The 536,651-nt window shown below is 41.0% G+C and overlaps 29 protein-coding genes and 1 long non-coding RNA gene across 45 annotated transcripts in view; 10 read left to right on the forward strand and 20 right to left on the reverse strand.

The window, feature by feature from the left end:
- Positions 1-28, reverse strand: part of tada1 (transcriptional adaptor 1) — an 8,232-nt gene extending 8,204 nt beyond the window's left edge. For both annotated transcript variants that reach the window (XR_012595807.1, XM_074650565.1), the window contains exon 1: positions 1-28. This exon is cut by the window's left edge and continues 110 nt beyond it. The gene's annotated coding sequence lies outside the window, so the exon portion shown is untranslated.
- Positions 29-10,094: 10,066 nt separating this feature from the next.
- On the reverse strand, positions 10,095-20,242 carry angptl1b (angiopoietin-like 1b). The gene is made up of 5 exons (XM_074650567.1): positions 20,101-20,242; positions 15,412-16,253; positions 13,472-13,665; positions 12,094-12,364; positions 10,095-11,214 (listed from the first exon to the last, which is right to left on the reverse strand). Exons 2-5 carry the CDS (start codon positions 16,214-16,216, stop codon positions 11,027-11,029), a joined length of 1,458 nt encoding a protein of 485 aa, XP_074506668.1. The 5' UTR covers positions 16,217-16,253; positions 20,101-20,242; the 3' UTR covers positions 10,095-11,026.
- A 3,924-nt stretch (positions 20,243-24,166) lies between these two features.
- LOC141776772 (protein zyg-11 homolog) lies at positions 24,167-33,696 on the forward strand. The gene is made up of 14 exons (XM_074650568.1): positions 24,167-24,351; positions 25,281-25,446; positions 25,802-26,601; positions 26,814-26,954; positions 28,721-28,897; positions 29,030-29,094; positions 29,368-29,467; positions 29,734-29,784; positions 30,264-30,425; positions 30,524-30,571; positions 31,457-31,657; positions 31,773-31,825; positions 32,240-32,337; positions 33,311-33,696. Exons 1-14 carry the CDS (start codon positions 24,349-24,351, stop codon positions 33,481-33,483), a joined length of 2,238 nt encoding a protein of 745 aa, XP_074506669.1. The 5' UTR covers positions 24,167-24,348; the 3' UTR covers positions 33,484-33,696.
- An 11,450-nt stretch (positions 33,697-45,146) lies between these two features.
- LOC141776773 (leucine-rich repeat-containing protein 52-like) lies at positions 45,147-53,848 on the reverse strand. Its single transcript, XM_074650569.1, has 2 exons — positions 52,133-53,848; positions 45,147-46,001 (listed from the first exon to the last, which is right to left on the reverse strand). The coding sequence occupies exons 1-2, from the start codon at positions 52,788-52,790 to the stop codon at positions 45,673-45,675; spliced, it is 987 nt and encodes a 328-aa protein (XP_074506670.1). The 5' UTR covers positions 52,791-53,848; the 3' UTR covers positions 45,147-45,672.
- A 5,022-nt stretch (positions 53,849-58,870) lies between these two features.
- mgst3a (microsomal glutathione S-transferase 3a) lies at positions 58,871-61,659 on the forward strand. Its single transcript, XM_074650570.1, has 6 exons — positions 58,871-59,201; positions 60,111-60,236; positions 60,415-60,488; positions 60,621-60,678; positions 60,837-60,909; positions 60,992-61,659. The coding sequence occupies exons 2-6, from the start codon at positions 60,120-60,122 to the stop codon at positions 61,129-61,131; spliced, it is 462 nt and encodes a 153-aa protein (XP_074506671.1). The 5' UTR covers positions 58,871-59,201; positions 60,111-60,119; the 3' UTR covers positions 61,132-61,659.
- A 252-nt stretch (positions 61,660-61,911) lies between these two features.
- On the reverse strand, positions 61,912-85,250 carry LOC141776778 (uncharacterized). The gene is made up of 5 exons (XM_074650575.1): positions 84,841-85,250; positions 68,740-68,952; positions 66,423-66,737; positions 66,149-66,315; positions 61,912-64,161 (listed from the first exon to the last, which is right to left on the reverse strand). The coding sequence occupies exons 1-5, from the start codon at positions 84,905-84,907 to the stop codon at positions 64,117-64,119; spliced, it is 807 nt and encodes a 268-aa protein (XP_074506676.1). The 5' UTR covers positions 84,908-85,250; the 3' UTR covers positions 61,912-64,116.
- On the forward strand, positions 84,786-95,091 carry LOC141776776 (importin-13-like). 2 transcript variants are annotated; one of them, XM_074650572.1, is made up of 22 exons: positions 84,786-84,860; positions 85,620-85,761; positions 86,824-86,949; positions 87,051-87,691; positions 87,771-87,911; positions 88,017-88,158; positions 88,327-88,493; positions 88,981-89,101; positions 89,268-89,415; positions 89,602-89,783; positions 89,866-89,892; positions 90,023-90,157; positions 91,714-91,851; positions 92,095-92,175; positions 92,297-92,434; positions 92,530-92,626; positions 92,707-92,759; positions 92,845-92,911; positions 93,607-93,665; positions 93,767-93,856; positions 94,034-94,215; positions 94,750-95,091. In XM_074650572.1, exons 2-22 carry the CDS (start codon positions 85,693-85,695, stop codon positions 94,841-94,843), a joined length of 2,898 nt encoding a protein of 965 aa, XP_074506673.1. In that variant the 5' UTR covers positions 84,786-84,860; positions 85,620-85,692; the 3' UTR covers positions 94,844-95,091. The 2 variants fall into 2 exon arrangements, with proteins under 2 accessions (XP_074506673.1, XP_074506672.1); XM_074650571.1 differs by lacking the exon at positions 84,786-84,860 and adding an exon at positions 85,345-85,480.
- Positions 95,074-102,007, reverse strand: fzr1b (fizzy/cell division cycle 20 related 1b). The gene is made up of 14 exons (XM_074650574.1): positions 101,732-102,007; positions 101,272-101,454; positions 100,226-100,327; positions 100,079-100,142; positions 99,850-99,977; positions 99,664-99,746; positions 99,387-99,570; positions 99,236-99,301; positions 98,520-98,622; positions 98,210-98,391; positions 97,867-98,100; positions 97,201-97,305; positions 96,490-96,582; positions 95,074-95,670 (listed from the first exon to the last, which is right to left on the reverse strand). The coding sequence occupies exons 2-14, from the start codon at positions 101,347-101,349 to the stop codon at positions 95,629-95,631; spliced, it is 1,464 nt and encodes a 487-aa protein (XP_074506675.1). The 5' UTR covers positions 101,350-101,454; positions 101,732-102,007; the 3' UTR covers positions 95,074-95,628.
- A 1,338-nt stretch (positions 102,008-103,345) lies between these two features.
- On the forward strand, positions 103,346-106,484 carry LOC141776259 (uncharacterized). Its single transcript, XR_012595717.1, has 2 exons — positions 103,346-103,834; positions 106,069-106,484. It is a non-coding gene; the product is annotated as an uncharacterized LOC141776259 (long non-coding RNA).
- Positions 106,485-113,139: 6,655 nt separating this feature from the next.
- On the reverse strand, positions 113,140-170,603 carry LOC141776780 (3',5'-cyclic-AMP phosphodiesterase 4B-like). 3 transcript variants are annotated; one of them, XM_074650577.1, is made up of 17 exons: positions 170,462-170,603; positions 166,601-166,669; positions 154,104-154,261; positions 148,439-148,686; positions 140,437-140,631; positions 140,301-140,337; positions 139,362-139,432; positions 138,580-138,629; positions 127,313-127,425; positions 119,173-119,266; positions 117,522-117,766; positions 117,342-117,440; positions 116,775-116,939; positions 116,333-116,432; positions 116,007-116,161; positions 115,574-115,879; positions 113,140-115,484 (listed from the first exon to the last, which is right to left on the reverse strand). In XM_074650577.1, exons 3-17 carry the CDS (start codon positions 154,143-154,145, stop codon positions 115,128-115,130), a joined length of 2,277 nt encoding a protein of 758 aa, XP_074506678.1. In that variant the 5' UTR covers positions 154,146-154,261; positions 166,601-166,669; positions 170,462-170,603; the 3' UTR covers positions 113,140-115,127. The 3 variants fall into 3 exon arrangements, with proteins under 3 accessions (XP_074506678.1, XP_074506679.1, XP_074506680.1); XM_074650578.1 differs by lacking the exons at positions 148,439-148,686; positions 154,104-154,261; positions 166,601-166,669; positions 170,462-170,603 and adding an exon at positions 143,818-143,971; XM_074650579.1 differs by lacking the exons at positions 127,313-127,425; positions 138,580-138,629; positions 139,362-139,432; ... (4 more) ...; positions 166,601-166,669; positions 170,462-170,603 and adding an exon at positions 119,792-120,903.
- Positions 170,604-174,266: 3,663 nt separating this feature from the next.
- Positions 174,267-179,249, reverse strand: LOC141776781 (leptin receptor gene-related protein). The gene is made up of 4 exons (XM_074650580.1): positions 179,108-179,249; positions 178,724-178,799; positions 176,766-176,952; positions 174,267-176,529 (listed from the first exon to the last, which is right to left on the reverse strand). Exons 1-4 carry the CDS (start codon positions 179,121-179,123, stop codon positions 176,413-176,415), a joined length of 396 nt encoding a protein of 131 aa, XP_074506681.1. The 5' UTR covers positions 179,124-179,249; the 3' UTR covers positions 174,267-176,412.
- Positions 179,250-181,406: 2,157 nt separating this feature from the next.
- LOC141776782 (phosphoglucomutase-1-like) lies at positions 181,407-189,924 on the reverse strand. The gene is made up of 11 exons (XM_074650581.1): positions 189,213-189,924; positions 186,940-187,102; positions 186,501-186,647; positions 186,118-186,243; positions 184,490-184,680; positions 184,238-184,392; positions 183,932-184,047; positions 183,669-183,804; positions 182,633-182,816; positions 182,346-182,474; positions 181,407-181,687 (listed from the first exon to the last, which is right to left on the reverse strand). Exons 1-11 carry the CDS (start codon positions 189,468-189,470, stop codon positions 181,598-181,600), a joined length of 1,695 nt encoding a protein of 564 aa, XP_074506682.1. The 5' UTR covers positions 189,471-189,924; the 3' UTR covers positions 181,407-181,597.
- Positions 189,925-190,076: 152 nt separating this feature from the next.
- LOC141776784 (angiopoietin-related protein 3-like) lies at positions 190,077-196,757 on the reverse strand. The gene is made up of 7 exons (XM_074650582.1): positions 196,162-196,757; positions 195,634-195,744; positions 193,708-193,828; positions 193,210-193,323; positions 192,805-192,900; positions 192,320-192,592; positions 190,077-192,196 (listed from the first exon to the last, which is right to left on the reverse strand). The coding sequence occupies exons 1-7, from the start codon at positions 196,666-196,668 to the stop codon at positions 191,976-191,978; spliced, it is 1,443 nt and encodes a 480-aa protein (XP_074506683.1). The 5' UTR covers positions 196,669-196,757; the 3' UTR covers positions 190,077-191,975.
- A 12,055-nt stretch (positions 196,758-208,812) lies between these two features.
- On the forward strand, positions 208,813-225,692 carry LOC141776785 (KN motif and ankyrin repeat domain-containing protein 4-like). Of its 3 annotated transcripts, XM_074650584.1 has the most exons (11): positions 208,864-209,004; positions 213,017-213,120; positions 215,588-215,667; positions 215,746-217,206; positions 218,961-219,036; positions 219,717-220,022; positions 220,194-220,278; positions 221,501-221,720; positions 221,819-221,961; positions 223,213-223,413; positions 224,970-225,692. In XM_074650584.1, the coding sequence occupies exons 3-11, from the start codon at positions 215,652-215,654 to the stop codon at positions 225,060-225,062; spliced, it is 2,601 nt and encodes an 866-aa protein (XP_074506685.1). In that variant the 5' UTR covers positions 208,864-209,004; positions 213,017-213,120; positions 215,588-215,651; the 3' UTR covers positions 225,063-225,692. The 3 variants fall into 3 exon arrangements, with proteins under 3 accessions (XP_074506684.1, XP_074506685.1, XP_074506686.1); XM_074650583.1 differs by lacking the exon at positions 213,017-213,120 and having other exon boundaries at positions 208,813-209,004; XM_074650585.1 differs by lacking the exons at positions 208,864-209,004; positions 213,017-213,120 and adding an exon at positions 214,690-214,733.
- Positions 225,693-230,400: 4,708 nt separating this feature from the next.
- Positions 230,401-320,455, reverse strand: LOC141776786 (low-density lipoprotein receptor-related protein 8-like). 3 transcript variants are annotated; one of them, XM_074650588.1, is made up of 19 exons: positions 320,331-320,455; positions 317,438-317,681; positions 316,661-316,777; positions 285,738-285,860; positions 270,749-270,877; positions 261,147-261,536; positions 258,326-258,448; positions 256,738-256,860; positions 251,910-252,029; positions 251,001-251,126; positions 246,291-246,462; positions 243,254-243,481; positions 241,340-241,458; positions 240,782-240,921; positions 236,441-236,582; positions 235,603-235,755; positions 233,795-234,085; positions 232,882-232,950; positions 230,401-230,888 (listed from the first exon to the last, which is right to left on the reverse strand). In XM_074650588.1, exons 2-19 carry the CDS (start codon positions 317,529-317,531, stop codon positions 230,566-230,568), a joined length of 2,982 nt encoding a protein of 993 aa, XP_074506689.1. In that variant the 5' UTR covers positions 317,532-317,681; positions 320,331-320,455; the 3' UTR covers positions 230,401-230,565. The 3 variants fall into 3 exon arrangements, with proteins under 3 accessions (XP_074506689.1, XP_074506688.1, XP_074506690.1); XM_074650587.1 differs by having other exon boundaries at positions 230,401-230,906; XM_074650589.1 differs by lacking the exon at positions 270,749-270,877 and having other exon boundaries at positions 230,401-230,906.
- A 9,619-nt stretch (positions 320,456-330,074) lies between these two features.
- On the forward strand, positions 330,075-331,904 carry tmem125b (transmembrane protein 125b). Its single transcript, XM_074650590.1, has 2 exons — positions 330,075-330,515; positions 330,627-331,904. The coding sequence occupies exon 2, from the start codon at positions 330,656-330,658 to the stop codon at positions 331,358-331,360; it is 705 nt and encodes a 234-aa protein (XP_074506691.1). The 5' UTR covers positions 330,075-330,515; positions 330,627-330,655; the 3' UTR covers positions 331,361-331,904.
- A 594-nt stretch (positions 331,905-332,498) lies between these two features.
- On the reverse strand, positions 332,499-336,588 carry LOC141776788 (leucine-rich repeat-containing protein 19-like). Its single transcript, XM_074650591.1, has 3 exons — positions 336,465-336,588; positions 334,309-334,492; positions 332,499-334,131 (listed from the first exon to the last, which is right to left on the reverse strand). Exons 2-3 carry the CDS (start codon positions 334,469-334,471, stop codon positions 333,734-333,736), a joined length of 561 nt encoding a protein of 186 aa, XP_074506692.1. The 5' UTR covers positions 334,472-334,492; positions 336,465-336,588; the 3' UTR covers positions 332,499-333,733.
- Positions 336,589-339,510: 2,922 nt separating this feature from the next.
- LOC141776800 (protein shisa-like-2A) lies at positions 339,511-348,396 on the reverse strand. 2 transcript variants are annotated; one of them, XM_074650607.1, is made up of 3 exons: positions 347,744-348,396; positions 346,044-346,180; positions 339,511-345,827 (listed from the first exon to the last, which is right to left on the reverse strand). In XM_074650607.1, exons 1-3 carry the CDS (start codon positions 348,190-348,192, stop codon positions 345,649-345,651), a joined length of 765 nt encoding a protein of 254 aa, XP_074506708.1. In that variant the 5' UTR covers positions 348,193-348,396; the 3' UTR covers positions 339,511-345,648. The 2 variants fall into 2 exon arrangements, with proteins under 2 accessions (XP_074506708.1, XP_074506707.1); XM_074650606.1 differs by having other exon boundaries at positions 339,511-345,830.
- A 12,313-nt stretch (positions 348,397-360,709) lies between these two features.
- Positions 360,710-398,513, forward strand: slc1a7a (solute carrier family 1 member 7a). The gene is made up of 11 exons (XM_074650592.1): positions 360,710-360,850; positions 369,819-369,898; positions 384,474-384,689; positions 387,146-387,188; positions 388,191-388,422; positions 388,692-388,791; positions 390,633-390,866; positions 392,150-392,344; positions 395,263-395,397; positions 395,720-395,819; positions 396,733-398,513. The coding sequence occupies exons 1-11, from the start codon at positions 360,710-360,712 to the stop codon at positions 397,000-397,002; spliced, it is 1,746 nt and encodes a 581-aa protein (XP_074506693.1). The 3' UTR covers positions 397,003-398,513.
- A 3,062-nt stretch (positions 398,514-401,575) lies between these two features.
- Positions 401,576-422,190, reverse strand: scp2a (sterol carrier protein 2a). The gene is made up of 16 exons (XM_074650593.1): positions 422,028-422,190; positions 420,219-420,276; positions 420,021-420,092; positions 419,643-419,774; positions 419,380-419,444; positions 417,870-417,996; positions 417,671-417,734; positions 417,483-417,569; positions 417,130-417,280; positions 414,748-414,895; positions 413,098-413,205; positions 409,855-410,008; positions 409,503-409,599; positions 406,946-407,075; positions 404,536-404,615; positions 401,576-402,202 (listed from the first exon to the last, which is right to left on the reverse strand). Exons 1-16 carry the CDS (start codon positions 422,079-422,081, stop codon positions 402,107-402,109), a joined length of 1,623 nt encoding a protein of 540 aa, XP_074506694.1. The 5' UTR covers positions 422,082-422,190; the 3' UTR covers positions 401,576-402,106.
- Positions 422,191-423,356: 1,166 nt separating this feature from the next.
- czib (CXXC motif containing zinc binding protein) lies at positions 423,357-427,979 on the reverse strand. Its single transcript, XM_074650594.1, has 8 exons — positions 427,942-427,979; positions 427,767-427,850; positions 427,481-427,537; positions 426,566-426,647; positions 426,433-426,464; positions 425,684-425,761; positions 424,429-424,494; positions 423,357-423,666 (listed from the first exon to the last, which is right to left on the reverse strand). Exons 1-8 carry the CDS (start codon positions 427,945-427,947, stop codon positions 423,589-423,591), a joined length of 483 nt encoding a protein of 160 aa, XP_074506695.1. The 5' UTR covers positions 427,948-427,979; the 3' UTR covers positions 423,357-423,588.
- Positions 427,980-430,635: 2,656 nt separating this feature from the next.
- uck2b (uridine-cytidine kinase 2b) lies at positions 430,636-439,427 on the reverse strand. The gene is made up of 7 exons (XM_074650605.1): positions 439,268-439,427; positions 434,905-435,064; positions 434,172-434,268; positions 433,826-433,968; positions 433,601-433,698; positions 432,381-432,429; positions 430,636-432,100 (listed from the first exon to the last, which is right to left on the reverse strand). Exons 1-7 carry the CDS (start codon positions 439,370-439,372, stop codon positions 431,964-431,966), a joined length of 789 nt encoding a protein of 262 aa, XP_074506706.1. The 5' UTR covers positions 439,373-439,427; the 3' UTR covers positions 430,636-431,963.
- aldh9a1b (aldehyde dehydrogenase 9 family, member A1b) lies at positions 437,667-447,066 on the forward strand. Of its 2 annotated transcripts, none has more exons than XM_074650599.1 (12): positions 437,667-437,891; positions 439,817-440,021; positions 441,596-441,741; positions 442,453-442,582; positions 442,928-443,062; positions 443,762-443,958; positions 444,193-444,333; positions 444,425-444,613; positions 444,703-444,790; positions 444,981-445,122; positions 445,381-445,493; positions 446,273-447,066. In XM_074650599.1, the coding sequence occupies exons 2-12, from the start codon at positions 439,850-439,852 to the stop codon at positions 446,365-446,367; spliced, it is 1,548 nt and encodes a 515-aa protein (XP_074506700.1). In that variant the 5' UTR covers positions 437,667-437,891; positions 439,817-439,849; the 3' UTR covers positions 446,368-447,066. The 2 variants fall into 2 exon arrangements, with proteins under 2 accessions (XP_074506700.1, XP_074506699.1); XM_074650598.1 differs by lacking the exon at positions 437,667-437,891 and adding an exon at positions 439,590-439,741.
- zte38 (zebrafish testis-expressed 38) lies at positions 446,821-451,084 on the reverse strand. Of its 2 annotated transcripts, XM_074650603.1 has the most exons (12): positions 450,901-451,084; positions 449,511-449,658; positions 448,772-448,835; positions 448,643-448,679; positions 448,534-448,554; positions 448,411-448,437; positions 448,211-448,278; positions 447,979-448,127; positions 447,653-447,879; positions 447,405-447,453; positions 447,288-447,328; positions 446,821-447,179 (listed from the first exon to the last, which is right to left on the reverse strand). In XM_074650603.1, the coding sequence occupies exons 1-12, from the start codon at positions 450,949-450,951 to the stop codon at positions 447,132-447,134; spliced, it is 930 nt and encodes a 309-aa protein (XP_074506704.1). In that variant the 5' UTR covers positions 450,952-451,084; the 3' UTR covers positions 446,821-447,131. The 2 variants fall into 2 exon arrangements, with proteins under 2 accessions (XP_074506704.1, XP_074506705.1); XM_074650604.1 differs by lacking the exon at positions 447,288-447,328.
- A 1,783-nt stretch (positions 451,085-452,867) lies between these two features.
- On the reverse strand, positions 452,868-457,742 carry prdx1 (peroxiredoxin 1). Its single transcript, XM_074650595.1, has 6 exons — positions 457,705-457,742; positions 455,581-455,697; positions 455,212-455,365; positions 454,992-455,114; positions 454,143-454,273; positions 452,868-453,672 (listed from the first exon to the last, which is right to left on the reverse strand). Exons 2-6 carry the CDS (start codon positions 455,684-455,686, stop codon positions 453,590-453,592), a joined length of 597 nt encoding a protein of 198 aa, XP_074506696.1. The 5' UTR covers positions 455,687-455,697; positions 457,705-457,742; the 3' UTR covers positions 452,868-453,589.
- A 5,189-nt stretch (positions 457,743-462,931) lies between these two features.
- On the forward strand, positions 462,932-468,743 carry LOC141776803 (nuclear autoantigenic sperm protein-like). The gene is made up of 14 exons (XM_074650612.1): positions 462,932-463,081; positions 463,209-463,318; positions 464,559-464,639; positions 464,743-464,855; positions 464,965-465,240; positions 465,323-465,417; positions 465,499-465,581; positions 465,682-465,755; positions 466,439-466,627; positions 466,713-466,885; positions 467,623-467,694; positions 468,082-468,174; positions 468,265-468,398; positions 468,543-468,743. Exons 2-13 carry the CDS (start codon positions 463,218-463,220, stop codon positions 468,376-468,378), a joined length of 1,464 nt encoding a protein of 487 aa, XP_074506713.1. The 5' UTR covers positions 462,932-463,081; positions 463,209-463,217; the 3' UTR covers positions 468,379-468,398; positions 468,543-468,743.
- Positions 468,744-471,943: 3,200 nt separating this feature from the next.
- On the reverse strand, positions 471,944-487,951 carry gpbp1l1 (GC-rich promoter binding protein 1-like 1). 3 transcript variants are annotated; one of them, XM_074650601.1, is made up of 12 exons: positions 487,889-487,951; positions 483,204-484,552; positions 482,593-482,707; positions 479,476-479,605; positions 476,501-476,829; positions 476,026-476,101; positions 475,741-475,937; positions 475,398-475,541; positions 473,834-473,989; positions 473,529-473,653; positions 473,317-473,419; positions 471,944-472,583 (listed from the first exon to the last, which is right to left on the reverse strand). In XM_074650601.1, exons 3-12 carry the CDS (start codon positions 482,650-482,652, stop codon positions 472,413-472,415), a joined length of 1,491 nt encoding a protein of 496 aa, XP_074506702.1. In that variant the 5' UTR covers positions 482,653-482,707; positions 483,204-484,552; positions 487,889-487,951; the 3' UTR covers positions 471,944-472,412. The 3 variants fall into 3 exon arrangements, with proteins under 3 accessions (XP_074506702.1, XP_074506701.1, XP_074506703.1); XM_074650600.1 differs by lacking the exon at positions 487,889-487,951 and adding an exon at positions 487,638-487,779; XM_074650602.1 differs by lacking the exon at positions 487,889-487,951 and adding an exon at positions 485,170-485,295.
- On the forward strand, positions 487,850-491,407 carry LOC141776802 (transmembrane protein 69-like). Of its 3 annotated transcripts, none has more exons than XM_074650610.1 (3): positions 487,850-487,977; positions 489,672-489,717; positions 490,029-491,407. In XM_074650610.1, exons 2-3 carry the CDS (start codon positions 489,679-489,681, stop codon positions 490,740-490,742), a joined length of 753 nt encoding a protein of 250 aa, XP_074506711.1. In that variant the 5' UTR covers positions 487,850-487,977; positions 489,672-489,678; the 3' UTR covers positions 490,743-491,407. The 3 variants fall into 3 exon arrangements, with proteins under 3 accessions (XP_074506711.1, XP_074506709.1, XP_074506710.1); XM_074650608.1 differs by lacking the exon at positions 487,850-487,977 and adding an exon at positions 489,290-489,489; XM_074650609.1 differs by lacking the exon at positions 487,850-487,977 and adding an exon at positions 489,290-489,478.
- Positions 491,408-491,655: 248 nt separating this feature from the next.
- Positions 491,656-497,402, reverse strand: ipp (intracisternal A particle-promoted polypeptide). The gene is made up of 10 exons (XM_074650596.1): positions 497,265-497,402; positions 495,634-496,050; positions 495,334-495,545; positions 494,854-495,073; positions 494,561-494,716; positions 494,272-494,439; positions 494,037-494,174; positions 493,786-493,908; positions 492,912-493,132; positions 491,656-492,830 (listed from the first exon to the last, which is right to left on the reverse strand). The coding sequence occupies exons 2-10, from the start codon at positions 495,977-495,979 to the stop codon at positions 492,606-492,608; spliced, it is 1,809 nt and encodes a 602-aa protein (XP_074506697.1). The 5' UTR covers positions 495,980-496,050; positions 497,265-497,402; the 3' UTR covers positions 491,656-492,605.
- Positions 497,403-506,866: 9,464 nt separating this feature from the next.
- On the reverse strand, positions 506,867-514,515 carry LOC141776804 (phosphatidylinositol 3-kinase regulatory subunit gamma-like). The gene is made up of 10 exons (XM_074650613.1): positions 514,173-514,515; positions 511,488-511,602; positions 511,278-511,376; positions 510,989-511,169; positions 510,725-510,841; positions 510,466-510,608; positions 510,176-510,352; positions 509,999-510,073; positions 509,724-509,894; positions 506,867-509,634 (listed from the first exon to the last, which is right to left on the reverse strand). The coding sequence occupies exons 1-10, from the start codon at positions 514,225-514,227 to the stop codon at positions 509,361-509,363; spliced, it is 1,407 nt and encodes a 468-aa protein (XP_074506714.1). The 5' UTR covers positions 514,228-514,515; the 3' UTR covers positions 506,867-509,360.
- Positions 514,516-536,651: the final 22,136 nt, after the last annotated feature.

A 536,651-nucleotide genomic window follows, 5' to 3' on the forward strand; every position in this document is an offset into this window, starting at 1 on the left:
CGGCGACGTCAAGTATGTTTCCTTTTTTTTGTCAATAAACTTTATTGAAGCAGATAAGTCTTCATTAACAGGATGGAAAATATTAATTGGCAATTATTATTCAATAACAAGTAATATTATCATGAACTTTACCTAACAAAACTTAAATTTTACTTATTTATAAAAAATATATATTATATAATATATGTTATATTAAAAAAAAACATGCATCATGAACTTTACCTAACAAAACTGAAATTTTACTTATTTTATAAAAATATATTTTATATAATATATATTATATTCTAAAAAAAACATGCATCATGAACTTTACCTAACAAAACTTACATTTTACTTATATTATAAAAAATATATATTATATAATATATGTTATATTAAAAAAAACATGCATCATGAACTTTACCTAACAAAACTGAAATTTTACTTATTTTATAAAAATATATATTATATAATATATATTATATTCTAAAAAAACATGCATCATGAACTTTACCTAACAAAACTGAAATTTTACTTATTTTATAAAATATATATTATATAATATATGTTATATTCTAAAAAAACATGCATCATGAACTTTACCTAACAAAACTGAAATTTTACTTATTTTATAAAAAATATATATTATATAATATATATTATATTCTAAAAAAAACATGCATCATGAACTTTACCTAACAAAACTTAAATTGTACTTATATTATAAAAAATATATATTATATAATATATGTTATATTAAAAAAAAACATGCATCATGAACTTTACCTAACAAAACTGAAATTTTACTTATTTTATAAAAATATATTTTATATAATATATATTATATTCTAAAAAAAACATGCATCATGAACTTTACCTAACAAAACTTACATTTTACTTATATTATAAAAAATATATATTATATAATATATGTTATATTAAAAAAAACATGCATCATGAACTTTACCTAACAAAACTGAAATTTTACTTATTTTATAAAAATATATATTATATAATATATATTATATTCTAAAAAAAACATGCATCATGAACTTTACCTAACAAAACTGAAATTTTACTTATTTTATAAAATATATATTATATAATATATGTTATATTCTAAAAAAACATGCATCATGAACTTTACCTAACAAAACTGAAATTTTACTTATTTTATAAAAAATATATATTATATAATATATATTATATTCTAAAAAAAACATGCATCATGAACTTTACCTAACAAAACCTAAATTGTACTTATATTATAAAAAATATATATTATATAATATATGTTATATTAAAAAAAAACATGCATCATGAACTTTACCTAACAAAACTTAAATTTTACTTATTTTATAAAAATATATAAATATAAAAAAGAATGACAGCTAAATAAAAGATGTAGGGGGCGCTGTACAATTAAAATAAATGGCTTTTTTCTCAGAAAATGATAATTTCGAACAAAACTACTCAGTAAAGTTAATGTGAAGGGGATTTTTTTTGGTTCACTCACTGCAGAAATACTACTTATAATGACCTCAGTGACCTCCTTCCTTTCCAACGAAAAGCCAGCTACCAGAATAGTTTTAATAAAATTGGAGAAAGCTGTCATCTAAAAATAACATGCATCATGAACTTTACCTAACAAAACTTAAATTTTATTTATTTTATAAAAAATATATATTATATAATATATGTTATATTAAAAAAAAACATGCATCATGAACTTTACCTAACAAAACTGAAATTTTACTTATTTTATAAAAATATATTTTATATAATATATATTATATTCTAAAAAAAACATGCATCATGAACTTTACTTAACAAAACTTACATTTTACTTATATTATAAAAAATATATATTATATAATATATGTTATATTAAAAAAAACATGCATCATGAACTTTACCTAACAAAACTGAAATTTTACTTATTTTATAAAAATATATATTATATAATATATATTATATTCTAAAAAAACATGCATCATGAACTTTACCTAACAAAACTGAAATTTTACTTATTTTATAAAATATATATTATATAATATATGTTATATTCTAAAAAAACATGCATCATGAACTTTACCTAACAAAACTGAAATTTTACTTATTTTATAAAAAATATATATTATATAATATATATTATATTCTAAAAAAAACATGCATCATGAACTTTACCTAACAAAACTTAAATTGTACTTATATTATAAAAAATATATATTATATAATATATGTTATATTAAAAAAAAACATGCATCATGAACTTTACCTAACAAAACTGAAATTTTACTTATTTTATAAAAATATATTTTATATAATATATATTATATTCTAAAAAAAACATGCATCATGAACTTTACCTAACAAAACTTACATTTTACTTATATTATAAAAAATATATATTATATAATATATGTTATATTAAAAAAAACATGCATCATGAACTTTACCTAACAAAACTGAAATTTTACTTATTTTATAAAAATATATATTATATAATATATATTATATTCTAAAAAAACATGCATCATGAACTTTACCTAACAAAACTGAAATTTTACTTATTTTATAAAAAATATATATTATATAATATATATTATATTCTAAAAAAAACATGCATCATGAACTTTACCTAACAAAACTTAAATTGTACTTATATTATAAAAATATATATATTATATAATATATGTTATATTAAAAAAAAACATGCATCATGAACTTTACCTAACAAAACTTAAATTTTACTTATTTTATAAAAATATATAAATATAAAAAAGAATGACAGCTAAATAAAAGATGTAGGGGGCGCTGTACAATTAAAATAAATGGCTTTTTTCTCAGAAAATGATAATTTCGAACAAAACTACTCAGTAAAGTTAATGTGAAGGGGATTTTTTTTGGTTCACTCACTGCAGAAATACTACTTATAATGACCTCAGTGACCTCCTTCCTTTCCAACGAAAAGCCAGCTACCAGAATAGTTTTAATAAAATTGGAGAAAGCTGTCATCTAAAAATAACATGCATCATGAACTTTACCTAACAAAACTTAAATTTTATTTATTTTATAAAAATATCTATACATAAAAAAGAATGACAGCTAAATAATAGATGAAGGGGATGCTGTAAAATTTAAATAAATGGCTTTTTTCTCAGAAAATTATAATTTCAATCATAATTTCACACAACAAATGCAAAGCACAAATATTAATTTCTTCATAAAAATGCATTTTAAATTCAGCTGGACTATCTATCTTGAGAAGCCTATTTTTAAATAAAACTGTTCCTCTTTCCTTTGTCCAGATCAGAACACATTTGTTTGTGAGAGTGAAATGCTGTCAGGCATGTGTACAAGAGCATTTCATCAATGACAAACCACTCAACCAAAGTACTGCCTGTTTTACCTGCCCCGTCATGTCCTGTCATCCACCACAGAGTGAAGACAGTGGCATGTTTAGGTGGTAAAACTACTCCACCACCACTAGATGGCATCATAGTATGATTTTAATTCTGCAAAGCCCAGTCCACTCACATCTTGGTGCAGAAGTAGAAGTAAAAAGAGGAATTAGACCAGTGCATTTGAAATTGGACATGCTTTTATCAAAGTGTCAACACACATCACATGTAGCAAGGTCCAGATGCATTTACCTACAAAAATGTAGAGCAGTAACAAGTTCTAATCCAAGGCAGAAAGGTCTTATTATCTGCCTTTTGCAAGCAACTCAGCAGGACTTTTCAAGGCAGGATTGCTTGTTCTGTTGCTCATTAATTTCAAGATTGAGAAGGCTTAGTTCAAAAACATGATATGAGCTCTGGAGCCTGAGATGATGTATATAAAGTATATGGCTGTAGGGTCGATGTGCACGTCTGATCAATGCCAAGAATGTCAGTGGAGAAAAGAAGATGATCTCATGGACACTAAGCAGTACTGCAACATTGTACATTCCCAGCTCTATAGGACTGTATTATTAATGTTGATTTATAATGATCTTCAAAAGTTTTACTGCTCAGTAAAGTTAATGTAAAGGGGATTTGTTTGGGTTCACTCACTCCAGAGATACTAATGACCTCAGTGACCTCCTTCCGTTCCAACGAAATGCCAGATACCAGAATAGTTTTAATAAAATTGGAGAAAGCTGTCTTGTAAAAAAACATGCATCACATCCCATTTTAACTGAACCACTGAAATTCCTGCCCCATTCAGTAGTCCCTCACATCTGCAGCTCCTTCAGAATGCAGCAGCTAAAATGTGAAATATATTGTTAAATGAAGAGATCAGATGGCGTCTTTCTTGTTCAATCATGTAAACGTAATAGTAGAGTCAGAGCTGGTGGGAAAAAAATGTATGTAATCACATTTAAAGTACATCCAGTGCTGGTCATATAGCAGAGCTTTAATTTCATTTGACTATCCCTTGGTGTGGGCTAAATTGAGTTTAGCATCAAGTCCTGAATATCTTTCTTTAAAGGTCACCTATTATGCAAAATGCACTTTTCCATGTCTTTTAAACATCAATATCTGTCCCCAGTGTGTCTACAGGCCACCATAGTATCATAAAAGACCATCCTCTCTCTTTTTCTCCTCCTCCGTTTGTCCGGAAATGGGTGCAGAATTTTTTTTTGCTTTTTTCCTTGTATTCTGACGTCATTAGAGAATGCAAGCCACGTGAGGGTTTCCTGGTCGAACCAGAGAGAACCTTCAGTAGCTGACCCCGCCCCACAGCGCGTCACTGTCTCTCCTCCTCAACCGAACTTGAGCAAAGTAGCTCCCTACAGTTAGTCTGCAAGAACCAGCAGAACAGGCTTCATGTACTCCCATCATCTAAATATAACATGTTCATTCACAAAGGCTTTATGTAATTACACTGTTTAAACAGATGATATTTATATATTATATATATTTGATGTCATGCATGTAGCAGATTACAGGTAGTAAATAGTGACTTGTAAGCAACACAACACATTTCTGTTTCACAGTCAAACTTTATTTGAGTAGACAGATGACAATATTAATTATTCACAGCATTTGTAATCATCTCACCTGTTAGTTAGTTATGTTAACATGGTACAGGAGAAAGTCTTCAGCTCTGGTAAACTATGGTAAGCTAAGCTCCGGTGGTCTGTAGTCATGGTAACACAGAGACAGCTACTACTGTAAATAATATACCATTACTCTGATCTTCCATACATTTATCTTTTAGCAGAAATAATGAACTGACTACTGTTTCACATCTTCTATTTTCCACCCTGATGGTCGCTGTGTTTACACACCGTGTCATAGCGGTAGCATGTAGCTAACCCATTAGCATGTAGCTACATGCTAACGGGTTAGCTACATGCTACCGGGTTAGCTCTGTATCTCCATGTAAACAGAGCCATCTGCTCTCAGCTGTCTGCTCTCCTCTGGGATGATTCTGTCGGTCATTTCTCACAGATGGATCTGTAAAGACAGACGTAAAACAGAGTGTATGTTTACGGTTTACAGAGTTGATGCATGAGGTAAACACTGAGCTAACTAACAGAGATATAAATAGTATTATTTACCTGAGAGAAACCGTCAGGAAAACCTGGAATCTGGACCACAGATGTTCATCATGTGTCGCCGATTTCTGATCAGATTCCTCCGGTAACGTGCGCTGGGTGAAGTTTCTGGTTTATAAACTTTAAAGTGGTTTATAAGCTCTATTCTAGCTCCTCTCTCTCCCTGCTCTCAGGCCGCGAGGGGGGGCGGAGAGGGTGAGCTGTGTTGTTGAGGACGTTTGATTGACAGAAAACGCTGACCAATCAGAGCAGAGTGGGAGGAGACAGAGGCTACAGACACAGAAATCAGCACTTTTGGAAATGGGCTGAAACAGAGGTTATAGAGACATGCTGGAATGCATGATCTGATTGTTTTTTTGAAAAAAAAACTTAAGAGACATGGTTTGGAGGTGTCTGAGACCTATAATAACTAGTTTAAATGGAGTATAATATGTGACCTTTAATTGTGTACATTTTTGCAATCTTCTTCATTTCTAATAATTTTTTTGTGACTTTTTTTTAGACTTTTTATTTCTTTGCTCCAGCACTGATAAAACTGATGCTGCAAAAAAAATGTTTTGTTATGTATAGAGATTACAGCTAAAAGAAAAGACCATATTGGTGCTACTGCTCTAAGTGTCTTTTTTATTATTCTCCACTGGAATGGATGAAAAACATTTCTGTGGTTCCCTCTGTTGTGCTTTGTGGCTCTTTGGGCTCATGCCTCTCTCTTGAGCCGGTTTAGGCAAGGGAGGCCCTTTTTGTTTTGTTTTAACTGTGGTGTAAAAACAGTCGAGTCGTCCGGGCGATCGCTCCTTTGGCTCCATCTCCCCAAGTGGTCCTTGAAGCCTTAAACAGACCTCCATGACTCATGCCATTTATCACAATAAGTGAAATCGTATATCCAGAAACATACAGCTAACGGTCATACTAGACTATTAGTGTGTCCTCCGGTTCAGTGACTAACGCTGACTCCACAGTGTTCTGAGATCATACGTCTTCACAAAGGAGATCCTTAGGATGGAGGGGGGTTTCAAGGTTTGAGTCTAGTATAAACACGCTTTTCATGCCAGCCACATGAACAATGAAAACCATCTGAGTTCTTGGTCACTAATAGAGATGTATTTAACAGACTACATGTCTGTTAGTAGGCAGCGGAAATTCAAGGAGCTCACTCCTCACGGCTCAAATGTTCCTTTGTTTGTTATCTCTGGGTTGAGATCGGTGCTCAGATTGACGTCTTTCTGTCAAAAAAAAAGCCTCATTAAAATAAATTCACAATCTCAGCACTCGCTTGTGTGCTTCAAATGAAATATCACTCTCCTGTATGTTTTAGACTAATAAGGGAGAGTGGAAACTGCAGCCGTCTGCAGCTCCGTGAGCCTTCCCAGATGCCTCCAAATGATCATCCACCTTAAACAAGTGTCTGTTGAGCTTTAAATCAAAAGGGCACTTAGGTGCGGAATTAGCTGTAGAGTTGTTTAACTGTCCTAGTTAGGGCAAAACTTAGTCATGGTGCTTGTTTTCAAAGAAAACAGCTCCACATCCTGTCTGTTGATTTGCTGGTTGACTGGTTAATGAGTCACTCTCATGAACGTCCACCCCCAACCCCCCCCAACAGCAGATGTCTTTCAGCAAACAGCAGCAGAGCCAGCTTCTTCTCACAAATCTTCCGAGCCTGGTGCCATCTCGGTGGTGAAATTCGGAGACAGCGAAGCTTCACTCAGCGACAAAGAGGGCTTTCACCTCTGAAACCTGCAGCGGTTCTCAGAGGGACCACACTGCAGCAGCGCCCTGCCATCCCCCGGTCTGCTGGGCAGGTATTCAAGGTGGTAACAGGCCTGAGTGTGGTCCCATCTCCAGAGCCAAGGATGTCACCTTCTCTCCTCCAATGTTTGACTGCGCAGGAGTTTGGTTTTTGTGGGCTAATCAAGCATTTCCATACCCCCATGAGGCTGTTTAAAATGTAAGGGTTCAGTGTGTGGCGGGCAGAGTTATTGGAAGACTTCAGTTACGGCTCCCGTGGTGACGGAGCGTCCCATACTGGCAGTCTCTGGGGTGGTTATACTGTAGGCTCGACGGCTGAGAGGCACACTTGTGACAGGAAGGTGTTGGATTTACAGAACAAGTGTGCTCAGATGGCTTAACCCTTCAATAAAACTGTTGGAAATAGATTGCTGAGTCTACACTTGACGATTTCATGGCCTCGTTCAAAGTTTAAAAAACCAACAAGCTCTAAAGCTCACTAATTAACACGTTTTATCTTGTTTGTTTAATCCTTATATAAAACTAACTGTAAAAGAAAGTTGTGGTTTAGGGAGTTTTATGTGTTGGACTATTTATTGGCTAACAGTTACTGGGCAGTTACTGTAGCTCCAGCACGTAACTACTCGTAAATCCACAAGTTTTACATTTTATTTTCTGTACGAATAAAACAAGTATGATATAACATGTTAAAACAGGGAGTTTTAGAGGTGATGAAAGGGTGATTTTTTGAAACTTTGGATAGAGCCATGCTTACGTAATGTCCCTATCAATCATCCAATTTTACTCTTGGCAAGAAAGAAAATATGTTCATATCCCAAAATGTCATACTATTCCTTTAAGTACAAAACCAATCCTAGTGTATGTGTTTGAGCATTGATAGGCCTAACTCTTCTAATGCTTCATATTTAATATACAGCATTTAGAGAGTGGTATCAATCTTCTCATTTCATTTTGGAAAACAAAAGTCAATAAGAGTATTTCCCAAAATAAAAAACTTCCCAAAACTATTCCTTTAATCCAATCCTAGCGTATGTGACATGTATGAGCATAAATAGGCTAATTCTTACAGTTTTTTTAAGCTAATGCTTCATATTTAGGCTACCATACAAACATGAGTGGTATCATTCTTCTCATAGAATTTTGAAAAGCGTCTTTCCCAAAATGTTGATCTATTCCTTTAAAATAAAAAATAACATAGCCACAAACTCTATTAATGAAAGCATTACCCGCAGGAAACATACGTTTGATGGTTATGATGTGACAAATTTAATTTTTAAATGGTATGTGTTGTGCTTTGTTTGACAGTGAAAAAGAGTCGTGTGTAGTTCAGGTTGAGAGCCAGACTTGTTTTGATGACTTGCCCTTACCCAGTCATCCACAGAAATGTGTCATCAATTAAAACGAGATGCCTCGACGATGTGTTCATCTGTCTCCTCAAGACTTTTACACGCCGACACAAGGCACGCAGACACAAGGCATACAGCCACGCACATTTAAGAGAACTCTTATTACTGTTAAAGATAGGGTTAGTAATGCTGAGAAACTACCAAGAGTATACTAAATTTTAAAAATTATCCGACCAAAAAATCAATGCCTAACCTAAACCATCTCGCGAAAGTTTTGCAATTTGCGTGTGTTACCTTCTAGACACGACCCAAGCTAGCAGCTTGTGGAAGATGAGTGCACAGGCAGAATGCGCAGGTAGGCAGCTTATATAAGCTTATTACAGTCCTGCGACAACCAGAGACACCAGATTAAATAATTTTTTTGTCAGAGCATTTGATTTATTGATTGCTGTCGGGAAGTAATCAAAATTTCAGTAAATATTAAAAAAAATATTTTTGAAGAAGATTACCAACTCTATCTTTAAATGCAATTACACGTCCGTCTGTAGACTTTTACAATATCTGTTTGAATCTGCTGGAAAAACCACAACATTTCATCTACATGACTCATTAGGACTTGGTTAACAGTATAAATCAGCAGGGCACATGAAACCAGTTCCTTTGAATCCCAAAGAACAAGAATGTCCCCTGAAGTGACCCTAAACCATCTCCGTTTATTGACTGTCAGTTGTGTAATATTGCTCTGCCAAGTATTGTGACTCTGGCTTCAGCTTTCATAGCTGTTTAATTTTAACATTATAATGCAGTTTTTATTGGACGCTGCTTTTTTTACATGTTCATAAACATGTTTCCGTGTCCAGCTGGATTCGACCGGTCTGTCCTTGCTTTTTTGCATTTTTGTTGCTGTATAAAAGTTTGTTAAAGGGATGGGCGTAAGGGCCGTTGCGGTCAATAAGGAAAAACAGCACGATGTGAGGGTCTATTTTGGGCTGAGAGACCACAGACTGTTGGATGTTGCTGTTGTTCAAAGGCCCACCAGTTAAAAAAATATAACAACCCCGGATCCCCTCTCCTCAGGGATGGCTTCCTCAAAAGGATGCCGCTTTCCTTCCATACCGGTGATTACAGAGTGCAGGCACCCGTGACTTTGTCAATGAAAGATATTTTACGAAAACATACACTTCAAGCACTTTTGTGTGGAAAGAATGTAAATTTCTCTGTATTTAACAGGAAGGCGGGAGGGGGGGGGAGAATAACTTGGAAATTTGGACCGCTTCCATCCCAGTTCATCCCACTCCCCTCCCTCCTCTCCGTTTCTTTCTTCAGCCTGTCTGGCTTTCAGCAATGTGTTTCTCGTTGTCTGTCCCATTGCCTAGAACTCTCAACACGCTTGGTCGGCATATTTTTCGTGCTCGAAAACCACTCAAAACAAAACGTAATTCCATCTTTTTTTCTTTTTTTTCCGACGATGCTCGTTTTTGTTTTTTTTCCCAGAGTCATACTGAAATTTAATCACCAGCCAAAATGAGAAAAACATACAACAGCAATTTCCATACGTGCAAGCACACTTTTAGAATGATTGTCATTTATACAGCGGAGGAAATTATTTCTATTATTTCTGTAGGATCGTTTACAGTTCCCTCAGGACACCTGGCCCTTTTCACTGTTATGATAAGTTAATTGTACACATAAATTATCGTTTCTGGACATCTGCACTTGGAAAAAGTAGTTTAACATACAGTATTAAGGTTTTGTGTAATCAAATGTACATACAACACTTTCTCCAACTCCTTAGGGGGTTGGTCTTTTTTCAGATCTGGAAGTGGATACAGAGTCTAGATAAATCTATATAGGTATTGACAAAATGTATTTCCCATCTCCCAACAACTATAGCACAAGTTAAATACCATGTATGAGCATTTTGCTCACACGTTTTATGTTGGCGAGGTAGGAAGAGCTGCATTTAGATCCCGTTATGCTAAAGCTTATGAAGTTCTGTCAGGATGTGGCGCCTCGTCTCCACGGGGGTGACTTAATGAGGAGAACACTGTGGTCTCTTAATCCGATAGGCAGCTTGCATTATTTAGCTGCAAAATGTCCTTAATTATCCCTTCACCACCGTGTATTTGTTGGTTAAAGGAGCTGTGTGGCTTATTTTAAATAGCCCCTAAATCCTTCTATGCGTGCATCTATTATGATATTAAGAGAACAATGTTCCAAGAGTCCGTGTCTGTTACAGGAGGCAGTTTCAAGTCACTACTGACGGTTGGTAATCTCCATTGGTGTAGTTCTTTTATCTAGGATCAACCAGTTGATGATGACGTATACAGTCACAATTTAGAATGAGGTTCAAGTTTGCCCCGGCCTCCACAGTCGCCCCTGGACCGGCCTGGCTTACAGTATCTCCTCAGTCTATGGGCCTGATCAGCATACGGACAGCCTTCATGGAGTAGAAGCCTCCGCCGTAGTCGGCCCAGAACATCCCATCTTGGAATTTACTGCGATAGACGCCTCCGGTGTACCAGACACCGTTGAGATTGGCTTGGCCGCAAGCGTTGTACCACCAGCCTCCTTTATGGAAATGGGCACAGTTACCTGTTGTGGAGAGACGGGATGAGTGATGATGAAGAAAGAATGATTCAAATGATTCATTTTGTTCACTTCTGGTGAATCTATTTTCTATGGAGGCGGGTGAATTGCGTCATAAGGCATTGTGGGATTCCAGTTGACGTGGGACTGATTCCTGCATTCAATTAGTCTTCATGTAAGGGTCTATCTGCGATCTAACCTGACTCGCTAGATGGTTTGTCACACAGAACCATCTGAAAAGCATTGGAAACTGTTTGGAAAAGGGCAGGCACTTTCAAAAAAATACTTGGCAGGTGATTGGATGAACCACCTTTCAATCAAACTTTTGCCGGAGCCAGTCAGGAGAAGACTTTTCTCTTCTTTCAAAGAAGAAATACTCTCCAGTTCTGATATAACTGATGCAGCATACTACGCTAACCTCTTCAGGAGCCGCCATTGTTGTTTATAACAAACAGTCGCCCCTCTGTTTCGCGTCACACACACCTAGCTGTAGCTGCATGGCTCCTCACAGGACACTGATTGGTCTGTGCTCTGGCATGCCGGACGCAAACGCATTACTTGAAGCCTGACAATTCAATTGACCTTGTGACATTGCGAGAATCCAGCTGCCGTGCAAGGGAATCTCCGATCCACCTGTTCAAGTAATCCTCATTTCAAGAATGTTGTTGGTGCCTGATTTTTGACCAATAAAATAGAACTTTACTATATGTCAGTTTTGCTATACGGGATGTGAACACTTTAAAGCTTAACATCCACCAAGATCACAGGTAGAACCTTCCAACGTCGCAATATTAAAAGAGAGGCTTACTATTTCAATAAAACATCATGATGCACTTCAAAGGAGACTATATGTTAAAAGAGCAAAGCGACCCTGTGTTCATCTACCTGAGAAGGCGTCCTTATCTCGATCCAGAGTAGTGAACTGTTTGCCGTTGTGGCTGCTCAGGGAGTCCCCGGCGTTGCCCTGGTAGGTGCCCAGCCGCAGGCGGTAACCCTCGCTCTCAGGCTCCAGATGGAAGCTGCTGTACTGAGCGTAGACCTTCTTGTCCATCCAGTCCTCCAGCTCCACCAGCAGCTTGTAGTCCCCCTGCCTCCCCATCTTGTAGATGGCATCCAGACCGAGCCAGTACTCCCCGTCTATGTTGCCAAAGCCGCTCTGAATCAAAAGGAAGATTAAAAGGAAGGTTACAGGAAGATTACAGAAAGTAATAAGCATTGTCTTTTATGTGGTAGCCCGAGGAGTTTAGAAACATGAGAATTGTTTAGGAACATAAAACCCCCTTGTGGACGAGGCTGTGGGATTGTAACAGAACAAATGAGGATTTTCTTTTTGATTAACGTTCAGGTCGTGGTTCTGTAATTAAGACAAACTGCAAAACTTCAAAAGAAAAAAGCTGTGGCAAAAGAATGCCACCCTGTCTTTGAAATTCCTGAGAAAGACATGTTGTAGATAGTTTATGCAGGAAAATAAGCATCCATCGTCAGCATATTGGTTCATCGCTCAAACCCCAAAAGAGCTCTTGGATCACGGCTAATGGCGAAACTGGCCTGGACGCTTGCGTTGAATAACCGCGAGCAATCTACGTCTGGCCATGTGCCTCCAGAACACTTCACTTGGTAGAGGAGGTTGAGGTTTGTGATTGTGGATTAGCCGGGTGAGCCAGCAGATGATGAATGATGTAGGGTTTCAGACCAGGGCCTCCTCTCTGGTGCTGTGTGTGTGTACATGTGGTGGCTTTGTGGGAGAGCGCAGAGGCAAATCAATGTTGAAGAGAGCAATTTAGCTTCCAGTTACACATGCACAAGGCTGGCCGGGCTGAATGGAACACTGGATCGCCGAGGCTGCCAGCGGCGATATACTCCATCTTATTCTCACAGAGCTTTGATGAGCGGGTCTATACGGTGTGGTGTAGTAAGCCAACCAGCCATCCATCCAGGAAGGCACCATAGTAGGAGCGGTTTTGGAAAGAAACGCCTGCAGATTGAGCTGTGGAACATACCTTCCTAATGTTTCACGATGGGAATCTCAAACCAAATGACCTCGGACGAATAGCGCTGCTGACGGAGTGTTATATTTTACAGTACTAAGTGAAAACATAAGGACTCTGGCCCAGGAAATAGCCTAGTACCCGAAGACCTCAGATGGTTCCTCTAGATGGGTCACCCCTGTTGTCTCTGGATGACCTGAAATATTCTGGTTGGCTCAGGAGAAGAGGGAGAAAAATAAGACGGACAGGGCAGAGGAAGTGTCATATGTCATCACCTTGTAGTTATCCCAGTTTCTAAAGAAATTAACGGATCCGTCTCTCCTGGTCTGGATAACGGTCCAGCCCCCGCTGTCTATGTCCTGTTCACACCAGGCCTGAACGGGCCTCTCTGCTTCGTCTGGGCGGATCAGGTACATGCCGCTGGTGCTGTGTCCAGCTTCCTGCGCTGCGAGGCAGTCTCTGAATGGACCTGAAGGAAAGAACAAGAGAGGACGTAGGCAGGTGGTAAGAAAGACAGGGAAGTGTTGGACAAAGTGTGTAACAGCTAAATAGTTGTAAAACCTTAACGCAAGGGTTTTTTATGATAATTAGTGCCCCCATGATAACCCCCACCCCCAAACAACAAAAAAAATGTGTGTGGACAATCTATGTTTAGACTACGGTTGTGTCCAGAAGGTAACCCACAAGTCGCAAAACTCTGCAAGATGGTTAAGGTTAGACATTAATCTTGAATAGTTAAGGTTAGGCATTGACCTCGAATAATTATGGTTAGGCATTGACCTCGAATGGTTAAATTTAGGCATTAACCTCGAATGGTTAAGGTTAGGGTCGGTCGTCGGGCAGCGAGTCTTGCGAGAGTTTTTGCAAGAATTGGCAAATTTTCGTAATTTGTGGGTTACCTTCTAGACATGACCTTAGACTAAAGGGCATCTTGGCTAATTAGCTTTTAGCAGGACTAACCTACTTCATCTGGTGTTATCCTAGTTCCCCCCCCCCCCCAGTAGCTATAGCTACTGCCTTATTTAAGTGGTATCACAATTTCAATTACTAAAACGTTGGAGCATCAAAATTGAGTTTTCAATTACAGGAAACGGGTCGGAAGAAGTCGGTAAAGTCCAGTCACTGCTGTTTTTGGTTATGACCACTGCTTTGTAGTTCCTTTTTTTAATAAATTACACATTTTTACGGCATAAACCATATGTTTAAACAAATGACAAAAAGTCTGATTCTGGTCTTAACTCAATTTTGAATTAAGTATGTAGGCATAGTTCATGCGTTTTGGCTTTGTAGGGCAGTTTTTGGTGCCAGAGCACTGAGAGAACATCATGTCAGGCCATGAGTTTACATGATGAGGAGGCATTGGAGTCAATGTCTGACAGACAGAGGGCTCACTAAGTAGGAAAAACCAGACAGAGTAATACAAAACACATTTATGTAGGTCCTTCCAGAACAGCAGATGGGAGTGGGCAAATAAAGTCACTTTAATAAGAAAACACTTGCCTTCATTTGAGGTAAAAAAAATAAATAGATACCTTGTTAACCCACCACATTGAGACTAATGTCTGCCTTTTTTCAAGGTAATTCAACTTAAGATTTTTAATTAATAGCACATGTAGTCCTGTCTAATAATATAATAATATTAATGTATAGGTGTAGTCCATTTACTTCATTAAGTATACCAGAAGTGCTTCTACTTTGTGGTTTGCAGGAGCCTATCATGCCAGCCTGGGTTTTGTCTACATCTCACATGCAATGGAACAGTCTTGTAAGGGATCATTTTCATACACAGCTGCACTGAAATCCTACACACTTTATTATTCTTGGGCGAGGGCGATCCAAATGCGTCAAGAATTTCTGTTGATGAGCGAAATCGCACTGGTTAGACCTTTTCTTTGCTTTGCTTTAAGTCCCCTGCCTCAGTTGAGACGTTACAACATTTTTATTTCCATCCTGGTTTGTGTTCTTTCTGTTGAGCGGGGAGCCGACTTCCAGCTGAATCTGCAAATCTTTAACCTTTGAAAAAATGAGGCCACCGGCCCACCTGCAGCTGTATTCAAACTCGTGATTATTATTTTGTTATGGTTGGCCTGCAAAGTCAGGACTGTTCTACATTTTACCATGACTTGTTTTGGTTTTTGGGGAATCAACGAATAAATGAACGGAATTTAATGGATGGATGGATCAGCGGATGGATCTCATTTCCTCACTCACTCACCTTCAGTACTGAAGTTTCTATGTGGAGGTTTCTGAACTTCCAGGGTGTCGCTTGTGGGTGACGGCCCAGACCGAGAGCCCCTTTCTCGGGCAAAGCTTCTTGTGTTGTCCCTCTGGATCTCGTTGGTGAAACGTGGCACATTAACAGGAATGTTCTCAGGCACCACCTGCACAAGTGGAGGTCCAATGTGTGGCTGGTCATGCCTGCGGCTGTACACCTGCATGCAACGCTCCTCCAGTGCTCCAATCAGCACCGACTGGTTGTTCACTACTGCAGAAAGGGCTGCATATTTGCCCTCCAGTTCCCTGTACCGTGATGCCAGTCGCAGCGACTCGGAGGTGGCGTTGAGGATGCGTGTCTCCAGCTGCGCCAGCTCCAGCGAGTTGTCCCTCTTCCTGATGATCTCGTGCAGCAGCTGCATGTAGAGCTGGGTCACCCTGGAGTTCATGTTCCTGCTCTCTTTCCTCAACAGCTTCATCTCGTTCACCAAGTTGCCGTCCACGTCCACCACCAGCTTCAAAGTCTCCATCTCCCTACGCTGCTTGGACAGGAGGTCGCGCACTGCAGCCACATCCAGGCGTGTCACTCGGTCCTTGTCGTTCGAGTAACCGCGGGCGGCACAGATGGGTCCTGTGATCTTCTGCTCAGGGACCAGGAAGGTATAGGAGCACTTCTTGCTTTCTCCGCTGGCCTCTGGAGCCCTTCGTATCCGGGAGAGGATGGGGTTGTTTGTGAGGGCGGCTTGGCTGTTGCCCCAGAAAGACAGGCTGAACAGAATAAATACGCTCCATGTTCCAGGTCCCATGGTTCCTCTTCTCTTTATCACCAAACAAGCTAAAGATCTATAAAAAGGAAAGAGAAGACCATTTTACTTAAAGGGTTGGTGTTATTCTATGTTACACTTATTGTCAATACATCCCATAAAAAGGATGGAAACTAACAATGTATTAGTCAATTTCTCAATACTTTCCAACTTCCACTGTCTTTGGAACTCAGCCCCAAGTCCATTGGTTCCTATTGAAGATGTGAATCTAGCAGGAAGTCAATGTCGGTCCACCACTTTGATCCAAGGTTAAATATGTCAACACTTGGATATATGGTCATGCAATTTGGTATATGCTTTAATGTCCCCATCAGAATTAACTGCGATCACTTTGGTGATCCTCTGACTTTTCACCTAGCGACTACATTACGTCAAAATTTGTACTAACTAAATACTTGCACATGTTATTTAAAAAGTGTGCCACAAAACAATTAATTTCCCTTCATTTCCTAAATCAACTGATGTCAACGCTATTCACTCCCAGCAAGTTGACACTTAATTCCCCAGGTCCACTTTGTTTGAACCAATCTGACAGCATCCAATCAAGTTGCAGGAGAGAACAATGAAGAACTCACGTTATGTTACTGAGCGCCAGTTGGAAAAAATTATACCAAAAATAATTTGTTTGCATATGAAAACTATGCGGTGGTTAACAAAAAACTAATTGCAGTATGCAAAACGTTACATAGACCCAAATGGCATTACATTTGGTGATGAGCGCATTATACCTTGTTTAGGACTCGAAAACTCAAAGTTTAGGACTTGGGACTTGACTTGGTACTTTAGTGCAAAGACTTGAGACTTACCTGTGACTTGCAAAACAATGCTTCGGTCCCACCTCTGTTAATTAGTAAGTGTTAGCATGAAAATATGCAAAACTATGATAGTGAACATGTGAACATTATACCTGCTAAACATCAGCATGTTAACATTGTCGTTGTGAGCATGTTAGCATGCTGATGTTAGCATTGAGCTCAAAGCACCACTGTGCCGAAGTACAGCCTCACAGACCTGCAGGCATGGCTGTAGTTAAAAAGAGCAGCAATTTCCTAAATGAAAGGCACTGTAGTTGTTAGCAAATGCTACTCAAAGAGAAGTAAATTGTATTATGGACTATTTTCAGCCACATATTAATATACATTTGGTGGGTTAGGAGCGTTGACAGCGCAAGAATAAAGTACAGTGCTATCCTTTTTGCTACCCCTCATCTTGTACTTTTGTACAATTCCCTACCAGATGTTTCCTTTTCTCCTCTAATCCAATATAACCCCTGTGCATCTGCTGGCAATGACACAGGAGAGAGAGAGCTTCCAGTCAAGACTCAACATAAGAGTCTCGCTTAATTATGATGTGAGCATTAACATGTAAAGTGGAAACTAGCAGACTGTGGCAAAGAAACAGCTGGTTTCACATATCAACTGCCCCTGGCGAGATGAGCCTTCTGGTCCGAGTAGGAACAGTGACACCCACCCACCACAAATCTGTTATCGTAACTCAGATTTTCAATCCATTCCCTCATGGGTCCTCTTTCATTACGGCCCTTACCACATCTGTATCAGGTGTCTGGGTGTGGGCAAGTGCTGGGATCTGTTTTTCATATTTCTGTAGATCTCCTGGCTCAGACCTTCCACGAGCCTCCCTTAGTGCCTTTCAGTGTACCTGCTGGCTCGTATGCAGGAATTAGCATGTTAAAAATCTTTCATTTGACTGAAAATGAAAATATATGGGAGAAAATGTGGCCATGGATGATATTGAATATATCACCTTAATGGGATGGCATCCGTTGCCAGGATTCATGAAGTGCAGTACTGCGTTTATCAGTAATAAGCCAAATGCTAGAAGTCAGCAGGTGGTTATCGTTGGGCCTCACTGACTCATTTTAACTTCTGCTATTTCTGCCTGGCTGGAGCAAACAGATACATTTGGATTTAGTGAGAAATGAAAGAAATTGATGTGTTTGAGGAGCAGCAGGGGGAGCAGGAATCCCTGATTTATGAGTAATGCTTTCTGGAGTCTATTTTTGGAAGGAAAGCTCCTGTTTTGATCTTATTGGTTTTGACAGCACAACGAATGGAGCCGTGGTGGGTGACGTTTAAAAAATGCATGCTAAGTGAAAGATCCCTCCCTCCATATGCAACAGCGAGGTTTTGGCTCCGGGAGTGGAGCTAACGGTGAGCCAACTTCAGGGGGATTTAGGGCCAAATCCAACCAGAAGGCAGTCTAGTGGATATGGCCAAGGAGGTTAAGTAACCTTCATCCAGCACCTCAGACGGGCACACGATATGACCCACTTCATATCGGAGCTCATCAAAACAAATCTGCTGAGGATTTTAACTGATGCCAAAGGAGCTGAATTAAAATGAGTCCAAGACGGAGACAGCAGGGGCTTTGAATCATTTCTGTGGTCTCCTCTTGATGTTTAGTTGTACCGAGGAGTCCCGACCATACTTAATGGGACAGATCCCAGAGCATTACCTAAGCTCAAACTGCTGCTGTAGCAGAATAGGAGCCTTTTATCATTGTTGAAGGGAAAAAAACAAGCCTCAAGGGAAATGTATAACATCAAGTTTTTGTGTTTTCACAGAGCACAATGACTTATTGACGGAAGGAAAGCGTCTAAGCCAACATTAATTTTTCATAGCTTAAATGTTTCACAAGAAAATACCCCCGAAGCCTGTATTTTAGCTTTAACATAATGGAACTGTTTGTTTTGTCATAGATTATAAACCATCTGAGGGCAAAGGAAAAGGCACTTTGAGGAAAACGGGCCATGTGTCAAAGCTCAGAAACACCTTGGCACTGTCAGTCAGTTATTATTACCCGGGAAAGACTTTTTCCTGTCTTTCCGTAATCGCAGGTCATCCCCTTCAATAGCTCCGTCTCAGCAATTGGCCCGTCTGCACGTCTCCAACCCCACAATATGAATCTCACAGGCCTCCGGGCCTGACAGGAGTGACAGTGTTTACACAGAGGCTCCTCAGCCAGGGCTGTGAATCTCATCGGCAGTTCTCTCTCGGTCGTTCACACCCTGCTGGCTGGTCTTCATCAAGTCGGCCGCAGCAGCCGTGTTTTTTTTTTGTTGACTTATTAAAAAGGGGTATTTTCTCCTACTCCTCGCTCAGAGCCAGACCTGACCAGATCCAACCACCTCATCTATATTAATGCAGTCCTCGCAACCAGACAGGTCAAACTCTGTGGTGGCTGGTTTTCCCAGCCTAGAGGAACACGAGGGCGCTGCCAACCGGCCCACTGACTCTAAGTGGTGCCACTGAGCTCTGACTGTCCACTGCTAAGATCCCCAATTAAAAGATTTTATGCTAAAACCCTCCAAAAAGCCCTGGGAATACCACATGTGCGTCCCTTTAATTTCTCTCCAACTTTATTTCAACATACAGCATGAACATATTGCACATCAGAAAGTCCAATTTTTCCACTTGTGGCTTTTGCTCTGGGCCAGCAGATTTTAAGGACTGTGCCAAATAGCCCGCAATTTATTCTGATGGTGCCACTGATTGGGCTCGTCTGCTGAGGGGACGACATGATGCACGAGCTTTGTATCGTACATGGTGACTATGATCATGGGGCTTTACATCACATGTACATATGGAACTTAAAAACAAATATAAATTACTTAAAAATGCTAAATGTTTACTTTAATTTCTGCATTTTACAATCACTCCACAGTTCTTTATGAAGAGTCATGGATGTCTAGAGGACCTCACTTCCATCTAAAATGTCTTCATTGTTCCATATTATCTTTACTTTTCATAGTGATGACTGGGAAAATCAAAAATTTTAGGAGTTTGAATACTTTCCCAAAGCATAAAAAACATGTCATAAATAACCTGAAATCAAAATAATCTTACCTGTGTCAGTGAGTTCAGTCAGCAGCCCAGGAAGGTACAGGTAAGACCCAGCTTGGTGTCTTCAGTTGTGTTTCCTACACAGGTTCATGCTCTCCATTCTCCTCCTCTCACTACCAGTCTCCCCTCTGTCTTTGCTCTCATTGAGAATGAAGGCCTGCACACACAGCTATGGCACCGTCCACTAGGAGAACAGTAGAGGGTGGTCCATACACAGAAAAGAGGGAGGCTGATGGTGTGATTTTTCTCTGTAGTTTGAGCAGAGGGGAGGCTTGGCCCTGCCTTCTTCCTCTGATGTTGCTTAAAAATAAAAATAAAAGACTCCTCCTAATGTAAGGTTTCACCACAAATCAAAAACAAATCAGATTTGGCTGGGAGTCAGCAAAATCAGTCGTGCTGTCATCACGTAATTCTCATTAGGTCTTGTTTACAGTGTTTACTATATGGTCTCCCACACACTATTTGTCACTGGCACACAAACTCTCTTTTTCTTTCTTTCACACACACACGTCAGCTTCATTCATATTCAATTTCTCATAGTCTACTTACTTCTCCTCCCAAAGCTGTTTCCCATCAGCTCTAATCTAATGACTGAGTGATTCTGGCGATCCAGTAGCTTTGGCGTATTAAATAGAGAGGTCTGTTTTGGATGTGAGCGTTTCTCTTGCGTTTGCTCCGTGTATATGGGGAGTCTCTTGTTGTGGCAATCCAAGAGCTATTGGCAGCTGTGTTTATTTGGTTTTGAGGACAATATGCAGAGGGCTTTGAGGACAAAAAAGAACACCCCGCGGCTAAATGTCTTGGATTGAGGAGGAGGAAGCACAGGCTTTGATGCATGGGGATTCTCTGCGTGGGGAGACGTGGGAGGACACATTTGCTCATGCAGGGCATTCATAATGTAGAAGTGTATATGTGGGTGACCCCGTGAATGTATGAGAGCATATGTTTGCCTACATGCGTGATTGAGAGCGTGTATCTCGGTGGTCGGTTGTATGTAATAGAGGTCGTCCAATTTAGATAAATTATATACGGAAGAACGTGTTTGGAGGAAAGAAGCAAAAAAAACAACATTTTGGGCTAATTCGACCCATGCCTGGAAATCTTTATCTGTATCTGCTCCACATTTAAACAAGCCCCACTCTTGTGTAGTCTAGAATAGATCAGCGTTTCCCAACCTGGGGGTCGGGCCCACCTGAGGGGTCCCAAGATAAATCTGAGGGAAGGAAAGGGATACGGAAGAAAAATCTCTTTGGTGAAACTGCTCATAATTCATAGTGGAGAGATTTGCTGAAGTGCTGATGGTGTGTCTTTTTTTAAAAACTTAATTTAAAACAGGACTTGTTTGTGTGTATGCCGCCCTATTTGTACCCAAACGTCACTTTAGACAGGAAGGCGTGTAAATAGCACAACATTACAAGGACATTCTGCGTGTCATGAGAACACATTTTAGGCTTTCCGTGTGTCATTGTATGCCACGCAACAAAACTACGGTAACGTTCGCAGTTAGATTGAGGCAACAAAACCACTTAGTTAGGTTTAGGAAAAACATATGGTTGGGCTTAAAATACGTACATAAACTAAGAACAGCGTAACATAAGTACGAAAAACATGACACAATCGTCACTAAAAAAACGTGACAAACGTCACTGAAGCACGACACAAATGTTACTAAAGCACAACACAAACGTCACTAAAGCACAACACTGACGTCACTAAAAAACAAGTGACAAATGTCACTAAAGCACAACACTAACGTCACTAAAGCATGACATAAACGTCACTAAAGCACAACACAATGTCACTAAAAAACAAGTGACAAATGTCACTAAAGCACGACACAAACGTCACTAAAAAACACGTGACAAACCTCACTGAAGCACGACACAAATGTCACCAAAGCACAACACAAATATCACTAAAAAACACATGACAAACGTCACTAAAGCACGACACAAAGGTCCCTAAAAACACGTGACAAACGCCACTATCGTAACTTACAAAACAAAACACCGGTCTTAAACACCGGTCTCCTGGTTAAAAGTTGTGTTTGTTTGACCCATCCAACTCCACACCCACCCACCATAAGCGGTCTTTCTCAATTTTTACTCTACATCACTAGCTCTGAGCGTCGCATATTTAAGCTGATGTGTTAACATTGCAGTCAAGACACACTACATGGCATACAGATGACACGCCAGAAGCAAGAAAGGCGTTCTTATTGCCTTGCGCATTATTATGTCATTCATATGGCTTTTTGTGCCAACGGGCTGTCATGTAAGTGTACATGGAGGAGGTGCCCCCTTTTTCATTTTTGCCCCATGACCTTAGAAAGTCTGTTTACGTCACTGCTGATTTTTTTCACGTACCAAATGGAGTTTGGGCCTTTGTATTAGGGATTGTTGTTGAGCATCGAAAATTCACATTTCTCTATAACTAAAATAAACTGTCACACTGGTAAATATCCAGCTCTCTCTGTGAGCCCCTCCTTGTGGTTAAACAAGTTTATTACCACCTCCACCTTCACACTTCTAGCAGGTCCATTTAACCCTGAATACTGTATGCAGCGGTGGAAAAATAAGTATTCAGATCCTTTACCTAAGTAAAAGTATCAATACCACACTGTGTAAATACTCCAATACAAGTCAAAGTTCTGCATTCAAAACCTCACTTAGCCGCACTAAAAGTATCAGCAAAATGTACTTAAAATGTCAAAGTAAAAGTACTTATGCAGAAAAATGGTCCCTGTCAGTGTTTTACTATGTTTTCTGAAAGTCAACTTTGTCTGGTGTCAGAAAAACAGCCTTGTTTTCAGCTTTGTGAAGAAGCATTTTCCAGCTGATCCAAGAGGCTTTTCAATAGTTTATTTAGCTTCAGAAGGAGGAGAATGTTCTCAACACATACAGGAAACACTTAATCCTTCAGTTTATTAGAAAAAAAAAAAATGCAATTAAAAATCACCAAATTTGGAGATACACTGTTTTCACTGGACAGGAAATGTATGAAAAATTGTAATCTAAAAAGCAACTTGTAACTAAAGATGAGAGACAAATGTCGGGGAGTAAAAAAGTACATTATTTGCCTCTGAGATGTAGTGGAGTAGAATTATAATAAAACACTAAAAGTAGGCTAATTTGTAGGCCTACTTAAGTATAGTAGCCTGCTTGAGTAAATTTACTTAAGTTACATTCCACTGCTGCCTGTATGAATATAAGGAAGTACAGTAGATAGATAGATAGATGGTTAAAAGTCGAGTAAATAGGGATCAGTCTTTTGGAGTGCAGGGGGCACTCCTGATGACCTTTTATGACACGGTGGTGGCATCAGCCATTTTTTATGGAGTGGTCTGCTGGGGCAGCAGCATCTCGGCTGCGGACAGGAAGAGACTAGACAGAGTGATCAGGAAGGCCAGCTCTGTCCTGGGATGCCCCCTGGACACAGTGGAGGTGGTGGGAGAGAGGAGGATGATGGCTAAGCTGTCATCCATGATGGAGAATGACTCCCCACCCTCCCCCCGCCCATGCAGGACACCATCTCAGCACTGGAGAGCTCCTTCAGCGACAGGCTGCTCCACCCAAAGTGTGTGAAGGTCCTTCCTTCCTGCAGCTGTCAGACTCCACAACCAGCACCGCTCCCAGTAGACCACTTACACACCAAAACACTGACAATAACCTGACATTTTCAGGTGGAATTTCATTCATTCATTCTCACCGTGCCATATCATTTTCCACTTGTGCAATTTTGTTAATAGTTTGTTTATTGTCAATACTGTATATACTGCTGCTATTTTTATACTTCCTTCTATTTAAATGGTTCATATTTTGTCACACTTTGTTTAGCTCTTTTTTATTTTACTGTGTTAGCTGATGCATCTTGTTTTTTTGCATTATCCCCTTTGCTGCTGTACACTGCACATTTCCCCACTGCGGGACTAATAAAGGAATATCTGATCTTATCTTATTAAAAGTGTATTAGCATGAATAAACAAGTTAATTCTTTTAACAACCTAACATACATCCACACAAGCCCTCGGTGACGTCATGTGTATTGACCAATAGGAGGCGGTCAGCTGGTGACGGTTGGTACTCGACGGTTGACAGCAGCAAAGTCTGTAAACAAAACAGAAGATACCTTTACTTTTCTTTGATTTAAAGGGACTAAATGGATTAAGATATGACGTTTTTTTTATTTAAATTAGTGCTGAACGACGTGTTGTAGTTATTTTTATTTTTTTTTCCTGTTTACTTTTCCATCATGGTGAGTTTGACCCCCAACTGTATAAATGTAGTGAACGTTTATATACTGTGGTGAACTTTGTGTCAATGACAAACCGCTTTTAGCCTATACACCTATAGCATTGCTTTAGTCCACTGAGTCCTACACACAGAGCGGCAGGATTAGGTGATTTAAACGGGCTTTAGCTTGTGTGCTGTGTTGAGGATAAAATTAGACTCCTGCAGCGTTAGAGATCCTGTATCACTGAGGATCTGTTGAGCCTTAAGGAGGGAAGAGGAGACTGTCAGAGCCTATATGTAACCTCACAAAATGTATTTAATATGAACAAACTAAAAACAAAAAAAACTCTAAACATATTTATGCATAGATATTTGACAACCTGCACAACACAGATTTACCAATAACACTTTTAAAAGGGACCCAATTTGATTTTAAAGGTCCCATATCGTGCTCATGTTCAGGTTCATACTTGTATTTTGTGTTTCTAGTAGAACATGTTTACATGCTGTAATGTTAAAAAAACAACTTTATTTTCCTCACACTGTCTGTCTGAATATACCTGTATTTACCCTCTGTCTGAAACGCTCCGTTTTAGTGCATTTCAACAGAATTGCAACGGAATTGCGTTGCCAGGCAACAGTTTGGGTCCATTTTTACTTCCTGTCAGCTGATGTTATTCACATACACTGCAACAGGAAATAAACTGGGACGCATTTCGAATGCTTTATGTTTAAATCGTGTAATGGTCTAAATATTGTATATTTGTGACATCACAAATGGACAGGCTTGTTTCAAACGCACAATTTCTGAATATGGGCTGTGTGTGTGTTTCTCTGTATATTGAGCGTTTTGATAGTTTAACAGTATTTATAAATTACTTAAAGGGACCATTTGTAACTTTCAGAATTGCTTGTTGATGTCTTGTCTTCTTACCTGCTGATGTGTTGCAGGATGACAAGGGCCCCCAGGCCCTGTGCGACCTCTGCTTGACTCAGGTGTGCAGCAGCCTGGACGCTCTGTGCAGCAGGCGAGCAGACGGCTCCATGTGCCTCAGCTCGGCCCCAGTCTTCCCACAGGAGATGGCAGACCAGTTACTGCATAAGATGGCAACTAAAGGTAGGTCAGGAGAACAGAAAAAGACTCCAACAAGATCAATATCAACAACTGAGAGGTTGCTGCAGCGACCAAGTGATTGTAGTTCTGTGGCAAGTTGTAGAAAAGGGACCAATGAGCTCACACCACAAGGAGTGACTGACCTATGACCTTCAGTTAGTTATAATTCTTCAGGCACACAATTTCCTGTATAAACAAAAGATACATTAACTTACCCCATCATCATATATGATTTATTATTTCACAGTGTGCTATTCCAGGCTGAAATGGTGGGAAAAGTCTATTCCATAAACATCAATGTGGTTAAACTGATGCTACTTTTTCCTACAACGTCCCTCTGTTTCCTTCTCCCTACAAGGGATACTGAATGACACAACTGTTGGGATTTTCCGAAACTGCAAAGAGCTCCGGCTGCGGCGAGCCTCCATGCGCTGCTGTCCAGTGTCCGCAGAAGCTTTCCGCCTGGCCCTCTGCCCTCACCGGCTCCAGGAACTAGACGCCTCCTGGGCGTCTGGCGGCCTTACCGGGGCCAACATCATCTCAGGCCTGGCCTCCAACCCGGAGTGCAGATCCAGCCTGCAGAGGTTGTCCCTAGCTGGGCTACAGGTGGACTGGGAGTCTGTGGTGGAGGATGGAGGGACCCGTGTTGGCTTCAGCTCCCTGCAGGGCTTGAGGACGCTCAACTTCGCCAACACAGACCTGACTGATGTCGTCCTCGAGGATATTTGCACTCTACCTCAGCTGGAGAGCCTGGACATCTCCGGCAGTGCCGTCTCGAAGCTTACAGCGCTCCTCGGTTGCAAGAACACGCTGAGATCTTTGATCGCCCACCGGCTGCGGCAGCTGGATATGTCGCCTGCCAGGTTGCTCTTTGTCTTCAACCAACTTCACGCTCTCAGGCATCTAGACTTTTCAGAGGACCATTTTTCTGCGGATGACAGTGACGGGAGAGACGGGGATGAGACAGTGCGGCAGCTTCTGGAGGCGAGTCCGCAGGTCCTCCCCTCCCTTGTTTCTCTAGATATCTCTGGACGGAAGAGAACCAGTGAAGGAGCAGTCAGAGCGTTTGTAGAGGCCAGAGGTGGACTGGTCTTCCTGGGTCTGCTAGCCACCGGGGCGAGCTCCTGTGACGTCCTGTCTTCACAGAAAAACCTCAAAGTAAGGAGCTACTGCTGCTAGCATCAGACACAGAGTTGACGTCATACTATGAGATGTCAGGACATCAGAGAACATTATGGGCAGACACATGAGCTCGACTCTCGCATACGTTTCTAATTTGTCTTTGACTGGAGGCTGTTTGTATATGTGCTGAAAATGCCCGCTGCATTTCCTTACCCTCTTGACGATGCTGTTCTGCTGTGTATGTTCAGGTAACTGGAGAAGCTAATGAGAACCAGGTGTCTGAGGCCCTGAGAAGGTACAGAGACCGTGAGTGTTTCATACGAGAGGCCCTCATCCATCTCTACAATCTAACCACCAACAGTGACAAACCACGGCCAGATATGCTGAAGGTACTATGGTTAACATTAAGAACTTTAAAGGGTATTTTAGTTATTACAATGCAGGTCTTATTTTTGTCATTTCAGCCATCATTTCTAGTGGCCTTTTTCACAGCAGACACATCATTGCAGGGTAAACACAGGGGGAATTAACAGCATTAATTATGGCCCTGGTATTGTGCATGCTGGCTCACTGGAATGGCTGACACACTACACAGAATGGGACTATAATTCATATTATCAATTACACCTGCGTTTAACCTGCTACGACATGTCACACGACATGTGAAAAGGGCCTATTGGTTATGATGACATTGTACTCACAAAAGTAATTCCTAAAACAACACCCAACACGTACACATGTGTACTGTATGTTGTAACAGATTATCTAACCACTTTATTTCAAGGTAAAACTGCGGGGGAGCACACTTAAAAAGTCACTTAATTGACAGGAAAACTGGACACACAAAAAGTCAACAATCTGCAAACTGTGACTAAAAATTACAGTTTAGATCATTTTACTGTTCACCTTTGTGTTTCTCTTCCCAAGTAAGTTTGGTTAACCCGGGGGATTGTTGAACCTGAATGACCGGGTTTAATCTGTTTTTAATACAGATCACAATGCTGGCCAAAACTATGATAAGACCCAGGCTGTAAGAATAATTGCGTTGTATAGTATGATAACAGGAGAGACTTCAGAGAGCAGTTCCAAAGCACACTGGAGGACACGGATTTAAGCTGGTAAACTTTATTAAATACTAACGTTTCGACGCCAACTGCGTCTTCATCAGTCACTTTTTTTTGTGACTCTGATGAAGACACAGTTTGCGTCGAAACGTTAGTATTTAATAAAGTTTACTACTGCCTTAAATTCGTGTGCTCCAGTGTGCTTTGGAACTGCTCTCTGAAGTCTCTCCTGTTGCAAGATTGCTCTACTCTGAGCACCGGACAGGCCTACTATTCCTTCTGAGGCGGCTGAAGCGCGTTTAACCGTCCTTCTCTGTTGTATAGTATGATGTTTTACTCGTGTCGCACAATATCTCCACTTATTCTCTGCAGGATGAGATGCTGTCGTTTTTTTAGTTAATTAATCCTTTATTTAAACAGGAAATGTCACTGGGATCAAGATTTCCTGTTCAAGAAGAGACTTTTCCAAAAGAAACACATACAGTATGAGCACAGGAATTCACTACACAGAAAAGAAAAACACATCTCAAGTAGCATTCAAAATGCTAAAGTGTAGACTTTTAAAATAAAATAAAAAAGGCAATGTGTAGAATATTCACCCATCAGGACTTTATGAGGGGCCTCCTCCTCCAGACCAGCTCTACACAACACAGTGAGATATAAAAAAGTAAATCAGATATTTTAATTTGTTTGTAACCCATTCCCCTTTGTAAGGAGCATTTCAAGCATTTTCAAGCTCAGTTTGAACAAACTGTACAGCTAAAGTTAAAAATGTTCTCTGACCTGACATTATAATTACTGTATTTAGTTGTGATGGGAAAGAGGCAGTTTCTAGTAGAACCTTGCAGATAAATGGTACAATTTAACCGCACAGCTGTCTTGTTGAGTAGTTTTAGGAGGTGGGAGGGTTACACACTAATAATATCTCGGAGATGTCAGTGTCCTCTACTGATGGAGGTTCAGTGAAGCAGCTGACACCCAAATGGTCGTAGCAGAGGGAAAGAAGAGCATACGTCACACCCCTCACCCCCTACATTCATCTTATTCTGAAGCACATGTAATTTTTGAAATCAACCTCTTGTTTCCTGTAGCTGGTGCTGAGTGGGATGCAGAGCCACCCCGCCTCCCTGCACGTCCACCTGGTGGCCACGGCGTGCGTGTTCAACCTGACCACTCAGGACCTGGCGGAGGCCATGCCCGTCAGCCTGCTCAGCTCCACCGTCACCCAGCTGCTGTCTGCCATGAAGACCTTCCCCAGCCACCAACAGGTCAGATTACAGATCTATAATGATGTCATGTAGTTACACAACATACATTCTGACACCTTCAGACAGTATTCATACTCATATTTTCTTACACCCATGCTGTTCTTCATTCTTAAACTGTTTCCATCTCTCCAGGTGCAAAAAAACTGCCTGCTGGCACTCTGCAGTGACTACATCCTTCAGGATGTCCCTTTTGACAAGTTAGTTAATTTTTTTATTCTCAGTTATAATATGATGGATGAGATTTTGCATTAGCCAAGATAATTAGTGCGCTCATAGAGTGGCACTGTAATGTTTTTCCAACAAATTGTGATCCAGCAAAATTACATATTTGTCTTGAAATGGAAGTGCCAAAAGAAATAGTTCCTCCAGATGTAAAAGTGCAGACCTGAAGTCAGAGTTTCCCTCTCTACATTCCTATATACAGTATGTTTGTAATACTGTGTTTTGCTTGTATCCATGATGTGATTCAGGTATTTAGCCGCCACGCTGGTGATCAACTGGCTGCACAGCCACGAGGATGCAACCCTCCAGAGGATGGCTGTGGCTGTCATCTCCCTTCTGGTGGCCAAGGTCAACACACTGCTCACTTACTGTGCATTAGTCTGCTGCAGGGAAATAGCAATGCACCTGTTAGTCCCACCTGTTAAGAGCCCCGTGCCCCCTTGTCACCTACTGTACGTCTGTGACACAACAGCCAGCTTTATGCTTTCATTAAGTCCAGTTAAATGGAGCCAATTTCCTTGTGCGATGAATGTACAATTCTTCCTGTTTGACATTTAGGAAAAACATTTAGAATTCAAAGAAGCACTCATTTTACGTATTTGTTTTATCTGCAGTTGTCCAGAGAGGAGACCGCTCAGCTCGGCAAGGACGTCTTTATCATGAAGGTACATTAACACTTTCAGGGTGTTTAGTTTCAAACTTACACAACGGGCCCGGCTTAGCACTAGCTATGCACGAGTGTATTTCTAGTTCTCTCCCTCTCTCCCAGTCACGATATATTTTCCATTACCTACTCTGTATATACAGTCATTTACTCACTGTCACCTCATTGCTCCGTGCACTCGTCCTTCACGGTTTACCGTTACTACATTATTCAATTTCACCTCTCTATTTCGCTCTTTGTGTATGTAATCAAGCTTCTCTCTACGCTTCAATTGTTCTTGCTTATTGTATGTCTGCTGCCACTTATTAATATGTAAATCATTGTATCCAACAGTTGAACTCAATACTGCCAAAGGATGTTTCCTGTATCTACAAATTTATTTGCAGAACTTGATATTTTTTCTTTCATTTTTGGCTCCTACATCTCCTCGTCCCTTCTCTATCATTCACCTCCGTCTCGTGTTTTTCTTCGTCCTCACAGCAGCTGCTGGCTATCGTGCAGCAGAAAGCCATGGCGGGAGTGGTGGACGCCACGCTGAAGTTCGCCCTGAGCGCTCTGTGGAATCTGACGGATGAGACGCCCGCCGCTGCTCGCAATTTCATAGAGTGCCAGGGCCTGGAGCTGTACGAAGAGGTTCTTGAGGTATAAAGAGCCCCAGAAATACACTGATAGACACGTTAATGCAGAAATGCACCCACACACAAACATCGTCTCATGCCGTCACTTTTTCTGTGTTGCAGACCTACTACACTGAACCCGCCGTTCAGCAGAAAGTTCTCGGCCTCTTGGTGGGTTCAGTGTGTGTGTGTGTGTGTGAGTGTGTGTCATTATTAGTTCAGAACGTGTTTTTCAATTATGTGCCACAGTACATGGAGGACGGATCCAAAATCAAATATACATAAATAAATGACTCGATAAATAGATATGCCATTAAATGAACCAAAAATAATATTAAAAATAAATGTAGGCATTAATTAATTGATAAAGTGTGACAAATTGATATTTCTGCTTTAATTTGCTTCTTTATTTATTTATCTTTGTATTATTTCGACTAACCATACAAGTTTGGGGAAATAAATGGGGGGTAATTCAAAGGCACGATCATGCAGAAATAAAAATATAAATAAATACATGCGATTTAATAATGAAGAAATACATAAAAAAAATCTCAAATAAATGCAAAAATAAATAAATACATTTAAAAGTTAAGAGATAAAAGTTAAAATTAAATAGAAGAGTAGATAGGTAAGATAAATAATACAAAGATAAATAAATAAGCAAATTAAAATAGAATTATCAATTTATGTCACATTTTATCAATGAAATAATGCCTACATTTATTTTTAATATTATTTCTGGTTTATTTAGTGACATATTTATCGAGTCATTTATTTATTTTGATTTTGACAGTGTCCGTCCTCCATAACAGTACTGCATGTTCTTGTTTATACAGCTAGTGTTTACACCTTGTGCTCATTTTCTTTTTGCAATCATTCGCACATCCAGGACATCAGGCAGCATCTTAATTAGGGAGTTCTGTCAAATATTCACATATTGACCCCAAATGTTGAATATGATTTGACCAGTGGGAATAAAATTAAAACCATCTGCAGGCATTCTGACGTAATATTATCGCTGTCATCACCGCTATCATTTGTCTCTCTGTGTTGCAGAACAACATAGCAGAGGTGGAGGTGTTACAGGCGGACCTGATGGAGGAGGGCCTGCTGGAGCACATCCTCAACCTGCTGCAGGACTCCCAGGTGGAGGTGGGGGTGCGTTACTTTGCAGGGGGGACCCTGGCACAGCTCGCCTCCAGACCGGAGGCCTGGACCCTGGGAGACGAGCTGCTCAGCACCGTACTGGAGGAGCTGGTGTGTGTGTGTGTGTGTGTGAGAGAGAGAGACAAAGTTTTGGATGCTGCTCTGCTTTTAACACGGAGTCAAACTTACCTTTGGCTCTTTTCAAAGCGTCTTTCTTTCTTTGCAGCATGCATCCATAATGACATGGACCCAACTCGAGAGAGAAATGGTCTCTTACAGGTGAGAGAAACGGCAAACTGGACAACACAGAAAGATTATTTGAAGTAGCGTCATATTTAATGCATTTACTCATTCCGTCTGTTCAATTCAACATCAAAACTTTATCTTACATTCTCTCTTAACACTCTAACATAACATTTTGCCCAGTTGTTGCTGATTTAGTGTATATAATGCTTCATTTATTTGGATATCTCTGCTAGAGAAACAGACAGTCACAAGAATGCATTTTCTTTTGAAAATACTTTTCTGCGAGTGACGCCTCAGTTTACATTCCCTTGGTAGCATTGATGCCAACGAAAATCAACTATCTGGCTCATTCAAGCACAAAACAAACCAAAGAAAAATGATCAGAATTACTCAAATACAATGTTTTTAATCCCAGTGTACCGTCTCCTTGTGTCCACCACATTCCAGGTCGTTCCAGCCATTTTGCCCTCTGCTTGAGACCTGGCAGCCCTCGGGGGTGCAGCTGTGGGCAGTCTGGGCCATACATCTGGTCTGCAGTCAAAACAGTAAGACACACAAACAGACTACTGTGGGGTTTATTGAGGGGAAGTTTAACTATAAAATGGAATTATAGGGGTCAGCAAGCATATTTAGATTAATTTGTCATACAGAACTGTGCATGTATTATAATACTAGAGCTGCAAAGATTAGTTGACTAAACGATAAGTCGAACTACAGAAAAGTAATCGGAAACTATTTTGATAATTGATAATTTTTCATCCAAAAATGCTGTTTTCAGATTCTCAAATATGAAGATTTCCCCCTTTTCTCTGTTTTATTCGATATTAAACTGAATATTTTTGGGTTTCGGACGGGTGGTCGGACAAAACAAGACATTTAAAGAGGTCACCTTGGACTTTGAGAAACTAGGATGGACATTTTTCATTATTTTTCTGTAGACTAAAATAGAAAATAATCTGCAGATTAATCGATAATGAAAATAATCTTTGATTGCATCCTATGCATTTTGATAGAGTTGATTGCCATCTTTCATTATTTTACATTTGCCATAAATATTGCACCCTATGCAATATTAAAGGGGACATATGATCGTTTTCAGGTTTATACTTGTATTCTGTTTTCTACTGGTACATGTTTACATGCTTTAATGTTACGGTAGTATTGGTATTGGAACGCACAGGTGTTTCTAAAGCTGTGGGTGATATATTCGAATGAGTCTGCATGTGACATAGGAAGGGGAGGCAAATCTGAATGGCTTGTTGAATCACGTGTTTTCGGATCCAGGCAGCCCACAAAAACTGACTACGTTGTCTTATTTCACAGTTTGTAGGTTGGTAGGCCCTCCAGATATCCAAATGTATGTGCACAAGCACTGGAAAAGTGAGTTTTCACGACATGTCCCCTTTAAATAGATTCATAGGCTTCTCCAGAGTATTTATATTCAAGTGGTGGTGGGCTCAATCGCTGTAAGCTTCCATACCTCTCATGTTCTTATCACGTCTCCTCTCTATCCTCTAGCTTCACATTACAGCAGCATGATGGAGGCGGAGGGCGTGACTGAACTTCTGAGGGCTCTGGCTGCACATCCCAACACACACAGCGACATTAAAGGACTGACTGACAGCATCTTGCGTATGGTTGAGCAACACCAGAGTCACTCCGGCAACCAGACGGGGCCTCGAAACCTTTGACAAAAGTGAAAAGATTTAATTAAATTTATTATATGCAGAGTATGATCACTGGTCGGGAAAAAGTTATTTGTCATTATCTACTTTTAAACTGTTAAAATCCATCAGGTAAAACAATGTTTACAGACGTAGTGAAGGTCCTAATTAATATTTGTACTATTGAGGTCAAATTAATAAACTTGAAGTGCTCTAAATAAACTGAATTTAGAGACTAAAGCTTGTGTTGTATATCATGCATAGCACCAACACCTGTCACTAGAGGGCGCTTTGGTACTGTAGCTCCAGGGCTGTTTTGCCCTTAAGCTCTTTATGTAAAATATTCACTCAGATATTTAGATTCATATCATACATAAGCAAGATACCAAATCACCATGAATCTGCTGTGGTTACCTGTCTGTGCAGATGGCCGCATTATAAAGCAGTCATGCTTGAAAATAAATTCCTCTCTCCTCCGTGGTATCCTCGGTGATGAATTCATTATATTTTATGTAACACAGCTGGAAGACAGAACGGCTCGTAGGCATCTACAGTCTATTCCAAGTTGTCCTATTAATAAATCCTTTTGGATTAACAACCTCTTGTGAATATTTGAGTTATACCACCATGTTCAACTTTTAAGTGTCAAATCCCCTTAATTCACATTTTTTAAATCCCCCACAGGAAATCAAAGCAATGTATTAAATAGACTTTGGGTGCTTGTGATTCAGCCAGGTTAGTCATCTCCCTGCCAGCAGTAGGCTACAGGTCAGGAAAGAGCTGCGTGAACAGATCCAGGGTCAGCGTTTAACTACCTCTTCAACAGTGGCAGTCCTGTGGGATCAAAGGTCAAGCTCCCTATATGGTGTGACATTACCGTGAGAAGTTCAAGGCAAGTCAAGTGTGGGAAAATGGTGCCACTGCTTTCCAGGGGCTGTAGGTTACAGGCTACTATAGCATGCATGGTGACTTTGGCATTGGTTTGTATGTGGAAAACATTGCATGTGAGGTGGTAAGGTGGACATAAGAGCCAAAGGCCAATAGTGGTGGTGTGCATTGCCTTAATTAGGTCTTAAGTTTGTGGCTCAAAGAACTCATCAATATTCAAGTGACACATGAGACAGAAAAGCAGAAAGACTGTCTCAAATAGACAGGTGGAAAAAAAAAAAAATTCCAAGAGGTCAACATTTTTGGAAATGCACTCACTCGCTTTCTCGCTGAGAGTTTGAAGATACAGCCAGCAGCTGGTTAGCTTAACATAAAGACTTAAAGCAGGAGTAAACATCTAGTCTTGCTCTGTTGAGGTAACAAAATCCACCTATACCAGCACCTCTAAAGCCCACTAGCTGCAGCTAACATGTTTAATCTGTACAAAAACCAAAGTGTTAAAACCACAATTTGGGAGGTTAAGTGCCAGACTATGTTTTGACCAGGAGCAGCGACTTCTTGGAGACTCTGCTGGTCACTAGCAACTGCTCCCAGCCCAGAAATAGTACAGCACATAACCCACCAGTAAAACCACGTTTTTTACACATCTGTATTGTACAGATTACAATATATGTCTGTACATATGTAGCTGAAATCAACAGCAGGTTAGTTTAGCCTAACAAAGACTAAACAAGGGGCAACAGCTCTCCTGGCGCTGGCCAAAAGGCAGCAAAAGCCACCTTCCAGTCCCTCTAGAGCTCATCAATCAGCACACTACATGTTGTATCTTTAGTTCATACAAGTAAACGGGAGACTCTAGGAAGTCTCCGTTTGTGTGGCGAGGGCAATAACGGGAGAAACAACAATGCTACCTGGGGAATTGCAGCCCAGGAAACACTGTATGAAGAACCTTAAATATTGTTATGAATATTGATAAGATGCATAGAATCATTACTGACCCAAGACAGACATGTTTTCAGAATGGACCAAATGTTTTATTGAAATAATCAATTATCAAATAGGCAGGGACTGGAGCTGGTGGGGGAGAAAGGATATTTATAGCCAACTGAAAATTGAAATCAATAAAGGGAATGAAAATCGGTGCTTTATTACAAGTTCAGCTAAAAAAGCCCTATACAAATTCTAAAACTGTAAGACTATCCTGTAAAGCATCTAAAACAAACAGTCCAACATCAACGAAGCAAAACTGGGGAGACTGAGCTGAGGCTACTGATGGAGAGGCAGACTATACTGAGGGGGAGCTACCGCTTACTCACCTCCGGTGCAACACAGCAATCCGAAATGGTGCAATTGTGTCCCAGTGCTTTTTTACTATCAAGCATTACAGTGTAGGGACCTCACCACAAGTGCTTATAGCCTCCCAACAATCTGGCTCTCTGCTTCACTGGAAGAAAGAAAATTAATGCAAAAAGAATCAAACAACCCAGTTAGTCTGACAATACAGGCAAACGGATGAAAACTCAAGCAAAACGAGCAAAAAAGCAGCAGGTGAACCTACAAAGGGAAAACAGGGATTAACAGGGCTCACCATGCTGCATACTAAACAGACACATTGATATTGTGACTCTACTCACCACCTCTGGTTTGGGGCATTAACACATGGGATCACTCAGAAAAGGTAGGCAGGAAAATAATGGGGTTCAACACACAACGTGCTCAGCAAACACATCTGATCAAAGCTGTAACAGAAGGAGTCAACTAGTAAGTACGCAGTGTAAAAAGACTGACTTGTGCATGTTAAGTGATCACTTTAATTACATGCCTGTAACACCAAACACTACCAGCCATGATAGAGGACAGAGGCCAAAAGAGTGATCATATGTCAACAGGTGCTTTATATAATCTGGCCCTGATTAGGGAATTGGTTCGGGGAGGAGTCAAGCCTGGGGTTGCGTTCACCAACACTACACATGATACCGTAATTACCTGCACTATAGGGGAGCATTCCCCACCACATACAGATTAAACAAACAAGATATAAATAATAAGTGAGCTTTAGAGGTTCCTGTAGACCGATTTTGTTACCCTTGGATGAAGCTAAACTAGCTGTTTCCCCGTGTTTCCAGTCTTAACGTTAAGATAATCTGCTGGCTGTAGCTTCATATTCACCGTACAGACTTCATATAACTCTAAGCAAGAAAGCAAATAAACACATTTATTAAAATTACTATAAAAAAACTCTTCCATTAAGAGAACAAACACTTGTTAAAAAAAAAAGGATAAATATAGAGACGTCTATAAAAGAAATTGACAGGTGCAAAAATAGGATTTATGGTCCAAAAATATCTGTCGACAAGATAAATAAAGCACGGGAGGGATAAAGAGGGACACGCTGGAGTTAAGAGGAACCGGGTGAGTCAAAGGAAATTAAAGACCCTTTCATAGTTTGTGCAAAAATACCACAGACCAATTTGCAGATTCCCTGTCTCAGTTTGAAATATCATTGTTATGCTTTTGAGTTGGAGCTTAGTGTGAGTAAGCATCTCGTTATCGCACTTTTGCAGCCAGCTCTATTGGATTAACATAATCGTGAACCAGTCTGGGTTACCCAGAATACACCGATGCACAATGCAACACTACATCTCCAGCTGTGAGTGTGTATGCACGTGCCAGTTCACTTGTGGAGTGTGCATATTTGTGCAGCTATGTCCGTGAGCTAACAAGGCCCAAGTGTAGACCATGAGGTCGCCATACAGGTCTATGACTTGGATGCTTATTAAGACATCTGCTAACCTTCTAAATACCCAGAGAGCAAAAGAGGGGAAAAGTACACTCAAAGAGCAGGAGGAGAGGTCGAGCAACAAGACAAAGAATAAAAAACAAAAAGAACACTTCTCCAGGCAGAACTGTGACACACACAAAAGGACACACCATATACTCTCAAATGACCTTTTATTGCTGGGGAAGGATACAGAGTCGGCAGGCCCCTGAGCCTGTGTGCAGACATGTAACAGCAGTAGGACCATCCTTCTCTCTGCCAAGTGGAGGCAGGAGGCCATCAATAAGCCACATTCGCAGAGGAGGGCTAAGCAGAGCTCGCAAAAAAGTCCGATAGAAAACATTTAACATAGGATCAAACACAATAACTTCATTATTTCTGAAATAAATACAGCTGACAAATCATTTCTGATAATAATGTGATGCGATAATGATGGAGAAAGTGAGGGAAATGAAACTGAAGGAGACTTTGAAAAAGTAATTTTTGGCCTGTAATGAAAACCAGGCATTTTCCTCCTGTCCCGCTTCAGTGTGGGCAACATGTGGCAGCCGATTCGAGTGTTATCAGGCCATTAAATAGGTGTTATTTGTCGCTATAGGCACCATAGATGTAGGGTCAATGGGGGCCTACTACGCCTACTATATGTTGTAAAAGTGAAAGCGAGACTTAAAAGCAACACGTTCTAACATGTAAGACTGAATGAAGTGTTACGTTTTGAACACAAACAAAAAGGCTTCTTTAGGTTTAGGCAACAAAAACAATTAAGTTTTGGGTAAAACACCGTGTTTCGGCTTAAAATAACTACTTTTAAAAAGTGAAAGTGAAACTTAGGGTTTGTTAATACAAAGACATACCCGGGCGTCCTAGTTGACATCCCTGTGTTTCACACCCAACCTCCACCCCACTACAGTGGCTAAAGGTCACTGTCATTTTGTTTTATAACTTCTTTCATTGATCTACCATGTCAATAGATAATAAAACCTACTATTGGGTGTAGTAGGCCCCTATTGACCCACATCTATGGTGCTTATAGCGACCGATAACGCCTATTCAATGGCCTGAAAACGGTCTAATTGGTTGAATGTGAAGTAACAAATAATTAAAGCAAAAGAAAGTACAAAACTGGAGTACTCATTATACACTGTATGTTTACAATTGTAAGCATATGGAAATATATTTAACTTAATATAAGTTGCAGCAGTTCCTTTAAGTTCCAGCTTAGCACAGCAATACGGGAGGTTGGATTTTGGCTGACAGTAATAAGGTGCTGTCACCCATATGTGGCAGTGATTAATGATGAAATTTTCTCGAAATAACTGAAACACAGGCACCCATTTTTGAAGCACCAGTCTCTGGAAATATATCCCACATTTCTAACTTTGGTGTAAGTAATGCCACTGCTCCGTGACTAAAGGGTTTCCTTCCTATTTTGTGTGTGTTTGTGTGTGAGTGAGCGTGTTTGTAAGTAGATGTGTCAGAGGGCTATTAAGGTCGGTTAGAGCCGCTCTTACTTGATGTCACATCTACCACCGTTTTACAGTGGCCGCTTTGCCTTCGGCTCAGTAGATGCACACAGAGGTGCAAACAACCACGACCACGGGCAGGAAACACGCCTGCAGGGAGCTTCTGCATCCAATAGCCGTGTGCATTTCCTCGTCTATTCACTGAACTCGCGGTCACAGCTGTGCTATTGATGTGACCGTAACCAGCTGAGTGCATCTCTGTCCTGAAGCACATCCTGACCACTACCTCGGCCCGGCTGGTGAATGATGGGATACAGAGATGAAAACAAACATCCATTCTCAAGCACAACAAATAGTCCCGTTACTGTATGTCAACTTAAAGCAATAGTTCAACATTTTGGGGAAATACGCTTATTATTTGCTTTCTTGCCAAGAGTGAGATGAGAAGATTGTTACCACTCACATCTGTACGCTGAAGCTACAGCCAGTAGCCTGTCAGCTTAGCTTAGCGTAAAGATGGAAGCAGGAGGAAACAACAACAACTGTACATTTTTGCATCATAAAATACAGAGCATTGCATTGTGGGATTGTTGGCACAAAACAGTCTACATGCCATGGCTTTGTTTGTGATAGTGCATAAATTATACATTCAGAATTCGGACACTCAAATAAAAAGGGGGGAGGGTAAATATAGGCTACTATATAGTAAATAGTGAGTAATTTCAGACACATCCATCCATTATCTGTAGGAGAGACAACCATTTACACTTACATTCACACCTAAGCGCAATTTAAAGTCAACAATTAACCCACATGTCTTTGGACTGTGAGAGAACCCACGCTAACACGGGGAGAACATGCAAACCCTGCACAGAAGGGCCCCAAGCCAGGTTTAAACGTGACCCTCTTGCTGTGAGGCTAACCGCTGCACCGTGCAGCTCGATTTTGGACACAGGCAATGCGAAATATCTGCGAATATTATATGTCTAGGGCTTTTATTGTTAAAGGTAAAAATGGAAGGATGGATCTGGTGTGTGCTGCCTTTATCAAGTATAAAGTTTGCCGTCTTGGTTCGGACTATGGAGTTGCACCTATATTTATGAAACAACAACCGTGTTGTTGTTTCATAAATATCGGTGCAACTCAACCGGTTCCTCAAAACGTGATTGGTTGATGCCTTTATTCATGGTGCGAAAGCTCAGAAAATCGTCCTTGTTCCAAAAAAAATTTTGTTGCGTAATATTCATCTTGTGTGACAAAAACAACAGTTCGAAAACAATATATTGATGTGTGAATTAATCACACAAAAAAACCCCGCTGCTGTGTAACGGCCTTACGGTTACCAGGCTACCAGCGGAGGCTCCAGGAAGTCAATGCTCCCGGCTCCTCGAATAACTAAAATTTGTCATTTTTATACTTGTACAGATTAAACAAACAAGAAAACAATATGTGAATTAGTGAGCTTGGTGTTGATGGGTTGATTTTTTTTTCAGGCTTTTTGCCAGGCTAGTTGTTTCCCTCTGTTTCCAGTATTTATGCTAAGCTAAGCTAATCAGCTTCTGGCTGTAGCTTCATAACAATGCAAAAACAATGGTACAAGCATGTACACTAGTTTGTACTAACAATCCCACAATGCAATGCTCTGCATTTCATTGATGCAAAAAAAAAAAAAGACAATTGGTTGGGTGACTGTTTCCTCCTGCTTCCAGGCTTTATGGCTACTGGCTACTGGCTGCAGCTTCAGTGGAAAGACATGACAGTGGTATCAAACTTCTCATCTTGTCTCAGCAAGAAAGCTAACAAGCGTATTTCTCAAAACTTTAAATATTTTTAGATTTCATAGTGCTGCTGATGTGGTAAGGACGGTGCTGTTCTGGTTAATGTAGCGTTAGTGAGAGCAGCACATTGTACTCTGAGGTGATTCGTGATTATGGAGGCAGAACTGATGCTCTTGTCTCTGTGTGTCTGAACACATGCATGTGCCTAAATATGGTCTGGGTTTGCAGTGTGTGGGTGTAAAAAAGTGCAGATTATTGAAATTCAGGTCATCCGTTTAGTATATTATGGAAGCATATTCAGCTGCTAAACAGTACCTCCCATATAGTGCCCATATAGACCACAAAAACTGTCAATACGGAGAGTTTTCAGAGCCAGGTGTTTGTGCCTTGTGTGCAGTAGGCCTACACATGAACAGCAACTATGTACATGTTTATTACTCGTCATTCCATCCGTCTCACTGTGCTGACATGTATCAGGGAGACCGGCTATCACATTTCCAGGCTGCACCCTCACCCTTGCCTGTGGCATCACATGGCCTAATCAGTGTGGTTAGCAGAATGTAATACACCCTCACAGCTGACACTAACCCATATAAGCATGTATTGTATGTAGATATAGATGAGAGTTGACTACACAGACCTCAACAGACATGCACATTATGCAGTGCATTTTGTATATACTGAAGGAACCCATGCAAATATTAGGCCTACACACCCAAAGCCATGAGAGCAACCAGCAACCAAATGTTCAGAGGCATCTCAACATACTGCTTTAGTATAGGCAATTTACAGGTACAGGTACTTACATCTTGGATTGACACTTGGCATCCAATTGCGTATGCCATGTAAGTTTGTTTAGGTTGGTATATGCATAGTTATGCATACTGCCAAGACCACAGACATACACACAAGATTCATTCCTGTCTGTCTTATATCAGTGGTGTAAACAATTAAACCAAGACTTCCTTTTTCTAACACCACACGCTAACAACTGCAACAGGAAAAACTTCACAATAGACATTTTTCACTGCAAACATTTTGACTTTTTCATTGCCGGAACAGCACAAGTGTAATTAATACCTTTAATGATGCGTGAGACCAGGGTAATGGTACTCAATAGTCATGAGCAGAAACGCAATGGTCAGAGCAGAAAATGAACTTTGCTTTTGACACTTTTGATACTGTTATTATACTATTATACCAATAACTTTATATTTGTAGTTCATTTTGGACAGATCCCAACAATATGCACACGCATAGAGTGCCAGTAAATGTGTGAAGAAAGATCTCTCAGTAATATTGCAGATCACATTACAGAAAGACAACAGATTGTGTGGAGCCGCTCTATCTTTGCCACATTTTTATAATAAGTAAAAGTTGCATATTGCCCAAAATAATAAGTGTTTTTAACATTTTGACTTTGTCATTGTAGGAAAAGCACAGGTGTTACTAATAGTATTGACAATGGCTCTGTTTTATTCCCAGTGTCATAGTATGCCATGACAATGTGATACAAAAAAAACGGAAACTGAAGCAACTAGATATAATTCAGCCATCATTAATTTTAGTAGCTACACCTTTCTTTTGTCACTGCGACATCAAAATGTCTTCTGTGAAAAAGGTTTATTTTACCTTGCTGGGCGCAACTGTAAAATATCACTATTATGACTGTTAATAGGACTTGCATACATCCATCATACATCTGGACAGTTTCATAATAAAGCTTCCATTCATCCATCCATCATCTGTAACCGCTTATTCAGTATTGCAAGGGGCTAGAGCCGATCCCAGCCGACACTGGGACAGAAGCGGGGTACACCCTGGACAGGTCGCCTGTCAATCACAGGGCGGACGTATAGAGACAACATTTACGCTCACATTCACACCTACGGGCAGTCAACAATAAACCTGCATGTCTTTGGACTGTGGAAGGAAGCCGGAGGACCCAGAGACTTTGACGCTGGGAGAACATGCGAACTGTACTCAGAAGGGCCCAAACCAGCCGGCCGGTTCGAACCCAGAACCCTCTTGCTGTGAGGCGACAGTGCTAACCACTGCAGCACTGTGCAGCCATAATAATAAATCTTGAATAAAGTGAAATCTGAACAACATAAATTGAGGGGATAAAAACAGCTGGTCCAATCATTGTGAGCATATGTCCTCCCTCTCAGATCTCCCAAAAGTTCAATGTTCTTCAATCAAGTGTAATAATAATAATTCTGAGACATAACAGATACAGTAAACACACAGAGGACGGCACATCAGAGCAGTATTTGTTTCCCTAGTCCAACAAAGACGTTTTTTCCTGCTCTTTCCTAAGTGTCATAACAGTCAAAGTCAGGGGAAATGAAGTGGTACAGCCAGATGATAAGCCAAAAATATGGAAGTGCTCATTCTGGGCTAAGTTTGTGAGGCAAAACAAAACAAAGCAGGTGTTGATATTTACCATTGTGGGCTGAAATGGTCCCTGTTTTTCCTGACAGCGTATTGCTCTAAAACGTTAAATTCATTAAACAACAGGTTTGGAGTAAAGTCTTTGTAAATTCACTCAATTCAAAGTGTAAAAAAAAAAGTGAAATTCACTCACTAAGAAATTAGAAGCATGGATGTTTTTTAAAGAATGAGTCTCAAATGATAACACTCAGGATCTTTTGTATTTAAATCCTGTTTCTGTCTTTAATGAATTGAGTCAGTGTGTACACACCTCATAATAAGGCTTTTTTGGTGCATCAACAGTGCATGCAGAAACAGAGAGGACACAGCACTCAAACCAGTTACCCAACAAAGAGAGGAAGATGAAGTAGAAATCAATTATCACACTCTCCTGTTTGCTTGCCATCCAGCAGGGCCCGCTGCCAAACCAGACCTCAGCAGTGTTGGCACACATGCTGGCTCTCAACTCCACAAACAGATCTTCCAACACAAACGCCTCGACTGCAGTTTGTTTGCTTATAGATGAGGGACGTGAACTATCAGTAGAAAACCACACACCAGTGGACCAAAAGATGGACACGCTCACATCTGCAAAAGCTCAATCAAACGTGCAGCATATGGTACACACAAATGTGTACATGCATGTGCATCGACACTGACATTAATGCATTGTATAAATGCATTTAATCCTCACCTTTCGTACCTATGAGCAGAATGACCACACAGCTTTACATTTCACATAGAGGATGCAAAACTCAGTCTTCTACTATGCTCGTTGCCATTATGGAGGTCCCCTGGCCATCTTTTTGTGTGCAAACAATGCTATTTAAGTAAGGTCTAGAAATACTTTACTTTATACTTTATACTTTATTGTCAGACAGGTCTGAAATTTGTTTTGCATCACAGCAGCTCCGTTTGCAACATCACAGAAAGGACAAAGACAATAAACAAGGATACAAACATTTAAACATTACAATCACAGAAGACAATATTCAGGGCCCTTTAACGCACATTTGATCTGGGATTAGGCTCCATATTTAGTTTAAGGATTGACTGATGCAAAAAAGAGTGCTTCAGTCTAACCTTATTAAATCGTGGAACCCTGTATCTCCGATTCGATGGTAACAGTTGATATTCACTGTTCAAAACATGATTGGGGTTAGAGACGATGTTGTTAGCCAGCCTTAAGATGTTATTATGATAGGCTAAATAGATTGTCATATTAATTAGTTGAAGGTGTATCTATCTAATTTGTAACATTACAGGTACAAATAATTGGTATAATATAGCATGCTTGTTTCTCAATAGCCCAGAGCTGGACTTTAATTACCTCCGTTTAATTGCTTCTCCTCTGTTGGTCATTGCTGGACCCAGATGGTGGTTAACAGAATAGTCTGACATTTTGGGAAATACTTGTATTTGCTTTCTCGCCAAGAATTAGATGAGACGATTGATACCACTTTCATATCTGTCATTTAAATATGAAGCTACAGCCTGCAGCCAGTTAGCTTAGCTTAGCACAAAGAATGGAAACAGGGGGAAACAGCTAGCCTGGCTCTGTCCAAAGGCAACAGAACACGTTTAACAGCACCTCTGAAACTCATTAATAAACAAGTATCTCGTTTGTTTAATCCGTACAAAAACTAAAGTGCAAAAATGACAAATCACGGCTTTATAGCAGATGATGGGGAGAGACTAAAGTAAGTCGCTGCTCCAGACCAAAAAACAAACAAACAAGATATAACATGTTATTTAATGAGCGTTAGAGGTGCTGGTAGGTGGATTTTGTTATCTTTCAACAGAACCAAATTAGCCGTTTTCCCTGTTTCCCATTTTTATGCTAAACTAAGCTAACTGTCTCTGACTATAGCTTCATAATTAAATGACCGACCAGCTAGCTGCTTAAAGGTGCAGCGTGTCGGATCTGGCATCTAGCTGTGAGGTTGCATATTGTAACCAACTTCTCCCGTGTGCCTAGCACTTCAAATTTTTGGATGGAATTTCAACTTCTGTATCCGTCACGTGATGCCATTGGGCCCAAAAATACTTTTTCCCATAGACTTACATTGGGAAAGAGACGTCTGTAAATCAGCGGATTATTTTTTATGAGGTGAATCAACTTCCCAGTACGAACACTTGAATAGCCCTTATTTAAATCATTAAGTCCTAAAAGTTGTAAAAATGCACTAATAGCTGAATCCAGAGTTATGTCCCTTCCTCCGTTCATGTGAATGAGCCCCAGACCGAAGGCTTGTTAAAGGAAACGCTACTGCGCTTGCTTCATGGGCCCAATGAATGCGGAAGATCGCCGGAAGACCCGGGTACTTTATCACTCTGCGGTCGAGCCATTGAGCAACTCTCATAGGAATGAACAGGAGCCTGCCTACAACGCTGTATCCAATTCTCTTTTTACATCCATGGGACCCGCTCTCTATGTAGATATAAACAGCTCATTCTAAGCTTACTAAAACACAGCGATTCTTAGTTTCAGGGTATTATACGCTAAAGAAAATATTAATATTATATTCTATTTCTACCAGCTTGGCTGATAAAGGCTCCTTTGTCACCCTGTATGACCACGTCCCAGTTAAATATTACAAAGTAATAAAACCACAGTTATTCATTTGCATAACATGAGCAATACCCAAGGGGCCGGGGACCTCCACAATGGCAGCCAGAGTGTGTTACATCACCTGAAAGCCCACTACAAATGAGAAGAATGACATTCCACATCTCTGTTGAATCCTCTCTTTTCTCTTTCAGAGCTGAGCAGACTCAGTTTGACTGGAGTGTAATTAGTCTTCACAGACAGTCCTGGGAGCTGACAGGAGGCACTGTGGGAATCCGCGATCGGGCAGAGTGGGGATTAAACATTTCAAACAGTATGTGACGTTTTCAAATTCCCGTTGCCATGGTCACTCCTGTCCCGCGAGGTCTGACCCGTCTCACTGGACTCTTCCTCGTCGTCCACGTCGAGCTGTTCGTCTTTCTTCTTGATGTAGCGCTCATAGAGCACCATAATGACGCCCATCACCCAGGCCGACACGGTGCCGGCGGCAAAGATGACGAAGCCGATGACTACAAAGAAGAGGTAGTCCCAGGAGCCCAGAGTCTGGTGACATAACGTCCGTAGCTGGATGCCCACCTCGCCCAGACGACGGCCCTGCATGTCAGCGGGTGAGCCGCACACCGTCTGGCCCTCATCTGTCACACAGACACACAGCAAGAAGGAAGGATTAAGGATTCATCATAGCTCAAAAGAATACCTCAACATGTTTGGTTAGGAATGCAAAAATTTAACAGGTCAGCTGTCCTGGAGTGACATCATTCAGACTATTGAGTCATCTTGTTCTGTGCAGGGCTCGCATTTCTTCACGACATTAATCCAGGACATTCTGAATACACATAATTGTCCTTTGACATTAGCAAGTAAATCTGCATTTGATCTTGTTTTTGTTTCGTAAAGCAGGATAACCACATGCATACATAATTAATTTGAAAGTCCCTGAAAAGTTGGTTTAAAATCTTAAGATTTTTTTCAATCTTTTTTTCAGCCCCGCCCACCTCAAATCACTGAGAAAACCAAGGACAAAAACACAAATAAAGAAATCCTGTGCTCCTAATCTGCAAGATTTCACAGACCGGAAGAAAACCTTCCGTTACAGGCTAGATTTTTTAAAGCCTGCACAGATGAGGAGGTGCAGAAGTCTTGTTTTCTCTCAGAACACTTTAATTACAATATGCTGAAAGGTTATTATGGATTTTTTGCCCAACGATGCCAAAAACTTGTTGCCTGCTGAAGCTTTAAATGCATTTAACTGCTGATCTCCTTTAATATCAAGTAAATCTACATACATACAGCAAACATATACACAGCTTTGGCATACAATTATCATATATCATCACTTAAAGGATCCTTTAATGTTGTGAGAGACATAACAGAACGCACAAGCAACTTAGCGAGGAAAATATTATACATATGGCATTAAGCAGAGCAGCCTGTTAAATAATTCATATATAACTTTATATCGTTTTGCATAACATTTATAAATGGCAGCAAAGTGAGCTGAAGATATGACACATTCAGGCTCACGCAGCTAAGAGAGCAGCAGAAAACTACATTGCATATCAACGTTGCCTTCTTTATCAGGAGACTATAAGGAGCTTTAGGAGCTTCATGAAGAGTCTTGAGTTGGTGCAGCATTGAATTACAAAAAAAAGAAAAAAAAGAAATCATGGATGAATTATTCAAACTCCTTTAACCCCCACAGGATTAGAGCGTGACATGGGCCTTTGTGTCTGCCTGAAACCACAGATAATAAGGTTTCTCATCATCAGGCACCGGGTACGACTATACGACTAAGCTGAAATCCTCAAATCCTAATAAAAATGTTAAGTTCCCTCTCGTTCAGAAAACTACAGTAGGTGGATCCAATTCTTTTTAAAAAGGCCTATCAGTCAAATACGCCACACGATGGATGTTGAGCCCTGCAGCGGCTGACGAGAGGCATTTTCTAGAAAATAATCCCGAAGCCTGGCTGAGTCTTTTGTTAACTATGTGAGCAGAAACACACAGCACAACACAACAGAGTTGCCGTCTCCATGCGGCCACTGTTTTTAATTGGCTTCTGCTTTTTCAAAGCTTTTGTGCAACGAAGGGGGGGAGTCCCACTGGGAGAGATGAAAAGACTTGGAAGTTTCTGCACACTGAACAGTTTTCTGTAACTCTATTTCTACACCAACAACCTTGAAGTATGCATCCTCATTTTGCTGGCATATCTTGCTATGAATTAAATATGGTTATATGTGCATACATTATGTGAATACAGGAACATGTGTAGATTCTGCATTTAGATGTGCTGCTTTGACTCTCTGCACCCGCTGCAAGATATTTTGGGAGAAGGTGAACCATGACACTTTACACTTTTTAATGGTGTTATAGATATGTCTGAGTTTGATGTTAATGGTATAGAATTGTATTGAGTTTCACTGATTTCATATTTCATGCTGCAATGTGATCTCAGAGACACACTTTCATTGCATAAAAAACATCCTTTAGTTCAGTGGCTCCCAAACTTTTGATGATGAACTGGAGTAGCCCGCTAATGACTTCCCGTTATGTTCCAAATGTGTCCATTTCAATTTATGTCAATGTGTAACCACCACAAAGGCGCTCCTTTATCAAATACTTTCAACCAACCATTTCACTTGTTTATCAATTAATTTTCGGTATTTATACAAACTGATTATTCATTAATTTTGGCTAATTATTTCAAATGGTTATTATTTTTTAGTTGACTATTTAAACCATCACTTTTAGATAACTATTTCCAACTTCTCTGCCAGCTAATAGTTTTCATGCACTCTCAGTAGCAGTAACGCTACGGCGGCGTTAAGGTGTTATTACTGACTCAGACTGGTGGGAGGTGTGATTCGACAGAGGCAGAGAGAGCAATCATGCTGTAGCTTTCAATCAAATCGCTTGATAAGTTCATATAATTGGACGACAGAGGTGTACTTTTTTCCTAATATTTTATTCATTCGGTGCATTATCCTCCGTTCTTATCCTCAGACGAGCTCTTCTTTGTGCCTCGCAGATCTGAAAACGAGAACACGAGAACAGTCAGCCTCTCTAAGCTCCATCTACCATCGAGAATTCAACGCTGATCCTCTCAAAGGCTACTGCTGTGCGCTGTTCACACAATATGCTGTTAGACCATATCAACATCCATACATGCATGCACACTCCCTCTTAACATAAACTATGCATGCACAAACCCCCTACAGGAGACTTGATTTCCCATCTTCTACGTGTGTCCTTGCAGAGTCTGCTTACATGTGTGTGCACGTGTCCTTGTGTGTGTGTGTGTGTGTGTGTGTGCCTGACAGCGAGGAAGGAAACCCTTCTGGCTTCACCCCCGTCTCCCTCCCTCCCTCTCCCCTAAAGGGACTGGCATCAAAGAAGAGGGCTTTCCCTCCCTCCTTCCCCCATCCACACTCTGCTCTATTTCTAGACGCTCTCTCCTTATATAACAGCTGAAAGAGTGCTAATCTAGCCAGGAAGGCGAGACAGAGGAGAATCTGTTGGTTCCTTCCTGAAGCTTTCTCTTCCTCTTCCTCTCTCTCTCTATCTCTCGCTGGCCATTGATGCGTTTCCCTAAACCGAGGAGACAAGCGAGCCGTGTTGCATGAACCAGGTGCGACCCAGGCGAGAGTTAACAAGGCTTCAGAGACAAGAAACACGGCCGTCTCCAAAATGTTATCCTTCTGTTTCCTCCCCTCAAGCGCTCAAAGTGTGCTCTATCTGCGTTTGTGTGTCTGAGTGTACGCATCGGTGAATGGGTATTGGTGAATGTGACTTTCCACATGCTTTTCCAAGAGTTTAATAAGTTTCTTGTGCTGTCTGCTTGAAAGAGATGGACAGACTGAGCGTATACATAACAAGAGAGGTAGAGAATGTGTGAGTATCTATGTGTCCGCCTTCTCCCTTGCTGGCAGCTGTCACTGGAAGAGGCTCCACTCCAAATTAAGCGAGACAAAAGGCAACGAGCAGCAGGAAAATAGGACAGCTCTTGCAGGACTTGTTTTGGCCTAAGCTGCACGGGGACTATAGTATGTGTGGGAGAGAGAAGCAGGGGATGCCTCTTTAGTAAGCGTGGCGGGTGTATTATAACTGTGGTGTTAGAATTATGACTGGCTTCTTGCTCAGTAAGACTCACTATAAATAGCTGCTGCCCTTTTGCATAGTGACACATCCACGCCAAAGCATGAGCATAATAACTCAGAAAGATTGTTGAATATCAGACACATCCATCAGCTGGATGGCGATAAAACAAAAATCGATATCTGATGGTGAAACTATGATCCATTAATCACATCCGCAGCACTGTATCCCTATAGCCGGATAAATTAGAGATTGATTAGTCATTCCCAGATAAAAGACTCTTGTTTTCCTCCCAAACTGCAGAGCGCAGAGCTGAATTAATGAACAGCTGCCAGAAAAGAAATCTAATGGCTCCCTGCCTCCGATCTTCTTTCACCCTCTTTGCTATTTGATAGTCTGAATGCTGTCACGCTCCACCGCCGTCACCTGCGCGCGTCTCATGAAAGCTGAGAGAGGGGTGAACTTCGCAGACTTCTCCAAACTTCATGGCGGTTACATATGTGTATATACCGTACATGTACAACAACATATTTTGCACAACACACTATCTACCTTGCTCAAAGGTGCAGACGTGCATTTTTAAAGAGGACCTATTATGCTTTTGTGCTTTTCCCCTTTCCTTTAGTGTGTTATGTAGTTTTTTGTGCATGTAAAAGGTCTGCAAAGTTACAAAGTCCATGCCAAAGAGAGTTACTCTCCCCCACAGAAACACTGCTCCTGAACTGCCTGAAACGACTTGCTTGAAGTCAAGCCTTTTCTTCCGTAACGTGGTGATGTCACCAAGTAACACATTTGTTGTGTCAGTCAGTTGGGACAGCGTTATCAGCTGTAACCGCTGTATGAGACCATTGCTGAGCGGCGGCTCTCATGCACACGCTCACATGCACTAAAAGCACATTTGGCCGGCCCGGCTATGTTAACAAAGCGCGGAGAAGCTCTGATTACAACACACACAGAGGGAGAGTGACTTCATTCTCTAATCAGGTAGACATTACTCTTCTATATCTTTACATAGCAGATGGTTGTTTGATGTTATATTAATGCTCTGAATATCGTATAGAGCACCTTTAATGGCTTATAGAGCATTAGTAAATGATTTATCAACCATTTATAACACCATTAATTACAACTTATAACACCTTTATAAAGGGTGCATTAATCAGAAAGTGGTACCAATTTAATTTTATCTGCTATTTAAAGTTGTCTGCTTTCTCTTTCATAACTATTTATAAGATGTTCCCAATTGATATTGAATGCTGCATTTCTCGTATGAAAAGGTGCAAAGCTAAATAAGTTCCCATCTTTTAATGAAATACAGGCTGATTATTGAGGGCAGCCACCAGCTAAAGGCCACATTAGTTTACATAACCGGGCATTATCTAATAATTAATAACTGGAGCAGCAATCCTTATATGTGATTGGCTCTCTGGGGCCTATCCACTTGACTCTATAAGGAAAAAAGCAACAGTAAAAAAAGGTCATGCTGTGATTATGTCACCTTGTGTGCACACACAAAAAAACATTACTACTACTACTACTACTACTACCACTAATAATAATAATAATAATAAAAAAAAATTATACAAATTATCAATATTTGTGTTTTAAATATGGAATGCACCCAGTAATATGTGTAATTTGATTGTAATGTGATTATATTTTGTATTAATAATCTGAATCTGTAAAGTAACTTAAGTTGTCAGATAAATGTAGTGGAGTAAAAAAGTCTAATATTTCCCTCTGAGATGTAGTGGAGTAGAACTAGAAAGTAGCAGAACATGGAAATACTCAAGTAAAGTAGAAGTACCTCAAAATTGTATTTAAGTAATTAGTTACTGCAAAGTTATGTGTTTTTGATCCCTTCACTTTTTTTTGCATTAAAGGGACTGTTTGTAACTTTTTACACGTATAAATGTACCGGGTGGCGCTCGCATATGCGCGCTCGCGTGTGGCTACGCTGTTCAGACTGCTCCTCTGCCTGCCTTCACTCGCACAACTCGCGCGTTCTCGCTCCACCTCACGTTCATGCGTGCACACTACACACCGCAGAAGAGATGGTTTAGTTCTGAGAATATCTAGTGGACGTTTGTGCAGAAATAACTGCTGCAGCTCCTCCAGACCAACAGAGGTTTCCCGTGTCTTGTGAAGTGACGGGGCTCCGCAGCGAGTAACATTGTCATCTCCGACCGGGTGCTGGTGTCTTCCCTGTTTCCTCCAGCCGCGGTCGGGGATGATAACGTTTCTCTTTCTGCTTCAGCCCCGGCACCAACCCGCTTTTCCTGCTTCAGCCTCCGGGGCTGAGGCAGGAAAAGCCAACACTAGGATCAGCAGTGATTCATGGAGAGACCTTCGTCTGGTCAGCTAACATTACTGCCAAGCAGGTGAAATATGTGATATTGTGGTTCTAGCTGACGTGTGTCGCCTCACTGTTTTGAGCGATGCTCGTTCATGTCTATTTAGAGCGAGCAAGTGTGAGCCCGACGCTGACTTTCGTTGACTTAACGGCCACAGGTTCGCTGTTAAGAAGCATTTCTGAAAGTTACAAACAGTCCCTTTAAATCATACCAGGATGTTTGCTAAATTGATTGGATGTGGCACCACAGCCCCACCAATGAAACATTTCCAACAGCCGCCACTGCTTGTATGAATAAAACAGATAAATGATAAAAACCTTGGAACTTGAAGCCCTCCAGGTGGACCCACAGACACAGGTCCTCGTTGTCGCACTCGCAGCTCCACGGGTTCCCGCTGAGCCCCACCGACCGCAGGTTGGGCAGCGCGATCAGTGACGTGATGTTGACGTGAGTCAGGTTGTTGCGACTCACGTCCAGCACCTGCAGGGCCGCGTTCTCCACGAAGGCGTCCTGGTGGAGGTCCGAGAGCCCCGGGTTGTCCGTCATCCTCAGCATCACCAGGCTCGCCAAAGGGCCAAAGGTCCTGTCCTCGATCCGCATCAAGGTGTTGAAGGAGAGGTCCAGGTAGGCCAGCTTCCGGAGGTTCCCAAAGGTGGACTCGGAGATCTCCGTGAGGGAGTTGTTGCTGCAGTCCAGGTAGACCAGGTCGGACAGGTAGTTGAGAGACAGCGGCGGCAGCTCCACGATGCGGTTGTTGGAGATGATGAGCTGCCGCGTGGCCAGAGGCAGGTTCACCGGGAAGCTGGTGAGATGCTGTCCGGCGCACTGGACCACCAGCTGGTCATCACAAACACACCTGTCCGGGCAGCCGGTAGAAAGCACCGGAGATGAGTTCACGGTGATAAAGAGGATGAAGAAGAGGAGGAGGACTATGAGCCGCGAGGGTTGCGCGCTTGGCTGCGCGTCAAAACGCATGACACCGCCGAGGGCTTCATCCAGAGAGAGTCAGACGCGCTCACATTCTTCATTGATACATCCTCCAGCCAAGTTGTTTATTCTATGAAATAATTTTCCACCAACCAACCAACCAACAACCAACAACCAGAGGTCAAACCTAGAACGCGGTGCCCTTGGCAACCTCTCCTCTCTCGCCTCTTGCGCGTAATGTCTCAGTCAGTCCATCCTGTCGTCGCTTCTTCTGGATTCGGCGCGCATGTGATCCGCTGCTGCTGCTGCTGCTGTGTTGAACTTGACTTAACCAGATGCCTTCATGCCCTTTTCGAAAGTTCATATACATTTATCGGGTTTCTTCCATCACACGTCGTAAAACGCTCACATGCGTCCTCTCGTGCTGCGCTGCGTGCAATGATGAACGGTCAGTTGTTCCTACATGTGTGCCATCCTCTCTCTCGCTCTCCGAAACTGAATCCAAACACAAGGGGGGCGCACTGAGCTGCACGCGGGTGGAGGAGGGGGGGTGCGTTGGGGAGTGATCTCTCGCTTTGGAGTGAGCTGGAGAGAGAGAGGGGAAGCTCCGGGCAGCAGAGCTAATGGAAGAAAAAAGAAAAAAAGTGGACATGGAGGCCAGCAAAGTGTAATCCATGCATGTTTGGAACCAACTGTAATAATAGAATATAGAATATAGACTTTATTGTCATTGTCATTGAAAACAACGAAAAACAGTTTAGCAGCTCTTGGCAGTAAAAGCAAACATAAAAACATTCAAATCAAAATGTAGACAAATAAATGGATCATAAAGTGCAGGTGCCATGATTATGGTTCAGCAGCTAGTGTCCTCAGCCTTGGGGGGGTTCTACACACTTGACTGCCTGTGGGTAAAAGCTATTCCGTAGTCTGTGTGTGTGTTTTGTCCTGTATCTCCTTCCAGAGGGTAGGGGAGTAAACAGTCCATGTCCAGGGTGGGTGGGGTCTTTAGAAATACAGCTGGCTTTCTTGTGGAGCCGGCCAGCGTATAGGTCACTGAGGGGGGGGTAATGTGGTCCCAATCACTTTTTCAGATGACCTACAGCTGCAGGCACAGTGACCCCCATCTACACATGCCTCAGGTGTGTGCTGAAACCTGCATCCATGAAGATGTGTTTGTGTATGGAAACATCTGTTTGTGGGTATGCACTTTTTGTGTGTGTGTGTGTGTGTGGAGGTGGAACAAAAAGCAGGTGCACCTATCCCAGGTGTCAGGTGCTAGTTTGGCACGTCCTCAAACAAAGCTAGCTAGAGCGGAGCTGGAGTGGAGTCCGAAGAGTTTGGTTCGATTGACCAATCACGACAGCACAGCTTACCAACCACTGCCCCAGGGCTCTGAAAGCTCACAGTCTTACCGTGTTTTCACTGATTAATGCTAATTTCACGGAAACTGTATTTGGGAATATACAGCACTGAAGCACAATAACAAGGGACATGATGAAGCCCTTAATTAAGCTTGGACCTGCTTTATTTTTTAAATCAAAAAGCAGGTGCACCTGACACCTGGGATATTGTATGTGATCAGATCACATGGAAACAAGAGAGTGGGGCAGTGATAACAATGTGTGAGAGAGGGGGGGAGATCCCTATCAGCCTCTCTACACCACTCAGACCTGCAGAATATGTGCAATGAGGCTTTTACAATAACGTCTGACATATCAGCCCGGATTCAAACCGTACCCAGCCAGCTGATGATGGGACGAGATGAGACGGGACAGGGTGGTCTCAGGCAGCGGTTGTTTTCCCTCCTCTCTCTCTCTCTCTCTCTCTCCGGTCTCAGTATGAGTCCTGAGTCTATTCTTGGTTCGCTGTGTAGGTGTTGAAGTGCTGAATCAGACTCAGCATGATGGAGGAGGAGGAGGAGGACAGATGTGCGGCTGACAGTGTATACGTGAGAGAGAAAGTACCCCCCAGAGTAGACAACCCTGCTGCACACTGACCACGCTCACACACAGCGAAGCTAAACCTTTCTGCCTGGCTGTATGTGTATTCCCCTGGTGACAGAAAATAGAGCAGGAAGGCCTGCAGGCATGCATAACCTAATGCTTTCTCACACTTGCCATCCTGTGGACTGAACTAATCCACACAGCTGTTTTGTGTCAAGGATGTTCAGTGACTTTATGAGGACATCTAGTGACGGATGCTGGGTAATGTTTTTACACAGTGAGCAGCTGCCGTGCACCAATCTTCTTCTTTGCTGATGGTTTGTAGCTTGACTGGTATTTATCCATGCTTAAGACTATCCAAATGTTTCTACTTTATTATTTTTGATGACACATAAAGCGCCAATTTATTCTTTAACCTCTGAACAAGCAGTCATATCTCAAGGTGTTCAGTCAAACATTGTTCAAACTCAAAGAGATTTTATTTTAAATTCTGGAGGAGATCCCAAAGTTGCCAAATATGTCAGGCTGAATTTTGGGGAAATGTGTATAAAATGAAGCACAAGACTAAACTAGAATATGTCACATGGTGCTGCCATAAAACATCTTGAATATTTCACTAAACATCGTATAGCTTCACTGAGGATTTGGAACAATACTGTCAGACTGGGTAGAAGAAGATGATTCTAACTGGCTTTAAATCTGTAGCTGGTATTTTGAGCAAATATTTTATAAAACTGTCACTATATCCTCCTGACAGTAGTGCATGAGACAGATATTCTGTGAAAAAAAAGTCATGTTCCTGTGCCTCCTCCTAGTGATCCTTATGGCATTTGAAAGATTTCACAGCGCCGAAGGAAAACGACCAGAGTCGAGTTGTCTCTACAGCAGCTGTCAATCAGTGCTTGCGAAACTGGCGAACTCTGATCAAACGGTCAAACTAGGCAGCGCTGATCAAATATGAGTCAAGATACTGTTACTGTAATGCCTATTTCTCACCTCAAATGTTTCCAGAAACATATTTCAGTGTACTGGTTAGCTGTAAAATGAGAAATTTTGTGACACAGCCGGTGGGCGGTGCTTGGTTTTGGCTCGACTGTTTTCCGGTCACAAACTTTCTCATTTTACAGCTAAACAGTACACTACAAGATGTTTCTGAAAACATTTGAGGTGAGAAATAGGCATTACAGTAACAGAATCTTGATTCATATTGGATCAGCGCTGCCTAGTTTGACCGTTTGGTCGGAGTTTGTGAGTTTCACAAGCATTGACAGCTGCGTTAGAAACTCCTTGGCTCTGATTGGTTGTTTTCCTTCGGCGCTGTGAAATCTTGCAAATACAATTAGGAGCACCGGAGGACACAGAGGAACATGATTTTTTTCAGATCTGTCTCATTCACTACTGTCAGGATATAGTGACAGTTTTATAAGAATAACTTTGCTCAAAATTACTGAGTGCAGCTTTAAAGCCTCTTCAGGGGAAACAAAAGGCATGTTATTGGGTCAAAGGATTGACCTATAAAAAGACTAATTCATCTGCATAATTAAACAACTAGGTTAGTGCTGCTAGCAACCACAATGTTGAATGCAGACAGTAAAACCAGTTCTGGCGGTGTGGCATATCCACCTGTCGCCTGAACACATTTTGCCATCATGCATAATTAATCTCTTTAATATACATACTACATGTTTTCTCCAGTAAACCATAAACTCTGGCGTATCTTCGTCTACACTCTCATAACTTCTTCTGTTGGCCTGAGCGTGGTCGACCCTCTAATTGTTTGATTCATCTCAGACATTTTTATGCACTCGTCGTTCTACATTATGACAGGTACATTGCAAAATGTAAAGGAAGAGCTCAGCATGCTGTGAGACGAGGGTGTACATTTTGTCTTTTGTAATCCCTTGGCTTAGAGCCCGTCAGTCACGTTTAAACTTTGCATGGACTTGTCCTCCATATTTATCTCCATCTGCATTCACAAAACCTGTTTTGGTTATAATAACAACCACTGACATGTGGGTTGACCGAAACAGCGGTTTACCTCATCGTGACCTGATATGTGATACAGGAAACTTTGGTCTCACAGATCCCAGGTCACCTCAAAGGAGGGCAGGTTTGTTTTTGGCTGCTTTCCATTTAGGTTTACCAGGATCAGAGCTCTGCTACTGTGAACTTGCTCACTGGCACGGCTGCTTACTGCACGTCAAAAACGTCATCATTAATGTCATCACTTGCACCTGTGCTTTTCCTGTTATGCAAGGTCAAAATGTCTCGTAAAACAAGGCAGTAAAAGCTGTCAGATAGATGCCTGGTTGAATATCTCCATCAGTCACGTATAGCAAGTGAAAGTCCTGCATGCAAACTCTCACTTAAGTAAAAGTAGCCTGCATAAGTAGTATTGTTACGACTTGTATTGTATTACTAGGCCTACTACTTGTGTTGATACTTTAAGTAGTAAAAGTAACAGCACTAATAATGCAGAAAATGCCCCTGTAAGTATCATACTATTATATTATTATAGTATTATATCATTGTATTATTATTATAACTGATGCATTAATTAGTGAGCTGCATAGCTGGTCGAGGTGGAGCTAATTTTATGCAATTTTACATACTGTTGGGAAGTTAAATCTATATTGTGTGGTGGTGGAGGAAGTACTATGATATTTTACTTGAGTAAAAGTAGCAATACAACAGTGTAGAAATACTGAAGTTAAAAGTAAAAGTCCTGCATTTAATTTTATTTTAGTAAAAGTACAAAAGTATTAGCATCAAAATATACTTAAAGTACCAAAAGTAAAAGTACGCATTTTGCAGAATTCCCCATTATTATTAATTTATATTATATTATTATAATTAGTGATGCATGAATGTGTACATCCCTGTAATACTGCAGCTGGTAAATGTGGGACTATTTCAAAAAAATATATATTTATATATATATTTATTACTTTATATACTGCTGGGTAGCCTGAGAATTTTCCCCTGGGTATCAATAAATTCTTATTGATATAATATCATAAATATATTATAATATCTTAGTACATCATGCTTTAAAAAGGCCATCAAATTGTATTTATTTTGAATGTAAAGTTATTTTGCACAAACCATATGATGGTTGTCCGTGTTTGCAATAAGATACATTCGTGGAATGTAATTTGTAATGTGCAATACTCTTGTCACTTTATTCTATTTATTCCTTTATTCTTATATCTCGTCTTGTTTTTATTCTTGTAGTTCTTGTATTTATTTAAAAAAAAAAAGTATTCTCGTACTTTTATTGATCTTGCACCTCCCCATGTGCCATCTACTGTGTTCTCTCTGTCATTGATGATTGTGCAGTATGAATGTGTATATGTCTCGGTGGACTGTAGAAACTGAATTGCCCTTCGAGGATAAATAAAGCTATCTGTATTTGTATAAATACAGCATGTTTTGTTTGTAAAATCATTGTCAACAAAATAACTAGAAACTAAAGCGGTCCGCTTGGATTAAAAATATGGCACAAGGTATGTCAATGGAGAGAATAACATATACCTTGAGAAACAAACTGGGTGTTTATGAGGAAATATGGAAATCATTTAACGATTTCATAAAAAGTAGTGATATTGGTGAGCTTCTACAGGAAGAATAATTAAGATAGGATACGTAAAAATTCACAATAGTGGTAGACCCTCAGAAGGGAACGGATTCTTGTTTTTGAAAATCTTTATTTTCTATATATTTATTTTCTGTTTATGTGTATCTTCATTTTGTTAGAGGTGCCATTTAACTGTTTAATTGTCTGATTGATACTGTGAAGCTGTATATTGATTTTGGCCCTGTAAGAAAGGGAAAAGTTAAGAGAGAACGGGTGGGTGTGTGGGGCATGTTATGTCTGTTAAAGTAAATCCTGTATTGAATATATTGCATAATAATGCTGATGTTTGTATAACAAAAAAAACAATAAAAACATTGTTAAAAAAAGAAAGGAAATAAAGTGGTCAAAAATAAGTTAAAAAAAGTGCATATTTCTAGCTGAAATATAGTGGAGTAGAATAAGTGGTATTAAATGGAAAGTAGAAGCAGGCTACCTCACATTTGTTAGTTTCATCCCATCACTGTGGTAATAACAGCCTGCTAATCATCCTCATAGGGGAGCCCCTTATTTGAGCTGGTTACCATGGTAACGGTACATGACGCACAGCAGCTCTTTAGTGCGCATGTCCGCCAAGTGGAACTGATTATCAGAGGAGATGTTTCTGTGTGGAGTACTTTATATCGCTTATTAAGTGAACCCGGATGCTCCCATGATATTTAGCAACATAATAGCTATAAAAGTTATCTAGTAAATTATTTTCTAAAAGACAAACTGTGGTACAAATTGCCACCACGCCCTCACTGTGTCTGTGTGTTACATAACACGCCTCTCTGCAGGACGCACCCGGACACATATCTGAGTAGGAAACTTCAGTGTGGTCTGCTTTAGTCGCTGTGTTTTCATCTGCTGTCAACTTCGTTCACTAACTGCATCTTTAAGGTAAATGATTATATATTTTTATGTGATTTTTCTATGTGCTTCCTGTCTCAACTTGCTGGTGTTACATTAATGTTGTCCTCATTTGACCTTGCATAAGGTGACTGTTGCTTTCACAGCCTCTTTTCTCCTGTTTTGCTCCAGATTTATAAATCATTTGTTTCATATAGTGCACGGAAGCACACACCTGGATGTTAAGCATTAATATGCATAATTAAAAAGCCTAGATATACCAGTTTTCTTATCTATAACAAAAATGAAAAAAAAGCCAGACTTAAAGGTCCCATATTGTAAAAAGTTAGATTGTCATGTCTGTTAGTATAAAGTATAGTATAAAGCTGGTTTAAGTGCTTTATAAATACTGTGAAAGTATTGAAACGTTCAATATACAGAGAAATACGCACAGCCCGTATTCATAAATTGTGCGTTTGAAACAAGCCGTCATTTGCGATGTCACAAATATACAATATTTAGACCATTACACGGTTTTAAACGTAAACCTTCTTAATGTGTCACAGTTTATTTCCGGTTGCAGTGGTTGTGAATGACATCAGCTGACAGGAAGTAAACATGGACCCAAACTGTTGCCTAACAACGCAATTCCGTTGCAATGCCAGAGGGTGTTTCAGACAGAGGGTAAATACAGGCATATTCAGGCAGACAGTATGAGGAAAATAACGTGTTTTTTTTAACATTACAGCATGTAAACATGTTCTAGTAGAAACACAAAATACAAGTATGAACCTGAAAATGAGCATAATATGGGACCTTTAAATCAAAAAGTGAGGTATTACTTTCAAAATAAGTAAAAAAGCTGACATAATAACACAATATATATGTATAGACTATTCACTTTTTTGTTTGGATTAACCAAAAGTAATTCGTCTATGTTATTTTTCTTTCTCTGTCAAGTTTGCCAGGATGGTTGTGCTGTCCAAAGAGTATGGATATGTGGTGCTCACTGGTGTTGCCAGTATGGTGATGGTTACACATCTGGCCATAAAAGTTGGCAAAGCCCGCAAGAAGTACAATGTGCAGGTGAGCAGAAGCATTTGGTGTTCAAATATATAGCAGAATACTATATATGAATTCATACTGCTGCACCCACCCATTCAAGCACCAACACATACCACAAGTGTAGAGTTTGTTGACATAATTTCATGCTTGGGCAGTGTCTTTCTTCTCACTATACAAATAAACTTGTCTGGCCTTGCAGTATCCTCAGATGTACAGTGACGACCCAGAGAATGGAAACATTTTCAACTGCATCCAGCGTGCACACCAAAACACGTACGTATGAGCTGGGCGACTTAAATGTGCCCCCACTAGACTGGTACTTTGCACCACGCTTTCATGATTCATAGTAACAATGGAGGAAATAAAAGAGGTGAAAGTTAACATGCTGTTATCACGCCTCACCAGCCTGGAGATCTACCCCGCCTTTCTTTTCTGCCTGGCAGTTGGTGGTGTGCATTGTCCCGTAAGTTTCTACTGTAGCACCCACAATACATGCATGTCAAATCTAAAGCACAAGGATAATGATATGCAGGGATTCTAGAAGAAATTAATACTCTTATAAAAATCCTGTCATAAATGAGTGTGTTTACCTGTGCTTGTGTGTCCGTCTGGTTACCACAGCGTCTCGCCAGTGGACTTGGAGCTGTATGGATTATAGGCAGAGAGGTGTACGCACATGGGTACTCAACAGGAGGTAAGAACATGTTCTGCTTTTGTAAAACGTAAAAGCAGGATGCGAAGGTGATATATTTATTAATACTCTTCATCTCAACCAGATCCTTCAAAAAGAATGCGTGGAGCGTTTGGGAACGTGGCTATGCTCGGGTTGATGCTGACCACGGTCAGCTTCGGCCGCACCCTGCTCGGCTGGACGGGACCGAGGTTCGGCCCCTTCCGTCACGCTGACTCTTGCTAAAGAGGACAAAGTCTTCATCGCCTTATAATCAAATCCACTCGACATAACCCATATATAACTTGTAACGTCTGACCAATTTAACAATCAAAGTCATGTTGTCAAGTGACCCGACCGGTTCTCTCAAGGGAGGGAGCTTCATCATTTAGGATAATGGATGGGGTGTAGTCAATGGTCGGCACTCCCACAACATGCACGATCTGACAGTTTGTCTCGACGGCGTCTTCACCTGCAGCCTGATTTAGAGATTTGTAACTAGCTGCCCACATGACATGAATTATCTTTTATATTTTTTTGCATTAGACAAATGAAGAAGCTGTAATAAAATAGGGACATTTCGAAGGGAATTTGACCATACGTGTTTGACGGACTTTGTAACAAAATATCACTACATGTTTGCTGAAAAAGTCAGATTTTGCACATTAATGAATAACTGAATAATGGTTGATCAAAAGTATTGTATGTCTTGTACTTGAAACAGGGTTTGACTGGTCATACTGATGATAATAAATATTATACATTGGTTATAAATGATCTTGTGCTTTGAGTGTTGAATGGGTATTGATTGAATGTGAGGTTTTGTTATCACTGGTGTGCGTTTGAACAAATACTCGGCTTAAAAAAAAGAAAGAAAGCCGCTCCCTCAAAGTCCACATTACTTGTCTAGGCAGGTAGATTTATATCTCTGCAGAGCTGCTGGACTTCCAACCAACAGGTTACAATGACACAGCACAATGCATAATGTAGCTGTAAGGTCCTACACCCTCTAAGCATACGCGACAGTATCGTAGTTTCTGTTTTATTATCAAACAGGAAATCTTAATATCAATACATTTTTACAGTCCACATTTCAATGGCATATTATTATACATCACTGTTGGCACTTAACAGTAAAGTAACTGAACACAATTTGGGTCAAAACTGTGATACAACAGATTAGTTCCAGCACATTTGCATGATACTCAGCAGCTAATACAGATACAGGTAACGGCTAATCTAAACTCCCATGTGCCTCCTTTCATTGTCTCCACTTAAAGCATTTGAACAAACACCTTGTGTAGAAACAAATACATTCTTTATAAACATGTAATTTACAACACATTTAACAATAATAATGTGTTTACAATTTGCTCATATTAAAGTGTTTATTTAGTGTAGCGAAGTCTCTTCTCAGTGTGGATTAAACATTGAAAACAGAATAACCAAATTCAAGTTTTATACACCAGCATCACACCGTAACACGTGTAACTACATATTAAAGGCTGCAAGATTGTTATTTTCCACATATCATTTGAGGAAACTTAATTAATGAATTTGAGCAATTGAATAATGAGTGGATTCTACCGTAAGACATTTTGTGTCTGTTTTTCCAAAAATATGGCTTTTGAATCCAGGGTTCTTACACATTTTCCATTTCAAAATTCAATACTTTTCTAGACTTCTCTGTAGGTTTTTCAGACCATATTTGACTTGGTGACTTTAAGACTCGAGGTTCAGAGGATGCTGTGACAAGACTACAGTGCTTCGGGGCCTCCGCCATGGTTGAGATTTGAAACGATTTTACACAAAGTTTGCATCCAGCTCTCTTTTCCCATTTGGAATTATTAACCAACCAGGCTTTGTATTTGGTATTGTCAAGCCAGCCCTCGGAAAACTCGCATTTCCCCATTGTGGCCTTTCAGTCCACAGCCCTACGCAGAAAGTTAGACGACGTCCCAGACTGGGATGATGCTGAAAACCTTCAAGACACCTCAGTGGTTGACACCTCCTCAGTTTAGTACATCACCACTGCACTGAATCAAAACAAGATCGGCCAGACAAGCTGAGCTGAGCTGGAACACTGGTCACAGTTCATCACGTTCACTATGAGCTAAAACCAAATTTCAACCAAAATGAGGATCAGTCCAAATTAGGAGAGGCCGCTCTGTGCTGTCTGCCTACAGTTTTTGGTAACTTTTTGTTATTATATTATATTGAACGCTCTAGGTAAATGCCTAGTTCGCCTATATGGAATCGCCGGCCCTGGATGTGACGTACAGGCGTAGAGGCAGCTCTGCGTAGGAGCGTGCGTTCAGTCTTACGCCATTGTCTTCTTCTTGCCTTGCTTCTGACAACATCAAGCTCGCTCTGGCCTGCGCGATCTCACATAGTAGTAAACATTTTGGCTGCACCAAACGCCATGAAAAACACTCTGCTGCATGTATGATCCATTTATTTTTTAGAAATTCTGAATTTAAAATTTTAGAAAACAGAATAGGGGCAATAGTCTGGACACAATTGTTTTTCCATACTCTCGTTTTTTCTATACTTATCCAGACCTCGAAAGACTAAATCAAATTCCATACATTTCCATACTACGTAGGAACACTGAATCGTAAAATCACAGATTTTTGTGTAGATTTTCTGCAAGACCTCAGCTTTAAGACAACACGTGCAACCTGGCAATTTGGTTTGGAAGTGCACTTTGCTAATATTTGGTCACCTAAGGGATCATAATTTATATTCCTTAATCATTTTAGGCATGTTGGAGACTTTCCCATGTGTCTCTCACTCTCTTGTTTCTCGCTGGTATAACCTGAGGTTGTCTTATTAATTACATGGGAGGAATCCATGCAACCTTGATCCACATTACCTCAGATGTCCCCTAGGGGGCACTGCGACCATTCACTCCACATTAAAGTGCTGTGCATACATGGGGAATCAGCCAGGGGTGCAGAAGAGGCACAAACAAATAAGTTTCCACTGGACTGAAGATCTCCGGAAATTTAAAGGGAATGTGGAACAAAGTGCTTCTGAAACCTCCCGTTTAAAAGTCTTTATGGATCCTTCTCGTGGAACCACAAATACATATTTTATATCACTGAACTCATCTGCAGAGATGCAGCTGCATCCAGTCAAAGGCTTTTCTCAGATCCACGCTGGTCTTTCTTTGGCCTCTGCTTTGCTTCTGTTCTCTGAGCGGTGGAAGTGACTGACAGGATGCGTCCATCAGTAGGTGTATCTGGAGAGAGGCGTGTCCTCCATCAGATCATCCTGGAGATGATGATTGAAACAAGATTTAGACTAGTACAGTTATACAGAATGAGTTTTTACGCTCAGCTTTATACTTTTTAAACAGTGTTTAATGGGCTCTGTACAAATGAAAGAAAGAACAGACTTTTTTGGCATATTTGTGTCTGTTTCTCCTCTGAAAATCTCTCCTTGCATTCATACATTTCAAAAGCCCTGTGGCCATACTAACATGTAGGATTCGGTTCAATTAGATTATATGCATGTCTAATTATCTGGACCACTGACCTTCGTGAGAGTGATTTAAGCACTGTGATTTAAGACTTGTCACGTTTGAAGCAGGCAGGTGGACCGTAATGCAGAAACAGCAACAGGCAGGAGAAGGGAACTAAGGAGTAATCTATTTCTTTTCCTACTAGGAATTCCAAGCAGAAACACTGGGAAACTAAGACGAGCAGAAAACGCGGCTAACGATTCGGCTTCAACACTGGGCATGATGACAAATGAACTTACAAAGAACAGACAGGTATAAATATACATGGAGCTAATCACAAGACAAGTCCCAGCTGGAGTGGGCAGGGAACTGGAATACAGAGGAAACACTGTGACAGCGAGGACTGGCAATGCAGAGGCAGGGCTGACGAGGCCCAGACACTGAACAGGTGTGCAAGGGAAGACATGCTGGGAAGAGCTACAGGAACGCATGAGGAACACACAGAGCAAACACAGCAGACTCAAAATATAAAAAAACAAGTATAAAAACAGACGGACAAAACCTGACACTCCTCACAGAAAACAGTGTATCGTAAAAGAACTGCACCCTAAAACAAACAAAATGCCACCAGAAACCAACAGAAGCCTCAGAATACAAACAGTGCAAATGTTTTAGGGGGGACAAAATCTAAGAAGCCATAAAAACAAAAACAAACTGAAAACACCAAGGAGTCCAACAAGAAGAATCCAACAGAACAATGACAAGACTTATGGAGAACAGAACCTCCCAAATTAAAAATAAATAAATGACTCAATAAATATATAACTATGCCATTAAATGCACCAAAAATAATATTAAAAATAAATGTAGTCATTAATTAATTGATAAAATGCAACATAAATTGATATTTCTGTTTTAATTTGCTTCTTTATTAATCTATCTTTGTATTAATTCCCTTATTTATTTACTCTTCTGTTTGATTTTATTTATTTATTTTTGCATTTATCTTTTATTTATTTCATATTTATTTTAAATGTTTGTATTTATTGATAAATAAAAGGGGAAAAGGAGTAAATAAATAAGGGAGTTAATACAAAGGTAAATAAATAAAGTAGCAAATTAAAGCAGAAATGTCAATTTATGTCATATTTTATCAATTCATTAATGACTAGGTTTATTTTTAATATTATTTTTGGTACATTTAATGGCATATTTATTGGGCCATTTATTTATTAATTTATTTTTTAATTTGAAGACTGAAGGATAGAAGAGTGGTAAAGTTGCGCCCCAAAATGTCCTCCATTGTTCACGGTTGATTTTTTTAAAAGTTAATTTTCAAACCATCGACAGTGAGCTGGGAAGAAAATTTGAAGATGTGGGGCTGCAATTAACGGCACAGCAATTTAGTATTGCACTTCCATAAAGTTGTTGGACTATGAAGCAGAGGCCGAGATATCCTGACTTTTAATTTATAGTATGGGTCCAAAACAAGCGCCAAAACCACTGGATCCCACATTTCACACAATGCAACTTGATAGTGTCTTTCTTTAGACCCTCATAGACCCCCAGTTCGTAACACAGGCTTTCTGTAAAAAAGCCCAAGCTGAGATAACCCTGATGACATCATCAGGAGTTATTTTCTCAGACTTAAGACCCTTTAGAGCCGCAGCAGACATTATACAACTGTTTTCATATGGCTGAGTAGTGTTCCTCAAGACAAGTAAACTGACCTTCATGTTTAAAAAGTGCCCCTTTAATCCCATCCTTCCTGCATTGTAATACATGTAAGTATCTTACCATGGGCAGATCCTGCAGCCGATGGAACTCTGGGTGGTTTGTCCGCTGGCGGAACTTGAGGAAGAGGATGACGAAGACGACAGCAGTGGTGACGATGAACACTGACAGCAGGCCAGCCAGCAGGGGGTCTAGAGGGGAGCTGGAGCGGTGTCGGCGCCCATTGAGCTCTAAATAACACAAAAAATGGACAAACATAATAAAAACACATTTGTAAGATAGAATGAGAAAATAAAGCCAACCTAAGAGGCCTAAAATGATACTCTCATAACTGCACCTTCATCTCCAACATTAAGCTCAGAGGGGCCCTCCCGGTGTGCATGCCCAGCTGGACCCTGGCCCGGAGCTGAGGTAAGAGGGTGTCCCGTGGTTGGCGGCTGTGTGGCGGCTGTGGTTAATGATTCAGACCGTGGCTGGATGGTGGATGCGTGGGCTGTGGAGCTTGTGTCCTGCTGCACTGTGGGGGCTGGCTGAGATGAAAAGGTGGTGAAGGGATCTGTGGTCAGGATGACTCTGCCATCAGGGGTTGAGATGTGCTGCGGAGGGACGGCGCTCTGCACAGTCGGCGCGGATGAAAGGTTGTCTGCGGTAGCTGAAAGTGGGGATGTGAGGGCAGCGCTGTGTCAATTCAAAACAGTACAGAGAATTCTTCAAAAGGAGACAAACCATACACATAGCAGCCCGAGGTAACTCCACACCGCCCTGCTCATGAAAACTCCCACAAAGCTGTTTTGCTTTTGTTGTCAGGTCACACCCATCTTGCACGCCAAGAAACACTGTTTGTATTTTCATGCATCAAATAGCAGCATAATAATGGTGGTGGTGGTGGTGGATGTCACACTTTGCTCACTGCTGCATCTTTCCAGTTTTGCAGCGTCTGATTCAGATAAACAACACATAAATGTGTCAAACTGTCAGCTTTAAGTCACAGATATACATACTGTATTTATTGATTTAACATTAGAAAATCTAAAACTAGATCTAGTTGATCAAGCTCTTTTCCTGTGGAAGCAGCTCCCAGTTTCAGTTCGGGCGACAGACGACACCCTCTCCACATTTAAGAGTACGCCTAAGACTTTCCTCTTTGATAACGCTTATAGTTAGGGCTGGCTCAGGCTGCCTTGGACTAGCCCCTAGTTATGCTGCTATAGGCCTAGACTGCCGGGGCACTTCCTATGATACACTGAGCTCCTCCTCTTCCTCTCCATCTGTATGCATTCATGTCCCATTCATGCATGTTAATAACTTTGATCTTGAGTCTTTGGGCTTTCTCGTCTCGTAGGTATCCATGTATCGGGGTTACACCTGGATTATAGTTGCGTCTGCTGCCTTGGCCCTGCTTGACACCAACTGCTACTCTCATTATCATCAGCCTTATTTCCATTATTATTACTGCTACTATTAGTGCTATTATCGTTATCATTCTATTATATCCACTGCTGCTATTATTATTGCTATTAGTCCTATTTCTATTATTCTTATAGGTGTTGCGCTATTATTGTTGTTGCTGTGCAACTCTCTCTCTCTCTCAACCCAACCAGTCGAGGCAGACGGCCGCCCACCCAGAGCCTGGTTCTGTTCGAGGCTTCTACCTGTTAAAAGGAAGTTATTTCTAGCCACTGTCGCCCCAGTGCTCGTTCATGGGGGATCTTAAATTACAGAGTACGGTCTAGACCTGATCTATATAAAAAGTGTCTCGAGATAACTTGTTATGATTTGACCTTATATAATTAAATTTAATTTGAATATGTAACTATGGGTTCGGGGAACTTTGCATTTTACAGACCAATTGATTAATCACATAACCGAGAAAATAATCAGTAGATAAATAGATAATGAAAAGAATTGTTAGCTGCAGTCGTGAGTATATTCTTACTCCACTTTAAGCACATGTGGCTGTTTACATCACGTTTGACAGCTCACGCTGACAGCTGGAGAGGGGGCTGGGGAAAGGGTGTGTTCAAGGAAGTTTGTATACTATGTGTGTGACAAGAGAGACTTCTTTTCTACTGTTTACATGTGGGATAGATTGAAATGACATGGGGGCTCCTGTGTGGCAAAAGACAATGATAAAGAATCATTTATAAGCTGTGTATATTCTGCATAAAGTCACGAAGCATTAAAAGTAATTAGTGATGTAATGTTTAGCTTTTGCCAAGTGACAACCAACACGTTACTATCTACGGGGACAGACAGAGAAGTGATGGCAGCAGCTAAAAAAAGGGGAAAGGGTGTGATCCGGGTGACGTTATGTCATCTTGTTTGTTATTTCTGGGCTGCTAAAACAGGCATCAGCGGAGCGGGTTATATTTATCTGATCTATAAAAGGGAATCTCTTAGATGAGGTTGCGACACACATTCTCAATCTCAGTGCAGTCATGTGCGGGTTCAGGGGAGGAAGATGTTCCTGGAACGCTGCTGGCAGTGCAGTTGTGTCTGAGGAGAGCATGTGTGGGGTGATTCATTTTAAGAATCTGGACCAAGTAAACAGACTAGACTGGAAAATTATAGATGTATAATTAAAGAAGATGACCGTAATTTCTATGTCATAAGATTAGGCATTTAAACAGTGCGTGCAGGTTTGTCTTGAATACCTGAAGGTTTGGCCACTGCAGAGCTTGTGGTCAACAAGTGTGTCACAGTCTCTGTATGGACTGTCCCTTCGGTCTTGGTAACGGTTGTGGTTTCAGGTGAGATTTCCTCCCCGCTGTGAGTCCGCTGTGAGACCTCAGGGTCTGTCAGGTCAGGAGATGCTGAGCTTCCAGCATGACTCGGCAGGGCAGTCAGGGGCAAAGCACTGCTCTGACCTATGAAATAAAAGAGAAATCATACTAAAAGGGATGGAAATGTATTCATCTATAAATTGATTTGTCTATAAAATATAATAAAAAATCCTCCCAGAGCATAAAGTGAAATATTTAAATGTCTTGTTATATGTTATATATTATATTATTATAAGACTTTAAAGGAACAGTGTGTAGTTCTTTGGGGGATCTATTAACAGAATATAATATTCATAACTACAGTATGTTTACATTAGTGTATAATCACCTGAAACTAAGAATTGTTGTGTATTTGTTAGCTTAGAATGAGCCCTTCATATCTAGATAAAGGGAGTGGGGTCCTTTATCTGAAACGCTCCGTTTTAGCACATTTCAACGGAATTGTGTTGCTAAGCAACAGCTTGGGTCCATGTTTACTTCATGTCAGCTGACAGGTCATTCACATACACTACAACTGGAAATATGGTGCCCTCAAATGGGGTCGTGTTTACCGTGTTCACAAGAAGAGTCCATATGAACGCCCCCCTCTTGTGTTGTTCACGACCTCGTAATTGGAAAGTTCACGAGTTGTGACGGGTTTGTTGACATTGTCAGAAATGGCGGAGGCCTTGGAAGTTAATTTCTCGGTACATAATAAGTGAATATATTGTAATTTTAGTCGTATATTGTTTTTCTTCGTAATTTTATAATGTCTGAGGAAAATGTTGAGATTCCCAACGGCCTTTGTCTTTTTCTTGTCATTATGCATTTCCTGCATAATGTTACCCACTTGTTAGCTTGCTAACGTTAATATTGCCGTTGCTTAGCAGTAGTGTTCTCACGACTTAACCACTTGAACGCCAAGCATATTGTGTACACGTCTTCCTGTTCAGAAGGTGCAGCAGTTTAACCAAAAGCATCCCCTCACCAGCCCATGCATTGATCACATGCACGGACCAATAGTCTGTGGCTTGGCGCATGGTCTTCACATGATCAGAGAGTGCTGTTATTCCAATCACCTTCTGCGCAGATCGCAAGCCTCATTTTGTCCTCCAACTCAGCTCAGTATCAGTGTTGCACCTTTCTGGACTCTTTTCTATTTATTATTGATATGTTCTTTCCTGTGCGTCCATGAGAAAGTGAGTATTTGTTATAGTTGTCTATTGTTTAGTAACTGCATCGTTATAATAATTCTAAAGTCACCTGTATCATGTTATAATACTCATACTCGTTTGTCTATAAGAGTTTGAATGATAAGTTGTGTGTTTCTGTGTCAACATCATTTAAGTTAGAACAGCGCAGTGAACGGGCATATGCGGCCGTCATTAAGGGACCGTCGCACAATTACTCATATCACCCTCTGTGTGCACTCTGCTCATTGTACTGCCTGAGAGCCTGATTCTGCTATTTGTTGACGCTCCCTTAAAGTTCAGAAGGCTGCGTTCTCTTCCTTTTATTCCTGTTTTAAACTGTTTAGCTTGCATTGTATTTCATACAATACTGTTTGTTTATTATTACTTCATGTTACTAATACCTGCTCATGTTTTCTATTTTATTTTCTGTATTTAGTAACCACTATCCTCACTATCCTCACTATCCACACTATTCACCAAAGGATTTAAAAAACCATCTTCAATCAATAAATGAGTGGTATCTCAAAGAGAGTGTGTGTGACCTGGACTAATTGATACATCGTCATCATATTCATGTTCTTACCGGACAACCTGTGGAGATTGTAAATGACATTCATAGAACCATCATCTAAGGGTTCATTCACTCAGCATCACTAAGGTCACAAGTTTGGTATCCATTACACCAACGCCTATTTTACATGGTCCTTCGAGCCGGATTTACAGTTTCCACAGCATTATGGCATTCCCCGATGGTAACGCTCGTCCTCGCCGTGATGTTCGTCCACCACGATATCTCGACGACTTCCTGGTGAGTCTTCCAAAACGACGATTACCTCAGTCACACACACTCTATGACCACTCCGCCGAGGGAGATAGCAGATACCACGATGCAACTAAAGTCACTTCTGATGGACGGACTCCCCAGAACCTCGTTCCAGAAGTGGTCTTGTCAGAACTGAGAGAAATGAGGGAGGACAACAACCAGCTCAGGCGAGAGATGCAATCCCTCCTCAGCGTTCTCACGCCGCGACCATTAGCTCCCCCTCAACCTCCCACTTCATTCTATGAGGTTCCCAGTCAAAGGCATCTCCCCAAGTTCGAGGACATCGGCATCTCTGTCACACAGACCCCTGCTCCAGGCTATGCATCTACCCCGCTGCAGCCTACTAGACAGCCTTTCAACCAACCAGAGGATGACCTGCGAGATCTGCCGTGGCCTGAGTCACCTCCGCCACTGTATGTACATCAAGTTGTGGAGTCATTCCCTCCGCCACCACCGCCAGCGTCATACCTACCCCCAGTCAGCGAAACAGCTCAGGAATCACTCCTGAGGATGCACCCTCAACTGCATCCTCGACCTCAGTTTGTTACTGAGCTGAACGATCATCTCCGGAATATGACTATTAAGCCGGACTACGCCGCAGGGTCACACTCACTCAGAGAACCCACACCAGAATATGCAGAACAATACACTCTTCCTCGCGGACCACCTGCTCGCTCTCATTATCTGTCAGGTGACTCTCCTTACTTGCCACCTGCTGATTCAAGGGAATGGAGAAGCTACAATCAGCCACAATCTCCACCTCGTCAGGAGAAAACGTATCGTGGACCAATGCCTCACATTCCATACTTCACTGATGATGATCCTCGTCAGTTCGCCCGCTTGAAGATAGCACTTGACAATATTCTGCCTGACGACGCTACGGAACGCTTCAAATTCCAGATCCTAGTCGACCATCTTAAGCTGGAAGACGCCCTTCTGATCGCCGACTCCTACAGTAACAGCAGGGAACCCTACAGTAAGACTATGGCCTCTCTGATAGAGCTGTATGGCCAGCCTCACAAATTGGCTCTGCAGCGCATCACTGAGGTCCTAGATGAGCCTGCAGTCAAAAGCGGTGACAGCAGAGGATTTCGCCTGTTTGCACTGAAGGTGAGGGCCCTAGTTGGAATGCTTGACCAGCTGGGAAAAGAAGGGAAATCAGAATTGGAGTGCGGGTCGCACATCGCACGTTTGCTGTCAAAGCTGCCACATGACCTGAGAGCACAATTCAAGCGCTACATCAATCCCCTTCGCACACCCATCCCAACTTTGCTGGACTTTGCTGAGTGGCTAGAGTACGAAGTCCGTATTCAAGATGATGACGTACAGAACCAACAATCACGGCCACCACAACAGGGACGACCAGACCATCAGAGAGGTGTTATGGCTAAGCATAAGCCAGCAGCACGCTCCACGACCGTCCTGCTTGGATATGAACCCCCTAAAAAGGAATCAGAGCCTCCTACACAAGTACGGTCTCAGGTTAACAAACCAGAGAAGCCCAAGAAGTATTGCCCCTTCTGTGACAACATCCAGCATTACTTCAACCAGTGCTCAGAAGTCAAGAAGCTCACAAAGGAACAGAAGATAGCCTGGATCAAATCCGGTAAACGGTGTTGGAGATGTGGAAGGGATCACCAAGCAGCCCAGTGCTACCTCAAAGCCAAATGTCAGCAGTGCAATCAGACTCACCTGGAAGTACTACATGATGTTAACTCATCAACATCTGTAAGACCAGAGATGCCAGCCCCAGAAACGATTCAGCCAGTGACGTACTACCTAGATCCCGCTTGGCGAAGTAGCTGCGTGCTTCTGAAGATGGTTAAGGTGTTCCTCTACAATGGCAAAAGGAGGATCGAAACATATGCCATCCTTGACGACGGGTCTGAGCGCACAATCCTGCTCCACAGTGCTGCCCAAGAGCTGGGACTTCAGGGACAGCGTGAGGACCTGGCACTCAGAACCATCCGTCAAGACATCAGGACTGTGTCAGGAAAGTCAGTCTCCTTCTCTGTGTCCTCCGCCGTTAACCCCCAGAAACGGTTCCGTGTCCACAGAGCATTCACTGCAACAGAACTCGGTCTCTCCAAGCATTCTCATCCCATCGATGCCCTGCAGAAGACTTACCGTCACCTCAGAGGCCTGCCTCTCCACTCATTCAGTCAGGCACAACCGCTGCTGCTCATTGGTTCAGACTATCCTCATCTCGTCATTCCAGTCGAGCCCGTGCACTTAGGGCCTCCAGGTGGACCAGCAGCACTCAAGACACGACTTGGTTGGACACTTCAAGGCCCTGCCAAAGTCCTTCTGCACCAGTCCTCCACTCCTCAGTGCCTGCTCACCAACACCCAGAGTCCATCTGCCGAACTTCTCGGTCATGTGACTAAACTCTGGCAGATGGATGTTCTACCTTACCGGAATGAGAAGCTCATCACACGGTCAAAACAAGACACGGCAGCGGTCAGGATGCTAGAAGAGAAGACCATCAGAGTGGAAGTGGATGGCGTTGAAAGGTATGCTACCCCCCTACTATGGAAGGAAGACGTCCCTCCTCTTCATTCGCCAAAAGAGTCAGTGCTGGGTCACCTACGTGGGACTGAAAAACGCCTGTCTAAGGACCCTGCTAGAGCAGATATCTACAACCGTGAGATTAAGAAGCTGTTGGATGCGGGCTACGTCAGAAAACTCACTCCTGCTGAAACACAAGCCAGCACCAACTCCTGGTACCTACCTCACCTTATGGTCCAACATAATGGTAAAGATCGCATTGTGTTTAATTGTTCATTCACACGTCACGGTGCCAGCCTCAATGAACACCTCCTTCCAGGACCCACATTGGGATCCACTCTACTCGGCGTGCTGCTCCGCTTCAGGGAGTATCCCATCGCAGTGAGCAGCGATATAAAGGGGATGTTTCACCAGGTCCACCTCTTGCCTGAGGACAAACCCTTCCTCCGATTCCTCTGGAGAGACATGGATTCAAGCACATCACCCGACATCTATGAATGGCAGGTGCTGCCATTTGGAACAACGTGCAGTCCGTGTTGTGCCACCTTTGCTCTCCAGAGACATGTCCTGGATCACAGTAGCCCAGGTGAAGATATCCGCCACTCAATGGAGCACTGCTTCTACGTTGACAACCTCCTTCAGAGCTTCCCCTCAGTACCAGAAGCCAAGCAACTTGTCAACAAGCTACAGCAGCTCCTACTCTCAGGTGGGTTCGAACTACGCCAGTGGGCTACCAATGCTCCAGACATCGTCAGTCACATGCCGCCAGGATCACTATCGGAGAGTAGTGAACTCTGGCTATCAACAGATGGGACTGATCCACCAGAGCGGACTCTGGGGCTGCTGTGGCACTGTACATCAGACACCATCACCTACCAGCTTCGCCACACTGAGCACCCTGAACCGACTATGCGCAGCATCTATCGGGTCCTAGCCAGACAGTACGACCCCCTTGGCCTGCTCATTCCCTACACCACCCGAGCTAAAATGCTGGTGCAGCGTCTCTGGAGTAAGAGAAGAGATTGGGATGACCCACAGCTGCCGGATGACCTACTCCAGCTGTGGCATGCCTGGGAGAGTGAACTTCATCAGCTCCCTACCATCTCTCTTCCCAGATGTTACACTCATCCAGAGACAGACTTCTCCGCCTGCACCCAAAGCATACACATCTTTTCAGATGCATCGGAGAAAGCATACGGGGCCGTAGCCTACCTTCGGACAGTGGACCATACAGGTGAAATCCAAGTGGCATTCCTAGCAGCAAGATCCCGAGTTGCCCCAGTCCGTCAGCAATCCATCCCAAGGCTGGAACTCTGCGCTGCACACATTGGTGCCCAGCTTGCTACTGTCCTGCAAAAGGAGCTTACCCTGAACATCTCCAGCATCATCTATTGGACTGACTCTACCACAGTCCTAAATTGGCTGCAATCACAATCTTGCCGCTATAAGGTATTTGTTGGCACCAGAGTTGCGGACATCCAGGAGCTGACGGAGGGTAGTCCCTGGCAGTATGTTAACACAAGAGACAATCCCGCTGATGACATAACCCGAGGTCTGACTCTGTCGCAGCTCCTTGGCCACAACCGCTGGAGCCACGGACCTCCATTCTTGTGGGAAAATGAATCATCCTGGCCTGCATCTCCAGACATCTCCTCACCTGATGATCCAGTTGAACTGCGTAAAGCCAACTTCTGTGGCCATCTCTCTGTGACGCCTGACCCATGTGCGGTGGACGCCAGTACCTTCAACAGCTTCAGTGAATTGCTTGAAGCTTCGGTCCAAGCATGTCATGGGGCGGCCACGGCCTCAGACCCAACGGCCGATGACTACAAGAAAGCTGAACTGGCCCTCTTCAGACAGGTACAGAGAGACTCTTTTCCAGAAGAATTCACCCTCCTGTCATCCCAGAAATCAGTACCATCAAGCAGCAGACTACTCACCTTGGATCCTGAATATGATCAAGAAACCCTGTTGATCCGCGTGGGGGGGCGGCTCCGTAGATGTGATAACCTCTGCCAAGATACTCTGCATCCAGTTGTACTGGACCCTCATCATCACATCACCAAACTCACCATCCAGGACTTTGACAGCCGGCTTGCCCACCCAGGATCTGAGAGAGTCTTTACTGAGCTACGCAGACGATTCTGGATCCTTCGTGGGAGAGAGGCAGTCCGCAAACACCAGTACAACTGTCCTGAATGCCGGAAATGGCGCAGTAAGCCAGTCATCCCCAAAATGGCCGACATTCCACCCTCCAGCTTACGGCTCCACTGCCCAGCATTCTATTCAACGGGCATGGACTGTTTTGGACCTTACCTCATCAAGATTGGACGGCGCACAGAGAAACGATGGGGCATAGTATTCAAGTGCCTAACAACCCATGCCGTGCACATTGATCTGCTAGTCAGTATGGATACGGACTCCTTTCTGATGGCACTCCGTCGCTTCATTGCCAGACGAGGAAAACCCTTCGAGCTGCTATCTGACCAAGGCACGAACTTCAAAGGCGGTAGCTCTGAACTCAAAGAAGCTTTCGAATCACTTACCCCATCTCTACAGTCACAACTCGCCAGTCAGCAGATTCACTTCCAGTTCAACCCCCCGTATGCACCACATTTTGGTGGTTCCTGGGAGCGTGAGATCCGCTCCATTAAATCCGCTCTACACACCACCCTGGGATCTCAGACGGTCACGGAGGAGGTCTTGAGAACAATTCTCATCGAAGTCGAGGGTATTGTCAACTCCAAGCCCCTTGGCTACACCTCATCAGATGTCGCAGACCCAGATCCAATCACTCCTAATATGCTGCTGATGGGGCGGCCTGATCCATCAACACCACAGGTCGTTTACCCAGACACAGAGCTCCTCAGCCGTCGTAGATGGAGGCAGTGTCAAGCCCTGATCGATCAATTCTGGATCCACTTCATCCGGAACTATCTGCCATCTCTCCAGACTCGCTCCAAATGGCAACAAGAAAAGGATGATCTAACTGTCGGTACAATCGCCCTTGTCATTGACCAGCAGCTTCCGCGTGCACTATGGCCAGTCGGAAAGGTTACAGCAGTCCTTCCTGGTGCTGATGGCAGGGTGCGGACTGCCCAGATCCAAGTCAAAGACAAGACATACACACGACCTGTTGCTCGACTGATCAGACTCCCAGCACTCCCAAAAGACATTCCTGGCTGACCTTCAACTGATTCAACTTTGCTCCACAAAGTTGGGGGCGGCTGTTCAGAAGGTGCAGCAGTTTAACCAAAAGCATCCCCTCACCAGCCCATGCATTGATCACATGCACGGACCAATAGTCTGTGGCTTGGCGCATGGTCTTCACATGATCAGAGAGTGCTGTTATTCCAATCACCTTCTGCGCAGATCGCAAGCCTCATTTTGTCCTCCAACTCAGCTCAGTATCAGTGTTGCACCTTTCTGGACTCTTTTCTATTTATTATTGATATGGTCTTTCCTGTGCGTCCATGAGAAAGTGAGTATTTGTTATAGTTGTCTATTGTTTAGTAACTGCATCGTTATAATAATTCTAAAGTCACCTGTATCATGTTATAATACTCATACTCGTTTGTCTATAAGAGTTTGAATGATAAGTTGTGTGTTTCTGTGTCAACATCATTTAAGTTAGAACAGCGCAGTGAACGGGCATATGCGGCCGTCATTAAGGGACCGTCGCACAATTACTCATATCACCCTCTGTGTGCACTCTGCTCATTGTACTGCCTGAGAGCCTGATTCTGCTATTTGTTGACGCTCCCTTAAAGTTCAGAAGGCTGCGTTCTCTTCCTTTTATTCCTGTTTTAAACTGTTTAGCTTGCATTGTATTTCATACAATACTGTTTGTTTATTATTACTTCATGTTACTAATACCTGCTCATGTTTTCTATTTTATTTTCTGTATTTAGTAACCACTATCCTCACTATCCTCACTATCCACACTATTCACCAAAGGATTTAAAAAACCATCTTCAATCAATAAATGAGTGGTATCTCAAAGAGAGTGTGTGTGACCTGGACTAATTGATACATCGTCATCATATTCATGTTCTTACCGGACAACCTGTGGAGATTGTAAATGACATTCATAGAACCATCATCTAAGGGTTCATTCACTCAGCATCACTAAGGTCACAAGTTTGGTATCCATTACACCAACGCCTATTTTACATGGTCCTTCGAGCCGGATTTACAGTTTCCACAGCATTATGGCATTCCCCGATGGTAACGCTCGTCCTCGCCGTGATGTTCGTCCACCACGATATCTCGACGACTTCCTGGTGAGTCTTCCAAAACGACGATTACCTCAGTCACACACACTCTATGACCACTCCGCCGAGGGAGATAGCAGATACCACGATGCAACTAAAGTCACTTCTGATGGACGGACTCCCCAGAACCTCGTTCCAGAAGTGGTCTTGTCAGAACTGAGAGAAATGAGGGAGGACAACAACCAGCTCAGGCGAGAGATGCAATCCCTCCTCAGCGTTCTCACGCCGCGACCATTAGCTCCCCCTCAACCTCCCACTTCATTCTATGAGGTTCCCAGTCAAAGGCATCTCCCCAAGTTCGAGGACATCGGCATCTCTGTCACACAGACCCCTGCTCCAGGCTATGCATCTACCCCGCTGCAGCCTACTAGACAGCCTTTCAACCAACCAGAGGATGACCTGCGAGATCTGCCGTGGCCTGAGTCACCTCCGCCACTGTATGTACATCAAGTTGTGGAGTCATTCCCTCCGCCACCACCGCCAGCGTCATACCTACCCCCAGTCAGCGAAACAGCTCAGGAATCACTCCTGAGGATGCACCCTCAACTGCATCCTCGACCTCAGTTTGTTACTGAGCTGAACGATCATCTCCGGAATATGACTATTAAGCCGGACTACGCCGCAGGGTCACACTCACTCAGAGAACCCACACCAGAATATGCAGAACAATACACTCTTCCTCGCGGACCACCTGCTCGCTCTCATTATCTGTCAGGTGACTCTCCTTACTTGCCACCTGCTGATTCAAGGGAATGGAGAAGCTACAATCAGCCACAATCTCCACCTCGTCAGGAGAAAACGTATCGTGGACCAATGCCTCACATTCCATACTTCACTGATGATGATCCTCGTCAGTTCGCCCGCTTGAAGATAGCACTTGACAATATTCTGCCTGACGACGCTACGGAACGCTTCAAATTCCAGATCCTAGTCGACCATCTTAAGCTGGAAGACGCCCTTCTGATCGCCGACTCCTACAGTAACAGCAGGGAACCCTACAGTAAGACTATGGCCTCTCTGATAGAGCTGTATGGCCAGCCTCACAAATTGGCTCTGCAGCGCATCACTGAGGTCCTAGATGAGCCTGCAGTCAAAAGCGGTGACAGCAGAGGATTTCGCCTGTTTGCACTGAAAGTGAGGGCCCTAGTTGGAATGCTTGACCAGCTGGGAAAAGAAGGGAAATCAGAATTGGAGTGCGGGTCGCACATCGCACGTTTGCTGTCAAAGCTGCCACATGACCTGAGAGCACAATTCAAGCGCTACATCAATCCCCTTCGCACACCCATCCCAACTTTGCTGGACTTTGCTGAGTGGCTAGAGTACGAAGTCCGTATTCAAGATGATGACGTACAGAACCAACAATCACGGCCACCACAACAGGGACGACCAGACCATCAGAGAGGTGTTATGGCTAAGCATAAGCCAGCAGCACGCTCCACGACCGTCCTGCTTGGATATGAACCCCCTAAAAAGGAATCAGAGCCTCCTACACAAGTACGGTCTCAGGTTAACAAACCAGAGAAGCCCAAGAAGTATTGCCCCTTCTGTGACAACATCCAGCATTACTTCAACCAGTGCTCAGAAGTCAAGAAGCTCACAAAGGAACAGAAGATAGCCTGGATCAAATCCGGTAAACGGTGTTGGAGATGTGGAAGGGATCACCAAGCAGCCCAGTGCTACCTCAAAGCCAAATGTCAGCAGTGCAATCAGACTCACCTGGAAGTACTACATGATGTTAACTCATCAACATCTGTAAGACCAGAGATGCCAGCCCCAGAAACGATTCAGCCAGTGACGTACTACCTAGATCCCGCTTGGCGAAGTAGCTGCGTGCTTCTGAAGATGGTTAAGGTGTTCCTCTACAATGGCAAAAGGAGGATCGAAACATATGCCATCCTTGACGACGGGTCTGAGCGCACAATCCTGCTCCACAGTGCTGCCCAAGAGCTGGGACTTCAGGGACAGCGTGAGGACCTGGCACTCAGAACCATCCGTCAAGACATCAGGACTGTGTCAGGAAAGTCAGTCTCCTTCTCTGTGTCCTCCGCCGTTAACCCCCAGAAACGGTTCCGTGTCCACAGAGCATTCACTGCAACAGAACTCGGTCTCTCCAAGCATTCTCATCCCATCGATGCCCTGCAGAAGACTTACCGTCACCTCAGAGGCCTGCCTCTCCACTCATTCAGTCAGGCACAACCGCTGCTGCTCATTGGTTCAGACTATCCTCATCTCGTCATTCCAGTCGAGCCCGTGCACTTAGGGCCTCCAGGTGGACCAGCAGCACTCAAGACACGACTTGGTTGGACACTTCAAGGCCCTGCCAAAGTCCTTCTGCACCAGTCCTCCACTCCTCAGTGCCTGCTCACCAACACCCAGAGTCCATCTGCCGAACTTCTCGGTCATGTGACTAAACTCTGGCAGATGGATGTTCTACCTTACCGGAATGAGAAGCTCATCACACGGTCAAAACAAGACACGGCAGCGGTCAGGATGCTAGAAGAGAAGACCATCAGAGTGGAAGTGGATGGCGTTGAAAGGTATGCTACCCCCCTACTATGGAAGGAAGACGTCCCTCCTCTTCATTCGCCAAAAGAGTCAGTGCTGGGTCACCTACGTGGGACTGAAAAACGCCTGTCTAAGGACCCTGCTAGAGCAGATATCTACAACCGTGAGATTAAGAAGCTGTTGGATGCGGGCTACGTCAGAAAACTCACTCCTGCTGAAACACAAGCCAGCACCAACTCCTGGTACCTACCTCACCTTATGGTCCAACATAATGGTAAAGATCGCATTGTGTTTAATTGTTCATTCACACGTCACGGTGCCAGCCTCAATGAACACCTCCTTCCAGGACCCACATTGGGATCCACTCTACTCGGCGTGCTGCTCCGCTTCAGGGAGTATCCCATCGCAGTGAGCAGCGATATAAAGGGGATGTTTCACCAGGTCCACCTCTTGCCTGAGGACAAACCCTTCCTCCGATTCCTCTGGAGAGACATGGATTCAAGCACATCACCCGACATCTATGAATGGCAGGTGCTGCCATTTGGAACAACGTGCAGTCCGTGTTGTGCCACCTTTGCTCTCCAGAGACATGTCCTGGATCACAGTAGCCCAGGTGAAGATATCCGCCACTCAATGGAGCACTGCTTCTACGTTGACAACCTCCTTCAGAGCTTCCCCTCAGTACCAGAAGCCAAGCAACTTGTCAACAAGCTACAGCAGCTCCTACTCTCAGGTGGGTTCGAACTACGCCAGTGGGCTACCAATGCTCCAGACATCGTCAGTCACATGCCGCCAGGATCACTATCGGAGAGTAGTGAACTCTGGCTATCAACAGATGGGACTGATCCACCAGAGCGGACTCTGGGGCTGCTGTGGCACTGTACATCAGACACCATCACCTACCAGCTTCGCCACACTGAGCACCCTGAACCGACTATGCGCAGCATCTATCGGGTCCTAGCCAGACAGTACGACCCCCTTGGCCTGCTCATTCCCTACACCACCCGAGCTAAAATGCTGGTGCAGCGTCTCTGGAGTAAGAGAAGAGATTGGGATGACCCACAGCTGCCGGATGACCTACTCCAGCTGTGGCATGCCTGGGAGAGTGAACTTCATCAGCTCCCTACCATCTCTCTTCCCAGATGTTACACTCATCCAGAGACAGACTTCTCCGCCTGCACCCAAAGCATACACATCTTTTCAGATGCATCGGAGAAAGCATACGGGGCCGTAGCCTACCTTCGGACAGTGGACCATACAGGTGAAATCCAAGTGGCATTCCTAGCAGCAAGATCCCGAGTTGCCCCAGTCCGTCAGCAATCCATCCCAAGGCTGGAACTCTGCGCTGCACACATTGGTGCCCAGCTTGCTACTGTCCTGCAAAAGGAGCTTACCCTGAACATCTCCAGCATCATCTATTGGACTGACTCTACCACAGTCCTAAATTGGCTGCAATCACAATCTTGCCGCTATAAGGTATTTGTTGGCACCAGAGTTGCGGACATCCAGGAGCTGACGGAGGGTAGTCCCTGGCAGTATGTTAACACAAGAGACAATCCCGCTGATGACATAACCCGAGGTCTGACTCTGTCGCAGCTCCTTGGCCACAACCGCTGGAGCCACGGACCTCCATTCTTGTGGGAAAATGAATCATCCTGGCCTGCATCTCCAGACATCTCCTCACCTGATGATCCAGTTGAACTGCGTAAAGCCAACTTCTGTGGCCATCTCTCTGTGACGCCTGACCCATGTGCGGTGGACGCCAGTACCTTCAACAGCTTCAGTGAATTGCTTGAAGCTTCGGTCCAAGCATGTCATGGGGCGGCCACGGCCTCAGACCCAACGGCCGATGACTACAAGAAAGCTGAACTGGCCCTCTTCAGACAGGTACAGAGAGACTCTTTTCCAGAAGAATTCACCCTCCCGTCATCCCAGAAATCAGTACCATCAAGCAGCAGACTACTCACCTTGGATCCTGAATATGATCAAGAAACCCTGTTGATCCGCGTGGGGGGGCGGCTCCGTAGATGTGATAACCTCTGCCAAGATACTCTGCATCCAGTTGTACTGGACCCTCATCATCACATCACCAAACTCACCATCCAGGACTTTGACAGCCGGCTTGCCCACCCAGGATCTGAGAGAGTCTTTACTGAGCTACGCAGACGATTCTGGATCCTTCGTGGGAGAGAGGCAGTCCGCAAACACCAGTACAACTGTCCTGAATGCCGGAAATGGCGCAGTAAGCCAGTCATCCCCAAAATGGCCGACATTCCACCCTCCAGCTTACGGCTCCACTGCCCAGCATTCTATTCAACGGGCATGGACTGTTTTGGACCTTACCTCATCAAGATTGGACGGCGCACAGAGAAACGATGGGGCATAGTATTCAAGTGCCTAACAACCCATGCCGTGCACATTGATCTGCTAGTCAGTATGGATACGGACTCCTTTCTGATGGCACTCCGTCGCTTCATTGCCAGACGAGGAAAACCCTTCGAGCTGCTATCTGACCAAGGCACGAACTTCAAAGGCGGTAGCTCTGAACTCAAAGAAGCTTTCGAATCACTTACCCCATCTCTACAGTCACAACTCGCCAGTCAGCAGATTCACTTCCAGTTCAACCCCCCGTATGCACCACATTTTGGTGGTTCCTGGGAGCGTGAGATCCGCTCCATTAAATCCGCTCTACACACCACCCTGGGATCTCAGACGGTCACGGAGGAGGTCTTGAGAACAATTCTCATCGAAGTCGAGGGTATTGTCAACTCCAAGCCCCTTGGCTACACCTCATCAGATGTCGCAGACCCAGATCCAATCACTCCTAATATGCTGCTGATGGGGCGGCCTGATCCATCAACACCACAGGTCGTTTACCCAGACACAGAGCTCCTCAGCCGTCGTAGATGGAGGCAGTGTCAAGCCCTGATCGATCAATTCTGGATCCACTTCATCCGGAACTATCTGCCATCTCTCCAGACTCGCTCCAAATGGCAACAAGAAAAGGATGATCTAACTGTCGGTACAATCGCCCTTGTCATTGACCAGCAGCTTCCGCGTGCACTATGGCCAGTCGGAAAGGTTACAGCAGTCCTTCCTGGTGCTGATGGCAGGGTGCGGACTGCCCAGATCCAAGTCAAAGACAAGACATACACACGACCTGTTGCTCGACTGATCAGACTCCCAGCACTCCCAAAAGACATTCCTGGCTGACCTTCAACTGATTCAACTTTGCTCCACAAAGTTGGGGGCGGCTGTTCAGAAGGTGCAGCAGTTTAACCAAAAGCATCCCCTCACCAGCCCATGCATTGATCACATGCACGGACCAATAGTCTGTGGCTTGGCGCATGGTCTTCACATGATCAGAGAGTGCTGTTATTCCAATCACCTTCTGCGCAGATCGCAAGCCTCATTTTGTCCTCCAACTCAGCTCAGTATCAGTGTTGCACCTTTCTGGACTCTTTTCTATTTATTATTGATATGTTCTTTCCTGTGCGTCCATGAGAAAGTGAGTATTTGTTATAGTTGTCTATTGTTTAGTAACTGCATCGTTATAATAATTCTAAAGTCACCTGTATCATGTTATAATACTCATACTCGTTTGTCTATAAGAGTTTGAATGATAAGTTGTGTGTTTCTGTGTCAACATCATTTAAGTTAGAACAGCGCAGTGAACGGGCATATGCGGCCGTCATTAAGGGACCGTCGCACAATTACTCATATCACCCTCTGTGTGCACTCTGCTCATTGTACTGCCTGAGAGCCTGATTCTGCTATTTGTTGACGCTCCCTTAAAGTTCAGAAGGCTGCGTTCTCTTCCTTTTATTCCTGTTTTAAACTGTTTAGCTTGCATTGTATTTCATACAATACTGTTTGTTTATTATTACTTCATGTTACTAATACCTGCTCATGTTTTCTATTTTATTTTCTGTATTTAGTAACCACTATCCTCACTATCCTCACTATCCACACTATTCACCAAAGGATTTAAAAAACCATCTTCAATCAATAAATGAGTGGTATCTCAAAGAGAGTGTGTGTGACCTGGACTAATTGATACATCGTCATCATATTCATGTTCTTACCGGACAACCTGTGGAGATTGTAAATGACATTCATAGAACCATCATCTAAGGGTTCATTCACTCAGCATCACTAAGGTCACAAGTTTGGTATCCATTACACCAACGCCTATTTTACACTTCCCATGTTGCATTTGAAGCCACCATAAAATATTGTACAGTTGTGACATCACAAAGTTACAGAAATCCTGAGCTTGTTTCAAAGGCACAGTTTTTGAATACGGGCTGTGTGTGTGTATTTCTCCATGGATTTAGTGTTATCGATACTTTCACAATATTTTTAGGGTACTTAAACCTGCTTTATAATAAAAAAAAAGACATGTAAATCTCTTCTTTTTTTTTTTTACAATATGGGACCTTTAAAATGATCTGCTGAGCGGATTATAAGAATTTAATAAAATAACTCAACACAATCTAATAAGGATAAAATTCAACAAACAGCCTGCAGCTTTGAGTGAACTTTCTACCAGATCAATGTCTAGACCATCATGTGAGGAATCGATAACGACTCCCAACTCGCGTCAGCAGGATGTCGAGTCAAACACACACACACACACACACACGCACACACACACACACACACACACACACCAGGGATGACACCTTACCTCTCGTCTGCGATGAGCCGGTAAGAAGCACCAACACGCAAAACGCCAAATTCATCTCAAATTGCATCTCACTTCTCCTGCAGATTATAGAATATAAACGGAGCAAAAGCGGCGGGCTCTCCACGGCGGCTCTGCTTCTCTGAGGTTGTTTCCGTTACGTGATTTGACAGGGCACACCATCAGCGCTAAAAATATCCTGAGGGAGTCGGGCAGAAGAGGAGAAGAGGGTGGGGCTGCAAGCCAGGCTGCATGCGAGCAGCACACACCGACGGCTGCACACGGTTTATTCTAAAGAGAAATAAAAAAAAAAACGAGAAATAAAAAAAAAAACACGATCACACTGCAAATTCATCTTTCACTCTCTCCAGCAGCTCTTTGTTTTTTTCCTGCCACTCATCTCTGCATCTATTGCTCTGGACATGCACCAGTTTTGCTGTCGCTCTGCTGTGATCCAATCAGATGCCAGTGCGTCAGAGGCGCAGTTGTGTGCGTCAGGAGCGCCTGTTGTAGCGCGCTGAAACACACGCGAGTTTTCACTGTGATTATTGTTGCTGCAACTGCTAGCTTTAATAGGCGAATAATAGATAGGTGTCTTGCTGGTTGGTAATGTGAGACAACAACTTTCCAGCCCCCACTGGAGGTCAGTGTGTCGTCATGGCTGAGCGCACTGCCCACATGTGTACTGTATGGACAGCTGAATGACCCGCTGCGTCCTCTGGCAGACACACTCTTTAGAGGACAGCGTTTTAATCACTGCCTTTTTTTTTTGTGCGGATCAGGCTTTAATTTCGGAGAGATTTCCAGCAGCAGCAGCAGCAGCAGCAAGGAGGAGACACCTTCACGTTGCGCCAGATGGAGCCTCCAGCCAATCCGGGAGACAGCCCGGTGGAGTTGGAGTTAACGGTGGAGAATGTGGAGTCGGTAAGTTTCAATAATCGGCCACTTCACTGGATGACTGTTTGTTGAACTGCAGATGGAGCTTCTCTGACACCATTCAGACAGCTAATTTTAATAAATATGTTAAAAAAAACAGCTGCAGCAGCATCTCCTCATATAATATATATTTTTTTGATTGAATAACTCAAGTAATGGCATAACAACAGCAGTTTGGTCACATAGAAAAACGCTGGTCGGTTCATTGTAGCTCACCATAGGGAGATTAGACACACTGGACATTTTGTAACATGATATCAGCTATAAGCATATGCTGTCCTAATAATAACTAACACCATGTGTCTTGGATTAGTTACTATGACAACACATTTTTTTTGTAACTCTATTCAAACAATTGGACATCCAACATGCATGATTATTAATGCTCGTTTTAAATGCAATGATTAAATTAACAACCTGTTATTGTCATTGCTATACCTCCTCACTCAGGACATATGGGGATATTTATATTATGATTTATATCCACTTTGATGTCTTCATTAAGGGTGTAAGAAAATATTGAAAATATCGAGTATCGCGATATGTTTTGTAATATTGTATCGACTCTCAAAAACACTCAATTTCTGATTAATATTTACATGCAATTACTATTGATAACTATTATTTCATTGGCAAAGAGATGCGCCCACTCAGTTTATGTGCTATGATGTTGGATGTTATTTTGTTATTTAATTCTTTAAACTCAGATTTTATGCATATGGTGGTAGGTCCGGCTCTAATCCTTTTGGTGCCCTTGGCAACATTTGGATTTGGAGCCCCCCCGGCGTCGCTCTAGGGTTAGGGTTCAATCCCCCAGTACACTAACCCTAGCCCCGTAAACTGCAACACACATCAGACATCACAATGACTTTAAGACACAATATATCGCCTTGCTTGCAGTATGCAATATATTGAATCGTAACCTGTGTGTCATGATATGTATCGTATCGCCAGATTGTTCCCAGCAATACACAGCAATACCATCCTTAGGTGTTATTATCTAATTTGTTCAAGTGTTCCCTTTGAATTGGTTCTTCTCTCCTTCTCCAGGCTCTCTACCAGCTCTACTTTGACCCGGACATGGAGCGTAAGAATATGGCCCAGAAGTGGCTGACCCAGGCCCAGGCCTCTGCACAGGCGTGGCACTTCTGCTGGGCCCTGCTCGGCCCCGACAAGGTCCGTTGTTGTGCTTCCGCTCACGCATCTTTACAAATGTACATACTACATTTGCAGCAGTCGACAGCGACTCAATAATAAGTTGTGTCTGTCCTTTGCAGCTCCCGGAGGTTCAGTTTTTTGGCGCCAGCACCCTCCACACCAAGATCTCCCGTCACTGGAGTGACCTCCCCGCGGACCAGCACGAGAGCCTGAGGACGCAGCTCCTTTCCCACATCCTGTTCTTCTCCTCGGGGCCCAAAATGGTGCTAACCAGGCTGTGTGTCGCCCTGGCCTCTATGGCTCTTAACTTAATCCCACAGGCTTGGTCCCAGCCCGTGGCGGACATGGTGAGGGCCTTCCAGCCGCAGAAGCCCGACTCTGAGGGCAGCTCTGGTGCAAAGGCCACCCAGGACCCTCAGGCGCACTGCCTCGCGCTGTTGGAGCTCCTCACCGTACTTCCAGAGGAGTTCCAGAGCGGCCGGCTGGCTCAGGCTCGTCGCGCCCAGCTGAGGGAGGCCCTGGCTGGGGAGTGGGCGGTGGTGTGTCCGATGCTGCGTCAGCTGCTCCAAAGCCAGGACTCCTCGGTCCAGGTGAAGGAGAAGGTGCTGCGCTGCCTGTCCAGCTGGGTGGGGCTGGACGTGCCGTTAGGGGAGAGTCATGAACTGGTCCAGGACTGTTTCACCGCTCTGTCCGACCCAGAGCTGTTCGACACGGCCGTGGAGACGATAGTCAATGCGATCTCGCAGCCTGACAGCCAGAGGTGAGAAACACACTGCACTGTAAATTCATTCAGGTCACAGTCAATCTCCAGGTGTGTGAGTCAAAACGTGTCTGTGCAGGTACATTGATGCTCTGGTGAACTTGATGCCTCTGGTGCTGGGTCTCCATGACCAGCTGAAGACAGCGGCTCAGGATGGGGACATGGAAACGTCACACGGTATCTGTCGTATTGCTGTTGCTATGGGGGAAACACACTCCAGGTACACACACACACACACACACACACACACACAAACCGCCACCCTATAACCTGGCTTCAGTACATTACTTTTATTTCTTAACCTGAATGTGTTTGTGTACGACAGGGTTTTGTTGGAACAGGTGGAACACTGGCAAGAGTATCTGGCTTTGGTTAACATGATTCTTTTCTGTACTGGCATCCCTGGACACTACCCAGTCAGTGAGACCACCAGCTCCCTTACACTCACCTTCTGGTACACTCTGCAGGTAACGTCAATGAATAAATGAATGGGATAAATAGTTTTATTTTTCTACATTAAATGTCATTTCTTTTAATTTTAGTAAGTTAATCACGTGCATTAAATGCGAAATGCTTGTCTTTGTGTAAGGTTTTAGACACTGAACTTTCTTTGAAATTCTTTCCTGCATGTTCAGGATGACATCTTGTCATTTGAGGAGGATAAGCAGGCAGTTTACCTGCAGGTCTACAGGCCGGTTTACTTCCAACTGGTGGACGTGCTGCTACATAAATCCCACTATCCCTCCCAGGAGGAGTATGCCTCCTGGTCTTCTGATGACAAGGAGCAGTTCAGGATTTACAGGTAAGACACAAAACTAAAAGGAGCTCTAAAACTGGGGCTGTTTTCATAAAGCTTCCTAGTACAAGTGGAGTTAAAAGGAGTTGTTCCAAGTAACGAAATCCTGAGAAAAGTCTTAGAATTATGTCGACGTTTTCTAAGAATTTCCCCTTACAGTTAAGACTAGATCCACGTAAAGATAAAAGTTATTCATAAAGCATCTTAGCCCTCAAAGCAGCAGTAGGCGAGACTGGAGCAAATATGATTAAAAAAAGCTAAAATATCTCACATTCTGTTTTAGCGTACTAAATAGCACATTAGTATGGAATTTCGGATGCAATCTCTTTTCTCACAAGAAAGAAAGGCATTGAATTTGAGTGGACAAAAAGTGCATGTCTGTACCAAATACCATGGCAATCCATCCAATAGTTGTCGAGACATTTCGAGACACCAGCGTGGCTAAAAATGGTAGTTATAGATTATGTCCAACTATGTCTCTTTTACATTTCAGAGTGGACATTTCCGACACTCTGATGTATGTGTATGAAATGCTGGGAGCAGAGCTGCTCAGTAACCTCTACGACCGGCTGGGCAGACAGCTGATGAACCCCCAACAGTCAGCAGTATGGCAGGTAACGTCATCAATCACTGACTCTATCTATCTACTATCTCAGTAAAGTTTTACAAAGCAAATATTTTCCTTCCTTACTGTGTGTAACTGTGTATTCCCACCACCTCCTCCTGATTGTGTTTCCCCTCTCTTGACCCAACATCACACTTTGTTTTTCTCCTCATCAGGACACAGAGGCGCTATTGTTCGGCTTCCAGTCCATAGCTGAGACGATAGACGTGAACTACTCTGACGTTATCCCTGGTCTCATCGGTCTCATCCCCAGAATCAACATCAGCAACGTTATGTTGGCTGACACCGTCATGTACACCATAGGTACATAACACACACCTGTTTCTACTGTGTCCGTCTTAATACTTTAATATTTTACATTAAAGCAGAATTTTACTAATTATAACCACTATTATTTATGGCCATAGATGTGTATCTGCACTCAACTGTAACAAACCCATTTGTTACTCACTATATCCACCCTCTTTCTGGATTCCCCCCGTTGGCAAGGATCCCTGGCTGAGTGGCTGGCTGATCACCCCGTGATGCTGGGTGGCATATTACCCATGGTGCTTCAGGGCCTTGTGAAACCAGAGCTGTCTGTGTCCAGTGTATCCACCCTGAAGAGGATCTGCAGGGAGTGCAGACAGGACCTCGGCCCCTACGCTCAGGACATCCTGACCGTGTCACAGGTCCGACACGCAGCCTTTATTATTTTTTTTAACATCAGTGTGTGATTACAATCTTTGTATTAACACTTGTGTTCCTCTGCAGGATGTACTGATAAAAGAAATCCATAAGGTGAGTAAACAGCCTTCAACATTCACCAGTATCTTTCCTATTCTGCCAACACAAACGCATCGGGCGTCTCTCTGAGGACATCATGTATGATGTGTGTGCTGTGTGTGTGTCTCTGCGTATCTGTGTGCAGAGCAGCCAGTGCATGTGGTTGATGCAGGCTCTGGGTTTCCTCCTGTCCTCCCTGCCGCTGGAGGAGATTCTAGCTAGACTTCACTCTCTCATCAGCCCTCACATCCAGCAGCTGGATACACTGGCCCAGCAGGAGGTACGTGATCCAAAGAAACTCATGCAACTTCTACAGAAAACCCACAAACACTAAACTGATACCTGCAGTAGAGGAGGTCGTACCTACGTACAAACTGGATAAATCAATTGCACTATATTACTGTATATTTGAAATACATTACACAACGAGTACATTAGAAGCACATTATTATTTTGGTGCTAAATTGAAGTACAAAAAATATATTAATATTCTATTTTACTGCACTACTTTAAAGTGTAGTATTCCTGTATAGTAGTACTTCACATGCTTGTACTCATACTACTTCATTTGTTTGTTAAAAATGGTGAACAGTTTCTATATTATTTAACAGGATGCTTTGAAAAGCTTAAATAAAGGTACAATTAAAGTGGATTTTCATATACAATTACTGAGTATCTTTTCAATAAAATAGTACAGAAGTAGTAGACCAGTGTATACTAATAATTAATACCACATCAGTTAGTGGTCGCAATTTTAAATTTAAAAAAATGATGCTTCAATCAGCTAAAATATGAGTACACACTAAGTTTATGTGATTGTGTTGATAATAACTGTCTTTGATGGATTAGCTTTAAAAAGTTATTGGACTTTTGAAAATTATATCTTAAATACAAATACGCATTTAGAATAAGTAAAGTAGTAAGTAATGCCCCCTCACTTACAACAAGTGCACTATAAATCAAAGCAATATAGTATACTGTAAGTAGATCTGGTAAAAGTTTACATTGATTAGTGTAAATAAAAGTATACTGCAAGTTGAATTTAATATACTTTTATTAAATATTCAGAATGGATTAGGGCTGCATAATTAATTACAATTTTATCGAAATCGCAATATGGCCTACTGCAATTTTCAAATCGCAGCATGAGGGGGGAGTCACAATATTTGTCACATGGGAAATATTTGTCAAAATGCAATTTTAAAATTAAATATGGTGGTGTTGTTCTATACAGATCTCTGCAAAAATCACACCATAATTATTTCAATGTTTTTTTTCAATGAAAATGAGAATAATTATTTAAAAATTGTTATTTCCTCTAATATCGCAACACATTGTAATCATCGCAAATGCAATATCAGTCAAAATAATCGCAATTAAATATTTTTTCAAAATTGTGCAGCCCTAGAATGGATCATTTTCAAAAAGCAGATTATGTATTTAATAGCATACATAATGTAATCCACTCCTCTACCAGTTAACATTATACTTAAAATAATTGAAATACTACTTCAGTTTTGTGTTCTCACTAAGTACACTTCAACATAATGCAGTGCACAGCTATCAGATAAAATACATTTTAATGAGCTAGTTGACCCTCTTATCCAGGGTGACGGTCAGTGAGGAGGTCTGAAATGTCTGTTGACAGAGACTCAGATACCACTGGCTTCTTTTTATTGCAGCATTGTTGCAGCGTTTGACACAACTTTCACGGAAACAACAGTTAAAATTGCTCTTTCCTCTCACAACCGCCGTCACATTTGACATATCTCGTATCGTTACTGTCATCACAACAAGGCTACACATCAAACCCATCCACGTTGTCTCCCTTTACAGCCTGATGCCACTAACAAACCGTCTATTATCCACATCCTTGGGATGCTGGCCAGCCTCTTCACCACTCTGGACATCAACAGACAAGCAGACAGCTTAGAGGGAGCATCCAGCCCGAGACCCAATCCCTCACAGAATCCAGTAAGTGTAGCCGGAGAAAACTGTGTACCACCAGCTCCATTATCACATATTATACCAGCTACTGTAGCTGAATGATATCAAATTACCATAACTGTCTGCCTAATACAGCAGACAAATAGTGGGTTGTTAATCAACCCTCAGAATGGGCCTTGTGCATCAATATTTGTGAACATGCAACATATTCAAATATGCTGAAAAGAACCAATATTTCATATAAAATATATTCTAAAATCTTGTTTTTAGGTTGTTGTTGTGTTACAGCAAGTGTTCACGTTGATCCAAACCATCCTCAGCAAGTGGCTCGATGACTCAGATGTAGTAGAGGTAGGAGGGTTTTTCATTGCTTGCATAAAATATGTATGATCTTGTGTGTGTCTGTGCATGTATGATTTATCTATGTGTCTGTTGTTTACTGACTCCCAGCTCTCTCCCTGTCTCTCTCCAGGCAGTGTGCGCGGTGTTTGATAAGTCAGTTCGAACCCTCCTGCATGATTTCGGGCCCATGGTTGCTCAGCTGAATGAGATGCTGGGGCAAATCTACAGCGCCTTCCCACAAGCCTCAGCTCTGGACCTGGCGCGGCAGGTACGCCCCCACAGATCAGCGCCTGCATTAAACTGTAATTCAGCCTCTTAGAATGCTTTTGGGATCAGAGGTCATTCTCTCTCTCTCTTTTTTAGATGGTTCACATATTTGCCGGAGAAGAACACCACATCTCTAACATCAAAAGCCTCATTGTGGTATTGACTTCTGCCACACTTACTATATTTCAGCAAGGTAATAAACACCTGCAATTAATTCAAATCTACTTTCAGACATGTGTTTATCTTGTCTCATCTTATATTTATTTTTTACAGGTCCACGGGATCATCCTGATATTGCAGAATCATTTATGCACCTTCATGCTCAGGTGGGTTGAATATTCTCGTCCATTGTTACGCACGTCTGACTGCAGCGCACAGAAAACTTTGCCTGATCGCTTTGTGTTCATTTAGATTCTTAAAAGGAAGCCTGATATGTACCTGTCGGACCAGCTGGATGTTAAAGGGCTGTTTTACTGCGGTGAGTATCTTTACATGCCTGTACAGTACACAGAGGGGGAAAGAGTACTAGAATATTGAAAACTGTACTTTAAATAAATTTGACTCAAGTTAACCTTAAAGTGCTTGAGTAAAACAATTTAATTAACCCTTTTGGCTTCATTGGGCAAAAATTCCATAATAACCTTTCAGCATATTGTAATTCAAGTGTTCTGAGAGAAAAAATGGGGGTCAGGCTCATAGACTATAATATTACAGCAAAGGAGAGACAGCACCATTGAAATACACGGCGAAGCGCGCACACGCTACTAAGTGCTTGCTGGCATTCTCATCACATGAGTCCAGTCAGTGTGTTGTTGTACTCACCGGTCCGCGAGGTCCTCCACAGTCTGCTCCAGGTTCAACTCTTCTACTCGAAATATAACCAGTCCTCTCGGCTTCTCTGGTCCCAGTATAACCAGTCCTCTTGGGCTCTACCGTCACACCGGGGATTAACAGCTTCTTCTGCTTCTTCTTCTGCTTCTTCTTCTGCTCCTTCTTCTTCTGCTTCTTCTGCTTCTTCTTCTGTGTTCAAAATCAAGACACAATCTTTTTCTCTGGGGCGTTTCTTTTGTGTTTTCCATGATCTTGAAGTTCTACCTGAGACAACCATTTGTATGACACATTAGCTGAAGCGTTCAATAAAAAAACATATTTTTATTCTCATGTTTTCTCCAGGGATTCTATCACTGAAGTTCCCAGAGACACCCACAGTAAAAGCTGCCACTCTATTCTTTGTAAGTTGAAGCAGAAATGTGCAATTTTTTTTTACATTTTTAATCTAATTTCAACTCATGAGCTCATAGATTGTTGTGATTTTTTGCCCTGTCCCTGGCAGACAGAGCTGTTGCCTCGGTGTAAAGACATGCCCTCGCTTGGTGAAGTGTTGCAGAGGGATGGAAAGCTTCTGACAGAGACCATACTCCAGGTGAGTCACTCATTAGATACAACTACATATGAAAATGTGTTTCGTACTGTGATTATGAATAATGATTTGTAAACGTCCTCTTATTAAACCAGTGCATGCCTTGTATCCCTGACCTTTAGTCTCATTTAAAACTGTTTTCTAATGGAAGCACGCTGCTTAATGCTTTTTATTTCTCAGGCGGTCGGAGGCGAGTCACCTCGCAGTCTGACGGAGCACTTCTCTGAGGTGCTGTTGAGTCTAAACAGACACTGTCCAGCTCTGCTGTCTCAGTGGCTGAAAGAAACACTACAGACCCCGGGTTTCCCCTCGGCCCAGGTCTCCACAGAGCAGAAACACACCTTCAGTCAGCAGCTTCTCAGGTAATAATATACCTGTCACACCCAAAACTGCGACCCTATAAACAATAAGCTGTTGCGGATAATGGATGAAGGATGGAGTTTAGGAAGTATGCTTACTGCTCCATAGTCTTGACTGTTGTTTACATCAAGTCATAGATTTTCATCCTCATCACACCTACTGTAATATTCAAACACCTTTGATAAAGGATGAGCTTGGAGTTTCTCCTGAAATACTACGACACTGTAACAATAGATATTTGTTTTTACCAGGTAAACAACCTCTTAACACGTGACCTCGGACTGATTATAAAGTCAAAGGTTTTGCACCAATGAATGAGGAAAAGTATTGAGGACGTTGAGAGTAGAAGACTCTCAGTCTGCAGTTGTATGAAATATTTTGCAAACATCATTTGTGATAAGTGTTGTGCAAACAGAACTGCATGAAAATAACCACAAATCAGAGATTTGATGACAGATTTGTGCCAAAAATACAGTGAAATATATAGTGGCATGTTTCGACAAAATTAATTTACAATCTTTTTTTCTTTCTTCCAGGGAGCAAACCAACAAGCGGCGCGTAAAGGAGATCGTGAAGGAGTTTTCTCTGCTCTGTCGGGGCCTGCAGGGGTCTGGATACTCAGATTACTAGACTGAGAGAGAGAGAGGGAAAACCCTGGACTGAACCAAAGCAAAAACACAGATTATTTGGACTCTTATTAGGATGAGTGGACATCTGTGCAACATGTTTTAATAAAAATACCTTTGTAAGTTCCCAAAAATGGAAGAAAAAAAGTGTCACATTGTCCTTTATACTCATCTCCAGGCATGGATCCAAAACCTCAAACTCCATCTGACAAACTGACACCAATAAACAGTTCATTCTTTGCAGCTGCGTGAGCAACTGTGTGTGTGTTCACTTATTTATTGTTCTCTTCTCTTGTATGCTGCTTTTAGATCATATTCACACATTATCAAAATATAGAAACCCCCCCTCCCACGCACACACACACACACACATACATACATATACACACATACACCCGAGTCAGGCTTCTTTTAAAAATGTGACGTCGTTACATTATATAGCTTATAACTCTTGTACATGTAGACTTCTGCTAATATATAATAAAAACAATTTCATCACTTTCACAACAGAAAAAAAAGATAAACAAGACCGACTTTTTAAAGCAGACAACATGTCCTGACAATAGGCTGCTTGTTTTGTTTTGTTTAACCAGTGACGTCACCGTGAGGGATGGCAGTTGTTGTTGTTGTTGGAAGTTGGAAGTTGGGACAGCGTCCTCTGTAGGAGACGTAGTGGTGGTTGGTGCACTGAGATGAGACGGCTCTAAGGGGCTAGTCTGTGAGTGGCGTAGGTGCATTTCAACCACGGCTCAGGAGGCTCCAGAAACCAGTCCTGACCCGGGAGGTTCACTATCGTATTCTCGTGAAGAGGTTCAGCACTGACTTTGATTCCTGGGAACAGAAGGAAATGAAAATAGTGTAAAAAAAATGTTAAAGGTCCCATATCGTGCTCATTTTCAGGTTCATACTTGTATTTTGTGTTTCTATAGAACATGTTTACATGCTGTAATGTTAAAAAAAACATTATTTTCATCATACTGTCTGCCTGAATATACCTGTATTTACCCTCTGTCTGAAACGCTCCGTTTTAGTGCATTTCAACAGAGTTGCAATGGAATTGTGTCGCTAGGCAACAGTTTGGGTCTATGTTTACTTCCTGTCAGCTGATGTTATTTACATACACTGCAACAGGAAATAAACTGGGACCCATTTAGAATATTTACGTTTAAAACCGTGTAATTATTTAAATATTTTATATTTGTGACATCACAAAAGGACAGAAATCCTAACGGCTTGTTTCAAACGCACTACTTCTGAATACGGGCTGTTTGTATTTCTCCATATATTGAGCGTTTTGATAGTTTAACAGTATTTATTAAGCACTTAAACCTGCTTTATAATATAAAAGACAGGAAAATCTCACTTTTTACAATATGGGACCTTTAAAATATGTCATATTGTCCTGAATCCACAGATGCCTTTGTTTGTCAGGAGAACGTCCATTTTAAAGAATTTTTAAATTACTTTCAAGATCTTATTTTGGTGTAATTCAAGAACTTTAAATTAGACATGATCCAGGCTTTGTCATGTTTTTATGATTTTGTCAAATCAACTTTCAAACTGGTGTTTTATCAACACAAAGCTGAGACCAACATCATTCAGTAACTTCAAACAACAAAGACATCAAGTCTGTGTATGATGGTTATGTACCTTTGTGCAGCGCGTCTTACTGAAGACGTTCCAGAAACGTAGTGTCTCATCCCCGGCTCCTGTAACGATGGCCTCCCCGTCTGGTGACACAGCCTGAGAAGAGAGAGGAACATTTTGGTATGTTTATATCATATAACCATTATTTAGTATTTATTTTTTTATCTTTTTGAGGTTTTTATATCATTCTGTTGCTTCTCAGTATGTATTCAAATCTGAACATTCAAATTGTGGTCAAAGTATGTATGTTTGAGCATCCAATTGCTATTTTCCCGAGCCCTTCTAAAAACTTTTCCCCACGTGACCTGGCGAAGGTTTCTGCATAATGACGCTGCTACATGTACAGTATATATATACAGCCTTATAGTCAGTGTATTAACATTACAGACAGTAACTTAGATGGCGGTCTGCATGCTCTCTGTTTAGAAAAGCAGATAGGAATAGCTATTTATGACGGGGAACTGAAGCCGTTATATCGCTCTCTTCAAAGTCACCAGACTCCATTCACAAAAACAGTTATTTTACCTCGCTGAACATGAGTATACATACAACCCCACTTCAAGAATTCTGAACTAATCCTTTCAGTTATTTCCAAACTTGGCACAGATAACTTTGACTCAGCCACTGCTAGTGTTCACATTATTATTATAACTAACTAACTTATAACATTAACACTGAACCTGCATGGCCATTCAGTTGAGCCTGCAGTCTTACCAGGTAGAGCACTCTGTAGGAGTGTCCTGTCAGCTTGGCCACCTGCGTTAGCGACGGATACTTCCACACCAGGATCTGGTTCTGAGAGTAGCCGTGAGTGCTCACCTGGAAACAGAGAGAGGACAATTCACTAAAAATGCACAACATGTAGATACGTCTGCTTAGTCTGGAGTCCTGTAGTGCTGCACTGTGTTGTATTATACAGAAACAACTTTCACTAACTACAGCACAGTCTCGCTAAACAGGTGAACCAGCACTTTCTGATACTCCACCAACAAAAACTGAACATTACACAGTAAGCTTCACATACAGTAGATTGCTATTGCAGAGATATTGCATGGAATCATATGTGATTGTACATGTGTACCAAAATATTGAGAACTAAGTGTATATTAACGGGTCAAAAGATCCCCCTTCTTTAGACAAAATGCAATAAAATGTTAATTCATTGCTAGATACTGTCGTTACATCTCTACACTGAAAGTATATTATTTATTTTCTGATAATGTAACACATTTTTACACTATTCAGCCTTAAAACAACGTTTTACATCTGGCTGTTATCATTTTTATCCAAAGATGGATTACAAGATTAATGGATTAAGAAGGATACAATTTATCTTCACCAATTATTAAATCACATCAGTGTGTGTGTGTGTCTCCTCACCAGCTCGTTGGCGTGTTTGGACCACGCCAGGTTGCAGACCTGGGAGCCGGTGTCTGTGCTCTGCAGCGCCTGACCCGTCAGCGTGTTCCAGAAGCGCAGGCATCGGTCGGCGGTGCCGCCCCCCGACGCCAACAACCCGTGTTGGTGGGGGGACCAGGCGATGGCCTTCACCGCTGCCAGGTGGTCGCTGTACTGCTGCACGGGGAGGAGGCTGGAGCTGTTCCACACCAGCAGCTGGGCAGGAGACAACGAGGAACGGGATGTCAAAGCTTGAACATGTTCACTTTTATTGTCACAGATTATTTAGGCAGGTCTCAGGATCAAAAGTTTCAAACACTCTCACCTTGTTGTCGTTGCCTCCGGACGCGAGGTGCTGGTGGTCGGGAGACCACTTGAGACCACACACTTCTTGCCTGTGACCTTGCAGCCTCCTCTCAGCCGTAGGAGGGGTCCTGACGTCCCGCTGTAAGATCACTCTGTCCCGACTCCCCGACGACAGCTGCTCTCCGTTCCACGCCAGGGCACCTTGAGCACAAAGGGTGGGGGGGGGATGGTCTCGTATTTCACTTATTTGCTTTTACTTTGCTTAAAGCAGACTCAGACAGATTTTATGCAGCAGTTTGTAATTCCACTTGACTCAAGCTACGACTGACCTACACGTGCTGAGTGACCCTCCAGGCTGGTCAGCTTCCTCCCTCCTGCTGCGTCCCAGATTTGAACGTAGCCCTTGTGCGTTCCGACGGCAACAAGACTCCCCTGAGAGGACCAAAGCCAAAGTCAAACACACTGCTATCATATTTTCACATTATCATATACAACCAGTTCATTTTCATCTTGTCCTACTGTCTTAAAGGACTAATAGTTACTGTAATAAATCATGAAATGATCATGATATGTCATCAGAGATTAAGGAAACTTGGCTTCTCCAACAACAATGCTACAGCCAGTTTGTTCTCCTTTGAAATTTCCACTCCAGTTCGGAATGTCTTTTTTTGTTTTGGTCGGTGACAAATTGGCATGAAAACACAGATCCTTCTGCAGCCAAGGAAGCAAGCTAACAAACTGGAACAACAGAGATAACGTTAAGGTTAGATTCTACCCGACCTGAACAGCACATCTCTCTGTGGTCCGTGAGCAGCTGGTTATCAAGGCAGCGAGTATTTGAGACACACAGCCGGTGAAGTGATTCCGACTACTGCTGCTGACCAAAGGCTAAAGCTGTGATGCCAACACACGCTAACTGCTTTCAGTCCCACCCCACGGCTCCAATGTTTTGAATTTGAACTGCAGTTACCCATTTTAAAACCGAGCTGTCAGTACTACATGTGGTTCCTTTAAATAAGCGGTAGATTCAGTTCTAGCATCTCACCCTCTCATTCCAACAAACAGACGTAACAGAGTCTCCATCCACAGAGAGGTCACATAACCGTGTCACCTGTTAAGACACAAAGTAAAACACATTGACCACTTCCACTTCTCTCAAACTGTTAATGAATGAATCTTTGCAGTCCTCCTCTGACCTGGCTGGTACAGGCACTCCACAGGTAGACGCAGGCTCCCAGGCCGACGCTGAGCAAGTTGCCCGCCGACCAGTCTACTAGGTTGAGGTAGAAGTCGTCCTGCAGCTCCGGAGCATCCAGCACCTTGAAGGGGATCTTGGAGATCTTACGGGCTGGTTTGCGAGGGGAGCGGAGCAGCTTGTGACTACAGAAACATTGAGAAGAAGCGGGGAAACCTTTGTTATCCGACAGCATTAGTTTAAGCTGTTCGGTGTGCAGCACACGAGTTATGTCATACCTCTTGTTACTAAGCGGAGAAAGGGAGTAGGGTGAGACTTCATTATCGCTATCGAAAGGCACTCTCTTAGTGTGGACAGTGTACTGCGGAGGATGAACACACAAAGCAGAATTAGCTTTACAACTTGGAGTCAGTGGAGACAAATTATTCTGGAATTGAATAGTCATTTCTTTTCATGACTCGTACCCTAAAAAGGCTGTGAGAGTCTTGAGAGAGGACGGCGTGCCGCCGGTCGTCTGTGTGAGGGTCTGGCACCGTCTCTATCCCTGCCCCCAGCAACTCATTCCTCAGCAGGGCCGCATACGCCACAGCATCTGGAGGGGTGGCATGAGGAGAGCGGTGATGGAAACACAGATGGAGGAGAGGTATAAAAATGACAACTGGGGATGAATAAGAAGAAGAACAAATGTCTGACCTTTGCTGGAGTCTGAAGTGGCATCCTTCGCTTTATGGTTCTGATTTGGGGAGCGGCAGTTCTCCTACAGAGAGAAAAAGGAAGACGTTTTTGGTGAGGCAGGCTGTGTAAAAAGATGACGGAGAAGATGAAGAACTAGTTGCTCACATTGGCATAGTGGAAGTTGATGCTCCAGTTGCTTCCAGCGCGCGTGGGAATGAAGCGATCCCCTGACTTCACACTGACAGGACTGCAGGTAGCACTCACACACTGGGATGGACAAAGGGGGACATAACAAATTAGGCAATATTATTCAGGGCCTTTAAAAAGGGGAACTACGTCCATATTCAAATTTCACACATGTTATTCCTATGGTCTAATACAGTCCAAAAATATTATGAACAACTCTAAAACTCAAACTTGTGATGTCATATAGGGCATAAAGTGTGGAACTGCTCCATAGACAATGAATGGGGAGAGATGTTATAGATGATCTGAGTATGTGGGAACATTTACTGTTTCACAACTGAGAGCACTTCAATGGAATAAAGCTCATTTGTTGCTCAATTATAAAAAAAAACTTTTATCATTTCAGTCAACCAAAATAAACTACATATGCTATTATGCTAAATATGTACATTAAAGGTCCAATATTGTTATAAGTGAGATTTTCATGTCTTTTATATTATAAAGCAGGTTTAAGTGCTACATAAATACTGGTAACATATCAAAACGCTCAATATACGGAGAAACACACACAGCCTGTATTCAGAAATGTGTGCGTTTGAAACAAGCCGTTGTCCATTTGTGATGTCACAAATATACAATATTTAGACCATTACACGGTTTTAAACGTAAACATTCTAAATGTGTCCCAGTTTACTTCCTGGTTGCAGTGCATGTAAATATCATCAGCTGACAGGAAGTAAACATGGACCAAAAACTGTTGCCTAGCAACGCAATGTCCGTTGAAATGTGCTTAAAAACGGAGCGTTTTAGAGAGAGGGTGAATACAGGCATATTCAGGCAGACAGTATGAGGAAAATAATGTGTTTTTTTTATATTAAAGCATATAAACATGTTCCAGTAGAAACACAAAATACAAGTATGAACCTGAAAATGAACATGATATGGGACCTTTAAAACCCAGCTATTAGTCAGACATTAAACCAGCATTCAACATATTTCCTATCCATCCTTTCTCTGTGTGTCACCTTAGCCAGTTGGGCCTCTGCAGGCAGGTTCTGGTGGTTGATTTGCCTCAGCAGCCGTCTCTCGTACTCCTGGTCCATCTCCTCAGTAAAGGCCCCTCTCTCTGCTGCTCTCCCCGCCCACCTCCCTTTAAACCTCCGCTCCCTCCCGGTGAGGAAATCCACCCTGGCTCCCCATCGCTCTCTCTGTGAGAAAAACAGGTTATAGCATTAAGATACACAGATATCAACAGCAGCAGTCCTTTAACGGCCTGGTTATAGCACGGTGTGTGTACATGTCAGAGCATGTCAGCTGAATGTTGTTGTCGTTACGCATTTTGCTGTTTCTTGTGTGCGTAAAAGCAGAAATAAAGCGGCTCTCCACATAGTGCGCTAATGACAGCCGCGTCGTTGTCATGGCATCAACAAGCCCATTTAAACAAGTGTAACATCAGCTGACGAGCACGGAGAGGCTTTATCTTACCTCCACTGACACGGCGGCTCTCAGGTGACCAGATCAGCCGTCATCTCCGGCTGTGTCGTGCAGCTCTGCAGCGGTGGAGGAGACGGAGTCTGTCTGCGTCCTCCGAGCAGCGGTTCATCCAAAAACGCACGCACAACACGTACTCACTGTGTGTGTTGTTTATATTCGCGATAAAAAGATGGCGACCGAGATCAGCTGTATGCAGAAATTCTTTTGGGTGACTTCTGCTGTCTGTGTGTGTGAGTGTGTTTGTGTGCGTGCAGGGAAACGCAGTGCAGCGGTTCAACAGCGATTCCTACTGGTTGTGCAGGCTCACTGCATGTGAAAGACGCACTGTGTGTTGTTCCCCATGTGGCCACAAGCAGAGGGATTCTTACAGTTTATTACATCAACTGTTTACAGACAGTTTTCTTCACACACAAAAGACAATTTTTGTATTTGTATTAAAGGTCTCATATTATAAAAAAGAGAGATTTTCATGTTTTTTTATTATAAAGCAGGCTTAAGTCCTATATAAATACTGTGAAAGTATCGAAACACTCAATCCACATACAGACAGCCCGTATTCAGAAATTGTGCGTTTGAAACAAGCCTTTAGGATTTCTGTCCATTTGTGATGTCACAAATATACAATATTTAGACCATTACACGGTTTTAAACCTAAATATTCTAAATGTGTCCCAGTTTATTTCCTGTTGCAGTGTATGTAAATAACATCAGCGGACAGGAAGTAAACATGGACCCAAACTGTTGCCTAGCAATGCAATTCCGTTGCAATTTCTGTTGAAATGCACTAAAACGGAGCGTTTCAGACAGAGGGTAAATACAGGTATATTCAGGCAGACAGTATGAGGAAAATAAAGTTGTTTTTTTTAACATTACAGCATGTAAACATGTTCAAGTAGTAACACAAAATACAAGTATGAACCTGAAAATGAGCATGATATGGGACCTTTAAAGGTATGGGACCTTTAAAAGTCCCATATCATGCGCACTGTGTTGTTGTTCCCCATGTGGCCACAAGGTGTCGCCACCACACTGCAATAGATAATATACCCAGTGCTTCCAAGCAGTGGGATTCTTACAGTGTTTACCTCAACTGTTTACAGACGTTTCCTACACACAAACAAAAGGCAATTTTTGTATTTGAATTAAATTTTTTGCAATTAGATTCAAGATTCAAGAGTTTTATTTGCCATTTGCACCTAAAGTACATTGGAATTCTGAGAAGTTTACACTGAGTCAGCTTTAAAGGTCCCATATCGTGATCAGGTTCATACTTGTATTTTGTGTTTCTACTAGAACATGTTTACATGCTGTAATGTTAAAAAAAAAAAAATTCCTCCTACTGTCTGCCTGAATATACCTGTATTTACCCTCTGTCTGAAACGCTCTGTTTTAGTGCATTTCAACGGAATTGTGTTGCTAGGCAACAGTTTGGGTCCATGTAGTTCTGTAAGCTGATGTTATTTACATACACTGCAACAGGAAATAAACTGGGACATATTTAGAATGTTTATGTTTAAAACCGTGTAATGTTCTAAATATCGGATATTTGTGACATCACAAATGGACAGAAATCCTAACGGCTTGTGTATTTCTGCGTATATTGAGCGTTTTGATACTTTCGTAGTATTTATATCGCACTTAAACCTGCTTTATAATATAAAAGACATGAAAATCTCACTTTTTATAATATGGGACCTTTAAGTTACACTTACTGCACATGTACAGTAGTAGTAATATTAAAATATGTTTATATGTTTTTATACTCAAACTTAAAAACTCAAATATAATGTAATCTATACAAAAATGTACCAAAAATAAGGTTTACATCCCAACAAAACACAAAGTTAGATATGTAAAGTGCTCTACATACAGAACAAATAATAGAAAAATGTTCTGTACACAGCAAAACATCAGGCTGCATCCTGTCTTCTGGGGCCTGAATCTCAGAGATTATGGCTCTCCTTGATCTTGCTCTTCCTCCTCCTCCTCCTCACTCTCTCCCTCCTCTTGCTACGCCTCTCCCTCCTATGTTGACATCCACTGCTCCACGACAGCAGAGGCCTGTACTACGAAGCAGGATTTGCGGTTATCGAGGTAACTTCAGGGTTAACTCTGGGTTTTCGGTACTACGAAGCTGGTTCACTTCTTACCGGGGTAGATCTCCATGGTAACTGATGCTGAACGGCTAAAATCCAGATAAGAGATCAACTCGTATAAAAGCACCTCCTAATGACCAATCAGAGCTCAGTGCGCTGATTGTATGATAATATTACACATATACGAAGAAATTTAAATCATAATCCAGACTAAAAACAACACAGTTTAAACTGACAAATACAGGAAGGACTTTATTATGGGGGTGTTTACCGCTTTGAATTATATTTTTATATATATATATTTTTTACTTGCTCTTGAGTCCGTTTCACACCGTTAGAGAGGAGGGACGCAGGTAAAAGGATGTTTAAATACTCATAGTTGCCCTCTTGTGGGGTACAAAAAAGTGTATTCCATTTATCTATTATTTCCGTAAAAGCTATTTATATTTAGACAAGTACACTTTACTTTTGAGTATTCCGTTAAATTAATAAATCTGTTAATTTACGCATTCACACATCCAGAGTTTTTTCTTTTACCAACTGTCCTTCCTGCATTTAGCAGCTTCAACTGTGTTACTTTTAGCCTGGATTAAGTGTTTCATTTCTTCGAATTTTTGTCTAATATAGTTTACTCACAAAGTAAACCTGTAGTTTACAAGTTTGCCATCCCGTACAAGGAATGCATTTTTAATTAACTCTTAAACCCAACCTGTCATTTGCATGCCATCTGCGTGTGTGTGTGTGTGCGTGTGTGTGTGCGTGTGTGTGTGTTGTCATCACAGAGAGTGAGAGTATTGATCACGCATGCTCGCCCCGAGGGTCCCCTGCGTGAGCGTGACTTCAAAGTAAACAAAGATCTTACAGTCGCCCTCAATGATACTACACTTTCCACCCCCTGCTAATAGCAGCACAGAGCACGCTTTGCAGATAAAGGTTCACTCTTTGAACTCTTCCATGTGTGGGTTTTATTCTGAACCACTAAAACACTGAAAGAGAGACAGAGAGGGAAACTGGGCTGCTGCTGCTGCTGCTGCTGCCGCCGGGGGTTTCATGAGACTGACTGACATGGTAGGGTGGAGACAAGTCATGGCATCTCTGGGTGGCACTCTGATCTTGCACGTAGGCCCGTCTGCCAGGCTTCCCGTTGACATACCGGAGACGCTCAGCCTACATTTACATGTCTGCAGAACTTAAATAAACTGCTGCCTATAGATTGTGGCTACTTTCCAAATCTCATACATATTAGCTCCACACTTTATAACCTATTAAATCACAAGTTTGAGTTTTAGCACTCTAGTTTTTGGATTTGGGAGAGAGTTGTTTATGTTTGCTAATATTTTTTTGGACTGTCTTCGACTATAGGAATAACAAATGTATGACTTTTGAAAATGGGCGAAGTTCCCCTTTAAGTAGGATTTCTGAAATGCAGACCATTCTTGTAATGGAATATTTCTAGATTGTTGTGTTGGTAGTAGGGCTGTTAATAGATTAAAATATTTAATTGCAATTAATCGCATGATTGTCCATAGTTAATTGCGATTAATTGCGTAATTTTTTATCTGTTCAAGGGAGATTTGTAAGTATTTAACACTCTTGTCAACATGGGAGAGGGCAAATATGCTGCTTTAAGCAAATGTATGTATATATTTATTATTGGAAATCATTTAACAACAAAAAACAATGACAAATATTGTCCAGAAACCCTCACAGGTACTGCATTTAGCATAAACAACATGCTCAAATCATAACATGTCAAACTGCAGCCCAACAGGCAACAACAGCTGTCAGTGTGTCAGTGTGCTGACTTGACTATGACTTGCCCCAAAACTGCATGTGATTATCATAAAGTGGGCATGTCTGTAAAGGGGAGACTCGTGGGTACCCATAGAATCCATTTTCATTCACATATCTTAAGGTCAGAGGTCAAGGGACCCCTCTGAAAATGGCCATGACAGTTTTTCCTCGCCAAAATTTAGCCTAAGTTTGAAGCGTTATTTAACCTCCTTCCTTGGATTCCTTAGGTTTTCTAGTTTATGATACCAGTATCTTCACTCTAGCTTTAAAACTGAGCCCGCTACAACCTAAAAATCGCAATGCGTTAAAGAAATTAGTGGCGTTAAAACAAATTTGCGTTAACATGTTATTATTGCGTTAACTTTGACAACCCTAACTGGTACTTACATTATACAGTATAAGCTTGTTTACACCACTAACCATACACACTTTCCACAGATGCAGACACACAGAGACATAAACACCGCCATTACGTCTATCTGACCATTATCAGACAGCCCAGTCACAACAGCCCGTCTTATCTGCATCCTCCATCAGCTCCACACAGAGGCCCCACGCTGGAGAAGCCCGATGCCGACGTGGAGGGCAGCGTCTGGAGGGAGTAGAGCAGCCGTCTCCTTGGTCGGTCAGGGAGGGTGGATAGAGGGGGGGACGCTGGGGCCTTATCGCTCCTGTGATCCAGAGCTCGCAGACTGAGACGCTTTTACTGGAATCCACAACAGATCAACAATAGGACTCTGACTAATCTCAGCTCTTGTACGATGACAAGAAAAATACGTTTCAGTATGATAAAAAACATGACTTTGTAACACTGTGGGTGTTGAACGCAGGCTCAGCATAATTTTCCAGGCAAACATGTCTATCTTTATTGTTCATATCCTGTCAGAGAAAGTTGTTATGGAAGCTGGAAAATACAGCAACAGGGTTTTACCGTAAAACAACAATCTTATCTTTAAATCAGCATGTTGTTTACCACCTAGCTACAACAAAGCTCCCGTGTCAGATTCAGATCCAAGCCATGGGCGTAGATGACCTTTGATGGCATTTCAGGAGTGTTTTGTTAGTGTCACCCCTGTAGATGTGGTATATTTGATATTTTCACTCTGTGTAGGCCTCCTCTCTCTCTCTCGGTCTCTTTCCCCTCCACCACAGACTGTTTCACTGCAGTGCATGTTGAACATCTCCTCCCACGCACTCGCTCGCTTTGACACGCCGGAGAGCAACAGAGCTGCATGCTCTCCCCTCTCTCTCTCTCCCCTCCCTCTCGCTCTGTGTCCCTGTGTCACACAAGGACAATTATCGATCTGGGCAAAATCAAGTGAAGGGCATGCGGATTGAACATGATTTGGTTTACGGTAGATGTTTATCTTGATCGGAGCACCGTGGAACCAAAGTTCACAGAGAGCAAGCCGTCATTCTGTGTGGTTGCAATAGCAGGAAACTGGTGGAGAAGTCGACACTGTATATGACATGTTCACCTGGATGTGGGTCAGGTTGTGTGTCTGAACACTCGTAATCAATATTGGTGCAGCGGGTTCCCTCCGTCTTCAAGGGTCACATCTGTTCATCTGTTATGTCACACAATATTCAGCGTGTGTCATGTTTGAGTACGCATGTATGATCTGTGTTTTATTTATTTATTTATGTGAGCAAACAAGAAGGACAGCTGTGCTCTTGTGTGCCGCTATGTCCCACCCCCCCACAGGGATGTTCCCTCCCACGTCCGAACAATTCTCGTGCTCGTTGCATGCTGGGTAAAGAGCCCCGAGGAATCAGCACAAATGTCAGGAACGCTGCCGCCGTGTCCTTAAACGCATCACAGTGAATGTGATTTGACACCGATAAGTGCTTTACACACATGCAGGCTAATGTCCGAGGATCCACTTATGTACAACATGTTTTTTTCAATTCAAAATGAATTCATCACACGGGTTCACCGTCATATTATTCTACTCCTACATATCTGTTTTTCCATAAAGACGGATTAATATGACTCAAAGTTGGTAGTAAACACTGACATGCATGCTCCCCGCTTTTCCCCTCATGGAAAGGTCAGAAAACCATGTCTTACATTTTGGGTGTGTTTTGACATTTCTCATGCATTTGCTCACTCTGTGGATTATATAATGTAACCGCTGCCATACACATTCTATGTGTTTGCAGATATTTGAGACACAGAGAAGAAAACAATGTCCTATCTGTGGTTGCTGCCGCCACGTTTGATAACTAGATGATTTGTGACATTTTCTGGGAAGGACACATCCTGTTATTGTCCTAATCCTGCATTTTAAAAAAACACAACACACACACATACATACAAGAGGCCTTAGAGGAAGCTGACTGCCTCATCTGATCTTTTCCAGATCCATCATTTTCTTCAGAGCGGGGCAGGACTGTCTTTTTTCCTTACCCATCTGTCTCAGCCACTCTGAGCTGATCTCTGCCATGTACACACACATACACACACACACACACACACATGTCTGGATCGCTATTGAATTATCCTGGATTGCCCCGTATTACCCTGTAATATTCCTCCACCAACCGACTGCCCAGTTTACTTCAGTCCTCGCTGTCAACTCGACTAAAAACAAACAGCAGCTGGCGGAGGAGAAACTCCAGGAAGACATTTGTTTTTATAAAGTGTACATGGAGAGAGCAGGTTTGTTTTGCTGGAAGTGGTTCTCTTCCTCTCTGGCCTTGGCCCCGGGCCGCGGGCCCTTTCACAGCCTGGCTGGTAGAGTGGAGAAAGGAGCTTGACTGGCTGTCAACTGGTTCCTCTGGCAGCAGGAGCCTCCGGCCCCAGCCTGAACGGGGGCCGGGGCAGTCTGCCTTCACCCTGCTGACGTCAGCCACCAGCAAGACCACAAGACTTGTGTTAGAGTTTCAAACAAACCTCGCTGCCTATTGCCATGGCAGTACGGACCACCACCATGGAAAACGCTCAACCTCGTCTGCTCCCGTGTTTACCATAAACAGATGCCCTCGTTTTTTTTTGTTGAATCTGCAGGAGGAGGAGGTGGGCGGTGCACGTTTCTGGCTGTCAACCAAAGTCAAAATGTAACCTGTGATTTATAACTGTAATTATACACAGTATCACACATTCAGCACGTGCAGTATTTAAGTCAGTACAGTTTTAATTGTGCCTGGAACAAAGGACGTCTAGATCAGTGTTTTCTCAGCACTGTAAGTGCTGCCAGTTTTTCCCGCAATAGATAATTTCCATAGCGGAGTGATGAGTAGTTATACAATATCTGACTGATAAGTCTGTACACTGTATCTCAGGACATACTCTACATACTTGTACTGTGTCTCAGGACATGAGCTCAGATCGAATAACAGTACACTACTAGTACATACCTGAACTGTATCTCAGGACATGAGCTCATCGAATGCCGATAAAGTACAAGTACTGTACAAGTACTTATAAATAGACTTTATCAAAGTTCATCGACCCTAAAGAGAACATTTTTTACTTTTAACGAGGGCTGTCAATTGATTAAAATAGTTAATCACGATTAATCGCAAATTAATCACCCATTTTTTATCTGTTCAAAATGCACCTTAAAGGGAGATTTGTCAAGTATTTAATACGCTTGGAAATCAATTAACAACACAAAACAATGACAGATATTGTCCAGAAACCCTCACAGGTACTGCATTTAGCATAAAAAATATATGCTCAAATCATAACCTGGCAAACTCAAGCCCAACAGGCAACAACAGCTGTCAGTGTGTCAGTGTGCTGACTTGACTATGATTTGCCCCAAACTGCATGTGATTATCATAAAGTGGGCATTTCTGTAAAGGGGAGACTCGTGGGTACCCATAGAACCCATTTACATTCACATATCTTCAGGTCAGAGGTCAAGGGACCCCTTTGAAAATGGCCATGCAAGTTTTTCTTTGCCAAAATTTGACGCAAGTTTGTAGCGTTATTTCGCCTCCTTCCTGACAAGCTAGTATGACATGGTTGGTACCAATGGATTCATCAGGTTTTTTCTAGTTTCATATGATATTAGTATCTTCACTCTAGCTTAAACTGAGCCCGCTACAACCACTGAAACATAAATTGCGTTAAAGAAATAACTAATTAGTTACTTTTAACACATCAAGATACTAAGTTTATACATGAGAGCAGTGACGATGGGAATACATCAGTTAATGGCTTCCTTACTCAGAAACCCAAATCTTTAAAAGTCATCTCTGGCTTCGTGCCAATTCTACCCAGCAGCACGTATCCCAGATGCTTATCTGCTGCGGGTCAAGGTGCTCCCGGCCATGGGAGAGTGAATGCCCTGAGGGCGCAGCACATAGCTCCACTATCTCTAGCCTTCCTGTTTACACTGCTGGCTGGCTCAGTGTCCTGCAGCAGCAGCTACTGAACTCAGATCAGTTACTGGTGTCACTGCAGGAAGATGACTGGAGGCTCAATCACGTTCATCCTCATTCTGTCATTCTGCACCAGGTTTCCCGTCAGAGTTGCTAAACTGGAACCGTGACGTCAATGAAAACCCACATCAGGCTATTATTGTAATTACTGACAATTAATTTTAATTGGTGGCCTGAATAGCGGGATTTCCCATCAACTGAATGACCTCCTGGCTCTGACACCAGCCTAACCAGTAGCTGCAGGTTTGAGAAAAAAATTAGGTTCAAAATCTTTGTTTTCTTCTTGCACACAAACAAAGTCAGTTGTGTTGTCAAGTAGGGGTGTAAGAAAATATTGCGATATTATGTTTTGTGATTCTCAAAAACAATGTATTGGATTTTAAATAATTAAAAAAATAAATATAAAATGTACATGCAAAGATGAACTCAGTCAATACTTTATTTAATTTGCACAGAGATGCACCCTCTCAGTGTATGTGTCCTCTCAAAGTAGTGCTATGATGTTGGATGTTAAAGGAACTATGATAAATGCAGATCCACTGTTCTGATTGCATGAAAACGTAAGCCTTTTTTTACTCAGATTTTATGCATATGGTGGTTTGTTCTTTATACTATGAAAAATTTCCTAAAATTAGATTAAAAAAATGCAATATATTACCTTGCTTACATTATTGCAATATATCACAATATATTGTATCATAACCCCTGTATCATGATACGTATCGTTTCACCAGATTCTTGCCGATACACAGCCTTATTGTGAAGGACAGCTTTTATTAAAAGATAAAGTTAAAGCTGTTTTTATCTCATCAGGACCTGGATTGCTATGTTTGTTTCATGTCTGCCTATCTTGGCTTCTTGGAAAAGAGATTTTTAATCTCAATGAGTCTTTACTCCTGGTTAAATAAAGGTTAAATACATTTTAAAAAAAAGTTATCAAAGCTTTTATCACCTCTCAGCTTGATTACGGTAATTCCCTGTACATGGGGTTGACCCGTTCCACAGTTTCTCTGCTCCAAATGGTTCAAAATGCAGCTGCTAGACTTTTAACTGGAACAAAGAAAAGGCAACGCGTCGCTCCTGTTTTGGCCTACATGCACTGGTTACCAGTGAAATACAGAAAGCATTAAAGTGACTGTTTGTAACTTTTTAAGTGCATAAATGTACCGGGTCGGGACACATGAGCGCTCGCATATGCGTGCTCGCGTGTGGCTGAAGTCTCTGCTCCTCTGCCTGCTTGCCTTCACTAACACCGCGCGCGTTCTCGCTCCACCTCTAGACGTGAACGCGCGCTCACTACACACTGTAGAAGAGTTAGTTTAGCTCTGAGAATATCTAGTGAATGTACAGTGGACGTTTGTGCAGAAATAAATGCTGCAGCTCCTCCAGACCAACGGAGGTTTTCCGTGTCTTGTGAAGTGACGGGGCTCCGCGGCGAAAAACATTATCACCGGCACCCGGTCGGAGGCGATAACGTTTCTCTTCCTGCTTCAGCCTCAAAGTCAACACTAGGATCAGCAGTGATTCATGGAGAGACCTTCGTCTGGTCAGTTAACATTACTGCCAAGCAGGTGAAATATAGAGTGATATTGTGGTTTTAGCTGACGTGTGTCGCCTCACTGTTTTGAGCGATGCTCGTTCATGTCTATGTAGAGCGAGCAAAGCGCGAGCCCGACGCTGACTTTCGTTGACTTAACGTCCACAGGTGTCGCTGTTAACAAGCATTTCTGAAAGTTACAAATAGTCCCTTTAAAGCTTGGGTTGATATTGTTCTTCAAAAACATTTGTTTTGTTATATTTGCTGAAATTCTCATTACATCCCGACAGCAATCAATAAATCAAACGCTCTGACAAAAACAAGAGAAAATAAATCAGGTGTTTGTGGCTGTTGCAGGACTGTAATAAGCTCGTTCAATTATTTCTTTTCTACTAGCTAATGCTACTAGGTAATTTCATGGGAAAATAATTAGTAACACTGGGTAGGGTTTTTCAGTTGGATAATTTACTAAATGGGTAGTTTCTCAACATTACCTAACCCTATCTTTAAATGGATTAGCTCCACTATTACTGACTTGCTAACCCCATATCCTGCTCCGAGGTCATCCTCACAACCTCTCAGTCCTTCACTCAAGCCTCAAAACCAGAGGTAACGGAGCTTTTTCTGTTGCTGCTCCCGGACTCTCAAATATCCTCTCGTCCCACGTTGACAATTTAAAATCAAATTTAAAGACCCCACGCTTGCTTTTAGCTCAGCCTGATGGTTTTTGTCAAATCCCCTCTTAACTGATTTCAAACATCTTCTTACTGCTTTTTAAAAATGTGTTGTTGGTTTTATTCTAATTCTCCTAACTTCTTATTTAATCTTTACCTTTCATTTGTTTTATCGTTTTACATGATGTATTATTGTTTTTTTTTATATCTTTAGTTATGTATCAGGTATACGAAACTAAAGACATAAAAAAACAATAAAAAAACAATAATACAACAAACAATAATATTGACGCAGATCCTAACTCATCTGCGTTGACTGGAAAGTACCAGTAGTTTTTAAATGTGTTATATAAATAAACTGACTTGATTTGAACACAGTCCTGGGAAACACCTGGCTGTCGTTTAGTGAAATAAAAAATTCCAACACTTTAAATCACTCCAGGTTGATAAAAAAGATACATAAATAAAAATAAAATAAAAAAATAAGTATCTATCTCTCTATATCTCTATATATTATATTTATATAAATAAATATAAATATATATATAACTCATCTGCCTTGACTGGAAAGTACCCGTTTTTTAAATGTGTTATATAAATAAACTGACTTGATTTGAACAGTCCAGGGAAACACCTGGCTGTCGTTTAGTGAAGTAAAAAATTCCAGCATCATCACTCCAGGTTGATAAATATATATATATAAATAAAAATAAAACAAAAATAAATATCTATCTATCCATCAATCTATATATATATATATAAATATATATATATATAATATATATATATATTAATATATAAATATATATATATATATAATATACATTTATATTTACATATTTAAATAAATGACTAATTCTTATAATGTTTTTGCTAATGTGATTGAATAACACGTAGACCAGAAAATTCTGTAATACATGCCCATTTTAATAATCTGATAGAAAACATTTGTTGAGCACAACATACACCATTTTACAGTATTATATTGTGAGGAAAAACACTGAAAAAATATATTTGAAACTGTCATATATTTCAGCAAATATTACTATCGCTGTACAATGACCCGTCACCGTACACAATATACTGCAGTAAATATTCAGCCTTCATACTCCGCCAGGAACAAAAAAGACAAAAAACAAAACTTCTTCTGCGCCTCACGCGAGGCGCTGTTGGTTCAGACTGTACAAACATTTCAAATTGTCAAAAAATTGAGCTGCATAACTTCATGTTACGGTCGTATAGCAAAAACAGCTTTGCTAAAATACATTAAAACAGAACCACCAGACAAAAAAATTCAGTCAAACTGATTTGACACGTGGTAGTGCATATAAATAAGAACAAATATACAGGGAATATTAACAATATCAATATTATCATATACAAAGAGAAAGATAATAAATACACTGTTACAAACAGCTGAAGGGTCGGCAAGACACAGCCGGGTGCAACGAGATTGTGCAACTCTGTGACCACTTACACACACACGCGCTCACTCACATGCACACAAACACACCCCACCCACCCTATACTCTGAAGGTTGCACCTTACATTGTGGTACCTTTAAGGTAGTGTTGGACAGATCAGCAACCAGCTGCCTAACTGTCGACATATTCAAAGTGCTGGAATACAAACTACAATTATTACTATTACTAACAGGTGTCTTTTTAAATGTGCACACAGTCTTACAGTCATTCAGTCACCGTTTAAAGCCTATTCACGAGAACGTGAGCTAATGAAACGGGGGAGTTAACAAGGTGGAAACGGATTTCCCATACGGGGATATCTCAGCACAACACAAGGTGAGGAGATTTCTAACCTTTATCTTAGATATTTTTGGTGGAATTTCACTCAATAATTGGCTTTCGTTTGCCTGAACTCTTCATCCAGCTACACAACGACGTCGTCAGGGACCAATTTGACTTCTGTTCGGAAGTTTGATTTGTTCCACTGGTGACTCTTGAAGCGTGAGATCACACTCTTCAGAGGCAGCAGTGAAATCATCAAGGTGCTTTCTTTACAGGATCTTTGGACTTTTTGGAATCAAAAATACAAAATGTTTTTCAAGAAATTTGATCCATGAGTTATTTAAATTGCAAAATGAATTATTGGAGAATAAAACAAAAAACAGCTCAATGAATCTTATTATTTTGGTTTTACATGTTTACTAAAATGTAAATTACTGATGCTTTCCACACTCTCTTTGTCCTATGCCACAAAGTGCAAAATGTGCTGGGAAGTCGTCTGATTTTAGAAATACATCCGCTGAATGAGCTTATACTATTGCCAGAACATTAGGAAGACTGTGTGAGAGAAATGTGTCCTTTTATGTAGAAAATCCGACACATTTTACAGCTACATGAATGTGTTCAATAAATAATATTTAAAAAATAAAAATAAACACATACAAAAAGACTGTTAAAAAAAGGCACACAACTTTTCTCTTTTTTTCATAGACAAGTGTTAGAAAAAACTACTTGGGGTACAAATAACTTGCTGTCCAGTAGTTTTTGGTTGGACACTTGGCATCCAATCCCGTCACAATACAAATAATCGAAATGAACATAAAAAAAACGTCCTGAAGTGCAAGTTTTTTTTACTAGTCCCAGTACGCGGATACATATTGTCCACTTCATCTTCTTTGTCTGTGAGATTCAGGCCTGCCTCGGCAGTCTGACAGTAGTCCCTTCTTTAAAGAACACGCTGCTTCCAGCTCCCTTCTAGGGCGCTCAAAAACAGGGTTTCCAAGCCTCGTATGCAGGGGTGCCCCACATTCAGTCAGGCCCTCTTTGCCAGGCAGCTCCAAAGAGCCACATTGCAGGATTGCTCTACTGCAATAAAATGAATTCAGCCACAACAGCAACACTTGCTGCTCTCCCAGAATGCCACCAGTTCAGCTATGTTGCCGTTGGCGAGACTTCACACGTCGTCATTTCAACCTCATCTAAGGGATGGGGCTGGAGTACTACGTCGTCCGTCGTCTCCATCATCTCCCTTTCCCCACTCTGTCCATCCTGGTCATCAAGCGTCAGCTCAAACTGAAATTTACTCGTCACAGATCCGCCCTCCAGCTCCCCGTGCAGGCCGCCCTCGCCGTCGCTGCTGTAGAAGGGAGGGGAGGGACTCTGGGGGATCATGCTCTGGTACCAGTTCCTGTTGTCCTCCAGCGTGTCCAGGATGTCCTGGGCGTCAGGGTGGACCAGGTCGGCCCACGTTTCCCACAGAGGGTGGACGATGTAGTCAATGAAACCAACCTAGAAACAACAACAAGATGTCATGATGTCAGTCAAAATAACCACTGTATTAACTATTTTTTGAGCAAGACGTGGAACGCGTTCTCTACCTGTGTCCTCTCCACTGAAGCTGTGTGTTTGTCACACATCGGACTGATCTCCATCCCTCGCTCCCTCTCCCTGTCTCCCTGGTGGAAGAACTCATCCATGATCCTGTCCGTCCACTGCCGGTAGATATCCAGAGGTTTGGTGGGGTTGCTCAGGTCCGCGCAGTGAACCATGTTACGCAAAACCTGCATCCTGTCGGTGTAGTTGTCCAACAGCAGGACTCCAGAGCTGGTCACTTTCTTGGTTTCCACCATCGTCTTCAGATTAGCCAGCAGGCTCATGTGTTTCGACATATCAGTTGCCAAAACCTGGATGAGAGAATAACACGGAAGGTTATGTAAGAGATAATTAAGGGAGGTGAAGCGATAATGCAGCCAAGTCATCAGACTGAGAAGCTAAAGTTGGCATCAGATAGATATGAAGGCGTTTCCTCACCATGTCTATGACCATCCTCCGGAGAGACTGCTTCTGCTTCTTGTTGAGGTTTTGGAAGATGTCGCAGTTGTCCTCCTGCAGCAGTTTGAAGCCCACGGCCAGGTGGTGGTTCTCCAGCACTGACTCATCGTTGTACATCAGAGCCAGCTCGGAGTCTAAAGGCAGAGAAATGACAGGAAGAGAGAAATTAAATTGGAGCTCTAGCTTTTTAAACTCAGGTCAGGTAGCTATGGTAACCATGCAATGTGAGACCATTAAAACCATGGAAATATTTCTGTTGCAAATGTAAATATATAAATATGGACGACCAGTAAAAGAGGACTTACTGGTGTTGATGAGGAACTGGTTGGACACTCCTGGGTGGTCCACGTCGTGAATGGCCGCAGCGAAAATGGCTGCCAAGATCTCAAGATCTGTGAAGACCGCCTGAGGAAGGAGGAAGGAGAATAAAAAAAATAAGAGATGAGCTTCACAGTCCATGAACTGCCCAAACAAGGTAAGGTATCAGACAATAGTTTGATGCCGATCCTTCAGCGTGTCAGCCTCTCCGGCATGCGGTTTATGCCAATTCTTGTGGCAGTGCCAATGCTCATTAAATACCGCTTAATAGCTTGAGAAAAAGGTGCGGGCGATGGCACTTTAACGTGGTCACATGTCAATCACACAAGTAACAAGAACTTAATTAAAGGCTAATTTAACAACAACAACAAAAAGCAAAGAAATGTATAAATGTAATTTGCAGGGTCAATATTGGAGAAAGTGACTCACATCAAGTGCGGGGGTTGACAGGAGGATGTGTGTGGACTGGGCTACATCAGCGGCGTGCAGGCTGTTGTGGTAGGCCACGTCGGAGTGATAGTGGCCCTCCAAGGTCAGCATGAACGTCACGAAGGTGTCTGTTGGAATCTTGAACGTCCTCATCAGGTCTCGCTCCTGCATGCCACACACAAGAGGAAGAAGAAAATGTGAACAAAAACAAAGACAGGGACATTCCTGACTGAAGATGTCACAGCGCATTTTTTTTCAAACACTTCCTACAGCCGATGTATCCGCCAGCAGACTAGCTGATCTTGACCTTAAAATCAATTCTTAAACCGTATTTCGGCAAATTGTGATTCATACACTACAGAAGGGGGCTGAAAATGAAAACAGTTTGCTCTCCTGCCAGGATGATTCACAACTAGAAATCAATTTGTAGCGCTAATGTCCCTCTAGCAGATGTCCCTGTAGTGATACTGACAGCTAAACGTAACGTGTGAGCGCATGCCTTCTATAGCGGCGTGTGTGAACGCTTTCACACTTTTGATGAGGAGGATGAAGAGGCGAGGCACTGACCTGAAAGATGCTGTACATGATGCACGTGAGCGGTCGGTTGTGGGAGTGCTCGGCCACTTGGAAGATGTTCAGGCCCCATTTGTTGATGTTCTCCAGGTCCTGTTAGAGAAGACGACTGTGAGTGTCTCAGCCAATCACACCACTTTCAGGTTATTTAGATATATATTTTGTGCTGCTTACCTTCGACAGCAGCTCCTCTTGGTCCGTCTTGACCCCGAAACGATTGCTGGTGCTTCCAGAGATGCTGGGCGTGTTGCTGACCTTCCTCACCCCGCTGATCTTAGTCATCATCCCAACCTGCTGCTGCTGCTGTTGCTGTTGCTGCTGCTGTTGCTGCTGCTGCTGCTGCTGCTGCTGGTGGTGGTGCTGCCTCCTCTTCCGCAACTTAGGAATTGGTAACGGAAGCTCCAACTCATTCTGCTTGTCTGAGGAATAGAAGAAGACACAAAAAAAGATTGAAAAAGGTGCTTTTCAGTTACTCCAGAGACAAAAAGGGACTCGGCTAGGGGATGATGTATAAGCATCCCGGCTGGTACAGAGTAAACTAAGTTAACACGGGGAGATAGTTGACCTCTCACACCTACGTGACAACACGTTACAGCTGCACTGACAGCTGTTTAATTAGAAAGCGATCCTTCAGTTACAGTTTACTTGGCTAAAAATAAATTCCTCTTGACAGTGAAAAAGCAGAAGACTAAGAATTTCAGGAAGTGCAGCTGAGATGTTATGATGATATCTGACGATGATCAAGTGGGCCGTGCATTCTGAGAAACTGAGCCCTGTTGAAACAATAACAATCCACAGAATCGTGGAAAGCTGGCTCACGTTAGGCCAAAATGTTTACGTCATGTATTGGTTAGTGTGCGGGTCTGTGTGGTGCGTGTGATTCAGTCCGTCTGCTGGCTGAACGAGATCCTCGCATGCAGCCGACGGCGTGCGTGTGTGTGTGTGTGTGTGAGCGCTGAATATGTGCACCACATGCACCGCAGCGAGAGAAACATGCGTATCTCAGCTGCATCCTCCACAGAGCACAGGAAGGCAATGATGTCATTACACTTGACAGGTGCTGCCGACAACAAAAACCACTGAGCTTCAAAGATGAGCCGAGTTTGCGCTCTTGTGTTTGTGTCTCTCCTCCCCGAGCTGCTCTATCGTGCAGAAATCTCTGTCACTGCACCACTTCTATTGTTAGGGAGAGGTGCAGTTTCTTTCACCGTGCATCCAGCCTCTCTTCTCTTTTAGGTTGTTTGCCGAGAAGATGGAGGCGTGTTTACAAGTAGAACATTGCACGGAGCCCTGATAAGCTGGCTGGTCTGGGTGTATGCTGTGCTGGTGGGGGAGTTGGATGGGAAGCTGGAAAAGCTGAGGGGCAGACTGGCTGTCCGTGAGTCATGAAACGCCGCCGGGCTTTTTAAGAGACAAGGAAACGCTGCTGTCCTCCTGATGAATAATGCATTGTCTATCTGGACCTGGTGGCACTGCATGCACACAAACATTCTCCCTCTCCTCCCTCTAACTCACTGCCCCTAATCTCTCCAGAGGGAAGTCTTCCCCGAGTACATCTCCTCCCCTCTCTTCATCCTTCCTCCACATCTCTGCAGTCAGAGCGAGGGGACTCTCTGTCCCCCCCCCCCCTCCAGACCAGATCAGACTGGTTTGAGAGCAGTGGAGCACACCAACTACGGGTTTCTCCGCTACTTAGCAGATGCTTTGGGTAACCTCTCAACCTCTGCCAACATATAGACCGTATGTGCCATTCCTGAAGGATGTCGGCTCATTTAAGCACTTATGCAACTCGTGTCTGTGTGTGAATGTGTGCTGCAGTGCTCACCTAGGAAGGTGTTGGAGATGTACTCTGACACTTGGTTGCCTGAGCGACTCATCTCCGACAGGTGGCTGAGCTCCCGGTTCAGCATCCTCTTGAACTGGAGGCACAGAGATAAAAAAATACATGAGGTTAAATGATCTATACAACAATAATACACATTCATTTAGTAATTCCACTGCTGTTTCCGAGCAGAGGAATACAGCATTTCCTGTTGTTTTCCACTGGTATATGTCCCATGAGAACATGGCCTCTGTTTTGTTTTTTAATGCGCCATATAAGGTCTGTGTTTATGTCTTCTCGGTGCTGGTTTAAGTTAGCCACTAAGACACTTGACTCCCGAGCATTTTTCAACAAACAAAGTACAGTGCATACTATACAAAATACAGTCATAATGTTTATTTGCAGGGAAACAAAATGCGCCAGTTTTTCCTCAGTGCACTGCACGCCACCACTGAGCTAGAGCAGGATGACACAGTCTAATCTAATCAAAGACATCCAAGTGTGCAATCGAAACACGTCAAAAATCAATGAGACATTTCACCAGCTGCAGTGAAAAGACATGAATACATAGTATGTGCATGCACACAGTCCCATCTATGCCAGCTTCTCCTCTGGGACACACCTTGATGTATCCCCAGGACACAGAGAACAGGTAGTTGGCCTCAGGCATGGTGCTGAGCTGTGCTGAGCCCTTGGCGCTCCCCAGCAGAAGCCCTGTACGCTCCTCTCTGAGTGGACCCCCAAGGCTGAGCTCAGCCGTGCAACCTGGAGCACAAAGCGCCACAGAATCCCCGCCTTCCACCCGGTCGACTACGGTAAAAACGCCCCAGCTGAAGTCTCTAGAGAGGGGCTGTGGCGGACCCCTACATCCCCGGCCAAATGCGCCTCCTCATTGCGTCCCTGCCCGCTGTTTTCCAGGATCACAAGCCGCTGGCGAGAGTGATGGAATCCCCCTGGATGCAATCAATATTTCCTTTCCTTTCCTTCTCTTCTCGCTGCCTCTGTCCGTCTCTCTAAACCTCGTTCTCTTCCTGCCACCATCCAAATGTTATCTGGTGACATGCACCGGGGGGGAATTCCAGCCTTCCCAAGCCCAGATTGAGCAAGGCAGGGAGGAAGGGCAGGCTCGGAGACCGAGGGAGAAAGGAAAGGAGGGACGGAGAAAGGCGGCGAGGATGAGGAGGAGGAGGGGAGTGCGCTCTAGCTGTAGAGTCCCCTGTGGCAGACAGGCTCTCTCTCTCTCTTTGCCTCCCACCCTTGCTAAACACTGAGCCATGCACAGCACTGCAGAAAATCAGAGTTAGGAGAATCCCCCCACATCTTTCTCTCTCTCTCTAGCGATTTCTCTCTTTCTTCCTCACTCCTGTGCTCTCTGCAAACCCCCTCCCACCGTCTCTTTCCCCTCCTCACCCCACCTCGGTTTCCCTCCCTTCTCCATCGGCTCCCCCTGCTCAGTAATGCAGAACAGATCCAGCGCTTACTGCGCAATGTGATGCTTCAAAGCACCAGAGCGTTTATCACATGGCTGAGGAGACGCCGGGTATTAATTCACCAGATTGGGGTTTCTTTTTGTACATTTCAGGAGTAGAACCAATCCATAATCATTACAGATCATTTCAAAAGACCTGTCCTTGTTCTCAATTTTAGTTTATTGTCTACAGTATACAGAGTTTTCAGTCTGCCGCCCACCAGTGTGCCACAAATTGCACGACAACCTGAACGCCATGGCAACAGAGTCACGTGGCCCCCCCCCCCCTCTCCATCGTTCTCACGGTGGTCCCCCAACTCATGGCATCACATACATACACAAGCATGTACAACCACACACACATTCAAAACAAAATCTGTAGCAGAGCTGCACTGGATTGACACAACTAGGCCAGACATTGTGAAAACACACAATCACAGACACCGTTTCTGTTAAAGAGGCAGATTCTGATGCAAAATGGCTTTTATTGTCAAGAAACAGAATGTAAATGCTAATGTGTAATAATGCTAATGCAAAACCACGTCCTAATCTTTATAATGCAATAATATAATGTCCTGTTTTTATAATGTCTTCAAAAAAACTCAGCCATGATTATGCCTTTTTTATTTTATTTCTGACAATGGGGTCTTTTTCTCTCCTGGTCTCACCAGCTGTCTAATAGCTGTCAAGCAGACAGCTAACATCTACTCTTCTGTGAAACTTGAATACCACTTTCAAAGCGTTGGCTGCACTCAAAACGCAGACTGCCAGAGGCGGTCCATAAAAAAAATCAAAGAGCTCGTAAAGGACAAAAATGTGAGCTTGGAATCAGACGGCTTTACTCCATTCAAAGGGAAACTTGTAATTGATCCTTTAAAGCAGCGGAGCAATTTGTGCAACCTCTAGGAAATGAATCAAGCACAGAGACACATTTCAGCCACCCGGGGTCATGAAGTTCGGCTCAGACGCACAAGCTTACGCTCAGGGCACGGTGACGAGCCTATGAGTGTGTTTGGGGCAATAGATTACTCAATGCATAAGTCATACTTCCTTTGACGTTAGCACAGAGTGTGTTCACACTCAGAACAAAGCCTGCTCTTAGGTAACAGAGAAGTTTCATAAACTCGTGGTTAATTCTCAGAACATGATGAGTGGATGCCTCATAAAGTTTGAATATTCAAAATAGGTGCACACTGGAGTCATTGTCTGACAAAATAGCAATGAAAATGATTATTTGGGTGTAAACCAAAACATCTAAACTCATTTAAACCAAAAAAAAACAATGGTAATCTATTGAGTGGTTGGTAGGTTTTGGAATCCACCAGCAACAGTAGCAGGCAAAAAAGTTAATTTTACTACTGTTTTGTCTTGAATCCTAAAACAAATAAGACAAGAACATCTCAATATAATTGGTAAAAAAAAGAAACTTAATTCAATATTGAATCATGTTTTCAAAAGAAATGACCTCAGATTAAACCACTTCATGTATTCTATCATAAACTCTCCGTACGGCAGACCAAACTCCCACAGCACAATGCAAGCGGCTCCACAACTAACTCACCTTTTTCCATGTTGAAAGAATCCCCATGTTCTGCTTCTGCTTCTCAGACCAAAGTCCCATTGTCGCTCAATGAAAACCAACGACAACCCGAAAATAAATCCTGTAAAGTTTGATGAGCAATAACTCAATTGCTCATGTGCGTCTCAGACTCTGCCTGCTTCCTCTCACTGTTCTCTGTTCTCAAGTGGAGTCATACAGGAAATATATAGTGATAAAGACTTGACTGACTGGCCTAACAGTCTAACAGTCTAACAAGAGGCCGCTGGCTCCTCCCTCCGACACAGGCCCGAACAAGTGACTCCACCTACTTCCCTTTTTTACTTGATAGAGTAGTTTACTAAAGGTCATCTGTTGGCATGCTTCTTCTTAACGTGGCCTCAGGGCATCCAACACCAAACACACCTGAGCTCATCACTGAAAAGTCCCAGATAACAAGTTCAGCGATGCGGAAAAAAACAAATTACATGTCTGTATTCCTTTGGAACTCTTTAAAGTTCACTCAGTCCTTACAGCACACTCTGTCCTTGACTGGAAGCACACAGAGAAAGAAAGATGATTGCACAGGAAGAGCTTGATCTCACATTGCAATACCTCGAGTGTGTAATCTGACAAAGCCCAGAGTGAACCAACGCTGCTTCTGTCCCCTGTGTGGCTGTTTACAGTGTCAACACAGTTTAGTATCGTCAGAAAGACACATTCCCAAGAAAAACTAGATAAGAGTTGTGTTACAGTAAGAGCAGGTTTCATATTTACCTTTCTCATTCCGGTTTATTTTCCATGATAACAGCAGATTACAGAGGTAAAACTGTTTAATTACAATTAGGCACCATAATCACTAGTGCAGCCTGTCTGGTCTGCTCACCACCCTCTCAGTCAAACCGAATCACAACACTATAATTTAATGTCCATTACCCCTGCTGCAGCTACAGGCCCACCGCTACATCTGTTTCAATCATTTTGTCATTTTTTCCCCCTCTGAAGACGGCGGCGCTTCAAAGCCGAAGTGACCACACGTGAGTTAAAGTTTCCTATACTCGCTCGCGCTCTGCTCTGGGGGCTCGCTCGCACGCGAACCCGCAGAGCGCTGAACTCCTCTAACTGGATTCAGATGGCGGTGTTTGTCCAAGGCCGTCACCGGCATCGGCGTGGATGTGTGGCGAGGCTAATGATAGTGAGGGGCAGGGGAGCAGCTCCCCCCGCTCTGAGGTCACAGCGACCAGGGCTGGCGGTCAGCAGGGTGTGTGGTCCCCGTAGCCCCGGATACACCTGTGCCCTTGGACACCGAAACTGGAGACACCCTGGGTTTTGATCGTGGGCTCAATTACATCCTCTCTGATTCCGAAAAGAAACGGGCTCTTTGTCAAACATCACGTCATATAAAATGCTGGGAAGAAAGCAAAAAGCCTGCAGATGCTGCTTTAATAGTGCAATAATGAAACCGTATGTGACACCAGTTTTGCAATAAAAACACGAATGGACCAATAATGTTTTCTTTTTCATTCCTGTAAAATTGCACAACAAATCTAGTACACTGACAAATCTGTAACATCATAAACTGTTGAACATCCGTTCTTTCAAACAACATCATTGGTCAACAATGCTTAGTAGTGCTGCTGGGTCATACTGGCTGTACTCTGACTCAGGGCGAACAATGTGCCCGGCCGGCCCGACCGAGCGGCTGCGCTTCTGTGCGCCTGCAGGGCCTTGTGCTCATTGTCTTGACAGTCCCAGTGACGCGGTTGCCTGTAAAGACACAACCTGGCTGCATGGTCAAAGCACAGCTATTGTCGTCTGGTAACTAGGGAGCAGAGGAGAGGGGGAAATAAAGAGACAGGAAGCTGGTGTCACGGTCACAGTCACCCGTTACGGTCTGACAACACCCCTCCCTATCCCAATCCTCCCTCAGACCACAGTGTAGAACACAGACGGAAATGGACAACGCCACCGTAGGTGTTTAAAATCTGACGCCGCCGTACAGTCTCCACTGTCTGCGTGGGGGTTGAGTAATACAGGGCACTGTATAGTAATTTGGTTGGGCTCCACACAAATGAAATACGCACGCAGAAAGCTCATCAAAGCAAAGGGAAGTAATTAGTCCTAAATAGCTGCTCTGTGTTGTCTTGAAGCACCACAATGTGTTTATTTAGATTCATTTAAACCAGAAAGCTGACTTTGTTTTTAAAGATAAAAAAGAACATGTTGGATTTATCTAATCTGTCATGCCAATTGATGAGAATGGATGCTTTATCTTCTTAGTCACACTAACAGGGATGGCAAAATCTATTTGTCTAGTGTTTTGCACATTCATGGTGCCCAGAGGACGTTCCAATGACTTTGGCGATCCCTCGACCAGGGTTATTATAGAAACCTAAAACTGAAACTAAAATAAGCAGTGAAAATAAAACTATATTTCCTGGTTAAAAACTAAAAAAAAATTAAAACTGGAATGAATTTGTTCATTTTAATTTAGTTATTTAGCTATAATCTGTCACTACAGAGAAAAGGAGTCGGTATGAATCTTCGTCAACTCTCGTGACGTTGATCCACAGAAACTGAACGGACTTGACCTTCCAGGAGACGGCGCTATGCCGCAATTGCTTCACATCGGACTCTAAATTAACGAGAAGATTAAACATTATGGCCATTCCTACACAGCTCTAACCATGTATTCTGTATGTATATGTGGCTGCATACTTCTGAGACATTATAGCTTGCCCTGACAAAAACAAACTAAAAACTACTGTAAAACTAACTATATTAAAACTAAACCTTTCCGAAAAACTGAAACTAAAAAAAAACTAAAAAACAAACACACTAAAAACTAAACTTAAATGAAATCGAAAAGTCAAAACTAAAATAAAAACTAAATGAAACTTCAAAACTATTGACACAACAGTATGTTGAACGACACTACACATATTTTGGTATGTAGTGCATATTATGCGACTTTGAACGCAGCCCAAATGTTAGCATGCTAACACGCTAAACTAAGATGGTGAACTTGGTAAATATTAAAACGGCTAAACATGAGCATGCTAGCATTGTTATGGTCAAGAAAATATTTCAAATAAAGTCAATATTGGCTAACTTCAAACTTCTAACTTCGTTATTTACGTGTTATTCCATTAATGGGCAGAATGTATGTAGCAATGCAGTTCAGTATGTTCAAGTTTAGCCACTTGTCAACAAGCGCTAGATCCAAAGCATTTAGCTTGGTAACATTTCTAGTTTCCTGACATGTTAGTAGGTGCAATTTATTATTATTATTTATTTATGGAAACATATGTTGCAATGCAGATATGTTTGTTCTGACACAAACTTTAGCACATAACATCAGCCATTACTGTAGCCCTACTTCCTGTTAAAAAGCAGACATACATACACATCAAAGATGTGACCTTGCCCTCTCCATAGCTAATGACAGAACATTAATATGAAAGGAGAATAAATTGAGTATTGAGCTTTGAGTGCTGGCAGCCTCAGCAACACAAAGAGCAATGAAGATACTACACGGCACAATGTACCTGTAAATGGTAAATGGACTTGCATTTATATAGCGCTTTTCTATTTTTCCGACCACCCAAAGCTCTCTACATGTCAGCATTCACCCATTCACACATACACATTCATACACTGGTGGCAGAGGCTGCCATGCAAGGCGCCAACTTTGCCCATCAGGATCGGATCTAATCTAAATACTCATTCACACACCGATGGTTAAGCCTTTTGGAGCGATTTGGGGCTAAGTGTCTTGGACACTTTGACAGCCGGGGATCGAACCACCGACCTTCCGATTGGTGGACGGCCTGCTATACCCTCTGAGCCACAGCCAGCCCATTACTCGTTTTGAATATGAAGATAAGAAAAACAGTGGAATGTACTTTTAAAGCTAACGAGTCCTAATTTTCTCTGTAAATCTTAAACTATAGTCTAGACACAAACGGATGTCTGTCAGTTAAGTGTGACCTTTCATGATGACATCACTTGAGAAAGTGGACCAATGTCCTACTGAGCTCAACATTACAACAGAGCCAACATCCACACCTCACTAGAGTGAATGAAAAAAGCATCTGTGTGGTGACTAAATCATACTGAATGTTCATCTGATGTTCAGTTCAGCTCATGTGTCATCAGGTACTTCCAATAAGGAAGGACAGAACAGAACAGAGCTTCCATGGAATGCAGGTAAGCATGCTATTTACAGGAAACAGGAAGTCACTATGCAAAACAAGTTTTTCTTTTTTCTTTTTACAGGAGATCCATAAAATGATGATGCCAGCTCATACAAAACCACAGAGCGGCTGTTACTTTGCAAGTGCGTCAATGTGGCAAAAAGCTATTTACATTTTGCATACACTCTGCAAACTGACAACCACACTGGCAACAAAGACCAATTGTGCAGCTGTGTACAAGTCAGTCAGGTCACCATAAACAAGGTCATCAGTCTCGATATCTTGTCTTCTGACAGCGTATTACAGAATACTTACCGTGATAATGATAATCATGTGACATTGAACAGCTATTAGATCTACTGTAAGAATGTACCTGTGAAATTATCGTCTTTGCTCTAAATCTTTGTTAACTTGGGTTTGGTGAGACTGTATAGTGGCGGTGGGCTGTGTGCGTGGGAGGTCTTATGGTGAACGCTGTCTCAGTGGATAGAGCAAGGAATGACCGTTAAACATATATTAAGAGTTTAAGTTGCACTGTAAGACATGATCTGAAATATAAGTCATTAAGAGCATTTTAGTTTTTATATGACAACTTTTTAAACTTGCAATTTGGAGATTAAAAAGTTTCTATGCGAGTCGATAAAATCGCCTGACCTCTTGGGATTTTGAAGAGGCGCCATTTACCTGAGATCCCTCTATACATGATGCATGATTCCCTTCAGATAATTGTCTAAAAAAGTGTCAGTAAAATGTTTTGTTTTGAAGAGAAATGTATTTTGCATAACAAGCAGCTCAAGTGAAAGTCAACTTCATAACTCCATAAATAAAAGTCCCATCCATCAGAGGACTTAACTTTTTAAAAGTTACACCCTTATGGATGCAAAAACTTCCTAGCAACTTGACACAAATGCACTGTTTGCACACATAATAATATTGTCCTACCTTGTTGGAGGCCATGTCGCTGACAGAGCGGTAGGTCTGGATGGTCTCCAGCTGGTCCAGACACCAGTCCAGCTCCTCCATGGTCTCCATAGCCAGCTTCTGGTAGGACTCATCTGCCAACAGACACATGGACACGTAATCAGGCCCGAGAGGATCCATGTCCATAGCGGAGCCCCCCGACACCATGCGTGGAGGTACGAGGGTCCCGGCGTGGCTCGATCTCACGGAGGACTGGCCCGCAGGACATCCGGGAGACGCAGAGGAAGAGGGGGGGGTGTGCACACACAGCTCCTTCATCTTGTTATGCTCTACCGCCCCAAGAACGTTGAGGGAAGTCGTACTCTCAGACAAACTGAGAGGCTAGAGTTACTGTTTGCAGACTCTTTCTCCCTCTGTTAGTCTCTTTCCCTCGCTCTCGTGGGCTCTTCAAACCCTTTTCCACTCCGTCTGGTTCCCCCCGCCCCTTCTTGGGCTCCCTCTCCTTCACTTATCCCCCCTCTCAGTATCACTCTGCTGCCTCCTGCTGTCTGCGACCCCCCCCTTCCCTCCCATTTAAACACAAATGATGTGTACATACAGGTACAGTACACAAACCCACTGCCTGATGAGGGGCTTTTGGTGAAAGAGTCCCATCTGGCTTTGCTTGTTTATCATGATGACCCAAACAAATGCATCTGTATATCCACTATATTAAAGCTGTGGGGAGAAGAAGAAGAGGAAGAGAAAGGGGATAGAGAAAAACCTACATCAATTTATTGGATGCATTTTGTCACTGCTGCAAAGACATGCGCTCCAACTCCCTCCACTCCCGATGACTTCCTCTCTGAAACATGCAGACCACTTCAAGGCTGTACTCTGCTGAACTGCAGCAGCACACCACACCACCATGCTTCACAATCTGGCTCTCTCCTCTCTGAACCTCTCTTAGGGAGAAAAAAAAAAAAATCAAACACCAAACTCTGTGTTTGCACAAGCAACACGAGAGGCAAACTTTGACTCCCTGAATTGGGGAGGGGAGGCGGCCAGGCCGGGGTCTCGCTGTGTGCCAAAGAAACCAAAGCACTTCCTTTTTGGCCCTGAACTCGCACAAAAACACGGAGCGGAATTACTGAATGGCGGAGCGACTGCCGAGGACAATCATAGCTGTCAGTCGCTCTGTCGTTAGCAGCTACGCCTCACATGTGGTAGGCGCACAAGCTTTAGACGGAAAGGTTATGAGAAATGCACTGAGATGATAACACACGAGGGAACAAATTAAGAAGCATCATTCTCCGATATATGAGGGAGAATGTTGATTCAACAAATTTCTGCCTGGAGGGAGGTTGCGCCGAGCGCATCTGGATCTCCCCACCTTCCTTTTTCTATGGAAAAGACTGAACTTCATAGGGCTTCACACATGGAAGAAATTTACCCCATATGCTTAGCACAACAGGACAGCCAGCGTGCTGCTCCCCAATTTACGTCAATATAATGGATCAAAGCACTTCAAAGAGCAGTGATGGCGTACAGACTCTGAACCACCGGTGTTCAACAAAGCACTTCAATGAGGTCTCAGACGATGTGTGCGCAGTTGAGGAAACCTCTCACCATAGAAAGAGATCAACACAATGACAACAGCTCTTCTGAATCACAAAGGAAAGTTGAGTTTCAACCGTTTAAGCTTGACTGCGGTTTTTAGAAATCATGCCACCGGCTCCTCATATTACAGGAGCAACGACTGCTAGAACTAGACTCATTCGGGTCAGACCAATTTTTCCTGTACTTGAGCTCCAGGTAGGAGAATTCAAAGAACCCTTGGCTACAATGTGCCGCTGGACGCCAAGCTTTGCGGTTCAAACTATTCACAGGAACCACCGGCATCCAAGCCATGTAAAAGTCAGTGACACGGAGCAGAAAGTACAGCATCAAAGCAGCTCATGCACAAGGCGGTGAGCTGTTGAAACGCACCAACGTGCGGCCGTCTTGAGCCATAGGGGCAGGAGACGTCGCCAAGAAGGTGGGACCACATCCTGCCCCCGTTCCCTTCGATGAGGGCACAGGGAGACATATTAACAGGGAAGTTGGGAATCATCAAAGGCTTCCACACCGCCTGTATGACCGGGGGGATTCAGGTCATTTTCAAGCTGGCGGCTAATTCATACACACACAGTCCAGAATCTGATGGCAGTAAAAAAAAAAACTCAGACGTAGACTGCAGAACAAAAGTTTACTGTTTTTGCTGTCTGGCATCAGGCCAATTGCCTACGGCAAGAACACTGAAGCAGAACGACAACAGCTGGACGCGTCAATAACACGACAGGTTATAATCAAGTTAGAGTTGTAATTAAAACAAAGTAATGCGCACACACGCACGTAGGAGGAATGGACGGGACAGCTGAATCCATCGTCGCCTCCGGTTGATCATAAATACGGTGCTAAATGGGCTGACAGACGTTTCACAATGTCACCAGTCAAAGGTGGCGTGACGCACTTTCAGTCTGAAAAACCTGCTCCCAGACAGAGTACGAGGTACTTTTCCAGCCTGTGTTTTTTCAGTAGAAGTCTATTTTTTTTCTTCTCTTCGGTGAGTCCTAATGCTTTGGCCATATGCTGGAGGCTGCCGAGAGGACAACAGACCTCAGTGTGCAGACAGACCCCGTCTGCCTCCCCTCGCTCCCCCTCTCTCCCCTATAGGGCCACAAACCGGCCTCTGTGAGAGCCATCAACTGCACCAACGAGCAGGACCGGGCTCAAACATCCCCCCACCTCCATTCCCGCCCGAGACACCTTCCGCTCACATCCACCTCACACTGCCCCTCTCTGTGCTGTCTGGCTGGAGTTTGGTGAGCAGGACCTGGACTGCCTCATCTATTATACCACCTACTGATAAGCTAGAGCCAGTGGTGGAAGAAGTATTCAGATCCTTTACTTAAGTCAAAGTAGGGCTGGGCGGTATGGCCAAAAATCACGATACAGGTCGTTTCATATCTCGATAACCATATATATCATGATATAGCATATTTTCTTGTAGTTCAATACTAATCTATATAAAATAACCACATGGTAAAGCATATTTTTGTATACTTGACAAATGAAAAGTAGAGTAGTTTCTCATTTAATTAAGAACCGTAGTGCAAAATGATAATTATAACGATAATTATAATAATAATTATGATAATGATAATTACAAGTGTAATTATAAAGAAAAAAAAATATTTCCATATATACACATTTGTGAACCACATTGAACGGAGTGGTAGTGTAAAGTGTGATGTGAAAACAAAACTGTAATCTACAAATGATTTTACCTCAAAATAATTCACATCAGATTTTCTGAGAAATATAAATTAGTGTGTGCTTGTTATTATCAGTTTAGATGACAATTGTGTATCGCGATATCTCAAAATATATGATTTAATCACGATACGATTCCATTGAAAGATGATAAATTATCATGTTGAATTATCGCCCAGCTCTAAGTAAGAGTAGTAATACCAAAATGAAAAAGTCATTCATTACAGTTGAAAGTCCTTCATTGAAACATTTAAGTAAAATTACAAAAGTATTATTAGATAAATGTCTTAATACGTAATTTTTTTATTGATGTTATAACAAATAAGGAACATTTTAATGTTGGAGCTGGTCAAGGAGACTTTATATGCTGTTGGGTAGTTCAATCCATAATAATAATTATAACAATCAGTGGTGCAAAGTAACTAAGTACATTTACTCACAAGTTCCTTATAAGTACTGTACTTAAGTACACGTTTGAGGTACTTGTACTTTACTTGAGTATTTCCATTTTAGTTAATTTATACTTCTACTCCAATACATCTCAGAGGGAAATATATATTACTTTTTACTTCATTAAATGTATTTTACAGCTGTAATTACTAGTTACTTTGATTTGACAAACAAAACAAGTGATCAACTTATTAAATACGATATATTAAAATCATTAAAAACATCCCTGGGAAAGTCCCTGAAGTGCCCCCCAAAATGTTTTTGTTTTGGTTTGATTTTTTTAATCTTGTAGCACACGATAAAAACGTATCTTAGAAAATAAAAAATATATATAATCTTTCGGGACCTTGAAGTTCCCATGATTAAACACTCTGAAATGAGTCATTTTGCATATTGAGGACTTTTACTTTTTTGCTAAATTAAGTACATTTTGCTAATAATATTCTAGTACTTTTGCTCAAGTAGAATTTTAAAGCAGGATATTTACTTGTAACAGATTTTTTTTTTTAACGGTGTAGTATCGTTACTTTTACTTCACTAAAGGATAGGAGTAATTTTTTCACCACTGATAATACATTTGAATTCATGTTTTGTATGTAAAATCTTAACCTGCAAACTAACTAGTACAAATACATGCACTTGACAGAAAAATAACAATATTTCCCTCTGAAATGAAGTAGAGTAGGAATATAAAAAAAAACAGTCTGAAAAACTGAAACAGTCAAGTACGTCAAAACTGTTGATGAGTAAAGTACTTGAATGACCTCACAATTATCGTAAACAGCAAACATTTTTGTGTAAGCCGCATCACAAGCTTGACCTGTAAGGTTGAGGTTTTCATGGTGAAGTTGACATTAACACGGTGACTAATATGGGTTAAGTCTGGTTTGTTCTTATTAATTTGAGTTCTCTGGGAATAATGAGGCCAGTGACAACAGACGAGTCATCACCCTCAGTTGAAGTGTAAAAGCTCCGAGCTATGCTCACGTACGCAAACCAAACATTCCTCATCTCGACCTTACCACATTGAGAGGGAAAAAACACACTTTGACACGGATACTGTGGGTGCACGTGCTCAGTGTGGTTTGCGTTTGACTTCTCACTACACATGGAGCGTAGACAGAACGGGAGGGGGGGCCAATGAATCACCTTTGTATCATCCCCAATGTACGTCAATTTATTCACGAGTTGAAAGAGGGAGAAAAGGGTTTGACATACAGACGCAGAAAGAAAGAGAAAGAAATGGAGAGAAGCACCTTAATTCTACCAAATGTTTGTCCAATCAGAGAGCAACATAAAGGAGCTTTGTAATGAATACAGTACACACCTGGTGGGGAAATACACAAAAACTGTAAATATTTGTGACTCTCCTACTTGAGTAAAACAAACTTTGCTCTTGGGTCATGTAATTTGCATTGTGTATACTGCTTAAAAGGTATAATATGTAACCGTTGTTGGTTTCTGTCTGTAAACTCGTCCTCGGCTCAACAAGCGAGGGAGGGAGAGAGAGAGCAGTGGTGGTAAAGCAAGCTATAGAGTGAATGAAGAGGGGGAGCGGCGTTAATGAGAACAAAGCAGTGAGTCGGAGAAATAAAACGTTATTTTCTGATTGTTTCACGGCGGTTACGTTCTAAAGCACAAATAAACACGACCACAAGCATGCGGGAAGGTGCCGCGTTGCTGGATTTTGAATGAAGGCAGCCGAAGGACAGGCTTCATCCTGTTCGCTGTGTGTCAGCGCTGCTCTCGGTCAGGGGAGGGTGGGGAGGGTGGGGGGGGGCTCAAGGCTGTTTGCTGACGCCCCAGAAGTGTCCCGAACAAAGCAAAATAAGACGAAAAGAGAAAATACAGGTAGAGGGCTGCAGGGTCTCTGTAGATCGACACCACCACACACGTCTAGTGAGTCAGAAGTAGGGGTGTGACGAAATATCGTGTCACGAAATATCGCGATATAAAAACGTGACGATATGCTTCGTCGAGACGAAACACTGAATCAGGATATCAGGGCATAATAGATACTACGTACATATGGCTCCGGGCAGCTGCAATCTCTTCCTGCTGCTGTTCAAGGCCTATGGAAGGAGGCTGAGTATGCGTCCGCAGCTTCAGTAACACTGCGCATGTGTCATACCCCCAGAGCCATGTCCGCCCGTGACTCAGCCTCCTTTCATAGGCCTTGTCGGAGCTCCACACACATCAACACACACAGCGCAGCCAGTGAACAGCTGATCAGAGAGGCTGCGGTGGAGGAGACGAGTTGACGCTACGCTCGTTGCTGTTAGCGGACTTGCAAAGTTTTATTGCACTTACTGTCTCTCATCCTCCACTGCTATGTTTACACAAGCAGAGCTCGGCAGCTAACAGCTAACTGTAAACGCGTGCAAGTTATTTACTTGAGTTGTGAATGACTTTAGTTCCCTCTAGTAAGCCGTGTTTCAGTGAATGTGTCTTCTGTATAGGAGCAACGAAACCCTCGGCTACACAAGACTGAAACTAAAGCTGGCAGTAGGCTGTGAAGTCCAACTGTTTAGGTTAGTCATGTATCTTACTGGTAAACTGATCAGCTGGCTGAGACAAAGCCCCCCACCAGCCTTAACGTAACCTGCAGCAGTGAGTGGCATCAGCAGAGGACAGGAGGAAGGACTGATACCATAAAAAATCAATTTATAGGGCAAACAACAGCATTGTTTTTTTCATTTTGTGTCTTTTGAATAAAAGGCTATTTTTTCAGTCATATATTTTCATTTTTCAAGTTTTGTTAAAATTATTGTTATAATATCGAGATCGTGAATCCAATATGGTGTATCGTATCGTATGCTCAGTGAATCGTCACAACCGTAGTCAGAAGTGATGATTGAGAGGCATCAGTTTATACATTGTTTTTCAGAAAATTCTTGCATATTATACCTTTAAAAAAATCATAAAATGAATGCTTCCCTTCTATTATATTTATATATGTATGCCTTTGTGTGCATAAATTCTGTTTATTTATTTTTTTATCTACTGTTATTTTGATACCTCAGTAAAATAAGTGACTACTGTATGAGACATTTGATATATTAGGAGAGTGGTGTCATGTTTAAAGGAAGTAATCTCTGAGGAACCGGTGGTTTGGTGCACATTTACAGGAAGGTCCAGCCCCGAAACCACACCATCGCACTTGTCTGTGCTCTCTCACAAACAACCTCAACCGTCACTCCTGATTAGGTTTCTTCATAGTCAACAACAACTGGTGCAGAATCTCCTCACCTGTCAAAACAAAAGGCTTCAACAGTTAAACCAACACACACAGAGCTCATCAGGGCTTGTTTGACAGCTCCTTGACAATGCACCATGGAGCTGTGTTGGCGCGGGCCAGCCGGAGGGATGGGCTGCAGCGAGGTTTTATGACTGTGCTGACGTCAATGACATAATTCAAATACTTATCCAGGCAGCATGCTTCCAGCCCTCCGGATCCGCTCCTCTGGCTTTGAGCCTGGAAAACCTGACATGGATTCCCTGCTGCAGAGCAGAGTAACTGCTGCAGACGGGAGCGGAATCGGACTGCCCAGACTGGAAATGACAGGTCAAATTTGTTCTGGCTGTCAGTTTGCGGTCAGCTGTCCGTCTGTGTGTCCAACCGCTGTCCATCTGTTTGTTCATTATTTTAAATGTGACGGAGTACACTTCATCATCAGTAATGATATTTAAACACTTGTCTCATGCACAAATAATATGGGCAAGAAATCATCCAGACACACTCTGAGGTTGGATGTAGGTTGGATTTAATTATAAATATTTGGACACAGTTTACTAGGCTGTTAAAAAACACCACCACTGCTTTGCATTGTCCTTACAATAGGCTTCTATATTTTGTGCTGCACTTCTATGCATTCACACACAGACTTGCACAACTGCAAACAAACACTCCTGCCCTGATTTATTGCCCTTGTTAATTGGAATCAAGGTGCAAATTACCGGTGATTACCAATTGCTATTCTTCCCTTTCATTCTGTCAGAATAACCGGTTTCAGATCAGTCTTTCATTACTTCGCTTTCAAGACATGTTTACAAAGAGAGACAAAAGATGGATGAGTAATGCTTATTTTCTGACGCACGAAGTCACATGGCCTTTCCAAGTTATTTCAATGTGCATGTGTGAATGCAGTTTTCTGCGGTGCCGAATTAATTTTTCTCACAGGATGAACTGTAGTAACTTCTTTCTGAGCAGCTGGCATGCATCCCGCAAAGAGAGACAAACAGGTTTTTGGGTAAAACCGACCCGGCGGCACGCATCGTGTGCGGGCCCAATGTAAACATAATAATAGGCATCTCCGGCACATGAGTGTACCGATCAGACCGACTATATAATTATGAGTACATTCTCCCCATCTACGTAAACGTATGCACGTTTACATTTTCACTGAACTGGAAACATAGGTGAAGTCATTGACGGTTGCTATGGTCTATTTAGCAGCTCAGTGGAAACGCAGCTCTTTTCTGCGGCGCTGCCAAGATGTGGACGGGGTTTCGGACCAGCAGGGTGATACAAGTAAACATGACATAGCCTAACCATCGGGGCTTAGCCCGGAGCTCTGTAGGGGGGCATATTTTTGATAAACAAGCTCTATTTTGATGCTATTTTTATGCACTCTGGCACCTTATTTACATGCAAAGTAGCCTACACGTCTTAATCATTGGAAAAAATTGAAATGTGTACCTAAAAAACAGTTGTTTACTTTTCAGATTAATTATGAATTGCGATGTAGAAAATAGAGGTCGACTGATAGTGGGCTTTTAAAGGCCGATATAATAACGATAGTTTGGAGCAGGAAAAAGCTGATTGATCGGACAATACCTTCTTTACTTTTAATAAATCCATTTTTTTCTTACTCTGAATTTAATCATTAGTAAGAGAATATCGTGAAGTGTGATTTGGTGGATTACGACGTTGAAATATGTTCCATTTATTTGCAATGGGCGATGAGCTGTTCTGTGGCTTTTGACTGACCAGGATTACTTCTGTTGCTTGTCCTGTTATGTTGTGTTGTTAAATGCCACTCTTCTAAACCATTTGTGTTCAAGCATATTCCCAGGGTTAAGGAGGATCCTAAGGTGTGCGATTTAATTTCATGAATGGATGGTTTCATCATGGCTGGATTATTTGGAAGAAAGAACGCCTTAATAGGGAAATAAATGATTCACTGTTACTTTAATTTCCCTAAGTGTCTGACTGTCTTGTATCTTGGACAAAGAGCTGATAGTGTTGCGTTATATATATTCAAGAGAGAACTCTTTTTCTCCCCCTCTCCCTTGACTTTGTGTATGGAGCCTCCATGTAAAACGGTGATGTACGTCCCCGCGTGACTGATCCGAGGCTGTGCTGCCATCAGAGCCCAGTTTCGCCAAAAACGATAGTTTATAAAACCTCCCATTGGCGCCGATTAATTGGCCAAACTAATTAATTGATCTACCTCTAGTAGAAAATATCTACGCTCTGCCATTTCTCCTCTACTGCAACGTGAGTCACGTAGCGCTGGCCAACAGACCCACACACACACCAACGCTTTAAAACTTATGCGTAAGCTATGATGTTTTTATTAGTCTATATGATGATTTAACCCTTGGCCTCAAAGGCTATGTCAGGGACGTCTTACACAATGGTGGACAAACCTTTTTCCCTTTGGAAGGCCATTAAGGAATTTTGATGAAAGGGCACTGCAATGGAAATATATTGCAAGACATTGCAGTGTGTAAACATTAATATCTAAAGGCCAGACAAAGGGAACATTCCCTCCAAGAACAACGTGAGGTTTCAGTAACCAGACCCTGCTAGTGATAACCGTTACAGATTAATCACCAGTCCTGGCGGTGAAAGACGTCACGATCGAGCATTTTCCTCAAAAGTTCTATTTATCAGGCGTTATGTGGAGCAAAGCCTATAATCTGAATCAGTCAGGGAAGAGGGAACCCTTTGTTGGCGGCGGGGCTCACGAGACTGCATGTGATGGAGCCAAATTTGAAGCGTAAACTGCAAACTCGCATGATGAAAAGTACAATCCCCTCACGTTACTGGAGTAAGATTGTGAACAGCGTAAACAGCCTGCAGTGACGCATTTGATTTTTAATATACCCCCCCTGTTGTACACTTTCACCCAGTCACTGCGGTCACGTTCCTGCTCTTTATGTTTATTCCATTCAATCTGACCTTTTTTCTTTTCTTCTCCCATATTGCATCTGATTAAAGGGCTCAAACTGTGACGTCTCTCTCTGACCTTTGCTTCGTCTTCTTTCTTTCCCATCTCACTCTGCAACAATCTGGCATATCTCTCACCCTCCCTGGAGCCCACTCGATCTCTGTGTCTAACCTCACCATCTTCCTACAGGAACACACGCTCTTAATTTCTTAGTGTTTCACTCTATTTCACTGTGCCCATTTCAAATCCCTTTAGAGGAGGTCTTAAAAAGTTTCATAGAGCTCCTAATTGGCCATCTAAGCTGAGCTCATGCCCAGAAAGACGCAGGTACTGCATCTTTTCCACAACTGGGGATATTACCTCAGTGAACACACAGACGCAAAACAGGAAAAATCTGTTCTCCTTTTCCGGTTGACGAAAACGAGACAGAAAGCAGCAGGAGGGAGGATATGAGGGCATCTTTCCTTGTGATATTGTTAATTGTTGGAGTCTCCTCGTGAACAATTACTATTATTTAGTGGCAGGTGTACTGTATGTTCTTTGTATTGGCAGGAAAAGATGACGATGGTGATATTCTATCTAGAACAGGAAGCTGTATTAGAACCATATGTGTAATACTGTGTGTCATAGAGTTCAGACTAATTCAAACATTAAGTTAATCATGCTTGTTGTTCGCCTTTCATCATCAACATGCATCATGATGGACGCCAACAACGGAATGGTTTCATTCATCAGAGATTACTCTGAAGGTCAAGGTTTGTGAGAAGTGTGGAGGAGGAGGAAAGACAATGAGAGAGTTGCGCAGTTGTCTTGTATTTTTTCCTGTTGCGGGACGCTTCAAGCAGCCCATCTGTGCTGATAGGAAGTGGAGAGCGCCTGTGTGCAGGCCGCGCTGACGTCAATCAGGCTTGAAGAACCAGTGTAGCAGGAACTAATAGCTCCACCTCCCTTTCTTTCACCCGTCCCTTCCCTCCTTCACATCTGAATCTTTACCATTAAATCTCTCGACGTGGCTCTCGCCCTATTTCTTTCCTTCTGTCCGTTCACAACATCAGTACATGGGAATTTGTCTAGTCATAGTTTCTTGTATCTATAACTCATATGATTACAGTTTCTATTTGCATATGTAAAAATGCTCAAAGATAACACAGCTCAGCTCGTGCAGATTCTTGTCACAAGCACATCAGATTTCTGTCTCTAGTTTTTATGCATAAAACTACACATATGAGGATCCACATGACTGGACTATCTTTCAAATCCTCCAACAGCAAAACTTAACTTTTGACTTCTTTGAACTTATATTACCTCCACAATAAAAACAACGCTGAATTGCATTGCTTATTGCAGGCTCATGATGGTAGGACTCACCTGACAGACAGACTTTAGTAAGAGGAGGCTGATTCGCAGCAGGAGACCTCCTGCAACCAGAGAGAAACAAGCCAGTAACTATTAAAATCAAGATGCGTAACAAGGGGTTGCAGTATTTTATTCACAGTGCGATTGGGTTTAAGCAGCAATCATTGTTGCCACAGCACAAACACAAACCAGATGCTCCCTCAGTTCTCTGAACTGGACACATGCAGGTCAGGCTATACCATGTGACATTGTCATGTCTAATTCAGTTTTGGCTCACAGTGACCCCTCTCTCTGAGGTCGTATTGACTCTGACTGTGTGTGCACCTCTGGCAAACCTGATGCAACTGCAGCTGATGACCTGGTTCAGTGATCAGAGGGAGCTGCTTTCGTGCACTCAAATGAGATGAGGTAACCCACGCTTCCACCAAAAAATTAAATAAAATTTAACTGTATGCTGCAAACCAGCTTTTGCATTAAAAGCACAAGTCTCTCTGATTCTGTGCTTGGTTTAATGGGAGTGCTTCCTTCATGAGACAATAGTATTTGAAATGTTTTTTGATGCATTGGCGCCCCCAAGTGAGTTATGTTGGTATCTTGAATGGTAGCCTCTAAACATATTCCTGAAAGCTAAAAATTCACATGCAGATTTTCTACAAAAGAAATCATGTTGTGGATTTTTGATCAGCTCACAAATATAAAAAAAAAAAAATCATATCTGCAACATGTAATCACTTTAAAAACAAAAACACACACACACAAGCAGACACTATAATAAAAGTGATGAGATTACTTACTTATTGGATGCACACTGTACATTTGTCAAGGTGGTGAAATTGTTCCTGACAGTCCGAAGGCTCGCAAGAACCTTAAAAAACAAAGCAAGAAAAACAGGGATGAGAAGAAAGGTGGGGTTGAAGTACGAGGAATATCACCATGAAAAAGACAAAAATAAAAAAAGTTATATAGAAATATTTTGAGGCTTGAGAGAATATACAGAATTATAATTTAATTTATATAATATTCATAGTGTTGTGATAATGTGACGGCTACTACTGCAAAAAAGCAAAATGTGTTTTCTGTATTTTTAAGTATTCTTGTTTGCATGGAAATGCAGCTCATTATGCAGACTGACTGACTAATTACTGTGTCTGGGTAATTCAGAATTGTTGATTAGCAGTCTCGTTTTTGCAGCTGCCTCTCGATGCTGAATGGCGCTCGTCATTCCCACTCCCGCCCAAATCAATGCTCAACCTTTAGGAATTACTGATGTGCATTCGGTTAAATTTAAGCACGTTCATAAACCGGGACTTTCTCTTAAATATGTTGTAACAAGGTGGGGAACTATAGCTGCTGAATTCATAAGGCTGCAATCTGAAAGAGTGCACCATTATGAACAACAGCACAAAGTATCTACTGTCCTCCAAGTTTCAATCATCACATGACATTTTGATTGTTTGGAGCTAATTGCAACCAGAGAGCAGAGCTAGACAGGTCCAATTCAACTACAGTTGAAGTCTAAAATACCTTGCCATGCCTACTAAAACCCACCAGGGGGCAGAGAAGTTAATCATTCCTTAGTGAGTGAGTTACTTTCTGGATCCATGAGGTGCTTCACATCATAAAAGCCCTTGGGGAAAAATGTGTTTGCCAAAAAATGCTCCCTAGCAAAACACCATTAAGATGACTTTGAAGTTCTTTGGAGCAGATTTATTTATTTAATTTATTTCTCTTACCTGAGCAAATGGAGTCACAATCAAGTCCTCTCCATGCCTGAAATGAGATGGGATGTGAAAACTATTAATAAAGACACAGTTGAACATACTGGATTTGATACGACAACAGTCTCTCTCAATGATTATTTCAACTCACAGTTCTCCAACAATGGAGGAGTTTCGAGACAAGGACTTGGGCGATAGTTCGTAGTCGCTGTCAGAGCGGTACAGGAAGGACTCCCGGCGTTGGCCGTGGCCCGCCAGGTTGGGATGTAGAACCAGACCTGAACCCGGGGAGGCCTGCAGGTCTGAAGGACTGCAGCATAACGATGGACCATTTTCCCCTTCAAAGCTAAGAGAACACAGAGAAAAACAAACAAATGTAATCAGTTAAGGCGAAACACTACAGGGAAAAACATGTTTTTTTCATGCACTGGTCAATTATGAGATAATAATACACATCTTCTTTCAGACTAGTGGAAAGAAAACATCCAAAATACACAATTGGGTGTTTATTTTACTACTTGCTTCTGTAGATTTCTCCTAAATTTACCCAAAGTTAACATTAGATAATGCCTCATTTGCATATTTAAACATACATTTTCAGAAAACTTGTAATAGAAAAAGTAGTTGTCTTAATGTAAGTAATCAACTGGGGAGGTTTCATGGTGATATCCATTATAGGATCTTGCAAAATCTTACAATACATATTGTAAAGGCCATTTTCTCAAAATGAGGTTTTTCCTCATACCGTGAGCCAGAAATCTCCACTTCAGCAGTTCTTACATACACCAAACTTTCCAGTTTCATTCCCATCTATATTCTGAAGGTTTTTTTACATAGAGGGTTGTTTATACATCATTCATAGCCTGATTTATAGAACATTGTATTCCTAAAAAGTTATTTTTTTATGGCTGTTGACAACATTTTCTGATATATGGAGTGATAAAAAGAGATATCTAAAATCCCATGTGTAAAAACTTTTGACTCTAATAGGTAAACAAAATGAATGTTCAGATTTCCGTTCTGGAAATGTATGCAAATTAGCATACATTTAATAAGATAATACCCAATTTGCATATCTAAACCTACAATTTCCAAAAACATGTAATACAAAAAATTATTGCCTTAATGGAAGTAAACAACTGGGGGAAGTTTCATGGTGATATTTATTTGTTAAAATATGTTATCCTATTCACATGTAGTGTCTCCTCTTCGGAAAAAAAGAAAGAAAAAGTACTTTTTATATTTAGAGAGCATGCATATTATTAAATGAAATCAGTGAATGGTTTTTAGTCATTCCTAAATCATTACCTTTACGGAGTCTATGTCTGATCAATCATCAATCTAATCATTTACATCATCAGCATCATCATGTACTGAGTACTTTCAATAAGCTGCCACTAAGTCCTGGCTTGCGCAACATGTTCACAAATCCCGTCCAGGAAAGAGATGGTTGCATAAACCCTAAAATGATTACTCACCCATCCATCCATGGCCTAAAAACCCAAACTATTGTGCTCATTAAATAAGTATGCTTTGCTGGTCAGTGAGAGGAGGAGGGGTTGTTTTTTATTGTAAACTACTCCTCTGCTCTGGTCTGTGTCTCATCACAATAAAATGACAGCTGCACTCATTCATCCCCACTCACAACCAGCGGAGAGAGATTAGCTCCTTATGGTGTGATGTCGGGCTTGTTCAAGTGTTTTTTATTTAGCCTCATTTATAGTGACAGATACACTCCACCATAATGGATCTATTGTGTGCTGTAGTGTCTGTATCTACCTGCTCAGGGAGTGCAGATGGTAAACACAGTAGTTTAATGTGGAACAAGCATCTCATCTCATTGTTTGGGATTAATGTTTCTGTACATGGTCCTTGACAAATAAATTGAATTAGGATAAAATAAAAACATAATGCAACATTTAATCAAATAGTTTGAAGCCTAAGTTAATTTCCAATGCGTGTCCCCGGCCTGTAAAACATACAAATACAGTCCAATAGAAAAATATGCAATTATAGAAAACAAAAAGAGATAGTGGAAGAAGTCTTGAACTTATCAAGACAAGAATAAATGCTCAAAGCAAAAGCAAACCAACAAGTAGGGATGCACTGATCCCCCTTTTTCAGTCCCGATACCGAGCACAGATCCCAGTGTTTAATCAATAAGCTCTATGTCTCACTGTGTGGAAGTGACTGGGATCATTCTTTTATGTGTAAGGGAACATCAGGCTTCGACTTAAACATTACTTTCCTAACTTTGTAAACCAATTTAACAAATAAATATTTAGTCAATTGTTATTTATTATTAAAATAATAACTTGTACACTAGCAACTTGGTAAAAAAAATCTTCAAATAAACAGGAATTACAAATCAAGTGTAAACCTTTTTAATGCAGCAACAAATTAGTCAAAACGTAAACAGTAATTGAAATTGCAGTATATAATGTGTTTAATAAACATAGAACTGAATTGTATAGATCAGCTCCAATGTAACCGATATCTGATCCAGCTATTTGAGTCAGTATTGGCCCGATATCCAATCCGGTATCGGTGCATCCCTACCAACAAGCAGCCAATTTTATTCGAAGTGTGCATGTTTTGTGCAAACATCTGCAATCCATCCACCCAGCGTGTTTGCTGACGCCACATTGGAACCAGCACAGACGGATATAATCGGTTTGTCCGCATGGAGTTGGTGCAGGAGGAGAGGACGAGCTATTGTGTAACCAGATGATCAGCAGGTCGGAAGGACCGGAGTTTAGAGTGAAAGGTCAAAGAGTCAACTCCCCGCAGGACCAACAGATGCCACAAATCATGAATCCCTCTCACTAAGTCCTGAGTTCAGCTTGGATAATATAAGAAATGTTGACATTTTAAGTCCAATTTCAGCAGGAATGTGTTAGTTCTCATTAAACCAGCCCGTCTAAAAGTCTTCTCATGTAATGGAACAACTGTCCCAAAGGTCACTTCACCATTTGCCCCACATTTCATGCACCACGTGGGATTAACCGGGCTCATATCCCAGTGAGACGCTCTCAGTCCCACACCTCTGCCAGTAAAGCTCAGATTAATGTGAAATGTGCAAACTGATTACGCACAAGCTGAGTGATAAACGTCATCTGTGTTGCCGTTTTGCGTCATCCAAATCCCAACAACGTTAACAACATGCTTTTACCTACATCTATCTGATCTTTTAATCTGACACAAACAGGAAAATCACAGTCTGCCACAACGACGCATCATCTCTGTAGAGCCAGATCCTAGATACTGTAGAGCATTACAGAGGTTTACAGAAATAAAACTCACTTCTCTTTCTTTTTTGGAAATAATTTCTTTTGGCAATGCACTGTAAAGTTTGAATTTCCCATTGCAATCTACCAATGATGCAATCACTCTAAAGCATCTAGACACATGTAGCAAGAAAAGAAAGACAGAAAGGCTCAAAACACAGTCTAGATCAACAGTTTAGCTCAATAAAATAGTTTCAAAAAAGAAGAAAAGAAACCCAGAAATATTTTAAAGACTAAAGAATCACCTGGGAGCCGAGAGGTATGCTTTACTGACCACATCCTCGCTGAAGTCAAAGTGCCCAACCCTGCACCTAGGGGATCTCCGCGGCATTCTTCTCTCTCTTCCACCTACTCCCTTCTTCTCATCAGGCAACAAAAAGCCCCGATACTGTGGCTGCTCGCTCATACACACTCAAACACACACTGACAGACCCTCTTTCTGTGCAGTAACAGGCCACGTGCTGGAATAACGAAAGCTTGGCAGATCGCTAACAGGCAGATCTGGACTGGAACACTTGCAGTTGCTCTGTTTATCTGACCGCCTGTCCTTTTCCCCCTCTATATTAAACCACTGAAGATTAGTCAGTGCGTTCATCATCCCACCCGCCCTTCACTCGGCTACCTATGATGTCCTATGAAAGGATATGCACTAGAGTTTACGGTGAAAAGGGAGGTATTAAAGTGGAAAATCATGACTCCCAATTATTTAAGGGCTGCAACTAATGATTATTCTCATTGTCGATTACTTTCTCCATTAATAGATCAGTTGTTTGGTCTATTGGGCTGTTTCCCAAAGCCCAAGATGATTGATTGATTTGTCCACAACTCAAAGATATTCCGTTTACTGTCATAGAGGAGTAAAGAAACCAGAAATATTCACATTCAAGAAGCTGAAATCAGAGAATTTTGACCTTTTTTTTCTTACTCAAACTGATGAATCGATCAAAATAGTTGCAGATTCATTTAATAATTGACAACTAATCAATTAATCGTTGCAGCTCTAATTTATTCGTCAACTTAGAAAATGTCCCTACTGTGCATATGGTGTAATAATTATTTTGTGTATTACAAGATTTCTAAACCTTTAATTTTTAAATATGCAAATGAGTTATTATCTTATTAAATATGATGAAATAATTTGCATCCATATCCAAAACAGAAATCTTAACATTGGATAAAGCCATGTTAAAAAATATTGTTTCATTTTGTTGACATATTAGAGTCAAAGCTATCTTTTTAATCACTTCATAAATCAGAAAATACTGTCAACAGTCATAAAAAAAAAATGTTTTTTAGGAATAAAATATTATATAAATCAGGCTATGAACAATCCACTCTGTAAAAACCTTCAGAAAATGGATAGGAGTTAACCTGGAAAGTTTGGTGTATGTAAGTGCGACTGAATTGAAGATTTCTGTCTCAGAGTATGAAAGAAACCAAATTTTAAAGATATATATTATAAAGTTCCATACATTTTGCAAGACACTGCAGATTAATAGGATACACAAATTAACTAATAGATACCACCCTGAAACTTCCCCAGTTGATTACTCACATTAAGACATTTATTTTTTATATTACAAGTTTTCTGAAATTGTATGTTTAAATAAGAAAATGAGGCATTATCTAATGCTAACTTTGGGTTAACTTTAGGAGAAATCTACAGATGCAAATAAACACCTAGATGTGTATTTTTGATGTTATGGAAACAAAATAGCCCAAAATCTCAAAATGAACCAGTGCATGATCTTTTTACCTGGGGTGTCTCGCCTTAAAAATTAAAACTGCATTATCAGGATCACAAGAGAACACAGTGAGACTACAAGCCACTCCTTATTTGGGTAGGAGAGCAGGACTGAGATGGAGGGACTGTTAGTAGGGTAGAGGTGTGTGGGACAAGGTTCCCAAGAATGCGGTCGAGCGATATTTCAGTCCAACATGATCGCCAAAAATAAGCCAAGAGATGATCCTATTCAAGGGTTTGTCTTAATTTAGCATAGGAATTTACTTCTTAGACTGTTCTCCTTACAAAATGACCACGAACATAACCAACAAAAAACACTATGTTCTAGTTTTGGCAGAGGACAGAGTATTATTAGCAATAAAGTTCATATATTGTATGACCACATACAATACAACAAATAGAGTTCATTTATCTCTAGAGGTAACTCAATAGGCTGATAGTGTGACTGACTGGGAGACATTGAGACTGAGAAGAACCAGAGCCTCCCATTATCAACTGAGTGCAAACGGAGGAAAAAAAGAAACAGGCTGGCTTTCATAACCAAGACCTCCGCTATATAAACATATATTTTTAAAAACGCCAACCGGATCCCTAAGTAATCATGAGCACTGATGATGAGCATTTATTCATGCAAGGGTCAAGGAAGGGAACAGCACATCCCAGAGGAAAAACACTCTGATCAGATTGTACTTTTCAATGTTTCAACAACAGAAACAAGTTATGATGAAATAATGTCATCATCTTTCACACATTTCAACACATATTGAAATGTTGCACTGTGATGGCATGTGTCTAGATTTATTTATTTATGTATAAATAAATAAATTGACTAAAAAAATAGCACAGGATCTGGATAAAATGTATTCAATAAACTATACTATTGTAAATCTGCTACTGCTGTCGCCACGGCATCTGTTGTATATAATTCATCCTGGAATAAGATTCCTCCTCTGACGCTTTTCCCGAGGTTAATCACAGATTTTGTCTCTTTCCTGTTTGAGTTCATTATCCAAAATGAGGTTTTAAAGATGGAGCACGTTGTATATTGTACAGATTGTAAACGCCCTCCGAGACAAGAAGGTTTTTGGCTCTATAAATAAACTTGACATGCGGGAAACTGCAGCCAATTATCATCGCCAGACTCTTCATATGTTACTGGCAATTTCCAGTGTTTTTACATACCAAATAATCCCTTTAGATAAATAACTCTCCTGGACTCTAACTCACCCCTGGAGCAGGGACATATTTTGGCAACTTGAAATAAGCTACTGTTAAATAAGGGTCTGTGTGAGTTCATAAATAAATCCAAAATAACCACGCACCTGCTGTAGCTCTCTAAAACACATAAATAAGTAGAGCTGACAAACAAAGAGTGAAGCAACAGCTCTCTCTCTTTCTTTGTCTCGTCCTCTCACACAAACATACCAACCCGAGTCTTACCAGGTGTTCGCTACAGTGAAGCGCCGGTATCGACGGAGATGCTTGTTTACCACCTGCTTGCGAAAGCATCTTTCTGGTGAGAGTTCCCGGCCACCAGGATTAACAGCATCACTACTGCATGAGTCTGCCTGGTCCGACCTGTTCTCTCCGCTGGTTTCCATTAGTGCAGCTCCTTTATAACCACTTCTGATGTGAGAAGAGTGCCAGCACTTTCCTGAAGTGTGTTAAAAGCTACGGCCTTTCAAAGAAACAGATGAAATCACACTGTTTGGAAAACTATCAGAGCCTTTTCTCACTGGTCTTATGTTAGCAAAGAATAAGGAGTTATTGTATTGAAATCAAAAAGACATATGTATTGAAGAAAAGACATCTCCTTCCCTCCATCCTCCATCCCTCCTTTCATCATCAACACGCCGATTGGCTAATCAATAAGAGCTGGAAAATAACGTGGTGGAGAGTCCTCAGTGAGTGACGTGCAAGAAACAGAGCAGAAGTTTTCCAGCTCCTGACCTTTAATCCAGATAAATGCAGCCCATGCTTCTAAAAAGCAGTAGAGCAGAGCATGAGAATTATGGAGATGAAAGCTACTGAGACAATACATCTCTGAAGAGAGCCCGTAATCATCTGTAGTTTAGTGGGTTGAGTCATAGAGGTTCAAAGAGAAATGGCGCATGTGGCTAATTGCCATTCAATATAGTTAAGTAGCAGCCATCATAAAAACTCCCTTTTATACATATTGGCTCCATTAATGTTACCATGGAACAGCAGCACACTGTCTTCTGCCTCAGCGGACAACAACAGTGCATTCAATTAAATGACTGCCAAATTATCTTGTACCATCTGATGTCTTAGAAATGAGCAACATTTGTGTTCTTCTCCGGTACACAGGGTTACAGTCATGACTGCAAGAAACAACTAAAAGTAAGAAGAAGCACAACGTGTTGAAAACACTGTGGTGAACCAAACTAAAAATATAAATGTCACGGCAAACTTTGCAGTCAAAAGTAGATGGGAGAAAACACCAGCCTCCTGCTATTACCAACACACGACTTCTTCTGAAAATTCTGACTCCTACAAAAATAAAAAATAAAAAACAAAAGCTGAGAAAGACATAAAAATAACAAATGACCTTAAAGTATCATAATCCTCATCAGACAACAAATATATGTAAGGGATAATGTGACTGTTCAAATCAATAATTTGACACAAAAATGGTCATCCAGAGTCTGACATCAGAACTGCGTCCATAGCAACGGTCTGTTATAATAGCAGCAGTCTGCCATGTAAGGGATAATGAACATCGAGCCGGTCATTGTTGTGGAAGAAAGCCCGACAGGGCAATGCCGCTTCGCGTCGGGGTCTCTCATCGCCCTGAAGGGGTTTCTTTCACAACAATGACCCGCTAGCTGTACATTATCCCGCTTATTACACGGCTACTTACTGAAGAAATCAATAACTTGACACAAAACGGTCCGCCAACATTAGAGCTGCGCCCATAGCAATCGTCTGCTATACAGAAATAACAGACCGCCGTGATTAATCAATCAGAATCGAGTATTCAACAACGCCATGTAATAAAAAGAAATAATAGACCGTAGTGTAATAAAATGTGAATAATATATAATATGGTGGCATTACTTTCCAAAACACTGATGACTGTCCTTTGTTTTTTGGAGTCCTACCTGTCGGGGTCAGCATGTGTGATGTCGATGCGAGGCAGAGAGGAGATGGGCAGACTCGTAGGTCTGGTCCGGGTCACTGGATCTTCCTCAGGTGTTAGCGACCTGCCCCTGTCCCTCTCCGTTTCCGCCTGTCGCCATGACAACGGAGGCAGCTGCAGGTTACCAGAAAACCGCCTGTGGACTTTGCCCACTTCTACGCTGAGTGTGCTGCCTGTGGGAAATTGTCCCAAAGGAGGCTCCTTATTCTCCTGAGGGTGAAAAAAAAAAGAAGACAAATATGACAATTTCATGGGTTGGATTTCCATGAAATTGGCTCGTAATATTCCCTCTGGATAGGCTTTGTGGTGAATAAACATGAGGAAAATATGGATGAAATGTTTTTGTGCTGCCGTCATTAACAAGATTAAACAGAAACAAGGAATTCTCATAAAAAGGAAATTTTCCAAAGAAGAATATACTAACTCAATAGAGCAAGAGCCAAAAGTTAAAGCAATGAAAAAGAAATGAATAAAAAGAAAAACAAGAATTAAGTAATGCATAATTCACAGGCTTTGTGGGTAAAAAAGGAGATATTTAGGAGGCCAGTTTAGCACACATAAACATGACTGTTCTACAGTGAATGTTTAAACTCTAACTAAACAATCTGCCTGTCCTGCACATATCCCTGATTTATAAAAGTGCTGTACTGTATATTGGCTACATTTATGTTTTTAAGCTCTTCACTACACAGAGGAAAATTAACAATTTGATCAAAGCCTATTTCAGGCCCTCGACACCTGAGCTGCCAACTGACATATTAATTGAGCAGCGCTGAATATAAATTGTGTGTTTAATGTGTCTGGTTGAGTGTAAGGCGCCCAGGGTGCTTCACTGTAATGACGGGTTGTAAACAAGCCAGGGCACTGAGGAAACGGAGGCGGGCTGCCAGAGCTCGTTCTGCATACATCACCCTCCACTTTATATTCACGGCGCAAGAGTAAATGAAACTCAACCGACAGGCTTCAAATGAACAAGGGAGACGGGGAGGCACGATGATGCCGAGGGGGAAACGGAGGGGCGAGGAATTCCTGGAACACGGCTTTGGCAAACAAGAAAACATTTTTTTCTATGTTGTGTATGTGGCGCAGGAGACGAGACAAAGAAGAGGAGTGTGAACGAAAGAGGTCGACGGCGAGTGAGACGGAGAAAGAGTGAAGCCAGAGTCTTGACAGCTCATCATAATTTAACAAGACTGAGCCTGCACATGATCAAACTACTAATTCTCTTGATTGACAGTATTTACCTAAATGCAGTTACTTGTTGCTAGTACTTATTATAGCCTGACCGGTACTGGATTTTTGAGGCCAATAACAGATATCTTTATTTGGGAGTTTTAAAGATCCCATATATTGACCAATGGTAATTTTCAAAACATGAACAACAATCTTGATATAGATTTTTTTAAAGAGCAAAGCACGACATTTTACAGTTAAAAAAATTAAATTAAAAAAAAAAATCAAAGTATCAGTGCTCTCTTGTGGACAAACTATGTAATGATGATGGCATATACACTAGTACTGATATATATATGCAATCTAATATATTGGCTAATATAGTAGTATTTGCCGATTTTTTGGTCTAGCTATACTGTAGTAGGTACCAAGGTTAAAGAGGTACTGCACACCTAAACATCTTTTTTAAGCTGTAAACTTGACTGATATGAAAATCGGCATTTCATGGGTTGAAAATGGCTCAAAACGCCATCTATTGTTTTAATCAACACTGAAATTTGCAAGACCAATGCGGACATAGCGTCAACTGGTTAGGACTTTACAGTTTACATCCATGTCTGTCCTGAATGTCATCCCTTCATCTTTTTATCCTGTTAGACATTTGTGTTAAATTGTCATAATTAGCATATGAATTCTTGAGTTAGGGCCAAAAACATGGTTTGTGAAGTCACTGTGACATTCATCTTTCACCACCAAATTCTAAATCAGTTCATCCTCAAGTCCAAATGGATGTTTGTGCCAAAGTTGAAGAAATTCCCTCCAGGCTTTCTGAGATATCGCGTTCATGAGAATGGGTACGGACAACCCGAAAACATCATGCCAATGGCCACAGCTGTTGCCGGCACGGAGGCATAAAAATAATGGTAACGCCCTCTAATCAGAGCACTCACTGAGCAACTCCTGCCCCAGCAGATTAATTAAGCCACCAATTGTTTCAGCTTTAGTACCAAGTACTTATCAAACAGCTGCTAAAATTTAAAAACAAGGACAAGGTAAGAAGTCAAAAAGACCACTGTGAAAAAACATGCACGTCTGTCCTGTTGAGGTGATGCATCCAAAAAAAACTGTGACCAAGTTACATCTTCCAAGGAGCTGTCAGCACTGTCATCTGAAAAATACAACTTTTCACGTCCAAATTGGCTCTTCAGAGAGGACAGACAGATCCTCTGAGATTTGATTTGAAAGTGACAGTGCTGCGAGTCCTGTGAGAGATGAGGGTCAAAAGGAAAAATTGCAAAAATCTGAAATGAATGAGTGGGAAAGTGAAGTGAGGCAGAGTGGTGTCACATGATTAGATCTAAGAAATAAACGGAGAGAAGGCACCAGACAGAGAGAGGAAGTCATCCCACCTCCTCCTTCCAGTGAAAGTGATAAGCAGTATTTCGCAGGGACACGCTAATTGGGAAGCAAAGACGATACATGAATGAGGGAGTAATCTGCTCAATGTGATAGAGTTTCTGAATGAGAGAGGGGAAAACAGTGAAACAGTAGAGACAGTTAGAAAACACAGACAGGATCTGCCTTCCTTTCTGATTGTCAGTAAACAGCTCTGCTGACTCCTCTGCTCCTTCTAGGAAATACAATTTGTCTGATTTATTGTGCCTGTCTTTTTAAGATAGATTCCTTCTGTCCCAGGGAAAAAAGTGGTGGAAAATAAATCTGGCAGAACATGACTCTGTTCACTGTCCACTTACACAATCACTCTTGTCAAACAAGCGTTATAATCAGAGATCTAAATAGTCTCTTGTCAATATGTCACAGTGTAATCGCTGTTTCGCTGCCAAATTATTTATCAATGTGCATTGATTTGCACCCGACATCTGGACATGTAATTCTAGCTCTTTATTGATCCCACGTCTGTGCTCCAAATAGAACTTGGAATGGGAAATACTGCTGATTCATTTTGAGTGCACGACTGTATATAAACCAGGAGTAGGAAAAGGATCTTGATAATATTAGAATTCAAAACAACATTAAATTTAGAAACCTGGATGCATCAGATGTGCCGGAACACGGCCATAAAAGGACAGGAAGCGCGACGAAAGGTAAAACAATGAGTCTGAAATGGAGGTAGTGTATCTCCAGTGTCAAACAGAGGTGGAGTGGGTGTTTTCTCGATGAAGATGAAAGGCCTTTCTTGGCCGCAGAGTCTAAACAACTCCAGCGTTCTCTGGGAGACTTCCAAAAAGCCTTTTTGAAGAAGGTGATATTAATGAGACGGCTTTAGGAGCGAAGCTTTGACAGCATGGCTTGATGTGGTACCTGAATTATTGAATCTAGGAGCCAAAGAAACAAAAAGAGAGTCTGCTTTAATAATTAAGGACATATAGAATGGGAATGAAAGGTGGGAGATGGACACTCGAGGGAGTTGAGGTGTGATATAACAGACGTCTTTACAGAATCACATTTGACTTTTCTGTGAAATGAAGAAAAGTGAGCTTCTATAACTGTGATAAAATACATACATATAATCATACTACTAATGCATTGATATTTGCATCTTGAACTACATAGCCATTGTCTTTTTATTTATCGGATTTATTTTTTCTGTCTTTGATACTTTTTACTTTCTGCTTTCTGAAAAATGTTATCAATTATTTGTTCTGCTGATTCAGATTTATAGTTCTTTAGTTTGTATTTTAAAATATATTTTAAAGGGATAGTTTGAGTGTTTTGAAGTGGGGTTGTATGAGGTTCTTATCCATAGTCAGTGTATTACCTACAGTAGATGACGGTCGGCACGCCCCCAGCTTGGAGAAGCAGACAGGAGTTACCGCACGGAACAGAAAAATCAGTTTAAGTGTACATTTTGTTTTGAATATTTTCACAGGTCTACCTTGCCGACAGCTATACAGCCCATGTTTCCGATGGAGAACTGAGGCCTTTATCTACGCTCTCGACAAAGCAACCAGACTCCATTGCCTTTGGTGAATCTGAACTAACCAAAGTCCCACATTAACACAAACAAACTATCTGATCGAGGCATCAGTAGACCAGCAACCCCCGTGTTCTGTTTTTTTTTAGGTGGACCTTTCTTTTAGGGGGCTAAAATACATTTTGCTGCTGCCCTCGTCCACAGCAGTTCATTGCTTTGCTTCCATGCTGGTACTCTTGTCTGCTTCTCCAAACTGGGGGCGTGCTAACTTCCATCTACTGTAGGTAATACACTGACTATGGATAAGTACCTTATTCAAAGTACCCACTTCAAAACACCAGAACTATCCCTTTAATGTCAGACATTGAATGCCTGTTGATAAACTGTGTAAACACCGAGGGCAATGATAGAAATATGTCCAGGACTTCCAATGTTTTATACCCAACGAAGTCTGGGTATAAGCTCAGACATATTAACAGGCATTATTTTTCCCTAGTGCTATTACAGTGTCTCACATGTAGAGTGGAATAAGCATTTTAGGTGCTGTTAATTGTAGGTTTTCATTTCAAAATGAGGCGCCAGCCTTTTGGAAAATGTGTCGACCATTACCTAAATCACTGCTGGTATGAAAGTAAAAATCACCATTAATCATTCCTGACATTAATGGTGGATTAAACTGTGTATTTCCTCTATTAAAAGTGAGAAATTAACACCATTAGAGTTTTACTATATTTTTGCAATATCATAAATATTCAGTAACTAGCCAGTCCTGAATTCTATGGGGGGGGGGAGGTTGGAGGGTGATGGAGGCCAGTCACAGCAGGAAAACTTTCATCTTCCAGGATGTAGCTTGGCCTCTGAGCTCCTGTTGGACAATGTCAACGTAAATGATCTGGCCTGCCTGCCCAGTCATAAACACCGGTGGCGTAGAGGAGAAACAGATGGGCCTCTCCGTCAGATCTCTGTCCTTCCTCCTCTAATCCATGTTTCCACACTTAGTCTATGCCCTAAATGTCTCCTGGTGTGAACTGTCTTTTAGCACCTTTCCTCCTCTTCCCGCTCTGCCTCCGTCTAAACTCTGCATCACTCGTCTTCCAACTCCCTGTCTCTACTGTATCATCGTCCCAACTCTCTAACACAACACACTGTGTCCTTCACCCCCCCGTCTCTGTTCCAACACACACACACACACACATCGCTCTCTGCAGCGTGTCCTGCTGGATAGCGGTCTGTTGTGTACAGTACAGTCATCCGTTTATGAGTCACCGACATACTGCACCTTGCTGCCTTTAGTGTATTCCCACTAGAGCTCTCTATATCTTTGTCCGGGGAGGAAACAGAGGAAGGGCAACCGTTTAAGCACAATTTACAGTAACTGTGCAAACTGCAGAATAAGGCTGTAAACTTTAGAGGCGAGATGCGGGATTTCAGATAAAAAGAAATCACGAGTGGCCGTGTAATGAATGCATGGATGGATTCGTGGCTGCACAGATGGGTGGTTGGGAAAATCAATACTTACATCGCCTGGTGTAACCCCCTGTGCACTCCTGCTTTTCTTCATCCTGAGGGATGTTCAGCCAGACTCACTCTCTCTCTCTCTCTCCCCGTCTCTGATCCTCTCTCAGAAAACGCAGCTCTTTCCTGCTTCTCCTGCTCTGGGCAGCCTCACCAGTACGCCTGAACATGGGAGGAACAGAGGAAGGGGAGGGCAGTGATAAAGTAACTAGTTCCACAAGTTATTCTGCCTCCCTCACAATAAACATGTCTGCAATTGTTGTCAGACGTACACTATTGCTCTGGCATGGTAATGCAGTACTTTGACTAGTCTGTATTATACAACTTTGACAAAAAAAAGCACACATTACATGAACTGTGATGGATTACCCATCTCAGCAGTTACATGTTTGTACAAGTAGACATTCACACTGTAGTGAAATGAATAGAAACATACCTTGAAGGTAGAAAAAAACACAGTAAAGGATATAAAACAGAACTGTAAGACTTTGGCTATATTATGTTAGCATTGAAATTGTGAGCATGTTAGCATGCTGACGTTAGCATTTAGCTCAAAGCACTGCTGTAGGAGCCTAAATGCAGTTTATTGATGTTGGACTAATCAGCACGCAGATCATCATCAGTTCATATTTACAGTAATGCAATAAGTTCATTGTTTGATTACTTGCATTTAAAATTTGTGTGGATAATCTAAAATGCATAAAATATAATTAATATTACATTTGTAATATTTAAGAAGGTGACTATGATTGTTGCTTCCTGGTAACTGCGCAACTTTAATAGGTGGTAATCTTGGGGCAGTCAGGCAAGCGGAGAGTGGAGCCATACGTTTTTTGACCTCTCTCTCTCTCTTTAATGATTCTCGCTTGAATTTGGTTTAGTAATTTGATAACTTTGGAAATGGACAATTGTTCTGTACCAATTATTTCTTGTGTCAAAGTAAACGGTTCAACTTTACCAAGTGTAGGGCTGTCCCGAATACTAGTTTTCGGGCTTCGAAGCTTCGGTGAGAAATATTCGAAGCTTCGCAGTGCAGCAGGATGACAAGTTCTTCTGTATGTCTGTCTCCATCTCCCCTGTTTCAGTGCTCGGACGCACTATTGTACACACACGCATCTCTACACACAAGAAACAGCGCTATCCGTCTGAGAATAACTAATAATAATTAATGTTGAATATGAATAATGTTTTGGGATTATTCCTTATTTCATGGGATATTTTGGGATTTATACTTTATTATTACATAGCTGTATAAAAAAACAACAACAAAGCATTCAAATACTGATTTGGAGGTCGATTACATGGCTATGGTTGAATCTTCTAAGTATTTGGGTCAGCCCGTGTTGTTTCTACTAAACATTTTCCATTTAACAATAAAAAAAGCCAAACTTCTTAAATATTAAATGTTGTTTAAACAAAAGCAGCTGTACAAGAACCTAATAAATAAGTAATAAAACTTACAAATCTGACCAAACATTTGATGCCAGCTTTCAATACTTAATACTCTGTACTCCAGACACAGTTCAGTTGGTACAAAAAAAATTGAGGTTTGACTTTGAGGGTTACAGTGATGTTAAATATATGGGATTTGTAATAAATGTGCTTAAACGTGCAAAAACAAAAACAATGCTCCTCTAACCCCGTTATGTATTTCTGCATAAAACACATGTAATGATTCCGTGAATAAAAGAGTAATGTGATAGCGTGTATGTGCCTGAAGGTTTGTAGGCCTGCTTTGAATGCAGCGACTGTACACCCATCAATAATAGAAAGACCACAGCAGGTGGAAAACCACCAAAAGTCAGACATGAGTGTGACTAATCTTTGTGACAGAAATGAATTGACATTTTCCATGTCACTATTGATCAACCCCCCTCCCCTCCCGAGTTCATCCCTTATTTAACAGGCACTGTGCCCTTGTTTTAAAGTCAGTGTAGGACTGTCTGTCTGCTGCTGTTGTTGGTGGTGGTGCTTTCCAGGTGCTGCCAAGTCAAGTGGCATGAAAAGAGAATTTCTCAGCTGCACTAACAACCCAATCTTGTTCGTAGCTTTCCAAACAACATCTATACTGTGTGTGCGGCTTCCTGTTTGCCCTCAGTTATTGTGGAGAAAAAAAGTGGCATGAGAGGTAAAATGACAGCAGATCACAAAGGGCATCTGTAAGAGTCAGCAGCTGGTACAAATCTCAGCAGGAGAGCAAAGTTCTCAATAATGTAGGAGTCTGCATAGATGTGTCCATTATAGGTTTCACAAGAACACCAGTCAAATTCTTCATACTTCAGGATACAGAGGTTTCAAGTGGCTGGTTAGGCTGTGGTGGTTATTGAGTGACCATAACCAGAAAAAGCACTTTAGATAGAAAAATTGAACGTAGAATCAATCAATCAATGTTGTAGACTTAGAGTTATGTATTTTAATTCTAGTAATAGGTTTTCAGAAACCTGTACCGACATAGTCTGACACCAGCTCCTTTAATTAAAAACAGCCTTAAGTTGTTCCTGCTGGGCCTAAGCATCGCAGAATTATGTATTTTCAGGATGTTTTTTAAACTAAAATGTGTTATACAACTAGGCCTACTAACGTTAGGGGGTGTCGGTGTGCGATCGAGAGAGAGAGAGAGAGAGAGAGAGGATGGTGTGTATGAAGTTAACAGTAACGTTATAGCTGAGAACGAAACCGTGATCTTCTATCATAACACCCCAAAATAATGATGTTCATACAAACCTGACAATATAAGGATGCTAAATGCTGATGTCACCATGTATCCTCTATGAACCTATATATCTGTAGCATACTTTATCTAGTGTGGCTAATAATGCTCAGATTAAACTTAATAAAACAGGAAACCACTTAGCCTCTCAGAACCAAGGTTCTCCTTCTGTCAAATAAGTGCTTGATCCTCTCAAATAGAAACCATTTCAGAAATACATTTCACAAGAAAATACTGTTCTTGCCATCGGAAAGTTCTTTCAACGTTCCAAAGTGCACGTCATTAGCGTATTAATATCCGTACCGATTGCCCTAACACTCCAAAAAAAACCTTTGTCCGGTGTCCTTCCATAAAGGTCAAGCTGTTATCACTGGATGAATGGACCCCGGGGCTGAGAGCTACTTTACCGAACAAGCACAGAAGACAGATGGTAAAAGGTTATGACAAATCACGTCATACAAGTCCAGCAATGCTAGGTGTGATCCTACACTGGTTTAAAAGCTTTAAGGCTATCAGCACAAATCATCAGAGGAAAGGTGCAGAAAAGTCAGTGAGACACTAAGGAGCACTTGCACTATGTACACCATACCTTTTAACGAGCAGTTAGGGGAGTTGTCAGCCTCTGAGAGACCACTTTATTATGAACTCAGGTGGCGTACCCCATTTAATTCTGTGCTTCAAAAGTTAGTTTTCAAAGATTGTGGTATCCCAAGGACTTCAACTAGTGCGAGAAAAACATCATAGTTCCAGCTAGGGATGCACCGATCCGACTTTTTCTGTCTCGATATCCGATCCGGTATCGTATCAGTGCATCCCTAGTTCCAGGTAACGCAACACAGTGCAACACTGTTCCAAAGCCTGAAACAAATCTGGGACGCCTACTCCCAAAGACTTCTACTAATGAGTATTTGTTTCTCCCAATCATCAACAACAAAGATATACGCTCTCCTGCCAATGGAACTTTATAGGCACAGCTGCTGTTGCATAATGAAAATCATAAATAACATCAATTGATAGGTTTCACCATGACACTGTATTAACCTGTTCAGGTCACTTGTGCCTACTCCCTTTTGTGTATTTCAGCTCAACGAGTTAATTAAACTGCCAGCATAGACTTTAATTAATATGTGTGAATGTGTGTGTTTGCAACTAATGATTTTCATTATCCATTTATCTGCTGACTATTAATTGTTGTGCCTATAAAATGTTAAAAAAAAGAAATGGCCATTAGGTGCCCAAGGTGACATCTTCAAATTGCTTATTTAGCTCAGCCAACAGTCAATATTAAAATGTATTATGATGTAAAACAGAGAAATAATGAAAATCCTTTTGCTCGAGGTGGCTGGAACCAGAAACTTTTGGGCATTTTTGCTTTATGAACAAATTTAATTATAAATTGATTATCAATTGTCAAATAATTCCCTGTCAACTGACTAATCAATTAATTATCAAATCATTTCAGTGCCACTATTTTATAAATCTCTACATTCGTAGCGTACTGTCTGGATATACATATTGTAGCACTGATACTCATATTGCACTGGGCTGACTAATTGCTTGCTTTTCATTATGATCTTTTGTCAATGTTTTGCTTCATTTTGAATAAAGTTCTGTGTTTATACAGTACATTTCAAACACTTTGGAATATATATATACAGTGGAAAATCGCTTATAGTGATCACGGTACAGTGATCAACCGCTTATATGGATCAAAAGGCTTGGGATGGAATCATTCCTACACAAATACTGTAAATAATTCAATTATAGTTATCAAGTAGTCCACTCATGGTATTTATTTTGGGTCTTTTCATACATGAGAACATATGGAAAACATTTTAAAACTATGTTAGACTAACGTAAATGGAATTTTATTTTATTTTTTACTTTACTCTCTGGATACTTTGCCTTGCGGACTGTTGGCTTTCCGGCTGTATACCTGAGGCTGGCGCTGCCTGCACATTGATATCATAACAGGAAAAGGTATTTCTCTGAATGAAAAACTAATGCACACGGGGAAAGCCCACTCGTCAAGTGGATTGATAATGCCTGGTCTTGTAATGCCCCCAAAGTGAAACATCGCTGATCCGGCAGCACATTCAACCGTTGCCCGTCTCCCTCCATGCGGGTGAGTGAGCGATCAAGGTGCCCCGGCAAAGGGGCGCCGTTCATCTGCATGCACGCTCGTGATGCAGAGCCGGCAAAAAAAACAGCAATTCCTCATCCTCGGTGAGGGAAAAGGCAGCATTGGCAGCGAGCCAGTAAATAGCAAAGCCGTCGGTTTTATAACTTCATGTAATAAATATACGAATGTCAATTAGGTGATAATCTTTATGAGAAATGATAAGTTGGAAAATTTGGTTATAATAATCATCTGCTTATAGTGATCAATTTGACCTGAACAGATGTGATCACTATAAGCTGTTTCCACTGTATGCATGTATAAATAATTATATTTATTTTAGGGAAGACTGACAGCACATGGTTGAGCACTTTGAAAGGGAAAAATCAGTGATCACTTTGAAGTTCTTTATCTACAAGAAATCTGCAAGTGCATCCAAGTAAAAAACATCTTCCAAGTAAGCCCCTTAAAAGAAACTAAATGTTTGTCACAAAATAAAAACTGTTCTCCTGCCATCAGCACTTCAGTGAAAAGGTCAGGGCTCTGTGAATACATCCAGGGAAGGAATGAGCCAGAGACTCTGAGGAGCATTAAAACCTAAAACCCAGGAGACCTCTCGAATCAAAGAAGATCATTAGAGAAAAGACACTGGATTAGAGGAAAGAGAAACAAGCTTCAAGTAACCGCTCATCTCTGTAACCCCAGCGATAGGTCATCCCCATTGTGGCTGCCTGTACCTCTACAAATAATTGATTGTTGATGTGAAGCAGGCAACAGAATGCACGGTCATGAGGCAGCACTCGACATGTAGATTGTAAGGATGCAGCTTGGATTTTGAAGAGAACACCAGGGATCGTTGTGCCAGGCGAATACCATCTTGTTTAATTTATAACTCAAGGACAAAGCAAAGGCCGTGGACGGACTTTAAAGCCATCATCTCTTCCATTAAACATGGTTGCTTAAAGTATGAGTTAAGTATCTATGAGTACAGCATTTTGACTCTGGGCACACTAGAGAGAAAACGCTCTGCAGCAGATTAATTGCATCATCTTCTTCCAAGAACACCAGACACATAGCACAGTATGGTGGGTACTGCTGAAAGGATCAATTTATTAGTGGATTGACAGAAAATAAATTGGTAATAGGGCGGTCACAATATCAGATTTGTTATTACATGATTATTGTGGCCAAAATAATTCACAACGATATTATTGAGATATCTATAGAAATAAAATAATGGAATGAATAATGCATTACACTCAAAATACGAGTTTAGGGAGGTAGAGAGAGAGAGTCTGTAACCATAAGTGTATATATAAAATATTATATTATTTACATGATATTATCGTGTATTTTTAACCTGATATCAATATTTCATTTTTACATAACAGTTATCATCAATACTGGTACATCGCGACCCATAATATTTAAAAATCATTCATTAAATATAAATGCCAAATATTTACTGGTTTCAGCTTCTAAAATGTGAATATTTGACACTTTTGTAAACTGTATATTTTGGGCTTTGTACTGACAAAAAAAAAACTTTTTAAAAGACACCACCTTGGGCTCTTGGGTTATAGACGTTTCACTTGTTTCTAATACTGTATTTTATAGACAAAATAATTAATTAATAAATCCCAAAAATAAATAACCGACAGACTGATCAATAATTAAAATAGCTACGTGGTTAGTGTGTTTAGTTATTTTGTGTGACGGGTGGTTTTCCCATTGGTGCTATGGTTTCCTGCCACGGTCCACAGATATGTACATTAAGTGTGAATGGGCTTGTCGGTGTGATAGACTAGTGACCTGCTCAGATCCTTTTTGCGCTGCGTGCTGGAAGACATCAGCCTCCCACCACAATCCCCATTGGCCCTGAACAAGAATAAGTAGGTTCAGAGTAGGGCTACAACTAATGACTATTTTCATTGTTGATTATTTTCTTGATTAATTGTTTGGTCTACAAAATGTTAGAAAATGGTGAAAATGTTGATCAGTGTTTCACAAAACGATGTCCTCAATGTCTTGTTTTGTCCACAACTCAAAGATATTCAGTTTACTTTCATAGAGGAGTTAAGAAACCAGAAAATATTCACATTTAAGAAGCTGGAATCAGAGAAGTTTGACTTGTTTTTTTTCTTAAAACATGACTCAAACCGATTAATCAATTATCAAAATAGCTGGCAATTAATTTAATAGTTGACAACTACTCAGTTAATCGTTGCAGTTGCATTGAAGGTATCCGTTATAAATGGCACTCATCTACTATCACCCAACATAATCTTAATGCTCTGACAGCATGTTCTGTAAATGGACAATTCACAATGCTATCATGACAACCAATGTTTACACTTTTGTCACCTAATTTATACCTGACATCAGCAGGGCTGCATTCTCACCGGCAGCAGTGAGAACCTTTGCCCATCTGACCAGTCAATCCATGTCACACAGCGTCCGTGCACAATGGAGAGCTGTGGAGGGCGCGTCAGTAGCTGTCATACATTTTTTTTTAAATAAAAAATCGCTGGACGCCCACACAAAGGTAGCTTTTGTGGCGCCTAAACAACGGAGACTCAAGAAATCCTGCATGGAACTGCGTTAATATTACGATCCCTTACTCTGTAGTTCAACAATGAGAGCTTTCAGCCATCTGTGTGCTGCAACCATGATGAGTTAAGTTTACAGTGGTCACTCATTAAAACCCACAGAAGTCAGATTTACTGTTGAATTAAGGCAACATTAGGAACAAAAATCAAATACCATACAGTACTATGCACTTATTGAGCAAATTGATTTTACTTACCAGGTTTTGACTCATTCAGTGGAAAACTAATCTGTATTTCTATATAAGCCTGCAATCAAATTGCAAGTGCTAAAAGGAGAAGTATGCAGCACTGGTCACAAGACACGACAGCTGTTGACAAGTACAGCAGGTCCTGTGTGTCTGTTGGGCCTGCCCACTGTCAGTCAATCAAAACAAACACCACACCCGGCTTTATAGAGTGGTGTAGGAATGATTCCTGAAACCCGGATATGAGTCCGCATATCTCGCTTTGAAGTTAATGGATGTTTGAGTTTATTAGGGGCGGGGTGCAGTAGCTCAGTCCGTGGGGGCTTGGCTTGGGAACTGCACGGATCAAGTACAGACTGAACTGGTAGCTGGAGATGTGCCAGTTTGCTTTGTGGGCACTGTTGAGGTGCCTTTGAGCAAGGCACTGGACCCCCAAACTGCTCCTCTATACTGCTGTACAGTAGCTGCCCACTGCTGCCAATACTGGGATAGGTTAAATGCAGAGACTAAATGTCACCGTGTGCTGTGCTGTGTGCAATACAATGTGTGACAATAAAAGCTGATTTGCATTTATCAGGGTGATGCTAACTTCCCGGTTGGTCTACAAAAATACGTCATCCCTGCACCACTCTATTCATAGATCGGGAACTGCAATTTGAACACTGATAACACTACTGATAGCTTCGCTCTTCTACTCCAGTTTTTAAAAAAATGCTTTTCAGTCACTGATGTTCAGTGTCCAAGCCTTCGGTTTAGACATTGAGCTAAAGTGACCAAATAAGAGATCTTGTTTAAATACATCTCAGATATAATAGATTCTCCTTCTGACCGTGGTAATAAACGTTGTGGCTCTCATTGAAAGGACTGAAACACGGCTCACTGAGCTGAAATACAGTTCACCGAGGTCAAAAATCACCATCCCACTTTATATTTAGTTCAAAGACAAGACTTCAGTATTTCATCATATTGCATCTACACTGGAATCATTTTACTGATAGCACGAAACATGTTATTGTCTATTTGTCATTTAGAATCTTTCAGAAATGTAGCTGTAAAGAAAATCACCGTTGACAATCCCTCAAAGCAAATAGAAGAAAAACGTGTCTCTTTTGGCTCCCGGGTTATAGATTGAGCAGCTCGAAGCAGAAAGTCTTCAAATTCACGGTCTTCTTTTGATTAAATGGTCACAAGGTACTTACATTATAACAGCACAGGTGGCGTGAAAAACAGTGCATGTTGTATTGCAGTCATTACTCTATTTACCATGATACGGTGGTGCGCAGCCTTGTGTTTAATTGGTTTTGGGATATGCTCTATGAAAACAAAGTTCTTTTAGATGTAGCAGCTGCAGACAACAGAAAACACATGTTAGATGAATGGCCAGGAGGCTACATGCTAATTTATTATTGCGCATAATGCAAATCACACCTGCAGCCACACTGCATCCCTCCTAGTTTATGGCCATGGCTGAACATAGATTACAAATTGGCAGCTATGGATTCCCAACTGAATTTGATTTAAAAGAAAAATATGTGACAAGAGGATATGAACACACTTTACATTTACATCTACATGGACAATTTATATGATATACAAACAAACGCCTTGGGATCCCCCAGTCAGAGCTGGTTAATGTGGCCCGGGAAAGAGAAGTTTGGGGTCCCCTGCTGGAGCTGTTGCCCCTGCGACCCGACCCCGGATAAGCGCTTGAAGATGGATGGATGGACAAACAAACATTACTCATAAGCTGAGCTATTAGGCTGCTAATATACTATATGAGCAAGTGACCTTCACAGACTCTACTGGGTATTCACTGGGTGTCAGTTTTTTACTTCCCGACATTTTGTGCTAAAAGTCTCTAAGTCCTATCTGGGCGACGACAACCCTCCATCTTAATGTAATTCATACAGCACAGAATATGATACCAATCAATATTTAGGCTGCAATAAGTTTTAAGGGAAACACTTTCCTAATCGTATCCCTCCTTCCCACACTGTTTGCGTGGGCATGTCCTACACAAAGCAGTGGATGCTCTTCATGCAGGTGTCAGACTTGCAATAATAACAACCATAGAATTATATTTACATTCTAGCTTATTGAAATTATTAGAACTACAACACAAAGAGGGACAGACAAAGTTCTAGATTACAAACATGAAAAATATGAGTTCAACAGCTTCTTTCCATTAAAGTAGAGCTGAAGAGTTTAGTTGATCCACTGATTAGTTGAATTAAAGATCAAGATATTTGCAAGGGCTGTGCAAATAATCAAATTTAAATTACGATTTTGGCTTCCAACGATTATGAAAACACGCTAATTTACATAAAACGATTATTGTGACGCATTACATTTTGCAAGGACGCTCTCGTTTTGTCTTATGTTATAAATCCAGTGCATCACTTTCCTTTACAGCGGTGTGCTCTCGCTCCGCTCGGCGGGTCACGGATGGCCGCTTGGCATGGGAGGATCCCCTCGTGGGACCACTCCCCGGCGCTGGCTTGCCCTCGTTGGGCGCATTTCCTCTGTAGTGGTGCACCGCGACCGACTCTAGGTCGGCTTGGAAAGGCCCGGGGTGAAAGTGGCATCAGATTGATGCATTTAACTTTAAAATGTAGGCTACAACATTTTCTTTCTAAATGCAGTAATGAGTAATCGTGTAAAATAATTGTGATCTCAATATTGACCAAAATAATCGTGATTATGATTTTTGCCATATTCAAGCAGCCCTAATAGTTGCAGATTAATTTGTTAAATTAAAATAAAGTGTTAACGTGAAGCAAAACTGTCAATGTTCATTTAACTCTCAGAATGTAAACGTCAACATGATTTCTTCTATCATGTAATTTAAGTTGACACCTATCAAACATCCTTCAACAGTTTTATATTGTTTTTAACACTCCCCCCATATTAGCTCTATGACTGGAATAAAGAGCCAGACACTTGTCAGCTTGGATTACAAATCAAAAACAGTCACAATGGAAACTTTGCCATTTGTATTTGCATTCAGTGCCGTGCAGCAGATTCCAGCAGAAAGGAACTTTTGAGACGGGTGAAGGCTGAGAGGAGTTTGTTGAGGAGGGAGAGAAACAACACACCAATTTGTGGCAGCTGAAAGATGACGTCAGCGTGGAGGCCACATGCAGGTAACCCACTGCCCTACTGTACAGACAGAAAGAGAGAGACAGAGAAAGACAGGGAGGGCCAGACTCTGTGAGCCTGTTGCCACTGGGCTACATGTCACAAGACCCTTTTAGGATGGTTCTGCTGTCACACCATGTTTGTCATGCTGGCGTTGTCAATATCATCCCAAGTCAAGTCATGAAAATGTCGCTCTTTCAATCTCAAAGTACAAAAACTGGCCGAAGCAGACTTATTTCCAGCTTTGTTGTCTTACAAACGGTCTTAATTGGTTTAAAATGTAGCAAACAACTGTAATAATTTGTTCATATTCAGCATTCATCCCCGATAATATAATTTTTCCTTTCGTATAATTAGATGAAAGAGGTGCTTTTAGTGCTGACGTGCTACTGCGTTAGTCAGAGACCCTATCAAACCCATTTAAGAGAAAAAGAAAGAAATGAGGAAATAATTGGTGGGCCAGGACAGGACACATGGCAACTGTGACTCTGGATGAGTCACTGTTTGATTGGAGTTGCTGTAAAGCCCAATAATTAGGAGGGAGTGCCATTGTCAAATTCAAAACACCCACACACACATAAACTAATTACCCCATCGTAGGCAAGTCACCCAATTTAACATCCGTTGGAGGTATTGTGATTGAAGTACCGTCTGTGTCAGCACTTCATCAGTTATCCATTCACAAGACTAAACTCTCCATCACCAGCTACAGTGATTAAAGCTTTTAGGGTGAATCATAACAAATGGCTTGGAGAGTAAGGAGGTAACAGAAGGTTTGGCATAGTCTGCAGGATTTGGGGCACAGAGGGGGCCTTTGGAGAGTGTCACCAGCTGGCAAACTCCATGTCAACATGGCTGTAAAGCCTTCAGATGACAGCTGAGACAGAAATTAATCAGTCTTGGAGATACTGGAGGTTGAAGTGAACAAATTATATGATCCACCACCTCCTACACACAGGGTGTGTGTGACTGGTTGGGTCTATGAACCCTGATAGCCCCCAACTGTACACCCACCACCTCCTGTGGACCACTTGTATCTGTGTCAGTATCTATATTAAGGCTGCAAGGGCTTGTTCCCAATCACATTCATACAAATATGCAAGGATTCAAATTGGCCAAAATGATCCAAAATCGTTACACCACCTTTGATTAATAAGTAAATAAATCTGATTGGCAATTCATACATAATGTCAAGATTATTCATTTTTCATGTGCTGCAGCCTGGCGTTCCCTTCAGCTGATGCCAATAGACATACTCGCTTAACAAATCAGAACGTAATGTCACCCCGCAGTCATTTTCCCCCGCTGCACCACTACACCACACCTTACTGGGAATACCCGTTGGAAGTGAGACGTAAGCAAGACGTGAGCGGCGACTACCATAGCGAGTGAGGGGAATCTGCCTGTAGTGAAACAGACAAGGTGAGCTCACAGACAGATCTGATCGATCAATGTAGATAAGGTTAATAATTTCTAAACAAAAAACGTTTCAAATATTCAGTATCGATGTACCAATAAAAAGCTACAAAGGATTATGTTTAATAGAGACCAATGAACTGTACTGCAGACTTACTGTGATTTTTTTTCAGCCAATAGCTCCATTATACATAGAAAAATAACCTCTTCTGCTAGAAAACCAATAAAGAAATCTTATACACTACTTAGTCAGCAACGAGGCTTACAGTAAGAAACTGACTCTGACCACAACATTCCCACCCAGACTATAAAAAGTGAACTCACGGCTGAAGCTCTTCTCCTTGAGCCAGTTGTGAGAGGATGGGCGGGAATTCACGTCAGCAGACTGTCGGCCTGAAAGACAAACAGTGTATGAATTACAAATTTCACAGATCACATATCACAGCAAAAAACTGAAATGTGATTGCTCAGCAACAAGGACTCCTGACAATATCACAATCTAAGGCGCAACATATTTCCCTCCGACAAGCATAGAAAGGGGAACAGAGATATTTATGATTTTACAATTGTAAATAGTAGATGTATAAATTAACTTTTGATGAGTCAGAGTTGAAGTAAAAGTGTGAAACTAGAACAGTGGAAGCCCTGAGAAGTTGCTGCGCTCCTCCTCTTCACAGGAATTTGCATAATTGCTACGGCTCTCTAAATGCATGACTGTTATTACAATCACAGTTCAGATTACCATCCAACACATAACACACACACCGGAAACACTCACACACAATGCTTTCTGTATTCATAATCAGCTGTTTTTTTTTTTAAATCACAGTTCTCACTATGACAAACACTCACTCATTCTGCTAACCTAACTTCCTAGCGCAGACACGGCGTGTATTCATCGTCAGCTGGAAGCGGAACATCAGTGTTCAGCAACAGAAAAGGCAGTATAGTAACTGGTAAAGCCACCAAGCAGCCAGTAAGTGAGTCATCAGTCTGGTAGCCAAAGCCCCTTTTGACAAGAAGCTTGATGTATGTGCCCTGTTGTTTCAGCACAGACTGAGAATAAAAGGACAGTGGCCGGTTGAGTACACACCACATGACTGGCGCACTATACACAAATGCAAATATGCAGCTATGAACTGGGCTTAAAATGGAAGTGCACCTATCTCTTCCTAAAATTTAACCTGAGAGTACGTCACACCGGTGAAATGTCTCTACTGTGGCATAATAGAAGAGCTTGTATGATGCCAAACCAGTTCACAGCTCTAAAAATGATTTTAAAAAAGATAAATAATACTCGGGTTGAATCAATGTTATGTTTTTTTAATTCTTGTGTTTTGGAACTGAAATAAAGCTTATTCTAAAAAAAAGGGGAGACAGTCAAATAAATGCTGTTAGCGCAACAAAACTCCTGTCTCAAGATTAAAGAAGACCCTTCACATCTGTGCTCATTAGCAGATGTTCAGGCCCAGTAGAGTTGGAATATTATAGTAGTGGAGACATTGGGATGGAGGTAACGCCGTCCATGTGACCAGGCAGAAATAAACTACACACTTCCTTCTTACTGTAAACTCAGTGAGGAAGCTTCATGGTTCTGCTTCTCCAAATCATTCCGCACACAAGCCTACATGATGCTCATAAATACAAACATGAAACATTTTAAGACTCAAAAAGAAATTAAGTTTGAATGTTAAACACGTGACACTGGGAAAAAAAAAGGATGTGTTTATTTTCAATATCGGGCTGTACTTCACCAAAGAAAGTCTTAGTTGACTAACGGTCATGCGATTAGTTGAGTTTGAGTTTCCCCCCAAAGAATCCTACAAAAGCACCACTTTAAATCTTGTGTTTACCAGAGATGTGCTCATACGTTTTTTTATATAAATAAGTCATTCAGCATGAGAAAAAAAGCATAAAAAAACAACTAATCGAGTAAAGAAATTAGTTAAACTAGTAGTTTAAACTAGTTAAACAACCGATTAGTCGACTAAAGGACTAAGATGGGGCAGTCCTAGTTCAATAACACATTTTCAAGGAATATGTGAAGAATTTTTGACATTTTCTGCTCTTAGTTGTTTCAACTGCACTAAGAATACCGAACATTTATTGTGAATACTATATTTAGACATGAAACTAATAGAATGATAATAAAATGAGTTTCACATCCCCATTTCAGCTTGACTGATACTTTAGCACACACATTTTTGTGCTTATTTTACCTATGTAAAAACAGGACAAATCATGTGCCCTTATGCAGCAAGCAATGGCTACTTTTGTGCCACTGTGGAACAATTTGGTTTTCTCTAGAACTGCGACGATAAAATCAATTAGTTATCAACTATTAAATTAATCGCCAACTATTTCATAATCGATTAATTGGTGGTTTGAGTAATTAAAAAAAAAAGAAAAAAAAAAAAGTAAAAATTCTGTTTCCAGCTTATTAAATGTGAATATTGTCTGGTTCCGTTACTCCTCTCTGACAGTACTTAGGCTTTGGCAACACTGATCGACATTTTTCACCATTTTCTGACATTTCATAGACCAAACACCTAATTGATTAATCGAGAAAATAATCAACAGATTAATCAACAATGAAAATAATTGTTTGTTGCAGCCCAATTTGAATGTTGCACTTATTGTGAATACTACAATTAGACAAAGAAAATGATCAGCTACACATCCTTATCCCAGCTTTTTCAGCTTGACTGATACCTTAGCACGCATATACTTTTGTGCTCATTTTATCTACATAAAAACACAACAAAGCACGTGCCCTTATGCAGCAACTTTTGTGCCACTGGAACGGTTGGTTTTCTCAGTACATTACCTCACTTAATGTACAGTATGACCCCTGTGCTGGATGTCAAATGATTGATTGTGTATAGCTGGCAAACCGTAGCCTTTAATCTAAGTTTGAAAGGTTCAGCACAAACAATCACTAACAAAGAATGGAGATGATGAATACAACACTGTTACAATCCCCCCCAGTCTCCCCTCTTACCTAACCTATAAAAAGGTCACTATTGAGTCTCTTTATTGATACAAGTCAAACGCATTAATTCCCAACAGAAATCTGTTGATTTCTCCTCTAGGGTGAAATAAAGGGCCTAACTAGTGCCATCTATTTTCTGGAAATCAATGGGTTGACCTCATTTAACTGAGACTTCATTTGCTAAATGGACAGTGATTGATTGTGTAATGGCATATAAACACTACCCACAGTCCCCTCTATTGTCTCTCCATTTATACAAATATTCACTTTTTTTCCCCACCACCCACAACCATAATTCAAGATTCAAGCCCTTTATTGTCATTGTACAGTACAAGAAAATTAGATTGTGACAATCCCATAGGTGCTAATGAAAAGATAATACAACAAAAAAAGAGATAGTGCAATATAAATATAAAAAATATATAAAAGATAATACAATATGTATATTGATGAGATGACAGTTTTGCCAGATTAATGCACAAAGTGTCCATCAGATAATTATTGCACAATAATTGTCCCAAACTCAAATAGATTTCATTATAATAACACATCTTCCTCTGTAGTGAGAGAAAAACACTAAGTGTGAATGTCTTTTATACCTTGTCTGACCTCACAACCATCACCACCACCACCTCCACCATACTTCATGGAAAAAGTGCCCTAAACATGAGTGTAGGCTGTCTCCAGAGCAGCACATCACTCTTTTCAGAAATGTCTCTCCATCTAGACACACGCTGAATAAAACTGAACAAGTCGGCTGACAAAAGGAAGCGAAGATGCCCACAATGCAAAGTCCTGAGAGAGAGATGAAGAGCACAGCAGCCTACGTACAGACAGACAAGAAGAAGCCTACGTGATGTGACTGAATCAAAAGACCTTTTTCAGTGGAAACTCAAGATTCCCTTCACTGCCTCATGTTTCCTCGAAAATAGCTTCTTGTGCAGCTCAAATGAAACCTGAGCATCCTGAAACACCACTTTTTTTTGCAAAGAAATACCTTAATATTTAAGCTATCTTAGCATGATTTACTTTAGATGGATAATATGGCAAAACTTTCAACGGTTTTTAAGCTAGCTTTACCCACGTGTTAACACGATAATGTGGATAAAAGATGGATAAATATATATATTTTTTTTCCCTTACTAATTAAGGAGCATTATCTCTCTGACAGGGCGGTTACATGCAGTTCTTACCGGTTGTTTATCCTCTCTGCGGTCGTTTGTTGTTGTGGTTGTGGTACTCTGACTGACTGTGTTCTCTCCTCCTGGTTCTCTGCCGCTCGCTCTCTCCCTAACAGCACGCGCCCCCTTTTTATATATCACGTTCCATTTGTGCCATTCGCGCTCGTTCCCCTTCCCGAACCCGCGAGCGCATCGATTGGCTTTGACACCGACGACGCAGATCCTTCCGTTTACCCAATGGCTGCCAGCAAGCACCGCCCAACCTCCCTCCCTCCCTTCCTCCCTCCCTCCATCCCCTCCTCTACTGCGTCCATTTGACTCCCAGCCAGAGAGGAGAGAGAGAGCACCGTATGGATGTATCTGCTCCACCAGTTTAATGGAGCTACAACCCCCCTAAGCTCTTATTGACTCCCTGATGTGTTTCAGTTGATTGTCTCTTTAAATAGCAGTCATGTATACTGCTGTAGTCTGTCTGCTTATGATTTAGTGAGGCAAAGTTAAATTAAAGTTTTTGGGCAGCTCATTATTGTTATCATTAAAACTAACATACTAATAATTATCAGAAGTTTTAAAGAGGACCTATTCATTTTGTGCTTTCTTTAAACCTGCAGTAGACAGAATGTTTATGGCATAATTGGGCAAAAAAAATCCATAATAACCTTTCAGCATATTGTAATATAAGTGTTCTGAGAGACTTCTGCACCTCCTCAGGATTTTAAAAAATCTAGCTCATGATGGGAGACTTTGGCCAATCACAGGTCATTTCAGAGAGAGAGAGAGCGTTCCTATTGGTGATGAAATATGAATCAATATTCTGATGCTGTAATGCCTATGTCTCGCCTGTTTTCAGACACATCTTGTAGTGTACTGTATAGCTGTAAAATGAGAAAGTTCGTGACCCGGCAGCCATCAGTTGAGGAAATACCAAGCAGCGCCCACCAGCCGGAGCAAACTTTCAAATTTTACAGCTAAACAGTGCACTACAGGATGTGTCTGAAAACATTTAATGCAAGAAATAGGCATTACAGTAACAGAATGTTGATTCATATTTGACTAGTTTGACCGTTTGATCGGAGTTCGCGAGTGATTGACAGCTGCTCAGAGACAGCTCTGATTGGCTGTTTTCCTCCGGTCTGTGAAATCTTGCAGATGCCATTAGGAGCACTGGAGGACACAGAGGCACATGATTTTTTTTTTTCAGATTACCTGTCTCATGCACTACTGTCAGGATATAGTGACCGTTTTATCAAATATTTTTTTAATCATATCTGCTCCATTTCTACCCACTGCTGCTTTAAGTCCACACCAAATAGAGTTACTCTTGCCTACAGAAACACTGCTCCTGAACTGCCTGAAACGCCTTGCTTGTTCTTCCGTAACGTGGTGATGTCATCATGTAACACATTTGCATAATACCTGCCTAATGGCGTGCACTGTATTAGGATGCTTTGTACAGTGTGTAGTATTCAAGAGCAGTCTCAGCGGTCTTATAGAATAATCTTGATGCCGTGGCTGTTGCCAGGCAACAGCTGTCCTGGAACAGAGATGAATGAGGTGTCCCTGGACTCCTTTTCTTTCTTCGTCTCCATCTTTATTCATCTTTTCTTCATCTTCATTTCTTTTTTTTTCACTCGCATAGAGCGTGAACACAGTGTGACTTTATCACTTTTCTAGCAGTTTCTCTCACTCAGCAGACACTTTATAGCCCATAAAGTCCTGTTATGGGTTTTGGGACATAGCAGCACTTCTGATTCACATGGTCTCAGTGTCACTGATGTAAGCCAGGGGGCAGTTGGTATTTCTTTCAGCACTTTTCTTATCTAAGTAACTGATCCAGGGTTGATCAATCACCAGCTTTTCTTCATGAAATATGTAGATGGCTCTTCTTGAAAATCTCTCTCTGGTTCTTATGGACTTCAAGAAACTTATGTGAAAATCACAGTAATTAAAGCAGCAGTGGGTAGAAATGGAGCAAATATGAGAAGTTATTTTTATAAAACGGTCACTATATCCTGACAGCAGTGCATGAGACAGAAATCATCACAAAAATCATGTTCCTCCGGTGCTCCCAATGAGGAAAACAACCAATCAGAGCCGAGCTGGAGCCTGCCCGCTCTGAGCAGATGTCAATCACTCAAAAAACTCAGATCAAACGGTCAAACTAGGCAGCACTGATCAAATATGAATCAATATTCTGTTACTGTAATGCCTATTTCTTGCGTAAAATGTTGTCAGAAACATCTTGTAGTGTACTGTTTAGCTGTAAAATGAGAAAGTTTGTGACCCGGCAGCCATGTTGAGATCAGTTGAAGAAATACCAAGCACCGCCCACCAGCCGGAGCAAAGTTTATCAGGAACATAATATTGATTCATATTTGATCAGCGCTGCCTACTTTGACCGTTTGATCGGAGTTTGTGAGTGATTGACAGCTGCTCAGAGACGGCAGGCTCCAGCTCGGCTGATTGGTTGTTTTCCTCTGGTCTGTGTTCGCGAGTGATTGACAGCTGCCTCTGTTGAATGAACAGCCGATAGGAACGCTCTCCCTCTGAAATGACCTGTGATTGGCCAAAGTCTCCTGTCACGGGCTAGATTTTTTGAAGCCTGAAGCCATGAGGAGGTGCAGAAGTCTAGTTTTCTCTCAGAACACTCAAATTACAATATGCTGAAAGGTTATTATGGAATTTTTGCCAAATGATGCCAAAAACATTCTGCCTACTGCAGGTTTAATTGGCAGCAACTGACGAGTAACTTACTGTGAAAAAATCACAGTAATTAACTGGCAGCAACTGTCAAGGAATGAAGTCGCATCGTACAAAATGCACAAAATGCAGTGTGAATGCTGACAGCTGATATGCATTTCAAAGCGTTCCCTGGAAATGCAGAAATGATAAATGAATTACTTGAAAAACCTTGAAGCCGTCCCTACAGTACCCACAAGTTGTTTGGACATCTTTGATATGTCAACTCATTTCTCTAACTTCTCTAACCAAGCATTTCCACGTTGTTTATACATTATTTATTGCACATACGCACAAATCTTCTTCATGAGTGCTTCTCACACAGCAGCACTGATACAGCCGCTCACCTCTCTGTGGGATGTTAGTCCACACATGCTGCGTCTCTTCTCCTTGTGAAATGCAATCACTGGAGGCGGGAAGTACAGATGTTTTTTCCGGAGAAATAAACATTTTTGCTGAGAGGAGTGTTTGTGGAGGAAACACACTTGGTTTAACGCGCAAATTGGCGAGGCAGCTTCAGTGCATTCTTGATACACGTGAACAGAGAATGAGTTGCACTGCAGCTGCATGGTAGATTTCTATCACAACCTATTTAACTCTGAATAGATAATGTTGGCTTTTGTTTTGCAGCTTGCTCAAATGTTGTCAATCTGTATGCAATATTAATGTTTTTGGAAAGAGCAGCCAGGGGGGCAGACAGATGTTTTTCGGTGAAAATTATAGGCTGTTAGGCAAAAACATGGAGGTGTTTTGCACACTGGTTATTGAATATTGCAAACTATCTAAATGATTTAGCAGCTGTTCAAACCTGAATTTCTGTCAGTCGGGGCTAGTTTTTGCTCGCAAAGTGTGGCCAGAAAGAAATGTACCTAACACACTCACCCACACACACCACCTCTGCTTTATTCCCAGTCTGTGTCTCATGGGAGGCCAATACAGAGGTTTGCTACAGCCACTATTGCTGCTGTTTTAATCTATCACCACTGCCCAGAGACGAGCTTTACATAAGTCAAACCTCCATCCACTGAAAGATTCACTTTTCTCATCACATCACCAGCAATAAACAAGCAAGACAGAGTTTGTTTCACTATACAGAGAGATTTAATCAATGTTAGAAACCAAAATGCAGTCAGGAGCTTATAAAACAACCGTTGAGAGCTCTTCAGCGCTCGTTAGTGTGGGTATGGGAGTCACAATAGAAAGAACAAGCGTTCTTTATTGAACATGTCAGTTGTGAGACAAACAGTATAATATTTACGTTGAAAAGCAGTTAAGGATTTAGGAAATCAGAAATTATATATATATATACACATATATATATATATATATATATATATAAGACACTCACTAGAATTTTCTGTGATAGTCTCCATGGGCTAATCATACATAACTTCAGAACCTCCTTGATAGTCAGTTACTGACAATGATGAAATACAACAGAAAGATGTAATATTGATTCACGATTACAAATGTCAATGGCCCCTGATGACGAAACACAAAAACCTGACTCAAAAATGAATCACAGTGATTTCTCTATTAATCAAAATATATACGCTGTGGATGACAGGCACTTGAATGCATGAGTGAGTTTGCAGGTAAAGCCCTAAAACATACATCTCCCGTATTTACCACTCAACATGTAAAAATATAATTCACAAATTAATATCATGCTCTTGTCGACAGTATGAATTTCTTTGTCGTCTGCAGGAATATAAAATGGATATGGGTGCTTTCTCTGGCCTGCTAAGCCCCTCCCTAGAAAGGCCACTGTCCAATCATACGTTAGCAACCGTAACTAGGCACAGGTCTGTCAAGCTTTCAGCGGTGTGTATTGAACCTGCAAGTCTGACAGAAGATATCCTCAAAGTTTAGAGGGGAGTGTCGTATTTTTTCACTTTTAAGAAAGCCAAAAATGCAAAACAAGCAAACAAAGACGGTTGAATATGAATCATTATTGATTTGTGAGATCTAGTGGATGGATCAAGCCCACACGTGTGAGCAATATCCTCGCCCACTTTAAACAAATGGATATAAATGGATTTATATTTTATAATGAAAGCTATAGGGAGTCATAACTAAACATTAACTTAGCTTTAAATAACAATATATTGACTTACCCTGCTGTGCAGGAACATTGTTGTTCCTGTATATGTTTGTCCTTCACGTGAGTTGCGTGGGGTGCCTTGATTTTAGTGGCCTGTATTGTGAATGTAGCACTCAAATTCATATTGTAATCCATTCTGTCTACTTCTCTCTGATATTTCAGAACAATTATTACAGAAATCTGCCATTAGTTCCTTTGGAATATCTCTCACTGATATCATTGAAAACGCCATAATGACATGCCGGGTGCAAAAGCTTGACAGGCCTAGCAACAGTAACCAAGGGGGGAGGGGCTTAGCGAAGGGTGAATTGTACAACTTAGATGTACAATTCTCACTAAACAGTGCTTTCTCCAGATGCCTCCGCTTGCTTTTGAGAATCACATTGCTGCATAGCACAGATCCATAAAATCCACAGCTCAGACGCTCCATTTTTGCACTCTAAAATGATCTTTGGTGAGAATGTAAACAATTGCACCAGAACAAAAAAGTAAGGCTTTAAAGCCTTGTAGAAAAATGAAAACAAAAAAAGCATACAAATATATCTTTACCTGATTAGGACTCCTACAACTAGTTGTCAGATAGCATGGATTAAGATAACTTTGCCCTGCCTTCACACGTTAAAGAGCAAACAGTGCTCATAATAAGCAAGCCATAATTCGGTATAGCCACTTCCCCCTTTGAACAACGAGGACAGATAAGGCAGTGAGCATTGCCGGGAACATTACAATAAAGTTACCCTTTAGAATCCCTTATTGATATTGATTAACTGAAGCATAAGGAAATAGCAGGCAGCTGCAATGGGAAGGGTGATTTGGGAGGTTGAAACAAAGGCGAGACAAGCTAAAATATATGGGTTAAGGTGGATAGGCATCAGTGTCTCTCTGGTCCCAGACATAAGGCACATTAATAGGGTACATAGTGTTTTCTCATACCCTTTAATATAAAAAAAATCGGCCTGAAAACTTGCCCAGTAAATTTGACATTTTGCAGCCTACCCTGCATCCCCTATTGAATGCAGGACACACGTGCCCCTCAGTCTGCAGTCTATCCATTCCATCCACCTACCCACCCATCCATCCATCCATCTGTCCTTCTATCTGTCCACCGTCTGAGGGCACTCTACCACTGCTCCCAGCTGAAGTCATCCCCGCCTCCGAACACGAAAAAGAAGCCAAGGATGGTGAGGAAGATGACAGCGTTTCCTGTCATCACCAGACCGCAGGCACCCCACTGGATCTGTAGGAGGAAAATATTCATACTTGAATCAGATCAAAAGAAATCCCTAATCTTCAATTGGTTTTCACAACACTCAACAGTGAACATCTCTCAGGATACAGCGCAAGAGAAATATACTAACAATTGATATGGGTCAGACAGCATAGACTTATCTACACAAATAAAAGCCCAATGACGATGGCTGTGTTCACCGTATGGAAATCAACTTCCAGATTATTTCAATAGAAAGAACTCACTGTGCTGGTGCGGGCTAGCACAATGGGAATCCCAAAAGACGATACCACGATGCCAGTTGTTAAGAAGTAGGCCAGCTCTCTGCACGCGTTGCTGGAGGAGTCAGTGTCATCACTGAGGCGTCTGGATATGAAGGTCGGGATGGGGCTCAATATGTAGAATATCAGGACAAACAACGGCCAGTATACCCTACAGAAACAGACGTGGAAGAGTTCAAAGGATGGTCCACAATTTATGACATTCGATGGCACGAGTTTGCAGCACAAGATAAAGATACGTCACATAAAATTTAACAGGTGCAAAATCAACAAAAACACAATATCCCAAAACAAACGACGAGAACAGAGTGAAACATTTCAAAGGAGCATTCCCCAGATTTTACAAATGAAGCTCAATTGTATAATGTTTTCTGTGACTATGGACATTATATAAGTCTGAAAATATAGCCCTAATGACATCAGAGTTATCTCAGCTTGGGCTGGAGGTGTAAAATGTTTTTAACAGAAAGCCTGCATTACAAACTGAGAGCGTGGGGTTTGAAAGAAGTGGGCATTTTAGAGGGCAGGGGGGGCTCTAATGAAAGACGCTATTGAGTTGCATTATGGAAATTGTAGGAATCAGTACTTCTGGAGCTTGACCCATACAAGGGACTGAATTTCTAAGCCTCTACCCACCAAGCACCAGACGTCCAGACGTTTTTTTTTTGTTTTTTTTATGGCTAAATCTGGTTAGCCTGTCATGGCCATTATTTAGTCCAAAAATTTTAAATTGGGCTGTGTTTAGTTTGTCTGATTTGGTCCAAATTTAGCCCAAGATGAACATCTTTTGCAGACCACATATAGGCCTAATACAGCTGTGCAATTAAGATAATATCGCAGAAAGTGAGGAATTAGCACCCAACTTCCACAGATGTTGATGAGAAGACTAAATCAGGTCCACCAGTCATGGTCATCATTTAGCTAAAAAATACTTGTTGAAATTTGGGCTATGTTTAGTTCGTCTGATTTGGTCCAAATTTAGCCCAAGATGGACGTCTTTTTCGGACGACATACAGCCCTAATACAGCCGTGAAAATAAGATCATATCACAGAAAGTGGGGAATTAGCCGATTTCTTAAAATGGAAATGAATAAAAGTTTTTTGTTTACATTTTCATTTATCATTGTTGTAGGTCTATGGTACGACGGTACGACGGTACGACGGTACGACGGTACGACGGTACGGTACGACGGAGTATTAGGGCCACATTGAAGAAAATAAATAAATCTGACATTTATAGAATAAAGTAATGATATTACGAGATAAAGTCATAGGTTTATGTGAAAAAAAGTCGTAATATTATGATAATAAAGTAAAAGGTTTACAAGAAAAAAGTCGTAATATTATGAGAATAAAGTCATAATATTAAAGTAGTAATTTTATCTGTCATTTTCTTTTTTTCTCGTAAAGTTGTGACTTTATTCTTGTAATATTATGACTTTTTCTCATAAAGTTATGACTTTATTATCGTAATATTACGTCTTTTTTTCTCATAATATTATGACTTTATTTGAGGGAATCTTTATTTAGTTTCCTTCAGTGTGGCCCTAATACTCCGTAGTACATTTGCACTTTGGCCCTCACTGCATTAGACTTATATACTATATACTTAGACTATAAACTGTGTCACCTTCATCACAATGCTCAAATGTTTTGCGGCTCCAGACAGATTTTTGTTTTTGCCTAAAATGTCTCTTTTGATAGTAAAGGTTGCTGACCCCTGACCTGGACCATTCTTTTTAATTCTGCCTCTTAAAGAGTGTTGTGTTGTTTTTGTTAACTGCTGTTGTTCACATCTCTGTGATTAACTGCCTCTTCACTTGACAATATCTTAACTAATCCTTTAAGCCCCAATATTGCATGTTAAGTAAAAATCTATGTCATGCAATAACACAAATACGTTGTTATAACTAAGGACCTACCCGTACTGCTCCAGTGCACAGCCCAGAAGAAGAAATGTAAGTCCAATGGCCCCACTGAAGGACAAACCAACCAGCGCTGAAACAACAGAAACACTATATTACATTACATTACACTGGCAGCTTATACACAGTCACAATAAGAAACGAAACAGAAACAGGCTACTCTAGGCTTCTAACACTCGACATTTAACACGACTTTCCTGTGGAACAACAGCAGTAACTTAGATAGCTGGTAACAGATCGTAACATCCTCGGTCAGTGTTGTAATGAAGCTTTCCAAATGATTCACCAACGACAAAGTTATTGAAGCATTAAACGTCTTCGTAACTAAATGAAGGTAACTGTCAGCGGTCGACTGAGTCTTAAACGCTTAAAATACAGTACCTTTAATGCCGGCCATTGCTGATTAATGTGTGAAACTTTGTGTTTGACTTCTTGCCCTGTTTCTTTGTGTATTGTTTATGTGCTCTGGTTGTTCTGGGTTAGACGCACTTCCTGCTTCCTCCATCGGCCTTCTGTGTCATCAGGTGACCGTCTTAAAGGGACAGTAGCCTTTATAGAGGCTACAGGCTATGCTGCCCACCGTGTACTGAACGTGCAGTGTGTACCTGAACGTGCAGTGTGTACCCGAACGTGCAGTGTGTACCTGAACGCCACCAGGTGATGCTGACCTTCATCTCACATCATTAGATGCTTGTGGGAACATTGATCAAATTTGTTTGTCAATCAAATACAGTTTATTCCCATGGTTGTTGCACTCCCTCGTGACGAGGAGCACGGGACCATGCAGCCCCTTGATTAACACCCACGTGACATCAGTGGTTCAATGGTACTGTACTTAAGTACATTTTATTTTTTTAATGCTTTATTTCAAAAGTTCAATACAGTAGATTTATATACATGTTCAGATTTTTTTATTACAATTTTGCAAATTTTACAGTATAAAAATAATATAAAAGTGAAATAAATTATACAACAAATACAATGTAAGGAAAGGAAAAGATGAATTAAAAACAAAACAATTGGGGTCTGTTAAACAATTGGATTAAATTTGAAATGTCTAAACAATTTAATAGTTTTAGCCAATTTAGAATTTTTTAGTTTTAAGTTATCAATCATAGTCAAATCTGTTTTAAAATCAGTATCTTTAAAGGAGGGTATTCTTTTTAGCCATATCATTTTATGTATATAATATTTTGCTAAGATAATAATCAAATACATTTTGTAAATCTCATCTGCTGAAAAACTGGGATTGTTGACAGTGAGTAATATCTCAATCTTTGTTAGTATGATATCTTTTTCTAAATGTTTTGAGAGATTCTTCTGTAAATTAAACCAAAAAGAAGTAGCATGAAAACAATCTACAAACACATGTTCAAGGTACTGTACTTAAGTACATTTTAGAGGTACTTGTACTTTACTTTTTTCCATGCATTCTACTTTATACTTTTACTCCCCTGCACTCCAAAGAGGAATACACTTTTTACTCCACTGCTTTTATCTCTCAGCTGTAATTAGTTACTTAGCCTACTTATAAAATATACATTACATATTAAACAACCCACTTAGGCTCCTGATCGACCAGCTATACAAGAATAAAATATTGTTTAGTGCTTACACATACGAATCAGTAATAATATATGATATAATATAATACGTTATAATCATATATGTTAACACTCACAGGAGTCATTTCCCTGCATAATGAGTACTTTTACTTTTGATACACTAAATGTATTTATAGTATTATACACTCAACATTCCACTTTAATCATTCAGTTTTGAGTGGGTTTCATGTATGTGCTTGAGGTTAGGCTTCTCTAATGAAGATGTTGGAAATATGTGCCATTTCATTTTTTTTAAGAAAACATGTTGACATGTCACAGTAGGAAAAGCACAGGTGTAAATAATGAAAGTAATGATTATTGTGAGAGTGTTGTGCATGCTGGCTCACTGTTGCACTGGGACACTTAAATAGAACAGAGCCATTGTTAATGTAAGTCGTAACACCTGCTCTTTTCCCACTATGAGAAGTAAAAATGTCTGCTGTTAAAAAGGCATATTCTGAATTATGTATTCTGATTTGCAAAATTTAGATTTTATGAAATGTGTGTTATTTCCTCTTCCATTAGCACTGTCTAAAATGTTACATTTGCATGTATCGGAAAAAAACGATTGAGGAACTCTGATGGCAATGTCAGTGATTCTTTTTTGGCGCAATTTCTAAAATGACCTCAGATGAACCAGAGCTACTCTCAGTGTGTCTCCCTCTTGTTGGGCTTCAGCTTCAGTGTGATATGGAGATGAAACCAGGAGAAAGGTACAGTACTTCAAAGGGCATTTGTGATCACAGAGCTGGACCAGATGTTTACGGACTGATGCTGCTGCTGCTCTCCAGATGGATATCAAGTAGCCACCAGAGCTGAAATAAATGAAAAATGCAGTCTATGACAGCTTAAATGTGTCATGCAGAAAAAAAAAGTTTTAGTACTAGTAAAAATAACTATAAACTCCACATGGGGTTGAAAGGTAATCTTGTATACATCTAATACCACGATATTATAATGTTGCTTTGTTGTTGTTCTTTGCCAGTGACTCATCAGTTTGAATTACAACTGGAACAATTACAGATAACAAACCTGTTTGCTGGTGTATGTGAAAGACACAAAAAACACACATGACCCAAAAATAAAAAGCAGTTTAATGTGGAACAGAGAAAAATCACTGAATATAATTTACCTAAAATGCAAACTACTGCATGTTGTGCAGCTACACGTGGAATTGAAGCTCAGTTTATACAAAAATCAGAAAAAAAATCATCAAAGAACAAAGAGGGCATGAGTTTAGCAATGATGGAGTAACATATGGGAGGAATCATGTGATGACCGATGGGCCACTTCGACCCGTCCTGTGATGGAGCTGAGAAATCTTCAGAGCAATGGTTGCCAGGGGCGCCAGCATCACCTGTCCCAAACAAGGATGATGTGGTTAGAGACTCCAGCACCTGGCTGCCAGATGACACTCATGCATTTCCTCATTAATATTTAAATATAAGCAGGCACACTTGCTTTGTATATGTTTCCCTTAGGCCATATTGTTAGCAAATTTAAAGGTTTCATATCCCTGTATCATGCTGATGATATCCAGCTGTGTGTCTCTTTTTAGTCTGATGAGACTGACAGCCAATAAGGATTGGATGGCTCACAACTTTTTACAGCTAAACACAGATAAGACTGAGGTCCTTATCATTGCTCCAGATAGCATGGCCTCCAAGGTTGCTCAGTGTATTGGGTCCCTTTTATCAGCTGTACAATACACAATCTTAGGAATCTCTATGTTATATATGTATTTTGATCAACATATCAAATTGTTGACCCGTACATGTTTCTTCCATTTAAAGGGACAGTGTGTAGTACATCTAGTGGTGTGGTTGCAGATTGCAACCAACTGAGTACCCCTCTGCTCACTCCTCCCTTTCCAAGACCGCGGTAACGTGAGCCGCCGAGGGCCTGATATATCTGTCCTGTTTGCCCCAACCGCACAGCACTATCAACACCTCATATAGTCGTAAAATCGTAAGACATGTTTCGACAATTGACAAGATGACAATTATTTATTTTACCTGTGTGTCTTCAAAGATTTGATCCTTCTCATAGCTGTCTATGTAGATCCGAACCGTCGCCCCTTCACTTCCTGTCCCACTGAGTCTGTAGATGATTCGAGAACCATCAGAGAAGATTATCCGCAGACCCTGCAGTGAAAATAGCCCAATACAGACAATGTGAGGCTTTTAGGGGACTGCAGCTGAGTAGCTGTGATGCAGAAAGAGTCCAGATACATAGTGACCATTTGTTACATCACATAAAAACGTCACCATTATAGGAATAGAGCTCAGTGTGTGTAATGTACCTGGTTCCTGGAGATGGTGCTGTCCACCGGGTCTGTGTACTCAAAGTTGTCTGCTTTTTCCACTTGGAAGATTTTGTCCTCTACAGCAAATCTCTGCTTCGCGAAGGACTTGCCGGCGATCATAATTTCCAAATCCTCCATCATCTCACAGGCTGCATCTATGTCTACGTTCTCATAGTCATATCTGGACAAAAAAACAACAGCTATTAATAACAGAATATGTGCTTTATTGTTGCATGTTTGTATGTAGATATTAGGGCTGTCAATCGATTAAAATATTTAATTGTGATTAATTGCATGATTGTCCATAGTTAATCATGACTAATCACAAATTAATCACACATTTTTTATCTGTTCCAAATGTACCTTAAAGGGAGATTTGTCAAGTATTTAATACTCTTATCAACATGGGAGTGGACAAATATGCTGCTTTATGCAAATGTGTTTATATATTTATTATTAGAAATCAATTAACAACACAAAACAATGACAAATTTTGTCCAGAAACCCTCACAGGTACTGCATTTAGCATTAAAAAAAATCCTAACATGGCAAACTCAAGCCCAACAGGCAACAACAGCTGTCAGTGTGTCAGTGTGCTGACTTGACTATGACTTGCCCCAAACTGCAAGTGATTATCATGAAGTGGGCATGTCTGTAAAGGGGAGACTCGTGGGTACCCATAGAACCCATTTTCATTCACATATCTTGAGGTCAGAGGTCAAGGGACCCCTTTGAACATGGCCATGACAGTTTTTTCTCGACAAAGTTCAGCACATAAGACATCACAATGTTACATTTTCATTCACTAGACAGTGCAGAGCTTGAAAGAAACTGTAATGACACATATGTTCCACTAGATGTCAGTCATGTCCTGTTTGTATCTTCTTAACATGTCTCTATATCATTAGTCCACCATCCATCTATATCAGATTAAAAATGTACATTATTTCTACTTGGAAATAACCACTGATTCGTTGTTTTTGGTGGCTTTTGATGGAAGATGGAGTACAACACAGGTGTGTCAACATCTCACCTGGTGAAGTAGTTCCTTCCATATTTGAGCCAGTGGTCCTTCAGGATATCCTCCACACTCTGTCTTCTAGTGGCCAGGATGGACAGCCATGCCAGCACGGCCCAAAGCCCATCCTTCTCACGGATGTGGTCTCCACCTGAAAGAGGATACATAATAAAGTTTACCATGCACAGAAAAGAAAAGCATCATCATTACATTAGAGTCTTCTTTTCCCCCCTACCACTAATTGTTTGATCTAATAACTGGCTGAAGAGATACTGTACCTGTACCAAAGCTCTCTTCTCCACACAAAGACAGTCTGCCAGCATCCATTAGGTTCCCAAAGAATTTCCACCCAGTGGGAGTTTCATATAACTCTATTTTTGTTGCCTTGGCTACTCTGCAGGAAATACAACGAAAGAGTACAGTGAAGATTAGACGCAACAAAATATGACCATTGTTTTTATCAATGTTTGCATGTTTAAATGCAATGATTTAATCTTATTCAAATCTATTAGTGCTGCTTCAGCTTGGAACATCACTGTCTCATTGGTTGTGGCTGTGATGTGAAAGCCAGGCTGTGTTTTTACCTGTCTAAGGCTGCGCTTGTGGGCATGCTGCGGGCGAAGCCTCTCACCCCTGTGTGCTGGAAGTACGGGATGCAGAAGATGTTGTCAGCGATCACAGCCACGGAGTCAGGTGGGGTGACGAAGAAGCCGTGCTTACCGAGGATCATGTTGCGGTCCTAGAAAGCCAGACGGACAGACAGAGGTTAGAAGTCAAGGTTATTTTTATTTTATTACAGAAAATCTAAAGAAAGAGACAAGTAATAGCACACGCACCCCATCGCCATCGAACGCTGCACCAAAATCATACTGCCCGTCTCTCATGCTGTCAACCAGATCTGCAGCGTGGGTGAGGTTCGGGTCTGGGTGTTGACCCCCAAAGTCCTCCAGTGGGACACAGTTGATGGCAGAGTTGGCAGGGCAGCCCAGCTCCTCACAGAGTATCCTCTTCACATACGGGCCTACCACTGGGCAGCACACAGTGATGAGAGAAGACAGGTATAAAGACAATGATGAACTACTGAAGGCAAATATGGTGCTGTACGAAGTGGCACTATTGGCATTATAAAACAGCATCAACAAAGTCAGCTTTTGCTGCTCCGTTTAAAGCAACAATTCAACCGTTTAGGAAATACACTTATTTGCTTTCTTGCCGAGAGTTAGATGAGAAGATCGATACCACTCTCAAATTCTCTATCCAAGCTCTATCACCACAAACAAGTTTTATAACGTGATAATTAGTAATGTGGATATGTTTTTAGAGTGACTGAAATGGAGAGGGGTCAAAATGTATACCCTATAAAAAACAATATGGCCTGTGAAAAGGTGGCGAGGGGGATGTGTGGACTGCTAACATGTTAGATTCAGTTTCAGTGTTTAGCGATGCTCTGAATAGCTTTAGTAACCTGATCATTATGAATCATCATAAAGTCAATAGTTCCTATAACCCCACACCACCTCTCCAAAGTTATATCGAAGCCTGCAATTTCTGTCTTTATATTTAAAAATATATATATACTAATATAAAAATATATATTTAGTTATATAATTCATAAGCACTTGTGTCGATGGAGTCGCCAAAAACATCATGCAATAGTTGTTGTGGTGACTGAGAGGCCAAACAGATTCTTGTGTCATCATATATCTGACCTTAAGCAAACATTTAAGGAACATGAGCCTGATGTTGTTTCTCCTGAGAACCTGTGACTCAGTAAAAAAACAACACCTCATATTGAGTCTGGACTCCTGTGTGCAGTGGTGGAAAGCAACTAAATGCATCAACTCACTGTTGCGTATTGCACTTAAAGGAGCAGTGTGTAGCATTTAGGGGGATCTATTAGCAGAAATGGAATATATTATTAAAAAGTATTTTTTCTCTAATGTATGATCACCGTAAATACGAATCGTTGAGTTTTCGTTAGCTTAGAATGAACCGTTTTTATCTACATACGTAGCGGGTATTCTTCACTGAGCTGACCTCCATGTTTCTACAGTAGCCCAGAATGGCCAAACCAAACACTCGCTCTAAATAGGGCCATTCGCATCCTGGCGGTTTTGCGTATTCCTACACGCTGGGCACATGGGAGAAATTTAATTGGTTGTAATTTGCAACCTCATCGCTAGATGCCGGAGCCGAACCCAGCTGACATTGGGTGAAGGTGGGCTACACCTTAGACAGATCGCCAGTCTATCACAGGGCTGACACATATGGACAGACAACCATCCACGATCACAGTCACACCTACGGGCAATTGAGAGTCAACAATTAATCCACATGTCTTTGGACTTTGGGAGGAAGCCGGAGAACCTGGAGAAAACCCACGCTAACACAGGGAGAACATTCAAACTCCACACAGAAAGGCCCTGATGAGATTACATGCTCTTATTGGTAAATATCCTCTCACCTCCGTGCATGGCATCCAGTCTTATCTTGAAGCGCTTTTCACCGGATAGAAGCTCCTTCAGAGCAGCAAAGTCAAAGATGTTCCTCAACAAGTTGGCGTAGGATTCCACCGAGTCCACAATTTCCACTAAAATGAGAAACAAAATTATATTTCTAATCTATGAATGTACATGCCATTATAAACATTAAAATAAATGATCACTGAAGAATGGCAAAATGTGTCATACAACCAATTCAAATCAGATTATACAATTTTATAAATGTAGCAAGCATCTTCAGGGAAAGATTCACTGATCCGGTCTCCATCCACCATCCCCTTTTTCTCTCATTGCCTCGCTTCTCCTAATTGGACGTGATGGGTGACAGACTAACGGTGCACTTCACCTGTGAAGGGTTTGAACTTGTTCTCCAGATCAAACATCTGTTTGCCCAGCGTTGTCAGATCCACTTGCAGTCCGGGGCAGATGGCAAACTCCTCAATGGTCCTGCTGATCTGAAAGATCTTGTTTGTTATGGCCTCCTTGGCTGGGCCTGTATGCAGGAGAAAATACAATATAACATTTGATATTTGCATGTACTGGTGTACTATACACATTCAGCATACTGGTGATAATATTCACGGTTGTTATTGGTAAAACCATGCACATCTCTTCAATGTGCTTGACCTTTGTCCCAGATTTTATGTCCAGACAAACTCTCACACTTCATCTCATTACTGCGTCTGTGCCACATATCTGACTGAGGCCTTGTTAACTTCTCTCGTAACACTATTTTTTCTCTTGGTCGATGCCCCTGCATGCTTCCTCATCTCCGGTTACCCTACCTCCATTTGCAGTATTGAACTTAATGCCAAAGTCTCCATCAGGTCCACCAGGGTTGTGGCTGGCAGTGAGGATGATGCCGCCGATGGCTTTGTATTTCCTGATCACACAGGAGATGGCCGGCGTGGACATTATCCCGTGGTATCCGATGATCATACGACCCACCTGAGGAAATGTCACACAGGTGTGTGAGTTGGATGGCATTAGGGTGTATCTTAATTTATCTTAGTGGGGGAGGGGAGGGAATACCACTGAGTATCAGGTTTGGTGTGTCATGCTTCTTCCTCAAAGTGGGATTAGACTTTCATTTAATGAACGGCAGTTATGGTGCGTCAAGAGCAAGTTGTATTATGCGTAAGTGCATTTTAAATCCCTCTAACCATCCACCCGAGAAAGCATCAGAAGCTCAAAGGTTATGTAATTTAAACCCTGGGACCACAGGGAGCTCATTACTGGTGCTGGCAAGAGAGTTGAAAACAAAACAGCTTATATGCTTCTCTAGTTGAAGACATCAGAGTAGCCAGGAGCTGCAGCGGTTTTATGGCTGAAAGGCAACATTCATCCATTAATTTCTCAGAGTTATATTGTTTTACTGTTGTATTGCGTTATACCGTCTCTTCTCACTGTCTTGCATTGCTTATGACTCACAGACTGGCCATTTACATCATACTTTAAAGGTACAGTGTGTAGCATTTGGCGACATTTAGTGGTGTGGTTGTAGATTGCAACCAACTAAGAACCCCTCCACTCACTCCTCCCTTTCCAAGACTGTGGTAACGTGAGCTGCTTAGTGCAAAACCACGGTAACGCCGTTCGCCTCGCTCAGAGGCCATCCTTACCATAATAACACTACTTTAGGAGCAACGGAAGTCAGACGGCGGCTGGCGGTACCACGGTTTTGTACTCTGCGGCTCACATTACCGCAGTTTCACAAGCGTATCGGAGAACTACGGTGGCCTTCAGGTAGTAAATAGCGTGAAATGCTCTTTCTAGAGCCAGTGTTTGGTTTGTTCGTTCTGTGCTACTGTAGAAACATGGCGGAGCAACATGGAGGACTCCGTGAAGAGGACCCGATCCCTATGTAGATATGAAGGGCTCATTCTAAGCTAACGAAAACACAACGGTTCTAAGTTAAAGGTGTCTAAGGGGTTCCAACTTACACAGGACTTTCAAGCAGGAGACTGGTGTGGTATGGAAGTTACGTTAGTGACGTTTGTCCCGTGTTTGTCACACGTTTGTTAGTGACGTCTGTGATGTGTTTTCCATACTTATGTTGCATTGTTTCTGTACGTATTTTACTTAGTTTACGTACTTATTTTAAGGCCAACCTTGACATTTTTCCTAAATCTAACTAAGTGGTTTTGTTTTGTTGCCTAAACCTAACTGCAGATGTAACTATAGTTTTGTTGCTTGGCGTACAAATGACATGCGAAAAGCATAAAATGCGTCTTCCTGTGGAATGCCTGGTCTAAAATGGAAAAAATAGAAGAAGAAAAAAAACGATGACTCATTTTAAAGTTAGATTCCTTCAAATTTACATCAAATAGTTTAATACTGATAAGATTTAAATTTTTTCAGCAATGGCTAATGATTTACATTCTGTAATTACTTCTTTATGTATTAGTTTTCATTGTTAGTGACGGAGTCCACCATTCCTGCACTGGATTCAAATTGCCTTTAAACGTATTAGGAATTCACAGGAAACAATTCATGCATGTGATCAAGCATTACTGTTTGTAATTTTATTGTATTGACTTTTGTTGCCTAAACCTAACTGCAGACGTTACCATAGTTTCGTTGTGTTGCATACAAATGACACGAAAAAAGCGTAAAATGCGCCCTCATGCTATGCGTAATGTCCGTGTAATATTGTGCTAATTGTACGCCTTCCCGTGAGACCAGGCTGAACAAATATTAAGAATTTATGTAGGCCTAGAGACCAAAAGTCATGCATGTAAACTTATAATATACTGCAACTTACATGATATATTTATTTTTAATTTATTGAACACTTATTTTATTTGGCTTTTGTTAACATTTGGATTTAACCTGTTAATGTCTGATCTATAACACATTATCATTATAATTCAACTGATTATTATTTTCCTAAATGTGTCAAAGGCTGCAAATTGAATACTAATAAGACATGAGGCTGGTACAACTAATGACAACAAAGGGATAATAACAGGAGACACATACACGCTCACACCCACCTACACAAACACACACTTACCAGCATGCACACACAAACAAACACACGCATGGTGACACTGACCCCGTTGGCAGCTGCCATCTGCACAATAACCCCAATAGCCGTCCTATTGAAGAAGCGTCCGTCTCCCCCCACCACCACCGTTGATCCCTGGCGGTCACGCAGGTCAATGGAGGAGAAGATACTCTGGATGAAGTTGTGTAGGTAGTTCCTCCTGGACTGGAATACGTAGACCTTCTTCCTCAGGCCGTTGGTGCCGGGTCTCTGGTCGGGGTAGGGGGCCGTAGGGACAGTCAACACCTGCAGAGGACTGTCGTCCATTGTTTCAAAATGAGAATCCGACCTAAAGCAACAGCGTAGAGAGCCAGAGCCTGTTGTTCAGAGGGAAACCCCCCGTCAGTTGACATGGGGAACCGTAATGGCAGGGTATAATCTTGACTCCTCCTGTTATTGCACTGGAAGCACAGGGCTACAGTGGTGCTTCTGAAGCCCAAAATAACCTTTCAAACGAATGTGTGTGCAGAGGCAGGGGGGGAGTAACTGAAGACGCTCCTTCACACAAGTGCAGGGAGATCACTGTCAAGGCTGCAGGCCCAGTCACAAAGAAATATGTGTGTGTGTTTGGGAGTGTCCGAGTGGACGTACTGAGATGTTATCAGAGCTTTTTGTCCATCTGTGACCGGCTGCAGCTGCGCTCGGAGTAGTGATATGCAAAAAGAAGGATGACATCTCTCATCGGAGAGGCACTCAGCGCTATTTTAGGAAGGGATATTTAAAGTTAAATGTGTGAACACAGTGTGAGCGGAGCAATTAGAGTCATTAGTAGCACACACTGAATATACATGTGGTTTTAAGAACGGATCTGTTTACAAAACAAGCATAATTTGTCAAATCTAATTATACATGCAGCACAATCAAATCAGAGCGTAAGGTATCTTTATAGAGACAGAACAACACTGCCCTCTAGAGTTTATTCAGGGCTCCAACAACATACTGTAGTACAAAAGAGTTCACAACCTCCCAGTGCAATATCCTGAAGGAAGTTTTAGTATGTGGTAACAGCACAAACATGCTTTAGTCATTCATTTACAAGCCTTTGGCATCAAAACAAAGGTAGTTCAAGGATAACACTACTCTTGGCCAAATGTCTGTTGACATAGAACGACCAGTCTGTGCCTGGCCAACGTCAGAAGCACCCAATCGATGTACAGCCCATAATAACAAACAGGAGGTTACAGAAGTTCGTCTCGAGGGTTTTATTAGGGTTTTCATTATATTTTTCAGTTAAGGATACCCACACCTAAATGAATACTAGCATTATATGAAGTCACCACTTTATTTAAATTAATAAAACATAGCAAATGTATCAAAAATAGAGTATGTAAAGTAAAGATGAGTGTTACCTAAGCAGTGGTCCCCAACCTTGTTTGCCTTATGAACCCTTAAAAATGAAGCACTCAGGATGCCTTGTCACACGAGACACATAATTGTCTATGTAAGCAGCAGTGCAATGCATTCTGGTATAGCGTGGCAGCATCATGTCGGCCGCTCCTCATTTGCATAAAGTTGAGGTCTAGTCTACTTTCTGCAAATCAGGGGCGTCCGCCGTGACTCGCCGCCTCTGGAAACTCCAGAGAAACTTATAAACTAACCGCTGTCGATCTAAAATAAAGACAGGTTCAGAAACTGCATGGCTTACTTCTCGCATAAAATGTTTTCAGAAACACATTTCTGTGAACTATTTTCATAATATAAGAGAAAAATGTTTCCAAATGAGCCGCCATGTTGGTTTTGGTTTGAAAGCTGGGAGCAGCAGCCCACGAAAGCATTCGTCCAATCAGGTGCCTAATGGCAGCCCATTAAGCGTCCAATACTAGGAAGCTAGGCATATAAAAACGCCCCAATGGACACGTACCATGAGTCGATCCACAGAAAATGTATCAACTATTCAGATAATCAAATAATTATTTAAGTAGTTTTCTTAACCAATAACGCCAACAATTCCAACTTCCAGCCTGTCAAAGGTGAATAATCGCTGTTTTTTTTTACTTCTATGATTAGTAAATTGATTTTGGGAGGTTTTGGACTGTGAGTCTGACAAAGCAAGACATTTGAAGACGTCACTTTAGTTCTGGGAAACTGTGATGGACTTTTTTTTTTAATCAATTCATTAAGAATATAATCATTACATGCAGCCCTTGGTACATTTGAATAATTCTTAAGCTGGGCATACACTGTACAATCTTAGAAATGTTTTTGAGTAATTCCTACTCCGGCTCTACGAGTAGATAGTTTGTGATGAAATGGCGAATGCAGAAGAGGTAAACATGCCCGGTATTTCACAAGACAACGAACCACTTAAAAGATAGTCAGAAAAGTCCATTGTGTAGCAGAACTTAGAATGTGACCCCTTCAAGGGGTCCCGCCCCCCATGTTGGGAACCACTGCTGTATACTGAGAGTCAATATGACCCAATATAAAAAAACTGCTCACTTATGGCTGTACGTTTTAATTTCTTCTCCATAACCTTTGACCTCTGAGCTACAGTGAGTGAAGATATATTGTATGCTAACTGCAAACAGTATTTTTTTGATTTCACAATACATGCACATTAGACACTATCCTGGCTTAGGCAGTAATACATTGTTTTGGCTTCCTCAGTTTAGCACACAACAGCACTCAGAATTGTAAAGTGTCCTCTGTGACATTCGGAGGAAGCATCTTCCTCTCTGCTCAAGCCTTCTTAAACCGTGGAGCACTGCCGAGGCTCTCCTGAAGAGGCCGCTGTTAAATGCAGGATTTTCACTGGAGAACGCTGGTGCTGGATCACAGAAAGACACCTGTCTCAAAGGAGGATGAAGTGGAGGAGGTGGCTCTGTAGGACGCCACAGGGTGTACAGAGATCTGGGTGAGCTTGAGGGAGTAAGCAGCCTTTTGGCCCGGCCTCCATTGAATCCCTCTCCTACGCTCTGAGCGCCCCTTAGGCCTCATGTGGAAATATCTCCCATTCAGGTTGGTGTCTACGCAGGCGTTGAACCACCATCCACCTGGAAGATGACAGAAATGATATGTTGTGCGGCTGATACTGGATGACAAGTATTCATTAATCCCCCCCATCTTTGCATCACAAGAGGATAAACATATCTCCCACATGTGTGCACCTGCTGTACCTGTGTAGCTGTGGGCACAGTTGGAGTCCTGGTGGTTGTCGTTGTCCCTGTCCTTGGTGGAGAACATCATGCCCGTTTGGTTGCTCATGGGGTCCGGCAAATCTCCAAACAGATGCGTGAGGTGAATGGTGTAGTTGCTCTCAGGACCATTAAGGTTGAATCTGTATTCGAGGAAGCGCCTGGCCTGTTTCCAGTCTTCCAGCTGGATGTGAAGGACAGAGTTGCCCTGGGCGGCCAGAGAGTGGATCTTCCTGAGGCCGAGCCAAAACTCCCCTGTGAGACAGACATCATTGAGCGGTCAGAGCTGACATGATTTAACAAGCACCTCTGAGAAGTTGACGCCGTTATTAAATAGTTATAAAATTACAAATGTTATGATCGTGATATACGCCAAGTCATTTAGACTTTGGCAGTCGAGAATGAATTCTCAAACATTAAACGGGTAATTGCGTTTAGAGTCTCTTGAACAGAGTAATGTCTCTCACCTTGAAAATCTCCAAACCCGTTTTCATACTTCTCCCAGATTTGATCAAAATTCACTGAACCATCCCTCCTTCGCTGGATGACTGTTGCTCCGTGATCTAAAACGGGAAAAAAAATTGAAAAAATTACAATCAATGCCTCGAGGCTGTATGCCCCCAAGTCAAGGAGCAGTTTACATCAATATCTGTCCAAAATGTCATCACTTCATCATTTTATCCTAGTAGACATGTGTGTGAAATTGTCATAATTAGCATATGAATTCTTGAGTTATGGACAAAAACGTCTTTTGTGAGGTCACAGTGACCTTTGACCACCAAAATCTATTCAGTTCATCCTTGAGTCCAAGTGGATGTTTGTGCCAAATTTGAAGATTTCTGAAATATCACATTTGTTTGATGGCACATTACCTTTGCTCATGTCACAAAAAGCCATGAAGGGCTCCGGTCCGCTGGGTCTGATGGCGTAGACGCCACTGACTCGCTCCCCTCTGTTGAACAGGTCACTGCAGTCTGATGGCAGATCTGTTTAAAAATGACCACAGACATAATGTCAAAGTTGAAAACCGCCCTGCATAAAGATTAGCTGCAAAGTGGTGATGGAGGAGCAGAGAAGTGGAAGTGCTCTTGTGACCGTAAACAGTTCATAGCAGCATTAGCAGGAAAAATGTGTGCAGGATAATTAATTGCTCAGTAAGTGCTGAAACCAGGCATCAGGTATCAAGCCGTATGAATGTGAAGCAGAAAATTGCTTTAAATTGTCGGGACACATTGGTAAATGATGAGCATTGACACAGTAAGATTGAATATATAACCTTTGGGATTGCTGATATACTGTAGGACAAATACAAATATACTAAATCCGGATATCACTCTCAACATTTCCTCATGTTTTATCATCCATCTTACTCATCATGTCGGTGGCGCTGGAAGAGCTGGAGGTCAGGTACGGGGTGAGTGTTGGTGCTTCACTGTTGAAGATTTCAGGCATCCTCTCAATGGTCTCTTGGGTCATTGTGTTGACTGTAAACTGGGGGAAATAGGTAGGGAAAGGCTTTAGCTTGCAGACATAATCCCCAGACTGACCACGGAGAAATTCTACAGATTAAATAGCAAGTCCACACATAATAAACTTTGGGTCTGCAAAAGGAGACATTTTCCAAAGTTTTTGAGATATTTTAACAATATAAATTTTGAGCTGTCAAGACCAAAGGAATGCAAATGTATTATAACACTGACGCACTAGCTGGGATTATTAAACATATGGACAGCTCCTTCATTATGGCTGCACCCTCCTCCAAAGATTTAAAGTCTAAATTATATAGTACAGTACAGTGCCACGACTCCATTAAAGTTTCTTACTGCAGCACATTGAGGATGACAGCTCATTACTCAAAAAGCTGGCAAAATGATCTGAGGAAATGTTCGGAAAAATGCTACTTTAGCACCGCAACAAACTAAAAGGCCTTGTGAGTGGAAATGTCCATCCACTCTGACTGGATGAGGGACTGTATGAAAATGATTTGGGTGAGCAGGCGGGCTGAAACTTATTGAATTTTATAACAAAAAAAAAAGCAAGACCCCCTGAGCAATCATTAATATTTTCTTAGTACCCTCTCCTTGGTAATATTAATGATTAATAAAGAGTTTCCAAGTGAACAGCTGTTACAGCTGCTGAATGAGTGAACTGGGAACCGGCACCAGATCTGTGGCTGCTAATGAACTTGAGCACCGCAATTTTTTTTCCGAACCCCGTATTCCACTTAATGAAAATATATCTGAATTAGATCAGATGATATTCAACGGTGAGGTTCCAGAAGTGAAAATCCCATCCTCATATTCTGAATTTGATTTGATTATTAGGTAGACTTTCCACGAGCTACGAGATTGTGAAACGATTGTATAGGCTCCTGTAAAAGCCACAAGGATATCAACCTTGTTCTAAGAAAAACACGTTTTATTTGTGATGTCATGGAAGAAGTACTACACTACCCACAATCCTAAGTTTGACAGCGATGTCTCTGATTGGTGGAGCTCGCTGTTACCATGGAAATGTATTCCGCACCTGCAAACGTCTAGTGAGGATATGTGCTCATACGCGCTTGTTCATGCTGCTCTGTAGTTTGCTCCCGGATTTCACACCAGGCCAACATGGCGGCTCGTTTGGAAACTTTCTCTTATATCACGAAAACAGTTCACCGGAATGTGTTTCTGAAAACATTTGAGGCGAGAAATAAGGCACAGTTGCTGGTTGCTGAAGCTGTCTTCATTTTAGATCGACAACAGTTAGTTTAAATGTTTTCGGGTGTTTCCAGAGCAGCGAGTCGCCATTCGCAATGGTTTATGGGATTAGTAGTTCCTCCACTTTTAAAATAATTATGTACACTTGTCTTTTTTCCATTTTCCAATGTTTATTTTTTTGCTCAGAATCAGATGTTTTATGGTCATGTGATTCAACTTGTAGCTGGTTGGCTTTGCTCCGTGCTTAAAACTCTTTCTGTCAATGGAGTGAATGAACGGGGAAATTCAGTCCAGGAACCAGTGCCGTTCAAAAAGTGGGTGGTGACTGTTGAGCTCTATGACCTGGTATGTTTGACGTCACGTGCCTCCATGTCAATCAATCCATTACATGAGACCCGAGTTGCGTGGCTGGCGTACTGGAAACATTTCTTCAAGACAGCTTCTAAAGGATGAATATGATGTAACTATTCGATTGTTGTTGTTTTTTTTACAATAAACTCACAAGGAAAGAATGGGTGAGAAAATTTGAAAAGGCCGTCCTCAAGTACATAACCCACCTCCTTCTTGACCCCCTCTCTCCATCTAAACATTTACCTTTTCCTCCAGATTCTTGATCTTAACCTTCTGGTGGTTGAGCTGGTCAGTCTGCTCCCTCACGGCCTTCAGCAGCTCTATGATGCTCCGCTCCTGGCTGTGGATCACCTCCTGATCAGGGAAGAAATCATAGGAACTGTTAAAGGACGGTGTTATTTAATTGTCAATATCACACATAATACTCAGAGTCTGTATTATAGAAGTCTTATGTTTGGAGAGCAAATACAAAACAAAGCGTAAGGATACAAATGCATACTACTTCTTATTAAATAGTGTATTCAAAAGCATATCCTGGCACCTTGTTCAAAGCTTAGATATAATCTATTTTTTAGAAGATTTGTAGGAGAATTGTGTCAAATTTCTTTTTGTGAAGAGAAGAATAAGTTGCCCAAAGAAAAGTTGCCACCCCAGCCAGAAAGAGTTGATGTGTCAGTGTTTTAGTGTTGTGTCTAAATGATCTTTCAGAGGTATTTCCACCTGAGCAACAAGACAAAGTGCAGGTTTCCTTTCTAACATCAGGTGACTCACCCTGAGGCCATTGATCTCCGCCACTTGTTCGCTCGTCACCAGGCCGTGCGACAGGCTGCTCAGCTTCACCTCCAGCCCCTCCACCTTGTTCTGCAAGCTGCTCTTCTCCTGCAGGATGCTGTCCACTTTGGAGTTGATCTCAACAGACAGGCCCTTGATCTCTTCGTTGTTGGCCTTCAGCACCACAGTGGTCTTCTTCAGCTCCTCTTCCTCCTCTTTGATTTCACTGGCGAGCACCGAGAGCTGGTAAAACGAGCGGTCGAAGATGTTGAGCTTCTGGATGATGTCGTTGATCTGTCCCTTCGTCTTCTGCACGAACTCCCGCAGGCTCTGACCCAGCTGGAGGAGGCCATTCGCCAGGAGACGCACATCGTCCAGAGCAGCAAAGCGGGAGCGGGTTTCAACCGGGGCCTCGGGCTGGAGGGCCGGCGGCTCCACTTTGGCACAGCGGGCAGGGACACAGGCAGCAGCCAGGACCAACAATATGGGAATTAGTGTAATTCTCATCTTGTTGTCGTGCTGCTTTCTCCAGTTGTGTGTTGGTGATGTTAGGGGAACAACTGGCAGCCCTCTGCCTCCACTGCGACTGGACAAAGAGTGAGGATCTTTATATACACTGTGTCTGGAGTCAGGTCAATGATTAACCCGTTCATCTGATCAATATCTGCATGGAGGATGCAGTTACCTCTTGCTGAGCGGAGCTCAATTCACATTTCAGTGATTAGTTTTGATATCATCATCAGTTTGAATGTTTATTCAATAATCAAATCAACGGAAAAAGGATTTTTAATGATTTGACAACTTTCATGTTGTAAAATGGATGCATTACAGTGGAGTTTTTCTGCAATACATATGTTGAATTTGCTCTATTTAAACTGAATGTATAACTTGCACCCACCGGGTTGACTTCAGTTAATGTTCTACTTGCCGCTGCAGCAATGATAAGCCACAGTTTAAAAATAAATAAATAACCAATGCACATTCATTTGCACTGACTCTCAGTCATGACAGGGTGACATATGTGTTTTCAACTGACCTTACTTGCGCTCAAGTCACGACTGGTCTCTGTTATTGTCGCGTGGCTGGTTTATTTTTAAACAGGAAGATGACCCGGGTTACGTATAGGATCGATTGCCAAATATGACTTACAAGTTCATGGTTTTGCAATGTTTAGTTTCATCTGCTTTGATCCACTCGTGGAGTAAGTGCAGTGTAGGAGGTGCTGTGCAAGTATAGAAGCATCTAATGGAGTGGTTCAGGGGTGACGTATTTTTATAGGCCAACCAGGAAGTTAGTGGTTCCCTCGACAAAAAGCCAATGGGATTTTTCCATTGGCTTTTGGATTATTTCAGAAAATAAGCTCTGTGGCGAACAAATGATTATGATACTTACATGTTTTGTTCAGCAAGATAATATTCACAAATTATTTTTGAAGTGTGAATGCAATCACTTGAAGTAAAAAGCTAACGTTAGGCTATAAACGAACTACAACACGGTCGCATGAACGCGAGTACAACGAGGCTGTAAAGGCGGATGAGTCGGCGTGATGGCGTTTAGTAATCTCATTCAGCCACTTATTAGCAACCCGCCTTTTTAAAGACACATTAAAGCTTCAAAATTCACGAGTGGGGTAATTACTGGTGTATTTTATATCGTAGAACAAAACATTAAAATGTCTTAAGCTTGTGTTAACCACAGACCTTATTTCATGCATCTAAAAATACATTAAAAAAAACCATTGACTTCCAGACGAGGGAACCGGAAGTGTTAAAATGCTAACTCATTTCCAGGTTTTAGGACTCATTCCTGCAGCACTGTATAGCACCAGGGACCTGACAAAAATGCTACCTGATTCAACATGTTGCATCTTATTGATAAAACAGTTGCTTTACCTCCCTATAGGGAAACACCATAGCCTGCATAAAGGTTGCAACTTTAATTTTCACTCTACGCACACAAAGTGGGAGTATGAGCTGAGATACAACCGCCTATCCACTTAGAGGGATGACCCACGTTCTCCTCTGTTAAATGTTAACTACACATCTGAGAGCAGGGGTTGCATGAGCCCTCCACTGTGTGTTCACAGTAAACACAGTCCACAACCCGGACTTCAGCGCGGGGCCCTGCTCTCTGGAAGGTAAAACGTAAGGGTGCACACACACAGTGGCCCACATTTGTGAAACTTGTGACACTGCAGCCACAGCGTAGCTTCAAAGAGTAAAGGGACGTATAGTAAAGGGGCCATGGGGAGTGCAAGGGGGCGTTGTGTGTGATGAACGAAGGGAGGGGAATAGGCCGGTGATCTACGTATACATGGGTTGGAGGTTGAGCTCATGAATACACATTTGTCTTTGGACATTGTGCTTCCTTTGCTTATTGCAAATACAAACACATGACTAAGAGAACATCAAACCCCTGGTGATGAACTCTCTGGTTTCTCTTCGATGCATTGTATGCCCATATATAGGCAGAGGCCTAGAAGCATGATGAATTGAGTTTTTCTCTACCGCTTTCATCGCCGTCCATCCTCTTCGGTCTGTATCATGCAGATGGTCAATGCCCTGTTTTTTTTATTTAGATTATCTCATCAAAGGGCAACAGTCTGTCCGCCTCCAGAGAGCAGCGGGTTTGTCCCACGTGCCGCAAAGTAGCGTAGGAGTGAACAAAGAACTGTGCTCTCAACACTGGTCATGTCACATGCAAAATTCTCCCAAATTAGAGCAACTCTATTGCAGAGTGACTTTAGAGGTGAGGATGAGGATGAACTCCATCCTGAACAACTCTTCCTCCCACACTCTTTATATCAGGAATTAAACATCCATCCCTCAATTATATATTACTTTTATTTTTTATCATTACCATGGGAGTATCTGACACTATATTACAGTGCATTATATTGCTTATACCACCATATTATAATACTATATTACTACAACATTTATATATTATATTATACGCATGATTATGGTATTCTTTCCATTTCTATTATATATATATTTCATAGTATTATGGGTGCGCGCTTCTGCAACGGACGGCGGCATTATCAGCTGTAACCTCCGTATGAGGAGAAGCGCAGAGCTGCGGCCGTGAGCTAGCCAGTGGGGCACGCTCACATGCATGAACGTGCACCAAAAGGGCCGGCTGGCCGGCTATGTCAACAAAGCATGGAGAAGTTCTGATTACAACACACACAGAGGGAGAGTGACTTCATTCTCTGCTCAGGTAGACATTAGTCTTCTATATCTTTACATAGTAAATAGTTGTTTTCTGCTATATCCATGCTCTAGGTATCAAATTTAGCACATTTAATAACCTTTATTAACTTAAAGGTGCTAAACGCGAATTGAGAACATATCTATTGCCTGCGCACAGCTCTCAACATGGCAACGGCTGGGCCGGCAGCTCGCAGCTAATGGTGCTAACAGCACTAACAATGGCAACAGCCCTTACAGAGCTAACAGTGTTTACCTGGGGGGGAAACAGAGGGTGGGTGCTACGGTTATGCGACGCCGCCGACGGCGTTATCAGCTGTAACAGCCGTATGAGAGCAGTGCAGAGCAGCGGGTCGTGAGCTAGCCAGTGGGGCACGCTCACATGCACTAACACACACTGAATGCACATGTGGCGGGATGGCTATGGCCTCAATCCTAATGGATTATACACAAAATACATATTTCCCACCGGTTTATTTTGTCCTAAAATGATTCTAAATATCAATTTATCAGTCTTGAGCGCACACTGTGATAGTGTATGGTTGTAAAGTTCTGTATGCAAACAGCTAAAGAGAATCTTCAAAGCTCTCTTCATCTACCTCAGGGGCAAAATGAAAGCACTTGAGGGGTTATTTCCTGCCAACAGCAATCAGACTGTACAATGCTTACTGCCTGCTGGAGGGCGCTGAAGCAAGTCTCCTGCAACATCTAGTCAATCTGCAAATTGCTTTGCACACATTGTACACTTTGGACTGATCTGTAAGTCATTTGCCTCTAATATGGAAACATTTCTCTAAGCAATTTTCCTCCTCCTTCCATTAGAACGATATAATGACAGTGACATTTAGAAGAGATGGTAATGCTGTGTCTCTTTCTCTAAACAAACTTAATGTGATTTAGTTTAGTGACATTTTCTTCTGCAGTTTTTTCAGGTTAAATAGACAAATGCAGCAACATAACCCAGTTTAACTCTTACAGTAACTGTTATTGCCCTCTCTGTTTTGTCTTTTGGCTGCTTCTAAAAAAATAGTTATAAAACAGTTGGAATTACTTCATAATACTATTTATCTACCGTAAACACAGACTGTTTACTTGTATATTCAAACTGCCAAAGCCAAATGGATTTTTGTGCAGTTGGCATTATTTGTGGTCAATCCACATTTTCTTGGCTTGTTGTCAGTGAACTGTGATAAACTGTCCAAAGTTTACAAACGGTGTATGAGAACAGCTATATACCATCACCTTCAAGGGTCAAGTAAGTGTCAAAAAAAGACTCTGAAAAATGCTCGAAAAAAAGACGGAAAAATGTCTGAAAAGAAAATTGTAAACTGTCTGAAAAAAAAAGTCTGAAAAAAGTCTGAAAAAGGTAAAAAAAAAAATTATTTGAGAAATGCTGGAAAAAAATGTCTAAAAAAAAGTTTGAAAAATGAAAGTGTAAAAAATGTCCGAAAAAGGTAAAAAAAATGAAAAAAAAGTCTGAAAAAAAAAATTGAAAAATATTGGAAAAAAAGTCTGAAAAAAAAAAAAAAAAAAATGTTGGAAAAGAAAAGTCTAAACAATGTCTGAAAAAGGTAAAAAAAAAAAAAAAAAAAAAAGTCTGAAAAAAAAGTTTGAAAAACGCTGGAAACAAAAAGTCTTAACAATGTCTGAAAAAGGTAAAAAAAAAAGAAAAGAAATGTCTTAAAAAAAAGTTTGAAAAATGTTGGAAAATAAAAGTGTAAAAAATTTTTTACATTTTTTTTCAGACTTTTTTTTCAGACAATTTTTTCGAGCATTTTTCAGACTTTTTTTTCAGACTTTTTTTCGGACATTTTTTCAGATCTTTTTTTTCAGACTTTTTTTCGGACTTTTTTCAGATCTTTTTTCCAGACTTTTTTCGGACATTGTTTTTCAGACTTTTTTTTCAGACTTTTTTCAGATCTTTTTTTTCAGATCTTTTTTTTCAGATTTTTTTTCAGACTTTTTTTTCCAGACTTTTTTTTCGGACATTTTCTCAGATCTTTTTTTTCAGACTTTTTTCAGATCTTTTTTTTCAGACTTTTTTCAGATCTTTTTTTTCAGACTTTTTTTCAGATCTTTTTTCCAGACTTTTTTTTCGGACATTGTTTTTCAGTCTTTTTTTTCGGACATTGTTTTTCAGACTTTTATTTTTATATCTTTTTTTTCAGACTTTTTTCAGATCTTTTTTTCAGACTTTTTTTTCGGACATTTTTTCAGATCTTTTTTTACAGACTTTTTTTTCGGACATTGTTTTTCAGACTTTTTTTTCAGACTTTTTTCATATCTTTTTTTACAGACTTTTTTTTCGGACATTGTTTTTCAGACTTTTTTTTCAGACTTTTTTTCAGATCTTTTTTCCAGACTTTTTTTTCAGACATTGTTTTTCAGACTTTCTTCAGATCTTTTTTTTCAGATCTTTTTTTCAGACTTTTTTTTCAGACTTTTTTCAGATCTTTTTTTTCAGATCTTTTTTTTTCAGACTTTTTTTCAGACTTTTTTTTCGGACATTTTTTCAGATCTTTTTTTACAGACTTTTTTTTCGGACATTGTTTTTCAGACTTTTTTTTCAGACTTTTTTCAGATCTTTTTTTTCAGATCTTTTTTTTTCAGACTTTTTTTCAGACTTTTTTTCAGATCTTTTTTTCAGACTTTTATTTCGGACATTGTTTTTCAGACTTTTTTTTCAGACTTTTTTCAGATCTTTTTTTTCAGTCTTTTTTTCATGACTTTTTTTTCGGACATTTTTTCAGATCTTTTTTTTCAGATTTTTTTTCAGACTTTTTTTTCAGACAATTTTTTCGAGCATTTTTCAGACTTTTTTTTCAGACTTTTTTTCGGACATTTTTTCAGATCTTTTTTTTCAGACTTTTTTTCGGACTTTTTTCAGATCTTTTTTCCAGACTTTTTTCGGACATTGTTTTTCAGACTTTTTTTTCAGACTTTTTTCAGATCTTTTTTTTCAGATCTTTTTTTTCAGATTTTTTTTCAGACTTTTTTTTCCAGACTTTTTTTTCGGACATTTTCTCAGATCTTTTTTTTCAGACTTTTTTCAGATCTTTTTTTTCAGACTTTTTTCAGATCTTTTTTTTCAGACTTTTTTTCAGATCTTTTTTCCAGACTTTTTTTTCGGACATTGTTTTTCAGTCTTTTTTTTCGGACATTGTTTTTCAGACTTTTATTTTTATATCTTTTTTTTCAGACTTTTTTCAGATCTTTTTTTCAGACTTTTTTTTCGGACATTTTTTCAGATCTTTTTTTACAGACTTTTTTTTCGGACATTGTTTTTCAGACTTTTTTTTCAGACTTTTTTCAGATCTTTTTTTACAGACTTTTTTTTCGGACATTGTTTTTCAGACTTTTTTTTCAGACTTTTTTTCAGATCTTTTTTCCAGACTTTTTTTTCAGACATTGTTTTTCAGACTTTCTTCAGATCTTTTTTTTCAGATCTTTTTTTCAGACTTTTTTTTCAGACTTTTTTCAGATCTTTTTTTTCAGATCTTTTTTTTTCAGACTTTTTTTCAGACTTTTTTTTCGGACATTTTTTCAGATCTTTTTTTACAGACTTTTTTTTCGGACATTGTTTTTCAGACTTTTTTTTCAGACTTTTTTCAGATCTTTTTTTTCAGATCTTTTTTTTTCAGACTTTTTTTCAGACTTTTTTTCAGATCTTTTTTTCAGACTTTTATTTCGGACATTGTTTTTCAGACTTTTTTTTCAGACTTTTTTCAGATCTTTTTTTTCAGTCTTTTTTTCATGACTTTTTTTTCGGACATTTTTTCAGATCTTTTTTTTTCAGATCTTTTTTTACAGACCTTTTTTTCGGACATTGTTTTTCAGACTTTTTTCAGATCTTTTTTTACAGACTTTTTTTTCGGACATTGTTTTTCAGACTTTTTTTTCAGACTTTTTTCAGATCTTTTTTTACAGACTTTTTTTTCGGACATTGTTTTTCAGACTTTTTTCAGATCTTTTTTTACAGACTTTTTTTCAGATCTTTTTTCCAGACTTTTTTTTCGGACATTGTTTTTCAGTCTTTTTTTTCGGACATTGTTTTTCAGACTTTTATTTTTATATCTTTTTTTTCAGACTTTTTTCAGATCTTTTTTTCAGACTTTTTTTTCGGACATTTTTTCAGATCTTTTTTTACAGACTTTTTTTTCGGACATTGTTTTTCAGACTTTTTTTTCAGACTTTTTTCAGATCTTTTTTTACAGACTTTTTTTTCGGACATTGTTTTTCAGACTTTTTTTTCAGACTTTTTTTCAGATCTTTTTTCCAGACTTTTTTTTCAGACATTGTTTTTCAGACTTTCTTCAGATCTTTTTTTTCAGATCTTTTTTTCAGACTTTTTTTTCAGACTTTTTTCAGATCTTTTTTTTCAGATCTTTTTTTTTCAGACTTTTTTTCAGACTTTTTTTTCGGACATTTTTTCAGATCTTTTTTTACAGACTTTTTTTTCGGACATTGTTTTTCAGACTTTTTTTTCAGATCTTTTTTTTCAGATCTTTTTTTTTCAGACTTTTTTTCAGACTTTTTTTCAGATCTTTTTTTCAGACTTTTATTTCGGACATTGTTTTTCAGACTTTTTTTTCAGACTTTTTTCAGATCTTTTTTTTCAGTCTTTTTTTCATGACTTTTTTTTCGGACATTTTTTCAGATCTTTTTTTTTCAGATCTTTTTTTACAGACCTTTTTTTCGGACATTGTTTTTCAGACTTTTTTCAGATCTTTTTTTACAGACTTTTTTTTCGGACATTGTTTTTCAGACTTTTTTTTCAGACTTTTTTCAGATCTTTTTTTACAGACTTTTTTTTCGGACATTGTTTTTCAGACTTTTTTCAGATCTTTTTTTACAGACTTTTTTTTCGGACATTGTTTTTCAGACTTTTTTTTCAGACTTTTTTTCAGATCTTTTTTCCAGACTTTTTTTTCGGACATTGTTTTTCAGACTTTCTTCAGATCTTTTTTTTCAGATCTTTTTTTCAGACTTTTTTTTCAGACTTTTTTCAGATCTTTTTTTTCAGACATTGTTTTTCAGACTTTTTTCAGATCTTTTTTTACAGACTTTTTTTTCGGACATTGTTTTTCAGACTTTTTTTTCAGACTTTTTTTCAGATCTTTTTTCCAGACTTTTTTTTCAGACATTGTTTTTCAGACTTTCTTCAGATCTTTTTTTTCAGATCTTTTTTTCAGACTTTTTTTTCAGACTTTTTTCAGATCTTTTTTTTCAGATCTTTTTTTTTCAGACTTTTTTTCAGACTTTTTTTTCGGACATTTTTTCAGATCTTTTTTTACAGACTTGTTTTTCAGACTTTTTTTTCAGACTTTTTTCAGATCTTTTTTTTCAGATCTTTTTTTTCAGATCTTTTTTTAGGACTTTTTTTTTTATATCTTTTTTATTAAGACTTTTTTTTCAGTCATTTTTAAGATCTTTTTTTTCAGATCTTTTTTTTCAGACATTTTTTCAGTTTTTTTTCAGACTTTTTTTCCAGACTTTTTCTGAAAAAAAAATTTGAAAAATGCTCGAAAAAATTGTCTGAAAAAAAAGTCTAAAAAATGTCTGAAAAAGGTAAAAAAAAAAAAAAAAAAATACTGGAAAAAAAAGTCTGAAAAAAAAGTCTAAAAAAAAGTTTGGAAAATGTTGAAAAAGAAAAGTCTACACAATGTCCGAAAAAGGGAAAAAAAATAAATTAAAAAAATGTCTGAAAAAACAATTTGGAAAATCCTCGAAAAAAAAGACTGAAAAATGTCTGAAAAAAGTTTGGAAAATGCTGGAAAAAAAGACTCTGAGAAAGGTATGAAAAAATTTCCGTAAAGAAAGTCTAAAAAATGTCCCAAAAAAAGTCTGAAAAATGTCTGAAAGTTAGTTAGTAGATGATTTTTAGAAATTGATAGTGACTTGTCAATAAACACATGACTTACATGGACATTGACCTTAATTGACAGATTTGACTGAGAAAAGGAACTATTTCTGTCTTTAATTAGGTTTTTTACATGCTCCACACATTTCTGTACCTAATACCTGAATACTGTTTTTTTTAAATGACTTGTATGACACAAATCAGCTAGTGAATTACACCATTCTTAAACATCTGCTTAATGTAGCCTCAGCTTTAACCTACAGTAAACTCTAACAGTAATACTGAAAGATTTATAGCCTGCAGCTGACATCTAGATTCCAATGAAATCCAGCTGCTTTACTTACTATAAGACTTCTGCATCTTTCATTTCAAACAACCTCAGTTGTCAAGGGTCTGTGTCCTTCTGGTCAGAGGGACGTTCTTGATTCATAGGTCACTGTTACATGACTACTTACACTGTTTCAGTTGGCCAATGCAGCTACAGCACAACCTGTAACTCCCCTGACCACAACCCACAGTTACATAACGTACATCAAATGGGGGGGAAGATGTCGGCTGTGACAGACCTCTAGGTGGACTGAACCACTTTAAACATTTCCATCGGTTTTGTGTTATGTTATTTCAGCTGTCCTTTAAATACCCGACTCCTCAAAGAAATCATTGTGTTTTGTTTTTTTTACTATTAATCAAAGCACTTACATGGATAATGGCTGACTGAAAATACTGGAAAATGTTCTGGATCATTTTGTCAACATAAAACTTCCGTGAACACTTGAAAACCTCCAAAAACGTTTCATGATTTTTGCTAAAAAGAGGACCTGCCTTTTGGCAGTATTTAACTTACCTCCAGCTATACTTTCCACCAGGAGGCAGCTTCCACAAGTAGTCATATGGGAGGAAAATGAATACCCTGCAGCCGGCAAGCCTTGTGCCTCTCTCATGCATTTTATCTTGTGGGCCCTAAACGCCTATTTGCATGAGTTAATAATTAATGACTAATTTTTCAACTAATATGTTAAGCATTTTATTTATACCCCATATTTCCCTTCAGATATGATGCAACTCTAAATCTTTCTCTGAAACTGCCTTCGAGCAGACCGAGATTGTTGCCTCTAGGCCAAGTTTTCTGCAGTATGTGGTCAGTCCGTCAGCAATCCTTTGGTCCAATAAAGACTGTTTTTTCTCTCTCCCTCCTCCGAGTCAAACCACAATCCCTCTCGGAGTCGGTTGTCTGCTTGGGTAATGGAAAAGGAGTATTTCTTGCTAATTCTTGCTAATTCCTTTTCCATCCATGTTAGGGCACAAGGCGGTGGTTGCAGCTCCTCGAGCGGCTCTCCCGCTTCATCAAATCATACACTCGTCATTACCATTTCTTTTAATTTCAAGATAGGCTCAAGTTGGGTGCTGCCAGTAAGAGACTGTGTTAAACAGTTTTCACTGTAAGGCACATATTGTGGGCTGTACATGATTGGAAATACATCATGAATCATGAGGAGACAAACTGAGCTAGTTGCCCAACACAAACATAGACCCAACAAAAATAGATGGAGAGAAAATAAAGAGATGAACTGTAAACATAAGGTATAAAATAAACAGAATGAGAAGGAAAGAAAGAGTCTACAGCCATGCTAGCGGCTCTTTGGGGCTGTACTGTGTGTGTGCTTTGAACTAAATGCTAATGTTAGCATGATAACATGCTCACAATGTCAATGCTATCATGCTGATGCTTAGCAGGTGTAATGATTACTGTGTTCACTACCTCATTTTAGTATGTTAGCATGCTAACATTTGCTACTTAGCACTAAACACAAAATACAGAGGCTATTTTGCATTAAGCCGACTCGCCAAATGGTTTGTTTACCCAGAACCATCTGAGGAAACTGTTTGGAAAAGAGCAGGCACTTCTTGGCAGGTGATTGGATGAACTATCTGTCAATCAAACTCTTGCCGAAGCCAGTCGGGAGAAGAGCGAAAAACATCTTTTCCAGTGAGAAAAACCTTCAGTGTCGTTCTTTACTCTTCTTTCAATGAAAGTTATAACTGATGCTATTTCAGCATCTACGCTAACCTCTTCAGGAGCCGCCATTGTTGTTTAGAACAAACAGTCGCTTCTCTGTGTCACGTCACACACACCTAAGCCACGCCTGTAGCTGCCAGTAGCTCCTCACAGGACATTGATTGGTCTGGTCACTGGCTTACCGGACACAAACGCATTACTTTAAGCCTGACAAGATGGATTTTCGTGTGATAAGGGATCCTGTGAGAATCCGTGCAAGGTAAGTTTTGCGGGTATTTGGTCATAAACCAACCAGTTTTTGGGCAAATTAAAGTTTTGACTTGATGATGGCAATAAATGAAAAGTCAAGGGATCTCCAAAGTCATAACAATTCATCCTGAGGGGGACATGAATGTATGTACCAAATTTCATGCCAATCCACCCAATAGTTATTGAGAATTGTCACATAAAACCACAAATGTGAAGCTGATGGTGGCGTGAGAGGAAAAGCCAGAGAATCACCAAAGTCAGTAGGGTTCATCCTCTGGGCACCATGAATGGATGCACCAAATTTCATTGCAATCAAATAATAATTTTCGAGACATTTCTCTAAAAACCAAAACCTCACAGAGGTGATCACTAAAGTCAGTATGATTCAACCTCTGGGAAAAATGACCGTCTGTACAAAATGCTGTGTCAATCCATCTGGTAAATGTTGGAATACTTCACTGAATAAATGGACATTTTGACATGCTGGTGGTGCTTGAGTAAAAGTTGGGACATCACAAGGGTCTGGAGGGTTTATCCTGTGGGGACCATGAATGTCAAAACTTCACAGCAATCCATCTAAAAGTTGTTGAGATATTTCAGTCTGGACCAAAGTGGTGGACAGACTAACAGTCTAACATTGCCATCCCACAAACCGTGCCGCTAGCATGGCTACAAAAGCAATTTACTCTTTTTCCCAGCGACTTTGGAGATAAAGGCCAGGCAGCCAGACCAGACAGGTGTTACTTATTGTCCACTGCCCTTATAAGGAGCAGGGAAAAGGTTTTCCTGGCATGATGGTAGTGCCCCAAAGGAAAGATGCTGGGTGCGGGTTGAAAGAGGATCCATGAAGAATGAGAGGTATGCACTGAGAGAATTAACCCCCATGGATGGCACCAAGCCCTCTGCTCTCCACCCCCCTGTTTACTTGATTATAGAGGACAGATCCCACATAGCACCGGGTAGGGTTACACATTCTGAACGAGGAGGGAGGTCTTTGAGGCACAACGTGGTCACTGATGTTATCTGAGAGGATTATGGACGGTACACAGTAAGGTGACTCTGGTACTTTCTCTTCACTTCATGCCAGATGCTCCATATTTTGAAATGTTGTCACCAGGGTCCCAGAAGAGCTGCCGACTTTCCCGACCGGCTACTCCTCTGAACTCCTATTGGCTGCTGCCTGAAGGAGTGGGTGTGGTTCTGTGTGCCTATAGCCTCCCACTTGTCAGTCTCGTCGGACAGGAGGTACCGTAGGAAGGCTTGCCCCTCCCTGCTCTCTTTTACGCACAAGCAAACCCAGCTTCTGTTATGGCAGGGGCTGCACATTGGCATTTACCAAACAGCCGCGGCATGCCACTCTCCCTGACAGCACCTCCCCGCCTTCTCAGGAGACGGACAGGCTGAACTGAGCTGAGAGCAGACTGTATAGTGGACTACAGTCTGACAAACACACCCTCACATCAGCAAGACAAAGTAGGGGAAAACTGCTGAACACATGTCACCAGGTAAGGACTGGTTTAATATTAATCTCATATCTCTCAGCCAGCGGAGGACTGTTAGTTAATCAGAGCCGAGATGCTAAACGTTGACCTTGAAAGTCTTTCGATTCCGGGACAGGCTGATCTAAATTCAGGGTCAGAAAAGCTTTTGACTATAAAGTGATTTAACAAATTGTGTGGAGTGGACCTCTGGGCTTGTGCTGAATACTAATCAGACTTTCAGGATAGAATAACTTTGCTTTTTAAAGATTAAATGTTGAATTATATTAACATTTTATTGACACTTACTGTATAGAAATACACTTGAACCAACAGACATGTCCACGTGAGAACACACACAAGGCAGCGCACTTTCTATTTTAACCTTGCCATGGTAACATACCATAGTTTTCTTCCTTGCATGAAGCCCCTGGCAGCTGTTTCATCCTATGAGCCTTTGGCTCCACATACCACACAGCGAGGCTTAGATGCCACAATGCAACTCTGACCCTGTTGCTGTTGGACAACCACCAAGACTCCAGTGGTCCAAAATCCCAAGACAAAAACATACAAACTGAAAAAAGAAGATCATAGAACTTAAGGGATTTCAAGGAAGTCTTTATGGAGACAGTGAGTGAAAAATGCATTTGACGGGAAAAAGAAGAGACAGATAGAGCAGAGGGGAAAAGGGAGCTCAAGTCCAAACAGTTGGCTTTGGTTTCTAAATCAACTCTGAACAGAAGACAAGCTTTAGAGTTATGCACTGGAAAAAACCACAGTCTGTACAGCCAAAAAGTGGAAAGGAGGAATGATTTTTCCGGGAACAGAACAGGGAAACATGTACATTTACATACTGCACACACAGATGGACAGACACTGGCAAAGTGCACGGGGACAGCTCTGAAACAATTTCTCACTGTTTCAAGTTCTGGATTATGTTAATTGTCTCAAATTTTAGAAGTCAGGCACCCACACATTATAGTGGTGTCAAAAAGTGGTTCTGTCCAAACACAGAGTTGGCTACAAGTCGGTGGGTGGCTGGTACAACATGATAGAGTATCCAAACTGACAGCTCTGCAAGTTCACCCCACGTGAACCCATGAAAACAAAAGCATAGAAGAATGAATGGAAGTAAAAAAAGACTAGCAGCTTTGTGAGGCTGCACTCACAGAAGGCACAGCGGTGCTTTGAGCTATGCTTGTTGCGATAGTCGGTGTTACATGGTGGTCGGCCACACACCGATTACATTACATACCCACCGCTGTTTCGCTTTTTTTTTTACAGCGCCGTGTTATCAATACATAGTTGGTAGACGGACGCTACAAACTGAAAGTGAAAGTTTCTGCTCCGTACGCAGTCTCCGCACAGAGTAGCAGGAGTCAGATTTCACACACGGGACGAGAGAGAGTTGACAGACAAGCATTTGGTGTCAAAGCTAAAAGGAAAAGCGTTATTTGGCAATATTTCAGATTTAATCCCAACGCTATAAGGAAACCATGAGATTACTGAGGTAATCGCCTTGAGGAGGACGGAGTGGTCACATCTGGGAAAATTTTCTCACCGTCACATCCCTACTTTGAGCTAGATGCTCAAGCATGCTAAAAGACTAACGATGAGAATGCTCGCAAGTTTATGTTCACCGTCTTATTTTAGTGTTTGCTAATTAGCAACAAACCCAAATTACAGCTGAGGCTCATTAGTTTTGCAAAAATTTGGTCATAAACCACATTATTGGGCATATTAAAGTTTTGACGTAAAGGTGCTAAATGCGCATTTCTATTGCCTCCGCACGGCTCTCAACACGGCGACGGCTGAGCCGGGCGGCTCGCAGCTAACGGTGCTAACAGCGCTAACAGTGAAAACTACGGCAACACTGCTGACAGTGTTAAACTGGAGGGAGAGGTTCGGATTACACACAGGGAGAGTGACTTCATTCTCTGCTCAGGTAGACATTACTCTTCTATATCTTTACATAGCAAATAGTTGTTCGCTGCTATATTAGTGCTCTGAATATCTTATAGAGCACCTTTAATGATGGTAGCCTACTAGATAAAAAGCCAATGAATCACCAAAGTTATTACAATTCATCCTGAGGTGGACATGAATATGATTATCAAATTTCAAGGCAAGCATCCACAAATGTCAACCTCATGGTGGCACTAAATGAAAAGTCAGGAGATCACCAAAGTCTTTATGATTCATCCTCTAGGGACCGAGAATGTCTGTACACAGTTTCATCTCAATCCATTAAACAGTTGTTGAGATATTTCAGTCCGGAAAAAAGTGGTGGAACAACCAGCCGACATTTCCATCCCTAGAGCCAAAAATGGCTAAAATGAGCACTGCAACATCTCTCAGCTGGTACCATCAGTGACTGAACCAAATGTTACCTGCTATACTGACTTAAATCTGAAATCTAAAATGATCCCTTCGTCCATATCTGAGGTTCAAGTATTCATCATCTCTTCATCGGGAGGTCGCCCCTCTTGCTGTGTCATGAGTTCATATTTAATTTGTGGCTTTGGTGAAGAATGCTGCGGATAGAGATGTTGTGATTATGAGGTTTGTGCTGATGTAGGAAGTCTAAAAGGTCTGTGTGAGAAGGGGACACGTTTACCCAGAGGAGGACAGCAGCTGTTGTGGGAACAGAAAGACGAGAAGAACCCATATAAACGAAAAGAGTTAAAAAGCTTAAAAACTGTGGCATTTATTGAACTGAACAATAACAAGAGCTTTAGCTGAATACAAAGGAAACCTTGATTTATAAACTCAGTCCGACGCTTGACTTTGGATTGAGTTCAGTGTGTGCAGAGGCAGCGTTGGCTGGGGCCGGTTTGGGGTAAGGCAAATTTTTTAACGTTTCATTTCTTGGGTTTCCTGTGAGGCTGGGCCTTCTTACTCTCACATACACATTTAAAACCTGCGCCACGGAAATGTGGAGAGAGTTAGGCAATGACTCTTGGGAATTTCCTATCCTTAACTCTACTATATTGTTTCCTCTGTGGTAACCTGGTCAGGAAGTATGTCTAAATTTGGTACGAAACTTGTGGGCTACAGCAACAGTTTGGATTTGACTTTTTTTGTCTGACAGCAGGCAATAAATAGTGAAAGATACAACCAGGAGGCAGCTAGCGTAGCTTAGCATAAAGACTGGAGGCAGTGGGAAACAGCTAGCCTGGCTCTGTCCGGAGGTACAAGAATCAGCCTACCAGCACCTCCAAAGGCCTTTATACATCGGGGATGTGACAAATAAACGACACAAAAATATGAAATACTTGACTGCAAATATTATATGTCTAGGGCTTTTATTGTGAAAGGTAAGAACGGAAAGAGTGGATCTGGTCTGTGCTGCCATTGTCAAGGTTGAAAGGAGCAATAAAGTTTGCCGTCTTGGTTCGGACTACGTGTTGTTGTTTAAAAAATATAGGTGCAACTCCACCCGTTCCGCACAACCTGATTGGTTGATGCCTTCAATTTATTTGCGGTGCGAAAGCTCAGAAAATCTAAATTTGTTCCAAAAAAAAAAAGTATGTTGCTTTTTCTCAATGTAATATTCACATTCATGACAAAACAACAGTTGTAAGAATACATTAACGTGCAAATTTATCACACGGAAAAAAACGCCCCAGTTGTGTAAAGACCTTAAAGCTCCCTAATTAGCATACAGTATCTAATTTGCTTAATCTGTGCAAAAAAACAATGTTTAGTAGTTATTTTACAGGGCGTTGTCCTGAAGCCAGACCCAGGCTAGCTGTTTCCCCCCGTTTCCAGTCTTTGTGCTAAGCTAAGCTAACCGTCTCCCGGCTGTAGCTTCATATTTAGTGAACAGATAAGAGAGCGGTATAAATCTTCTCATCTAACTTTCAGCAGGAAAATGAATGTGCGCATTTCCCAAAATATGCAATCACTCATTTCAGAGTAGCACTTTTTTTTTTTACAAGGTATACATCAAATCTTGAGATGAAACTTCATCTTTTACTTCAAAGCACAAATGCAAAAGAAATGTCCTGAAAGTGTTTCTGTTTGTGTTGGACTGCAGCCAGCAGCCTGCGTTCTCAACTTGCTGACTGAGCCAGCAGACAGACTGATTGAGATGTCAGCAGTAACAGGTGCTCGGCTGTACAGACAGAGCAGATTGACGGAGTCAGTGGTGAATACAGCCTCTCAACTTTAGGCTCTTTTGTTCATCTTAATGCCTCACTGGCTCCAGACAACATGAGCTATTTTGTTGTCCGCCCAGTGTGTTTGTCTACCTGGAGGACATTGAAGGATCTTTTATTACTCTGTAAAATGAAGACACATGTCTGGCTCTCCTCTCTTGACATGTACTTTAGTTTTACACCCACGTGTATAGGCTAAACTTAGACTTGTCTGATCGAGTGCTGAAAGATCCTACTCCACATAAAAGCCCGCTGGCATAACAACATAGATGCTGTATCAGTTTCAATGTATAACACATGTGTTAGGTTTCTGTAATGGCAAAAGAACAGAGCATACAGTGAGAAGTAATTCTGCTATGATAAATCCTTTTCCCATGCAGGTCAAGAAAATATTTAGATTTTATTTTATCTTTTTACAAGAAAGGTGGGGTGTCCCATATTTGGTCGATACAGAGAGTGTATGGTAACTGAGGCTGGCTATCAGACTTTTTACTTACTTACTACTTTTTGGTACCAACAGAAATGTGTCCCAAGCATCAAGTTTTGAAAACCGTTGAGTACCAAAATCTGGCCTCCAATGTTATAATCTCTTCTTTACATTATTCTTATTAGAAAGAATAAGAAAATTCTTTGTTCTGAATCTTTTTGATTTGAATTGTAGTTTTAATTTTACAATTTCAGATTGCGTATTAGTAATTAAAGTTCGACATTTGAGAAATATTTCTTAAAAGTAAGGCTGCAACTAACGATAATTTTCATTGTCGATTAATCTGTAGATTATTTTCTTGATTAATCGATTAATTGTTTGGTCTATAAAATGTCAGAAAATGGTGAAAAATGTTGATCAGTGTTTCCCAAAGCCCAAGATGACGTCCTCAAATGTCTTCTTTTGTCCACAGCTCAAAGATATTCAGTTAACTGTCGTAGAGGAGTAAAGAAACAAGAAAATATTCACATTTAAGAAGCTGGAATCAGAGAATTTTTAGTTTTTCTTTGACTTTTTTCTTAAAAAATATTCAAACCAATGAATCGATAATCAAAATAGTTGGCATTTAATTGAATAGTTGACAACTAATTGATTAATTGTTGCAGCTCTACTTAAAAAAAAAAGAAACATATTTTGTGGCTTTTATTCCTAAATGTACAGTAAGGTATCGAAACAATCTTCTTAGATCAGTACCAAAACTAAGGGATCATAGCGGCAATAGAATAAAAACAATACAGAGCATTGTGGTAGCATGTTTTGTCATATTTGCCTATATGTTAAACTCCACCCATCTGGAAACTAGAAAGGCCAACATACTGTAACAGACCTGCATGTACTCTGCAACAGGTCAAGTATATTATATCTCAGTGTTTCCGTCTGGTGAAAATTGCATTCGTATCTGTTTATTGCAGATTTGTTGCTGTTTATCGCTTGTCATCAGAGAGTGTGTGAATGACGGAGGTCAAAATTCCCACCAGGGCCATTTGGCGGTGTTTGTCTGTTTACTGCATAGCTGACATTGTTTGGGGCTGCGGCTCGGTGACTGCGGTGCCTCAACGGGACAGCGAGCTGCCACAGAGGCTGGTGGTCAGGAGAGGGGAGGGGACGAGGTGAGGATGGAACGGAGAGACACTGAGAGACGAACTACCTAGAGTATAGATTATATAAACTACTCTCTGTCATATAGAGAGAAGAAGGGAGTCAGACGGCAGCAGAGCCCTGGATTGTAAATTAAAAAGAGAGGAAAAGGAAGTTACAGTGAGAGACAGTTCAGTAAAGTAAATCAAGGATCTGACAGAAGACTGTAGACCTGGTAGGAGTCACAGAGAAAGCAGGGAGGGAGGAAAGTTGTGAGTCACAACAACAATGGTCGTCTGTATTTATGTCTGTAGGAGTATATTTTGCTCCGCTGGCCATAGCTGCTGGGCTAAACAGTCCCAAGCTATTTTCAGCTCTCGTCCTGGATGGCAGAGCTGTAATCAAGTGAACATCAGGCCTGCCACTGTTGAATAATAGCAGGCCGGTGCATGGAAGAAATGAAGCCGTGGGAGTGTGAGAAAAACAGAAGTCTTTGGGAAAAGAAGAGAACGAGAGGGAGGAAGAGAGAGAAAGCACTCGAGCGTAATTGAATGTTTTTGTTTTGTGCTGGGAGATTGAACAAAAGGCGGATTGTGAATGGAGTACAAAAAAGGGGTTATTGCTGTTCTCAGAGTGATCTTCCATCTGGTCACTAAATCAAGATGGAGTGTCCCACCAAGAAATACCACAGTTAAACCTCGAGTGAATGTCAGTGCCAAAATTCATCTGTTTTCCGCCTCAGAAATCATGAATGTGTTCATTATTTTATTAGATAACCACACAGTAACCACTCCTGCCACTTGTAAAAACGTCCCACCATGTGTTTTCCATGTGTTGCTGGCTCAATTCAATCTCCTATTTCATTTGATTTTGTTTGTTTTGTCAGATACCAAAGGTCAAACCAGATAATGTGGCAGTAAATTGTTTGGACAAGTGACGACAAAAAAGTGATGGAAGGACAAAACGGTAAGAAAAAAGTCACTAATGTGATAGAATTGTGCTGAATTTGCGATGGATACTAAACTACTGTTTTAATGTTTACAGGAAGTGTCTCGCCTCATAAAACAACAGAAAATGGAATTAAAGGGAAGCCCCCGTACTCGGTGGAAACCCCTTATGGCTTTCGACTAGACCTGGACTTCCTAAAGTACGTAGATGACATAGAGAAAGGCAACACAATCAAAAGAGTCCCCATCCAGCGCCGAAGCAAGGGCCCCCGAGCCAGCACTCTCCCCAGGCACCTCAACCCTTCTGGGAGTGGCTACCGCCCGAGCCCCTGGGGATCTACTGGAGCTCTTGGCCCCAGATCCCGACTGTCGGACGCCCATCACCATGGCTACACTTCTTGGGCAAATGATCACAGGTCGCAACTTTCTCCCACGGGGCTCAAATCCCTGTCAGAGATGGAGGCCAGAATCAAGGAGTTTGATGAGCAACCTCTGGGTGAGCACATCAGACCTCATCTCCTGCGCGCCTCCAGTCTGCCACTCACGGTGTTACTGAGACAGGGATCAGAGTCAACGGAGGACCCCGGCAGCCTCCGGAGTTCGATGGATAAACTCGGAGGGAGAAACATCTCCTGTGAAGACGTCTTCTACTCCTCGGACAGCCCTCGGCCCAAGGACTGCTCGGGGCTGATGAGGCGCCTGACCGAGGCCCTCGAACGTGTGGGAGAGCTGGAGATGGAGGTGAGGGAGATCCCAGAGCTCAGGGCGCACATCTGCATCCTCCAGGAGGAAAGAGAGAGTCTCCGTGTGGGCCTGAATCCACATATCCCACCCCCTTCAGTGAACGGAACCACAAACCCTTACACCTCCTCCCACTACGGCACGGCGGACATCAAAAGGCCTCGGCATGAACGCCACATCATGTTTCCTATAAATCGCAGCGACTCTAATCCCACGCACGAGTGGAGGACTAGTACAGATCTGGATGAGCTTCTGACAGTGACGTCACTGCAGGCCAAAGTCGCTATGCTGGAGCAGAAGCTCCATGAGACTGGCCTGGAGCTGCAGAGGGCCTTAGGGCTGCTGAGGGAGCAGCAGGACGAGAGCAGAAGGAAAGATGACAAGATGGAGCACCTTACCAGGAACCCTGCGGTGTGGGTCCGTGCAGAGAGGGTGGTGGTGGACCAGGATGGAGATGAGACAGTGGTGAGATCCATTGAGCCATACAGTAAAGTCTCAAGAAGTCCAGATGCAAGAACTGTCACCACAAACGGACAAAGAAGTCGACAACAAAACCCGCTAGCGTCGGTGGATCCTGGAGACGCTTCAGAAGAAACAGCAGTGGTCGTCCACCACGTAAAGAAGATCAAGAGGCTCCTGGATCAGCAGTGGGAGTGTTTGTGTGCAGACCGCGAGTCAGCAAAGGAGGGTAAACCTCTACAACACCCAGACCCCAAAGTCAACTCCCTGCAGCAGGAGATGATGGGACTCGTCGACATCCTTACCTCCTACTACACCCAGCATGGACACGGTGATGGAGAGAGGATTCATCATGGAGGTATTGTAGTCCACAGATTGTACATGATGTCACTGTAATGATTAAAGCATAGTTGAATTATGAAGATACTAACGATGGTTGACCTACATCCACAAGAGTCAATTAAAAGCTGATTATGTAACTGAAAATTACTGACAACTACAAATTCGTACCTCACACAGGCTTTGCCCTCTTGCAGACTATTTTGAGAGGAAGTGCTCTCACATTATATGAAGGGAGATTGGATGTTGTGATCTGGACTTACAGTATATTTGGGAAAGAAGAAGTCAAGCTAGTCCGCTACAAGGCAGAACAACCACTTTAGTTAGATCTCATTTTTTGACTTCACTCTTATTCCTTGAAGGTGAACTTACATGACATCCGACTCATAAAAACATTAGTTTTAGTTGGGAATCTGGTTGTTGTCACCGCGATATCGTCACAACCGCGGAAGATGCAGTCACAAAACTTCACAGGTGTGTAGTTGAGATCAAAATGAAGGCCGAGTTTGAAGATGGGTGTGGTCCGAGCAAGGGCGATGGAAGTGGGGAAGGGGCCATTGGCCTCCCCACTTTACGCCCCTGGTCCGATTTGGCGTCGCAGCTGGTGCGATCCAATCGCAAGAAGGTCTCTAGTTTGTACTGCGTTGTTTGTAAGTGTCAGAAATCCCAGCATGCAAAGCCAATCCAGCATCATGCCAAAGTGCGTAATAGACCGCCTGTCCACTAGTACGTAAACTAAGTACAATATGTATGAAAACAACCTAACATGAGAATGTAAAACACGTCACAAACCTCACTACAAAACACTGCCTCCAGGTTGGAAGTCTTGTGTTTGATGGACCCATCCACCTCCCCTCCTGCCTGCCATAAGTGGTCTCTCTCACTTTTTATTCTACGTCACTAGTTCTGAGTGTAGTATATTTACGTGGATGCATTTACATTGCAATCAGTACAGACTACATGGAGTACAAATGACACGCTAAAAGCAATTGTGTCATTCATACGCCTTTTCGTGTGACCTGGCTGGCAAAGCTGAAATAGCAGCTGTGAACCTCGGAGAGAAGTGTGTATTCAATGCACTCCTCTCTAAAAACGAGTGATTCAAAACTTCAGTGGGCATGGGCAGGATCTTAATTGCAAAAAACTGGACACATTATGGGTATGAAATAGTCATTACAGACTTTGATATCTCAGAATTTGACCCATAGGGTTATAATAGGTTATCCAAATGTCAGTGTTGTGAGATGAGCCGTTGGAAAGCCTGTGTAAAACAGAGCTGCTGTTGTTGCCGATGGTAACAGCTGCAGCAACTTAACAGCCGTAGCAACACAGGAATAAGAGCAGGTTTATATGTGGTCTTTGGCTGCTGTTGAAAAACCACAAGCTCATTTTAATTTCAATAAAGAAACACTGGATGACTTCAAGGTGTTTCTAAATGCGTAAAGAGTTGTATCCACACATTTGTCTCACAGCACAGAAGCTCTTGTCAAAATAAAAGTTTTTCTTTTCTGTACTGAAAATCTAATTCTGCTACATCCTGATGTCCCATTGTCAAATAATTCAGGCCCACAATAAACCCATTAATTTACTCTCTTCTTTGTCAATGACAAAATATTTGTTCTGAGGAGCTTTTGTGAAGAAATGGCTGTGTCCAAACGTACCATAATAAACCATAAACCATGATAAATATGCATTTTGTAACGAGCGTGTAATGTTGTTGTTCATCTGTGTTGTGATATTTCATCATATACTCTGTGTTTGTCTTCCACGCAGCCACTAAATCCATCACGAGGACAGACGGATGCGCCCGGATGTCAAAAAGCCTACACTCTGTGGGTGTTAATGAAGGGTTAGTAAATGACTCTCTCTGACTTCAGCGACCTTTAGAGTTATGATTATTGCTCAAACCATAGTTTTAGTTGACAGACGCACTAACTTGAGGTTATTTAAGCTACGGACCGAGACAAACATCATAATTTAAGACTGAAAGATGAACGCCACTCCCTCGAAAGTTGTCAATTAAAGGAGAAAAGGGAACATTTCCCAAAACCTCCCATGAGAGTTTATTTATTACCTCTAATTTAGAATAGTCAGAAAAGATGGAAAATGTGGCTGTGGCAGTTTCCAGAAGGGTTTGCTGGGGTTCAGTATTATACAGTACATGAGATCTCTTTGGTTGTAATCATCTATGAGCCAGCACAGTGACACTCTTTGAAAATGCATTATATTTCATTTGTTTTGACTTTTTCCTTTTGATTTCCAGCTTTGACGGTTTAAAAGGATTAGACTCTAAATATTGACTGAATTATCCTGTACCATATAATATAAATAATGACAATAATGTTCCTAAATGAGCTAACTCAGACATTGCGGAAGGAAAAATGGTTCATTGGCTTTAATGTTGATTCCTGACGCTGAAAATGCTGGCAATAGATTACAAGGAGTAAAGTTTTTGAGGCATTTATGTGAACTTTGACCTTGTACCAGTCTGATCTAATTTTCTGCTCTCCTTTCTTTACTTCTTTAAAGACGAAAAAGTGGAAATGTGGTTGGGCAGGACTTTGTGAACCAGAGTGGGCAGAAGGAGAGCAGCATCATCCCCAGGGAGATGGCTGCCGTCCAGGAGGATGAAGAGCCACCAGAGGAGAAGAGACGGATGGAGGGAGTGAAGCAAACAAGCCCAGACGGACAGATGATATCGGGAGGAGCGGGATCAGAGCGGACAGATGGAGGCGGACCGTCTGCGGAAGCTGAGAAAGCGGCCAAGACGAAACCACAGCCCCCAGGAGAACAGATGGAGGGGAACTCTGGCTCAGAAAGCACCACCGGGGGCAGGTGAGAGGAGCGGAACTAACGCCTTATCAGTGTTTGTTTGGAAGATCGTGATCGTGATGTTTACTCTTTAGGGAATAGCTCCTGTGTTTTTATTTCATCTCATGGGGCTATGAGACAAAATTACTTTCCACTTTCTTTCCTCTCTTTCCTGACACATGCTCTCTCTTCTAGTGAGTCGGTGAGCTCAGATTTTCTGGCTGCCTGTCAGTTCCTCAAAGATCACATGGACAACATGGATAACCCCAATGATCACATGGTAAGAAGTCTTCTTCTTCCACAGAAACATTCAATCAAACCTAAAGAAACTGATTCAGTAAATATTGAAGCTGTTTATAATCCAAATCTTAAATATATCTTAAAGTGAATGGGAAACAAATCTGTCAACTAACTAAACTGTATTCGATCTTAGAGCTGCTCTTATAAACTTATAGCCTATCAACAATGTATACATTGTCTATGTGTAATGTGAAATGTGCTGCTCATAGTGACAAACCCACAGAAAATTATCACATGCTCTACAGAGCATTTTAGCATCGTTTAGCTCATTGTTTTGGTTTTATTCACTGTCACAGCTCTAAACAACTTATATTCAGTGAAACAGCTCCAATAAACCATGTGGCCATACACAACCTGCCCAGACCGAACAGCAGACAGACAGACAAAGTTAGCGGCTAGTTAGTGAACACAGTGGAGCATTTAGCAGCTTAAGAGCCAGATATTTGCTGGTGGAGACCAAAACAGAGCTTTAAAGGTGCTAAATATGAGATTGGGAGCATTTCTATTGCCTCTGCACGGCTCTCAACATGGCGAACACTGAGCCGGCGAAAATATATAAGTATATCGAAATATCGAAGTCGACACATGTCAAAACTGAATATTTGTAACTGTTTCAATACTCATTTTCTGCAGTATCGATACACGGGTATCAGCTGCGCTTTCTGCTTTCTCTTCTCTGCGACAGCGGGTTTACACAAACAATTTAATACAAATTAAAAATTTGATGCCCTCAATGTTGCATCAATTTTTTCCTGTGGAATCGAAAATGTCATAGAATATCGATACTTTATAAGTAGTTAAAAATTCCAGTATCATGACAACACTACTAGCCAATGGGGCACGTTCACATCTACGAACATGCAGGAAAAGCATGCGTAGCAAATAGTTGTTAACTGCTATATTAATGCTCTGGATATCGTATAGAGAACCTTTAAGGAGAGTGAATATTTAACTTACATTTGACGGGTGGACAGAAACACTACTCCACATTCATGCTAATGTTGCTCTGTGTCTGCTGGATGTTTCACTATTGACAATATGACAATATTGTATTCCCAAACAAATTAATACTGCTTTGAAGTCTGTTAAATTAAACATGATTATTCCAACATGTAGTATACACTGTGTTGGCAAATCCTTAAAAATACTCAATCCAAAATTAGTATTCTTCCCTCGCTAATCCTAACCCCTCTTTGTTCCAGAGGAAGGCCCTGGTCGTGTTGTTTCAGCACTGGTTCGGTGCGGCAGCAGAGGAGGCCTCAGTGGCCAGCAGGGTGGCCGTTTACTTGAAAGAAGTGAAGAAGACCACGCCGTCACTGCTGGCCTTCTTAATCAACCTGGCTGACGACAACGGCAACACAGTGCTGCATTACAGCGTGTCCCACTGCAACTACAGCATCGTCAGCCTGATACTGGACACAGGTAATACTAGTAGTACATAGTATAGTAGTGTGTAGCCGGAGCTGGTGCACATAGGAATAGCTGGCTTGTGGATACTGAAAAATGACTTTGCTTTACAGGTGTGAGTGATGTGCGCCTTCAGAACAACGCGGGCTACACAGCGGTCATGCTGGCCTCACTGACAGCCCCTGATGGCCCAGGAGGCATGGAGGTGGTCCGCAAGCTAATGGAGCTGAGCGACATTAACATTCGCTCCAGTCAGGTATAAAACATCCAATGCAAACACAGCTTAAATGTAAGATGGGTCATTTATAAGGTTGGGGGTTTTCTTTAGGTAAGGAGTGGACTCTACTGGACTAGTTTAACTCCCAGTACTCTGGGCAGGTTGTTCTCCAGTTTTCTAAATGAAGATTGCAGTTAATCAAACAATCCCACACAACATTAAAGGGTCATCCCACCGATTTCACACATGAAAATCAGTTTACTTGGGATAAAGACTGTGAAAACAGTTTGTATATATAATGTATAATTTCTTATGTGGCTCTGAAGGGAGTTTTTAAAGTCTGAGAAAATAACCCTGATGATGTCATCAAGGTTATGTCAAATTGGGCTTGAAAAAAATTTAATTTTCAACTTGGGGGGGGGGGGGTGCAGTTTAAAAGATGTGGGCTTTTCGCAGGAGGGAGGGTCTAATGAAAGAGACAACCGAGTTGCATTATGGGAAATGTAGGATGCAGTGTTTTTGAAGCTTGACCTACACTAGGGACTAAAAATCAGGATATCTGGGCATCTACTGCTTCATTTTAGACTATTCTTTTTAAAAATCATGGATGTATTAAGAGAACTGGATACAGCGTTGGAGGCGAGCTCCCGTTCATTCTTATGAGAGTTGCTCAGTGGCGCATGAAGCCAAAATGGCTCAACTGCCGAGTGATAAAGTACCCGGATCATCTGCATCCATTGGGCCCATAGAGAGGCGCAGTAGCGTTTCCTTTAACTCCGCCTCCCAGCCCCGCGGTCCAGCCCCGGTCTGGGTTTCATTCACATGAACAGAGGAAGGGAAATAACTCTGGATTCAGCTATTAGGACCTAATGATTTAAATAAGGGCTATTCAAGTGTTCATACTTGGAAGTTGATTTACCTCAACAACAAAAAAATTATCCGCTGAGTTACAGACGTCTCTTTCTTTTGTAAGTCTATGGGAAAAAGTATTTTTGGGCCCAATGGCATCACGTGACGGACATGGAAGTTGTAGTACCGCCGTTTGGCCACTACGTAAATTTGCTTCACGGCCCGGCGCTCTTCCTGGGGGCTTGTTAGAAATGTTTGTCTTGTAACTTCCCAAACTTGATAAAAGTGCAATACTAAATTTCTAGTTTCCCTCAAAAGCGCCTTTAAGCAGGACACTGACATGTTAGACGAACAGTAACTACGTAAGGGGCAAAGTAGTACAGGTATGTGTAGTGTTTTTTAACAAATCTCTAAACTTTAATTTTCTGTCCCTCTCCACAGACGGGCCAAACGGCTCTGCACTTGGCGGTGAGACACGGGCGGGTCGTGATGGTTCGCCTGCTGCTGAGCTGTGGAGCGGACACTAACCTCCAGGACAGCCAGGGTACCACGGCCCTGATGTTCGCATCCGAGAGAGGCCACACGCACATCGCAAGGCTGCTGCTGGAGAGGAGCCAGTGTGACCTCACCCTGACTGACAAGGTGATACTTCAGAAAACCCACAGACGATATAATCCCCTAACCTTATGACCGGAGAAACCAGAAGAAGTTCTGTCATTTTAACTGCCAATTACAGTGAGATGTCTTGTCTTGTTTATGGTCATTATACCAAAAGAATCACAGTTAACTGGACAAGAAATTCTCAAAAAATCTACAGGTAGCACACACCATTAAATTAAATTTCAGAAATACAGAATTCATGTGATGACTCCAACTCCATTTCTCTTGTGAAATCCTGTTTTATTTGTTAACAAAACGGCATATCTACTTTTTTATTCACATAACTGAACACAAAAAGGAGCTTAGATGTATGAAGGCTCGAATGTTTTGACTCACACAGTGTGGACGTGGGTGGACTGACAGTTTGTATGCAGCAGAATAGAGCTTTCCCAGGATTAATCAGGGCTACAGTAAGACAAATCTCCCTGGGCTGAGATGAGCTAATCCGCTAACGGTACTTTATCTGCCAGTCTGGAGCGAGTGGAGGCAGGAAAAGAGAGCGGAGGAAAGGATGCAAATGGATCTTCTACTTTTGACACAGTCTGCATTTAAAGTAGAGTTTACAAGAGAAAAAAAAGGCGTCCTATCTCGACTCTAAACCGAGTTTCACCTTGACACACGCCCAGATTAATTAGACTAATTAAAGTCTGATGAAATTAAACCTTAACACATTTATTTTAAGGACAGAAAATGCAACCTTGAACATAGTTTTGTGATTTAATTTGTTTTCTGGGAGCCTTAATTCTGCACCTTGATGCAACTAGTTTGACAGGGATGTTTACACTTAATGCATGTTAGCATTTGCATAATAACCGTAGACTGTATATAAGAAGTAGACGTAGTCACTGTGACGTCACCGATTGGTTTGTGGACTGCCGTATTGAATCCTCGAGTTCGGCATTTTGGCCGTCGGCATCTTTTGTTTTTGCAACCAGAAGTGACACGAGAGGGTGGAGCTAAGTACTACCGAAAGCTGAAGAAGACATTTTTAGGCGACCAAAATGTTAACTTTCATGAACTGAAAACACACTGTGAAAGGGTTAAAGTTGTAAGACGAAAACACGGACAACTCCCAGACCGGACAACACCGTGGTAGCGACCTGTCAAACACAAGGTAGCCACGCCCTAAAGCATTCCCTGCTTTATCTTCTATTTGACTCTAAATGGGACCATAATTTACAAAATGAACATCATGCTGTATTGAAGGAGACTTGAAACTAGCGATTGAGACCATAAACTCATGTTTACAATGTTTACTGAGGTAATAAATCAAGTGTGAAGTAGGCTCATTCTCTCAGATTTCTATACAATCAGACTTCTTGTTGCAACCAGAGGAGTCGCCCCCTGCTGGCTATTAGGAAGAATGCAAGTTTAAGGCACTCATGCATTGGCTTCACTTTTCAGACCCCGGAGGTTGTCTACTGATAATACCAAAAAGTTGTGTTTTTAAGTAAACCTGTGTCTACTGTGTCCAACTTAATATGGATTCAGAACTTAAGATTTATGTCTTTCCTGTTTTTCTCTCTTTTGTCCCTCAGCGTGGTCAAACTGCACTCTCTATCGCCATGAAAGGATCCCACACTGACACAACCGCCCTGCTGCAGGCCCACACTAAAGCTCGAGCGTTGTAGTACTGGAAAACTGGAAAAGAATCTGCAGACATACAGTACAGTACGACGCTCTCACATTTCACTCTTTTCTGTCTGATGCACTTTGAAACCCAGTTTATCGCTGACGCTGTGTGCTTGGGTTGAGCTGTAGCTGTCATATATTGTTTCTGAACTCGTTCATCTGCACGAGCACTAGCTTGAGTTTTGGATGGGATGACATCGTTGTAACAACATCATCAATGAGTGACGTGAAGCTTTAATGTGTCCTGATTGCTGATGCAGTATACAATAAATGTGCTGTTTTCCATCTGTCTTCACTGTTGATGTAAATACATCACAGTTATGTCTGATCTTTGCACATCCGAGTAGAAGCTTAGCTTTGCAAACTATGCAATTAAATAAATATTTATTTTGATATGTGGATTATAATATGTTGACAATTATCAAAAGGTCTGTGTTGTTTTGTGTTTTTAGAAATTTGCGAAGCACTTTTTTAAATAAAATGTGTGTAAAATATACAAATAAAAGCAAAATAGCCATGCTGCATGCCAAGCACATGACACATTTTTGGTGCCAATAAGCCAACCTGTTGATTTCCCTCACTAGTAACTGCTATACTGATGCATAAACTGCCGGTTTCTAATAAAATGACAGAAAACTGAAGATGCTGTGTTGTTGTTTCAAAGAGGCAAACACGCTCGTCTGATTTTTGAACTAATTCATCAGCTTTGTTGCTGTAGCGATGACCCTGACCAGCAGGTGGCATCGCTCCTCCATTTCACTGTCGCTACAGCCAACTATATCAAACACAATACAGAAAGCAACAATATACATAAACCTGGAATTCAAAAAATGAGCATATCCGAGGGATTAGATCTAATCCCTTTCAAGTGTGACAGACAATTATAAACATGACAACCCGACGAATTGTACTAATTCCACTGTGACAGAGGACACAATGAGATTCACCTGCAATCCTGTATGTGTTGCAGCCGGTATGACCCAGTCAGGCGTGAAAGCAGACGTGTTTGAGTGGCCTTTGTTCTCCTAAAACCCCTGGGAAACAGTAAGGGACATAGGTTTAGTTTTTACTGCAAGGACTTGAGATAATGTCGGGGAGATGAGACAAAAAGGATCGAGTGTGGAGATGGGGAGGAGGCTGGATTTCTGTCTGACAGAGCAAAGCCAACTCATTTCCCCTGAGGATTTTTTCCAGCGTGGCCGACTGACTGTCCTGGTGCCGTAATGACCCTGAGCAAATATATACCCTCAGAAAGAGAGACAGAGATGGATAGATGGAGATGGAATCAGATGCTTTTCCATCATATATGCGGTATAAGTAGACAAACACTACAATAAAGTGACAAGTATGGAAATCAGAATGGACGACCCATGTTTATAGATGAACTATAGCATCAAATCATTCGGACGATATGTATTCATGTGTAGGTATACGCTATGTGCCTATTCCACAGATGTTTAAGTGTAAATAAACCATCCCCCATCCAAACAGGCCTTCATGTTACAGTGAATAAAGGTGGTGTTCATCTTTGCCTTTGTGCAGCAATGAACATCTATGACACCCATTAGTCTGCTGTAGGAACCACCGGACTAATATACGTATTACACAATATCCTAATGGGTGGTGGTACAACCAGTGAGAGTTTGAAGGCATTCGCCTCGCTTCAGTTTAATAACGATAATGGACTGGATTTATCTACGACTGTTTTTCCGTCTGCTGATGAATCACTTTGTAAGTGGATGAAAGTGAAAAGCAGCTCACTCAGAATGGACTCTAAACATACTGTGAGAGCAGCTTCTTATCTGCTAAAGCATGAAAAGCAAAACTTGAATTCATAATAAGCAATAAAACAGACCTTGCTCAGTTCAGTACACTCAAGGGTTTTGCTGCTTTAGCCTTACTTACTACTACAGCAGTTATAGCAGCTAATGTTACCAAACGCAGATATTACTCTAAAGAAATCAGTCATTATTCAGTTTGCTGGCTCTACTTGTGCTACATGTTAGCAAGTCACACAAAAGTAAGATAAACATGTTTGTTTCCTAAAGGTGATGATGTCTTTAAAGCTGCATTTATGAGTTTTTTTTGCCACGGGGACAAAAGCTGAAAATCACACACATTTTACATATAACAACTATAGTTGATACAACTAAATTGCCTGTTTTACAAGCAATATTAGCATTAGCATCCATTTAGGGTGCCCAAATGAACACAAATCCAATATTAACACACATTTATAGTTATGATATTTGTCTTGACAAAACCCCTGAGGGAATGATCCGGCTCTTTAGCTTCTAAATGCTCATATATGTTCACTAGCTAGTCGCTAACTTTGTCCGTCTACCATTTGGTGCAGTACCAACCACGGTAGCAGTTTTAAACAAATGACTGTTCTATTTAAAGTTGTGAAATGGTCACATGTTTTAAACACATGGCTGAAGTTGTGAAATGGAACTACTTCGTTAGGTTTAGGCAACAAAACTACTTGGTTATGTTTAGGAAAAGATCACGGTTTGGGTGAAAATAAGTACGTACTACATGATGTGGTTACGTAGTTAACGAAGTTACGTACGTAATTTTAAATAACTTAACGTGTTGACTCACGAGACACGAACAGCGGTCTCCTGGGTGAAAATCCTGTGTTTGTTTGACCTCCTCCCAATGTGGACTTTATCGCTCTTTAAATTACATCACCTGACTTCCACCTTTGCTCCCGTCATACTTACTACGGCCACTAGGGGTCGCCGCCTTACAACAAACGGAACTAGATGCCATCTTGCGATGGGATCACACCAGCTGCAACGGCAAATTGGGCCAGGGGCGTAAAGTGAGGGGCCCTATGGCTCCTTCCCCACTGTCTACCCCCCTACTTCCGGCGCCCTTGCTTGGACACCAGCCATCTGTGATCTCAACTACACACCTGTAAAGTTTCGTGACTACATCTTACACGATTGTGATGCTATCGTTTTGACCAAATTTGTCCACAGACAGAGAAATATAAACACGTGGCACAGTACTCAAAACCTCCTCTGTGGTAATTCTCGCTATAGTAAGTGTCTCCAGGACCACATTTTGCCATGATGACACACACACAGACTCACAAGGTGAAAACAACACCAGCCACACGCTGTGGCAGCTGGTCTGTTTGGACAGACGACCTACATGGCTGTTTTTGTCGGTGAGCACGACTTGGATATTTTGTAGAAGAAAATGAAACGGCACACATTGAGGAAATTTTCAGTCAGATTTTATATATCAATATATAGAGATATTCAAAAGTAATCCATTACAGAAAATCAAAAAGTGGAACCAGTTTGGTCTTCAAACAGTTTATCTTTGCATGTACAGTAGTTGGCTGATCCCTGTCCTTTTTCATGAAAAAACACTACAGGAGAATGACAAAGTAAAACGAAAAGGCACAAATAAAACAAAAAAAATCAATCATCTCATTAACACCAAGGTTGGGAAGCGTTTTACTAACAAAGGAAAAAAGGGGGTCGCACACAGAAAGGATGCTAAATGGTGCACAGCAAGAAACAACACAAACCACTTTGGTGGATAATTCAGATTTCTTACAATCAGGGAATGCAGTGCTCCGCTTTTATACAAATAAATTAATATACCTGTCAACACTTTATCTAAAATCTTATGTACATCTTTTTCTTTTACATAATTGTATAATACATTATCAAAAACCTTATGAAAACATATTTACAAATCAATGAATCAAAAAGCACCCTCGACGCTTCTCCAGTGTCACACACACATACAACACACACACACACACGCACGCACTTACACACCTGTGTATTCACACATACCTTCACACACTGTTTGTCTTCCATGCAGTACATGATACAGAAGGCATTCGAAGAGGGTTGTGCAACAAAGAGCATACAAAACGGTTCAAATATGGCTGTGGGATGAACGTTAGCACTCACATGCATAATAATGAACACACACACACACACACACACACACACAGACTTTAAGGTTAATGAATGGAGAATCAGTGTTAAAGACGGGACTAAACCAGCAAGAGGCATGTTCACTGATGGGACAATTTGGTCTCAACCTCGTTACATCAGAGTCAGACTTTTTGTTTTCTGTGGTTACATCACATGACGGCTCTTTTTCATCATGCAGCCACCAGCTGGGGCCTCCCACACGGCACTGTCCAAAACTGTCTGCTCAGATATCGGCCATCTCAGGAGGAGGAGGAGGAGGAGGAGGGGAGCGGGCTATGGCATCCAGCTTGCTTTTGTGAATATGTGTGCGTGCATTCATGTGTGTGTGTGTCTTGCCCAAAACAATGAATGGCTGCATTGTCAGCTGGTGAGCAATTATGCATGCTGTTTGTGTTTTCAGAGGGGCCAAGTGCACATTGTCTCCGTCCTCTGGAGAACAGCGGGAGTTTTTTGCTATCACTGCACTCAGTCGTGTATTTATGTGCGCATTTGTCACAGTCAAAAGCGGGTGATCAAATAAAATTCTTAACACTCAAGGATTTTTGTCAACCACGTTAACACTGCAGCCTGACTAAAAGCTGGAGTCTATTGCTTTTCTCAAACCATTTAACATCTAAACAAGTCACAATAAGAAAGAACTTCTGCGTAAAAAAAATCCAATTCCCTCTAACCTCACACATCCTCTCTGCTCATACAGCGGGTCTAAATACTCTATGTCTCCATTTTCCTCTTTCCTCAATCTGCAAACCTGCTGCACTCTCCCACCCCTCTGCGGTGTTGGAGGTCAAATGAAATCATTCCCTCTCAAATCAACTGCGTTCAACTGCAACGGCAAATGTTAGACAACTCACCCTTGAGAAAGCACATAACGTGGGTGGTAACCTTTCTTTAAAATCAATCTGAATGAAGAAATCTTACAAAAGAAAACCCATCCAGGACAAGCTCCGGTAATGACATTTATAACATTTGTGATTGATTCTTACATGAATCTGTACAGATTGTCCCGTCAACGCAGTTTGCTGTCCCAGTTTCAGAGCTCCTCCTTCCTAAACAGTGTTCCCAGAGCTCCACGGCCCACCGGGATTATAACACACAAAGCCCAAATTAATACATCGACGACGAAACAGAACCTCTCTCCAGCCCCGTCACAAAATATAAGACTCACAGCACACACCTCACTCAATGCAAACGACTCAAAAAGAGGAACCAGTCTGACTCCATATTCCAGTTAAGGTCAATGTTGGGAACACATTACAACACTTTAGAAATCTGTAATAATCCTCAGCATTTACTGGACAAAAAGTAGATCCAGCTCCAGCACAGAAAAAGTATTTTTTAAAGAATCATGTTATTCTTATTAATTCTGCTGTTTTTCAAATGGAAATTGGCATAGGACGTGGCTGTGGATGGCTGCATGTAACACTTGATGATATGTTGTTTCGTACCTTCTGCAAACTCAGTCCAAGTCACCCCTGACCTCACTGTGTGTGCGTGTGCCTGAGCGGCCGTCTTCCCCTGAATCCGCTCTCGTGGGTCACTTGGCGGTGGTGAGCATGGGCTGCTCCGTGTACCAGTGAGTCCCCGGATCGGGCATGCTGCCCCCGAGCGGCAGGGCGATGAACTGAGGGCAGGTGCCGCCTCCTGCCCCCACGACTCCCATGTTGACGCCCTGCGGGTACGGGTGGTGGTGCGCGTGGTGTCCCATGCCGTCGGTCCGCCCGATGTGGATCTCGTCCTCCTCGCCCTCGCCGGTGGTCTTGCGGTAGACGGGGTTGTCGAAGTTCATGCTCTTGGTGGAGTTGGTCCGCCAGTTGCGCCACACCATGTAGACCCCGGCGCACACCAGGCCGAACACCACTGTGGCAACGATAGGAACTGCATGCGTTTAACACACAGCGGCAGGGACACGGGAAAGGGGGGAGCGTTAATGAGGCATCACGAGTCCATGGCATGAAATGAGAGAGGGCACAGGGAGGAGCAGAACAGGCATGCGGGGGGACATAGAGGGCGGGAGGGTGGCAGCGATACGAGAGGTTGTGTGTGTGGGCGGCTCGGCTAAACATCGGGTCAAAGTCGGGGTCGTAAACACCGACCAACACAGACTCTATATCAGCTGTGTGAAGCACCATTAGTGGCCTGGCTTTGGAGTAAATTAGTTTTAAACTCTCCTTGGGGAGAACAAATTCTAACTATCACATTACATCACAGTCTCTTGGCAACTCAGCAAATGTGTCCTTGAATAAGCAATGTCATTTAATAATGCTTTATTAAATTACGCCAATAAAGCACCAATAAAGCTTTCATGGAGTCTTTTTTTCTCTCATGAACTGTCTGTTCACCTCCTTAAAGTATATAACAAGAACAGTCGGTCTGAACTAATTGAGTGACTCATTATGTTTCATTTTGGTGTTGCATTGGTTTTACATGTTTATACCTCTAAGGTGCACAGAGTAGTCTACGGTAATATTTCCCACATATACAGTATGTTTGTTTTTCTAGAACCTGTATATATTCTTTATAATAAGTGGTGTCAAAGTAGAAAATATTCCCAGAGAAAATTATTGTCCTCGACCAAAGAAATTCTTAGTCGAGTAACACTCGTAATTCAGCATGAAAAAAGCATATGATATGACTAGTCAACTAAAGAAATCTTAGTTGACTAAGACCAAAACGGCCGATTAGTCGACTTATCGACTAACGGGGCAGCCCTAGAAAATGATTATGTTAATCAAATATTTCTCCTTAAAAAGGACAGTTCCATTTTCCAGAGTAAGGTTTTTTTGGAAAAAGATGTTGTTGTTGAATCTTTTAATGTCATTTTTCAATGCCCTGAGCACCGCAAACACAATTGACAGTGATAATCCAATCATCATCTCTCCTGTTTTTAGTTTACACTCCAGCAACCCCAGCTAATGTAACCTGAGATATCATTACGTTGGCTAAACACATTAGTGAGTCCGACAAGCCTTTTCTCTTGAGACGTTAAAAGCAAAAACATATGGTTCGCTTTGAAGCCAAACAGAGCTATGTTTGAACAAATAGCAGTCTGATGTTACATTTTTTCCTTAATGTACTTATAATACTTGGACTAACTGGCTCTCCACTGAAATAAAAGAACAATTTTGTTACTGGGTCATGAAGCTTTAGCCAGTCTTTAGCCAGCTCTATTTTGTCATTTCAGCCGCCAAAATCGACAGTTACCAGCTATAAATGAAAACCCTGCTTTTGTTTACATCAGCCTGAAATCAAGGTCCCATTGTTAAAAAAATTACGAAGAATTTTGAGTAGTAGGTTATATCTGCCAGCGTTATCACTGTAAACTGCATGTGTGCCATGTGGGAACAGAAAGATTGACAGGTGTAGTAAGTAACTAAGGGGGGTGCTTAGCAAACAGTCAGTTCCATGCACCTCCATCGCATTGGTTGTCAAAATGTGGGAAAATAAAACCAAAACTATCTGGGGGGCTAGATACCACTAGTGGTAAGTGAGAAAATATTTTTGCAATTTAGGTGCACAAACCGCTTTCGTGTTGTATTATTATGCTAAACATACAGAGACAAAAGGTGTACTGACAAGCCTGGCTGCAGCAGAACCCAACACAACAACACAGTGTGAGGTGAATAATGCAGTGTGGCAGAAATGTCAGACGCACAGAAAATGACTCCTGAGAAAGCTCATTGAGGAAGAGCTGTGGGCCAGGCTTCTCTCATCCTGCCACAGCAGGGTCAGTGTGAATGGACTACAAACACAGAGTGGCCATGGGCAGCAGGTCGACAGCAGCTTTACGCAGCCCTGCCGGCCTTCAATGTGGACAGACGCACACAGACAAAGAGGGCTTTCGGTGACTTACCGATGGGGATGACCACTCCCAAAACAGCCACCGTCAGGTTCTCGCCCAGGAGGAAATGCTCCCTTCCAGCTGAAGAGAGAGGGATGGAACGAGAGAGAGGAGTTAGAGCGAGAGAGGACAAGTGTACGGGATAAAAAAAATGTGTGAGAAACGGCGTGAGAGATAAAGCAGGATGGGCAGGACGGGAGGGCCGGTTGAAGAGAAGGGAGATAAAGCAGAGTGGCGGGGAGCGGCTGATCATGCGTGCGCGGCTGTGAGTGTTTTACAAAGAGGGACAGATAGTGAAACAGAGGTTGGAATAAAAAAATGAAAGACGGGAGAGGAAAATGATGAGTTGCTCGGCATTTGTGACCTTGACACTGCCTCCGACCTTCTACACTTCATCCATCCGGGGCTCCATCATCACCTCACACTGATTTACATATCACACACTTATTTATGTGCAAGTGCATGCATGCCCCTCGCAGACATGCAAACACCCCCGCAGCCCACACGGAGCACAATTTATGAAGGGAAAGGCGACATTTTCAAGGCGACCATCCATCAGTCCTATTAAAGTCAGTCGAGCGCGGTTGTTGGGGCTAGTAGATACCTCACTTTAATGTCATCATTACATTGAGGGTGAGGTTGTTAGCTACATTATGAGTGTGAATAGGACTGGTGAATGTGGTGCTTAGCAGGAAATGAGGACGCTCAGGTGAGAGCGGCCCCTTTATCAGAGAATTGGGCCCCATCTCTTATTAACTCTGCCCTTTCAAAATCATGCAGAGGACCCCAGAGGTCACATGACAAAGGTTAATCACATTGTGCTGGATTTCTTCAAAGTAATGAATGTTTACATATCTGCTTATTAGTCTCCAAATGAGAGTTATTTACAGTATTTATAGTAGTTATCAATTCGCAGCCCACTTACAGTGTTGAGAGACGCTGCTGTCCCCCCCAGGTGTGGTGGAGATGACCATGGCGGTGGCGGTGGAGTGGGAGCCCAGTGCCTTCGACTCTTGTGACGACAAAGGCTTCAGAGTGGAGAGGGGCGTGAGGGGCTCGGGGGCGCCAGAGGGAGCTGTGGTCAAGTGGGGGGTGGCGTCCGCCTGCGATACTCCTCCCGAGGGAGGTGGGAAGTCTTCCGCCACAGTCGCTCTGGTGCCAAGTGTGAATCCAGTAGGAGGTGAGGATGTCGGTGTCAGGTCGTCTCTTGGTGCTCCTGCAAAGAAAGGAAGAGCACCAGAGAAAGCTAGAGAAACTGAGATATTGTTGGACGATCCATAACAATCATCACATAAATATTAATGAGCTGACCAAAAATAATCATTCACCACTACGGGTGGGAATCACCAGAGGCCCCATGATACGATATTATCTCGATACTTTAGTCAAGTTACAATCTTATTAGCGATTTTATTGCAATAAGATATGTTGCGATTTATTACCTATTTTCACCTGCAAATTATGCAATTTGTCAAAATCAGTTTTATCTAATAAGATCAAAGTTTTCTTTGATCATCTCAGAGTTTTCATTCACATATTGTTAGGTCAGAGGTCAATGGCCATCAAATGGCCATGCCAATACTTTTGAGCGATATTTAGCATTCTTGCCGACAAGCTATTGATAAGATATGATACCGGTATCTGACTCTAGTTTTAAGACTGAGCTACAACCTCTGAAAGACAAAATAGCGGCCACCACATTGTTAAGAGGTTAATAGTTTACATAATAAAAGATCCATACTTGACGTCCGTGTATCGATACAATATTGCCACGCAAAATATTGCGATACTATGCTGTATACATTTTTTCCCTCATCCCTATTCACCACTCACAAGACCTATACCTGTCCTTGAAGAGGGTGGACACAATAACAAGAACTCAATATACAGCAGTGCAGGAGGTCAATCAATACTTCCTTTGTGAATCCCATGATGCTTCTGTCAGTAAGAAAGATAGCATCAACATATATATATATATATATATATATAATGTGCTGTTACATTGCATAGTGGTCCATGTAATTGTATCCACTGCCTGTATGTGTTGCTTAGCAACTATCTTTTTTTACTTACAGTTTCAATAACTATGTTGCTTGGAGGGAGCGTATTAAATAATCTATTATTAATTATTACCTAATACAATTAAAATATGAAACAATCCATTACATGCGTTCTACTGTATTACCTCTGTGATAAAATGCATTCAGCCAGTCAGTCATTAACAGTCTAAAGAGCAACGAGTCTCAGGCAGTACAGTACGGTGCTTACTTGAATATAATGTGACATAACAGGTAAATTAATTTTGAAAATTATTATTTGTTACTTATACTGAGCTGGTAACAATACAATATAGAAGACATGCAAGATTACCTACATTATCTAGGCCTATGGACTTTTATAATGAATTCTAATTCTGTTATCTCCGGTAAACATTGCAACCATTATTTACTGTTCTTGTGTTATTTGTTCTGCCTCCATATGAAAGGCACTTTAAAAATGCAAGCTATTATTATTATTATCGACATTGGGAACAATCGTCAGCACTAATCCAGTAGGCAACTGCCCAAAAATCCCTCAAGTTCCCCCTCTGATGACACTCGACACAAAAACTAAGAGCTTCCTTAAGCGAAGCAGGATCTGATTATCTCCACACTGTGGCGCTCTGCCCACCAAATCCCTTTAGGTGCTATTGATTACTTAATACTCTCAATTAACACTCGTAAACACGCTCACCTGGCACACAGCCCCTCATGTCGGGCCCCAGGTCCTGCCCGTCGGGGCAGGCGCAGGTGTATTTGGGCGAGTGTTCAGTAATCTGCGGAGCCTTCAGACACAAGTAGTCACATCCTCCATTGGCCACACTGCCCAGATTACAGCTGTCTGGGCCTGGAGACAGAAACAGAGAGAAAGAGAGACAGACATGGAGAATTACACAGTTACGGTTATATAAATAAGATTATCACTTATTCACAACATGGGGTGATAGCAGAGAGACTGAAGAAGTTGCTGCACTTTATTGTTCCACACTGTGAACACTGTTGAATTCTCTTTCAACAAAGCCGGTTACAATGCGTAAACAAAGTCTAAAAGAATACAAAGAATAAAATCTGGCTTCATACAGACAATTGCTGTAAATATTAACCAGATCCTGTGCTACTGTGCCAGGTACCAATCCACCGTGTTCATCACCAAAGTTTAGATGCAAACTAGGAAAGACAGGTTTTGTATGAAGATGGAATTGGAAAGACACACAACACGACCATCACATTCATGATTAACAACTTCGTTCAGTTCAACTCAAATCTGGATTGTCCGGTTAAGAGAGAAGGGATGGAGGCAGGGCTTTGACAGATGTGTGAATGTACTGCTGCTCCCAAAGCTTTGATCACTCCACCACAGTCACAAGCCTCCCCATCATTTATTCATGTGCCTGGGTCGACACAGATCCACGGAGGAAAACGTGGCCGCAGAGATGCGACTCGGCTCACACAGTCACAGCGAGGGGGAGGAAAGTGAACAGACACACACATCATGCAAAGTCCCTCAATCATACTGCGCATTGCGCACACACCTTGCGGCTGGCGGAGCTGGTGGAAGACCACGAGGTCGTGGGGGTCGTTGAGGTTTTCGGCCAGCGTGTGGATGTCTTGACCGGTCAGCCTGTTGGCCATGAAGACCGCCGCCCTGTCTCTGTCTGTCCAGTAGATACGATCCTGAAACATACAGAGAATCATTGTCTTAACATGAGTAACACACAGAACAAGTTAGTCAGGGTTTGAACCCAAGAGCACATATTAGCAAACAGCTACTCCAACAGCAGGGCAGCCACACAACTACAATTTATATCTAATCTCTGCAATCCACAACTAAAGAAGATGGTCACTTTGTGGCACTTTTTTGGAAACTCAGAAGGGCAAACTTACTGTACAATCCTAGTTAAAAGCCATTTAGTCATTTATTTATATTATTAATTTTTCTTGATGTTAGATTGGAGTGATTTTATTGATGATGATATGGGTATTAATTCTGTTGGCTTTGCTGGCAGTATGCTGTCGCCCAGTCCTCTAGACTTGTGCATCTTAGTTATTTTTAGCTATGCTAGCAGAGGTCAGTTTGTCCACCACTTTGATCCAGACTGAAATATCTCAACAGCTATTAAACTGATCTGGTACAGACATTTTTGCTTCCCAGAGGATGAATCGTCAACATCTACTAGATGGTTTGGCACCAAGTTCATGCTTCCCAGAGGATGAATTCTAATGACTTTAGTGGACCTCTGACTTTTCTGCTAGTGCCTCCAAGAGGATATTTGTAGTTTTAAAAGGTGCTAAATGCGAGACTGGGAGCATTTCTATTGCCTCCTCACAGCTTACTGTGCTAACAGTGCAAACAGTCAAAACAACGGTAACAGTGCTAACAGAGCTAACAGTGTTAACCCGGGGGAAACTGGAGAGTGGGTCCTACGCTTCTGCAACAGTGTCATTGGTCGGGACGGCGTTATCAGCTGAAACCGCTGTATGAGAGCAGTGCAGAGCAGTGCAGAGCAGTGCAGAGCGGCGGCCGTGAGCTGGCCAGTGGGGCACGCTCACATGCATGAATATGCGCTGTAAGTACGTGTGGCTGGCCCGGCGATGTCAATAAAGCTCAGAGAAGCTCGGATTACAACACACAGACATATAGCGACTTCATTCTCTGCTCAGGTAGACATTACTCCTCTATATCTTTATATAGCAAATAACTGTTAGCTGCTATATTAATACTCTGAATGTTGAATAGAGAACCTTTAAGTGAGATGTCTCAACAACTATTGGATGGATTGCCATACAATTGCACAATCTAAATTGTAAAAACTTCAATAATCCCTTAATTTTTCTCTATCACCATCATCTGGTCTAAATTTAAATTTGTCCAATACCTTGATTTTTGACCAAATATTGTACCTGCAAAACTAATGACATTCCCGTCAGCCTCAGCTGTACTTTGCTAACACGCTAACCTAAAATGGTGAACATAGTAAACATCATACCTGCTTAGTGGCTGCATGTTATCATTGTGATGCTGATGTTAGCTCAAAGCACTACTCTGTACAGCCTCATATAAGACGCATGCTGTGTGGGAGAACACACAGCGCTAACAGCTGTAAATACTTGGCTCAGAGTTCTCACACGTCTAATTTATTTGAGGAAAAATAATGAAGGGAGAATGAGGGCAAGTGAAATATGCACTGATAAATATTTGTTGTCACACATTTTCTAATTCATTATCTTGAAAGAGTGCATTAATGTTGCTTTTGCTGCAAATAATATGAGGCGATGAATCCATCAAGGAAATGCAAATGCAGAGGTAAGACATGTTTTAATTCAATTGGAGTGCAACGGTAAGCAGCAGGCATGTAATAAATGGGGCTGTGACACCCTTACTGTGGAAGAAGATTCAATCTATCAGTTGGTTTTATATTTATAGGTTTCAAGAGTCTGGCATTCGTTACAGAGTCGGGTCTTAAATGGTTAAAACACATCCTATTTAGATCTAAATATAGAAGCTCAAAAGCAACCATGCTTGTTATTTATTAATTGATTTGTTTGCTTTGTTTACACAGTTCACTCCCTCAACAATTTAAAAAGACACACTGACATTTTTTGCGGTTGCCTTAGAAACTACGGGCTAATCTCCAACAAGACAATAAGCCTCGCCACACAAGCGTGTATGTGTGTGTGTGTTTGTATTGAGTCTGTCCGTCACTGAGTCAGAAAGAGATGGTAATGTGATGTACACTACAACAACACGCTCCAGTCAATAACACCGAGCCTGGTGAATGTTCAACATCCTGAACAAGAAGGTCACCTTGTTGTCACAACAGGGCAGAGAGCAGAGAAGCCCCGCATCGATCAGGTGTTACTCCAGAGGGAATTCATCATCGTTTCTGTGAGTTACTCTACAGTACTGCCTGCAGGGTGGACTAACTGTACAGTACAGTACAGTAAGAACAAACCTTCAAGGTTATGCTTTGGACAGCTTCCCTCTATTGGTAATTTAATTTTTAAAGGTTAAAACTGTGACATCTGTGAGCAGAAACAACATTTCTCTGTAACAAAAGAACACTTTAGCAGAGGTGGATTGTAACTGTAATCCATTTTACTCAAGTATTGTACTTCATTACACATTTTAAGGTACTTGAGTAGTTCCATTTTAAGCTACTTTATACTTCTGTTCCACTACATTTCAATGGAAATGTTGTACTTTTACTCCACTACACTGATTTCACAGCTACAGTTACTGGTTACTTTGCAAAAAAATTATGAATTTTTATAGAATGAACTGATGTAAAATATTTAATATTTAATATTTAATAGCTCCATCTCGACCAGCTACATTGAAATGCTGCTTAAAGATTAGTGCATCAATAATAATCCAGTATTATAATATACAGTATGACAATATAACATTAAACAGGGGCCATCTGCAAAATGAGTACTTTTACTTTTGATACTGTGAATACATTTTGCTGATAATACTTCTGTACTTTTATTGAAGTAACTTTTGAAATGCAGAAGTTTTAGTTTTTCATGTCTACATTAGGGCTATATATTGGCAAGAATCTGGCGATAAGATACATATCATGATAGGTGTAACGATATTGTGATATATTGCGATACTTTAAGCAAGGCGATATATTGAGATTTTTTAAATCTAATATTAGGGAAATTGACATAGTATAAAGAACACACCAGAAAAACACCATTTTAGAATAGGCAACAATAACACAATTGTACTGCATGCAAAAAACTGCATGTGATTATCATAAAGTGGGCATGTCTGTAAAGGGGAGACTCACGGGTACCCATAAAACCCATTTTCATTCACATATCTTAAGGTCAGAGGTCAAGGGACCCCTTTGAAAATGGCCATGCCTGTTTTTCCTCAACAAAATTTAGCCTAACTTTGGAGCGTTATTTAGCCTCCTTCGCGACAAGCAAGTATGACATGGTCATAGCTTCACTCTCGATAGAAAACTGAGCCTGTACAACCTCCGAAAGATCGAATAACGGACGGACCTGACGGCAAGCCATTGGATTATTAAGAGGTTAATTAAAAATCAATATAGTGTTTGAAAGAATCAATACAGTATCACAACACATAATATCGCGATACTGATGTGTATCGATATTTTCTTTAACCCCTAGTTTACAGGGTGGTTTTGTAAAAGTAAGGATCTAAATACTTCCTCTTCTGCTTTTTAGTTGAGGCGTCTTTACTCTGTTGCTACAGCAAAAGGAGGAACATTTGAATCCAGTGTTTTGACTTCAAAAAAGTCTCCAGCTTCATGACCCCTTAGCTCACAAATGTACTTCAAACCCAAGTGGATATTTTCAACAAATCCATGCTTGTAAATCTGGGTTGCTGCTGAATGAAATCTGTATCTCTGTTCCCACTGAGACCAGTTCCCCTTGAGAGGAATCCCACAGGGGAACAGGCCGCTTGGGTGATGTCATTAGCACCCATCTGATACTGGCTGGGACTTTGCTGCAGTGGCAACAACAGGGATGAGAGTTTGTAAGCAAAAGCATGTTTGCACACAGACACACACAACCCAGAAGCCACGAGGCAGCAGATTTGATTGAAGTTTCACTCTCACACTTTAGACTGCTCTCTACTCCTTATAGCGGTCTTCTGCTTAGTATGCTCAGCCAGTCAATTCCCACACGAGAAAATGGACAACACAAGGACACACACACACACACACACAAGCGTACAGTAAATTGAATTTAACAGCCATTACATTCAGACTCCCAGTCGGACTGCAGGCCCCTGTGAGGCTAATGAGAGAGATGCAGATATGATGGGATGTGGGAGGCTGGATGAAACCATGGACCAACGGCCACAAATCATTAAAAATCTGTTGCAGGCAAACCTCAAAAACAGCCAGAGCGTAGGGATGTCCCAGCTTCTCTGCGGACGACATGTGTGTTCTGCGGTGAGCTCCGTTCAGGTCGACGCTGGCGATGAGATGCAGCTTTGAATCCACCCAGTACAGACGCCTGTTGGCTACATCTGTGAAACACACAAACAGGTGAATAGGACTTTCACAAACCTGAGTAGAAATTGATTGTCTTCGCGGTAAGCACTCTTGCACTCTGACCAACAAATCCCTCCAGGTGATATTGATTACGTTTTAAAATGTCAGATTCTCACGATTACACCGCCTTAAGTTTTACTGTGTCGATCTATAACTTCTCAAATGCTTCAAAATGTCATTCAAAAGCAACTATGATAACTTTAATAATCCATTTCTTGCCAATATCATTCAACATTTACCCTTATACTTCCAATTACTTTTGACCTTTACCTACAATGAGTTGATTAGAGTGCATTAGCTCTGTTTAAAGGACTGCGCTTCAGGCACATTTAACAGCCCGTGTGTAATTTATAATGTAAGGACAAGCGTTGGAAAAACATCTGTTCTCCTCACCTAGAGTGATGCCATTGGGCCATTCAATGTTATCAGCCACCAGCACCTGTCGGTCCACTCCATTCATCCCGGCCTTCTCTATCTTGGCTCGCGTGCCCCAGTCTGACCAGTACATGAAGCTGGAAGGAACAAAGGAAGCACATTTATTGTGTTATTATAGAGTGTTCATGTAGTGCTGCTGCGCTCGGCCAGACATGTGATACTGCACAAGTATTATATGGTATATAATAACTAAATCTTCCCCTTTTTACACAGTTTTTGTAGATTCTCATCATTTATAATGCAGTTATTAGTCTGGTGACATTGTGCTAACAGACCCTGTTGTGCTAATTTGCACTGAGACACTTTTCCATCAATTAGTTTGTCGGGAACAAGAACAAAAAAAACAGCTTCCAAACACCGGGGGTGTTGATTTACGAACCTTATGCCACAGTATTTTTAGGTAGTCAGATAGAATTCTTCTATATTTATTATGAGGACTGCACCAACATTTTTCAACTGACAAGATGACAGTACACGGTGACAGTGCTAAAAATTGCCTGTGCAATATACAGCCTATTGTAGAACAATCCTATATAGGACTGCAAAACAATAGGGGAATGTCATTTTTTTTTCAAATGGCAGCTGAAAACATTTCTCTACAGACTGAACACTGTAGCAGAGGCAATGCTGTATCTGATTTGATGTCTGGGAATAGCACCTGTGAAATTTGTGGAAGTGTGGTTTTGAAGGGGACGCAGAACAACAACAACAATAACAACAACAGCTGGTATATTAGAGGCAGAAACAAAGACAACGGCAACAAAAATGAAAAAGATCTGAGTAAAGTGCGCTCTGTGGGAGCTGTCCGTTCAGCACCATAAAATCACAACACAAAGTTAAAAGACTAGCAATGAAGTGACAGTATCATCTTTCCTACACATTGTGTGTGTGTTGACTGAAACTTTTGCTTTCCAAATCTTAAACAGCCCGTTATGTCAGAGTTAGAAGCAGTGTATTCAATTTAAACTCTGCAGCTGTGCTAATGTACATCATCAGTGTTAGTGAAAACTCTTCTGCAGCCATGGCAGTGATTTATGGTAGGCTTAATGTGTTTAAACCACCGAATATTAAAAAAAGCAGTTATTGTAGGAGTTCTGTATAGTTTGAATGGTTATTGGGCAATATCAGTGAGCAATCACAGCAGCGCAACACACTGATTTACACATTACGTCCTTTAAATGTTAACTACTGACATCAAGTGAATTTTCCTGCAAAGACAAAACTATCATTTGGTGTCAGAATAAGAAGTGTGTGCCTGATTCCTGGTCTGTAATGTGCAGAAAGTCCCACTGTGAGCCTCAGTTTAGGTTTAAAATGTGCCTATTTGTTTTAGTTTATTTTTGTGTCTGTTTTGTTTTCATCTGGGTTTGGATCACCAGAACACAAAAGATGCAGAAGCACACGCTGACACAAATTCATAAAGCTTCCCAGATTAGGAGCGATCATCTGGGACAGAATTAAAAAAAACAACAACTACTGAGTAAGGACGCTAAATGGGTCACGGGCTTGTTACTCTGGATTCTCACATACAGCAACAAGAGCTCTCTTATGTTCATCATTAGACGTGCTCCCAGAGGAGGATTATATGTTTATTCATTTCCTGGGCTGAAATCACTTAACAAATCTTTATCTGGGGTCATTGACCGTGATCTTCGACAAAAAAAGATCTGTACTGTGTCTGACAGCATATTAAAAGATATATAAAGGAGCAGTTGAACCCTTATAAACTCAGTTTGACACTATTTAATGCTGACTAACTGTACATTTTTATGTAAATTAATAGAATACAGTTTAATGATTAGCATTCATTAAAAGGCCTAGGCGTTTCATAATGTGTTCCTGGACAACGTACGCACTTGTCCTCCTCCTTACCCGTGGTGGGGATCCAGCGCAATGGCCCGGGGTTCGCTCAGGTCGGTGTTGACGAGGACGCGTCTCTTGGTGGCGTCCACCGAGGCCACGGAGATGGACTTGTCCCCGGAGTCGGCCCAGTACAGGTTGTGTTGGAGCCAGTCCAGGGCCAGACCCACGGGGGTCTGCAGGAGAGAGTCCAGCAGCGGCACCTGCTGGGAGGGGTCGCTGGCCTCGTGGATGAAGGCACTGCAGGGGGAGGAGGGAGGGAGGGAGAGAGGGAGGAGGGGAGGAGAATATGTAAGTCACAGTCTACAGCATGCCAGCCATTATTGCAAAATCGATGTGTAGTGGAGGGATGTTGACTGCCTGGTAGGGCCCTATTTTGAGATAATGAGTCTGTATGCACTATCCGTATTATTACATGGCACTCTATCAAACAGATTTATCCTTGTGAAATATTGACTTTTAGTGATTTGATTACAAGCTAAAGCATTTTACAAACTTTTCCCAAAAAGCAGTTTGTCTGTTACTGTAACTAGAGAAAAGCAACTGCAATCAGAGCAGTGAAAGCAAATCTAGCAATAACAGGGAATGAATGATAATTAACTATGTTTGTCTAACAATTAACATCTTTTTGCCACATGATTTTTGTTAAATAATGAGTGGATATAAAATAGATATATGAGCACATACAGCCTAAAGATTGTGTATCATCAGGGCTGATGTGTATACTAACTCTCCTGTAAGAGTGGAGAATGGGGCTGTGGTGTGTGAGCTGTAGCCTTGGGCCATGCGCTGAGCAGGTTCATCCGGGGGTTAGCGTCCTTCTTAGGTGGACCACTTATCAGAATAGACAAGGCCTAACTCAGGGGTTTGCCCTGCCCGCTAATGATTTGGCCCCGGCAGAGGTGTGAGGTGAGGGCCAGGCAGCTGTGCTCCCGAACAGGAATTTCCATTTTAGTTTCCCCGGAGGTCTTTTCTCGTAACATCCATTTCATAAAGAGAGCACAGTGTTCCAATTAGAATACACTCTGGGGAGAAAACAGAGTTGGGATAACAATAGGAAGGGAGAAATTAATCTAAAATAATAGCAAGCTTGAGCCATCAATTCAGCTGATTGAATTTCAAAAACTGAACAAGTAGATGCTCAGTAAATCAACTACAGGCAAATCAAATCATGCCAGGGTGCAACAATATAAGATTTGGTATATCGAGTGTCTGTAATGTCACTTTTAGATTATTTTGTGTAAAAACAGCTGAAACCGTCACATGATCCGGTGGTTTATCTATGGAAAACCAGGGATATATCAATAATGTTCGTCAAAGTTACCTTCCTAGGTAGAATAAGAGGTAAGTGCATCTCTATATTTCAAATATAAAGATGCACTTACGCCACAATATGCAACCAAGGGCTGAAATAGTAACACAATGACTGTAGCTATTTAAAAACATCAGATTTCAGCATGTCAAAGGATTATTTTAGGACCCTATGTCTACCAGGGGTGCAGTTGATAACTAAAACGACGATGGATGATGATGAAGTTAGCTGTTAGTAAGCTACTGTTAGCTTATGGCACTTGCAAACATAATACTGCATAGCGTTCTGATTTATTCACATTCTACTATAACACAAGTTAGATACTGTCAAAATGCTTTAGCTTTATTTACAGAAATATAGTTAGTCTAAAACTGAGATTTGGACAAAATGCTTGCTGCACACGTCGGCATACTGAGTGTCAGGATCCCACAGTTTGTCCATTCTTCCTGCTGATGCCTCACTTTTGTCTTCTTAAAGGCTCAGTTTTTTTGGCAGCTTATACGAACTTAGTTCTGGGGTCTTTACCCTGTTGGCAGTGCATCCAACCACACAGCAGCTTTTAGGCATTTTTCTGTTTTTTGCTAGCAGACAAAAGAGACAAGGAGGCACCTTCACACAATACAAAGTCAAAGGAGAGCGATGAATTGTTTTCCCCTTCGGTGTGGGAGGGACTTAATTGCGTAAAGGTTTCTTCCAAAAATCGGCCATACAAATGTTTTATGAAGAAGGAAATACACTCAACATATTAAATTAAGCCTCAATGATACAATTATTTTTCGTGAGAAACAGTGAATGTAAACATAACTTTGTTTTAGGGCTGTCAATCGATTGAAATAGTTAATCGCGATTAATCACAAATTAATCACATTTTTTATCTGTTCAAAATGTACCTTAAAGGGAGATTTGTCCAATATTTAATACTCTTATTAACATGGGAGTGGGCAAATATGTATGTAAATACAAATGTATGTATATATTTATTATTGGAAATCAATTAACAACACTAAACAATGACAAATATTTTCCAGAAACCCTCACAGGTACTGCATTTAGCATAAAAAATAAGCTCAAATCATAACATGGCAAACTGCAGCCCAACAGGCAACAACAGCTGTCAGTGTGTCAGTGTGCTGACTTGACTATGACTTGCCCCAAAGCTGCATGTGATTATCATAAAGTGGGCATGTCTGTAAAGGGGAGACTTGTGGGTACCCATAGAACCCATTTTCATTCACATATCTCGAGGTCAGAGGTCAAGGGACCCCTTTGAAAATGGACAGTTTTTCCTCGCCAAAATGTATTGTAAGTTTGGAGCATTATTAAGCCTCAATCTCGACAAGCTAGTATGACATTTGGTTTGGTTGGTACCAATGGATTCCTCAGGTTTTCTAGTTTTATATGATGCCTGTATCTTCACTCTAGCTTTAAACCACCGAAAGATTGATTGCATTAATGCGTTAAAGAAATGAGTGGCGTTAAAACGAATTTGCGTTAACGTGTTATTATTCCGTCACCTTTGACAGCCCTACATTGTTAACAAAAAACTCCACTGAGTACCTTTAATGTTTCGAATTTAAAATAGGCTCATTACAAATATTCTAATCTAAACTTTAAGCTCTAAATTGAAAAATGGCAAATCAGGTTTGTTTTTCCAATCCAAGATAGAGTTTCTGATCTACATCAATGTTTCTAAAATTAAATTAAGTTTGTAATCGTAACTCTGCTCTCAACGTTTACCTGTAGATTTTCCGGTGAAAGCGATCGCACCAGAAGACGCGGTTGTTGGCCACGTCCAGGTCCAGAGCCACGGCGTTCTTCTGGGTGGACACCACCTGGCTGTAGTCCCTCTTCACCAGGTCGATGCGTCGGATCTCATGCCGGTTGGTGAACAGCAGGTAAGGGCTCTTCCCTGCACACAAAGCAAAGAATATTTACCGCTCTGGAAAAATTGTGAACTTGCGGCCTGACTGTGGGAGAGTTTATCCAGCTGGAATTTATCACAGAACAGTCACAGTGCAAAGCAATTTAGAAGCAGATTGAATTCATTAATGAGAGGAATACGTTATTGATAGGTGGAGTTGGGATGTGCTTCAGTAATGGCCAGTCAGCTTTGACAATTTGGTAAAGAGCCAGAAGGAAGGTCCAGGCCATTATCTCCTATTAGAAAACTGATCTCATCCTCTATGCACAGCACACCTTATAGGATTAAAATATAGCAAGCAAACACAGAGTAATAAAATACAAAACCCAAAACATACAGCGTTATTCTGCTGCAAAAGAAGGACATAAAGAAAGAAGCTGCCGATAAGCCTTAGAGATTGCTTTTCTTTCAGCACAGCATCGAAATGTTTGTATGCTGGATAAGACGGTTGACCGTGATGGGAAACGCTGCGTGTCAGGGAGATGATGTAGACATTCCTCTCCACAGTATTAACACTGAGGCTTTCACCACCGTGTCAAAAGACATTGTAGCTTAATGTGCTGCTGCATATTTGTAACACCAAAGTCGATACTCTGTCGTCCTTTAACACAGATAAACAACACAACAAAGCTTGTGTGATACGGCTCAATATCCTCCTCTAACAAGAGTAAGGGGACAATAATCCTTCATTAAAAACTGCTGAATAGTTTCTGTATTGATCGGTGCGTCTGGATGCATCATTAAGTTGTACGCTCCTTATTATCCTCGCCTTGCAAATATAGATCACAAGTACCTTAGCATTCGGCGGCAGCAGGCTGTCAACTTTCACACAGGCGGTAGAGCTAAATAGACATGCATGGGCACACACACACACTAAAAGACTTGCAATGCGGTCGTTTCCTCAGAGGGCCGATAAACAACCTTGGACAAAGTTAAATCAGACAGATTTCTTGCCCTTGTCTTAGCAACCAAACACAAAACAATTAGGATCAGCTGCTGAGTTATCCTCAACACACTCTGCAACCGCAATGAAGTTTAACCGACAGAATGCAACAGAGTAATGCCGATACCTAGTGTCTTTTTAACCTGCACTGTGTCTATTATAGAGGCAGCTATGGATCGCAGCAGAACACATCTTAGATGCATGTCATGCGATGGATTGCGATTCGATTTTCCATTTCCCTCTCCCATTTGATTTTATCAGTAAGGAAACTGTGACCATTACTAGATACAGGAAGACGTCTGCAGCCATGCTAACGGCTCTGTGAGGCTGTTCAGACACAGGGGTGCTTTGAGCTAAATGCTAACATGCTAAGCAGGTGTAATGTTTACCACAATCACCATCTTAGTTTACTGTATTAGCATGCTAACAATTGCCTATTAGCATGAAACACAAACAACAGCTGAGGCTGATGAGTTGCACAAGTGTTTAGTCATAAACTAAAGTATTAGGACGAATTTAAATTTTGACGGCACTAGAATAGAGGGGATCACTCATCACCAGTGATTTCAATTAATACTGAGAGGGACATGAACTATATAATAGTTGTTGAGACATTTCACTAAAAAAAACAGCACATTCTCATATAATATAATACCGAGGCTTCGTCTTTGCCTTTTGTTTTTGTCGGCGTGTGATACCGACGCACAAGGCACCTGTATGAGACGCAAAGGGCTTTCCATTAACTACAATGTAAACCCATCTGCTGCAACAGTAAACTCTCAGAAAAAGTGCACAGGGAGTGTGGTGACGTAGTTTAAAGCGTGAAAAGACGCGGGAGGGGTGGTGGATGGACGTTAAACGCGTTAAGTTTCATTTTCCCGTTACAATCAGCTGTTAATTCGTGTCCCGTGTTTACAACGTTCAGTGCCATTTTCACTGAACCAATGTATAGTTTTAAGCCCAACTATGTAGTTTTTTCCTAAACCTAACTATAGTAGTTTTGATGCCTAAACTTAGAGTGACGCCAAGGGGCGTGGCAAAGCGTCAGCATGTGACGAGTTGGGATGAGAACGTGTTGAACCACAAATGTGAACCTCATGGTGGCGCTAGAGGAAGTTAGGGCATCGACAAAGTCTTTATGATTCATTATCTGGAAAGCATGAATGTCTGTACAAAATTTCATAGCGATCCATCCAACAGTATACAGAATACTGTAGCTAAAAATACATATTTGCTTTCAGCCTCAGAACTATGGAAGAGGACTGCAGTGGACATTAGCATACTGGATAAAGAAGTACACAAAAAAACACACAAAAGGAGAAAGAAAAAGCTGGAAACTAAACCCTGATATAACAATATGAACTCAGTCATAGAGAGAGACTCAAAAGATAGTTTCTTGCCTTCACGTCAGGTATACAGTAGCCTGTGTTTGGTAACTTTGTCATGCCACAGTCTTAGCACACACAGCTATTAGCACTGAATATCTACATCACAGCGTGTCCTTGTTTCATTTTTGCACTCACACACCTATTTTTAGAGCTGTCCACTTGTGATAAGGTCACCCAGGATGCATTTTAATTAGCCCCAAATCTGAACAGGGGCCTTGGACGCATTTATATCATCATGACTTTATGTTTATTTCCTTATAATTCTGCCAGGAAAAAGCCAAATGGGTAATAGATGCCTTCAGGGAGGGTTTTATCACTTTTGGCTGGCAACTACAGCCCACCTTTGTCTTGTAACATCTATATTGAGCCGCTCTCTTTCTGACACTGCTTGGTAATAGGATGGCAGCTGCAGCCAGTTATCTCCAGAGGCAGATATGATATTCTCTCATTAATGGCTCCCTCGCCTCGGCTTCCCTTTTGACAGTCTGTGTCGTATCCTCATTGTAGTGTCGTACTCCTGCACGTTTCCCCTCTTTCTTCCCTTTCCCCCCCTCTCCCTGCCCGAAGTCTGAATGATGACAGTGCTGGTCAGGACTAAGCGTTCTCAAAAACTGGCCATTACAATGACAACATTTCCAACCCCTCTAAAGAGGGAAATGGTCCCCTGCTGGTTTTATGGGCTGTCGCGGCAGCGGTGGAAACTGCTGCATTCACTGCGATTCTGCTTTCGCCGCTTTTGACACGCTGCCAGACACACAGTTCTCTGCTGGCCACGATGAACTGATAGCAAACACGCCGGGGCGGTCATGCACAGAGAAACACACAGAGGCAGGGTGCAGATACAATCCAAACACACATACAGTGTGTACAAATGCAAACACACAAATGTGAGTGCTGAGCTTTGATATCAGCTCGGCTTAATTGAGGCAAATGAAATCACGGCATTTGACAGCAACGGGGACCAAATCGCCACATTTCATTTCACTCACTGTTTCCTGCCAATTAAATAATGAACATTTTAGAGGGAAATGAAGTGTAAACATATAAACTGGCCGCTCTCTGTAAGCCTCTTGCTAATAGCTTTTGGCCATGGTTGGAGGTCAAAGAAAATTAATTGGCCTCTTAGCAGTTCACTTTGTTCTCCACTAGTCCGACAACTGTTGTCAACAAGCCTGACGGGACACCAATTCAATTTGATGTAATTAGCATCCAGCGTGACTCAGCCAGGTACCCCTGAAGAGTTGCTTTACCTAATTATAAGTGTGCAGCGTGGTTGAACACATCGGTCTGTCACTGCCTTGATGTGACGGGTTACTGAAGGACAGATTTGGCCTGGGAGAAACGGGAGCAGTTGCCTTGGTGATGCTTGCTCTTTTTTTAATGATTTAGCAATTATGTCAAGTGCGCAAGCAAGTGCAAAGCAATGATAAGAACCCAGCGGCAGAAAGATGTTTGTGATTATGAGATGAGGAGAGTTTTGACACTGTGGCACAAAAGCTGAGCTGTGAAGTGTTGCACTAATGAGGCAGCGCGATATCTGAGAGAATATGTTGTTATCAACAATACAACACAGCTGTTTGTACTTTCAGCGGAGGAAAATGCATCTTTACAACAGCAACTATGTAGGTTATAAACTGCATAAATATAAAAAGAACAGAATATGTATAATGCAGGAACATGAAGTATAATCACAACAAATTCAGTATCTCTTAACGTCCTTTTGACTAAACGCCGATTCTCATTTTCAGTCTCAAAATAGGAACCCTTAAACCTGAAGTTTGCAGAATATTTTTGGCATCATTAGGCAAAAGTTCCATAATAACCTTTCAGCATATTGTAATTCAAGACTTCTGCACCTCCTCATGGCTCTGTTTTCAGGCTTTAAAAAATCTTAAAAAGTCACAGGTCATTATCGTTTCATTGACAGCTGCTCAGAGACGGCAGACTCCAGCTCGGCTCTGATTGGTTGTTTTCCTCCGGTCTGTGAAATCTTGCAGATGCCATTAGGAGCACCGGAGGACACAGAGGCATATGATTTCTTTTCAGATTATCTGTCTCATGCACTACTGTCAGGATATAGAGGTCGCTTTATAAAAATAACTTTTCTTTGCTCCAATCTTGCCTACTGCTGCTTTAACTTAAATCCTTTTGTCTCAGACATCTTGCATTGTTGATCATTGATCATTGCAACTCACCTTCTGCCTTGCAGGTCTTAGTAACGGGGTCCATCTCGTAGCCTTCATGGCATTCACATTTAAAATCCCCCTTATAGTTGATGCAAATCTGGCTACAGGCATCGGGGTTCTCACACTCATCAATGTCTGCAAATAGAAGAGAGAAGAGAGGTGATCAATCAACTGAGAGACAGAGAGAGATAGACGGACAGACAGTGACTAATTCACCCTCATGAGCTGCACTTGATCAGAGCGGAAACTAAATTCCCAAAATATAAAATATGGCAATGAGTTTCTGAGAATAGCAGCTGTAATACATGAGTAAATATGCACATTTATATAACTGCAAGTTGCTGGAGAAACACTCAGACATGTTGTCATTCAGTCGACAGGGAGACAGGGAGACAGGGCGTGTCCCTGTCCACTTCTCCGCTCTGCTTCCTTCCAGCAGATCTCAGGCTTTTTCCTTGGGTGTGAGGGGGAAACATTACTGTTAAAAGGATGGGAAAGGGTGTGAAGGACAGAGTATAGGGTGTGTGTGTGTGTGTGTGTGTGTGTGTGTGTGTGTGTGTGTTTGAGAGAGAGAGTAGTGTGACTCTGCTAGTATCCCTGTGGGAGTGACAGGCTGGGCACATTGAACAAAGACAGGACAGCTAGAGAGCTGCTCAAAGCAATACATCACACACACACACATACACGCACACGCACACGCACACGCACGCACACACACACACACACACACACACACACACACACACACACACACACACACACACACACACACACACACACACACACACACACACACACACACACACACACACACACACACACACACACACACACACACACACACACACACAGACTCATGGTAGCATGGTCAGCAGCCAACCTGCCACTCATCTGTCTATCTAAAGTTTCTTTATTTACCACCACAAGTCTTTTTGTCGAGCAGCTGATAGCCAGTGGGGCACTGGCACTCAAAGCCGATTGGTCGGTCCATGCAGACATGGGAGCAGCCGCCGTTGTTGATCATACACTCATTCAGTCCTGGGAGACAAAGAAAAAGAAGCCAGTGGTCAAATCAGAAGAGTTAGGGACATTATGGTCGCCTAGTAGGTCATTTAAAAGGTCAAAATCAGATTTAGGAAAAAGCCTCTGCCACCTTTATTGTAAAATATTTTTGAAAAAGGAGCAAGTGCAGTGGAATGGCTGGTGATATTTGATAAAGGTGTATAAATATGTGTGGCACATAGGGGAGGGAGGATGGATATCACATCAGTAATCTTCATTTTATCTGCGGCTCTTGTACTCAGCTCTTCTCTATCCTTTTTGAATCCTTATCAGATGTTCTCACAAGTGAAAAGGGGGGAATCAAAGAGACGCAACATCACATGCGGAAAGCTCTCAAAACCGAGAATCCGGTCCATCTGCGGGGATATGAAATATGATTGTGTAGAAGGGATTAATGCTGTGAACTGGGATTCTGAGGTGTCCCATAAGGATCTATCACGGGGGCGAGAGAGGACATCTAAATTAAACAGGCCCGCTGCTTAAATCGAGGCAGAGTGATGTAAAAGCATCCGGAGAATGAAAGAAGCGAAAAAACAAGATGTGAAAACGCAACCACTCTCGTTTTTAAACTAGGTCAAAGCAGCTGGCACAAGGTTGGCACACAATGAAGAAGGCAGAGGCAGTTAGATTTGATTGTGCTGCACATAAAGGTTTTATGAATTACTTGATAGCAAGAAGGGCTCAAAAGTCACTGACTGATATGCTAGGGTCGGTTCTTTAATCTCAATACAGCTGAGAGTCATCAAAGTACCATAATATATACTACATATATTAGTATTTTTCACAGTGGCAATGACTTTGCATTCATCAGGAGTGTACATGAATCATGAAGCTCTTCAGCACACTTTCCTGTCCCTGTTTGGATTGAAAAGAAAAAAACAATCTTTTGTTTGAATGAATCATTGAAGGTAAGTCGACTGATTGAAAGCGAAAATCACCAGAAAAGTACCTGTCCAACATTTCATTCAACAGCGTACGGGCTTTGCTTTTTTACACAAACAATTAAGCGTCACTGCACAATGAACAACTGACAACTGGAAAGGGCTGATAAAGAGAAAAATGGATTAAACTACAAGAGAAACCTCGAGCTTCAATACGAGAGAGTGCTTAATTCTGTCACCAGCGTCCTGCCCAATCTAGTGTAACACATTTGTCGATAACCAGGGGAGCTTTATATCATCAGTCATTGAAGGCAGGGATACTGTACAGTATGTGTGTGAGTTAGTAAACAGTTGGTCTAAAGAAAAAGCCAAGCATCTGAGAACTCCCCACCAAGACAATCACTCGCACGAACAGATTCCTTCTTAAGTGGCTTGTACGAGTGATTTAGGAGAACTTGTCGCATTCACCAATTTTCTTGTATTTTGAATTTCGTCTGTGTCATGTGCAATTAGTCTGCTGTTATCCAAACCTAGTTTTTCACTAATGAATTGCTTATTTCATTACTTTGAGGCAATTTTGAGTTTGAAAATCCTATATAGTTTACACTTCATAATCATGTTGACATTATGCTGTTTGATTCTGCAATTAAAATTATAATATAATTCTAAATGTATTCATATAGCCGATATAACAAACTCATCATTAATTTAAATTGGCCGCTGATGCTTTAGTATAACACTAGAATATCAATATGAACATCTCAAACTGCAAAATAAGTAAAAAGGTCAAGGTCAAGTTAGGAGCGTTTGCTGAATCTGACGTGGCCCACAGTGCGAACAAAGGTAAGAGAAGGTTAAGACTAGACTATGAAAATGTTTTTGCATGAGGCCCATTGGTTCCAAACTGAAGCTTCATTAGCTGAATATAGAAACAATAAACTGAAACAATACATTAACCTTTACATATGATGACTTGAATTTGCATATTTTCACACCACATAAATCTGTAATGCTTTCCTTTTGTTGATGTTTACCTGAGCCAGTGTAGTAGTGAGTAAGTTATCACGCTAAATAAACAGGGCATTAAATTCTTATAAAATCCTATGTGGATTTAGCAGAGACTTTTATTTTGAAAGGGTACGCGCAGTCTGGTGTTGTATTTCTTAAAATGCTGCTAATATACTTTTATTGGAGTAAATATATTCTATAATATATTTTTTAGGGAATATTTTGTGTTTAGACAGGAAGCTAAACGACTATGTTTTATTTTACAAACTGCAATTGTGCAGTTCCACAAGCTTTACTTCCTCTTTACGTTCTGGACCTTTCCCCTGGGAAATACACACTTATCCGCTTTCTTGCAGAGAGTACAAGGTCACACATGTCACACAGTCACACATGTGCGAGTGCAGGCGAGTAACCATCGCCTGCTGAGGCGTTATTCACCTGAAAGTTATTCACACCAAAGTTGACCTCCGTGCGAATGCGAAGATGCAAATTTGCGTCGCTGCTCAGCTTATCCGTGGAGCTCTGAGGAAAGTCATTCTTTGCACAGCTACACCACATTATTCTTTATTTATTGTAACAAAAATAAAGAGCGATAAAGTTGACTCTCCAAAGATTGACTGAGGGTTACTTTTGTGGGAACATTTTCATCTTTGCTTTGTGTCGGTGCCAGCAGACTTTGAGCGCTGCAACCGCCGGCATTAAATTCCCATCTCTAATTCAGCTGGATGGGTGACAGCAACCTGCCACTCTCAGTAGCTCCTGCTAACCCCCTTCATGTCAGCTCAGAATTAACTGCAAACTGAAGAAAGACCAAGATGTGGCTGTATTTGAGGACTCACTCACTCCTGATTCCTTGAGAGGGTCTGCGTGGGTAACAAAGACGCCTCAGGAGAGGCCGTGTGATAACGCCAACAGCTTTTTCTAGACCACTTCCAAGGACAGCCATGATTTAGAGGTCACTTTCCCATGGGCAAACAAACATGACGCCTCTCCTCCTCTGCTCCACCTCCATCTCTCTCACCATGGAAACCCATTATGTACTAGCTATTTTCAGCCGGTCCTCTCCAGTGAAAGCTGGAAGTGATGGTGCAGCGTTAAGAAATGAATGGTGTGCCGAGTAATGAGTTAGTACTGTGGTAATGTGCCATTATTTCTAATGAGATGGGAAACACAGAAAAACATTTACTTGAGCTTGGAGAGAAATGCATTGTCTTTTCCCCTGATGTAAGGCTGATGCGGCAAATGCAATCACACCGAACAACTACGTACTAACTAAGTGTGTGTTTCCGTGCAGCGGGGAGTATTATTGTCTCTCTGTGTGTGGTTTCTTGTGTTTTGGTTGGGGAACATCTTGCGAGTAAATGGTTGAGCGAGCAGAGCGATGAGCTAGGTGTGTGTGGACACGCTTTTAATGAGCTGAGAACAAGCAAGACCTGAGTTGAAGGAGAGAGGGAGGGAAATATGAGGAGAGAGAGAGAGAGAGGGAGGTAGAGGAGGAAGACAAGGGACAAAGGGAGGAGAGTTACTCTCTGGAATAACTGTTTCGGTCTTGTAATTCCCATCCCTGGCAGAGGTCAGTCTAATCTGCCATCTGTCACTTTTTCCCTCCTCAACTTTATGTTCCTCTGAGACGTCATGTCATTTTATGAGAGTGTATGTGTCTGCTTCTTACTCTCTCGTATCAGAAACTTTCTTACTGAGCTGTTCAACACAGAGGAAAAGTTATAAAGTAGGGATGTCACGAGAACCAACACTTCAGTACCAAGTAGATGCTAAAATTCTGAAAACGTGACATACTCGTGTTTCTACAGTAACTCAGGTGCGGTCTGGGCTCAAGACCAACGGCGTCCCAGCGTCTCTGGGATGATAGAAAATGTGTTTGGGACGCAACCTGTTTTTTCCCTGATAATAATGCTACATTGTGAACAACAAATCTGTGTTGAAATCGGCAGGAGGAGAGCTTGTTAATGTTAGCCGTTAGCTCCGTGCAAGACTGTGCTGCTTACCGGCTGCTAACGTTATCTAGCTCTTAGAGCAATATATAATAGATAACAGAGAGGGTATTATGACCTGTTTAACTTTCTACCAAAAACCAGTTTGCAAACGATAATAAAGGAGTGGATGTTGAAGTACATGGGATTTATTGTTTTACTTTTTTTACCGTGGTATCGAATTGGTATCGGTATCGACAACTACATTTCTAGTATTGTTACATCCCTAATATAAACTCACAATGATCAAGTGAAGTCAATTTTATTTGTATAGATCACTATCACAAATTTGCCTCAGAGGGCTTTACAATCTGTCCAGGATACAACACCCTCTGTCCTGTACAGTACGACCCTCTCATCGATTTTATTTATTTCTTTAACTAAGGCATCACTTCCCTTTACTCATGGTCAGTCAAATAGGTTAAGAGATGAAGGTATATGGAGACAGGAAGAGAGGTGGAGAAGAGAGAGATTATCGCAGAGCAGAAGAAGCCTTTTTTGATGGTAATTAGTACACGCAGGCTGTTGTTCTGATCAACGGAGGCTGCTGCTAATTTGAGTGCGGCGCCGAAGCCTTTGAAATGCAAGGTAATAGGAGGGAGGTAGTCGCAGTTTTGTTATAGCAAACACGATTACGCTGCTACATTAACAGCATGAATCCATTTACTATAGTGTGTATGTAATGTACTCACTGCATGGGGCTTAGCCAAAAAGCTCCGCTGACGCACACAATCTCCTTCATTTTTCATTTTAACAGCTGAGGTTACAACCAAGTACCTGTGTGCAAAAAAAAGATCCTCTTACCGCATTCCTTCTTTGGCTCATCTGATCGGTCCTTGCAGTCCTTGACAGAGTCGCATACCTTGGAGCTGTCAATGCACTCTCCGTTCTTACACAGAAACTTCAGCGGGCCCTCACATTTGGTGGCTGGCGACAGAAAAAAGATAGATCAGCAACTACACTATAAACATCAAGGACATTTATTTGCCCAAGCTACTGCAAACCGATTCAGAATATCTCCAGCGGTTCACTAAATTACTGAAGGCTCACATGAAACAAGCAAGAAATACTCCTCTCACTCAGATATTCATATCATCCCACATAAAAAGCCTAGTGTAATAAAAGCTGAACTTTAATTTGGTCCAGTTTCACAGTGCTAGGGCTTAATTTCCTGGAACGTCATTTTGCGGTAAATTATGCATCAGAGTCAGAAGAGAAAGAAGTGATGAAGTCGGCTTACAAAAAGCACTTTGCTGGATCCACACAACGTAACTTCAATGGTCATTATAGCAAATCATTTCACAATCGCTTTATGTCCAGAAAAATACCACATAAATGTATTTAAAGGAAGTTATAACTTTTGTGGTTTTCATGAAATCAAACCTTACTTTTAATACTATTTATGGTCAGCATTGTTTCTGCAAAATTAAATAAATAAAAAATAAAAATAAATGCGTTTAAAACAGTCTTTTTCTGCATTTTTTTCTACAAGGCTGCGTGCAGCTAACTCGTCACCAAGGTAGCCTTTCACACGCAGCATGAAGTCAGATCGTTGTACAACTATAATTTTAACTGACTTCTTTATTGAAACAATGTGAGTCAGTTTAGCTGTGCTGTAAACAGATACACCTGTTGCTCTTCTGTATAATTTCTGACAAATTAGCTGCTCAAGGAGTGTTTTCTGTCATGAAATCGTGAAAGGGATACTTTGCGATGACACAGAGCTTGTTGAAAATTGGGAGTGTGGCCAGCTGACCAGTGTTTGGCTTCCCTCCGTGTAGCCAGCACCTGAAGCCCCCCGCTCATTTGCCGGTGGACTTTTGCTGGCGGATGGGTGGGGAGCTCAGGATGCTGGCGGCACGGGGCGAAGCCAAACACCGTCCATCTGCACACACTGCGACGACACAGAGTTGGTTGAAAATCAGCAATGTTTCCCTTTAAGATTGCAACTTTAAGGTGTTATATTCACCAATTTTCATACATATTAGACTCAAAGCACAAGCTGAAACCCATTTAAAAGTAGTCGGAGCAAACATAGAGCAGACGAGCTAATAAAAAGGGGGTTGTAGAATGTACTGTGATATCAGCTATGTTACTTTAATCTTAAATCCCCTTCACTTCTACAACAAATACAGCCGGGAGGCTTTGGTCAGCCCTATTATACAGATCACACAGGTCCTGTAGCCACAATTCACTAGCTCCCTCTCCCTCTCCTTCTAGTTTTAAAACATTTCACAAAGTCAGAGACACACCGAATCAAATATATCCACTAGCAGACAGAACAACAAATATGAAGGCAGATTCAAATAGACACAGACATGAAAGAAGAAGACAGCCGAACAGGCAGAGAGGAGGACAGATTCTGGCAGACAGCGATGACAGGTGTACCCACCGTTGACGCAGCCGGATTCGTCGCTGTGGTCAGGACAGTCGTGGACCTTGTTACACTGCTTGGTGCCGTGGATGCAGGAACCGTCACCACACTGGAACTCATCGGGACGACACGTCAGCAGGGCTGTAAGAACGACACATACACCCACATATGAACACATACACTTGAAATTGGACTTGTAAATCCCCTTTAATCCCTTCAAGAGGAACACAACATCCCGGGGTCGAAACCAAACCGAGACCTTTTGTTGCATTTCAAGAGTCTCTCTACTTTCGCATGTCTAAAAAGGGCAAGACACGCCCAAAGATATATTTAATAAATCCTTTGTAGAAGGAAAAAATGTTGTGCCATAACATCTACTGTGTTGTACTTCTATCCATTCACAGCCTGCATTAGGTGTTGCCTGGGACAGAGGCAGTCAACCTGAGGGCGTGTGATGAATGATTTTCAATATTGTAACGCAAAGATGGAGGCTGCATGAAGCCACACCGCATTTCATTAATATCCCAAGCACAGACAAGCTTTTCATCAACGGGGCCCAGCGTGCTCATATAACTCCTTTCTAAACCACACTAAAAAGCAATATATGTGACTGAGGGGGGATATGATTTAGTGTTATCACGAGATGAGCAGAACGGAGGGAATGTGTTGGAGACGGGGCCGCTGTAGCCTGGACACACATGTGCACATACAAACACATGACACTAGGAGCATATCTTTAGACAGTGTTTCTCTGTGTCTGGGAGATCAATATAGAGATTTCATTGGCCAGTGTTGCATTCAGACACATACACTGTATATTCAATGTCAGATATGTATTGATAAAATCACAGCTTTTGTCTTCAGCTGAGGAGTTAACCGGATATTTAACTTATAAGGCAAAGACACATTAAAACATGTGAATATAGCACAGGTAGTGAAGGTAACCATAGTAACCTCACTGGACAAATACGAGGTTGTGCCTCTAACCACCTCTTAATGCAGTGATCCAGTTGGCTAACAAAACATCAATCTCTTGTAAAGTGCCGCTTATATGACACCGCAGAGTGGGAGAGGTGGGTTTTGATGTGTGCACCGCACATCTTGATAATGAATAGAGGGACTATCTGGGCTTCACACTCCGGCTTAGTGAGACAGGGGCTTCAGGGCTCCCCCATCCATGACCAGCTAATAGGAAAACCTGTTTTATCACCAGGCCCCATCTTCACACTGTGTTTATCAACAGAAACACATTCTTTACCAGACACATTCAGAAAAAAAAAAAAGACACCAACTCCCAGCAGAGAGGAAATGTGCTAAATGACAAAGTAACACCTCAGAAGAGGAAGGACATTTTCTCTCCAGTCTCAAAGCAAACGGGTACCTTAACATGCTGTCCACACAAAGATAATGTCAAATAAAACGGACCTCCAGTGTAATTATTTCTGAATGTGCTGGAATTTGATCGGTCTGAAGCTATCTTTGAACAAGACGAGTATAATAAATGTAAAAAAGTCCAACTGCTACTGGCTAAAATATTCATATGTTAATACAGTATATGCAGGAAAAAGAAAGACAAACAACTCAAACACATAATATGACTTATTAGATTTAAAGGTGCTCTATACGACATCCAATATAGCAGCAAATAACTATTTGCTATGTAAAGATGTAGAGGAGTAATGTCTACCTGAGCAGAGAATGAAGTCGCCCTCCCTCTGTGTGTGTTGTAATCTGAGCTTCTCAGTACTTTGTTGACAAAGCCGGGCCGGCCGTGCTTGCTTTTAGCGTATGCTAGTGCATGTGAGCATGCTCCACTGGCTAGGTCGTGGACGCCGCTCTGCACTGCTCTCATACAGTGGTTACAGCTGATAACGCCATCCCGACCGACAGCGCCGCTGCGAAAGCGTAGCACCCACCCTCCGGTTCCCCCCCCGGGTAAACACTGTTTGCTCTGTCAGCACTGTTGCCTTTGTTTTCACTGTTAGCAACATTACCTACAAGCCTATGTTGAGAGCCGTGCAGACGTAATAGAAATGCTCCCGATCTCGTATTTATTACCTTTAAACAAGATGAACACCCACAGAAAAAAAACTGTCTGCTGCAAACAAGAACAGACAATTACGTGTGTAAACATGTGTACGAGCAGCCTCCAGCTGGAGAGATGTGCTGCCGTGTATTAATTTCATACTACATACTTATTGTTAACAGAATGCACTACATACTATATAACAAAGTAATTTCTCTTTGAAGTTAGAATACAATTTTTCAATATAACAGGAAATTATGCAAGTTCTGTTACTTGGAAACCTCTGCCAATTAAAGCCCACAAAGAGAAATGCTTTTTCTTCAGATTTTATACATGTTTTGTTTTTTATCTCTCCATCTGCAAATTAATTGAATGTTTTGCAACTATGAACAGCTTTCTTTGTGCATTGCATTGTGGTACTATAGTGTACATCAACAGTACACTCAAAAACACACATTTTTAGTATGGATAATGACCTTTTTGAGTATACATCTCCAGTGAGATGACATATTCAAAACCTGCCTACATTAGCATGTAGTATGAAACTGGGACACAACTGCAGAATAGCCTCTTCATGGTTACCGTTCTCTATTGTACTGGAACTATACTTCAACCCAGTTCCATATTCCATATGTACAGAAACCCTTTCAGACAGAGAGGACAGCCTTTCAGGAATGAATAGAGAGATGGCCTTGATACAATAGAGAACTCATAAGCACCTGCTAGGGGAAAAAAAAGGTGCACAAGAGAGTACACAATAAGAGGAGGAAGGCAAAGAGATGAAAAGCAAAGAGGACAGGAAGAGAAACTCACGGCAGTCCGACTCGTCAGACTTGTCTTTGCAGTCCGGATCTCCATCACACTTCCAGGTCAGCCGCACACACTCCCCGTTGGCACAGCGAAACTCCCCAGCGGTGCAGTTTGTCCGGCGGTTATTCAGGTACGGGACACCGTCGCCGCCGCAGCGCTCCGGCCCCTCGTCCGAACTGTCCGAGCAGTCGGGGTCTCCGTCGCAGCTCCACATGAGCGGCACGCACTCCGAGGTGTTGCAGCGGAGATGGTTGGGCCCGCAGGTCAGAGGTGAGGCGCACTTGAGCTCGTCGCTGCCGTCTCCACAGTCGTCGTCGCCGTCGCACACGTAGACGGTGGCCAAGCACTTGCGGTTGGAGCACATGAACTCGCCGCTGGGGCAGGCTTTGGCGTCTAGAGGACGAGAAGAAAGGAACAAAACTCAGAGGAGTGTGAACAGCAAATGAGGGTTTGTCTGTCTTATTGTACCAACACTGAAGCAGGGAAACATGTATTTTGTTTTTTACAAATTTTGCTGCTACCTTATCTCCCTTATTTCCTGAAAAGTGGAATTTAATGAATATATTAAAAAACATTTGCCTTTAAAATGAAGTGAGACAAAACAAGCAAGTTCACAGACTCCTGTTTCTATGCCTCCGCCAACCAGTCGAGTTGCAGTTTACATCCATGTCCGTCCATAATGTCATCACTTTATCATCATTTTATCCTTCCTGTTAGACATTTGTGTAAAATTGTCATAATTAGCATATGAATTCTTCAGTTATGGCGAAAAACGTGTTTTGTGAGGTCACAGTGACCTTGACCTTTGACCAACAAAAATCAGTTCATCCTCGAGTCCAAGTGGACGTTTGTGCCACATTTGAAGAAATTCTCTCCAGGCGTTCCTAAGATATCGCGTTCATCGACGGAAAACCCCAAAACATCATGCCTCCTCCAGCCACGCATGTCGCCGGCACGGAGGAATACAAAAAATGCACACCGGTGTTTCAGTTTTTGCTCACAGTGCATGAAATAAAAGATGAAGCGTCAACATTAGCTATAGCTCTAGGTGGATGAGAGAAAATAAGAAACGTATTTGCTTAAATTAGCTTAAAATACAGGGACACAGTGACAGTAATAGAGTTTCTCAGGTAGGCTGAGAGTCAATATGGGTATCATAAGTGGGGAACAGGAGGAGAGGGGAGGATGGTGGTTATCACAAGAACATGGTGAGAGACTTCCTCTCCTGTGGAGCAACAGATAATAGAGCTCTGTGATGGAGCTCTATCATACCTCCTCTCTCTCTCTCTCTCTCTCTCTTTCTAGTGTGTTTCTTTTATCTTGGCTCATCTTTCTCTCGTCTATGACGTCGGTTATCCATACACTGTATGTTAGCACATATAGGTTACAGTTGTATGATATTGACTTACTGCCCTCTGTGCTGGAAGGAAAAGTTTGTACTGTTATGCTACTTCACAAAGCCAACTTCAAGGCTTCTGTAAATCCTTTTCTCTCTTTCCCTACCTTTTCCCAGCTTTCTCAGTCTCTCTACTCAAGTCGGGCCAAAAGCGCTCAGGCTGTGAAGACAGTCGGGGTTCACACTGTGAGCCCATAGCAGCACAGAGGCCAGCACCAGGAGAAGCGGAATTTGATATTTATACGAAACCACAGGGAGTTCAACTTTCAACACCGCTGCCTTTGGCTGTTAAGGCTGGTTACAGGAAGGGATCGCTGTTTTAAAAACGTCTGCACAGTATCAGCACATTGGAAAACGGGAGCATATTGTCAGTGACCTGCAGGAGAAAGCTCAGAGTAGTTGGTTTGCTCCTACAGTCAAGATTTTATATGCATACACAGTTACTTGTAATTCTGTTATTTAGATCAAAACAAGGATCAGCATTTAAACGGCTACAGAATAAACTAGTTTGAAATGTTCTGAACAGAAATTAAAGGCATCACTCCGTTTAAAATAATGATAAGCTGAGCGGTTGTCTCCTGGGTAGGCTGTTCAAAGCTAAAACACTAAAAGCAAACTGAATCAAAATCAGCTTCAGAAAAAAAAGATAAATTAAATATCACAGTAGAGTAGAAAATCGTATGCATTTCCACGTGCCGAGCTTAACTGGGGGAACAAACATCAGATGCAAGATAGTGTCCTAATTACTATCCTATGTAATTGTACCATATGTTAAAGTCCCTATCTATCCTCTCAGTGTTTAATTAATTCACTGGCTCCGACATGATTGCTACAGAAGCACGGGGAAAGCAGCCGATACGGGAAACAAGTGTCAAGATTCAGTTCAGTGAAAAGGTTTTTTATTCATCAATATTAAACAAGCTCCATCGGATTCCAATGTGTTTTATAACTACTGTCCCTGTTATGCCTCTCCTCTAACTCCATACCAATTTGGCACTAAATAATTAAGGGGATTCAACAGACGTGTACATTATTACACAGCGGGTGGACCATTAGTGATGTACACGAGTGGCCTGGTTACACTGGAGAGAGACTTTGTTTTCCAGTGGAGGCTCTAAATAAATGAATTTGAGGACTTTGGAGCAACTTTGAGCCCACAGACTGCCTGCGTGTAATGTTGTACAAGGCATAGGGTTTTAAAAGATGAATAAATCACGGAGGGACCCGACATTTCACTCAGTGGGCTGGTTTTCAGATTTTCTTTTCTTCATCTATTTACATAATTAAGTATGGTTGCTTGAACAAAAGCAGGAAAATACTTTACATACTAAACACCAAATGGATATGTTTATATGTATGCATGCATTGTATGTACAGTGTTTACTGTATAGCATATTATATGTATGTACACACATGAATTAGGCATACTGTGTTAGCAGGAAAGCTACACAACTTTGCTTTACCGCTAAACATTCGTACAGTATGTCAAGACTCTTACTCTTGTTCTTGTGTCAGCCAGCAAGAGAGATCTTTCTTTAGCATCAAGACGATGTTGCACACAAATAAAACGAATAATTCATGGGGCGCAGCGGACATCTCGTTGGCATCATAAACACAATTTATGCTGTTTACTCTGCTAAAATGAGCAACTGATGCTAACTTCTGCTGATCGACTAGCGACTTTTCTGGTCCTTAACTTTATTTATCAGTTTATTTTTACTGTTTATATTACCAAAAAGAGTTCACTTCCATTTTAAAGGTGCTAAATACGGGATTGGGAACATTTCTATTGCCTCTCAACGGCTCTCAACATGGCGACGGCGAGCCAGCGTTGCGTAGCTAACGGTGCTAACAAAGGCAACAGTGCTGACAGAGCTAACAGTGTTTACCGGAGGGTTGGTGCTACACTTCCGCGACAGCGCCGTCAGCTGGGGCGCCGTTATCAGCTTTAACCGGCGTATGAGAGCAGTGCAGAGCAGCGGCCGTGAGCTAGCGAACTAGTCTGGCAAACATGCACTAAAGGCACACGCGGTTAACCCCAGCTATGTCAATAAAGCACGGAGAAGCTCAGATTACTTAGGGAGAGTGACTTCATTCTCTGCTCAGGTACATTACTCCTCTATATCTTTACATAGCAAATAGTTGTTTGCGGATATATTAATGCTTTGAATATCAAACTCAGCACCTTTAAATTACCTCCAGACGGGGCGGCTACCTCAATTCATTTTGTTATCAAGGTAAACACAACTTTATTTGCTAGCTATAATGAATATTATATAATTGAACAGGAAGAACATAATAATGTCAAATAAAAGAACTCAAAAACTCAATAAAAATGCTAAATTCACAGAGAGCTTTAAACTGGTGGCACACAATCATATATTGCCCGTTCCTTAATAACTTTCTATGGCTAACACCGTGGTAGTCAGAGGCTGGTAGCGTGACACACTTTACTTTTTCTGGCGGCTTTAATGACGGGAGTTTGCTGCCAGCAGCAACCAGTGACTCAGATGAAGAGGCAAGAGATGACTGGTCGATCTACTCACATCAGCGTTACAGCTGATGAGTGTGTGGTGTGTGTGTGTGTATGTGTGTGTGTGACTAGTCAGGATCCAAGAAGACAAGACAAATTAAGGGTTAATATATTATATAATATGTTTTAGTGTAGGAGGATGGAACGAGGGAGACGTGAGATGAAAAGAACGACACCCAGGTTGTGTGTAAGCATGCCAAAACAGAGTCATGTATCTTTTATCTGCACACGCATAAATACCTCTGAGCACATCAGTCACTGTCTGAGCCGCTTAACGTCCTCTCAGCTTTCTCAAAGATATTCACAGACTTAAACTGAAGGGACACTTCAGACCTGTCCACTCTGCTCAGAGAGCTGAGGTCCACTACAGCCACAGCAGCAAGGTCACTGGACTACACGCACACAACATCCACTAAATACTAGCCTAGAAAAGGTAGAAAAAACACACACTCACACACACTTCCTGCCAGTTCAGGTGGGTCACAGCGCCTCACCAGGGAAATAGCTTGGTCGTTGACCTTTCCTGTGATGCCACACAAACATTTACAGAGGAAACACTGCTGTGATAGAGAAGAGGCGACTCTCTCATCTACAGTACCAACCAGGTGGGAGACAAAGTGAAGGGAGTGTTTTAACCTCCTCACTGATATCAGTACTGACGTAGAAGGTAAGCTAACTGGTCGGGGGAGACAGCTGTGAGGAGCGCAGGAAGTAATTGTTTTCCTCGTACTATCCAAGCAGCGTTAAATATGAATAAAGACAACATGCAAAAATACAACCGCAGAAATATCATATGCACACGCCACGCAGGCAGCTCGACCTGACACTGAGTGCAAACACACATGAAAACACACAAATCCAAACCCGCTCCCATGCTTCGCAGTAGATCCCAGCAGACAGGCGTGCTCAGGAGAGAAGCCTGAAGAGTAAGTTCACATTAATCTCCACATCGCTGAGGGTTGAGGACAGTTCGACTTTCTTGCGGAGCCTCTCTAGAACTGCTGCTTAATGTAATGTTGATCAAGGAAAGCTTCCTCTGGTGAGGGCTAGATTCTACTTAATACATAATTCAACATGTGGATGACTCAATTAGCAGGATGCCTCTGCAAGATTTACTTTTCAGAGTTCTGCGGCGGGCTACGCACTCTGTAAATTTCTACTAATAGCAGAGCGCGCTGGGGCTAACTGCGTAGTGCGTTCCAGCTCAGTCAGTTTTGGGAGTGCAACCTCTCTACTTGCGTTTGGGTAAACACAAGTGAAAGAGTAAAGTGAGTTTGAATGTTTTTGCTCAGTGTGAGCAGGATTAAGGTTGAGCATGCTCACAAAAGCACGAGCGTGAAAGACAACAAAAAGGAGGGTCATGTTGAGGGTGCGTACAAAACTCAAACACAACCAAATCTGATGTTTTTGCCTGTTTGGTTAGTTTGTTTAGGCTGGTGTGAGAGCACGGTCATTCAATCTCTGGTGTGAAACAAGTTTGTGGTGCAAACCAACGCAAAGACAACCAACTAATGAATTGTGTGATAGAGGATTTGTGACACTTGTATGAGTTCAAATGTACGTGTTTCTTCTGTGTAAAGGAATCAATCTGCAACTTCTTTATTCAAGATCAAGTGAAAATGGGTTTAAAAATGAAAGGTGTGTTGTGTCGTACTCCATGAATTTCAGCTGTTACTCATTGAAAAATTGAGTAAAACAAAAAGTACTGACACTCGTTTGCCAGCAGTCATTTCCCGCACATTATATTGAGGTACAAAATACTCCATCATTATTTATGACCAGTCACAGAGACAACTAATACTTTTAATAACCACCTATTAGCTTGTGAACTTTTCTAACCACCAGAGAGGATGAATTAAGCCACAAAGTGCTGTGAAGTGGAGCATGACTTGATGTGACAGTCACTTCAATAAACTGTTTTGATTTTCCCAGGTGGGTCCACGCGCAGCAGCGCTGCAGGAGGCCAGGTCACCGAAACTGTCCAATGAATGATTTATGTGTCAGTGCATGTGAATTCATGGCTATAACTCTGCTAGCAACAAGTCAGTCTAAAGAGGAGACAAGTTAGCTGCATTTGCCGTCGTAACACTGACTGTGAATTGTGAGAGGTTAATTAAAAAATAGGGCTGTCCTTGACCAAAGAAATTCTTAGTAGACTAACACTCATATGATTTTGTCGACGAATCAATTAGTTGATTTAATCACCAGATCCGTAAAACTGAGTTTCGCCACAAAAAATCACACAAAAGCACCCCTTTAAATCTTATGAGCAAATCTCTGGTAAACACAAATAAGTCATTCAGCATGAAAAAATAGACTAATCGACTAAAGAAATCTAAGACCAAAACAACCGATTAGTTGACTAATCGTCGAAGGTGCAGCCCTATTAAAAAATGGCAGGCATCTCCTGAGGTGCGGTAGTTTCCATAACTTAGGCCCTGACACACCAGGCCAACCGTCGACAGTTGTGGGCCGTCGGTGAGCATCTGTCGGCCTAGTTTTTTCAGTGTGTCAAGGACCGTCGGCTCTAGTCTGCCCGTGTTGGAGGTTTTTCGGGCCAAGTCAGCATGTGAAATTACTCTGATTGGAGGTTCAGCTTAAACAAAACACAGAAGGCTCTTCTCATTTTTCATCTTCAGTTCATCTGATCATTCCAATACACGGATATTTTCACAACAACATGGCCATCTGGAATGAAGCTAAGCAGTGAGCGAGAGTGGTGTGAAAATGATCAACAAACGCAGCTTTTTTTCATGTACGTATCATAACAACGGCTTGTATATCCGCTGTCCTCCATCTTCCGGTTTCCCTTTTTGAATGATGAATACAGACTATCGCTGCCTGCTGGTGTGGAGAGTTATTTCAGCTCACACAAGCGCAGAACATCTATGCTAACTGGCCGTCAGCTGTAGTCTTTGTGGTGTGTTCGGGTGCAACTTGTCGCCCAAAACAAAAGCGACGTGAGGCGACGCAATAGGCGGCCTTCGTCGCCGCTAGTTCTCTGATGTCGGGTTGGTGAGCCCCCAGCTTATAGGAACGTGAGAAAAAGAGATGGTGCAAAGCTTAAAGCTCTGCCCAATTTTAAACCTGTGCACACCTGGTCAGTCACTGCAGAAAGAGGGCATTCCTGTGGGATTTTTGGTTTTGTAAAATATCGACAATTAGATAATGCAGACCCCAAACCTCCTGAAAGGGGCTTTTCACCACTTAAAGACTATTCAAACAGCTTGTCTGAATGATCCTGTAACCACTATCACATGGAACCCTTCATAGTTAAACACAACTGATGTGAAAGAGACAAGATGACGGAGTCACTGAGTTTTATCTCAAACCATGTTGATTCTGCAGTGGAAGGGACAGACATTGTAGCAGCATTTTTGGTTTCTCGTTACACTTGGGGAGTCCCTTCAACATTTGATCCTCAATGGTGCTGACACTTTCCATTAATGCTTCAATATTTTAAATTAACTGCACCCAAAGATGATTTGTGACTACATTTTGCAGCCTCACTCGCTGAGGTTTGCAGCTGAGCCTTTTGAGGGTTGACAGGAGCAAAATGCATTTGGATACATACACACTGTTTAAAACACAGCTTTATTCTGGATTTTGAACGACTGCTGCTGCATCATTTTACACATCTTCATTCATTCGTCTTCTCCCTCTAAACCCAAACATACAGCGGAGTTACTGTTGCTTTGAAGTGAATTCTCCAGCTGCCCCCGTGCCAACAGCTAGCCCGCAACCAACGGACACATTGAGACTTTAAATGTGGAAGATCTAAAGCCTTCTGTCTGCAGTAGTTAAGAGTAATACAGCACGCTGTGTTTCTGACACATAAGGCAATTATCATCCGTGCGCAGTTCTAATTCTGTGAACTATATCATATTTTAAGTTTGCATTTATACAGGGTTTGTGTCACTTACAACACTGTTAACCGTACAGCACAATCACCACGGAGAATGCTGATTTGACAAGTCTGCATGGATTATGCTGAATGGTCTGAATGTTCACTGCAAGTGCTTTTTCTATTGTTTATTACTATAACAGCCAGGTAATACAGTATGGGTAAGGTCTGGTTAAAATAAGGGAAACTCCTTGTTAATACTAAGGGTTAGGGTTAGATTTTATTATATGAACATCAGAATACTTCCTGCATTGGCATGACCTTCAGATAGATCTGCAGTGAGGTAACAGTTTGATTTAGACATCATCTTTTAGTCTGGCACTGGCCCTAATCAGTATTCAGATAAACTGGCCTGAGCAGCACTTAATAGGCCTAATTTGTGATGTTATTTGTGCTGCGGTGGTGTCAGAGTCAACTCCTCCCTACTGGTCACGCTGAGCGGCGTTTACCTCTGGAGGGATTCTGGCCTTTGCCTGGGTGGGCGGCAGCCTGCTGCCTGCCCTCATGTCACTACTGAGAAGCTTAAGACCGCTGCATCAATACAGACATTAGAATGAAAAAAGGATTAGCACCAGGCTCGACTGGGTCTCAATGGACAGCGAAGTGAAAAGCCATCTAAGCTAAGAAGGCATTAGATCTAAAGTCAATGGAATCACTACCACTAGCTCTGGCGTGAGCGCGTGGGGCCACTTTGAGACGGGGAGTCATCGACGGGACACTTGCTGGCTGATCTGCCAAAAAATATCTTCATCGCACGACAAATTAAAAGCACTTGTATCAGGTATCCTTCAAGGAAGAAAGGGTAAACATCTATTCAAGAGGATGATTTCTCTGGTTTTTAATTTTATGCCAAATTGATTTGGCTTCCTGTCTAAATAAAATCTCTAACTTGTGTGTATAGTCGACAAATAAACACAAATCGCTTTAAACGTCAGAGTCTCATAATATCAGCACCCACGCACACAAACAACTTGACAGGGAGCAGATGCCTGAAAAGACCAACAACATCATTTATGTGGGATAATAAGGAGATGGCTTTTTTTTTTTTTTTTTCCTCCCTGCATTTGCCGCCACGTGCCATTTTGCACAATCTTCAAAGTCTGAACACCATGCGCCCTGCAGCTCCGTTGCCTCAATCAATTTTTCTTGACGCGAAGAAGCAAGGGAGAGAGAGAAAAGGAGGAAGCCGATTCTTCACGGCGCCTCAGAAGTAGGGCAAGGAGAGTCCCTGCAGGGGGCGGGGGGTGGGGGGGAGCGCACGGTTGAGTTGTCTGATTGGCTGGGTAGGAGGTGATGTCATTTCTGATGGTTCTGAGGGCCCTGTCTGTAATGGAAAAGCTAAAGACTCGAGGTTCAAAATGTGATGACAGAAATCTCTAAAAATCAACAGAGAGCTGTAAATATCCGATACTCCTCACCAAAAATCATTCCACATCAAAGGACTTTGTTGTCGAGTGCAGCTGGCTTAAAACCAAACCTCCCTTCAAATCCTTCTAATTATATAGAGTGTTCCCTACTGTGCTTTTATGTCTAAAGCCTCTGGTTGATAAGTGAGATCAGAAAGGATGAAACCCCATAAAATACAAAAAAAAGGAGTTCAACTTATTCTACCGACTGTGAGTCTCATCAAATCCTTCACTTCACTGCCACCATTTGAATTAAAACACCTTCTTGAAAAATGCAGTTGGCAGCAGAAAAATGTAAGTAAAACCAACAGAAACAAATTGCTCATGTGTTTCTTTGAGGTTATTTCCACAGACGGCCAAACTCACCAGACGCGCAGTCCTCCTCGTCCGCCCCGTTCTCGCAATCCTTCTCCCCATCACATCTCCATGACAACGAGACACACTTGTTGGTGGATCCCCCACAGTCAAATTTCTCTGGAGGGCACGTCTGTTTGCCTGTGGGCAGAGATGAAAGAGTTACGGAGATTACTGCAGTGGTTTTATGGTCCCATAAAGGCAGCAAAAAAACAACTACAAGACACCGCTAGACTCGATTTCTATCGCCCCCGCGATGCAGTTAAAACTCATCCAAAACTCCACCACACTGGCTAATTGATTTTACTGACTGGGCCGCCTCCAAAGAGGCATGCCGTAAGATCATGAAATACAGCAAATGCACAGTTGGCTGTAAAGCAAAAGAGCAAACCAGCACCCCCTCCTCCTTTTTCCTGCCAATCTGCTCGAGTTGGCACGGGGTCGGTTTGATCCAGATTACAGTGCGTTTAATATGAAGCATGTTGTTAATTATACATCTTTGCTTACAGTGCAGCCTTGAGCCTCCCAGTACGAACTTAAGAGGTCAGCCTACGTGGCAAATCATTTAACTTTTTGATGATTTTATTTTCATGTTATATTTAAGAACAATGGTTTCCAACCTTTTTTTGTCACACGCACCCTCACAGCCCCGTCAGATTAACTCAAGTACCCCTTTATAAGCACCAACGGTCATGTTTCAAATGTGTTTATTTGAATTTTGAAGTTATATTTAACACTATTATTTATATAAAACTGGATATTGTTAAAATAATGTTTTCATACAATTGAACTTGTCAATATTTAGGTCGTTTTGGTCAAATTTGTGTTTGTACTACCACTAAGAGCTAACCACCACTAAGCTGCACTTTCTACCATTCATCCATTACTTACAGCTCTATATTTTGACCTTTTAACCATTACTTTAAACTATATATTTTAACCGTTTATCCATCACTTTTAGCTATATATTTCAACCATTTATCCATTACTTTAAGTTGAATATTTTGACCTTTTATCCATTACTTTAAGTTGAATATTTTGACCTTTTATCCATTACTTTTAACTATATATCTTTTAGCCTTTTATCCATTACTTTAAGCTAACTATTTTACTATTTTGACCTTTTATCCATTACTTTAAACTAAATATTTAAACATTTATCCGTTATTTTTTAGCTATTTAGGCCATTTATCCATTACTTTTAGATAACTATTTTAATGATTTGTCCTTTACTTTAAGGTAACTGTTTTGATCTTTTATCCATTACTTTCAGCTAACCCATTTAACCATTTAGCCTTTACTTTAAGCCAACTTTGGCCATTTATCCATAATGTTTTAACTATATTACTATAACTAATAGCTAATTATTTGAACTGAAAAAAATTTTAACATCAGCTTGTTCGCTTGCTAACTAGCTTTCACGCACTCTTACCACACGTATTATTCAGAGGGTACATACTGACTCTACAGTATGTGGACGCGTTTTTTTAATCAAATTATATGATCTATTTTTTAACATCAGTTGAGCTACTCTACAATCTTTCCACGTACCACCTGGCAACATACCAAGGTTAGGTTTTGACACCTTTCAATGGTCATGTTTTCTATTTTACATGAGCTCACTGAAACAGCATCGCTACAGCTGACAAACAATGGCATGAGAGGATCATTAGTAGCGTGATAACCGAACAAGCTCCATAATGAATATAATTTATGAGGTTGGAAGAATCTCTGATGCTGTCCCGAGCAATGTTAGAAGTAAACTGCATTGTGGGTAATTGGACCAGACAGAGAGAAGGTCTGCCAAACCAGATTTCTAAACAAAGCACATCTGTTCATATGGAAATGTATTCGCTAGAACACTGCACTTCGGCTACAATTGAATTCCTTTTTATCTAATGTAAATTCAATATGTAGTAGATTTTAATCATTCAATGAACAACTGTATATCTTCCATGACAACGACAGAGTTTAAATTGCAGGGTGCATTTCATGGTTAATTTGTGATGCTTTCTTAACTGGGTCTTAATGGTTTAAACATTCATTTAAATGTTTTCTTTTAACTACAGTGTAAATTTATATTCTGTGGTATCAGTGATTCTTCCAAGTCAGAATAATAATGTTATATTGCTTTATAAAAAATTTGAGTATTTGCTGCCAAGTGCTATCAGATTTTGGGAGCCAATGCCAATATCAATATTTGAGAGTTTAATATCAGATAAAGATATATTGGCCAACATTCATTTAGTCTTTTGAAAAATCGTTTTAGTTTACGACCAAGAGGCTTTTGATCTCACTTCCCAGAGAAACAATGTCGCCACAGACACCCAGTTCATAATACTACAAATGCTTTACTGCAAGGGCTTTCATCAGTGGACCATAGGCTCAATCACCATTGTGTTACCTCATTCTTCGATAGACTTAACAGACATTTATTTAAAAGAAAATCTTAGAGATTTTTACTCTAACATACCATAATCAAATATTTCTTATAGGGATTCCTGAAAGGTACAGTGTTAGGATTTGGTGACATTTAGTGGTGTGGTCGCAGATTGCAACCAACTGAATATCCCTCCGCTCACTCCTCCCTTTCCAAGACTGCGGTAACGTGAGCTGCCAAGTGCAAAGCCGTGGGAACATTGTTCAGCTCGTTTAGAGGCCATCCTTACCATAATAACATTACTTTAGGAGCAACGGAAGTCAGACGACAACTGACGGTACCACGGTTTGGCACTCTGGGGATCACGTTACTGCAGCTTCACACGCTGTCGGAGAACTACGGTGGCCTTCGGGTAACGTAAAAACGCAAAGGCTGTGTCCGTTCTACTGTAGAAACATGGCAGAGGAACATGTCGGACTCTGTGAAGAGGACTCTATGTAGATATGAAGGGCTCATTCTAAGCTAACGGAAACACAACCATTCTTAGTTTCAGGTGATAATACACTAATGAAAACATAGATATGAATATTATATTCCATTTCTGCTAATAGATCCCCCAAAATACTACACTGGCGCTTTAAGGTTGGTTATTATGGACGGGGAGGGGAGCACTTTACAGTTGAAAAATAGACTTGACAGTGCTCACTAGCAGACAAACTACATAATGGCTACACTATTTCTAAATGATCCCAAACATTTTTTTTTTTTTTCGTGTTATATTGTTTGTATTTTGCTATAGTGAAAATGTAGATAAAGACAGGAAACATAGGGTGTGAGAGAGGGGTACAACATGTGATAAGGGTCCCCAGCCAGAATTGAACCGTGATATGTTATGCATCTTAACCGCTAGGCCACCAGGATGGATTACATTACATTCAGTTTGTAGATGCTTTCGTCCAAAGTGACTTACAGGAGCTAAGAGGTCATCAAAACTGGAAGCGTATCCCTCCAAAATAAAAAGCTAAAAGAGTGCTACATTGCTTTTTTGTTTTGCTTTAACGAAATTAAAGGTATTTGCTAGTGTGGGGTGTCGAGGTGGAGCCTGGAAAAGGTAGGGTTATTTAAGACTCTGACTCTGCTGTCCTGACTTCACTTGTGAGCTCTTTCCACCACTGTGGGACCAGAATAGAGAAGAGCCTTGCCCGAGATGAGAGCGACCACAGGGTCCTCAGAGTGACAGGGAGTCCAATCATCCAGAAGCAGAGGAGCGAAACGGTCGGGCTAGAGTGTAGCGTTTGACCATTTCTTGGAGGCAGGAAGGAGCGGTTCCTTTCACGGCCCTTTAGGCCAGAATCAGACTGTTGACCTGGACGAGAGGAGTGGTGTGCACTTGGAGTGCATTTTCTTGTTACTTATCAGCCAACGTATACGTCATCGATACAGATAGATCTGCAATAAGCTAATACTGTCTCATATACCGGTCTGGCAGATAGGTAAAGTCACCACCATTAGATGTTGTTTGAGTATGAAGGCTTGTTATTCAGCCCTTCATGCGACTGTCCCTGCAGCATGGAGGGGTGACAGTACAGAGGTGGAGAGAGAGGAGGCAGCTGGTGCCTGGGGAGAGTGAGCAGTGAGAATGGCTGATGCAGCCAGGCCCTGACCCCACACACACACACACACACATATATACACACAAATACTGGCCACCGCAGTGCTGTTTCTACAGCAGGGAGCACTCCGGCTCAGAGAACATCGTATTACTCTGCTTGCTGAGTAGTGACATCTACCTACACTTGTTTTTCAGTCCACACATTGTAGTCCTGAATAAAAGGTTGCTGTAATTAACGCAACATTATTGACAGTTGTATTAAAATAAAATATTGTGTCGAACACTGTCCTTCAGTGAGCAAAACAGCAGGATGGAGAGAAATGAGTGGAGTGATCGAGTAGTTAACCTCTTCCACCTGCCAGCTCTGGCAAGGCTTTCATTTCCCCTCATGGCTTATATATGAGAATAAAAGTGATATTTAATTTCTTCTGTTTCCGTTTCATGTGCGAGGAAGTTTGGAAAGTGTATTACCGAGGCGAGTTAAGGCAGTCTTTGATGTTGCCTGCGTCAGTGCTAAAGTCTTCATGCACGCAACAGAGACAATTATGCTCTGTGATAGGTTTTTTCAGTCACTTCCATCCAGACACAGCTGTCGAGAATGTCGAGCGAGCAAACAAGCCTGATGAAGACTGAAGCAACTAAAGACGGGAAGGAATGATTAGCTAAAATGAATGATTATAGATAATGTTTAAAAAGACGGGCCGGCTGGTCAGGGAGGCAATGCAGGAAACATTTATAGAAATGTCTGAGATGAAAGAGGCGAGGATGTGGAGTCTTTGAGAGAGGGAATAACATGCTGTCTGAACGAATTCAAACTAATAGGTCTAAAGACGACCTGACAGAAAATCAAAATCAGACTAAGGAAATGAACAAAAGGGCGACAGAGAGAGCAGAGAGTGCAGAAAGAAAAGAAGAATACAGCTTCGGAGACGTGCCAAGAGCGAGACGATGCTGTATGAAGGGGAAAAAAGATGAAGAGAAAAACTGCTGCATGACCTTTCAGGTTCTTATCCTCAAGCAAAATCAAAGGCATCCATAGCAAGTGGAACGAGACGGAGGAGGAGAGGCAGGCGGAGCGCAGACTTGAGCAGAATCTGAATCCACCGAGCGGATGGCGAGCTGTCCTCTCCTTTTAACTGATGACTTTTTAATGAACCGTGAGCTCCGGTCCTCCCAAATCCAAACAAAGAAACCAAAACTTCACTACGGACAAAACAGCGGTACCTCACTGCCCCTCGTGACAGCGATTGATTAGTGACACCACACATTTTTATAAAGACATAGGTAATGGGTTTTTGCTTGAGAAAGGGGAAACATTATAAAAGCCAATTACTCACAGACAAACTGACTGCCAGGCTGTTGTTTACCACCAGAGTGAAAAATGAGGATTCGTCTGAGCTCTGGCGTTTTGGCAGCAGATCTGTTTAGAATTCATCACCTTTTACGAGACCCAAGGCAGCGTTCGTCTCACCAGTGCAACGGTTTAATAGCTTTACTTTTCATTTGATCATCACGATTGACCTTGTTATTGCTGACAGCCTTTTACCCTAAACTTCCTCTCAGTGAAGAAGTGTAGAAACTCTTTAATTTGTCAGTTGTCACCAGGCATGTGATATAATACTGTGATAAAGAAAAGCCTAATAAGTGCTGTGGAGTTGAAAAATGTGTGAAACTGATCTGATATGATGAACTGCAGCTTTGTGACAAATGTAACACGACACTACAGCCTGATATGGAGCTCCTGAAGAGCTCATTTGCAGCCTATTCATTTAAATGAATGTCTATTTTGCTGCTTCTAATTTATAATAGATATTGCACAGTTCTGATTCATCTTACAGTCAGCTCATGACAGCTCTTATGTGTGGAATCTGAGAGCTGGACTTGTCTATATAGCCAGTTACAGTTAATACCATCTTAAAATCATCATTCAGAGTCTGAAGGACACATCCTGATGTCTCACAAACCTGTTTCTGAGTAATCCTGACCCTCCAAACCGCCTGTGTGTGTGCCGTGTATGTCAATGTTCGTGGATGTGATGGTGAAGGAGATAAGTCGGCCTCTCTGCCTCGCGGCTGTAAAGGCACAAAGCGCTCCAATAACATGAGTCATACTCAGATTCACCGCTTCATTAAACCGGGTTAGCGTGGCCATGCCTTCCCCTCTGAATTATACATCTGGTACAGCGGAGAACACTTGCTGCTTGCAAACTACAAGATGGAAAATTGTTATTTTCAGCAAAGTGCATTAGCAAGTAATGGCATGCACCTACGCTTAATATCGAGCTCCCCGAGTGTGACAGCTGAATAAAGCCAGACTAATAATGGTAGTTTTGAAAAATATTTTTCATGTGTTTTGGTTTCAAATCCCAGCAGACACTATGCGATGGGTACACCCTGCCTGGGCTGGTTATCACAGCGTTAACACATTCACATATTATTAGAATAGCCAATTTAGTGTATTTAAACGCAGAACTTTCTTGCTGTTAAAAGAATCAACAGAATTAAGCACTGAGCCATCCTTCTTTTTGTAGTTATTATGAGGTTACTGTTCAAACTTTACTGTCCTCTGGAGCTGTAATCGACAACGGCCGATTAATCAATTTGTCGATTGACAGAAAATAAATCAAGTCATTTGAAAATGGATTAATCAAATCTGAAATGCTTTTTGGTCTTCTGTGATTGTAATCGGGGTTATTGACAACAAAAATTTAAATGTCACTGTTGACTTTAGGAAATTGTGTTTATATAATATATATTATAATGACAGTAATCATTGGTTGCAGTCCTACTGTCATCTAATAGTTAATGTTACTGTCATGTAACTGTAAAATATCCCACTTCAATACATCTCTTTTTCACTACTAACCCTAACATTGCCAAAAATACATTACTAATGTCTTTATTAAAAATGTGAGGTGTCACTAATCAATCGCTGTCATGAGGGGCAGTGAGGTAGCACCGCTTTGTTGTAGTGAAGTTTGGTTTCTTTTAGGGCTGCCAAATTCGTTTTAACGCCACTAATTTCTTTGATGCATTAACGCAATCAATCTGTCAGAGGTTGTAGCGGGCTCAGTTTTAAAGCTAGAGGGAAGATAGTGGTATCATATGAAACTAGAAAATCTACGGAATCCATTAGTACCAATCATGTCACACTATGCTGCTTGTCGGGAAGGAGGTTGAATAACGTTCCAAACTTGCGCTAAATTTTGGCGAGGAAAAACTGGCATGGCCATTTTCAAAGGGGTCCCTTGACCTCTGACCTCAAGATATGTGAATGAAAATGGGTTCTCTGGGTACCCACGAGTCTCCCCTTTACAGACATGCCCACTTTATGATAATCACATGCAGTTTGGGGCAAGTCATAGTCAAGTCAGCACACTGACACACTGACAGCTGTTGTTGCCTGTTGGGCTGCAGTTTGCCATGTTATGATTTGAGCATATTTTTTATGCTAAATGCAGTACCTGTGAGGGCTTCTGGATAATATTTGTAATTTTTTTGTGTTGTTAATTGATTATATATACATACATTTGCATAAAGCAAGCATATTTGCCCACTCCCATGTTGATAAGAGTATTAAATACTTGACAAATCTCCCTTTAAGGTACATTATGAACAGACAAAAAATGTGTGATTACTCATGATTAATCATGGACAATCATGCTATTAATAGTGATTAAATATTTTAATCGATTGACAGCCCTAGTTTCTTTGTTTGGATTTGGGAAGACAGGAGCTCACAGTTCATTAAAAAGTCATCAGTTAAAAGGCGAGGACAGCTCGCCCTCCGCTCGGTGCATTCAGATTCTGCTCAAGTCTGTGCTCCGCCTGCCTCTCCTCCTTCATCGCTCAAGTTCAAACAAATAGGGGGAAAAACAGGACTCCACTGGCCAAAAAAAAGCAAAAGAATCATTATACGTCTTGATCATCTTGATGAATTTTATTTTCAACTAATGGACTGACAAAACTGCAGACATGAAGCCAATAGTCCTGAATTTGTTTGGGGGAAACAGTTCTTTTTTTTAAGGAAGAACGCCGAACTGAAACTCAGTGCAGGTGAAGCGCACCCGTTTCCTCTTATGAACGCTCTCATATCAAGTAAAAGAGAAATAACTCTAAAATATGAATTACATTAGCCTCAAAAATTCAAACCTTGTCAGGCTCTACTATTGATGAAACTTTCATCGGCTGTGGTTCTGAATTTACCAACATAGGAACTCGCAAAAGCTCCAGGTTCTGAAGGTGAACCTCCTCTTGTAGCGACACATCAACAATTTATAATGCAACATATCATCAAAGACTACGCCAACTTTCAATGGGAAGACTATGCATAAGAGCCACATAGCAAATGCACTATACTTATATGCAGAACGTTCAGTGTGGGTCTTATTAGCAGTGTCGACATAAACAGCCTGTAGTGAATTTACGTGCAAACAGTCCACACCTACTGTAACAACTCACATCTCCACATGAAAGGAAATCCAAAGGATAAAACACACACAGAACTGTAGCATCCAGTATGTGCAATGCAAACATATTTACCAAGAAAACAGTCCCCATTATAAAGTCAATAAAGAAAGAGAGGCTTTATCATAAACTCCCCCAGAAGGAGCTCAACGGAGTTTGAAGCTCAATATCTACAAAGAGGTTTATAGGAGGAAGTTTTCATCAAAACCCCCTCTCAGAGAAATATCCATAAGCCACTAGAAATTACATAACACTTAAAAGACACAATTGAAAACACAATATGGTGGCTATAAAAAGAAAAGTTCTATCCGTTTGAATGGTCCACATTTTACGAATATGCTCCAGTTGAGGGTTATGTCCTCACATAATGAAAGACTCCTTTAGAAAGATGAAACACTGTGAAGTTCCCTCTCGCCTGTCAACTCCTAGAAATGAATTTAAAAGCAGGGAGGACAAACTGACACGCAGAACTGAGCCGAACTCAGCAATTCAAGCAGCTAACTCTCCTCCTCTCTTGTTAAATCCTTAAAAAAGGGACTCGGGCAAGTAAGAGCGCACAGAAATGTCACCGCTGTGGCCGGGGAGCGGAGAAGCTGCTACACAGCTGGCTGCAGTGGCCCAGTTCCTCCATGATTACACATTAATCTAACACAAAAACTATGAGCTCCAGCGCTTCACATGTTTCTCCAAAGATTCATTCATTTTTCAGCGCTCGCGAGTAACTCGCTCAGTGTGGCCCGTATTTGAATTCTTAATAAAGCAGTGTAACGCTACTCCAGCGTGTAATTGGGGATCCACTCAGTCAGCCAGAATGATTGTGGCACAGATGTCTGCAGCACCAAGTCCAAAATGCCTTAGCGGAGCGTGTGTGCAGATACGTGTGTACTGTATGTTTGTGCACATGTGGAACTGAAATAGAAAGTACAGGAGAGTTGGGGGGCAAATTGAATGAAAAACAAGATGAGGGTTGTCTGCATGTGAGAGCACAGTCTGGCTTATCAGGCTTTAACGTAACTGGAGCATGATGCATTAAGGTGTACGCCGTGCCATATGTAATTAACCCGTGTAAAAATAGTCGTGCACCCGCCGCTCTCTGCTATCTATACATAATGTCAGATTTCCTATCTCTATCACGTTAAAGATTGGATGCAGCCTGTGTGAAATTCATCCCTTCCCTCCGCCGTTAAGACGGCAAAACAATTCCCACTTTAGCAAAGTTTAATTGATAAATGTGACGCTTGGGAGATTTTGACTTTAAGGTGAAGTGTTGCATGGGATTGGGGTATTAAACCTGCAGTAGGCAGAATTTATTTTGGCAAAAATTCCATAATAACCTTTCAGCATATTGTAAATCAAGTGTTCTGAGAAAGAAACTAGACTTCTGCACCTCCTCATGGCTCTGTTTTCAGAATCTTGAGAGTCATTCAAAAAGAGCTTTCCTATTGGTTGTGCTCCGGCTGGTGGGCGGTGCTTGGTATTTCCTCAACTGATCTCAGCATGGCTGCCGAGTCACAAACTTTCTCATTTTACAGTTTATCAGTACACTGAAAGATGTTTCTGAAATTGATTCATATTTGATCAGCGCTGCCTAGTTTGACTGTTTGATCGCAGTTCAAGAGTGACTGACAGCTGGCTAATACGGCAAGGCTCCAGCTCGGCTCTGATTGGTTGTTTTCCTCCGGTCTGTTAAATCTAGTAAATGCCAATAGGAGCACCGGAGGACACATCATTTCTTTCAGATTACCAGTCTCATGCACTACTGTCAGGATATAGTGACTGTTTTATAAAAATAACTTTTTTTAAATCATATTTGCTCCATTTCTACCCACTGCAGCTTTAAGCAAAATGCTGTTTTCAGACTGGTTATGCTAAATGTTCGTGTCAGAGGTTGTTTTTTTACATCTTAAGTCTAATCAAAAATATACAGCACGTCAAGAGGTTTTCCCTGACAGATGTGCAGCTCTCATTATAGCTCTGTAATCTCACCAAGAGGCTGCCAAAGGCAGGTAATTCACCAGTGAAGCGAGATTAATGAGATAGATGATAAGAGAGCCATTCATGAGTGGGTTGGTTGCTGTTGCTTAAAATGCTGGATGCAAATTCGCACAATGTCCATCCTTGAGTCTCTTTTCTCTTCGGTGTGATTATAGCACAGTTGGATCCACTCAAAGTGAAAAACAGCTGTGATGAAGTGGATCTCACTAGCATCCCCCCTCTGTTTGGGATACAGCCTCGATATGACACTTCTCGTCTGGAACACATAATGAGGAGGGCTGCACAGCGGTGAGGACTACCTGTATTATAGTTTGACTTTCAGGAGGAAAGAGGAGGAGGACATAAATGCTTCCATTTTTCCTACAGCACAGTAAGAAGATAACAAATATCACTCTACACCTAAAAACTTGGTTAAAACAAAACCGCAATATTTCTGACACACTGCGTCAAAATCGAAAATCTATCCCGATTATTGCTCACGGAGAGAAATCAAAACCCCCCAAAAAAATTTCAATGTTGGTGTTCAGAATTTTTACATCACAACATCAAGTCAATACATAAGGGATTTCCATATAAATGGCTTTCTTCTCGGCCCAGATCTCTATCTCTTTATTCTGCAGCCAAGAGATGAATCATGCCTTCATTTATCTTTAATTGGATTTCCAATATAAACTTGTTATCCTTCAGAGGTCCCTTTATGTCTCCCTCCTCGCACTCAACTTTCTGGGGGTGACATTAGAAGCTTTGCTCGGCTGCTACATTATTCATCGAGCCGACCCACACATCCACAGCCAATAAAATGGACCAAAACTAGAATGAATATCCTCTGAAAGATCCGTTTGGCTTTTTTCTTGATTCACTTACCGCTCGGCGCACTTTAATTCCCTCCCACAATAACGTTTAAAAAAAAGAGTTTAAAGATCAAAGCATGATAACGGTGGGTGGAACCAAAATATGAGTTTCAAACAGGCTACACAACATCATCAATATCATTCACCAGCCTCCGCTATCCGGTCTAAACACAACACATCAGTATTTAACTCATGGGTGAACTTGTGCACAGACATGTCCTGTATCCCAGCATGCATTTCACATCAAACAGCAGCAATGAGTGGGGGCAGTCAGCCAAACGCACAACTGTTAAAGCTTTAAAAAATTGGCTTCAAATCTTAAAGGTGCAGTGTGTAGGATTTGGCGTCATCTAGCGCTGAGGCCGCAGATTGCAACCAACTGAAACTTCCCCCACGTGCCAAGCGTGTAGTAGCACGACGGTGGCCGACGTGAAAACACGAAAAGGCCCGATCTAGAGCCAGTGTTTGGTTTGTCCGTTCTGTGCTACTGTAGAGACATGGCGGCTGACTCCGTGAAGAGGAGAGGATGTAGATATAAACAGCTCATTCTAAGATAACGAAAACACAACGATTCTTATCTTCAGGGGATTATACACTAAAGAAAACTTAATTATTAATATTATATTCCATTTCTGCCGATATATCCCCCTAAATGTTACACACTGTTCCTTTAAGTGTTTTCCCATAACATTAAAAATTCATGAATAAATAAGCAACAGTAAGAGTTTAGATTAAACATCTTTTTGTATTATTGTTAAGAGTTTAACACTCAAAAACTCTTCATCAGGACTGTGTGGGTGCGGTTTGAACAGATTTGATTGACAGTGACCAGACAACCCACCAGCTGTCATCAGATTCTGATTCAAATGTTGCTAAACTGTGATTGGTGCAATATGTGACATCACCTTTTTCCACATGAGCCCCGCCCACTTCAAAGCAGTGAGATGAAGAAAAAAAATCTCTTGTGTGAAATAACCAAAACAGATCTAACTTTTATAGAAAATTAGATTGTTCATGTAGGACCCCATCACTTAGTAAGGAGATGATTGAGGGAAAAAAATTTTTCAGGATCAGCCTCTCTGCATTGGCTCCTAGTAAGTTTAAGAATTGATTTTAAGACTTTACTGATTACCTTTAAATGGGGCTGAACGATTTTGAAAAAATATCTAATTGTGATTTTTGATTTATTTTGACTGATATGGTAATTGCGATATGATCTCTGTATCTGTAGAGTATGATGTGTAGGCCAGGACATCTCTGCAGCACCACAATACTTAATTTAACATGGGATTTTGACACACGTTTCATCTCCTGCGATTTGGAAATTGCAGTTGGCCATATTTTGATTTTGATAAAATTTCGATTAATTGTGCAGCCCTGCCTTTAAAGCAGTTTGTGGTTTAGCTCCCAGTTATATCACTGACCTGCTGCTCCCCTATGAGCCAAAGCCGGGCTCAGGCAGGGCGCTGCTGGCTGTTCTTAAGTCCCGGCTCAAAACTAAAGGTCACAGGGTTTTTTGCAGTCAGTTCTCCTCAGCTCTGAACTCCCTGCCTGAAGATCTGAGACTTGAAGTATCAGTGACATCTTTCACTTCACAAAACGTATCTTTTGAAAAACAGCTTTTTATCAATGCTAGCACACCATTTTATTTCCAACATGTCATATCTGCATTACTGTTTTATCTTATATTATTGTTGTGAATTTAATTTTCGTATTATTTCAACTGTCTGATTGCAGTCCTGAAATGTTTCAATCCTGGTTCAACCATGTAAAGTACTTTGTGACTGTGTTTATAAAAATGCTGTATAAATATAGTTTATTATTATTATTTATTTATTATTTTAAAAAGTTGTTCTACAACTGTTCATGAGTCAGCAAAGTAAGTTTAATATTTTGTTGGGGGTGTGGGTGAGAAATTTAGATGGAAAGATGTTGTAAAATTCCCAAATAATAGTTGAAAATTCTCCGACTTTGTACTGATGATGAGATATAATTTCTTTGTAAAAAATAAACTTAGGTCTCAGAGTCAAAATTGAAATATGTGTTGCTGCCGCACTCTTCTTCTCTTAAATATTTTGTTTAAACGGGCTCAAACAAAGCTGCCTTTGTGTACTTTTGGCTCTTTATACTGTATTTGCAGATCTTGCCGCATTTAAAAACAAATAGAGGCAGTGTGGTGTTGTTTTATTGTAAATAATTTATTACAGTGAGGATAACATTTACCCGATGAAGACCTGGTGAAACGACGGTTCAGTATAACTAATTTCTGGTGTTATATTCCAGTGCTTTTCCCTAAGACATCATTATTTATCAACGCTGTGCTTTCAGCTCCATCTGATATCCGTAACCCCAAGAGAGACGCAAGCAGCCATGGGAGAAAACTAAATTAGCATTAAAGTAAGGGGAAAAAAACAATTAATACGTGGTTCAAGCCTCCCACACTCGAGGCCCTGCTTGGTTGGTTGTGGAGAAGTCGACTCACCTAACCCCCCATCAGGGCCTGTGTGTGGGTGCGCTAGACTGGCACAGGCTCTAAGTGAGCCAGCCAGAGATCCTCGGCTCTAACAGCTTGGCAGAGAGGTAATCGAGGCCTTTCTATGCACTCTCCATCAGACAGCATTGAGTACCGAAGTGTGTGGGCGAGTGGAGGCAGGCGAGGCGGCGCAACGGCTGCCGGAGCCGAGATAACAAGGTAAATCAGCAACGTGAATACAGGTTCAAATTAAATCTTGTTGAAAACGACCGAGATGAAGGTGTGACATCATATCCAGGTGCAACACGGAAAACACCACCACATTATTTAGCCAGACACAGTTATTTCTTTTCTTAGTGTAAAAATTTGGATCAACTGTAACAGTACATCCCACTGTGCCTCTTACTGTAGATGCTCCAGTTGCAATAAAAAGCAACACAGTCATCAATTCAGAGAAAGGGAAATTCCAGTTTTCTACAGCCTGGTTCTTATATCACTAGTTTTGTCCATGATTTCTATCAATAATCACATGAAGTTACTTGCTGAGATCTGGTAATGCAGTGACATCACTAAAAAGAAGTCCGATGGGAAAGAAGCACAAGTAGACTGACAATCATACAGGTTTCAGCCAAACGTATTTGAAAGAAAAAGTGAAGGGGAACGGTATAGTTATTATCTAAACCACCCGTTTATTTATCCTGGTGTGGCTTTGATCTAATGTATGAACTGCTTACGGTAATTGCACAGTTTTCCCGTGCAAAGAGGGATTATATAACTGACATTATGGGTGCATTACATTTTACTTGAACCTCCAAATATAGCCGTTTATATATATTTTTTGCTTGTGACATTTTAACGGGAAGAGATGAAGATATACGCCTGAAGAGATAAAACGTTGCAGTATTTCACAAAACAAAAGCAAGGATTAAAGTCTGAAAAAATAAACACAATTCTATGTAGCAGAATCACGTTTTTTTTTCTATTTTCTAACCCAGTCGTCATCTAACAACTCCTTACATTAATCTCACAACCTCTTATGAGGGTCATGACCTTCATGTTGGGACCCACTGGGGCTTGTTTACAACACGGCTGATTGTTGGACACTTTGGAGAGGATGACATTCATAACAGAACCATGGTCACGCCTACGAAAATAAGTTTGAAATAGAACGGAAGTATCCTTTAAAGATGTCCTTGATGTGAGCAGCTGACTGGTTTCACTTACTGCACGTCTCCTCTGCCTCATCAGAGCCATCGGGACACTCTGGCTCCCCGTCGCATCGCCAACGTCCCGGGACACACTGGCCATTTAAGCAGGCGAACTCCGCGGGGGCACATGTCTTCCTGGCTGCTCAGAGAGCGAGACAGAGAAAAACACAGACAGAGAATAACAGTGAGACTAGAAAGCGTGATGAGAGCATGGTCCGTCTGCAGAAGGGTTTAATCTCTGTCATGCAACTGGTCACATTATCTGAATCCCAGTAATCATCCGTCTCATCAGAGGTGATCAGGCTCATCATCTCTCACATCATTCCTATGCAGCCCTGTCTCTCATTAATTATCTCCACTTTGCCTTTTTTTTTCTTCACTCTTCATGCATTGTGCCGTCTCCCTCTCCCCCCTCCCTTCATCTGCTGCTCTCCAAAAGTCTAATCTCTCCTTCAGGTTTTCCATCACAGAGCAGTGAAATGGATGCTGATTGCTGAACACCGCGAGCTCAGGGAGGTTAAACCTTTTACCTCCCAAACCTGTTTACCACAGAAAGCTACAAGCCAGCGAGGCCACGGGCTGATAAACATGTCAAGCGTGCAGGGAATTGGAAATCAAAAACATGTCAGGAAAAAGACCCGTTTAAGCAGTAAGAAGAAAACTGAGTGATCAAAACTTTCACGTTAACAGCCCAGAGCTCATCACGGTTGCTACCGAAATCGTGCTAACCCCACAGTGTTCAAAGAGAAACACAAAAAAAAACACTCTCCACCTGTAGCATCCAGGCTTTAAGCTTGGCCAGTGAGCCAGAAGCAGACAGAGGTCAGAGCCATTCAATTTCCTCAGCCTGTTACACCAGGAGAACCTGCAGTACGGTCTAATAAATCATTGGCTAAAAGGCCCTCAGCTGAGCTCTCTGGGCTGGTGTTGTTACACAGCCACGACTGTTCCTAAACTGGCCCCATCTTGGCTCTGATGCTGCAAATTAGATATAGCGTTTAGAGATGTGCAGGGAGCTTAAGCTCAGCTGAGGGGCTGTAAGGGAAGAGTCTGTGTTTGCTGTGTTCATATAAATCTAACTCTGCTCTCACTTCTCCAACTCCTGCTCTATCTTGACCTTGGTATCAAAGAGAAAAAAAGTGCCAGTATGTAATTTGTAACACAGCGTTAGTTTGAACACAGTGGAGGAGTATTACTTTAAACCTGCAGTGGGCAGAATAGTTTTTGGCATCATTGGGCAAAAATACCATAATAACCTTTCAGCATATTGTAATTCAAGTGTTCTGAGAGATAACTAGACTTCTGCACCTCCTCATGGCTCTGTTTTCAGGGTTTAAGAAATCTAGCCCGTGACGGGAGACTTTGGCCAATCACAGGTCATTTCAGAGAGAGAGCGTTCCTATTGGCTGTGCTCCGGCTGGAGGGCGGTGCTCGGTTTTTCCTCAACTTGATCTCAACATGGCTGCCGGGTCACAAACTTTCTCATTTTACAGCTAAACAGTACACTACAAGATGTTTCTGAAAACATTTGAGGAGAGAAATAGGCATTACAGTAACAGAATATTGATTCATATTTGATCAGCGCTGCCTAGTTTGACCGTTTGATCGGAGTTTGCAAGTGAGTGGCAGCTGCTCAGAGATGTCAAGGCTCCAGATCAGCTCTGATTGGTTGTTTTTCTCCGGTCTGTGAAATCTTGCAGATGCCATTAGGAGCAACGGAGGACAACGGAGGACACAGAGGCACATGATTTTTTTCAGATTACCGGTCTCATGAACTATTGTCAGGATATATTGACCGTTTTTAATCATATTTGCTCCATTTCTACCCACTGAAGCTTTAACTTAGCCAAAATGGGTTGCACCATACAAGTTAGTTACAACATAGAGTAAAGACAGAACTTTAAATGTAGGTGCGAATCATTCCTCATTAACTGCCGTCATGGTGGAATGGTTAGAAAAGCGGTAAAGACTAATGAGCAAGATGTTGCAGACGACATCCTGTAACGTTCGTGACACTGATATGCACACTCTGTATTGTTTTGTACAGTTACAATTAAGCTGCCAGTACGCTTCATCAGTACTACTTATCAATGTTTAAATAGCTTCAGAAACCCCCCCTACACACACACACACACGCACACACACACACACACACACACACACCTGTCCGATGTCAGAACAGCTTTTAAGCTGCATTCATTTGAGATGGAAATTTGCTGCTGACCTCACTTTGTTGCTTGTAACGGAAGCTTGCAAACGTTAAAGGAAAATTCTTCACCCACAAAATGACTATTCATATATTAATTACTCACTCTGTTACCGTGAATTCTTGAAGAAAACTTAGTTTATCTCGCATGCATCCACGGTGAACGGAGAATCCGGAAACAGAGTAAATCCTTGATGAATTAAAGTAAATGGAGACCAGGTTTAGGTTTTTGATACAGCAAAACTATATCAAAAAATCAATTAACAAACTCTCACACAACTCGTGCAGTATAATCAAATTCTCATTTATCCATTCGTATGCTCACTACTTCATAAACACATGTACTTTCGACAAAATCTTACTATTTAAAACACTTCCGGCACAAGCTTGGTTTTCTCCATTCACTGTGGAGGCATGCAAGAAAAACAACGTTTTCTTCAAGAATGCAAGGTAACATGCGGAGAGTAATTGATGGTACAAATTGATGATACAAATGGTAATTTTGTGGGTGAAGAAGGTTTTTTAAAAGGTGTTGACTTCGGCCAAATCTTTTCCAAAAGATTGAGGGTTTCCAGAGACTTTTGTTAATGAAGATATTAATGACCATACTTATGTGTGACCCAGCTATCCTTAACTTAGTAAAAAACTATACAACTGTAACAGAGGCAATCGATAAGTAACCAAATAACCAAAATCATAAATCACAAACATGTTGTATTACTTTCTCCTTTTAAAATGAAAAAGTCTCCTGTAACTCTCTCTCATTAGTTTGCAGTGGCTTTTCCAGAAACCCTGGCAAGTTTGGTTTGAAACGAACGAAATACAATGTAGCTCTGTGTGTTGACTTTACACTTGAACTTAAGATCATTCAGCTGTTGCAACAGGCTGCTAAAACAATAATGTTGAATTTGTGTCTACAAAATCAATCAATTCTTGTATCAATTGCACTCTCCTTTACTGCCTCATCTTTGATTGATCGATACTACTGTCTTACCTGTACTACCTATATGGGCTTATACCATGTTATATGTTTAACATAGAGCTTGTCTCAGTTATGACAGCTGGACAGTAAGGACTGAGAGGAATTCCAATGAGTCAATCAAACTGTAAACCTGTTCATGTAGTCAGGAGGGCAAAAGGTGGATTTTGAAAAGTGAAGGGAACATGTCCAGCTATAGACCCCTTGTGTCACCCATCTGTCTTGTTTCCTCTGGCTGTCTTTCAATGCGCATAAAACTTTACAGTATGGGTCACTTATCTATGACGCGATTGTAATTCTTTTTTTATTCTTTCAGGATAGCCTGCCACCGAGAAGCACTCCGATTAGAAACTGCTTGTCTCTAATTCTAAATCTTGTTTAATTGCCCCGTTCTCAATTATCTCCCGTGTCAGAGTGCCAAAGTCAAACCGATAACGGCTCATCTCGGCTTGTTGACGCTATGAAAAGAAATTATGAAATGTCTAATAGAGTTCCTCTAATAGGACACGTGTTTTCAGCGGTAAATGTGTTTCCAGCCTGTAACCACAATCAGCGACCCTCGTTTCATTTCACTTCAAAAATGTAAATTAACATTCTTTCTCGCCTCCTTGTGTGCAAAAAACGTAATGAACTGACCCCATTACAATACTGAGACAAACATCACCCCTCCTCCCTTTGTTCCTTTATGTCTCAACCCCAAGCCTCGCAGTTTGTCACCACAAAAAAACATAAACACATTTTTGATGGTTGTTTTTCTAAGCTTGCATAACGCGCGTAGGTTTTCCGGAGTGCAGCTTAAGTGCCACTTGTGTCCTCATTAGAGAGCAGGAATGTGGGCCTTTGTTAAAAGGTGAAGACAGATGATTATGGGGTAAACGAGGATTGTGACATCCTTTTAACCAACACCTCCCTCAAGTGTATAAACTCATTAGTGGTGTGCTTCCTGCAACACGCACAAGCACACGTATTCACATAAAGCATACATATTTTCAAAACCTATTTATCAGTCGTGTAAGTAGGTGTGGCGCGGTAAGACGCACACGAGAGACCTTGAGGCGCAACACCAGGTTTACAGGAAACAGAATAATTAGATTCATACGATTCTATAAATTCTGGAAGAAAACACATTCAAATTCTTATTAAATTAATTAATTAATTTGACTCCCATGAGATGAAAAGAGAGATGATGAGGGCAGAATTGGGAATCTAAAGCAGTGCAGTGTGTGCTGGTTAAGACTGTGCTTAAGGCTTTATTTGATCGCATGACAAAGACCTTGAAAATCTCCCGTTCATCCGCTACTCGGCCTCCGCAGGTCAGATGTGCGGTTTCTCTCCGAGAATCTGAGCTTCTTACCCAATCCAACTGAGCCCGCTACTCATTGCAGTCGAGGTCTACAGGGGCCATGGTTCACTTGGCAATAATTACCTAGGCTAGCTCATGCCATCTGCTAGGAATGACTTTCTGTTTTAATTAGGAGAGGTTTTAAAATGTTGGGCTCGCGGGGGGCTGAAGGGGGAAAGTGACAGGAGAATGAGAAGAAGGCAAGCCGTTAGATAGAAAGGCGAGAAACGGCAGAAGTGAGTAATAGCGGCAGAGATGGAGAGCGACACACGCAGTTAATAATGCTTTATGAAATCCTAATGGAAAGTGTGATACTGTATAAAAACAGGCAATATTACTGTAGATGGCAAGGATAGCACTTACTCAACGTTAATCTCTAGGACATGCACTGCACATGTAAAACTCTCTCTCAACCACACACACATAAACACACTGTGTCTCCCTGGTCGACTATAAGTGGTAGACTTTTACACACAGCTCCGGTGCATCTGAGAAAAATCGAAGAAAAGGCAACAACAACAGCGATTCAGTGTTGTGTGAGTTTCCTATCGTGAGCATTACAAATGGGATGTGACACAGACAGAATGAGGGCCCTGCACAGGGGAGTTCACCCAGCCATGTTATGTCTCCTGGAGGAGGTACAGTGGGAAGGAGCTCCACGCTCCGACAACCCCACCTGGAGCTTTACCCTCCTGGGCCGATGTTGTCAACATTTCACCGCTTCTAATCCTTTTCATCTTTCTTAAACGCAACTCATGTGGATGTGCATGGTGGTAGACCTATATATATATACAGTTTTGGCGGGTTTGCAGTTACATTGGGTTGATGCTGAGCTTTATATGATTGTCAGATATGGAGACGTCAGTTTTGTTCCCCACTGATGTGACTGAAGTATGATTTTCCTCAGCAGCTTAAGGGGTGTCGGAGTGTAAAAACTGCAATGAAATCTGCTTTATCCTGCCTTGAGGAGCTGTCAACCAGCTTTCAACATTTTTAACCAAGCTAGCGGCGTGGCTATAGGGTTGGCAGTGTCAGTCTCTTGGTTGGTCGGTCAGTCAGTCCACAATCTCGGAACCCATTGGCTATCGGTCTGACGACGGATAAGCCTTTAGGGGCAAGGGGCTATATTTCTGGGGTTCAGATGTAGCCAGCAGATATCCAGGCCAAGACTTCCCCTTTCATGCGCTGCTCATTGTTTACAGTCCGATTAGCAACTTGAGATGCAAGACTGGCGTTGGAGTTGAGAGACGACGTGAATGACCGCATCGTTTCACAAGTTTACAAGCTAATTTCAAACCAATAATAAGCGAAATCACTGTTAGACGACAGCCGGCGGGTTCCCAGATTACATTTCAGCCAATGTGTTCCGCCTCTTTTACTTTCCACACAAATCATTTACCTGCATTCAACCAAAGCCTGCTCAAACGTGATTGGTCAATACTACTCAGACTGCAAATGGAAACCAGAACGCTTCCATTGCCCAAAGATTTTTTAATGCCAGAATCGATATATCTGCTTCATTTGAGTCTATGCGGAGGTAGAAGGAAGTTACCGCTTTTACTATTGTAGTCTGAGTAACATGATGTCATATTTGTTCCGTCACCAAAACAAAACATAGCCAGCCGCAGTGAGCCGAAACGACACAGCAGAAAACGCCGGAGGGTCTGCTTGGCTACGACCTGCAGCCTCGTATGTTAAATCCAAAGTGGTAAACACTACACATAGAGTAAAGTATGGAAACACTTTGGGTTTCAAACATTGTCAGGAAAAGCAGAACTAGACATCATGGCTAAAGCTGCATGCTAACTCTGTCATGGACAGGAAACGTTATCGTATTGCGGTAACGATTCAACTTTTTCCCATGGTCTAGTGTTAAAAAAGTTAACAAAAATCGCAATAAATTGTAATATCGAAACACAATACTTAAAAATCGCAGTACATATCGAATCGGCACCCAAGTATCATGATATGATAGAATCGAATCAGGAGATAGGTGTATTGTCCCAGCCCTAGTATTTTTTATCTACACAGGCTTGTACCGCCAAAGTTTTATTAAAGAACCAGATGTATATTTATCTTTTGTACGGACTATTTTACCAAGATAGTTTTGTGTCCATTCAGGCCATAAAAGTTCTCCAACTTTAAGTAAATTGAGTATTTTGCAGTGTGACAAGAATATCATTTGACGGCAAACTTCTTTCTCTAGATTTCTTTGGTGTCAAAAGAGGTAAAAGGTATTAAATAGTGGTACAAAATACCAACTAGGAAGCTTCAAAAACTCTGATGACCTGATGAAACCTTAATGTGAATATGTATATGTGAGTATAAGGCTCCTCCTGGATGTACATTTTAATGTGCCCTGAACTGAGCTCACTCAATCATTCAGCGATGTTCAAGAGCAGATCGGCAGACAGCCTTTCAGTCATCTGACATTCTCACACACACACGCACTCCCTAACCCCTTGAAGAAACTTTTTTTTTTTTTTACCATGAAGGATATTAATGACAGCTCTTTCCATTTGGAGGCCATGAGAAGCTTAATAGGTAATGCAGTGATAAGCACATTCTCCTGGGCATTAGAAGACAAATGGCCTCATTAGCTCAGAGTGAAGTAGGGAGTGTTGTCGAAGCAGGAAACATAATGTATCCTGTTGGCTTAAACCACCATGCAAATGACTAAACCTCCTAAAATTAATGGAATACCATGGTAGCATACAAAATACAGCGTGGCATCAACAAGATTCGGGACAAGCTGTTCTTGAAATTGCTTTTGCGCATGATTATAGAATCTAATTAGGCTAATTTGAGTGCTGAGGTTTGCTAGAAGCGGCAGATGTATGGGCAGAACATTTCTAATTCATATTTTATTATATCTCTGATATTGTATACCTGCAGCAGAAGCTCCACATAGGTGAATTAAAGTGATTTCTCCCGTTTATTCCACCCCGTTATCTGGAAGTCGCTAAGTATCGTCTCCTGTCAGTCAGGTCTGTGTGGAGAGCGGTGAGCCTCTGGAACCAACAGGAAGACAAAAAGCCAAATGGGACTGAGCTCTAACTCAGCGCTGGTTGATAGAGTATTGATCTAGCAACACAGAGCCACAGAGTAGTGGCATCTACAGATTAAATCTCTCTCTCTCTCCCTCGCTGAACCTTTTTAACCTTTTGGACAAATTGAGCAAATCAAATGTTACAGATTAAATTAGGTAGATATGGCAACAGATTGCTTAACCTCTTATGGTAAACCCAATTTGGGCCGCAAACGTAATTACATCTAATTTTGTTTACATCATAAGCAAATTTGTATTTTTCCTTATCTAAATCGAAGATGATTTAAGGCTATATGAATTAAATTGAATTAGTCTCATTGGCCAGATGATGATTATATGATGATTTTTTCTAGATAGTTTTACAGTACATGTGTGTGAATGAATTGTTTGTGTGCTGTTGTTTTTGCAGCCCTGCTTGCCTCAAATTGCCCCCTGATGAACGAATTAAACCTGCAGTAGGCAGAATATTTTTGGCATTATTGGGCAAACATTCCATAATAACCTTTCAGCATATTATAATTCAAGTGTTCTGAGAGATAACTAGACTTCTTCACCTCCTCATGGCTCTGTTTTCAGGCTTTAAAAAATCCAGCCCGTGATGGGAGACTTTGGCCAATCACAGGTCATTTCAGAGAGAGAGCGTTCCTACTGGCTGTTCGTTCAACAGAGGCAGCTGTCAATCACTCACAAACGGTCAAACTAGGCAGCGCGGATCAAATATGAATGAATATTCTGTTACTGTAATGCGTATTTCTCTCCTCAAATGTTTTCAGAAACATCTTGTAGTGTACTGTTTAGCTGTAAAATGAGAAAGTGTGCTCCGGTTGGTGTTGGTATTTCATGAACTGATCTGAACATGGCGGCCAAGTCACAAACATTGTCATTTTACAGCTACAAGATGTTTCTGAAAACATTTTATTTGCATTACAGTAACAGAATATTGATTCATATTTGATCAGCGCTGCCTAGATTGACTGTTTGGTCAGAGTTTGCGAGTAATTGACAGCTGCTCAGAGACGGAGAGACTCCAGCTCGGCTCTGATTGATTGTTTTCCTCTGGTCTGTGAACTCTTGCAGATGCCATTAGAAGATTACCTGTCTCATGCACTACTGTCAGGATATAGTGACCGTTTTATAAAAATAACTTTGAAACCATATTTGCTCCAACCTCAGCTTTAAGTGTTTTGAACGGAACTGAACTGAAAAGTGACCTTGATAAACCACCTCATATCCTTACTCCACCACCTGTCATTGTTTTGTTTCTTATCAATATCATTAAAACAGCAAAACTGTCTGGAATATGCTTTAAAAAAAGTACCAATGGCTATAAACAATCATAATAAAGATGATGCTGTCAGGTGTGCATCACAATACATTCAGGCTACTTGGTGCTGTTTACTGCCCAGCATTTCTTCTGACCTTGTGTACTGGCCAAAGTCACATACTGTGCTAATTATAGCTCTCAGCCTGCTAAAAGACATATTTTTTTCTCCCCCTGTCAGGTCACATTGGCACAAACACCCCCTGACCGAAGAGGAGAGACCGGGCAGCGTAAGCTAGCTGAGCGCCTTAGTTCCTTCTAGGCAGCCGGAGAGTGATTTATACTGAAGACGGTTTGGTTCAGCTCGGCTAAACCCCCGAGAGATTTACCTCGATGTCTGAAGTATGACAGAGCAATATCAGACAGCGGTACAGGTGGTTGTACACCACCGGCGTCTGTGAGAAGGCAAACAAGGACATCGACATTCAGAGCGAGTCTTGATTCATCAAACTGTTTTCAAGCTTCAATGCAATTCTTTTATTCATGCTCACGGGACGGTCCACTTCTTTTCGCTGTGCGTGCTCATATGGAGCGAGCACAGCCTGGCATCTTCGCTGGGACACACTGTTCCATTATACAGACTACTGGGCAGGCCAAAGCTGCAGAGGACCCTATGCAGTCAAACAAGCTGAACACTCTGTTTAAATCAAGTTTTGTCAAGGGTGAAAGGGAAAATATGAATGGCTGGTAAAACGTCAGGATTCTGGACATAGCAAAAATGTTTGCATACACTGGTTTCCTGGTTTCCAGCTCCCCAGTGTGTTGAATTTACTATCAAGCTACAGCAGACGGGAACTTCAACCAGTGTAGGTCCAGTAAGTTTATAGCGACAGTGTCACATGTAAATGATGAAAACAACAGAATACTGTGGCACTGTTGTGTTTTCTTTACATGCAGCATGTTACATAGTTAAATTGTAATCCTTAAATTTCATGAAATGAAAACCATTTTAGATATTATCTACGGTCTCTGTTTTTCACAACAATAGCCATTTGATTGATCTGTATAGCGGCTTTCATTGTTAGTGGCGGAGTCTGCTATTGGCGTGCAGGATTTCAAATTGCCTTCACAGGAAACAATTCATGTATTTAATCCAGCGTCGTTAATTGTAATTTTATCTAATCAATATCAGCTTCACGGTTTACTGTTCACTCTCCTAACACCATTTATTAAAGCTGCAGTGGGTAGAAATGGAGCAAATATGATTAAAAAAAACTTATTTTTATAAAACAGTCACTATATCCTGACAGTAGTGCATGAGAAAGGTAATCTGAAAAAAAACATGTTCCTCTGTGTCATCCGGTGCTCCTAAATGCATCTGCAAGATTTCACAGACCGGAGGAAAACAACCGATCAGAGCCGAGCTGGAGTCTGCCGTCCAGCTGCTGTCTATGAGAGCCGGCTGTCAATCACTCGCAAACTCAGAGCAAACAGTCAAACTAGGCAGCGCTGATCAAACATGAATCAATATTCTGTTACTGTAATGCCTATTTCTCGCCTCAAATGTTTTCAGAAACATCTTGTAGTGTACTGTTTAGCTGTAAAATGAGAAAGTTTGTGACCTGGCAGCCATGTTGAGAACAGTTGAGGAAATACCAAGCACCGCCCACCAGCCGAAGCACAGCCAATAGGAACGCTCTCTCTCTGAAATGACCTGTAATTGGCCAAAGTCTCCCGTCACAGGCTAGATGCTTTAAAGCCTGAAAACAGAGCCATGAGGAGGTGCAGAAGTCTCTCAGAACACTTGAATTACAATAAGCTGAAAGGTGATTGTGAATTTTTTGCCCAATGATGCCAAAAACTTGTCGCCTACTGAAGCTTTAATACATAGCTGTATTAAGTAACAGAAATGTGAAGGATTATGCCCTTAAAGTGATTGGACATGACTGAAGTTAGATCCGTTATAAATCTGGCTTGCTATCAGATGATCAATGATGGAAATAAAATTGTTTATTAAATTATTAAACATAGAGGAGGAAGCAATCCAACCCTGTTTAGCTCAATGACGTGTTTGGTTGATGTAGAAACGCTCTGGACGTCTTGTAGGTCGCTGTGACTCATGATCGGCTGCCGAATGAGACGAGTGCAGTCAGATAATGAACTGACCTACATTAGCTAACAATACTTGCATAAGTTTATCATTTTGTTCTACCATAGAGAAATACCATGTGACATGCATTAAGCTGCTGTAACTCGGATATTTCCATTTCTGTTATTAGTGTAGAATGGTATCCATAACAACACGGAGGCATCAGGTTCATCAGCAGAGAACACGGCTGTGATCATAGAGATAGAGTCCATATGACCTATTTAGTGCATATTTATGACTATATAAGACCAGAATGTAACAATAGAGACGAGAACAGACAGAGGAAGGTGAATCAGAAAATGTACAACACATTTCAGAGTGTACTGTACCTCCTTTACAGCTGACATGGTATTTCTAACGCAGCATCGGTGATGCAACCCAGCTGTAATGTCACCCAATCCTATGTAATTATCACTTCTGCTGGAAAGTCTAACCTAGATTCAGCCAGGAATTTTACATTTCATTACGGAGTTAAAACAATTGTTGTACAAGTGGTTATACAGTTATATTTGGCGGTACATGTTCGGCTCTCTGGGGCGTTCGCAGCATGAATTCCAGCAGCCTGCTAATGATTCAGCGGGGAGCACAATCAAAGCCTTGGGGAGTCAGAACAGAGCCACGCAGACACATATCGCTGAGGTTCAGAAGACATAGCTTAAAGAGAAACGCCTCAAGAAATAGACGACAGGAACCTCGCAGGAGACGGGGGGGTGATGGTGGAGGGAGTAAACAGCACAACCAGTCTGAAGCAGAGCAGCAGGTAGGAACTGCGGGGATACACCTCATGTCAACTGCCTTGTTTCATGTGCTGACAGTGATTCGTGTTTCAAGTGAGAATCACCTGATGTCCTGCCTGAACTAGGGCAATGTTTCCGTAGTTTTTTCTGCGAGAACAGTTGCGTCTTCAAAAATATGAGCAGCTGTGATGAAGAGCCAAGCAATTACTGAGCAAAAAAAACATTTTTTTGGCAGAGGAATCTAGTTAAGGTGGGCAGTGGCGGAAGCAGGCAAAGTTTTAACAGCAGGTGTTTGCAGGATCCAGCCCCTACTGCTGTTTCTAAAAGGTCAGATAATGTGCATTTTTTTTTCGCAGTTGAAGCTAGTGCATTACACCCCCAAATCCTCTTATCAGGAAATGAGCCGAAAAACAGGAAACTTTCTAATAAGTAATCCGGATAGACAGATGGACGGGCCTCTTGTGGTAAGATAAAATGTTGAAAAGCTTCATTTTCATAAAGGCCTGATTCTCTGACAAACTCACAAGCCTTTGCAGAAGGAATTATTACTTTGCAGATAATTATACATTGTCAATTAAACAAACGTAATAAATGGGTACAGCTGGTAACCTTCCAACTGAGGTGTCATCCAAATGAAAGGAGACAAGCTGGTTGGTGCAATCTGTCACCTGCACCCACAGTTTTTGGTAATAATGTGGTGTAGAAAACAAGGAGACGCTCAGTTTGAGGACGGGTCTCTCAGCCAAACAGCTGACACCTTCACCGCTGCTCTTCCCTCCAGAGCCTCTCATGCACGCTCCAGTGGAAAATGACTCCAAATCAACACAGCAGCCAGATGCTCCCAGTGCCTGGCCTGAAACACCACAGTCAAACCAATATCCTGGCGAACGCAACTTTCCCACTCAGCGGAGGTTGCACACGTCTGCTTTGTGTTATTGAGTTCTGAGGTCTTGTATTTCTCATCACAGCCACAGCGGTCTACCCAGACCTTTTCCCCAGAGATGTATTGATCAGTCTGTGAGTTTTTTAACCTTTAAATGATTCAGGGAAGCTTAGAAGCACACACATCTCAGCGATGCCTTGCTTCACATTCAAACTGTTATCGCCACCTTAAACCAACAGCTGTTCAGCAAAAGTACTGTTTTAAACATCAGGCACTGAGCAGCTGCGGTGGCGCAGAAGCTTGCTTAAGGCAGATACTATTTGGAAAGGGAGAGTGTTTAACTTTCCCCAAAGAAGAGCTCAAATCTCCAATCTCTAAAGACCACATCTGTAACATCTAGGCTATCGCCGCCTGTACATGACATTAGATTTGAAGTTGCAAAGGAAATCTGGAATAAAAGCTTTCACTACAAAGATACAACTAACTTAAAAAGCCAACATGCCAGTTCACAGATTAGAGGCCGAGAACTTTCAAAGCTCAACAGAAGATCTCGGGGGAGCACTGTGAGTTTGAACTTTACAGTACAACACAAGTTCACTGATTAATTAAGTGCGCAACTGCACTCATACTGTATGAGCATACACTTTAAAAGATGGAATACAAAACATCTTGACTTCATCTGAAGTGTGCCTACGCTCCAGCGCACACTGTAACTGTACTTTTGCATGTGCGCACACACATTAATCTTTCTATTCCCTCTTATCCTTACAGAAAAGACACACAGAAAGGCCTTTAACCCTCTTTTACAACTATTTGAGAACAAGCGTGACTCAGAAATGAGTCTACGCTGCCGAGCGATCAGATGAATGGAAATTAATGAGGAGAATCCCAAAGTGATTCCCCCCTTCATTTGGACAATCTCCTCTCGGTTTCAATGTAGCGGCACACAGGAGACACTCTTCTTTACAATTATTATCCATCTGTCAAAAGTAATTATGGCTGCCGAGCCAAATGCCATCACTCACCACTGAGACCTGCATGACTGACACAAACCATAAAGTCTGCAACAATGAAACAGCCGGTGGGTCTATTATTTTCAGATAAATTTGTGATGGGGAAATGTTACCCCATTTCAAATTAAGCACTTCATGCATCTTAAAAAAGCAGATAGCTAACAAATATTAAACAAGACAGAGTTTACAGGATAGCTGGCAGCTCTGTGAGGCTGTACTTGATCTAAATACTAACATCAGCATGCTAACATGCTCACAATAACAATGCTTACACGGTTATTTATCATGTTTCATTTATCAAACATCTTAGTTTAGCAAGGTAGCATGCCAGCATTCGCTAATTACAAAATTCCATTCCACTGGTGTCATTACCAACCGACTGACCAGCGTTGCCATCCCTAGAGTCACACCGCTAGCGTGGCTTAAAAGCTAAGATGCAAATGACACACATTCTAGCCAGATGTTTAAAAGGTGTTAATGCATCCAACTCTCCAAGATGCATGCATAATATCACTGCTCCCAAGTGTTTTAGGTCAGTAATGGCATGTTTCCACCATGCAGTCGAGTACAGCTCAGTAGAACGCAATAGAACGGTTATTTTTGCATTTCGATTAGCAAAAGAAAAGTACCAAAAGAGCCACTCCATTCTTGGTATCACCTCGAGGTCACCCCAGGTCCCAAGCGAGCTGAGCCGATACTAGAATGTGGAGTTAAAACACTGCTGACCACTGATTGGTCAGAGTGAATTGACACTAGCGTGACACGGAACATCCTGCACAAACCCACCATTTTTAAATAGCTACCGTCAATAGCAACTACGTTGTATGCCGGACACACCATGCCGTACAACTGACAGAGTGCACGTTCCAAAGTTTGGTTGCTGTTGAAATGGTTCAGCGAGTGTCTCGTTGAAGATGACGTGACGGCTGTTTCACGTGCCGTCGTTACGGCAATCAGATGAGAATCCAGTCTACACTGAGGGGAGTACTATCTGCAGTGGAAAGTCAACATACAGAAAAGGACCTGGCACCAAAAGTGAGTCGATTCGAGCAGAGCCGTACCACGCAGTGGAAACACGGCTTAAGTGACGTGTGGAAACAGCCACTAACAGAGTTTGTGGCAGCTAAAGTAAGTGACACAAATGATCCGTCCTTCTCCTGTCACACATAGCGACAGGAAGAAAGCCCCTCAAGCCATTTCAACACTTCTTACGAGAGGTGTAACATGCTGTTGTAGGGTGTATCAGATCCCTGATCAGTGCAGCCACTGAATAGTCTGTACTGGTGAGGTAGTGGCATGAGTGAGAGCACGTGAAGATGAGCAAAACTACAGTCTCACTGGCGGTCTATCAAAACGAGTTATACATGCGTTCATTTCTGGAGAGTTGTTAGCTAGCTAGCGAACTGGTTTTGTTGTAACTAAATTGCTAAACTCTTCTGGTGTTATTTATCCGTTACCAAACACCTTTAGTTGCATTACCACCTCCCTGGACTAGAGTAGGGTCAACCCTGATTTACAGGTAGCCAGATCTTATGTTTAAGTCTGATCCTCTTCAAAAAGTGTTCCCGTGTGTTTCCCATAGCGCTGCCCACCATGGTTGGGTTAAAAGAGAGGCGGTCTAGTTCAAGTTAAGGTAAGGGGAAACACAAATCGACTGGGAAGACCAAGACAGATGCAATCAAGATTGTAATCTTGCATATACACATGTGGCTACGGGTAAAATGAATCACACCTGGATTTTAAATAAGCATGAGACATAAGTGTAAATGGGGCACATGATCCATAACCAGAGCTATTTTTCATCTCTGCATTCAGACTGCTGATCTCAGACATAAAAATAAATCTGTGAAAGTGCTTGTGGGCAACCCAAAGTATGTCATTACATTCCTGTTTTTGAAAATAACACAGAAAATAACATACTTGTTAAAAGCCTTCAGAAAGGTAGATGTCTATTCTCATTACTTTGGAGTAGTCTTCCATTACGCATCTTGAGTTTTCAACAGGTCTGGAATGAAGAATAAATGCTTAAAAAGTTCCACTTGCCACTCTAAGTCACAGGCATCCAAAAACGCATTAGGAGAACCTTCAGCACAGTCGCTCCTGTATATGGAAATATGTGCCACACTGGATTATAGTGTCTGTCTACTAACCGAGGGACTGTAATGGGAATTGTGAGATTAGCCTCTTACCCTGCAAAGAGAATGAGCCACTTCTCTCTCTTCCTCTTGCAAAGACCTGACTCCAATAACACAAAACACAATGCCCCAGCAGCTGCAGACCGAGTTTTCAGGGAGACCTTAACTGGCCTGAAGACTACGGCATTGAAATTGCTGTGACAAGGCACTGAGAGCAGGATTTTTCATTTCCCACTGCAGACGGAAATTAGCATAACTGTAATACTGCCTGAGGTCAAATTTCTTGTTCTAGAAAATCTGCCCCCCAAAGCAAGAAAGCAGCGTAATTAAGACAGCCAGCTTTTAGTCCCAACTGCCGTTTGCCTTTGAACACAACCCGACAGTTACATGCAAACACAACACACACACTCACATTCACCCACTTCTGCACGTGTGCGAGTAGACCTTCTGTTTCTCCGTGTTTCAAGCTTCATGCTTCGTCTGTTTTTTTTTGTGTTTTTCTTCTTCTCTCCCACAAACACAAACAGCCCACTGGAGTCAGACAGGAGCAGCAAAGTCTCAGACAGCTATTGATGGACTGTGTGAGGGCCGATATCCTCTAGTGTGGGCCTACCAAACGCCCTCTGTCCAATCAAAGAGTCCAGCAGCCACCCACCATAGAAACAGATTACTCAGACCGTGACTAAAGGCTTCCCTCTTACCACCAGAGCTGCTGAATGTTAGCGAAGCAGCACAATGCCAGCCACTGTACAGGGCGGGCACATCACATAAGCTGCTGCTAGTAATGCCTTAGATGAATACTTTATCAACGGTTTGTGAATGCACCTTGAAGCCCTGAGGGCCAGATGGGTAAGTGAGGTCGGGATGTTTGCAACCAAGCATGGAAAATGACTCGGAGTTGTAAATACTCCATGTAAATTATTAATAGTCAAATCCAACCACCACACATAAATATCAAAACACACAGATCGCTCTCTCTCTCTCTCTTCCTTTTTGCAATGCGAGACTATACACACACACACATCTGCATGTGCTGCATACAGTATCAGTATGAGCAAATACTCTGCATCTCCAAGTGAGTGTCTTTGTGGAAATGCTGAAGGTGACACAGCAACTGTCGCTCTTTTACTGGGGTTTCTCTCATGCATGTAAAGCTCAGATGGCTCCATTAAAAGCACGGTACATTTGTTACACATCCGAGATGTAGCATTTCGGTTGGCCTCACTTAAAACTAATAGGAGAGAATAAGTGAAGTGATTCATTAGCTGTTTTCATAAAATCTTACTTGAGCCTTAATGGGCTGAGGGATATTACAGCAGCGTTTGGTCTACATTTCCTGAAGACAAAAAATGTCACAACACAAAACTGATTTAACGCAGAACTGATCAAGCAATTCTCTTCACAGGCATCGACTCTAAAAGTTAGAGGAAAGTGAAAATTGGCAGTATAACAGCAGCAGTGGATTACAATTTTGGAAACTCATTTAAAAGTAATTTACACTGCTTGAATTTGTTAGCACAGCTTCTGCATTTGCAAAGCCTTTGGCTTAAAACGACTACAAGCTTGCACATTAATGTCAAGATCATGAGCTCTGTGATGCAGGTTGCAGCTTTCAGTTGCAATAGCAGCTTCCTGTTGCATGAGGCAATTTAATGAAGCTTTTTTTCTGGGGCATTATCGCTTCTATTTCTACACTGTAATAATACATGTGGTGTCGAGATTCAAAGTAGGCCGTGTTACTGTACTGTGTGCGGGAGTGAGGTTTCTGCTGTGTGGATCTTTGCGGGTCAATACAAGTGAAAAGCTACAGTGAATTAGTAATTACAGAGTAGGTTGAGGAGTCTTGATGTTGGAGGAGGTGGAACAGGCAGATACAATTAAAGCAACACCTACATATAATGCAATCTAGTGCAATAATCCTGCAACAAATAATGTCTATTTTAACCTCCGAATTATATTTTTTTTGTCAAGACTGATGTGTATAAAGGACAGCCTGATTTGCTACCATTTTGACTTAAATACAGAAAATGTACTTCAAACAGCATTGTAAGTAGAGCAGGAGCGCTGCACGTATGCCAGGTGTTCCCAGCAGTCTGTCTGTCTGATAGGATGAGCAGATGTTCTGCAGTGAGTTGGAGCCTCCCATAAAGATGTTCTGCCTCGTCTTCATTCAAACCAAACGGGCGCCATTGGTTTCAATTTTGTACTCTGGAGTTAGACTTTCATCTGTCTTGTTTACTATGTTTGCTGTGGTGGCTGTTCTGCCTATATCTCTGCAGACATACTCGCTTTCTCTTTCTGTTACCAGGCGGCAACCTCCGGGTCGGTGAAGTGAAGCCAATGCTGAAGTGTCTTAAACGTGCATTCTTTCTAACAGTCAGCAGGGGGCGACTCCTCTGGTTGCAAAAAGAAGTCTGATTGTATAGAAGTCTATGAGAAAATGACCCTACTTCTCACTTGATTTATTACCTCAGTAAACATTATAAACATGAGTTTATGGTCTCAATCGCTAGTTTCAAGTCTTCTTCAATACAGCATGATGTTCATTTAGTAAATTATGGTCTCATTTAGAGTCAAATAGAACATAAAGAAGGGTATGCTTTAGGGCGGGGCTACCTTGTGATTGACAGGACGCTACCACGCCGTTGTCCGATTTAGGTGTTGTCCGTGTTTTCATCTTAGATCTTTAACCCTTTCACAGTGTGTTTTCAGTTCATGAAAGTTAATTATAACCTTTTTGGCCGCCTAAACATGTCTTGATCAGCGTTCAGTTGTACTTAGCTCCACCCTCTTGTGTCACTTCTGGTTGCAAAAAAACAAGATGGTGATTGCCATAATGCCAAACTCGAGGCTTCAAAACCAATGGGTGACGTCACGGTGACTACGTCCACTTCTTATATACAGTCTATGTTCTGTACATGATAACATCCAGATTGCGCGGCATAAGACAGAAAACACATCCTCAACTTTGACCTCCCTGAAGGAGAAACTACAGGTGATTTTTGTCTTGTTTGCTAGCCTTTATTTGATCTGCATCGCAACAATAACACGCTGCAAAACAACCACTCTAAAATCAATGACACTGCAGCACTCTTCATCCCTGCTCCCACCACCCCCACACCCTCCTTGGCTCGCCTCTACGCTGCCTCCTCTACCTCTGCTTTTATTTTTCTCCACCCTCCATCGCTCTTGTTCCTCTTTCTCTGGTGATCCGTGTCACTAGAGATTACATCACTTTCCGTGCACGATAGGTGCGCCCAAACCAATAAAACATCCACCACTCTGTTGTGTATGAGTGTTTGTAGACATCAAGCTATTCCGTTAGTATCTTTTAGTGTGAAGCCTGTGTGTGTGTGAGTGACTGTGCGTGCATACATATCTGTGCGTGCATGTGAGTGGCCGATGGCTATGCATTTAAAACATATCTATCTCTAGGCGGAGCTTAGCTGCTGAGCTTTGATCACAATATGCGTTTCCCCAAAGCACACGAGGTCAGGCACAACTCAGAGAAACCATCTGCCAGTGAACATTTCCCACTACTCTGCCTTTCCATCAGCATTGTATTTCCTACCACTTTCAAGCAAACTTCTGCCGAAGTACTGAGCTACAACTTTGGTGTTAACACACACACGCGGTCAGGGTGAATCTTGAATAAGCATTAAATTCTTATATAGCCTATAATTTAAATATAAGCTTTCTAAATTAAAACAGGCATGGCTGACCTTTCCATCTGCTTTTCCCTTGAAGGGACAGCAGAAATCTATTAAAAGCTCCACATTACAGTGTGATTTAAGTTAAAAATGATGGAAAAAGTCATTTCATTGAAAATACAAAATCAAGCTCTCGCGAAATCATTTGGAAAGATTCTGCAATTCGGGTTTTTGCACACTCATATTTCTATCTAAAATCATGAGAACACAGAGCAAACCTTTACAAAAGACTGATAATGATCATTCCCTTTGGTTCATACACAACCTACTTCATACAGCATGTGCATTAATATATGACTGAACATTTCAAAGAAAACTCATAAATCAAATGGTGGCTGCTGTTTAAAAATTCAAACTTTAAGAGTGAAAGTGTCTTGCTGAAAACATTACACATTAATGTAAAACAGGGCTGTAGAGGACTGTGGAAAAAGCTGCTCTGCAGAAAAACTCCCAGTAAATTCTGTTATGTTATATTCCACCAGTCATAAAGTGTCACATTTTGCTTCGTACAGATCTACACTGAGCAGAGTGTGAAGCATGAGGAGTCTATATACTCTTAACATTTGACACATTTGATCCCATGCAAAACTGCAATTCCACTAATTGGAAGGCTGGTTTTGTAGACACATAATTTGATTGTCTCATCTAGCTGGATTCAAGGCTTTTCACACTTAAAAATCTACTGCTGAGTAAATTAGTCTAAGGCTGATTCTTATTTGTTATCATTGTTCAGGTAATGCAATGTTTGACAGAATTAAATCCCCATTTAACTTCAATTTAACTCGTAAATTTACCATTTGTTAAGAAAATGAATCTCAAGTTGTTCCTTGACAGTGACGGGAAGTTAATTCGGCTTTACTCCTACTATGAATAAAAACATTCAGAACAGTTTTTGCCCACATATTCAGCTGATGCTCCATAACGACCAGCTGAGCCAATGAAAAAATATATATCTAGATATCTTCACAGTCACACAGGAATGGGCAACACCGGGGGCGATCACTCCAGTGATAACACATCGTTATGAAAATGGGATTTAATTGGGGTTTCCATGAAATTACACGGAGGTCGTGTCAAACAAAGAGCTATTCTGTCCTGCTTGAATAGACAGTAACTAGGGGGAGGGTGATATGGTCAAAATAAATACTGCCTTTATTATCACACTTTTATCTCTCTTATTATTACAGTATGTTAATATTTACTGTTCATCCCACTGAGTCAAGTAGATGTCTTTCGGTATTTCACACTATGACAGGCTTTGGTAAATTCAACAAATTTTACTTTCGCTATAAGAACTATAAAACAAGATAATTGGAAATCGAATATCTTTTGAGTTTTAGACTGTTGGTTGGACAAAGCAAGACATCTAAAGACTTCCCTTTGGGCTCACAGAAGTTGTGATGGGCATTTTCTTTTTACAATTTCTGGACATTTTACAGTCTAAATGATTAATCAGTTACTCAAAAAAGTGATCAGCAGATTAATCAGAAAAACAACCAATAGTTGAAGCACTAAAGAGTAAAGTTTGTATTGAAGATTGATCATATAGAATTATTTAATCTCCCAGCCCCAACCGTAGACTGTATATAAAGATGGACGACATGACAGCTTCCCAAAAGTGAAGCTGAAACATCTCGATCGCCCCCTGGTGGCTGGCTGCAGTATAGGTCATAAATCCTGCCTCCTTCATGTTAGTGGATGGGACATGGACCAAACTAAAAAGTCAAAGTACACGTCAAATAAATTTTTCCCAAAGATGGTTTCTGTCATTTTAAGTAGTTCTTATCATGTTCATGTACGTTCAAGTGTTCATTTTTCTGCTAAGTTTGGTTTTAATTAGTTATTTGATGCTATAAAAAGGGGGTGAGACGTCATGAATGTCAGCTGTGATTGACAGCTGCTCTGAGTGAAGTAGTCGCAGGCGGAGGCTCGAGAATTGTACGAGAGAGGAGATGTAACTTTAATTTTCCATTTTTAAAAAATTTAGGCTATTTGATCATAAATGTAGTTATGGAGAAATTATGGTTAGTTGTTGTGTCTTTCCAGCCAAACAGCTACCGTGATGCTAACGTAGCAGCTAGGTGGCTCACGTAATAAGCTGCGGCCATGCTTGGCTCGTGATCGGCTTTGGCGGTGTGTGGGCGATCACTACTGCGAAGACTCTGTCTCAAAATGACATCAAAATCTCAAGATGGCTTCACTTTTGTACAGTGGGAGGAAGTGGAAGCGCGTCTCCCATCTTTATATACAGTCTATGGCCCCAACTGTAGCTGCATCTACAGTAGTTGACTATTGTTTAGGCCCTTTAGAAGCAATGCGTTAGTCAGTTCATTTGTAGCCAGGCACAATGGGTCTGAGATGTGCGTTGACGATGGTGGAGAGACATGTAGGCAGGTGGAATGATTTCAAGGCCGTGACAGTCTGCATGCAAAGCTTGAACACTGTGATGGTGGCGATGTAATGAGTCACTAGCTGTGCAAGAGGAATGATTGTTGCTACTTCTATGAGTGGAAGTGACAGTCGTAATTCATCCAGCTAGACTGAATCATCAATAAAAAGAAAGAGACGAATGGCTTTGGTTGCTGTGTCACAGCCATTTGCTCGTCATTCCAATTCACTACCACGCGTGCTGCTGGCGCTCTCTGTTAGCCTGGCTTGACTTCAGAGAGGCATTATGTCCTCTGTAGGTCTGTGATGAGTGTGTGTACTCGTCCACAAACAGATAAATCAAAAATAAAGTGAGACTCGCAGCCACACTCGGCCAATCCCAACATCCCCAGAGCTATCAGCAAAGATTCACAAGCATGCCTGTTGAGTCACATGAAGTGACATTTTTCACAGAAATGAATCACAAGTTGCAGAGGGCCGCAGTTCTTGCAATGTGCGCCAACATCCTCCCCTTGTGGGTCCGTTTTTTTCTGACAGTGATTGTGGATGAAAGGCGCTGTGTGCCTGGATGCCTGTGGCCCCGGGGCCCGGGTTCACAGAGCAGGCAGCTTCTCTCAAAACGTCCAGCATGTGTGTTATCGATTTTCAAGCTAACCTGGGTTCATTTCACTGCCGCTGCTGAGAAGCCTACAAAAAATATAGCCATGTGTAGCAGCATCGCTTTATCTGTGACACATTCATGTTAACTGAATGGCAGGATTTCAAGACTCGCTCAAAAATTCATGCACAGACTCTCCCCATTTTACAATTTTACAACAACTGTCAGGTGTTGTGAATATTTGAATGAATTAACTGCTTGACGTCTGCAACTTTTTTTTTTTTTTACATATTTACTAGTGTTTTAAGCACCATTGTGCTGTTGAGGGAACACATTTTGCAGCATTACCTGTCAATCAGGGTAGCTCTAAATATGCAAGAAAAGAACCCTAAAAAGGGAAATGTGAGTGACACAAAATCTTGCATTTGAAACATCATTGACAGCTTTTAAACAACATGTTTCAAATATGTCTTGGTTGACTTAAAAACGATAAAAAGTTTAAGACCAGAATCCAGTGTTGAAACCGCACAGAAGATTATTCAGTTTAGGAACTAGTGTTGCACAGATTTACAGTTTATGCCGTTGTTTTAACACCATGGCAATATTTCAATGATTCAACTGAACTGAAACAATATTTTTTTCCTGAGGCAACTCACAATGCTAACAATGTCCCGAGAGAAATATCTGCAGTTTTCGAATTCAAAGATTTCTGGGAGGTGTAATGTTTAAAATGATGTAAATAAAAGCCTTCCTTTTAGGCGTTGAGCACTAAAAACTAAGTGGAATGGAGGATAAAATGCATGACGAGTGAGGGCAAGAGGTTGAAGCTGAGTGATGTTTTATATCCCCACATTAATCCCCCCCATCCTCTCTCTCTCTCTCTCTCTCTCTCTCTCTCTGGCTCATCCTCTCTCTCTCAGCATCTTTGCACTAATCTGAGATAATAGCTCAATTGCAGACTTCTTAATGATCACTTTGGGCAAGCTGGCTTTGAGACATGCAGACACAGGGCAGTAGGCCAGTAGAGCCAGCGACCAAGCACACAAACACAAACACAGTTACACACACACATGACATGGGCTGTGTCAGAGCAATGGCCTCTGAGAGTTTTAGACACCTGACGCCAACAAATGCACTAAGTGCATCCAGCGAGAATCTGTCTAGTCACTGTCTAGCGGTCAGACTGAGAGCTGATTTAAAACCACCTGATTAATATTAATTAACTATTAGACAAGTACACCAATTACTTACTGCATTTACTGCTTAATGGAGAGGTCAAACATATCTGCATTTTATTACTTTGTTACTTAAGTGTGCTTGCTTAAAGCTGAACTGAAATTAAAATTTATTTTTGCTAAGAAATCAGTATACATCCTTCTTGTTTGTTTTGACTTATTTGGTCAAAATATAATTACAAAAGAGAAGTTTTGTTTGTCAGTTTTTGAAGTGATAGTGCCCCCTGCATTGATGTCCTCCAGTGGGTGTGAATTTTTTCCAAATTGTTGAGTATTTCTAAGGGACAGATGTCTTAAATCGCTTATCGTCTCATCAAATACCGCCGCTTGGTCAGTGCCCCTCGGCATCGGAGACCAACGTACAGGGTACCCCTCTTGCGTTACTTTTGGACGTGTCAGTGACAGCGTGTCAATATAAGGAAGTTAGGTTTAGGCAACACAACCACTTATGTTTAGAAAACGGTCGTGGTTGACGCAACTTTTAGTTTCTCACGGGCCACAAAGAGTGGTGTCCGCCCGCCCTAAGCAGACTCTCACGCTCTTAATACTACATCACTTGCTCTGACCGTCAAATAACACCACAGGTAGCTTTACATTGGAGTTCGTTTAAAGCCCACTGCGTTGCATACAGTCGCTAAAGGGTGCCTCTGTGTGTTGGTATCCTATGCTGAGAGGCACTTACCAAGCGGCAGTATTTGATGACTTGGGAGTGAGAACCGGATTGAAAAAGGGGAAAGAACTTATTGTATTAATATTCCTAGGCTATACGTGCTCCAGTCAGTAGTGTCACACAATGCCAGCTCTAAAATGTCGATTAACCCCTACCACGGAAAAACACCCATCCAGGAGGTTGAAGCTCCGAAGCTGTTTCCACAAATATATCCAATAATGATTTCATCCTCTTTTGAAAAATGTGTACAATAGCTGCCTTATCATTATAGTTTCTTTACTTACACAAAAAGAGAGGAGAATTCAAATTTCAGTTAGACTTTAACAACTCCTGTTACCATGACTATAAACACAGACTTTCAGAGCTTCTTGCTTAAATGAATAATTGGATAGAGGTCAATTTGACTCACTCAATTCATAAATCCAACTATTTTTGCCTTAAAATGTTTGCTTAATCCAGGCTATTAAAAATTGTTACACTAATTAGGGCTCTATCATGATTATGTGAACCGCACGTGAGCGGGTAACAGAACATAAATTGACCACAAACCCAGTGGAAAACCTGCCTCATTGCATGGAAAGATAAAGCCATAATCCTTTCCACGCTGTGTACAGTTGTCAACAGCCATGGAGATTATGGAGAGAATTTGATAGGAACACAAACAACTTCCCCGACTCACCCTGCAGGGCAGAATGATTTCTTTCCCCGCTTTCTATCACTTCAACTTCATTCGGTTTTTATCCCGCTCTCTTTGTTTTTCCAGATCATCAACAACGCCTCACTGCCACGCTGTCAGACACAGACATGCAGAGGCAAAGACTGTGGGGGGGAAATACGTGCACACAAACCGAGACATGTTTTCAACACCGATAAGTCAAAAACATAACAAGATGATGGGACTTTCTCTTTTCCCCAAAGCCTCTATGACACGGAGCAGAACATCCCGGGATACTACTATTATTATTACAGTTTTTCTCAATTGTTTACACACAAATACTGGTACTTGACACACAATGACCACAACATGTAACTCATGCACCAACCCCCTGAACCAATTCTGCTAAACTACAAGCACAATTCCTGCTTTACACTCAAATTGCAGTTCTAAAACACACTTTTTTCAAAACACTACACACAATTCTCTGCATTTGGCACAATTTTCATGAAGAAAATCTCGTTTTCACAAGGAACACACTGTCATTCAAAATTCTAAAGTCAATTGCCCTACTATGCACACTGACTCATCACATGGGCAAACACCTGTCACACAGTGTTACAATTAGCAATCAGTTGATGCTTTTCATGGCTGGATTCGACATGCTAAGCGATATTTCCCCCGCTGCTTGGCCAGGGAAAGCATTGCTTGTGATGTGGATGAGGTGCTGTGGCCAGACCGAAACAGAAGAGAGGATGCAGCATAGTTTTTTTTTTCAGTTTTTTTACTGTAACTGTATACAGTAAATTCTTCTGTTGTTTTGTATGTAGACCACTGTATGTGCAACTTTGTGTTGGTTGGGATGTTCACTGTGTACATTGTTTTTGTGGGGAAAATAAAATATATTTGTTACCGTGTATTTGTGTGTTCTGAGTATAAAAACAATATTCTAAATTATTTTACAACACACTTATGTATGTACTGTCTGTAGTAAGTGTAACACTGAACAAAAAAAAGGCCTAAGTCATCATGATGAATGGAGAAGAAGTGTTTTCCATTCATCATAGTGTTTTACATTGAGCACATCAGTGTTCAACTGGCTCTTATAAATGTCTATTCATATGATGGTTTGTGTGTGTCATTTGAAAACAAAATACCATTTTGAGAAGAAATAACATTGTTTTGAATGTAAAGTTTCATTTTGCAGGAGAATTGAGGGGTTTTGCCCATTGTGTGTGTGTTTTTTGATTTGTGTGTAGAGTTCTGAGAGTATGAGGCATGCTTTCAGAAAATGTGTGTAAACAATCGAGAAAAACTGTATTATGCATTTGCAAGTAGATCTCAGTAGTTGGCCAAACTGTTTTCTTGTGTTCAATCAGTGAACATAACATCACATTTTATCAAATATTGCTGTCAACTAGCCTGGCTGGGTAGCAGGGAGTGAAATTAGCACCTGCCACTTGTCAAATTCAGGTAAATGTTGGCTGTGGCATGTCAAATTTTCAGGTCACCTGCCACCATGGAAATGTTATGTTTAAAAAGCAATTCCTAAGGTTGCATGATACTGTATATTCCATATTTCTACTGTCTGGTACCGTTGACTCAGTGTTTACAAATCTAAAGCATTCGACATAGATTTCAGAAGTGGCAGACAAGAGAAATTGAGTGGTGGGTAGAAATGTTCAGTGACCTGCCACAGTGTCAGTTGATGGAAAAACTTAATTTCAGACCCTGCTGGGTAGTCCAGACAGCGAGGAGAACTTATAAACAACAAGAAAAACAGAGCCATGAGTACTCAAAGAGAAGAGATGACTGTAAGTGTGCTCCAGTCACCCATCGGTGCCACAGCAACAGAGTCACAATGTTGCAGCAAATTACACTATGACTTTTTTGGAGAGGAGAGGAGAGGAGAGGAGAGGAGAGGAGAGGAGAGGAGAGGAGAGGAGAGGAGGTCTGGAGTCTGATACAGAAATGGTAGTTACTTTGTAAATGATAATGGGGCCAAATTGGTTCCAAATAGGTATGAATAAACAGATAACAGAGATGCAGGTAACACAAGACACAACTGTGAGTGAGCTTTAAGAGGTCTGGAAGACATATCTGACAGCAAATCTTTCTCTTTTTGAAAAAGGAGAAGGTGGTTGAGAAAATCAAATGCAGAGGATAAACAACAGATAAGCAACACAAAAGCAAATCCCATAATATGAGGCCCCCTTACGTTCAGTTACCATTGAAATACTTGTTTCTCAGTGTTCTGTTATTGTATCCAAAGCAACCCCCGAAGCCTTTGAAAGGAAATGGTAGGATTTCAAAGTTAAAGCCGGTGAGTAATAGTGACCATTGTCACCAAGAGATGAAAAAGCACTCAGACGGGCTACGGTGCCTTTCAGTGGGCTCCTCCCAGGAACACATACGAAGCTCAAAAAGAAAAGCAACAATATGGTTGGAAGCCAAAACTAATCTAAGATAATGAGATCAATTTATAAAAGAAAGTAGAGAACATCCACATAACAGGCACTGTTCTTGAGACAACAACATAAGTAAAAGATACCTGCTGCACACTGGATTCACAGCTGAGCAATAAAAACAAACAGGTTTAAACACTGTTGAATAAAGCATTAAGCAAGGCTGGAAGGATGCTTTTTGCATTTTGAAAACTTGGGTGTGTTGGCAGGACTTCGGTTACAACAACTTCAGCAGAGGAGGCTGCATCCATTGAAAGGTTTTTGGAATAAAGAATTGAACAATGACTACAGGAGGTGTGGGAGAGCGCCAGCAGTTTCAAAAGTGAGTTTGCCTCTGAAGAGGTTGTGCGGATTTATTAGGTAAAAGAACACAAAGGGAGGCGGCACGCAGTTTGTTGCTGACTCTGCATCTCGGAGGAAAACAAAAGAGTACGATGTGAAAATGCCTCCCTGCAGGTATCGATGTTAAATTCATGAACGCGGATGGAAATGGATCGTTATCACGTTCAAGGATGAGAAGAAAGTCAGGCGGATGCGTTGGACTTTGAAGGTAACACGGAAAGATGGAAACTGGCCGATTATAGGGCTGCAATAATCAGGGTGAGGATTAAACGGCGGCTCCGTGTCAGAGTTGGCACAAATCTGACTTTGAGAATTCAAGGCACAACTCTTTTGTTGCCTCCACTGCTGTCAACTCCAGACGAGGCGAGATGCGGGGTGGCTTTGCATCTCATCCTCCCCAGAAATGTTATGCAACCAGTAAACAAAAAATAATGCAGTTTCTATTATGGTTTATGTAGATTCAACTTTTCAAATTCTTTGTCAGAAAAGAGGTGCATTGGTATGCATACGTGTGTTTGTATGTACACATTAATGCTGACATGCGTCTGGTCCATACTTGTGTCCGGCATACTTATGAGTGCAATTATGCATGTATGAATGTATGGGTGCATGCAGGCGAGTGGTTGGTCAGTGGGGGAATAGAGTTTGGATGATGGGGGATGGTGATGGGATGCAGTCTGGGGGTGGACCGGTGGGGGGATGGGGTTAACAGGGAACAGGGTGGAGGATGGAGGAGGATCATAATGCATAAAGGGTATGAGCAATGACAGCATTTTAAGATATTTACACCTGCTCTGTGAGGTTCAACGACACCAGTCAGGTTGAAAATAAGGTGACACTGGGATGACAAATAAGGAGCTGCGGCAAAGGTTTTTTTCCTGCATATTTCATAACCATGGTCTGTTGCACACATTCAGTCACCGGATTCCTGGGCTGTTGTAAAAAGAATATATTGTGAATACAAGTAGAATAAAAAGTGAGACCATCCGTGAGTGCAAGCGTTTAGAAACTTAATTAAAAAATGCAACCACTTCATAGTCAACAAGAAACTGACTGTGTAATTCCTGCACAGGATTTGCTGTGTGTACAAGCTAAATCCTTAACGCACTCTCCCCCTGTGCAGCATATGTTGTGCAGGTTTACACTTCGCTGCACTACACTGTCTGTCCCTCTGTCTTTTAGCCTCCTCAGATGTAGGAATAGAAAAAAAGAGTTTACAGAAGCAACCCCTGAGAATGGCTTCAATAGTAATGCATTCATTAAACATTGCCAGAGCTGCACAGAGTGCCAGAGAGCCTCTTCTCCAAATCAAACACGGTAAAAGTTGAACAACTACCATCCTTAGCCAATCAGTGGTGCGACGCTACGAGGATGCCGGTGCGCAGAGACCAATCTGACTCTGCACAGGCCAACCAGCCTCATCTGCCAGTGCCTGCCCACGCAGATACAGCACACACAAGGAAGGGAAATGGAGACCGAGTGAAGGCCACTCTCTAATATAATGGCCAGTAATGCCGGACTGTCATTATCATCAAATGGCGGGTTGACAGTAGTCTCAGCTTAAAAGGCTTTCAGGGGGAGTGTTTTCACTCAAACCCTAAATGTGTCAGAAGCTCTGCCTGATGGAAAACACACAGGGGGTAATAAAACCTCACTGACAATTTCCTATTTCATTCATAAAGGAAATAAAGCTTGACAGAGTAATGATTTTCCCAACATCAGGGGGTTTATGTGTGTGTGTGGCAGTGACACATGAATGTTTTAGGAGCAAAGATGCTCCAAATGCTCAGCTTTCTTTGGCACGCCCGAGGACTCGTCCTGCTGGCCTCAGAAACAGGGTAACAACGGCAACACCTCCAGACTAACGCGCAAAAGAACCATGAGGTTGTTTGTGTACAACAGGTCTTTGTGTGTGGGAGTTTGTGGTAGAAAGAGAAACAAACAAACAAAGACAGAGAGAGGTATGAGGAGAAATACAGAGTATGCATGTGTGGGGAGGTGCAGGAATTCCTCCCGAGCCACAATTAACCCAGACACAAAAGAACATTGCCGCATGGCAAACATGCAGGGCTTGGATTCAGCTTTGGCACAACTTCACTGGTTTCAGCACAAGCATTCTTGCAAAAATATAGGCCACTGGCTCGCAGTCAGAAAGGAAACTGGAATTCTATTATTTCCGCGCAGAACAACACATCCAAGATACCTGTCAGAGCTTTGTGCTGTGCACTAGACCGATGCACCACGCAATCTGTCTCTCAGTTGGACAGCTTCTTATTTGAAGATGATTGGAAAATTGTTCCACCCAATCAACCCTCATTTTTAAAAAAATTAAAAATGATGCTTGTTGAGGTTTCTATAGGTTTCTATATATAGGTACAGCAGGGCGAAATTACCTGCACACACTGGGCCTGAGGCACACACACACACACATACATATTTAATCCCCACTCAAAACGTGATTTTATTTGTACCTCTTTGTAAAGCTTTTATGTCTCCTTAAAAATAAGACGCTGTCCTGCATAAAGAGAAAATGGAACAAAATAGATAAAATGCTAATAGGGTATAGCAAATCCACCATAAAAAAATAATCCAAAATTACGAGAGGGCAGGGACCTAGGGGAGATATGGGTGCATCTTGTGGTTCATAACTGTTAAAAATACAGCTCATTAAGATAGAGGAGCTTCAGCTTCAATACACATTCCAGTCATGAACAGACTATTAAGTCAATCTCTAATGGATGGCTGATGGGAGCAGTTCCAGGTATTGTCTCTTGATGAGATTAATGATAGAAGTCTAATTAGTTTTTTTTTTACTTTTGGAACATTTTTCATGGATTAAAAAAAACTATTCAGTGGACTATCTATTAGATCATAAGAATACAATAGGGTGCATTTATGTTTTAGTACATATTTTTATAATTCTTCTATGTGGATGGCACTGGGAAGGGAGGAGCTGCAGTGACATAATAATGTTATTATTTTGTTCTATTTTGATATTATTCTAACAGGTTATTCTTATTTATTGTGATATTTGCATAACACCCCCCAAGCATTGCAGCAGGTTGTTTTTTTTGCACAGTTAACACAGCTTATTATAGTCTCCACCGATTTTTAACACTTACGACAGTTTTCTTCATCACTGTTGTCTGAGCAGTCGTCATCGTCGTCGCACCTCCAGATGGTGGGTATACACCTTTTGTTGTGGCACTGAAACTGTCCATCCTCACACTCATCCGTTGCTGGAGGAAAGAAGAAAGAAGAGGGGAAAACAACAACAACAGCGTCCAGATGGATCAGCAACAAACGGATATAGTGGAGTAGTAGTAGTACACCCGGCTTGTAGTTCAACTGTCATTTGCAAATGAATGCCTAATTGATATTCAGCATTCATTCAGGTCAATTGGCCGAGGCGCTGAGGAGCGTCATGCTCTGGGTTTTCTTTCAGTTATTGATCTACTTTGCTGTGATAATTAAAAGCTGTTATGGGAGAAGCAGAAGAGGAGGAGGAGAAGGCCCCCTGTGTCTGCTGGACATAATTCTCCATAACATGCAAGACAAAGATTCAGTCTACTACAGCAGCTACTACCTCTCTGATGCAGTATGGAGGCTCACAGCAGGGAAACACATGACAGATCCTGAACCCCCCACTCCCACACAGCAATGCATTATAATACTAAGATATCACACATTCAAATGAAACAAGTCTTATGTATTAATGATATAGAGAAAAGTATTTTTGTCTCTTAGTATAAAAAAACACACACAAGCCGAGTACCGGTAGCGCTTCCAATCTCTCACCTCCATCACTCACACACACACACACCAGGGTTTATTCTAATTATAATAATAATAATCACATATATGGGGGTTGGGTTGGTGTGGGGGGAAATACTACTGACCTTCCGACAAATGAAGCCTCAGGACTAACGAATGAAAAAGTAACAATGTCCTTATATCCGTCCACATTTTCTGAAAGGAGGTGATGGAGCTCATTCACATCCACAAAACAAAGCCCGAAAGCGGCTCTTGTTGTAGCGCTGCGACGCTGCTGCCTGACTCTCCTCTCTGGAACACCCCCATCCCTCCGTCTGATTGGCTGAACGGGGCGTGACGTCACCACAAGGGGGCGGGGACAAGAGTAGGCTAGAATACAATAGAGTAGAATAGAAGTAGTTGTAGTATTTATATTTTTACAGTATTTTTGAGATTGAACATTTTATTCTTGACATTGGAAACAATAGCTTTAACACAAGGTCCATTTAGTAGCTGTGCCTAAGTTTTCGATCAGTAACTAAATGAGCCTTGATTTGATATTTTTTTTATATTTTATTTTTAACTACTGTTTCAAGCTCGAATAGAATAGAATAGAATAGAATAGAATAGATAGATAGATAGATAGATAGATAGAAAAATAGATAGATAGATAGATAGTAACTTTATTGATCCTGAGGGAGATTCAAGTTTCCAGCATCACAGTTCCATAGTGCAAACGTGTTAGTAAAAAAGACACAAGTTAGTAATACAAAGTACAAAGTATAAAAAAATATACCAGATATAAAAATACCTGGAGATGAAGAGAACTGTTAATGAATATAGTGCAGGGTAACAACTGAGTTACAGGACTATTAAAAAAGTGAATCGAAGCTTCGACTTCGAAATCAGTATCTGAATGCTTTGTTTTGTTTTGTTTTTTATTTTATATATATAAAAATAAGTACGACAATGTATTAGGGCCACAATGAGGGAAAAAAATAAATCGGAGATTTCGAGAATAAAGACATATTATTACGAGAAAAAAAGTTGTAATATTATGAGAATAAAGTCAGAAGTTTACAGGAAAAAAAGTCAGAATATTATGAGAATAAAACTATAAATTTACAAGAAAAAAGTCAAAGTATTATGAGACTCTCAGACGGATATCACTGTTTGTTGTGTGAAGCGGTGGATGTGTTTGTGTACAGTAGTGTGGCAACGGCACTGTCCAGAGCATTGAAACGGGAAAGATGGAAACAGACAGACCCGCAGACTGAGCCGCACCGCAAAGCCTCGAATACATTCGAATATTTCTCACCGTAACCTCGTATAGCCCAAAAAATGGTATTCAGGACAGGCCTACTACATAGTTACACAATACACAAAGAGGTGACAAGAAATATGGCCCTAAACACCCACACATTTTTTTTTTTCAATCACCATGTAGTCTAACTATTAACAGTGATAAAGGTGTAATTTGTCCCACCAGGTGCAACAAGAGCAACAGGAGAGTGAGCTGTCAATCAAGTACTATATAGTCTGTACACCCCACACAGTCTGGGGAAAACAGCATGCATTTGGACTTATAAGAAAATCACAGGTGTTTCTAATGACATTAACGATGACTGCTCTGTGACAGTGAACCAGCATGCACAATACCAACACCCTGAAATAGAAGCAGTTAAATGGTATTCAGCCTTCATTAATTTCATTATGTACACTTGTGTTCTACTGTGACATAACAATATGTCTACAGTGGGAAAAAAAACCTGTGTGGGTGGATTGTATTAGAAATTATTAAAAAACATACATCCACAGCCCACACCAAAGAGTATCTTTCAGACCTGAAACAACTTGTTGTAATCTCTAACACACAATGATGAAAACAACATTAATTTTGAATCCCCATTTTAGCAACACATCCTTAAAGGTCCCATATTGTAAAAAGTGAGATTTTCAGGTCTTTTACATTATAAAGCAGGTTTAAGTGCTTTATAAATACTGTTAAACTATCAAATTGCTCAATATACGGAGAAATACACACAGCCCATATTCAGAAAATGTGCGTTTGAAACAAGCTGTTTTCTGTTCATTTGTGATGTCACAAATATACAATATTTAGACCATTACACGGTTTTAAACAAAAACATTCTAAATGTGTCCAGGTTTATTTCCTGTTCCAGTGTATCTAAATAACATCAGCTGACAGAAAGTAAACATGGACCCAAACAGTTGCCTAGCAACACAATTTCATTGCAATTCCGTTGAAATGTGCTAAAACGAAGCATTTCAGACAGAGGGTGAATACAGGTATATTCAGGCAGACAGTAGGAGGAAAATAAAGGTGTTTTTTGAACATTACAGCATGTAAACATGTTTCTAGTAGAAACCCAAAATGCAAGTATGAACCTGAAAATGAGCACGATATGGGACCTTTAACCATAGGTGTGGATAGTATACCCTGGCAGAACATTAGCACTGCAGTAAACACCTATTTGGTGTCATTCAAGCTTGTGCTCTCTTTGTTGATGATTTTTGTTTTTTAAAAATTACAATTTTCTGGTTCAGTATCACCTGCACTGCTATGTGGAAAATGTAGGCTGAAAAACAAAAACACTGGCCTAACATTAACCCACTAGCTTGAACTGCTTTTCAAAAATATAGCCTGTTAGTTATCACTCGCATGGTGTTTTTGAGGCTTTACTGTGAACACATCTGTCATTTAGTCCACTATCTCAATGAAGACATTAATATAATATCATTATAATTAATAATTATTATTTTATATAATAATAATAATTATATATATAATATAATATATAAAAATATAATAATTATTATTATTATTATTATTATTATTATTATTATTATTATTATTATTATTATTATATTTCTATCTTTGTTTTTATACCTGCAGTATTGTGGTCATGGAGAAAACTAACTAGCTAGCTAACAACTGTGTTGTAGGCTTTGTTGTAGGCTATGTGAAGTTAATCACTGTATTCGGTAAATATGTACCGTTAAGTTACATGAACTCACCATTACAAAGGTAACAGAGGCCTTTAGTCCCTTTTCTGAACAGCAAAGAACCAACAAGTTGTCTGTGTTCTAGTGCAGCAGTCTGGATAGAGACATGACTAACAGCAGGAATAATGAGCAGCCCAACTGACTGACTGCTGGGAGCTGTGTTGAAGCTAAATCACTGAGAAATTCAACATTAAAGAAATGCATTTCAACGCATCATTTATCCGGACAACTAGTGAATTGGGTTAGTGACTTTACTGCCAGGGGCATCAGATAATTGGAGAGAAGATGAGGGAAAATGAAAAAATAAATAAATATATATATATATTTCTTTTCTTTTTTTTCTTCTTTTTTATATATTTTTTTATAAAAATACAAATATTTATAAATTTAAAAAATATTTTTTATTATTTTTATTATTTTTATTATTATTATTATTATTATTTATATATATATATATATATATCATACTTATTTGCCTTGCCAAGTTTTATTTTTTTATTTATTTATTAATTGTATATTTGCTGTAGTATTGTCAGTGGGTTTTTAAGGCATCTTGCAAAAGTTCATCTTGCAAAAATGTATGCTATTGATGATGTTGATGAGGATATTGATGATGATGATGATGATGAGGAGGAGGAGGATATTGAGGATGTTGTTGATGTTGATTGGGACATTCATGATGATGATGATGATGACATTGATAACGTTGTTGATGCTGTTAATGATGATGATGAAAAATAAAAAATAAAAATAAATCTGCCTCTATACACCATGTGCATTGCAGTGACTTGAAGCTGTTGTTGACACTTACTCACGTTGTTCCCTCTCTAGATCCTTGCTTGTGTTGTACAAATTCTCAGATGTACATCTGTTAAATTAAATTGTAGAATTGTAAAGGGGGGGCATAAGCAAATGCTATTTGCGGGGCCTTGGCATGGAAAAGTTTGGGAACCTCTGTACTAGGCTACTAATACCAATCAAGAAAGTATAACTGTGTGTGTGTGTGTGTGTGTGTGTGTGTGTGTGTGTGTGTGTGTGTAGGCTAGGCCTATGTGTGTGGGAGAGTGAAAAAAAAGAGAAAGTGGGGTCCTAGGGTTGTCCATGTCACACCCACTGAGCCAGTGAAATCAATTTTGTGGCATGACGGACAGGTAATATTGGTACAGTGGTCGGGACTAGCCGGAGCAGATAGGAAGGGATCAGGAGGTCAAGCAATTCGGTGTCCCTGTGGTGTTTTTGTGTTCACTTTGGGTGGAGTAATTTTAGAAAGGTAGCTAGCTAGAAGTCCACTCAAGGAGCTGGCTGCGAGCGGACCCACACACATAACAACTTCTTAACTCCTTCATGAATGTAACTAAGAGATAGAGAGAACGGATGGCTGATGGAGAGCAGAAGGAGGTGAAACGGGACAATATGGCTTCAATCAGGCAGAAACTGGCGCTCTGGGCTCCACCTGTTTCAGCATCTACACAAGTCTCTAGTACAGTACCGTATCCTGTTCAACAACCCCATTATTAATATACCCCCAACGCAATAATGTGATGTGATTCTATTCTCTCATCTATATGCAAATTATGCTCAGGTGAACCTCAGGCTATACTACGGGTTCTCAGTGGCAGCAGCAGCAACAGGAAAAGGCCCCCCTGTACCTCTTCCATTAACCAAACTGCAGCGTTATTGCTCTTACTAAACACAATGAGGTAATACTCGTCGGCAGATAAAAAGTGCATCAGTAGTATTTACAAGGTCTAGTGGCTCCCAGCCAGAGCCAGCGAGGCTGTCTTTCAAATCTAGGCCACGACCATTGCTGACAGCATAATCAGTCATTTTAATGGAGATAAGCTGAAGGATAACTTAATCCTCCTCCCAACCTCGACATACAGTAAATACACAAGCAGACACTGGCATACACAAGCACCCATTTGTACGTTGCACTGTAGCCTATTCAGCGCCAATAAAGTCATGACACTGAGGAGGAAAAAAGATAGATGGTTGTCATGGTTGCACGGCAACCATCCAGCAAGAAAGAGGCAGTAGGAGCAGACCGAATGAAAAAAACACAGCGGTTGTTGAACAGGTGTTCAAATAACTGTCTGAAAATCAGCATGTTAGAAATATCAGCAAATGTGATATTAGCTCCTTCCAGACCTGCCTGTAACAAATCCTGATTCTGAGGTGTGACCAGGCTGTTTAGCTATACAGGAAAATATTCCAACATAAACAGCTGCCTAATATTCTGTCTCTTCAGGATAAAATCCTTTAATACTGCAACTTGTCAGGCACTTGGGAATCAAATAAGTAATGAGTTTCCATCCCCTTAGGGTGTATGATCCCCATCATGCAATATAGGCTTATTATGAAACATGTACAGACTCAGCTGCTCATCACATACTGTATGTTTTGCACTCATAACATGCAAATTACAGTATCATTCGTGCCCCATCTGCCTTGCTCGAGTAAAAATTAAAGCGACGTATAATCGATGTCGCACAAGAAATGTTTGGGGTTTAGTCGCAAATCTGATTCTCACCCGTCAGAGATAACACGGACTAAATTGAATTTACAGTCAATTTGCTGCGAGGAGTGAGTCATGAAAATGCTTTTAGCACACTGAGGATTAAGCAAGATGCAGGGTAATATCTGAGAGCGTGAGAGAGAGAGACTGTCAATCAATTGAAATATGCAAATACTAGAAAATACTTGAGAGCAGATTTTGCATGCCTAAGATAGGCCGTGGTGCTTGGCTTGCACTGGACCTCAGTGTTTGTCTACTAACCCTTTTTCTTTCACTGTCAAACGTCCTGTTACTTGTAAGCCTTTAAAAACCAGGGAGCTGCCCATGTTTTGCCCCTGCTGTGACTTTGCAAACCACTGTTGACATTAGTATCTATAAGAATGACAAAAAGAAAGAAAGACCAATAGAATAATAAAGTAAAATGTTTCTACAGGTTGAAAACCTTGACCATCTAAAGAAATTCCAAGAATTGAGAAAACAACATTTACTTCAAGTAAAGATGAAATAAGAAGACTACAGCCACACTATAGGAGCTTTGTGAGGCTGCACTTAGACACAGCTGCACTTTGAGCTAAATGTCAGCATGGTAACCTGCTCATAATGACAATGCTAATATGCTAAAGCTTAGCATGCTTGCTATGGTTACGATCCAAATCACATTTGCTGTATCCGAAACCGCCTACTACATACTACTGACGAACGCAGTATGTAGTATGTAGTATGTAGTATGTACTGTATACTGCATACTGCGTTCGTCAGTAGTATGTAGTATGGAACGTAAATCGATTTATTTTGTAGTACGCTAGGCCGGGCTTCGCGGGTTTCTGGTTTTGGAAAGTGGAAGTAACCAGCACGGACAATAGCAAACCTCCGCTACTTTGCATTTTCCGAATCAGTACGACATCCGGGGATTTTTGGCATACTGGAGATTTTGCTTTTGTTCGCATACTGCATACTACATTTTGGCCTAATCAGTGCATATTACTAATATAGTATGCGGTTTTGGATACAGCCATACTTTTTATTTTTACTTTTAGTGCACATTGCTGCTGCCCTGAAAAAGTATGTACTATTGCATGCAGTATGCATACAATTGGGACATACTAGCCTTCTTCGTCATAACATTGCGTCATGAACTTTGACCCTCTTGCTCCTATATCCGCTGCGCAGAGGATTGTGGGTCAGAATAGCCAGAAAAGCATGCTGGCTTGCACACTGCAAAATGCAACCGGATGTAGTAGGGCATCCTGGTATTTTTGACATACTGCATTTACCATACTATGCATTACATACTAAATCTTTTTTCTGGCATACTAAATAGTACGGTAGTGTGGGTGTTGGAACGCACAGATTGCTTAGCATGTTAGTATGCTAACTTTTGCTAATTAGCACTAAACACAAAGTGGAGATGAGGCTGAAGGGAATGTTATTAGTTTTGCAGGTATTTTGGTCTTAAACCGAAGTTTTAACAATTTAATTTTGACTTGATTACCAAAGTTGTCACAATTCATCCAGAGGGGAACATGAATGTGTGTACCAATTTGTCATGGCAATACGCCCCAAAAACTGTTGAGATATCACTCTAAACCACATGTCAACCTGCTAGTGTCACTAGGATTCATCATACGGGGCCGTAAATGTCTGTACAAACTTTCATGGCACCCAATATTTTGTGTATGGAGTCATAGTTGTGAAGAGGCTGAGCAGAGGTGTGTGTGACATGTAATGCAATAACTGTCTGCTTCTCCACAAACTGATACACTGCAGATGAAATATCTTTTGTTATCTTGCAGGGTACAGCACATGCCACATCAAAAATCCCTTATCACTCAAGCTTTTTGACAGACTCTTCACAGATCAGTGCTGTTACCGATATGGAGTCCCTTCATGACACATCTCTCTGCCTGAGTGACATCCGGTGCAACCACGTCTGTGCAGGGGTTCATTATTTTGGGGGGAAAGCTGTAAGGAGTACTAAAAAGTCCGAATTGGTAAGGTTTGTCTGCGTGTCCACCTGTCGTTAGACGCCTCAAACATTGGCAGCAGATCCCTTTCATTTGTCCCAGCAGCCAGTCTGGATGACGTGCCACATTTTTCTCAACATTATGGATTCAAAAGAGGCTCCCACCACCCTCACGTGCAGTCACAGCAATCATGGAAATCTGCACTGCCTCTTGCATGTGAGCAGAATTAAAGTAAATAATGTGACTTCTACTCCGGCCCCACATTTCTTATTTAATTAACCTTTAGGGAACATTATGCTGAGCGTGCATATTGTGTTTTTTCCCCCAGCTGTTCTCTGCTCTGCAGCTGCAGTAGCTGGCATCGGCAGGTTTTATGGTTCCGTTACAGTGCGGCTCTCCACTGATGGCCTCAGAGCACTGAAGCAATTAGGTTTTTGTACCTCGCTCAAGATCACCTCAACAGCTGCTTTTGTGAGATGAGAGAGACACGTTTGTTTTCCTGGTTGAGGGGGAAACTGGAACAGCGATGCTCTGGTCACGAGCCCTGTTTGTCTAACCCGGTGGTCTGCAACCGTGAGATTAGTTCATCCTCTCTGGCTGATGTTGCACCTGTCAGTGAAATCAGCTGCTGGAGCGACGAGCCAGAATGAGAAACTGTTCACACAAATCTCCCTATGGCACATTCTTGGACACTGATTTGTCCACAGCGAAGAGCGTACTGCTGCAGGTTTGTGGCTGTTTCTGCTCAACACTTCTACAGCCCCCTACTTTAATCTTTACCATAACCAACAATCACTTTTTATAGCCTCTAAGCAGACTTTGATCCTTCCTTCACACCCATACTGTAAATGTGTAAAAACTTGAACTTGATGTTCTTGTGGATGTTCTTCTTAAAAAAGTGATATTGAAAGATACATTTAAGCTTGGTAAATACAGATTGTATATATACAGTATATATATCAAATATAATAACACTACAACAAAATACATAAGCTAATTTGCTTAAATGATAAAAAAATAAACAGGATTTTGAGGGTCAACCATCTGAACCACTGAAGGTGGCGAGTCTTATGACATTTAAACAGCGGTGAAATGGAAATACAGTTTCTCAAGTACTGTACTTTAGTGCAATTTTGAAGTACTTTGTGTATTTCCATCTGCTATTGCACTTTTTTTCTTTGCCTTTATTTGATAGTAATAGTGTTAGTCATGAAAGGGGGAGAGAGGGGACGACATGCAGCAAAGGGCCGCGGGTCAAATTAGACCTTGGGCCGTTGCGGTAAGGACTCCTGCTCTACCAGTTGAGCTACCAGGGTGCCCCAGTACTGCACTTTTTACTCCAGCTATTAGTATTGCAGATTAAGAACTTTCATACAAAACATATGATCAGCTCATGAAATATGATACATCGCCATAGATTAAATTACAGATCAAACAGTATATAAAATAATAAGCAACAACAACAACAGCAAAATGAGAATTAAATTTACTTTTAATACTTTGACTACATTCAGATGTAGTCTTGTTTAAGACGTTTACTCACAATTGAGTATTTTTACATTGTAGCATCATTATTTTTTACTTAGATAAAATATTTGAGTACTTCTACAACTGCATGTACTGTACATATGTGTACAGTAGGTTATGATTGTACAGGCATCTTGCAGGCTGCAGTCCAAACTTAGATGCTGCTGCCCTCTACAGGTTTATGTCTAATAACAACACTTCACATTTTAGATATTGTATGTAACTGTACTGTTGAGGTAATATTACGGTTAATGGCACATTGCATTTATGAACCTACCAAAAACAAACAATACACCTTTTATACTACCTACTACCTCAACTATGGGTGTGGGTTATTGTATGTTTATAATTTTGATTTTTTTTTATGCTAGTTGTAGTAGTCAGGTATATTTATAGTGTAATCTAATATTCTTTATATTTCATATTCTTTGGATATATTTCTTTAGTGTTGACATGTACATTTCATGTACTGTTCCTGTGCGTTGCTGAGATAACCTGCTGCTGTAACACAATAATTTTCCAATTTGGGTTCAATAAAGTACATATATCTATATATCTATTAAATCAATAGTCAATATTGTTTTGCCCAAAACATATTGCCTTGTCTTCCAGTCTTAAAGTACAGAATATTTACTTTTATTTTGGCATTTTCTGTTGATGTGGCTCTATGTTCAGCATATTTCAAATAAATCAGTGACTATGAGGTTAAAGCTAGTATTTCATCTTTAAGGAGGTTTGAGGGTGCTCTCTATGAATCATAGCACTTTCTTAATAAACGTTGATGTTTTTTTACAAGCTTGAAAACAAATTTTAAGCATTAAAATTAAAGGTTAATGCTAGGTTTGCACAGTAGACAATAGTACAGTGACAGCGAATGAAAAACATGTCACTGTCCAAACATATTTATTCACACATCTGTTCCTCCATGTGTCCATCAATATTCTCCATCCAGTTTTATCAGAGCCATTCTGGAGTCCGTCCCAGAATGCAACAGGCACCAATACAAGGCCAACAAACAGCTAAACATAAACATTTACCAGCTGTTCAATGCTGGAGTTGCCTAGCAACTGTGTCTAATGTAGCAGCAAAGGTTACAACAAGGTTTCGTTTTATTAATATATCGTAATAAATTACAGTTTTTCTCAATTGTTTACACACAAATACTGGTACTTGACACACAATTCTGCTAAACTACAAGCACAATTCCTGCTTTACACTCAAATTGCAGTTCTAAAACACACTTTTTTCAAAACACTACACACAATTCTCTGCATTTGGCACAATTTTCATGAAGAAAATCTCGTTTTCACAAGGAACACACTGTCATTCAAAATTCTAAAGTCAATTGCCCTACTATGCACACTGACTCATCACATGGGCAAACACCTGTCACACAGTGTTACAATTAGCAATCATGGAAAGTGTATGACCGAAATCCACAAACGCGTATACCCCTTCTCCAAGCTATGGAAGACGCATGTGGAGATATAGCAGTTGATGCTTTTCATGGCTGGATTCGACATGCTAAGCGATATTTCCCCCGCTGCTTGGCCAGGGAAAACATTGCTTGTGATGTGGATGAGGTGCTGTGGCCAGACCGAAACAGAAGAGAGGATGCAGCATAGTTTTTTTTTTTACTGTAACTGTATACAGTAAATTCTTCTGTTGTTTTGTATGTAGACCACTGTATGTGCAACTTTGTGTTGGTTGGGATGTACACTGTGTACATTGTTTTTGTGGGGAAAATAAAATATATTTGTTACCGTGTATTTGTGTGTTCTGAGTATAAAAACAATATTCTAAAATATTTTACAACACACTTATGTATGTACTGTCTGTAGTAAGTGTAACACTGAACAAAAAAAAAGGCCTAAGTCATCATGATGAATGGAGAAGAAGTGTTTTCCATTCATCATAGTGTTTTACATTGAGCACATCAGTGTTCAACTGGTTCTTATAAATGTCTATTCATATGATAGTTTGTGTGTGTCATTTGAAAACAAAATACCATTTTGAGAAGAAATAACATTGTTTTGAATGTAAAGTTTCATTTTGCAGGAGAATTGAGGGGTTTTGCCCATTGTGTGTGTGTTTTTTGTTTTGTGTGTAGAGTTCTGAGAGTATGAGGCATGCTTTCAGAAAATGTGTGTAAACAATCGAGAAAAACTGTAATATGTCCTGCCTTATGTGTTGATTTGAGTAACTGCACAGTATCAATGGCTACAGTAAAATGGGTATTTGTTGCCACCTTGTGGTTGAATTGGGTCACCCAAGTGACTCCTTTGGATTCGCATATTGTCTTTCCTATAAAAGGGACTGGTACTTAAAACAACTGACCTGATAGAATGATCGGCATCTGCCAAACCAACCTCATCTCAGTACTCAATGCTAAATAACTGATGTCCTTGAGGGTGTAAGATCAGGCTCTTACACAGATAATACATATTTCTTACACACAAAAGCACATTCAAATGAAATTGTCTGGATGAAATAGATAGAAAGGCAGCAAATACATCAGCATCTGTGATTGTCAAGGACCAACTGCAGGCAGAGGACACAACATCAGCGCTTTCTACAAACCAAGGGCAAACAAAACATGTTTACTGACAAACATCTAGTGAGTGCAATAATGCTTATTGTCAGGGTCATCCGTCATCCATCCATCTACCCATTTATTCCCTCATTTGTTCATATATTGTATCCTTCTTTCTCTCCTCTTTTTCTTATGACAAAGCAAAAAATGTGGATAAACTTAATGGTGGAAGATCATAATTTCACATTTGGCTTCAGTTGATATTTAAAGACTCAAAAGTTGAATTGAACCCTTTGTGATACTGTCCACTAGGGGGAGAAAGAGCAGTTTGAGTTCATCAGAAAGTGATCACATCAGCAGTCATAATGCTGATGTTATGGCACAGAGTTTGACTGGTATTAGTTCAGTAAGTTCACCATGTTGATGGTTTGCACAGTTTCATTTAGCTTAGTCAAAGGAAAACTGGGTACATCCAAGAACTGGTTATCAAGTTACAGCAACAGTTGTGGTGTTTAAGGTATTTCAGTAACTTTTAACTGGAAAGTAGCACACTAGTATCACAGATGAGCTGACAAACACTTTCAGTCAGGAGTGAGGGGTCTTTGTTCATACATGTGCAGACATACATACAGACAGAATAGAGGAGATGTGCTCACGTTGACGTGTACCAGTTAAAAGATGCCATATTTAGTAGACAAATGTGAGTTGTTTCAATCTTCTCATCTAACTCTCCTCCAGAAAGCAAAAGCGTATTTCCCAAAATGTCAAACTAATTCTTTAAATTCAAGAGAAAACTGTTTTGAAGAAATATTATGTCAGGTGTATTACTGGAAGACAAAGATCAGCAGGCCCGTGTCAGGGAGTTTCTCATTCACTGTGGCCTATCTAAGAGGCTCAGCACAGTGTGTGAATGACGCTATCCTTAGGATCACAGACACACCATTATCACTACACGCTGACATCACTCGGGCCTCCACAACAGCAACGCGATACCCCTCCACGGGTCACACACACCACCGCCCGCCTCCCGCAGCACAGTCATTGTGTGTTCTGCCGGTCAGCCCCATTGTCTGTGTGTGGTGGGGGGAATGATGGACAATGTCGCCTATCTCTCTGTCCAAACCATGATCCAACACTGCTATTGTGACCCGTCTTTTTTCCCCAAGACAAGATGGTGTTCCCGTGTGATGAGATGGAGAGGAGGGGTCCTCTGTTCTGCCTGGCACTGGGGAAGAGAATATGAAGATTAGTAATCTGTGACACCAGTACAGTCACTGTGATGATCATGAGCCGGCATGTGGACAGGCGACATACACAACACCCGGCCAGGATGTCAACAACATCATCACTTCTCTACTTACAGTGAGTATTACTCAGTGGAAGTCCCTGCTCCTCTACGGCTGGGGTCCTTGCTGTTTCTCTGCCTCCAGAGTGAAGTCAGGATTCTGAGTTTCATCCCTGAGAATACTTCACCATTGGAAAACTGTCCTTGAAGCTGGATTATTTCTACGTGAAACACCATCTCTTTATACAGAATGGAGCAACAAGACCAACCAACTGTAGGATCTTCTAAACAAACTACTGTAATGCTTTGACTAAGGTCGTGTGATGGGATGCAGATGGATGGACAGCAACAGATGACACTCATCTAACACCAGGTGAGTTTTCACTGAAGCTGAGATGAATAACAGGAAGTTTCTGCAGTTATATAGTTGTGGAGAATACAAAAGTAATAGTTAAAATCCTCTTTTTATGCACATTCTTACAAGGTCTGCTTTTGGGCTGGCTGAGCTGTGACATGCAGGCCTTCTACCAGCCCCGCCACGCCATCCGTCACCCCCCGGGTCTCTACCTGGACCCCACCCTGATGCAGCGACGCGTCCTGGAAGATCAAGTGGAGCTGTGGTGGTCCAGAGAGCCACGCCGCTCCCTGCTGTGCTACTGCGCCTCCGTGGCCCTCATAGTGGGCCTGGGCCTCGGCGGCGTGGGCCTCCTCTCCACCACCACCAGCCTGTCCGGGGAGTGGCGCCTCGGGGTGGGCACCACCCTCTGCCTCTTGGCCCTGGCCGTCCTGCTCAAGCAGCTTCTCAGCTCTGCCATCCAGGACATGAACTGCGTGCACAGCTGGCGTCGGATCGACCAGCTGAAGAGCGGTGGGAGGGCCGACCCGGCGCTGATGTTAGCCGTGGGGCTGGCAGTGATGCTCTGTGGGACGGTGCTTCTCTGCGTGGCCACGGTCGGGAGCAAAGGTCACGACAGCAAGGAGATGATGGTGTCTGGCCTGGTGCTGATAGCTGCTGGGACAGGCATGGCTCTGGCTGTGGTGGGCTACGGCGTGCTCATCCTCCTTAGAAGAAGAAGGGAGCAGAGGAGGAGGATGATGATGAGGATGAGCAGAGCGAGGAGGCTGGGGAGTCGAACCATCAGGGTGTTCAGTGTCTCAGGAGGACAGAGTAACCAGGCCAGGAGAGAGACGTCCTCCAGCAGGACCAGCCTGATATGAATGGACTAAATGAGCAAAACCACTCAGAGGGAAACGGTCCAAGAGTCTGTGGAAGGAAAGATTTGAATAAATTTGTCTAGCAGATGTACAAAAATGAAACAAAGAGATGGATTTAGGAGAGCAGCTTTAGTCTGAGTACTTTTGTTCCCATTCACATAAAACTGACTTGTGTTGAACATTATCAAAAGAGTACCTGTAGATAGTTTGTAAAAGAACAACAAGCTGCTCTCTACAACGGCTCAATCAATATCATCTTCTGCTTTGTTTTGACTGTTTAAATACACCATTTTGGGACATTTTAGTAATTATGGTTGAAAAGAAAGACTCATTATGAGTAAGTGGTCACATCAAATCAAAACATCACTATTTAAAAAAGAAGAAAGGCTCAAGGCACTCCTCTGGCAAACAGTTTAAAAAGCTTTTATGGTGCCATTAGTACTGTTTTTTATTTTTATTTCTTTTCTTTTTAATTTTTATTTAATTTATTCATTTATTTTGTGTGTGTGTATGGGGGGGGGTATTTATTATTTATTTATATATATATATATTTTCTCAATTAATGTTTGTTTTATTCATTCATTGTTTTGTCTTTTTGTTTATTATGTAATGTTTGTTAATAATTTCAATGCACATCTTTAAAATTAATAAAAATGTGGGATAGGAAGGTTGGGTTGGTTGATATATATATATAATTTATGATTTCATGTGCTTGCTTGTCTCTTTTTTTTGTCTTGTTTCGCTTTTAGTTCCTGGTATTGTTTGTCTTTTGTTGTTACATATCTGAAATGAGGCATGATATTCCCTTCACAGAGGTCTGCACTACTGATATGCACATGCTTACTAATAAAATATATTTGAAACACAAAGTCAATACAATTTGATCACAAAAAAGCCTTTAATCAGATGGCTATAGAGCTGGGTATCTTCTTGTCTATTGGACCTTTCTTCTTCTTTAATGTTTGTGTTACCTACCAAAGAGCACCTTCGTTACACTTTTTCCGAGCATTTGATCTTTTCCTTTTCTACAAAACATCACTGTGTCGGATATATTCTCTTTATTCTTGATGTTTCTGTTCTCCTCCAATGACTCATAAACTCAAGGTTGGTTAGGTGAATGCAAGAATGACTGACTACTCAATTGGAATTATAAAGAATTTATTCATAAAGTATATTTCCGGTAAACAACTCCATTTCATACCACACATACAAATCCTCAGGTTCCTGCCTCCCACACAGATCGGGCACTTTGAAGCTGAAATCTGTAACTTTCTGCACATTCAGACTCCAAACAAAGATGTTGAAGTGTCAAGTTGGTTCACCTCTTTGTTGTTGATTCGCAGCCAAAATATAATCAACCCACCAACCGCTTCACTTAAATGTGAATACTTAACTTACTCAAGTGATTGGCAAGGATTTCTCATTAGCAGGGTACAAACAGTGACTCTAACAGATGGATATACACACAATATATTCATTTTTTAACGAGATTCCAGCCGCAGGGGAAACAATTTTTACTCTGCATGAAAGGAAAAAAGTAGGAATTATCTGGCAGGCAGCATTTTGACTAAACTTATCTTCTTTGGGAAAATAGCTAACACAACAAAAGCAAACATGGCATCTGAAGAAGACCCAGTACAGTCAAAACGCTGCCTGTCTCAACCCAATAAAGTTTATAGGAGCTATAATCCAGAGTGCAGGTCATCTCTACTGCTATCCTGCACCCAGCCTAAGTGTAGCATGGGATACAGCTACTATACTGTACTCAAATGAACTCAAATAAACGCAGTAACATTGGTCAAAAATTCAATTTACATCTGTTTATACATTTTCATTATTACTTTCATCATCATCATACTATTTGAATTAACTCATTTTGGACACAAGTCCAGTTATTACTGCAGATTCAGACATTTTGAAACAACCGTGGCTCATTCAGTTTTCACATTCATCACACATCTACAGTGCTGTGCACTTTCAGCGGTTCCCAAACGGTGGGTTGGGACCCTCCAAAGGGTCACAAGATCATCTTAGAGGTCGCAAAAAGATTAATTGGAACAAGAAAAAAAAAATTCTGATTCACAAATTTGATCTCTTTTTATTTTTCTTTAAACTTTGAACTTTCTTTAAACTGTGACATCCATAGTTTTGCCTGTCCTGGCCTATGTTAATGATTTAAATCAATAAAACAATAAGATACTTATTAAGGGGAACTTACTCTTCACAGTTCATAGATGTATGGAAGGTGTAAGAGACTGCAAGTAGATTCATTATAAGGGATCACAAGCCAGAAATGTTCCGAATCACTGCTTTACTGTCAACGGTCAATCAAAATCTCCTCTATAGTGTCATTTTAGTTGTAAACCTTTTATCTCATCACGCTATACTGAACTGAAGATCATCGTCGCTGTCTTCTACCTCTTCCTCCTCCTCCTCCTCCTCCCTCTCCCTGTCTGCCCTGTCTTTCTCACTGGCCTGGATATAGTTGTCCTCAATGAAGCCATCGTCATCGTCGTCCAGCGCCCTCGCAGTCCCTCCCACCCCTCCCATCCTACCCATCACACTGTTAGGGTAGGTCCCCACGTCGTGGCCGTACTGGCTGACCCCGTCGGCCTCCTGGAGCAGGGAGTGTCTGTAGCTCGCCAGGAAGCGATGGAAGACACGAAACTTGACGGCCGTCACGATGAGAAGCGAGATGGTGAGGGCCGTGCCCAGTCCTGCAGCCATATAGGTCCAGTCCAGAGACTTTGGGCTCTCATCTGGATCGACTGCCCCTAGGAACACAGCAGGGGAAAATAAACTTTATTGCATCTACATGTAGCTATAAAGACAGAGAGGTTCAGCACCAGTGCATTCAAATTGTTTCCTGTAAATGAAGTGTTACAGAGTTCAAAGTTCCTCAAACACACCTGGTTGTAAATAGTTGGTTGATGGTAAAGTGTGTCACTTACTTCGAATGTCAGTACTGTTGGTGTGATCTTCCTCTTCCATCAGAAGATGTCTCTGAGCGCCTTTGTGTCCCCCGACATCAGATATAGCAGCCTGACGTGCTTCTCTGATAAACGCTGCACTGAGAAAAAACACCACACAGAGGCTGCAGCTCCACCGGCCCATCTCTGCGTTCTGAGGGAGAACCTAAAGAAATCAAATCATCAAGTGATTACATCTACTGAGGATCATGAGAGGCACCAAATTAAAAAATTTAGGTAATTCTGGGTACAAAATCCTATAAGATCAGCAAGGAAACGCGATGCAGCCCGGTCTCACCAAATGGCGTCTGAATGACTCAGTAACTTGTAAGTCATTTTGCATGCAATAACAACGCCTTTGTTGCTTTTGGCATGTCATGTGTACGTCAGGTAGCCTGTACTGACTGCAATGCAAACGCATCCACATGAAGGCACGGTCACACATGCGCCTGCTGAGGCGGTATTCGCCTGAAAGTTCACCAAAGGTGACCTCCACACAAATGCGATGATGCGACTTTTCTTTGAAACCAGGAGGAAGTGTTTTTTCGCCCCTTCCGCTCGCATAGAAGTGAACGGGAGGTGAAGCCAATGTGTGACCGTGCCTTTATGCAACACTCAGAGCTTGTGACGTAGAATAAAAAGTGAGAAACACTGCGTATGGTGGGTGGAGGTGGATGGGTCAAACAAACACAGGACTTTCAACCACTTTCTCAAAGTGTTACTGAGTTATTTTTAAGTTTGATTACATTAGTGACGTTTGTGACGTGTTTTCCGTATATTACGTTGTTTCCGTACATATTTTCCATAGTTATTTTAAGCCCAACCATGATGTTCTTCCTAAACCTAAGTGGTTTTGTTGCCTAAACCTAACTGCGGACATTACCATAGTTTTGTTGCCCGTGGTGTAATGACACGCGAAAAGCCTAAAATGTGTTAACATGACACGCAAAAATGTTGTGCTATTTATACGTCTTCTCATAAGATCGGGTTAAGAGAAACACAAAGAGGGAAATGTGTACTAAAAAGGCCGTAACATTGATACCCACTTGATTTAAACTTTTTGAACTTGCAATTTTACACATCCGAATAAGGAGGTGATTTCATCCCCCATCACTTATATTGCATCAGGAAGGGATCTTTTCTCAGCCAGTATGGAGAGAAAGGAACAATCACAGCAACCAATAACTCTCTCAGTGTACATATGGGATTGTCAGTATTGTTTTCAGACAGAAAAAAGTGAATCTCTCCTTTAACGTATGGCTGATGAAACATCGTGACACCTGCAGTGAGGACGACACACTTTATGTTTCATATTTCATGGCCAATAATAACCTTCAAACCAATGTCTAATGTCTAAAACTAACACTGGAATATTAGAGGGTTGACATTATCTGAATGCTCAACGCACATTCAGATTTGATTGGACAAATGGGAGATCTGTGACATTGTTAGATATAAATTCCTCTTTACTGTCCTTTTTGTTTTGTATTTCCTCTCATAAGATTTCCATTTACACATTTGATTTCAAAGATTTGACAAAACTTTAGTTATACCAATCTACATAATGACACACCATCATTATCATCAATGATCGGAACCCTGAAATATAAGTGCGATAAGTGCAAGAATTTAAAAAAAGCTAATGAAAGAGTAATCCATGAGTTGACAGGTCCCTTAAGCCAGCCAATAAACACCTCTCTTGTGAGACTGGAAAGGACTTTTAAACAAACAATTTGACCTGCACAAAAACATAAAACTGTGTGATTAAATGTTCATACAGAAACTGTCACATGATGTTAGGGAGTTGACTTGCCAGGTCTTGAGCAATGTTCATGATTATAGTCCCGAACTGCTTACTAATTAACTTTAGACATAGCATAAACACACATATGTTCTATAGATGATAATCCAGAGAGCAGAGACACATGTGTGTATCCATACTGTATATTTTGGCTATTTCATTTGAGGCAGCAGTACGTACACAGGTAATACAGGTAAACATGTATCTGGGGATGCAGGTCAGCACACAGTAGCTGTGTCATATGACAACAACAAACCCAATAATATCTACTACATCACAATTTACACAATCTACAACAACACACACGCACACACACAAAAAGTCCAAAATAACTTACCTGTACAAAATAGGTTAACTGACAGAACAGGTGTATGCCACCAAGACCTGACTTTTAACCGTTGTTTTCGTCTTCCTCTTCAGCTCCTTCTGAAAAGTAAAGAGACTTGCTGGGCAAAGGTTGCAGGACATACCATAATACCACCCTCCCTGCACCATGCCCTTAAGACTGAGATGTTAATGAGTAACTTTATTAGATTTGACATCCATTTTTCCTACTTCTTTCCTTCCTTTTTTCACTGTCCCTTATAGGAGTGAATGCATTCAGTAATTTTATTGGGAGTAATGCCGTAAGGTGCTTGTTATTTCCACTATTTACTATTTCAAAATAGAGGTGAAGTGAAAATTCAGCAACCATGACAAAGAAAGCCTTTGGCTAAATAGTCACAATTGTTGCATCTGTGCTCTGAGGCCAGATAGTGTCACTGTAATCACATGTGTGAAACAAAAGCACTCTACCATAGTCTACATGGAGGGCATCTGCATCCATTTACTATTTGTTTGGGGAGCTTATGGAAGATCAGTGAGATAATACTGCTGTTTGTACATTGCTTCAGTGGATTTTTCTCCCATTTTTTTCTTTTTCCTTGAATCCCCTCCCACTCAGTCAGTGGTGATGACTGCAGGTTGAAAAGCACTGAAAGAGACTCCAGGTGGCCTTGGTCTGATTTATGCACATTCGACCATCATCATCATCTCTCTGCTCGTGGGAGGACGCAAAGTGCCTTCGGAAGAGCTCAAAGCTTAAGAGTTATGACACTTGACACTCTCTCGGCACCTCGTCACTCAACCTGCACTCCTCTTCGCCAAGAATAAAGCAATGCTTCACAAAGGATCAGTGGCAATTATTGAACAGTGAAGTGGAGGTGTGAGCCTTCAGAACTCAGAAAATACCAGATAATATTCTGTCCATGGCTAATTCATATCTTGGTTTCAGACTTGATTATTGTAATGTTTTGTTGTAAAACTTCCCTTCATCCATATCAGATCAGACTTTAAGATCCCTTCCAACTGATCTCCTTAAATCTTATACTCCAATCAGGACTCTTTGCTCCTGTCTGTCCCCAGAGTTAAATTTAAGTCAGCCGGCTGCAGGGCACCCTTCCTCTGGGTTTAAAGGTACAGTGTGTAGGATTTGGTGGCATCTAGTTGTGTGGTTGCAGATTGCAACCAACTGAGTATCCCTCCGCTTACTCCTCCCCTTCCGAGACTGCGGTAATGTGATCCTCACCATAATAACACTACTTTAGGAGCAACAGAAGTCAGACGGCGGCTGGCAGTTCCACGGTTTTGCACTCTGCGCCTCACGTTACCGCTGTTTCACAAGCATGTCGGAGAACTACGGTGGCCTTCAGGTAACGTAAAAGGCTCTCTCCAGAGCCAGTGTTTGGTTTGTCTGTTCTGGGCTACTGTAGAAACATGGCGGAGCAACATGGCAGACTCCGTGAAGAGGGCCCACTCCCTATGTAGATATGAAGAGCTCATTCTAAGCTAACGAAAACACAATGATTCTTAGTTTCAGATGACTAAGAAAACATAGTTATGAATACTATATTCCATTTCTGCTGATAATAGAAATGTTACACACTGTTCCTTTAAAGGGACTGTTTGTAACTTTTTAAGCGTATAAATGTACCGGGTCAGGACACATGCGTGCTCGCGTGTGGCTGAAGTCTCTCCTCCTCTACCTGCCTGCCTTCACTCAGACAGCGCGTGCGTTCTCGCTGTCTCGCTCCACCTCTAGACGTGAACGCGCGCTCACTACACACTGCAGAAGAGTTAGTTTAGCTCTGAGAATATCTAGTGAATGTACAGTGGACGTTTGTGCAGAAATAACTGCTGCAGCTCCTCCAGACCAACAGAGGTTTCCTGTGTCTTGGGAAGTGACGGAGCTCCGCAGAGAGAAACGTTATCGTCTCCGACAGGGTGCCGGTGTCTCCCCTGCTCTCTCCGGCTGCGGTCAGGAGGTGATAACGTTACTCGCTACGGAGCCACGCTGCTTCCTGGAGGCTGAAGCAGGAAAAGCCAACACTTGGGTCAGCATTGATTCATGGAGAGACCTTCGTCTGGTCAGCTAACATTACTGCCAAGCAGCTGAAATATAGAGTGATATTGTGGTTTTAGCTGACTTGTGTCTCCTCACTGTATTGAGCGATGCTCGTTCCTCCTCTGTGCTTCCAAAAAAGTCGGACAACCCTAAGAGAAAAACGACGTAACCCGCCCCCTTTTTCTGCCCTCTCCTCCACTTCAAATAATTAGTTCATGGTCCCTTAGTCCCCAGTCTTCTATCTACTTAATGAGATGTAAGAACGGAAGCCTGTCAGCGTTTCCTAAATTGTGTTGAATGCATTAATACTCCATTTGCCAGCGCATCACATTTAATCACTTCCTTGTAAAAAGAAATTGATTTGCCATTTGCCAGTAGCCCATTAACTTTGTGGTTACGTACTTTCCAGTCAGCTGAATGAGATTTCCAATTTAAGTCATTCCATCCAGTTTTTTTTCTTGAAACAAATACACGTCTGTGTGTACATTTTTATCGTATTATATCTTATTATATAGATCTTATTGGAGTCTTATTTGAAAGAGGTAAAAGTACTTTGACATATGGCTGATCCCAGCAGTGGTGTCAAGAATGAAAATGCTCATTGCTTATTAACAGAAATCTGAAAAGAGCATTATGGCATATTCATTCACATTTACCACTTGACAGTTAGTTAGTTCTCTCATCAAACTAACATAGCTTATTAATATGTAGACATCTCCGCATAGTTTGAAGCATAATAGATGCTAATGGAGGCTCTACAAAAGTTTGCACTCAATGTGCAGATTAGTGTGCAGTAAGAACCATCCAATTATAATTCATAATAGCTGGTCTCATTATGCACATTGTCAGACCTGGAACTGAACAAAGTGTCTTCGATGCTTACAAACCTGCAGTGTGCTGGAACTTGTCATTAAAGGAGGAGACATTGGATTACTCATGCATGTGTCTGTATTAAAATCCTTTATCTTACCCAAGAAAAGAAAGCCAACATGATTGTGTAATGTTTATTACATTGATGAAAGTGTTTTTGTTGTCACTGTCATCCCTTTCAATGAGTCTTCTTACACCACGTTATATTTTCAGAAATGTTTCCTGCCGTCTTTGCAAGGCTCTGCCTCTCCGCAGAGAAAGATCAAGAAAAATCCAGCACCAAATCTGACTTTTAAGTCTCACTGACCCGTCTAATCTTTTCCTATTCAACTGACATGGTGGCTTTAAAGCGAAGGGCAAGAGAAACAAAGGAAGCCTTCATCATCAGAGTTGCTCAACTGGCTGCATTTAACACAAACACAACCAACGCCAGCTCGGCAATGGAGAAACCTTATGATAAACCAATAAAAAAACAAAGGAAATGTATTTCTTTCGGCTTCCTTTCATCTTGTTAGAGTTCCACAGCACCTCACATTGTAAATAATATGAGCTTTAACATCTTTGTTGTTTTGCTGCAACATGGAAGTCCATCAAAGGAACGGTAGCATCGCTGCATAATAATAAAGCTGGGTCTTTTGATTCAGATTTGATTGATGCTCTTTCAAGGACTGGGTCAATGCACCACTATGTACATTCATGTTTGAAAAACACTGCCATCAAAGGTAGGGAACCCCCCGAACCCCTCGGTCTTGTTTTCCTCCTACATTCATTGAAACGTACATGTATGCTACAGCAGATTACTGCGCACACCTTCGTGCTGACATTTACGAATGAGAAATTTAATTCAACAACATAATACGTGAGTACAACAGAAACTTAAATCCTCTAAACATTTAACAAGCACGCCAGAAGTTAATTATTTAACATGTACAGACATTTATGAACATACTGTTAAATGAGGCCCTTTCTACTTTGCTTTAAAGTGTTTCATTTTTTGCAGCACATTTTGACAGACACTGTTGAAAAAAAAACACAAGTGTTGACATTCAAAATTGAGGTCAGTTTCCGTATAACGATTACACAAGCGACATGTATCCACAAATACAAGACATGACATTTTGCATGAATGTATAAATGCTTAAGGTACGATTCTGGGTTACAAAAACAAGGGCACTTGAAAGTTCTGAGAAGGAACCGACTGTTCAGTAGATACAGAGCCCAGTGTGTTCAGCCCAGTCGCCTGAAAAACATGTTGGCATTGTACGTTTCTGCAAACCCTGGATACGTTGAATGATGACGTTTTTGCATTCGGTCAGAGCAAGCGACGCAGTACAGCGAGCGACGCACAGAGCAAGATCTGTAGTATATAGAGCGACCATTATTACAAGTTACGTGTTATAGAGTGCTACAGGAATGAGTCCTACAACCCAGAAATGAGTTAGCATTTTAGCACTTTCAGTTCCCTCATCTGGAAGTCAATGGGTTTTTAGTTAGATGCCTGAAATAAGGTCTGTGTTTAACACAAGCTTCAGAGATTTTAATGTTTTTTTCACCGACATAAAACACATCAGTAAATATCCCACTAGTGAATTTTTAAGCCTATATGTGTCTCAAAAAAGCCGGTTGCCAACAAGTGACTAAATGAGACTACTAAACGTCATCACACCGACTCGTCCGCCTTTACAGCCTCATGGTTTATACTCAGGCTCATGTGACCGTGGTGTAGTTTGTTTATAGCCTAACGTTAGCGTTTTACTTCTGCTGATTGCATTCACACTTCAAAAATCATAAAAGTGGAGTTTTTTTGTGAAGATCATCTTGCTGAACAAAACGTGTAAGTATCATAAACGTTTGTTTGCCAAAGAGCTTATTTTCTGCAATAATCCAAAACCCAATGGAAAAATCTCGTTTGCTTTTTGTGGAGGGAACCAGGGCGATGCTAACTTCCTGGTTGGCTTACAAAAATACATCATCCCTGGAGCACATCTTGGATGTATGTATGAAAACTGGATACAGTGTTGGAGGCAGGGCCTCATTCATTGCTATGAAAGTTGCTCAGTGGTGCATGAAGCAAAAAAAGCTTGACTTCAGAGTATAAAATTACCCGGTTCATCCGGCGATCTTCCGCATCCATTGGGTTCCATAGAGTGGGTACACAGGAGACCGCTGTCTGTGTCCCATGTGAAACCAAAAGCAAACGTTGACTTTACAGTTGTTATATAAAATTACATAAGGAAGGCCGACATTCAACATATCCCTTGGTTTGCATAAATGTACAATACTAAAAAAAAATTCCGGCGACTGGGTTGGTGTGTCTACAGGAATGCAGCCTTGTGATCTCTTTTTATATAAAGCAGCACTGTAAAGCAATCAGATCTCTTCAGACAAAAGCTAAAAGGCTGCTGTAACATGGCCTTATTGTTTTAAGACAGATTTAAAAAAAAGATGAACGTATCCTTTAAGTTGGTTAGTTTGGAATCATTGAATAAAAGAAACTGAAAAAATGCCCTTATAGCTCAGTGGCACAGTGGTCAGAAAGCTTTATGATTGTCCTGAAAAACATCCATCTTTACACTCAGTGTATACTGGTAGGCTGGCAACGTCCATTGTGCTTTTTCGGCGCTACTTAGAAACTTGCTGAAAAATAAGGAGCATGAGATGTTCTTTTGAACAATCAGCAAACCTGTTGTCACCTACACCTGGAGCACAACGTCAGACTGAATAACCGCAGAGAGAGAGACGGCAGCTCAGCTGTTTTTCTACAGTTTCAACCACTGACTGTCTCAGAGGCTGTCTGGTATCACACACTATACCTAAACGACAAGAAAATTTCATTTTTATTGCCTCCCATCGACCCAAATGATGTTACAGAAATTATTCATGAAAGCTTATTCTCATCTGCCATCTCAATGCGTTAAAACACACAGCGCTGCGTTGGTGGCAGCTATGAAATACAATCAAGGAAGTCTGAGCAGCAGGTGTGTGAATTTGAAGTCACCAGACGCCCAAACACTGCACATAATACCCTTAGACAAGATTTTACATCTCAGAAATGATCAAGGTGGTACATTATCTTTCATCACCACTGGAAAAGCTGAGCCAGGTTCAACTTTTCTCCCAGAGAGTCAACATCGACACTCCCTCCGCGTCACCGGACTGGGCTCATTCAAATGAATGAGGGGGCTGCGTTTCTTTATGCACAGATAAGTCTGTCTGAATGCGGCCTAATATTTGGTTAGTTTAAGTAACAAGCACCTCCATCAATTCAGGCAGAGCACTGAAGTCCCACTTATATTAGCTGATTGGTATCAGCTGATGGATTCATGATCATAATCAGCTGACTAGTAACATCCAATCATATTCATGCAGGTGGGCCAAATGGTGCCTTCAAATGAAACTTGTGAGCTTGTGTACACGATATGCTTGGCGTTCAAGTGGTTAAGTCGTGAGAGCACCGCTGCTAAGCAACGGCAATATTAACGTTACTGTCGGCGCCTAGAACAAGCCCCCAGGAAGAGCGCTGGTCGTTGATGCCAATTATTCTTAGTGGCCAAACGGTGGTACTACAACTTCCATGTCCGTCACGTGATGCCATTGTGCCCAAAAAAGACTTTTTCCCATAGACTTACATTAGGAAAGAAACGTCTGTAACTTTTTTTTAGGTGAATCAACTTCCCAGTAAGAACACTTGAATAGCCCTTATTTAAATCATTAGGTCCTAAAAGTTGTAAAACGCACTAATAGCTGAATCCGGAGTTATTTCCCTTCCTCCGTTAATGTGAATGAGACGCAGACCGAGGCTGGAGCGAGGGCTGGGAGGCGGCGTTAACAAGCCGTGACGACAGCTTGACGTTGTGACCCCCGTGACCGAGCCATGTGACCGAGCACCAATGGGCTCCATGGGTCCAATGGATGCGGAAGATCGCCGGAAGATTCGACTTCTATGGACTCGGAGCTTTCAGAAACTTTCATATGGACTCTTCTAGTGAACACGGTAATCAAGACCCCATTTGAAAGCACCAAAACTTGGCAACATAAACATCATAAATGGGCTCCTTTGTATTTCCTGTTGCAATGTTTGATGATGCAGCAGCTGACAGGGAGTAAACTTGGACTAAAGCTGTTGCCCTTAGCAACAGAATGGCAATGAAAAGGTCTTTAACTTGGCGCCTATCATTGTCACTCTGTTAATTATGCTCATGCCAGCTGCTGCCACAGCTCCACCGCCCTTTATGTGCTTTAATGTTGGTATTGTCGATTTAACTAAGATTTAGTTTTAGTTTAGTTACTGTAAATACGTAAACCCTCGCAGGGAGGTGTCATGGGTGGTTGATTGTGCTGTTGGTTTTGTCGTGGTATCGGTCATTGTGTGGATCATTTGTTATGGTATAGTTAGTGTATTGTCATGGCACCACTTTTGAGAGAAATGTTGTCTGTCATATATGTCCTGAGAAGTTTCTTTCTTTCTGTGCGCATATTTAAGTAAAAAAAAAAATTTGATCACAAAAAAAGATTTAGTGATTATCTAATTAGTTATTATTATTCTCTCAACAGAATGTTTGTTGTGACTCAGATTATCATGAGAGTACCATTTAAAGCAGCAGTGGGTAGAATTGGAGCAAGTATGATTAAAAAAAAGTTATTTTTATAAAACGGTCACTATATCCTGACAGTAGTGTATGAGACAGGTAATCTGAAAAATATCATGTGCCTCTGTGTCCTCCGGTGTCCTCTGGTGCTCCTAATGGCATCTGCAAGATTTCACAGACTGGAGGAAATCAACCAATCAGAGCCGAGCTGGAGCCAGCCGTCTCTGAGCAGCTGTCAATCACTCGCGGACTACGATCAAACGGTCAAACTAGGCAGCGGTGATCAATTATGAATCAATAGTCTGTTACTGTAATGCCTATTTCTCTCCTCAAATGTTTTCAGAAACATTTTGTAGTGTACTGTTTAGCTGTAAAATGAGAAAGTTTGTGACCCAGCAGCCATGTTGAGATCAGTGGAGGAAATACCAAGCACCGCCCATCAGCAGGAGAACAGCCAATAGGTACGCTCTCTCTCTGGAATGACCTGTGATTGGCCAAAGTCTCCCGTCAGGGGCTAGATTTTCTAAAGCCTGAAAACAGAGCCATGAGGAGGTGCAGAAGTCTAGTTATCTTTCAGAACACTTGAATTAAAATATGCTGAAAGGTTATTATGGAATTTTTGCCCAATGATGCCAAAAACATTCTGCCTACTGCAGGTTTAAAGCGAGAATCTACATGTATAACCATTTGCTATAATTCATGGCGACCTGATAGCCGAATGGTTAAGGCGCATCCCACAAAACTGTCCACTACATCCCCGGTTTAGTTCCAGCTGAGGACCTTGGTCATATCCATAGATATAAAATGTCTCAGTTTCCTCTCTGGCAGCTGTCAAATAAAAATAAAAACACCCAAAAAAAATAATCATCTTTCATGTGTCTCTGACTGAAATTGGCCACGGTTAAAAGAATCCAGCTCTGACTGTTGGTAGGAGACAGATGTCCCAAACTCGAGTCAAAACTTGCACGAGGTCTGTTGTCAGGAGACTTTTAAAGCATTTGAATAAATAACCAACGCTGTCGTTTTTCTTGTCTCATCACACTGTAGATGTTCCCCACAAATCCTCCAGTCCCTGAGTAAAATCTAGCCACAGCACCCTTCTTCACCAGGGTGCACCCTGACTTTACGGCGTGGCTGTTCAGACTCTGCTGTTGTCTCGGTGTGTCCGGCTCTTTTTCCTGCTGTAAGCCACATTTTCGGCATCCTTATCTATACACATAATAATAAGAATCCTGAGTGTAAACTGGATCGTAACACTCGGCTTGTGTCCCCAGTTGCACTGCCGTACGCCTTAATGACTCAACACGTCTTTTGCCTTCTTGAGGCCACTTATAACAAGTATTTTCCGAGAAGATGATGGATGATTGATTTCCATCCTTATGCTCTTGATCTCCGCCGCAAGGTGCTGAAACACTTAACACTTAACAATGCAGCCATGAGGAGGAGAGTAGCGTGGGAAGAAATTCAATCAAAGCTTTTCTGAGCCTTCATTGTGCAAACTTAAGTGTGAGATGTAAAGCACTTAGAGTAGTACGTTTTCCCGTTAGTGTGACTTGATATTTACTCCATTCAGCCGCCATGCACACCTCATTATGTCATCCTCCCCAGCGCAGTCTGCCTCCAGATTCATCTCTGGACTGCTGGCCCCTCTTTTTTCTCAGAAGTCTCTCAGCAGCCTACTAGGAATTTTCCACTTTCCTGCCGGAGACGGTAGCTGTGAAACATTTCTGGAACAGGAGCTCTGGGTCTGGCGGCTGGTTATCACAGTCCAGCTTCCTGCTCATGAAGTGTTTTCTGAATCCCTGCGGACCAGAGACGCAGGTCGCTCTCACATGACTGGAACCCTCGCTGGGATCTCCTGCTGAGAAGCACAGAGAAAGTCGTTTTAAGTTCAAACTCACAGTTTTCTGTGCATCAATCACAGAACAAAAAGGGTAATTTAAACCTGAGAATTGCAGCGATTTGATCTGAATCAAAGGCTTTCAGAAAGAGCACATCGGTATGAAACTAATTAGTGTTAGAGTGAAAGAGCCTACACACCCACACACACACACACACACACACACACACTAACCTGGCGCTCTGAGGGGTAGGCCGTTGTCAAGACGACTGGGTTTGGTGGCGATAAAGAGATAGCAGAGGACACATACGGTGATGAGGAAGGCAAGAAGGACCACCGCTGCAATGGATAGACCAACCAGAGCACCAATACTGAGAGGAGAGGAGAGGAGAGGAGAGGAGAGGAGAGGAGAGGAGAGGAGAGGAGAGGAGAGGAGAGGAGAGGAGAGGAAGAGAGAGGAGACAATGAGAGAGGAGAAGAGAGGAGAGGAGACAAGGAAAGAGAAGGAGTAGAGAGGAATAGAGGAGGAGAGGAGGAGAGGAGACAATGAGAGAGGAGAAGAGGAGAGGAGAAGAGAAGAGAGGAGGAGGAGAGGAGACAAGGAGAGAGGAGAAGAGAAGACAAGGAGAGAAGATGAGTAAAGAGGAGGAGGAGAGGAGACAAGGAGAGAGGAGAAGAAGAGCGATGAGAAGAGGAGAGGAGACAAGGAGAGATGAGGAGGAGAGGAGAGGAGAGAAGAGGAAGAGTGAGGAGGAGAGAGGAGAAGAGAAGACAAGTAGAGAGGAGGAGTAGAGAGGAGGAGGAGAGGGGAGGAGAGGAGAGGAAGAGTGAGGAGGAGAGAGGAGGAGAGGAAGAGAGAGGAGACAAGGAGAGAGGAGAACAGAAGACAAGGAGAGAGAATGAGTAGAGAGGAGGAGAGGAGGAGATAAGGAGATAGGATGAGAAGAGAGGAGAGGAAGTGTGAGGAGGAGAGAGGAGAAGAGAGGACAAGGAGAGAAGAGAGGAGAGGAGACAAGGAGAGAGGAGGAGGAAAGAACAGGAGGAGAGAGGACAGGAGACAAGGAGAGAGGAGGAGTAGAGAGGAGGAGGAGAGGAGACAAGGAGAGAGGAGAAGAAGAGAGGAGAGGAAGAGCGAGGAGGAGAGAGGAGGAGAGAAGACAAGGAGAGAAGAGAGGACAGGAGACAAGGATAGAGGAAGAGTAGAGAATAGGAGAAGAGAGGAGAGGAAAAGTAGAAGAAAATAAGAGACATGAGGAGAGGGAAGTAAAAGGGGACAGGATGATGGATGGAAAAAGGAATACAAAAAGAGGAAATTTAAAATATGGAAAGATTAAATATTCAGTAAAGGATATGAGATTAGATGTTGCATTAAAGTAGAAATGTAGAAGTAAATATGTAATATGCATTGTTATCCACAAATTAAATAAATCAAAATATGTAGCTGTAACTGTTATAAGATAAGATAAGATAAGATAAGATAAGATAAGATAAGATAAGATAAGATAAGATAAGCCTTCATTGATCCTCAGAAGAGAAATCCAGATGTTGCAGCAGCACAAGGACCAAAATAAATAAACAAATGATAAATAGGAATATTACGATAATGAGAATATAAAAAGTATATATAAAAATAAAAACAGAAAATATACGAGAGAGCTGGGATGGATACAAATACAAAATCACTCCAGCAGCTGATGTAATTAACTTTTGAAAAGATATTTGTTGTTGCTGAATCACAAGAGAATCTATCTATACAAGAGAGCCACATTTCTGGATAGAAAACAATGTTATAACAACATACACAACCTATCTGTTGATTATGACAGGATATGACAACAACTTCTTTATAATATTTAGGAATCCCAAAATGACAAGATAAGTAAGACAGTGAAAAATAATTACTAACAATAGGGAGAATGAAATATTGCCCTCACCTCAGCCACCACATGTATCCATACTCGTAGGGGAAGAAACTGTTGGGATCATCGCAGCAGTACTTGACATCATTAAAGCCGCAGCAGTAGACGGCAGCAGCAGCATTTCCAGGTCTGGGGCACAAGAATCCGTCCACTAACACACCGTCAGCGCTGGAGTAGCTGCTGCATTCAGAGCTCATGCTGCAACAGGGGGATGAATGAAGAAGAAGAAAAACACCTGTTATCCAGAGTTTAAAGTGAAGAAGAAGAAGAAGAAGAAGAAGATCCCTGCAGCCTGCAACAGTGTGAAGGTGATGTGTCTCTCCATCTGCTCTGGGCTCCACGGTAATTGGACACACAGAAGGATGGAGGAGGAAACATTGAATCTGAAGAAAACTGGATCTCTCTCTCTCTCTCTCTCTCTCTCTCTCTCTCTCTCTCTCTCTCTCTCTCTCTCTCTCTCTCATCACTCGCAGACACACATATGGCCTTACTCTACTTACTTAATCTGCTTAAGTTTTTGGACAGTCTAAGCTTATTTTGTTGATAATAGTATTTGTCACTTCATTTTTTTTTGTCCACAGAAGAAGAAGAAGAAAACAGGCGCACATTTTCCCCCCTTTAATTTTAGCGTTGCCAATGGCAACGCATGTAAATTAATAGGGGCAACTTGCCATCCTTAATTTACAATAATGCAGTGATACAAGAGAGGGCATGTCTGCACCATCTCATCACTTATTATTCTCTGTTAGCCTCCTCAACTAAAGGGTTGTGCCCACATCAATGATGCGAGTGAATGATTCTCTCATAAACTCAATTTGAAATCTTCAGTTTTGATTGAATTTGAACTAGGGTTGTCAAACGATTAAAATATTTAATTGTGATTAATCGTATGATTGTCTATAGTTAATCCCAATGAATTGCAAATTTTTTTATCTGTTCAAAATTAACCTTAAAGGGAGATTTGTCAAGTATTTAATACTCTTATCAACATGGGAGTGGACAAATATGCTGCTTTATGCAAATGTATGTATATATTTATTATTGGAAATCCATTAACAACACTAAACAATGACAAATATTGTCCAGAAACCCTCACAGGTACTGCATTTAGCATTAAAAAAAATATGCTCAAATCATAACAAACTGCAGCCCAGCAGAGAAACAACAGCTGTCAGTGTGTCAGTGTGCTGACTTGACTATGACTTGCCCCAAACTGCATGTGATTATCATAAAGTGGGCATGTCTGTAAAGGGGAGACTCGTGGGTACCCATAGAACCCATTTACATTCACATATCTTGAGGTCAGAGGTCAAGGGACCCCTTTAAAGGAGAGAGGACCCGCTCCCTATGTAGATATAAACGGCTCATTCTAAGCTAACGAAAACACGATTCTTATTTTCAGGTGATTATACACTAAAGAAAATATACTTATTAATATTATATTCCATTTCTGCTAGTAGATCCCTTGAAATGTTACACACTGTTCCTTAAAGGGACAGCTTTTAAAAAAAAAAAAAAACGTGATTAGGCAGTCCTGTTATAGTCCTGAGACAATAACAATGAGGCAATTGACTTTGTTTACATTAGGCCTATATACTATTCAATTTCCACAAGTTTGTCTACATATATTGTATCTAGTTCCTTGTGATGTAAAGTAAACTCTTTAGGTGCTCAGTGTGAGATTAGGAGCATTTCCATTGCCTCTGCACAGCTCTCAACATAGCGACGGCTGAGCCGGCGGCTCGCAGCAAACGATGCTAACAGTGTTTACCTGAGGGGGGACCGGAGGAGGGTGGGTGCCATGCTACCATGACAACGGCGTTGATCATTCTCTGCTCAGGTAAACATTACTCCTAAATATCTTTACATAGCAAATAGCTGTTTTGCGGCTATATTAATATATTATATATTAAATATATATTATATTAATGCTCTGGATATCGTATAGAGAACCTATAAATTGTGAGTGAAGCAAAATCCATTTGTGAAGTCAAAGCCTTAGCCTAATGATGCATTGCGGTCATATCAGAGTTGCTGTAATTACCAGTTTCTGGTAATAGTATGCACGTCACGTTCGGTCCAACAGCTTTGAACGATCAGTCTTGGGACTTAATAATACAGTGCCTGAAAACCAAACATCGATTCCTCACGTCAGCCGTCATCCAAGGTAATTAAATACATTTGATGGGAATACTGCTATATTGCCAATTACTGTAACGGCTATTTTGAACCCTTACACAACCTGCTCTGCAATCACACAACCATCATTAGTTGTCAGATGACGTAAATATTCCCAAGTTGTAGCCCAAACATGGACATCTTTCCTATCTCTACCATCCATCCCATGTTACAGTAAAATACATGTGTTGGGCCTTTAAGGTAAACTACAAAATTGAAAGATGAAACTACTCTTAAAGTTTAGCCCATTATTTAGCCTCCGTCACAATATGTTAGCATGACATGGTTGGTACCAATGGATTCCTTAGGTTTTCTAGTTTCAATGATATCTGTGTCTTCACTCTAGCCCTAAAACTGAACCTACCAGAGCCTCTGAAAGACAGTAACGTCAGTCGGGCTCGCGGGTCTCAGAGGGTTAATAGGCTACTGGTTTACGTAATAAATAGAAGGCGGGTATTTTTTCACATCACCTTCATTAATCCAAATGTAAACTGTAAACGAATCTGAAAACAAAAGCTGTCTGTTAGCATGGGAAATTTGTTTCTTTAAAGCTATTGAAAGAGCAGCCTTGGCCATGTGGCAATAACAGGTTGACTAGCTCTTACTGATTGACAATGACAATGAGACGGACAAAAAAGCTCAATTTGGTTGAAACATTGCCTTTTCTCTCTTATTCAACAATCCCACTGCAGACTCAGTATGACTCACAATGACCTTCACTCAGTTTCACTCTGAAAAAGCTCTAATGCAATGCAGACTTCATTTACAATTATATATCAGGTCACACAGTATTGTTAGGACATTTTTCTTCCATTAGAGTCTAAAGTGGAGATAAATAGTTAATATTGGAGAGAGAAACTCAAGACTACATTCAGACCTCATCAGTAGAGGTTGAGTCACCAAAATACAACTTGTTTTAGGATTTTTTCCAGAACTGCAGTCCATTTGCTTTGCTCCGATTCAGAGACTAATTTGACATAATTGTTGCATTTGTCCCTCGGTTTCGTTTGTGTTCAAAAGTTGTAAATAAATGCCATGCGCGAGCAGGCTGTTCTCTTACTGGTGATGTTCTGATGCATCTTATTAGAGAGTTCGCCCTGTCGGAGATGGACGTATACTGCCACACACTCACACAACAATTGTTCTTCAGACGACGCATCAGGTAAACATGATTAGATTATCTTTATAATTTGTTTCGGATGGAAGGGTCGATTGCGTTCTGACTGCTAACAAACCGCTCCAGAGTTTGAGTGGAGGTGAGCCGAGACCTCCCTCTCTAGGCGATCTTGGCCCATCTGTTTTGCCCCTCATCCGAGTGCGATTGCTGCGCTCACATATGCCCAAACGAACCAATCCACGCACCAAGTTTTTAAACAATTGGTCCAAAGGAACTAGGTGTGAATACACCCTTGAAGGTTCTAAATACGATATCAAGAGCATTAATATAGCGGCAAACAACTATTTGCTATGTAACGATATAGAGGAGTAATGTCTACCTGAGCAGAGAATGAAGTCACTCTCCCTCTATGTGTGTTTTAATATGAGGTTCTCAGCGCTTTGTTGACATAGACGGACCGACTGTGCGGGCTTTTAGTGCATGTGAGTGTGCCCCAATAGCTAGCTCACAGCCACCGCTCTGCATTGCTCTCATACGGCGGTTACAACTGATAACAGCTGATGATGTCATCGCGAAAGCGTAGCACCCACACTCTGGTTCCCCCTCAGGTAAACACTGTTATCTCTGTCAGCACTTTTGCCGTTGTTTGTATTGTCGTGCTGCGCTGTCCGCCATGTTGAGAGCCGTTGAGAGGCAATAGGAATGTTCGAAATCTGATTCTCACTGTGAAACATATTTTTGAAATGACATCAGTTACGTAGTGCAGTATTTATCTATCCACTGAACTGACGCAAAAAGGATGGTGAAAACCTTTTTTTTCCAATAGGATGGAAAAAAGTATTGTGTACACTTCACAATACTGTTTCTCAAGGTCTAAAAAGGTCAATAGACACTCTGCCCCCGCATGAAAAGCTTTTACATTACCGTCCCGAGTCCTCCACTTCAGCTCTCTCTGGCAAAGTGAAGCGGCAGAAAAGGGAAACATCAGAGAAGGTTTTCTTTCCTTTTTGAAAAATGGAAAAAAAAAACTCTGAAGTGTATTTAATCCCAAAAACAATGACATCAGAGCAATACTAGGTTGAGGCACATTTGGTTGGTCAGATGAACATTATTGGAAAAACATTCATTGAAAATAGAAAAAGACATTTGTCATACGATAGTGTTTTGTTTTTTTACTGTTTTTTTTCATTCGCTTTGGCTCAATTTGTGGACGAGAATTATTATTTTTTTCATAACAATAAATTCAAATCTCTGAACAAGTAGTTTGTTGTTCAACTGAAATATGGACCTGATGATGGCCCCAACGTTATTAGGCTTCGAAGGATGGATAGATGGATGGATGGATAGATAGATGGATGGAGATGGATAGATGGATAGATGGATAGATAGATGGATGGAGATGGATAGATGGATAGATGGATAGATAGATGGATGGAGATGGATAGATGGATAGATGGATAGACAAGAACATAATTATGGTATGAAATATATTCTCATCTCTCTGATGGAGAGTGAAAGGAAAGTTAATGCACATGGAGATAATGAGATAACGAGACCTCTTGGCTCCAGGATCAGGGGCTCCCATTACGGTAATAAGGCAAGGGGGAACATCCTCTGGTAGAGGGCGTTTTCAATCATCTTAAAGAAGGAGTGGAGCACTAGATTTTCTTTACATTCTCAGTGAGGAGCATTGATCTCGCTCTATACATCAGTGGGGAGAAACCCATCCAGGAATACCACCATACTGTAGGTAAGGAAGACTCAGAAAGTAGATAATGTAATCCTTTAAAATGAAGAAAGATATTGTAACAATGAAAACAGAATCCCACCTCATAATCTGAGGAAACAGAAGTTTGGCTGGTGAGACAAACAAAAAGGCTTCAAAAGTTGAAAGCCCGGGTTGTCACATTGCTAAAGGGTGCCTCCGTGCCTCGGTTTCCGATGCCGAGGAGGAACAAAGGGCAGTATTTGAAGAGTTGGGAGTGAGAAGGGGTTGACTATACAGACATTTCAAATATCCAAAAAGGTTGACTGTTTTGATTTATTGGATTCTCGGAGATTCAAAGGGACAAGCTGCGGAAATTAACCATACAAAGCACTATTATTAACTGAACAAAATAAAAAACAAATTCCACAGAAACACAACTGTTTCCCCATTCTTGCTTGCCCCTATGCCTGTTCACAACTACCAAAAAACATGAGGTTTACAAAGCAGAAAGAAAAGATGGGTATGGAGCATTTAATCAAAGAGAATAATCTTTCCTGCCACCCGACACAAACATTTTGTTACAGGAGCATTGGACAACAATGCTGGAATAATCGGGATATCAGAACATAAATTGGAAAAGGTGCCAGAGAGACAGTAATAGAAGGGGAAAAAACAGTTAGAAAGAGAGAGGGATCAGCTCATCAGTCACATACAGTATATGTGCCAGTATGTCAGGACCACATTCATTGAGTCTGCTGGGGATAAAATCAGCTGCTCCGCTGCAGCCCAACAGGCGGCAACCGCATTCATTCTTGCTCTCAGTTTAGCATCCAAAGTGCCCAAATCTGCTCCAATTTTGCCCCGAAATGATATGTAATGGAGTGTGTCGAGGCCCGCAGCAGATGACCTGTGGATGTTGAACATGTCTGCCCCGTCTAAATGAATGAGGAACACACCAGGCCTGACTGCTCGCTCTAATCCCAGATTATCTCTGCCAGTCCAATCCAGAAACAGGGGAAAATTGGCAGAAGAAAGGGGATTATTTGACAGTGGTGGTGGGGGGGGTTGCGTAGTGACGCGGTGGTTAGAACGCACACCTACTCACACACATACACATATTACAGTTTCAAATCCAGTGTGCAGCTCTCACACTGAGGTCCATCCTTTCATCACTTGTCCATTCATGAGTCAAGGTTGTGAATTGATCACAGCAGTGACACGACCCGGCCGAAACCCGACTGGCTCTTCACCCTCCCCCTGCCACCTTCCTCCTCACATCCATCTCAGCCCAGCCATCTCCAGAAGACCGTCGGTAAACACCCTCCATCACTGCCATACGACAGATGCCGCCGACCACCCCCGTGCTGCACAGCATTAATCGCCACCAAGACACCAATCCATTCACCGCCTCCCATGCTGCTGCACTTCCTCTCCACTCTAATTGGTATTTTATTTCTGTCTCGCTTGTTATGCACACTGCAAAACAAAAGCAAATTGCCTAGAACGGTGTGATTTCAAATAAGTACCGAGAAACATTTTTCAATTAACGCTTCCATTGGTATTCCGTGGGCACGAGTGCGGTGCATAACAGATTAATGTGATTAATAATCAGGGTGAAATGGCTGCATTGTAACAGGTTTACTGCTCTCACAGCAGCATCGGGGGGGGGTGGGGGGGGGTAGAGCATCACACTGAAAAAGCACAATTCAGCCAACTGAGCTGGAGCCATTTGTCAGTGTGAATGTGTTTCATTTAAAATTTCACACCTGCTTTACATAGAATCGCGTGCAATCATATGACCTGTACATTTCTCTCTCTACGCTACAACATGTCAACATGCTACAGGTGCAAAACTAAAGGAAGCTATCTCTAGAGGAGTTAGCAACTCCATCTCACACCTACGTAAAAAACATGTAGGATGCAACATGTGAATGTGCTGGAAGTAATTTATTCGTTTTGCGTGATGTTACATGAATTCTTTATGGTGAATTTGAAATTGCCTTCCAGTGAAATGTCATTAGGAGGAACTCAAAGATCTACTTCTTTTGCTAAGCGTGTTCGCGTAAAAAGCCCCTTTCAGAGTCTGTGAAGGAGCGTGAGAGAGTGCACAACATCTTCAACGCGTGTTTCGTCATCCTTTAACAATGGGAGAAACTCAGCCCGGCAACTGAATTCAATTCTTCTTCATTGATGTTATATTCTCTGGCATTGAGAGCAACAAGATAACACAAGGGATCCATCCATCAATACCCATCCAACAATCCTTTGTGCCTTATGTGAAACTCCTCTTATAGCATTTTGCTTTGGAGTGAGGTCCCCATGTCCCCGCGCTTATCACAGACATCGCTGTGAAAACTGCACTTTGTCGGCCGCAGATGCTTCATTTCCCTCGGGGGAGGGAAGCAGCGCTCGACGCAGAGACGTTGAATAGCCCGCAGCTGTTTCTCATCTACAACTCAAGTTGGCTTTTTTTAATGACATTTTCTGCAGGGCACAAAAAAAATGGCTTTAGCGATTAGCACTTCAGACCGCTGCAGATTCAGGGGCCCCGCTGGCGTCCACGTCTTTAGCCGCAGACGACGGCACATCCTGGAGCCCATCAGGGATTACACAGCAGCCTCGCAAGGCAGCAGATGCGGCATTGTGGGATTACAATTAGAGTAATATCACCCATCATGTGGAAGCTTGTTATATTAACATAACAGGAGAGCCTCCGGTTTCACCCATGTGTCACTCGTGGGGGCATTGTTGTTAATGGAAATGAAATAAGCTGTTTGCATTGTGCAGGTCTCTGATGTAATCAGCATGATGGAGGTCTGTAATGCCTGTTTTTCTCCAATAAACTACCTTTCTATAAAACAAATTTCCAACAGCAAAATAATACGTTTTGGAGAAAATGTAATGCCAATGTACAAATTTGTACGATATCAACAGGAGGGGAAGCTCCAGCCCTGACTGCAACTTGAGAGGGGAGATAACTAGAGCAGCAAAAATGTACTTTTCGACCTAATTTATGCTTCTCACAGTACTGTAGTCTGTATGAAATGATTATTATGCTATTACAAGTTGTTAAATATATTACCCTTTGTTGAATAAATGCTTTGAACTTTGGCATTTTAAACATCACTGACTGCTTGGCACTGCAGCAGCAACTCTGTCGACACAGATGCTGTTTGTAATCCTGAGCGCAATATTGATGTTACAGCAGTGTTATTTAATAAAAGGTCAATAAAGTTTAAGTTTTCAAGTGAAGTTTATTACATCAATGAAAGATTTTGACATTTTTAATTTTCATTAATCGCCGTTGAAATCATGCAATGCTCTCTGTACTGAACACCGTTGAGATTAATGATCTTCCGTACACAGGTGGAGGCGTTACTTTTTCCCCACTTTACTCAAAAACTCTCGGTCCAAAAGCCATCACCGACACAAGGGATGCCAACAAACTGAACAGGCTGGTGAGGAAGGCTAGCTCTGTAGTTGGATCCGAACTGAATGATCTGGAGGTGGTGGCAGAGGGGAGGATGAGGAGGAAGCTGGACGCTATCCTTGAGAACTCCTCCTACCCACTCCATGATGAGCTAGTCATGATGAGGAGCACCTTCAGTCACACACTCATCAACCCTCGTCACAACACAAAGCTCCTGGGTCAGTCCTTCATAGCCATCCGGCTCCACAACCAAGGCTGACCTCCACATGAGTACTATGAGGACTTTAAACACCTACTATCTGCAACCACCTTGGACTCTAACCACTGGCGCACTTTACACTTTATACCATACATCCCATATACCACTTTATAGACTGCACATATGTACATATTACATTTATTTATTGTACATACTACATTTTTTTTTATTGACGGACGGTACACACTATGTTCACCCATTCACTCTGTATATTCTTGTTTTGTTTTTTTATAATATTTGTACACCTGTACCTCTCCTGCATTTCACCCTGTCTGCTGTTTTTGCTGCTTTGACCCCTGAATTTCCCCCCGGTGATTGATAAAGGTTCATCTTATCTTATCTTATCTTATCTTATCTTATCTTATCTTATCAGTCAAAGTGTAGACTGTCTAATGGATATTCCCCTGGAGAATGAGCACACAATCATGCTTATCAGGCTCTCAACAACAGAGAGGAGTGCTCCCTGGCGTGGCGCTGAAAGGAGAAAAGTTAGTATATATGGGGGGGTTTTAAGAGATTTCTTTTTTTATACTGATGGTATGGTGGTCTAAAATCTTGTTTTTTACATGCATTTATTTTAATTTATTTTGGTTCAAGAGTCTGAAGAGCTAAAGAGAAATTAGTTGATGTAAACTGATTCATCCAATTACTATATATACTGTATATATATATATATAAGTCTGCTGAAGTGTTGCCGATGACTAAAGATCCACTCCTGGTTAATTTACACACAATCTTGACTAATAACCTATGCTTATTTATCTCATTACAAACATATGAATTATAATTTAACCACCCTTAGCCATCAGACCTCCTAGTGCGATCGCCCACTAATCGGAAGGTCGGTGATTCGATCCCCGGCAACACTGCGATCTACATGTTGAAGTGTCTTTGGGCATACTGAACCCCAAATTGCTGTAAGTGTGCATGTGAATGTTAATCGCTCCTGATGAGCAGGTGGCACCCTGGAAGGGAGCCTCTGCCAGTGTATGAATGTTGTAGAGCGCTTTGAATGGTCGCTAAGTGAAGAAAAGAGCTATATAAATGCAATAATTTTCTTTTTTTAAACACAGTATGTTTATCTCCCCATTTCCTGGGTTGCATCGTAACAGAATCAATTAAGTGAAATGAGTCTCTATGGGGGATGATTTCTAGGGATATAAATAGAAAGCAGAGTGTTTACAGCAAGCGTGTTTTGAGGAGAGTTATTAAAGGGAGATATGGTAGTGTGATAACTCCTATCTAACCTTACGCCAAACATGCTCTGAATAATGTTTCTTAAATAATTGCAGCGAGCGCTTACTGTTACTGTGTGAAACCCCGGGGGCTTGTTAAGTGGATGCTTTTATTTTAACTGAGCAGCTGGGTGCTTGTTTGTACTGTATTTATGTGTAAATTAAAGCTGAAGTAGGCGAGATTGAAGCAAATATGATTACAAAAAGTTATTTTTATAAAACGGTCGCTATATCGTGACAGTAGGACATGAAACAGGTAACCTGACAAAAATCATGTGCCTCTGTGTCCTCCGGTGCTCCTAACGGCATCTGCAAGATTTCACAGACCGGAGGAAAACAAGCAGTAAGAGCTGATCTGGAGCCTTGCCGTCTCTGAGCAGCTGTCAATCACTCGCCGATCAAACGTTCAAACCAGGCAGTGCTTATCAAATATCAATGCCTATTTCCCGCCTCAAATGTTTTCAGAATCATCTTGTAGTGTACTGTTTAGCTGTGAAATGAGAAAGTTTGTGACGCCGCCACCATTGTGAAATCTGGTGAAGGAACGCCAAGTTCTGGTCACATGACCAGAGCACAGCCAATAGGAACGCTCTCTCAATGAAATGATCTGTGATTGGTCAAAGTCTCCCGTCACGGGCTAGATTTCCTAAAGCCTGAAAACAGAGCCATGAGGAGGTGCAGAAGTCTAGTTTTCTCTCAGAACACTTGAATTACAATATGCTGAAAGGTTATTATGGAATTTTTGCCCAATGATGCCAAAAATATACTGCCTACTGCCACTTTAACAGACATCTGCTGATTTCATGCCTCTCACTTTCGTTAAAGCTTAATTTGTGTATCTTGATCTTTGTCATTTGATTCCAATTAATTTCAATTTTTCTTTACAATAACTTTTTTTCAATAATGATTATAGTGTAAGGGATTACAATCTGAAATTCAGTAAATATATGTTACATCTTACACAGAGTTGGGTGTGTGGGTTGATATCAATTGTGTCTCTGTGCGTTCAGCAGACTCGGGACTGGTCCAGGACATGTCGGCTTGGCTCAGGCGCAGGAGGCGTAGGGTGGCGGTATAGCTTCTACACAAACAGGAGATCAGGGAATCAGCTGAATGTTATTTAGAGTTGGTGTGTAAGCTCCGCAGCTTCTCTCACTGAGACTTCTGGAGTGCTGCGTGTAATCACTGTGATTAGCTGCCATTCATCAGTACAGTAATACCTTCACAGCAGGCTGTCCTCTTTAACCACAATATCTCATTTTCTGCTATTATTCTTGCAATGATTACTTGATTTCATTTTTAAAGTAACTTTCCAAGGTCGTCTTTGAGCCGAATAGACTCATGACTATGCAAGAGCACGTACTGTATGTGCTGTGTACACATCTACAAGCCTCTTTTAGCTCTCCATTATGTCTTAGTCTGCAGTATTGCAAAATATATATATATTTTGTTTTTCATCATTGGGCAAAAATTCCATAATAACCTTTCAGCATATTGTAATTCAAGTGTTTTGAGAGATAACTAGACTCCTGCATCTCCTCATGGCTCTGTTTTCAGGCTTTAAAAACATCTAGCCCGTGACGGGAGACTTTGACCAATCACAGGTCATTTCAGAGAGAGAGAGCGTTCCTATTGGCTGTTCTCCTGCTGGTGGGCGGTGCTTGGTATTTCCTCAACTGATCTCAACATGGCTGCCGGGTCACAAACTTTCTCATTTTACAGCCAAACAGTACACTACAAGATGTTTCTGAAAACATTTGAGGCGAGAAATAGGCATTACAGTAACAGAATATTGATTCATATTTGATCAGCGCTGCCTAGTTTGACCGTTTGATCGGAGTTTGTGAGTGATTGACAGCTGCTCAGAGACGGCAGGCTGCAGCTCGGCTCTGATTGGTTGTTTTCCTCCGGTCTGTGAAATCTTGCAGATGCCATTAGGAGCACCGGAGGACACAGAGACACATGATTTTTTTTTTCAGATTACCTGTCTCATGCATTACTGTAAGGATGTAGTGATGTTTCCCAAAAATAACTTTTTTAATCATATTTGCTCCATTTCTACCCACTGCGAAATAAGTAGTAATTGAAAACACTCAACCTGTGGCCTGTGTGTGTAATTGACTGCTATCCGAACAGTGTGTAAGTGCTCTAATAAATATTCATGACCTTTAGTGTGTGTATGTGTGTGTGCATTCGGCGCTGCCCCCCCCAAGTGTCTGTTATTTCTGTGTGTACCTTCAGTTGTGTCATCACCATTATGTCTAATCGTGTTGCTGTACCACTTGTGAAACAGGTCAACAGCTCATCTAAGTCCCTGTTTTTGTTTTGCGCTGTTATTTACCTCATGTCATTTGTGCAATTTTTCCTCTTTTTTCTTTTTTTTTGTGGTCTGGAACAATCCGCTGTCCAATTGTTCAGAGAGCTCTCTAATCCAGCCTTAGATCAGAGTCGTGCAGCACGGCCTAATAGGATCGTAGTATTAGCGCTGATGACAATACCACCAGCTGTCGCAGAGCCCCCTGTTGGCCACCGGGAGGAATGCGTCGGGGAGCGGGGGGGGGAGGTTAGAGAGACAGAGGGGGAGGTGACTGATACTGAGAGAGAGACAGACACAGATAGACAGAGATAGTGTGTGATGCGCTTAGTCTCGTGTGGAATAATAAAGGAAGCAGTTCGGAGGAGGAACACAGAAACTGCTAAAGTGCTTTGTTTTTGGACGACTACCTCTTTAATTTTTCTTTTCAACCCTCTCCTCTGTTAACCAAATCCCCAACTTTTTTTTCCATCTTTAAACTTTTTCTTTCTCACTTTTCTCAATCCCACCTTCATCAGTTCAGTCTGCATCCATCTATCTATCTCGCCCCACCTGCTGAGCCCACACTCTTCCGTTTCCTCCGCAGCGGTGGCGAGCTGTTGGCTCTGTGCTGCTTCTATATGGCTGAATAAGTGGTAAAAGGAGGGGGGGGGTTTGCTTTGGTGGTTTTCTCTGCGGGGGGGTTCGCGAAGTCAGCACCAGGACAAGCAGGAGGAGGAGTAGGTGGTTGGAGGAGGAGGATGGCGGTGGCTCTGGATGAAGTGTGGGGGCGGGTGAAGAATGTCTGCAAGCAGAACGGACTGCTCATCCTGTCCGTGCTGGCCGTGGTCATTGGCTGCCTGCTTGGCTTCTTCCTCAGAGGCAAGCAGCTCTCCGAGCAGGTCAGTCGGTTAAAACGCCTGGTGGTGATTGTGACGCCTGGTTCCCCCCCACCCAAACACCCACACCCACACACACACTACCCACCTGCCCGCCTCCCCCCCTCAAGTGTGTGACCCCGTGTCTCCTTCTTAAATGCTGTGATGGACTGGTACGCCGCAACTCCTAATACAAGAGATTACCCAATTCCCTGTTCCCTGCATCTGCCTCTTTACCTCCGCTCCATGGGCTACACACCAACATTTTCACAGTCACACACACACAAACATGTATTGCTATCTTTGTGAGGGCGCCGTATTGACTCACATTCAATCCCTGGAGGCATCACCGTAACTCCTAGCTACATGCCCGACCCCAACCGTTAACCTTAAAATGATCCATTGTGGGGACTTGATACTGTTAAGTCCCCACAATCGGTTCAATTCACAGTACACACACACACTCGACCACACACAAATTCATGTCAAATAATAACGTTTTCACCTTATCTTTATAAACCAGCCTCTCTTAGCCTATCCAAGCCCATCTAATTCTACCAAAGTACAGGTTTCACCACCACAATGGGCCACACAGGACCATTAAAAGATAGTAATCAATAGTAGATTGCTCTCTCGGGCAGATGGAGAAGAATCTGTTGATGATGGCTGTTCGATTTCACCGAAGAGACTGACGACGCAAGGTTCTTTATCTTGCTCAAACTGGATTTGCAAAAGAGTGTCAAAAATACAGCGTTTAGAAACCCCCCGGGGGTCGTCTGTTTTTTGATGAAGAGAAGAAGAAAAACATTAAATGAAAGTGGTTAGGTTGTTCCTAGAATGGCATTGAATTGCCTTAACCAAAAGTCAATTTGTCTGCTGTCAGGTACAATCTTAATGGAAAAAGAGCATGAGAATAGTTTTTTTTCTGCTTTTCAAATAGGTCTCATCAGTCGCTCAGATTGCCCATAGCCCCTCAGCGGGACTCATGGAGGGGGATTGCCGGTAGAGAGATTAGTTGTCAATCACTCACAGAGACATGAAGTCAACAACATACCATTCGTGTTCACTTATATAATTCACACATGACTGAATAGGAAGTGGAATTAAATAGTTCAGAATGCTGAGAGGCCGCAGACGAACAGAGAAATCGCATTTATGCAGGCAACTGCATGCATGATTATTCCTCTAAGCACTTTGATAATGATTAAAAGACGTGTTGTGGAGAAAGCATGTGTGAAGTCAAATTTTAATGAATAGCTGCTACTTTAAGGGTGCTTGAAAAATGAAAAGGTTTTAAAATTGGATGATGGTGGGTGTACGTGGGATGTTGTATGTATGATGTAAGATGTGTGTAGGTATTGCCATTCATGTTTGAGCACGCCTGTTACGTCGAACGACTTTGTAGTGAGACACAGGGGAGCTTCAGATGTGTGCCTTCCTGGGGATGTGTTGAGCGCCGAAGCATTGCTCTGATAACTGTTTAGAGAGCCAAAGTCACGGCCCTTTCCGGTGGACCCCAAGGGACCTTATTCAGAGAAAAAATATGAACTGTAGTCAACAGAGAGAGATAAATCTTTCTTTGATCCCATTTGAATTGCGCCATGAATCACACATATGATGTTTATCAATTTGAAAGATAATTTTGCAAGTCAAGAAAGTCTCAGTTTGTCGTAAAACTGTTGAAGTATCAGACTGTGAAAATACGTAATTAGAAATACTACACACCCAAAAGTTGTGTAGTGACGTCTCTCTCTCTGAAGCTACGATGCCTGTGTGTTTCGTTCTTTCTCTTCCCGGCTGATAAAAAGACCAGGAGTCGCTGGATAAAACACATGAGGTCAGATAACGTTACATTTGTGCGTGGAACATAGCTAAGTTAGCTATCTAGCGTTGGTGACGTGTATTGTACGAGACGACAAACGTAGTTCAGAGCAGTTTCGCACAAAACTAAATGATACTAAGACAAACCTACGACAAACTGCGACTTTCTTGGCTTGCAAAATGATCTTTTAAATCGACAAACATCATATGTGTGATTCATGGCGCACTTCAAACGGGATCAAAAAATGATTTATCTCTCTCCGTTACAACAATTGCTAATGGAGCTCACAGCACAGCGTGTCAGTGAGGTGAACAAAAGGCTTTATCGCTGTATCCTCCCACACGGTCTTGTTAACATACTATCCGAGTGGACACATGTGCACCAATCTACATTTTTGTATTATCCACTTAACCGTCTCTTCAGGGTCACAGAGGTCACGGGAGCCACTGGGAAGAGTGAGCTGGCGATGCCTCGTGTTAAGTTCATATCTCCCTGTACTCCCATTATTTGGTACAGGCATACAAGAATAAAAAATTAAATGACTTTTGAACACGCCACTGCAAGCAAATGTGTGTCTACTTTCTGCCACTTCGATTGATGGAATTGTGCACCACATGGGAGAGTTTGCTATAGCCTTAATAAGAAGAAGAATGAATATGATTTATAAGGAGAGACTCAAGGAGACACTTTCACGACTTCAGCAAGTCTGGCCTTAAACCGATTCATCTTAGAAATGAGAACAGGGGAAGTCATAAAGGACAGATCCAAAAGAAACTGAAGCCATCATGTGACAATAAACATTTTTCAAAGTATATTTCCTTCTAACCTTTATGTCAATATATTGTAACAAGACTACAGTCTGCAGCCGTGCTAGCTGCTCTGTGAGGCTGACATCAGCATACTAACGATGACTATGCTAGCATGCAGATGTTAAAGCAGCAGCGGGTAGAATTGGAGCAAATATGATTAAAAAAAGTTAATTTTAATAAAACGGTCACTATATCCTGACAGTAGTGCATGACACAGGTAATCTGAAAAAATATCATGTCCCTCTTTGTCCTCTTAGTGCTCCTAATGGCATCTGCCAGGTTCACAGACCGGAGGAAAACAACCAATCAGAGCCGAGCTGGAGTTTTGCCGTCTCTGAGCAGCTGTCAATCACTCACGAACTCCGATCGAACGGTCAAACTAGGCAGCGCTGATCAAATATGAATCAATATTCTGTTACTGTAATGCCTATTTCTCACCTCAAATGTTTTCAGAAACATCTTGTAGTGTACTGTTTAGCTGTAAAATGAGAAAGTTCATGACCCGGCTGCCATGTTGAGATCAGTTGAGGAAAAACCGAGCACCGCCCACCAGCCAGAGCACAGCCAATAGGAACGCTCGATAGGAACGCTCGATAGGAATGCTCGATAGGAACGCTCGATAGGAACGCTTACTCTGAAATGACCTGAGATTGGTCAAAGTTTCCCGTCTCATGCTAGATTTTTTAAAGCCTGAAAACAGAGCCATGAGGAGGTGCAGAAGTCTAGTTTTCTCTCAGAACACTTGAATTACAATATCCTGAAAAATTATTATGGAATTTTTGCCCTATGAGGCCAAAACAATTGTTACCTACTGAAGCTTTAAGTATGTGCTCTAACTTGATTTTAGAACATGTCCAACCACAAACCTCTCGTTAGCAAAATCTATAAATAATAGAAAAACAACTATGGCCTATTGACAGAGCTAATTGATTAGCTGTTATGGTGGTAAACACGCTAAGCAGCTCTGGTTTGCTTGTCTTTGCCACCTTGTCACTGAGGTTTGAAATAAGTGACTTAGACATATCAGGATAGGACAGAATAGGGAGGGAATGTGGTTTTCTATAGATAAACAAAGCTCATTTCTGTGTCTCGGTCACAAACAGTGAGCGGTGGTTAACAAGCTAGACCATCTGCCCCCACGCTGAGACTGCCACCAAGATTTTTTACTCTCTCAGCAGGAAAAGGGAAAACAGTGTAGCAGCTGCCTGAGTTCTCCACAACCTCGAACACCCTGACCTCGAGAGGAACAAAATTATTCAGTTGTATGAGAAAGCATTCAGTACTTTGTGTAGAATGAAGAGGCTGGTAGTGGGTTACAGTCGACTGTGTGGCAGCTGGTAGCGTGGAGGTGAAGACAAAGGTCATGCTCATGCTGCATTCAGGAATACAAATGAATAATGATCTTGTGAATGGCAGAGGTGGGGGTGTGTTATGCTGTTATACTACTGTACTGTAGCATTCATGATTTGTATTGGCCTCTCTTTCTACGCCCAAAGAGTCATTAAAGGAACAGTGTGTAGTATTTCAGGTGATCTACTGATTGGCAGAAATGGAATATAATATTAATAAGTATGTTTTCTTTAGTGTATAATCACCTGAAAATAAGAGTCGTTGTGTTTTCGTTAGCTTTTAATGACTCGTTTATATAGCGGGTCCTGTTCACGGAGCCGGCCGCCATGTTTCTACAGTAGCCCAGAACGGACAAACCCACCGCTAGACGCCACAAAATCCTCGACACTGCACCTTTAAGATAACAGAATAAATACAAAATGAATTAACAGCACATATTCACAAAAGCAGCTCTGTTTCTCACTAACAGTGCAAGAGAACAAGAGTGGATTGTTTCTCATATGACCTGCTGCTCCGCCACCTCAAAGTATATTTTTCGGTCAGAAAGGTGTTTTTATCTGAAGTGAAAAAACTGGCTTGACTCTGCCGCCCAGCTGTTTGTAGTTCATAATATCATCTCAGCATTTATTGGTCATAATAACGTATCAGTGTCTCAAACGTCACTCAGGCAGACAGGGATTTAATAACAGGCCAGATGCACTAATGTAAAGACAAGCTTCACTAATATTATCTGTTTGTATACAAATGTTAAATACCAGCTCACGGCCTTAAAGTGCGTCTGTGTTTGTGTGTGCGTATGAGTGTGTGTGTTTGTTCATATGTACACTCTGAATACTGCGTTCACGGACTGACGTACAACACAAAACACACAAATGTACCTGCCCCCACTCCACACACACACACACACACACATGCTCCCTCAGCCATTTGGCCTAAAAGCTCTGTCCCTCTGAAACAGAATCAAAAAGCTTTTATTGCTCCATCATCTCACTGCACAGATGTGCTGTACTTAAATTTCATTTTTCACTGCCGACTCTTCACCTTTGCTTTGTTTTTCTATTGTTTTTTTCTCCTCGTGACTTTTTGACATGATAATGGTTTGGATTTTTTTTTTTTTTTTACAAAATTGTGAACACCTTTGTGTGACTTATTGTTTACAAAAATGTAACCTGGTAGTTAATGTAATGATTCAGGGAGTTTTTTAAGAAATTTTAAATATTGATAATTATTATCTATTTACCAGAAGGCATGTCAATTACCTTTGTAATCTTTTCCTGGAAAAGTATTAAATAAATTACCAGCAATTTATTACTGCTTATTGGGAAATAGCGGAATATAATTATTAAACAATGTTTATAATAAAGTACTTTTCGATAAATTTTGAGGTAAATTTTGGGGTAATTTGGCAGTAATTCCAAAGAAATTTCAAATAGGTTAGTTGCTTATTATCACCTTATTACCATGAAGTTTACCAGACCTCTGTAGCCCGCTGCTCATCAGCTGTTATTAACCGCTTTAGATTACAACCAAAATCCACTCAAAGAGTCCTGATATGAACTAGATAATAAAACGCTGCCCTTCAATTGTTGCATGGCAACATAGTCAGACAGGAAGAGACTTTCTTTCTTTCTGGTGCATCTAAGGAACCTGATCTCCAACAAGGAGAAACAAGGAGACAAACGCAGACACTGTAAACACTGAGACACTGAGGCTGCTCACTCCAGGGTCGAGGGTTTACATATTGAGGACGAGGGATCTTATAATTACTTGACAATATATTGCAAATGCTGCCATATACAGTACCTCCTCTATGATCGCAGATGATTGATTTTCACAAAATTAAAAACTAATAAAGGAATATCTTATCTTATCTTATAAGTAATTAAATCCCTCCCTGATCATAATTTACTTTGCATGGCAGCTGGATTCTCGCGATGTCACAAGAGAATCGCAGAATCACATATCACACAAAAATCCATCTTGTCAGGCTTCATGTAATGCGTTTGTGTCCGGCAAGCCAGATCACAGACCAATCAGCATCCTGTAAAGAGCTACAGTCGTGAGACGTCACGTTCTAAACAACAACGGTGGCGACTCCTAAAGAAGTTACCATAGATGCGGCAATAGCATCAGTTAACTGGAGAGTATTTCTTCATTGAAAGAAGAGCAAAGAACGGCACTGAAACGGCTTTTCTCGTTAGAAAAGATGTTTTCGCTCTTCTCCTGTCTGGCTTCAGCAAGAGTTTGATTGACAGATGGTTCATCCAATCACCTGCCAAATATTTTTTGAAAGTGTCTGCCCTTTTCCAAACAGTGACTGCTTCTCAGATGGTTCTGTGTAACAGGTTAGATCACTGCATTACCATACAATCATAATATAACTTTTAATGTAAATAATGTTTTCAATCAAGATGAATTACCAATCTCAAGGAACGCTCTGCAAGCTGTTTGCAATGCCGTACAAAAACAGAAACCAGTGTACCATCACAGGTATCACACACATGAGAAAAGTGTCATGATGAAACATGATAAAATCATACAGCCTTCAGGGGTTGTGAAACTCCACACAGCAGCATCTGTGCATACAGATGAGGAGACACAGATATCATTCAAACACATTTCTTATCAAACATTTCTTATCAAACACATGTAACTGTACATCTGCTTTTGTGAGGAGTTATGTAAATGTAATTATATATTCTGAACACACAGCTCAGTGCTCTTGTTTTTAACCACAGTTAAATAATGTCATCATGAAATAATGTTTGACATTGTGTCCAGTTCAAGAGCAATGTGGCTGATAGGTCCATTTATAATCATTCAGTGCATTTAGACATGCACAGACTTAATTATATCAATCTATCTTACATTATACATTTGCAGTCAGTACTGAACATTATGCTAAATTAAGGAGAAGATAACAGCATAATGCAGCATAGCACGTAATGGTGAGGTGAGAAATGAAAGTAAGAAACACGGCACTTTCAGTACATTCAGTACAGTTTTTGTTCCCTCTCTACTAACTCTGACTTAGAGGGCCTTTTTATTGTATTTCTTTTCAGTATGACCTACAAAATCCCAACTTCCAACACTTGATCAAACGCTGGTGAATAGGAGCAAAAAATAATCTTAAAAAAAAAAAAACACTGTTAAATAATAAGCAAGTGTGACAAAACTAACAGGACTTATAGAGAAGCAAAAGTCCCGCCCTTTCCGGTGGACCATATTTCGGAAAAAATGTGTTTGGTAGTCAACGGCGAGAGACAGATATTGTTTTGATCCATGAATCACACATATGATGTTTGTCAATTTAAAACATAATTTTGCAAGTCAAGAAAGTCGCAATTTCTCGTTGGTTCGTCATAGTGTCATTTAGTTTTGTGTGAAACCGCTCAGTGGACTACAGCTCTCGTCTCGCACGATATACGTCACCAACACTAGCTAGATAGCCAACTTAGCTATGTTCCAGGCACAGATGAAACGTTATCTGACCTGATGTCTAGCGACTCCTGGTCTTTTCATATCAGACCGGAAGCGAAAGAACGAGCAAGACCCGTTGCTGGTGTGAGTACATCCCAGTACGAAACACACAGGCATCGTAGCTTCAGCGAGAGAGACGTCACACTTTTGGATGTGTCGTCTTTCTAACTACGAATTTTCACAGTCTTTTACAACAACTGCGACTTTCTTCACTTGAAATATTATCTTTTAAATTGACAAACATCATATGTGTGATTCATGGCGCAATTCAAACAGGATTAAAAAATTATGTCTCTCGCCGTTGACTACCGTTCATATTTCTTTTCCAAAATAAGGTCCCATGATGGTCCACTGGAAGGGGCGGGACTTTGCCTCTCTATAAAGCTGAAGAAGTCTTATACTATAGCTACAGTATTTGGGCTTACCATGACCATAAACCTTCATTTCTAACACTGTTGAAGCATTACTTGAAGAGAAAACACAGGTCTGATCTCTTAGCAACCATCGGACCAACTGTCGCAAACTATTTACAACAACTATTGGATGGATTCCCATAAAATCTGGTACAGACATTCATGATCATGATTCATTTATGGTCTTTGTTTTGGCAATACTAAATGGTAGGTTTTTGTTTTTTATTTAGATCAAAGTCCATCAACATAATTGGAATAGGCTAAAACATCTTGTAAATAATGGAGACCTTTTTCTCAACCAATCACACAGACTCACAAAACGCATATTGACAACTGGGAAAAATAAAAATTCAAGGCTATTTTTAAAACAGGTGGGAAAAAAATGAAAGCATGCAAGTCCTCTGGGAGACTATTTCAGCAACAAAGAGAATAAAAGCTATATGTGAGTCTTTGAATTTAGAGCAGGAAGCCAGATGGCCAAAGGTCTTAGTGGCTTTTCAGTAGATCTAACATTTTTTTTGATAGGAGGGCCATTCATGCTTTATATAAGAGCAAATAATCGAAATCAATTGTATGCTGAAAGGCGCTGCATGTGTCCTCTCCCTTTTCTTAGCCCCCGTCAGACCTTTGGCGACAGCATTGAGAGCTGCAACAGCCTCTTATCTTAGTTTCTTTTATACAAGTTACAAAAGCAGGCAAAGGATTGGTTTAGATATATTTATATTATATATTGCATAGAGTCAAGTCCCAAGTCAAGACAGCCAAACAAAGTAATTCTCGATACATTTTGAGGTAAATATTGGGCTAATTTGGCAGTAATTCAAAAGAAATTTGAAACAGGTAACTTGCTAATTATCACCTAATTATCCTGAAATTTGCGGACCTGTAAAATGAAATGTTGACAAATATTGCAATATTGTTTAAGTGATAAAAAACAAATCTTTCAATACATGTTTGTGAAAATTGTCAGCAAGAATGACATCGACATTCTTCTTAAAACTTAATCAATACATAAAAGTTGGATATTTTAGGAAATATGCTTATAATTATGTTGTTGTTTTTTTGCTGAGAGATTAGAGTACTGATATAAACAGTGTGTTTTTCTCTGCCACTTGCAGGAGGTGAAGTACTTCGGGTTTCCTGGAGAGCTGCTGATGAGGATGTTGAAAATGTTGATTTTGCCCCTCGTCGTATCCAGGTAAGAGCAACGCAGCTCCACACACACACACACACACACACGAACGCACGCACACGCACACACACACACACACACACACACACACACACACACATAAACACTTGCTGCTGTGTGAGTCAAATGCCAAACTTGTTTCAGTAGTTAGTTAGACGGATGTTTTGAAGTGGGTTTTTTTTTAAGTGGGGTTGTATGAGGTTCTTATTCATAGTCAGTGTATTACCTACAGTAGATGACAGTCGACACGCCCCCAGTCTGGAGAAACAGACAGGAGTAACGACACGGAAGCAAAGCAACGTACTGCTGTGGACGGGGCCGGCAGTAAAACGTATTTTAGCCACCTAAAAGCATAGCTGCAGTCTGAACTTTAAGATTTGTTACGTTAATGTCTGTTTATTTATGTCGCTCGTTTTGAAAGCGTTGCAACGGACAAGGAACGGCTGATTTGTAAAGTTGAAATGAGGTGTTATCTGTACGACACCTCCTCATTTCACTACAATCCTAATTAAGGAGGCAGCACGCTGGAGGGAGATTGCCTGAAAAGTTTACTTAGGCTACTGTTGGCTGTATTGTATGTCATTTTCAGTAAATATCGCAGTATAAAAACCTGTGTTTTCTCTTTAAAAAACACAAACATGTCTCTAGTCCGATCTTGACCTCATAGCTGGTTTGTTTACATGACGTAACAGAATATTTAACGGTGTGTGTCCGAATTAGGCTGTAAGTAAATTATAAAGACCACAAATCTATATCTATCTTCTTATCTTGTTGGTTTCTTATTCTGTCAATAAGAAAACATAACAAGGTCGATATTATTCATCATAACAATAAATTATTAGTTCTGTTATTATAAAGAATATAAGGGCTGAACCAACACAAACTGCGCCTGTGCCTAAAAGAAAGGCCGACATAATATATAAATATGCAGTATATATATATATATATATATATACTGTATATATATATACATATATATATATACATATATATATGTATATATATATGTATATATATGGCCCCGTCCACAGCAGTATATTGTTTTGTATTGTGCGGTGTCTCCTGTCTGTTTCTCCAAACTGTGGGCGTGTCAACCAACATCTACTGTAGGTAATACACTGACTATGAATAAGTACCTCATACAACCCCACTTCACAACACCCAAACTATCCCTTTCAAGATTTGCATATATTTTTGGGTGGATGTTGATTTTCAGTCAGGTTTTAATAAAGAATTAAAATGAGCAACATAAAAAGCAGAGTTATATATTTGCTTTGATATTCTCATCACTAGTATCACCCTGTTGCATCGATGTTCTGTGAAATGAATTGAACCAAATTGAACTGAACTGGACTTAACTGCAAAGATAGAGGACATATTTTGCAGTCACTGGGATCATTGTCACTGCGGTCACTCTCATACATATTAGGAGGAGCGTGCTGTCATATGCCGCAGAATGATTTGGCAGAAAGCCCGCTGTTGCCTTTGGCAGTGTTTAAGATTACTTTGAAATTGTACTACCTGTGAAATCTGGGCTGCTGATCCCACATGCCTCAACTTTTCTTTTGATTGATGAAAGCGAAAGCCTGGGAGGTAACTGAATGTTCTGCTGAGACCGTTGAGATTGCATCAGAATGAGAGGTGTGAATGTTTGACCTCGAAGAGCGCTATACTACGCATAGCAATGCAGAGAGAGAAGCCATTTGAGATATTAGGGCTCCATAGTAAGACATTTACTGAAATGATTTAAATATGTAAATGTGAATTAGTTTAAGTACTTTTTTATTGCCTCGGAGACACTCTGCAACACATTAGTTGTACAATGTTTGTGGTGTTTGATGACAGAAACAAGTGACTCACCATCTGGTGACGGCAGGTGTTTTGCTCTGAGGATCTGCACTGACAGGAAGAGAAAAAGAAAAAACTTTAGTTGGCTTTTTGAATATCAATCCGTCTTTACACCCACCACTGCCTTAGAGCCACAAGTTCAGGTTAGTTTTACTAGAAAATAGTTCTGGGAAATGTGGTAAATTACTGTTAAAACACAAGATGAGGCAGGTGTATTTGTGAGGCACCTTTCAACAACAACAAGGCATTTAAAGTGCTTTAAACAAGACGTGAAAACAAAAGACAAAATATAAAAGAAACACAAAGCAACATAAAAACAATTACAAATAGGATTAAAAAAGAGAAGAATTGAACGGAAGAAACAAATAAACTACACTTCAATAAAATGGATTAAACAGGACAATGCAATTACGCTGCAGTTCAATAGGAATGAATAGATCCAAATTCAATTTAATGCAAGGCAGTGGCAAACAGGAAAAGTTTTACGCTTCAATTTAATGCTTCTCTAGAAGATGTTCAGAGCATTAATATAGCAGGAAACTGTTTCAGCACGTTTTCATTCCCAGGGCTTTAAACACAGATGCTTTGTCACGGCCGTCGGCGTTCGATACCGCCGCTCAAGGCACCCTTAACGTCAGTATGTGACTACAATGTAAAGCCATCAGTGTCAATATCAAACGTTCTGAGAGACGGCTGAGGTGATGTAGTTTAAAGAGTGAAAGACACACGCAACGCAGGCGGGAGGTGAGGTGGATGGGTCAAACAAACACAAGGCTTTCATCCAAGACACTGCTGTTTATGTCCCGTGCGTTAAGTTTCACTTTCACGTTACAATCAGCTGTTCGTTCATGTCCCTTGTTCACAATGTTCATAATGTCATTTTCAATGTACAAAGTCATTTTAAGCCCAACCATGATGTTTTTATCCTAAACCGAATTTAGTGAACCTAAGCATGTGTTGTTGTTTAATTCACAACGGTAAGCACGTGTTTACTGCGGCCGAAAGGTCACGCCAAGGGGTCTGATAAAGCGTCAGTATGTGACGAGTTGGGATGAAAATGCATTCACTATTTGTTATAAAGATATAGAGGACTAATGTCTACCTGAGCAGAGAATGAAGTCGCGCGCGGCTCGGCTGCGTGTCAGCTCAGGGATTCGAGGTCTCACCTATTTTTGATGCGAGCAGCGCGCCGTTCACAGCAATAACAGACAGTGAAGGTGATCTATTGACAGTATATTGACATCATACCAGCAAGATTTCTACAGTTTTAATGTCTAGACATCTGTAGAATATGTCACAGACAGTGAAGGTGATCTATTGACTGTATATTGACATCATATCAGCAAGATTACTACAGTTTCGATCTCTTTATCTATAGAAAATGTTACGGAGATGAAAAAAAGTAAAGACTTATTTTTAAATCAACACTTTCATTTCAAAATAAAAGCCCTCAAGCGTTTTTTTTCTGTGGACAGAATTCCTTCAGTTGTTAACACAAGGCTTTTATTCTGAAATATGTGCCGGACAGTGTTATAGAACATAGAGTGACTTGGAGAGTTCCATGAATGAATGTAGTACGGGTTTTAATTGTGGATTATTACTATTATTTACAAATTACCACACGTTTCTTAACCTTTCTCGGTCTAAAATAAATACAAATGTTATTTATAATGAAATGAAATGGCCATTAAAAGGCAAACTCTATGTAGAAAGAAAGGGCTGACAGCAGCAGCTGCAGCAGCAGAAACGCAGCAGACACGCAGCTGAAAAGCAGCTGGTGTGGACGAGGGGCAATAGAACCGAGAGTTGAAGCAGACCTCAAGTACACAAAGCAGCCTGCAGGAAATTTTAATCACAAAATACTTTACATGAATTTATTGAATATCCCAAATTAATTATAGTGTAGTAGTATGGGCTTTTCCCTTTAATATAAAATTCTCACAGTTCTCTGATTTAAGTTTTAAATCATGTTTTCTCCATACAGTGTCATGACATTTTTATGCATGTACCCAATTACCCTTTTCAGCGTCGAGGATTAAAGGGTAGTGTGTGTGTGTACATGGAAGTAAACCTGTTGCCCTTTTATAGCTCTGGATTCATTCTTAGAAGCGCACAGCCTGCCAGATTCTCCAGTTCGACTATTTTAGGCCCAAAGCTCTTAGTTGCCTGCCTGCCTGCGTGAGGTCAGTGATGTCCACTGCACAAAAAAACTCCCAAAACAAATCATGCAAAGGCACCGGTTACATGCCGGGTGCTTTGTGCAATAAGCTACTTACAATCTATGCAACAGCAAAGACTGGATGAGAAGTTAATCCTCCCTCCGTCACTCTGTCTCTCTCTGTCTGTCTCTCTGTCTCTATCTCTCTGTGTCTGTCTCTTTGCATGTTTCTCTCTCTCTCTGTCTTAATCTATGTTGTTTAAACACAAGGCAAAGGGCAACGAGAGTCTTTACTTGTGCATTTATTCACACTCACGGTCCACTTTGCCGCTTCACAGATTCAGAGCAGGAGATCACTTCAGTGCAGGGTTCCTGCCAAACGTGAGGCACGTGAGAACAAGAGACCTTAATTACAACTAATCTGAAACATGCATGCAGGCAGGGGGCCAAACGTGGCCAGGTTAAAACACATCACTTCCTGTTGAATGTGAAACACACTCAATGTTCTCGGTGCCTGCCTGTGACTCATCGGAGGCAATAAATGGGTTATGAAGGAGCAAGGCTTGGATTGATACTTCACAGCTGCTGTGTTTGCACTTATATCTATCCCTCCGTTCCCATACACTCGGAGATGATTGGTGTATCTGCATATCTCTGCAGCCCTCTGCAGACACGCACGTACAATCCAGCCACAGATGCAGTCTCGGTCGATATCCTGCAATTCTCTCTCCGTCTCTCTCCTCCGCCGCCATGCCAACTGATGACAGCCGAGCGTATCTAGATTGGGATGCACAGACCGGCTGGTTGACACGGTGCATGGTACAGTAGGGCTTATCTAGGGGTGAATATCCGCCCCAGCCCTATAGCCTGCCTGTCCCCATTTTTTCTCCCTCCCTCCCAGTGCCATCTGCGCAGCAGCCAAAGCGGAAACCAGATTATCCCATGAACACGCCATGCTGAATCAATGGCCACTCCACTTACTGCCTCCTTATGTCCTAGGTTTCTTTTATTTTTGGGATTGGAATTAAAATGATAAATGGAACTAGACTTTGAAAAAATATGTGTTTTTTTTTGTGGTTTATAGTTAAAGAAAGCATTAACATTTTATTTACCAATGCTTTGACTGAGATCTGAAGGTCAAAGGTGAAGAGGATTTTAATGATATGCAGCTACATATGGCAGATCCAAACTGTATTCGGAGCGCTCATCATCTGATAGTGAGATATTAATGAGGTGGAAATGAATCCTTCTTGCTGAAGATGACTAACAATGCTGCAGGACACGATTTCCAGAGTTGTGTTTCACTCTGTTTTTGTCTGTATGTCTACTTTGTTCTCAATCAGTCTCTCCATATGTGAATGCTCAGTCACACACAGTGAAAAATAAATAATTGGCATGGAAGATGAGCGTTGTGAAACAGATTTGAGTGGGCGTGTCTTGCAGGTTGTTTACAAGGTTTTGAGAAATATGGAAATCGTATAGCCTTCATTTAAATGTGAAGCGACTGTGTTTTAGTCTCAGAAAATGACAGTAATTCTTCAACCACGGGCGTCCTTCTCGGGCGTTTTGGTTCGCTTCCACATCCTTAGAAACAGACTGAATTATAATTACGTGATTGCACAGCATCTCCTGAGGATAAAAAAATCAATATGTGCATCTCAGACATTTAAGTATATTTTGTACTGTATTTTGTAAATACAGCATGTATTTACAATGAAAATGTAGGTTCAATTTACTTTTATTTATATTTTTAATTTCATCCCCACTGTTTTGGGATTAAACTTTAAAGTATCACAGTGTGGAAGAGGATGTTTTGATCATGTTTTTTGGGTGGATCGATATTTGCCTAATTCCTGTCCTCACACAGGAGCAGGATGATTAATTTGCTTGGTAGCAAAGTAATTACTGTGAATAATTCTCTGACTAAAAGAAGAAAATAGAGATAACAACTGTAATTTTCTTGAGACTGCGCTAATGTACTAGCGAAAAGAGCATGAAGAACTCTGATTATAGCTTCAAATTTAAGTCCTTGTAGGCTTTTTCGCTGAATGTCAGGGTGACTCAGTTCTGCTCATTAAGTCACATAGTGATGGTCAGGCTGTGTTATGATGTTTGCCTCTCTACAGCTTAATGCAACTTAATTGGTTTTGCTGTTTGGGCTGCATTTACTCCCTCTATGACGCCATTCAGGAATAAAGTCTAATCAACTAGTTGGCAATCACACATCATTTATAAACTGCAGTACTCATTAGAGAGTATGCAACATTGAAGAGTCCACAATTACAAGTAGGATCTACTTAAAAAAGAAGGCAACTAATTAAAGTGGCAAGAAGGAACTTTTAACTAGTTATGAAACAGACTCGGTTCAATACTGTTCTACTACTAATCTATGCATATATGTCTATGGGGAAAACGCTAGTGATGGCTTTAAATGGGAATAGAGAACCGGTTCCTAGTTGTCCCGATTCCTTGGCATCTCATGCCTCTGTGTCTATCGATTCCTATCGATGCTTTCAGACAGTCAGCTAGCTTATACACAATGACGCATACACACCGGAGCTACTACTACTAAACCTGAAGGGAAGCTCTCTATTTCTCCCTGATAATGCAACACTGTGAACAACAAATCTGTGTTGAAATGCACAGGAGGAGAGTTAGTAACGTTACCTGTTAGAAGTCGGTGGGCGGCACAGTCCTGCTCGGCTAAATAACGGAGCTACTAACGTTAACGGAGGTGCCATTAAGTTATAATTATAAGGCGTTCAAACGCTGCTCAGTGAAGGTAAATTACAACGTCATCATGGTGTGTTCAATGTAATCTTGTAAAATTAAATTTCTGGCGAGAAACTTAAATAAATCCAGTTGTTTGAAGGAGACGTTTTCACAGCAATATAAAATAGATATAGAGAGATAGATATGACCTGTTTAACTTCCTAACATTAGCTCTAAGCAGCTTATAGTACATAATTAAAAACTACTGATGCCAAGATTTGTTTTTAATCAAAGCTAATATTTAAATAATCATAATTTGAATTGTGTGTTTTTATGCAAATAACCACTATATTAATTTTTAACAGATTCTTCTGCACTATATTCACATTTTTATTAGTCCCGTATCTCAGTTGTTAACCTGCACTATATTCATTTTTAACAGTTTCTTCATCTCCTGTTATTTTTATATCTGGCATATTTTTTTATGCTCTGTTTTACTTACTTGTGTCTTTTTACTCATATGTTTGCACTATGGGACTGTGATGCTGGAAACTTGAATTTCCCTATAGATGACAATAGCAAAGTAAAGTACAATACTGTGTACAGTATCCTCCCGCCCCCCAAAAATAGGGCTCTCTGATGTCATTGAATGACATCAGATCTAAAATGTTATTCCTTTATTTAGTACATATATTTCAAAATTGGCAGACAAAGAAAAATACTTAATTTCAGACCCTGCTGTCAAGTTTATCTTAGGTGAACTTTGACCCGTGTTGACCGGTATCAAGTCGTCTGTACTGACCTTTGAGGGAACAGAGAGCCAAAATGGAGGACGCTATTGTAGCTTATTAGCTGTGTTGCATCTACTTCTGTCAAAGTATAAACTGCTGACAGTTATGAGTAGTTAATAGTGCCAAGCCAAATTAATATTAAAGTCAGCGTAAAAAGGATCTGCAGCACATAAAGAGGAGTTAAGATCGATGACAAGAACACAGGTGTATAGTTCTTTATTATGTAGAAACATGGAAATACAATACAGTTTTTTTTAACTCCACAAGTTATTTTATTGACTGCTGGGTTTGATCTTAATATATATATATGCTAATGTTATTGTTTTTTTCAGCTCAGCAGCGGCGTTGGATGAACAAGAGGTTTATAGTGAATTGGTTTTCTTAATCACAGCATACAGAGAGACAGACAAACACACAGCGGTGTACTGCAGGGCACTGAAGATTTCTCTTATCCCCGACTCTGATGGCAGCAATAAATCCAATTGTTTATTAATTCCTGAAATCAGGATGTCTGTTTTGGTGCTCAGTATTTCTCATTAAGCAACGGTGAAAAGATCTTCTCTTGGCTTCACCTCGACGTGGAACTGTTTACCCACATCTCCGCAAGACCGGATCAATACTCGACTAATAACATGTCATAAGCCCTGGCCTTCGTTTGAACTGGTTGAACTATGTTCACAGACTTACATCGATTTCCTTGCAGAGTTCAGTATCCTTGACAAGCGTGCCATCTCGAGCTGTTTGGGAATGATGGGAGCCCTTGAGCAGACTTGATCATTAACATGAACTGACATGCACCATTTTGCCACAAACAAATCCAACATATTAATGATCGGTGATGTTCCAGGTCTATTAGCACTTCTTGTCAGGTTTGTTTTAATTCACGGACTTGCAGAGGGGATTGATTTGAAAAGGTCTTGAAGGCAAATTTCCCAATAGAAAAAAGGACACGTTATTACCGAGTCAATATATTTATTTTATTATTTATTCCATCTTGTGGCAAGTTCACGGAAAAGTCCTGGATTCCCGACATTAATGCAATTATAAGTCTGATGAAGACTGATGAATTGTAAAGCTGTTGCTAAGGTGTGACATCTAAAGACTTTGAATAACCCTGGAATATCAAATGGTTAAAACTCCCATGAAGTAGAACATCGATGTGACCTATAATGATCTGAGCTGCTGAAACAAAGGCCACAGTGTCACCACCCACATGTCACGGATGTCATGGATAACTCCCCCCCCCCCCACCCTCCAAGGAGCCTCGGCCTTCTTTTTTTCATCTGGACGAAGGATTACTGTAAAGCTCTAGCTCAACGAAGGTGCAGCAGAGAGGACTGTAAGCCCCATATGGTCTGAATGTCTTGTGGCAGATCTGCCTTACGTGTGCTCGAAACCTCACGATCTACACATGGCAGGTGACGCTCTGTAATCCAACCTTGACTCAGATATCAGAGTGAAGGACAGAGATCTCGAGCTAGATACTCTATGTCAATAAGAAGCTGAAAAGCAACGGCTCAAGTGCACTGAAAGTTGTATGTTGACTATCTTCCTGGTCCTGTGGCATTGATTTAAAATACATTTCTACTCCAGTAACCCTCATTCATTTGCTTCATATATATCCCATACATTCCAAGTTAGCTTTGTGTAGATCTTCAATCTACACACAGTTTCCAACCTAGGGGTCAGGGCCCACCGAGGGGTGCCAAGAAAAATCAAAGGGGTCACAAGATAATTAAATGGATAGGAATCATATGTGACTCCTCTTTCATTTTTAATGTCCTTCACAGGCCATAACCTGTGATGAGGGGTCACAAGTAGACATGACTTAATTTTTAAGCTGCTATAACCTTTTTATAAATGTATTTATTTTTTATAATGTATTACATGACTATGCAGAATTATCACCCATTCAGCTCTGCGGAGTATTTTAGTGTCTTTGAGCTCATTGTTTTGATTTTTTTACCCGCAACTTTAATGTTTTGGCTCAATCCCACTACTCTCATAAAGCAGTTTTTGGTCGCAGTAGTCAGTTGTTTTCAGAGGAAAAAGCTCTAAATCAACTGTGCACTACCTGCTCAACAGCAAACAGCAGACAGACAAAGTTAGCGACTAACTGGTGGAGCATTTATCAGCTTATAAGCCAGATATTTCCCTCAAGACATGATGGAGAACATAGACTGTATATAAGAAGTGGACATAGTCACTGTGACCTCACCCATTGGTTTGTGGATCATCGTTTTGAAGCCCCGAATTCGGCATTTTGGCCGTCGCTATCTTGGTTTTCGGCCATTGCCATCTTGTTTTTTTGGAACCAGAAGTGACACGAGAGTTTTCTCATAGACTTCTATACAATCAGGCTTCTTTCTGCAACCAGAGGAGTCGCCCCCTGCTGGATATTAGAAATAATGCAAGTTTAAGGCACTTGAGCATCGGCTTCACTTTTCAGACCCGGAGGTTGCTATCTGGTGGAGACCAAAAACAGAATAAAAAAATAAATGAATTAGTTCACCATATTAACTTAAAAGGTGATAACATGTTAGTGTTGTGTGCTCTGCTTGTTGGCCAAGCGTAGGTTAAAAGAGTCACAAACCAAAATGGTTCGGAAGTCAATCTATGAGGATATGTGTATGATCATGTGTTTTCATAAGTCAGTGGGTGTGATATGATTAATAAAACACTCTTAATAGTATTAATCTATGAAGGGGAATAAAATACAGAAACCTTAAAAATGACCAAGAGTGCTTAAACTAGTAAATTACATTTTAAAACTTTAAAACTAATCAGCAACTGATTTGAATAATTTGGCCGAAGATAAAAAAGTTTTGTCAGTTTAATAAAAAAGCTGTCAAATGAAATTTAATTTTGAAAGATCGTTCATATTTTAATCTATCTTCTATTCATTTTCTGATGTTTTTATCAGTTTCATAGTTTCACAAGACAGTAGCACATCAAAAACTCAAGATAAGACGGGAAAAAAACGTGATATTCTACTGATATTATTATCAGATTTAAATGCACAGAGTAGAGAGGAAGAGGAGGAGGTCATGAGGTAAATCCCTGGAATAGCTAATGTAATTTTTTTCCCTTTTTGACCTCCTGGCAGCAGGTTCTGCTTTCCCAAAGAGATGCAGTAAAAAAAAAAAAAACTCTGCACCGACCATCTGGAAAAACAATTCAGTTGAAACAGTTTGACATTTCCCAGAAGATAGATGTTTTGTTGTGCCGTCAATCCACCTCAGCTTGACTATCTACTTTCGACGTTCTGATGTTCATGCCAGAGGTCGTCTGATCCCTGAGCCCCTGAATTATCACTGCTGCAGCTGCACTGTGTTGTCTGATATACCAAAGGGGGCCAGGTGTACTCACACAAGCTGTGTATCTCTCTGACATTGTAATTCCAGTCACAAGACTCGGTTCAAGCTACAAACAAACAGACAAAGGTGGAGCACCTTTTCAAGAGCTTTTCTGTTTAATAGATGGGAACAACTTGGTGGATGGAATATTAATACATTTCCAGTCAAATTGCAGCTGCTCTGTAAAGAATTCAAATCGTGATTGTTGATCGCATGCTGGCAAATCGAGCATGCTTCCTTCGGTTCAGTACCTAAAGTAATTATTAGCCCCCATAATGCTGCATTCAATGTAAGTGTTTCATACAACATAGGCAGCAATTTAATGCTAATTGCATTCAAATGACCATCACACGCTGCATCATTCACTGAAGTGGTCTAAAGCACAATGATGGATCTAAATAGGTGTTCAGCTGAGTTGAGGATGCATTATAAAGGCAGCAACAGAAATGTTTTCATCGAGAAGGGCCGTTTTTCTTTATAGATCTATCTAAAAGATGTCAGCAATTTAAAAAAAAAAAAACAGTGATGTTTTGTGTCAAAATGTTCGTTGGTATTGAATATCTTGCCGAAGATCCTTCACGGACGCAAAGATCAGGTTCACTACCTGAGGGAATTGGAAAAAAAAAAGGCATCCCTCAAGGTCGAAAGAGAAGTATGAAATTCATGAATAGAGAGTTGGTTTTATAGTATGCTTTCTTAGCCCTATTGAATTACAGAGCAGAAAATGATGGAAAGGTTTAGCTCTGCTCAACCTGACAAGAAACACATAGCAGTGGGTGATTGGTGACTGGACAAAAACACCCACTAACACGGCTTTTGTCTTCAGTGGAAAGGTTGCAATTTCCCACGGACAATTAAATGTCAACTTAAGTCTAACTCTGCAGTCTGTGCATGCAAATGATTATCAATTATAAATACAACTGCCTTCCTAAGTGTATCACACTGGGCAAACATGCAAGGACTAAAAAGCAGGACTCCGACACAACGCCAAAAAACATTTTTTTTACTTGCAAAAAGGTTCAAAGGTCAAAACAGACAAAGCTATTCAAAAACACTGGGCGAAATCATAGTACAGACAAGCAAGGTTTAAAGCTAACAAGGAACACACGAGGAACAAAGGACTGGAACGCTGACTGGGAAAGCAGACAAACTGGCAACAGACAAGAGGCAGCACGCGGACTAAATACACCATTGAGGAGGGGTAATCAGGGCCAGGTGAAACTAATTGTGGCGGGGCAGGTAATCACAGAGGCGGGGAAAAAACACAGGAACAATGAAAACATGACCTTAATCAGGAGACTGGGATGTAACACAGTGTAGCCTCACAAGAATTAAGCAGAAAAGAGCTACGGACACTATTATTATTTTAGAATCAACAATAGAATATAGCGTCACCAAAGCAGACAACGTGGTTAACAATATAAACTCCACAGCAGCTGCAGCAAACACACATATTACTACTACTTATTATTACAGCAAAAGGATGTGTCACTTAGCGTGCTCGCTGAGTGGTGCATTAAACCGCTCATTAATTAAGATTGATGCAATATGTTTTTTAACTATGCCGAGGTACAATAATGCTAATTATAACCACACCACAATTATCCTTAATTTGATTGCGCTTGGAGTGCTAACTAGCCCCGGTCTATGAACTCGGTGGCCCCGTGAACGCAAACATTTAACATATCATTTCCGGGGTGTCACCTCTCTGGACATGCAGCTGGTGCTCGTCTTTGCGGCCGCAGAAACACCTGCAGCTTCTGATTTATCTCCTTTATTCTGACCATTCTCACAGTTTGCAGGACTTTTTCATGTGACTTTTTGTTTTTACTCTGTAACGGATGTGACTTGAAATGTAGCAAAGTACGATAGGCCGACTTGCCATGAATAGTACTTAAAGTTACTGTGAGGAACTTTTAAATGAAACAGTCTCATGTTCCTAGTGGGGCTATTAAACAGGCTCTTATTGAGAACGGTCACAGCTGATGGAATGAAGGATGTCTTGTAATCATTCTTCCTGGACATCGGGGCATGATGGCAGCAACTGAAATGTGTATAATACAAAATGTATTTATGTTTGTGCCTGATTATTTATATATGTGTGTGCTTAGTATGCGTGTGTGTGTGTGGTTATATGTATGTATCATGATCTTATTATACATCCATGGTGTGTATCCAGAAGATACCATACTTTAATCTAAAGTTGCTACAACAACATGGCGTTACGGCGATGATGATGACTACTCGTTTGAAGGTCCAGACAGGCGTAAACATGAAGAATGTGTCATATTTTACTTTTTCGATTAACTTCCTATCTCTTAAATACGGAGGCACGGAAAAAGGGAGAGGGGGAAAAAAAAGTTGTACTTCGCAAAACCTTCATTTAGGGTCCCTGAGACAGCTACAGTAGCTTGTTAAATAGCGATACGAGGTACTCAATTTGATGATTTTACTGTTTATCATACCAGCTTCAGCGAGGCAGCTGAGCACGCTCATGTTGTGATCTCCAGTCCAAACCTGTAAAACATATTTCTGCTGCTTCAGTGCAGTAAAAACATTTAATTCCGTGCTTAATTTGAGCATCCTCTACAAGCAGAAAATCACTGTCGCTGCTGAAACCAATTTCATACTTCAATCAAATACTTCCTGTTGATTCAGCATACTCGGGTTATGGATAAATGGAGGGTCTGCTATCAAACACATACACCTTTGCATCCTGGTGAACCCACTTTTTTTTGGGGCATCATTCAAAACCTGTGTAAGCAGTCACAGCCTGGCTGAACAAAAATTAGATTTCACACTTTTTTACGGATGTAAACATTGAGCATCCCCAATGTGAGTGTGAGAGACAGGAGATGGAGGCTCTCTGTCATACATTTCAGAGATGCTAAAAAGGAGTGATGTGCAGGATGAGGTGGAGCACAGGCAGTGACTGCACGGAAAGACTCAGCAGCCCCGTTCAAACGCTTGCCAAATCGAACCAGATTACACTTTGAACAGGGAGAAAACCTTGTCGCCCCAGCTCAAGAGACCGAGTAAAGATCTCTCTCTCTCTTCCTACTTTCACTAGCTTCACCTCCTCCTCCTCCTGCTGCGCCTTCATTTCAACATCTTCCCACAAATGGCATTTGCTGCCTTTACACACCAGCTGAGAAGCAAAGCACAGATCAATGAATGCTCTTTTTTTTCTTTTTTTTTTGAAAATGTACAGCAAATGTCACCACGTCAGTGCAGCGAAAATGAATATCTGAAGAGGAAGTACTACTCAGAGTAGCCTATTTAAATGCAAGTGATTCTCTTCTGTTTGTTATGATTTACAGTAGGCTTTCTGTGATATAAATAGAGGGGTGCAAAGCTCTGAATGGCTTGATTCACATTCCACAAGTACAAGAGCAAATGAGAGACTGGGGAAATGATTTCATTGGATTCGCTGTGAAAATAGGCTTACTGAGTTTTGTTAAGTGGTTCTGTCAAGTCAAAGCAGTCAATCTAGTGCCACTTATTTCTTTGCTCCAGAAATGCCTTGAGTGCAAATGGACATTAAATGAGTTAGCTGCAGCAGCATGCCAATGAGCTAACATTTCCATCCAGTCTTTTCAAAATATCCACCCCTGAAAACTGAGGCAGTAGTTGTGTAAGTCCTTCTTCTCGATTACAAACATTAACTTCTTCCTCTGTTTCTTTCTTTCTGTCTCCGCTTCTTCTCCACACTTCAGTTTGATGTCAGGACTGGCCGCCTTGGACGCCAAGTGCTCCAGTCGCCTGGGCATCATGACCATCTCCTACTACCTCTGGACCACCTTCGTTGCCGTGGTAGTGGGCATCGTCATGGTGTACATCATCCACCCGGGTGGAGCCGCTCAGAAGGAGGACTCTGGGGAAAGCAAGAAGCCGATGACCAGCTCTGCTGACGCTCTGCTGGATCTCATCCGGTAAGAGAGCTGTCACATATCTTCTACAGTGTGTTAGTAAACTGTCAGCATCCTTATAGGAAGGTATAAAATAAAATAAATCACTATGAGATGGTGTCACGGTTTAAAAAGGTTTGGAAACCACTGTTATATATCATTCTTTGGATTCTTTGGAGTGTCTTTTTTATCTTTAATGTGTTGGAGATGTACAAAAAAAACACCTAAATGTTCTATGGTAGTGGTTCCCAACCCGAGGGTCAGGACCTCCAAGAGACCACGAGATAAATCTGATTGCAAGATGAGTAATAAGATGGGAAATCACATTATCATGTGACTTTTCTAATGTATTTGTTTGAATCAAATACAAGGCAACGTGCATGGGTTTTGTCCCGAGAATGGACACCAACGTGATCAGATTTCCATGAGATCATTTTAACAAGATCTATAAGAATATGGATTTATTTGAGAATCACTCAAATTTAAATATTATTAATGTGCTTGCTTTGGATTTTGTGAACAGATATCGACTTCAGCACAAATGAAAGCAGACTATAAGGGGAATATGTATTATAAGCACTGAGAGTAAATATACTTATCTGCTTGTAACCTTAGAGAGGTGAGCAATGTCGGCATTTTCATTATAGTGCAGTAGCTTTTATAATTCAGCACCTGTGTTATGTAAATTCCTTGCTCTGCGTGCTGCTACACGAGGACTGAAGTCAGGGAAATTAATGCTTGAGGTCACAGAGCGCTAAAGCCCGGAGCCTCGTGTGAGCCAGTGGGTTATTGTGCTAAGCTAATTAGTGCTGCTGAAGGAAGGAGAGTGTGTGTCTGAGGTGAACCGGGGTCAGCAGGGCTGTGAGAAACGCGACGGCGAGGCCCCGAGAGCCGCTGTGTCACTGTGACAGTCGGTCAGTGGGATAAAGTCAACGGGCTGGAACGCAACGAGCTGCTGATCTGTTGACTCCAACACCACAATATGTAAATTCATGATGCTATTTTATCACAAATGCAAAACGAACTACCAACGATATGACTTTTAAAGAAAAAAATAATTCATGTTTTGTCATTTAAAAGTCAGGCTTCTTTTCATCCTCTGCTCAATTTGGTATATTGAGAACAAAATCAAATCCAATAAGAAAAAATTGTATTCGAATGAGTCACTTTCAATCAGAATGTAAAAAGAGGGAGTAATAAACTGGACAAGCTCATGAAATCCAACTATGTACTGATCATGTGGCAGAGGTGAAGCTCTGTCTCAGTGTGTGTGTGTGTGTGTGTGTGTGTGTGTGTGTGTGTGTGTGTGTGTGTGTGTGTGTGTGTGTGTGTGTGTGTGTGTGTGTGTGTGTGTGTGTGTGTGTGTGTGTGTGTGCGTGTGTGTGTGTGTGTGTGTGTGTGTGTGTTTTACAGAGCACAGCTGTGCTTTGGATTTATCTCGCAAAGCTTCTTTGCAGCCTTCATCTATCATGCAGGCATAGCTACTATATCGGTACACTCACAAATGGGCGCAACTGCCTGCAGTCGTGAGTGTGTGTGTGTGTGTGTGTGTGTGTGTGTGTTTGTTTGTGTGTGTTTGTGTGTGATAAGTATGCATAATGAGCACATTATGCATGAATATGTGCATACTTGAATGTATTAGTGGGCGCCGGGGTCAGAGTGTTTCATTATTAGCCTGCTTTGCTCCGTCTCAGACACAGGACAGGCTGCTGAGTGGCTAAGTGGTCAAATCCACGCACAACACTCAACAACAGTCCACACGAGTTGCACCATATTGTCCCTGTATGTCTTCCGCCATATGTCTTTTTAAGTCACTCTGCTGGCTGCTGGATGCACGAGCTGTAAAACACAACATGGCTGTTAATCTCTCTGTGTCTGGAATGTGCTGTTTGGATTGTGATTGTGGGTTTGAGCTCTGTGTTGATGTGGGATTTACAGCCAGGGCTAATGCTAGTTAAAATAGCAGCATTTCAAATGGACAGAATGTAATCAGGATGTACTGTATATGCATGATGAGAAAATATATATATATATATATACACACACACACACACACAAGATTCTTTATTATTAGTAAATGGATTGTATATCTATATAGTGCTGTAATACCAAAAAGCTTTACAATGTGCCTCTCCGGCACTTCAGTATCTTCCTCAAGGACACATGAGCAGCAGCCGCCTAATAGCAGTAGTACAGCATATAGAGTAAGAACCCTTTCCCTGCTCACATTGTGCAAGAGATGGGAGTACACTAAAGACGTCACCATCACATAACTGACGCATATAGAAAGACAACCATTAGCTAAAACCACCAGCTACAATTTACAGCCTATAATTAGGCTACTTTGCATGACGTGTGGCCGTGAACATATTGCATTTGTGGCATTGGTTTCATTGGTGGATGTTTTTTATTCATTGTGACCTTGCATCGCATGTGTTTCTGTGACTGTAAATGACATTTCTCAACATTCTCTTCCCCAGCAACATGTTTCCAGCCAACCTGGTTCAAGCTACTTTTCAACAGGTGAGCAAAACTTTCGAAGGCAAAGACACACTAAAAAGATGTTCAAAACACACAAACAGCACTAATAGTTTGGAACTAAGGTGAAAGCAACGACTGGAAACAAGGGGGGAAACAGGCTTTGACCAAGAATACATATACATATACATATATATTCATTTTTAACAGTCTCTTCTGCACTATATTCATATTTTTAATAATCCCGTATCACAGCTGTTACCCTGCACTATATTCATTTTTAACAGTTTCTTCATCTCCTGTTATTTTTATATCTGGTATATTTTTCTATACTCTGTATTATTTACTTGTGCTGTTTTTACTAATATGTTTTGCACTATGGAACTGTGATGCTTGAAACTTGAATTTCCCTCGGGATCAATAAAGTTACTATCTATCTATCTACATCTCTAAAGATCACCAATAAACACATTGCATCTAGTTTGGTACCAAAAAAAAACGGCCAGCTGTTTCGCCTGTTTTCAGTCTTTATGCTAAGCTAAGATAAGTCAATGGGGGGGGGGGATTGCGTCAGGATGGGCATCCGGCGTAAAACCTATGCCAAATCAATATGCAGATCAATGATCCGCTGTGGCGACCCCTAACGAGAGCAGCAAATCTTCCCATCTAACATTTAGCAACAAAGAGAGTAAATGTATTTACCGAAATGTCAAATTATTCCTTTAAACCTCACTGTTGAGGCAGCAGTATTTCTTATTTTCTCCTTCACAAAGCAATTCTTTGATTTAGATGAACAATAAAAATATATGTTAGCATGCAGGGAAGTAAAAAAAGGTCTAGCATCTTTACCGCAAAATACCATAGAAACAGAGATTATGAAATAACACACTGTCTACTGCGTTCATAGTCATTTCATGTTAACATCTGTGATGTGAGCCCACGTATGTGTCATACCGTATGTGAGAATCTGCTGTTTTGATCATCTCTGTTGTTGTCATGCTTCCTGTGAACTGATTGTTTGGGCCTACGCTCTGCTTTGGTTTCAAGTATCGAACCCAGAGAGTCCCCGAGCTCATCCCCAAACCAACGGTGGCTCAGCTCCTGGACGAGTCCACCACACGCAGGATCTACATCTACGGCATCCAGGACGACAACGGCACGGACATCCAGAACTTCTCCCTGGATCTCACGCCGCCGCCTGACGTCATCATGAAAACATCGCCTGGCACCAGTGAAGGCATGAATGTGCTGGGAATTGTAATTTTTTCTGCTACCATGGGTAAGCAGTTGGAATGGATCCTGCACACACACACCTTCACAGAGTGATATGCACAATGTACATACATAAATATGTATAATTGCATAATTGCAGTCTTGGCACCTGTATTTTGAATAATTAAGTTGTGCTCACAGGAGGAAGGCAGAGAACAAAGAAATGATGACACTCATCAATTTACACTGTTGAATGCATCATTGTAGGTGTATGATTGATGCATTTATCTCTTCACGAATGCAACATATGTTGTGCTTTTTTCTTCTTCGATTCAGGCATAATGTTAGGAAGAATGGGACCCAATGGAAGCGCTTTGGTCAACTTCTGCCAGAGTGTGAATGAGGCCGTTTTGAAGATTGTCGCCATTGTCATCTGGTAAGTAAACAGCACCAAAATAAAGTGATAAAATGTGTGAGCAGTTTAGCTGATACTGGTAATAATGATCAAAATGTTAGCTGAAACAGCCTTAAGAATTTCCCCTTTTTAGCTTGGCTCTAAGGACAGCAATGTCGGTCTGTTGGTCAGTCAGTTGGCCATGAATTTAGATAAGGCATTCCTGCAAAAAAATAAAGACAATATTCTTACTAAACTGTTTACATGGCTAATGAAATTCCGCTAATATTCCTGTTTACATGAAGCTGTGCATACTCTGATTAACGTAACCGGTGGCAGACTTGTTTGACCGTGCAAACACAGCCTCCCTCTTTCATTCCTTCAACCGCATTCTTGAAAAGGTTGGCGTTGCGATATTTGCACATATCCAAAAACCTGTTGATATCCAAGTCTTTCATAGGTTTGTATTTCTTTACGACCAGAAATGTGGACTTTTTTTCTTTTGGGCATGCATCTCTGCAAACTGTCGGCTAGTTGGTTTGTGTACAACGCACAGAGTTGGCCCTAAACAGGCAAGAGGCCGTGTGTCGCAAACTGCCGTAAAAACACCAATTGAGATGCATATTCCGAAAGCGGTGTAGCTATGCATGTCCAAAGAATGCTGCTAAGCCTGAATAACACCAGCATATCCCACATGTCTTCATCGGAAAATGCTCCATTCAGTATATCTAAACGGAATATGCAAATTCACAATATTGTCATATTCAGAATAATAGTGGAATATTAGTGTGCATGTAAGTATAGTTATTGGTGATCCCCTGACTTTTCCTCTAGTGCTATGTGAGGTTGACATTTTTGTTTTTTTAGTGAAATGTCTCCACAACTTCTGGATAGATTTGTCATTTCATTTGGTACAGATATTCATGGTGCGCAGGGGATGAATCCTCATGTTTCCATCATCTGTCTGATGGATTGGCAGAACATTTTGTTCAGATATTCATGGTTCCTACTACACCATGTATCTTCATTGCTTTGATGATCACTTCAAATGTCTCAACAACTATTGGAAGGATTGCGATTACATTTGTTTCAGCCATTCATGATTAGTTGTGATAGCTTTGGTGATCCCTTGACCTCAGCTCATAATTGTTTAATTTGTCCAATCTGACCAAAATGACCTAATACCTTTAAAACTAGTGGCATTCTCACATGGACGGATTAACGTGACCACAGGCTCTCGACACAAACTCACTACGGACCCCTACATACATGCACAACTAGTACATGCACACGCGTGTGCCCTGCCCTCCCCAAGCAGCAAGAGTTTAGTCACACAATAGCACAAGGCAAGCCACAATCATACAGCATTAGGGCTGTAGCGAATAGTTTGAAGCTTCATTCATAACTTTGACATTCAAATTATTATTATTATTAATAACTTGCATTGCGTACATAGTCCACCTCACCTTCTCTCTCTCACACACACACAGCGAGCAACACGACAGCCCATCTCTCTGTAATTGTCTCAGTCCTCAGTCCTCAGTCAAAATTGATTGAAAAAAGATAAAGGTTATCATTTCCAAAATTCAAAACATGTTTTTATCTAACAAAGTATTCTGCTTGAAAACTATATTTTCACTGCACTCAAAAAACGGTTTGCTCTCCGGCTGGCTGCACACAGAGGCTCGCTCCTGTATCTAACAGCACCATCAATTGCTGTTAGCACTGTCACTGTGAGCATGTTAGTATTAAGCTCAAAGTACAGCCTCACAGAGCCACTAGTTGTAGGAGAAGTCATGTTGAAAAGTAAATGCGCCCTGCTTTATTAGAAAGAAATAATCATTTTAAATAAAAGACTTATACCTTCCCTCTGTCCGTCACAGGTATTTCCCCTTCGGGATCGTGTTCCTGGTTGCAGGTAAGATCTTGGAAATGGACGACCCTTCAGCCATGGGGAAGAAGCTGGGCTTTTACGCCATCACGGTGGTAATGGGCTTGGTGCTACACGGTTTATTCATCCTACCAGCCATGTACTTCTTCATCACTAAGAAGAGCCCCATCGTCTACATCAGAGGCATTTTGCAGGCCTTGCTCATCTCCTTGGCCACCTCCTCCAGGTAAACATCTGACAAATTTAAACACTGCATTGGATTTATATTTTGTTATTATTCATTAATAAATGTGGAGACGCTGAATTTTTTCAGGACCAAACGTAACGGAAAATAAACCCACTTAATCAAGTTCACTACATTTTGTTTTGTTTATTTCCCTGTATAAGATAAAAACCGTGTGAGGTCACCTGACGCTCTAATTGGGTTACTCAAGGAACACATAATTGAAAGCTTTTCAGAAAATGGAATTATTAATGTACATTTTAAATGTTTCCGGTCACGTTTACCAGAACTATTCACAATGTGTGAGTGCAATCATAAAATAACAACAATAACCTGCCAAGGTCAGAGGATAGGCTTTCAGACTATAATGCTAATGGACTGGATAATGGAATGAACCTTGAATGAAATGGGTTTCACTGTGACCATTTTAACCACATACGCCACCACAAGGCCATTTTATGATTGGCTATTTATTTGTCGTTTCCAACAACACTACCTTTTGCAGCCTTTCAAGTGGGTGAACAGCATTACCAATGAGTGTCAGAGTGTTTGCTCCTGGTTTACAATCGGATGATTACCTTCTAAACACATCCTCTTTAAATCCTCTCCAGCTGATCAGTGAACGTTCCTGTAAATAATAGATAATAAGATTAATTTGTGACATTGTAACATTTGTGGTGTCATTATGTGTCGCAGCTAACAGCTAACTGAGAGGTTGAACTAAAGGAAATAAAAATAAATTTTTGCAGCAACTTGGCTCGCATAATGAAAAACACAGACCAAGCAAAGCTAAGATTTTTATCACAGCATGTATACTGGCTTTTTGGCTCATGTGCAACAGTATTATGGAACTTATTTGACTATTTAAATGTTTGATATACTCGCATATGTTCTTGTATATCAACCCCAAGAGTAGCATCCCCCCCCATCAAAACACAATATGTCTGTTTAAGACGGTGTTTTCTAGAATTACAAAAGTAATAACCTTCTATGTCACAGTCTTTTAGTTTTTAGTCCTAATATCAACAGCTTTTAGAATGAAATCAATGCAGTAAATAAATGCATTGACAAATGTATAAATACCAATTTGAGGCAGTCTTAGAGCGCTGTGGGGGTTTAATCTCTTTGTTGTGGCAGTGAAAAGAGCCCCCGCTGAGAAAATTACTTAATGGAATAAAGTTTGTTGTTGTCTGCTTGTGAACACATCTACTAATCACATAGTAACCGTAACATATTATTATTATTATCATTATTATTATAATTATTATTATTATTTCCTGTTGCAGCTCTGCCACTCTGCCTATCACCTTCAAGTGCCTCCTTGAGAACAACCACATCGACAGACGCATCATCCGCTTCGTGCTGCCTGTCGGGGCCACCATCAACATGGACGGCACCGCACTCTACGAGGCCGTGGCGGCCATCTTCATCGCCCAAGTGAATAATTATGAGCTTGACTTTGGACAGATCATCACGATCAGGTAAGGCTACATTTAGACCGGAACTGACTCATATAAATTGACATTTGGTGGAAAATGTAATAAACTATGGTAAATGTCAGCAGGTCAGGGTGGGTTCGGATGACACACTCTTGGCTTCTTTATCAAATATCTGAGCGCAAACTTCTTAAACGTCAGTTTCTATCATTTAATTTAGCTGTTTTCATGTTTGATGACAAAAAAATATAGTGGGGAAAAAAAGCAAAAGGTTTAAAGGGCCCTCTGATGATTACTTAATCGTAGCCCCAGTTTATGCAACATGTACTGTAGCTGCTGGTAGCGGTAGCATTCGCAAGCCTGATAAACGCCGGTGGAAAAACTTGTACATGAACAAGGTTTATTCTTCTTCCGTGGCAGTAAATATGACATGAACCCACAGAAAACTGTGCTATAGTCAGAGCTTAACAATTTCGGACTGACGAATATTAACGGTAACTGCAACAAACAGCAGGAATAAAGCTCCGAAAACCAACGTGTAGAAACAATTTGCAGTTTTACTAAGGGTTAAAGGAATATTTAAAGGAATACTTTGTGAAATGTGCTTAGATGAGAACATCGATACCACTTAATATATAGAGTATGGTATCAATCTTCTCATCTAGCATGTCAAACTATTCCTTTAAAATGATAATAACTCTTTGGACAGATTATTGTCTAAACAGCAATTTTGCGAATGAGGAAAAAAAAAACTCCCAAAGTGTGACAATATAAGCAACTTTCATCTGGGTCAAAAATAAATGGTGCAGGCATACTTGTGGTGTTTTGAGTGCAACGTGAATTAATCTAACGTCACACATTTAGTTTTATTCTGAATTAATAAAAAATATTATGGGATTTACTAGATACACATATATGTAAATGTCACACAGATTACGCCTCATATGAGCTTCTTAGTCTGATCTGATTTCTGCTAAATCAGTCTGGAAGCCCCGGGGACACAGACAGACAGACAGACAGACAGACAGACAGACAGAAACACCAACAGTCCCCTATACCCACCCTATAGCTTTTAACCACAGGTAAACAAGCCCACCCGGGTGTAGGGAAATGGCCAGTCCCTTCTTTGATTTCATGACATGTCCCACAGTAATAACATTAAGCGGACCTCTCCTCATGGCTGCAGTCTGTGCCCATTCCCTCATAATCCCTTTGGCGGTAAAACCCATATGACCTGTATTACTCATCTCCCTTGTCACGCCAGAATTATAATAATTTTTTGCCTCTCTCTGCGTCCTGTTCCCGTGCCGTTTGGCCGCTGACCATGGAGCTGCTCCATCTGCATGCTAACCCAAACCCAAACCCCAACCCCCCCCCCCATGCCAGCCCTGCAGAGGGACAGTTTGTCAGTTTCTGCTCCTCAGAGGTCCAGGTCTCGGATAGAATATCCACTCAATCAGTCTCTCTACACAGTGTTGGAAGAACAAATACTTTACTTAATTAAAAGTCGTAATGCTACGATGTAAAAATACTCTGTTTCAAGTAAAACCTTGCATTGAAATTACAGAGGTTTGATCATCAAAATGTACTTAAAGGTGCTCTATATAATATCCAGAGCATTAATATAGCAACAAAAAACTATTTGCTATGTAAAGATATAGAGGAGTAATGTCTACCTGAGCAGAGAATGAAGTCGCTCTCCCTCTGAGTGTGTTGTAATCCGAGCTTCTCCGCGCTTGTGCCCCACTGGCTATAGCTCACCCTGCTCTGAACTGCGTTCATACAGCAGTTAAAAGCTGATAACGCCATCCCGACCGACGGCGCCGTTGTGGAAGCATATAGCACCCGTCCTCTTGTTCCCCCACATGTTAATACATTTAACTCTCTCAGCACTGTTGCTGTTGTTTTCAACAGGCAATAGTAATGCTCCCAATCTCGCATTTAGTACCTTTAAAGTAAAAAAGTTAAGGTAGCCTACGCCGCATTATGCTGGTTAGCTCCTTTGAAAGAAATTATTATACGGTATAAGCCTATTATATTGTTGGAGTAGTATTTTAGCAGCATTTTAATTTTTTAGTTGGTCGATGTGAAGCCAAGTTAAACTACTTTATTATGGTGTTGGGTCATTTCATACTGATCTTATTAGCTAAAGGTTCCCAAACCCAGGACTGTGGATGAGTACTGGCCTCAGAACATTTGCTAAAGGGCCATGAGAAAACCATATTCTTGACAAAAAAAACTATAATAATATTAATTTATAGGCTATTATAGGCAATTTTGCTGTAATTGCCCTTTCCCAACACCCCACCCCTGAGCAGAGCTGTAACTAGGCACAGTAGGCCTGTCAGGCTTTGGATTTCTCCACATGCTGAAACGGTGTCCATGGGGCTTTCATAAGAGTAATACTCGGTATCTAAAGAGTTTGTAGGGTGATGTGTAGTGCCAAAACCAAAAATACAAGAGCAAAAGTGTAAGAAATGGATTAAACAGTGTTTTTCAGTGTTTCTTCTCAAGGCATAACGGGCATGTTATAATCCAACTGCATTATTTTGTGGGGCTACAGGTTGTTAGAAAATACTTCCTTTTTAGGGTTTTCACTTTGAAGTGAGTCAGCTGGTAACACTGAAGTGTCAGCTAGAGTTTAGCATTTCCATTGGCTTACACTAGCTAGCTACGGCTTATAAAATCTGCTAGCGACATTTTTATTCTTGCCAGCAAAATTCGTGGTCACTGGTTAGAAATGAGGAGCCTGACTTTTATATCTGTGTGAAATCAAGAAATAATTATGAAGAATTTCGAGTTGTAAATTTGCCACCGTTTTCAGTGTAAACTGCAAATGTGCCGATGCTAGAATGGAAATCTTGACACGCTGGCAAACAGCCTCGCTGTCCTCAGTTCAGAAAGATAGAAGACCTTTGATGAAGACTCGTTCCTAGAAATAAATGCACTGTTTTTTCTCTCAGCATCACGGCCACTGCAGCCAGTATCGGTGCAGCGGGAATCCCACAGGCTGGACTCGTAACCATGGTGATCGTGCTGACCTCTGTGGGTCTACCGACGGATGACATCACTCTCATCATTGCTGTTGATTGGGCTTTGTAAGTAAAGGTTAATCTCTCCATCATGAATAGCGGAATATAAGCCATCAAATCGGGAGGTGGGAATGACATTTAAGTGTCTTCCAGGAAGTATTAATCTATAGTTTCTTAGCTGGAGTTTATTGTACAGTGTACAGGTACCATACCTGATGTATTAAGATTATTATAAGCCTCTACGTTGCATAAACCTGAACGTCTCAGTGAACCGAATGACCACTAATGCTATAAACTCTAAATTAAATGTGTTTTTTTAGATTATGAATATCATATTTTCCCAAGCTTCATTAACACTGTGGATGACTTTTATCATTTTATAATCTAGGGATCGATTCAGGACCATGGTCAATGTGATGGGTGACGCCCTGGCCACGGGCATTATGGCTCATATCTGCAGAAAAGATTTTGTCAAAGAAGGGGAGCAGGTGAGAGTCTGCAAGGCCAACAAACAATCCATGTATTGTCTTCTTAAGGTTGTCTTAGGGGTCTCCAGTTGTTTTTGTTATTTCCCTCCAGTCTCATTGTGTTTCTGAAGCTCCAAGATAAGCGCAAATCTTTGCTTCTTCGTGTCATTCTCTAATGTGCATCTAATCACGTCTTTCTATTGGCTTTGTATGCAATTCACTGTCTGTCTGAACACACAGTCAGGCCAGCCGTTTTCCCTGCATCCAGTCGTTATGCAAAGCTATTCTAATCAACGCCCGGCTCTAGCTGCATAGTTAACAAATAGAGAGTCATCATCATCTAACTCTCAACAGGGAAGCAAATTGTTACCGTTTTGCCCGAAACTTTCCCTTATATAACGTAAATGTCTTACCTTAGCATCACCTGAAAATAACAATTGTTGAGTTTTTGTTAGCTTAGAATGAGACGTTTATATCTACACAGGGAGCGGGTCCTCTTCACGGAGCCGGCTGCATGTTTCTACAGTAGCCCAGAATGGACAAACCAGACACTGGCTCTAGAGGGGGCCATTCGCGTTTCCCCTTACTCGCATCGGCTACTGTAGTTCAGTAGTTCAGTAGTTCAGTTGGTTGCAATCTGCAACCTCACCGCTAGATGCCGCCAGATCCTACACACTGCACCTTTAAGTTTACTCATTCATCCTTTGGAGGCCAAAGCCTAAATTATTCTGATGATGGTGAATATGTAAACAAGTGACAGGAGACTACATTCAATCTTCAAAGTCATAAACATGTCATTTCATCTGTCAATGTGACAGCTGTGTATAATCCAACTTTTCCATAAAACATCACTATCCAACCTCGGATATAAGCTTTTTTTTTAATGAAAGATATATTTGAAAATTAAAAAAGTAACGTGATTCTTCTTCTCCAGGTGCCTCTGATCTGTGAAACTAAGCCCATGATAAGCATCCAGCAGATGATGACCTACCAGAACCAGAAGAACGGCTGCTACCAGCCGCCCCCGCCGGGCAGCAAGCAGGACCACCGCGCCCCGGACGTGGCTCGCCTGATGCAGCTGGAGGAGGGCATCCGGCCGCTGGAGAAGAGGAAACACGCTCACTCCTCTCACCACAAGAGAGGAGAGCACAGGGACAAGGACCACACTTCCATTGATATGAACGGGCTGGAGACTAACGTATAAAAAGCAGCTGCCCTGCCAGCAAGCTACTGGCACGTCCACAGCTGCAGGACCGGCAGGAGAGGAAGGCAAATTAAAGATTGAGGTGACTAAGTTCACACGCTTTTCCCCTCCGAGAAGGAGAGCAGCCCAGGGTGGATGAACGCAGATGACCCTGGAGGAAAAAAAAAAAGACGATTTTTGTTTTTCTACATAACCTAAATAATGACCCACATTTGATTGTGTATGTTTGTGTGTGTGTACATATTTATCAGAGATGTATTATTTGGTACAAGCAGTGTGCTGCTCTCTAGCTGACAGACATTTCAAACTGGATCCTGATCAGGGTTTCACAAAGATCCCAGCCAGATCTGTGAGTCAGCCAAACTCAAAGGAGTGGAAATGGAGAACATAATATCAGATATAATTAAAGGAACCTATTCCTCTGTGGACTGTGGCACAAAAAAAAAACATCCATACTTATCTCTTTTTATTGGTTATTATCTGGTTTGGCATGTTTTTAGCATAATATTGGTTGGGTTTTTGTATCTTTCTTCTTTTTTTTGTCATTCTGAACTGTATAATGAAACTGAAAATGATGCCTGTTTGGAGCATTCTTCCAATAAATTCACTGACTTAATAACAGACAAAGTGGGACAATACAAGATAATTCAGCTTTAACGATATGCAACAGTTTTGTTCAGATTCAGGTAAAAAACATTTCTCTAATTTGGGCTAAAAAACAAAAACAAAAGGGATTATGTACGATTTCTCAAATGTTCTCAGCCACATCTTTCCCTGCAATTCTCTTCTCTGCCTTGTTGTCCTGACTCTAAGTGGGTACTCTGCCTCATACCTGCAGTACTGCACGGTCATTGCCAGAATCAAGACAAAAAAGATGATGAAGGTCGCGATGAAAACGAAGACGAGTGTTTGCCCTTGTGTCGAAGTCATGTTAAGTTGTCTATGCACCCCATTGTATTTCCTCTTTGCCTTAAACGACCAAAGGAGAAGCATGCGGGACCACGTGCACTATACGCCGAAAACAGCTGAGACAAAAACAACACAACAAGTCGACAATCACAGGTCAAACTCTGTCCATATGTATGTGATATATGCTGTACATGTATGTATTTTAAAAGTTTAAAAAAAATGTAGATTTTACTACCATGTCAGTATGTTTCAAGAGCTGCCATTCTGTATTTGTATAAAGTCACTGTAGTCTAAAAAATTTATAAAAATGTATCAAAAACGTCAAGAAAATGAAAAATATATGAAAAATGTACAAATATTTTACTATTGAAGTTATTTTTAATGGTTTCGGAATATGAAGTTTGAGTTATAAGAACTGCAGGTGCAATAACGGTTCAAGTATATGACATTTCAAGGATTAAAAACTGCAAAATTAACGCTTTATTTAGAAATCAGACAAGCCGTATCTTCTCTCTTAAAAGGCACCCATACCTGCAGGTGTTTAGTTAATAACCTGAGCAAATGTCATGTTGAAACATGAATAAATCTCAACGTAAACTAAAGCCAACGGAGCTGTTAAATGAATAAAAAAGGGGATTTTTTTATAAGATTATTCCTGGTTCAAGCTAAGCCAAGTGCACTTGTTAAAATGTCTCCATATTGAGGTGCACTGTGGCACATGGTCCACTCTAAAGACGACCATGTCAATAAATCATTTCAAGGACTTTAGTACGACAAAACACTACAACATATATTCTACACACTGTAACCACACAGCAGATTACTGTACAGGCCTTTACAGTGGGCTTGTATGAGGAGTAATTTCACTGGGGATTTTAAAGCTTTGTGCGGGCGAGACAAGATCAGCCTTGGAGTAGGATGGGGATATAAAAATCAGAGAAACACCATCAGCAAGGCCGCTTTGGAGGAATTGTGTACAATCTCCGACCCACTGACCAAACAATCAGGAGGCAGATTGAATTATACTATACTAGGTAACTGCATTTGTCGGATGCACATAAATCATACCTGGCATTTTTCCCGGGTATGATATTCAAGTTGAGAGTGTAAATATGACAGCAATGTTATTTGTGTTATATGTCATTCTACGTGGGCAAACTCTGGAGTCCAATATGCACTCAATACATTTAATACATATACTATATTTAAAATATATTGAGAAAATATCATAGATTTAAGTCATAATGTTCTACAAAATGTTGCGTAAAAAAATAATGTATGTGGTGGAAGAATGGGATGCATGTCAACTCGTACATTACGGCTATTTATCACATAATAACACCAGAACATATAGACTGAAAACTAAAGGTTGCTATGGTTACATAATGGGCTTCTTTTATCAATGGTTCCGAAAAGCTGAATCAATAGTTGTTTGCAGTTTATTATAAATGTGACTACCGTAGATCCATTAAAGCTCCTTCGTCTTCGTAAAAGATAATGATTTTCTCCTTTGCAACAACTATAGTTGCCATGATGTTTACGACAACGGAGCTAAAGGAAGCTGGCTTCGTTCTGCTGAAGTAAAATCAGTGATGTATTGGATATTTTATAACACAAACTTCCTCTTACAAATGAAAGACTGAATTAATTAGCTGCTACATCCATATGGCATCCCACTCATTATATATTAGGTCCAATGAAGGTGTTTTTAAAGCAACTGACTCAAGAGAATCTTGGAAAAATACGTTGAATTCAGTGCTATTATCAAACATTACAGTCTCGCTTTAAATGATAATGGACATCTTCTGTACAGTGGTCTTTTGTTTTGGTGTTTAGAAGCTGCCATCTTCAGTGCATTACGGTCTCTATAACGCACAATTCACCCTTAAATTCAAAAGGACTTTCTTTGATATTGATTTCTTCTTCTTTTTAAAAAAAAAAGAAGACGTTTAAAAAAGGCTATGCCACTGGAATTAGTATGCGTTACCAGCGCTAGAGAAGATGAAAAGGTTTGGAAAGCCTTGAATTTAAATGGTTGTAAAGGCTGAGGATGGAACACATTTGAATTTAGCTCCTCTATAGTTGTGTATAAATTATTATGCTATTAGATATCGGTGTCCCAAGGTCAGAAAGCAGAGCATGTAATAGTGTCTTTCACTGTATAAATCTAACTTCATGTACCCGGTCTGTTCAGTGTGCTGTTACGACGAAATGTCTGCATGAAAGATGCCAAGGTCCAATTTTTCAGATATAGATATAGGCAGGTGAATTTAGGTGTAGCAGAAGTTCAATCCACTGAACAAACGTCAAAGACCTTTGCAGAATTGATGGGTCTCATTCAAATTCAGTCCAATATTTACTTCTACTTTCTAGGAAAACTTTGAGCCCAGGTTATTTATTCGAGCTCATGCTGAGAATCTAAAGTTGATTTAAGGTGAACCAAGCCTGACAATCCTCCGCTAACACCACTCCACTCCACCTCACCCCATCCCACCCCTTCACACTGCGCTGGTTACATTAGCCCGCTGCTAATGGTCAGGGAGGCAGGCCAGCCATGCAGCCTGTGTGCAGCATCTGAAAATGCCCATTTGGCCAGCTGGCCACCTGGCAAAAGGCACAGATGGGGGGGGGAAAGAGGGCTAAAGGGAGTTGGCCGGATAGGAGCAATTAGGAACGCAGGCTGGATCTGGCAGAAGGTGCACGGTGGTGGGCGGAGGGGGTGGAGGCCAACAGGGAGAGGTCGGGATCAACTCTAAAAAAAATTGAACAAATGGGAGAGGAAATGGAGAAAGAGGGAAGTAGGGCACAAAGGCTGAAAAAACAGCAACAAAAACAACCCAAATCCCTTTGTTTGAATGCTATCCAGAGAGAACTAGTAGAGAACTGTGCCACTGCCGCTCGTAAACAGCACTGATGCTGTTATGTGCACAAGTATTTCGTAATTTGGATTAACGCAAACAATAGTATGATGGCCTTATTACAAGCTGTGGTTCGCAAGGGGTTGAGCTGGATTTTAAAATGTTTCTATTTAGAGTGCAAACGTTTCAGTCCATGTTGGACTTTCCTCAGAGCAAGATGAGGCATGCATGATGAGTCCCCCCTAAATGTGGGTTACTCTGCATGCAGGTGCACCTCGTCAATCACCGAGGGTTTGATTCAATAGACATGACGCAAATTGCCCAGCAGGTCAAGTCGTGACAGACACACAGGGACAAACAAATCCATAGCATTGACATATTTTCATACAACAAGCTTATACACTGGGGACAGAGACAATATAGAGACACAGAAAACAGCTGATATATAGTTCTTCATTTAGCCCACTGGGGTGTAGCGTGTAGCGAGTCATCATGTCAATGCCACAAAATGACAAATCCGAAATAGACTGACTGCCATATGCAAAGTGTTTCACAACAGCTGATTTAGGATCAGCACGGCGGATAGCACTTTTATGTTCATTGATTCTGAATCTAAGTTGTCTCCTTGTTTTTCCTACATATAATGGATGCCTCATTTGAGACATGCAAGGAGGTAGAAAAAAAACTGTGGCATTGTCCAAATGTCCCTGGTGGGTGGAGTTTGTTTTTTTGTGTGTGTGCAGGCTGAAATAGAAAGATAGTAAATATTGATATACCTACCTTTAAGGGAAAGACAAATTCAGAGGTTGTTATTGTCAGCGAAAGATTTATTTTTAAAAAATTAGATAATTGCTATCATTTACAGACGTATACAGTATTCTATACAAAATTATTAAAATGGTTGAGGCCAAAAATGGCTTTAAAACCACAATCTTAATGTCATAGACAGATTTTAGAGGCACATTGAGTGTTTTAACTACATGATTAATCAAACAGGGAGGAGCGCCATATATATATTTTTGCAATTTGCACTGATGTTGCATATAAGCAAGCAGCTCCTCAAGCCTCTGGATGTGTCAGACTTTATATCACACGTAAAGGTTACGGATCAAAAAGATTAAACAACACATAACAGGGTATTAAAAATTCTGTGTGTACTATGCAGTGAGTGTGCTCTGATATCAAAGTAGCAGCTGGATTTGAAACTTTATAGATCGTCTCAAAGATCAAACACATCATCAAAGTACTCCATAAGATTGTTGATTAGGAGGAATTAAGTTTTCCAACAAGTTTGTCCATGAAGTGCTGCTCAGAGGACAAACGGCTAGCTCCGGGTCTCACAGCTTGGCCTTTTCTGGTGCAATCTGCAGGTTCCGCAGCTTCATAGCCAGGCCCATGTTCCCAGCGATCTTCAGTTTCCCTTTGAAGAACGCCTACGGACAGGAGTTAAGAGGGAAAATATAAAAAAAAAGTCGACTTATAAAGAGGACCTATTATGCTTTTCTCCTTTCCTTTATTGGGTTATATAGTTTTTTGTGTTGTAAAAGGTCTGCAAAGTTACAAAGTCCACGCCAAAGCGAGTTACTCTCCCCCACAGAAACACTCCTGAACTGCCTGCAACGCCCCGTTTGAAGTCCCGCCTTTTCTTCCGTAACGTGGTGATGTCACCAAGTAACACATTTGCATAATACCTGCCTAGCGGCTAGTTTGGCACGCCCTCAAACACAGCTTGTCAGAGCGGAGCTGGAGCTGAGTCCGAAGAGTTTGGTTAGGTTGACCAATCACAACAGAGTGGGCCAGCTGATCAATCAGAGCAGACTGGGCGTTTCAGACAGGGTGAAAAGAGGTGCTGCAGCACAGCCGGTAAAAGAAAAGTACAGTGTTTTTTTTAACATTGAAGCATGTAAACATGTTCTAGTGGAACAAAGGCTGGATGCAGCTTTGAGCCTCGAGCTAGCACTTATAAATCTACCACGACTCATAATTTTTAATAAGCTTCACCTGCCCTCGAACTATAGAGGCCTCTGGCTTTGGTGCTCTTTGCAGTTCAGAGGATGTAGAGAGGTGGATAATAACCCTACTATCAGGTAAACAACCAGAAGAGTTACATGCTCCCACATGGACTAATCATTTACCCGAGCACACCACTCCTGGACAATAACAGCCATGTGGGGGTCAAATGAAAGGCTTGACAGAAAGAACACATAGATCAAACATTACAGAACATCCCACTTGTTCAATTTCAGCATTACTGGGGGAACATCACAATGTTTATCTGTCACTAAAATACTGAATAACTTTATCTAAATTTAACCAATTTTCTTAAAGGTGCAATTGATGACATTAATGTCATTCCGCCACTAGATGTCGCATTCTCCCTCCTCCGTTCCACTGCGTTCACTTCACAACAAGTCGCTGTCCGTTCGATGCACAACCTGCATGTTTTACTGTCGAGTTGAGAGAGGCTCAGACACTCATGTCAAGTGATGAATGTTTGCGGTGGAGTAAAAGTAATTTTGCGAACATGTAGCTATAGGCTCCAAAGAAATTTAAAATAGGTTACTTGCTAATTATCACCTAATTACTATGAAATCTGCGGACCTGTAAAATGAAGCGTTACCAATGAAACTCATTAAAACTCATTAAAACAGTCTTGGTTAGTTTTTCCAACAATCACCAACTCTGGTTCAGTCGGCGACCCACTTCTGAATCCCCTCCGATGAGCATCTTCATCTAACATTGTTTGAGGGAACTATAACATTTCTAAAAGCTCTGTGGATTTTTTTGATTATTATTTGTCTGCATAAAAATGTTATCAATAACACCTTTAATGGTATTTTTACTCATTTGGCATCTTGGTGTAGGAAGTGTTCGTCGATACTTCTACATGATTTTTCTTGTGTTTCACTGCACCTCAGTGTGTGCTGTGGGCCAGTTGGATACGGCTGCACTGGCAGAAATGCATCAGTCAAACTTGCACTTTGCCAGCAAAATATTCGCAGCATGTCAGTGTCAGAAATAGATCATCATTTCTCAGAGGTTATGGGGAGGCCAGCAAAATTAACACCTAGCGTACTGATAATGAGTTTCCTGCTGCTTTAAGAGTTCCCCCGACTGAATAAATGGTTTTAAAGGAAATGTGTCCATAGAGGAACCATTCAATTATATTAAGTGGAAAAACAAAGGTGGTAATCAAGCAGGCCGACACGTATTTAGCCCTTTACAAGCAAACAGATAGCTCTGTGAAAAGAAATATATGTCTATGGGAAGACACAACAGATGGGTTTGGCTGCCCAAAAGACATGCATCAGAAAAGAGAACAGTTTTTCACTTTTTTTTTTTTTTAGACACAAATCCAGGGAATTCAAGGTGCCTTCACACATGACCTGTTTGGTCTGGTTAAAACATACTCTGGTGCTTTTTTCCCCCCGTTGACTTTGATTGGTGTGAAAGCCTTCTATCAAACTTTGGTGCGGACTGAACAACTAGACCGAGGTCCATTTCTTACTGGACTGTGGTGCGGTTTGTTTATGGTGTGAATGCAAACTAACCAACCACAGAACTTGATGATAGTGGATATGTGATTTTAGCATTCATAAAAAAAAAAAAACTACCATTTAATCCGTTTGGGATCGTCAATTGGAAATTTGGAAATCAATCTCCTGACCTGTGAAAGCGTAGACTATATTTATATTATTCATATTTATATTTGTAAACGCGTCACCATGTGAGTGCAGATAGATAAGGTTAATGCATAAATACATACCGTTTGTGCGTTCAACTTTCCTGTCATCAGTTCCAGAAGATCCTCGTCACTCATGGTTAAGGTGCAGTCTGCCTTTTTACCTAAAAAAAAACAAAACTTATTTATTATAACCAACTACCACAATATAGCAAATGCATCAGAAACAAACGCATATTTTGTAGATCCTTTGACGCACATTAAGGAAAGATAATCTCTATGTGCTCACAAGATAGAAAAGAACAACCTGACATGACTCACAAAAGGAAAATGTTTGTCGCCATTACCGCAATGTTCTAAATAGAAAGCACTCCAGAGTACACTTGAAACTTTCCATTAGTGTACAAAAACATGTGTGCAGCACACAAGTGCAATGATGTTTCTTTCACTGACGCAACAATTCAGAAAGCATAAGGAAAAATTGTCCCTGCTTTGTTCTGACACAAAATGTCTGAATGAAACCACCAGCCTGTTAAATATAACCTTTTGCACCATCATTAAAACTGGCATGATTTCCGCTTCGAGCATAACGATGATGCATCAATATGCTTGAGGCATCAAACAGGGAAATCAGATGTTATTTTTTTCTGAAGAAACTGTGTGTATATATGTGTTTTGAATTGCTTATTGTTTTGAGCAATCCGCAATCTTACAGTCCTAAAATGCGTTATATAAATGTCTCTTTGAAAAGTGAACGGTACTATGAGAGCGATGAGAGCGAATCAACACAGGTAGCTAAACAATGAGCTGGGACTCATTATAAAGCTGCGTAAAGCTGCAGATTCAGGTTACGGAAGAAAACGACTGGCCCGATTTTCATGAAAAGTGCAACATGGCCCCTTATGGGAAACGGCCTTGACGGGGGTCTGCGCTCTCCGAGTGCTCTTCAAGTTCTCAGTAGGTTCATCACTACAAGCGACCCCCGTCACATTGTCATTTAATACATCGTTATTATAAAATGATTGCCAATAACCACTTTAAAGTCTCACTTTGTAACCTTTCCTGTACAGCGCCCACTGTGGCAATTACAAGATAATGTCACGTTTCCCTTCATTCTCCTGAGTGGCTTTAGAGACGTCATCATTAAGGGAGCTGACGTACGGTGTGTTTACTTCCTGTTTTACTTCTGTGATTAAACTAATGTTTATCTGTGATATGCTAAAATGTAGTTAGACAACATTAGCTACAGATGGTCATACCAGACCAAGTAAGGCTGTAGCAGGAAAACATTATTGGTCAAGAGGAGTGTATTTTGTTGTCTTTTCATTTGTAATGATTGTGTTATTTCAAAAGTGACATAGTCTAGCCGTTAACATCTCTTACTTACCAAATGTAGTACTGTCATACCATACAGGCAAAAAACAAACAACAACAAAACAATAAATGCATTTTGACGGAACATCTCCGAAAGATTTTCCTAAAGATTTCTTTCCAATTTTCTGAACAGCGAGTCAGATGGAGAGGCAAAAACCTCAGAAATAGAGGCTTGGATCCAGAGAGCATCACAAGAGGGGGGCAGCCTAATGGAAACAGTCAGGGGGCTATTTATGAGATGGTGTGTGTGTGTGTGTGTGTGTGTGTAACATCTTTGAGTGCGGAGGCCACATTCGGTTTAAAAAAGGCAGAATACAACTCCTTTAGCAAGACTACTGCCTCTAGCATATCGACGATATGTCAAAAATGCTTAAGGCATCAAAATGATGAAATGTGCTTTAGAGACTCTCCTGTGCGTGTGTGTGTGTGTGTGTTGCTCTTTTCCCCCCCTGGCTGTGAGTTTTTAATTAGTGTCATGTTTTGATGTCCATTGCAGCAGCAGCTTTATCAGTCTTTAAATCCAACTCAAAAGATAATTGTTGTGGTGAAGACTGTGTTCAAAATGTCAACTACTTCAGAGGCTATATAACTATCCAATACACAGCCAGACAGCCAACGCAATCTCTAAACCAGTATGAATCTGAGGGCGTTGAACCTATTTCTCGTTTGAGCTTCAAGGAAAAAGAGCCAAACAAAGAAAGAGGTTCAATCCCAAGCTTGTACAACCTGTTTTACTTCCTAAACACAGACCACAAGTATCACAAGCAAGGGATGTGATACACAGATATGTGTGTGTGTGTGGTCTCTCTAAGAAAGAGAAAGCCATATGAAGTCCTGTCAATAACAAATGTTCAATGGATAAAAAGTGACACATGTTGGTGCACGTACAGCTGCTGAGAGATTTGTGTGTGAAAATGTCATGTTTTAACTTCAGACTGACTGCTAGAGAATTGTTATTGTATATTAAAAAGCAATATTTCTGAGAATCCCTTCGCTCTTTTAGTGACGATAACCGTGAGGCAAAAAGTAAGAGAATAAGGCCCAGGATGGAAATACATTTTAACATGTTATAAAAATCACACTGATGCAACTCCTCCAACACCTCCGCTGAGATACACACCTGCGTCAGTGCTGACAGAACCTTTGCCATTCTTCACATCCACGACCCAAGTGGCCTCTTTCCCGCCTGGTCCATCCTTCACTTTAAAGGCAAACACTCCACCGACCTTCTTCACAAGCTTCTCTCCTTCCTGCAGGGGAGTCCAGAAGGCTTTTGAGTCGACATATGATGGTTAATCACAGTAATATGGTTTTGTAATTAAGGTCGAAAACTGTCAGGTTAAAATTATGATTTGATTGTCTCTGTAATGGATACTTCGTATGCAATGCAGTTTAATGTTTACAGTGTATTCTGAACATGCCCTGTTTGAGATTCAGACTTCATCTCTGCAGTATTGCATGATGGGATCTCTGGCCACGTTCTGAAAATGCTGTCAATTTGCTCCCCAATCATTTCAGTGAAAAAGGGGACCGGATGCATTTTGCTTCCTGGAGCACAATGACTATGCCTCTTTCACATCTGACTGAATTTTAGTTTTTAAAAAAAAACATCTCTAAAATATTCTGTGGACACAATCACTCAATTTTGAAGAGCCACTCACATTTTACACCCTTTCAGTTGTAAAAGGAACATCTTCAAAAAACCCAAATGATTCTTGGCAAGAACGACCAGAGAGTCGCCTCGAATCATGTCCGCTGTTGAGAAATGTGACCAACACTTACAACCACCAATCAAACTGAAGTTCCCTGCAGTTATTCAGAGCCACAGGCTCTTATAATCTACCAGTGAGCAGCACAGCTATTGTTCAACATCACATTGCCAACTAAAGTGTAGGAAGGGATTTGGACAGCCAGGAGTGAGCAGAATTCAAATCAATACGAATATATACTCCACATACATCCTCCTGCCTCCTGAGGCTTCCAGGCACATCAGCAGCTTTACAGCTGACCACTCCTACACATCATTATTGTTAAGCGGCTCCCCTCGGCACCAACCCCCGAACCGTCAGCCTCCGTCAAATGCAGGTAATAACTGACAATCAATAACAAATCACAGGCTCAAATGGTGCCTACCTTCCATGAACTGTTTGTACATTTATAAAGGAGGCCCAAGATAACAGCATGACTAATGCACATAAAGTACTGGTCTACCTGATCTTCTCCAACAGGTCAAAGCACAATTATAAGGCTTGAACACAATGTTCTACTGTTGACCATGTCTTCTGGTAACATAAAACAACACCCAGTTACATACGTGGGTTGTCAGTGTTGAACTAACAGGTTTCATTAAACGGCTTTGTCGAATACTCGATTCTGATTGGTCAATCACTGCGTTCTACGGTCTGTTATTTCTTTATAGCAGACCGTTGCTATGTATAACAGACCGTTGCTATGGGCGCCGTTCTGATGTCGGACTCTGGTGGACTGACAAATTATTGATTTCTTAAGCAAGTAGCCGTGTAATAAGCGGGATAATGTACAGCTAGCGGGTCACTGTTGTGAAGTAAACCCTGAAGCAAGCCCCCAGGAAGTGCAGGTCACTGATCCTAATTTTTGTAGTAGCCAAACGGCGGTACTACAACTTCCGTGTACGTCACGTGATGCCATTGGGCCCAAAAAAGACTTTTCCCATAGACTTACATTGGGAAAGAGACGTTTGCAACTCAGCGGATAATTTCTTTTGAGGTAAATCCACTCACCAGTACGAACACTCTAATAGCCCTTATTTAAATCATTAGGTCCTAAAAGTTGTAAAACCCACTAATAGCCAAATCCAGAGTTATTTCCCTTCCTCCGTTCATGTGAATGAGACCCAGACCGCGACGACAGCGTGACATTGGACCCCGTGACCGAGCCATGTGACCGAGCGGACGCTACTGCGCATGTTCCATGGGCCCAATGGATGCGGAAGATCGCCGGAAGATCCGAGTACTTTTCCAGACGGAAGTCGAGCCATTTTGGCATCATGCGCCACTGAGCAACTTTCATAGGAATGAACGGGGCCCCGCCTCCAACGCTGTATCAGGTTCTCTTAATAAATCCATGCCCTGAAGGGCTCGCTGTACATTATCCCTTACCTATATTTTTGATTTGTGAATCATTGCACTTCCAAAGCATGATATATTACATGTATAATATTTGTTGAAAAGTGGTCTATAAATAACATTTACATTGTTGTTGATGTTCTACTCTAACAGTACATACTATACCTTTATAAAAGTAATGTTCACAACACAGTGAGTCCTTGATGGCTATAAAGTCCTTTTAAATGCCGAGGCAAAAAGTGTGTGTGCTACATGGCCCTGAAACTGCAGTCGGCTGTTATGGCTGCTTTTGTACATAAAAACATCTAAAGACCATAAACTGCCCACTGAGAGAAGATAGACTCACAACCACCTTTACTTTTCTTTTATGGACGCATTTATGAAATACTAATGAACCCCTACGGTATTAAGGGCTTACGGGCATATTTGCATAACATGGAGCGATCAGTAGACAGGAAGAAAGAAAAGGGAACAAAGAAAATCTAAGATATGGACGCATCTAATTGGATGCAAATACACTGATTCCATAGGATCAAACACAGGACGTGTGAGGGGGACAGTGTGCCGTTATACCTCCTGTAGCTGTTTTTCTATCTCTTTGAAGACAGGGTAAGCTTTAAACCCCTCCAGACCGCTGGCTGAGCTGGTGGGAACAGCACCTACGTGGGAACTGTGGGAAGCAGAAAGAACAGCAAGAATAAAAGTACAAACTATGTGGAGAAAGCTATCTGAGGTTTCACTTTGATTCAGACACATGTAAAGCTGTACAAATTTCAATCTAGAGTTTATGTTGCAGAATAGGAACATTGGATAAACAGCAATGTACCGTATCTACAGCCCAAATGATGAAGAGAAGAGCTGTTAATAGATGCTTCATAAAGTATCTAACTGAACTAATGACAAATCGTGGTAACTACTTCCTCACCGGGCCTCCTGAGGGAATCCCAACTTGTAGAGAGTGACAACCACAGCTCCTCCCAAGCCAATGTTGTGTTGCAAGGCCACTTTTGCCCCTGGGACCTGCCTCCTGTCAGCCTGCCCTCGGAGCTGCCAGCACAGCTCTGCACACTGGGCCAGACCTGAGAGAGCACAAGGAGGGAGAGAAGAAGGAAAAGAGGTTGAGGCTGGCGCTACCCGTAGAGGGGGGAATGTGGTGTAGGGTGGATCTGGCAACGTCATACACAAACTGAGGAAAGGTACATTAAATAAAGTGAGAAAGACATTATCGGGAACTGTTTTTGAAACCCTTGGTTCATTATGTTTTAAAGCTGCTAAATGTGAGATTGGGAGTATTTCTATTGCCTCCGCACGGCTCTCAACATGGCGACAGCTGAGCCGACAGCTTATGGTGCTAACAGCGGCAAACATGAAAACAACGGCAAACCTGCTGACAGAGCTAACAGTGTTAACCTGGGGGGGGGGGGAGGAACTGGAGGGCGGGTGATACACTTTCGCAATGGCAGCGTCGGTCAGGACGGCGTTATCAACTGTAACCGCCGTATGAGAGCAGCTCAGAGTGGCGGCCGTGAGCTAGCCAGCGGGGCATATCAAACACAGAGTATGGCTACAATCCCGTCATGTCTCAGTCTCCAGGTGAAGACACTAAAGCATTCTGCAAAGTGTTAAACACTGTATCTTCACAACGAGAGGGGTGACAAGTTGACTCCTAATCTGACAACTCCCTAATCTCGGCACTGACGGCTCCTGCGCTAGCGTTACAGCTAAGCTGTTCATCCCTTCTGCTTAATGAGCTTTTGCATTTCTCCATTATCCCAATAAGCTAAAGGACTTAAGAGTAAAGACCTCTTCATGTTGCCTCTTTCACATTGTGCAGCACACTCCTAATCTTCTCCATGAGGACTCGTTAGTGTCTAAATGCCAATAGGAGAATACACTGTTGGTACGGCTATTTATCATAATAAAGAGCCTCTGGATATCACTCAGACATATTGTTTATACACTATGAAAATGAACATTCAGAAATCGTCCTTCAGTAAAGTCTTCTAAAGGGAGAAGATTATAAGGCTCTTTTGATGATCACAAGCCCTTTTAAATTCTGAAGGGTAAAGGCATGTGGTAATTCACCACATACACACTTCAATGTCCCTGGATGTCAGGTTAACACACAATAATCACATCCTCCTGAAGTGGCTCACGCTACCTCCTCAGACTGGGTCCCTGCACGGGTCAGTAAATTAGCCATCAATATCTCTGCTCACAGTTCCCGAGTACAAAGGTCACACCCAAGATTAGGAGCAACACCATGGATCAGAGAGAGCTTAGAGCTGATTGGGGCACTCCCACACTGGGAGAGTGACCCTGGAGATAAAGGGAGCGCTGGTGACATGAATGGGGAACAGCACTGCAGAAATAATGAGCTAGAGGGAGTGATGGTTGAGATCGTATGAATGCAATTGATCTTTCAGAGGTTGTAGCAGCCTCAATTTTGAAGCTAGAGTGAAGCTACTGAAGATCATATGAAACTAGAACCTAAGTAATCCATTGGTATCAACCATGTTATACTAGCTTGTCGTGAAGGAGGCTAAATAACGCTCCAAATTTACGCAAAATTTTGGCGAGGAAAAACTGGCATGGCCATTTTCAAAGGGGTCCCTTGACCTCTGACCTCCAGATGTGTGAATGTAAATGGGTTCTCTGGGTACCCACGAGTCTCCCCTTTACAGACATGCCCACTTTATGATAATCACATGCAGTTTGGGGCAAGTCATAGTCAAGTCAGCACACTGACACACTGACAGCTGTTTTTGCCTGTTGGGCTGCAGTTTGCCATGTTATGATTTGAGTATATTTTTTATGCTAAATGCAGTACCTGTGAGGGTTTCTGGAGATATTTGTCATTGTTTTGTGTTGTTAATTGATTTTCAATAATAAATACATACATCAATTTGCATAAAGCAAGCATATTTGCCCACTCCCATGTTGATAAGAATATTAAATACTTGACAAATCTCCCTTTAAGGTACATTTTGTACAAATGAAAAAATGTGATTAATTTATGATTAATCGTGATTAATCATGGACAATCATGCGAATCGCGATTAAATAATTGATTTGTTTGACAACCCTACAATAAAGATGATAAATCAAAGTCAGAAATCTACTGATCTGTATCACAAGAAGGAAAAATGAGAGAATACAGCACTGTTTCACCATCTGTGTTTGTGTGTTTGAGTGCACACAAACCTAAGCAGCTGTGACCATGTATAATATGAAAAATGGTATGTGTAAGAAAAAAATATTGGACCTGCGAGGTAGCCTGGGTGAGTCAGCTGCACCGCTTGTCTCGTCCCTCAAGAGTTTAATATGTGGAATGATTACAGGGGAGGCTTGTCAAAGCCACAGCCTCCTGCCCTCTCACAGGCAGGCTTACCCTGCTACAAGGTGGCCATCACTATGGGACACATGCCACCTAGTGGCCACAGTGGAAGTTTGGCAAAGTTTGAAGATATCCACCAGCATGCACATCACAATAAACACTATTGTTTATATCTTCTGTACGGTGTAGCAAGTCCCATTCATCTGCTGCTCCAAAAAAGGGGGCGACTCCTCTGGTTGCAAAAACAAGTCTGATTGTATAGAAGTCTATGAGAAAATGAGCCTACTTCTCACTTGATTTATTACCTCAGTCAACATTGTAAACATGAGTTTATGGTCTCAATCACTAGTTTCAAGTCTTCTTCAATACAGCATGATGCTCATTTAGTAAATTATGGTCCCATTTAGAGTCAAATAGACCATAAAGCAGGGGATGCTTTAGGGCGTGTCTACCTTGTGAGTGACAGGTTGCTACCACGGCGTTGTCCGATCTTGGAGTTGTCTACGTTTTCGTCTTACAACTTTAACCCTTTCACAGTGTGTGTTTTCAGTTCATGAAAGTTAATTGTAACATTTTGGTCGCCTAAAAATGTCTTATTCAGCCTTCGGTTGTACTTATACCTGGTTGCAAAACAACAAAATGCCGACGGCCAAAATGCCGAACTCGAGGCTTCAAAACAGCAGTCCACAAAACCAATCGGTGACGTCACGGTGACTACGTCCACTTCTTATATAAAGTCTATGCTCTCCACCAGACTGGATTATGTATTGCGTGTTTTGTCCTCCAGTACGCGACAAGAGGCTTTCATCAAGACACAGAGGCTCGGCTCACCTGTGGCGCCCAGAGGATGTCCTTTAGAGATGAGACCACCGCTGGGGTTGACCACAAACTTGCCTCCATATGTGTTGTCGCCTCGGTCAATCATCTCTCCGGCTTTACCTGCAGATCAGATCACAAAACAGCACAGAGTGAAATCTACAGTTTAATATTATGACGTTAATATGATATCATCAGTACATGCATGGTAGTATTGTGTTTTTAACAGCTGTTTTATTGTTTTTAACTTTTATTCTTGTAAATCACTTTGTGAATTGTGTTCTATGGAAGGTGCGTCTGCATCTTTGGAAATTAACTTAATAATAATAATAATAATAATAATAATAATACAAACATACCTTGGTGTGTATATAGTAGAACATTTTATAGAAAAATATTATTTTTTTTTTTTTTTTAAAGGATCAATTAAAAACAATCACATGTGAAGAAAAGTTTAAGCAAACTTTTTCAAAATATTTCATTTGTATAGGTCTATTTGAAAAGGGAAATGTAAGAAAGGGAGTCGAATAATAAGTGCCTACAAATAAAAAAAGAAATACTACAAATACTATGAAGTTGGTCTGATGTACGTCTGTATGTGTATCTCTAGACCCCAATATACTAATAAGAGCTGATGAATGTTAACCAAATGTAAGACCATAAGTCATGCCTGGCAGATTAATCTAATTTAACATTGCACTGGACAAGCCAATACATCTCTGCAGTCAAAGATATGACCTGGTGAAAGTCAAATCAATCAAAATGTACTCATAGTTTCAGTCAATCGTACACCAAATCAGCGTTTTCCAGAGTGAATATATTTGTCACGCTTGCTCTGCAGCATCAGTGAGGAGAAAATGAGCTGTTCAGCAACACCGATGAAGCCGTCAGTCCTCCCACATAATGGTCGGGTGCTTCTGTGCAGCAGCGGCCAAGTATCTGTTGGCTCCAACTCTCTATGCAATCACTCATTTGCTGTGTCAATAAAGCTGATCAAACATTATGAGAGCTGTTTTTTGAATCCCCTGCGTATTGTGGAAACAGATGTCAGTTTTTAGTAGCGTTGAATCCCATTTGGGGGAAAATACTGTCAGTTCCTGCATGTATAACAGTCTTGTCATGCCTGTATGGTTCAGTGATATCTGAGGTATTTCTGGATCACGTCCTGCAGTGCGACACTAGTAGGCAGGCCACAGGTTTTATTCAGTTTCCGTTATTACTGAATTTCCCACAAGAGCGGAGCTTGAGGGAGTGCCATGTTCTGTGTTTAGCCTCACAGCCAAATGGCCTCAAAACCGAGTAACAAAGAGGCAGGAAACTACAGGCAAAGTTTCTGAGAATGAACAAATCATATTTAAATTCTAGTTTATTTAATTTCAAATATATTCAGCGGGTTGAGACAGGCGGAAATTGGAGGCTGCTCTACACAATATTGTCACACACTATCCACTCAGCTCAGCATCCCTGTAGGAAAGACTTTATTTGATAATTGCTTATATCAATTCGATAAAGATATTCCTAATCCTGTCCCATTTTCATGTCTATGTATTCTCCCAAATGTAGAAACTTAAATACAGGTAGAAGAAGGACAGTTAACTGCTCTAACAGCCCAGTTTTAAAATAGCTATAGGGGGATAAAGTACGTTTTAAGCGCTGCAGTCTCACCCTCTGGACACAGCCCCAGAGCCTCATACGTGATGAGCTCATTGGCTGAGAAGCAGTCGTGCAGCTCGATCACGTCGACGTCGCTCGGCTTCAGACCTGCGGTTTCATAACACTTTCTGGCAGCCGATTGAGACATGTCATATCCCACCTGAACAAAGAACAAAAGAAGTATGTTTAGGAACTCATTTAACGAAACAAATTCATCATAATGAAGTTATCTTTCAGGTCCCGATCAATCATAAGCACTTATAGCTGATAACTAAAAGACAAGACTTAACCTTCAATCCTGGTTGTGCTTCGACTACACAGTTTCAAATGTCATAATGGAATATTGATATTGTGACGCCCTTTAGCAATGTAAGTATTTTTTAACTGTATAGAATGAAAGAAGTTGGCATCATTTAAGTTTTACTGCATTTTCAGTTCATGAACTTCAATAATATTGACATCAGAAAGCAATGGACACAATTTAGCAATATTTTTCTGCTGCCATACCCCTCTTAAAAATCAGTTTCCCTCCAGCTGTTAATAATTGATTTGCATGGAAGAAGGCAGGGAATAGCCAAAATAGGAAGACGTCTATGAAGATCTTTAGCTTTGTCACATGAATGGAGAATTAATGGGTTACTAATATTTCTATTACATTTAGAGTAACACCACAGAGAGCCAAGGGATATTTTATATTTGTTATTTTCTGCAATGATCTTTTGCTCCAACCAGACCCAACTACCCGCTTCATATTGTTCTTTAACAGTGGATATCGACCATTATAGATTAATATATAACATGAATAAACATGTGGAATTCAGAAACTTGCAATGTATATTATTTGTAATTTTTTTGTTTTGTTTGTGTATTTTTGTTTGTTTTTCGAAAATAATTGTGCAAATATAAATAAAGTAAAAACTAAACTAAACATTCATTTTCATTATTTCTGCTGTCCTCCATGATGATGGCAAATAGCAAATTTACCCATCTCTTGAGGTTTTCCTTTATTGTTTTCAGGAGCACTGGAGATTTGATTATAATATAAATACTGCATGTCATTCCTTGTGCTTTCCATACAATAGGGGTAATGGTTCAAGTGCTACTGTAAATATGAGTGGAGATGCAGTAGAACCTTGTCTAATAGATCTAAACAGTTGAAAAGGAGGTGAAAATATACTGTAGAGTAGGATAGGATAAGAAACTTAACTCACTGTATACACCTTGTGTGTGAACGGGGTAAGTGTTGGTATGTAGTGTAAAAGCACTTGGAGTGGTTGGAGGACTAGAGAGGCGATATATAAATGCAAGTCCATGAATTGATTCAGCTCTTGACATTATATGAAAAAGTGCCCTCATGGTAATAGAGGTGAGGCAGCCGATAATGAAACCCACTTCATCTATATGAGTTCAAGATGAAACCTCTCTAGACGTACTGCAATACCTCTGCAAACACTTCATAATCATTATTTAACAGACTTTGTGGATAAAATGGTGCAAATGGTTTTTGCCTGGTTTTGGCAACGGGGAAATCACAGCAGAACTCATTGTGTGTATAGTGGAGTGAGGAAGGGGATCAGTACATCTTGAAAACATTTATAAAACTCGATGCTGTGACAGTCCTCCCCTGATACTTTACTGTCTTATTTAGGGTAACTTTTTAAGGTATATCGATACATTTTCAAACGAGATATAAGATGAGACAATATGGTTTATATCGATATAGTTTGATGTTGCGTTATATAAACCGTTTTTTTCCGTAAAGCCGTGTCAGTGTTTGCATCAATTTATTGAATTAAAGCAGTCCTCAATTATTTGTCTCAAACATACAGTAGCTTAATCTTGTCACATATGATATCTGTTTTAATAAAAGTGCTTCTGACATCTCACGTGGCTTTGACTTACAACTCAACATTTAGCCCACTTTGTAGAAAATACAGATATTTATTGTGTATTGCCATTCAATCTAAAAACACAGAGATATTATTTTTAGTCGTAATCGTCCAGCCCTACTGCAATTTATTTGATTTAGTTCAAATATTAGAGAGCACTTGTCATCATGAATGGAACCGAGGACTTATTCTCCATTTGTTTCAGTCTAACATTTTGCCTGCTTTCTCAACATTCTCAAGATATTTTCATTGAATAGTGCAAATGATGTTTCTTCATGAAATATAGCGCCCTAGTGAGTCGTACTAATTCCTTTAGTTCAGCCATCAAAGTGTGTTTTCTTACATATCTCTCCCTAGTTTTGGCTGTAATGTAGCTACATTTCTCATCCCCTAACAAAGTACTATTAAACTTCAAATATTTTGTTTTCTCTAGATCCAGATGAGGGGAGAATGTTACCGAGACGGTCTGTTGAGAGACACACTTATGTTAATGACAATATCTTACCATTTTAATGCAGCTATTTTCTTCAAACGTGGAGGCGATGTCGGTCACCATCTCTTGAGCCACAATCTCCACCGCCTGGTGCTCCAGATGGTGTTTCCTGACGAAAGCCTCGCTGGCCAAAACTGCTGCTCCGGCACCGTCTGATGTCGGGCTGACGAGACAAGAAGAGCAGGACGAGGAGACACGGTGGCGTTAGGAATTTAAGCATTTATCATCAATAACTCTGCACTTTGATCAAATAGAAATAACTGCTACTTGCTAGCCTCTGTCGTGCCATAGTTACAGTCGAGGCAGGATGATGAATTTATTTTCAAAAGATGACGACACTAACTGTGAATCAGTGAGGCTCTTACCAACACTGCAGCAGAGTCAGGAATTCAAACACCTTCCTGGAGTTCATCACCTGATCCAAACTGTACTCATCCTGGAACTGGGAATTCCTGCATGGATGCAGACACACATATTCACACGCACACACATGAATATTATGTAAATTCAAGGATATTTTTGAAGCATTTTTTTAAGGTTAACCCTGTCTTACGGGTTGTTGGTGGAATGCTTGTGGTTTTTCCAGGCAATTTTGGCAAAGTGTTCCGGCTTTGTGCCTGAAGGAGATTCAAAAAATGACACAAACATTTATAGTAAAATCATGACCTCAATGCAAGATACGACCATCACTTTCACATTTTAGACCGGCTAGTAAGCTGTTTCTGTATCTAACACACACATGTAGCATGTACCGTATTTCTCCATGTGCTCCCTGCCGGCGTTGCCGAACATCTGTGCTGCTGCTGGAGCTGCCACCATCCCGTAGCGGTTGATCATCACCTCCATGTGCTTGTCCATGGGATTGGTCCTGTCCATAAACTAGAAACAGGTCTTTTTCAAATAACATTTTACTTTCACGAGACATCTCAAGTGGAGAATGATGGTATAATCTGGCGAATATGCATTTAATACATAAACAAGCTGGGATTTCCAAAATGTTCAGAAACAGAATTGTATAAGCAAATAAATCCATAAACATCTGGAGTGAGCTACCACATCTGTACAGGCATATAACATAGCAATGCCTGTTTTGTTGATAATAGATATTAATGTATTTCTATTAGGGCCGTCGATTGATTAATCGCAAATTAATCGCACATTTTTTATCTGTTCAAAATGTACCTTAAACGGAGATTTATCAACTATTTAATACTCTTATCAACATGGGAGTGGGCAAATATGCTTGCTTTATGCAAATGTATGTATATATGAATTATTGGAAATCAATTAACAACACCAAATAATGATAAAATATCATCCAGAAACCCTCACAGGTACTGCATTTAACATAAAAAATATGCTCAAATCATAACGTGTCAAACTGCAGCCCAACAGGCAACAACAGCTGTCAGTGTGTCAGTGTGCTGACTTGACTATGACTTGACCAAAACTGCATGTGATTATCATAAAGTGGTCATGTCTGTAAAGGGGAGACTCGTGGGTACCCATAGAACCATTTTCATTCACATATCTTGAGGTCAGAGGTCAAGAAAATGGCCATGCCAGTTTTTCCTCGCCAAAATTTAGCGCAAGTTTGGAGCGTTATTAAGCCTCCTTCAGGACAAGCTAGTATGACATGGTTGGTACCAATGGATTCCCTAAGTTTTCAAGTTTCATATGATATCAGTGAACTACTAAAAATTGAACTACAACCGAAATATCAATAGCATTAATGCGTTAAAAAAATTAGTGCCGTTAAACGATTTTGCCTTAACGCGTTATTATCGCGTTAACTTTGACAGCCCTAAATTTCTATATTTGTTATGTTTTGGTAACAAGTTCAAATTGGATTTTGACGAACTGCTTTTTGTGTTTGAGGTTTGTTTTTTTAAAAAGGTAGACCTTTTTATTATAACCGCTCCCCCTTGCTCCCCTGTAGTAGGAATTCACTCAATAGCAATAAGCAGTTAGTGAAAACTAATAAAAGAAGGCAGATGTTCATTATTTCTTCATTTCTGGGGTGCAGCCATACTAAGCTGTTGTATCTACTGCGATCCGTTTTTTAAATGTTTATCAATGAGGTGTATCCCTCTGAGGACGAGTGTGGAGCTGGTATTCTTTCTTTTCAGCAAGAACAGCCATACAGATAGCAAAAACTACATGGCGAGAACACAATAAGAACAAAACCTGTATGAGTGGATTGCAAGATAATGTAAAGTGTTATACGTCCAGTACAACAACCCACGGCATATAGTTTTATACCTTTGCGGACAGAGAGCCCCTCTCCATCTTCTCAAACCCGAGAGCAAGCACACAGTCAGCAAGATCTGCAACAGGAGAGGAGAAGGGTTTTTCTCGTAAAGTTATGACTTTATTCTCATTAAATTACAACTTTTTTCCTGAAATATTATGACTTTATTCTGGAAATCTCTGATTTTTATGTGGCCCTAATACTCCGTCATACTTTGCAGCTTTTATAGATTAGATTAGATTTATAGATTTTCAAGGCGTCCTGCTCGACTCACCTCCCTGAACGAGCTGGCGAGCCATGAAGAGAGCGGTGGAGCCCGTGGAGCAGTTGTTGTTGACGTTGATGATGGGGATCCCCGTCAGGCCCAGGCTGTGATAAATAGCCCTCTGCCCACATGTGGAGTCCCCTGAGGGAATAAGGCAGAGGAGAAGATGTTAATCCTTATTTATTTTACTTTTTTACTCAGATAATTACAATATGAGAGACTTTTCTTGTATGACCAAAAGCATTTTACTTAAAATTACGTAACAATTATTTTTTTAGTGTTTATGTTCATTGTAATATAAAAGTTGATACTATTCAGTATTTCAGTGGACGACATGTAAAACATAAACAATATACAAAACATTTTATTTGAGACTTAATGTCTTACCATAGACGTATCCTACACAGGCTTGTTCAATGGAAGAATATGGGACTCCTGCATCTGCTAGAGCCTTTTGACCTAAAATAGTATGTAGACATATAATAATAAAACACTTTTGTTAGGCGATAAGAATCATTTCACAGATATTCAGATATGATATCTTTTGAGTGACTGAACAATGTTCATATTCGGAAAGATAAGAACCTGCTTCCTTGGCCATGTCAGGGTAATCATAGTCGCCTCGGGCTCCAGGCTTGTCAAACTGCAGCAGAATACAGAAAAGTGGGACAGTCAGACGGTGAGTGTCAATCAAAGTAAGCACTCACTGCTGTTTTTCCTGTTCTCGAGTAAATATTAAACTTTATTGTCACCGTAACCTTTACATTAGATGAACCTTAAACCTGCAGGCTTTGTTTTCAGGCTTTAAAAAATCTAGCCTGTGATGGGAGAATTTGGCCAATCACAGGTCATTTCAGAGAGAGAGAGCGTTCCTATTGGCTGAAAACGGAGGCAGCTGTCAATCACTCCCAAACTCCGATCAATAGTCAAACTAGGGAGCGGTAAAATGAGAAAGTTTGCTCCGGCTGGTGGGCGGTGCTTGGTATTTTCTCAACTGTTCTCACCATGGCTGCCGGGTCACAAACTTTCTTTGAAATCTTTTAGGAGCACCAGAGGACACCGGAGGACACAGAGGCACACTGTCTCATGCACTACTGTCATAACTTTTTTAAATCATATTTGCTCCAATTCGACCCACTGCTGCTTTAAGTGACAGAGTCACTCTATTCAAGTTGTACTTATAAAATGGTTGTGATGAACTTGACATGCAAATAAAGCTGAAACGATTAATCAATTGACAGAAAAATAATATGCACCTATTTTGATAGTCAATTAATCGTTCTAATCATAATCAAAAACATTCTCTAGTTAAAGCTTCTCAGAATGAGAGGATTTGCTGCTATTCTTTGTCATCCATCATCGTAAAATTATTATTTTTTTTTACATTTTTGATGGTTAATTGATCAAGCGAAAAAATAATCTGCAGAGTGCATATTAATTAATAGATTTATCCTTTAATACTTATTTGTAAAGGCATGTATTTATACATTTTATATTTAGAATTATAATCATTTTAGTGAACTTGGAAAATATTTCCTGACTTTTTGGCAACATTGAACACATTGTTATGCAACCTGAAACCTCAAGAATATTAACACCCACATAAAATAATAAAATATAAAACACAGTAAGTGATAGCACTTTTAAAATAGTATGAAAAAAACAAGAGAAATATTGTTTATATACTATTCAGTGTGACAGGAGCATCAATAAACAGCTTCATAATGACAACATTATTACACTTGAAGCACCTGTAAACATCCTAATGAATCCCCATTAAAACACACTAAACTGACATTATCTCTCAGTTCATAACAAAAAAACAGAAACAGGTGAAAAAGGGCAAATTGTTCAACTCCACTAGAAGAACCAGGAGACTTGACATGAGACTTGAGACTAACTTTAGCTAAACAGAGTTCACAGCAGCCTGCTGCAGTGATAACCATCAGCACAGATTGTAACTCTGTTGGCCCTGAACTATGGACTCAAAATGTAACTGTTAGACATGAGAGACAGAGCCAACTATGTTAAGAGGTCAACCCAGACCTGCAGCTATCTAACTAAAAGAAAAAACATGCTTAAAACTACAAAAACAAACTGAAACAATGCATCTTGTTTGGGCTAACTTAGCTAGCTAGCTAATGTTTACAATGTGTAGTGACCTTTGTGACACATGTCTTTGAGAGTTGTTGATACAATATGAGCACAATTAACAGTTCACTACACTGTGGTTACTAAGGTTTTTGTCTAACTGTGACAAAACAGATGTTTTAAGAGGAACATGTTCAATGCAATCTGAAGTTAGCTAACTAAGCTAGCCTCAAGTCTTATTACACAATGTCAGGAGAGCCTTGCAGACTGTCTGAGACTATATAAATATATGAATAATATAACCTTTGTCATGCCCACACCGATGACGAACACCCTGTTCTTCTTTCCAGGTGCCATGGTCGCTTCTCTTCAGCAGCTGGTCCTCACAGAGATGATAGTCCCAACAGCAGAGAGCAGACAGCAGCAGCACTGACAGTACCACTCACTGTAGAGCAAAGGTCGTCTAGTCCAAAAAGGAGGCGTCACTCGGTAAGAAAAAAACATCACCATCTATAGAACAAAGATCGTCTACACCTGATCTGATGAGTCACTCGGTAAGAAAAAAAAAACACCTTTCTGTGGGCATGCTGGAGAGAGTTATCCTAAAAACAAAAGTGTTCTCTTTAAAAACCTTATTAAATAACTTAATTAGAGTTGCGTTATTGCCAGCTTTCGCTTGTGAACAACTTATTATTTTCCTTTATTCAACCAGGTTAGTCCCATTGAGATCAAATATCTCTTTTACAAGGGTGATCTGGCCAAGATAGCAGCAAGACAGTTATAGTGAAAGTAATAGACAACACATAAATTAACAACATTATTAAACTTGCTCATACAAAACACTTGCACACAGTCAACCTGGACTGCAGCGATTTCACCAGAGCCTTAAACTCATTCGAGGTAATTAAGTTTTGAAGTTGAAGATCAGATTGTACATTATTCTAAGCAGTAGGTGCCGAAAAACCTAAAAGCTTTCTTTCCAAATTCAGTCCGTACTTTGGGAACAACAAATTGCAAAATGTCCATAGAACCAAGATTATGACTTACAGTTTTCCTTTTTAAAAGTGAAGACAAGTAGCAAGGAACTCAACCCAGAATGCTTTTGTAGATAAACACATACCAATGACCTTGTGCAGTCTGTGCCAGGCTATCTTTCTAACTTTCCACAAACTGAACCAGTGATTTACTAACCAATAAGCACTCAGTCCTTCTGTTTATAGTGTTCAATCATTTAACATGTTAATAGCTTATCTCTCTTAAAAAAAATACACGTTTTTTAGAAATACCAAGCACCGCCCACCAGCTGGAGCAAACTTTCTCATTTTACAGCTAAACATTTTACAGTTCCCTAGTTTGACCGTTTGATCAGAGTTTGCAATGATTGACAGCTGCCTCAGTTGAATGAACAGCAGATAGGAACGCTCTCTCTAAAATGACCTGTGATTGGCCAAAGTCTCCCGTCACGAGCTAGATTTTTTAAAGCCTGAAAAAGGAGCCAAGAGGAGGTGCAGAAGTGTAGTTTTCTCTCAGAACACTTGAATTGCAATATGCTGAAAGGTTATTATGGAATTGTTGCCTACTGCAGGTTTAAAGTGGCACTCAAATGTGCAAAAAAAAGAGCCTCACTCAAAATTGCCACCTTTCAATTTTATTGAGGCAGTGAAAAAAGCCTTGAACATGTTCATTAATCCAAGACGTGTATGGACAACCTGTGGTATCAATCCACACCTGTTAATGTTCATCATCAACCGAAACACGCCACCTCAGCATCTGAAGCACCCTTGATGCCGGCAAAGTCTGAGGCCTGAGGATGTTTGGCTGTAGTGTTCAATCGCCCATCTCTGAGGCTCAGCACATGATGACATCAGCACTTGATGAACTGGTGTGTGACCTCATATATTCCCACCGACTCCTTGACTTCCTCATCGTAGTCTGTCCAGTCCTGAAATTTACAAAACAAGGGGTGGTCAAGTTGCACAGAAAAAAGAGGCGGCCACATTATGTAAACAAGGTCGGGATTATTGAAAGTCATTTTTGGAAGACTTGGGAAATCACAACTGACTGAAGCAGAAGTACAAATACATGAAAAAAAACTGTAACTAAATAACTACTGGAATTTAACTCAACACAAAAAAATGATGTCCCAAAACAACAGACAAGTTGTTCCCACTATCATGGTCGTAGCCAGCTATGAGGTCCAGACCTCGGTAATTATTTCCTAAAAAGCCCACTGTCTTCAGAATTCACTGCAGTGATTTTATACACAAAAACTATATGAAAATTAAAATCGTACTTGGTGATATATGCACAGTATTTAATGTTATCTTGGATTTCTACAACCGATGATGATAGTTTCATGAGCTGCGGTGCACTCCACAGCTGACCACGAGGGTCAGCCGCATACAGTCCAGCCCTCTCCTCTGTGCTCTGGGGGTGGGGGGAATGTGATGGTGAGACAGCACATACATGTGTGTTGACTCAGCAGAGATAACATTAAATGAAAATAGTTGATCTTCATATTTGAAAGCAATACAAAATTAATGAGAACCTAGTATATCTTTATATTCACCTGCCGCCTGAATTTTGTGTTTTCCTTTACATAAATGCATTTTCCACCATAAACTGTTATATAAAAATTCACCAGAATGCAGGAAATGAAGTGTATGGCGCTCACTAATTTCTAAACCATGGCTACGGCACTTACTTTTTCTAGCAGGTTGACTTCAGGAAACTGTGTTCCAGACTCTGCTCCTTGTGCAGCGAAGCCAGCCTGGAGTGGGTTTAAGTGGAAATTGAGAAGAGTCAGATGTTATTATAATACTGTCCAGTTCATGGATTTTGTTACCTTAAGTAAAACCGTCTGACTCAGGAGCAATATACTTTTTCGCAGCAGTATCTAATGACAATCAATTTCATCCAATTTAGATGTGCCAATAAGCTGCTCCAGTGAGTCGATATGCTTAATATGCTTATAATCGGCAGAACTGGGCTCTGATAGCGGCCGGTGGCTGCGCAGCCTCCACCAGTCACGCGGGGACATACATCACTGTTTTGCACGGAGGCTCCATACACAAGGTCAAGGGAGAGGGGGAGAAAAAAAGTTATCTCTCGAATACATAACGCAACACTACCAGCTCTTTGTGCCAGATTCAAGATAGGCACAGGGAGGAAAATAAATCATTCACTCTTACTTTAACTTGCTTGCCAATTTAGCGTTCTCACTTCCAAATAATCCAGCCATGTAACCATTCATTCATGAAACACAAACATTAATGATTTGCCAGAGTGGCATTTAACAATGTAGGAGGACGTGCAACAGAAGTAACCCTGGCCAGTTGTACTGTAAGCCACAGAACAGCGCATGGCCCATTGCAAATAAATGGAAAATTTTCCAATGTAATCCACCAAATCACACTTCAGGAGATTGTCTTACAAATTATTAAATTCAGAGTGACAAAAAAACGATTTATTAAAAACAGTGTATGTTAAATAGCCGACCAGGCTGCTGCAGAAGTAAAGATGATATCGGCTTTTTCCTGCTCCAAGCTATCGTTATTATATCGGCCTTTAAAATTCCACTATCGGTCGACCTCTAGAATGCAGCAATTGTGTTTTGCAGCTGTATTTGGCCAAAAGTCAACAGTGAAAAGGTCAAATAAAAACTTGCTCATTTAATAGGCTGTTTTCATAGAAGACATTTGGACATGTCAGAGTAGGAAAAGCACAGGTGGAAATGATAAAAATAAATGATGGCTGAATTTCATGTACAGTAGCTGCTTCAGTTTCAGGCTCCTGGTATTATGCATGCTGGCTTGCTGTCACGGACACATGAATAGAACGGAGCCATCGTTAATGTTATTAGTAACACCTGTGCTTTCTCTACAAGTTAAAATGTGTGCTGTGAAGAAGCCTTATGTTAACACACATTGTAAAACTCATATCCGTTCACAGAGACTCACTTGAGGTTGGAAGTCGATGGGGTCCAGACCTCGACACTCAAACTGCACCATTGTCTTGAATTTTTCGCTGTCCTCTGCCTTCAACCCAGCAAACATACGGCACCATACAGAGAAGGAGAAACACTGTTAATGGCTGGAAAAAGAAGCACAAGCTGTCATTATGTTGGTCTATGTGACAGAGGGCGGATTTCTAGAATCAGAACTGAAGAGACAACAAAAAATGCAACAAAACTTCTGGAAAAAAAACACTAAAGAATAGTTTCACAATTTCTCAAGTCTGTCCTAAAACAATAGTCAGGTGCTCATGTGAACACTGAAACAGGTTTTTCTTGCTGTAATCATTCTGCCTATTAAAAGATCCCCTCGTGAAGCATAGGCACAGTTTGAACTTTACGGTTTGGGGTTCACAAAAAATAATCTAGAGGGAAGGTAATGTGTACAACGCAGAAAGGTCTAATGTCCTGGGATGTGTGTATATTACACCGTCCAAACAGAATGTGACAAATGAATGTGACAAAATCAGTTTGATTGCATTGTTTTTTATTTGAATGAACTAACGAGCGACGAAGCTAAAACTAAAATTAAATGTAATTCAGCCATCATTCATTTCATTATTTACACCTGTGTTTTTCCTACTGTGACAACTCAAAATGTGTGCAGTGAAAAAGGCCTATTGCACTGGAGATAGAACAAATAAGTCTTCTGTGTGACGGACGGGTGATATGTAGAAGTACAAGATGTTTGCTTACATTATAAGGTTTGATTGTGTCTCCCAGGATATCTGTAAAAACAAACAAAAAAAACTGTTTACATGTTATACTTCCACCACAGTTTTTATCTCAGAAAAAGACAAAGTGAGGCAAATGGCATGTTAGCACGTACCAATTGAATTTTCCCTGGAACAAAGTTTACATTTCTGCACCATGCTGGCACTGCTTCTTCCTCCTTTAAGTGGCACACTCTCCTATGTTAAAAAAAACAGGTTGGATACTGTGTGTGAGTGACAAAGTGTGCAAAATTTTAGAATACAATACAATACAATAGAAAGTTTTATTATCATCTTGTTAAATACAACGAGATTCACAGTTGCCACTTCTGGTCAATGCTTTAAAACAAATATTTGACAAGACTAAACGAGGCAAGTAAAACATAAAACAGGTAAAACACACAGTTATAAAGCAAATAATACAGGTAAAGTAGATGTAAGGCAAGGCAAGGCAGCTTTATTTGTATAGCACATTTCAGCAACAGGGAAATTCAAAGTGCTTTACATAAACATTCAAGAACATTAAGACAAAGTGCAAAAGAACATTAAGACATAATTAAAACAGTTATAAAAACATAAAAACATTAAAAACAAGCTAAAAATAAAAGCTAGGATAGAAGCTAAAATAGAATATAACACACCAGAGTAAAAGTTATAGTGCAGTATAAGATCATTATCTGGTTTAATAAAAGGCAGCAGCAAACAGGACAGTTTTAAGCTTTGATTTAAAAGAACTCAGAGTTGGAGTTGGTCCTGCAGTTTTCTGGGAGCTTGTTCCAGATATTTGGTGCAATGTAATGTAATAAATAAATATAAACAGAGGTACTAAAGGAATAAAATAGGTAAAATAGATGTAATGTAAACAGAGGTAATTTCACTTGTAAAATAGGTAGGGTAGATGTAATAAATAAAATGTAAACAAAGGTAGTTGCACTTGAGGTATATATATTGCATCAAAGGATATATTGCACAGTCAAATGTATTTCACATTCAGTGTATTAATATTGCACCGATTCATTGTTTGTCCTTACCTCTAGGGTTATATACTGCCATTTGTCTGGAATCTCTCCACAGTTTCCACACTTCAGCTGCATTAAGGGGATAAAGGATAGTGTTTTTCAGGTGAATAATGAACAGTGATGCAACATAATTAACATTTGCACAGTGTAAACCTGATCCCTTATTCAGTTCTCCCGTAGGAGGTAATGTCAGTACGTTTCATGATGAAATGATGACCAGTATCAACCACAGAGGTAAACAACATGATATGATAATATGCTAAAGTGAACTAGCATGTTAGCTTGATAGCCATCCTACCTTCAGAAACCAGCGGAAGTCGTCACCCAGTGGTCTCACATTGGTGACATTCTCCAGAGTGGCTTTGAACTGGAGCCCAAATTTCTGTCACAACAAAAAAAGAGGTTAAAATGTCTCTAAAATGTGCAAAATTGCTTCATTTTTGACATCAGAAACATGCTGCAGTGACACATACCACCATGATGAAGCTTCCACTGCTGCCTTCAGGGACTCCTCGGAAATTCTAACTTCTCAGTCATAAAGGACTAGTTTTAGATTTTTCGGTGGCGTTATCTACGTGACAAAGTAGTTTATAAATTGTATAAACTGTTTTGTTTTAGTAATAATATAGATGAGAGTGAATATAGTAACACGTGCGGCGTGCTTACAATACATCTATTGATACATTTGTCATTTTAAACCGCATACGTTGTTTTCCCATGTAATGCTGTTGACACCTAAACGTAGCATGTCAGCTATTTTTCCTTTCTTTTTTTGTATTCTACTATTCTTTGTATATATGCTTTATTTTTTTTGTATTATACTACTATTTGTATATATGCTTTATTTTTTTTAGTTCTACTACTCTTTGTATATATACTTTATTTTTTGTATTCTACTACTTTTTGTATATATACTTTATTTTTTGTATTCTACTACTTTTTGTATATATAGGGGAGAGCGGGGTAAGATGAGACAATTTTTGCTTATGCTGTCCTCGAGGTTAGGAAAAATGAGACAGAAGCAGAATGAAAACTTGAACCTTAAATTCAGGATCTCTCCTATCAAATGAAATGATCAGCATGCATCCATCACAAAGCTGTCTGGAAAAAATGACCTTCCCAAAAAAAGTGCTCCTGTGGCTCAACTTGCCCCAGGTAAGGGGTAAGTTGATCCGAGTCAGTGGGTAAGTTGAGCCATCGTGGGGTAAACTGAACATCTGAGTTTTTAAGTTTAAACCTCAGCATAAGTGTGTTAACAAACAGTTTCACAGTTATGAACTTGTGAGAACAAACCAATATTCGACAATATTCCAGTCATCAAGGTTGCAGTGAAATATGAACTGTTGCTCCCTCCTTGCAGTTCCTCCAGCCTTTTGAGGTTGAGGTAGCTCCTTCAGCACATCACTCAGTGGAAAAGATGCCTCATCCTTTTCCTTGAGTACAAAGGTGGGCTTCTCACGTCAAGTGTTCCCCCGGATTCTTCTGAGAAATCTTGCACTCACTTCGTTGCCCTCCAGGCTCTCAACCAAGCCAATGTAATGGTAGCTTCTGCCTTTGGATACAAAGTTTACTATGACAAAGTCACCAACTGACAGATCTGAGATGTCTGATTCACTTCTCTCATCATTAGAACTCTTGTGCTCAGAAGTGTCATCAAATGGGATGGCATCACACTCTCCTCAGAACTGCTGTACGCTGTGATTTTCGTCTTGGTCTTTGGTTTGACCTAGGCCTACCTGCTAAACCCTGCTCTTTCCAGTTGTTGGGGACAGGAAGGTTGTTCTTTCTGCCAATTCCAATGCCAGTTCACAGCATTTCTTTGGAGTAAGGCCGTGGAACTGTTCAGCCAGCTTCTTGATATGGTCTGCAAGCTCCTTCTCTACCTCCTCTGTGAGGACCCTCTTTGCCTCTGCTGTTCCACTATAACCAACTGTTTTAACTTCCTTTATCTCCCTCTTCTATAAAGGTTAACACATAAAAAAAATCAAACCAAGTTGTGTAACACTCAACGATAATACCATTTTATACATCAGAGAATTAATTTGGTTAATTTATGGTGGGGTAAGTTGAGCCAGTGGCTCGGAATAATAGTAGAATATTAGTGTGCCAGTGGCTCAACTTACCCCATAGCCTTTGGCTCACTTTGCCCCATAGCTACCATTTTGGAAAAAATGGCCCAGTTTAGCAATTCAGGCTAATCTTTAGTGAAGGGATTAACATGGTGTTATACCTGAGTAAATCACCAACATGTATAATATATTTTTTTAGACCTGGATAAATTTGCTTTGACCTAACATTCATTATTCCTGACATGCAGAAAATTTACTTTGATAGGGAAAAAACTGTTTTTGGTGTAAAAAAGTACTTACTACTTCTCCCATGTGCTTCACTTCATCACAGCAAGATAGAAATGATGGGTACTTCCTGAATTTATGGTCACATGACAAAACATAATCACAGTTGCCAAGATACAGGGGGTGGGTCAACTTACCCACTGGCTCATCTTACCCCTCTCCCTACTTTATTTTTTTTGTATTATACTACTATTTGTATATATGCTTTATTTTTTTTAGTTCTACTACTCTTTGTATATATACTTTATTTTTTGTATTCTACTACTCTATGTATATATACACTTTATTTTTTTGTTTTCTACTACTCTTTGTATATATACTTTATTTTTTTTCTTATTCTATTACTCTTTCTATATATACTTTATTTTTCTCTTATTCTACCACTCTTTGTATATATACTTTATTTTTTTTCGAGATTGTTTTTATATATGCAATTTATAGTTCATACCAACAAAAGTTTATAGACAAACTTTAAAGTAATGAGTGTAGAAACGAAAAAAAACAAAAAAACATCAGCATTAGATATTCTAAAAAATATTTTAAAAAATTAGATAATAAATAATGAAAAAAAAAATGAATGTCATTGTTAGTATTCAGGATGATTACAGGCTTAATGTTCACATGTCCGGCAGCACTTTAAGGGAGCATAACTCCAGCACCCTCTAGTGGACACAATAAAATGAATGACCTACTTATTAGTGGCCAATGCAACATCATTGTAGTGAGAGAAGCCTTCTTTGTTCGCATATACACAAATAATACATTCACAAAAATGTAATCAAAGCATATAATTGAGAAATAACACTCTTCAGACACGGCTGCATGAGTTTATTAACCATTAAGCAATTGTTTCATTCTGTCATAAATCATCCAACCCCAAGACAATTCCACAGCCTACAGTACAAATCTGGTACAAATCTGTCATTCAATCACACTATACACAACAAATACAGCACGTAGAATACAAAAAACGATTCAACAGTTTATCATACCTTTAAGTCAAAGAATGGAAACTGGCTTCTCGCGTGGATCCTTACTGTACATGTTAACCTGAGGCAACGTTGCAGAGGCATTTATGGTGATGTCTTGGTGTTTTACTGGCCACACACCTGGGGAAACTAATATTGCTGTGGCATTGAACACCTTCATCACACCTTTTATTCTGGCATTTGAAATCAGAAATGGTATTTACCAACCTGAGTACATGAATCATATCTTAATCTTATTTAAGGGGCTGATTTGTGTCGTGTGAATGCTAGCTAAACCATTTAAAATGGGGAATACTACGAGTAAATAACTGTCTAATGGATAGTGAACTTATTCTCATTCACATTATACGTGTTCGTGTAAATGAGTTTTTTGATTGGGGCAGTCATCAGTATTGTAATTATTAGAAGTATACCCACGACACTAGCCTTTGGCTTCATAGGTCTGGTAGTCACATTATTCTGCACCTGACAATCAGTACAGAAAAATCATGTAGTGTGTTCCTGCTGCAGCAGACATTATACAGAGTCAGTGTGGTGGACACTGTAGTAAACAGACCTCTAGTGTAACACATTACACTGAGGGAACTTAAAACACAGAACAACGGGTTGGAAACACTCCCAAGATTGTCGGTACAATTACGGAGTGCAATCCCGTTTCTTCAACTCCTTTCTAATCCACATCCCTCTCGTTGGGAGTTTACCCAAACATTTATCAGACTCCCCCCGCCATTAGGGGTTCAAGTTTTATCAGACATTACAAAAAAAGGAAAAAGGGTTCCCCTCTTTTATTCATTAGCGGCATGAATTTCCATGGAGCAGCAGGGGATACATAAAAAACAAAATGCAATCTGGGAGGAAAATGCATGGGGTCAATTTAAACCAATGGTCTCATCACAAGAACAATAAGAGCTCCTCTTTTAACCCTTCTGACAAAAAAAAAAAAGAAAAAAAAAAAATCTAAATTCCAAGTTCAACAGTTACAATAAAAGAACCAGATAACAAGAGTAGTCCTAATAATAATAATAATAATAATAATAAAAGGCATTTCAATTCTTTTTGCATCTCTTCTTCTTAAATACAGATGCCAAAAGGCATTATTTACAGCGCAACCCCCACACCCCTCTCCGGCCGGTGAAGAGAGGTGCGATGAGGTCAATGAGGCCGGCTGCTGGACTCGGAGGTCCGCCGCTGACGGGGAGTAGTGCTGTGGCCGTTCGTGCAGCCGTTGTGGCGCTTTAGTCCGCCGTTCAGAATGTCTTGGATGTGCTGTACTATCAAGTTGATGGCCACTGCGGGAAATGAGGAAGAGAGATGGTTACACAGAGTGAACCACCAAAATTGTCAGACTCAAAAGTATCAAAATCGATGCAGCAGAACCAGAGATGGTCTTTTTTTATATTTCTACACACTACCACGCAAGAGAAGTGGGCTACAAGTTTGGTAAGCTCAATTCTTTCCTTCCACATCCCCAGATTTTTCTCATTTTTAAAAACTTGTAATCTTCAAACCCAACAGAGTTTATGCAACAAATGCAATGTCTGCGTACTGTAAAGTAATAATTGTCCATACCAAGGTTATCTGCTCCTCGTGGAATAATCACATCTGCATACTTCTTTGTCTAGTAGAAATAAAGATAAGGTTACAAGTTACTGTCAAAAAAACATTTTCTCATCATCAGTTGTATACTGCACAATAGAGCCAGACCGATACTTGGGAGTATAAAAAAAACATAACCAGTAGTTTTTAATAAATAGACAAAATATAAACAACCATTTTAATAAGGATCCCTTAAATTTGGGTATTCAAGAATTGTGACCAAGATATGAACTGAGCACGACATGTCACAGTTAAAAAACAACAAAAAAAACTCAGTGCTCTTAACACTAATGTGATTTTGGCCCACGTGCAGAAATATGTCACTAGAAACAATTTGAATTTATTAGTTTGGAACTGAATCCCAATGAACTTGAAACTGAATGCAATATTATGAATTGAATTCAGTTGCTCTGAAACTGTATTTCATCCTCACTGAGAATTCAACTCTCCATCTTTTCACATTCAGTTATCACAATTCAAATTTTGTTTACCGATACACACATCCGGTCAGTGTACATTTTAATAGTTTACTGGATTAAATACAAAGTGGGTGGGAGGAGAAAACGTCATCGTCCTCCCCGCTGCCGGGAGACTACTTCTGCCAGGAAGAGAGTGGGAGAGCTCAGCAAACTTCCAAAGTTTACTGAGCAAACTTCCAAAGTTTACTGAGCAAACTTCCAAAGTTTACTGAGCAAACTTCCAAAGTTACAAAGTTCGCTGAGCTCTCCCACTCTCCTCCAAACTTCCGAAGTTTGTCAGTCATTTTGTCGGTCAGTGTACATTTTAATAGTTTGTTTACTGGATTAAATACAAAGTGGCTGGGAGGAGAAAACGTCATCGTCCTCCCCGCTGAATGTGGTAGTTGAGAGTTGAATTTTCATTGTAAAAATAAAAAAAAGGATCAAATAGTTTATATAAATTAATATATTCAATTTCAAATTATGTGATTCAGTTTTCAATGCGATTATTCAAGTTAAATAAAAATATAAATTATTCAAATTCAGTTTCAAGTGACATTTCTGCCCATATTGGTCTTTCTGTACTGCAATTTCTTGATTCAGATGGGCCGACATATGTTCAAACTAATATATCTGTTCAGAGCTAAAACTGGCTGATAATGTTGGGCAACCCAGTGTATCAGTTGGGCTCTATTGCACAACTACAGATGCTTGAAAAGTAGGAACGTCACTTACAGGTAAACAGAATTCCTCAAAGGCCGGTTTCACAAAAGTGATGTACTGAGCGAGCACCTGCTCCAGCTCTCTCTCACGCTCACTGATGTCTCTCAGAACTGAAACGGAGAAATCACACAAAAAAGATGGACAATATAAATACCAGCCACTTAACAAAATGACAAAAGGTTAGGGGATGCACTGCTCTACAGCAATGTGTGCATTAACCAAACTCTCACTACACACCTCGGCGAGAGAGGCGCGTGTCTGGATCTGTGTCGACAAACAGCTTCATCTGGAACAGATCTCTAATTTCCTGGGAGTAGAATATGAGGATGCCCTCAAACAGGACCACATCGGCCGGATACACTGTAACAAACTCCTCTTTCCTGAAACAACACAACAACACACCCATCAGAGACTACATTCAGTCATGGTGTTATGCAAGTGTAAAATGATTACACAATCAGGTCAATCAGGAACCGGTTTAACGTGACTTGTAATTATAAATCAAGGGTCTAGTCTGCAGGAACACAATGCTGGGAGCTGTAGACCAAACGGCAACTGTGACGTGCAGAAGATAGGTGCTCACCTGGAATGAGTGACAAAGTCATAAACTGGAATCTGGACAGTCTCTCCCTGCAGGATCTGCTTGAGTGTTTGCATTATCAGCTCATTGTCAAAGGCATCTGAGGAAAAGAAAAGATAAACGCTCAGATGAGATCTTCATGAGACATCGTATAACTTAATGGCAGTAACACCAGCTTGGCGAGCGCCCACGGACACGTGGGACCACCGGCTTGGTGTGCGCCCACGGACACATGGGACCACCGTACTGCACGTTTGGTAACCCAGGAATCCTCTTCGAGGGTGTTGGGTTCGGTGTCTGAGCCTTATAGAGCAGCTGCCTCGGAGAAAGGCCTGCTGACTGTGGGGATTTAAAATCAGCTGAGAAAGGAAGCAGGAGCATCGGGGGTCAAAGTCAGACTCCAAAAATGGAGTCTATGCTTCTGCCAGAGACGCACTAGAAGAAATCATCAACGTGGCAGCAACGCCTGCTGCTGAACACAAGCCAATATTTGATCTCATCTTGACAAACTGCTTATTTGAACGTGCAAATTATTGCATCCACTTTCATACAATATAAATTTGGCTGAAGTCAGGTACATGGAGAATTTCAAAACCACACACCCACAGTGAAACTCCCACTTACAGAATCTGGTTTCAACTGTGATATGACTAGCCAACATGTGCCTACTGCAAAGCCATCAGAGGTGATTATACCCCTCATTAGCTGTGCCACCAACTACGCAGTATGTGCATACCTGGGTGATCAAAGTTGAACTGGCCCTTAAGTGCCTTGGACTTCTGCTCTGGAGTCAGCACCTTGTAGAAGCTGTCCTGGCTGAGGATCGCCACCTGCCGCTGGTGGTGGTCGATCTTGTCCTGGCCCAGCAGCTCCATGATCTTCTCACATACTGACGACTGCAGAAACAGACAAATAGAAAAAAAGTAGGTCAGTAGATGGGGAAAATGGGGTGATTAAGCATTAACAGTATGCTTACATGAGGGAAAAAAAAAATATATATATATATAAGGTTGCCCGGTTAAAAAATCTGCAGCAACACCGGTATTTTTCACAACCCAAATATGGAGTGAAAACTAGTTTCAATTCAGTCCACAATAGAACAGAATTAACAATTAGGTCACACCCACAGTCACATTGACCCAGAAATGGCGTGGGTGGGTAATTTCCCACCTTGTGTGTGAGGTCAACTAACCTAACAATCATAGGTGAAATGCCCAGCGGCCCACAATGTTTGTACCCACTGACCTTCCCAGTGAAATGAATCTCATACCCAGTGCTGACTGGGCATTATCCAGCTGCCCTAACCTCGGTTGCCTTTGTGTCCATGAAATTGTGCTACAATGAATTTGGACGCCCCCACTGGAGAGCTGGGAAGTTGTGTCAGCACACTCAAATACAACAATTTCAGAGGATCCGACTTCGAACACAAAGCTCCAATGCACACTGACATTTACTGTAACGAGGCATCATTTTTAACGCTCAAACTCTAGATTGACAAAGTTGACTGATAATTAATCCATAAATATTCTGACAATCCATTGTTTGCTATTCATAAAGTGAAAAGCAACCGTTTCAAAAGTGAATCAGTTTTACAAATGCCAAAAGCTGGCATTTCTTTTTATTTCTTATCACTGTAAAAATGTTCCATTTTAAGACTGAGCTACTTGGTGTTGTAGCCATATATGGCAATATCGGTTTATTATAGGGCTGCGTATTGGCAAGAATCTGGCGATACGATACGTAACATGACACTGGGGTAACGAATCAATATATTGCGATACTGTAAGCAAGGCGATTTTTTAGGAAAACTGTCATAGTATAAAGAACACACTAGAAATGTTAGAATAGGCAAAAACAAATGTATACTGCATTAAAAAAAATTATGTTTTTTTTGCCCCAAACTGCATGTGATTATCATAAAGTGGGCATGTCTGTAAAGGGGAGACTCGTGGGTTCCCATAGAACCTATTTTAATTCGCATATCTTGAGGCCAGAGGTCACGTGACCCCTTTGAAAATGGCCATGCCTGTTTTTCCTTGCCAAAATTTAGTGCAAGTTTGGAGCTTTATTTAGCCTCCTTTGTGACAAGCTAGTATGACATGGTTGGTACCGATGGATTTCTTAGGTTTTGTGGTTTCATATGATTCTATAAAGAATCTTCACTCTAGCTTTAAAACTGAGCCCAATAGTGGCCAGGCCAGACAACAAGCCATCACAATTTTTAAGAGGTTAATAAAAAAAATAGTTTTTTTTAGAGAATCTATACAATATTGCACAACATAATATTGTGATACTCACGTGTATCGATATTTTCTTACACCCCTAGTTTACTACTGAAAATAATGATTGATGAGTTAATTGATTCTGAACGGTTTTCATTACTTTTGTTACCTAGAAAAAGATATTCTAAAGAGCATCAGCAGTTAGGCCGATGAAAATGCAAAATCTGCACTGCTGCTGCACTACACTGAGCTGGAGAGGCTGCTTTCAGACCAGCAGGCTAAAATTGCATCATCAAATCAATGAGCATTGAGTGCAGTCATTTTACTAAATCAGACTGATCTAGTCAAAACAGTACAGACAAGGTCTGAAATTAAGCTTTTTCCTCACCTGCCACTGTGGCAGGTCACTGGACATTTCCACCGGCCACTCAAGTTTTTTGTCTGCCACTTCTGAAGTCTAGGTAGAACGCTTTAGTCAGTGGTACCAGACCGTAGATTTATGGAATATATTTTGTAACCTTAATCCATGACTACATTTAATTTAGGAATTGCTTCTTAAAAATAATATTGCCTGCCATGGTGGCAGGTGACCTGAAATTTTCAACTGCCACAGCCAACATTTACTCTTTATTTGGCAGGTGCTAATTTCGTACCCTGAGTACAGACCACAGTACTTCAGTAATTCATTCACATAATACTAGACTAGGTTAATCATCTTCACCTGCCTTTTTACAAAACATGGCCAGTACTCCCTCAGATATCGTGGTGTACAAATATGGAACACCAAAATACACGTTATCAAGAGCTTGTTTTCCTTAAAACATTTTAAAAAGGAAATTATCACATTTAATTCAGGATGTCCAATTATCTTTTGATATGTTTAGATACATTTTCTTTTTTTCCCCTGTACTGTTTCTTTTGTATGTATTTTATTGTTTTCCACTGTTTGGTTAGGTTTTCTGCACAGTTTGTGCGCTTCTTGTTGCCGTTTAACTTTTGTTGTATTTTTAAAATTATGTTAGTTTAGATCTTTCTTCCTTTTTTGTTAAAGTTTTTTTTTCTCATAGGGTTGGGGAGGAGATTGTTTGTTTTTTTCATTGACTGGATTTTGTGCAGTTTTATATATGTGCAAATAAAAAAAGTACAGACCACAGTGCAGTTTTTTTTCAGTCCCTTGTGAGGGGGCTTTTCAGGAAGCAAAACACTGGCTCAGTGATAACTGGGACAAAGTTGGGAGGAGGGGCTAACTGAGGACGATGCACCTACTCTGCACATGAGACACATATTACAACCATTAAAAAGTCAAGATATTCGACGCTTTTGTTTTGAAAGCAGATTGGTTTATGAGCGTCACTGACAAAGCTTATCAGTTCAACGCGAGATAAACACGAGGTGTGGTCTCTTCGGTCGCAAAAAATACACCCGCTTCATAACAAAGAAATCCAATGACGTCTTCGAAAAACATCCACGTCAGTGTGGGCTGCTCGGTGGAAACAAGGAGGTCAGTACCGGGATGCTGCCGGTGATTCAGCTAACACTGCCGCGGTAAAATACGGTTAAAAAGTCCAATCATGGAGGGGAATGAAATAAAAGTTGGTTTCGGTGATTTAATCTAGCCGAATACATAGTACACGACACAAACCGGCCTAGTCAAAAACAGGTTTTGGTTGTTTTTTTTAAACTTTACAGAACAAAGGACGTGGGCGCCAGTGACGCTATCCGTTTCCCGCTAGCTAGCGCCATGTGACCGTTATCTCGTATTTCACCAACGTGACGTTATTTAACGGTTAGCGGTCATATCAGGTCACTAACAACAAAACACACAACGTGGAATAGTCTAACTACATGTAACACAATGTCTAAAAGATATTATAGACATGCAGGAGATGTGGTTCACAATGTTTACTTCAGATAGCCTAGCTAGCACTCGTTATTGTCTAACGCAGGGGTCAGCAACCTTTACTATCAAAAGAGCTATTTTAGGCAAAACACAAAAAAAAAATCTGTCTGGAGCCGCAAAACATTTGAGCATTGTGATGAAGGTTTATAGTCTAAGTATATAGTATATAAGTCTAATGCAGTGAGGGACAAAGAGCAAATGTACTACGGGGTATTAATAGGGCCACGTTGAGGGAAAAAACATCTGAGATTTACAGAATAAAGTCATAACTTTACGAGAAAAAAATTAAATAACACATACAATTACTTTATAATATGATGACTTTATTCTCATAATATTACGAATTTATTCTCATAATATTATGACTTTATTCTCAAAATAAAGGAATATTTTTCCTGAATGTGGCCCTAATACTCCATCTCACCGTCGTACCATAGACCTACAACAATGATAAATAAAAATGAAAATGTAAACCAAAAAACAGTTATTCATTTCCACTATTTGTTTTATATAAACCCACAGGGAGCCACTGGAGAGGAGCTGGAGAGCCTCATGTGGCTCCAGAGCTGCTGGTTGCTTAGAGACCCCTGATCTAACCGTTAGACCAACCGCTACTTCTAGAATGTGATGGAATTCAGCTAGGCAGATAAGCTAAGCTAAGTAAGCTAACATCAGAAGAGCTCTTCCACGTAGTCTAATGTAAGTTGATCCTGCTAACGACAGTGCTGCCATCACGTAACAAAAGGAGGAACATGTTAATTGAACAAATCCAGCCTCAGGCGGTGGTAGTGCCAAATGAAACCAGAGAAGAGCTGGCTGGTTTTAACACCATCATCTGTCAATCAAAACTCAAACGTTTCGTCGCTGAAGGAAGCCACGCGGTCCAAACTTAGCACCCCGGCTAACGTGATTTTAGCTTACAATAGAACCATGGCAATTCGCGAAACCTGTCAGATTGACTAGCTTAAGGTGCCAACCTTGCCGCTGGCGGTGCCTCCGGAGACACCGATGAGGAAAGGTTGTCGAATAACGTCGGTGTTCTCGACACGGTCCCTCTGATGTGTTTCACTGTCGCCGGCCATGCTTGCAGTGAGGCTGTCGGAGCTGCTGTGCTGGAGTATCAGTGAGGCGAAGCTCCGCCCACAACACCAACGTTTATGCACTCGCTATTTATTTTATTTTTTTTACATTAATTTATTACATTATATTTATGTATTTTTCAGTCTAGGTTAATGATGATAGTTTATATTTGATTAAATTAATTCGTAGATATTTTCATCGTTTTTCTTTTTTTGTGATTGACAGCTGTTACGCTTTTGACGCAGCACTAACTGTCATACGTTACTTGCCCCGCCTCCTGGTTGCTCAACAGTAAAATCATGTCGTTAACAGTTATTTTAGACTCACAACCTTAAAATACGCAGTTACTAAGTGTGAATAAGGCTGTAAAAGTAAGTTTGCTAAGATTTAAAGACAATGGTGAAACCTGACAAATGACTTGTAACAGTTTTGTACACTTCTTGTAGCTAAACTTCGAGCAACGGAGCCTTTTTGAGAGAATGCTCCAGAGGCTCGCTTCGTCCCTGCGGCGGCCCGCTGCTGCTGCAGCCGGGGTTCGATGCCTCTCCTCGGGCAAAGTGGACATCACTGCCCCGCTGAACTTCTGGGCTGGGAGGCGAAGGACGAGCCAAGAGAAAAGCAACAAGGAAAAGGTTTACGAACCTGCAACTGGTAAGCGACACAATTCTTTGGTATTAAAACAATCTGTCTGTCTTTTGACATGATTGACCTAGTTTCCTAACTGGACTTTGACCATTGCTGTGTGAAATGTCTGTCTGGTGATCTCTGGCCTGGGAAACAATATCATCTATGTTATTATGTTGGATACTTTCTAGTTGTCTTTCTACATGCAGTAATACATTTTTCTTATTTGACATTTACTTACCCAAGAAAAGTCCACTTTGCACCCATTTTTTTTCCAGCAACACACTCCTTTACATGCTTATCTCTGTAGTATATCCATTTAGTCACACGTGGCTTCTTTTCTTGTTCAACCACAATTAAACATTTCAACTACTACCAGGGAATGACATTAGCACCTGCCACCTGCTAAATACAGGGTCAATGTTGGCTGTGGCAGGTAAAACATTTTAGGTCACCTGCCACCATGGCAGAGAGATTTTCCTTATATAAAAAAATATATTATTTTTAAAAATGAATTCCTAAATTAAAAATAGTTTGGGATAAATAATAATAATAATAATAATAATAATAATAAATAATAATCTTTATTTGTATAGCACCTTTCTAAACATAGTTTCAAAGTGCTTGCACAGATACAATGATGCAATGATGGTGTAAGGAGCTCAGTGAGGTAGCTTGGTGCCAAACCATGCAGAGCTTTAAAAGTTAATAATAAAATCTTAAAATCTGTCTGTCAGTGTTTACTAGGGATGTAAGAAAATATTGAAAAGTATTGCAATAATATGTTTTGTGATACTGTATCGATTCTCAGAAACCCTGTATTGATTTCTAATTAATAGTTTACAAGCAAAGATGAACTCAGTCAACACTTTATTGTATTTGCAAAGAGAAATGCAAATGCAGATACTACTATTCTGATTGCATAAAAAAGTTTTTAATAAAGTTACTCAAATGTTATGCATATGGCGGTGTGTTTTTTATACTAGATTTTAAAAAATCACAAAATATCGTCTTGCTTACAGTGCCACAATATATCGCAATATATTGAATCGTAACACCTGTATCATGATAGGTATCCTATCGCCAGATTCTTGCCAATACTCAGTCCCAGTGTTTACAATTCTAAAGCGTTCTACATAGATTTCAGAAGTGGCAGACAAAAAGATTGTGTAGCTAGTAGAAATGTTCAGTGACCTGCCACAGTGGCACGTGAGGAAAATACTTAATTTCAGACCATGACTACTACTATGTCTTCATCAGAGTTAAAATGATGATGATGATGATGATTTTAAGGCTATTTGTAGCTTGGTTTAATACTAGCACACAGCTTGTGTGCAGCCTACTCTCCAGGCAGAATGATGCTCCTTATATTATCACTAATCCCATCATTGGAAAAGAGAGTGTAAATGCCACGTTACATTCAATATATTACAGCCTGTAGCCGCCAGGCCTAGATTTAATTTCCTTCTTTGTTGAAGGATGACTTTCGATCAGTACAAACAAAGGGATATGGCCTTTGCCAAATAGAAGTTGTGTAACCTTTTGTTTACATTTTACCTGTGTACTTAACTGTCGTCACCATCACATGTTTCACTTTGCAGGGCGGGTCTTGTGCCATTTGGAGCCTTGTGGTGCCGCGGAGGTCAATCAGGCCGTGAAGGCTGCCATGTCGGCCTTTGGCCATTGGAGCAAAATGTCTGGGATGGAGAGGGCGAGGATCATGATAGAAGCTGCCCATATCATCGAGGTGTTTTTTGTTTTGTTCATTTGTATGCCAACCCCTTGGTTTCCTAAAAGCATTCAGTGTTCCTTTAATTGAGGTTCTCTTATATCAAGCATAACAACGATCTCTAGATTGGGAATCACTATACACTGTATACATTTAATGTAAAAAATACCAGAGACATGATACCGAGTTGCAGCCTGTTTCACACAATCCACATCTTTATTATTATTTTCCTTTATTTAACCAGGTTAGTCCTATTGAGATCAAAGATCTCTTTTACAAGGGAGATGTGGCCAAGATAGCAGCAAGACAGTTATAGTGAAAGTAACAGACAACATATAAATTAACAACATAAAAACTTGCTCATAAAAAACACTTGAACACAGACAACCTGGACTGCAGTGATTTCACCAGAGCTTTAAACTCATTCAAGGTAACTAACTTTACTGTCTCAGCTGAATGTTTGAAGAGTTCAAAACCTCAGCAACACAATAAAACACACGGCAACACTAAAACAACTAAACCCACACTAAAATATTTCTGTAACTCATCTTATTATCTATATTTCTTCCTTTGTGATTAGCATGCATTTTTATAATGAAACCAAATAGGGGATAATAGCCTCAGCCTAAATTCATTGTACTTTATGAAAAGAGTACCTTGTTTTGTACATCCAGTGATGGATCTGAGATGTTGTGTAACACTAAACATGTATTACACTGTCATGCACAGAGCAGGAGAGAGGAGATAGCTGAACTGGAGGTGGTCAACAATGGGAAGTCCATCACAGAGGCCCGTATGGACGTGGACTCTGCCAGACTGTGTATCGAGTATTATGCAGGCATGGCCAGCACTCTGGCAGGTTGGTACAATGCAACTCTCACTCATTTGTTACATGTTTTCCCTCCTTCCAAGGGTCTGGAGGCAAATAAAATAACTGATAGCGGCGGCATGACAGACTGAAATTTCACTCAATATGTTATCCACGATTTTTATGAATTGCGAGGTTAAGTGGGAAAGCCACCCATATGATGGCGCATTAGCCCATTATCAGATATTATCATCTTAAACACTTACAAGTTTTGCATATGTGTTGGTAGAAGAAAAGGTTTTATGCGATGCATTATTCAGCTTTTTAAACCAACATTTTTAAAATGACAACCTTTAAACCTCTTTTACAAAATACTTGTGCTTTCCCTTTGTCAAGGCCAGCATGTCCAGTTGTCTGGGGGATCCTTTGCCTACACCCGCAGGGAGCCTCTGGGCGTCTGCGTCGGCATCGGTGCTTGGAATTATCCTTTCCAGATAGCTGCATGGAAATCAGCTCCTGCTCTGGCCTGTGGTAATGGGATGCTTCTTAAGTTCCTGTATACTGTTAATTATTAATTTTAGTACACCTAAATGATTTCCTCTGTCAGGAAGGTTTTTGTGTTTGGTTAGCTGTTTGTTTATTTCGAAGAATATCTCAAAAGGTATTAAGGGATTCAGGGACATTTGTTAAGAAGTTAGGGAAACATTGAAGTTTTGGGTTTGGATAACACCACAATGTGAGAATTTTATAAAGCACTTTATATAACTCAACAGTAAGGCTTAAAAGCAGGAAAAGGCTGTTAAGATTTTGTGCATTTTAACTTAGACTGTCCACCCAAATAAATCTGTAAAATGGTTGTTTTTCTTCATACCATTTTTCTATAATTGGTTGTCAAATAGTTTTAGGTTTGGCGTATTGGACGTAAGCTGCTATAACTCACTCAAACATACTGTCCAATTGCAGCCAAATTTAAATACCAGGTATGCACATTTACCCTGAGAAATCTTGAAAAATAGAATGGCATTTCACCTCTAGATGGCACTACAGCAACATAAAAATGATCACATCTCAGTGTCTGTGAGTCTGTTTCTTTGCACAAATCTTGATGTAATAAGCCCTGACATTCACAATTTAGGTGTTGACGTAGGTGTAATCTCTGGGTGCTCTTTAGTTGATTAGATGAGTCAAGCAATGAGTCTTACTCACCTTTTTGTTTGTCATCTAAAATAGGCAACTCCATGGTGTTCAAGCCGTCACCGGTGACGCCCGTGACGGCGGTCATCCTGGCTGAGGTCTACGACGAGGCCGGCGCTCCAGAGGGGCTGCTCAACGTGGTGCAGGGCGGCCAGGAGACCGGCAGCTTACTCTGCCACCACCCTGACGTAGCTAAGGTGTCCTTCACTGGGAGTGTGGCCACGGGCAAGAAGGTCGGTGTTATTTACATGGTAGAGCTGAAAATTCTACACACCTCGTCAACTTAGCATGAGACATTAAATAAAAAAATGCCACTCATTCATAAAACACCTTACCTCTCATGATGGTGAAGATTAAGGATTTGTAGATTTAGTGTTAAAGATGTTGAGGTCTGTCTTTTCCCGCTCTAATCTGTGATGTGACCAGAGTAATCAATGGATATTCTTCCATGTGACTTTGACCCACAGATCATGGAGATGGCATCCAAGGCGGTGAAGCCCGTGACCCTGGAGCTCGGGGGGAAATCTCCTCTGCTCATCTTTCAGGACAGCGATCTGGAGAACGCCGTGAGGGGAGCTCTCATGGCCAACTTCCTGTCTCAAGGCCAGGTAAACACTGTGTTCTGGTTTGGATCTTATACGTTGTATTTCTACACATCTACACGTGGAAGTATATTTGATTTGATTAAATGCATCACAGGTCTGCAGCAACGGCACGAGGGTCTTTGTTCACAAGGATATTCTGCCTGAGTTTTTGGAGAAGGTGGTGAAGAGGACGAAGGCGATCGAGATAGGAGACCCACTATTGGAGAGCACCCGAATGGGAGCACTGGTCAACCAGACACACCTGGAAAAAGTCCTGTCCTTTGTTGATCAGGCGAAGAAAGAGGTAAGACTTATCCTAATCATTTATTTTGCTTTGTCAGCAGGCTCGCATGCAGCAAGTTAAATTTAGACCTTAATTTGTTCCGTTTCTAGGGAGCTACAGTGTTGTGCGGAGGTGAACCTTTTGTCCCATCAGATCCCAAACTCAGAGGTGGATACTACATGACTCCATGTGTACTGGGTAGGACCATACATTCTTCCATTAATAGTGCATTCAGAAGATACACAACTGTTCTACTGTGTTCAAATTCTGTCTGCAACACCACAATTTGTTAAGAGTCAAAGGGGATTCATCACTACCCGAGTACAGTTTAGATAGGTGACTCTGAGGTCACACCAGTGTTAGTTCTTTCTTTATTTTCCTCGTACAGGTAACTGCACAGATGACATGACCTGTGTGAAGGAGGAGATCTTCGGTCCCGTCATGTCCGTGTTGTCTTTTGAAACAGAAGAGGAGGTGCTGCTGAGAGCCAACGACACCACCATGGGTCTGGCTGCAGGAGTTTTCACCAGGTGGGTTTGTGGCGAGACATTGAGGGCTCGTAAATGAGATTTTTGAACCATGACTGCCCTAAACCTTTCTCAAGAATCTAGATTTAAGTTAAAAGCAGCAAAGTGATGGCACCTGGCAGCACACTATTGCAGAATTATCCTCAGTTTATATATATATATATATATATATATATACTGTATATATATATGTAAATATTCTTAAAATGAACACAAAACTAAATGAATAAATGTTTTTTACCTTTTGCTTTGTGTCTGTAGGGATGTGAGGAGAGCGCATCGCGTGGTGGAACACCTCAAGGCTGGTTCCTGCTTCATCAACAACTACAACATCACTCCTGTTGAGGTGCCCTTTGGAGGCTTCAAAATGTCAGGTACAGGCACGCAGACCAGGAGCCAAATGTCACTGGCCAATTATTGTTTTCATTAAAATGATTTCAGTCTGCTTGAAGCACTATAGGGCTGTTATTTATTGTTATTACACGGCTTTGTTGAATACTCTTTGATTTTGATTGTTCAATCATGGCGTTCTACAGTCTGTTATTTCTGTTGCTATGTATAACCGACCGTTGCTATGAGCGCAGTTCTGATGTCAGACTGTGGCGGACCATTTTTGTGTCAAATTATTGATTTCTTAAGTAAGTAGCCGTGTAATAAGCGGGATAATGTACAGCTAGCAAGTCCACATCGCCCTGTTTGGGTTTATTTCAAAACAATGACCGGCTCGCTGTACATTATCCATTACTTATAATACCGTCAGAAAACAACATCAGTAGCTAATCTGATCATTGTGGAGAGTACGTCTTTTTTAAAAACCTAGAATACGTTCCAAATCACATAATCACACTTTTTCTTTTTACTTTTAGTACGTACTGCAGCTGCCCCTACAAAGCACATACTGTTGCATGCATGTTGTATGCTTACTATTGGGACATACTACTTGACATAACATTGCACCTTGAACTTTGACCCTCTTGCTCACATATCCGCTGTGCGGAGGATTGTAGGTCACAATAGCCAGAAAAGCATGCTGGCTTGCAACCAGATGTAGTTAATTTATTTTTAGTTAACTATGTATTGGAACATACTAAATTTTTTTCATACACTTTTTTAGTGGAAGTGGAAGTAAACTTGTAATCTTTACATTCACCAGGCATCGGGCGGGAGAACGGTCAGGTGACAGTTGAGTACTACTCCCAGCTGAAGACGGTGTTTGTGGAGATGGGAGATGTGGACAGCCTCTTCTAGAGGACACACACACATCGAGAGGAAGGTGGCGCTGTAACTGTGACCTAGAGACTGAAACAGACGTTCTGGACCAGAAAAACACTTCAGGGAAAGAGCATCAAACCTTTAGTGCTCAAAAGTGATGAGAAACAAGCCTGGAAGTCCGTCCTGAAAATGAACCAGGATATATGTTAATATTTTCTGAATGTGAGCTACATGTAACAGTGAGGCAAATAGTTATGGAAATATTCATTTGAATCTGAAACACTTTTGAAATCACATTGTCATCTGTGCCAAAATGGATCAAGTTAAAGTACTCAGTATTTACTGAACCTTGATTAATTTCAGGTTCTAAGGCGTAGAGAGAATCGCACATTGTGATATATGATTTGCACTGTATATTTTCTTGCTTAATAGATTCTGTAAGCCATGTAGAGAATGACATTTTTCTAGTTGTACTTAAGAACAGAAACGTTTACAAGTCGAGCTTTATTTCTTGAACAAACCACATCAATATATTTTTATAAACACAAAATGTAATCAGTCTAGATTGTACACTTAATATATACGGTTTTTGTACACTGCTGTTTAAATAAGAACTGGGACAGTAACATCCTGCCTTGTTGGTAGAGATAATTATGTAAGGAACCAGTCCAAACACATTTTCATGTCGAATAAATTGTAACATAACAATAAACAGTGTTTAACATTGCAAAAAAATGAAGAAATAGTTCCTGTTTGTGTTCACATTGCTGACAGAGCTTTTGTTTTGTGTGATGTTGTGGCTAAGTTCTTCTTCTCTTCCTTGACAGATTTCTGGAAGCTGCCTTTCTCTAAGATAGAAAAAAAAGATAATCACCTGTCCAGTTTGCATTGTGTCAAATGTCATGTTGTGTAACCGGCATACTCTTAATATAATCATGCCTCTAGTACAACTGTACCTTTGCCATGGGTCTTTTAGGTTTCTTGAACTGTGCAGACTCTGTTTAAAGGACAGTGGACAGTGTAAAGCTTTGATAACTTTTTACAGTTTCGTAACAGTAGCAGCACAGACTTACCATCTTCGGAAGGCAGATCCTCTTCGGCGTTTGTTTTCTTAAGAGGATCCTGTAACCAGGTGTTTACAGACAATTATAATAAACTTACAGCAAACTGCACCCACTGAAAAAAAAACTTGTTACATGAGAGAACTGACATGGTTTAACAGGAATGAGCTAGATGTAGAATTTTTTTGAGAAAATGTCGGCAGAGAAAGGGAATGTTGTGCTTGACTGTTAAACTTTAATAATCCTCTTTCTGCACCCACCTCGATCATTCCCGTTTCTGGAAGATTTCCTTCCTGCTTGGTCTCCTTCGGGTGGTTCCCTTCTTGAAGCTTCTCCAGCCGGCCTTGTTCCGCCGACACCCGCACTCTCAAGGTGTGGAATGCCGTCTGCACCTCGCCCACCTTGAAGTGCACAGCCATGCCTTCAAACCAGAGGCTGTCACATTCGCCCTCCTTGAAGCCTGGTGGTTGGTAGTCCTCTGGGGTGACTTTGAGAGGAGAGCAGAGGGAGATGTTTTCACTGTGCAACCCCAAGAAGTGACACTAGATTCTTAACTTTGTTCGGCAGAGGCGTGAACGCGTCTTACTGTCGTCGTAATAGTACAGCTTCATGGTGAGGTACACTTTGTCGGGGAGGGCCTCCAGGTTCTGCATGAGCAGGAAGAGCTTCCTGATGAGAAGCACCGAGGCTCTCTTGGTGTCCTCCAACGTCACCTGCATCTCCACGTCGTTGTTCCTGGGGTTATATCATCATCAGTTCAGTCACATGTGGAGGCTTTATCCAATACATTGATGCAAACATAGAAAGTCTATCCAAACCTGAGTATGTCCATCTCTGGCCCCTTCTCAGTGTATTTGAATTTGAACTGGTATGACTCAATAATGCACTGCACAAAGAGAAATGCTTCTTAATGTTGACCAGGCTTCACACTGGAATTATGATTTAACAAAATATGCCAACAGTGTGTTTCTGTTCATAATCTAAACACATAATTTTTCAGTATTTTAAGAGAACTTACATTAGGTTCATCTGGATTGGTGTACACCTAGATTGCAATAACATGTTGTACAGAGTTATTTTTCCGCCTGATATGAGCAATATGTTAACTATAAATGTTGCTGTGCTGACTTTATTTACTCACCCCAATGAATACAAACTGGAGCTGTTAGAGAACAGTGAATAGTAAAAAATAGTGGCAGTAATGATCACATGAAACATTATTCAAAGTATTCATGGATGCATTAACTTACATACTGCTTCTCTAATGCATCAAAGCAGCCCATCAACCTGGAACATGCAAGGTTGAACAAGGTGAAAACATCAATTAGGAGATTGGAAATTACCTTCAGCCACCAAGTGCTGATTATCACTGCACTCACCATTTCACAGCTTTGCTGGCACCAGGGGTGTTGCAGTCTTCACGCAAAACTTTGATGCACAAATCTGTTGAAATGGCAACAACAATGTTTGTTTATGTTTATTTGTTTCACACATATAAAAAGACAGTAAAATACAATTCACATGAAAGGAATATAAAATATGTGTCAGGGTTATGTAGAAACCTGTATAATTTTTAACAGTTTCTTCTGCACTATATTTACTTTTTTAATAGTCCTGCATCTCATTTGTTACCCTGCACTATATTAATTTTTTAACAGTTTCTTTTACACTATATTCACATTTTTATTAGTCCCATATCTCAGTTGTTACCCTGCACTATATTCAGTTTTAACAGTTTTCTTCATCTCTTGGTATTTTTATATCTGGTATACTTTTTGTACTTTGTACTACTAACTTTTTTACTGCCTTTTTACTAACATGTTTTGCACTATGGAACTGTGATGCTGGAAATTTGAATTTCCCTCGGTATCAATAAAGTTACTATCTATCTATCTATCTATCTATCTATCATATGGCTTATATAAAAAACATACCCAAAGGACATACAATAGGTACAAATATTACCATGAAGTTTATTTATAACTGATTTATAACTTTTCCAATTCTACCTATATCACATATAGCACACATAGCGTTAGGTCTATTCATATGAAGTGCATGCATGAGTTTTCCGGATTTTCCTCAACGTTTAGGCTATTTATGGTAATTTGTGGTCACCTTCCAGATATCTGGATCTGTAGGCATCCTCTGGAAAGATCCCTCTGAGGTAGGTGATGGAGGAGATAGCCACCGCCATCATCCTCTTGACGAAGACCAGGGACTCTTGCTCTGTTTTCAAGTCATTCAGGAATAACCCTGTCCACTTCTAAATAAATAAAACAGATAAACAAAGAATAAAAGGAGAAAACATTACAAGAGACAGATTGGGAACTTGCATGTTTAAAGGCCCAAAAACAATCAATCAATATGAGAATGAATATTATTACAATACAAATGGTTAATGAGAACTTACATTACCCCGGCCAAACTGAACCAATGGTCCCCTGACGTCCCAGACACTTGTACTACATGTTTAGAAGGAAGGGGTACTCTGTTTCACTGTGTATGGGACTGTCTGAAGTTAAACAAATACTGGGAAACAATTGTTCGGAATATATCTGAGATTGTTGGAGTGAAGGTGCCTCACCAAGCAAAGATATGTATACTAAGTATATATCCAGATAACTTTATCGTTAACTCAAAACAGTGAATTTGAATTGACTTTGGACCCCTGCAGGCCAGGAGAATGATAGCTTTGTCTTGGAGAATATGGATTTACCTTCGATACATGTTTGGGTGAGGGAGATGGCATCTTGTGTTGTACTGGAGAGACTTACATACATAACCAGAGGAAAAGCAGCAGAATTTGAAAATGTTTGGAAACCTTTGTTGGAGTTTCTTGGACAGACAAATTGAAACTGCTGTGTGTTGCTGAGTGCTGTTGTTGAAATTGTTAGGTGTTGTTGTGGGTTTTTTTTTGTGGGGTTTATTTTGGTTCTTCTTCTTTGGGGTATTTATTTATTTTGTCTTATCTTTTATTTTATTTGGGTTTTTTTGTTAGATAAGTGAAATACATGAAATGTCATGTCTTTCTTTCTTTGAAATTCTGACTAAACATTTCATTGTATAATTGAATTATTAATATTATTAGTCTGTCTGTATGTGTATATATGTTTATATGTAAAATTCAATAAAAAATATTGTTGTTTTTTTGTTTTTGTTTTTTGTACTTCTTCTTTGATGTATTTATTTATTTTGTCTTATCTTTTATTTTATTTGTTTTCTTTGTTAGATATGTGAAATACATCAAATGTCATGTCTCTCTTTCTTGGACATTCTGACTAAACATTTCATTGTATGTTAGTCTGTCTGTATGTGTATATATGTATATATGTCTATATGTAAAATTCAATAAAAATATTAAAAAAGGAGCAAACATGTGAGCTAACATGAAGACCACAGGATGGCGCAATCTGTCCTCCAGAGCAGACCTAAAACATCCTGTTAAACACTGATTTATGAATACACAAACTGGTTAAATCAGATCTAGTATGTGGTGTGGTCAAACCTCAGCAGTTTCCTCCTTGTTCTTCCTGATGCACATCTTCCCCGCTGCCATCGTTCTCCTTCTCTGGTTGAGTTATAACTGATGCTAACGATTAGCCAACCGAGCTAACAGGATGAATCTAAGCTAACTCAGCTAATAACAGTTAATAACAGTTAATAACAGTTAATAACAGTTAATAACAGTTATTAACAGTTAATAACAGTTAATAACAGTTAATAACAGTTAAATACAACAAACGGTTAAAGATTATAGTAACGCCTTTCCTCAGATAATGAATTCAATGTTTTGCTCTATAGTCTTAAGGTAAGGCTAACAGGTTAAGCTAAAGTTACTCCAACACTAAAGTTACTCAAACATTAATCAAGATATCATAGTTTGTCTTTCCCGCCAAAAGTAGAGAGAGCGAGAGTATCCTGACGTCATCTCACTGATTACTGTACATAAAATACTACTACTTTATTGACTTATATTAATAATGACATTTAGTATGCCTTTATACGAGAATAAAGTCATAATATTACGAGAATAAAGTCATAGGTTTACGAGAAAAAAGTCGTAATATTATGAGAATGAAGTCATAATATTATAAAGTAATAATTTTACATTTTATTTTGTTTTTTCTCGTAAAGTTATGACTTTATTCTCATAATATTACGACTTTTTTCTCATAAAGTTATGACTTTATTCTCATAATATCACGACTTTTTTTCTCGTAAAGTTATGACTTTATTCTCTTAATATTACGACTTTTTTCTCGTAAAGTTATGACTTTATTCTCATAATATTACGACTTTAATTCTCGTAAAGTTATGACTTTATTCTCTTAATATTACGACTTTTTTCTCGTAAAGTTATTTCTTATTCTCTTAATATTACGACTTTTTTTCTCATAAAGTTATGACTTTATTCTCATAATATTACGACTTTAATTCTCGTAAAGTTATGTCTTATTCTCGTAATATTACAACTTTTTTTCTCGTCAAGTTATGACTTTATTCTCTTAATATTACGACTTTTTTCTCATAAAGTTATGACTTTATTCTCATAATATTACGACTTTAATTCTCGTAAAGTTATGACTTTATTCTCTTAATATTACGACTTTATTCTCATAATATTACGACTTTAATTCTCGTAAAGTTATGTCTTTATTCTCGTAATATTACAACTTTTTTTCTCGTCAAGTTATGACTTCATTCTCGTGATATTACGACTTTTTTTCTCGCAAAGTTGTAACTTTACTTTCGAAATCTCCAAAAGAAATTTCCCTCAATGTGGCCCCATACCTCGCTGCAAATGTTTTGTGGCTCCAGACAGATTTTTTTTGTTTGTTTTTTTTTGCCTAAAATGGCTCTTTTGATAGTAAAGGTTGCCGACCCCTGGCCTAACGTTAGCTTTTTACTTCTGGTGATTGAATGTATGCTTCAAAAAATAATAAAAGTGATGTTCATTTGTGAAGATTATCTTGTTATCTTGCTGAACAAAACGTGTAAGTACCATGAACATTTGTTTTCCACAGAGTTTAATTTCTGCAATAATCCAAAGGTAAAATCCCATTGGCTTTTTGTCGAGGGAACCAGGGCAATGCTAACTTCCTTGTTGTGGCCTACAAAAATGCGTCATCCCTGGAGCACACTATACAATAGGAGAAAGTTAACTTACTGGTATGCTCAACCAGAGGTGCCTATCAGTAACCAGCTCTACAGGTGTAATTAATGATATCACTAATGACCCTGTTTGATTTAGGTGTGCCAGTTAGCAACGCACAATACAAAGGAACACAATCAGGATTTATAGGGTTATTCATTTTCATCCTATGACAAGTAAATCTTCTGATGATTTAGAATGTTCTGCCCAACAGGTATAAACCAGCAGAGGCACAGAGAGGTCAGCCAAATTAAGTAAAAACACCTGTGATGGGCTGTGTGCAGGAGCATTTGGCAAAGAATAAAGCATTTGGTAACCTGTTAGGGAAAGCATATTTATTTAAACTTCTTCATACATGGACATGATTCAGCATAAACCTCCATCTTATTTTAGATATGTTATCTTAAATCTCCCAACACTCTTTTTATTTGTTTGACTTTGTGCTGTAATTCTTCACTGAGGTAATAGGTGTGATGAATATAAGGGGATCATAGTACCTTAATCTAATGCTGTGTCATATTTTAAAGTACTTAAGGCGTTGTACATGAACACACACAAAACACAATCTAACATGTACCTGACTTGATACTGATAACACCATCAAAAGTAATGTAACATTTCCCCTGTAATGTTTGAAGTAGATATGTTCCTTTAGGAGAGTGTTATAAACTGTATTCTTTGTCTAGATTAAAGAACATGTGTTGTTCACTGTAAAAAACAAAACATAATTTAGAGTGCTTAATTCCAATAAAACTGTTCGTATGGTCGTTTGCATCTAACAATAGCAAGGAATGACATGAAAGAACAAACAGACATTTAGCTCAATCCAACAGTGAAAATAGCAAACATTACCACAACATAATTACACAATGATGCACTATTCACTCTACAGACGACAGACCACACACAGCATGTTGACTACAAGACACTGTCTCCTATAACCACTCCTCCACAGGCACGGCGGCTGACTTAAATATATTGTTCTCTGGAAATGTAATCTCTAAATGAAATCTGCTACAGCAGGCTGCAGACTCTGGGCTTATTACTGCTTGGAGAAGAAGTCTTTGCTCTTCTGGACATCAGGTTTGATGGTGTCACTTCCTGGTTTCCATCCGGCAGGGCAGACTGAAAAGATAAGCCTGTAATGAGTCCTGGCCCGGTAGACGAAACAGTAAAGACTTGTGCAAATATGACGCCGATATACAGTCTATGTAACCTCTATTGCTTTGGGTTTAAAGCAGGGAAATGCATCAAACGTTTGGTTGCATAATGTAAAGGTTCTTTGTGCTAGACCATGCACTGATAAGAATATTAACCGTTGAATTGGAATAAGCCTTTATGGTCTTTTCCCTGTCTGACATATATGTTGCTTTCCAAAAAGCCAACTTTTGATTCAAATAATGTAATGTGGAAGTACAATGGTTAAATTATCAATATTACCATATTTGGGTCACAAATGTCAAGCAATCTTTAAATCTTTTAGGAACATAAGAGTTTAATAAACTCAAGTTATATGCTACAGGAGAACACACAGTAAAATACATCACATACGTTAAGGTGCCAAACATCTGCAGTATGTTGCAGCAGTAACTTACCTTCTCCGTGCTTGTCGGTGAACTGAAAGGCTTGGACCAAACGCATGGTCTCGTCAACAGAGCGTCCAACTGGGAGGTCGTTGATGGTGATCTGTCTCAGGACGCCCTTGTCGTCAATGAGGAACAGACCCCTGAAATAGAGAGAAAGAGCAGTTCATGAGTCTCCAAAGATTTAAAGGGATAGTTCGGGTGTTTTGAAGTGGGTGTCGTATGAGGTGCTCATCCATAGTAGGTGTATTACCTACAGTAGATGACGGTCGACACGCCCCCAGTTTGGAGAAACAGACAGGAGTTACCGCACGGAAGCAAAGCAATGTACTGCTGTGGACGGGGCCGGCAGCAAAACGTATTTTAATTTAGCATAGTAATGTATTAGCCACCTAAAAGAAAGACCCACATAAAAGTCACCTATTTAGAATATTTTCACCGGTTTACCTTACTGTCAGACAGCTATACAGTCTGTGTTTCCGACGGGGAACTGAAGCCATAATCTATGCTCTCGCCAAAGCAACCAGACTCCATTGAAAAAAAACAGTAATTTTACCTTGCAGAACACGGGTGTTGCTTGTTTGCAAAAAAAATTACAGGTTTTTGTCTTTAGGTGGCTAAAATACGTTTTATGGATAAGACCTGTGGATATGGATTATGAATAAACACCTCATACAACCCCACTTCAAAACACCCAAACTATCTCTTTAAGACCACATCTTTAGGGTGGTGCATTTAATGACATGTTAAGGTAAGTGATCCATCTCCCTCAGGAAGCAACTCACACTGGCTTTATTGTTTCTAGACTACTAGCCTAGCCTAGTTTTCAAGCCTACCGAAACTCCACATTGTTAAACCCACCTGTAGGCAATGCCCTCGTCCTCCTTTAGGACACCATAATCTGTGGAGATGGTGCGCCGCGTGTCAGATACCAGGGGAATCTTCATGGGGCCCAGACCGCCCTGCTTTCGTGGTGTGTTGGTCCTTTGAGAACAAAAACAGGAAAAAGGATAAAAAAGTGAGGAGATTGTAAGAGTGAATCCACAAAATCACTGTGTAAAAATACAAAGCTTGTAACTACCATGCGAAATGGGAGAAGTGTGAGTCGACGGAGGCGGCGATGACCTCGCAGCCGATCTTCCTGAAGTCGTCGGCAGCATCACTGAACGCGATGATCTCAGTCGGACACACAAAGGTGAAGTCCAGAGGATAGAAGAAAAAGACAACATATTTCCCTGCAACCAAAGGAAAAGGAAACAAATAATTCAATTGAGTTTGTCATGTGATGTAATTACGGGCTAATTCATTCTAGTCTTTAGTAGTGTAAATGAATATCTATTCAATATATTGTGGGATCACAAAGCAGCAGTGAATCATAGTCCAGAAGAGAGCGTCATCAAAGCATGTCCTCTACTCAACAGAGGATGAGACACAGGTTGAGGAGGTGTACCTCTGTAGTCTGACAGCTTCACGTCGCCGAACTGTCCGTCTGGCATCACCGCCTTAGCTGTGAAGTCCGGGGCCAGCTTTCCAATTTGTGCCTTGCCTGCAGCCATTTTCAGTCTAACTGGATAACAGAAGAAGGAAACCGTTTATGTATTACGCAATCTATTCTCACAGCATTGTTTCTTTTGTGTGTGTAATGAATCATGGATAAACCATAACTCTTCCTCATTTACAGGACAAAAAAATGACGTCTCTTTTAAAGAGAATATTAACCCAATTTTACAATTGAAAGCATTTTAGGGCCGCAACTAATGATTGTTTTCCTTATCAACAGATCTGCTGGTTATCATCTTGATTAATCGAATTGTAAAAAGTGAAAAATGCCCATTTCACATTTCCAGAGCCCATGGCGATAAGTCATTAGTTTTATCTGACCAACAGTCCAAACCTAAACGTGTTAAGTTTGCTATCATATAACATAAAGAAAAGCAGAAAATCCTCACACTTGAGAAGCTGGAGGTATAATATGTTAATTTAAAAAAACAACAACTGATAAATCAATCATCAAATAGTTGATAATCAATTAATCATCCAATCAATTCAGCTTCAGTGCATTTACCATCGAAAATGTGCAACAACACAATAAATGTGCTCTGTTAATTATCAAAAGTTAAAAATGAATGGGCAACTATTTTGATAATAGATTGACTTAGTTCAAGCAACAAAAGCGAACATTTCCTTGTTCCAGCTTCTCCAATATTGCTTTCATTTGTCTTATGTGGTAGTAAACTGAAACTGTTTTTGACTGTTGGTCAGACATAAAATATCTGTTGACATCACTTTAGGACTTTAGGAAATATGATGGCCATTTTCACTATTTTCTGACATAATAAAAAAAATCAATTAACCAGCTAATCGTAAAAAATAATAATCAATTGGTAACTACCAATTAATTATTCATTGAATTAATTATTAAAAGGTGAAGCAAATGTGTTCTCATCAGAATGAAGCCATTCTTTTAGAACTATGCAAATATCAGTGGCACATGGAAGTATGAAAACGTGTAATATACTGTGTATAATACACTCTAATATAATAGAAGAGTTTCTGATTGTTTTTTTATTTGTTGCTAAACTCAAAGTTGAAACCACAGATTGATATCTGATGTAGGCAATATTAAAAGCTCATTCTGCAGCACCCAGATCAGCTCAGATCAGCTATTATCAAACTTCCAAGATTCAAGATTCAAACCCTTTACTGTCATTGTGTAACGTAATTAGATTGTGACAATCCCATAGGTGCTAATGAAAAGATAATACAATAAAAAAGGAGATAGTGCAATATAAATATAAAAAACATAAAAGATAATACCATATAAAATATAAAAATACAATATGTATATTGATGAGATGACAGTTTTGCCAGATTATTGCACAAAGTGTCCCTCAGATAATTATATAATTATTGCACAGAGTGATGTTATTGCACATATCCGTAAAAGTAGATTTACAGTATTTACATTGCACAAAAGTGACACAAAAGCTTAAAACCAAAGCTTAAACTGGCAACAACTGAAACCTATGAAGCATTTCCACTTCTTCTTCTGTGGTGTTCACAGGTGTTTCCCCATATGGTTGTCTACATATCTGTTTTTTATACATATTCCTGTTTCATTTTCATGAATTTACCCATCTGAGTTCAATGGTCAAGGTAAAGATTATTTATGCCCAAGTGCATTTTTGGTATTTCACTAATTTAGCCAACTTTAACATCAACGGTGTAGCACCAAAAAATGTCGTAATGATCTGAGATTTGACTCTTTGGTTCCGGACCATCCAGTCTGAGCATCAACCGTATAAAACCGTCATTTCTGTCATGTGGAAACTTTTCAAGTTAACAAAAATAAACCATCAACAAATTAACGTTTTATTTAACTCCCAAAATTGCTTACTACTTATAAAAAATCGTGTTTTTTCAATCATTTTGTGGAAAAAAACACTTGTTGAGCTTTGAATTCAGCCTACAACTAATACAAACTCGTGAATAAACCGAAGAAATTAACACTTTGAAACTTAATCTGTAAAACAACATAAGAAAATCGTAATTAAATGTATTGTATAACACATACCTCAGCTTTGATCACAGGAGAGGAGGAGGAGAGAGAGTGGTGGAGCTGACAGGCTCGACTGGGGAATTTATACCACGGCTCACTTCTCGCGATAACACGGTTCAGAACGAGACTTCAGCCCCCTTCATCCCCTCCAGTCCTCCAGTCTGGTCTCAACCTTTCACTACACAGCATGACTTTGCAGTTTTCCTGATGCCTTTTCTGGGAATTTTTCATGCTCTTGTGAAACCACATTCCCCACAAAGAGTAAGGATGAGGAGACAGAAATATTTTGCACACTTTATTTTCTCAAAGGCTCACACATATTTATCAATCCCTGTGGTACACATGTGACCTCTATAATTCATCCATCTTCACTAGTCAGATGTATAGGGCAATTTGCATTAGTTCTACAGCCAGGTATGGTGTTTAACACTGGATCTATTAATCTGAAACTCAAAGAAGAGATTTTTTAATGGCTTGCAGTTCCTTGATCCAAGCTGGCAGACATGCAGGGGTCACAGAGTCATATGGTTTCATCATATGACTCAACCTCTTTCAGGATGCCACCGTGGCTTTCTGTTGCAGCATCTTATCAATGACTTACTGATTAACTTTCCTGCTCAGGAAGTAAACCACCACCCCATACAACCCACATTTGCTTGGTGTAATGACTTTGTTTCAAATAGACTGCTCAACACTTCAGCATATGTGTAGTCTACTGCTCGGGGCTGAGACCCTCAGACATATAGCCTTGAAGACATAAGCTCACACTCTACATTAAAGTGTTTTTTGCATTGTGATAGTGAATTGTCACTGGAGTACATTTCAGAGGAAACTGTGGGAACTGATTTTGCATGCTAAGAATAGAAACAGCAGTTCCCCAAACAATAGCACACACACAGTTTTTTCAGAGCAAACTCAACACATTTATATTGATTATAGACTGAGACCATTGCACGTTTGAAATATTCTTAAGCTTCATAAGATTATTGCATGTGCTAACCAGTTTCCTCAATGTTTCCTGGATTGTCACTTAATACCAAGATATTTTGTATTTACACTGGGATATTTTGCCAAGGGCGGTGCACTGTTGCAACATCTTGTACTTATCCTGTGGGCTGCAGAAGGCATTTTTCATTCTCATTTCCTCCTCGCCACTGCCATATTTACTTACAGTAATGACGAGCAACCTTTGGCTATGTTTGTTCACACTGGCAGGAGTTTCTATAATGAAAAAAAATGAATTTAAATTGGCCTTTTACTTTCTGTTAAGAGAGTCTGTTATAGATTTAAAAATATATAATTTGTTAATATTTTTCGGTGTTTTTCGGTTCATCTTTCATGAAATTCTTTATGCTGGTTTTACAAATATAACATAACTTCTGTTGACGTGTGGTAGGTAATGGTTGGGAGGTAATATCCTGTTGATTGGTTATGTTACATGAGCCTGTTCTCTTTAATAATTGTCTATAAGGTCCTGATGTCACACTGAGAAGTGTCATTATGTTGACTCCACAGGACAGTTTTTAAGACCCAGGAGGCTGAGACCCTTCTTTTATTTTATCATCTGTACTGGTTCCCTAGTGACATGAGGAGTCAGGACATAGTTTTATAGTTTATAAAAAAAAATTATATGCATTTCCTCAATTTATGATATCCTTTATTCCCAAACTTTCCCTTACATGTACTTCACATTGTTGGACAAAAATTGTGGAAAGATCTGAACATATTTTCCATGTCTAACTTACACCCGAGCCTACAATAATATAAAATACAATAAGCCTTGTGTGTGAGAATTACTATGCTAAGAAGAGAAAACACAATGAAAGGGAAGTGAAGCTGGTTTCAGTGACACATGCTGTTGGTCACAGTGTTGCATTGTTGTTTTCTCATTGAGTTTTATGTCAAACTAGCTGATAGTAGATACTCTTTAGTGACCCTAATGCCAAACTATAAAAGTGTAATTTTATTGCCAATCTTACTTGATTCTATAACTAGGGTTGTCAATCGATTAAAATATATAATTAATCGCATGATTATCCATAATTAATCACGAATAATCCCAAATTAATCGTACCTTAAAGGGAGATTTGTCAAGTATTTAATACTCTTATCAACATGGGAGTGGGCAAATAGGCTGCTTTATGCAAATGTATGTATATATTTATTATTGGAAATCAATGAACAACACAAAACAATGACAAATATTGTCCAGAAACCCTCACAGGTACTGCATTTAGCATTAAAAATATGCTCAAATCATAACATGGAAAACTCAAGCCCAACAGGCAACAACAGCTGTCAGTGTGTCAGTGTGCTGACTTGACCCATTTTCATTCACATATCTTGAGGTCAGAGGTCAAGTGACCCCTTTGAAAATGGCCATGCCAGTTTTTCCTCACCAAAATTTAGCATAAGTTTGGAGCGTTATTTAGCTTCCTTCGCGACAAGCTAGCATGACATGGTCACTTTACCTTTAAAATTGAAGATGCTAAAAACCTCTAAAAGATCGATTATGTTAAAGAAATGAGTGGTATTAAACCACGTTACTATTGCGTTAACTTTGACAGCCCTATCTATAACAAATCAAATATCTGAGTAGAGATGCTGACACATTTATTTCAGGAAATGAAGCTCTATATGTGTATGTTTTCAAACCATCATTTGTAGATATAAGATAAACCTGTATTGTTTTTCAGAGAACATTAGTACACCTGAGTCTATATATGTAACCTGGACAGGCAGACGCTGTTATCTGCTCAAACAACCCCTCCGCCGTGCGCCCTCTCTCGCCGCTGTCACCAAGCAATGTTTTTTGCATGCCGTTGCCATGGGAACCGCATCAAGGGCCAGATAAGAGGGGGACACACAATAACCTCCCGTTAGAAGCACCGCTGTGGGCTAGTGATCAAACGTTGCCCTGCGTTCATCTCCTGTTTCACAATGTGCCCATAATTAGTGCATCTGCTCCACTGCTGGTTACAAAGCAACTGGATGTTTGAAGGGCACTTGTAGTGTCCATCATCCTGATCACGTTCAGCCATGCAAATAATCAAAACAGTTCAAATGGATGAAAAACTGTTGCAAAGTATTGGTCCTTTTGATCCAATATTGGTAAATCAACACAGGTATGTGTTCTCCTTGAGTAATTCCCCAAGAGCATTCATGTGAGGGTATACAATATGTTTAAAGGCTTCTGGATAAATGATGGATTGGTGGTATATAGTGCACTATGCTCTGTGGGTTTTATTTTATCAAAGGTGTGTAAGGTGTACACCCAACAAAAGGAAGCGACAGATCTTAAAGGATATTGCAAAGTGTTTCAATTCATTTTGCAGGAAAATAAATTAAATTTTAACAAGAAAAGAAAACATCGGACGAGTCTGAAATTGTTTCAACAGTGAAATGCACCTACTTCTGTTGTCTCATTGCCATGGAATGAAATTAAAGGAATAATTTGACATTTTGGGAAATGTGCTTATTTGCTTTCTTGCCGAGAGTTTAATGAGAAGTTTGACACCACTCTTGTGACTGTATAGTAAATATGAAGCTACAGCCAGCAGCTGGTTAGCTTAGCTTAGCACAACAAACAAAACAAAACAACAGATAAAATCAGCCTACCAGCATCAGATTCAAATTCAAATTCAAATTCAAATACACTACTCATTTGTTTAAGTTGTGCACATTTTGTTATCTTTGGACAGAGACAGGCTAGCTGTTTGTTTCCAGTCTTTATGCTAAAATAAGCTCGCTGGCTGCTTGTGGTATAGCTTCATATTTAACGGACAATCATGAGAGTGGTATCAATCTTCTCATCTAACTCTGCAGGCAAAACAATCAAGTGAATGACCCAAAATGTCAAACCTTTACAGATACAAATATACCCCTGTCCTCTTTAACAGTGAATGAAAAAACGTGGTGTTTCAAGGCAGAGTGAGTACACACAGTAAACTATGGCAAACTGTGAAAAATGTTTTGTAAAGCCTTCAATCTTCTACAATATTGCCTTAACTGATTGCGTCTGATTGAAAGAAATGTGAGCTAAACGAGCTGTTGATTGTTCTGTCAGATTTTACTGGTAAATTATAGCTGTTGTCTCTAATAATGATGACAGTTTGAGGAGGGTTGAGTGGGACTGTCTCTCAGCGTGAGGTTGATTGGATGGATACCAGGTCCAGACTTGTCTTGACGAGGCAGCGGGGACACAGTGGAGCCAGCAGGAGGAAATCCCTGTCCCTCACAGCAGGACATGACAGCACCGCTCTATATGTGGGATTACACACACATGCAGAAAACACACATGCATACACATACATATAGAGTACCAGCACCACTTAATTTTATATTGAACAGCTTTAAAATAGTTGCATACAGTAGTAGTAGTAGTAGTAGTAGTAGTAGTAGTGGTAGTTATGGATACCCTAAAATGTTCAATATAAAATAAATAAATAAATAAATAAATAAATAAATAAATAAATAAATAGTAGAACCATGGCATGGATAGAATCATATAGCCTACATTTGTACAACTCAGCAATAATATGAAATGTTATTTCATCCTTATTCTTTTCTTTTCATAAAAACAGAGATTATTGCAGGTCTAACCATGCAGGCCATATCAATAACCAATTTATCGGGACATTTAGAAAAAAAATAACAGCTGGAATAAAATAAAAATGATCTGCAATAAACTCTGTTATTGTGAAAATAATCAAAATTCAATATAATGTCATTATAATGGGCTGGGTTTTCAAACATTTCTCTCACAGTATAGAAATAATGTAAAAATAAAATAAATTATACATCAAATAAAATGTAGGGAAAGGAAAAGATTAATGAAAACAAAAAAGAAATATAAACAAACGGGATCCGTTAAACAATTGGAGTAATTTGAAATGTCTAAATAATTTAATAGTTTTTGCCAATTTAGAATTTTAGAATTTCACGTTTTCATTCGTAGTCAAATAAATTTAAAATTAAAAAATTAAAAAATTAAAAAAATAAAAAGTAAAAAAATAAAAAAATAAAAAAATTAAAAAATTCGACATTTTTCAATTTAAAAAAATAAAAAAATTCGAAATTTTTAAATTTTTAAAAATTGAAATCAGTATCTTTAAAAGTATAAAAGGAGGGTATTCTTTTAAGCCATATCTTTCTATGTATATAATATTTTGATAAGATATTAATCAAATGTGCAGCCAACCTTTAGTAGTCGTTGCTCTGTGCCTTTAATAATTCTCCCGCGCTGGATTACGAACCCGGAAATAGACCGGAAGGGGCTGGATTATTTCGCGCCAAATTGAAACAACGGATCAGTAGTCAGCCAGCAGCAGCAGGAGGAGCACAAACCAACAGACGCTGCTTTTAACGTTTCACTCCTTATTTCTCAGTCAAGGTATGTAAACATCAATGTTAGACTCTGTGCTTTCACGTAGACAGTTAACATTTAAAATAAATATGGTGTTTGTTTCTGCTTTTGAGTCGTAAAGTTGAAGAGTCGTTTTCTTTCTTTATGTGTCCAGTCAGTGAACATGGAGGAGGCCAACAAGCTGATCGGATCCGGGAAGAAGCACCTGGTGATGGGGAAGGTGGTGGAGGCGGTGAGCTCCCTGCAGGAGGCCTGCGGCATGCTGTGAGTCAACACAAAACAAATACCTCAGGCTATTTACACTCTTTAATGCACGTTTTTAGATTATAATTTACACTCTTTAATGCACGTTTAGATTATAATTTACAGTCTTTAATGCACGTTTTTAGATTATAATTTACACTCTTTAATGCACGTTTTTAGATTATAATTTACAGTCTTTAATGCACGTTTAGATTATAATTTACACTCTTTAATGCACGTTTAGATTATAATTTACACTCTTTAATGCACGTTTTTAGATTATAATTTACAGTCTTTAATGCACGTTTTTAGATTATAATTTACACTCTTTAATGCATATTGTTTTATTATATTTTACAGACTTTAATGCACATTTTCTTTTATTATATTTTAGTCTTTAATGCACTTTTTAATAAAAATATATTTTACGGTCTTTAATGCACGTTTTTAGATTGTAATTTAGTCTTTAATGCACTTTTTTAATTATATTTTACAATCTTTAATGCACTTTTTAAAAAATTATAATTTAATCTTTAATACACGTTTTTAGATTATAATTTAGTCTTTAATGCATGTTTTTAGATTATAATTTAGTCTTTAATGCATGTTTTTAGATTATAATTTACAGTCTTTAATGCACATTTTTCTGTAATATGTACATCATCTGTCATTTTATGTACATATTGTAATATGTACATTTCACTGTAAATCTAAACTCAGTGTACATGCAGCATATAGACATCACCACATGTACATGCTGTACATAATCATCTAGTCCACGTACTGTATATCCATGCAGTATTTATTTCTTTGCACTGTTTACAACTCCTGAACACTTGACTTGTATATAGACATTTTATTTTTATTATTGTATTCTTTATTCTGTTATTTCTATTCTGTGTAAGCACATTGAGAGAGCTGCATAATAAACAGAGTCAAATTCCTTGTATGTATACATATGGTGAAATAAACCTGATTCTGAGTGTTACAGATTATTAACCAATCTAAATGATAACAAAGATGTATTCATGTGTATATTTTTACACACTAACTTGTATGATAGTTTTGTTACAGCCAGGCTCAGTAACTGCAGAGCTTTAGAGCCAAAAAACAGCCTTTAATGGAAGTTTAAGGTGTATTATGCAAATGATGGAAACTGTATGCAGCTGTTTTGCATATGTGCAAAAAAAAAACAGTGGTTGTCTGTTATGCTTTCATACTGATTATAATCTAATATCACAACTTTTTTTTTCTATTTCAGAGCTAAAAAGTATGGAGACACAGCAGACGAGTGTGGAGAGGCTTTCTTCTGGTGTGGTAAAGCGCTGCTGGATTTAGCACGGTAAACAGTCTCGAGTCATTGTTAAATTAATATATTGTGCTGGTCATTTTGCATTCAAGAAACTTGTGAAAATGCAGACTTATAACTGACACTGTTGTTGTAGGATGGAGAACTCCGTCCTGGGTAACGCTCTGGAAGGAGTACCAGAAGAAGAAGAAGAGGAGGATGAAGAAAAACCCAAGGACTCCAACGTTGACAGCACAGAAAACATTGATGGTGAGAGAATCACGTGACATTTAACTTTCTACTTGGGCTTGTTTTTGTGCTGTTTGACTGGTGATTGTTATTTTTAGCTCGTCCTAACTGTCCTCTCTAACTTGAACAGAGAAAACCAGAGATGAGCTGAGGGTTCAGGTGTACGACGCCATGGCGGAGAAGAAAGATGAAGGGAAGAAGGGCGAAGACAAAGAGAAGGAGGGCGAAGTCAAAGAGAAGAAGGGCGACGTGGAAAAGGCCGAGGCTGGCGATAAGCAACAGGATGCCGCAAAGAAAGATGAGGAAAAGAAGAACGAGGTGAACGGAAGCAAGTCCGATAAAAGTGAAGCCAAAACGGAAAACGAGGAAGCCAAGAAAGAATCAGGAGATAAGGAAGAGGAAAAAGGTGACCTTTCTTTTGATTACAAACGGTTGTAATGATACCGTACATTGTCCAGTTTATCTAAATGCATGTTATTGTGTTTCAGATGGTGAGGAAGAGATGGAGGAGGAAGACGATGACGATGCAGAAATGGAGGGCGACGCAGAAGAGCAAGGCGAAGGAGATGGCGCCGCTGAGAAGGTATTTGACCAATCACACATCAAAATGACTCGGCTGATTTATTTAAGTGTCAGATTTTAAATCTGTGTTGATGTGTTTCAGGACAGTGACGAGGAGGAGGACGAGGTGGGGAACCTGCAGCTCGCCTGGGAGATGTTGGAAGTAGCTAAAGTCATCTACAAAAGGTAATGGAAACACCAGCTGTGAACTGGGTCGTGATTTAGATTTGACGGTTACTGAGTTCCAGCATCCATGATAACTGACGTATCCTTTTTTTAAAACAAGGAAAGAGGCTAAAGAGGATCAACTGATGGCAGCACAGACTCACTTGAAACTGGGGGAAGTTTCTTCTGAATCAGGTACTTACAAGTCGCTCAAAGAATCTTCAGATTTGCACTCTTTTATTTTTGTCGTACGGTACAAATGTCCGAGGGGGTGAGGGGCAGTATGAGATGGATTTAGTTGATATTTTTTAACCTTTATTTTACCAGAATAGAGTTTAAAATCTTTTCTCCGAGGGATTCCCGGCCAAGACGGCAGCAAAAGTTTCACACAAAAGCAGAAATAACAAAACCGCAAAAAGTTAAAAACAACATAAGAAATTTCACATAAGAGACCAGTAACGGACTTAAAACAAAAGGCAAATTGCATTAACAAATGAATTAGCAGTGTAGTTCAGTAACAGTAGGTGCATTCAGTGGTCAAATATTCTTTAATCCTGTTTTTATAGGCTTCAATGCTTCTAAAATAATCTAGTGTAATGAGTGTAGCTCACACCAAGATGAGGGTGCAGGAACTTTAAAAGCACCTTTAACCAAAAACGTTGCACGTTCAGGGAATCCATCCATTATCTGTAACCGCTTATCCTGTTCAGGGACAACCATTCACGCTCAACAGATGATTCAATAATGAAAATTGTTTGAACACTACTGTACCATAACTTTTAACAAAACAGACGTGCCTCAAAGAGCGATCCGGTGTTACACCTGAGATTCTCCTCGTTGAGAAATGAGTGTGTAATTGCTGCATCTCTCTCTTCCAGGAAACTACACCCAGGCGTTGGATGATTTCCAGGAGTGTCTGAAGCTGCAGGAGAAGCACCTGGACTCAGACAGCCGCCTGCTCGCTGAGACTCACTACCAGCTGGGTCTCACCTACAGCTTAAACGTCCAGTTCAGCCAGGCCATCGAGGAGCTGAAGAGCTCCATCTCCGTCATAAAGAGCAGGCTGGGTAAGCGGCGTTGGGCTGCAACAGATGATATGATGATCGGTGCCTCAAGTCGTTTGTACGCTGACGTTCCCACTTTGCCCGGCAGATAAACTGCAGGAGCTGATCGACAAGGCCGAGGGCCCGGAGGCGCTGCCGGAGGAGAGGAAGGAGATGGAGGAGCTGAAGGCTCTGCTGCCAGAGATCCAGGAGAAGGTGGAGGACGCCGAGGAGGGGCTGAAAATGACCAGCACCGCTGCGGAGGCTGTGAAGGGTGCACTGGTGAGTTACGGGTATAAAGAGGCATGATCTGTGATCAAGGTTATCATAGTTTTTAATTTTAAATTCGTTATTTTAGTTTAGATTTTTCAACTTCATTTTAGTTCAGAGTGCCTTTGCTAGTTTTAGTTTAAATTTTTTTTTTGTAGATTTAGTTTTTACAGTAGTTTGTTAAAATATACATGGTTGGACAACTGTGTCCCATTACTTTAGTGTCTGATGTGAAGCAGTTGCAGCATAGCGCCATCTCCTGGAAGATCAAGTCTGTTCAGTTTCTGAGGTTCAATGTCAGGAAAGTTGATAGAAAATCATCCCGTCTCTTTACGGTTGTGATATATTATTTAAAAAAATGAATTATTTTTTTTTTTTAACCAGGCAATATCGTTTCAGTTTAATTTTTCTTAAAGTTTATAGTTTTTCTTTAGTTTCAGTTTACTAAAAATATTCTTCACTGCTTATTTTCGTTCAAGTTTACTATAATAATATAAATAATAAATATAATAACTCTACTCATGTATGGAGGGAAACGCTGCCCCTTAGTGTAGCAGTGGAGGTGTTGACTTTACATTTTAAAAGAGACATTTGAGTTTTTTCTCTAGTTATCCTTTCTTAATCTAGAAGATCCACATATGACGTATTGTACTAAAATACACTTGTGACCTCAGTTGAGACTCGTCACAGGTGTAAATCAACAAACTGTGTACAAGCTTGAATCTAACTTAATTTCCTGTCTCTGTCAGGATGGAGGCTCCACTTCCTCTGCGTTCCCCGGCTCCTCTGTGAAGAATGGAGACGCCTCATCCAGCTCCAAGGTGAGTCACATAAGTATCTGTGGTAAGAACTGAAGAAATGATCAGTGAAAACTAGGGCGCTCATTCGTTGTCGGCGTTGATCGCATGATTGTCCATCGTTAATTGTGATTAATCGCATCTTTAAGTATTTAACACTCTTATCAACATGGGAGTGGGCAAATATACTTGCTTTATGCAAATGTATGTATATATTTATTATTGGAAATCAATTAACACAAAACGATGACAAATATTATCCAGGTACTGCATTTAAAGAAATTAGTGGCGTTAAAACAAATTTGCGTTAACGTGTTGACAGCTCTAGTGAAAACACGCTGGTGATGGGTCTCTTATGTGTATATAAGAATATTATCTTTATTATTGCTGTGGTTTTTCTCGTCTACCCAGATTAACAGCACCTCGACCAACATAGTCAGCTCCACCAACGGAAGCGCCGCCACAGCTCCGGTCTCTAACATCTCCCACCTGGTCAGGAAGAAGGTGAGCGAGCCAGATGTTTGGGTTTAAAGGAATCTGAAAACGAATAGCGCAGCAGGATTGTCTCATTTTGAACGAACCTGTGTATTTCAGAGGAAACCAGAGGAGAGTCCAGTGAAGGAGGGCGCGGTGAAGAAGGTGAAGCAGAGTAACGGTCAGACTAACGGTGTTCACAAAGCCAACGGAGACACTAACGGACACTCTTAAAACTGTACGGAAGTCGAGAGGTAAGAGACGCAGCGTTAGCCGAGGCTGTTTGAACCATTAATAGCTCAGATCATGTGAATTTTAAAAAGCAGATCACCAAAACTCCAGCGTTTTAGGTTTGTTTTCAGCTGTTGAGTCTAACTCCAACTCGTCTTCTCTTCCAGTCAGTGAAGCCGGACCCTCCAGGTTTCTGCCTTAACCCAAGAAGACCTTCACCACCGTGACGAGCTCTTACTGTCGCTACACTTGTTTGCTGCTGTAAATATGTGAATCTTTTTCTATGCCTGTTGTGTTGTCAGTGTTTATTCACATATGCAACCTGTAGTAAAGAATATTATTTGATAAACGTTTGATCAAGCTGTGAATTTGAGTTTTCTTCCCTGAATAAGTTGCTCACAACCGGCTGCACGGACATCTTGTACGTATCCGGTAGTGAGGCCTTTATATTTGAACACAGAATAGATCAGCAGTTCTACACAAATGACACAACTAGTGGAGGAAAGAACTGCCCAAAACTTCATGTATGTACTAGGGCTGCACAATTAATCGAATATTAATCACGATGTTGGCTTCCCACAATTAAATGAACATGATCGCCTGCGATATTGATGTGTAAAATGTGCGTTCTGCTCATAGAAAACACTACTGCATATCAAATCAAGCGCTTCCTAAACTAACAGTCGGTGATCGAGATGTTTTGGCTTCACTTTTTGGTATAGATATTATCTATACAACCGATGTGTTTATGATTAAATCGAGAGCATAAAATTGTTTATCTAGCTCTTATTGTTGCCAATTTTGCTCTTAAAGTGCACCAGATTGAAGCATTTAACTTTAAAATGTAGCTAACAAAAGGGTAGTGTGAATAGTCCTGTATTTTGTCATATTGCAATATACAGTGTAAATAGCAGAAAAAAGTTTTTTTCACCAACATTGTGCAGCCCTAATTTGTACATTAGCAGGAATGTAGCACAACATGGAAGTGAAAGCAGCGCTCTACTTTAATGTGAAAATGCAATAAAATGTCACTAAAATCGATGAATAATCGCGATAAATAGTTGTGATATCAGTTTTAATCAAAATAATTGTGATTATAATTTTGGTCATAATTGTGCAGCCCTAAGCTGGAGGTTACTTTTGCATTCAACATTAACCTGTAACTTTGTCAGTTTTCTGCCAAAAAGAATATAAGTTTACAAATTAGAAGTAATGCTCAAAATGAATAAACCTTTAGTGTCCTTTTTATTTTGGTTAAGACTTTACCATCATCCTGATTTGTGTTTAAAATGTTGCTACTTGCTTCCCTGTGCAGCTTTAGCTCATCACTCTGAGTATGAAGTGCTGCTGTTTAAATAAATACACATACTGAGTTCAAAACAGGAGTAAATCCTATTTTCAAAGAAAACACTAAACTAGAATCTCATCATCTGTTCACCCATTAATTGAAAATGTACGTTGCATGATTAAATTAGATATTTAAAAAGTTGAGTTTATTATCAATAAACTCAACTGACTCGAATGCTTCGAAGCTTTGGCCGTTGCCATGGTAATCGACCTCCAAATCAGTATTCGAATGTAATGTATAAATCCCCAAATGGCCTATGAAATAAGTAATATTCCCACATTAATTGTTCATATTCAACATTAATTATTAGTTATTCTCAGACGGATATCACTGTTTGTGAGTAGAGGTGAGTGTGTACAGTAGTGATGGACATAGACAGACAGAAGAACACGTCAGCCTGCTGCACTTCGAATGCCTTCGAATATTTCTCACCGAAGCTTTGAAGCCCAAAAGATGGACTTGTCATATAATGAAAGGTACAGCAGGTGTAGCTAATGCTTATAGCTCTGGTCTGTGCATTGTGCATGCTGGTGTACAGAGACATCGTTAGTGTTGTTAGTAACACCTGTGCTTTTCCTGCTATGATCAAAGTGTCTGCTGTGAAAAAGGCCTAAATAATGTTGAAGAAATGGAACATCTTTAGATAAACTTAAGATATTTTTAGTGGAAAACTGTAAAATGTATGTACCATTTCTGCAAGTAGCTTCTTTTTTCCCCCTGACGTCTTCATTAATGAAATATTTATCTTTTTAAATCTGAAAGAAATCCAAGCGAAATTAATTAAATTATTCTTTTTAAAAGTTTTTACAAAACCTAATTTGTGTATAAATGTCATCACGTGTGCAAAAAATATTTTATATGACATCATGAAAAAGATGTGGTTTTATTCAACATTGGTATCTCATAATGTGAGGCTCTTTTGAGAATTTGTTCCTGCACTACAACACCAAACATATTTACAGATAATGTATCTGACAAATGCCCTACGTTAAAGCTAGGACTGTCCCGAATACCATTTTTTGGGCTTCGGTGATAAATATTCGATGGTATTCGAAGCTTCGGGACAGTGCTGCTGCCACGCTACTGTACACATACACATGCACCTCTATATATAACAAACAAGAGAAATCTGTCTGAGAATAACTAATGATAATGTTCAGGGATTATTCCTTATTTCGTGGGATATTTCGGAATTTCGAAAGCTTCGAAGCTTTCGGGTTAGCCCTACTTAAAGCTACAGTTCCTCTAGGAGGTAGTCAAAATATAGGATCCAGTTATATTCAGCACTAATAATTTTTTTTTTAATTTAGTGGTAAACTACAGCTGCATCTTTTGTTCTTGGCAGGGGACGACGTAGCTGCATCTTTACAGAGTGCAGTATTTTATTTTGTAAGGGAATGTTTGTAAGAATCAGAAATTGCTTGTTAACAGCGACACCTGTGGCCGTTAAGTCAACGAAAGTCAGCGTCAGGCTCGCACTTGCCCGCTCTACATAGACATGAACGAGCATCGCTCAAAACAGTGAGGCGACACACGTCAGCTAAAACCACAATATCACTCTATATTTCAGCTGCTTGGCAGTAATGTTAGCTGACCAGACTGAGGTCTCTCCATGAATCACTGCTGATCCTTGTGTTGGCTTTTCCTGCCTCAGCCTCCAGACCGCAGCCGGAGGGAACAGGGGAGACACCGGAGTTTTGGTCGGAGACGATAACGTTTCTCGCTGCGGAGCCCCGTCACTTCACAAGACACGGGAAACCTCTGTTGGTCTGGAGGAGCTGCAGCAGTTATTTCTGCACAAACCTCCACTGTACATTCACTAGATATTCTCAGAGCTACTAACTCTTCTGCAGTGTGGAGTGTGCGCGCATGCACGTAAGAGTGGAGCGAAAGAGCGAGAACGAGCGCGGTGCATGAGTGAAGGCAGGCAGAGTACAGCAGAGACTCCGGCCCTGGAGACCAAAGCTACGGTCTCCCCCGCGTCCTCCGACCGCGGCCAACGCTGTTTTGCAAGAAGACTTCACTAGATAGAACTTTGCGGTTTTGGTGCTTCCGTGTAGTTTGTGTTGGAGTCTGAGTCTGAACAGCGTCGCCACACGCGAGCACGCATGGGACACCGACCCGGATTGATTTTTACGTTTAAGAAGTTACAAACAGTCCCTTTAAAACCGATCTACACAAAGTGAACTCCATGTGGACTCAAACACCACAGTAGCCAGATTCATATTGAAACATATCAGCTTGTCAGGAACCAATTTTTATTAATATCATTAATAATGTGTCATCAGCATCATCAATGAAATGAGTTAGTCTGTTTAAAGCAGAATCAAGTGTGCATTCATTGCCCTTCTTTTCTTGATGAACACGTCAGTTCCACAAAGCGAGGAAGAAAAAGGAAGAAGGGTAGGGTGGGCGAGGAGTGGGGGTGGGGGGTCAAAGAGGGCAGGGACTGCAGTGAAGGAGGAAACGCAGGGAAAACGACGTCTGGCGGAGCAGGAATCTCCCCCTTCACTGGGATATGATTGGTTTTTCCCTTGTGCAAGAATGACAACAAAAAAAAAAAAATCAAAACAAAAAGAAATTCAAAATGGTGCTCTAAAAACAAAGATGAGAGAGGAAGAGGGGGATTGCTTGCTGGGATGTTGTGTTGGCTGTTTGTGTTTTTGTTTTTTTGTTCCGTAAAGCCACGTTAGGATTTGATGCAGTCGTCGTCGTCAGAGGTCTGGCTGCTGCTACTGGTTTCGGACTCGGAGCCCTCCTCGACGTTCGCCTCCGCCACACTCCTCCAGGGGGTGAAGTGGAGGGTGACACCCCGCGCCCTCGGGAGAGCCCCGTTCCTCTGCATGCCGTTCCTCTTCAGCTGCTCCAAGGACAGACGGACAATTAGTGGGTGAATTAGCGATGTCACAATAACAGTCAATACCAATACCGGTGATATTCCACGATTCTCGATACCACGGTAAAAAACAAAAGTAAACAATAAATCCCATGTGCTTCAACATCCACTCCTTTATTACCGTTTGCATTGTTCTTGTGTTAGGAAGTTAAACAGGTCATAATTCCCTGTCTATTATCTATTTCATATCGCTGTGAAAACATCTCCTTCAAAACAAGTTTCTCACCAAAAACTACATTTTTACAAGATTACATTTGAACACATCATGATAACGTTAGAATTTACATTCGCCCAATACTCATTTTTACACATCGTATTGATGTAAATTAATGGCACCCTCCTGTGTTGAAATCAGCAGGACGAGAGCTGGTTAACGTTAGCAGTTAGCAGCCGGTGGGCAGCACAGTCCTGCACGGAGCTAACAGCTAACGTTTACCAGCTCTCCTCCTGACCATTTCAACACAGATTTGTTGTTCGCAATGTAGCATTATTATCAGGGAGACAACAGTTTACGTCTCCTGAACGGACGTGGCGATAGTGAGTTTGCTGCAAACACATTTTCTATCGAGCCCTGGCGGTACCTACGGTACTACCGTCTCGTTTTCAACATTTTGGCATCTACTTGGTACCAAAGCGACATCCCTAGTGTGTCCCTGATATATCAAAGAGTAACTACGGCGTTTCTCTGAGTGCTCACCTGTTCAGTTTTAGTCTGGAACTCTCTGAGCTCGTCCTCCGTCAGAGGCAGGAAGTTGTCATCATTTTCTGGGTACTCCTGCCAGCCCATGGCCTTCAGCAACCTACAAAACAGATCACAATGTTCTGCTTAGTAGATTGTTGTGTAAGAGAAAGAGAGAGAGCGTGTGTGTGTGTGTGCGAGTGATGAGAAGGCTGTTAGCGGTATCCTACCTGTGCTCTGCCTCCAGGGAGCTGGACAGGTGTTCGGTGTCTGAGTCACTGAGGGAGTAGGACAGACCGTTCTCGTGGCAGACTTCCTCGCTGTAGGGTTTGGGCTCTGGGGTGCTGCTTTCACCCTGAGAAAATACACACAGCAAGACAACACACTTAAAGAAAAATTGCTTTTTTGCAATATTTACCACTTAAAACCTTCAGAGTTTCATGTACCAACTGTCCTTTATGTGCTGTGCTGTGCTGTGCTGTGCTGTGCTGTGCTGTGCGATGCTTTATGGACATTAAGCCAAACTGCTGCCTACCTCTCCTGATGTTCCTGGGCTGCTGCTCGTCGTCAGCTCTCCAGTGCCCTCGTCCTTCAGCGCTCGCAGGAACTCGCTCTTACGGTCCGGACCACGCCGCATCAGCTTCAGCCTCGACGGGGCGATGTCTATGGGAGGAGTCGTGCTGGAAGGGTGCTGAGAGACGGACCGGGACGGGAGAAAAGTACGTTAATATTATTCTTGTTTTTTAAAACTGAGACACCATGTTATGAGCCACGAAATCCATTTGGCCAATAACATTTTTAGATTAGGAAGCAGAGCAAAATGTATGCAGTAATAAAAAGAAAATTGGACCAAATTGTAGCATTTGCAGCGGCCATGCATGAATTAACTTACTTTATGGTGTGTTTTTGAACATTACAGTTTCAGACCATAGCAGTGTTAATTTTGGCAGCTATTTTAGATTTTCGACAAAAATGCTTATATTTAGTCACATGTTAGTCATTTTTTATCCTTCCTAGTTTTAGTCTACGACAATTCAAAACTTTTTAGTCCAGTTTTAGTCGCCGAAAAGTCATTACATTTTAGTAAACTTTTAGTCAAAACGTTTTCTCTTAATTTGTCAGCTATTTTCTAATTTAGTCCAAGTTCTGTGTCAAATATCCTTTTTTAGTCATCACATTTTATTGCACATTTATGTCATTTTAGTCAAACTTTTTCTTATCATTATGTGATGAAACACACAGGTTGAAAGATTAAGAATGCAGCTTTGCGGTGACTCCTGACTTTGCTCATTATGTGCGGTTCAGTTGAACCCACCGGCTCGTTATATGAGCCAATCTGCACCACCCAACATGCGAAATATGCGTTAATCAACCACCCGAACCCGGACTGCAAACCGCCAGCTTTATCCATTATAGTACAAACACAGTTGTCAGGAGTGATGTCTAACACAAGAAGGACAGAGACGGACTGAGAGCCGCCGCCACAGGGCCGTGTGTGTGTGTGTGTGTGTGTGTGTGTGTGTGTGTGTGTGTGTGTGTGTGTGTGTGTGTGTGTGTGTGTGTGTGTGTGTGTGTGTGTTTGAGACAGAGAGAGAGTGACAGTGAGGGGAGGAAGCTGACAAAAATAAAGATTTCAGTCTCGTCTTCTTTCGTCAACGATATTGCATGTTTGATATCGTCACCTTTAGAGTTAAATGATGCCGTCTCATTGTCATCTCGAGCATATTTCATCTTAGTTTTGTTAACGAAATTAACACCGGACCAGAGATAAAAACGTTTTACTGCACTGGACAGCACGTATACTGCTGCAAAGGAAAACTTCATGTGCACGTGTGAGTAAGCATCTCCGTCGCAAACCCCACTAACACATAATTACTATGTTCAGATAAAACCTGTGATTTACTCTCACAGTCACGCATGCAGCCGTAAGGGAGTCCAACACAGACCGACTGCTACACTGGAACTTGAAGCGTTTGCTTGCTGCGCAGTTTTACATGTTGGTAGGAAGTCTGAGTGAACTGCTGCATCATGTTGGGGTTGGAAAAAACCCTAAAATGTCTGTTGTAATTATATTTGTCTTCTTTTCCTACTGCCCTTACCTCTTTCGGGGTGTTGTGCTGTGGTGCACTGACTGGGATGCTGGGTTTGGCTGCAGAGACGGGGCTGGTGAAGACTGAATCTCGGCCCGGCATGTGAAGGCCAGACTTAGTGATCTCTCTACCACCGGATTTCCACTGGGTGCTCTGGAAAAAAGAGGACATAAAATGAGTCTCTGTCACAAACAGAGAGACAGCATAGCATCTACACAACTGGCATTGACATACCGTATGCAAAGCTTGTTATCGGTTTAATAAAACATGCTTTATTTGCTTTTCTTGCATGCCCGTTTAAAGAAATCAAGCAAGTTGTTGAAATAAATGGACACATCGCAGCAGGTCCTACCTTGGTGGGGGCCACAGCAGGCTTTGGGACCAGGTTCTTGTAGATGCTGGAGCCTGCGATGGGAACTTTGCTGCCGTTGGTGGGCAAGATGCCAGCAGTGGCGAACCCCGCAGAGAAGGCGGTGCTGGCGTCCTCCTTGGAAACCTTCTTGATAACCAGCATTTTGGACACCATCTGTTTGCCACTAGGGGGGTTTTCTGGAACATAATCGGTGATGAAATGTTACAGAGTTTATTCTCTCGTTTATTCGAGAATTTAAATCCATTCTGGACCGGGAGCTCTTACCCCACACTCCAGCGTGGGGGGCCACTGCTCGCATCTGAGTCCCAGGCTTTCCAGTTGTTTCAGGGTTGAGGGAAGGCTAAAATGACAAACGCCTGCATTAAATACCTCAACATTCACATGTTGTATTTTCAAGTTACATCCAAGAATGTGAGCATGTTGTTGCTGACAGGATTAAACCTGATGGATCAGTGGAGGGAAACTCTTGTGATGCATAATACTACATTTTGTATCACAAGGTAAATGTGGGGAGAAAATAGAAAGGGAAAGTGTTTCTGACAATAGTTTGATTCTCTAAAGTCAGGCGCAGTGTGAACAATAACCACAGTTTTCCTAAAAATATAGTCTATATTCAGAGCTGACCCTCTTTATTAAAAGATCCAAAGTATCTTATCTTTCAACAGCGCTTCGTCATTGAAGAACTGTGTTAAGGTCAGTGGCGTGTTCAGGAAAAAAACAGTGAAAGTCATCTACTCACAAAGTCCTCTTCCACGAACTTCAGCTTGTCGTCCTTGCCGTCTTTGCGTTCCTCGTTGGGGAACTTGTCCTGGTACGAGGTGCCCTTGCGGGGATGAAAGTTGCCGTTGCGCTGCCGGTGCCCCACCTGCCTGTCCCTGTCGACTCCTACCCGTTTTGGGTGGCGTCCCTGGTGGTGGTGGCCGTCCTGGGCACCCCGCGGCGCTCCATGCCAGCTGGGTGTTTCCTTCCAACAGGAGCCCCCCGCCAGCCCGCCATGCCCTCCTTTGGCCACCCCCGAGTCCACCGAGTCATGCCTCAGAAGCAGAGAGGGCTGCTGCCATCCGTCACCTCCAGAGAGAGAACAAAATATACAGCGTGTAAGAATGATGTCATTGTGCTTCAGTAAGTGCTGAATACCAGCAGTGATATGTGGGTTTCTGAAACAGGGAGCCATGACATCAAAGCAAATCAATAATTCTGTTATTACATAGTTTAGTGAATGGCTGTTTTTGTCACGTTGGCATTAGTAAAAGTGGTAGCATTTCATTTCATCTGCATCCCTGGCTGGCTGGTTGGGCATCTAGCATGATGCTCGCTGAGACTCTATTTCCAACGTGGAAAACACAAAGTGAAAAAAAAGATTCATTGTAAAAGGTACATTTTTTTTTGATTGAGACTCTAAATCCACTCACAGGATAACTTATACTGTACATAAGTCGCTGAAAACAGGCAGAAAAATGTGGGATTTTATGTAAAAGGGGGGTCAGACTGCTGCACATTTGGCAAGCTGAGCATTAAGCTACTGCAGTAATACAGAAGACAGAGAGGAAGCATAACCAGGTTTAATGTTGAATGCCAGCAAAACGACAACATCCCTAACAGCCTGGACCTACAGTAGGATCCTCTGTGAAAGACCAAAAGCACCTATAGGATACACAAACAACTACTGAGTGAACACACTACACAGTCAACTTCCTACAATGACAATACACCAGCAGTTAGTGTCCAAACTACTAGAAGAGACATTTCAGATATTTTTCCCCCGACATGTCTGACTGGCACCGCACACCAAAAGCAAGTAGAAACACATCAAACTGCCTCTGTGAGGGACAACGGTGAAACACCCCCTTGGGACTGTAGGATAAATGGGTCAAGAACCAGTCAAACAGGAAGCGTAGCTGACACAGATTACTGCTCGGTGGATCTTCAGCATCGTTTTCACAAAGGAGAAGACGAGCAACAATGAGCTGGGATCTTTAAACTGCCACCACATTACAGAAATTCATGCCCACACATCAGCAGAGCAACACCGTCTACGTGTAGCATACAGAAACCAAATAATGTACTTAATCTAGAGAGAAAGGACAGGTGGTTTGAATGAGTGTGTGTACAGGAGGTGATGTATGTCATGGAAAAAGAAGCCTCAAAAAGGAGATAGGACTCCAACGCCACCTGTCTGCTGCTTCACCGCTGCTACAACATCACGGTCTTCTGAGCAGGTGGCCTCAATTATGTCCTTATCCACTACAGGGACCTCAATTATATCCTCTTTCTGTAGAGGGTTGCTGCTTACCATTATCTTCAACTTCACACAATGAAAGTCCAGCAGAACTTGGCATGACTGATTTAATGTCTGAAACATACCCAGCATTATAAAGCTCAATAAAAGGGTCCTATTAGTAGATAACAATCTCCAAATTCTACCTGTTCATTCTTCACTCAACCACTTCTGTCAACATGTTAACCACGAACCAGGAACAGCTTTGAGTGTTCAACTTATCTGTCTTTAAAATCAACCACCTCAGGAGGCAGATGCTGAAAAGGTGTAAATGCATCCGTCTCTTCAAGAAGACGTATATGTAATCTTTACTCCTCCCATAGTGTAACTACGTCAGTAAGCAGTCTGTGGAAATATCCACTCATTGTCTGATGTTCTTAACACATCCACGCTCTGTCTCATCTATCTCTGTAATAACACCAGCTAAAGTTACACTGAAATTAGCCATTGTTCGCTGGTTCATTAACGCGACAAGAAAAGAAACAGGTATTTCAACGCACAGGATGGAAAACAAGGCGCACTGAGCTGCTGTAAAGTTTCTGATCCCTCATCAGTTCAATCGCTGAAAGACCTGTGTGGGTGAGGGAGCGGAGATATACTTGCTTTTTAACCACGCGTTTGTGGAGGATTCAACCAGAGAACTCAGACCATATAGAACTTCTGGATTTGCATAATGTAAACAATAAACATGGTGTCATTCAAGGAGGTTACTGTATTGTTAATTCTGAAATCATTTCAGAGAACATGGCAGCGGCGCCGTTGTAGATGGTATGTAAGGCCCCTAAATCAAGCACCACATGTCACATCACCTCACTGCCCCTTCTGCTCATGGACGTATCACATCTTGCGGAAGCGTAAAGACAGGCTGACAGGCTCAGATTGTTATTATAAGTGTCTGACATTATGGAAAGGACCCTACAGGCTGGCGGCGGCAGCGTACTCCCTCAATACCGGACCAGTTTAAAACAATGTTGTCCCCAACAGTCACTTAGACACAAAAACACGGGGAAATAGCATCCAGGTTTAAAAATACAGAAGTTATCCTTTAATCAAAAGATGAATTTAAAGCCCCTACACACCCACACAGGTGTTTCCACTAATGTTGTGTCTGATTAGACCTCTTCTCAGGACTGTGTTGATGTGTAAAAGCTGCACTTTATTGACATCGCCCTCATTCCTCTGTTGGTCTTGTTGCAGGACAACATGCACTGTTTTTATTCTTATTAGTTCATATGGTTTGGTGACATCACACAATTCCCAACAAAGCCTTTTATATATATATTTTTAGCGATGATTTTGTTACACTACACCAGCTCTACCAGTGTTAGAAGATTCAGTTACTAAACTCATTATTTTTGCTCATATTCTCACAGTTGCTGTAACAACAAGAACAGGGTTAACAAACAATAAGAGAGTTAAATGTTCTGAGCCGTTACCTGCTGGAGCGCGCAGGGAGCCGTTGTTAAAGAAGCCATCAGACGAGTTGTGGCGGCGGCGACTCACAGCGGTTCTGCCGTCTCTGTGGTGGTGGGGCTCACCTTGTTTCTCAAGGTTGGCAGCAGGGGACTGGAGGAGGACAGAAAGGGGACAGGGTCAGTCAAAGTGGGACTCCACAGTGAACCACATGCCAGGGTAAACTGACGACACAGAAGAAACTACAGAAACAGCTGTTACCCTTAGACCAGTTTTCTGGACATTATTTTCTTTCTCTACGTTATCTTCGTCTTTGTGAAGAAACTTAGATTAGCAGAAATTCTCTCCATACTCAATGTTCCTCTCTTACTCCCTAAATACCTCCAAGTGAAACCGTCAATGTGGGGATCTATTCTTAGGGGACGAAAGTGAACAAAAACAGACATCACAGGAACCGAAAACAATCTTGGAACGCTTCATCGTGACAAATGCGCTGCTGTGGAAGAGATCCTAAAGTCGCTGCAGCACTGACACAGCTGTGCTTCATAATGTCGACTGCAAATGCTCAGTTCCATCTGAATCACGTCCATATTTGTCATCAGCTGAGGTTCAAAGATCAAATACGACTGTGTTCTTCAGCCTATCCCTGCAAGCGTCATCTCAAGGATTTTTTTTATAACATCCACCGACAATATCCAGGAATATGATGTGCACAAAGACGTAGGAGAATAAACTGCAGCCCCGACCCTGGCGAGTGCACGCAGACTAATCCCTGAAGACAAATGACATTGAGGTGAAGTCATGTGTCAGCAGGACACTGACTGTGCACTTGTTTCTCTGTCTCGACTCTCGATTTCGCAGACAGGCCACTTAGCTGGGCAACTTCCCGACTCACAGATTAACCATTCACAATCACAGATGGACAGTCAGATCGATAACACTTTTTTTATTTAAAAGGAAGGACTGAAACCAATCCAATCGTTCACCTAACATTCACCATTCTTCATTTGCAATTCCCCCCCCTGATTTTACTTTCAAGAGGCTATATTTTTAGATGACTATTTGTGTTTTCCTACAATATTCAACCTGAACTAAATGTGGCAGATCCAGCTTGGATTCCAGACCCCCTTAAATTGCAGCCACAACCCAAATTATGCCCAGCAATTAAAATAACTCTGGTGTTGCTTCTGTGAATTGCTGTTGGAGTCAATCCGAGCGTTTGTGGACGAGAATAAAGTTGGTGGGGAGTCAGACAGTCTGTGCTTACCTTAAGCTGTACCAGTTAGTCTAATCAGTGCTCATGATATTTGGTTAAATATCCTTATGAGAAAACACTAAAAACTCATCTTGGCTAGCTAACAAACGTAATCCAGCCAGCCTCCCTCGTCTGCTACCAAACATCTGCTGGATGGATAAGACAATAACCAGGTTGAGCAGTCTGCAAGAAATCTTCTTTAATTGGATCAAACATTTCTTTTGCGTTAATAAAACACAGCCTCCCCTTTGTTTCATTGGTTCGTGTCCATGTTATATCAGTGATAATGCTTCTCATACTTTGTGCTGTCTGCCTGTTATTTTCCTACATTAGGATACCTCACCATGCATTAGGTAATGGGAGATGTAATATTGATTGCAGGTTTTCTTGGTGGACTTACTTAACTTATTACAACTGTCAGACAGCCAACACAGCTTCAGTGTTAACTTTAAAATAAAGTGATGTTAGATAAATCGTATTTTCCCCGTCATTGCGATATGAACATGCGCGATAAACACATTGCATTTACTTTTTATTTAGGGATGGTTACAGAAACCCGGTATTAAACGGGCTCCGGGGTTAAAATCCATAATGTTAGTATTTATTATCACGCTGCATCCTCTTCCCTGCTCTGTGTCGGGGCTGCGGAGGAGTTCTCCACATACAAAGCTACACAAGCTAAAATAAAAGCTGTCTGTATATTGTCTAACTGTTAAATGTAGTTCACCACGTATCTTAACATTTCTGTGAACTCATCAGTTGGCTGAGATAAAGCAGCTCCTCCTCCCTCTACCAGCGATGACATTACCTGCAGGCAGTGAATTACATCAATCTTTTTAAGATTATTTATTATATTAACATTTTAGATTGTCTCCAGTGAGATATTATTGAGTATATATAGTGACTTTGCTGTTGTAAACATTACTATTGCTGCTCTAAAAACATTTACCCCAGTTATATTTCCGATATTCAATTCCAACCCTGTTCTGTATTAAAAGACAACCAGGCTGACATAAGTAAAGCTAATATGCACACTTCAATATTTGTTCATTTATCGCAAGTCATATCGTCATCGCAATATTGAACAATATCGCACATCGCAGATTTTCCTCATATCGTGCAGGCCTATGTGCCACTCACACATTATTAGTAGGGGAACAAAATCAAATCCTCTGCCAACAAAAGTAGTAAAAAAAAAAGTCTGAATGAATAACAGAATGGTAACAAGATTCAGTCGGAGTATCGGTATGATAGAAAGATAAATATCTGATGTGTCGGCAAAGCAGGTTGAGTATTTGTTGTCCATTTCGCTCAGCTACAGCCGTTAAGCAGTTCCAGAAAACTGCTTCACTTCACTGCAGCTTTTGGCGAGGCAGCATTTCAACATACCGTCGTCACATTAGGATAACCAGAAACCCTAGTCGCATATCATGATATAAATTTCATATAAATCCATCTCCACCCTTCCACAAATTTGATTTGTGAATCTTCATTGAATCACAGCAAATCCTTCACAATCTTTAGTTTATCTGCACGAGCCTGCAAGTTTGGCCTTTTAGAAAAAGCCGCTGCAGATTTAGTAGGATGCAAAAATCACAAAAACCCTCCATGAAATCCTCCAGCAGGACGTTGAGTTGATTATTAAAATGGTTTCTTTCCTTCCATCATCAGTCTTTTTCATGAAGGTGTCTAGGTGAGCCTCTGCTGAAACCATCTACTGACTGCACTGCCATCACACACGCTCAGGTGTACAGACACACAGTCACATCAGGTGTTAGAGCAGTGACACTGACAGTTATAATTTCAAGCTCTGTCTATTTCAATTACCATTTTATTCCTGTGATCAACTGGCACACACTCTAATGCATATAGTATACACACACACCTTGGCAGGCTGGGGCGTGGAGAAGTTAAGCCAGGCAGGGACAAAGTCATGCTGCGCCATTTAGGTCCAGTGTTTCCGGTCAGTGGATCGAGGCATCAAACCTCATGGCCAGGATCTAACGACAGAAAAGGGACAAGAGGAAATGACATGTTTTAAAAATTCAGATTCAGTTAATTCAAGCCCAGAGACACAAATCAAATTCTCTTTCACACCCATCCATCTAGGACTTTGTCTACTAGCAGTTCTTTAGAAATTCACTGTGTATTAAAGGTCTCCCCGAAGAGCCAAAAAAGAGTCCTATTCTTAGCAGAAAACAACAAAGCTCGACTTGCTGCAGCTGTGCCTGTGAAGCTGATAACTACTTGACAGCCAGGATGGAAAATATCTTGTGCAGCATAATACAAGTATTATTTTACAACGTGTGTATGTGATAAAAATGTACATAGTTTATCATGCTTAACTTTCTCATTTTCCTTTAAAACCATTGTGTGTACAAGATGGAAAATTAACACTTGCCACCTACAAAATGTTGACAAATGGCTACAGCAATTCATTTCATGGCTGTTGAGTACATGCATGTGTGTTTCAGTCAGGTGAAACTTCATCATTACCCCAGAGTCTGTGGCTCTGAAGTCCTCTGCCTCCTCTCGCGGTCCGGCTGGGCTCGGTTCCTCAGGCCTGTTGGCGCTGATCACAGAGTGACAGACAGGGAGCAGCACACCGACGACCCCCTCTCCACCTCCTCCAGGACAGTACAGCCCCTTTCCCCAGAGGCAGATCCCTTCGTCCAGGGTGAAACACTGGGAGATGGGTCAAAAGGTCGCAGGAATGATCTGGAATGGCGATCCAGAGAACTGGCCAAGCAGGAAGTAGGTTTCTTAAAGCAGAAGCACGGAGGTCTATGAAGGACCTATTCTCCTTCTCGAACCAGATTCCCAAACAGCTCCTGTGGAGGTCACGTCTCTGATGAATTGAGGGCTACTGTTTCCAGTCCAGGTAAAGTTTTTCCCCAGGCAGATTGAATCCTTCACCAATTCATTTGATCTTATTGTCAGGAGTAACACTCAAAACCTTGGATTGGACTTAAAGCTGAATGGCAAAATGAATTGATTTGACAGGTGATGTATCCCAACGGAGAGGAAGATCCAGGTTTTCTTATTATCAACACAAGGAAGCAATCTGTGAAAGTTGTTCGCCCAAGAAAAATGGACAGCAGTTTGTGTAGCAGTTCCACTTTGACACCAGATGAGGAGAAACAGACAAGTGTTGTCCTAACACACTGCGTGCCAGTATGCTTTGACGTCGACTCACCTTTTACCGAATCATTTTAAGATCTACCAAAGCACACGCAGAAAAGAAAAATTAGTTCAGAGACAGTCTTTCACTGGCAACGGGGGTCACTGACAACCACTGCTCACCTCATTAAACTGATGAAAAAGACTGTCCGAGTTTGAAGAAAAATAATGCTCAAAAGGTTCAAAGTCACATGACAATGAAGGAAGTAAAACCCTATGTTACATTGCCGTCATTTTAAGTTTTGGTTAGTGAAATAGAGATGCTGCTGGATGCATTATAATGCCGTTTTTATCTTTATATGTTTTAATATCACATTTGTAAGATGCCCATTTAATTATGTGCGGTATTCTGGTTGAAGCAGATGTAGTGTAGAGCTCTGATTTCATAGATATGCGAGATCAGAAGCTAAACAAAACTCTTTCCACGAGTCAAAAGGTCTTCATGTCATATGATGCGCAGGAATCCTTCGACAACAATCAAACTCGTCCAAAAAAGAAAAAATCCTCCAGAAAGCTCAATCGATCTTTTTCTCAGTTGAAAAACAGCATGCGTCCAAAATTTGTCCGGTGGGTCTTTCCTTCCCTTCTTTAATGAAGTTTCAGCGGTGCAGTTTTCTGTTTTCTTGCAGAAGGTTCACTGGTATCTCCACAGGAACACGTTGGACCTGCATTAAACAAAAACAGGCTTGAATCAGAAAAAGCTCCAGGTAAAAAGAAATTCACAAATACTTGCAGTTACAGTTCATACAGTACACCTAGCTTAACAAATACAAAAATCATACCTTTATGAAAATTAGAATATTGTTTTTTGTTGAGACGTTTTTTTAGAAAGGTGTTGATTCGGCCGTATGCTTATTTTGGAGGCTGCGTTAGTGGTGCTGTTGAATCAGAATTTATCAAAATATTAGATACTACAGCTTCCAAAATAACCCATTAAGTTGAATCAACACCTCTCTGTAACATACTTATTGCAGGGCTGCTGTATTAGACTTAGTTTGGCTTACAGAGAAATTAAGCTTAAACCAACATCTCCCTTTTTACTTCTATATACCTGTGTTACTGCAAATAGCTAAGGAGTATGTCAGACATTAAACCCCAAAAATAGCTACAAATTCAAGATACTGCTTTTGACACTTCAAATATATTTTGAGAGGCATGGGAGAAACGCCATGACTCCGTGATCTCAGAACCATTTCATGCTGAAAGCTGGCTCTTTTGTAAAAAAAAATTGTGTCGGCTTTGGTAAATGAAATATTTATAACAGTGTAAAAATAACTCGTACACTTTCTTCCTCGGTACTTCTCCAACCAGACTGCTGCGCATCTAAACAGGCCTGGCAGTGAGTGAGTGCACGCTGCTGGATGAAACTGAGGTTTACGATTTCAACAGCGATTCTTCTTCTGTGGTTACACCTTATTCAATCATGCGATATAATCAGGGTCTGAAATTAAGTTTGTCCCTCACCTGCCACTGTGGCAGGTCACTGAACATTTCTACCGGCCACTCAATTTATTTGTCTGCCACTTCTGAAATCTACGTAGAACGTTTTAGACTTGTAAACACCGAGTCAGTGGTACTAGACACTAGAGATATGGAATATATTATGTAACCTTAATCTAATCCGTGACTACTTTTAACTCAGGAATTGCCTTTTAAAAATAATATTTCTTAATATAAGGAAGTCCTGTCTGCCATGGTGGTAGATAGGGTGACGCGATATAGATATATATATCTATATATATCTACATATAGATATATATATCTATATATAGATCTATCTATCTATCTATTGACAATAACTTTGATAATATTGTATAAATAAGTCAACGCATCTTAAATCATTTTATATATACAGTTATGGTTACAAATTCTCTCTACCTCCCTACACTTACTGTAATTAATTTGCCAAAAAATAGACAAAACGCACAATAAACAAGAAGAATTTGACTGGTAGCTTCTTTTTTTCAAATTTTCTATAGATATCTGAATAATACCATTATCATGAATTATATTGGCCACAATAACTGTGTTGTGAAAATCTGATATTGTGACATCCCAACCTGAAATTCTTACCTGCCACACAGCCAACATTTACCCTGTTATTTGGCAGGTGTCAGGTGCTAATTTCATTCCCTGGATATAATACATCTTAAACAAAACAACACCTAAAACAAAATGATGCAATAATTATATGATGCTGTGCAATAATTATATAATTATCCAACGGACACTTTGAGCAATAATCTGTCAAAACTGTAATCTGTCAAAACTGTCATCTCATCAATATACATATTGTATTATCTTTTATATATTTATATAATGACAATAAAGGGCTTGAATCTTGAATCCCTGCGTGCACAAACTCAGAGGAGCTACCGTGGTGGGCTCGTTAACGTTATTCCCACTGAACTATTACATTTATTATTATTATTATAATTATATTGGCCACAATAATTGTGTTGTGAAATCTTGATATTGTGACATCCTGAGTGGCAGGTGACCCGAAATTCTTACCTGCCACCAGCCAACATTTACCCTGTTATTTGGCAGGTGTCAGGTGCTAATTTCATTCCCTGGATATAATACAGCTTATTATACAACACCTAAACAAAACGAATCCATGTGTGCACAAACTCAGAGGAGCAACCTCGTTAACTATATTACATAACAACATCAATGAGTCTGCCACAGACACGAGCTACAATGTGCAGGGCAGACATTTAACTTCAGTATGAAACAATCCTCAGATGAATGACTGCAACACCGTGTTTACCCACATTACAATACACCATGCAAAACCTCCACATGTCCACAAACACTGCAGCAGACAGTTAACGTTTACATGCACGTTTTACCAAACTAACTAACAGTTAGCAGAGTATCCAAATGATCTAAATAAACTACCACACAACAGCTAAACAGACGTCCAGTCGGTGTCAGGTGCTAATTTCATTCCCTGGATATAATATATAATACAGCTTAAACACAAAAACTCAAGAGCTACCTCGTTAACGTTATTCCCACTGAACTATATTACATAACAGCTCAACAATGTGCAGTGCAGACATTTAACTTCACTGTTAACTTCACCTCAGATGAATGCCTGCAACACAGTGTTTACTCCACATTATAATACACTATGCAAAACCAGCACATGTCCACAAACACTGCAGCAGCAGACCAACACAACACACACTTAACATGCACCAAGCTAATGAATCCCTGTGTGCACAAACTCAAGAGGAGCTCGTTAACGTTACTCCCACTGAACTATTACATAACAACTCAACATCAAGGAGTCTGGGCTACAATGTGCAGCTACAATCCTCAGATGCATGTTTACCCACATCATAATACACCATGCAAAACCAGCACATGTCCACAAACACTGCTGACAGTTAACGTTTACATGCACGTTTCACCAAGCTAACTAACAGTTAGCAGAGTATGCAAACACTCTAGATAAACTACGACACAACAGCAAAACAGTCCACGTTAATCAGTAACAAATAATCAGATATGTCCATGCTAACTTAGCTAAACGGTTACCATTAGCTTAGCATGTTAGCTCATAGCTAGCGTTACCTAGCTACCAGTTTAGTAACCGTTAACGTAAACAACAGGCTGGTTGAGGTGAATCAACACAGTTAGCTGGCTTAGCAGAGTATACACGTGTTCAATAAGCTCCCAGTGGTTAGAGCAGAGCATTAAAGCAGCTGTCACGGACATAACAATGAGAGGTAAACAGACCTGCTGGCTCTCTGCTGGAACAACACAGGGGTTCAAAATGGCGACGTTAGCAGCACATTCATCAGCGTGCTAACTAGCTCAGCTAACTCTCTACCGTGTAACCTTCTCCTCAGCGACATACAGCCCCCGATGGAGAGTGGTTATAGGTATATGTAGAAGCTGGATGTGGTTAAAGAGATCGCGACTATACCACTTGTTTGACTCTAGTAGGCTATTGGTGTTTGTTTGGGTTTCGGAGGTGCTTAGCTTACCAGCACTCTGCAGCGCTGCCACTGAGGGGTTCGAACAGCCTCGGTGATGCTGCGTTCAAGAGCCCTCGGAGATTATGCAACTTGACGAGGTTCAAAACTGTTTTTAAAAGTCGATGTGTATGTATGTATGTATTGAGGGTTGTATTGCATTCGCATATTGTATATTATAAATAGTATATTACAAATAATAATTTGTGCATATAAGAAATGATAACAAATAGTCAATATGATTAAGATAAATATGTAAGGAATGAATTGGTATTGTGATTAAGTTATATTATAAGTATTGGTATTGTGATTAAGTTATATTATAAGCAATGAATTGGTATTGTGATTAAGTTAAATTATAAGTAATTAATTGGTATTGTGATTAAGTTATATTATAAGTATTGGTATTGTGATTAAGTTATATTATAAGTAATTAATTGGTATTGTGATTAAGTTAAATTATAAGTAATTAATTGGTATTGTGATTAAGTTAAATTATAAGTAATGAATTGGTACTGTGATTAAGTCATATTATAAGTAATGAATTGGTATTGTGATTAAGTTATGTTATAAGTAATGAATTGGTATTGTGATTAAGTTATGTTATAAGTAATGAATTGGTACTGTGATTAAGTCATATTATAAGTAATGAATTGGTATTGTGATTAAGTTATGTTATAAGTAATGAATTGGTATTGTGATTAAGTTATGTTATAAGTAATGAATTGGTATTCTGGATTGATAACAAATTTATATTTTGATAAGGATAATTATATCAGTAATTAATTTATATTTCTGTATGACACAGATTAGAGGTAATAATTATAGTTAGAATAATTATAAATAATAATAATTATAGTTAGACAAATTTAGGAAAATTGAATTAGTGAGTGGGAAAAAATTAAAAAAAACATAGAAACAGATACATGGACAACATGGGGAAAAACAATTACAAGACAGCAATTAAATGACCCTTTAAGCGACTTTTGAAACATTTGACAGATGAACAGTTTAGGTATTTTTTATATATTTATATTGCACTATCTCTCTTTTTTATTGTATTATCTTTTTTAGCACCTATGGGATTGTCACAATCTAATTTCGTTGTACTACACAATGACAATGAAGGAATCTTGAATCCATGTTCAGATTATTAATACAAAATATAATCAACGAATAAATGATGTATTATTATAGATTAAACTACCCAGCAGTAAATACAGTCATTAAAATGTGCTCCACCTTTACCAGCTGCAACATTAAAGTGATGAACACATTAATGCATCAATAAGTATAATCCAATAATATACATTATTCTGCATAAAATATATATCCAAGAACATGTTGTTGATAGCATATATATTTGGGATTTTTGGATCTTGAATACAACTTAATACCTCCCCCTCCACTCACAGCCCAGCCAGTCGATACCAGAACCAGTCTCATTCAGTTATTAGGAGACAGGCATTTAATCGAGCACCGATATAATGCCAGCCTGCAAACGACCTTTAGTTTAGCTACTTAACTTTAACTTTGCAACCACTAAACTCAATGCAGTTGTGTCTGCGGTGGGCAAACATTTGCATGACAAATAATTAAAGGGTAAGGTTTAGGTAAGTGTAACTTCTGTGTTGTTTTGGTTGTTACAGTCGGATAGCTCTGTATTGCATCAGGTTGACATGATGTGTGCTAACTGCTAATAGCAGCACTGGGGTGTTTATATCAGAGATAAACTGCAGAGTGCATGTTGCTATGGGGACTGATTTATTACTAATTAATAACTTGTCTTTTTCAGATTGAAAATGATTAGATTTGCATCTGGAAGACTCATCATTTCTGGGGTAAGAGAATTTATAATAATAATAATAATAATCATTTTATTTGTAGAGCACTGCAGTGCTTTCCAAGGAAATTCACATCACAGCAGAATACAATGAAACACAAACAATTAAATAAAAAACAATAGAATGGGAAAATAAAGAAACGAGCATATACATATTCATACAATTCCATATGCACATACATACACATCAGCACACAAGCATACCATTTGACTGTAGATCAATGCAGCTTGCTTACTAATAAACACTATATATGCCAGCATTATATATAACAATAAGACTATGCACTTTAATGATGATTATGTTCTCAGGTTCCAGTATGGAGATGTCTTCAGCAGATAACCAGAGCACCAAACTACACAACAAAAGCTCAGCTGCTGTTTCACTCTCAAGCCTCCTCAGTGTTAACGCCATCCAGATCCAGACTGACTCCCACCAACAGGCTGTTGAGCATCAGGCCCGTGAGTTGGCCCGCCTCACGTCTCTGCCACGGGGATTCACGAGGCACGTCAGAGAGAGGCGACAGCAAAGAGGGTTTCAGTTTGATGGCTCTCACACAGGCTCCCAAACCAGCTCTCTACCTCGGTGTCTCTGGGCTCATCCCTTTCCTGTCTGCCCCTCTGCTGATGGCTGCCACGCAGTCCTTCTACCCTGAACTTGCATTTGCTCAAATGGTCTACGGAGCCTGTATAGTCTCTTTCCTCGGAGGTGCCCGCTGGGGGTTTGCCCTCCCTGCCGGTAGTCCTGCTCAGCCTGACTGGATGAACTTGGGCAACAGTGTGGTGCCTTCACTTCTGGCCTGGATAGCGCTACTCTGCAGGGATAATATCGCAGAAGGAGCCCTGGTAGTTATCATGGGACTGGGTCTCTCTCTGCACTACGACCTGACCCTGCTGCCTGGCTACCCCTCCTGGTTCAAAGCCATGCGGACTCTCCTCACTCTGGTCGCCACCTTCTCGCTGGTGGCTACCCTGACAATTAAAAAATTCTGCACCGAGAAGAAGATCAAAGAGATTCAGAACTGATTTAAGGGGACAGTTTGTACTTTGAGCCACATGGACTCAATAAAAATATCAAATTAAGTGCAGATGTAGGCAGTCTGGTTTGTTCACACTTGTGTACACCAACGCACTACAGTAATTAAGTTACCTATATAATAGTTTTAATATCTTTTGGGACAAGTGTGACATGTAGAAATGTGGCATATCATTTACAAAAATGAATAAGAACAGTTGCAAAATGACCACAGAAATTACAAACTAGTTTAAATGTAGAACAAGGCAGACTTCGAAATGAATGAAACATGAATCATTTATCAGAAAACATTTGTAGAATCACATTCTTTGCTGTGAAAAGTACAGATGTAAAGTACCCTTGTTGAAATGTGTTTGAATGTGGCAATTTTACATGTGCAAATTTGAGACAATGGATAAACATTGGGGCTATTTGCATACATTTCCCTTCCATTGTTGTGTAACTCCAGACCGATGCAAGTCATTATAGTTCTATGTGATTTATGTTAAAAGTTCCCAAACATCCTCACTGATCCGTCTCTCCCTGGAGTATAGGATACAGAGACCTGAATATTGCATCAGTTATGTAAAGATGTTACATTTTCACACATCACAACCTTTACGGTAAAAATGTATCACAATTCATTTGATCTATTCAGTGTAAATCCAGGAGTGCTGAGTTATCTGGCACTAGGTAAGTGATCCCATATGTTCTTGTTTGCACAGTTCATAAAATCTCTCTTGCAAACATTTACAGTCAACTCAGGATGTTTGTCATGTACAGTATGTGCCAAATCAGTGTGATGTTTACAGTGGAGGATGGCCCTGAGCCATCTTTTAAGTTATTACATTTTAGCTATCCTAAATGAAGAGAGAGAAGTAATGTAGGTTCATTTTAAAACCAGCACACACATAACTCTTTCATGAAGTTTATTAAGACTGAAAAACAACCAAGATGTTATAACCGTTGATAGGAAATACTGCTGCATTGTGCAACGGATCCACTCAGATTGCAAACGTGATGAGCTCCAACATCCAAAGAGAAAACATGAAATAAGTTACCATAAAGAAGGTAAAAACATTTCTACATACCGGTATGTATAAAGTTGAAATGTAAATTGTAGTAATGTCAGGCGCCACTGATGAGTGAAATGATTAAAACACTTTTCACTTGCTTGAATCTGAGTGTAAATAGTGATTAAAGAGGCACTATTATTTACAGTATCATATATATACAAAAACAATCCAGTGAAATTTGCTGAGTGATAACTGCACTGGTGTGCTGTTCAAGTTTATACTTATTTACAGGAATCACTTACCATGGAACTTTGGTTCCATTATTAAATAGGCTCAAGTGGTTTGATAAATCCTTCAAGTAGCAATGCACTCACCTCAAACATTTCTTTAAGGAAAATTAAAGAAAAAACAAACAGTGCTTTTACATCTTATCCAAGAACTGTTCGCAGTGTTCCCAAAAGGTCCATCCAAAATAGAACTCCTCTGCTGTGAAAAACATCCTTATCACAAGGATCGCTTTGTCTTCGAATACACAAGACCGGAAAACAAGTCTGTTTCCACCGATACTCTTGTAAAAGTATTTAGTGAATTGAAAATAGAGACACAAATGAGTCCAGTATAAGCACTTTTGGCAGTTTTCCAGTTTAAAATCTGCTGTTCAATGAATCTCAAATGTTGTGGACAAATTAAAAAAAACAAAAACATGTCTAATCCATGTATAAATAACATAGATGATCATGTGAAAGCCTACTTGAGACAGAAACACACTTTTGTGTTTCTTAAGGTGCAGCTTTTCTTCAGTTTAGGAATGATTCAGGTACCGATTTTGGACGTCCACAGTTTGAATATTCCTGGCTATCAGAGCACGGCCAGCCCGCCGTCACAGCGGCTGGTGATCATGTTGCCGACTTCAGTCCAGGTGTCCAGGTGAGGGTCATAGATCTCTACAGAGTCCACTGTCACTGGAGCGGAGAAGTCTCTGCTGGCGGCCCTGCCACCGACGGCGTACAGCAGCCCGTTAACTGCTGACACTGACACGCCTGCGCGAGCAGTGGACATCGGAGCCACCTCGACCCATTTCTCCTGTTAAAGACAAGCACAGAGGTGAAGGAGAATGCTGGGACACAGATGTTACGGGCTGAAAATGAAATTGTCCCACTTTACCTCTTCTGGACAGTACTTCTCCACTGTCTCCAGTGCACCCAGCGCCTCGTTCCAGCCGCCCACGGCGTAAATGCAGTTATTGAGGCAGGCGACCCCCACATAGGCTCGACGTGTGACCATGACGGGCAGGGCGCTCCATCGGCGGGAGATGGGGTCATACACCTCGGCTGAACGCAGCTCCATTCCTTCGTCACTGATTCCTCCAATCACGTAAATAAACCCTGGAAGGAGACTTTTAGTTCAGAGCTGCTGCACAGAGTGTCCAAGTCATCAGAGAAGTAAAGAAATACACCGTAGTAAACCCAAACGAGAATAAGGGTTCAGTAGCATTTGTAAGCGAAGGAGCTATTTATGTTGTTGTTAGTATTTAGTTGTTCTTTTACTAAGAATAATAAGTAGTATTGTTTGATTGTGTAGTACATTTAGTTTTTGTGTGAATTAGTATTTTTGTTTTGTTTTGTTTGTGAACTGGGTAACACTGTGGGCACCCGCGGTTATATACGTATAGGTAATAGGCAGGTATAGGACCAGCATGCACCTGGGTAGGCCTATGTTGTTGTTTTCTTACCAGAGCAAGAGAAGCAGCGATAGCCATGATTTCTTTGTTCTTTCGTTTGCTTGCTTATTGTTTTTTAAGAAATAAATCATAAGAAACACAGATACTTTGCATGACCAATGGACTTTTTTGCCTGCGAGTACCCATGGTGTGTCAGTGGCCCTTTGATTTAAGTTTGATTTAGATTTTTCTGACAAATGGTCACTACAGTAAGTGTGTATGAAACAGTTTGTGAACACTCAGAAAGGCACTTAACTAAGCTTACAGGTTGCACGGGACTGTACATATTTATTATTCAACCAAAGGGGAGGAACACACCTTGTAGCTCACAGCAACCAAAGTAGTAGCGAGGAACCGCCATGCTGCCGATGACCTCCCACTTGTTCTCCTCTGGGTCGTAACGCTCCATGGTTTTCCCAATCTCAGAGCCGATCCAACCACCTACAGAAGAAGCACAGTACATGTTGTTTTGTTCTGATAATGATGAGATTCTATCATCCAATCCAGCTGTGTCATTGCTTGTACTTTTCATGGATTGTGGTTAAACATAGTGCTACTGTGGCATTTACCGAGTGCATACAGAGCTCCGTGGCAGGGGCAGACGCCAACTCCACAGCGCGGAAAGTTCAGAGACGCCACGGCGGCCCACTGCTTGGTCACTGGGTCGTATCTCTCAGTGCAGTCAAATATCATGGAGTCTTTCTCCCCTGGTGAAAAAAAAAATATTCCATGTCAGACTGAGGATTGTTGAGGTTTTTTTTTCTGGGCTTGAACACAAACACAAAACAGTCTCAGCTCTCTCACCTCCCACCACATAGATCATGCCCTCCAGTACTGCGACCCCCAGCCCGCTGCGGGCCTGGTGCAGGGACGACACGGTGGTCCAGTACTGGTTGAAGGTGTCGAAGCGTTCCACGCAACTCAACGCCCGGCTGTCGCTCCAGCGGCCGCCCTGCAGCCGAGTGTAGCCTCCTGCCACGAGGAAACAAGTAAAGGTCCACAATAAATGTCATTTCTGACATTTGGAACATCTCAGGTACTGTCACCAAAATTCATCAGGTTACTTTTCTATGTTGAAAATTTGAAACAGAACCTATGGCGTAGAGGTATTTCCTGGCTTTTCTTCTGGGTCTCATCTTGGCTGGTTGTAACTGACTGTACATCTTATTTTCTTTGGGAGACTTTGTGACTTCAGTGTATTCCTTCAGCAGAGTCTGCAGTGCCACCCGCAGGCTGAAGTCCGTAATACCTTTAATGAATGGCAAAATGGCAAAAAAAGTTGAAAATGTTGTTTACGATATGTCACCTTACAGCAATATTGTAAATATAAATCAATAAGTATGTAAATTATAAAAAGGGAGAAGCAAAATGTCATGTTTCCCTCACCCTCTATGTACTTGAACAGTCTCTGTGGGGAAAGCAGAGGGAAGCGGACCGGTTCCAACACCTCCACTACGTGTTTTTTCCTCTTCGCCACATCTTGGAGCACCCAGTCCATGGCTGCGGTGAATACCTGGTACTCATCCTCAATCCTCAGCTCTTCACTTCTTAGCAGCCTCACCAGCTGGTCCTTCAACAGGCCCCTGAACTCATCGATGACGCACACCTAAAGAGAAGCAGTTGATAGAGGCCAATCTGTAAGCATCAAACTTGAAAATTCAGCGTGAGTTGAAACTCTTTTAGCAAAATAAATAAGTAAATCTACAATTCTGATAAAATGCTGATGGTGTCTGACGGGGCTTGTTTTGAATAAGGACGGAATGAGAACAGATTTCATGTACATCTAGTTTCAATTTATCAGGGAAACACAAAAAAAGAGTTTGACAGCAACACCAAGTATTGTCAGTAGCTCTTATTGTTTCATACCTCCAGAAAGTGAACATGGATGTAGTTCTCAGTGAACTCCAGCATCTCCATGCAGGCAATCTGCTCCAGGAACTGAAAGATGCCCACACAGTTGGACGGGTCCATGTGTCCCTTGAGAAACTCTCCACAGATAGACACCACCTCGTTCAGCTGCAGCATGTCTGCTGCCACCATCAGCTCCTGGACGTTCTCCACTGTCACACTAATCACGCCTGATAGGAAAAAAAGGTTCATATTTACACAGAAAAAATGGTACGAAACTTCACAGATCTTGAATTCGATGATGGGGAAGATGCGGACCTGTGTATATGAAGTCCAGCAAAACCTCAAAGACATCAGTCTCCACTCCGAGGATCTGCACCTCCTCTTTATCCGCCTCCCTCATCCCCCCGGAGAACAGAGCGGAGAAGTAAGGGCTGCTAGCAGCAAGCACCAGTCGGTGGACCCTGAAGACCCGGCTGCCCACCCTCAACCCCACATCACAGAAGTCGGTGCGGAGCCGCATCTTGTTCATCTGGGCCAGGATGAGTCTGGCGTACCGGTCTGAGGCCAGCAGAGCCTGCTCGGACGCCTGCGTTGCCATGGCAGCCGCAGCATCAGCACCACCACCACAACCAGTGGATGTTGACACGGAGGTGGAGTACATAGCAGCTGGGGCAGGTCTTTGTTAACATGGAGGCCCTCCCTCTCTCTAGTGAGTCTCAGCACAAAACAGACCTGGAAAGACACAAGAGCATCAACACCAAAACACACACAGAGAGTCACTGACAACACTTGACTGTTGTGTAACAACGCAGAGGAGGATGATGGCTAAGCTGTCATCCATGATGGAGAATGACTCCCACCCCATGCAGGACACCATCTCAGCACTGGAGAGCTCCTTCAGCGACAGGCTGCTCCTCCCAAAGTGTGTGAAGGAGCGCTATCCAAGGTCCTTCCTTCCTGCAGCTGTCAGACTCCACAACCAGCACTGCTCCCAAGTAGACCACTTACACACCAAAACACTGACAATAATCGGATATTTTCAGGTGGAATTTCATTCATTCATTCATTCTCACTGTGCAATATCATTTTCCACTTGTGCAATTTTGTTAATAGTTTGTTTATTGTCAATACTGTGTATACTAATCCTATTTTTATACTTCCTTCTATTTAAATGGTTCATATTTTGTTACACTTTGTTTATCTCTTTTTTTACTGTGTTAAGATAAGAGAAGATATTCCTTTATTAGTCCCACAGTGGGGAAATGTGCAGTGTACAGCAGCAAAGGGGATAATGCAAAAAAACAAGATGCATCAGCTAACACAGTAAAAAAAAAAGAGCTAAACAAAGTGTGACAAAATATGAACCATTTAAATAGAAAGAATGATAAAATAGGAGCAGTATATACAGTATTGACAATAAACAGATTATTAACAACATTGCACAAGTGGAAAATGATATTGCACAATGAGAATGAAATGAAAATATCAGGTTATTGTCATTTGTGTTAGCTGATGCATCTTGTTTTTTGCATTATCCCCTTTGCTGCTGTACACTGCACGTTTCCCTACTGTTTGACTAATAAAGGAATATCTGATCTTATCTTATCTTAAAACTGAGGCCATATAATAAGCTATAAATGTATAAAAGCAGATTTGTTTGTCTGTTTTGTGTTATAGCACACTGGTGCAGTCATATATACGTTATTGTCTGTCACCTTTGTTGCTCTATTAGCTGTATATAAATAGGTAAACACCTCTCACCGCCGTTAGCTGAGATGCTAAGCAACAGACAGCTCAGGGTGGATTCAACCATCATGTTCATCAGTACAATGAGACACTTAACAGCTCGACCAGTCTCTGCTCAGACAGTGACAACTCACAGAGAATTACAGACTTTTATAGAGAAAAACAAATCTAAATTCATCTTGTTGTTAACGGAGACTCACCCATAAGTTTACTGATGAGGATGCAGGCAACTTCCGTCGCCCTGCAGACTGTCAACACATCAGGCTCTCTGGATCGACTGCACTGGTCTGCTTCTGCTTCTTTGGTGTTTATTGGTGGTTTGGCAAAAACCATCTGAGAGGTGCATTACCGCCACCATCAGCATCTGGACGACTGGAGTGTGGAGCAGGAGATTGTGCAGTAACAAAATAAAACAAAATAATAATAGAAAAAAAATAAAAATAAAATAATTATAATAATGATAATAATAATAATAATAATGAGGAAAACTCTAGATTCGTTTAACTAAATCAGTTTCTCTTAAAAACTGAATAATTTCACAGTATATACTATCTAAACATTTTTAAATAAAAAAGAAAAAATAAAAGAAATAAAAGAAAAAAAGAAAAAAAGAAATAAAGAAATAAAGAAATAAAGAAATAAAGAAATAAAATAAAATAAAAGAAAAGAAAAGAAAAAATAAATAATAATAATAATAATAATAATAATAATGAGTAAAACTCTAGATTCGTTTAACTTAATCAGTTTGTCTTAAAAACTGAATAATTTCACAGTATATGTTATCTAAAAATTTTTAAATAAAAAATATTTTTTTAAATATTTTTAAATAAAAAAAAAAAAAAAAATTAAAACATAAAATTAAAAAATATATATATACATATATATTATAATAATAATAATAATAATAATAATAATAATAATAATGACTCTAGTTTCGTTTAACTAAATCAGTTTCTCTGATATATATATCTTTTTTAATATATATACTAAAAATTTAAAATAAAAAGATAATAAAAATATATATATATATGTTTTTTTTAGATATATATACTGAAAATTAAAAATATAAAAAAATAAAAAAAATAAAATAAAATAAAAAAAATATATAAATAATGATAATAATAATAATAATAATAATAATAATAATAATAATAATAATAATAATAATGAGGAAAACTCTAGATTCGTTTAACAAAATCAGTTTCTCTTAAAAACTGAATAATTTCACAGTATATGTTAGCTGCTGTATTCCCCAATAGACCTGACAATGAAAAGTCCTGGTGTTTAGCCTTCCTTAGTGACTGTAAAAGGTGATTCCTCTGGATACTGTAATTCCTGCAGTGTATCAGTACATGTTCGACAGTTTCTGGTTGATTACAATATGTGTATTTTCCCAGTTGGGTGCTTGCCTATTCTATATAATGTATAGAATATAATGTATACATATTTAATTTGTGTTTTGTTTATTTTTATACTATTTCTGGTCAGTTTACACACTCAATAACTGTCTCCAGGTGTTGTTATAGCACACAAACACCAGATGGCAGTGTCTCCTTTTTCTGAATAAGCAGCTAAACACATGGAAGTCCTTGACAACAAGCCACATAAACCTACCATGTAAATTATCATAGTATTCTTAGCATGTCAGCCCCCCAGCAGAATGGTAATTTTTAGATGTAGCCATCCTCCACTGTGTTGTTGGCTGTATATACTCTTCCACTGGAGACTTGACCAAGCTAACTATCCTACTCTTTATAGTGCAATATATCCTTGATGCAATATATACACCTCAAGTGCAACTACCTTTGTTTACATTTTATTTATTACATCTACCCTACCTATTTTACAAGTGCAATCACCTCTGTTTATATTACATCTATTTTATATTTTATACCTCTAGTGTAACACTAGTTCGCCTGTTTTATTTGCTTTATATATTGTGTGTGTTTTACCTGTTATATATATTTTATCTGCCTCGTTTAGTCTTGTCAAGTATTTGTTTTAAAGCACAATGACCAGATCTGTGAATCTTGTTGTATTTAATACGATGACAATAAAGCTTTCTATTCTATTCTTTTCTATTCTACTCTATTGTAATCTACACTCCAGCTTAGCTTGACATAAAAAATGGTTTTAAATATTATGTTGGAAACCTGTCATTACATTACAGAAGAACTCTAGCTCTGCTTTGGGCCCATTAGACCTGTCTGATGCACTGAGTTTGAGGTGAAAATGAAATACGCCTACTCTGGCAGTTACAGGAAAAAAAGTACTGTAACTGTCATATGACTTGTATTTCCTGCTATTTCAATGTGTCACACAGAATCTAACAGCCAGTGGTGTGTACTGGGAGAATATGTGGTGACACCAACGTTGGCCAATTAAATCTCGAAGGTAAGATATGTGCCAACCTTGGCCAGCCTTTGTATTTCACGCTTGGTTTGGTTTCCCCTCCTGTTGCCCTGTATTGTTACATTTCCAGTGTGTCCTGTTTCCCTAAAGGGCATCCACCATGGCCATTATCACAGCTGAACAATTAGCTTATTGGATACAGCTTAAATGGACTCCTAGTAAGCCAATATAAGGCAGAGCTCGCCCTCTGAACTGAGTGAACTTTCAAAGAGAAACAATTACACTCCCATGTCACCTTTAATGTATATCTTGGGAGGAATTTAAAAATCTAGACTTACATGTTACTCGTCAACTATGGAACAAGTTACCCCCTGATGTACGCACTGTCACTGACCTAGTACTTTTTAAATCTAAGCTCACTTTCAGTAACCTGTTTTCATGTTTTAACATGAAATGTGATATATTTTTTAAATCATCCCTGATTAAACAGTTTTAACTTGGCAACATGTATATCATCCATCCATCCGTTATCTGTAATGGGGCGTGCTGGAGCCAATCCCAGCTGACATTTGGCGAAGGTGGGGTACACCCTGGACATGTCGCCAGACTATCACAGGGCTGACACATAGAGACAGACAACCATTTGCACCTACGGGCAATTTAGACTCAACAATTAACCTGCATGTCTTTGGAACATGCAAACTCCACACAGAAGGACCCCAACCCTCTTGCAATGAGGCAACAGTGCTAACCACTGCACCACCGTGTAGCCCAACATGCATATCAGAGAACCCAAAAATATGAAAATTTGGATGGAAATGTATCCTTCATCCTCTAATAAGATAAAAAAAAATTCGCAACGGTGGCACGAGCACTGTCACTTTGCACACAAGCCTGAGTTTGTGTGTTAATCACATTACGTATTTTTAGCAGTCGTGAAGTGATCAGTGCTGATTTGCAATTCAAGAGCCTCATTTGGTGTCTCATTGAAGTTTGACAACAGCCTCCTTTCAATCACGGGATGATACATGCTCGTGAGGGACGTACATGTTCTCTACAAGTCCAGCATGAAGTTGGTTTAAATAACTGAATTGTAGCTACTGATTCACCTCATTACTAAAGGCAGACAACAGGCCTCTGCTAAATCCTTTAAATGAACCTTAATGATAGAGTTTCTGTGCATAATCCCTATAGTGTCTAGGCTTTATGTGTTTCATTTGTAATATGAACGAGTTTATTTTTCTTTGCCTTTTGTTCTTTATGCTGCTGCCTGGGCAGGTGTCTCTTGTAAAACAGGTTTTAATAAGTAGGTGAGGTGCTAAAATGAATTTGAATGTAGTGACATGGACTTCATTTGGTGAAAGCGATTCTGTTACAGTGTGTGATTATGTTTTTATTTTTTTGTTAGGCTCTAGTCTCTCAGCTTTTTTTTTTTCTCCCTAAAGTTTCTGCTTGTCATGAACACGATGATTATTTTCAACCATCATCATGTCTCTCCATTGTGGTGATGGGAAGCAGAGTGTTTGCCTTGCTCCCAGATTCTCCCCATGTAGCGGGAGAAAAAGTAAATAGTGCGAGGGTCATCCTATGGAAAGCAGTCACCATAATTACCATTCTGTTTTAAGTGCAGGGTATGTCTGACTTTTTACATCAGGGCCTCTGTCTTCTGGCTAGACGTCGCTTTCACCAGGAAAGAAAAACATCATGAGATGACAGCTTAAGGGTTCTTATGGGAGTAGGTAGAGTTCAGCATTTACTGAGTACTTGGCTTAAAAATCGAACCAGATAATGCGAAACGAGTAATTACAGCGCTCTGTGGGATGAGTTTTATATATAACTTTCACTGTAAAAATACCTGGGTGTTTTATTTTGTGTGTACAATTTCCTTCTTATTACAAATGCATTTGCAAATGTTATCTACGTGTTTGTTCTGATATCGCAAGACAAGCCTTCTCTCCTCACCTGACAGGATTTGTGAACTGCGTAACCCTTCTTTATCTTGATCTCGAGTTCGCCGCCTACAATGTACATACTGTATTATGCTTTCAGACCAAGCTGGTTTCCTAATTTGAACTCTGAAGCTTCTCTATCATCTGCAGTCTGCCACATTGGCCTGTTGGCAAGGTGCCTGCTGGTTCTGTTTTAATCTATTTGAGAGCTGAACTCCCGCAATGAGATTGTCCTGAGAGCTTGAAGTCCTTCATTTATTACAGCTGAAATCATTAAAGAAGATTTGTTTTCCTTGAGAAATAAAAGTACAACGTAATATGTGTGTCATGCAAACTGTTGGAGCATTTATCCAAAAGGAAAGTAGAGGTGAGTCAGTGTCCTGCTCTACCTGTTTCAAGGAGGTGGGATCATCTGCCATCCCTGTCTAAGCTGGTATCTGCAAATCTGATTTGGTTGTGGATCTGGATTGGCATTTCTCCAGAATAGTTCTTCAGCAAGCTGTATTATGTTATCCCCGTATAAGAGCTGGATCAGTGTCACCTCTCATCTAAGTTTGATCTGAGCCCCCTTACTCCGGTCACTGTTACTAGAGGTCACCGAGATGGCCAATAAATGAACCATCAACCATGTCATACTAGCTTGTGGTGAAGGAGACTTTCAAAGGGGTCCCTTGACCTCTGACCTCAAGATATGTGAATGTAAATGGGTTCTATGGGTACCCGCGAGTCTCCCCTTTACAGACATACCCACTTTATGATAATCACATGCAGTTTTGGGGCAAGTCATAGTCAAGTCAGCACACTGACACACTGACAGCTGTTGTTGCCTGTTGGGCAGCAGTTTGCCATGTTATGATTTGAGCATATTTTGTATGCTAAATGCAGTACCTCTGAGGGTTTCTGGATAATATTTGTCATTGTTTTGTGTTGTTAATTGATTTCCAATAATAAATATACATACATTTACATAAAGCAGCATATTTGCCCACTCCCATGTTGATAAGAGTATTAAATACTTGACAAATCTCCCTTTAAGGTACATTTAGAACAGATAAAAAATGTGCAGACTACTAACTATGGACAAAAACGTTAACGCAGGTTACATTATGCGCGTTCAAGCTCTACTCCGTAAACTATTGGACGAAGGTAAATTACAACTTTATCATGATATGTGCAAAATGTAATCTCGTATAATTACGTTTTGGTGAGGAATTTGAATAAATGCAGTTGTTTGAAGGAGACGTTTTCACAGCAATATAAAATAGTTATCAGAGAGAGAATTATTACCTGTTTAACTTTCTAAGCAGCTTATAATACATCATTAAAACTACTAATGCCAAGATTATTTTAAATAATTTATTTCCTAATCATTTAAATTGTGCGTTTATATGCAAATAACCACTATATGATGACAATAGAAAAGTACAGTACAGCACTGTGTACAATACGCTCCCCCGGAAGCTACGGCGTAGTTTGAACACTGTAATTTACCACGTATAGAATATTTTTTTATGTAAAAAATATTGAACATTGAATGTCTTCAGATCTTAAAATGTTATTCCTTCATTTAGCGCAGAGATTTAAAATTTCTGAGTAGCAGACAAAAAAAAAACTTGTGAAAAAGTTCATTTCAGGCCCTGGTTTACCGTCGTAGTGGGATTTCTGAGAGGGTGTAATAAAAATACCTTTATCAGGCTTTTTTCCAACTAAAGCGCAACATTTTTTGTCATACTGAAACTTGTTCTGATTTTATACTTTATTTTTTCCCTTTTTTCAAGGTTGTTTTCTTATACATGCAATTTACAGTTCGTAATTACAATAGTTTATAAACCAATTTTTAAGTGGGCACACACATGCATCCTCCTTCACTTCAGGTCACCTCCAAGCATTTGTATATGTGCATGCGTGTTAACCCATGTTAACTATATTTTTCCTTCAGTTTACCATCATAGTGGGATTTCTGAGAGTTTTCTGAGATTTCTGTGTAATAAAATACCTTAATTAGGCTTTTTTCCAACTAAAGCACAACATTTTTTTCATACTTGAAACTTGTTTTGATGTGCATCATAACGGCTTTCCATCTTAATTTTCTATACTTTTCCGTGACCTCAAAACGACTCAACAAAGCGTGATCAACCTGTGAATTCTTAAAAGAAGAAAGAAAGAAACAGTGGAGCTGCTGGTTGGTTGGTGTGTTTTAATGGCTCTCAGTCCTGCAGCCTGCCTGCATGCTGCTTGGCAGGCAACAGGATCTCTCTCCTTCAGCCTATAAACCAGCTATATAATGTGAGCTAGTAAAAAAGAGAAGAAGAAGAAAAAAAAAAAATCCCTCTTATCGATTCTGCCTCCAACATAGCAACTGCTCGCGGATTGGCCGACTCAGTGGCACGTTTTCCGCCTCCCATTGGCTCCTCTGGTAGTGTGAAACCGGTGGAATCAGGCGGAGACAGAGGGGAGGAGAGATGTGATTGGATGAAGCCAAAACTGAAAGCAAAAACCTCTCTTCTTTTCTGAGGAGCCTGCGAGACAGTTGATGGTGTGTGTGTATTTTAGGCGTGACTCCAAAGGTAATTCGTCCTGCTGGCTGCAGCCCCCTCCCCCCAGGACTTATTTAAATTGAGAACTATAAAGCAAAATGAATTTAAACTTGACTGTACTGACAAGGAAGGAGAAAGTAGGGATGCACTGTGTGTGTTCGTGCAGGGAAAACACTAATTTACCATGTATATAATGTTTTTTTATGTAAAGTACATAGAATATTGAATGACATCAGATCTAAAATGTTATCCCTTCATTTAGCGCATAGATTTAAAATGTATTAGTGACAGACAACAAAAAAACACTTGCGAAAAGTGAAAAAAGTTAAATTCAGACCCTGGTTTACCATCATAGTGGGATTTCTGAGAGGGTGAAACTTGTTTTGATGTGCATCACAACAGTTTTACATCTTAATTTTCTATACTTCCTCAAAACGTCTCAACAAAGGGCGATCAAAACTGTAAATTCTTTTTTTTATACTTTTTCCCTTTTTTCAAGGTTGTTTTCATATATGCAATTGCCAAAAAATAGAGTAAAAGAAAGAATAGAGTTAAAGAAAAAATATATATAGTAATATTTTTTACATGGGCACACACACACACATCCATCCTTTTTTCAAGGTTGTTTTCTTATACATGCAATTTACAGTTCGTAATTACAATAGTTTATAAACCAATTTTTAAGTGGGCACACACATGCATCCTCCTTCACTTCAGGTCACCTCCGAGCATATGTATATGTGCATGCGTGTTAACCCATGTTAACTATATTTTTCCTTTGGTTTACCATCATAGTGGGATTTCTGAGAAGGTGTAATAAAATACCTTTATCAGGCTTTTTTCCAACTAAAGCACAACATTTTTACACTAAATAGCAACTTCAACATTCAAAATTGAAATAAAATTAAGAAAATAAATAATAATAATAATAATAATAATAAAAAGAAAGAATAGAGTTAAAAAAAAACAACAACAAAAAACCCCATTAATAATACAAAAATACGAGAGTAATAATAAATTAAATCAACAAATAAGTTAATAGAAAATAAAAAGGGGGGAGCGCAAATATATAGTAATATAATTCGTCCTGCTGCCCCCTCCCTTTCCCCAGCCAGGACTTATTTAAATTGAGAACCATAAAGCAAAATGAATTTAAACTTGACTGAACCGACAAAGAAGGAGAAAGTAGGGATGCACTGTGTGTGTTTGTGCAGGAAAAACACATGGGGGCTGGGCTTTTACATAGATTAAACTCAGGGAACTAAAGGAAAATAGGCTGCGAAAGCAAATAGTTCTGGGATATAGCCAGGTGGGAGGGTGTTTCAGGTCGAAGGAAATGCTGCAAAGGCCTAACATGACCTTTTTTCCCTTCATTTTTTACACCATCCTGTACAGGAGTTAGAAAAATGCACTCTTTTCCTGTACCTACTTCCCCCACACACTTTCTCTACCCACTCTGTCTTTCGGACACTCACTCACGCATCCTGAGTGTGACTCAGCGCACGGTACAGTCTGTCCCTATTATATACCCATCCATCTAAAACTGGGGAAAAAAAGTTCGGAAACTTGTGTTTGGTGGATTATTTCTCTGTTGTTACAATGCTAATGGTCATTGTATTTTACATCGTTGGAAAGCCTGTTTATTTACCTTCACAATGATGTCCAACTTGTAAGGATCATGCATTTGTGGGATGAGCAGCACAGCTGATTATGTGGGTAGCGCCCAGGAAAATTTGCCAGAATGCTCTGCCAATGGTAAACAGTCTCATAAGGCTACCAGGAAGCCTGCAATGACTGCCCTTCAACCGCTACTGAGGCTCCTGACGGTGTATTAAATGAATAAAGTGTAAAATAGCCAATATGTCTTGTTTGTTCCTTGTTACTGATAGAGAGTTCAATCATCCAATCCACCAAACAACTCAAAACAAGAGTCAACACCAACAGGAGAATACACTGTTTACCATTGACGGAGCATTTTGGCAAATTTTTCTTGGGCGCTACCCACATAATCAGCTGTGCTGCTGATCCCACAAATGCGTGATCCTTACAAGTTGGACATCATTATAAAGGTAAATAAACAGGCTTTCCAACAATGTAAAATACAATGCCAATTAGCATTGTAACAACAGAGAAATAATCCATCAAACACAAGTTTCCAAACTTTTTCCCCCCAGTTTATCTCCCCCTGCATCTGGTCCATCCTAGCAGAGCACGCACACCTGCCTGTCTACCGGTCCTCTGTGCTGCTGACACAGGTAAGAGGGAGTAATCCGTGGCCTGGAACTGACGCTCTCCCCCGGTACATCCCTGTCCTCTGCACCTCATTAATCCCTACCTAACTAACACAGACCTTAAGTGATGGTTGAGAGAGGCCACCTGTTGCTCTGGTCACAAGAGGACCAAATGGTGATGTCACCCAGAGTCATCATCAGTGGCTTATATAGTAGTGTGTCTTTGGTGCAAAACTTTGTGTAATTATCAGATAATAATAGTGTAGGTTTCTGGAGGCCTAAGTCAAGCTTGGCTGGTACTAAATGTTTACAGTTGAGCTGCATTCCTTTCACGGGAGCTTCAGAAAAGTTTAACAATACGGCACACATTCTTGGTGAAGTAGGTTTGATAGATTGTTTTCTAGTGACTCAACAGCGGGGCCAGGCCGAGTAGGGGAAAAGGGCCGGCACATATCCTGCTATTGTCTTATCGCTTCCTTTCTCTTCCATCTGTCCACAGTGTGTCCTCCAGTGCCCTCGCTCGCCTCCTATCTCTGCTGACCCGAGGATAAGCTCATCGGACCACAATGGCTCGACTAGAGATAGACGGTAAATGTAGTTATCTCACTTTAAGTCATGTTATGCTTTCTATTTGATACTTTTTCTACTTGTGTCATAAAAATTGTACCTTAAATGATAAAGAAGCAGAAACAGGAATAGACTGGAGAAAAAAAAAAGCAAATGGATCACGTAAGTTGACAAAACCCTCATCAGTTTATTGTCTTTCAGCAAGAAAAAGGTCAGGATCTCACATTGCTTAGCTTCACCCGAGGAGTTTCCTCTATCCCCCAGTGGAGTTATATTTTTATAAGAGGCTTAATCACCCTCCTTCCATAAACCAACCTCAGAAATACATTTTACAGTTTCTCTGTACAGAGTATCTATTGTCCTCAAACTTGAAAAATGTGCCAAGTTCAACATGGATTCCTTTCCTCTTAAGCTATGTAGGCTGCATGTCATGAAAAAACATTCATAGCTCGAGCAATGCCACAGTTCAAGTAATGGAGGCAGGATACTTCCGGACCTCTGGCAGTTCACACAAACATCGGAGGCCACATCATACCGACACCACCAAAGAGAGTGCATTTTTGTGGCAAATGTCAACCTCTCATAACAGCATTACCTTCACCCACCATCATCATCGTCATACATTGCAACAATAGAAATACTGTTGGATTGCACTTTCTTCAAGCTTTCATCTTGTGGCATGTTTATAGAAAAAATATATATAGAATACAAAAAGCTTATACTTCTTTGAGTAACAGAATATAACATACAGTACTTCAGATTATGTTTTGATCAGCACATCAGCAGGTGTACATAAATTGCCCTCCCCATTTGCCCAAATGCAATTACCGGACTGAACAGGGATGTAGTTTTGCTCACTATTAAGTGCTTTGGTCAATGGGTATAACATTGAGTATGCTCTTACAATGGTATTCTACAGGATGTTAATGCTACATAATTATCCACTGTATATGAATGTCGGTTAAGAAAGGGGCAAATTGTCAAGATGCACCACGACTTTTCACATATTCACACGTGGCATTTACCCAAAAATGGTTTGGTCCACCAAACCAGTATGACGGAAACAGCCTGTTTACAGCACCATTTTCCCCCCCGCACAAATGCACTAAGTAGTAGTAACGCATTTCTCACTCCTGAGCACGCAACGGGACATTTTGAGCATGGAAAAAGGTATTTTATAATCACGTTAATTATATTTTATAGAGAAATTATTGTCACGTAAAGAATTATTTAATTTGAGCAAACAATTTTGCGCTCTGTACGCTTGTTAGTGTTTCCTATTATCCACGACTGCACCTCAGTTTTACTCATTCCCCCTCTAAGTGCTCTGTGTGATTGGACACTATAGTTCAGTGTTTCTCTTAAGGCCTTTGCACACCAAGTCTGTATTTTTCGTCCGAAGCTGTCGCACATTTTAAAATAAATGCAACCTCACGTTGTGTCAATCACGTTAACACAGCAACTGTGACACTTTCGCCCGTCATTAAAGTTTTTGGAACAGGTTCGATTATCTGTGTTTTTTGCATTCGTCAAAAGAGGGTTGTTTGACCACTCAGAGCCAACGTCCGTGCAAACGTCATCATCCAAAATGGCATCTGATAAACTGATTCACTTTGTCTCCTAGCAGAGAGCATTTTACGATAAAGAAATAAAAGAATACAGAGATGCAGAATTTAAAGCAAGTGATTGCAGAACAGCTTGGAATCAGGGATGGTCGCAAAACAAAGGATGTATGAAATATTAGACGGTAGTGATTGTGCTCTAGGCAGCCAAACGATAGCTTCTTGCTAATGTCATTCATTTATTAGCCCCATTTAGGACTAGCGATATCCATGGCACCCACATAATCCATTCAATTTTGTCTCGTTTTGCGAATTTTTGCAACGAAGGGAAAAATATAACGCATCGGACTCAAGGTTTCTGCGAGTAACGATTTTTGTCGGACGACGGATTTCAAAAATCCATACGAAAAATACGGACTTGGTGTGCAAAGACCTTTCCTTTAAACATCTTTGCTCTGCATGCTCTTGGGTTTGTCTGTGCGCTCATTGTGTGCTTACGTAGATAACAGGTCAATAATTTTGAGGACACATTTTCTTTTTCTCATGCTCAAATTTAAATCGTCTTTGCATGATAAATCATTTCTCTACTAAATATAATTGAAGTGCTTGCAAATAAAAACAGTGCTCATAATGTGCCATCACACGCTCAAGAATGAGGCACAAATATAACTCCGCAGTAACCAAATATATTTCTAAACTATTGGTCAAATTTTCAGAACTGAATACATTTCAACTAGAGAAATGGACATCTCTAGCAACATCAACTCTGGTTGTAGAAGTTGAAGTTGAAACAAAGGTGCAGCACCTGATGTCAGTGAGCAATTTTCTGGTTGTCAACATCCACACCAAAAATGTGTCCATTAAACAAACGGCAATAAATGAAGTACAAAAAAAAAAAAAAAAGCTTAAACAGTCTCTTTGAAAACAAAAATTAAAAAGTTCAAGCTGACATTCAAATTCCAGTCCCACTTCAATCTGTGAAATCCCATTCACAAAAACTGATGGAATCACTGTAGTGCAAAACTTTACACAATGCACCTCGATGCAGTCGTTCTCGCAGGATACAGTAAACATGTCCTTTTGTCTCTTTCCGTTGGATTACATTTCTGGAGCGGCCGGCGGGAGCCCCGCTGTGTGTTTAGGAGTCTGTATGAGTTTGTGTTCCTCTGCGTGTTGAGAAGGCGTGGCTGCAGCTTTGCCGTGTACTGGATGCGACAGCCGAACATCCAGGGCGTCATTGTGTTGCGCTAAGGAGTGCAGGCGATAGTGCAGGACAAGGTCTTTCAGAGAGCAGTGGGCGTCGTAGGGCTCAGCAAAGCCGTATCCGTGCGGTGTGCTATAGATCATACAATGCTTCACTTCTTCATTCACGCTGTAATAAATGAAGAAAAAAAAAATCGATGAGTGTCACACATAAAGTAATATTCATCGCAAAATCGATCTCCAAAATGTTATACTCACACAACAGAGCAGGCGTAGCATCCCTGTTTGCTGCTCTCGCGGATCAGGAACGTTCCAGGAGCTTTACCTTGAAGCATCTCCTCGGCCTGCGTCCGGCTCAGCTCACCAACAAACCAGTTTGCTTCATCCTGATGTGGCAAATTCTTCTCGTCTCCCTTCAACACGTACGTGCTGAAAAAACAAAGAGTCGTGTTGTAACACCTCCGTAACAATTCTCTTACAAATCTCTCTCGTTTATAAGTTGCATTCTTAAAACAGGATTTGTTGAAACTTACTCATCGAGGCTGTCGCTCAGTATCCCCAGCCAGTCGTTTATGCGTTTCTGCCTTACGCCTTTGTGATTAAGCCAGCTGCAAGGAAAGTGTAAAGAATTTTTTAATATAGAGTAGTTATACTTCACAGAGCGGCGACAGAAATTGTCACCACAAACAATGTTCTGACAATATACTCACTTGAGGTACAGGTCTCTGATGCTGCGCAGCTGGATGAGGTCAGGCCGCATGCTGTTAATCTTCCTGTCCGTCTCTCTGTAGTCCTCCACCTGCGCACTCAAGTCTTCCTCCAGATGGATTTTGCTGTCGTAGATCTCCCCGAGACGACACTTGAGCTTCTCATAATTTATCAGAAAGCTAACAAGGAGGGAAATAAAAGTCACAGGTCTGAATGCAGTTCAAGAAACATGGCACTAAAATCAAACCCCATTTTAGGGACACTCTTCGGACCATGATGTGATGAAGTATACCTCTCCAGATCTTTGTCGGCTCCCTCGGACTGATTGTTCATTTCAAACTCCTCTCCGTAACGCTCCTGCTCGCGACACTGCTCCTCGAAGATCAGCATCGTCTCGTTAAAGGCATCGATTGCCGTTCGCTTCATCTGGATCTCCTGCGTCACAAAGAATACATCCGCTAAGAAACGACTCAGGAGACTGATGAATGTAAATTCTACTGTTTAGAAAAGAACTGGTCCATCAGAGTTCATTTTAATACGTTTGTTTTTACCTGTGAGGTCTTCGTGAAAGCTTCATAAAGACGATCAAACTCCTTTGACTTCTCCTGATACTGACAGTGAACCTCTTTGAGCTTTCTTCCTGCCACATCGACGCTGTCCTCTTTCACCTGAAGTGAAAAAAAAACGACACTTAAATATGTGCAATTCATAATCCTCCGTATTTAACAAAGAAATCTATCATCACTTATTGCAGCGTCGCACTTTTGACCGTCATTTTTTTAATCCAAAAACATAAACTAATGGTGCTCACTAACCTGCTGGAAGCGGGACACAGGATGGGTGAGCATTAGGTCCAGCGTGGCGTTGTATTCTACCAACGGATGCTGCTGATAGTGCCAAATGAGCTCCACCACCGAAGTGAACGTGAGGGGGTCCGAGAAGCCGTACTTTCCGTCGCGGTGGTAAATCTTGATCAGCTTGTTGTGCCCGTCTTTCCTGAAAAAAGTGAAGCACAAAATTAGTTTATTAACGTAAAATAAATCGCTGGTGATGATATTTGTGGCAGAGCTGTTACAATTAGATCCTCTTTTTCCTTCTGCGTACCTTAACGTCAGCGTAAAGTCTCCCTGCAGCTTTGTGGATGCGTCACGCACCAGAAAGGAGCCATCAGGTGTGTCTCGGAGCGTCTCGTTCACCTCATCCCTGAGGGGGTAATCAGTTAACTGTTAACGGATCTGACATACCAATGAGACAATCAGATGACACACGCTCAGTGTTTGCAAGATTCATGGCAAGATGAAGAAGGTACTTTACCTGGTGACGTCACCCCAGTACCATTCAGCTTCCTGTAGCGTATGTGTAGGTGGCGAAAGGCAGTTATTGTTGTTCATGGTGGAGGACACTGGCTTTGTTGACCTGGGAGGGAGAGCTACAAGAAGAAAAACACAGATTAGAAAATGAAAAGATAACAGGGATAACAGTTTCTTAGAAAGAGATTGTACAGCATTGATCTGTTGTGAGATCGAGTGAAGCGCTGTAAAACACGACTCCTTCAATACTATGACTATTGCAACCAAGGATGTGTGCGTGTATGTGTGTGTTTAGGAAATGCATGTGATCTGAATGTATACCACCCCCCACCAAAACACACACACACACACTCTGTCACACCCTTGCTTGATGGAGCCTGTCAAGATGTGAGGACAAGCCCAGGCATGTTTCCTAGAGATATCACACTCTAAATCATTTCCAAGTGATTTAAAAAGGAAATGTGGCAGTTAGTCTGTCAACAAATAGAAACACGTTTTCTTTTGTTGTCCCAGACATTCTCAGAATTAAGGCGTTCAGTTGCCTGCAACTCTTGCGAAGTAGATTTATGGTTTAACTTCTAAAGTTTTGCAGCAGCCTCTGGCATGTCCTGAAGTGCATGAAAGGCATTGAATCAACCGTAAATTATATTTTGAGCCTCTGGGACCACCACCCCCTCTCTTTTCTATAATGATTGCACGCTAACAGATCCTCTTTAAGTTTTCCGTCAACCTTAAAAAGGAATAAAAAATCTGTGAGTTTGGCTGAAAAGCGTTTTCCTCTTAAAAAAAAAATGAAAAAAGGAGGGCAAACCGCATCAAGAGGAGGTGAAGGGCGATATATTTCACTGCAGGACAAAAGTGCCTTTCATGAGGCAGTTGGGGGAGAATACAAGAGCACCCTCAGAGAGGAGAAAATGTGGGTTTTTCTCCCACCATCCGCTCTCCTCTTTTTCTGACCTTAAAATAAACAAAAGGCAGGTGCAGCAGCAGCACAGTGGCACACACACACACACACACACACACAAACGCAAAGCTGCGGCTCCTGAACTCAGCAAAATTAAATCTGCACACCTTCTTCCCCTTTCTGTCTGTCTCCTGCCAAGAAACTATGCTGCTGGCTTCCAAAAAGCCACACGAGCATACCAGTGCAGACAAGTCATTTAAGTGTGGAATAATAAAACAGTATCAAATCAGTGATGCTGGAGGCTGGTTTTCTGCACTTTTGTCCAACCCTTAAAAAAAAACACATAAAAAAGTCTTAATAATAACCACACACAGGAATGGTCACTGAAGCATCCATACAAGCACAGATACAGGAACAATACATGGGGATCTGTACTGTTCCTATGACGTGTGTCAGTATTCACTTTATTGTATTATATCAGTGACGCTGGAGGCTGGTTTTCTGCACTTTTGTCCAACCCTAAAACCACATAAAAAGTCTAAATAAACCACACACATGAATGGTCACTGAAGCATCCCTCTACAGCACAGATATAGGAACAATACATGGGGATCTGTATTGTTCCTATCTGGTGGTATGTCAGTATTCACTTTATTATTGTATCATATCAACTGCAGCTATTAATTATAATAATAATCTTGAAATAATTAATGTATTCTAACATTATGATGCAATTAGTTAACATCAAATTAGCTAGGTGGTTATAGGAACAATACATGGGGATCTGTATTGTTCCTATGGATGTGTCAGCATTCACTTTATTATTGTATCATATCAACTGCAGCTATTAATAATAATAATAATCTTAAAAATACTTAATGTAGGCTAAAATGATGATGCCACCAAATTAAATGAGCTAGGTGGTTATGGGAATAATACATGGGGATCTGTATTGTTCCTATGGATGTGTCAGTATTCACTTTTATTGCATCATATCAACTGCAGCTATTATTAATAATAATAATAATATTAATATAACTAATGAAGGCTAACATTATGATGCAATTAGTTAACATCAAATGAGCTAGGTGGTTGTGTGGAGTTCAGGCACAATGGGACAATGTTAGGACAATGTAATAACAAGGAGGTTCAAATGACAAAATGTAAATAAAAAAATGAATTGTTCATGAGTTAAAGTCATGAGACGAGCTGTCTGGTCCTCTTGCCTCTAGCCTACTTTTCCAGAGAGCTATAGCACACACATTACACACGGCTGGCTGCAGAGAGAGCAGAGAACAAAGCGGTCGTTTCATGCGGCGCTTTATTAAACTGCACCCTCAACTATGTTCACCCTTTTATTTTTTACATGCACTCTTTTAACACTCTCATACGCCTTTAGCACATCTATTGGAGTCAGAGATGCATGCAAAAAACCGCCATGCATTTGTGTGTGTCCAAGTTTGTCTCATAAGCAGCTGTGGGACAAAAGAAAAAAGAGCCACTGCGCCTGAGTCGGTCCACAGAAAAGGTATTACGTAATTGGCAAGTGAATTGCAGTATGCATGCCTGGGCAATGCCACTGGGGGAGCTCTGGCACTTGAAGACTTGACCATTATTTATAACGTTTTTATACTAACACCTTGCATTGCATGTTGTCAAGATGACAGCTTTTGTTATTATTATATAAGATGATGTCACAAAAAAAGGAAGCAGACAAAAAGGAATCTGCAAAAACCTGCAGATGAGACAATGGCTGTCTTTTTATTTAACCCTATAATAACTTACCTGGTGGTGCTTGATCCATTTCGATGTAGAATAAGCCTTCAGGAGGATAAACCATTCCTGTTGCAAAAGAGTAGTCCAGGTTGCTGTTTGTTGTCTTTGTGCGTTTTAGAGAGGAGGAAAGAAAAATTTCTTTTTTGCAACAATTTGTTACTTCAATGCAGTCGCCACGTCCAACATGGATTTGGACGAATCTCCTTTGATTCCGAGTCCATAAAACATTCCAAAGTCCGGCTGTGTATTTTCAACATATCCTGTCTAAACTAGGAGACAGATGTCAGTCCTTTCTTTGCCTCTTCTTCTTTGCTGTGTGGAGCAGCTCTTACTTTAACTTCATCTCGGAAGTGGAGCGACTTTAAAGGGCTGTTCGTAACATCATCTTGGCGCAGTCCATTCTGCTGTTACAGTAGGGGGAGGTTTTTTTCCAAGCAGGATGCATTGTCATGTAAAATAAATCCTGTCATTTTTATATTTCATTGTCAAACAAAAAAAACATTTAAAAGTTGAATCTACAAAATAATATTGTATTAAGTGAATTCCACTTATAGATACTTAGTGTGTGTTGCATTAGTAACCCCTCTATATTGTAATGGTACATTCCAGACTGTTTCATTCAGCTCTCCTCAAGCTGCACTGTAACAGCTGAAAAATGCCTGGCAGGGCATGAATGGAAAAGGAAAAACCTATAGTCTATTAGAATCATTTAATGACAACACAATATACCTTATATGATTTAACACTTTTAAACAACTTGGTTATTAAAGCATGTCATGCCTCTTTTTTAGCTTTGCCCTAATTTCCTGGCTGAGTGACTAGGTTGCAATAGAATGACATCATGCAATAGGTTTTCATGATAATTAAAGTGTCTTCAGCTGTTTGGCATCCAGAGAGCACCAGACTCCAATCCCCTTTTGTCTGAGAGGTGACAGAGTAGCCTGCCTATTTGGCAAGTGTGTATTATATTCTTGTTGAGCTTGTCGAACACGTTCAGCAAACGTAATTATTGCTGCTCTGCCATCGTCCTGTTGGAGACACACGATTAGGTGTGTTAACACCTGTACACATCAGCGACTTGAAAATCAATGTAAACGTGGGAGGAATTTATTAGTTTATGATGAGACATTATGCTGTTTCTATCTTCATGTTGCTAAAAAAAGTCTCAGGATTACTATCTCCTTATGCGTGTTGGATGAATAGACGCATTGTTGTTCGCTCATGACACAGAATGACATTGTGCTATAAATTTAAACAACCGAGGCCTCTTCCAACCAGCTGACATTAGTGGCTGCAGGGAGAGTGAAACAAGGCCTGCATGGTCAGAGGTCTGTCTCTGTTGGTGTCCAGGCGTTTATGGCCGGTCCCCTTTTGACCTGAGGACAGAGAGTCTGGGGGGGTAATTGCCTCCAGCATTCCTTTTTCCCATCAGTAAGACGATTCTTTCCTGTGTCCAGTCGGTGCCGAAGAAACGTGCTAAACCAACTGCCATGATGGAGCATATTATAGCAAGAGAGCACGCACGCATGCTGCACTCGCAGACGCACACTTGGCAGCTATTTCCAACAAACACAGTGCAAATATCAACATTAAACTGTGCATCATTTGCATGTTGCATATATGCAAATGCTGTTTAACTGGCCAAATGGTAGTTGTGGGATGTTGCCAGGTTTCTTTTTAGGCATTAGAGCCACCATTTGACAGGTATGTAATTGCGTGGGTGTATGCACATGTTGGGTGAATGTGGTCACATGTTTATTTGAGGGTGCGATGTATCGAGCGTTTGCCTGTGTGCTTTCCATGCGTTCCTACTTTAAGAAGCCTTGAGGCCTGTCACGGCATTTCACTTGGCCGCTGCCCAACCTCCCTGCTCTGGTGTCAGAAGAGCACAGAAATTTGCCCCTTTAACTTCAGGGTCTGAACTCTGTGACACATTTCACTACCACCATCCTCTCGAAACACATCGGGGCTCCAGACACGCCAGTGGGGGGGACAGTGAGGCACAGACGTGACGAGCTCCAGTCTCCGGGGGCTTTGTGTTTGGAATATGTCGCCTCCGTGATTGTATTAGAAAATGCTGAAATATTTGGGGTGTGTGCTTTGTATTTTTTTCATGTGCGCCCCATTCGTGTCGTGTGCGTGTAGTGACCAGGGTGAACGAGGGCTGACTTGCAGGATAAACCTTTAGGCTTTGCACCCCAGATCCAGGCAGTCCTGATGGGATCAGTGAAGGCTAATCGTAAGATTAACGGGATAGGCTGATACTGCAAGCCTGCCAGCTGCCTGCTAGCTGATGTGACTCATCTTGATATCCACTACCACCGCAATATGCCACTGGACTGTGGGAGTGCTGGGAAACGCTGCATGAGTTTGAAATGAATAGACAGATGTTCCTCTGTGCTAAATGTAGATAACAGTTCAGCTAATTCTGTTAGAATTACATTTTTGACACTGATCTGACAAGCAACTCAGAATGACTACAGAGGGACTATTATAGGCAGCTAATATTAAAGACAGTAGGTGTTAGAGACGTTGTATTTTGGTCAATTGGTCAGGCAAGCAGTGTCAGTGAGACAAAGATAACTATAAGAGTTAATGGCAAACAGGATTGTTTTTGTGTCCTTGAGGTTATTAGGTCAGTTTGGTTCAGCCTGTTTTACATGAATTCTGGTGAAATTATGGAAAGAGCTTTAATCCCCATATTTAAGAGTGTTAAATGTGTACACGATAGGCCTCCCGCTGTCATTCACTCAGCCACACTAAGTCACAACAAACCAGTATTTGTAGAATCAGTGGAATAATCTCCTGGCTTTTTTGTACTAATGCTTGTTTAGACTTTGTCCACTAACTGTGTCAAGGAATATTATCAATCAACTGTTTCCATATTTGCTGCGCGATGCAACGTAGGACGAGTTTTTATCAGGATTTGTTTTGTTTGTTGTCGGAAAAAGAAAAAGACTCAAAGACACAACACCATGTCAGGAATTAGTTCAGTTCACCAATGTCGGTATCTGTGTCACGGTCTCGCATTGTAGCCCTGGGTGAATTGCACATCTCTCAAATCTTCTGTACTGTAGTGTGCTGCTATTCATGGCCATTGAAGGGATGCATAATGGTCTTGGCAGGGCGTTCGACATTCACCATGGAGAGACTGTGGGGTTTCCCTGATCGGCGGCCAGAACCAGCACACAAAGCACGCAGTAGTCCTGCCAGAGGCAACTCAACTGTGGGCAGAGTGTAGGGCGGCTATGGTCTGGCCCCCAGGACCCTGCCATTGTGGAAATGTAAGTGGGGACAGTGTCTGAACGGCTTGAGTTGGAACAGAAAACTTTGGATGACCAAAACTATGAGCTTCAAATAGCTGGGCCCTGGGAAACATAGCTTGTTCTTTTAAGGAGGTCAAAGAGAAGCCAGAAAGAGGAAAAAAAACAGAAAACCAATGTTTGGTGGATGTCAAATTGGAGGCTACTGTTACTATAGACATCAGCAAAACTGACATACCATTTTTCCAAACGCTCCGGTGTCTGTCTGCCTCTGTGTCTGTCAAGTCCAGCCCTCTCGCTCGCTGTCTCCGTCCTCTGCATTAGCACCCAGTGGTCATACCCAACGCTCATCATCTGTCACTCCGTTCTGCCAGACCCTAATCTTACTAACAGAGGTGACAACTGAGGTACTCGTGGCATGCCACCACATAACGTTTACCAGCTGAGTGTCTGAGTTATGCTTGGGATGATGATCCTGTGGTATCAGCGGCCTCTGTCTCTCCGGAGGCCTTCCCCACCTCTCTGTTTAAGTCGCACGCCAAATAAAGGCCTGACCATGAAGAGGGTAAGTAGAATATATCCATGCGATGCTGCCAGTTTTTGAGATCCTCCTTGTGTCATTAGGTATGGATCAAAGTAGGTCGTAGAGAGGCGAAGTCCCCCCCTTTCAGTGTCCCCCATGGGATCAACGGTGTGAGACACCAATAATTATTTGGATCCTGTTTTAATTGTGGCAGGAATCACACATATGATGTTTGTCAATTTAGTAACTACAGTTCTCGTCTCACACAAAATACGTCACCAACATTAACTAGCTTGCTATCTTACATATGTTCCACGCACAAATGTGATGTTATCTGACCTGATGTGTTTTATCCAGCGACTCCTGGTACTTTTTACCAGCCAGGATTCGAAAGAACAGGTAAGACCCGTTGCTCGTATGAGTACATCCGAGTACGAAACACACAGGCATCGTAGCTTCAGCGAGAGAGACGTCACTTACGCGACTTTGTTCACATTATTTTACTAGGAAGTCCCATTGAGATCAAAAATCTCTTTTAGAAGAGAGACCTGGACAAGGTAGCAGCCGTACAAAACAATGGGTCTGTAGTCTTTCTAATCCCGTATTTTCACACTCTTGTACTTCAACAGTTTTAATAATCTGTATTTTCTTTTGATTAATTGTTAGAAATAATTAAAAATGGCCATCACAGTTTCCCAGATCCCAAAGTGATCTTTTCACATTGCTTGTTTTGTCCGACCAACAGTCCAAAACCCAATGATATCCAAATTGTAATGATATGAAGCAGTATTTTTGCTCTATAAATACTAGATTATTAAAATGTATCACTCCAGGATTAGTCATAAATAAATTCTGAAGCCCCCAATTGTTCTAAAAAGTGTATTACTTGTGAGTCAGGCAGCCCACCTGCTCACTGACATCAGCAGAACAACTTCTGCGATGCATCTTCGACTGTGACTCAACTATGAGTCTTTACAGAGAGGATGTCATGTGTGTCAGTGAGCAAAGGATTCATGGCTGGAAACTCAGTGAAGTTAAGCTAGTAACCTAACCCTCTCTCTCTCACACACACAGACACACACACACACACACAGACACACACACACACACACACACACACACACACACACACACACACACACACACACACACACACACACGCACACGCACACGCACACACACACACACACACACACACACACACACACACACACGCACACGCACACGCACACACACATGCACATACACGATCCCAGGCTTTCATGCAAAGCAAAATTGAGAAGCCGTGGACTCTTTCAAGCTTCTCGGCAGTTGCCCCCTTTATATAAAAGGACACTACTCTCCTCGGCTACAGCCATCACATCAGCACTATAACTCTATTAGGCACAGCTCCAGGACACACTAAGCAACCCATGGCCCACAATGGCATCATTGTCAGTGGGGATTGCAGCCATTGTCGCCCATGCTACAGGATTTATTCCCCTCCTCCCATATTGTGACCTTCACCTCTGACCCCGGCTGCCATCTCGCATGCTCTGGGACTGAGAGCTTGCGAGGCTTTATGCCTTCCAGGTCTTAAATGCTCCTTTACAATGACCCAAGCCTGCTAAGTGGCTTCTCTCCACAGCACCAGTGTTGGGATGATTCAGGTTAGTGTCAGCAAGGAGAGAGAGAGATGGGAGGAAGGGGGGTGGGGGGGTCGCGGTACGGAGTTGTGGTTGGACTGATTGACCCTTGGAAAAGGTCAGTTGGAAGGCATGAGAGGAGAGGAGCTGCCTAAATGGCTCTTTTCTCTCCTTTTTCTCCCCCTGGCCAGGGCAGAGACTCGCTCTGTATGGTTATTTATGAGCGTGTGGGAGAGCGAGAAGGGGCTGCAGTGAAACCCACCAGCCCTCTTTGTTGCGATGGGCTGGGCTGGGCTGAGGTGCCTGTCATTGGTTCGGTTCTGTCATATATACATGCACATGCACGCTCACGCAAACCGCTCACACACCATTAAGAACCCCTCCCAGAGCTGCAAGGACAGAGGAGAGCACTCTGTTGCGAGGCAGATTTGGAAAACGAGGTGTGCTTCACACAATAGCTGTCAGCAGTTTGATAGATGCCTCTCAGGCATCTAAACCATGTGAAACTTCCAGAAACTGGAGGCCATTGACACTCTTCTCAACTATAGCTGGCAGATATGTTGGTATAATGTCCATATTGTGACATAAGTCAAGAAGTCATATAGGATTTTGGTGTTTTTTGCTGTGTAACTTATATGATAATTTAATATCATGTGACTATTCTAATTAAAGGTCCCTGTCTGGCACCCACATTGCTGATGGTTTTTAAAAAAAGTTTATATAAGATATTATATAAAAGCATCTTTAAACTTACCCAAAGTATTGTTATGATATTGGTGCTGATCTAGAAAGTCAAAAATAGTTTGAGTCTGACAGTATTGTCGTGCTCTATTCATGCACAAGCCATAGCCGAAACCATTTCTTACAGTAAATACATGATGTGCGAGATTGTCATGAGTCACATATTCCTCATGAGTGTTATATTGTAGAGAATAAATTAGCTGTGCCTTCCCAGAACTGCATAAAGTTACTGTTCACACCAGCGCAGCGCTCTTGCCAGTGTAACACACACCATCTTTTCCTTTTTTTTTTCTCCTGACAAAGTTAAATTAAGCTTGAATTTCACGCTGAAGTCAAATGGTCATGATGTCATGGTTTGAGGACAGAATGACTCGGTTTGTCTGTTGACTGAGAAGGCCTATTCTTGCATGTTTGGGTGGGAGCGTAGCATATAATTGCAGAGCGGGATAGCATGAGGGGATGGGGGGAGGGAGAGAGTTAGCACGCAACATGAGTTTTGGCCCACGGTTGCTGGTGCGGGTGCCAAACTTGTCCAGAGGGCTGCTGTGTGTGTATATCTGTGCGCGAGGCTGTAGTTTCTGCTCTGCCTAGAGGCTCGCACTGTTCCAAGACACATCTTTCATTTGCACACGCTGAATAGCTTAGGGGAGCCCAGGGCAGTTTGGACTGGGGACGGATCTGGACTTTTTTAGGGGATGTTGGTCGGTTGCCTGGCTGTGTGTGAGTGTGTGCGCACGTAGGAGAGTCCGGATCTTTTCTGGACGTGCAAAATTCTTCTGAGTGTCCCTTTTCAGTGAGAACCGCTGCATTGTTTAGTTGTCAAGTCAGTTGTTAGGGAGCAACCAAACCGCTGTACACGTGTTGCAGCCATTTGAGGATTACACTGATCCAAAAATCTGACAGTAAAAGAAGAGAATGGAAAGCTTTGTCGGCCTTTTCATATCCTCTCGGTGGGAGGTAGAAAGGCAAGACCTCCAGACCTGGGCTTGCAGTGGTGGGTGTTAAAGGGGGGGGGAGCTCTCAACTGCCAACCAGATGGACAACCAAGCCCTGCGTATTTAGGGAGATCATATGGGATAACCTCGCGAAGACAGATTGACATTTTGCTGACAAAACAAACCACCCCTGTCGCGCACGCACGCAGCCCCCTTCCCATTTTTGCGCGTGCACTCTTCATGCACGGGCACACGAACGCTTTGAGTGGTATTTGCTTACATTGGTCCTAAGGAAGTTATTTCAGCATGTGTTAAGCACTCGGTTAGGAGCCATAACAATAAGAGGATAGGACAAAAGAATCTAGGATTACACAACTCCTGCACAAACAATGGCAGCGCCGGTGACCTGTGTAAATGAGACAACCTTGAGCCACGAGGGGAACAAGTAAACTAATTTTCTGCGTCATGCATCGGGATTTACCTTAAGAGCCATAGGTTGGGATGTACTGTACGTCCCAGAAGGTTAAGAACGTCATCATTTGTTTAACTTTGTGTCCTAATGTTCTGCGGTAATAGCATTAGACTACATTTGAAAAGATCAAGGTTGATATATCAGCAGCAAACGAAAGTAGGCCTTTCTTCACTTTGTGAATCGATTATGTTGAATTTTTATTACCGTGCAGATTAATTGAACCGTATCAGATTCCAAGTACGTGACCCTTTTTTTTTTCTCCTCCGCTCTAGTCAAAACAGTTCTCTTGGTTTAGGAAAAAGTGTTGCAAGAACAAAACATTCTCTGACATTAAAGGACAGAATAAATACGATTGAAATTATCAAGAGTCACTCTGCTCTGCTCGCCCGAAATCTCTAATTCAACAATCTGAGTCCACCATTTATGGCACAAATAATTTACATTATTAATGCTTTGTGTTCCAAAATACTGATTACATTTGTTGCCATAACATTGAACACAAATTACTGTCATCTTTCCACTTCATTTCAAGTCAATCTCAGTACGAGAGATTCTGCGAGTGACGGCCTGTACTGCAAAACTGCTGACTGCAGTGAAACTTGTCATGGTGACCCAATAAAATTATGCCAGAGGCTGCTTTGATTTTTTTTTTGTCCTGCAGGATAAAAGTATAAGTTTAATTAGCTTTATTGTCTTGACTATAGTTAAGTATGATATTGCAGGTCATACTAGTTCTACAATGTCATTAAAAATAAGTCTGTATGTAAGAAGAAAAAGACAAATGGTTTAGGCCTGTCACAATATCAGATTTTCACTACCGGTAATCATGGACAAAAGAATTCATGATAGGGATATTATCACAACATCTATAGAAAATATGAAACAATCAGTCAAATTCATCTTTAACTTTGTTTATCAACATTCTCACTCCCAACTTGACAAATACCTGCTTGGTCAGTGGCCCTACTCTTCAGACTATAACGCTCTAGGTACTCCTCTAGCATCAGTTTCAGACGTGTCAGGGACGGCATGTCAGTTTCTGCTCGCTACATGCAGTGTCTTTTCTAAACATACTGAAAGTTTAATAGTTTTTAGGTTTACTTGGTTAGGTTTCGGCAACAAAACTACTTGGCTTCGGAAAAGATCGTGGTTTGGGTTAAAATGAGTATGTTTGTTAAGCTAAGTTCACACTACATGACTTTCAAAGTCGTCAGATCACAGTACTGTTCACACTACACAACTTTCTGTCTTGTAATCGTCTTTAAGCCGTTGTGGTTTTCACACTACATGACTGACCGGCGACAGGGGGTCACACGCTACAAAATCTTCCACCAGAAGGAATCCCCAGATGAGGTCTCCAAACTACGTTTTGTCATGCGAGAAATACAGGGTAAATGACGTCATACCATACGTGAGACACATTGCAGATGTTGTTGTTGGCACATGTGTTTACAAAATAGCGTGTTTGCACCGGTTAACACACTTTATTTACTATTTATTCCTCTTGGTACACTTTGCTCCGTGTTGCAAATGCAACACATACAGTAAGTTCCTGTTGTTACAGGTGACCCCTCCTTCCTCAAGGGTCCCATCATCCTGTGTCTCGCCCTCTCATTGGCTGTGGTTTGTGGCCGGAGTCCCCAACAGTTCCAGATAATTAGCATGTTTGATGTCTGAAATGTGTCTGCGAGGCATCGACGAGCGCCGTCTTTGAGCAGCTCACACATGACCAGCAAGTGGTGAGCCAACGCCGATATGCCTCTGATCTGGGGATTTTTGTCTGGGAGCTCCAAAAACTGTTGGGGAGCGGAAAATCAGGGCAAAGGTCGTGTAGTGTGAGCTAGCTATTACGTGAAGTTAAGTGCGTAAGTTACGTAACAAAACTAAGGTAACATAAGTCAATGTTGACTTGGTTTGACACGGGACACTAACAGAGGTCTCCTGAGTGAAAGTCCTGTGTTTGTTTGACCCATCCCTCCCTCTCTACTCGGACTTTCTCGCTCTTTATACCATGTCAGTTGCTCTGACCGTCTAATACTGACGTAGATGTGTTTACACTGGAGTTAGTTGAAAGCCTGGTGCGCCACATATAGACGTTAAAGGGTGCATCGGTGCGTCGTTATCAGATGCCAAGGGGCACTGATCAAGCGTCGGTATTTGACGAGTTGAGAATCAGGTTTTGTTTATTGTGCGTTTTGTCTCTTCTTTTGGCAAATGAATTACATTCAAAATACAAGTGTAGGTAAAGAGAGAGTCTGTAACTTTAACTGTATAAAAGCGTGATTTAAGAGGCGCTGGATTATTTACATATTATCAAATGTATATTATTAACATGATATGTTTCATTTTTTAAATATCACAGATATCATCAATACCAGTATATCGCGACACCCCTAGTTTATACATTACTCTACTATACACACTATATGCATCTACATTACTACACAACATAGTATATAATAATGAAAAAACAACCAACCATCCCAGACCGTTCATTTTAAAAAAAGATCATAAGATGAGATATGGTTAATGTAATTGTAATGCTGAGAACCAGAGAAGAAATCAAGAGAGAGGTACCCCTCTTTCATTGGAGTCTGGCACAATTTAATGAAGAAAGTAATTAGAGGAAGTCGGTTAAGAGAGTCCAATTTTCTCACCCTTTCTAACAGCCTGCGTTGTGTTTTTATGTCCCACCACAATGGTCTGTGGCACATATGTGGGACACCAAGATGTTGTGGTGACATCTTTGTGTGTGTCTGCGTAGACTCAGTGACGTGAGCGCAACATGTTTCCCCTATAGTGTGGATGATTTGACTAGATCTTAAAGAACATAGTTATTAAAGGGTCTTGGTGTTGTCGCTCCACTCATCCTATAAAGCCCCCTGGAGTCAAGACAAAGACGAGCTTAGTGAATGGATTCAATCCTGTTTGCTCATCTAACGAGGATAGAGAACGGCGCTTGAAGGTCATAGGGCTCTTAAGCTCGTATGACCACCTTTCTTTGACAATTACGCCTGTCAGAGAGGGTTAGCTTTAACCAACACAGGAAATGTCAGTAGGTAAACAGGTCACTAGTGTGACGGCCCCTGCCTCACTACTGAGATGCCAGTGTGGATTTGGCCATTCATTCTTTCCCTGTGTCCTTGAAGGTATCACGGGAGAGGATGCCTGATGCAGAGCACCTGATGCCTGATGCAGAGCACCTGATGCTGGCGCGTCCGGAGTATAAAAGCCCCAATCAAGTGCTGCTCAGCCCTCTTTTCCTTCACCTGGACTCATACCTGTCAGAACCTGCCGGGCTGCCTTTGTTTGACTTTTCTTTAGTTTCCACTTACAACACATCACACATCCACATCTACATTACTGATGTTACTGACTGACACACTCCACATTTGTAGTTATTTCTGTATATTCTTAATTTATTTGTAATAAATATCTTTAATTTACAATCAATCACTGCGTCCTTTCCCGTATTTGTCATGGCCTAGGAGCCGGTCTATGACACTAGCAGCCTGTACCTGGGCTTTAGTGACGCAGTAGGACGTCTCTGGGAGACGGAGGGACGGGCGGGTAAACAAACAGACCGGGCAGGGAGGCGAACACACAGTTGTGACAAAGGAATCCTCAACGTCACGTGGTCATGAAGATAGTTTATGTCGCATGTCTAACCCGTCTAAGTTTGATTACACTCATCATGTTCAAATTTATGTAACCCACAGGGATTCTTGCTTGTGCTATTTTAGTAAAGGCCGTTGCTTGGGCTTGTCTTGCGCTCTCTCCATCTCTCGCACACACACACACACACACACACACACACACACACACACACACACACACACACACACACACACACACACACACACACACACACACACACACACACACACACACACACACACACACACACCTCTCTCCCTTTCTCTGTCCTTCCCTCCCTACCGCTGTAGCCACATTGCCACACTCAGTTTTCCATGGCCTCTCATTCCCGAGTGCTCTGCGAACTAAGTAAATGAACGACACAATCCGGAAATAGTGTTCCAGCCGGAGATGGTGGGAAGGAAAATCCCTTGACTGGTGCTGGCAGGAGGCTGGGAGAGAGAGAGGGAAACAGCTCTGCAGCCATTCACACTTCAGGCAAAGCTTGTTCCTTTCATAAAACTCACTCTTAAACTCCAAGTCTTGACTCCTCATGATGTTTTACTGTTAAACTAAACTATTTAGGGTCAATTGGGCGACAGGACGGTGTATATGTTGGTCGACTCGAGTTTCTTTGGTCGAGGACAGCCCTGGTATTTATGTAGGTGTTTATATGTGTGCGTGTATGTGTGTGTGTGTCGGTGCATATATGTATATACAGTATATGTATATGTGTATGTATGTACGTGTGTATGCATGTATATATGTGTTTATGTATGCATGTACATATGTACGCATACGCATAATATTCTACTATATAAATAAATCGTAAAAAAAAGGAAAAAAACTAAACTATTTAGTGAGGAAAAACACATTTCTACTTGTTTTTTCCTCATGTTTGCATTACAAGAAACCATGTTGGTAGCTTCACTACATGTTAGTAGAGGTTAACTTATCTTTAGCCCGAGAGGTCAAAGGTCAATCTCTCTCTTAAACTCCAAGTCTTGACTCCTCATGTAATTTTACTGCTAAACTAAACTATTTAGTAAAGGAAAGAAAACATATTTCTACTTGTTTTTTCCTCGTGTTTGCGATACGAGAGACCATGTTGGTAGCTTTACGACATATAGGTTAACTTATCTTTAGCTCGAGAGGTCAAAGAGCAATATTTAAAGAAGGGCAGATGTCTCTGAGGAAGCTGGTGTGGAGGAGTGGAGCACAAGGCGCTGGGTAAATGTTGTCAGGATTGGCCTGCAGTTTGGCGGAGGGGGGGGGTGAAGTCAGGAGGTGTGCCAGCAGGTTAAAAGCAGGGTCAACTCTATAACCAGGGTGTTATCTGGATTCCTCTCCACAGCTGCCAATCACAGTCGTACCGCAGCCAGCCCAACGACCTGTCGCTTGCAGCTTTAAACAGAAATTGGACGGTGGTTCAGTCGCTGCAGTCATACATGCTCAGGAAATGTTCCAGCTCTCTTGAAAACCCTTGTGCAATGGCCTCTTGGTCAGGGTGGTAAAATGTTCCTCCTGCGTTTGTCGGAGGATGTGGTTAAATCTCAGCCTAGAAGCCTTGGGGCCGCATTTGTGAGGCAACAGAGTAAAACTGGTCACTTTAGATCAGTATAGCTGAGCTCCAGTATGATTTTAAAAATGTGCATTTGTAGAATAAGCAAACAATGTCTTGTCACGGATCTTTAATTGTGTTTAACTTGGTGCCTGTTAAACGGCCAACAAATGCCTCGCTGACATTTTATAAGGGGAGGATAGCCTGCGTGAGTACATCTCACTATAACAGTCAGTAACATGAGATGGGGAACCACACAACCGCTAAATCAGTAAAATGGGAGGCCAGAGTCACTGTAATTTGGGAGAGAGCTGGTTAACCACTCCTCATAATGGATGGTGTTTCTGTTTAGCCTAAGGCGTTGGAGCTGAGGTCATATGCAAACAAGGCAGATCCAAGGCCTCGGCTTTAACACGGCGCAGAATGTTTCGCTCCATGCGTTTGATCAGGTTCATGAAATCATAGAGACTCGAAATTTGCATAAATATCTTACACACATTAAACAGGGGCCTCATAAAATATGTTCTTAACTGGCTTTATGAGGCTCTATAATTAAAGTCTATTAAGAAATGTAATATTTTACACATTTTGCATGCCAAAACGTTTGCACCACACCCTCAATTTACTTTATGTGAAACAGACTGCCCAATTTATAATCTAATACGAACTGTGTTCCTTAATGTTGTCTTGTTTGCCAGACAATTTGCACCATAGGCACATACTGTATTTGTGGAGGACATACACTTTCTGGGGAAAATATATCCAAATGTGCCCACAGGTTCTGCCATAAAAATGCCACTCAATGCCAAATTTATGTTTAGTAACTGCTCCATTAATCTCCATAAACATATTCTGGGCTGCGGTCGAAAAAAGAAAAAAAATTAGGTCCTAATGTCTTTTCCTAACCACTTTTCCTTGACCTCGATGGAAAACGTCATGAGGTCAAGGAAAGATGTGAAGGAGAATTCAGAAGGATTTAGGAAAAGACAACCGTGGTGTTAGGAGAATCCGACACTTTCACTATAAGCTCCGTAATTATGATGCAACGGTGGCGGGTGTTATTGACGCGGGTCTGTCGTGGTGAAACTACAATGTTCTGAAGATGGACTACAAAAAGCTCTACTTACCCCCCTATGGTGTTAAATAGGTCTTTCAGTGACAGGCTGCTTCACCCGCAGTGTGTGAAAGAGAGATACTGCAGGTCCTTCTGCTGCTGGAACACTCTACATCAACATACGATAAAGGATTATATGACCTAATGTGGACAACCGGTGAAAACTATCACTTCATTACCAAGGTTGAAATTGAAATAAAAAAGGAATAACCTATAGGCTGCCACAAAAAGTTTATATGATAAATAATGAGTTATTTTTTTAGTTATAGTGAAGGAGCAGAACCTTTTCGGACCTAATATTTATTCATGTTGATTATTTGTTTGTTATCTCCTTTCCTTTGGTAAAGGATGGTGCAGTGTATCCTATGCTAAAGGAGATAAGAAAGGAAGCATTGAAGCACCTTTTCTTAGCATTTAGAGAATTCGACCAGCTCTCATCACGGCTGCTACTCAGATACTTCCGGGACTTTTCGACCGCAGCATTCACATGTAGAACCTGTCGGCAACAGGTCAAGATTTTGGTATCGGAAGCGTTCTGGTTTCCGTTTGTCGTCTTGAGCCGAATTGACCAATCGCGTTTGAGCTAGATATGGTTGAACGCAGGTCCGTTTGGAAAGCAACGTTATCGTCTGACGATGATTTACCTTTTTACTGGTTTAAAAATAACTTGTAAACTGGCTACTTGTGGAAACAATACAGTCCGACACCTCATCCCTCAACTACAACTCCAGTCTCACATCTCAAGTTGCTAATTGGACTGTAAACAATGAGCAGCACATGGAGAAGGAAGTCTTGGCCCGGATATCTGCTGGCTACACCAGAACCCCAGAAATATAGCCCTTACTCCCCGAGGCTTATCTGTCGTCAGACCAATAGCCGATGAGTAGACCAGTCCCCACCCTAAATGTGTTGTTTGCTGACCGGTACGCTATAGCATTAATGTGTCCTATTATATTTAGTTATATCTTACAATAACTATAAAAGCCGTGAGCCACTGAATGTAAGACAGATGCCACATAACTCCTATACATACCTGTCTTTTTTAAATATATACGATTTTTATTAATAGTTCATCTGTTGCCCTTAACTGAGTTAAATCCCCATCACATTCCTGCTTGCAGCTACATTTCTTCCCTTATTACACACACACACACACACACACCCTTGAACACATATTATTATAGAGCTGAAACTCTCAAAGATACCCTATAAATGGACTAATTGATAAGTCAAATGACGTTAAATCAATCAGCCACTATTATCATATCATATTATTATTATAACACTAGCTGGTTCCAGCGTCTCACATATGATGATTGAATGTCTTTGTGTTTTGAACTGCAGGTCTGACAATACAAGCAATATGAAGACGTCACTTTGGGCTCTGGGACATTTTTAACCGTCATAATGAAAATAATCGTTCATTCAGACATCTGTATACGTCGTGGTCGTTTCAGCTCTACTACGGCCTTGTATCTTTTGTTCCCATATTTTATTTTTTTCGTGAATGTCCCTTTAAAGGATTACATCATCCTCTTTGCTCCTTTTCTTCCCTCACCACATTTCTCAGTGTTCAGCCTTTTCTGCCCAGAGACAATTGGTTAATTCACCGGTGTATAACACCGCCACCTCCTGATCCACAACACCACCGAAGCCGACACACCTTCCGTTCGGTGGCGTGTTTTAGTTTGTCATGATGTTTGACATCATCCATCACACCTTCACTGAGCAGATCACAGTGCTCAGGAACAAACTGCATTACCGTATTGACTGTAGTTTTCATTATCACATGACACGTTTAGGGAAATTTTCATTAGTGGTAAGAAAATGTACAACAAATGCTTTATGTTCACCATTAAATCCACTATGAGCTGACTGGATGCTTTTAGTGTGAGCTGTGTGTGTTGATAGTGCTGTTGTGCCATCTTGTGGCAGAAAGCAAGAAAGAAGACCTTACTGTTACTGCGTTATCCATGAATACAGTGACATTCTCAAAATGTTCACATCATGATGGAGTGTAAAACATCAGCTTTTTGTTGCCTGGTATATCTTTTGGATTAAATGTATTAAAGTTAAAGGAGCAACGCGGTTGTTTCTGTAGTTCTTTGTGTTGCCGACCGGCTCAGCTGACATCCACGAGTCTGTGACTTTAAGAGACGGTCATAGCACCACTGCACAGCCTCCATCAACACTTAATGTCTCTTTGTTATCTGCCCCAATAAAAACAGGTGCTGGAGGGGAAGATGTTTCAACACAGAGAGAGACTTTGTTTGTCAAAATTAATGTCTTTTATAAGGATAACTATGTTTATCTGTGTGCTATTTCCCTTAGCGTTTCTGTGCATTTATGTAGAGGTTGTTACATAATTTAACTTGATCGCTGTATGCCCAGTTCAAGTAATACAGTAATAAAGTGAAGCCCAATGTGTTTGTATTCACCCTTACTTGTATAAAGAGGAGAATGAAACAAGTGAGAGATACGTGGTAGAAAGTAGATGTTATTACACCAACTTTTATTTGACTAAATATTAGGGGTGTAAGAAAAAATTGAAAAAAATCGAGTATCGCAATATTATGTTTTGTGATACTGTATTGATTCTCAAAAATATGTATTTTTCCTTAATAATTTACATTCAAATATAACAAAGAGATGCACCCTCTCGGTGTATGTGCCCTCTCAAAGTAGTGCTATGATGTTGGATGTTTTAGAAACTGTGATATATCCAGGTCCCACTGTTCTGATTGCATAAAAAAGCAAACTTTATTTACTCAGATTTTATGCATATGGCAGTGTGTTCTTTATACTGTGACAGTTTTCCTAAAATTAGATCAAAAATTATTATTATATATAGCAATATATCGCCTTGCTTACAGTGTCGTAATATATCGCAATATATTGATCGTAACCCCTGTATCATGATACGTAGCGTATTGCCAGATTCCTGCCAATACACAGCCATAGTAAATATTCAATCTATGATGTCTGTCACACAACATCTAAGATATTATTTGAAACACCATTTGTTTTATGTCACTGAGAATCTGACCAGACAAAGAAAGTTTAAATTATTCAGTAATGAGTTTAGTTGAGTTTGTGAATGTGGAGAACTGTGTGGCGTAACAGTGTTCTTCAATGACTTCTTTAGAGGCAATAGTGCTACAACAACATAACGGAACAGAACAATCATTGTTTTAGAGTGGTCATTAAGCATGGCTGATCTGTTATCAGTGTTCTTGTTTACAAAATCATCTTCATAAGCACTTGGTATTATTATTATTGGAGAAGGTAAAAGAGCTCTTGAGGATGTTGTAAACCTGCATTGAAATGTCCACCGTAAAGTTTACGAGAAAAAAAAAAAAGTAACAACAAATATTAGCAGTGAATTTATTGTGATAATCACACGTTTGTTAATATAATGTCTTTTGGTTTTCAGTTTTACAGTCACTTGAATTACTTCTCTGTCGTACGTACTGGGTCTCTTACTACTCAAATCAAATGTAAAATGAAAGGATTTCTCTGTAGAACTGAATTCCGCGCTTGCATTTCCCTTTTCAACGTGGCCTTGTTCACAATGTATTCACAGAGCAGCTGATTCCTTCAGCTGATCCTCCTGCGGGGAGGTGCACAGAGAGTTCAGGAAGGCTTTGGCTGTCTTCGCTGTAACAGAAGATGCTTTATGGCTTTAAATCTGGCTTTTAGCTCACACATCTGAAGGTAGCAAAGCAGACACACAACATATGTATTTCGAGCACCCTATAACTCTCATGTTATTTCTTCTGGTTGTGTAAACTGATGTAAAAATGTAGTAGTTTACAGATTTATTTTGTCTTATATTATGATAATTTAGCAAGGTGAAAAAAGTTATAATATTTCAGTACCTGAACCTGATTGTGTTCGTAGAGAAAGTTTCTTCGTGGGTGTGTTGCTCGAGTTTCTGCTGGATTATTGAATCCTAAATTTCCAGTTATTCTTCTTAACCCGCCCTTCTTCCTGGTACTGACTGACAACCTGAAACCTTCTAAAAAGCTACGGTAACTCAATATCTGCCACACCAAGCTTTAAAAGAAACAACCTTATGAATATGTACTTTAGTTCACTGTATTTTGCAGAAGATCAAAGAAACTTAAGGAGGCCTGAGTTCCCTAAAAGCCGAGTGGTAACGTTAACTTCTTCCTGCAAGATTTTAAAATCGTACTTTACATGTTCTTTAAATGCTTTAAAAACTCCCAGCACAGCCAGATGTGCAATACTTAACAACTTATGAAATTCACAGTCTTTTCACAAGCCTTTCACCTCTAAACAGAACAACCTGTTGAGTTCTAACCTGTCACACAGAATAATAAAAGTTTCTCTATATAATATCTAGAGCATTAATATAGCAGCAAACAACTATTAGCTATGTAAAGATATAGAGGAGTAATGTCTACCTGAGCAGAGAATGAAGTCACTCTCCCTCTGAGTTGTAATCCGAGCTTCTCTGTGCTTTGTTGACATCACCGGGCTGGCAGTGCATGCCTTTTAGTGCATGTTTGTGCATGCCACCGGCTAGCTCACAGCTGATAACTCCATGGTGACCGTCAGCGCCATTGTGGAAGCCCAATGGATACGGAAGATCGCCGGAAGATCAGGGCTATTTTCCAGGTAGAAGTCAAGCCATTTTGGCTTCATGCACCACTGAGCAACTCTCATAGGAATGAACGGGGCCCCGCCTCCAACGCTGTATCCAGTTCTCTTTATACATGAGATGTTGCCATTTTGAGAGCTGTGCAGAAGCTATAGAAATGCTCACAGTCTCGCATTTAGCACCTTTAACAGCTTGTTTATACAGTATTTGTCAGAATGGTCGACTTTTCTGGATCTGAGGAGGCCAAATAGAGATGGATTAAATTAATAGAGTAAATGAAAATATCCTTTTTTAGTCACATAGAGGAGTGACACAATTAACATATACTGCTCTGTACCAATTTTTAATGTATTTACATTTCTCTTTACAGAAATGAAGAGTCAGAAATCATCAAACGCTGCCTCTTGCCAAGTGGATTTAGTGTCAGTGAGTAATTAACTATCATCTGTCGACGCTGACCGAGCCTCCTGTCCTCTGGTGGGGAAGCTCCGGGCAGAAGACAGAGCGGCGGCAAGGTTACATCAGCTCACCATGTCCGACGCTGTCACTCTGTCAGCCCCTGAGGAGTCATGTTGCGTTGACACACACAGGATGGACAACTATAATCACACATGGAGGACACACAGTCTCTGCTGCACCGATACTAAAGAGGCAGACGTTCTGTGTTAGATACGTTGTGTGTGCATTTGTGGTTAACTTGTCTTAAAAGTATGCTACACACATGACAACGTGCATACAGGGGTATATAGCCTGTTTCCCTTCCTAGCTACTATTCATAGGATTGCTCTGAATCCTGTACCATCCTGTACTCTAGGGGATCTTTGTTGATGTTCAACAGGTTGCAAAATATTCTCACAAGTTATAACCAGTCATGACAAGCAACCCATTGAGATATAACAATAAGGATATCTGCTAGTGCCAGTGTGTCAGCAAAAAGGCAAAAGCAATAGCAAGAAAAAAATGGCACCTACACTGAATAGATTTTTCCTGATTATTGCTAGAATTTTGTTGACATTTTAATCTAAATTAAGTGAAATTAATGAATGCATTCGACATGTCACCTGCCCAACCTACTCTCTATTTTATCAATATGATCTCTGCAGGTGTGACGTTTGTTTCTGGGTGAATCACTAGCTATAAAATTGAGTTTCTGCATAAAACGGTGATGATGATGACACCTGACTGTGAGAAAAATTCAGTCACTTCATTCAGCAGGTGGCGGTATAGAGCCACACAGAGTGGAAGGATTTACAGTGCATAGTAATCCCCTCACTGTTTCCTCTGCGAAGGCCATCCTATCATGATAGTCTTTATTATTGTTCTGAATTTAAGCTAAATTACTTTAATACAGCTTGGTTTATATGTGGAAAAGTAGAATATTTTACCTCCCTTAAAGTGCTTTTTTAGTGTTATATTCTCTTGTGATGTACTCACAGTTTTCATTTAGCCCTGTGTATCTGTCGTGCAGGACCAAATAGTAACAGTCCATGTGTTTTGCTCTGTCCAGCTCTCCTTTGCTAATCCCAGTTGCCGTGACCTCTGACCCCCTTGATGGCATCTTATGTAAGGAGCTGGTTAAGGAAAGCACACAGGAGCAGCGCCAGGTTAGGTAAGCTCATTAACAGTTACTCCAGGATGCCTGACAACAGCTACAAATAAACCGCAGTAGTGGAAATAGTAAACCGAAGAAGTGATGACACTAGATGAAGGTGTTGGGTGTTGTTTCCGGTTTCCTAAATAGTCTGGGTTTGACTCGGTTGTCTCAAGGGCACCTGAAACTTACACTCGCTGTGCATTAAACAAACAGTATAAAGTAGCCTATGGGGTTTGTGTGTCTGCGTCCGATTACAGCCTCTGACATTTCACCCACCTCACTGACATACAAGAGTGTCTTAACGTGGGAGAACAGAGACAGCAGAGGGAGAGAAAACACATCCATGTGTAAGGTCAAATATGCAGGTTTTTTTTTATATGTTCGTCTTTTAAAATTACATGACCTCCACAGTAAACCTCACACACACACACACACACACACACACACACACACACACACACACACACACACACACACACACACACACACACCACAACACTATCCTCTAACTGCCTTCCCCCATCTGTCCTTTCCTTATCAGTGAGGATGAGTCACTCTGCTCCAATAGTCCAATACGCAGCCATTAAAGCAGCTGAATAATCATTGCTTTCACTAAAGCATCAGTTTTTCTACCAAAGTGTAACACAAGAGTATAATAGTATTAGGAATAGTTTGTCCTCTCTGCCACGCTCTCTTTCTTCCAGGCTAAAATGTGAGCATGAGTCCTGATCACAGCTGACAGTGTGTACTCTGCGGTGGTAGACACACTGTCGTCCTCCAGTGTGACACATTTTTAACAATAGAAACATCTTGCAGTTAAATACAGTCCATATATTCTTCTATTTATTCCAGAGTGTTATGGAAAGAAGTTTCGTCCAACTGCGTCTTGGAAAAAAAAATCTCATCTGTCTTCAGTTTTTCTACAGAACAAAATCCATCCTCCCAAAATTAGACAAATGTGCTTCTCTTGGCATCTTCTTAGGGCTGACTGTAGCCTTCAAGAGCGCAGACCACATTATTCTGATCCATCAGCTAAAGCACCAGCGTCACTCTTTGGACTGGTTTTCCTCATATTTATCCAAAACAAAACTTCACAGTTCCACTGGGGATTCTTGCTCGTCCTCAGCTTCCACATCCTGCAGGCAACCCTGAGGCTCGACTGTCGGTCCAATCCTCTCCTCCATTAATTTGCCCCATTTGGCCATATCATTCAAAAATATGTCTCTTTCCATTAGTGTGTTTTTGACATTTAATTTAATGTCTCTTTAAAGACCCTGAAAGCTTGTTTTCAAATCTCCAGTATTTCTCCCTAACATCAAATATTCATGCCCAAATAAGCAACCGTCAAAGTTAAAAAAAACACTCTAGTTACTATTTATTAAAGGAACAGTGTGTAACAAGCCCTTCATATCTACATAAGGAGCGGCTTCCTCTTCAGTCCGCCATGTTGCTCTGCCATGTTTCTACAGTAGCCCAGAACGGACAACCAAACACTGGCTCTAGAGAGAGCCTTTCATGTTTTTACGTTACCTGAAGGCCACCGTAGTTCTCCGACACGCTTGTGAAACTACGATAACGTGAGCAGCAGATTGCAAGACTTCGGTACCGCCTGCCGCCGTCTGATTTCCGATGCTCCTAAAGTAGAGTTATTATGATAAGGATGGCCTCTGAACGAGGCGAACGGCGTTACCACGGTGTTGCACTCTGCAGCTCACGTTAACAAAAGGGAGGAGTGAGCGGAGGGGTACTGAGTTGGTTGCAATCTGCAACCACACCACTAGATGCCATCAAATCCTACAAACTGTACCTTTATAGTTCAATAATACAAATAGTTGATCAGATTTCAGTAACCGTCTTAAGAACATCAAATATTTGAAGCTTCACTTTAATGCTCATGTGCATCCTTGTGTGCGTGCACAAGAACAAACTAAACTCATGACTCAATAGCACTCCTAGTGGTCAACGACTCCAGAGGATACCTTTAAAACTTGGACACCTTGCTATGTTGAACCATATACAAAATAAATTCCTTTATTTAGCGTTGAAATTTGACCTGACTTTAAACAACGTTTTAGTAGTTGTTTCTGTGAGTTATGCATATTCATGCTGTCATATCCAAACAAGTCATATTACTTTATATGTTCAACCTCCACAATAGTCCAGAACATTACAGCAATACCTCTTAACAAGATCAGAAAAATAAACAGTATTACTCCCGTTATTTCCTCCCTTCACTGGTCCCCTTTTAGTTGTAGAGTGTTTGTATAAAAAGCACTGCATGGTCTCCCAGCATACAGTATACTGTATATTGCTGAACTCCTTTTACCTGAGGCCCTTTCATCAGAGCTTTTATCTGTCGCTCACTAAAGGACAAAATCATGTGGTTCAGTAACTGACCAA

Source organism: Sebastes fasciatus, chromosome 11, assembly GCF_043250625.1.
Source record: "Sebastes fasciatus isolate fSebFas1 chromosome 11, fSebFas1.pri, whole genome shotgun sequence".
In the NCBI taxonomy this organism is placed as follows: Eukaryota; Metazoa; Chordata; class Actinopteri; order Perciformes; family Sebastidae; genus Sebastes; species Sebastes fasciatus.

What these genes read in the sequence shown, in the direction of transcription:
- angptl1b (XM_074650567.1), bottom strand. Translation starts at nt 16,216, where the DNA reads ATGGGACCTGGAACATGGAGCGTATTTATTCTGTTCAGCCTGTCTTTC. An exon ending in TAGAAACTTCAGTACTGAAG is followed by an intron (nt 13,666 to 15,411) that starts GTGAGTGAGTGA and finishes TCTTTCCTTCAG; the next exon opens with GTCCATTCAGAGACTGCCTC. An exon ending in GAAACTGGGATAACTACAAG is followed by an intron (nt 12,365 to 13,471) that starts GTGATGACATAT and finishes CTTTTGATTCAG; the next exon opens with AGCGGCTTTGGCAACATAGA.
- LOC141776772 (XM_074650568.1), top strand. An exon ending in TCTCCCTTCTGGTGGCCAAG is followed by an intron (nt 29,468 to 29,733) that starts GTCAACACACTG and finishes TTTTATCTGCAG; the next exon opens with TTGTCCAGAGAGGAGACCGC. An exon ending in TGTACGAAGAGGTTCTTGAG is followed by an intron (nt 30,426 to 30,523) that starts GTATAAAGAGCC and finishes TCTGTGTTGCAG; the next exon opens with ACCTACTACACTGAACCCGC.
- LOC141776773 (XM_074650569.1), bottom strand. Translation starts at nt 52,790, where the DNA reads ATGCGTTTTGACGCGCAGCCAAGCGCGCAACCCTCGCGGCTCATAGTC. An exon ending in GGAGGGCTTCAAGTTCCAAG is followed by an intron (nt 46,002 to 52,132) that starts GTTTTTATCATT and finishes TCTGTGTGACAG; the next exon opens with ATGAGGGCCAGACGGTGTGC.
- mgst3a (XM_074650570.1), top strand. Translation starts at nt 60,120, where the DNA reads ATGGTTGTGCTGTCCAAAGAGTATGGATATGTGGTGCTCACTGGTGTT. An exon ending in GCAAGAAGTACAATGTGCAG is followed by an intron (nt 60,237 to 60,414) that starts GTGAGCAGAAGC and finishes CTGGCCTTGCAG; the next exon opens with TATCCTCAGATGTACAGTGA. An exon ending in TTGGTGGTGTGCATTGTCCC is followed by an intron (nt 60,679 to 60,836) that starts GTAAGTTTCTAC and finishes TGGTTACCACAG; the next exon opens with CGTCTCGCCAGTGGACTTGG.
- LOC141776778 (XM_074650575.1), bottom strand. Translation starts at nt 84,907, where the DNA reads ATGCAATTTGAGATGAATTTGGCGTTTTGCGTGTTGGTGCTTCTTACC. An exon ending in TGCAGTGGCCAAACCTTCAG is followed by an intron (nt 66,738 to 68,739) that starts GTATTCAAGACA and finishes CCCCACTTTCAG; the next exon opens with CTACCGCAGACAACCTTTCA. An exon ending in GCTTAATGTTGGAGATGAAG is followed by an intron (nt 66,316 to 66,422) that starts GTGCAGTTATGA and finishes TGTGTTATTTAG; the next exon opens with AGCTCAATGGGCGCCGACAC.
- LOC141776776 (XM_074650572.1), top strand. Translation starts at nt 85,693, where the DNA reads ATGGAGCCTCCAGCCAATCCGGGAGACAGCCCGGTGGAGTTGGAGTTA. An exon ending in CGGTGGAGAATGTGGAGTCG is followed by an intron (nt 85,762 to 86,823) that starts GTAAGTTTCAAT and finishes CTCCTTCTCCAG; the next exon opens with GCTCTCTACCAGCTCTACTT. An exon ending in ACATCCTGACCGTGTCACAG is followed by an intron (nt 89,784 to 89,865) that starts GTCCGACACGCA and finishes GTTCCTCTGCAG; the next exon opens with GATGTACTGATAAAAGAAAT.
- fzr1b (XM_074650574.1), bottom strand. Translation starts at nt 101,349, where the DNA reads ATGGACCAGGAGTACGAGAGACGGCTGCTGAGGCAAATCAACCACCAG. An exon ending in CAGAGGCCCAACTGGCTAAG is followed by an intron (nt 100,328 to 101,271) that starts GTGACACACAGA and finishes TGTCCATCCCAG; the next exon opens with TGTGTGAGTGCTACCTGCAG. An exon ending in TCTCCGCTTAGTAACAAGAG is followed by an intron (nt 99,571 to 99,663) that starts GTATGACATAAC and finishes ATGTTTCTGTAG; the next exon opens with TCACAAGCTGCTCCGCTCCC.
- LOC141776780 (XM_074650577.1), bottom strand. Translation starts at nt 154,145, where the DNA reads ATGAAGAAAAGCAGGAGTGCACAGGGGGTTACACCAGGCGAT. An exon ending in ACACATGCTGACCCCGACAG is followed by an intron (nt 140,632 to 148,438) that starts GTAGGACTCCAA and finishes GTGTTCTCTTAG; the next exon opens with CTTTGAAGGGGAAAATGGTC. An exon ending in GTACAGTGTGCATCCAATAA is followed by an intron (nt 138,630 to 139,361) that starts GTAAGTAATCTC and finishes CTCTGGTTGCAG; the next exon opens with GAGGTCTCCTGCTGCGAATC.
- LOC141776781 (XM_074650580.1), bottom strand. An exon ending in TGTGCACTGGAGCAGTACGG is followed by an intron (nt 176,953 to 178,723) that starts GTAGGTCCTTAG and finishes CTGTTTCTGTAG; the next exon opens with GGTATACTGGCCGTTGTTTG. An exon ending in TGCTAGCCCGCACCAGCACA is followed by an intron (nt 176,530 to 176,765) that starts GTGAGTTCTTTC and finishes TTCCTCCTACAG; the next exon opens with ATCCAGTGGGGTGCCTGCGG.
- LOC141776782 (XM_074650581.1), bottom strand. Translation starts at nt 189,470, where the DNA reads ATGGACGACAGTCCTCTGCAGGTGTTGACTGTCCCTACGGCCCCCTAC. An exon ending in AGATGGCAGCTGCCAACGGG is followed by an intron (nt 187,103 to 189,212) that starts GTCAGTGTCACC and finishes ACATTTCCTCAG; the next exon opens with GTGGGTCGTATGATCATCGG. An exon ending in CAGCGTTCGATGGCGATGGG is followed by an intron (nt 184,393 to 184,489) that starts GTGCGTGTGCTA and finishes CTGGCTTTCTAG; the next exon opens with GACCGCAACATGATCCTCGG.
- LOC141776784 (XM_074650582.1), bottom strand. Translation starts at nt 196,668, where the DNA reads ATGAGAATTACACTAATTCCCATATTGTTGGTCCTGGCTGCTGCCTGT. An exon ending in TTTTTGTGACATGAGCAAAG is followed by an intron (nt 192,901 to 193,209) that starts GTAATGTGCCAT and finishes TTCCCGTTTTAG; the next exon opens with ATCACGGAGCAACAGTCATC. An exon ending in CGGGTTTGGAGATTTTCAAG is followed by an intron (nt 192,593 to 192,804) that starts GTGAGAGACATT and finishes TCTGTCTCACAG; the next exon opens with GGGAGTTTTGGCTCGGCCTC.
- LOC141776785 (XM_074650583.1), top strand. An exon ending in ATAACCCCAATGATCACATG is followed by an intron (nt 220,279 to 221,500) that starts GTAAGAAGTCTT and finishes TCTTTGTTCCAG; the next exon opens with AGGAAGGCCCTGGTCGTGTT. An exon ending in TTAACATTCGCTCCAGTCAG is followed by an intron (nt 221,962 to 223,212) that starts GTATAAAACATC and finishes CCCTCTCCACAG; the next exon opens with ACGGGCCAAACGGCTCTGCA.
- LOC141776786 (XM_074650587.1), bottom strand. Translation starts at nt 317,531, where the DNA reads ATGAGCTCCATCACCTCCTTTCAGAAAATGTGGACGGATATAAGGACA. An exon ending in CGAATCCGGCTGCGTCAACG is followed by an intron (nt 256,861 to 258,325) that starts GTGGGTACACCT and finishes TTCTGTCGCCAG; the next exon opens with CCACCAAATGTGAGGGCCCG. An exon ending in CCAGCTCCGCCAGCCGCAAG is followed by an intron (nt 235,756 to 236,440) that starts GTGTGTGCGCAA and finishes TTCTGTCTCCAG; the next exon opens with GCCCAGACAGCTGTAATCTG.
- tmem125b (XM_074650590.1), top strand. Translation starts at nt 330,656, where the DNA reads ATGCAGGCCTTCTACCAGCCCCGCCACGCCATCCGTCACCCCCCGGGT.
- LOC141776788 (XM_074650591.1), bottom strand. Translation starts at nt 334,471, where the DNA reads ATGGGCCGGTGGAGCTGCAGCCTCTGTGTGGTGTTTTTTCTCAGTGCA. An exon ending in CAACAGTACTGACATTCGAA is followed by an intron (nt 334,132 to 334,308) that starts GTAAGTGACACA and finishes CTGTGTTCCTAG; the next exon opens with GGGCAGTCGATCCAGATGAG.
- LOC141776800 (XM_074650606.1), bottom strand. Translation starts at nt 348,192, where the DNA reads ATGAGAGAGAGAGAGAGAGAGAGAGAGAGAGAGAGAGAGAGAGAGAGA. An exon ending in GGATACATGTGGTGGCTGAG is followed by an intron (nt 346,181 to 347,743) that starts GTGAGGGCAATA and finishes CTCTCCTCTCAG; the next exon opens with TATTGGTGCTCTGGTTGGTC. An exon ending in CCTACCCCTCAGAGCGCCAG is followed by an intron (nt 345,831 to 346,043) that starts GTTAGTGTGTGT and finishes TGTGCTTCTCAG; the next exon opens with CAGGAGATCCCAGCGAGGGT.
- slc1a7a (XM_074650592.1), top strand. Translation starts at nt 360,710, where the DNA reads ATGGCGGTGGCTCTGGATGAAGTGTGGGGGCGGGTGAAGAATGTCTGC. An exon ending in ATTGTCGCCATTGTCATCTG is followed by an intron (nt 388,792 to 390,632) that starts GTAAGTAAACAG and finishes TGTCCGTCACAG; the next exon opens with GTATTTCCCCTTCGGGATCG. An exon ending in TTGTCAAAGAAGGGGAGCAG is followed by an intron (nt 395,820 to 396,732) that starts GTGAGAGTCTGC and finishes CTTCTTCTCCAG; the next exon opens with GTGCCTCTGATCTGTGAAAC.
- scp2a (XM_074650593.1), bottom strand. Translation starts at nt 422,081, where the DNA reads ATGGCACCTGGAAAGAAGAACAGGGTGTTCGTCATCGGTGTGGGCATG. An exon ending in GGGGCTCTCTGTCCGCAAAG is followed by an intron (nt 417,997 to 419,379) that starts GTATAAAACTAT and finishes ACCTGTTTCTAG; the next exon opens with TTTATGGACAGGACCAATCC. An exon ending in AAGCATTCCACCAACAACCC is followed by an intron (nt 417,570 to 417,670) that starts GTAAGACAGGGT and finishes GCATCCATGCAG; the next exon opens with GAATTCCCAGTTCCAGGATG.
- czib (XM_074650594.1), bottom strand. An exon ending in TTCCAGGGAAAATTCAATTG is followed by an intron (nt 426,465 to 426,565) that starts GTACGTGCTAAC and finishes TTGTTTTTACAG; the next exon opens with ATATCCTGGGAGACACAATC. An exon ending in AAGTCAACCTGCTAGAAAAA is followed by an intron (nt 423,667 to 424,428) that starts GTAAGTGCCGTA and finishes TGTAAATTTCAG; the next exon opens with GACTGGACAGACTACGATGA.
- uck2b (XM_074650605.1), bottom strand. Translation starts at nt 439,372, where the DNA reads ATGGCCGGCGACAGTGAAACACATCAGAGGGACCGTGTCGAGAACACC. An exon ending in GTTCAACTTTGATCACCCAG is followed by an intron (nt 434,269 to 434,904) that starts GTATGCACATAC and finishes TCTTTTCCTCAG; the next exon opens with ATGCCTTTGACAATGAGCTG. An exon ending in CACGCGCCTCTCTCGCCGAG is followed by an intron (nt 433,699 to 433,825) that starts GTGTGTAGTGAG and finishes TCTCCGTTTCAG; the next exon opens with TTCTGAGAGACATCAGTGAG.
- aldh9a1b (XM_074650599.1), top strand. Translation starts at nt 439,850, where the DNA reads ATGCTCCAGAGGCTCGCTTCGTCCCTGCGGCGGCCCGCTGCTGCTGCA. An exon ending in GTGTGGCCACGGGCAAGAAG is followed by an intron (nt 443,959 to 444,192) that starts GTCGGTGTTATT and finishes TTTGACCCACAG; the next exon opens with ATCATGGAGATGGCATCCAA. An exon ending in CATGACTCCATGTGTACTGG is followed by an intron (nt 444,791 to 444,980) that starts GTAGGACCATAC and finishes TTCCTCGTACAG; the next exon opens with GTAACTGCACAGATGACATG.
- zte38 (XM_074650604.1), bottom strand. Translation starts at nt 450,951, where the DNA reads ATGGCAGCGGGGAAGATGTGCATCAGGAAGAACAAGGAGGAAACTGCT. An exon ending in ATGCATTAGAGAAGCAGTAT is followed by an intron (nt 448,555 to 448,642) that starts GTAAGTTAATGC and finishes GTTCTCTAACAG; the next exon opens with CTCCAGTTTGTATTCATTGG. An exon ending in TCCAGTTTGTATTCATTGGG is followed by an intron (nt 448,438 to 448,533) that starts GTGAGTAAATAA and finishes ATTGCAATCTAG; the next exon opens with GTGTACACCAATCCAGATGA.
- prdx1 (XM_074650595.1), bottom strand. Translation starts at nt 455,686, where the DNA reads ATGGCTGCAGGCAAGGCACAAATTGGAAAGCTGGCCCCGGACTTCACA. An exon ending in CACTTCTCCCATTTCGCATG is followed by an intron (nt 455,115 to 455,211) that starts GTAGTTACAAGC and finishes TTGTTCTCAAAG; the next exon opens with GACCAACACACCACGAAAGC. An exon ending in GACGAGGGCATTGCCTACAG is followed by an intron (nt 454,274 to 454,991) that starts GTGGGTTTAACA and finishes TCTCTATTTCAG; the next exon opens with GGGTCTGTTCCTCATTGACG.
- LOC141776803 (XM_074650612.1), top strand. Translation starts at nt 463,218, where the DNA reads ATGGAGGAGGCCAACAAGCTGATCGGATCCGGGAAGAAGCACCTGGTG. An exon ending in AGATAAGGAAGAGGAAAAAG is followed by an intron (nt 465,241 to 465,322) that starts GTGACCTTTCTT and finishes ATTGTGTTTCAG; the next exon opens with ATGGTGAGGAAGAGATGGAG. An exon ending in GCTAAAGTCATCTACAAAAG is followed by an intron (nt 465,582 to 465,681) that starts GTAATGGAAACA and finishes TTTTAAAACAAG; the next exon opens with GAAAGAGGCTAAAGAGGATC.
- gpbp1l1 (XM_074650601.1), bottom strand. Translation starts at nt 482,652, where the DNA reads ATGGCGCAGCATGACTTTGTCCCTGCCTGGCTTAACTTCTCCACGCCC. An exon ending in GCCCAGGAACATCAGGAGAG is followed by an intron (nt 473,654 to 473,833) that starts GTAGGCAGCAGT and finishes GTATTTTCTCAG; the next exon opens with GGTGAAAGCAGCACCCCAGA. An exon ending in TCCAGACTAAAACTGAACAG is followed by an intron (nt 472,584 to 473,316) that starts GTGAGCACTCAG and finishes TCCTTGGAGCAG; the next exon opens with CTGAAGAGGAACGGCATGCA.
- LOC141776802 (XM_074650610.1), top strand. Translation starts at nt 489,679, where the DNA reads ATGATTAGATTTGCATCTGGAAGACTCATCATTTCTGGG. An exon ending in GAAGACTCATCATTTCTGGG is followed by an intron (nt 489,718 to 490,028) that starts GTAAGAGAATTT and finishes TTATGTTCTCAG; the next exon opens with GTTCCAGTATGGAGATGTCT.
- ipp (XM_074650596.1), bottom strand. Translation starts at nt 495,979, where the DNA reads ATGTACTCCACCTCCGTGTCAACATCCACTGGTTGTGGTGGTGGTGCT. An exon ending in CATGATCTATGTGGTGGGAG is followed by an intron (nt 494,175 to 494,271) that starts GTGAGAGAGCTG and finishes TTTTTTCACCAG; the next exon opens with GGGAGAAAGACTCCATGATA. An exon ending in CGGAGCTCTGTATGCACTCG is followed by an intron (nt 493,909 to 494,036) that starts GTAAATGCCACA and finishes CTTCTTCTGTAG; the next exon opens with GTGGTTGGATCGGCTCTGAG.
- LOC141776804 (XM_074650613.1), bottom strand. Translation starts at nt 514,227, where the DNA reads ATGGTTTATCCTCCTGAAGGCTTATTCTACATCGAAATGGATCAAGCA. An exon ending in TACTGGGGTGACGTCACCAG is followed by an intron (nt 511,377 to 511,487) that starts GTAAAGTACCTT and finishes TTACCCCCTCAG; the next exon opens with GGATGAGGTGAACGAGACGC. An exon ending in CTTTCACGAAGACCTCACAG is followed by an intron (nt 510,609 to 510,724) that starts GTAAAAACAAAC and finishes TTTGTGACGCAG; the next exon opens with GAGATCCAGATGAAGCGAAC.